The sequence below is a fragment of the Panthera pardus genome, unplaced genomic scaffold (assembly GCF_024362965.1).
Source record: "Panthera pardus isolate Hobbes unplaced genomic scaffold, ASM2436296v1 HiC_scaffold_8, whole genome shotgun sequence".
In the NCBI taxonomy this organism is placed as follows: domain Eukaryota; kingdom Metazoa; phylum Chordata; class Mammalia; order Carnivora; family Felidae; genus Panthera; species Panthera pardus.
In genome coordinates, this window is record NW_026527013.1 from 34,481,456 (window position 1) to 35,016,617 (window position 535,162).

Below are 535,162 nucleotides of genomic sequence, written 5' to 3' on the forward strand. Positions count from 1 at the left end.
CCATGTTCAAAGACAAACTGCATCCCGGAACACAGCAGTCATTGCAACCTAAAGCTTATCATGGTACAATGTTCTTTGGCCTCAGTACATCTATCGGAGATGTTGCATTTTTCTTGTGGTCACCTCCAAGCCTTGTCTTTTTACAGTAAAACTATTTATTGCCCTCATCAGGTAAATGGGTCCTGGCATGCAGTGGGGAGCAAACAGACGAGGTCCCTGCCTTCCTGTAGTTCATGTCCTAGGGATGGAGACAGGTGTTAGGCAGATAATTATGCAAACTAGTTAGCCTTATCCTGATTAGTTTAGCAGGGAGAGAGAGACAAAACAAGTGACAAACAAATTTAAATACTATTACAGATAAACGTTTTCTCTCCTCTCCTCCTTTTTCTCCTTTAAAGAGCTTAGGGGAAAGTGATCAGTATATTCTGTTCACATTACCAATCAGCAACTGTTAAATACCCTGACAACACCAGATGTCGACTCCAAAATGAAAGGCATCTGGTCTAGTGCAAGAGAAACAGCATGCCCAAGCACAGACCTGGGCTCTGAAACGTGCTCTCACACACCTTGGAGGATCCCGGGGAATTTTAGGACAAAACTAGCAACTGGTGCCCCATCAGCCTGTGCCCTCTGGGGATTTCCTGTGGCTTCAAAGTGCTCCCAGAGACAGTGCTTTCTCTTGTAGCTTTTATCAACACAGGATATTCACCAAAGCCAGCACTGTGCCCTTGTGACCACAGCATGGCTGCTGATTTTCTTGGTAAGGGAAAGAGCAGAAATGATATTCGAAGCCCCGGCCAACCGTAAAAGGATTTGTGAACTTGGGAGAGAAAAATAAGCAACGTTGAAGGGCCAGGGGAAGAAAGCTCTGGATGGAGAATCAGGAGACCCAAGTTTTCGCGCTGGCTCCATTACTAAAAATTTGCTCGGAAATGCTGGGCAGGCCATTTCACCTCCCTGGGGGTCCCCTGTTAGTGAATGAGCTGGTGAGATCATCTCTAGGAAAGACAGGATAGAGAAGTGACTAACAAGGGGACTGCAAGGAAAGGGCAGATGTGGATTTGCACCGCTTCTTTCCCATTTTAGTGGATGAGTAACTCAGGAAGTTACTGCTCTAAACCTCAGTTGTCTCTTCTGAAAAATGGACATGATTATAGTGCCTACTTCATAGGGTCGTTTCCAGGATAAAATTAAGTAAAGTGCCTAGCTAAGTGCTGCATGTTACCTGTTGTTTTTAAGTTTTTAAGAAAATTTATAATTGCCTTGAAATTAAGAAATTTACATAACATTTCATGAAAGGGTAGCCATAATAATACCAAAAATTCTACTTACCATTTCTTTTTATGTTTGTCTCGTAAAGTGTGTGTGTATGTGTGTGTGTGCGTGTGTGTGTGTGTAAATGTATGTGTGGGTATATAAGAACACTTGTTTATTCAATAAATATTTAGAGAGTACTTAATATGAAAATAATACTCTGCTAGTGCTATTACTGTGGAGATACAAGCACCATAGAATGTTCACTGCTTAAAGTGTAATTGGAGGTAGGAGTTACACCCACAAAATAACTACACATCTGAAGATACAACATCAAATGTGAACTTAGAGAAAAATGGCAAGTACGATGGGATATATGCAAAACAATCCATAGATCACTATTACTTTCCTGGCTTCAGAAGAGTAGAGATTATGCTAAATTTGGGCTTTGTCTAAATAGAATTAATCACAGAAGTAGTGGAGGGCCTCTATTAGACAGCCTGGCTTCTAAAATGGTGTTCCTATCTACAATTAAAAGAATTCTCCTGAATGTGTGTAGAAGTCTAAGCCTTTCTTCAAAAAGTATGTTGCATGAGGATGAAAAATAAAACATTAAAACTTGTTTTAAATCACATTATGTGTTATCATTTATGAAATCTATAGTTTGGGGGCTTTTGTCAAGTAAGACTGCTCTCTTTGTGGTATAATCAGCTGATTAATAAAAACAAGCGTTCCGGAGATGTGTGCTGGTCTCCATATGCAGCAGACATGTTTGTCATTGTTTGAAAATATTAAGATGGTATTATGTCCTCAACCACTGGCCTTGGTTATGAAATTTGATTGATTCGTGGCCTTTTCTATCCATTTTATAACTTTAATGATAAAAAGTCAGCATCTGTATTTGATTTCATGATAAATCGCATCGCAGCTTTGTTTATACATACCTTACTCACATATGGTGAGTGATTCCATTCTCCTCCCGCATGTATCCCAGTGACGAACATAGCTTGGGGTTGTCAATCAATCAAGCCAGTGGATATTGAAAAGGCTGGTGTCTCCTGTACATGTCTTCATTCTCCTCACCTAATGGGCATCCCAATCCTGAGACACAATTCCACAAGGTGCCAGTGGGCAACCCCCTGGACCACTTTAGTGAACCTTCATCCCTGGTAAGCCTGCTTCAAGAAGCATGGTGGTCATTTTGCTTCACGTGCCATCTTATCACAAGATTTCATATGCCATCCTTTGGAGACATAACTACATCACTGATAACTTCTATCTACCCCCAACTCCTGCCTTCAAAAAACCAAAAAACCAACCAACAAACAAAAACTCAACAAAACTCCAGAAATAGTTTTATTTAAAACATCTCAATTACTTGATAATTGCTCAGAAGAGATCCTCCCTTTTCCTTTAGGCTTGCCCAAGAAAACCACCTAGCTGATACCCTGAGCTCCAATGCATAATCAATTGTCGGCTGTCCACTAATTACTATTACTGTTTGTGGATATTTAGTATGTTCCAGGCACTGGTAACTGTGCTCATTACATGGATTATTTTATTTAATCTCCACAGTGACCCATGAGGTGGGCACTGTTAATTGTGCTGGGGAATGAGGTTCAGAGAGGTTAAGAGACTTGTCCATGTAAACTGGGCTAAGAAACTGAAGGAAGGGGGATAGAACCCAGGAAGTTGTGCCACTGAGGTCCATGCTATTAGTCACTCTGCACACCTTGTAACACATAGATATATGAGCTGCCAATCACTGGGTGATCATACTGCATTGAAAGAATTTTCCTAACTATTGCATAGCTAATGGAGTAGTGCAACAGCGATTAACAGAACAGACTCTTGAGTCAGAGTGCCAAGTGTTTGTTTCTTACTCTATGACTTCTTATCTGTATGGCTTTGGGTAAGTTACTTAACTTCTCTGACCTCAGTTTTGTCCTGTTCCAAAATGGAAAAATAATAGAATCTTCTTCCAAGGATGCGTATGAAGACTGAACACGATAAAACAGAGTACAGTGCCACGGGCCAGATGCTCAAGGAACAGTACTAATTATCAACTATTATTATTCAATAAAATAAAGCTTGAATATTTGATTGTCTAAGGAGACATCAGGATATCTTTGTTGGGTGCAGGCTGTGGAGAGGAAACCAGAATAGAAGGCAGTTGCTTGCAAGGAAGAAAAAGGCAAAGTTCTTGGAAACAGGTGCTCAAGGCAGCAGCTTCAGCTGAACCCATCACACAGCCTACAGCCCATTGGAATTATTATGTTTTTCCTTTCCTATTAAAGATTCACATCTGGATATAAAGTTCAAACACAGACTTTGTCAGAACAAGGGTGCACAGGAGCTGCTTCCGCAGATAACTTGGCTGCTGTTCACGGTGCCTGGGTTTTATGTCTCTTGTTTTCCTCTGAATTATTTATCCTGAGCATCTGTGTTACATTATCTTTACGTAATGTCACAACAGAAATGGGAGAATGGATGCTCCCTTCTCATTCACCCACTGAGAGCAAGTGCGCCCTGCAGCTTCCAGGTGTCTTTCCTGTCTTTCGCTCACTTATCCAGCCATCTCCCTGTCAATAATGGCTCATTCCTTCTCTTTGGAAGCTGAGGGAAGCCAGCCTCCAGTCAGCTCAGAGATGACAGACCGTCCCAGCTCTACTTAGAGATAAGCCCAATCGATCTTTTCCAAGAGCTCCATGGTGAATCTGATTGCCTAACCAACTTGTACTGCAGACTGAATTTTTTTTTCAGCCACCAAAATACAAATTTCTTCCACATGCTTGTTGGAATCCCATGACCCAGACTGAACAGCACATTTCTCTGAGACCATGATTATTTGACAAGCAATTTCAAAGTGTCGCATCTGGAGGTTTCTACAATAAAGCCAAACATGCTAATAACAATTCAACAACTACTATTTATTAGGCACTAAATATATGCTAGGAACTAAGTCATACACTTAGTGTAATTAACTCATTTAAATTATACTACAATCCCGTGGGACAGGTATCTTATCTTCACTTTAAACAAATGGAAGAAATGCTGCTCAAAGGAGTGACTTGACTAAGTTCACCACTGAATAGGTAGCAGAGCTAAGATTCAAACCCAAATCTCAGCTCATGATCTTTCTTACTACTTTTTTTTAAAGTTTATTTATTTTGAGACAGGGAGAGGGAGAGAGAGAAGGGCCCAAGTAGGCCCAGCACTGTCAGCACAGAGCCCAATGTGGGGCTTGAACTCATGAATCATGAAACCATGACCTAAGCCGAAATCAAGAGTTGGACACTTAAAAGACTGCGTCACCCAGGAGCCCCATCTTACTACTTTTTTATTAATATTTGCACAGTATGCCCTTTGCCATCCTTTTAACTGGTGTGTGCCTTTATATTGAAAATAATTTTCTTCTAAGCAGTATGTAGTTGAGCTCTTATTTAATCCAATTTAAAAATCTCTGATTTTTAATTAGAGTGTTTAGACCACTTACATTTAATATGATTATCAACATGTTAAATCTATCATTTATTTTATATTTGTCTGGTGGGCTCTGTTCATTTTTTTTTTTTTTTTTACTATTTCTTAGCCTTTGAATTGACTGTTGTTTATTTCATTTTGTCTTACTGTTGACTTATTGGCTCTTACTCTTTTTAGTGGTTTCTCCAGAATTCACAATACAACTTATTAGAGTCTACCTTCAAAAAAATTATATTGCTTCATATATTTCAGCAGAATATATCCACTTTTCCTCCTGTCTTTTGTATTGTTAGTATATATTTTACTTCTATATAATCTATAAACTGCATAACATGTTATAATTTTTGCTTTATGTATTCAAATAACCCTTAAAGACTTTAAAAAATAAGAAAAAATCTTTTATGTTTACCCACATATATACCATTTTTGTGTTCTTCCTTTCTTTCTTCAGTTCCACATTTCTATCTGGTATTATTTTCCTTCTGCCTGAAAGAATGACTTAAAGTTGTAGTAAAAGACATGGGGCTCCATGGTCTGTTTATGGCTATTCCTATTAATTAATTGAGTCCCAATGTCACCATCAGGGGTTACTGTGTGGCAGATGAGGTAAAACCATGTGAAGCAGGCAGCTTAGCCACAGAAGCATGTAATGCCTGTACACTCATAAACTGGAAACCCTGGCCAAAGTCTGAGATGGATCCTGGAAAAAAAGTCTCCATCAGAAAGCCCAGTTTGGCACCTTTTGAGTTTCGTTGTCTGTGAACAGTCCTTGAATGAGACTGAGCTCAGATTACCACTTTTTAGGAATCTCTTTCTACCCTAACCTATATCTTCATGCCTTTCTGGGACAGATGATTGAAAAGTGTAAGACGCTCTCGGCCAGCTGAGTCTTTACATTCGACAGGGACCCCAGGAATGGGGATGTGTCTTCTACAGAGAAGCTACCTGTTAGTCCTCCAAGGACACGTAACCAGTTCAGCCCTGGGAAAGCCGTTCAGTGGTGATCATACTGGATGGAAAACTGGGTCTAGTTCCAGGCATTTCCATGGCCTAGCTTCAAAAGTTAGAGATAATTATGATGGGTAATAATGATAAATAATACTAGTTGGGGATTTAGTAAGGTCAGTCACTGGTCTAAGAGCTTTACAGGCAGGTTCAGTTAATTCTGATAATAACCCTACTGAGCACCTCTTACTATTTGTGATTATTCCCACATTCTTGTAGAGAGAATTTAAATACCTCGTTCAAGACCATATAGCTATTATGTGTTAGAAGTGGGATTTAACCATTGAAGTTTGGCCTTAGGGTCCACACGTGTTAACATTACCCTAGAAAACTACTAAGCAAGATGTAGCTTCCCACTTTGTCCAAAGCTGCCTTGTTTTCTTCTCCAAACACTCCAGCATCTTGGATCTCTCTCTACTGACTTCCAAGAAGTAGAGGTTCACTTGGTTCCACCTTGTGAGAAAAGATCTCATCCGTTTAGAAGAAGGGGAAGCCCACAAAGGCTCAATGCTTCAAGGTCTCACTTTTGGGTTCTCAACGTTGGCCAAGAATTTTTGAGATGTTTCTTTTCCTGGGCTTGTGTAGGAAGGACATAGGGGGTGCATGTTTCTTTTGTTTTGTTTGTGCAGGCTGTGGAAACATCTGGCCCAACTAAGCCATCGGTGCTCCAGCAGGTAAGCCTTTTATAGAACTTAGCCCCTAAAATGAATGCTACTTGTACAGTAGGACTTATCCTGAGGCACAACTTGTAGAAAGTGAATTTCTTTAGAAAGTAGACATCATAAAAAGACATAGCCCTTATAGATGTGGAAACTAAATCAAACAGACCATAATATTCATTGGCATAACACTCTTAGAGCAGAAGCCTGAGATATTATCCTTTAAAAGGAAGTATTTCCCTCACAGTAACTTAGTGGTCCTGGAGGCTCTTCGAATCATTACATGTAGAAATGGAAGCTGAAGTGTTGAGATACTGAGTGCCTTTAGGCAAATAGGGCAGAGATCTCAGTCATTGGAGCTATAAAACTTATAGCTGTAACTCATCGGGAAATGGCCTTGGGGAAATCTTGGGGTTTGAATCATGGAGAGGAGGGCCAAGACTTGCTTCCTGACAGGGCAGGAAATGTCCTACATGAAAATGAAAAAGGAATGCTGGGATCCCATTTTACTTTGGTTGTTGAACGTCTTCTCTCTCCAGAGAAGTTGAGTTGACTGCAACTCAACCCAGTGATATCCCATTTCAAATCTCACCAGCCACAACACTCTGCCTGTAATAATAGATGACAGGGGGATCTTTGAGGTGGCTGAGTTGGCATAGTGGGTTCATGAGGAAGAAGAAAACATGTGCCATCTGGCAAGCCATTCATATGGGCAATTTTGCTGCTTCACAGCCAGTATCTTTATTCCAAAACCTCTGTCCTAGGCATCATACACTGAAATAGGATTTTATCAAATTTCCCAGCAGAGAGGAAATAACATCTACAAATAACCAGCTATCTGACCTTGGGCATGAAGGTTAGCACTTGTCATTAACCACCCACCTTACTGTGATTCATACACCTTTCTGAGACAGTGGGCAAGGAAAAGGGGGAACATAAGTGATCATGTTTATTCTTCCATTCTTGGCCTCACAAGACTATCGGCAACTCCATTTTTCTATTGGGTTTCTGTTACCCTGATGTCATCTCACCTCTTGTAACAGTGAGTTTCTTTTTCAATGGATGATACATTATGCAGGATTTGAGTAATCATTATTGGTGACCAAGATCAATAACAAAAATCATTAGAGCCCTGGACTTAGACAAGAAGGGCCCTAGCCCTGTGACCCTCACTTAAGAGACCATGCATACCAGAATACTAAAAAAATTAAAAATTTTAAAGAACACATGGGCCCTCTGCCACTCAAGATCCAGCTCTGTGCACCAAGGCATCATAATCTGTAACTTTAATCCTGTACCCCTGTGGCTGACCCTGTTGGGTTTGGGAAAGGCTTCTTCACACTGCCTGTGTACTCAGTACAAAAATGACTGCTTCCAAATATTGTCAAGATGTGTGGGTAGTTGCTATGGAATGCAGAGAGGTTTTGAGAGACAGAATTTAGGTAAAAGATAAAACAAGTTACTTCATACAAGTCCCCTCAGATTTTGAAAATGAATGGATGCTTGCAAAAAGAAGTGTCATTTAAAAAAAAAAAAGAAGTGTCATTTTCCATTAGGGTTGAATGTCCATTTTTCTAGATATTCTTCGTGTTTCCAACCTATGATTCTGGAGATGTAGACAAATTAGCATGGTATTCATAACAAGTGCATGCACAGGTGAAGAATATTGTACAATATTAAATTATTCATATTATTCACACATGTATGTATGTTGGTCTACTCCAGATACATCATGCATGAACTGTGTCACTGATGCTTTACGTTGCCAAGTAGGTGGATATTGAAGCCTAGCAGTGCCAAGAGTATTATTTTTATAAGTGGAGACAAGATAATTTGATTGAAATAAAACATTGTAAGACTTTGGACTTTAAAAATAATCGAGTTGTAATTTACAATTTCAATCAATGTTTTCCTCCTAAGTTTAACAATTGCTTCTGGATAATTAAGAAAAATAACATTGTGAGTACATTAGAAAATCAGTTTAATCTCAATTTTTTACATTTAATTTGCATTTCTGATTGAATGGCATTTCATCTTTGATCCTTTAGATTACTGTCAATAGAATATAAAATAAGTGAAAATTATGATTATAACAATTAGTAATTTTGCTTAAATGGAGGCCAGTAAAATAACCTTGGCAATAAATATGTAATCATTTAAGAAATGTCCTTATTTTATTGCTCCTATAAACAACACTATCTTTTTAAAAAATTTTTTTTAATGTTTTACTTATTTTTAAGACAGAGACAGAGCATGAGCAGGGGAGAGGCAGAGAGAGAGAATCCGAAGCAGGCTCCAGGCTCTGAGCTGTCAGCACAGAGCCCGACGCGGGGCTCGAACTCACCAACTGTGAGATCATGACCTGAGCCGGAGTTGGACGCTCAACCGACTGAGCCACCCAGGCGCCCCAACGCTATCTTAATAACAGACCACCCAGAACAGCATTCATAGTAATGAAATTTAGTTGCCTTTGATATTTGGCAAACTGTCAGTCTTATAAAATAGATATACATATTTTGAATTTGCATAACGAAGACTTATTTGCCAAGGTAGGAGAACAGATTATGCTTTATTTAGTACTTTGTTAGACTGATTTATAACTTTTAAACACTTAGAAGTTTTGTATGTAGACTTCCATTTATTCTCTTGCCCCAGACCCTACAAATATTAGGGTCACAAATGAGGGGAACATGAGTTCTTTCCAGAGTCACAATTTGTGATACCTATCTCTTGAGAAGTGATCATGATCACCCTCTGAAAGGACTATTTTACAGTGTTGTCCTCTTGACTCATCCTCAGCTGAAAACTTACAACTTAATATGAATAGTGCCATTTTTATAGCTAAAAAGTTGTAGACACGGATTTACTTTTCTATTAACCTTGACAAACTTAAAGGACGTTAGGGTTTAAAAATCTTGGAATTTGTTTCTGCAGCCACCACTAGTGAATTCAGTTCACACATCTCGCTAAGTTTCAGGGACCTATTCTTCTCCTACCTTCCCCAGACCAAACAGTGTCTCTATCCCTTTTCCGAGTCCACTCTGAACCTTTAATTTTCCACTCTGGACCTTTGTCTACCTTGGCTTCCTTAATTTTCCACTCTGGACCTTTGTCTACCTTGGCTTCCTCTCAATATCAACATTCTCCTGCTCTGCCTTTCCTCCTGGGTTTGCTCTTAACCTGGCATGAAAGCTTCCCTATGTCTTGAGTGATCTTATTTAGTCTCTTGCCATGGAAAGGGGCAAGGATAAGCTCCCCTCTTGGAGCAGAAAGGCGCTAGTAACCTCAGACTCAAGGAAGTATGTGCCCCAAGGCACAAGAAGAACTGTATAGGTATTAGCTTCTTCTGCTGCAAGATGCAGGTTGAGGACAGAGGTGTGAAGGATCCCATCTATGTGTGCTTCCTTAGGATAAGTTACTGGGGTCACAATAATATATCAGTTTGAAATTACATAAATAGCAGGATAATTTATATATTAACTTGGGTTTGTTTTTGCTGTAGTTTTTCCTTCACCCATTTCAGGCAAAGAGGTTTTATGCTTTTGTTTTTTTCTTGTGCTGACAAATTTTGCAGGGCCAAATAAGAAATGGCAGAAGGGAATCACTCCTTCCTTTCTCTTCTGAAAGTTTGAGCTCATGGAAAATAAGGTGTTAGGTATTTCTAGAGAGGGAGAGGGGGAAATAGCACACTTTGAGGACAGCAAGAAAAGGAGGAATTTTTTTTTTTTTAAACCTCTAGACTGGGATGGAAGTCAGAAGATCCCATGAGCAGAGGGGACCTATGCCTTACCACATGACAGTTTCTTATCATAGATCCAAAGCCTTAGAGGCATGATGTTCAGTTCACACATCTTCAGGTATGCTTAACAAAACCGAACCTTAGCTCTGGGATTCCCATTCTTGCCTCTGTGCCCCAAATATGACAACACAATTGTTGGTTTTAAGCGACTTTGTAGGGATAGACAAATGCCTTGAGGGTCCAGGGAGTTCTAAGGACTGGGACTAAAATTCCAGCCAGTCCAGTAAAATGAGGGTTTATAATGTAAGGTTTTTAATTTTTTTTTTTAATTTGGAGGTATCTTTGGATTTACAGAAAAATTGCAAAGATAACATAAAGAGTTGCCACATGTACCTCACCCAATTTCCCTTTTGCTACCATCTTACATTACCATGGAACATTTGTCAAAACTAAGAAATGGACATTGGTACACAAGTATTTTTTTAAATTTATTTTTGAGACAGAGAGAGACACACAGCACAAATGGGGAAGGGACACAGAGAGAGTGAGACACAGAATCTGAAGCAGGCTTCAGGCTCTGAGCAGTTAGCACAGAGCACAATGCGGGGCTCAAACTCATAGACCACAAGATCGTCACCTGAGCCGAAGTCTGATGCTCAACCGACTGATTCATCCAGGTGCCCTAGTACACAACTATTTAATAAATTCCAAACTTTATTTAGATTTCATCAGTTTTCCCACTGATATCCTCTTTCTAGTCCAGGATCCAATCCAAGGTACCACATTGCATTTGTTTTCATGTCTTCCCTATCTCCTCAGATCCATGACGGTTTCTCAGTCTCTCCTTGTTTTCATGACCTTGAAAGTCTTGAGGACTAGTGGTCAGGTACTTTGTAGGAAGTCCTCGAGTGGGGCTTTTCTCATGTTCTTCTTATGATTAGATTTGGATCATGGGTTTTTGGAACAAATAACAGAAGGCAAGTACCCTTCTCATCACAGCATGTCAGGGGTATAAAGATCTTTTTTTAAATAAAGAAAATTGACAATATTTACACATCAGAATTTTTAGATGAAGAATCATTGCTATTTATATATTCATATATAAAAGGAGTTTAGACCACCACCTAAGAAAATCATTACTATAATTATTACAATTGAAGAAAAATTTAACAGCTCCTGAAGTTCATCTAGGTTGGTAAACATTTCATCAAAGCTCCTAACAGACCTTTTTATGAGTTCCACTGCAATTCTGAGACTATTTAGAAAGGATTTCTTAAGTATTGAAGAAGTCTGTTGAAATCTCATCAAAAATAACTTTCTTACTTTCCATACTATTAATGGCTCTTAGGGCCAAAGAAAATCACTTTTGTCTGAGTCTTCAGGAAAAAGAAAAAAAGTATATAAACTACAAACACACTATGTGTTAGGGGCTCACATCAGCATTCTCTATTTGTAGTTTCTAGGATACAGGAATTTGTTCATAATAACTTGAGTTTTAACAATGTAGAAAAAACAGGATTCATTATAAAAACCATGAGAAGGACATTAACCAAGGTTATTAAAAAACAATTATTCCTTACCTCTTTTTCACCACAACTTTCAGCCCTTGGCATCATCCAGGTCACCATGTAGGCATTAATCAAAATGTTTCCTCTAATGTTGCTAGAAATTCTGACTCATGGAAAATGACTGATGGTTCCTTCCCAGAGATCAGATGGCTGTGTCTTAGAGAAGCTGAATATGTGACTAGGGCAGGGAGCATCCACAAGGCTGAACAACTGCTCAGCAACAGGTGTATATCTCTTCTGATCATGATGACACCCCACCTTTCTTCGTCACACTTCCTTACTCTTATAAAAGGGTTTCGGGATATTGACATATGTCTCTTTCACTGTATGTATAGAAATCTAGAGGCTTTATAGAACAGGTGTTGCTTAATTGTTATTTTAAATAGTAATGATCTAATCACAAGGAACGCTAAAACTGATAGTCTTTAAGTAGGCAAGTTTTAGTGTGTAATGATGGAGTCATCAGAGTAAGAGAGAAGGTTCAGGCTGTCCCACAGAGCAATGAATCAGTATACACTTGGTCTGGCCACAAGGGCACATTTTCCTCTGACCAATGAGCACTTACATACCACCCTGCTCTCTCCCCTACTGAGGGCAGGGAGATCATTGTTTATTGTATGGAGGAGTCTCTGCCATCAATATCTTTCCCACTGGTTATCTTTTTACTCACAAGAAACAGTTTGATAATATTTTAAAAGAGAAAAAAAAAATAAGGGATGTGTACAATGGTTAAAACACCCAGTGAAATGTCAAAATGCAAGACACATCGCAGTGTCAGGTCAACGTGTGGAAGAGTCTGGGCAGAGCTACGTAGACAGCAAATCTTAAGGACAGGGAGGAGAAATTCTACAAGATATATGCATTGTATGTTTACTGCAGCATTATTTACAATAGCCAAGAAAAGGAAGCAACCCAAGTATTCACTGAGATGAATGGATACACAATGGACTATCATTCAGCCATAACAAACAGTGAAATCTTGTCATTTGTGGCGACAGGGATGGACATAGAGGGCATTATGCTAAGTGGCATTTTATCTAAAAAGAAAGGTCAGAAAGAAAGAAACAAAATTAGGGCAGAGGAAAAGAAGAGAAAGATAAAAGAAAAACTCAAGTGTGTTCCTAATTTTATCATAACTGTCTTGGCTAATTCAGTCAGTTTTGCATCTTTAATGGATTGTTTGAAAAAAATGATGTTTGTACCAACTAAAAGTTAAGTAGTTAGGAGACTCTGGAGATAATACCTATCTATGTGTCTTCATAAAAAGGGTGAGAATAGAGGTATTTCCGAATTGAATATTTTAAGTATATCTGGGAGAACATTATCTAAAATCTCCATTACAAGTATGATTTGAATCTGCTCCCATAGTTCTGAAGTCATATAAGTAAGCCTTAGGGAAAGAAATGGATTTTAGCATGCCCCTGATGTTTTATCCATAGCCCACACAATAGAAATATAGCATAATGCCCAAACATATGCCTGTGTTCTGATCTATGAATTCTACTTACAGGTCTTCATTCTATAGAAATTTGCTTAGGTAGGTAAAGGTAAAGCGAACCAAGTTCCGTTAAGCATTGTTTGCAACAGTAAAAAGCAGGAAACAACTTTAATGTCTATCAATAGAGAACTAGCTAAATGTATTCTGGTACATCCACATAATGGAATTCTGTCGAACAGTTAAGATTAGGTATGTGTGTGTGTGTGTGTGTGTGTGTGTGTGTGTGTGTATGTATATATATATATATATATATATATATATATATATATATATGTGTGTGTGTGTGTGTGTGTTTTCATTTCTTTTTTTAAATGTTTATTTCTGAGAGGGAGAGAGAGACAGAGGGCAAGTGGGGGAGGGGCAGAGAGAAGAGGGAGACTCAGAATCTGAAGCAGGCTCAGGCTCCAAGTTCTCAGCACAGAGCCCAATGTGGGACTCAAACCCATGAACCGTGAGATCATGACCTGAGCCAATGTTGGTTGCTTAACCGACTGAGCCAGGTAGACCTACATTTTCTAACATGAAGCAATTTTTGTGATTACGTGAAAGAAATGGACGTCAAAATTTTGTATACATGCATATCTCTCTGTGTGTATACTTGTGCATACAATTATTTACATATAAACCCATAATAAAAGGTTTGAAAAGACATTCTTTGAATGTTAATAAATTGCTGAATGTGTACATTATAGGTATTTAAATTTCTTAATTTTTCCGTAATTTTTAGATAGTTTAATATAATAAGCACATATCACTTTTTGGAATAACACAATGAAGATTAAAGCAAGCACAAAGTCCACAGCAAAGAATTGTAGAGTATTGTCGCTGATGGGAATGGAGAGTTGTTTAAACGTTACAAAGTTCATGGAACTCTTCCATTGTACAGAAGAGAAAACTAAGACCCAGAAGGGAATATCTAGCAGTCAGATTTAGGACTCCTTCCCATCATCCTCCTGCCTGTAACACCCGGCAGGTGCTCAGTGATTGATGTAACTGGTTGATCTTGATGCGGAGGAGCCCGGGTGAGATCTCATTCCACTGTTGAGCTGTGGCAAAAAATCTCACAGTGGGCACAGAGATGGTTCAATTTTTCCTTCTGTGCTCATTATTCAAGCCTCAGATTTATGCTGATTGAGACATCTTTTTCAAGAGCAAAGGAATTGATAGAAATCTTAGGTAATGTAAGATTTCTTCTGACTGGGAGTATATTTCATTACCCCTACACTCAGGGGCTATTTTATGAGTGTTCACTGAGAGAAATATTTACCCTAATTTTATTTATACCCTATCTTATATAAAATTTATCTTGATAGAGGCACCAGAGCTGGAGTTGTTAATAAGAATGTTCTAGATACAATTATTATTTTTCCCTTTAAGTTTGGACTGTAAAATAATGTATTGTTGAGAAACAAAGTATGATGAAAATGAGGAATTTGAAAAATTGTTTTCTATAAGCAGGCAAAATGCTCACAGCAGAAGTTTAGATTCCAGTTGTATGTTCAACAGTGGGCTTCTGAAGCTAAGTTTTGTGGTCTCTTGATGATGTAGTAGCCAAAAAAGGTGATGGGGTGGGGGAGGCTGCCTGTTGGAGCTCCATGACTGTCAAGAGACCGTTAAATTTTTCAGTCTGAAATGGAGCAGAACTCTTGCATTTTGCCCAATTTCCCAGTTCAGTGGTTTACTAAGAAATGACCAGGAGTTATGGTAACCAATGGCAGAATCTTCTGTTATCTTGCCTTGGCCAGGAACTGGAAGTCACAAAACCCAGGGCATCTTTATCAAAGAATTAGCAGAGCCACACACACAAAAACCTTATTTTCTGCCTCAACTTCAATGGCGCTGACATCAATGTAGTTGTTAGCACAAAATGGGGGGGGGGGGAATCATGATCATGGGGGAGAAATAACTCTCTACAATCATCTTTCTTGCCGACAGCTTACAGCCTGAAAAACTATTATTCAGAGAGAGAAAGTTTTATATTTATTAGATAAATCAGAGCCAACCCAGGAGGTGTTTGACAGGAGACATTTAATTTCCTCCTCAGTAGGATATCTTACTCAATAGACGGTGGTTCAGCTGATCCTTTATCCACTGTGTGGAAAAGTGGTGGGAACTGTAAATTGATTGCATTAAGTAACCAGAGCACTGAACTTTCTTGCCCTAGGTTTGTTTTTTCCTCTAGTTTTTTTTTTTTTTTCCTTTAACCTTCTACAGAACGAGTTATCTCCACAGCGGTGTGACTCACATGTCCCTTTACCTTTTGGGACATTATTTACTTTGCACAAAATATTCCAGCGTAAAAACTGTTAAACTAAAACCAGGATTCAAATGTTATTGCTCTGTGAGGATTTAAAATTTTTCAGTACGTCTAATTCTCCTGAAAATATGTGACCCTGAAATATAGAAGTACATGGACACACAGGACTGAAAAAGTTGAATGAGAGCTACAGTCTTCTCTCTATACTTTATTTTGTGCCAATGTTGTGTTTTACATCAATATAATTATGCATCATGGTATAAAGAGCCCTGGATTGGAAGACAAAAGACCTGGGTTCTAGTTTCAGCTCTGACTCTAAATAGATGTGTGATTTTGAACAAGTAACTCCATTAATTTTCCATGGCTGCTGTAACAAATTACCACAGATTTAGCTGTTTACAATAACCCAAATTTATTATCTCACCATTCTGTAGATCATAAATCCAGTAAACAGGACTGGTTTTTCTGCTCTGAGTTCCCTAAGGCTCAAATCAAGGTGTTGGCCACTGAGGAAAATTATCTGGCATGTGTGGGGAAATATCTACTTCCCACCTCATTCATTCTTTGCAGGTAATTTGGGGAATTGGGTCCATACAGTTGTGGAACTACCGTTTCCCTGCTCGCTGTCAGCCAGGGGTTATTCTCCGCTTCTAGGTGTCCCCTACCTTCTCTATTGGTTCCTTTTATTTTTCAAACTCAACAGTGAGTTGAGTCCCTCCCAGATATCATATCTTTCCTGCCTCTTTTGCTGCTGGATCTTTCTGACTCCAGCCAGAGAAAATTTCTGCTTTCAAGGGCTCAAGTGACTAGAATGGGCCACCCAGATGATTCAGAGTAAATCCCACCATTTCAAGGTCCAACCTCAATTCCAAATACAGAGTTCCTTTTACTGTGCAAGGGGATGCATTCACAGGTTCTGGAAATTAAAGTGTGGACATCTTTGGGGGGACTACTGTTCTGCCTATCCTATCCCCCTTCTCTGGGCTGCCTCAGCTTCTTCACCTCTAAAAGAAGGGGGTTGAATGAAATTAGTGTTTCTCAAAATGTGTGGGAGACTTCCTCTGGAAGACTACACCAGAAGTAGTGGGACCTGGATGTGAATGTGACATTCAGTCCCATGGATTTACACACTGAAACTGTTATTCCTATGTCATTCTTTTTGAAGTGTTCCTATAAAGACAAGGATAAATCTGGATGGTACTAAGATTGCTTCTACAGTCATCTGATACTTGCTTATGTCTTTTCTCATTGGAGGGGGTGTAGGGAGGAGAGAGAATGGGACTCAGGCCCCAAGTTGAGGTGGAAGCAATCTACCTAGTTAAATTCGACTATGTGATTTTTCTTTATTGTATTCATTCAACTGCTATCTTCCACTTATGGCAAATTGATATTGGTTGTCTATTTACAACACTTACAACATTTTAATTTTAAAACCACTCTTTGTAAAAAATAAAATGACTCAATTTTGAGAAAAACATCAAGTAAATGATAGCATATATAATAAGACCTGTACTGTAAAGGGGACACAAGAATGACAGAGAAAAAGTCAATTTAACCACTAGAAAAATGAGCCAAAATTTGAAATAAGCACTTCAGAAAAGAGGTCATCCACATGGCCAGTGAGCATATGAAAAGGTCTTTAGCTTTATTAATAATGAGGAAAATGTGAACTAGAACCATAACGACCACCATTACATACCCATCAAACTGACGAAAATGAAAAGGTCTGATGCTACTCAGTGTGGCAAGAATGGAGAGCAATGGGAACTCACAGGTACTGCCCAGGAAGCGTAAACTGGTACTACAGAACAAATTATAAAAGACTTTGGTAAAGACCAAAAAGATTACTAGCTGTCCTGTGCAGTACAACCTTCCAGGTTACTGCTATCTTTCATTCTCTTTCGGCCATTTTGCAGCTCCACAAATTATAGAAAACTGATAGCAGTACAAGTAATTCTTGTCCACAGAAATGTAAATTGTGTCCAGGTGAATGGCACTGATTATTACCCAATGTATCCTGACCAGTTTTGCATCTATTTGTGCATTCTATTTAAGTTTTTATTTTAATTCCAGTATAGTTAACACACAATGTTGTATTAGTTTCAGGTGTGCAATATAGCGATTCACCATTTCCATACATCATTCAGCGTTCATCCCAACAAATGGCCTCCTTAATCCCCATAACCTATTTAACCCATATCTCCCCTCTGGTAACTATCAGTTTGTTCTCTATAATTCAGTCTGTTTCTCGATTTCTGTTTTTCCCCTTTGCTTGTTTGTTTTCTTAAATTCCACGTATGTGTGAAATCATATGGTACTTGTCTTTCTCTCACTTATTTCACTTAGCATTATATCCTTTAGCTTGATTCATGTTGTTGCAAACGGCAAGATTTCCCTCTTTATTTTTCAAATGTGTATATATATTCACCCACTTTCTCTTTATCCATTCATCAGTTGATGGACACTTGGGCTGCTTCCATATCTTGGCTACTGTAAATAATGCTGCTAAAGACACTGGGGCACATGTAACCCTTTGAATTAGTGTTTTTGTATTCTTTGGGAAAATACCCAGTAGTGTGATTGCTGGATCATAAGGTAGTTCTATTTTTAAATTTTTAAGGAACCTCCATATTTTTTTCCACCGTGGGTTGATATTACATATTTGTCTGTTTTTTGGCTGTCACACTTACAGGTTCCCTCAGTGATTAATGAATTAAAGAAAATCTTTGACACATACTGATTTTGTATTTGTATGAGAGTCATGATTTTATATTTTTAAAAATATCCTTTCACAGTACAAACTAGGAAATAGTTGAATATGCATAGCTCAGAAACTCCACTCCTTTGTATATATCCTAGAGTAACCCTTTCACACACACAACAGAAGACCGAAGAGTATTCAAAGAAATAATATTTGTAAAAAATATTTGTAAAAAACCCTGGAAGAACTCAAATGTTTCTTGACAGTAGAGTGTATTAATCCATTATGGTATATTCACATGATAGAATGCCGTACAATGAAAATGAGTTAAACACAACTATGCACAACATGGATGAGTAAAGAACATGATAGTAAGAGAATTCAGACGCAAAAGAATATATATCTATAATTCCACTTTATGTAAGCTTCAAAAAAGAGGCAAAGCTAAACTATATTGTTTAGAGATACATGCTGGGCTGTATCAAACTATAAATGAAAGAAAGGTAATAAGTATTACTAAATTTAGGATAGTGGATACTTCCAGGAGGGGGTCATGCAGAAGTGGGATGTGGGCAACGTCCTATTTTGTTAGCCAGGTGGCACATACACAGGTGTGTCCATTATTATTACTCTTTAAAATGTACATATATATTTCATGTATTCCTATATATATGACATGTACTACAAAAAGAAATCTAAGTCAATGAATATGTTATTCTTGATGCTCTGGGTAAGTAAATTGCTAACTGAAATGTGAGAACAAATGACCTCCAGACACCAGCCTTTGAACCCCAGAGCTGGTATTTCATCATTATCCCTTCATGGTGACAATGTACATCATGCAGTGTAAGCCTAAGTTCTGGCCCCAAATGGCCTGCCATGCAGTCAATCTCAGATAAATACTGTCACCCTCTTTCACATTAAATTGTGGGATGAGGGACAGAGTAACAGGAAGACTCAGGGACAAGTAGCAGCTTTGGTCTGTGCCAATTCTGGAGGAGGATGAAAACACCTCTCCCAGGTTCCTGTATCAAAGAAAAAAATGGGGGACGTGGTAAAGGAAAAGTGATGAGAGAACCCCAATTTGATTTGGGGGCCTAGATTTTGAACATAATCTACTGCTTGAGATAATGAACTTCTTCTCAGACAGTAGATGATACACTACATTGTTCCCTTCACCCAACCTCTGTACTTTTCAATTCACATTAGTTTTGGATATTGTTTATTATGATATCAGTAAATTGAGATCTTAGATGTGAATGCATTTTGTAACCTATAAATATAAATGGTACAGCATAGGTACCATGAATACACCTGTTCAAATTTACCAACCCTCTGTTGGGCTGTTTCATGAAGAAAAAAATTGTTTTGCCTAGTGAAATTCAGGAAAACTTAGATTTTAAAAGCCATCATAATTACTGATAAACCCATATATCTATAAATATCATAAATATACACATAAATCAAAGGTAAAGGAGGATCTTTTAACTTTTAACACCTAAAAGCTAATACAAATTGCTCTGGATGTTCATGCAGAGCGGAACTCTGTGTCAGTCCAATACTTGATAGAAACTGCACATCTCCTATAATCTAGAATTTCTATTATTTCTTTAGAGTATAGTAGACAGCTTATTAATTAAACAATCCGTAGGATAAATGAGTGGCTCCATTTGAAAAATCACAAAGTAGAATGTCAATGTAATGAGATTATAGAGAGAAGAAAGAACGATCTCTCTGTAAATAACCATTTATCACATCCACAGAAATAATCTCCTAAAGGAAGGAACCTCAAATTCTAAAACTTCTTTGTTATTCAGGACAATTCCTCAATGAGGGTGCCTAGGAACTTTAAACCACCACAACAACGAGGTCTATTCTGTGTCCGAGAGTCCCTATCATTTGTTCAAAGAGAACTTTCTTCAGCTGTGTCATCTACTACTGTAATTACTACTACTAATCCTCTGACTATGATGGTTGCTGCTACAAAGGGCTAGAATTCTCATTTGTTGACTGCTTACTCTCTTCTGAGCTTTATATGTGCAGGCTTGAACCAAGTAGATGAGCCATTAACTGCAATATCACCTCTTGAGCAGAGTTAGTTGGTGACGGCTGCATGTAATTTAAAAATTGTGCACAGTTAAAATTACTCTTGAAATTTCTTTACATCACCCATTCAATGTAGGCAATATTTTTGTCTGGCAAACCATCTCTTAAGAAGTCAAAAAAGCCAGTTTCCCCAGCAGCATTGGAACTAACCACTCTTTGGTTACATGAGGTAGTAGTGTATATAGTTCAGGGAGCCATGTGTCCAAGTTAAAGGTGAACACGATGTGATTGCCATCACTTTGTAAAACTCCAGTACATACAAAATTTGTTTAATGTTTATTATTATTATTATTTTTAAATTTTTTTGTTAACGTTTATTTATTTTTGAGACAGGGAGAGACAGCATGAATGGGGAAGGGTCAGAGAGAGAGGGAGACACAGAATCTGAAACAGGCTCCAGGCTCTGAGCTGTCAGCACAGAGCCTGATGCGGGGCTCAAACTCACGGACCGCGAGATCATGACCTGAGCCGAAGTCGGACGCTTAACCGACTGAGCCACCCAGGCGCCCCTAATGTTTATTATTTTTGAGAGAGAAAGAGATAGAGCAAGCGAGGGAGGGGCATAGAGAGAGGAGACACAATCTAAAGCAGGCTCCTGGCTCTGAGATGTCAGCACGTAGTCTGAGGCAGGGCTCAAACTCGCGAGCTATGAGATCATGACCTGAGCTGAAGTCGGATGCTCAACCGATTGAGCCACCCAGGCGCCCCCAAATCCAGTACTTTTTAATGAGTAATGATACATCTACTCTTTCTCTCTTTTCAGATTGCATTCTCTCTGTATAATGTAATTCTTCCCTGGAATAAGTTAATTTTCAGGGGTTTGTAACCTTAAATGTATGTGTTTGAAATCAAAGAGCATTCACGTCACTTGAGGACACATGAACTCTATCATGCAACATTTAGAATGGCTGATTTGTTAGCTTATTCCTGACTCCAGTCAAGATCTCGGGCACTAATTTGGATGGCTGGAGACACTGGGATTTAAACCAGTGCTTAATGAGTCTTTAAACAACGGCCTGCATTTAATTATATTATATTATATTATATTATATTATATTATATTATATTATATTATATTATATTATATTGTATTGTATTGTATTGTATTGTATTGTATTGTATTGTATTGTATCGTATCGTATCGTATCGTATCGTATCATATCATTTATAAAAGCACCTCAACCAGACAATAAATCTTGCAGAGAAGACTTTGTAGAGAGAGAAATCACATTCATGGATCATTCAAAATACCGATTACCATTCCCATCTCTAAGTTCTCATCATAATAATTATTTAGTGATGTTTTATTATTTACTTTTAGTTTTTCTTAGGCTTCACACCCAGTGCTGAGCCCAACACAGGGCTTGAACTCATGACCCTGAGATCGAGACCGGATGACAAACACAGTGAACTACCCAGGTGCTTCAGTCATGTTTTAAAAGGTACAAAGATCACATATGCTTTGCAGACCATGACTTTGGATACATTTTAGCCCAAGAAGAATCACTAAGTTCTGTTGTCCTCAAGACTGACAAGGAGAGGAGCTGGAAGTTCTGGAGATGGGATAAATACAAAATCAAATCTGTTCTTTCCAAGTTGTGGATTTGCTTGTGCTTCTTCCTCATGGTCCTTGACCAAGGACTTTCTCCAAACTACCCTAACCTTGAAGCATTCTCCTAATGAGTAACACTCAGAGCAACCGAGATCTGTGGAAGAATTTAACTTTTTTCAGACACTTCTACAGCAGCACCTGCTCACCCTCACAACCGTCAGTTGTGAGTTTCCTTAATTTACCAATGCAAACCACATTTAGAAGGAAATCAAGTGGCATGTTGAAGGTCGCGTATATATTCCGTATCTCACAGGAACCAGGACCAAACGCTAGCTTCTAATTCTGTGCTTCTTTAGCCAAGCCATACCTGGGTACTGACTGGCTGCAAGGTTCATCCCTGAGTTTCTGAAGTTGTCAAGAAGCATCTCAAGAGATATGTCTGGCTAAGTTCCAGGCTCCTATGTTTAACAGCCTACTTTTGGTGGTTACTTTTTTGGTGGTTGTTCTTTATAGCTGAAAGGGAGGAAATTTTTTTCCTGTACCCTCTTACCTTTAGTGGCTGGGAGACTTGTGAATTAAACTGACAACAGATTAATTGAAGAAAAGGCATACACATTCATTAATTTTAATTTCATGCTCATAGGGACATCACAGAAAGAAGTGAATACCCAAAGAAGCAGTGAGGTTTGAGAGCTTATGTACTCTCTTAATAGAGGATGGGGAGCAGAGGGGCACTGGGGGCAGAAAAAATGACTTCTTAGAAGGGAGGGGAGACAGAACCCTTGGAAACAAAAATGCCTTTTTTTGGAAAAATAAATAGGCCCTTGGAGAATAGATGGGAGACGCGATAGTGATAGTTTGTGACAACGTCTGTTTGGGTGTGGTGCGGACTACTCCTCTTCCAGAAGAGAAGATGAGAGTAGGCCCCTGGAGGGGATTTATGACAACAGAGTACTTTGGGGAGGCTCTTCTTTTAGGCAGATAAGGGATATCAGGAACACAAATGCCTTCCATACAAAACAATTCTTAGGCCAAAGTTGCATATTTTCAGCTTCCATACCATGATTCTCTTTCACAGCATTTTACGATAGAGTTATTGAGGCATAACTGAGTCACAGCAAGTACTTAAAGCATGTAAGGTATTGAATTTCAGCCTGAGTATGAGAAATAGTATTTCACATGAGTACGCACATGCCTGAGGATGATGGAACCGACACCACAATTAAGATAACAAATCTGTCCACAATCCCCACAATTCCTTGTGGCCTATTGTAATCCATCCCACAGAACAGAACTTTTTACTTTAAACTCCAAACATGTTTCTACCGTATTATGGCAGATTGCACTGCCATCCACCCTGATGCTAACCTAGTACCTTATTCCTCCCTATGTGTTATTTGTCAGTAAGCTGCAGGTACTCTAAACCCATCCCCTCTAGGGTCAACCTCCCTAGTCCAAGCCATGTGGTCTACACTGTGGCTCCATAACTGGGTTGTCTGCTTCCACTCTTGCTCACCACAATCCACTTTTGATACGGCAGCTAGAGTGATCTGTTAAAAAAAACAATCCAATCAAGTTACGCCCTTGCTTGAACTGCTTCAATGGCTTTCCACCACCTCTGGAATGAAATGCATGCTTCTCATCAGACCTTACAAGATTGGTGGTTAATCAAGTGCTACCAACCTCTCTGATGCCATTCCGTCCCACTCTACTACGTACTCTGCCTCCATTCCCTTCCACGCCCACCCCAAACTCCCTGCCCTCACTCCACTCTATCTCTGGCTTTCTTTCGGTTTCTAGGATAAGGGAAACGTATTCCTGCCCCTCTGTCTTTGCACCTACTCTTGCCCCTGCTTGGAGCATTCATTCTCCAGTTTTGCATAACTGGCTCTTTCTGGTCTTTCACATCTCAGTTCAAAGGTGACCTCTTTGGAAGAGTCCTCTTCTGCCTCAATCTCCCTACTCTTTACCTCCAACCCATTTCCCTCTTCTATTTTTTTCATAGCACTTCCAGTATTTGGAATTACTTATTTATAGTTTTACAAGCTTATTCTTTGTCGTTTCCACAGGAATGCAAGCTAATTGAGAGTTTATTCTTCAGTACTATTCTAGGCTTTTCATACAATATCTCGTTTTATGATTTGATGATAACCCTTCTGAGAGAGAACCATTGTTACCACTGTTTCAAATCAGGAAACTGAAGCTCAGAGAGTTTAAGTAATTTTCTCAAGATCATACAGATAAGAAATAGTAGAACCAAGTGGCCTGGCTCCAGAATCTTCACTTCCGCTTCTCTGCATGCTGCCCCCCCAAAAATGAATGCATTGGTTCACTCTTACTTTAAACAACACTTGTAACATCTAGGTTCAAATCTTAATTGTGTAGTTCTGGATAAGTGATAGACTTAACCTCTCAACTTTGGTTTTACCGCTCTGAACAGTAAGGATAATGTAGAATGTAGCTCAGAGCATATTCTTGAGGTTAAATTACTGTAGGTTTGGGATTCTCAAAGAGTGGTCTCTGGACCAGCATCATTGGCATTACCTGAGAAGTTGTAAAATATGTAATTTTGCTGTCTCATCCCAGACCTACCGAATCAGAAACTCGAGGGTGCTGCCCTAGCAATCTGTGCTGGAATCCATCCTCCAGGTGATTCTAATGTACACCAAAATGGAAGCATCACACAGAGCTAAACCTTTTAGCTAGTGTGTGGCACAAAATAAATGAAAATAACCATGGCTATTATTATTATTTTTAAAAAAATTTTTAACATTTATTTATTTTTGAGACAGAGAGAGCGTGATCAGGGGAGGAGCACAGAAAGGGAGACACAGAATCTGAAGCAGGCTCCAGGCTCTGAGCTCTCAGCACAGAACCCGATGCAGGGCTCGAACCCACGAACCGTGAGATCATGACCTGAGATGAAGTCGGATGCTTACCTGACTGAGCCACCCAGGCACCCCACCATGGCTATTATTAATACAGCCAGGTAAACCATCCCTTGGTGTTCTCACTGGGGACATTGTTGATATGCTAGCAGAACAATTTCTTGTTACATAGGGATGTCTCTCACATTTCAGTATGGTTAGTGTCCTTGGTACCTAGACATTAAATGTCAGTAGCAATGCCTCCAAATTTTATGACAAAGTACACTTCCCCTGCATCCCTAAAAACCACCTGTTGGGGGGTGGAGTGGGAGATTCAGTTGTGTCCCCAGTTCAGAACCACAGTTTACTAAACAGAATGGTTCTCTAATGTGTTTCCTTCTTCAGATTACAAATGCACTTTTAAGGGAGATTTGGATGTGAATTGAGAGTAATTTGAGTTGCAAAAAAACACTGACATTTTGGATTTCCTTTAAGAAGGGTGTTTTTAACCAGATTCTGCAGGGAATGCAAAGTTGAAACAGAAATGGTTTCTTCCCTCAAGGAGTTTCAGTATAATTGGACAAGTTAAAGTAATTGCAAAAATAATTAAATTACACAGAATAGTGGAAGTTGCTAGGAGATGATGCCAGCTGATATTACAGTTCTGAAAGCGTGACCATTAACTCTGTCCAGAACTAGGATGGACTGCTTGATGAAAGCAGTATTTGAGATAGGTAAATGCCTTTGGCCAAAAGAAGTTAGATATCCTAAGATCTAAGTTGAAGTGAACAATGACACTATGTCAATGTTTACGGATGAAGACAGACATATGTATGTGGATAAAAGACAGATACAAAAGACACGAAGCAATTATGAGTAAAAGAAATCCTTGCAGAACTAATGACCCACTGCCACCCAATACAAACAAAGTGACAAAGGTTTTGAAGATGGTAGCACCATGCTAACAATCCTAGCAATTCTGGGCAAATTCTTATCAACAGAGATCTCCACGTGTGCGTATCAACCAGTGAGAAGTTCCAGTAGCCTTTAAACAAATGCTGCCTCCCTCGTTGGGCATGAAAACACGTGTTTCCATAGAATTTTAGAAGTGTGGCCAGACCAGGCTTAATGTTTTCAACTTGCAAAATTCTCATGCTGTCCCTTGTTCTGGGGTCACTACAGAAATCCCAGGAAAGGGGTGGTGGGAGGTAAGGAGTGAATACCACCTTCAATGCTCATTTTGGGATGTTGGCATCTCCTTATGGTTGGAATGGCAAAAATTTTGAGTGCCAACTCTTATGAGTTGTTAATGGCTGTCTGTAAAGGATTGTGAGGCCAGAGTAAGAAAGAATGCTGTAATGAACTAGTAGCATCTACCATGAAAAAGTGTTAACCTGTGATAGGGAACAAAGTTTGTCTCATGTAGTTTCTGTGCAGTGGTAAAAAAGGGTTTTATACTATTCTAAAGGGAATATTACTTGATCAACAGTATAACTGAATCTGTATTATACTGGAGACACTTGATATTGAAATTTTTCTAAAATATGTTATTTCTTAAGTCACACAGAGCAAGATAGATACCATATGTTTTCACTCTTATGTGGATTCTGAGAAACTTAACAGAAGACCATGGGGGAGGGGAAGGAAAAAAAAGTTACAGAGAGGGAGGGAGGCAAACCATAAGAGACTCTTAAAAACTGAGAATAAACTGAGGGTTGATGGGGGGTGGGAGGGAGGGGAAAGTGGGTGATGGGCATTGAGAAGGGCACCTGTTGGGATGAGCCCTGGGTGTTGTATGGAAACCAATTTGACAATAAATTTCATATAAAAAATAAAATAAAATACTTTATTTCTACTTACACACACAGATCTCTGAAACATATTCTTCCATCTTGAAGATGTGTTCTTCTCTCCACTCTGAGAGTAATAATTTGTTAGTTTGCTCTTTCATTCAGTAAGTCTTTCAGTATTGTGGTTATCTAGTAGGGTGTAACATCACTCCAAAACTTGGTGGTTTGAAACAACAAAAATCATTGTATTCTGCCTCCTTATTTCTATGGCTCAGGAATTTTGGAAAGACTCCCCTGGCTGGTTTTGGCTCAGTTTCCCATGTGATTTCAACTCAGATGGTGCCTGGATATGAAAGAGTGTGGGGCTGGAGTAGCCAGGGGATGGATGGGCATCTCTTTCTCTCTCTCTAGGAGTTTCAGGGACTCTCCATGTGGGTTAATTTGGACTCCAAAGGCAGTATGTATCACTCTGTACGACCTAGCCTCTGAGGTTTTACAGTATCACTTCTACCATACCCTATTGGATATCAGCCAATAAAAGCCTGCCTACCCATATTGAATGGGTGTGGAATTAGTCACCATCACTTGATAGAGATGTAGTTAGGTCTTAAAAAAACATGTGGGATGGGAAATATTATTGTTGCCATCTTTAAAAAGAATGATCAGCCACAGTCACAAATATTTATTGGGAACCTATTATGCACCAGCCTACATACACATTGACCAAACAGTGATAAGAACAGAAAAGGCCCCTTCTCCTATACTAATTATGAATGAAGAGATAAACAATAGTAAATAAACAAGAAAGGTAATTTTGGGTAGTGATAAGTACTATGAAGAATATTTAGAAAGGAGAGGAAATGGGTTTCGGGGAGCTTCTTTTGAAAAAGGTGGTCAGGCCAGGGCTCTCTTTATCAGATAACTTAATGAGAAGGTACCAGTCACATGAGATCAGGAAGAACAGAATTCTAGACAGGAGAAAGAGCATATGCGTGGCACATGAAGTGGGAACTATGTTGCATTTTGAGCAAGAGCAAAGGCTTGATGGTGGCAACATGGTGAGCAGGGAGGAAGGTGGCACGAGATGAAGTCTGAGACATCTGAGAGTTTCAAGGCTAAGATAAGAAGGATGGATTTTGTTCCAGTCCTTACGTGCCTTCTTACGAAGCCTTATGTGCTTCTTCTTACACGAGGAGAAGCACTTAGTCTACTTCAGGGTTGGAACTATGAGGCTCAGAGGTCTGCCTAACATATAGCTGGAATTCACATGAGTAGGTTGAATTGAGAGTAAATGAACGAACCCCAAATCTCAAGTCACCACCCGCCCATATCCCAAGGCAAGCTCCTCATGGTGGGACCATCTTCCAAGGTGACAGAGTGGTTGAGATCTCACTTCAAATCTATAGCTTAAGACCGGCTGGGCTACTCAATTGCATCTATTAGCACCTAAATGAAGACACATAATAGAGAGCTGATTATAATGTGTCTTGCCCTGCTCTTGAATAATTAAATGTTTTATTGTGATGTTACAATCTGAATTTATTATCCTTTGCTGGGGAACAAAATTAAACATAATGAAGGCTGTTAGTCTCTTCTCGGTTCGGCCTGTATCCTATACCGTATATCATTTCTACCACGTTGATTAATGGGTTTAATTTACTTTGACTGGAGTATGTAGGAATCAGTAGAGGGAGGAGGTTAGACTGTTAAAATCCTTTTAATTATACTAATAAAGCCAAATCTTCATCTGTTAACAAGGACGCACCATCAATTCACTTTTGTAGGTGGTTTCTGGAAGGTAGCAGAGTAGCTGTGAAGTACCCTTGGTGATACCAGGAGATCGGTTAAGCTGACAAACGGCGCATGACATTATATATTCCCTCATGAAAAAGAGCCTGTAGTATCTCCAGGGGTAGAGAATCGCACATTATAAATGCACATATCCCTACCTTGTTCTGTGGGACATCTTCTATGTATCCCTCCAGGTCTTCCCTTCCCCATCTGTCCTGCCTGGAACATAGACAAAGGGCTTCTAGTACAGGGTTCTGCTTGTTGGTTGGTTTGGCCAATGGAAGCCTCAGCAGGGGATCAGGGTATTTATTCCTTGATTTCTCTAGGGGATTACTAGACGTATCTCTGAAGCTGCGTGTTTCTCTTGACCTAAGATCACTGCTCCTAAAGACAACTTTTCCTACACAACTCTCTCCCCTCCGGGTGCTGCTAACATCTCTCTACTTTTGTCCCCTTTAGGCCAAGGAGAGGTAATAGCTCTCCCTCCATTACTCAGCCCTGATCCTTGTACTACCTCTGTAGCTCCCTGCACCCTACTCCCACCTCTGTAAATAATTCCTTTGAAAATGAACTTTCCTTGACATAGCCTGCTCTGGGTGTGCTGTTTTCTGTTGGGATGTGTCCTCTTGTTAATGCCAATGCTTGATTAGTCTTGTTATATTTTAATTTTGTACAAGTTTCATTAAAATTGACTGCATCATTTAAATAGGTTTCCATTTGCTGCTTTTGAGATGAGATAGGATGATATTTAAAGAGCTATGTACTTTCATACGCAAGCTTTCTCCACAGCTATTATTTGTTTTAATAAGAAATAAAGAGTATTTTTGGCAGATGATGGGTGGGATACTATCTTTAATAGCTGAAGCAAGTGCTTCCAAATACAAACAATTTTTAAAAATCAAGATTTCCCAGAAACATATATATTTTAAATATTTTATTTATTTTTTAGAGAGAGAGAGAGAGAAAGAAAGAAGGATATGGGCAGAGAAAGAGGGGAACAGAGGATCCAAAGCAGACCCTGTGCTCACAGCATAGAGCCCGATGTGGGGCTTGAACTCATGAATCATGACATTATGACCTGAGCAGAAGTTGGACGCTCAATCGACTGAGCCACCCGGGTGCCCCCCCCGCAATGTATTAAATAAATATCATAATTCAATCATTAAAATTTCCCTTGGGTCACTATTTTTAAAGTACCAATCAATTATTATCTATAAGACGAGTACTTGAAAAAGCTTCAGTGTTTATGTGAAGTAGATATTTTAGAAATCTCTATTAATACAAAAATCCACGTACGTTGTCCACATGCACATAAAACGGGCTGTAAGGTTTTAGAAGCTCCAACTATTTGAAGAGAAACATGTACAGAAGCTTCTTTTTTTTTTTATTTTTTTTTTAATGTTTATTTATTTTTGAGACAGAGAGAGACAGAGCATGAACGGGGGAGGGGCAGAGAGAGAGGGTGACACAGAATCGGAAGCAGGCTCCAGGCTCTGAGCCATCAGCCCAGAACCCGACGTGGGGCTCGAACCCACAGACTGCGAGATTATGACCTGAGCTGAAGTCGGCCGCTTAACCGACTGAGCCACCCAGGCACCCCTGTACAGAAGCTTCTTAACAGAACTTCCGGAAATTAGCCACAAGTTTCTTTCTATGTGTGCCAGAGGGAAGCTGACCCATGGTTCTCTCTGGGGAGAGTCCTTAAGCTTTCTGGTTGACAACTTCCAGCTTCCATGCCTACGCATGTCTTTCCATTCCTAAAAGGTTTCAGCATGTTCTGGGTGTCCTAGCTGGGGGGGGGGGGGGGGAGGGGGGGGTTAATGGGACCTGTTAATCCATTCAGTACCCATTTTTTTCAATTAAAATTTTGCTAACAGATTTTATTGGGAAAAGAAACGGTGCTAGCCACATATGAGTTTTGGCCACTGAGATAGAAGCAGAGTTATTGGTAGGGTTTCTAAAAAACATGTTTTTTAAATTATGCCTTTTCTCCCTTTCCTTCTTATTTTGCACCTGGAAACTGGAGGTCCTGGCTGGATCACCAGAGACCATTTTGTAACTATTACCCTGAGAAAGGATGGCACCTCCTAAAATAGAAGGGGAGAAGAAAGGAAAAAAAATGCTAGGACACTGATGATACCTTAGACCTCCTGCAACAGCCCCAGACAACTCACCACCATCTCTGTTAACATCGCTCTTGTTTAACCCACGGCCATTCGTAATTTAGCAAAATTGCTAAATAATACTCAGAGGAAACTACCCTGGGTACCATCTGTGCCACTTGAGAGAAGAGATTATTTCGTGAAATGAGGAGAGTATATAGACACAACTTTACTTTACTGCCTGAACTTTTGTCCTAACAAGACTAGAAAATCCATCAATTCTTGGAATCTCCCTGCAAGTTCCTGTGCCTAGATCTTTCTCCAGACTCTTGAGAAGCTTCTTCACCCTAATGCGCCTTCTGTACAATTTGTAATATTTTTCAACAGTCTCATTAAATATGACATAGTATGTTGAATTTTTTTATCGATTGGTGTGAGTACCAATGTTGAAATTCACCATCTTCCCTGCTAGACTGGGCGTCCATGAGGGGAGGAGCTATGTATATTCTGTTTCCCATGGATCTGATACAATGGCCTCAACAAACATAGGCTGAGATGAGGGATAAAAGAAGAGATCAATTAATAAATAAAAGAAAATAAGTTAGAACATAAATACTGTTTAAACCCTGAAGCAATGAGGGGAACTATACAATAGAATTTAACTTTGACTAATGGCAACGGTGATGAAGAGGCTACTAACTGAATCCTGTGTGTATATGATGTGGAGGAAACAGGAGTTTGGGAGACCAGAAGACAATGTCTGTGAGCTCCAGTCTGTCTTGTTCCAGAAGCCAAACTGTGACAAAGACCCCAGGTCAGGAGGAGTGTCCTCAATAACCCCAAAATGATCCCTAAATTCTGGTCAACAGCATTTATGTCCATCATGACAGGAACAACAACAAAAAACTGTTTTGGTCACTATTCAATCAACAAATAACTTCAATCAGTATGTACTAACGGTGGGGAAACCCAGTAACCATAACCCATTTCACATCTGTGTCTGCTACCTTGGACCCTCCTGGCCTGTCTGCTGGGACGCACAAATTCTCTTCAGAAAGAAGCTCCCAAGACCAAGACACATCTGGAGATTGTCTCCTGGGTTTGCCACCTTCACCTTTAAGCATTCTTGCCCTTCTGGTTTCTCATTCTGCTGGCTCACTTATGAGAAGCATTATGCAATCATTTGACCCTGAGCCAAGGACACAAGCCCACAGAGGCCCCAGCTAATGTGAAAATAAAGCTCTCTGCTTTGCGGGGGCTGAGTCTGCTGGGCTAAGCAGCTTCCTAGGACCATCAGAAGGTTGGTGTTACTCATTGTGCAGTTGTTCTATCATATTCTTTTCCTAAGATATGGACGAGCCTTTGCAGACGAACCGTTATTTGCACTTCCCTACTGCCACATGGGTTTGTTTATAACATATCACCAAAATATGTTTCACATAGAATCCAGAGCTTTAAGAGGCTCCATATGGTGATGTGTGCTTTCTTCTTATCTGGAGATCTGAGCCACTGTGTGATTTATGTGAATCCACTTAGCTTTCAGGTAATAAAATCAAACCTACAAGTGGTCAGATTCTCTTTTCTTGCACAAACAACTTTGCTTATATCCGTCCTTTCAGACGGTGCCAGGCAGTGAGCAGGCTGGCAACAGGGGGAAATAACACCAATGTCACCGTGTAAAGGACACTGAATTCAGAACAGGATGACTGTGTACTGGCAGTTTATACTCGTGAATCACAAATTTACTCAAGAACAAGTATGTATTATTCTTTTAAAGCTTGATCATTTAGATTCATTAAGTACTCTACGTAAAAGGAATAAGATTGGTAACTGTATTTTAATAAAATATTTAAATACTTAAACATGTTACTATTTTATTAATAAACAGAGTATATTTGACTCTAGGAGCAGGCTATTATGGCTATTGTTGTTTTTAAATAGACTAGGACTTCGGGAGAAAACCTCGAAGGACTTTAAGTCCTGTTTTTCAACCTGTTTTACAAAGAAAAATACATTTCCTTCACACGCTCAACTACTCATATTTAACTATACATATCTACACTATCAAGAACATATTTGCCTTGACCTAGAGAAAACAGAATCCCAGCCCAGTTCATACTAAATGCCTGCATCGTAGAATACGGCAGAGAGATAGACATATGCGTTGGAATTATTTATGTTGCTTGTGTACTTTGGGGAATGAACATCTTGAAGACAAACTCAGAATTTCAGTAAATCAAATCTGGAGGGTTTTGTTTTTTCTTTTTTTCTTTTTGCAATAACTGAAAGCAGAGGGGCAAATAATCCAGAAAAGCAGATAATCTAAAAGCAACTTAAGTTTAACTGTGGAATATGGTAGGCATCCAACTCCCCCTGGATGCATCTAGTTATGTTTTATGTACATTCCTATTTAAATTGACCTGAGTACTTATTAGTGAAGAACAAGCTAAGGTACTGGTTAAATAGGAGTATGAAACAAGTTATAGAGGCAAAGTGGATTCAAAACCCAGATATAATTCCATTTTCTATTGCTTTTTAACTTCTAGGCAAGCTTACTAAAGAACCACTTTTCATACTGCTTTCATAGAATATGTCTTTTTTTTTCATACGTAAGCAACTCAAATGTTAAATGATCATAAAATACAGCCAAATATCAGCTTTTATTTCATCAGTCATAGCCACATGAGCCCAACCATTCATTTTCTATTTCAAACAAACTAACAATTTGGACTTGCCCCAAATGAATTACAGTTTCCCAAATTTGTGTGGCACTACTTTCTTTGCCAGGCACACTTTCTCTGCCCTTGCCCATGAATCAGCTCAGGAGTAGGGTGGCAATGACTTCTGAGGTTTGGAGCCTGATACAGAGGACTCCAAAAAATAGCAGCAATAATTGCAAGTAAGAATGGAGCCCTTCCTCTATTTGTGCCATGTGCTTGATGTGCACCATCTTGTAACATGTTGGATTGTGTTAGGGTCAGAAATATTTAAGGCCCTGCAGAGCAAAGACAAACTGAGCTTGTGTCTCAACCACTAAAAAGTACACTTGTCTTACATCATGGGAAACTCAAACACTCAAAGCAGGTCAGAGAGATGGGGAAATAATGCCGTTAAGAAAAAAAAACTAGACGGATCATTTACCTTAAATAAACAAGGTGTAATTTATGAGCTATCCCTATCTTCCACATTTGCCTTGTTTTGTGACTTCACGCAAGTTGAAAAGCATGTTTCACAAACCTTAGAGCCAGCACAAGACTTAGGATCCTAAGACTTCAGATGACTGAACCCAGCTTGTGCTACAATTGACGATAAAGTCTTGTATCTTGGCACTAGACATTGCAAAAACGCAATAGATAGGATCTGTAACTCACAAAGAAAGATAGGACAAAGCCACTGAATTTTATGAGAACATTGCATCCTGTTCTACTTTTGGACTGTCACAGTGCTTTGCTTATTCTTATATCATGTATTTCTCCCTGTGTTCTAGGTTATACTTTGCAGGTTTGTCTTAATCTCTCTACTAAACTCTACAAAATTTGATATAAGAGATGGATTTTATTTCCTCCTGAGGAAAAAAGAATGAATGACATGGCATTTAGCCCAGTGTCCCACACACCAGTGAATCTCAACAACCATCACTTGAATTGAGATAATAAAAGTTTGCGTGAGTCCAGAAGGATGTTGTTTGCAAGTGATCGCAAACTTATGAATCTTCTACCTTCTTGCCCACGCAATAAAATATAGGGACCCACTAGGGAAACATCGTCTCCTACTCTCATGTCAAGAGAGGATCCCTGCCCATCCCCCATTGCAAAATACTCATAACAAATCAAACAGACAGAACTTTTGGAAAAGTAGAGTATGTTTTGCCTTTCAAAATGACTGAGTTTTTACTGGGGTTCACTTCTGGTTTCACTTTAATTTGGGATACAAGACCCAGGAATGTTTTGTGGTTGGCATCTGGTCAAGGATAGCAAACAAACCCAGTGGATAATCCTATCTCATTGGATAGCAGAAAATCATGACAGTTTATTAAGGTGTCAATTTGGCTAACTAGCAGTCTATAGATTACAATTTTCCTTTCTAGTGCTGTGTAGGGATAAGATGCTAAATTTACCTGGAAAAGCTCAGGAATAGCAGGTGTTCCACAAACAGATTAACATTAACTTTGTTCATCTGATCTCCTTCCCTCTCTCTCTCTTCTCTCTGCCCATCCCCTCTCTTACTATATCCCTTAATGCCTGTGGGGAGATTATGTGTTGCAGGATCAATGGGGTGGCCAAAGGGACCCAACTCCTTGAATACAGGTCTCATTTAGCTTAAGTACTTCACTTATCATGAAAATTTCTTAGTGAAGCCTTTAACGTATTGTTCAATCTAGATCAAGCAGATCAAAAAGTAAGGACATGGAAGAACTGAGAAATAAGAGGTAATTTTGGTTTTATAGCTATGCATTAAAATGTATTCCCTAGAGAGACTATACATGTTTACAAGATTAGAGGAACATCTCAACAAAGCCCTCCAATTGGAAATTGCACAAACTTGTCAGATTAGCAGAGAGGAAAGTGGTTAACAGTGTACAGGCTGAGTAAATTTCGACAGGCCCACCCATGTAAGACTGGAAGAAAGTCCCTTAAAACCAGGGCCAGGGAGTGAGAGTGAGTGTGGGGTGGAGCATGGTAAGTTTTCTGGAGAATGATACCCACAAAATGGCATCATCTTTAGACGACCTTCCCTGTGCGTCCTGTGGACAAAGGCTAATGTTTCAATTGCACAGTTCCTGTTGTCTTCTCTAACAGATTATCACCTTCCTCTTAAAAACAGTGCGTCAATATAATACTTTACAAATTGTTAAAATGTGACAGTTTGGGTAAATATGCTTCAGGAAAGCTCTTGGGTCATCACTCCTTCCACTCCCAGCCATGCACCTGGGTCACGTCTAAGGGCTCTGTCAAGAGAGGAGGAGAGTGGGACGTATCTAAGAACTGGGCTGGAAGGCCAATGGAAATCAAATTTTGCTTAGCAAAGCGATTTGGTTGTTACAGGCTATTCAAATACTGACTCTAACTACCAGAAACACAATGATGATTTAAATCAGGTTTTGCCCTCAGTGTGCAAGGGAAAAAAGAGCGAGAAAAACAAAAACAAAGTCCAACTCACAAATGGTAATGGAAATGTTACAGGACCAGGAAAGACAGGTGGGGGTTAGTGGAAAGTGGGAGATGGGGAGAGGAGTTAGGGAGCAGTACAACGAAGAGGCAACTTTTTAGTTGGTCCACGGTAAACAAGGGTTAGCAAAAGACTATCAAACTTAGGGAACAGCATGAGCTAAGTCTTGCAAAGAAGAAATAACACAGTCCATGGATAGTTTGGGAAGCCCTAAGAACCTTCAAAGTAAGTAATCCAAGGATTAGTAAAAGTATGTGTTTTTTATTTTAGTGCTTCCTTGACACTCTGAAGGAAACAATCATCATGTTTTCTCCTAATACATCCCAGTTACAGTGATGTACTTCTAAGATTTTTTCCAAACCCAAAGGTGCCAAAACCACAGAGTTAACAAAAACTCTTGGAGTTTACTTAGGAGAGGAACATTTGTTTTTCTCTTTTGATTACCCACAATGTTTCTAGTTGTGTCCTTTTGATCTCACAAAAAGAAACATCTTCTAATTAGTTGTACAATACATACATACATACTGGGAAAATATAGATAAGCATAAAGACAACAAGAGTAGGCTATAATGCCATCACCCAAATATATTCTCTGTTAATATACTTATATTGATCTTGCAATGCTTTATTCATGAATAAATACATATACATATATGTTAATATATGTATATGAATATATGTGTGTATATATATGAATAAAACATACATATGACACACCCATATATAGGTATATTATGTGTATGTGTATTTTATTTTTTTATTAAAAAAAAAAATTTTTTTAATGTTTATTTCTGAGACAGAGAGAGCCAGAGCATGAGGTGGGGAGGGGCAGAGAGAGAGGGAGACAGAATCCGAAGCAGGCTCCAGGCTCTGAGCTGTCAGCACAGAGCCCGACGCGGGGCTCGAACTCACGGACTGTGAGATCGTGACCTGAGCCGAAGTCGGACGCTCAACCGACTGAGCCACCCAGGCTCCCCTGTGTATGTGTATTTTAAACAAAATTTAAATAATAAAATTAAATATGTACATTTAGGAATCTGCCATGTCCCCTTGCTATGGCATTTTCCTCTGTAGTATCATTTATTTTGCAAAATATTCCAGAGTATGGATATTCTAATTTTAACTTGCTATCGACCATCACAGAATGGCCTAATTTTCACTACCTTTGACCATTTTTTGACCAATTAGAACTTGTCTGGCCTTCCTCTTCTCATGGATAAATTCCCTCAGGGTCTATCTATGTAGTGATGGCTGGGCCCCTCTTTTGGAGTCCTAATAAATTAGTCCATCTAACTGAACTTGATAAAAGACAATCTGGAGCTGGGCAGCTTTCACGCCTAGTAAGCAATGCCTGTGAGAAAAGAAGATCTAAGCCATATTAGTCACTAGATCCTACAATGCCCTACAGATCCCCTGCCTATTCCAATGCTCTCCCTTCTCTCTGCATGCAGGGAAGGACAGGGTCTCTGACTGGGCTTCGTGCTCCTTTTATCTGGTTTCTATTACATGACAGTTGCTGGCTTTTCTAAACTGTAAATGGCTATGACTTTCCGCCCAGCAGTCAAATAACCATGGTCTTTTGGGAAAATGTAAGGGAAGAAATTCAGGTTATGAGAGGAACAACATGAGGCAATACTTTGCTATAATAATCCTTTTACTAGCTGAGGTCCAAAATGCTAGATTGAGTTAAATAACAAGATTAGAATGAAATAAATAATGGCAGCTAAGCGAGAAATAGGTTACAGAGATGTTATTTCAGCCTCCTCAGAAAAGAGATGTCCTTCACAGAAAAAAGGCCCTTATGTTGAGTGTTCAGATAGAAGAAGGAAAAAAAGAAACAGAAGTCCAAAGAGTATGTTAGAAAAAGGGGTATATAATTTCCAACAACATGGCTTGGGATTGCAATGGGGTTTGATGACTGGGAGAGGAGTAGTGGTGGGGGCAGTTCCGGGCTTCATGGTCGAGACCAGTGGTCTGCAAACTCTTTCTCTTTAAGGGTTAGACAGTAACTATTTTAGGATCAGCAGGTCAGACAGTCTCTCCCACCATACCACTCATCTTTGTCGTTTTAATTAGATAGCAGCCACAGACAACACCTACACAAATGGGTATGTGTATGCGCTAACAAAAATTTATTCGTAAAATCTGGTGGCAACCTGGATATGACCCACAGGGCACAGTTTTCTGTGATTTAAATGATCAAAATGATTGTGGTTGTCAACCTTCAATTCCTTTCTCCATAAAATGGAAGTCATACTATCCCAGCTCTGAGTGTTAATGAAGATTAAATAATCGTGAAAGATCCCAACATACTACCTGGCCCTAAATCCACACCAAATGTTAACCTACCCACCACCCTCAAGTCAGTGATCATTAGCCACAAGGAGCTTTGCCCCAGTTAATTATGCATGCAAATTAAAAACAGCAAAGCAGGTGGGGAAGGACATGATAAATGGAAGGCAGATATTGATCTGGGTGGTGCTTTTTCTACACACACAACTCAGGACAAATTATTAAAAAGCAACGTCTTACAAATTGAACAAACGGAACAAAGTGCAACTGCAGAAACAAATGGACTGGGGTTGATCAAAAGTAATTTCCATGACAGTAACCTCCTCATTTTCCTCCACTTTAACTGAGCTTTCCAAACTTTAATACATATCCTTACTTTTAAGAAATGAAATTAAATAAAAGAGCGGAAGCAAAAACTGATTTGTATAGATGAACGGTACTTTATTGAAAGTGTAAAATAGTTCATTTAAGATGATTAATTTCAGTCAATATGGCACCTTAATTTTGACTAGGAGTGGAGTCACTATGATTTTACTTGAGAAAGTTCCTAACTACCTCTCTGCAGAGCCCCACTACAGATTCTTTGAAGCATTTCTAAATGAGGTAATTTTATTTTACACTGGGTTTCTTGTAAAAATTATTGTCTTTCTGTACATCTAATTAAAATAAAGATGTAATAAAGAATTTACTGTTTTAATTAGGGCATAGATCTTAAAGCAATTAAGGCACCATTAATAATTCTTTAACAGACTCTTGCACAAGATGAATAAAAAGATTTTTACACCATGAAAAATCAATACGCATTACTCATTTGCATTAACAAAGCTACACGAAGCAATCTGAGACTTCATTAAATTATTTCTCCTGTAAACCAGAGGAGTTTGGAGAGCCATTAGCTATTTATAACCTAGTGGAACTTCACTTAAAAGGGAGAAATCTTACCCAGAACTAGGTACTTATAGTGGTGGTATTTAAATGCACAACTACATGATACCAAAATATTAGTGAGTAGAAATGGATTGATAAATTCCATTAGAGGAACTTAATGATCAAAGACAACCCCTGTCATGGTGTTATAAATGGTTTTCAACTCTACTTGAAAAGCAAGTCTTAAATTTTTGTCATGAAGTTGTGATTAAGGTTCTCCCATCACTTTTCCATATCCTGCCTCCCCCATTTCTTTTCTTCCTCCACATTTGGGCTATCTTTCCAACAACATCTAGGAGACATGAAGACCAGTAACCTTAAATGCAATCATGAGGGCATCTCAAGTAGGATTATCAGAGTTTGGTATTTTCTATAATTTCACCTAGTATCATTGTCATATAGGAGAATCTAGGAGGGACAAAACACAAAACCAAAAATACTTGAGATAAATTTTTTCCTCTGTTGGTAAAAAAAAAAAAGGAAAGATGGGGCACCTGGGTGGTTCAGTTGGTTAAATGGCTGACTCTTGATCTCTGCTCAGGTCATGATCTCAGGGTTCATGGGATTGAGCACCGCATCTGGCTCTGTGCTGACAGTGTGGAGCCAGCTTGGGATTCTCTCTCTCCCACTCTCTCTGCCCTTTTGTAATGCCTGAAGTTCCAAAACCTCCCACAAAAGACCACCAGAGTCGTAAGTCAAAGCCAAGCGGCAAGGGTCGTTTATTGCAGGTTCGAACCTGGTCCTCTGCGCACTCGTCACCGGTGACACAAGAGGCCACGAATAGGGTTGGTATAGCGTTTTTATAGACAGAGACAAATAGCACAGGGGAGGTTTTTTTTTACTTGTGGCGGGAGGAAGAAAGGGGGAAGGGGGTAGGTGAGGAATGTGCTAAGCAAGCAGGTTTACAGAAGCGAGAAATGCCGGTTAGTTTGTATACAATCACTCATTCCATTACATATCAGACTACATTTAGGAAGTTTTACAGCCCATTCTACAGCAGGTTACAATCAGGAAAGGTCTCACAATGCTCATAGCAAACAGCAAGCAAAACAGACTTCTCAGCAATTGTATTTCTTATCAAAGATCCATAATAAGCAGAAAAGAGAACCTAGCTTTAAACTAAGGCGGGGCTGTCATTTGGATTCAAAGCTGTTCCTTTCATTCCCCCCTTTTCCTTGTGCCTAAAGAGCCAATCTTGGATCTTCAGTTTTTTATTTGTAATGTCTCGAGCGGTTGGTACTGAGTTCGTAAGACCATTAATTGTACAGCATTGAACCTGTCTTGGATAAAATTAATTTTGTTTATGATGCAGAGGCCTAACGTGAGAGCGAGAAGTAGAATGGCCAGAGGCCCGAGTAAAGCGGAGAGCAGGATAGTATTATAGACTTTCTGGGTTTTTAAATTAGAAACCTCCCAAGTTAAAGTATAGGGTATGTGGGGGTTGCCTGCAATACTTATGAGTCCGTAGGAGGTGAACAGGAGCACGCTAATGAGTGTTCCTCCGATTATTGTGGGTCCAGAGCTGCTGCAACAGTCTTGGTATGGGACACCCAGGCCTTTGGTCTCAGCTGGTTTTCGGGGTCAGGTTTTCGACGCAGAGTCAATTTTAAAGGATGGGTCTTACTCTGGTCAACCGTCCAGGCGGTGTTGGCTTCTGGCACGAAGTCTTCTCAAACCGCAAAGGGATCAGCTGGTCGGGCGTGGGTGTAATGGATCCAGGTAGCAATCCTATCGACTTTGAGAGCAGTGGGTGTGGTTAGGATCACAATATAGGGTCCCTTCCACCGTGGTTGGAGGGTCTCTTGCTTGTGTTCCCTGCACGTATACCCAATCTCCGGGTCGGTAGTGATGCGGCTCAGGAGGGGGCCCGTTTTCATAAATGGCTCTCAATCTGGGCCAAACTTCCTGGTAGGTGTGCTGGAGTTCCCTCAGGGAAATAAGAAGTTTATGATCATCAAATTCAGTTAACACATTAGACTGTAGGTTGGGAATTATAGGGGGGGCGGGGCACTCCATACATGATTTTAAAGGGAGTTAATCCCAGTTTGTAAGGGGAGTTCCGCACCCTGAACAGAGCGTAGGGGAGTAAGACTACCCAATTAGCGCCAGTCTCTATGGTCAATTTAGTTAAGGTCTCTTTTAGAGTTTTATTCATTTTTTTTACCTGTCCTGAGCTTTGGGGTTTATATGCACAATGTAGTTTCCAATCAGCCCCAATAAACTGCGCTATCCCTTGTATTACCTTTGAAATGAATGCTGGTCCGTTGTCTGATCCTATTAGGGTAGGGAATCCGTACCTGGGTATGATGTCTTCTAACATTTTCTTTGCTACTATCTGCGCAGTCTCATGCTTGGTGGGGAAGGCCTCTGTCCATCCTGAAAAGGTATCTATAAACACTAACAAATATTTATATCCATATTTTTTAGGCTTTACCTCGGTGAAGTCTACTTCCCAATAGGCTCCCGGCCTGGTTCCGCGGGTTCTGGAGCCAGGGTTTTTCCCGTGGTTGGTGGCGTTAGTTAATTGACAAGCTTTACAGCTAGTAACTATCTGCTCAATTTTTGTCCTGGAGTCTTTAATGGTGATCCTAGCATGTCTTATTAAGTCTTGCATTTTTCTTGTGCCCATATGAGTGGCTCGGTGCATCTTGGATAAGACTTTATTTCCCATTTCTTCTGGGAGGATTATGCTACAGTCTGCTGCTCTCCACCATCCGTTAAGGCACTGAGTTAAAGGTAATTTTTGGATCCAGTTTAGGTCTTCTTTAGTGTAGGCGGGATTTTCTGGTAAACTAGCTGAACCGGGGTCTGGTAGGGTGGTCATTAAAGCACAGTCCACCTGTAAGGCTGACTCTCGGGCTACCTGGTCAGCCAAATTATTTCCTCTGGCCACCGGTGTGACCAGTTTTTGGTGGCCTGGGCAATGTATGATGGCTAGTCGTTTAGGCAGCCAGAGTGCCTTTAAAAGAGCCAATATTTCTTCTTTGTTTTTGATAGTTTTCCCCTCTACAGTTAACAGTCCCCTCTCTCTGTATATAGCTCCATGTGTGTGGGCCATAGCAAAAGCATATCTGCTATCGGTATACACGTTTAGTTTCTTGTCTTTTCCCAAAGTCATTGCCTTGGTTAAGGCCACAAGTTCAGCTCGTTGGGCAGAGGTGCCAGCTGGCAAAGGCTCTGCCCAAACAGTCTCAGTTTCAGTTGTGACTGCTGCCCCCACGTACCTTTGACCTTGATGTACAAAGCTGCTGCCGTCAGTGAACCAGGTAACCTCGGCGTCTGGCAGCGGGTGATCCTGTAAATCTTCCCGAACTCCATGAACCTGTGCCAATATCTCAGCGCAGTCATGGAGGGGGGTATCCAAGTCCGGGTCTGCCTTCGCGTTGTGGGTCGGGGGATGCGGAGGACGGTTTCCTTCCGTGCATCAGTGAGCCATCGTTGGCCTTCTCTTAACAGATACCCCAAGTAGGTTACCTCGGATCTGCAAATTTGGGCTTTCTTTTGCTGAAGCCCGGTACCCCAGGGCACCAAGTGTCCGGAGGAGATTTTTGGTGCCTTGCAAGCAAGCTTCAGCAGTCTCAGCGGCAATTAAAAGATCGTCAACGTACTGCAAGAGAGTCACTTTGGGGTTTTGATTCCGGTACTCACCCAGATCCTCGTGAAGTGCCTCATCGAACAAGGTGGGTGAGTTTTTAAATCCTTGGGGGAGCCGGGTCCAGGTGAGTTGCCCATTTATGCCTCTCTCAGGATTGGACCACTCGAAGGCGAAGAGCTCTTGACTTTTGGGGGCCAGAGGCAGGCTGAAAAAAGCATCTTTTAAATCAAGGACAGTATACCATTGTCTTTCTGGGCTGAGGGCACTTAGGAGGGTATAGGGGTTGGGTACTGTTGGGTGTATGTCCATGACTCGGCGGTTAACTTCTCTCAGATCTTGTACCAGACGATAGTCCGCACTGTTAGGTTTTCGTACAGGCAGCAGGGGGGTGTTCCAGGCTGAATGGCAGGGACGCAAGATGCCTAAGTCTAGGGGGCAACGGATATGTGGCGTGATGCCATTTCTGGCCTCCATTGACATTGGGTATTGTCGGACCCGAACTGGATCTGCCCCCGGTTTCAGTTCTATGAATAGAGCTGGGCGATGTTTAGCCAACCCCCGGTTTTCATCCATGCTTTTCTTTCTAGGGCATTCTCGGGCCCAATGGCCTTTTTCTTTGCAATAGGCACATTGGTCTTTATCTAGGGGCTTTTGTTTATCCAGGGGCTTTTGGACAACAGCGGCCAGGACTTTGGTCATTTTCTCGGTGGCTTTAAGTTGCCTGTCCTCTGGAGTCTCTCTATTATTAAGGACGCGCTGGGCAATGCAGAGTAAGTCCTGAATCTGTTTTCCCTCCAGGTCCTCTAGTTTCTGGAGTTTCTTTTTAATATCAGTGGCTGCCTGATTTACAAAGGCCATTACAACAGCAGCTTGATTTTCGGGGGCCTCGGGGTTCATGGGGGTATACTGTCTGAAGGTTTCCATTAATCTTTCTAAATAAGCGGGAGGGCTCTCTGTCTTACCTTGTATCACTGAATACACTTTTGCCAAATTAGTGGGCTTGCGTGCAGCAGCCCGGAGACCCGCCACTAGAGTCTGGCGATAAATGCGTAGCCGTCCCCTACCTTCTGCCGTGTTGTAGTCCCAGCCATCCTGTGGGGGTCGGGTCAAGGGAAAAGCTGCATTAATGAGATCAAGGTTAGCAGTGGGTTGGCCGTCATCTCCAGGAACCAGCTTTCTTGCTTCCAATTGAATTCTTTCTCGCTCCTCAGTGGTGAACAGGATTCGGAGGAGCTGCTGACAATCATCCCAGGTGGGTTGGTGGGTAAACATAACGCTGTCTAAGAGACTTATTAAATCTTTAGGTTGTCAGAAAATCGGGCATTCTGGGTTTTCCAGTTATATAGGTCACTGGTAGAGAAGGGCCAGTATTGAAGTCGGGGGTTCCCCGTCTCATCGGGAGGCCCTTTTTCCCGTAAGGGTAAAGCTATGGTGGAGTCAGGAAGGCGGAGTCCTGGCTCATGTGGGGCCCGCCTACGGGTATGTCCGGCAGCCCTTGGACTTTGCCCCCACTAGGCTTGGGCGCGGGTTGAGCCTCCCTATTCTCTAGTTCTCCTATGGGCTGGGCTACGGGAGGCTCTGCCGGCGCAGCAGGGATAGGGGCAGCTTTCGGAATAAGAGGAGGAATCTGGTAAGGGGGAGGGTCAAGGGAAAGTAAATCTTGGTTGTCGGGGAGAACAGGGGGTGCAGTTGGAGTTGGCGGCTTGGGAGGGTTGATAGGTTTAGCCGCTAGGATTTGGCATGACTCTGCTATTAAGGAAGAGGCCATCCAAGGAGGTGGGTTTTCTACTAAATCTTGCCACACCAGAATATAGGGAATCTGATCCGAGTGACCTTCTTTCCCTGGTAGGAAAATTTTTTATTTTACTTTAAGGACCACAGGGAGGCAGAAGGTTCCCTCTGTAGGCCAATTGACCCCAAAGGTGGGCCATGCAGAGCGGCAATAGGTGATCAACTTCCTTTTGCGAATGTCTAGGCTTAAGTTGTGTCCTCTAGCTTTTACGTCCCTGAAGTTGGCGAGAAGGAGGGAGAGAGGGGTGCTCTGCGTTTGGCCCATGTTATGATTCTGAGGAAGAGGAGAAGAGAAGGGGGCGGCACGGAGGGGGCCCTGAAGCGGCTGAAATCAGCGATGGAGTTCACACAGGCGACCTCCGAGGGTGAGACCCCTGGCGGCCTGGCTGGGCCCCGGGGGGAGGGGCGGGAGGGAAAGCCGCAGGCAGCTGAGGAAGGAGGAAAGAGGAACAAAGGATGGAATAATTAATTCTGATCAGCCGAAAAAACACTTAATTCCAATAAAACATCCGACGCACGAAAGAAAAACAAGAGCCAACAAGAATCTCTGACAGTGGTTTCAACTTTCTGGGGCCGTCTCGGCCAGCCCAACAGAAAGGGTTATGGCTAGGACGGCGGTTATTACAAGGGCCCAGGGGTGACAATACATTTAGACTGACATAGAAGCATTCGCGTACTCGCCCGTCCGCGTCCCTCGCGGGAACTTAGGTGCCTCTTAGCATGGGCGGGCAGGTATAAACCCCCTGCTTGGATCAAAATAAATTTTGACCGCCTTAAGCCGTATGAGGATCACCGCGGAAATCGGGTTAGAGCCCACTCGAATCCCGTAGCTTATGCCGTGGGACTACACATAGGGTAAGTCAGGCGCATGCCCCTGACTCCCAACAATCATTCCAGTCGATTTAACAGACAGACACACAGACACACATCACATCAAAATACGGGTAACAATTGGCATGCCTAGATGGTTTTTTTGTTTTTTTTTTTCTTTTAGACGCCTAGAGATATTTCTTAGCACTCTGGAAGTTCATAGAGAAAATGAAAGTATTTAGTTCGCAGGCGCGTTGGGCATAAGCAGCCCACAGAAAAGAATCCTGATGGGCCAAAAAGGCCCCCCAATGGACCAGGAAGGTCCCCTGATGGACCAAGAAGGTCCCCAGATGGGCCAAGAAGGCCCCCAGATGGGCCAAGAAGGCCCCCAGATGGACCAAGAAGGTCCCCAGATGGACCAAGAAGGCCCCCAGATGGGCCAAGAAGGTCCCCAGATGGGCCAAGAAGGCCCCCAGATGGGCCAAGAAGGCCCCCAGATGTCAGTGGACGTCTCCAACTGACCCCGGCGGGGTGCCCTATAGCGCGTCCGCCAGGGTCACACCAGCTTCCAGACAGAACCGGTTCTCCAGAGAAGAAACACAGATCAGAGAGAAAAGGAAGAACGTTAGAGCCGGCTTACTTACCGATCGGAATCAAATACGACCCGTTGACCAGAAGTCTGGTGGGCTCGGGGGAGATCTCGGTGGGACCTCCAAATGTAATGCCTGAAGTTCCAAAACCTCCCACAAAAGACCACCAGAGTCGTAAGTCAAAGCCAAGCGGCAAGGGTCGTTTATTGCAGGTTCGAACCTGGTCCTCTGCGCACTCGTCACCGGTGACACAAGAGGCCACGAATAGGGTTGGTATAGCGTTTTTATAGACAGAGACAAATAGCACAGGGGAGGTTTTTTTTTACTTGTGGCGGGAGGAAGAAAGGGGGAAGGGGGTAGGTGAGGAATGTGCTAAGCAAGCAGGTTTACAGAAGCGAGAAATGCCGGTTAGTTTGTATACAATCACTCATTCCATTACATATCAGACTACATTTAGGAAGTTTTACAGCCCATTCTACAGCAGGTTACAATCAGGAAAGGTCTCACAATGCTCATAGCAAACAGCAAGCAAAACAGACTTCTCAGCAATTGTATTTCTTATCAAAGATCCATAATAAGCAGAAAAGAGAACCTAGCTTTAAACTAAGGCGGGGCTGTCATTTGGATTCAAAGCTGTTCCTTTCACTTTCCCCCTCAAAATAAATAAACTTAAAAAAAGAAAAAGAAAGGCCATGATGTTATTAAAAAATACTGAGAGGAAGGGGCGCCTGGATGGCTCAATCGGTTAAGTGTCCAACTGCGGCTCAGGTCATGATCTCACAGTTCATGGGTTCGAGCCCCATGTCGGGCTCTGTGCTGACAGCTCAGAGTCTGCAACCTGCTTCAAAATAAATAAACTTAAAAAAAGAAAAAGAAAGGCCATGATGTTATTAAAAAATACTGAGAGGAAGGGGCGCCTGGATGGCTCAATCGGTTAAGTGTCCAACTGCGGCTCAGGTCATGATCTCACAGTTCATGGGTTCGAGCCCCATGTCGGGCTCTGTGCTGACAGCTCAGAGTCTGGAACCTGCTTCAGATTCTGTGTCTCCCTCTTTCTCTGCCTCTCCTCTACTCATGCTGTCTCTCTCTCTCTCTCTCAAAAATAAATAAACATTAAAAAAAAACATGGAGAGGGAGAAGAAAGGTTTGGCAACTTTAACTGAAGCCATTTGTCCCTAATTGATTAAGTGGAGGCTGCCTGGGGAGCCCTACACATGGAAGCTGAAAGGAACAGCTTTGAATCCAAATGACAGCCCCACCTTAGTTTAAAGCTAGGTTCTCTTTTCTGCTTATTATGGATCTTTGATAAGAAATACAATTGCTGAGAAGTTTGTTTTGCTTGCTGTTTGCTACGAGCATTGTGAGACCTTTCCTGATTGTAACCCACTGTAGAATGGGCTGTAAAACTTCCTAAATGTAGTCTGATATGTAATGGAATGAGTGATTGTATACAAACTAACCGGCATTTCTCGCTTCTGTAAACCTGCCTGCTTAGCACATTCCTCACCTACCCCCTTCCCCCTTTCTTCCTCCCGCCACAAGTAAAAAACCTCCCCTGTGCTATTTGTCTCTGTCTATAAAAACGCTATACCAACCCTATTCGTGGCCTCTTGTGTCACCGGCGACGAGTGCGCAGAGGACCAGGTTCGAACCTGCAATAAACGACCCTTGCCGCTTGGCTTTGACTTACGACTCTGGTGGTCTTTTGTGGGAGGTTTTGGAACTTCAGGCATTACAAAGCAAAGGCCTCAGGCCAGGAAATGTCCAATTCCCCAAGGGAAAAATGGCCTACGGGATTGAATGACCAAATGCATAACTCCAACAGTGACTCTGGGTTCTTGTTAGTGGCTGTGTTGTATCCTAAGGTGACAAATGATGGCAGGACAGGTAAACAAAAATTCTTACTGGGTTATTTGGTAAAGCTCTCAGCATGGCCAGTTTTGATGACGTGGGTGGCCAGTAATGTGGATGAAATGAAATCATCAGGTAAGTCAACAAATAACCAAACCAGTCTGGGCAAGAGCTGTTTCTGGGGCTTTGGGGAAAGTTGCTCTAGGAGCCTTCCAAGAATTTCGAGAGGATTTGTAAAATGTTCACAAACTTTTCCAACAAATCATTTGAAATTTGTAGGAGATTTTTAGTTCCTTATGTGAAGTCTCACAATGTGGCCAGAGAAAACCCTCTCGGGGTGCAGGCGAGTAGAGGGTTCTGCTGCAGGGGTGCCCGGAAGGCTCTGCATGTTTGCAGAATGTGCTGCAACACTGTGTCATGCTGTAATGAACCGAATTTTCACTCAGAGCACCCCATGTTTCAGTTATCTTCTATTAACCTTAAAATATTAGATTAAATCATATTATTGTCCATAATTCAGCTTACTGTAGATAGAATTAGCTTTAATATTAATATATTTTGAAGTTCATGAACTACCTCAGTCCTGCCTACCAGGAAATATAAATGCACTGACACTAATAAAAATATTGATTACATCCAGGGAGATAGCTGGTTATCCTCCCCATATCTATTCTCCCATTCTTTCCAAGTGAGAGGACCCACAAATTCTAAGTGAGCTCAGCACTGAGTGTGGTTTGTAATTTCTATCCAGTAACATGCATGGGGAAATTTCATGGGGCATCTTCCTTAAAAACAACCAGATCATACCCTTTATCCTCTTCTTATTCGTCCCCCCATCCTCCTTGCTTCTGGAACACAGATGAGATGGCTGTGGCTGAAGCAGCCATCTTGGACCGTGCAATGACTTTGGAAATGGAAGCCATATACCTGGAGCATCAAGACTGAAGAAGCTGGCCTATGAGGACTTCAGGGAGCAGGAACAAAGGTTCCAGAGAGGCCTTGCAGCTGACTGTACTCTAGCTGCGAAGTGAGCAAGTTCATGGTCTGTTGTGGCAAGAGAGGGTTTGCATTTGGATTCTGCAAAAGTCATAAGGATAACCCTGCTCTGCACGATCAGGGATGTATTTTCACTTGGGATGCAATTTTGAATCTGTAGCCAAATTTACTCACTTTTTTCTTTAAAGTGTCTGAGTTTTGATTGCTAAGGTCTTCTTTTCAAAATCCACTAAAAATTTTTTTCTGTAATTTCCTTCAGAACAGTTGGGTTTTCTTTTTTGGTATTCAAATTCTGTACCAATCTTAAATAAATGGTACTGGAATTGTTTATATAGTAGAGTATGTGTATAATTCATACTTAAGTCCATTTCAATGATCCATAAGCAAGCATTTTCTCCGCCCCCCCCCACCCCCGCCCCCCGACTACAGTGAAATTTTTGTTCTCAGAAAGACAGGAATCTATATTTGATAGAAGAAACACATACAATGAAACCTATGGAAATGTTTACTAACAACACTAATAAAAATGTTTTGAGTATTAAATTACTCAAAATTGGAAAAAAGCAAAAAAAAAAAAAAGCATTGCTGACTTGGGTATGTTAATACAGGTACTCTCATATCCTGGTGGTGGGAGTGTGAATTTCTTTTTAGAAAGCAATTTGGCAATTTGTTACAGAAAGCTTATTAAAATTCTTACTCTCTGATCTGGTAATTTCACTTTAGGAAATCTACCCTAGAGAATAAGTTCAATATTTTGACAAAGAAGTTCAAGGACACTTATCTCAGAATTATTCCTAGCAGTGAAGTCTTTTTTCAAAATGTCTGTCTCTCAAACTTGATTAACTTATGGCACATTTATCACGAGGATATTACACAGATGATAAAATGGTTTTTTTGAAGAGTTTGTAATGAAACAGGGCAGTGGTTATAATGACGAATAAGAAATACCATGTATGACTTTAAACTTAAGTAGGTAAATGACTTAAGTAGGTAAATGACAAATGACTTGAAGGAAATGCACTGTATGAATTACCCGAGATTATAGTTTTTATTTCCTGCCTTTATTATTTTTTTGTATTTTTAAGTTTTCCATAATGATAGTAGATTTTTATTATAATTATAAAGAATGATTAAAAATCTAAGTATGATTCTGGGTCCCGGTTTGAACAACATAAGGAGTAGCACTGCTTACGAAAAACTGACTCAACCCGAAGTTTTCCTCTCTGGGTCTGGGTCTGCTGCTACATGTAATACCATTACTCTTTTGCCACCAAATCCAGAATTCGCTCTCTCATTAATAACTTGATGAATGTGAAATGAGTTATAAGCCAATTATAAAAAACTCATTACTGCCTAATAGACATAAAATAACATTAACGCAGAAATGCATCTCTTCGTGCACTGATAGTCTTGCTGCTCAAACTGCCTGGAAAATGAAACCCCCATCATTTAAATGTACCAAATCAGGAAATCTGACCAGAAACTCAGTTACTTCGTCATCTGGCAATGGGGTCTCTTCGTTGGTTAAGTATTAAATGATCATCCAAGTATACTGAACAAAGACTAGTTTTACCTGAAGGAGTCTGAAAGTTCAGAAACTCAAGAACACAGAAATACTGACATTCTGGTAGTCTAGAACTGGATTGATAGCCTCAATAAAGAGTGACATTACATTAGACAGAATAACATTCTACTGATACGGCTGAATATAGAATAAAATACTTTATTCTGATTAATACCAAGTTTCAATTAGCTACGAAATCCTAGCCAATTTTTTTAAAATGACCCTAAAGCATGCCCAAAGAGCTATGCACCAAAGTATTGCTGATAGCAATATTTGTATTAATGAAAATAGAAGAAAATTTAATGTCTAACAATTGAGCTTTTTAAAAATACAAATTACGTTTCCATAAAAATCCTATGTCATCGTTTAAAAAATGTTGTCAAAGAATATGGAGTGAAATGGGAAAATGTAGACAACATGTATTAAAGAAAATTGTGGTTATCAGACTGGAATCCTTACACATATATAGTATACATATGTGTATGTAGAATTTTTCCATTCCTATAAATATAAATTCATATACATGCAATTATATGTATAAAAACAAATATTGCCCCAAAACATCATCTGTAGTTGACAGTATTATAGTTAATTTTTATCTTTCTCCTTTTTGTTTTCTTTTTTTTAAATGTTTATTTATTTTTGAAAGAGAGAAAGAAAGCAAGCATGAGTGGGGGAGGGGCAGAGAGCGAGCGAGAATGGGGGTTGGGGGGAGAGTACCCAGCAGGCTCTGTACCACCAGCACAGAGCCCCATAATGACCTGAGCTGAAACCTAGAGTCAGAAGCCTAATCAACTGAGCCACCCAGGTGCCCCGCCTTTTTGTTTTCTTTAGTTTTCTTACAACAAAAAAAGATGACCTTAAAGTCTTCATAATCTTCTCATCAATGAAGCCATTAAACAAGCCACATTAATAATAAAGACATCAATATGTGCTCAAGTACAGTAACAGAGACTAAATCTCAGTAGTTGTGAAATATTTATTTACAAAGCGGGGACAAAAAGCTATTTTAACACTACCAGCAGGTTTTCTATTAGTGGTCATATATAGCTCTTCTATAAGAGTGGAGGAGAAAAATTGGCCCTTCAGTGAAACGTTGGATTATGCGAAGGCAAAACCTTCCTGGAGTGGCCGGGTGTTAATCTGAGATCAAGAGAATTTAATTGCTCTGTGTAACACTGCAAAAGACTATCTTCATTCTGTGTTGAGTTTTCCCTGTAAGGTTTTTTTGAATTGAGAAGTGAGCACAGAATATGGAGGAGGGGACGGAGAGGGAGCAAAGTTGGTTTCTCTTTCCTATGGGGCTGGACCAGGGGTGGTAGGGTAGTTGTCTCAGAGGCTGGGGGACACCTAGATGCTAAGTTTGCAGAACCCAAACAAAAGCAGGATCAGTCGGCAAGATGACCAGAAACTTTCTTGTAAAGCCTTGACTTTCCCCCTTCCAGAGCTTCCGAATCATTCTGAAAAGTAAGCAACATAATAACCACAAACAAGGATGCGCTCCTTGTCAGGGAATATTAATGAGCTAAGGTTGATGATACAGAAATACTTGGAGGATTAATATTCACTTGGAGTTAGAGGGCAGGACAGGAAATGTTTCTGTCTCTTTCATCGTCTGACATTATGTCCTCTATCAGGAAGGCAGTTGGCTCCAAGTAATAAATAGAAAATCCAACTAAGTGTGACTTAGCCAGTACAGACATGTATTATTCCATGGAATGACAGGGAAGTTGCTGTCACTGGTTTAGCGATTCAGTGAGGTCACCAGAGACTCAGTCTCTCCTTTCTTCCCTTTCTGTCATTCACGGCACACTGGGTTTTGTCCTTGCGTTTGCTGTCTCATGATTAGAAGGTGGCTGCCAGATCATGACATTATCTTTGCATTCCAAGACAGAAGAAATGGAAAAGAGACAAGCGCACCTGTTTCTTGTGCTAAAATAGTGAAAAATGTCCCCAGAACTTCCATCCTCACCACCAGCAACTTTCTATTGTATTTGTCACCTGGATACTTCTGGCTGAAAGAATGGCTGAGAAAGTGACTATTTCATTTCTTCCCAGCCCTTGAGGGAGGTGGCTCAGGGACAGTGGGCACAGATGTGACTCTCCAGGCAGACAAGGTCTCTCTCCCACTCCACCTTGTGGTTCTCACATTTACAGGACAGTTTTTCTATCATTTCTTGTTGCTCCTTTGGCTGCTCCCCCACAATTGTGGCAGAACGTCTCTATTTTTCCATTTTGTTTGATGTGTCCATAAAGACAAACAAATAACAACAAAATTTTGTGAACGTGGAATCTTAAACACAATGAGAAATTTACTGATGGTTTTGTACTGTACACACGGGCAGCAAAAGCTCTCAAAAATCAGTTCCTTCTGCCATGATGAAGGGAAGATGGTCAGTTAGACCCTGCCCGATTCCAAGAGAGTGGCCAACATTACGTCTTCTCCGCTTCTCGTCTTATGTACCTCAGGACACCAAGAGGGCACAGCTGCCAGGGAGATGAATCTGGCTACCGCACACCTTGAATACTCAAAGAGTAGTCTCTATCAGTGTTTCCCAACTTTTTTTGCATTGTTGTTCCTCTCAGAGCCTTTTTAGGCATGTGTTTCCTAATTGCCTCCCTCATAAAATCTTGGTGGACAGATACACTAAATACCTGTTCATGTATCATGTGCCTAACTGTATTTTATATATACAAAGAGTAAGATTTGGGGGGCACCTGGTAACTCCGTTGGCTTAGCGTCTGGCTCTTTTTTTTTTTTAATGTTTTATTTATTTTTGAGACAGAGAGAGACAGAGCATGAACGGGGGAGGGGCAGAGAGAGAGGGAGACACAGAATCGGAAGCAGGCTCCAGGCTCTGAGCCATCAGCCCAGAGCCTGACGCGGGGCTTGAACTCATGGACCGCGAGATCGTGACCTGAGCTGAAGTTGGATGCCCAACCGACTGAGCCACCCAGGCGCCCCAGCGTCTGGCTCTTGATTTCAGCTCAGATCATGATGTCATGGTTTGTGAGATCAATCCCTGTGTTGGGCTCTGTGCTGACCATGCAGAGCCTGCTTGGGATTCTTTCTCCCTCTCTCTCTGCCCCTCCCTACTCTCTCTCTCTCTCTCTCTCTCTCTCTCTCAAAATAAATAAACTTTAAAAAAAAGACTAAGATTTTTATACTTCCCTCCAACCACAAACCAAGTTTTGCTACCTTGGGATAATATTGCTCCTACTGAGAATGCATGTCTGTATCATCAACTCTTCTACTTAGGGAGGGGTGAATGGCGGTGGGGGGATTAAGGAAAGTATCTTAATGGACTCCTGGAGGACAGGACCAACCTTACGTGCAGAGACAGAAGGAAAAGCATTGGATGTTGTGGGAATGCAGGAATAAAGCTGAAGAGGTAGGGGACTGTTAGGCATGTAGGGGGCATGAAGAATGTGCAACTCAGCTGGTGTCACAGGTATAGATGGGCAATAAAGAGAGATAATCCTCAAAGATATATTAACTTTCAGATGCTACAGCCAAGGGTCTCCATGCTGATACAGAGTATCACCTGTAACAAATGGGGGAACTCACTGAAGGGAAGTGAATTCATCAGCCATGGTGGTTTGGATGATGATTTCCAATTTGACTAGTCTCCACACCTTTATTTTTTAACTTTTCAAAGCAACTGCTTCAAAGTTATTATAAGAATGAGTCTACCTTAATAATCTTTACTAGTGCCGATAAGAACTCCTCAAGTTCCCACTGGACAAGAACAACTCTTTGTTCGGATAAACTATAATGGATACCTACCAAAGCAGCATTTGAGAATATAAGAGAGTAGTAAAAAATGACTTAGGAAGAAATTGCACGAATTCTCAAATGATAAGCTCTCCCTTGAGCTTCTTACTGCAAAGAAAACACCTAGAAGCTTCAGCATGAATAAAAGTTGCTTTGTGTTCTACTTTTCTGCCAAAATGGTCATAATTAATTTTGTTGACACAAATACACAAGAGTTTAAAGAGAGAGGCCCATTGTTGATGAGACCAACCCATTCTCGTCCTAATACACTGGAGAAATACGCCTGACCATTCACCCATGTGAAAGCAATCTTTCTAACGTCTCCAAGGTCAGTGAGACCTCTGTTAAAAACAAACCAAAAAGCTGTTGCTTGAATGCAAATGCACCGGGATCATAGCATGCATTTAATTTAATCAGCATTTCAATGAAATTATGTAATAAAAGTAATTGTGAAACTTACAAAGACTTCTTTTGTGTGCTCTCTCTAGTATTATTTTATCCCCCTTAGAATAACTCTCACTTTGAGACACATACACACACACACACACACACACACACACACACACACAGAATGGGATAATTTCAAGAGGTATGCATTAAAACTAAAAGAGAGGGGCGCCTGGGTGGCTCAGTCGGTTAAGCGGCCCACTTCGGCTCAGGTCATGATCTCGCAGTCCGTGAGTTCGAGCCCCGCGTCGGGCTCTGTGCTGACAGCTCAGAGCCTGGAGCCTGTTTCAGATTCTGTGTCTCCCTCTCTCTCTGACCCTCCCCTGTTCATGCTCTGTCTCTCCCTGTCTCAAAAATAAATAAACGTTAAAAAAAAAAAAAAACTAAAAGAGAAATCTGTCTTGTGAGGGGTCAGTTAGATTAACACATTACAACTGGTAAATTCTTCATCTTTGAGATACTAGGTCAACAAATAAAAAAAAAAAAAAGGAAATGCAGGCAGATTTTTCTCATTGAATTTATAACTCTTTTGCTCTCTTCAAGAAATTTAGAAGTTATCCTATAGGGATTGATTGTTCCTTTTTTTCAGTCTGGGAAACAAATCTGTGTAAGGACCATGCCATTCAAAGCTGAGAGGCCTTCTTTCCAAACTGGTCAAAGAAACCAGTAATTAGATGCACTATCTTTTTACCCAATGGTCAGAATGCAATACGTAAATAGTGACAGAAGTTAAAATTTCTAAAGTTTAAAGGCATTTCCTAAATAAAATTTGGTATCCTGAAAAGGATCCACGATAAAGAATGTTAGTGGAAAAACTGGTAAAATCCAAATCAAGTCTGTAGTTTAGTTAGTAATAATGTATCAGTATTAATGTCTTAGTTTTAATAAATATACTTCCGTTAGGTAAAACGTTACTATTTTAGGGAAAGCTGGAGGAAAGGTATGTGGGAATGCTTGCACTATCCTTACGATTTTTTTCTATAAATCTAAAATTATTCCCCAAAAAAGTTTATTTAAAATTTTTTTTCTCTCCAGTTTACCAGTCCTAGAGAATATCCTTAGCATTTCTTGGGAAGAACCATGTTTTCTGGTCACTCTAACACACCAAGAATTATTTTGCTCTTTTTGTAGATAGAATCAGTTAATAACGGTTTCCTGCATTAAATTCTATGAACAGTATAGCAAAACTGTTAGCTCTGGGGACTAAAGCTAACTTTGCTGGTAGCTTCCCCAAATGCTGGGGATCTTGCGTTTGGATACATAGCAAGTGGTGAGATCCGTCCCTGTGGACAGCTCAATCTCTCCATTTACACCCCATCAGGACAGGACCCAATTACACTCATCTCTTCAGCTTGAGTAACAATTCTGCAAGAATTTCGATCAGCAGGAGGTTTCACAGTAAAACCAGTTTAAACCTCCAGTTCCCCCGCTAACAGGCATGTCACTTTGGGCAAAATCTTTAGCCACTTCTGCGTCCCCTTTCCTCATCTATAAAATGTACTGCTAAGAAGATTCAGTGAGGTGACACGTGTAGAGCACCCAACAGTATGTGGAACACTGTGGAAGGTTAGCACACCTCCTCCATAGGACAGCACCATTCACACGGGATGCTATTTATTTTTAATTTTGAAACACTCTCCCAGTACTTATTATGTGTGAGACTCCACTCCAAATGTTTTTCACATAGTAACATTTTATTGTCCACCTTATGAGGTAGGCATTATTATTACTCTCCTATTTTACAGATGAGGAAAATGGAGGCTCATAAGGTATCATAGAACATATTCTACTAAAGACACACTTGGGATCAGATATTTTGCTTGCCTTCTTCTCAGCAGTACTCCTCATGGTGCCCAGTACTCAGTAGGTACTCAAACACGTGCATGACCACATGCACTCCTATCCGTCACCCAGCATCCCCAGCATTGTAGAAAGGGACTAACGTTTGCCAAGGGCCTCCAACAATCTAGTCTACCAAGTTTCAAATGTTCGACTCTCATTCAAGTCTCAACACCGCCTTATAAAGGTGCGCTGGAATATTTCCATTTCCACCTGGGGAAGTCAGAATACACAGACAGGTACTTAATTTCCACACGTCCTACAATTATTAGAAGCACAGCCAAGATCATAATCTCAGGATTCCTTTCAAAGATCAGGCTCTTTCCAATGTACTCGGTAGCCTCCCAAATGAGATCATTACTGGGGATATATTTTGCCATAAAGATGGCTCTTGATCCAGGTCCCTGCTCAGCCACCATGTCAAAGAGACTTTCCCTTACCACCCCCATGTAAACTGTACACATTTCCCTTGCTATCCTTTTATTGTGCTTCTTTCCTCAATATATTCATCATTATTTGACAGCATCTGGCTTTTGTTTACCTTCTGCCCCCGAGCTCATGGGTACATTCCAGGACAGGCATGGAATTGTCTGCCTTGGTTAGATTGTATCCCAAGACCCGAAACAATACCTGATACAGAGTAGGTATTCAACCAAATATTATGGGTGGGAATAAATGAACAGACATGTAGGAGATTCTAGCAACCGGTTGTTCTTGACCTTATTAATGTTACTCATGCCTTTTATCAGTTAGGTAAGTCATTTGGGACAAAGCTTTATTTACTAAGATAATACTGATAAGAAAACCGAATAAAGAATGTTGGTTTCAACTAGATCAAAGCACAAAGACCAAGCAACACCGCCACCAACCAGGAGACCCCACAGGTGCGGTGAGGACCGCCTCCCAGCAGGCTGCACAGCTGACACCACTCTTACCAAACAAAGCCCCACTTTTCCTGCCTGCTAAATCCTTGGGAGCTCAAAAATATCCCTCCACCCGCTGGTCATAAATTGTCTTAATTCACCTCGCATTTTCCCATCAGGAAAAAATTGGCCTTGGTTTATTTTTTATCACTTTATTTACATGTCTCCTGCAAGACTGAAGCATCGATTTCCCCCAAGATAATGTTAATAGGATCGATTAACCACAATGAGCACGCATGAAAGTGCTGTTGTTTCGCTCCTAACCCCGGGGAAAGAAAGAGGCTGCAAGCAGCCAGCCTCTGCTGAAATCCGCCCAGCTCCAGTGATTTTGAAGGTGGCAGGAAGGCACCTTTGCTGATAAATTACAAGTGAGCTCAAGCACTTGGATGACCCAGATAACACACCAAATACAGCACAACTGAGAACCCCGTGGGGAGTCCGGAAGCCTGAAGTCATATTTGAAAGCTATCTTTCAATACAGTCTATATGAGGGACAGAAGATGTGGAAGAGGTAGCTAGGGGCAAGGGTCACGCAAAGGATTAGCTCTTCTTCTGAATCCTAGTTGGAGCGCCGGCGGGGGGTGGTAAACTTGAACAAGGTGGTCTTACCTTTCATGGGCTTTCAGAAGTTTCTAGTTCCAGCGTGTCCAATGCAGACCAAGAAAGGGAGCTGGAGGCTTCCTGCTTAGTGGCAGCGCTGACTGGGCCTTGCAGGCGGGTTTATGTGAAGACACAAATGCAGCCTCAATCCCGCCTGTGTCTAGATTCCGCTCCCACCCAGGCAAGCAGGCTTGCAGTCCTGAAAACACACAGGCCAGAGTAGAGCCTCCCACTTCAAACACCAAGTGGTGTCGCCGCGGGACAGCAGAAAGCACTGAGTCTTCAGCTCTCTGGCAGAATCAAGCAGGGACTCTCCCAAAAGCATGCACCTTGGAGCAAGAGAGACCCCTCCCCCACCACCACTAAGCCGATGATTACTCCACTCACCTGTGGTTCCAGAGTTTCCGTGGTCTCAGCTGGACAGCTTCTGGACCTGGTAGATTCTCCCTTCCCACTTCAGACCCACCGGTGAAAAGGCTGGGGACGGGAAGGGTGTTCATTAGGGAATGAGAATCCATATTTTAATCTTTGTGTATTTATTTTTTAAGTTTATTTTGAGACAGAGACAGAGAGAACACGAGCAGAGCGAGAGGGAGCAGGGGAGGGGCAGAGAGAGAGGGAGAATGCCAAGCAGGCTCTGGCTGTCAATGCAGAGACTGACACAGGGCTCGAACTCATGAACTGTGAGGTCATGATTTGAGCTGAAATCCAGAGTCAGACACTTAATCGACTGAGTCACCCAGGCGCTCCAAGAATCCATGTTTTTTAAATACTCTCAAGGGATTTTATAGGACCCTTCAACGAATGTATCTCTGAGAACCAATTCTCCAAAATTTCAAAGGTTCTCAATCATGGTTGCAGATTATGTGAGTTACTGAAGAAGCTTTTAAATAATACTGATGCCTGTGTCTCATTCTAAACCAGGGTTTCTGTGTTGGGGCTGGGGGAGTCCCTGGTCCCTACCCAAAGAGATGGCCTAGCACCTTTCCCTCCCAAACAAAAATGTCTGCAGGCATTCCCTGAAAGGGCGGGCCTATGCCGGCAGACTCCATCTTGTTCTGTGTCCTTCACCTTGACCACGGCTCCTCCCCTTGAGTAACGCCAGGCGACCTGCGTGCCTAACAGGACTGTGACCCTTCCCCAGCCAATCGGCTGAGGCCACAGCCATTACCTCACCAACTGCCCCTAGACCCCAATAAAACTTTTGTGCTTTTGAAACTTGCTCTCTCTCCCCAGTATCTCACCGCTGCATCCGCGCAGGTAGGGGATTGAGCTCGAGCTAGCTCGAATAAAGGCTCTTTTGCTTTTGCATCGGACTCGGCTCCCTGGTGGTCTTTGGGGATCACGAATTCTGGGCATAACACCCAAAGGCATCTTGGGAGACAAAATCCTCTGCCCTTCCTCCCCCTGGTGGTAGTGATTAGTCATCTCATGTTTTCAAGCTCATTTGGATGTGCAACCTTTTCTTTCTTCTTTTCCACTGCATCCATCCGTGGCCTCATAATCCCTGGTCACTTTCAGTAATATGCATATCTTCAATATACACAGGCACATGTGTTTCAGGAAGATAACAAGCCCACATTCTGAGCTACGGTCCAGCTAGCGTGTATATCTGAAGTTACATGTTCATGGCCAGATTTGCATTTGGATTGACTTAAACAGTTCACAAAAGGGACCTGACAACTAACAGTAAATTACTAATGGCGTTAGCAACTTTTTAAAAGGCAAATTAAAAAGGCCAAGAATATTGGTTTTTCCCCCACTGGTTTGGCAAAATGGATTCACACATTAAATGTCTCATGAGTGTCTACAATGTGCCAGCCAGGAAGCACCACACGCGAGGTGGTTGCCATTATGGAGCCTATCCTTTGAATGAGAGAGACCAATAACATGTGAGATTACACACCAAGTAAGGCAATTGTAGAAGTCTTCAGTGTCATAAACGAAGGGAAGGAGAATCTGGGGTGGCACTACTTTAGGGCACCAGAGGAGGACATAGTAGAAATGACATCTGAGCATAAAACTGGTGGTGTGTCACCTGCTGGGGATGACGTGAAAACAGGTGCAGTCTTTTCGGAAGACAATCAGTAAACCACGATGAGCGTGCAATTGTCAATTGTCAATAAACGTCAGGGTGAAAATAATGTGCATCTTACGCAATCATTTAGCAAATATAAGACATCTCTGAAAATATGCCCTGTCAACACCACAACTGAAACAGTATGCCAAGGAAATTTCCAACACACTGCAAAATATCTCAATACTGCAAAAACTTCATAACATTTTGTAAAACTACAAGCTACTGAACTGCCAACAAAAGGAAGTAGTTGGATAAATTGTGATGGATCTACTGAAGTGTGGAGAATGCTTAAGACATAGTGTAAAAATTTATGTGAGATCACAGAACATGTGCATATTGGTCTCTGCTGTGGTTCTTGGCACAGTGCTTCTAAAATCTTCATAATTTCCAAAGTGGTAAGAGCACTAAAGAGCACTAAAAGCTCTTCTAACGTTTGTCTTGCATCCTCAACCTCTTATCAATTCCTGATTACTGCACCAGGAGCATATTTTGTTCCACTGAGGTGACTCTCGGTGGCCTCCTCGGGGCTCTTGGATGGGGACTGGTCACCAGAAAGACCAAGCCATGGTTAGGAGCTTGGAACGTTCAGCCTCTCCCCTCTCTGTCCTCCAGGGAGGGGAGTGGGGCTGAAAATCAACTTAGTTATCCATCATGCCTATGTGAGGAAGCCTCCATAGAATTCCAGGAGCTCGCTGAGCTTCCAGGTGGGCAAATATACTCACATGGGGAGGATGATGCATCCCCATTCCACTGGGTCAGAAGCTCCAGTTGGGACTGTCCCAGATCCCACCCTATGTATCTCTTCATCTGGCTGTTCATCTGTATCCTTTACCATATCCCTTAATAAACTAGTAATAATGATTGTAGTTAGGATTACTGTATTATAAACTTAAAATTTGCTAAGAGAATAGATCTTAAACATTCTCTTCACACAAAAAAAGAAAGTAATGATGTGACATGATGTCATTTTGCAACATATGTCTATCAAGTCAACACACTGCCTCGAACTTACACAATTTTTTGATAATTATATTTCACTAATGCTGGGGGAAAAAGAATTTTAAGGGAGCCGAAAAACTATGCGAGAAAAAAGTCTGCTTGGAGGGGAAACTTGAAGGTATGTGACAAGGAAACAAAACAACCACAAATGATCAGTTGGTAGAGATTCTCTACAGTTTATTAGTATAATCAGTAGTTATTTCTACTCCAAAATAAGCACATGCTATATACTTCAAAAATGAGGTCGCTGTGCGGTCCATTAAAAGTTTTGTATCGAGTTTTGGGAGTATCAACTTTTCTTTTCAATGTTCTATATTCACACATAATAGATACACTTTCAAAGGGATAATTTGGCAAATAATCTGCTCTACTTTCCATCCGTAGAAAACTCACTTTGGAATATGTTCTAACTCCTGACATGAAGCTTCATTTACTATGTACACCTTTGTATTTTCCGAGCTCAATCCCAGTAACGGTATCTTTCAGATCAGTATTTTAAAATATTCTAAATCCTTGCATTTCAAAGTTTTGTCCATGAATCAAAAGTTTTGTCATCACTTGGACGTTTGTTAGAAATGCAGAATTTCAGGCCCTACCCTGACCTGCTGAATCATGATTTGCTTTTTAAGGAGATCTCCACGTGACAGCTATGCTCATTATAATCTGAGAAGCCCTATTCTAGAATATGGGCTCTCAAGATTAAATGGCTTGTTCATCCGTTCCATCTTTTCTGTTTATCTGAAGGGATGAAAGTATTAGAATTTTCCATAGTTAGAACCAACGCTATTGTAAACTTGTGGTCTTTGTTTTGTTTTTTAAGCAAATGGAAGGACAACCAGGCACAGTCAATTTGAATGTAGGCAGTACATCTAGTTTAGTTTTTCTGGATTGGACTATAACTTGGAGACAGTGTCCTAGATAAGGGGATGAATGGTGTAAAAAATCCAGTGTTCTTTAAATAAATCACAAAGTCAATGAAGAAATGGATGAAGGTAGAAATAAAAAACTCTTCAGAATCTTCCTGAAATGACTTAAAGCCAACCTAAATATGACAGTCCAATTTTAAAACAATAGAAAAGTCCTGAGTTTCAAGGGTAACAACGAAGGTGATTACCAGAAGTCATTTTTTTTCTTTAACCTGAGATTAGTCAAATGCCCTCAAAAAAGAGTTTGTACTCTATTAATAATTGCAAATAAATATTCAAATATATGGGAACAAACATCTCTATGATACATCAAGACCAAATATTGACTCTTCCTCTTCCCTACCTCCAGGCACTGATTTCACAGAAGAATTCAATTGTATTTATGGCTCACGAACAAACGTGATGGTAGAAATGCTTTGTGGATATAAACACATTTCTTCCCAGGGGCTCAAACTGCATTCTAGACATTATCTCATTAATTGCTCCCTTAAATCTTTCTCATTGATTTTTTTTTTTTTTGAGCCAACAAGTTCACTATTGTTTGCATATGAAGGAAAGAGTTAGCTTCAGTTAGAATTTGAGATCTTAAGCATTTTAAAAACTGTGATATTATATCTCAACTGACAAGGGGTTACTGGAGTGGCTTCAAAAAAAACACAGAGTGGCCTAACAGCATCATTTATTTATTTATGTATGAACTAGCCAAAAGCTTGGAGGATGTCTTGGGAAGATTGTATCAGGAATATAAATATTTGACTAATGTACCTTGGCTGTGTCAACCAGAAAAGATATGTCTGAATACGAGAGATGTGTCACGGTCTCATTTTGGAAAGGGAAAAACAAAATGCTAGTATACATTATTCAATAAGCTGTCTGACAGAATGACGTGGTGATCACAGGGACCCGTAGGGATTCGCCAAGAACAAGGTTATTCCAAACCAGCCACATACCTGATTGGGACGGTCACCAGTTTGGTAAAAGGGAATGCATAGATGCTATAAATTTCAACAAATAATGATAACTGTTTTTCACCGAGCGCTTCCCATGTGCTGGAAACTATGGGGAACACTTTATATACAACTTATTTCATTGCTTGGAATGTATGAGAAAGTATTATTACTGACAGTGAGTATATGAAGAAAAGTAACTAGTCCAGGGTGACAAGGCTGTTCCTGAAGATTATATTCCTGTGCAGCGCACGGTACTATTTTCAGGAAACTAAATTTGCTTGTGACAATTATATGGTCAATTGGTCTCCCTCTGACTGATCTAACACTTTGTCCACAATTTCTGTTATAGTATTTCTCTGTGCAAGCAAAGATACTCAAACAAGGTAAGAAAAGATTAAGAAGCAACCACAGCGAGATACCACCTCATACCCATTAGATCAAAAAAGCAGAAATCAACAAGTGTTGACAAGGTTGTGGAGGAAAGGAAACACTTGTGCCCGGTTGGTGAGGATGTAAAATGGTGCAGCCACAATGGAAAACAATGTGATGGTTCCTCAAAAAATTAAAAAGAGAATGACTATATGATCCAAAAATCCTATTTTTGGGTATATATCCAAAAGAATTGAAAGCATGGTCTCAAAGAGAGTGTGCACTTAAAAATGATTAAAATGGTCTTTTACGATGATTCTACGTTAAGTGTGATTTTTTAAAATCACAATGAAAGAAAAGACTAAGGAGCATAAGAATGAAGAATCATGGCTAGAAAATCTGAAAATAGTTCTTGTTGGTCTCTAGCAAGGTGAATGCAATATAAGAGAAGAATAAAGAGATGAAGGGTAATAGGTCTGTCGCTTAGTAGCTATGATTTATATATTATCTTTTGATATTACTGAGGTTCAACTTTCTCATCTTTAAAAGAGGTTAATAATATCTCTCTTTGCTCCCTCGTAGGCTGTCATGAGGGTCCAAGCAGCTAGAAGTGCTTTGTAAACTTTAAAATCCTCTCGGAGCTGCCTTGTCCCCTTCCATTTCTTTTATTACAGTCTGTGTGCACTTCTGTCCCTTTAATTTAGAATTCAGCTCGTGTGCCTCTCACAGATCCATGCATTCAACGGCCTCTATTGGATGTCTCAGGGGTACCTCAAATTTGAAATGTTCCAAACTGGACTCTGTATTCTCCTTTCAACCCCATTGCCCCTCTAAGTATCCTTATTTAATGACTGGCACCAGTTTCTACCAAGCTGGACTTCCTCCTTCCCTCTGAATGATGCTCACATCTAATCAAAGATAAAGTCCTGTCCATTCTCTCACTCTCCTTTGCACTTATTATGTCTTGGGATCTTTTCCTAGCCAACTCCTATTCATCCTGCAGGGCTCAGCTCATAGTCCACTATCTCTAAGAAGCCTTCTTTGATACTCCAAACCTACATCAGGTAGGCCTGCCGTGTGCTCCCATTTCTATCCCTGTATCTCCCTGATCACTGCGCTTATCACAATGTGTGGAAATTACCTGCTTGTCAGAATCCCCCACTGGCCCGAAAGCCCAGAGGGTAGGACATAAACTGTGTCAATTTCACTGCTCTGTCACATAAGCCTTCTGTTGTCCAATAATGGCCAATCATTGAACAGTCATTGGAATCCCTGCCCTCATGGAGCCTGCCGCTTCGATGGGGAGACATATAATAGAAAGTTGAACCAAAAAGAATTTTTTTTAATAGACAAATGCTACAGTGATAATGATCAGGGTCTGGATTAGACTACATTGGAGGAAAGAGACCTAATTTAGCTGGACCACCAGCAAAGGCCTCTCTGTAAAATGTCATGTGGCTAGGACCTAGTAGTTAAGAAGGAACCAACCATGTCTTGGACCAAAAGAAGTGTCCATACAGAAGGAACAGTTCGTGTTTAGATGTAGAGGAAGGAAAGAGCTTGAGGAGTCTGGAGAACTGAAAGAAACCCAATGTGGTTACTGTGCAAAAGAAGGGAGGCTCTGATGAGGCAACACAGATAGGCAATGGGCCACGCGATTCATCTTGAACTTGATCTGCAGAACAATGGAGATCTCTGAAGGGTTTTAAGCAAGGATAGGATAGTCAAGACCCAACTTAACTTTTAAAAAAAGATCAGGCTGACCAACACCTGACTCTGAAAACCACCAATTAATTAAGGGGAAATATTCAAGCATTCATCTTGCTTTTCCTGCACAAACTATATTTTAGGGTAACCAAGTACCCCAAGTTTTTGAGGGAAAAACAGTTTTTCAATTATGAAATGTAGATGAGTGGAGATTTATAAAGAGCACCCTTTTACAACCCCTGCATGAAATAACTCATTCAGGTAACAATCATCAAGGGACAAAACTACTCAATGAAAGGTTGTGTGGGACCTTTACCAATGCAAGGATAATAAAGCAGCTACTTTCTGAACCCACAAATCAACCTTAGCAACAATGATCTGAGATAGTACACTGTAGCATAGTACATTATCTGAGAAGCACAGAGAGACTACAAAAGAAAGCTTTTTGCCAAAAAATTGAATTAGAAATTATTCAAATTTTTAGAGTTAACTTATGCTTGATATAGAAGGCAGAAGCAGAAGTTAAATACCACCATGTGAAAGCAAACAGAAAAATACAGAAAACCATGTTGTTTCTAGGATATTATAGGACAACTGATCCAGCTTCTTCAGTAAGTTCAGTAGTATGGAAAAATAAGTAAAAGGAGAGAGTACTCAACTGTTAGAGACCTAAGAAATACAACACAATGGGGGCGCCTGGGTGGCTCAGTCAGTTGAGCGTCCGACTTCGGCTCAGGTCATGATCTCACGGTCCGTGAGTTCGAGCCCCGCGTCAGGCTCTGGGCTGATAGCTCAGAGCCTGGAGCCTGCTTCCGATTCTGTGTCTCCCTCTCTCTGCCCCTCCCCCGTTCATGCTCTGTCTCTCCCTGTCTCAAAAATAAATAAACGTTAAAAAAAAAAAAAAAAGAAATACAACACAATGTGATTTGCAGAGCCTGTCTATGAATTTGAACAAGTCAACAATAACATTTCCTAAACAAGTGGGAAAATTTGAATATGGATAAGGTATTAGATGTTACCACACAGTGACTGTTAATTATGCAGGAGGCATAATAGCATTATACATATATAAAAAAATAAAAATTAAAAATGCAAAATAAAAAACATACATGTGAAATAATATCTGGGATTTGTATTTAAATACTTCAAAGATTGAGGAGGGAAGTAGGGTAGGCAGATACACGAAGGCTTGATAAGTCCAGAATTTTTAAAAGATCACCTAGCATGTGTGAGGAGAATGTATAGGAAGGTATAATGGTGTACCGTGTCTGCATGGGAAGTGATGGCAGTCTGGACTGAGAGGGGCAGCACATAGTAGGTCCTCAAGGAAGATCTTTTCAAATAAATCCACGTGGTAAGTTTTACACACATGCACACAAACACAATTTTTTTTTTAAATGTAAGAAAGTAGAACATGTTCTTTTTAAAGATCACATTAACTTCACAACAAAATTTATGGTCATTATCTGCTCAGAGAAATCTCCTATCAGCTCGTCATGCCCAGAACTCAAACATTACGCATATTTGGGTTTTTTTGATAAAAATTGTTATGGCTAAGAGTCCTTGGTTTGCAATGACTGCAGTGATTGTTTTCTCAAATTCTTAGGTGGGAGAAAAGTCAGTCATGTACATCACTGACCCTATTCTTACACGCTTTACCCGCCAAGGCATTCTCCTTGGAATACACAAGAGTAGAGCTGGTTCAGTGTATGGAGGTACATATGTTTCTAGGCCTCTTATAGAAAGCTTCAACATTTTCTTAAGACTTTGTTATTTGACTTAAATTAATATTTAATATTGTAGGTTTGTCCTTTGTGCACTTCACTCAGTGGGAATTCAGCTGAGTACTTTCAGCCTAATTTGGCCAAATCCTTGTGTAATGGTAACCACACTGTGAAACAAACCCAAGCACCATGGCCAGACGGAAAGGCACTGCCTCTCTCCTTCCTGAGAGATTTCCACTCATGTCAGACTCATCTCATGAAAGCAAATCTGGCCACTCTCTCAGAGGTCGGGTTTGATATTTTTACTCTATCGAACTGTTGATTCTGGGAAAAGTCTCCCTCCTTGTATAATGCTGTATTTTTAAAAACCAGTTAAAGACCAAGGGGTAGAATCAGAAAAATATCATTTTTCAGTCCCCAAATGAAATAACTGATTCAGGCAACAATCATCCTTAGACATAAAACTACTGAATGAAAGGTACTGGATCAAACTACTAGATGAACAAGGGTCAGGCTGCAGAAACTCTGTGACGAGAAGGTGATGTGAGGACTGAGGAGGCACAGATATATAAGATGGCATAAGGCAACTGCTAATCCCCAGGGAGTGGGGACAGAGTGGTCGTCCGAGTCTTGCAGATTTTGAAGATGAAAGACTAACATTTATGGTTAATCACGGCGACTACGATGCCATCCCTTAGGAATTCATTCTGGCTGAATAAAGGTGGAATAAAGTTGGAGATATTCAATCACAGGGGACTGGCTTCAAAATGACTTTAGATCCATCACATGGATCACATTAAAAAGAAGATACAGAACTATATTTACTGACTTTAAATGATTTCATTATTTAAAAAAAAAAAAAGGCAGGCTAACCAGCAGTATGCATGCTGAAATCCTATTTTTATGTATTTTATATAAAATGCCATATTTTCACATGGAACATTCTGAGAAAATTTATATTAAAAGGCCAGAGGGGTTGCCAAGGGATAGTGTTTTTTGTGTTTCTTGTGTTTTATATATTTCGCTTATTCAATTTTCTACTTGCCCAAATTTTTCCTAAAATTTCTTTCTACTTTAGGAAAAGTGCACACTTGACGATGTGTGGCAAATCTACATATTTACAAAAGCAATAGTGGATTAAAAGGGCAACATAAAAGCCAGCCTTTGGGAAGTAAAGGAAAAAGTGGGTGGTAAAGTCTATTTTTTCTGTGTGTGTGTCTCTCTCTGCTCCTCCCCAGCTCAGACTGTCTCTCTTTTTCTCTCTCTCAACGATAAATAAACATTTAAAAATGTTTAATAAAAAAATAATAAAATAATATAATAATAAATATAAATAATAAATATATAAATATAATATATATATAAAATATATATAAAATATAAAAATATAATTATTTGTATTATTGTATACAATATTACATATTGTATACAATACAATATTGTATATTGTATTATTATTGTATCTGTGATACAGCCCATCACTGTTCTCCAGACACACCATGCTGCCTGATCTCTTTGCCCTTCCTCCTCTCTTTTGTTTATCAAACCCTAAGCGTCCTTCAATCCAACTCAAATTCTCCCCTAAGAAATATTCATGGATCACCCAGTCCAAAGTGATTGTTTCCTTTTATGAATTCCTGAAGCGTGTACTCTTGCCACGGGTCATTTGTCACTTAACAGATACCATCCCTGGGTTGGGTTTCTTTTTTTCATTAAAAAAACATGTTTACATATTACATGTTTAATACATGCAATTGATTCTGGACATACGCCTAGTATTTGGGTCCTACGCAATGAGAGTATCATTGTGGAAACACTATCAGTACCACCAAGGTAACAAACATATTCATCACCTCTAAAGGTTTCCTTGTGCCTTTGTGTGTGGGCGTGCATGTTAAGAACACTTAACGTGTTAACTCTCTTAGCAAAATTTAAAGTGCACAGTACCATGTTGTTGGTTATAGGCACAACGCGGGACAGCAGATCTCCAGGAATTATTCGTGGCACACAACTGAAGGTTATGGCTCACAATTCCCCCTTTCCCCCTCTCCCCCCAGTCCCTGACAACCACCATGCCATTCTCTGCTTTTATGAGTTTGGCTATTTTAGATACCACATATAAATGCAGTCATACAGTATTTGTCTTTCTGAGACTGGCTTTTTTCCCTTTGGCCTAATGTCTTCCAGATCCATCCACGTTGTCACAAACTGTATAGTTTCCTTCTCTTTTAAGGCTAAATAATACCCCACATTTTCCTCATCCACCTATGTGTCCATGAACATTTGAGTTGTTTCTATATTTTGGCTATTGTGAGTAATGCTCCAATGAACATGGGAGTGACCTATGGTTTTTACTGATAATGTCTTATCTTTAAGCTCTTAGAACACAGTGACAATCACTTTTATAATTGCATTCTTAAGATCTAGCGTATTGCCTGTGTCGTATGGCTGTTTCCTCAATAATTATTTTTTGGAAAGACACCTGGGTGGATGAATGGGCCACCCAAACTAATGAGATTGTAAAGGCCATGATTAAAAATATATACAGAGTGATCGGGATGGTTGCATTTACGTGTCAGCTTGAGTGAGCGAAGGGATACACACAGAGCTGGGAAAACATTATTTCTGGGTGTGTCTGTGAGTGCTTCCGGAAGAGATTAGCATTTGAACTCAGTAGACTGAGTAAAGAGATCTGCCCTGTCCACTTTAGGCATGCATCATCTAATCTGATGAGGGCCTGAATGGAACAAAAAGGTGAATAAGTGGCAAATTCCTTCTCTCCTTGATCTTGGAGTCTCTGTCTTCTTCATCTGCTCCTGCCCTCAGACGTTAGAACTCTTGGTTCTTCAGCTTTCAGACTCTGGGATTTACACCACACCACTCCTTGGTTCTCAGGCTGTTAGTCTCATACCGAGAGCTACACCATCAGCTCCCTTGATTCTCAGGCCCAGAGACTCAGACTGAATTATACCATCAGCTTTCCTGGTCCTCCAGTTTACAGGGGACTGATTGTGGGATTTCTTGGTCTCCATAACCACATGAGCCATCTTCTGTAATAAATCTATGTATCTAGAGATCTACCTATCATATTGGTTTGATTCTCTGAAGAACCCTAACTAATAGTGATTTAGTTGAGTTTTGGGCTTCTTAAATGATAGATGTTATGACTTTATATTCTAAAAACAAGTTTAAGACGTACACAAGGAATGTCAATGAAAGGAGTATTCCAAATGAAAATTCCAATATTAGAGGTGGCTGGTTGGGCTGGCTCAGTTGGTGGAGCATGTGACTCTCGATCTTGGGGTTGTAAGTTCAAGCCCCAGACAATTCCAACCTTTAGATAATTCACACTAAAAAAACTAACACTATGGAATAAGAATTTAAACAACTGATATTTATCCTAACACTTTAATTTCATAGAACACTAGAACCCTTCCAGTATAAAATCGTTAAAGATTGTGAAATTACACTACACAAAGTTTTGTGAGGATAATTATTAAAATTGGTTTAAAAATTTCAAATCTATGAATGAAAATCAACTGGAGGAGGTAAGCAGCTGTCCAGGTAACCTAGGTAAGAAAAGTTGCTGTCAAGGAGGAATTATGGGCAGTGAGGGGGAGGATGGCAGGGGTGAGGATAGCGAAGGCTGCTGGGACAAATGGTGCACACCAGACAAGAATCACACTGCTTTCTATTTTATTTTCACCTCGTCAGTATTCCAAAATTGTCACCTGGATGAATTTGGTGGGGGAAAAACTGTACTTAGAAATACAACCTTGTAGCATAGGATTTTCCTTTTCCTAAAGGATGTATTTTTTAACCACAAGAAATTAAATTCAGTTCCTAGCCTTTCATTTAGTTTTACAATTGACCAGAGAGTTTTTCAGCACATTTCCATTTTTGTTCCTTATCAAAATGAATTAGAGACTTGGAGACAAGTTTTATCCTGCACCGAAATAACTTGCCATGCACGGGTTTTGCTTTTTGCTTAAGGCTTTCAAACAACTACACCATCGTGTTATGGTCGAACGTATGCATCAGATGTTTTGTATGACCATAAACCACCACATTTGCTCAACTACTCACTTCAGTAGAGAGTTCTCCTGTGCTGCAAAAATGCACACATAAAAATAAAAGCAGCTAATTACAACATGAATGCAAATGGAAGGTTGGCAATCTTACAGGTAAGACTGTAGAGATCACCTTAAATTGGAGACACGGGTGTTGCTATTCAGAGGCTATATAATAAATAGACAAGACATATGTCCCTGTTTCTGAAAAAAAAAATCAAAATGAGAATCCTCAGAAATCGCACAGACTGAGGTGGAAATACATGCTTGAGTCCACTGCCCTTCTCCATCAGGAGAGAAAGGCAAAAAAAAAAAAAAAAAAAAAAAAAAAAAAAAAAAGAAGGGAGAGAGAGAGAGAGACAAATGGAGTTTTAAACAATTTTCTCCTTCCGAAACGAAAGGAAGTGCAGGATGGGCCAGAAACAACTATATGCTGTTTAATTTGCAAGCAACAGGCGAGCTCTGCCTATCTCTCCATCTTGATGTCCTTTCCCCCAAAGATCCAAAAGAAAGTTAAAACATTGAAAAGGACAATGCAGTTGGAAGCAGGCAGGCTGGCACAGTGATAATTAATAATTGAATAATTTAAGCACGCTTTCCAAAGCTGAGTGCCTGACAGGAGGCCCGCGCTTCATTGGCATGGAGGCAGGTTAGAGCCAAGGAAGACATTCTGAGAAGTTGACAGAGTCCCTCTGGGAAAATTCTGATCAAAGGAATGATTGAGGGGGGTTGCCAAGGGTCAAACCAAAGGCTTTTATTCTTTGTACTTTAAAAAAAATCACCCAATTTGGACATTTTTGTTGGAGTATGTGTTAGCAATTAAATATGTATTTGCCTAGCTGAATAGAGACTATAATTCTCTCTTAACCTTCTAAACTCAGCTTTCTGGAAGGTTTAAATCATAGGATGTCACTAAATATAGGTGTAAGTTCCACAGAAGTGTCATGAATGAGTCTGCCCACATTGTCACATCTTCCCCTAAGAGCTGATACAGGTCTTGGCATAGAATATGTCCTCATGTTGAATAGACACATTCATACATTCAAATACACTCATAAATAAGCTTTTAAAGCTTGAGGCAACATTAGATGAAAATAATTAGGTCTAATTCCCCATAGTTTGCAAAATTGAGAAACCGAAAAGCATACTCATAAAAACTTGCGCAATATCAAACATGGATACGAGGAAAGGGAAAAATCAAAGTCAGGTTTTCTACTGGCAGGATTAGCATTTTTCTACGATTTTATACTTCACAGTGACAAGGATTTGAAAACGTCACTTTCGGTACCAAACGCCTATGTATGAAGCCTTACGAAAAGCCCATATTCTCAAATAGGTGATAACCTTCACAAATAGTCAGTGGGTTCGGGTTTCATGTCACGCCTTACCTCTCCAAAAGCAAGGTCAGATGATGAAGGTCAAAGACTCTCCAGCTTCACACGTGGACTTTTGAGTCTCCAGTCCTGACTCTGCCACTGTTAACGCCTGATCTTGCCCGAATCACTTCATTAGCATATTTGAAGGAATGGAAAAGGATTCTTATCCTTAGTGTCACTATCAGAGTGCCAGGGGTAGTAATTTGTGGTTTTAGATGATGAGTTTTATATTTTATTTATTTATTTATTTATTTAATCTATTCCCCTTCTCTTGTATATCTGGCACTAGATGTAGTAAGAAAGGCAGATACAAAACAAATACATAATAAAAAATTACAATCAAGTGAGAGAAGTCTTTAGAGTCCAGTGAGAATTTCAGGGAGGTGGCATCCCTAAGGGCCAGGACTTTCAGCATGAAGGACTCATGGGAAGGTAACAAGCATACTCCGGCACATGTAGGTTATGGAGTCTAAGAGCTCCCCCAGAAGATGAACATGCCAAGGGAACTGCACCCTGCTCACGCTGGCTAGAAGAGGGATTAGGGCTGGTACAAGGGGCTAGATGGTACAGAATCTCCCATAACACACCAAGAAGTTAGGCTTTTTCCCTTTAACAGTCAACATAAAGCCACTGAATGTGGAAGCAAGGCCCTAGAGAGCTCATTCTGGCAACTGCTTGGAAGTTAAGATGGGACAGGAACAACCAGACAAAAAATTCAGGCCAAAAATGTCACCAAAATATGTTTATCCAACAAGATGGGAAGCACCTTGATGCCAGGGCTAATGTAATAATCAATAAATGTACCAAACATCTGACATATAGTCGGTGGTCTCTAAATATTTTATTAAACGATTGAGCACAGAACTATATTTTGGGTGACTCTAGAAGGAATATATTCCTTAATTAGGTCACACAGGCCGAATATTTTAACACATTCTTTTGAACTATAAATAATTAGACTTTTAATCATTAAAAAGGAAAAAAAAACAAGGGCCAAAATGAAAACACAAAGTGGATTTATTTTTCTAATGAAGCATAGCTGTTAGCAATAGTCCCTTAAATATGGTGCGTGAAATGGGCTGGTGAATTCTTCCAGTAAGGAAAGGGGCAACTAACTGGTTTTAGTTAGACAGGAAGGACAGTCCTACAAAGACTTAAATTACGAAGGTACTTAGACAATGAAGACCGTCGACTGGGTGACTCCAGTACAGGTGAGACTTTGCTCTCATGATGATTACAGCAAACCAGTCATTGCTCCTTGTCACTCTGGCCATCAAGACAGCCCGTGGGGGTCTCTGTCAATTCCCAGGCAGGCTACTCCACGGTCTAGAGATGTAATCAAAGGGGCTGTGACCCATCAGCTGCTCAGAGACAGGTTTGGGAAACTCTAGCTCTTGTTTGTTTGTTTTTTTTTTCAAGTGTTTGTTTATTTTTGAGAGAGTGCAAGCAGGGAGTGGCAGAAAGAGGGGGACAGAGGATCCAAGTGGGCTCTGTGCTGACAGGCTGATGCCCGAGATCAAGATGTGAGCAAGCCCAAGTCAGACGCTCAACCGGCTGAGCCACTCAGGTGCGCCTACCTCTTGGTTTTTTGGTTTTTTTTTACTTTTTTTTTTTTAACGTTTATTTATTTTTGAGACAGAGAGAGACAGAGCATGAACAGGGGAGGGGCAGAGAGAGAGAGGGAGACACAGAATCTGAAACAGGCTCCAGGCTCTGAGCTGTCAGCCCAGAGCCCTACGCGGGGCTCGAACTCACGGACCGTGAGATCACAACCTGAGCCGAAGTCAGACGCTCAACTGACAGAGCCACCCAGGTGCTCCTAGCTCTTTGTTTTTTTAAAACAGAGCCTAGCCACCGCTTGGAGAGAACGAACTCACAGGGTCGGAAAAATAATACTAATAGAAGTTACTCATGCCTGAACGCTGCCCATGTCCAAGGCACTGTGCTTACCACTATACTGGCATTATCTCATTTAAGTCTCAAAAAACCCCTATGAGGTAGGGACCATTATTATCCCCAGTTTACAAATGGGGTAAGTGAGGCCGAGGGAAGCTTAAGAATTTGCCCAAGGTCACATAGCTAGGAAGTGGCAGGACTAACACTTGAATCCGTGCCCAGACATCTGCTCCGGAAGCCTACCCTCGTTAACCATGATTATAGGCTGGATTTAGGAAGCTGCCCTTCCCCCTGACAGCACTTCACTTCTTGCTTTCAGCCACACTCCTTCTTCTGTTGAAACTAGAAGTGCCCTTGTGAGGTGGGTAAGGCATGGATTATGGTCACCCATCGACACATGATGGGACCTGTGCTAGACAATATGGCATACTCTTGAAGAGGGCTAACAAAAGAATTGCCTGGGTCCAAATCACAGTTGTGTTACTTCCTGGCTATCTGACCCTGAAAAAAAAAAATCGCTTAGCCTCTTCTGAGCCTCACTTTCCTTATGTACGAAATGGAAAAACACCGCACTGCCTGTCTCACAGTGGCTAAGGAGATTAAAAGGGACAATGCACACGGAAACCTAAAAACATTTGCTGCATACTGACTATTCAGTTCAACGCCCCCCCCCCCCCATCAAATTTATTTCAGCTACTGATTATTGGGTGTTCAGCAGGTATTCTAGGTCCACGTATATTGATTCCTAGTCTTGTGTGTTACTCATGACACTTGAATTTCTCCATCGCTGAAACCCATGGTCTTGTGCTGAGGTGAGGGGCTCCTGACATGAACGCCTTATGTATCTCTGGAGAGCATGTACTATTCTCCAAATACATGTCTTCCTTCCTGTTGCTTCTCTCTACCACTGTATTCTTCTGAAACAGTATGGAACTTCTCATCCTTTCTCTGTCCTTTTGTCTTTGGAATCTATGTCTTGGGCACCAATGGCACTCAGGAGCCCACGGGGCATTGCCAAGTCCTGCTTGTAGCCCCTAAGTCAAGAAAGTGGTGAACCTAGTAATTTTCATTTCAAGGAAAGCAGTCATTTGAAAGTTCCATGATGAAATAAAGCTGAAATATGGCCATGCGCATATGAATAGGAGTGGATCACAGCCAGCACTCTGCCTGACGTGAGTGATGAAATACAACATTTGGAAACCATCGCAGAGATCCATAACTGGGCTCTCTTGTGGCCTCCTTCTGGATAAAAGGCTTCCACTGGAGTGCTTGGGTTCATGCAAGTTTGTTTAAGATACATAATTCATAAAAAGTACATAGCACCACCCCTGAATAACTGTGTAGTCCCCACTGGTTTAGGATTAGATGGACTGGCTGCCTCTCATGAGAGGCTCACTCTTGAAATCTGGCATGATCATTCTTCATGGCCCGGGATGGGCCACTGGCTACTCATTTCTGTATTCTCCTTACTCCTTTGTTGTCCCCATCAGCATCTATGCTACAGCATAGATTCTTGAGCAGGTAAAGTTCTTACCTCCCTGCATGTAGTTTCAAATAGAATCTAAAACAATGACAAGCATCTCTCAATCAGGCACCTTGTCATCCACCACCATTATACCAGGACACGGGAACTAACTTTCCCTGACTGTTTATTGCATTAAAAAAAAAAAAAAAAAAAAAAAAAGACGAGAGTGATTCAAAAGATGGGCATAAATTCAGCACTGCTCCTAAGTACTTTTGTTTGAGTTGACACGAGCCAGAAAACCATCTCCCTGGAATCCATGAGGTTGCCCAGATTATCTGTCATCCGATGCCCGATGCTGACATAATAGTCAATTTAGAGGTGATTTATGGTGCTCCTGGCAGGACGGATAAGGAGTAGCTGCACAATAAGGGTTATGTGGGGGAGGCATTGCTTGTGCTCTAACCTGCCCCAAATATCCTTTTCTTAGCACACTCTGATGATTTTTTTTTCCCAGTGTGACAATACCAACCCCTTTAACACAATCCATCAAATTAAGCTAGAAGGCAAAGATAACTTTATGCCCTGAAAAACTTTATGTTCTGGCTCAGCCAACAGCCATTACTATTCACGAGGGCCCTGATAGTGGGAGTTTTCCACCTGATCCTTGTATTTCAACCTAGATACGGGCCCTGTCCTTTGTCCATTTGTCCAGGGCCAAATGTGTAAAAAATGGTATCAATGAGAAGGTCGTGTTAGCTATTGTTTACAATCGACGTTCCTTTAAGGAGCTCAACACAGTGCCCATCTATAGAATTCTTCAGAGTAACTGTAAATAGCGGATCTTATTATTATCCCCATTTTACCCATTTCTGCATCTGTAAGAAAATCTAAATTGCACGTCAGCAGTAGCAGAAATAGCAATACCAATTAAAATACTAACAACGGTTGCCTTTTACAAAGTGTTTGCGAAGAGGTAGGCACTGTGAGAAGTCTCCTATTTCTCGTTTTATTACTTCCGACAAGCCTGAGGGAGGGGTCATTATCACGATCTTCATTTTTCTGACAATAAAATTATGAGGGGAAGGTCAAGCGTCATGCCGCAGGGCACACAGCCAGTAAGTTGCAGACAGGACTTGAACACAGGTCTGAGAATTCCTTCCTTGTAAAAACCAGACGCTGGCTTGCCGAGAGGGCTCTAGAGAAAAACTCCCAACCGCAGTGTAGACAGCAGAAACCGCACCGAAGGGGATGCCGCAGCAAATGTGGATTTGGTTACTAAAAAAGACGAAACCTCCTGAATGGTTGTAATTCATTTAATTTATTTCATTACACCCACTAAAATCTCAGGATCCCACCATTAAGGTGAGTGTCCTGGCACTTTTAATACCCTGCTGGTCAGCCCTTGAGTTAATGGCAGTCTGACCTCCATATAACGGTGGGGACTGGCACCAGGGATTGCCCTGCAATCATACAGGGACACATAATGCATGCTGACTTTGCCTCTTTAAAAGAATTCCATCTGCTCAAGTAGAATGAAATAAGCTTTTTCTAAGAGAGACAAGGATATTTTTCTCCGGCTGCTCTGAACTGCTTTCTTTTACGGATAGCTACACATATTGACTCCTTACTAATTGCCAGTCACTGTACTTAGACACACTCTGGATACATTATCTCACTTAATCCTCAAGGGGGCTCTAGGAGACAGAGTCCCCTATTACTCCCATGTTTGCTTGTCTTTCGGGCCCCTCACCTGTTTTTCTAAGATGTTTCAAAGGTTAGAGGAGAAACTTGAAAAATTATATTGCTGTGTGAGCCGAGCACATGGACTCTTTATTGCTCTCAGGCTCCCAGGTACACTGTGGCTCTCGGAAGGGGTTCACTGAGCAGCGGCTGGTGGGGACAATAATTACATAAGAAGCAATGCTTTAAGCCAGACTCCTCTTTCGGCAGGTTCCCAAGTCAACAGTTGTTTTCACTGAATCAGATCACTTAGAAAATTCTTGAAAACTGAACTTAGCCATTCTTCTGGAGGTATGTCCCTAGTCTCCACCCTTCCTGATACAGCTTGCTCAATTTTCAAAGACTGTGGTATCATGAATCCTCACTTAAACCTCACTTCTGTCAATAGAACCTTCTTGACCAATCATCCCCTGATCTCCATTTTCTCATTTGTGAATGGGATGATTCTAGTTATTCAAACAGATGCTTTTTGAGTACCAATTATGATTATGTCCCAGATACTGTCTTTTTTTTTTTTTTTTGAGAGAGAGAGAGAGAGAGAGAGAGAGAGAGAGAGAGTATTAGAGGGACAGAGAGAGAATCTTAAGCAGACTCTATGCCCAGCATGGAGTCCCCATCACAGGGCTTGATCTTAGGACCCTGGGATCATGACCTGAGCTAAAATCAGGAATTGGATGCTTAACCAACTAAGCCACCCAGGCTTAGATACTGAAGATACTGAAGATAACCCTGAAGATACTGTTTTAAGTGCTTCACATTTATTATCTCATTTAAATGTCACAAGAATCTGATGAAAAGGAACTATTATTGTCCCTGTTTTATAAATGAAGGCGCAAAGACATGGTGTTCACACAGTTAATGAATGATAGCATTGGGATTCAAAACCTACTGGACTGACTCTCAAGTTCACCCCATTGTCCATTATCCCTGGGGTTCTTGCACCTGAGTGAGCATCAGAATCACCCAGACGGCAGATGCCCCAGAAACTACACGCTGCCCTGTCCGGGGCTCTGCCCCCAGTGTCAGGATCAGAATCAGAATCATAAAAATAAATGTGAATTCAATTCACAACAGGCAGACAGGCTAGTAATTAAAGTTATGGCTTGCTTAATGCATGAAAATAGACATCTCTGAATGAGTGATTCTCATACCACCTCTGACCAGTAAACCTGGACTGAAATATATATTCATGAATACGTTCACCTGAAATATTTTATACTGAAGTAGCAAATTTGGCCTAGGCCCAGTGGCCTCATATTCAGAGCAGGCTTATTTTTGCCTTGAGGAAGAAATACGATTTGTGACACTAAGCTTCACTACTAACAACTGAAATGTTTATCGAATTCTATTGGGATATCCTTGTGGCTGAGATAGGGCCAGGGTGACATCACATGTGAATCAAAAGCAACTATATGCATTTCTATAAAGATCACCATCTCACCTGCAGCCCAGAGAGCAGATTTCCCACAAGCACGTTGCCCACAACCGTGAGTACTGATCATACTAACATAAACGCTGGCTCTTGTGTGCTGAGTCCTGCTTCCTTTGTGCCAAGCATTGTCCTGACCTCTTCTCATCTAATCCTAACTATAAGAGATAGCGAATGTGATGACTGATTCCCATTCTACAGATCAGAAAATTGAGGCAGAGAGAAGCTGACACACAGCTAATAAATGTCTGAACTAGAATCTGACCCAGTCACTGAAACTCTAGAACTCATGATTTTAACCACTTTACTTACCCCCATCTGGGTTTGCACTGATTGTAGCTAATGAGAAACGGGCCATGGATAGTGAATTAATAACAACAACAACATCGGAAGTTAACATGTGCTGCACCCATATTATAACCCCCTTCCAATGTGCTGGGCCTTTTTCAATTAACGCTTTATCAATTTATATCTATATGTATAACAATTTATATCTATATCTATCTATATCTATATCTAAGGTTTTCAGAGGTTAAATAGCTAGCAAGTAGCAGAGTTGGCATTCAACCCAGGTTGCTTGAAGTAAAAAATAATACATATTATAAATTCAACCCCCAAGGTCATCCAACGTGGGGCAGCATTCCTGCCCTCTGTACACAGGCACTGGGCATTGGAGATGGAATGTTTGCGGGTCCAATGACAGGCAACAGATAAATCCCACATTTTTGCTTTTTTTTTCCAGATAAAAGCCCTTTAGAAAACATGGTATTTTTTTCCAACTCAATGGCTGTAAAAATCATTGGTTAGCTGAGTGAACATTGGCTTGCTATTAATGAGAAGGGGCATTTTGCACACTACATAGTATATACAGAAACTTGCTGTCTTGGAATTAGGTAGCATTTCTGAAATGTCCAATCAGGCCATCCCCAAAGGAAGAGAAACCATTTTTTTTTAATTAAAAAAAGAGAAAACAAAAACATTTCTTACGTTTCTCTGCTTTCAAACTTATGTAATTGCCAACTCTTTGGGGGTATCTCCAGGCATCAGCTCTCTTCTTTGATTTCCCTAGAAGCACGTAGTCCAGCAGGTGGGTGTTAGCAGACCTAGCCTTCGTACAGCTGCTGCTTGGGTCAGAAAAGACATCTGACGCAAGGTGGGCCAATCAGGGCTCTTTCCCTGAAGTTCTGAATTGGGTCTATGGTAGAACAGAAAACTTGAAACTCAAAGGTTATCCTGTGACCATGTTATCCATTCATATGAAGTGGGGGGAAAAGTACTCAATAGAGAAGAAGCAATGTACAAAATGAAGTAAAAAGAAGAGAACTTACGGCCACAGAAGAAAAGGAAGATGGCTGTCCACTTCTTGGTTCCAGTGCCTCTCTTGCCCAAAGTGCATTCCTGGCCTTGAGAGACACTTCAGTGTCCTCATGATAAGGGCCCTCATCCCTCCTTTCAAAAACTTAATCTCGCTTAGGTGGGTTTATATTACTTAAAACTAAAAGGGCCTTGGGGCGCCTGGGTGGCTCAGTCGGTTGGGCGTCCGACTTCGGCTCGGGTCATGATCTCGCGGTCCGTGAGTTCGAGCCCCGCGTCGGGCTCTGTGCTGACAGCTCAGAGCCTGGAGCCTGTTTCAGATTCTGTGTCTCCCTCTCTCTCTGACCCTCCCCCGTTCATGCTCTGTCTCTCTCTGTCTCAAAAATAAATAAACGTTAAAAAAAATTAAAAAAAAAAAAACAAAACTAAAAGGGCCTTGACTTGGTAACAATTTAAACACATTTATGGGCAATTAGCTCCGAATTAAAGCAAGCAGAATTCCCCAACAGTTGCTCAAAGGGAAAACAGTTTCCTTGCTTTCTCTCCTGTTTAAAAGGATCTTCTTGAGGTTGGACCGCCTTTGTTCTTTAGCATAAAAAAGGTGAAGAAAGGTTCCAAGTTTGGGATCCCCAAACTAGACCCTGAGACAAGGCTCTGAGTGAGAACAATGTACTTGGGGAGGTAATTTAGGAAGAGAAGGAGGGAAGGAAGGGAATAAAGTGAGTGTTATTCAAACTGTGACTGCCATGAGGAAGGGAGGCCTAATTCCTCTGGGGGAGCTCTGGAGTTAACTTAGACTGTGTGTCTCAGAGCCATCCCCCGTGGGGACACAGAGCTGGGGTATTCACTTATCACCAACTCCCACCAGAAACTGTGGAGGGTTAGTGGGGGGGACGGTGCATTTCCAGCCTGCTGCTTGGAGGCCACCCTGCTTTGAGGACTAGAGAAATCCCCGGGGTGGGGGTGGGGGGGAGCGGGAGCCATGAGGTACTGGGAGTTGGAAGGCCTGGAGGGATGTGGTGAAGTGTTAAAAGCAAGTGGATATGTGTGGGACCTATAGCTTCTGGTGCTGACGCATAGGAGAATTACACAGATAAGAAAGACTTTAAAGCATACACTTAACGAAAATATTATTCTAGTCTATTTACTAGAAGGGAGTGATTAGGTATGGTTAAAAGGGAGCAGTTTGTTCCTCTCGAATTCTTTGTTCTTAGAGTCCTTTTTCCATTAACAGGTTGGACTGCGTAAGTGATGTGGGCCATGGGTTCTTCTAGGCCAATTAAAGGGGCCCAGATAAAAACAGTTTTGACTCACAGCTAAAACTGGAGGAAATAATTCTTTTTTTTTTTATTTAAAAAAAAATTTTTTTTAACGTTTATTTATTTTTGAGACAGAGAGAGACAGAGCATGAACAGGGGAAGGGCAGAGAGAGAGGGAGACACAGAATCCAAAACAGGCTCCAGGCTCCGCGCTGTCAGCACAGAGCCCGACGCGGGGCTCGAACTCCCAGACCGTGAGATCATGACCTGAGCCGAAGTCAGATGCTTAACCGACCAAGCCACCCAGGTGCCCCTGAAATAATTCTTTTTTTTTTTTTAAATATGTATTTATTTTGAGAGAGACAGAGAGGGAGAGAGAAGGGGAAGGGTAGAAAGAGGAGAGAGAGAATCCCAAGCAGGCTCTGTATGGTCAGCGTGGGAGCCTGACATGGGACACGAACCCATGAACCATGAGATCATGACCTGAGCTGAAACCAAGAGAGGGACACTTAGCTGACTGAGCCACCAGGTGCCCCCTGGAGGAAATAATTCTAAGAACAGGTTTCCCCTGTTGTCCCGAAGTAGAGCGTTCCTATGAAAACTTTCATGAGCAGAAATGGAGTAAAGCAAAGAAGCAATCACCGTTAATTTACATGGAAATTTTTTGAGCACTCCCAGACCCAAACAATAACCTCTCTTAGGATTTTCTGATAGTTTAGCACATATCCCTTAGGACATATCTTGCAAAGGGATGCACAAAATAAATCGAGATAAAGCACAGATGCTCACAGACACTGTTCGAAGCTAGACAGTTTGATGCCAAGGTGCTGAGGGTAGTTCCTGGGGAAGGAGCTCCGCGGGGCCACTCTCCGTGTGCTGGGTGAGTGCTGGCTCCATAAGAGCTCACCACGAAGCAAATGCTGAATGCTATTTTCGCGTTTCACTGTTTTTCGTAAAAGCCCATGCCATCTTTGCATTGTCTTCGGGCAGCCAAAACAACTACTAACCTAGGTCTTTCACAGAGGAAAGTGGTGGAATAGGAACTTTCAAGAAGCGCCTGTAATCCCCTGCATTCACCTCCTCTTGCAGCCTGCAGAGCTGGAAGAGAGGGGACCAGCTGAAGAATCTCCCACTCACAGAGTGGTGACATGTTTATTCAAAAGGGCCACAGAAAGGGCTGCAACCTTGGTAAGGCTTTGTATATATGCGGAGTCACAGAGGGTGGAAGAGGTCTGTGGTAGAAGCCAATGGTTCAAGGCCCAAGGGATGGCAGCTTTTCTTCCGTAATGACCCCCTTAAGGAAATACGGGAAACAATCCCTTACTTGGAAGTCACAGGGGCTAACGAAGCAGGGGAGACATACAGGGTTCTGCTACTATCTTGGAGAACAGAAGTGGAGGCTGACAGGAGTTCTACCAGCTGAGTGGAGCTTGGGTCAGCACTCACAACAGGCACCATCCAGGGGGTGCTGGGCCATCCGGAAGTGCTGATGTGCCCTCTCTGCTAAGCAGCTTCCTCCTTGCTTTTCTCTGCTGCTCCTTATATCCCTACCTCCTTTCAAACTCCTTAAGCCCCATCCATCCAGATCCTCCAGCCTCCCCACCCTGATTTCTGCTCTCTGGTGATTCTTTCCATGTGGGTGCCCACCAACATTGGACCTGAATCTTGTTCTGTTAGTAGGTTTTTTTCTTATGCACATGCCTAGTCCCTCTATTAGTTCACAACTAGTTCGGGGAAGGGATGGAGACAAACAAAGATAAAAGAGAATAACGAACGCCCTATTTTTTATCCATGTTTCTCACTGGCTGTGGTCCGATATTCTAAAATAACAGCATGGTGGCCAAACATGGATCCGAAGCCAGACTGCCTGGATCTGCATCTCTGCTCTGCCTGTAATGCTTATAGCTGTTTCCTACGTAAACTACCTGGGTCCAAGGGACCGGTACAGTTAGCGCTCAACAAATATTTGCCGGATGGATGAAGGAATGAACCATAGAACAAACAAATAAAGGGAATAGAATGTCTCCTACATGTTGAGAGTTCAAGGAGCAGGCCTGCCTGTACCATCTGTGAGACCTGGGACTGGAGAAGAAGGGAAGCCCCCAGCACGGCTCCATCCACAGGGAGGGGATCTTGCATCATCTTGCTGGGTGTGCGGACACCCAGCCTGTATGTCTGAGCTCTGCTCTCCGCTACAGGGAAGTCACCACTAGACCACCAGCAGGGCTTAGGGATTGCGGTCTTGGGAAAGCGACCTGGAGAGGAGCCCCAAGCAGGGCCTGGCAGTAGTCTTGCGGCCATTTGGGCAGAACACTGGGGACTCCAAGTACTCACAAGCGGCCTGAGCACTCAATGTGCCTATCCCTTCATCCTGTAGATTCCCGTCCTGTGCAGAGAATATATCCAGAGGAGGGTCAGGTGCATTCACTTTGTGAACTTCACCAGTCTGTGTACACGTATACTTCATGAATTTTTCTGTGTATGCTATACTTTGATAAAATTTTAATGAAAGGTAAATAGGTGTACAGATAGTAAAGCGGATTCTAAATGTTAACGATCGTTGAATCTAGGTAGCACGAGTGTGTCCGTTGTACCGTTCTCTCAATTTTTCCATGTACTTGATTTTTCAAATAGTAACGAGTTGGAAAAATTACAAGAGTGGCAAATACTCTAAAGGCCAAGTCCACGATGTGATAAGACCTCATCACACGAGAATGAACGTAGCCAGGGAGGTGTGATCGCTGCCAGGCCATCTGGATCCTTGTGAACAAGTAAGAGGTTCCGGCTCCAGTGTCTTAGCTCTGTGGACTCACAGCCTCACAGGGAAACTTGTAAGAAGTAGAAAAAGGCATGCCTTCTGTCAGCCACACCAGTCCACACCAGGGCACCTGGATTGGGAAGCAGCCACTTTAGCATTGTGAACGAATTACATCATCATAAACAGCCTGTTTGGGGAAGAAGTTACTTAGGTAAAGAGGTAGGAAAGAAAATTCCCAGGTAAAGGGATCAGCATGGACCAAGGTCCTGAGGCAGGACTAAGCACGATCAGGTACTGACAGGGGCCTGCTGTAGCGTAGGTGCAGAGAACTTGCAAGAGCTTGATGTGACCTAAGGCTGGAAAGATCCGTGGGGAAGAGAAAATTTGTGACGCGGAAGCATGGCAACTACCCAGTAATAGCAGACATGCTGAAAAAGTGGATTCTGCCATTGGCTAACTATGATGTGGGACTTAACCTGTCTAAACCTCAGCGTCCTCACCTGTAAAATGGGAAGAGTTTTATATTAGAAGATCTAATGAACTCTGGCAAGTAACTCCAGGAAACACAATATTTAATAAATGTTCACAGCATTTCTTCTTCTTACTGCATTCCCTTCTAGCATTTACCCTCCACCGCCAACATCGTGCTGGCATGGCAGCTAAAACTTAAAGCCCATACAATGTGCCAGGTGCTCATCTAAGCCCTTTATATGTATTAACTCATTCAATCTTCACAATAAACTTTTATGATATGGGTACTACTTTGTCCCCATTTTAAAGACGAGGAAACTGAGGCATGTTCACTGATTTGGCAAAGATCACACAGAAAGTGGCTGAGCCAGCATTTAGCTAAGGAGCCAGGCTCTAGAGACTGTGTGTTTAACCACTGTGGACTATTGCTTCTTTCACAAATAGGCAAGAAGGAGGGATCTACAGATTTAAAAGGCAGCATACCTGCAAACTGTCCCTTCTGCATCACACCAGGTCCACGGAACAACAGCTCGGGGGCGAGCAGCGCCACCACACCACTAACTTTGTTAGGAGCGCTTTTCTGTGTCCAAGTCCCAGGGGCTAAGACGCTGCTCTGGATCCCCTCCTATCCATCTCAACAAATGCCTCAACCTTGAAGCAAACCTGAGCTGGGAGAAAAATGAAATCAGCTCTTTGGAATGGCAGCATCAGTTTTTATCCACTACTGTCACTGAGTGTCAGTGGTGCAAAGCCTGGGGAAATGTTGACTCGTCGTGGGCTCCTTGTACAACGTGGGGCTGTGAGATTATTCCGGGGCTTCAGGAAGTGAGCCAATCTTTCCACCCCCCGCCCCTTTTCTTTCTGTTTTGAAGGAGCCATCCAATATATCTCTCTGCTTGGGCGGACTGAACTGAACAAATGGGACTGAACTGTTTTCATAACTCTGGGCTAGCTCAAGCAGGGACCAGTGGGAAGATAGAAACATCACTGGCTAATTGAACAGAGAAATTTTAACATAAATAACCGTGAACTAGAAGAAGGTGGCTGATCCCAAGTGAAATCCCAAGTGAAAGAACAACTCCTCCCTCTAGGCTGAAGACGGGGCATGAGGCACAAAGGACCCAAGTCTCCTCCTGTGAGGCAGGGTTCAGATCTCTGAAGAGGGTGCGGCTACTACAGAGCCCGGAGAAACTTGCCAGAGGGCACACTGCTAGATGTCTCTAGAAGTGGCCTGCCATGGTCATGTTTGGGCCAGGAGTGGTGAGATCAGGGCCTGAGGGCACCAGTGGAGCTGGCCCCTTCCAGAGGACTCAGCTTTCGCATTGAATAACAAATAGAATACCGAACCCTGAAGGGAAGCATCCTCCTGCCTCTAGAGCCTTGCAGGATCATTTCAGTGTCCTCTTTTGACAAAAACCGGCATTCTGTCAGCCAGCAAAGGGTCCAGTACTGGTTGAGTCAAAGCAGTGCAAAGAAAGTGAGGATTAGAAGCTGAGAGAGAATAAATTGATAACTAGGATTCAGATGCATATGAAGCAGTCAGAAAATGGGATGTTGGAACTAGCATGCCATTATACTTAATCCTTTTGAGAGCACCTATATCTAGTTCAGTCTCTTAAAGGTAGTAAAGGAACCCAACAGTTATATAGAGAGCGTGTGCAAATGTCTTCCTCTGGCAACAATGCGTTTAAATCTTACAGCTCTGTGTGTGTGTGTGTGTGTGTGTGTGTGTGTGTAACTGATGCTCTAGGGAGGTGCTCTATCAAATCCATGAAGCAAAGACTGTGTTCATCATTATATCATCATCATTATATCATCAATTCATCATTATATCCCTAAGGCTTAGTATACTACTCTGCATATAGAAAACACTCCACAAATATTTATTAAATGAATAAATGAGGGGTGCCTGGGTGGCTCAGTCAGGTGAGCATCTGACTCTTGGTTTTGGCTCAGGTCATGATTTCATGGTTTGTGAGTTTGTGCCCCTTGCTGGGCTCTACGCTACCAGTGCAGAGTCTGCTTGGGATTCTCTCTGTCTCCCTCTCTCTCTGTCCCTCCTCAGCACGTACTCTCTCTCTCTCTCTCTCTCTCTCTCTCTCAAAATAAATAAACTTTAAAAAAATGAATGAATGAGTGAATGAATGCTTGGCTTATCCTGTGGTATAGCCTGTGCTATACCCTTGAGTAACTAAAGGAGCTTACACCTACTCTGATGTGAAAATCAATGGGGGAATGAAGTGTTGGCTGATTGCAGAGGGTGGTACTTAAGGCTCCAAGGGCCGGGACCTCCTACATTAGAATGGCCGCCCAACTTCCCTTAGCCAGACTGCAAACATACCCAGCCTGGCCTGGCAAAGTGCCTCCTGGATAACAGCTCATGTGTACTCTTTCCCCAACTCTTCTCATAACTGATTTTTCCTCATCTTTTGAATAAAAGGCCTTCCACTGACCACCTTATCAAAAGTGGCCTCCTCACTCCATCCCTCCAATTATTCCTTATCATAATGATACCCAAACTTTGCTGCCCATTAGAGTCACCTGGGGACCTTTTAGAAACCCAAATTACAATAAAATCCCAAGGCAGTGTGGCTCTGGGTGGGTAGATAGATAGATAGATAGATACAAAGAACAGAATTGAGAGTCTAGAAGTAAACTGTTACATGTATGCTCAACTGACTTTAGACAAAGGTAGAGAGATAAACCAATGGGAAAAGAATATTTTTTTCAACAAATCTTGCTGGGATAATTGGATATCCACATGCAAAAGGATGAATTTTGATGCCTACCTCACACCATACACAAAAGTTTACTCAAATGGATCACAAACTTAAATGCAAGAGGACTACAGAACTTTTAGAAGAAAATTTCTGTGATCTTGGGTTAGTCAAAGAGTTTTTAGAAATGACACCCAAAGCATAACTTATTTTTAAAAAACCTGACAAAACAGACTTCATTAAAATGAAAAACTTTTGTGCTGCAAAAGATATTGTTAAGAAAAATGAAAAGACAAACCACAGACTGGGAGGAGGTATTTCCAGAACTATATGTCTGATACAGGAGTGTCTAGAATATATAAGGAATTCTTACAACTCAGTGAGAAGAAGACAAACAGCCAAGTTAAAAATGGGCAAAAGATGGGAATAGGTATTTCACCAAATAAGGTGCATAAATGGCTGATAAACCGTTGAAAAGATGCTCAACATCATTAGGCCTCGGGAAAATGCAAATGAAAACCACAATGTGATACCACTTCACACCCACAATAATGGCTATAATCACAGAGACAATAACTAATGTTGGTGGGAATGTGGAGACGCCAGAATTGCAGAGAGCGCTAGTGGGAATGTAGAAGAGTACAGCCACTTTGGAAAACAGTTTTGAAGGGGTTTAGAAGGAGCTTCCTTAAAATGTGGCACTTTGGCATGTGGATTATTTTGAACTGAAATCGACCAAGGCCCAAAAGACTCAGAGCATTTTACCTCCTCCTTCACTGCCTAAAAGAAATTTCGATAGAGGGTCTGGTCCAGGAAAATAGCTATCACCAGGCATAACTGCAAAGAGTATGCGCCAGATGTGGTAAACTGGGGAAGTCTGGCAGGGCTTTCAGATAAAATTCCTCTCTGTGTCCCCCTGTCTCTGCATGGCATGACAACCATTTGTTTATCAAACATCTGCTCTTCCCATCTTCCTGTAAATGGTCTTCCTCCCCTTTGAAATACCAGACCCCTGCTTCCTTTTCCATAGCTCAGGATGCATATAAGCCCCAACTGCCTGACTGTGTGTCTTATACTCTAATAGGGCTCCCATATGCCTCTAATTAAATTTGTTTTCTTCCTGTTAATCTGTCTTTAATTTAATTAATAGACCAGCCAGAAGAACCTAGAAGGGTAAAGAAAAAAATCTTCCTCCCCTGAAATTTGATAGTTCCTTAAAAAGCTAAACATAGAGTTACTGTACGATCTAGCAAATACACTTCTAGATGTCCCAAAGGAAATGAAAATATATGTCCGTGTAAAGACCTGTAGGTGAACATTTAAAAAAAAAATTATTTACCAAAAACTGGAGACAATTCTAATGCCAGTCAACCGGTAAAATATACAGTATATCCATACAACGGAACCAATTAAGCAATACAAAAGAATAAAGTCCTGATGCATGTACAACATCGATGAGCCTCAAAAACATTAGGCTAACTGAAAAAGACCAGGCACCAAAGACTATATATTGAATGATTTCACTTCTATGAAATAGCCAGACAAAAGAAATGTATAGAGAAAAAAAAGTAGAACAACGGTTGCCTAGGGGCAGAGGGCGAGAACAAGGATTGACTGCAAAAGTATACAATGGATGTTCTGGGAGATGGAAAGTGTTATAAAACTGGATGGCGGTGATGGTGGCGAAACTGTAGACATACTAACAATCGTTTAATTGTACTCAAAATGTAGAATAAAATGGATGAATTTTATGGTATATAAATTACTCCTCAACAAAGCTGTTTTTAAAAAATTCCCAATATCCGGGCTCCTGTCATTAAAATTCAATGAAAATTGCTGGAGTGAGTTTAGGCCTTTTTAAACCTCCTCAAGGAGCTCTATTGGGCAGACAGGGATGAGAACCAGTGGGCTGTGGGCTATCACCATGCTGCTCAGTGTATGTAGCCTGAGGACCAGCAGCATCAGTATCATCTGGAAGCTGGTTAGAGATGTTGAATCTCAAGCTTGACTCCAGACCTGATTCAGTATCCGCATTTAACTAAGATCCCCACATGATGTAGATGCATATCGAAGTCTGAGAGTCACTGCCCTGTGACCACGCTTTAATGATTTGTTTCAGATATTTCCTTATTTCTTTGCTGTCTACCTCCAGGACAGTTAGTACAACTCCACGTTGAATGCAGTGTGGATAGAGCTTCAACCAAACTTTTGAGAAGGCAGGATCCCTGTCTGCCTTGCTCACTGCTACTTCTCCATACCAAGCAGAATCCCTGCCACATAGCTGATACTAAAGTACACACTTCTGGAATGCATAAGTAATTATCAGCCTTGACCTCACTCCTCTTTTCTAACTATTGGAATCCTACTAATATTCAAGACCTAGATGAAAGACTAGCTCTCCAGAAAAAGTCAGTTTCCCTCCTCTGTGACCCCACTGGTCCTGTATTCGCCTATCAGGAAGCGGTGGGAGCACCCCGCCCCATAGAAAGGGCATCAACCAATGGAGCTACACCATCGAAACGGTTGGAGCTTCTCTGCACAAATTAACCAGTTAATAACATAGAAAGCATTCTACTATTATGAGAGTTCTACTTAATGTTATTATGTGTCTACCTTATGGGCACCCACTGGTGAACAAGAACAATTATGGCCCCTTGTCTTCTTTGGAAGTTACACTTCACTGTGAGAAATACAGGCATAAAGATGCTGGCCATCTTTAAATGTTAACAAATACTAACCTCCTTTCCTATGTTCACCTTCCTTGCTGCATGGAAGCTAACTCTCCTAGCTTGCATTCTCCTAATCAGAGAATGAGAGCAGAGTCTGAGTGGAGGATTCTGGTGTAAATAATGTCTTTGGGAGGTATGGAAACATCAAGGGGGGAATAAGTGAGATAGGAAAGGAAAGAAGCACATAAAACAATGTGTTATCATGTCAGATACCACTGTGGGCAAGTGGGACTAAATCTTAGTGGGGAAATATGGGAGGACTAATGAACTGTCCCAGCTGAGGGGCAAAGAAGCTGGAGTATTTTCTGTTGGCTTCCTATCTGTTACTGGTTGAAGGCTGCTCCTGGAACCACTAAGTCTCCATACCTTCAGATTTGCCAGGGATGCTCCATTAGCCAGAGGGGAGAAAAATAGAGATGTGCAGGTATTTAAAACAGGTAGAGTAAAAAAAAAAAAAAAAAAAAAGGTAGACTATATGCCAAGGAAATAGTCATGAAAAGCTCAGAAAATAATGTTGAGGTGGGGGGAGGGGGGAAACAGATACTTTGCCCTGGGAACTAGAATATGAATGGACGAGAGACAGTCCAATTTTCAGTTTAGTGGCTCAATGAGGCTAACCTGGAAGGACAGAAGTCTTCTGGTTCAGAGAGGTTCTGGTGAATCACAGAAAACAACAACAACAACAACAACAACAACCTTGTCTTAGAGGCCAAGTCAGTAGCTGGCAGCATGGAGAAAAAGCAGACTGAGTTAAATAGAAATGACATTTCATTTACCTTGCCATCCACTCTGATGGCCACCTACAGGCCCTCTGATGAAATACCCAGTGACCATTGGCTCTGACCTCTGTTCTTGGGCCAATGTTACAACTTTGTAGGTGCAGCCCCCAGCGTTCTCTGGGGTGAGTGCTTGTGGATGTGTAGTGTTTGGGGAGGGAGACGTAAAACAGGCACTCTGGGGCTGTACTGGGAGTCCCGGACCCAGCCCACAGATAGGCAGTTACTAAGTAGAGCTGAAAGATCCCAGCCAGCCAAGCCGTCTCCTCATTTCAACGTGGCACTCTTCCCAGCCGGGGTCTTTGGTGGCAATTCAAATATTCTATCACATTATTTTCCAATTTCAGGCATTTCCCTAGCTGGACTCTCAAGGGGTCTATTTTCCAAGAGTTCAGAAACATTGTCCTGCTCGCCATCTGCCTTGATGGCCTGACATATTGGACACTGACTCTGGGACCAAAACATGTGTGGCCCAAGGACACCATCCTGCCCTCAGCCTGTGGCACCTGGGAGATGGCACAAACACAAACCTCTGAACCCAGCTGAACCAAACACCAGGCCTCCAGGCAAATGGCCTCTCCAGCCTTGCTGGCATTTATTCAGCCCTTGCTAGGTGAATGCAGATTACATTCACCCCCAAGCCTTCACAATGTCCCATTTGCCAATGAATAATGTGACAATTTGGTTTTTTCCAATATGGTCATGCAGCATCTGTAAGATACCGAAGGCACTTAAATACGGCGTTTTAGTACCAATTCGACCTTATTAGGTATCAACAACTGGACCTTGGCCCCTAGGCGGGTGGTTAGTTTTTTGACTTTTGCTGCCTCTCCAGCTCTCCTGTGAATCACCCTCTACATTTCAGGGGACTGCATCTAAGAATAATTCATGTTCTTTGAAGGGAGCGGAGAGGCAGGGGCACAGCTGGAGCCGGAACTCTGCAGCTCTCGCAGGAGCCAGCCTGGAATAGCTGCAAAGGACTTGAGCCAAAAATTGCACACCCATTAGTCAGTGTGATGAAAAGTGATTAGCATTTAGCACAACCATGGCAACCTTCGAATTCAGACAAGCCCTTGCCCCCAGCTCACTGCTCGATTCTGGCTCTCGGTGATACCGATGTCACTAATTGGTGACACAACTCATTTTCTTGAGTTCCCCCGCCCCCACTCCCTACAAATCTGTTGTTTGACCCTGGAGGGGTGTGTGTGTGTGGGGGGGGGGGGGTTGGAGGGGTGTGGGGGGGTGGAGGGGTGTGTGTGGGGGGGGGGTGGCTGGGCGGGTGGCTGAGGGCGCGCACGCACATGCACACACGCAGCTAGGCAGGACCCAATGTAAGCGAGAAAGGGGAGGGACAAAAGTGGAATGAAGACGTAGGTTAGCTAATCACCTTGGCCCGTGTGAGATGGAATCCCCAGGATGCCTCTGTACCACACAGGCCCGGGAATTCTGTGGCTGAGACAGTGCTCCTTCTGACGGACTGGTTGGGTTCAAAGAAATTGCTCATGGGTTGGCTGAAACCAAACAAGTGCTGTTTTCACTCTGATGAACGAGGTATGGTTGCTCATCACTGCACCAAGGCCTCTCTCAAGAGTTGCAGTCTGGCCTATTCTCCTCAATAGAGGAACCCCCTCTACCATACCCATTATAGGTGGTTAGCTCCCGCCTCTGCTTAAGCCAGGGGCAGCACGCTCAGCTACCTTCAGGTAGCTGCTTCAGCGCTGAGCCTAAAACAACAGGAGAACCAGAAACACATGCCTCAGTGAACGGGAGCAGCAGCTTCCGATCTCGGTTTGACTGTTAAATGCAGGATGGAGAGTGGTGTGTGTGTGTGTGTGTGTGTGTGTGTGTGTGTAGGAGAGAAAGGGAGAGGGCAAGAGCAAGAACACATCATCATTTCAATTATTATTCTTTTTAAACATCAAACTTAAAGAAAACACTGAGTGGGCAAACAGTATCCATCCACAAGTAAGTGATGCTTCACCGGCCACCAGTTTACAGCCGTGGCTTAAGCAGATAACAGGGAGCACAGCTCATAAAGCAACCCATTGCACATAAAAGCTTCTGTAATGTACTCATCGCTTTACTAAGATCTTGTTGCACGGGTCCCATTCATTTTTTTTTTTTAACTCATTCAAAAAAATTTTAGTAAGTATTTATCTATTATGCTCTAGGTCTTCTTAACTGAGGAATCCATCCAGAAAACCCAGGGAAAAGACGGGGCTTTCTCCTGGAGAGTTCACCCTACCTACCGGAGGATAATTACCACCCCCCCCCTCCCCCCGCATCCTTATCATCCCGGTCTTACCATCTTCTGTTTCTAGACCAAACAGCCCAACCCTTCCTAAAATTTCAGGGTTTCTCCTTTTGTTTTTTAGTTTGTTAATATCCTTCCTAAAATGTGGCACTAGGGTAAAGTACTAGTTACGGAGCCCCATTCTGAATGCGTTATGATTCAGAAATTTTCTCAAATACTTTGCGGCACGCATGTTAATGCACTGCTGTTCAATATACCTACCACCCTTTTATGGGGTATCTGGGTTTCGGTGAGGGCACATATCTTCATTTCTAAGAATCCCGACACATAAACTGCTCCACAGACATCTCTGCACGCAGCAAGTACAATCTGTTTTCATATCCTTCGTCACTTAATGGAACACGGTACACACACAGCCAAGCTTGTTTGCTTTCTTGTGCCTCTATTTCCAAAAGGTCACAGATTTCATGAAGTGCCACGTGACATAAGCGTTTCCGGGAGCACTTGAGGAAAATAACATTAATTGCCTGCGACTCCAATTGGCTTTATGACAGTAGCCAGGCCGGTGGCTGGGAAAAGACACCCCAGAACAGCTGTCAAATACAAAACACGGCAGAAAGGCATCAAATGCCAACAGCCCTTCCTGCATAGAACTGGCCCACACAGACCTAGCAATCAGAAACATCTCCCTCCACGTGAAGATTTTCAAATCTGCTTAATTTAAAATGGTTTCTGTGGAGCGTGCGGAACATGCCACATTTCAGCTCTGGCTGGCAGTCAGCTACACTTGGAAGAACAAAACCCCAAACCCACTCATCATTAGCAGAATGTTTAGGAATGTACACAATGATTAGGCCACAATTACATTATTTATCCAGCCTTTGCTAGGCGTGTATTTTTGTAATTAGAGATGATCTGGGGAGGACCACATGGAAATGAACAACCTCGATCTGCCAAGAATAACGTGCTTGAGCAATCATTCAAGTATCCTCAAATGATCATCCTGTTTCTCTCCTCTCTAAACATTCATCAGAAATTGGGCATGAGCTCTGGGTAAGTGTTTTTTGTTTTTGTTTTTGTTTTTGTTTTTGTTTTACCTCTTGATGACATACGAGATGTAAAAACTGAGGCCTGTGATGAGCTGGGAATGTTGGACTCGGTTGTCCCCCTCAGGGTTTGTGTTGCTATAGGAAAACCGGCTTGAGAATTGGAGATCAGGGTCTGATCCTGAATCCTACTGCTTAATACCGACCAGGTAATTGAACCGTCAAAATGATTTTCGAGGAGATCCCAATGCATCTATAGACCCGAGCTGAAAAATATGAAGCACTATGCGGACGTATTGAGCTACTATCATTATTGCTGTTCTATTTCCCCGAGACACCTATGCTGAAATCTTAACAAGTAGTTACAACTACTTGTCATGGTTTGCTTGTTTGTTTTAGCCAGAACTGCAGGATCAGTTACCCAAAGCCACTGCTACTCCTGTGTCTCCCACAGGCTGCGGACTACAGACCCCTGGCTAGATGGAGCCCACAGAGACATTTTATTGGACTTGCCATGTTTTGTTTATTTGTTGTTTTTTTTTTAATTGACTTGCTTGCCAACATTTTACATATGTGATTTTTCAGACTGATATTTTCGTTTGGCGTTTTCACAGGCAGGGTTCGGATTTCCTACATCTATTGAAAGAAGATTTGGCAACGTGGGCTTGGATTCCCTACAGCTGCAATTGCAGGAGCTGAGTAGCGGCTGCCCCGAGGGCATGTAACCCCCACTGACTGTGGTCCCCACCTGGCCTCCCTCACTTGTGTCTTCTGTCAAAACCCCATCAGCATCTGGATGTCAACTCCTGCTCTTCCCTTTTTTTTTTTTTGTTGCAGAGACAAATAGCTCTCTAAAATATCAAAAAGGATAGGATCAAGAATAATAAAGAGAAGCAACGAGGCTGAATAACCAGCTTATTGGACATTAATAAAGAAGAACAGAGATGCCAAACATTATTCGTGAGAAGCAGTAGGGTAATGTGGTTAAAAATATGAACAAAATACTAAAGCAGTGTCAAGTCACGGCTTCAGTCCTGAATCGTGTAGGAAACTTAACTAAAGCTCTGGGGGCCTCGGTTTCCTGGTCTGCCATATGAGAATAATAATAGGTTTTTTAGAATTCATTTCAATAACAAGGATTTACTAAGCACCCACTGAATACCTGAGACTCTTCCGAAGCACTGGTAATGCAACTACAATTCAAAGCAAGTCTGGACTCATGTGGTTTGTATTAAACAAATGAGTTCACGTTAGATACCTAGGACAATCTCTGGCACATAATAAATACTCATTTATTTTAATTTTATTCAAAATATGCTGTCTACTCAAAAGTAGTTACTTAAATCAGAAATGGTTAATCTAGGGGGCACCTGGGCAGCTCAAGTCATGAAGCCTCTGACTCTTGATCTCTGCTCAGGTCATGATCTCAGGGTTCGTGGGTTTGTGCCCCTCGTCAGGCTCTGTGCTGACAGTGTGGAACCTGCTTGGGATTCTCTCTCTCCTCTCTGCCCCTCCCCCACCCACGGGCACTCTCTCTCCCTCTCTCTCCAATAAATAAACTTAAAAAAACCCAGAAATGGTAAATCTGTTTAAGCTTATATTTTGTTTCCTGAGAGTAGCCACCAGAAATACGGTGTTAAGAATGAGGCCGAGGCCTCATCCAGGCTCAGCAGGAAGAAACGCAGTGATTGATTATTGATGCCAACACAGGCTTGAGTTACGTGTGCAGAAATTTATTTTGATGGGTTTTGTATCCAGGTTTAAAGAATCCCTAAGTTCCGTAAATTACATTTCTGCAAATGTAAATGTCTGCCTCGCTTGTCAGTGCCAACAGTCTCTCTGAGACTCCTTGTTCGGGGAGAGACAAAAATCATCATCTTTGAGTTTGGTCTTTTTAGCAGACAGCTCAGAAGAACAAGGCCATGCTCTGGCGCTGCAGATGTGCTGAGAACACGCAAAGCTCGAAGGGCTACAGTCTGTGATGAGGAAGGGTTTGAAGACGTCTATTCCAATAAGTGGCTCTAACGACGACCCTCTCAGCGCTACAAACCCAACTCAAGGGAACGGAAATGCCTGCTCAGTAAGGATAAATTTCTCTTCAATAAAATATTGAGAAAGAAAGAAAGAAAAGAACATTCTAACAAACCATACCACAAAGCCCCAGAGTTAGCCCCTGGCAGGTCTAGAGGCTACAATGCTCCGTGGGGGTGCCTGTGCCCTCACTGATGTCTCAGGCTTGATTCCCCCTTAAGTCTGTTCTGCAATTCCGGACGAGGCAAAGGTGGAAAGTCATCGCGAGTTTCCTCCCTCACAGACAAATCCAAATGTTCACTCTTTGCAAACTCCTCCGGGGCAAAAATGAAATAAAACCTTTCCCTACAATATTAAATGTAAACCTACCGTGCTCCCTGGAAGCTTGCACCTGCTGCCCCAGCCCAGGGCTTCTTGCCGTCTTCCGTCAGAATCACACATGGCAGCCACGTTCATAGGGATAAAGAATTCAGAGCCACAGGCTGCTGATGGGAGAGGTCACTGGATAATGAAATAGAGGAAGCATGTCTGGGCCTCCAGGTTAAAGGTGAACAGTCCAGGTGACATCCCGTTATTAAGCAGACACGAGCAATAACGGTGGGGTGGGGGAGACTCTGCACAATGGCTCAAATGTGCTCTTCCTGCTTAGCTCTTCTTGCCCCTTGGATGCTGGATGTTTGCAAATGGTCCTCTCCAGGCTGCTCACCCATACATTCTGTTACAGTTCCAGAGGATCCATATTGTGCCTATCCAGGAGAGACCAAACCTGTGTTATGCCCAAGTAGGGGGACTTTCTGACGAATGTGATGGCACAAGCGGATGGCCTCCTGTTCCCTACATGGCACTCAGGTCTAAGCACCTTTCACGTATATCATTTATTATTTATTTGTACAGCTACTTGTTATGGTCAGTCTCCCCTACCAGTTTGTAGGCATTTTACCGACACAGACCGGGTCAGGTTTTTTGTTTGTTTGTTTGTTTGTTTGTTTACCATGCTGTTCCTATACTCTAGCACAAGGGCCAGAAACTTTTTCTGTATAGTATAGTATAAAAGTATATACTATAGTATATACTATATATATATAGTGTGTATATATATATATATATATACTATATATATATATATATAGTATATAGTATATAGTATATAGTATATAGTATATAGTATATACTATAAAAGTATAGTAAATACTTTTGGCTTTGGGGACTATAAGGCCTCTTTTGGGGTTATTCAACTCTACTGCTATTGCTTGAAAGCGGCCAAAGATAATATGTAAACAAATGGGCATGGCTGTGTTCCACTACAAATTTATTTACAAAAATAGATGGTGGGCTGTATTTGGTCTATGGGCCATTTGCTGCCACCTGACCCAGTGCAAGAAATCATTAATAAATCTACATTAAATAAAAAATAAGAATTTTCATCTCCTTGTTGAGTCCCATCGAGGACTAAAGACGAGAGTACCATATGATGGTTTGAAAGCAGGGTCGTAGGGACAGAGGACTAGGTACCAGGGGGATGGCCAGGGCCCTTAGGATGGGGAATGTCCTGTTTCCTGGTCTGGGTACTGGTTATACAGTGAATTACTTTGTGAAAATCTTCAGGCCATGCGCTTAAATTTGAGTACTTTTCTGCAAGCACGTTATACTCTGAAAAAAGTCTACAAGCTAAGAAATAAATATGTAAATAAAACAAGGTAAGGGCTAAAGAGAGACAGCACAGCATCACTGCTTGCTCAGTTTGAGCTTCCCTAATGACGGCTGATGAAAGGAAGTGTCTCTCAGCAAATAGAGTGTAGGCCTAGAAGATCAGCCATATCGCCTCTTTGCAAACACAGGTGAAAATACTGCTGTCAGTTCCACAGGTAAAGTTGGCGTCCTGATTATCAAATGACCTTGGAAATAAAGAGGGAGCGTGGAAACTCTCTGAGCCTCTAATTTTTCACCTCTAAAATAATCGCGTCTAACCCACAGCTCTGTCGTGAGGATTCAACCGGATGATGTATATAAAACTCCTAGAACAGTTCTGGTATCGGTGAATGTCTATGATCAGTACCCAGGGAATGTCAGGTAAGAAGAAAAAAGAGCCTAATGGAAAGAAGGTGTGCTGGGCATCTTCCATTTGCTCCCTCATGCATTATCCAATCTCCTCTGCTCCCTGCCCTGAGATTAGCCAGCATGGGCCCCATCAGACGGCTTCCCTGCCTTTCCTGGTTCCCGGTGTGAACAATGAAGCACGAGAAAGAGCCGGGTCACGGCACTGATTTCCCCCGGCTCCTCCCTGCGGCATTCATCAATGAAATGGAGGTGAACATCCCTTTCCACCTAGCTGCTTTGTCTTCATGTCCCCATAAATGATCCTCCCCATGCTAACTCAGGACACTGGGTGGGACCTGTTCCCTGCTAACAGGAACTATGGGGTATGGGAGTATTCCTGTGGTTTCCCCTGTGCACATCTTTGTCCTGGGTTTCCAGGACTCTGATGAATGCGTCAACAACACATTAGGAAGGTGAACTCAAATGTGAGCGAGGCAGGAAAATTTCTGAAAATAATGTCTTGTTGTCTCTTTTGCCTCGATTATGGGATGTGGAAAAACAAGGGTTATTTTTCTCTAGGCCTGGCACAAAAAGGTTATAAGGCTTTGTCAAATCTGGGCTTTCTTGCTTCAGGAGCTAAGCCTAAGTCGGTTTTTCAGAGGTGAAGACAGCAGTTAAAGGCCAACCTAAATGCATGGGCTTTATTTGAGCATGGATGCTCAGGGAGACAAGGTGATGGGGGTTTCAAGAGGGATCGTGGGGGGCACACCTTCACTCCTAAGAACAAGCCTTCGGGTGGAGCCGCTGTGCATTTTTAGAACTGCAGCAAAGAGCTCTCACCCGAGCCTTTCACAAAAGTATCTGCCCTCTTGGAAGGCACACATGGGCCGGGCCAGCGAGTCCTACAGCAGTGACCATGATGTGCTGGCAGTTAGAGGCCTTTCTAGTTAATTGTTGGGACCATGCAAAGCCCTCAGGATTTCTCCATAATCTCAAGGGACAACCTTGCTAAACCAGAGCTGGAGACACTCAGGTTCTATCACAATGATTCTGATTTTGTGTGACATGAGTTGGGCCTCTAAACTGCATCTTTAGGAGGTACCCCACGGACACCACTGTGAGTCGTCCATAGGGTGCAGGGAGGTACTATAATTATCTCCATTTCCCAAAGGAGAAGAGTAGAGCCTCTGAGTGCTTAACTCTCTTCGGCTCAAGGTGCTTGGGGTCTAGGCTAATATGGGTTGAACAAGAAAAACTAAACAAATTGCACTTTCTTGTGCATGTAGCACATTTATACCCCTTTGAGAAGCACAATTCTTATTTTATTCTGGGGAATCCTGCCCAAATCCAGATGTTTGCAAAATTCCAAGAGCTAAGCAGTGTTTTACTTCTTCCTTCCCAATCAAGGAAGCTGGAATGCTGTCGCTAGCAAAAACTCTCCCCCAACGCTTATTCGGTAAGACTGGTCTGGGACACTTAGTCTATGAAGGTGCAGGGCAAAACCAAGAAATGTCTGCCATCTTGCTATTAGGCGCCGAGCTTAGAAAATCAAGTAAAACAACCAACTTGGCTGCTCACAAAGTCAGCAAAAAATGTTTACGTAATTAATCTTCATCATGGTAGTTCACTCACAACATTAGTGTCAAATATACCCCGTGAATAAATGTAAATTGTAGGTACAAATCAATTTACTTTCTGCATTCAGCAGCAATTCCATTTGCCTCCACATGCCCACTTAATAGCTGTTTGAGGCTTATAAATAAACAGTCACTGGTCTTCAGAAAGATGCAAGTCTGCAAACTGAGATCCCATATAAAACAACAACAAAACCGTAGGACCACAGGACCACAGGCATTAGGAGATGCCCGAAGAAGTACCAGGAGCAATTGTGTTAGCCCTTCCCGGGGAGCCGGAAAAGGGCCACTCAGTTATTCATTTTCTCTTTTTCACCTTTTTCTGTTGCTAACAGTCTCCTTGCCATCAAACCTCAGCGTTGTTGGAAGGGATGGTTACGGAGGTTCCCAGATAAAGAATGAGGCCAGTCTTGCTTCCATTCCGAATTGCAGTGGAAATGGAATCTCTCTCTCCTGTGAAATGTGACATGTCCTAGGAATTTCCTTTCTGATACCCTGGAGAAAAGAGAAACGTTTTTAAAGGACCAGGAAGTGCAAAGATCTTATGGTCAGGTAAAAGGTCTCAAAAAGCTTGAACTAGGAATGGAGACTTGCGTGAAACTTTGCAATGGAGGTACCTTTCCCCCAAATTCAACTTTCAGTTTTCTTTGTCTCTTTGGCTGCTCTCGGATGGGTGGAGGTAATAGACTTTCTCTACTTTGCAAAATGTTTATCTTAATATTAACAGCCATCTCCTCTGAACCTTTCATAAATCATAGGTATTGATTGGGTTTTGTCTTTCTACCTTCTCTTTTCCGCCTGAACATAGTTTCCCGTTTTCTCCCAAAGGTTATCTTTAAGTATAATTATTATACTAACAGTATTATGAAATAAAATGTCTGGATTAGGGGAACTCTGGTTAATTGAGTGCTAATGAATAAAGATTAAAAACAAAAATTATGTTTAGGGGTGCCCGGGTGGTGCAGTCAATTAAGCGCCGACTTGGGCTCAGGTCATGAACTCACGGTTTGTGAGTTCGAGCCCCATGCCGGGCTCTGTGCTGATGGCTCAGAGCCTGGACACTGCTACGGATTCTGTGTCTCCCTCTCTCTTTCTCTCTGCTCCTCACCCACTCGTTTGCGATCTCTCTCTCTCTCTCTCTCTCTCTCAAAAATACAATAAACATTAAAAAAAAACTTTAAAAAATTTATGTTTATTTCTTTTTGAGAGAGAGAGAGAGAGAGTGAGTGGGAGGAGCAGAGAGAGAGGGAGAGAGAATCCCAAACAGGCTCTGCACTGTCAGAGCAGGGCCCAACATGGGGCTTGAACTCACTTACCATGAGATCATGACCCGAGCTGAAATCAAGAGTTGGATGTTCAACCAACTGAGCCACCCAGGTGCCCCTAATGAAGAAAGACTTCTTAATTTTCCAGTGCTCATTGTTGAAAACTTCTCTTAAATGCTTTCCTTCATTTCATCCTAATTTCTAAGAGACATGCAAAAAAGGACGTAAAGTATCAGCACAGGAATACCCAAATTTATATAGAGAGAAATTAATACCAGCAATCATGGCTACAAAGGAGGTGAGACTCATCAAATTTCAAATACATGAAATCATGACTATGATTCAGCACTAAGTTTAGCCCTAAGCTCCCCGGCAGGCAAAGCAAAATGAGAAATAGATCCCATTTTCGAATTAAAAGCAGCAAAGTAGTTCATATGGCAAGATAAACTTTTGGGGGAAATATGGGGTACTAAAATCAAGTGATAGTGACCTAATGGAAAGGATTATGTGGCTTTTCATTTATCAAGTTGGATTAGCCTGGGCACATTACTGGACTGCTGTGATTTGGGCAGAATGAAATGTTTTCCCTTCTTCTTACACACTCCTCCACACAAGTGTTTTACTTAGTTTTCTTAACTCTTTTGACCAGAAGTTGAACTTATGATGAGATTGTCTTCGTTTGACCAATTGCAAATCAGTGAGATTATGATCCTACCCCCAACCTCTGTTATTTCCACTTAAAAAAAAGAAATAAAACATTTTGATAAGTTTGTCATAGAGCCTTGACACCATCCCCTAAAATATTCTTTAAAGATCACCCAATTATTTCAGTGTTAGTCAGAGACCCAAAGATGACTCAAGAATGATAGCATCATGAGGGCCCACGGACCAACTGGGCTAATACACCAACTGCATTTTTAGGAAACATTAAACACCAAAGCAGGATTTTTCTGAACTTCAGATTATGGATGGCTGAAGGAGATCATACATTGGGCTAAAATAAGGACCAATAATTTCTCTTTAACTCAAATCCAGATCTCAATAATGAGTTTGATTTTCCCTATAACTATCAAACTCTGGTAGAAATTCAGTATTTCAACATCTAGAATTTCCTCTTGCATGTGACAAAAATATAAAGATCTTGTTCAGATTACATGTACTGATTTCTAGTTTATAACCTAGCAAATGTATTTATATCCCATGTGTGTTCATTCGTCTACAATACTAGTCCAGGGACTTTATTACTTAAAAGGCTCTGAGTTACTTGCTTTGCTTAAATTTCATCCACTGTAATGTCTTTAATTTCTAACTTCTATTTTTAATCTTGGGTTTAAGTTATATGCCCTTTGAAAGGCAAACCTTTTCAGCTACTAGAAGTAGACAGGTTTCATATTTTAATTTGGAACCACAGAAAAACCAAATATATTAGGAAGAAAAAGCACAAGATCTGATGTCAAAAGACATATATTTGATTCTGGTTCTCCCCTTTACTGTCCATTCATGAAGTATATTCAGATTTCTTGGCCTCTCTTTCCTAATCAGTAAAATGGGTATAACAATAATGCCTATTTATTAAGATTGATTTGAAGATTAGGTAGGCTTATAAGGGAAAGTCTGTCAACCATAAGATTATACACTTCATATTTATTGTTATTATTAAACCAAAGTTATTTTCAGAGATGCAGAGAGAAAAGTCAACAGTGATAACAGGAAACATTATGAAATTCTTGCCATATGTCAGGGATTCTACTAAGCACTTTAAATATATGAACTTATTTGAACCTCACAGCAAACAAATGCAGTATTATCGCTATTCCCATTTTTCAGATGAGGAATCTGAGGAACAAAGAGGATAATAACCTTGCCCAAGGTCACACAGTCAATGGATGTCACTGCTGGGATTCAAACCCAAACATGAAATATGTAGGCTCTTAATCATTTGACCGTATGTCCCCAGCACATGGCTATGGGGATGTTAACAAATGTCACACACCTACAGAAAGGATTCCATCATTAAAAGTGTTTAGGAAATAGTTTAAACAAAAAGTTGAACAGGTATCTTGACTGTAGGACCTCTCATATTCCTTAACATGCACTGTGAATCTCTGAGATTGAGGTATGGCGGGTGGCATTGCTCAAGACCAAATGGAACCAAATCTGTTTCTTCATGAGCCTTTCAAAGGACCAGTGTTCCATGGAACACATGTTGACAAATGCTGATGGATGAGGTATGATAAATAAGTAGCAATGACATACCACTTGAGGGCTTGTCAAACAATCCTTTGAGGTAGGGGAGACAAGTATACATCAACTCCATCTATACATGATCTCCATCTTACACACTATGTAACACATTAAGTGTGTTGCCCAAAATAAATTAAAAAAACATAAGCACTGCAATTCTCCTTTAAAAATGCATGGGTAAAAAAAATGCTTTTGTTGTAAAGGAGCTACAGGAGATAATTTTTTTTCTTCTCCAGGATAATTCTCTGAGGTTGACATTTGGAGAAGAAAGATGCCCAAGAAGGACCTGAGCTTTCACACACCTTGTTGCCTGGAGATACTGTAGATCACGTCAGGGCAGGACCGAGGGAAATCTAGGAACCAGTGTGCAAGTGATTAATGTCAGCAACATGACCCATTCACCCCTCCCAGACACTTCTCTACCTGGGCATCTGGAATTACCTTTAGAACATATGGAGAGCGAAGGGAATGACGCTGCTTTTCAACCACTTAAAGTGTATGATCACCTTCATAGAGACCTTCCCACTCCCCCGAGGTAAGTGAAGTTTTGCCTGTGAAATTTTTCCCTTTACATGACAGATACCAACTTACCATCCCTGCTCCCCACCCCCACCTCCTGCCCATGTGGAAGCTGTCACTAGCTTACACAGAAACTAAAATAAAAGAACTTAAAGATGTGTGGTTCTGGTCAATCTCCCTGAGTTGTGAAGCAAAGGAAATGGTTGTAATAATACATTATAATATTTACATAAATATTTGACCCACTTTTTAGAACCCCATGAGGCCTTATAAACCACATTGGATGTGGTCCACCTGGCCATAGGCACTAACTCTATACCATCACTGAACCCCATCCCATTGCATATGCCTACCCTGTACACTCATGGTAAATCCACAGTTGTGTTAGGACACTACCACTGGGGTGAGTCTAGAATTTCAAAGTCTGGAAATTCATGAGAAACAGACGGTGAGAACATCCTCATCTTCACTTTGACCACATGATGCCACTCCTCTGGATGGTTCAAGTAATTAAAGAACAGAGTTTACTGTTATCTGCTTTTCTCCCTCCCGTCTTCTTAGCAATGGAAGTATCTCTTGCCTGGAATTCACTTCACTTTCCTCTTTGACCCCCTTCCTGCCCAAACATAGCTTACTAAACTCCCTCTCGTATTCTAATCATTTTTTTTTAAAGAACAGTAAAGGTATAGATGAAGACCAAACTCTTGAAACAAACACTTCGCAGTTAGAATTGAAATTGTCTAAAAAACTGCATCTCCCTGCATGGTCTCTCCTCACACAGATGCAGATTGGCATCCATGGATGGAATCAATGCATCTGTTCCTTGCAGTACCTTGTAGGAGATCAATGGCATCTGTAACGTAACATTTGTACCTCAATGTTATTGAATTTGCTCTGGCAAAATACTTTAAGGCTGAGCAAGAGTTAGAAGAGTACTATGAACTAATGGTTTCCTGAACATATTGATGAATCTGTTGCACACGTTACTGCACTGGTTGAAATAAAAACTGATTCCAACATTGAAATAAAATCTTTAATCTTTCTAGGAGGATTATAAAGGCAGCATGGAGAGAAAATAAAAGAACTGCATTGGAATGAACATTTTTGGTTAACTCTGATGCCAGTTGGATCCTCTGGGAAGTTGATGCTAAGAATGAGTTAGGAGTGCATCAAGTTTATTGGAAAGTAACATTTGTAAAAAGAAAGGGGAAGAAGTTGAATTGGGCAGGGAGCCTGACAGGACTCTGCGGGGCACAGCCTACCCTTTGGAGGAGTCTTCCACTGGGTAGAAAGGGCTCAGCCCTTGTACCACTGTATTGCTCAGTCATTAGTTGGGTCTTCCCAGGGAAGACTGTGACCCTGGCTCAAAAGCTAGGGTCCACTGAAGGAGGAACAGCCAGAGGCTTTCAGCTAACCATACATCTTACAGTTGAGCAAGGACTTCTTTCTTAAAGGGGGATCTGAATTACATACGTCTGCTATGACTCCCAACATGCATTTCATCCCTTCCTCATTGTGGAGCAGATATATGATTTAAGTTAATACAGAAGAACCTCTAATTATGCATTCTCAACATTGGGGCTCTCATTGATGCAAGCTGCTATAAATATGAGGAAAGAAACACACTACATCAAAAAGCCCATTAAATACCACCACAAAAGGCATTAGTGGTCTCTTTGACTTACAAGTAGAATCTTTCAGAACTAAAGCAAATAGAGAGGCTTTCTAGATATGGTCTATGGATTCAAACAACATATTAATTTACTATGAATCAATAATGATTTAGAGTAAATTAACTGAAAGAAAACTGTCACCTTGGACAACCAAGATCAGGAAATGGGATCCATGACGGATAAGTTATACTGATGAAGAAAAAAGATTCCAAGCCGAAACTGACAACACAGTCATGATGAGAAATTTTATCACATCTCTTTTAGTCACTAGTGAATCAAACATAAAACATGATTGAAGATATATAAAATATTTAAGCATTAAAAGTTAATGGTCATTAATTAAAAGTTTAATCTATGTTGATGTCCCTTATTAGGATTAGCCTTAGAGAAACAGCTTCAAAAGCAAAGACCAAGAGAAAAAAAAAACTGTAGAAATCTTTGAATTGCTCATCTTTCTGCTTTATCTTTTGTTTCCGTTAACACGTCTCTCTTATCCTCACAGGCTTCAGGCAGCCATAGCACATATCTGCCTTGTGGTCCACACACCAGATACTGTCTTCATTTTTATGTCCCATACATATGCATTCCACGTGCATTCACACCAGGGCTCTCTGTCCTTGGGCACCTCAGATCATGCCTGCATCACAGCTGTTGGGTGCCTTGGCCAGTGACACAGGTGACTGAATTTGCAGAACACAGTTCACTCAGCATTCATGGATTCGGCACTTGCCGAGCCTCCACTAGTCCCCTGGTCTTTTTTCTACATTATAAGCTTGTAATCTCTCTTTCTTGAGGGATGTTTCTTGAGGGGGTTGACTTACAATTTTCAGTCATATGTTATTATAATTTATGGGAGAAAATTCATGTTTGAAGTTCTGTCTTATGACTTCTGGTGAGTCTGTTTTTTTGAAAGTGTGGTATAAAGAATCTATACATAACCTTGTCTTCCACATAAAGAATATGACTTTTTAAACATTCATGGACCATTCAGAAAAACGGACCACATTCTATCTCACAAGTCACTAAAACAAAATAAAGAAAACCATAAAGAATTAAAATTTGTACTCCATGGACCACACGCTCTTAACAATAAAAACAGATCTCAATTACAAATATTTAATGAACCCCCTGCCCCCAACATTAGTAAGAGTATCAGTCATCATTCCAACAGGGAACACTTCATTCAAATTAGGAAAATCCAAGGAGGGCTTGGTGAAGGTGATATTTAAAAGATGTGGACAGATGTAGGAAATTACAATGAATAGTTGAGTACCCCAGGGTTAATAAGAGTGGAATGATTACTTACCCTAGGTCTGAAGAGGCAAGGTTCAGGAAAGATAATCAGAGCTTAGAAGAAAAAAAGTCGTATGAGAGGGCAACTTTGAGAAGAGAAGTAACCTGAGGTTGAGGGTATAGCCAGTCTGAGGCCCCAAAGAGACGGCAATACTAACTCTATTCCTAGTATATTTGCAGCCACTTCAACTGAGCCTCAATACACATAAACAATGCCAACCTTTCGGTACGCTGGAAGGCAGTATGTCTCTTTATTGTTTTCTCCAGAGGCCCAAGTAGATAACGTAGAGAGGACCTTATGTATTTCATCTCTTTCTTCTCAGCAGAAAGAAAGGCCCCTTCAATGCCAGACATCTGGTGAGGTAGATAAGGACAGTCCAAAAGAACAGTGTCTATATCAAGATGGCCACCGTGTCTGTTAGCCTGCTGCCTTTGGGGCAGGCAGTCGGCCTCAAGTTTTAGGAAAAATGCTTGGCTTTGGATTATTTTCCACTGAGATTGGACAGTCCAAACTGAAATCTGAAAACTTTCCATTTTTACCCTAGAAAAATCTCTTCCAGCACTTTCCTATGGTATCACTAAATTCAAGCTATACCATCAAACTATCACCTCCATTTTCAAACTTTTAGATTCATCCAGGTTTGACTGAACATTGACATTGAGGGCAGTAGTTCTTCATATAGGCCACCCAGATGTCTCTATTCCCCTTCTCCAGGAACACAGAACTTACTTTAAAGTTACAAGAAACTTTTGTAACAAGTCACCTCCAAACATTCTTACAATGTTTGCACTCTTGCACTCTTGCAGTCATCAGTTACACCTGGCAACTACAGAGGTGGCCCCCTATAATTCCTGGAGTATGGCAGCTTGGAAATTTTCAGTACTAATTCATTTTGCATTAGTGCTTAGCAGCAAAAAAAATCTTGACTCCTGGCCCTGAGAAGTAAATGATTCTTGGAGTACTATTCTTAGATGCTTTGAGTTTAATTACCTTGTAATTTCCAGGTCATGTTATTACCATGAAGTTACATGATTTTGCAAATTTATTTACAGCCTATAAAAATAAAATGACTTCAGAAATGAATGTTGCTAAATTGGTCCCTTGTAAATAGCTCTTCCCTTGCTGTTTAAAAAAAGAAACAAAAAGCTTTCCTACAGGAAAGTGTGGCCTGCTCAAATGCCTAATCTTTTAAAAATCAAGAATCAGAATCTTGAATTAAAGATGTGAAGTCACTCAAACAGGAGTTAGGGATCTCTGAAAGGTCAGGCAGGCAGGTAGCATTCAGAAAGAAGACCAGGGGTCAGATAGAAAAACAATGGTCATTATCAGGGTCAGGAATTTGGTCAAAGTCTGAAATATTGGTACTATTTAGGATCCAAGGGCCAGAGGTTTATAAAAAATTGACAAGTTTTGTTCAATGGAAATTCACAAAGGTAGGGGTTGACTTCAATATTACCCTTGGTAGACACTATTTTATTCTACCCACAGTGTATTTATGTAACCAAGAAAGTGAGGCACGATTGGTCTCTAGGGGGAGTCAAGACTGTTTCCTTCCTTTCTCAACCCTGCCTGACCTGATTTCTACCTTTCTAAGATCAGTAGCAAGAAATCTGGCCTCCCAAGAAGGGAAGAGTTGCTAAAATTTACAGATGTTGATGGGCCTACTTTCAGAGGAGATAAAGGTTATGTCATACTTGGGCCTGGCCTGTTTTCTCCTTCTTCCTTGATCCACCAGAGAGATAGTAAGAGCCTAGAGCTGTTCCTGCAGGGCCTGGCATTTCTCAGTCCCTCCTGAGATGCCCTCTTTCCTTCCTGTTTGGTAGCTTTGGAAGGGAACCTTGGCCAGCTTGATCCAGCAAGATTGCCCATGGTTGGTAGTCATCGGACATCATTAACCTCATGGTGACTGAACCAGAGTCTGAGCATCTGGGGACATGATGGATAGAGTCAGAGCTATCTTTCCTACCTGCTTTATCTGAGGCTGATGGGGCCTAACTGGCTTTGGAGAAAAGAGACTTCCATTTGGTCAAGCTATGTTATTAAAACTCTGCCTTGTTATTAAAATTCTCCCTGTGTTATTAATAAAACTGTTACAGCTAGGTTACAACTAATACAACCCTGCATTTAGGTTCAGATATAATAATATTTAGTTAGCCTGTCACTGGTAACTGTCTATAGGCATGTATCTCTCAGGAGGACCTCATGGAGAAAATGGGTGGCTGGCCCAAGGCAGAATTTGTAGTTTCTTGGGCCATGGGAGTGACATGTAGAACATCAGACACATCCCAAAGTCCAACAGGGTCAGTATGTGGGTGGATGGTCAATTTCTATGAAAATATGGCTTATTTTTCTCAATCTGTATTCTCTCTCTAGGGACCTTTTCCCCTTTCCTGTGCCTTTCCCTTCTCTCTACTTAGTCCCTCAACAACTTGTGTACTATGTTTTCCCCAAATACCTACTGGCTACTCCACATTACTTCCTCTTTATCACTTCTTGACTTCTAGCCCGTATACCATTGCTAACTGTCCCCCAAGTTTCTTTCCTCCAAAGCAATATCAGGGAACACTCAAACCGAACATTTCACTAGAGAGCAAAGAAAAAGATTGTGCTAATCCAGGAGTAAAATGAGTAAAATCATCAACCAACAATTGATTATTCTCTAACTGATATATCATGACCATTTTGACTGAAATGCCTAAAAGGGGTCCCTAGTTCATAAACTTTAGCATTTTCAAATTTTCAGTGGCCGTATAAGAGGGCAAATCTTACTTTTAAATGGCATTGCATGTTTTTTAAAAACTTCCTAAATGTTTCAAAGCTGACATCATGGGATCCATATGTTGCCAAATAATAATTTGAAATAAATATTTTATACACATTGTTCCATCTACTTTTGGCCTGTATTCCAGAAATAGTAAGCACTCAATATACATATTAACTGCTGGAACCAAAAAGGCATGACATATTCAGCAGCTTGATGTTTTATTAAAGTTAAGCCAGCTGGTGGCAGTTTGATAACTGAAGTTATATCTCAACTCCCTAAAAAAGGCTGTTACATTGCACCGCACTGGAGGCAAAACAAACAAACAAACAAACAAACAACCCCAACCCAACCATCACGTGGGTTTTGGCTACAAACAGCACTTACCTAATTCTTAACTTTCAGGCTAGAATTGTATTTTGGGGCTAGGTTTTACACACCACTACCTATAGATTTTGCAATTACTGCACTTCTGAGAACTAATTTTTTTCAATGTTTTACTTTTGAGAGAGTGCAAGCAGGGATGGGACAGAGAAAGGAGGAGACAGAGGATCCGAAGTGGGCTCTGCACTGACAGCCATAAGCCCGACATGGGGCTTGAACTCATGAATCAGGAGATGATGACCTGAGCCAAAGTGGGACGCTCAACCGACTGAGCCATGCCGGCGCCCCTGAGAACTAATTTTTAATAAACATAAGATTGTGTTCTGCTAAAGAAAAGTGAAAACTCATTGGCTCTCTATTTTTTGGTAATTCTTGTTACTAAGAACCTCTGATATGATTGCAAAGACAATCTAAATATTTAATGATAGAAATTATGAGTGGACAGTGTCCCTCAAGGACTTGAGGGGGTAGCAGTTCCTTGGCAAAAAAAAGCTGTCATGGTAGTGAATAAACTAGGCTCTCTTCCATTAGATTGAGGCCCTTTTAATTTAATGAATACACGCAATCATTACATTATCTTGATTTGGTATGTTCATATAAGTACTACAGGATTACAGAGGAGAAGCAATTAACTCTGCCTAGTGGGTTGAAGGGCAGACCTGAGATGATGTTAATGGTTAATGAAAGACCTCACAGAGGAGGTGATACGTAGGCTGAGTCTTGAGAAATGGTTGAAGATTGCCAGGTGAAGAGCAGGGAAAAGAAACATGTACCACTTAGACGAAACAAGGGGATGGGAAAGGGTCTGTACAAATGTTAGTACTCTACTAGAAAACTCTATAAACATCCCCTGTTCATGGTCTCTTCTAGAGAGCCTGTCCCCACCTCAGATCCTGATGGTTCTATATGCCTACAAAGATGGATACCTTACCCAATACATGGTTGTTAAGTCAGATGGTCTTTAGAGAATCTGAAGTAACAGGCCAGAGATACTTAGGCTGAAAAGTTGAGACAAGGGTAGTCACATTCAGCTATCTGTGGTGAATATATCAGGCCATGTGCAGGCCAAGAAAGGAGAGGAAGCTGGTCCAGAGTAAGCAAGAACTGAACAGACTCATGGAAAAAGGCAACGATGAAAGAACTGCATAGATTTTGTTTCTGGTCTTTGTATTAGTCAAAACACACCAGGTTACCTTACAGCAGGGGATGGTAAACCACAGCCCTTGGGACAACCTAGCTTAGGGTCTCTTTTTAGATAGCCTAAACTAAGAATTGTTTTTACGGTTTTAAGAATCATAAAGAAGGAGGAAGAGGAGCGTCAACTACCTATGTGGCTTGCAAAGCTTTTATAGAAAAGGTCTGCCAACCCTGCACTATAGTAATAACTATCTCCAAAACTTAGAAGTTTATAACAAGAGGGACGCCTGAGGGGGGTGGGGGGAGGCTCGGTTGGTTAAGCTCCAACTCCTGATTTCAGCTCGGGTCATGATCTCACGGATGGTGTTTGAGCCCCACATTGGGCTCTGTGCTGACAGTGCAGAGCCTGCTTGGGATTCTCTGTCTCCCTCTGTCTCTGCCTCTCTCTCTCTCTCTCTCTCAAAATAAATAAATAAACTTAAAAACCAAACAAAAAGAAGCTTATAACAAGAAAGGTTTATTTCTCACTTATGTTGCCCATCACTTGGGAGCTTTGCTCCCAGTCTCCTTCCTCCAGGAAGGGAGCTGCCAGAGCAGCCACCATGCTGAACACTGTCAAACCCCGTGGCAGAAGGGAAGAGCTCCAGGAAGTCTCTCACCAATGATTAAATGTTCCATTCTGGAAGTGAGCCACATCACAACCAGGCAAAATACATTGGCCAGCACTAGTCACACATACCCGTTCAAACCCAAGGGGAGGTACAATGCCACGATGTGCCACGAAGGTAGAGGACTGGAGATGTTTGACAAACAGCACTGAAGATTAAAACAGATATTGAAAATTGCAACCACACCCAAACTATTTTCAGTAAAGTTCTGTTCCTTCAAATGAATATAGAGAAATTGCAGGAGAGGATCTATAAAGTCAGGTGGGAGTCAGAGAGGAAGGAATCAGATTAGGAAGATTAACTATTATCAAGAGTTAATAGTTGTTTTTTTTTTTTCCTGTGTTCAATGTTAAGTCTTAATGGGCTTCTGTTAATAGGACTATTGGTTTTTACCAAGGAGTTACCTACTTAGACGAGCCTTTTAGAAATATCATTCTAGCTACCACATAGAAATAAAAATTGAAAAATTTATTAAATAAATTCATGAGTCAACATGGGGGCCCAGTTGGAAGCTACTGCAGTGAGCAAGGCGTCAGTAGATGTGGATCTGAAATAAAGTCGCATCCAGGAGAATGGGCAAGACACCTACACCGAAACAATGGCATAAGACGGGTTCACGAGATTTGTTGCCAAGAAAAGTGGCAAACAATAGGCAGTGGGCAAGCCTGAAGTTTGACTTTGGACAAATAAATGGGTGTCAAGACTAATAATTTAGATAAGAAGGTGGAAAACAAAATAGTTCACCGGCCCTGTCTGTCATGCATGGTCTCTGAAGATTCTGAGGTTAACTTCTGACCTAATAATCTGACTATATTCTGCTCTCCTTGAACTTTTATTTCTGGATCCATAATAAACTTCAAATCCTTTCTTCTTACAAATTGTGACCCGCTGGTGGTGCTTCTCCTGTTTCTTGATTTCTTACGCACTGGTAGGTAGCATTTCTAGACTTCTACACTGCAATCCACCATCTTGAAGGGAATCATGGCACACAGCCACATATTTGTTGATTTACTTCTTTAGTGCATCCTGACCACTAGGGCGTCAGTTGCTTGTTAGGAAATTGGGAATGTGAGAATGGAAAAAGTTTACTATGTGGCAGCTTAGCTCATATTTCTCTCTGGAATAAACTGGAGAAGAAGTTTGATGTTTAGCGGTGGCTAATTAAACACGTTAATGTATAGGAGGCAGATGGAAACGTAGATGATTAAAAACAAAACAAAACAAAAAAACCCCAGATTGAACACAGTTCTTCTGGGATATGCTAAAGATGCAGGCTTATGCATTGGCAATCAGAGACACAATTCGTGGGAATCAACTGATCTCAGATGCCTGTACAGGAGTTGATGGAAATGCACTGATGCACCGTTCATGGCCATTTCCACAGTTCTGTGAACTATGTACTACTAATGAGGGTCGAAACATTCAGCATGTTATTTAATGTCACTGAACATATGTATCATAATGTAACATCAATAAGTCACATATTGCATATATTCTTTCCTATTTCCAAACTTTGTGGCCCCATTTGTCAGCTGTATTGGTGATGTCACTCAGATGTCATTTCCCTTTGGCGCCTGTGCTGATCATGTGCCCGGTTGCTCTCAGATTCATTCCTATACTTTCTCTGCTCTGCTTTGTACCAAAGGAAGTGGGTGGCTGAAAACTATAATTCTCAGGGTCCTGTGCCGACGGGTTTCTGGCTAGGTTCTTCCAGTGGGAGGCCATGTAGACAGATTGGAGGGCAGGTAGAAACGAGCAGCCAGGGTAGTTCTCCCCCTTTCTTTCTGCTTCAGGCAGCATCTTCTCAGCGGCTGTGAGTTCCTGCTAGACACATAGTCCCTCTGTTTTCCTTACTTGTTCTGGAATAACCCTGTGTGAGCTCCAGCTCACGAGTAGTCCCTTCTCCAGACTCCACCTTTCACCTGACAGTCCCAGCCACATAGTCCCATAGGACAGCTCTTCCTCCAGCTTCTAGCTCCACCCAGGCACCCCTGACTCCAGAATTCTAACACCATCCCTTCTCTTGCTCTAGCCATAGCCACCCCTTCCTGCAATTGTTAAATTCTGGGCTGGCCCCTCTCCTCCTGTCCACTCTCCGTTCCTTCAACACCGCCACAACTAGGTCCCAACATGTTCTCTCCAGCTACTTTGAGGTATAATTGACAAATGAAACTGTCATATATTCAAATTATAATATATGCAAATGAAATTGACATCTACTTAAAGTGTGCACGGTGATGATGTGGAAGGATTCCCAAAATAGAGTCCACTGACACTACACCCGTATATTGAACTCCCTCTGTTGAGTAGCTGGCAAGGGTTCTCTCTATGGTCCATGAAGATGGACCTCAGCAAGCACAGCAGCTTCCAGGGGACATCTGGAGTTACAGGACTAAGTCACTGACATAGGCATAAAAGGACAGGATTCTGAGTCAAGCTGTGCTGGGAAGGAAAGACTGAATTCCCAAGGATCTCGTGCTGAATGGACACTTCAGAAGAAAGAAGAGCAAAGGCCCTGGAGGGGCTCTTTTTCCTCTTCCTGCCCCAGCACCTCCGCCAGCTTTTGATATTCTCAGGGTGCAAAATCTCAAGCAATAGTGGAAAACCTATTAACAACCCTATACCCCACATCCTCACACTAAAACACACCCTAGGAGAAAACTTGACTGCTTCCTCTGAAAATAAAATTGAAAAAAAGGGGGGGGATATTCATAGATTAATAAATTATTGAGAACTAAATCAGTGTGTAAGAAGCATCCTTTAAAAGCAATCTTATGGTGACTTTTGTAGGACTGGAAAATGAGCTTATCTAACCTCGGTTAGGTTGCGTGACTCTGGGTAGGTTTGAGATTTTTTTCCCTCCTCCAGACGGGACAGAGCAATGTGTTTTGCTATAATCAAAGGGCTTATAATATCTAGGCAACATGAAAGCAGAAAATGTACAGAGAAGCAGTCGAGCCTAAAAGTTAAACATAGAGGCTCGTGAGTTTGGATGATCCTGGGTTTGGACCCTAGCTCTTCTGCTTATAATAGTATGACTTTGGGCAAGTTACTTACATGTCTGGGACTCAGTTTTCTTAAATGTGAAATGGAGGAAGTTTGTTAAAAATGTAGAAGGTTGGGCCCTGGCCCCAGAAATTCTGATTCAAAAGGTCTGAGGGTGAATCCTAAAAACGTCGACTTTTTTAGATTCATACCCAGGAAATTTGAATGCCTCTGGGCCAAAGATCTCACTATGAGAAATACTCTCCTTTTTACTTCTTTCTCTGCCTATTTGTAACATTTACTTTGACTCTACTCTTTCCTTTACATGGGTGATTTATCTGAATCCTAAAGTTGTTTTCTTAACACATCATGTTAGTCAGGAGAACAGAAAGGAGATCAGAGAGCCTGGACATTAAAAACGGGTAAGTTACTTAGTGACCATGTAGATTTGATGAAGTCACTTCATCACTTGAAACCTTAGTTTCCTCATCCAAGAAATAGGAAATAATACTTGTCCTATTTATCTCTCAGGGCTGTAAAAAGGAGCCACGGAGAAAAAGGATAATAAAAGCATTTTTTAAACTAGCAGGCACTACACCAACATGAGTTATTATATGGAGCCAGTTTGATTACAGCCTCAATTTTCTGAGTTACAAACATGAAAGAGTTTCATTTTTTAAAATTTGCTACCGAGCTTTGTCAAAACTCACCTTTCTCACTATAGAGAAGCTCTTTTGATACTCTTACTTCAATTCCGTAGCTTTTCAGTCATTTTTAATTCTGCAACCGGTCTCACGAAAGTTGAGATTCAATCTTTCCTATCTTCAATCTAATATTCCATTCAGCTCAAAGGGTTTTCCAATCCCCCAGCACAGGTGTAGACTTTGGGACCAGGAATTTGGAGTGGAGTGGGTATGTGCTCCCACACCTTGCTTCCCATTCCAAACCCTGTCCTTGCTCATCTGGTCTGGGGCAGGATAGGAGATAAACTAATGTTCGCTTGTGTCCTTCTATCACAGCACCATGATTAAGTGCTGTTCTCTTTGTAGGTAGTAATGGCCGCTTCTGAACGTGAGTGTCCCTATGCCATGTTGACCAGATTACTCTTGCCTTTCTCTGTCTCATGACAGCTAATAGTTCAAGGTCTGAAGAGTCAATGTATTGCTGCGCAGGCTCCAAAAGGCCAGACAGGTGAGACACTAAATCCCAGTACCTGCTTCCCTGCTAGGGATTATTTCCCACAGGATTTGCCCATGTTTTGTTGCTGTTACCATCAAGATACATACCTTTGACACAACCTGTTTGCCCTACACATAGGTGGTTTCCAATAAATATGAGGACCCCATTCTCATCACCTCAGTTCTGGTGGCCTGTTGGCACAGATTAGCTCCATCTTAGGGACAGACTACCTCCAGTAATTATCCAAGTTTATTCTCTAGTAATGCCCTTGCACCCACATTGAGAGCACAAGCATAAGCAGTGAGTCTGACTGCTTGGGATATAGTCAAGGGGTAAATAGGACGTTTCTCTTCCTTCTTACAAAACTTAGAAACTAGTCTGAAAATGCTATAACTATTTGATTCCAATTATATGACATTTTGAAAAAGGCAAAACTACAGAGACAATGAAAATATCAGAGGTTGCCAGGGGCTCTGGCATTGAGGGACAGGAATAAATAAATGGGGTAGGAGATATTTAGGTCAGTGAAACTATTCTATATGATACTGTAATGGAGGGTATATGACATAATGCATCAGTCAAAATGTATGGAACTGTACAACACAGAACTCTAAAGTAAACTACAGTTTCTAATTAATGTGTCAATATTGGTTCATCAATTTTAACAAAGGTAGCACACTGATGCAAGATGTTAATAATATAGAAACTGGGCAGGAAAGGTATATGAGAATTCTCTGTACATTCTGGTCAATTTTCTGTAAACTTAAAACTTCCCTAGAGAATAAAGTCTCTCTTTTTTTTTTTTAAACAATAAGCCCATTATTATCAACTAGGCTTATTTTATAGAAGATTTATTTTATTTTTAGAGAGAGAGCATGCAACAAGGGAAGAGAGGTAGAGGGAGATAGAGCAAGGGAATCTCAAGCAGGCTCCATGCTTAGCATGGAGTCCAACGCAAGGCTGCATCCCATGACCCTGGGATCGTGACCTGATCAGAAATCAAGAGTTGGATGCCCAACTGACTGAGCCACCCAGGTGCCCTAACTCGTCATTATTTTATATAGCAGTTCTGTAAAAGTCTTACTTGGTGTGTTTTGGGAGGAAAAAAGTCAACAGTGCTAGTGGTTGATTTGAAAAATAAATGAAGTATTTGGCATGTTATGAGAAATACTTTGGCATCAGGAAATCCTAGCTCTGCCATCTTGCAGGCTGTGAGACCTTGGATAGTTTAATTAATCATGCTGGGTTTATATTTACTACCTCTAGATTGGGGATAATAATAGGAGACTCAAAGAGTTGCCATGAAAATTAGTTGAGAGAATACATGAAAAGTTTTAAGCACTGTGACTGGCTTAAAAAGTGGCAAAGATGATGGTCCTGAAGATGAAGCCTAGAGAAAGGATAGGAAGAATAGAAGGAAAATATAACTGATCTGAGGGTAAATGAGCGCTTCAGAATATTGCAGGTTTTTCATATTCAATTCTGATCATTACTACCGTCAGCAACCTGAAACTCTCAATTCGAGCTTAACCCGATAGGTTAGGAAAATGACAGGAAAAATGTGGAGTCTTTCAAAGTAATTTCAAATTGTGCATGAGTCATATGGAAATTCCACCCCCGTATAGCAGAGAGGAGGGAAATCCACACAACTAAGCCTTAAGTAAAAAATAAAAATAAATCTCTGGGTATTTTTCCAAATAAAATAGTAAGTTTGGGGGGAGAGTTGATATTTTGCCTCAGTTTCCACCTTTACATTCACCTTAAGTATCCTTGAAGAAGAGTTAAAATCTAATGAGGACATCATAGTTTATTATTTTTTTTAAAGAATTCTACTTGATTCTTCTACAACTTATTTTCCTCCCTGATCCAACTGATATGCCAAACAGGAGCACAGGAGCCAGGTGTAATGCCCCAGTTTCCACAGCAAGGGCTGAAAGCTTTAATTGTCTTAAATGAAGAGTCCTGTGCCCTGGATTTGCTGGAGAACCTCTATTTTAAGCGACTCCTCTTATTATTCTGTTTCAGGGACTCTATTTTTCAAAGCCCTGATTTTGCCTGGATGCCAAACTGTAGGAAGTCATATGATTTGGGGCTGCATCAGGTCTAGTATTTAAAATGCCAGAGAAGACTTAGCATTTTAATAGAGAAGGCTTGGAAACGCATTACCTCATTTGACTGGAGATAAAACTGAAGCCCAAAGTTGGTGGATAGCTCACCCCAAGTCTCACAGTTCGTACTTGACAAGCCAAAACTTATACCCAGGTCTGTGTGACTTCAGAGATCATGCCTTTAATGACACACTGAATTTCTGGGTTCTTAAACCCCAACACGCAGTGGTTCAGTTTTGGGGACGAATCCTATTCCAAAAGCACAAGTCAGTGGGAAAAATTAATTTAAAGAGAATCCCATTCCTTGCTTAAATCTATCAAGAACACTAAAGCATAGTAAATGCACAGTCCAAACACAGTCCCAAATCCTGTTTCCTCTCCTACCCTCACAGCTAACAACTGTCATGTTAGTTAACTGTGAAACTAACAGTCCCAACTCCTCCTTCATCCCAGGCCAAAGTGCTTCCTTTTCTTCTCCTCACTCACTTTGGTTAAATAGATCAGCTCACCCATGCAAACCGAAATCTTTTATCTTTTCCTTCCTCCCATTTCCCTCTCCACTCCAACCCACCTGCATAGCCCTATTCTCCCAACTCTACATCCTTGAAGCTCAAGGAGACGGTCTGCAAACTCAGAGCTTCCCTAAGCAAATATCATCTCAGAACCCCTTAATTTAAGCAAATGTGGGGAGGAGAAAAGAGTGGAACACTCTCAAACTGCAAGTGCTAATAGTTTGCCTTCTTCACCTCCCAAGTCAGGTCCTAAATCCCACTCATTTTTGAATTTTTCATGCAGTTTTGGTTGCTGTCCTAGATTACCATGCAAGGGACAACCCTACTTCTAACATTATGTATCCAGGCTTTTGTGGGAACGCTTTGTACTGCAGAAGTTTAGGAAACTCTTGTTTCCAACAATTACAACTCTGGGACATCCATTAAATGTTTAATCAGCCGTGACGGCAGATTATATTTTCTAAAACTGGCTGCAGTAGCTTATATCCCATCCCACATGCCCTTTTTACAATGTGACTTTGACACGCTTCCATCAGGAGATAGGAGTGATGTTCTCTCCTCTAGAACCTGGGCAGAATTTTTAAAGTGCCTCAATCAACAGAATATGGGAAAAGTGGCAGTGATGTCCAAGACTAGAACAAAAAAGGAAATGCAACTTCGACCTTTCTTTCGATTATTTACCCTGGGAAAGCTAGCTGCCATGCATTGAGAATATTTAAGCAGCCCCGCTCAGAGAGAAATTGGAGCCCCTAGCCAAGAGCCAGCACAAATTGCTGTGAATGTGAATGCAGCAACTTGGAAGTGAGTCCTTCAGCCCCAGTCAAACCTTCAGATGACTGCATCCTGACCAATATAAGACTGCAACTACCTGAGAGACTCAACTGAGAACAATACATCAGATCCCTTTCCAAATATCTGAAGAACCAGAAACTGGGGGAGGTCTACTTCAATATTGCTGATTAAGTCACTAGATTTTGGGTTGATTTTTATGCATCAATCCATAAATAAACAACCATTAATGCCTAATCTTAAATTTGTCCCAGTTTTAAGTCAATCCAGGATAATTTTAGTGTAGCTTTCAGGAAAGGAAGAATTTCCTAAAAATTAAGGCCAGAATTGGGGAGGAGGATTCTCTTATTACTCCAAGGATCAGAGAAAAGTGCTCTAAGAAGATGAGTGCATTCAGAAAATATACTATTTCTCTGCCTTGTCTAAGAGGCTGCCTGGATTGAAATACTTGCTGCAGGCAAATCCTAATTCTCTGGAAGAAGAAGAGCATTTTATTATGGGGGTAAGAACTGAAATCTTTCTCATTAGAGCCTTCAATGAATCCTGTCTCATCCAGAGATCATTATATACACTGTCTGTGACTTCCTTCCTGGGTTGAAAGAAAAATTCAACCACCAGGTATGGGCAAAAAGGGGCTTCTGAAAGCCTACTGATAAAGAATTCTGGGAGCCTTGCAATAATCTGATGGTGACTTTAAGGTCAGGGAGGCACTGATGTTTCTCTGGAGGAACACAGGCTGGTCTGACAACCATCGAAGGATGTATCAATGAAGTAGGGATATAATATCCTGTACAGAAGGTTCAGACAAGTTATGGGAAAATTCATGATTTTCCAAATAAGCCATTTATTTCCCTCCTTTGATCCGAAACAGCGAACAGCTGCTTGGGGAAGATTCATTTGGAAATATGTTTTTGAGTCAGCTTGGCCCTTTTTATATGCAAGGAATAAAGAGTTACTCAGACTTCCTTAAGACATGGGAGTTATTATAAGAATAAATGTGGGGATAAGCAAGACAGCTTAATACAGAAGACTTTGCTTCTTGACACGGAGATACATGAAACATCACATTCCTCAATTTTCCTAAAAATCAAAACAAATCTAGTACCACCTTCCCCCATGTCCCACGAACACACGGGTGGAAAATCTTAGTCCTTTTGGAGAGATGGATGAATATGACCTCTGGAATCTATAGAAGCCCAGTAAGCCTGGGAAAGAGCCTCTAATATTCATAGTCCATTATGGGAAGCAGCTAGGATTTTCATTGACTAAGTTCCTATATTTCACTCAGTGCTGCTCAGGCATCCACTTCCTTTAATATTTTAGGTCCCAGGTTCATAGCATATAGTGCCCACTCTCCAGGCATGCAAATGCCATCACTATAGCAGGTCTGTTTCTCCTAGGGGCTACATGGGAGGGGCTGCTCCCTTCCCTTTCATCCCAAGGAGGAGGAGTGTAGCTCTTGTTCAATGACGTCTGCCCTCAACCTCTGGAAGCATGTCCCTTTTTTTTTAAATGTTTATTTTTGAGAGAGAGAGAGAGAGAGAGAGAGAGCAAGTGGAGGAGGGGTAGAGAGAGAGGGAGACACAGAATCCAAAGCAGGCTCCGGGCTCTCAGTTGTCCGCACAGAGCCCATCACGGGGCTTGAACCCATAAGTGGTGAGATCATGACCTGAGCCAAAGTGGGACGCTTAACCGACTGAGCCACCCAGGTGCCCCTGGAAGCCTGTCCTTTTGACAGTGGCATACCAAGGGTAGCTGGTGAATATACTCAGTTCCAAGACAGGTAATAAGATGCCTTGTCTATAAAAAATGTGAAAAAAAGAATAAAACCCACAAATTTGCTTTTTTATTGTCTCCCAGAAGGCAATTTAAAACATTCATTCATCTCTGCCAGGAGGCAGACCATCCCCACTTCTCATCCTTGGAATCCCACTGTGTTTTGAACAGCCAAGTGCTATGTCCCTGTGAGCCTAGGTTTGGAAAACAAGCCCTCTGAATTGTCTCCTACCACAACAGACATTTCAACATTTTGAACATGAAAAGCCTTATAACCTGGTATTTGGGAAGAACAAGAACTATAATACACCCGGGCTCATGGGAATGAGAGTCTGTGTAATCCAGTTAATCCTCATTATTCTTGTTGCGTGGAACTTTCCCACTAGGTTGCCTTTGAGTCAGGTGCCCACTTCTGGTCCAATCATTGGCGGGGTAGGGCTATAAAATGCCCCAAAGTTGATTTATGTGGAAGGAACTCCAATTCAATTGTGATGTAGGCATGGTAAGTATTAGGAGATTTAGCCTATACGAACAAAAACAAAAACAAAACAAAACAACTCAGTTTGTTCTTGGAAAAGTGATGGGGGCATGTTAGAATGATATACTACATGAGATCTCTGAATTGCCTTCACGTGTGGTCCACACAGTTGAAGAAGATCATGTGAGGTCAGAATATCATGGGAGGGCTAAATACTTGCCTTAAGAGGAAATCTTTTCCTGCCCCTTAATTTCCCTACCTGGAAAGGAACATTAACACCACCAAGATAAGTCCCCAGAGGATGTCTGAATCGATAATAAAAAGGATTAAGTGACTTCAGGGTTAGAGGATACTTACCTATTTCATATTTTAAGGGGCATAGCCTATTTCATAGCTGTTACTAGCTTAAGTACCACTGAGTAAGAAGGAAAGTATGAATTTAAAGCAGTGTTGCTCAAAGTGTGGGCCATGAACCAGCATCATCGGCATCAACTGGGAACTTGTTAGAAACAATCTTTGTTGTTGTAACTAAAAGAGAATTTGGAGCTGTTCATTACTGAAGCATATGTAGGCTATCCTGACTGATACAACTATAAATCAAGAATTGTGGCATGGATCAAAACTAGTATTTAAAGAAAATGTGCAGCTCTGGATCATTATATAAGAAAAGAAGACAGGCTGAAAATTGACAGGCTAAGCAATATGTTACAGTAATTAGAAAAAGAATAATCACACAGACTCAATGGAAGTGTAAGAAAAATAATTCTTTAAGTGAAATAAAAACACAACGCTCAATTAGAGATAATCCATTAAGCCGAAGTCATTTATTTGAAAACACTAGTCAAGTCAACAAAGCTCTCCTAAGGCTGATCAAGAGAAAGAGACGGCACAAATCTGAAAAAAGGCATTTGGAATGGAAAGGGGCTAAATTAACCAGAAAAGTTACAACCAGCCACTTTAAAGAAACAACTCCAATCTCAGTGACCTAAAAAAATTCTAGTCACTGCCCAGTGAGGGTCAATTGGCTCCCTTTGGTGGCTCTTCTCCAAATGGTGACAAAAATTACATAACTGTCCCCACTGATATTCAGTAGGAGCAGGCGAATGCTCCCAGGAGCAGTCAGGACCAGGATGGGTGTGAACAGTGCATCTGGACTTTGAGATTTCTAGCCCACTAGCTTTTCAGGCTTCAATTTCAGGTTTAAATTTCATTAATCTAAAAGCAATGTGATCCCATATTTCATGTGCTTGAATTTTCTGGACTGCATGTATTGGTTATGATGGGGTTGTACTGTATTAGTGGAAAAAAGTAAGCCACAAAACTACTTGCGGTACATTACCATTTTATAGGGCTTAAAAATAACCACAATGAGGGGTGCCTGGGTGGCTCAGTCGGATAAGCGTCCGACTTCGGCTCAGGTCATGATCTCATGGTTCGTGGGTTCGAGCCCCGCGTCGGGCTCTGTGCTGACAGCTCAGAGCCTGGAGCCTGTTTCAGATTCTGTGTCTCACTCCCTCTCTGACCCGCCCCTGTTCATGCTCTGTCACTCTCTGTCTCAAAAATAAAAAATAAATGTTAAAAAAAAATAACCCTAATGAAATAGTAAATTGTTGAGAAATGGAGGAAAATGTAATAATATCATTTTGTAAAAAGTAGAGGAATAAGAAACAAACAATTTAGGATAATAGCTCTGGGGCTATCTATGTATGGATTTAATGGAATTAGTACTATTCTGGTTCTTGAGTTGGATAGATTATTCTCCATATCATTTCGTGATTGTATTTTATGTCTCATTGTATTATATATATATTATTTTGTATGTATTAAAGACCCCCTCTAATTACCTGTGGTTTCCATTTGAATATTTTAGATCTTAGTATCTCATTCATCAGCTTTCTTATTTATGAAATGAGAAGTAGAACACTAGCTTCCACTTGCTTCACTGGAGAGTATAAGAGTAAATGAATATTTTGAGAACATAGGGCAAAAGTGTCTCTCTATTCCAACTTCCTTGTCTTCTCCCATAAAAATCAGGCTTAGGACAGCTGAAAAACGTAAAAAAAAAAAAAAAATCCCAAGAGATGGTGTGCTCTTGTCTTAATGTGGTTGCATGCTTACTGATCTTATGATCCTCACTCAGAACAGGCTTTTCATCCTCCAGTTCCATTTTGTGAAGACGGGCCGACCCTGGGTTTAGTCACATGTGAAGATGCATTAAGTAAGCTTCTAGTATTCACCTGAGAAGGGACTTGGGGGGCAAGAGAAAAAGGAGAGAAATAGGGAGAAATTGTGGGGCTGTCCAGGACCAGGAAGAGAAGACAGCTTTAATGACTCATTTTCCTCCTATGAAGTCCAGGAAGCCTATGAGAAACTGAAACACATGGTTCACCTTCTCCTTCCCCTTGTCCAGCCAACAACAGGTGATTCCTTAAAAACAAACAAACAAACAGCAAAAAAAAAACAAAACCCCATATCCCCTGGACCAATGACCTGGAGTCACTAACTTGTGTCCAAAGATCTGTCTCTCCACTGGCAAGAATAAACTTCGAGGTCCCAGAGAATGAAATGATTTTTTTTAAAAATATTAATACACAAAAGCAGGAAACAACCCCAGTGCATATTTTCCAGCTAATTCTAGCACAGAGAGTTAATAAGCAATAATAGTTTTATTAAGCTAGAGCAGTTGGGGCAATATTTATTCATCTCAAACAGCCCAAGAAATGTAAATGATGAAACAAAAGACATTGCAGACTGGGGACAATAAACAAGCCACCAGTGAGGCTGAGTGGAGCTTTTCAAAGAAACCATAAAATGTGCCCAAACGCAGAGGAGGGAAATTAAAGATCAAAAGGAAATTATCATATTCAAGCAGTTCTGCCGTACTGAGTCGACTCTCCTGGAGTTTGAGAGGAAAGCAGTCAGTGGTAATAATTAAGAAAGCCTGCACTTGTTTTTTTAATAAATATTTCATGATATGTCATCTGCTTCCAAGAGGAGCCATAACACGCCACAGCCACTGCATACTTAGCAGTTGTGGAATGACAAAAACTGGGCTAATTATGCTAAGATCATACAAATTTAGAACAGAAGGCAGTGGAAGCTGACAGGCCATGTCAAGGGCTATGAATTTGGGTTATACACAGAACCCCAGGAGTTAGCAGTGTCAGCTTATTATGTGCCAGGCACCCCGGCAGGTCTTACTCACTGGGGCACCCCAGCAGAGAGTTCTAAACACACTTTTTGGCAAGAACAGCACTTCAGCGGCTATCAGAAATCCATGGACCAAAGCCAGAAGGGCCTGAATCCCAAGTGTCCTCATCTCAGAGAGACCTTACGTTTCAGACGGCAATTACTATTGCCTGTTTCAACCTTCGGGAGCATGGGCAACTTCTTAATCTCTCTGAGGTTTGGTTTCTTTATTCATTGATTCCAGAAATATGTATTGAGCACCTACTACGTGTCAGGGCCTGCTCTGGACACTGGGGACACAGCCATGAACCAAGAGGACATGTTTTCCCTTGCTGCATTCTCATTCTGGAGGGAAAGACAGACTATAGACAAAAGAAATATGTAATGTTTTAGTCAATTCTGTGTGCTAAGGAGAAGGATAAACCAGGGAAGGTGTTTGGAAGTGATACAATAGAGTGTTTTGTGGTTGGTTTCCTAGCAAGTGGGAGCAGGAGAGGCCTCATTGAGAACGTTTGAGACAAGCCTGAAGGAAGCGAGGGAAGAAGCCATGTGGATACGTGAGAGCAGAAAATTCTAGCCAGAGGGGGCAGTAAGCACAGGGATTCTGAGAAGAAAATGTGCTGGTGTGTTGGACAATCAGCCAGGCTGTGAGGGGGCTAGAGAAGCATCAAGGAGGGTAAGTTGGTAGGAGATGAGGTCAGAGGGGCCACCATGAGGAGGCAGAAGATCATGTCACTCCTTACAGGCCACGTGAGGACTTGGATTTCCCTCTGAAAAGATGCACAGCCATCAAGGAGCGTAGAACAGAGGGGACAATCATCTACCCTAACCATCCAATGGCATTTCCCTGGTTCCTGTGTTGAGTAAAGACTATCCTGGGGGCAAGGTCATAGGTGGGGAGAATGGTCAGGAGGCTCTTGCAATAATCGAGGTGGGACATGATGCCTTGGACTAGTGGGTAGCAATAGAGGCCCAAAAGAGAGGGTCCATAGGTAGAGCTGAAATTACTGTTTTGTGGATTGAATGTGGGAGCTCAGACTAAGAGGTCATCCAAGGATGACTCCAAGGTTTTTTGCCCTTAGCTATTGAAAGAATAGAGTTAATAATTACCAAGGAGTAACTAGAAAAGGAGCACATTTAGGAGGAATATCAAGAACTTGGCTTAGGTCATGTGTAGATGCCTATTAGATACCGAGTGGATGGTTGGGTATACAGGTCTGAAGTTCAGGGGAGTATCCTTGGCCCAATCTATTAAGTTAGAAGTCCTTGGGATCTAGATGGTATATGAAGTCATGAGGACAGATGACATCCTCCGCAAATAAGTCAAAATAGAAAAGATTGGAGAACAACCAACAACTGAGTCTCAGGGTATTTTAATGTTTCTGTAAGATGGCAAACGATTGTCTCTGCAAAATGGATATAATAATATTACGTCTCATTGAGTTGTGAGGCTTCAGGAATAAATACAAAGCAGCAAACGTATACATCCTAGCACACAGCATCAATACTAAGTAGATTTAAACAAAACCATTTTGTTGGAGACTATAACTCCCATTATACAAAAGTGAGGAATAAGGCTCAAAGAGGGTTTGCAAGCTTCCTGCCTTATCACATACAACTAACGAATTCTGGAGATGACATTTGAACTTGGTTTTTCTAGCTCCAAATCAAGTATTTTATCCTCATTTGCCACATGCTTTCTTGCTAATGAACAAGCCACAAGCTTGTCCTCAAGGAGCTTGCACATTAGCAGAGGAAGATATAAGGCAAGAGTGTATAAATTAAAAAGATTTAAGTGACAATTGAACACAAGGGACTTCCTAGAACCAGTGTCCTGGGATCCCTGGTTATGAGAATTCTTCATGTCAAGGCAATGGGGTCTGGCCCAGTCGGTGCTGCCTTCACGGTAAGGACCTCACAGTTATCCATAGAGAGAATTATGAGGAAGATTCCCTTCCCTAGCCCTTAGGCCAACTGGAAAACTGGCCATGGCATCATTCACTGTACCACTCTGGAATTCAAGAGCTGGTTGATGTGACCACATCAGCTTAAACACAGTTCCTGGATCAGCCAAGTCTCCTTCGCTGGAAACCCTTTCCCTTTTTGAACAATTTCCTGGTACTCTGGTGGGGAGTTGGTTCATAAACTGGCCCCATTACATGGAGGGTCAGAAGAGACTACAGACAGAAGACAGGGGCGCCTGGGTGGCTCAGTCGGTTGAGCGTCCGACTTCAGCTCAGGTCACGATCTTGCGGTCCGTGAGTTCGAGCCCCGCGTCAGGCTCTGGGCTGATGGCCCAGAGCCTGGAGCCTGCTTCCGATTCTGTGTCTCCCTCTCTCTCTGCCCCTCCCCCGTTCATGCTCTGTCTCTCTCTGTCTCAAAAATAAATAAATGTTAAAAAATTAAAAAAAAAAAAAGACAGAAGATAACTCCAGATTGGTGGGTGGCAGTTTTAATAAGCAAGGAAACTTACAAGACTTGTCTTGGGTGGCTGCAAGACAAGTTGATCTCCACACCCACCGGTCAAATCTTAGAAGTTTACAAAGAGGCCTTAACTGGGTTTGGTCCAGATGGTTTCAACACCTTACTCTCTCAAGGCTATGTCCTTGGAACAGTTTTCACTGTGGGCACATTGGCAGAACGTACATTCCAATGACAGGCGAGGGGTTGAGGAGACTTTGCACAGATTCAGCTCACAGGTCAACATGTCCTCTGGATGACCACCTCCATCATGAGCAAATGCTGACAGACAAAGCTCTTCCTTTTGCTCTAAAGACAGAGTTGGTGTAGGGTTGTGTGAGCAACAATAACAAAAGCAACTCGTTATTACAACTCGTTATACATTTCAAGGTCTTAAAACGTCCTCATTCAGAACTAGAACCACATGGCAAGACCATTTTGGGCCTTGTGCCAGCATTTCATACTGTTATTAATAGTATCTAGGCTTTTACATTTTCATTTCATTCTGATGACAATAAGGCTGGTATTTGCTATCAGTATTCTCATTTTATAGAACAGGAAACTGAAGTTCAGAAAGGTTCTCTGACTTGCTTGTGGTTACATAGCTACGAAGTGACGAGCAAGCATCTGGACCCCAACTTTCTGATCCCATATCAGCAGCACTTAGCAATAGGGACATACAATTGCCTAGGAGTCTGTATTTTGCTGTCACTGCATAGCAAGGTAGTGACAAAGCAGGTATTTGAATACAAACCTCTCATTCCTCTTTCCCAGTGCATGTCCCAGGGACATCCACTCTCTCATAGTTAAGACAAGTTTTAAGAAGGGCCTTAAATTATTTCTCTCACTAACTTTCCTGGGATGGAATTTAAAAGGACTCATATGATTTGAAATTTCCCCTAAAGCCAAATGCCAAACCTAACCAAATCAAAACACCCCACCAAAAATAAAAACCAAAACCCAAGCCAAAGTCTTCATAATTTTGAAGACCTAGTATTTCAGAAAAGTTGATTTTTAGTGGCCATGTACATTCCCTAATACCCAGAGATACTTATCAATGTGACCCTACAGGATCTTTCTTAAAAAGATTAATCAACGCATGGACCTTTTTCCTCACCAAGCTGAATCCGATGTTGACTTAGTATTACTAAATGGGCAATTAAATGCCTACACATTTAATTCCTACATCTGTAATCCACCCAAATAAAAGTTCTCAAATGTCAGGAGTCACCCACATGCTATTCAAAACCCCAAATCCACACTGGTCCCACACTTTCGTGACTGCCTCCGTCACTCCTCATGTAAACACTCATTGTTTTCTAAATGTCTTCATTATGCAGCCAAAAATAAGTCTCCACTCACAGCAACCCACTCAGATAAAGTTTCCCTTCAACTTTGCATCCAAGTGTCCAAAAGAGAAATGGATATCACAGAATTTGGTTCTTTTTCTGCTTCCAGATAATTGGGTAAGGAAGAGATATAAGCATTGTCCTAACTAAAAATGTAGGCAACATGACTCAGTATATCTCAAGTACAGCTTGCTCTATAAGAAGGAATCCTCTTGGGCACTGTGGAACGAGATCTCAGGGGCAGTAGGAAATTGATGGAGGACGGAAACATGGGATCAATTCCCAGATCTTTCTGGGTACTCTGTGTTTTTATATACATTGAGGACAAGAGGGGAAACCAGGGTCCTCTCAATCGGTTCTTTCCTGGAAACATTCTATGTTGTACAAATGGTGCAGAAAGCGGCTTTGCGCTGAAAAAGCTGAAGCTCTACAAAGACACAACAGAGTGGTTCGATGTCTCCTAACTTTTAAGCTTTGGAATATGCATCTAATGAGATGAAGAAATGATATGGCATTAAAGATGCTACTCAACTTGCTGGTGAATGTCTTTCTTCCTCCTTTGCAGTAGAAAAGGAGAAACACTGAAATTACCTCTCTAGGCCCTCTGTCTACAGAAAAGGAGACTTAGAGGAGCAAGGAGGACTAGTTTTCCCTCCGCCTGCCGAACTCTCACCACACCAGCATGTCAAGCACTCCTGACACCCATTGCCAAGCCACTGTCATCACCCACAACTGCTCTTTTTCTTCCCTATCCTTTATCCACCTCTTTCCTTCCTTCCCTGTGCTCTTTGAGCAAACTTCCCAATTCATCATTATCCAGCCATTAAAAATGCTCATTTTATGCTTTAAGAAGGTTATTTATGGGATGGAAAAAAGTTCATAAGAGACCAGAAGTGAAAATCATTTTCAAAATAGTAGGTAGTGCATAATCCCAATTTTAGAGTGGAGAATAAAAAAAATATCTAGAAGAATACCAAAACATTAACAGTGATCTTTTTCGATGTCATGTAACCATATCTAAATACCCTTCTTTTTTGCCTTAACTAAATCCTTCTCAGTTTTACAAAAGAAATGTGTGTTACTTAAAAACTACAGAGTATCGGGTCATTGCAATAAATTTAACAAACATAGTTGCCTACCTATTGTGTGTGGGATCTTCTAGTACATAATAAAACACTATAAAAGGAAAGAAGTTTCCTCATCAGCAAAGAACTTATAGTCTAGTTAGTTGGCTTGAAGACAACAATATGGAAGTGACCAAAATATCATGAAAATGACTTTTGTTTTTTAAATAAACTTTTTATCTTAGAAGACTTTCAATTTTCAGAAAAATTGAGCAAAGTACAGAGATTTCCCATATATTTCACACCCAGTTTCTCCAATAACATCATGTTATTTTATTTATGTATTTATTTGAGGGGGGGGAGCAGAGGAAGAGAGAGAGAGAATCTTAAACTCGATGTGGGGCTGGATTCCATGATTCTGGGACCATGACCTGAGGTGAAATCAAGAGTCAGATGCTCAACTAAGCCACCCAGGTGCCCCAACATCTTGTTATTATGGTATACTTGTCACATCAGATGAGCTGATCCCAATACATTAGTATTAACTAAACCTCATGCTTTATTCAGATTCCTTTATTTTAAAACTATTGTCATTTTTCCGTTCCAGGATCCCACCCAGGAGACTATATGACATTTATTTTTCATGGCTCCTTAGGCTTCTTCGGACTGTGAAAGTTGCTCAGACTTCCCTTGTTTTTGATGGATGGCCTTGGCAGTGTAAAGGAGTACTGGTGAGGTATTTTCTATGATGATCCTCAACTGGGATTTGTCTAACGTTTTTCTCATGATGAGTCTAGAGTTGCAGTTATTTTGAAAAGAAAGATCACAGAGGTAAAGTGCTATTTGCATCGTGTCATGTCAAGCGCACATACCATCAATGAGTCTTACTGTCGATGTTAACTTTGATTACCTGGCCAGCTGAGGTACTGAGGTTTCTTTATAGTAAAGTTACTTCACTCCCCCATCCATGCTGTAAACACTCTTTGGAAAGAAATCACCATGCACAGCATGCATTTAAGGAGTGTGGAGTTACGCTTCACCTCCTTGACAGCAAAGTACATAACACGAATTATTTGGAATCCCTCTGCATGGGAGAGCTCTCTCATTTCTCTCTTTGCCCCATTTATTTGTTTATCCAATCATTTCTGTGTGCCAATATGGACTCATGGATATTTATTTTATATTTGGGGTTATCATACAACTTCTTGATTTTTCTTTTCTTTGAATTTTTCTAAATTTACATCCAAATCAGTTAGCATATAGTGCAACAATGATTTCAGGAGTAGATTCCTTAATACCCCTTACCCATTTAGCCCATGTCCCCTCCCACAACCCCTCCAGTAACCCTCAGTTTGTTCTCCATATTTATGACTCTCTTCTGTTTTGTCCCCCTCCCTGTTTTTATATTATTTTTGTTTCCCTTCCTTTATGTTCATCTGTTTTGTCTCTTAAAGTCCTCAGATGAGTGAAGTCATATGATATTTGTCTTTCTCTGACTGACTAATTTCGCTTAGCATAATACCCTATAGTTCCATCCACGTAGTTGCAAATGGCAAGATTTCATTCCTTTTGATTCCCGAGTAATAATCTATTGTATATATCTACCACATCTTCTTTATCCATTCATCCATCGATGGACATTTGGGCTCTTTCCATATTTTGGCTATTGTTGATAGTGCTGCTATTAACATGGGGGTGCATGTGTCCCTTCGAAACAGCACACCTGTATCCCGTGGATAAATGCCTAGTGCAATTGCTCAGTCGTAGGGTAGTTCTATTTTTAGTTTTCTGAGGAACCTTCATACTGTTTTCCAGAGAGGCCGCACCAGTTGGCATTTCCATTTATTTTTCTTCTTGCTTACATTTTTGTAGCTTTGGCCCCGGGAAGCTCTATCAACGCCAGTTTGACATATCATCATTATTGTGGGCACTACTGTGTGTTTCATTTTTGTGTACTTCCTTACTTTCTCACACTACAAGATGCTCCAGGATCATCTTGTATATATTTCCTGCCTCAGTCCTAAAGTCGGCCATTTCTATAAGAATTTCTGTTTTCTTTGATTGGAGAATGGTATTAGAAACCAAGATCTGGGCTCTGTTGTACTCCATGCTACTGCAGGATCATTGCTTATAGGTCCTTTCAGCTCACTCAGCAAGAAGATATATGTGAATATACTAATCCATATAGAACCATATATATATGTATAAAATATATATAAAATATATATGCATATATATATATATATATATATATATTTCTCTAAATATTTCTACATGTAACCATCTGTATCTATACTAACTCTAACATGAGTTCATACTGATGTTTTTGAGTTTGATCATTGACCACATGGATCATCCTAGTTTACTCCTCTGGCTTATTTGTAACATCTCACTCCAACAGTCAAAAAGCAAAAAATCAGAAACTCTGGGAAGGGATCCAAGGCACTATCATATCGTAAAGCTTCCATTGCTACATCCTCCACTCCTCTAGTGATTCTAACATGCTGCTATGGTTGAGAACCACTGTTCTGGTCAGATTACGGTCAACGTCATTCCAAAATCCCCAGTGCCTAGTACCTAATACATGATATGTAATCCAAAAAATAAATAAATAAGTAAATAAAATAAGGGCTGACATGAAGGGCTGAAAATAAGGGCTGACATGGTTGCTGACATGAAGCCAAGACTGAGGTTGGAAGTGACATGGACATGAGGAGGTGTGGCAAGAAGGAAGGAGTGAATCCAAGGATTTAGGGCAGAAGAGGTTGCCTGAAAATAAGGAACAACTTGAAAAAGTTGGGAGTCTGGAAGAGGATGGGAGCAGCTACCCTCATACACGTGAACGAAACGCACACAACAGCTTCTGCTCTACGTTTCCCCATCTACACAGAGACCAGAAGACAGAAAGCAGGCCAAAATCCCAGCAAGCATGCTTCGCTATAGGGAATAGCGTCTTCGCTGTAAAGATGTAAAAATAGACAGCAGTCTGTGTAGCCCCTGTGAATCTATTAAAAACTCCTGGAGACATTGCTACTGAATTGGGTCAGCTGAGAAATGCAGTTTGGAAAAGGAGTTAAAATTCTTAAGAAAAAGTCTCTCAAACTTTCTTCTGCCAGGAAGCAATTAATTCCCTAGGGATCTAAACCCCCACTCTGTGCCAGCAGCTCAGTGCCTCACCATAGGCTGCATTTGCTGGTAAGATGGGCGGGTCACACCAAATCCTCCCTAAAGCTTTAATCCTTTCACTCCCACTCATTGACCACATGTGTGTGCGCCCCCCAATCTCTTGTGATTCTCCGAGGAGGGCTCAGGATGGTGTCCTGCATGGACACGGGCACACTCTGAAGCTGAATGCTGCCCACCTGCGTACTCCTCCTATCACTCCAACTGTCTCCCACTTATGCGTCTTCAAAGGCCTCCTGTTCTTGCACACCAGCAGCCTCTGCACGGCTGTGTCTTGCTCCTCCTTTACCAAGTCAACTTCTTTTGGTCTCAGCTCAAGCCTTTCTTCTTCAGGGAAGCCCCTGCTGGCTGCATAACCTAAGTCGGAGTCTCCTTGTTCAGTGGCCTCATACAACCATGTTCTTCCTTATTCTGCAGAGCAGTGGACATAGCTCGCAGATATATAATTGCCAGTGTGAGTCTTTGATTAGCGTCTATCTCCTCTCCAAGACTGTTCTTCCTGAATAACAAACCACCCCAAAATGTGGTAGCTTAAAACAAAACTGTTTTGTGCATGAATCTGCATATTGGATGGGAGTTGACAAGGGCAGTTCATCTCTGCTCCACATGGTGACAGCTCTACTGGCATGGGAGGATACACTTCTGAGATGGGTCACTCACATAGCTGGCAGGTGACGCTGGCTGCCATCCCATCTGCGCGGGGCCTCTCGATGGCGGCATGGTGACTGGGTTTTGAGAGTTAACCTCCCCAGAGACACGGAGTAGATGTTGCGAATTTCTTAAGGTTTGAGACTAGAAGCTGGAGCAGCATCATTTCTGCTATATTCTATTGCTGAATAGTCGCAGAGCTCAGATTCAAGGACAGGAGACATAAATTCCCCCTCCCCCTTAACGGGAAGAACGAAGCCATTGGGGGCCAGACGTTAAAAATTCCACAAGCATGATTTTTGTCTAAGTTTCTTTTCCTTTGTCCCCTGAACGTCGGGTACAAATCCTGGCACAGAACAGGCACGGGTTGAGTAAGGGAATTGCATTTTTTGCATCCTCTGTTTTCCAGGGAGCCTGTGCCTGGCCACAGTATTTCCGAGCTGACTCCTAGCTCTATGACTGTCTGAACTTTGCCTACAAGCCAACCTGTTGTGCCGAACACCTAGAAGCCATTTCATTCAAGCCCGCTACTTGATTCCTAACTCACATTTCTTTTAGTTGTAAGGGAAGATGGCAAACAAGTAGTTCTCACCATTCGCAAAAATGGCAATTATAGACACTTGCCTGAATACATGGTGTACTCTAAATTAGTTACACATGACTAAGGCAAGTCACACCCACCTACAGTTGACATTCAATACCACCCACAGCAGAGTTCACAGCCACTAATCTAAAACCGCTGGGGAAATCAGCCCTGCAGAAAGCCTGACTGGGAGAATCTACCCAGTTATGAATCCTGAATGTAGCCTCATTCATTTATATGGTTGGGGGACTGGCTCATGTCCTCCACTCACAGGCCCAGTTATAAACAGAGTGCCCTTACTGAGCACTGACTACGTGTCAGGCACTATTCCCGAAGCTTTATATATGTTAATTTGTTTAATCCTGTCAACAACCAATGAGATCATTACTATTAGTATCATCACCCTCATGGAGGACAGGCACTAAGATGGCCCCCGCATTCATGCCTTCGTGTGATCCCTTCCCCTCGAGTGTGGGTGGGACCGTTGACTTGTTTCTGACCAATGTTATATGGCAATGGGATGGGATGTGCTGATCACACCATACTGCCGTCTTGATGGAGTCTCTCTACTGTTGGCTGTGAAGAAGTGAGCTGCCCCAAGTCCCACAACCACAGGAAACAAACTCTGCCAACAACCTGAGGGAGCTTGGGGAGGGTACTCTCCCCGGTCGAGCTGCCAGATGAGCCCCCAGCAAGGCTGACTTCTTGACTGCAGCCTTGCAGGGGACCCAGCTAAGCTGTGGCCAGCCTCCGGACCCCTGGAAACTGTGAGATCATAAATGTGTGTTGCCTGAAGTGGCTAAGTTTGTGATACTCTTTTAGGCAACAATAGATGATGAACACATCCGTCTGACAGGCGAGGACAGTGGGGATGCTAAACACGCCACACAGGAGCTCCCTGGGCTTTAAACTGGCCCTTCCTTTCTATTCTAAAACAAAAGCATTTTTGAGTACTTACAACATGCCAGGCATTGTGCCAGGTATTTCATGTGCATCATTCCCTTTGATTCTAAACAAACAAACACGCTCCGAAAACCCATGTGCAATAGGCGTTACATCACTTTACAGCTAAGGGAACTGAGGCCACAAAGGTTAATCTGCCCAAACTTACACTTACTTAGTGTTGGGACCTTAGTGTTGGGAACTCAGACAGCTTGACTCCAGAGCTCATATTTACTCCTAAAGGTGTATGATAGTGCTTTCTGGAATGATGCAAAGTAACTGCAGGTGTGTTCTGATAAAAGGGAAAGGCTCAGGCCTCTGGCCATTTCAAAACCACTGAGGAACGCTCAAGGGAGAGAGTCAAGTAGAAATGGGGCCCAGGGACCATCTATCTCAATTTACCCTGACCTAGATTCTATTTTTCTGATAATCTAACAGGCTATGTACTGAAAGATGATCAAGACGCAGTGCTTGCTTTAAAGGAACTCATATTTAAGAAGAACTCACAGACATCAGCAAACAACTAGAACACGGGAGGGTTGATGTAAGCTTGAACAGAGGTCCACATTGAATGCAACAGAAACACTAACGCAGGAAAAATGATCCAGAAAAACGGTTAAGTTCCAAATGAGTAGAAGTAGGGAGAAAGGTTGCTTCAGAAAGAGGAAGCATTATGTTCAAGGATATAGAGATGAGAGATACAAAGAGTATACACAGAGCAGCAAGAAATAAACTAGACCTAGCGTAAGGGGGAAGGCAGGTTAAGTAACAAGTCATAATGGGAGAAGATAAGCTGGGGCCACACCAACTAGGAATATGAACGCCAAAAAGAAAAGAAAAAAAGACATTTGATCACTATTCAATAGAATGGGGAGTCCTAAAAACTTTTTGAAAAACCAAGTACAGTAAAACCTTGGATTGCAAGTAACTTGTTCTGTGACTTTCTGTAAGATGAGCAAACATTTTAATACATTTTAACTTGATAAATGAGCGGTGTCTTGCAATACGAGTAGTCCGTGATGCTGAATGTCACATGATCACAACTGAATCAATGGTTCTTCTCTCTCTCTCTCCTCTCTCCTCTCTCTCTCTCTCTCTGTCACTGAGAGATTGTGGGTGATTGTGTCCCATGCTCAGATGCTCAGTCTTTAGCCATGGTGTTTGGCAGAAATCAGTGATTTTTCAGAACGTTGGAAGGTGCCCACAACTAGCATTAGTGTATTTTTTTGTCACTTAAAACACCTGTTGACAGTCCTTTGCTTTTCCATGTAAGAGTAAGCATAGGAATGCTTTGCTTCATTCTAGGTCATTGGATAGGTTCCTTGTTAAAGTTGCATGGAAAGACAAAGATTCCACTGAGCCAAAATTCTGTTAGTGATTGTGTAAGTCGTCCTACACAATAACCCTCCTCTCTTTTGTCTCCTTCACACCAGCCACAAAGATTTTCAAAGGTAAGTGTAGGTTAATTTATTTTTCTTTATATTTTGTATTTTCTTTGTTATTTTGTATTATATTACAGTATTGTAATCATTTTTATATGAATATTTTGGGGTTGTGGAATGAATCATCTGAGTTTCCATTATTTCTTATGGAGAAATTCGCATTGATATACAAGTGCTTTGGATTACAAGCATGTTTCTGGAATGAATTATGCTCACAAACCAAGGTTTTAACATATTTAAATTTGCCACTTAAAAGAGACATCATTTCTCCTTATATAACGGGTTCTAGAGAAAGAAGGGCATTGGTTACCTTAGAGTACTCTAAGGAATACTGACCACATGAAAGTTTCATAAAGTACAGAGTCCCATGGTGAACCACATATCAGAAATGCAAATATTCCTCTTGTGGACATCTGAAATGTCTGTTAGGATGTGAGAGGCACTGGGATGTCCCACAGTAGGAAAAACTATTTAACTGCTTCACCCAGTGTTTTCCCCAGTATTACTACTGATTTTTGTCTTTGAATGAATATATATTAATATTTTTTACAACTAGAGGATGCATCATTGCAAGGGATTGGTGGTCTGCGTCCTTCAATTTTTATGCTAAAGAAGAACTTTCTTAATGGACTGACCACGCCCTTATAACCCCTTATGGAAGATTGAGGCCGCCATTTCTCTCCTACAATCAAAGAGCCAGTTTGGTGACTCTAGTGTGTGTGTTGTCATCTAAGAAAATATTTCGTTGGTCACTTCCCTGTTTCAAGGAACGGAAAAATGGCAGCATTCACTGCTGTCTTTGCAGTTTGAGGGCCCCGAATGGGCTTGTCTCGATACATGTATCCGAGCATTCCACACTAATTACACGGGTCCATTAGCAGGCACAGGAGTGATTGTGCCTGTAAGTAAATGGGGCCAGAACATATCTGTGAAAGCACAGGGCCTAATATAAATCAGACCCAAACTGCCACGGGGTCTTCATTGGGATCGGGAGCATGATGCAGCCATAAAGTGATTCATGGCTGCTGCTTCTCCCTCCTTCCATATAAACACTCTGGGCCTCGTGGATGGATTCTTTACCGCCTATTCTGGGCAGCAGACCCAAAGATACTGCACAGAAAGGGAGCATAATTTGGCTATAAAAATGTTGTAATAAGTGATTTTATATAACTGAAATGCCAGTTCCTTTACTACATCCTCCCACTCATTTTACAACCAGTTAATATTTTTCTGAACTTTTGTGTTATATTCTACTCAGCCGCCTCTGCAATCTTTTTTGCCTATTTTTCTGCCAGAGCCACAAGAATAAAGCTGTCAGATGGCCCGCGAAGCCATTTTTCTTGTCTGGCAAATTGTCTAGAGGCAACCATAACCTCCTACCTGCTCCACGATATAACAGAAGTAGCCTGTCTTAGCAAAACAGAATTTAAATATTCTTTCGATCTGTGTTATCTACAGGCACCTAGGATAAAATTGGTGAAAATATAATCCCCAACATTTTTTGACCTTGTTCTAATGGGAACGGAGTAGCTATTCCTATTAAGTACACACTCGCACTGACATGCTTGGAGAGTGTTATACAGCTCTCCGACAGGATATCTCAAGGTATTTGAACTGTAATAACAAATGTGGCTCCTCCGAGGGGAAGAAGGATACAGCAGGAAAAGTACCCAGAAGATGATTAAGAACTGAACTGAGCTAATGGTATACAGTGGTTAGGCTTTGAATGTGATGAGGATTTATGGTTTCAATTAGTGCTGGAGAGCAGTTTTAGAAAGTTATTAGCAGGCGACTGGCATTCTCAAAGATGGCTCATCTGTGTATTGCTCGAGATTAGCTGGGGCTTTTAGTTGTTTACAAACACACATGGTGGCTTGCATTGTAGGTATAGAAGTGACTGTAATATTCCATATTCAGAGCTCTTTAGCAGAGATGAAGCCTGGTGCTTTGGTTTCTTAGTACTCCTGTGTGGGCAAGGCAAAACTCGATTTTGCAACATTTTCTCCCATTAAAAAAAGTTGAGTGTCCCCACCTGTTCTAAACTCTGACACACTATTTCAAATGAATAGCTTCCTTATTCTGCACACTCCCTCATATTTAAAATTCTTAAATGCCTCAAATACTCCATGTTGTGCTGCCTTGAATACAAATTAATTTTTAAATCTCCCCACTGAAATGTTTTGCACTGAAACCCATAAATCTTTACGTCAGAGTGTGCATATTTTTCCCTTTTAAAGCCTTTGGGGCGTTATTCATATGGTGCAAACATTCTCAAATAGATTAGAAACCTTGCTGAGGCATTTGCAAACACAACAAAAAGTGCTCAATCCCAGGGCACAAAAAACTGTGCCTGGTTCCCCTCACAGGGAACACTTAGGAAAAACACTGCATCATCTTGAGCCAGCAGACCTTGACCTGAGCATTCCAGAGAGACCGGAACAGTTTCCCTACACTGTTCATACAGGAAATACAAAGTAATGCTTCCCACATAAGGTTGCAATAGGATTCCTCATAAGATGACAAGCCCTTGGTCCAGGGACCATGTTTTCACTACAGGAGAACAGCATCTGTGTCTTGTAAGCCTGATCTATATGGCTATTAAGGGTATAGTTCTTCAATCACAATTCAAGCGGGTAAAAAATGTCCATTTCCTACTTTTCCCTATTTATTTATGTCCTAACTAAGGATGTCTCCTTATTTGAAAAACGTACATTTTTATTTTTATTATTTTTAATATGAAATTTATTGTCAAATTGGCTTCCATACAACAGCCAGTGCTCCTCCCAACAGGTGCCCTCCTCAATGGCGAAAAGCATAACTTTTAAATGAAAATACACATTTCCCTAAATCAAATTAATGTACCCAAACATTATTCCTCCAGCTGAAAGAAACTAGAGTGTAATGGAGAGATGCTGGGAGATTTATCTGATGGAAAACAGGGCCAGGGTGTGCTGACATCAACTGTCCTATTCCACTATAGCCATGTGAAGTTGAGGATCCTTCTACTTCTCTGCCAACAGACACACTGCCATGGCACCCATTCCCTCCTGGGATCTATTTCCTTTTCCCCTGACCCTTCTGAGCAGAAATAGGTTCAGTAAATTCAGGAATTTATCCAAGGTAATAGGAGCAGGGATCCCAAGAAGATTTAGTTTTGAGTCCTGCAAAAATCCAAGGACAAAGATAGACCAAGAGAAGGTCTGGCTCTCTGGAATGGAGCAAAAGATAAGAGAACCCAAACATGCAAATATCTCTAAAAAACTTATCCTGCCTTCAGTCTGTTATAGATGGGAGGAGGTGAGAAACCCTTTCTTCACCTTTCCTTTCCTGGGTGTCTTCCTCCCAATTTTGACTATCGTGGGTGTTGGCTTGCAGATTCAGGAATGTTCTATGAGCATGTACATCTAAATTCTGAGTGATGGGGAGATGAGGGCATGGTTTTGACGGTGGGTGTGAAGAGACAGACATGATATTGATTCCAGCTTTGACAGATTATGGCATGTACATTGACCAATCAGATTGAACACCCATAAAATAAGGACAAGCTAGAGAAATGATATGGCTGTACTGGTAAATATGGCTGAATATTAGCTCCGGAACTGAATAAATACTGAGTGATTTTTACTGAAATAATTAGAACAGTGTACTATGATTGAGTCCAGAAAGGTATGAAAAAAATCACTCCTCCTACCTAAGTCAGAGATATATAACAATATAAAACAATATAAAAATATTATGAATATAGAAGTAATATGAATTGTGCATGTGTATGAATATTTATGTATGTGTTCACACACACATACACATATATTCATAAAAACACATATAAATATATGTATTCATATGTGCATACACACACATATATCCATCCAAAAGTAAATTAAAAAGAATAGCTTGACATTGAAAATTCAAGCCCACACTTCAGAGATTTGTCAACTAAGGGGAGAGGGGACTGGAGTTTTGATGCACCAACTCCTGCCAGTCACTGGTGGAAAGCTGCTCTGGGAACTTGAATTCTCTGGCACTTACAGCCTGTCCCATAACATGCCAGCTGAATAGGCTGGCTGCTATGGCCAGAGAAAGCTCTCAGACAAACAGACATAGTTGCTTGCAGTCGGGAGCTGTTGGGTCTGCTAGCATGGAAACAATGAGAGCTTAGGGGCTATGGGAAGACCAATACTGTTTGCTTCAAAAGGCAGCTGCTCCAGGCTGATATCTGCCAAGCTTCATGTCTAATGGGTGAAAGAAGACCCTCCCTTTTTAATAAATTTAATTGTTCCAGCATAAGTTCTGAAACTGTAGCCTCTGGTAGGTTCAAGTGCAATGCTGTAGCTGGTCAAGCCCGGGCTATGTGACACCAGTCTGACAAAATGAAGAAATAAGAAAAGTAGGGAAGAATGATTGCTCTAAGAAACTCAGGTAATAGTACATCACAGGTAGGGTGAATGGATACAAGGCAGAAAAAAAGGTATCCACTAAAAGGTGATGCAGTGATGTTATAAATACTGAAATACAAATACGATCCTTTCATTGCTACCCAGCCTGGTAAGTAAACTCATTTGGAATGCATGGTTAGCTGAATCTCTACAATGCCAATGGTGGGTGTCATTGTTTTATCTAACCCTTCACTCGACACAATTTCCTTTTGCCCTAGGGTGTGACTGTATAGATTGAGAGACCCTGGAAAAACAAAATTCAGGTACAAGAAATCAGGAAATAAAGCACAGAGGCAAACATCAGCTTAGTTGTTCTTTCATACCAAAGAAGATCAGAGGAGTTTTAGGAAATAATCAGTTGATGGGAGTCTTAGGATGGTCCATATTTAAGCCTCTCTACTCTACGGTTTGCAATACAAGAGCCAAAGCAATTGCAGACTTGATTTCTCTACGGACATAAAAATAAGGAGAGAGACCCAGAACTTATGACTGTTAGCACTGAAACAACTTAACCGACATGATATTTTACCAGTTCCATGTCTGATCAATCAAAGAATGGGATATTTCATTCAAAGTTCTTTGGAAAAATGGTATAATAATAAATTAAGAAAAATATCAACAATAGCCAAATTATGGAAAAAGCCCAAATATCCATCAACAGATGAATGGATAAAGAAGATGTGGTATATATGTGTATACATACATACATATGAAATCTTGCCATTTGCAAAAATATGGATGGAACTAAAGTGTATTACGCTAAGCGAAAGAAACCATTCAGAGAAAGAGAAATATCCTATGATTTAACTCATATGTGGAATTTAAGAAACACAACAGATGAACATAGGAGAAGGGAAGGAAAAATAAGATAAAAACAGAGAGGGAGGCAAACCATAAGAGACTCTTAAATAAAGAGAAGAAACTGGGGGTTGCTGCAGGGGAGGTGGGTAGGGGGATGGGCTAAATGGGGGATGGGCTAAATGAGCGATGGGCATTAAGGAGGGCACTTGTTGGGATGAGCGCTGGGTGTTCTATGAAAGTGATGAATCACTGGGTTCCATTCCTAAAACCAATACTATACTGGATGTTAACTAACTTGAATTTAAAAATATATATTTTATATATATATAGTATAACATATAATATATATGTATTATATATATAATATATATAACATAGTATATATATATAGTATAACATATATAATATATATGTAATATGTATATAACAAAAAAGAAAAATGTAAATTGTATGCTTGCATACTAAGAAAAATTGTATTCTTATCATACCAAGAAAGCACCTCCCTTCCCAACACTACTGACAATAGGACTGATCCTCAGAGGCTCTGATTGGGACAAATGTCTACTTCTGAACCAACCCCAGTGGAAAGGGGCTAACTGCCCCTTTTGCAAGTGAGACCTTTAAGTTATGGGCCACTTAGAGTAACTCCAGTCAAGCGAGAAACATCAGCATGAACTTGTACTGATATTCCCAAGCTTGCTCTGAGATATGCCTGCCTACTTGCCTATTTCTTTTCCCAATTTTTCTATAATGCTTGTATCTGGGGGGGAGGGGGTGAGGAGGTAAAAATGCTGCTTAACCTTGAAAAAAATGTGCATTTGTCCTTATTATATGTATCACTTTGATCAAAGAGATTTCCTGATGGAGAGAGCATCTCTAATTTGTGAGATCTTGTTTTGCTCACTTGTTTTGATACAAGTAGAGAAATACACCTCACAAGTGAATACTAAGGGTTTTTCATAGAAGTACACTGCATTCAAGGGTAGTGTAATATCACGCGGGATCTGCAAAGAAGCTGAACAAAGCTGAAATCTACTTTGTATATTCTGAATTTTAATATGCCGGGAACAGCAGGCTGTCTACCGATACAAATTGGCTTTAAAAACCAAGCAGTTAATCTCAAGGCAAATAATCTGTTATTTTAATAATTAATTCAGCTCCTTAAAAACGATGGGTAAGAAGCCAGTTACCAAGAGGCTTAAAAACATAGTTATTTTATTGGATTCAACTTTAAATGAAAGTTTAATGTTTAGATGTAGACAAGTGAGGATATAAATGTTTTAATAATAGGTTTAGATTATTTTGGTAATGAATTCAAAAGATCGTTAATAATAAATTTGCAGCAACTGGTAAAAGAGTCAAGGTCAAGGAAAGATTCAGAATGGTTGATACAGAGAGCACTGAGGGAAAATGGGGAGAGATAACATGGGAAGGAAACAGTCAAGATACAACATTTATTTCCCTTGGTTTTTGGTCAAAGTTTTACTTTATCTTTATTATGATTACAGTGTCATCAAGCATGTAAAAATAATTTAACAAAACAAATTTCTTACTGAGTTTTGGTGAGAGAACTTTTTGTTAAAACAAAAATGTTTAAAATAGAATAGGGACAGGATGTCAGTACCAGAGGAAAGAAACTACATAGAGACTCACGAAATCCAGGTTCCAGACTCAGTGCTAACACTATCCACATAGCTCTGGACAAGTCCTAATCTTGCTCTATCCCAGTTTCCTCTGCAAATAAAGGTGATGGACTAGATAATTCCAAATATCCCTTTGAGCCTGCAATTGTGTGATTCTGTACATCGCTTAAAAAAAAGTTGATGCATTACAATTCCAACAGAACTTCTAAAACAGACATCACCAGCAGTTGTGAATATTGAAATATATTCACATGAGAACAAAATCAAGTTGTCAATCATACCGAATATTCTCCCAAGCTAGTTTCCAATTCTCCCACAGGCTACATAGTATTTTTTGAGTGATGCTATTGAAGAGAAATTAAAAGGCAGTAACAGACATTTTTACAAGTCATATTATTTACTTTGATAAATGTAATGTGTGTTGGGAGGCAAGAAGTGGCATTTCAGTTGCTTTTATTTCTTCTTTTTTTCTTCTTCTAAAGCCTCTTGAGTTTCCTTTGCCTTTTTGAAGAAGCTAACATGAACAAAATCAGGTCCAATTTGCACACCGCATCTCCTTCTCCCAGGACCCTTTGTCTGTGTGCTGTATCCATCTTGGCAGTTAGCAGTCCAGGGAAGGGTCCTAATTTGTTGACTCCATGTGCTTCAGAGGTTCAGATACAAAGTACTTTATTAAAGAATCTGTATTCCAGAAAAATAATCTCTGTTTTTCTTCTCTATGCCTGTTTTCCTAGACGTAAGGAACTGGGACTACATTCAGAATGCTTTAAGTCTATACTAAGAATAATGAAGTCACTGGAGATTGCAAAATTTCCATTTAGGTTCGTGTGTGTGTGTGTGTGTGTGTGTGTGTGTGTGAGATTAATGGTGATGCCATTCATGAGCTGGAGAATATGAGGAAAGGACAAAATTTCGGGGGAAAGATGGTGAGTTCAGCAGGTTTGTGTGCGTTTAAGATGCCCTGGAGAAGGCCAAATGGAGATATTCTAGGAATATAGAATATATGAGTGGAAAGCTTAGTAAAAAGTCTGTAACCAAACACCAAGGTGGAAAACATTAGCATGTCCTTCTGGTTAATTAGAACAATGCATCCATGGAAAAGAGTCTCTGGAGAGGAAGTACCATGATACAGATAGATCTCTTGCCATGTCTCATGCCATTTATACCCTGCAAAAACCTCATGTGTGAATATTATTAACCTGATTTACAGATAAGGGAACTGAGGCTCAAAGATAAGCAGACAAGAGCTTCTCTCATGATGAAATGTTCCTGTCTTCCTTTATCCTCTACTTTTTCTCAGGTCAAAATGATTAAATGTGCCTGTTCCCTCCCCAGTCTCCGTTCTAATTAGAAAAAAATCATGGACAAAATAGCAGTCACTTCTAAAAATCAAGGAGGAGGTTTTGCCTGTGATTTCTCAATGAAGACCTATGCGACTTCTATTTTGGATGATGGATGCTATCAGATAATGACAAGAGATCAAAATTAAGGCAAGAAAAGCTGTAAGTCATTCTCCTTGAACAATCAGCTGTAGAGCTACATAGGGGAAGAGTTTGATATTTGTAGTATCATTTCTCATTTTTATTTGGGTCTTGTTAGCCCAAGAGTTTAATTTTCTTGCATTACTTTTTCTATTATTGTCTTTCCATTTTTATTAGGTGTCTGCCACTGGACTTCTCTATGGTGGGAATTTCAATGTCTCATATAGTTTTCAATACCAGCTTGGACTTTGGAATTACTCCACTGCCATGTTTTTGTTTTTGTTTTTGTTTTTGTTTTTGTTTTCTTATTGACCTGTCCACCTCTTTTTGTCATGTCACCCTTAACAGTGAAAGGCTGGAAGCCAGTCAGACACACACACACACAAGTATTTACTACAGGAAACATAGGGAGGGATGTTGGAGTCAGCTGAGGTTGAGGAAGGAGGAGCTAGGCAAGTCAGATAGCTCCATAGCACGTACCATAATAACTTGCAATTTGTACTAACAAACATTTCTGAGACCCAGACAGTCCCCATGGAAACAAGGCTTTGCTGTTGAAGTTATATCAAAATTCTCTTCAGTAAATAATCAGGGACAGCGTGTATTTACTTTCCTTCATTGTCCTCGTAAGAATGCTGAATCATCAAATGGAAAGAGAGAACAAAAGGAAAAGGATGCTATTGATTCCTGAATGATAGGTGAAATGCCTCCTAGAGGACTCCACCAATAAGGAAGAGATGAGACAATGGGAGTTTCAGGCTGAAGGGTTTTCAAAAACCCAGACAACAATGGAAAAGTACATTTGTCTTCAGGCTGGCTCATGACTTGCTAAAGAGGTTATGGTTCTGGGTAACTTATTGCCACTGGTGAATAATTACTGTGTTCCAAATAGCAAGACTTTATACTAGATCCTGACCAGGAGTGGGTCTAATTCTGTAGCGTCTGGAGCTTATATGATGAGAACAGGAAGCAGAGCCGAGGTAGTTTTTAAGAATGATAATGTAGGGGTACCTGGGTGGCTCAGTCACTTAAGCTCAGTCACTTTGGCTCAGGTCATGATCTCACGGTTTGTGGGTTTGAGCCTTACAGCCTTACAGGCTGACAGCTCAGAGCCTGGAACCTGCTTCTGATTCTGTGTCTCCCTCTCTCTCTCTCTGTCCCTCCCCCACTAGCACTCTGTCTCTCTCTCAAAAAGAAATAAACATTAAAAAATTTACAAAGAATGATAACGTAAAATCTTTAATATACAATAAAGTGCAGTGCATTGGAAGAACCCTCAAGCAAAAATAGGAGCCCTGAAGCTTAAGCTTCACTGATTTCTTGGTAAATCTGCCTGTGACCCTAAAAGTAGAGTAATAAATAATAACAAGGACACTAACAACAATAACAACAACAGGAACAACTATTATATGCTGAGTACCGAGATTTGCGCTAAGCACTTTACATTCATTGTCTCATTTAAAACTCACCATAATCCCATGAATTAGATATTGATTTTTGCAGATGAGGGAACTGAGACTTCGTAATTTACTGAAGGACAGACGGTAGTAGAACTCAATTTGAAATCAGAAATTCTGACTCAACACTCCAAGCTCTTCGCCACCAAAATAGGAGATTCTTAAGAAGTCTCAATAGTATTAAAGCATCATTAAGTGAGATAGCTGAGACAGACTTGGAAAGTTCACAAAAGGTTTTTTTTTTTTTTTCTAAAGGAGACACTATCTAAAGCAGTAGGTCTCAAACTTGGCACTACTTACATTTGGGGCTGGATAATTCTTTGTTGCGGGGGCTGTTCTGTGAGTTACAAGATGTTTAAAAACATCCATCACACTCTTCTCAGTTGGGATAATCATAAATGTCTCCAGACATTCCCTAATGTCCCCTGGCTGGGGATGACAAGGATAACCTCAGTTGAGAACCAATGACTTAAAGAATAAGAGGTAGCTAGGTAAAAAAGTGGCGGAGGAACACTCCAGAAAGAGCTCACAGCAAGAACAAGGGCAGAGTAGGGAGAAACAGCATGATAGGTACAGGGAAGGGAAAGCAATTTTATGCTACTTGAGGCTGAAAGTCAACACTTAGGATTACTTGGTGATGAAGTAGGAAGGGGTCAAATTTCAAAGGCCACTAAAAGTCATGCTAAGGGGTTAGAGTTTTATTCTATCAGAGGGGAGGGGATACATTTCTGTCTCTGGAAGACAGAAATGTCAATACAACTCTACCAGGAGGTAGACTGGCAATGCTATCTTCCAGTAAGATGTGCTGGGAAAGTCTTTCGTGCTAAACAATTGCATCAGTTTCATGAGGGAAATAGGGTAGAGAACAGATGAAGGCAGCCATGGAAACCTGTATGAAAAATCCATTCTCTTTTTGGCTTTTCTTAAAATAGAGAAGGAAAAATAAAGAACCACAAAGATGTGTCCATGAGCATCAACCTCGTTTACTTCCAAGCTGAGCCATTTAAGTAGTAAGAATTGAATTTTTATAGTATGGCAGACATCGTTCACTGCTTTATCTAATATCCACTCTCCAGTTAGTAGTAGTTAGTTGTCCTTACTAACAATATCCTGATTTTGTGGGGGCAACAATGTTATGCTCTAAGCTAAAATTACTTAGGAATTTTATGATTCCTATGCAACCAGAGGTAGCCAAGTGACCCAGACAAATAAGATATATGCAGGTGCTGTTGGGTGGGCTCCCCCTCCAAACTCACTAGTAAAAGTAAATACACAGTTAAATTCAGAATACTCTAATATTGTAAAGTGGGTGGTAAATCACTTATAACTCAAGTATAAATATTAAAAGGAAGAAACATTTAAAAACTATAACTACAATGATTTGTTAATAAGTAGACCAAGTAAAAAGATGTGAATTATAACACCAACAACATAAACTGTGTGTGTGTGTGTGGGGGGGTTATAAAATATAGAACTTTGTATGCATCTGAAGTTAAGTTGTTATTAGTTGAAAACAGACTGTTATAACATGGTTTATGTAAGCTTCATGGTAATCACAAAGCCAAAGTCTATAGTAGATAATAAAAGAGAAAGAGAAAGAGAAAGGAATCTAAGCATACCACTACAGAAAATCATCAAATTACAAAAGAAGAGAGCAAGAGAGGACAAAAGGAACAAAGAAACTACAAAACAGAAAACAATTAGCAAAATGGCAATAATGAGTCCATACTTATCAATAATTGCTTTAAGTGTAAATGGATTCAGATCTGCAATCAAAATACACAGAGTGGACAAAAGGTTTAAGAAAAAAACAAGAACCAACTATATGCTGACTACAAGAAACTCATTTCAGATTAAAAAAATTTTTTTAACATTTATTTTTGAAGGCGAGAGAGAACGTGAGTGAGGGAGGGGCAGAGAGAGACAGAGGGAGACACAGAATCCGGAGTAGGCTGCAGGCTCTGAGCCATCAGCACAGAGCCCAATGTGGGGCTTGAACCCATGAACTGTGAGATCATGACCTGGGCCAAAGTCGGACACTAAACCGACTGAGCCATCCAGGAGCCCCCACATTTCAGCTTAAAGATACACATAGGCTTGGGGTACCCGGGTGGCTCAGTTGGTTAAGCACCTAACTTCAGCTCGGGTCACCATCTCACGGTCCGTGAGTTCGAGCCCCGCGTGGGGCTCTGGGCTAATGGCTCAGAGCCTGGAGCCTGCTTCAGATTCTGTGTCTCCCCTCTCTCTGCTCCTCTTTCACTTGCATTCTGTCTCTCTCTCTCTCTCTCTCTCTCTCTCTCTCTCTCAAAAATAAGTAAACATTAAAAAAATACACATAGGCTTAAAGGGAAGAATGGAAATAGATATTCCATTCAAATGGAAACCAAAAGAGTACCTATACTTGTATCAGACAAAATAGATTTTAAGATAGAAACAATAACAAGACACAAAGGTCCTTATGTTATATAAAAGGGGAAATTCACCAAGAGGATATAGCAGCTATAAATATTTATGCGCCAATACTGGAGCATCTAAATAAATAAAGCAAATATGAAAAGATCTAAAGGGAGAAACAGACAGCAATATGATAATAGGAGACTTCAATACCCCACTTTCAACAATGGATAGATCATCCAGACAGAAAATCAATAAGGAAACAATGGACTTAAACTACACGTTAGACCACATGGGCCTAAAAGACAGAAAGAACATTACACTCAACAGCAGCAGAATACACACTCTCTAGGACAGATCATATGTTAGACCACAACACAAGTCTTAATAAATTTAAGAGTAATGATATCATATCAAGCATCTTTTCTAACCACAACAGTATGAAACTAGAAATCAACTATAAGAAGAAAACTGGAAAACTCAAATTTTGTGGAGATTAAATAACGTATTCCTGAGCAGCTAAAAGGTCAATCAAACAAAAAAATCAAATGGGAAATCCAAAAATATGTTGAGACAAATAACAATGGAAACACAATACAGCAAACTATGGGATGTAGCAAAAGCATTTCTAAGAGAACATTTATAGTGATAATTGCCTACATCAAGAAAAAAGAAAGATTTCAAATAAACAGCCTGACTTCATGCTTCAACAAACTAGAAATAAGGAAAAACTGAGCCCAAAGTCATTAGAAAGAAGGAAATAAGGATCAGAGCAGAAATTAATTATACAAAGTCAGAAAACACAATAAAAAAGTATCAGTGAAACTAATATAAACAAAATATAAACAAAATTGACAAACTTTTAGCTAGACTAAGAAGAAAAATGGGAAGACTCAAATAAAGTCAGAAATGAAAGAGACTTTATAACGAATGATACAGAAATATATGAATTGTAAGAAACTACAATACACAATTATATGCCAACAAATTAGATAACCTAGAAGAAATGGATAAATTCCTAGAAATTCAACCAACCAAGTTGAATCATGAAGAAACAGAAAATCCAAACAGACCAATTACAACTAAGGAGACTGACTCAGCAATCGAAAATCTTCCAACAAAGAAAATGCCAGGACCAGATGGCCTTACTGGTGAATTCTACCAAACATTCAAAGAATTAATACTTACCCTTCACAAACTCTGCTAAAAGACAAAAGAGGAGGGAACACTTCTAAATTAATTTTACAAGACTAGCATTATCCTCATATCAAAACCAGACAAGGACACTACAAGAAAAGAATATTGTAGTCCAACATCCCTGATGAAAAAATATATGAGAGTCCTGAACAGGATATTAACAAACAGAGTTCAACAATTCATCAAGAAGATCATACACCACGATCAAGTGGGATTTATTCCAAGGATGTAAGGATGGTTCAGCACCCATGAATCACTCAATATGTTACACCACGATAACAAAACGAAGGATAAAAAATCATACAATCATCTCAACAGATACAGAAGACGCATCTGACAAAATTCAACATTCACTTATGATAAAAACTCTCAATGAAGTGGGTGTAGAGGTACCTGAACATAATAAAGGTCATATATGAAAAGTCCACAGCTAACATCATACTCAAAGGAGAAAAGCTAAAAGCTTTTCCTGTAAAGTCAGGAATAAGTCAAAGATGCCTGTACTCACCACTTTTATTTAACACAAAAATTGAGAGTCTTTGCCAGAGTAATAGGCAAGAAAAATAAATAAAATGCATTCAGATTAGAAAGGAAAAAGTAAAACATGACATGGCAGTTTATATATAGAAAATCCTAAAGACTCCACCAAAAAAACTGACAGAACTAAAAAAAATTCACTAAAGCTGCAGGATAAAAACTCAATATGTAATAACCAGTTGCATTTTTATACACTAATAATAAACCATCAGAAAGCAAAATTAAGAAAACAATCCCATTTACAACTGCATCAAAAAGAACAAGATACCTAGCAATAAATTTAACCAAGGAGGGGAAAGACCTGTACCTGAAAAACTACAAGACATTGATGAAAAAACCTGAAGATAAACAGGAAGATATTCCATGCTCATGGATTGGCAGAGTTAATGTTGTTAAAATAACCATACCACCCAAAGCAATCTACAGGTGTAATCCCCATGAAAATTCCAACTGCATTTTTCACAGATATAAAAAACCATCCTAGTATTTGTATCGGAAACAGAGATGACCTCAAATAGCCAAAGAAATGTTGAGGAAGAAGAACAAAGCTGGAGGCATCACACTTTCTGATTCAAACCACATTACAAAGCTATAGTAATCAAAACAGTACAGGATTGGCACAAGAACAGATACATAGATGGAGCATAATAAATAGCTCAGAAATAAACCCATGCACACATGCACAATTAATATATGGAACGCAAGCCAAGAATCTGTAGCGGGGAAAGGGCAGTGTGTTCACTAAATGCTATTGAGAAAACTGGACAGCCGCAGGCAAAAGGAGGAAACTGGATCACTATCTACAAACACACACAGAAATCAACTCCAAATGGGTTAAAGACTTGAACAAGACTATTTTATTACTCCTAAAAGGAAACACAGGTGGTAGGATCCTAGACATTGGTCTTGGCCTCGATTTTTTTAAATTTATTTAACATCAGAAGCAAAGTCAATAAAAACAAAACTAAACACATAGGACTAGATCAAACCAAAAGACTTATGCACTGCATGGGAAGCAGTCAATAAAATGAATAGGCAGCTTAGGTTACAAAATGGAAGAAAGTATTCATACATAATATATCTGATGAGGGGTAATATGCAAAATACATAAAAAATTCATACAACTCAAAAAAAAATAACTAATAGACTAAAAAAAAAAATTCATACAACTCAAGAGCAAAAGAACCAAAGAGTCCAATCAAAAAATAAGAAGATCTGAATAGACATATTTCCAAAGAAGACATAAAGATGGCCAAAAGGTACTTGAAAAAGTGCTCAATATCACTAATCATCAGGGAAACTCAAGTCAAAACCACCAAAAGATATCACCCCACAAGTGTTAGATTGGGTATTATCAAAAAGGCAAGAAATAACAAGAGTTGGTGAGAACGTGGAGAACAGGGAACAATGGCTCATTGTTGGAGGGAATGTAAAGTCGTGCAGCCACGATGGAGAACAATATGAAGGTTCATCAAAAAATCAAAAATAGAATTACCATATGATCCAGCCATTCCACTTCTAGATATTTATCACAAGGAAACAAAACCACTAACGTGAAAAGATATCTGCACCTTCATATTTATTGCGGCATTATTTACACTAGCCAACACATACAAGCAATCTAAGTATCCATTACCAGATAAATGGATAAAGAAAATGTAGTGTACTGTATGCAACTATTATTCAGGCATACAAAGAATGAATTCTTGCCGATTGTGACAGCATGGATGAATCTTGAGGGCACTATGCTAAGTGAAATAAGGCAGAGGAAGACAAATATCATATAATCTGACTTTTATGTGGAATTAAAAAAAAAAAAAAGAACTTCTAGATACAGACAACAGATTGGTGATTGCCAGAGGAGGGGGTGGGAGGAAAGGGGTGAGCGGGGGCGGTCAAAAAGCACAAACTTCAAGTTCCAAAATAAGTAAGTCCTGGGGATGTAGTATACAGTATGGTGACTATAGTTAATAATACCGTATTATAACTTGAAAGTTGATAAGTGTGGATCTTAAAAGTTCTCGTGATAAGAAAAAAATATTGTAACTATGTGTAATGATGGATGTTAAACGGAGTCATTGTGGAGATCATTTTGCAATATGTACATATATATCCATTGAATCACTATGTTATACACCTGACACTAATATAATACTATGTATCAATTATATTTCAATTTTTAAAATGTCATGGTAACATACACTCTCTCCAAAAGTATTTGAAGGCACATACTCTTCACATTTTTACCAGCGTTGGGTAATAACAAATCTTAAATTCTTACTAACCTGATAGGTAAAAGGAAAAAATAAAGTAGCATTTTAAGTTAGATTTTAATTATGAGCAAGGTCGAATATCTTTTTATATTGTTTATTAATTCCTTCAATGTGTCTTTCTTTCATTCTTGTTAGGTGGGTGATTTATCATAGGCTTACTGGCCATTTGCATGGGGATTAGCTGTTTTATAATTTCCTTGTAAGAGACCAGGAATTAATACTAAACACATCTCAGTAAAGGATTATTTTCACGGTGCCAAATAGTTGTGAACCAGTTTGTAATTTATCAGTTTTATCTGATCCAAGATTGCTGAGGATGCCAGCATGTGTCTGAGATTATTTGCCCTTTAGATAAGACATTGCTACCAGCCTTTCTATAAGCACAGTGTTTAGACAATTCACAATTTTTTTATCTATGATAAGACATTTATGCTCTGATGGAGTCTATGTCCATGGTAGTGGGACGATTCATATATTGTCAATGGTCTTTGAGTATGAAACATAAATGATAAACTTCCTTTTACTTTTTTATACTTGAAAAAAAAAGTTGGAGGCAACAGGAATAAAGTGCTGGGTTAGAGAGCAATGAGATTCACAGCTAACGAAGGGGACCCCTCTCTTTCCATTTCTTTTTCCCCTCTCTTTCTGCTCTACCCCAAATCCAAAGGTCTGTCCCTCCTGCTCTCGTCACTCACTAAGCTGCAAGCTCACAAGCCTTCCAAGAATACCTCTAACAGTCACACTCTCTCCTGCCTCAGGAACACTGCATTTGCTGTTCCTTGTTCTGGGCCTCTCAGCGAGGCTGGCTTATCTTCCTTCAGGTTTCTGTTGGGAGGTCAGTTCCTCTGAGAAGACATACCTGATGCCCACCATAGGTGGCCACAGTTATTATATTTTATCACGAGACTCTGTTGGATTCCTTCCTGGTACGTACCACAACTATTTAATTGTGTGATTTAAAAAAAATGTAAATTGTAAAAAATGAATCATTTTGTGTATTTTTTTTTTATTTTCTATTTTCTCCCACATGAAAATAAGCTCCATGAGAAGCAGTTGGTTATCTGGTGTGCACTGAGTTGGCAAAATATCTCCTTGTCTTGTGCTTGGGCTATGGAAATACTCCCAGACAATGAGGGGAATCGAGCGGTGGGAATATGCTTTCCTGGGCTTGAGTGGGATAGATTACAAAGCCAAGGCTTCTCTTTAGGATGATATTGAGGAGAATAACATTTGCAATAATTCACATACCCCTCTCCAGACCCCTCCCCCCTCTAAAACAACCCCTGCAATTATAAGTGTCCTGGAGACTAGGTTTCAGGTTAGAGGTATGCTTGCTATCAATTTAGCTTGTGTTTAAGCAGAGCTATAATTAGGCTCATGGTATGAAAAGTTACATCAGTTTACACAGACACTTGATTGCTCAGCTCATCATTACCAAATGTCTATAAAAATGAACTAGAAGCTGGAACTTATCTTTGACTCATTCTCCTGCCTAATTACATTTAGGGAAAGAGGCAGTTGGCCATATATATTATTCACGGTCTACAAACTGCCATTTAACAATATTTGCCAAAAGAATAGCACCCACAAAAGGCAAGAAAAGCCAACAATATGTTTTCATTAAGTACGTGTATGTATAAATATGTGTCTATTTATATATAAAAGATATAAAATTATTTATTTATATTACATATACGTGTATATACATTTATCCAAAACTAATAGGATATATTTGTATTATTTATATTTATGTAAAACATATATAAATACCAAAAATAATTTGCCTAATTAATTAAGCGCAAAAAAGCCCAAAGTAGCAACTGCTCATGTATAACTACACATCAATTTTCATAAATTATATAGTCACTACATTACACATACTCCTCTTTGTTATCTTGAAGGTAGTTGCCAAGTTTAAACTGAATGGGTTTTTTATAACTCATAAGGAAAGAAAGTCTCCATCCTTTAAGGGACAATCCAAATGGGCATCTTAATCTATTCTCATATTTCTCCACTGTGTGTTTGAGTTCTTCCTAATGTCCTCAGATACTTTCACACTTTATAAAACAAACCATCCTCTCCTCTAAGGTTGAACAGGAGCTTACTCTTTAGAAAAGGTCAAGAAATATTCTTTCCTGAAAAGTAGTCTTACTGTCTGATAATGATTCCATCGCAACTCATTTGCTTTATGCCTTAAATCCGATGGCTACATATGACAGTATTTCAGTGCTCATCATTGCCCCAGTGCACTTGCTGCCTGATAACACAATAGGAGAGAAGAGACAAAAGTGGCCAGTGATTAACTAACACATTTCTCCCCAGAGCAAGTCTTTGGAATTCAAACAAAGGCTTCCAACACGTTGGGCTTTGTGATTACTACATTGGGCAACAATAGCCCAACGCAAACTAAGGATGCTTTCCCAAAGAGTCTCTATTAGAATGGACTGGTCTTACCCCTGAGTAAAGAAAAGCTGCTAAGACGGAATCCTTAGGGACCTCTTAGACTTCTTAGAAAACCTCTGGGTTTCATTGCTTGGCCATATGCCCTAGAATTGTGTGCGGGTTTAGGGTAACAAAACAGGAGACAAAAAAGGACCCTAAAAAAAATCACTCCTAAGACATGCAGTGACACTCAGCAGCTCAGTTAGATCACTTCCACAGAGAAGGGCGAGTGGGATTGTCTACTACCATCCATTCTTCAGGGTCACCTGGGCAAGGAGAACAGGAGGACCAATCTTTCCATAGCCTGATCCTAAAATCCCACAATCTGCATCTAAGCCTTTTGGGCAAAAAGGTCTGGGATGCCAGGGAAAGCTCCCCAGCACCTCATGCTTTCCAAAGTGACCTTGATAAAAACAGGGAAGCGACAATGTCGATGCTCATCTCAGGGGAGGCAAGGGAGAGGGAGGCCCCGATCAGGCGATAGAGAAGCTGTCTGCCGCTCCTTTCAAAGTACAAAAGATACTTTGCCAAATATTCAGAAGCACTCTTTGGAACTCTCATTTCTACTCACGTCTACTCATTTTTATTGAGATACAAAGCTTGTCCTCATTTGTGCAATAATAGGCGCTTGTTGCAAAATCATTTCAGTCATGAAATAACACCCACGACACGGTTCAGAAATTAAACTTGCAATTTAGCAGGACTACAAAGAACTGAAAAGAGCTTCCTCTTTCCAAAGCCAGCTATCCTAAGGTGTAATGTTTCAGTGCATTCTAACCGGATATGCTGAAGCTCATTCATAGAGCTTTGGCCCTTGATACGAATATAAATATGGGTGAAATATGTAAGCATACTGAATGAGAGGGGAAAGCCACAACAGTTCCCCAACATTCTTTCCAATTCTCATGGATCTTTTTCCACACCTGGCACTGTAGTCAAGAAAGTCCTTTTGTTTGTTTACTGAAACATAAATCTGCCAGGAAAGCCTAACTCTAAATTACTGTTGCATTTCTGATGGAAAGCTGCCACATAATTTAAATTTCAACAGCTCCACGGGTTCCCATATTTCTTATTTGTGATTTGCCACCTCACAGGCGAAGTGCACTGTACTATCATTTTAATAAATAGTCTCAGAATGAAGGTCGTTTTTCTTTGTGTTCAAACTCCATCTGCTTATTTATTTATTTTCTTTCTTTTTACTGACACATCCCGAGATCCAATAAAGGGCTTTGAAAAGTCATTTCATTTCAGAGGTAGCCATCACGTTTCAACAGCCAATAAAACAAATGACCAAATAGAATGATGTCTTCAAACTGCCAAAGAGGCGGTGAGTGAGCGACAACTCTGGTTGTGTCGCTTCGTCTAAAGGGAAAGGACTGTGGTGATTCGTCTTGTTTAGCCACGTAGCTGTGAGTCCACATTATTTTTTAGAAAATCAGCTTGGGTGGGTTTTCTCATCAACGAAGTGTTTCCCCCGTAAAGGCAGATAATTACCTAGCGTATGTGGGAAAATGGAGTCCACTTCATGAAAGAGACGGTACTTAGATACGGATTGAGTCCAACTGGATTCACGGTCCAAGCTGTGAAGAGATGGGTATCAAGCAGCTTTTAATCTCGTATGAAACAAAAGATTAAACTGTCAGTATTACGATGAACCACCGTGACGAGCCCTATGATGGAAACCACACTCTTAGAGCTGCTTCTGACGATATGTATGCAAGGAATAGATTTTTCCTGATAACGCATGTAATTAGAGTACAGAACAAAATGTTCTGTTCAAATTCTTGACATGCCCAACTAATAAAGGAAGAGAGGATAAGGCCCTTGCTATTTATTTGCATGAAAAAGCTTCAATATAGGATATACTTTAGAGAAATTAGTTTTTAATCTAGGTGACCAGATGAGATTTTTGACCCTGAACTGTTTTTTGAGTTGACCTGTGAGAATTTATGCAGAGATAAGGTTGCAGTGCTTACAAGCCAGACAGGCATTGCTTTTTTTTTTTTTTTTTTTTCATTAATTCCTGAATGTCTCATATAGTCAAGAGAAGCAGAAAATTGGTCCTTTTAAGAGCCCACTGTACGAGAATTTGCTTTTATGAAACATAATCAGCAAGGGTTGGTAGGAATCTTAGCAGGAATGTATTCTTTTTAAATTTAGACATTCAAGAAGTTAGACACATTGATTCAGCAGTGATGGTTCTCCACTGACCTGTATAAAACAGAAATCTGCAGTTGTATATTGTTATGAATATATTTGAGAGGGCCCCTGCTATCATACTATCAGCTTTTCAGGGTGAATTATGGACCACACAACGGGTACTTGAAAGAAAGCTTTACATCAACTCTTGTGCTTGTTTTTCCATGATAAGGGTTACTGTCACCTCAATGGTTATACACAAGAAACTGCTTTTAAGAGAAGTATTTTCCTTGTTTTTAAAAATAACCGGTATCAACATTATCCATACAATACATTACGTAACTGCAGACATCTACACTTAGGATGCAATAAAAAATAGGTAACGCATAAGATAAAAGGCAAATGTATCAAAGCTGTGTTGCTAACATCACTTGAAACACTAACAAGTAAGAATAACATGCAGATATGAACCATGAAAGTAGTCTGGCTTCTGTTAGTAAGAGACACCAAGTTCCACTCAAATGCTCAAGCCAGATCCAGAGGGCTCCTCTTTGCTTCCTCCTTTTACCTTTCCTTCCACTTCCGAGCCATCAACAAGTTCTGTCAATTCTCCCTTCTAACATGTGCCATGAAGTGGTCAATCCTTTCTAGCTCCATCCTGGACCAGACCACCACCCCTGGTTGCCCGGTCTCCTAAAAAAGTCTTTGTTGTGTTTTGAAGTTCTCTATCTCTGATACCCTTTATTCCATCTTCCATAAAGTAGAGGGAAGAATCGGAGTAAGTTGATCTAGCTTAAAATCTTCAATGTCTTCCCACTGCATTTAGAAAAAATCCAAGCGTATTAAATTCAGAGCCTCTAAAGGTTAGCCTCTGCTTCTCTATCTAACCTTGTTTCCCATGGAAGCAACAACAGTGTACCCATACCTCTTGGCCACCCTAAATTCTTTCTTATTTCAAGGAATGCTCTTCTTTATGTTTGGACTATGTTTCATCCTTCTCTTTTCCTCCTATCTCAGCTAAAATAGCTTCTCCTTGGAGAGCTCTTTCTTCATTGGTATATCTAGAGTAGATCTTGTCCCATTCGGCAATTTCTTTTGTTGTACTTTTCAAAATTTGCAATGATTTTGTTGACTTTTTCTTTGTCCATCTCCCCCCCGCCCCCACCCCCCCCCCCCCAAATATCAGTGTTGTGAAGGCAGGGATAATGTTACTGTTGTGTTTACATGGTGAGCCCTCCCTCAGCATTTGTTGAATGAATATATATTAACTTATTGCCACTGTGCTATTGAACTCTGCTTTCATAGACAGAGGCTGCAAAAACACAGAAATGCAGATAAATTCCAGGGGGAAAAAACAGTCCTTGATTTGGTTCATGTTCAGGAAGCACAGGTTTTCGTTTTTTCCCTACTGTAACATAAATGTTCAATTCTACCTAATTTTCACAAGGGGAAAGTAAAAGGAATAGATATTCCCACACATCACAATCATAAAGCTTACTCAAAGTGTCTATATATTTTTTATTTGTGAGTGGGTGAGCCAGAATTTCCTCTGGATGTGAGCTAAACCCTTTTGGAAGTTTTCTATCTCTTTGGGGCCACTTAAGTAACAGGAAGATACTAGAGTTGTTAACGGTCCCAGAGTGCCACATTTATTGCCAAAGAATATGTAAGCTGACTGTACTCATCTTCTGTATTCACTGTACAAAACAACCATAACAGGCTTGTAAAGAAGTGAAAAAATTCTTGGTTGACATTATTGAAAGCTCTTACATATCAAGCTACAATAAGAGAGCTGAAGAAACCATTTTCTTCTTAAAATTTTTTTTAAATATTTATTTATTTGAGAGACAGAGAGAGAATGAGAATGAGTGGGGGAGGGGCAGAGAGAGAGAGAGAGACACAGAATCCGAAGCAGGCTCCAGGCTCTGAGCTGTCAGCACAGAACCCGACACGGGCCTCGAACCCACGAACCGTGAGATCATGACCTGAGCTGAAGTCAGACACTTAACCAACTGAGCCACCCAGGTGCCCCTGAAGAAACCATTTTCTAACAACAAATAAGGAAAAAGGATTTTATGGACAAATGTGCTTTAAATGGACAAAATATTTTTACATCGTCCTTCTATTTTAACTTGAGCACTATTTTCTTACTATTATCCATTGCTCACAGGAAAATTGGAAAGCAAGAGAAAAAGAATTAATGAACAAACTACCCCTATACTTATTAACCTAGCAGAATTGCCAAAGGTATGAATTTTATTCCATGTAATTCAAAACTTAGCAAACATGGACATAGTAAGGGACATAATGGAAACTTCATGGAAACTTTAAAAACAAAATGGATGATTTTGAGGGAATATGTCCAACACCAATTGTTAAAAGCACATTCTTTTCTGCAATTAGGGATAATGTAATAGCAATTTTTGTAAGCATGGCTCAAATATGATTGAGTGAAATGTTCTTTCATGTAAACCAGGAACAGATACTGTCAAATAGAACTAATCCAGTTATATATAACAGTCTATCCGTCAAGATTAAGGCAGTAGGGGGATTCTGACCTCATTAGGTAGACAGGATCATGTGTCCCCAAAATGCTGCCTACCCCATATGAAGGGATTCCAACCAAACAGATGCAGGGTGGACACAGAGGCATTGATAGGGCCTCTGTGGTTCATGGCACTGGTACTTCCCCGGCTTTGACATGCTTACTTAGGCACACACATGAACCTGTGAATTTGTGGGTCCACATATGCCTGTGGGCACATTTGGATACAACCCATGTGTCAGAGGGAGTAGTAGAGTAATACTGCAAAATTCTGGGCATTAGTAGCAAACAGGAGTAGAGTATCGCCAAGTCTCTTTCTAGGATCAAAAAGATCCTTACTGGTTGGACTCAACCAGCTTGTTCGCCACCAAGAAAAGGGGTTTGAAAGTCATCCTGTGTCTGCAGGTCAGGCAGAACAGACATCTCTAGGAGAGAGACGGAAAGCTACCGGACTGTGTAGTCAGAAAGAGAAGTCCTTCTACAGAATCACAAAGGCACCTTCCCTCAAATGATGGGGCGGGGGGGGGGGGGGGGGATGTGCCCACTTAACAGCTAATCTGAATCTGAAGCTAGAGTTCTTCTGGTGGAGTAACAAGATTACCACGATGATAAGTTGGCTGCTCTCGCACATCCCAGGGTGAGACGAGAATGACAGATACTTACAGGAGATCGGACCTATTAACCAAACTCTTCAGCAGCTGCTAAAAAAAGAGAGGAAAAATGAAAAACTAGAGCCTCGCTGTGACCACATACGCACACCCACATGCACGAAACACATGTGCACACACACATGCACAAATACATGTCCACACCCCTGCACACACTCACAAATACACACACATACACTAGTTGGGATATACTTATACCAAAAACAATTGTTTCTCTGAAATTTAAATTTAACTGGGCACCTTGTATTTTCTCTGGCATTTCTACCTCCGTATCTATTCAGCTTTTAAATTCCAGTCTGCTTTGCTGGCCACTGTAGGAATTTAAATTCAACAGATCCTGAGATTGGGCTTCAGAAGCACATGATTGATTGAGAAGGCTCACAGAGAAAGGGAGCCAGGGAGAGGGGCAGGAGACCAGGGGAGAGAGCTATGCAAGGCCGTGTATTCAGCTGGACCTTAGCTTTAGCCTAATCCCAAGAAAAGCTCTGAATTACAGACTGGACCCCATAGTTGGTCCCACTTTGGAGCAAGGAGGGGTGGCCTTTTGTGACCTGTGTTAGGCATTTACGGTAGGCAGCTCCCAGAACTGGGAATAACTTCCCAAGTGAGACTAACCTACTTTGCTGAGAATTCTCTGGGGAAGAAGGTAAATGTCAGCCCTCAGCAATGAGCAATAACATTCATAGCAGGTGGGAGACACGGGAACCTTCCGGGTAAAGAGGATCTTGGCATCAACGTCAACTATAGATATCCTAGTTGTAGGTAGCCAGTTGGACTACATGGACCATCTTTTCACGTTCAAAATCTACTCACGATTTTGATGTTTCAAAAAGGCAGCATTATTTACTGAACCTGCCTTGGCAAGACTTAATTCTGTCTGGACATACTACACAACACAAACACAGCACTAGTAATAGATATTTCTTTATAATATCTATATGACCTTTATCTGTGATCCAATCTAATTTAATCCAGTAAGCAGTTACTGAGCACTTACTATGTGCAAATCATGACTATGTATCCCTTGGTGTTCTTCTCAAGCACTCTGTGACATAAGCAGGCTAGATCTCCTTAGCTTCATGTCTAGCAAATTAGAGAACACAAAATCTACCAAATATTCCAGTAAATACCATTGAGGGCCTTCATAGAGGTTAATTTACTTTCCCACAGCCACAAAGCTGAAATGTGGAAAAGTCAGAACTTAAAACCAAGTTTTCTGAGACTCCCTTCGTTTTTGAATAAGTATTCAGACCAAAGTATTCCTAAGTGGGCATTTATAAATAATAAACATGCATGGTCCTAGAAAGTTAAATAGAAATTCATCTGGTAAATTTTCTTTAAAGCTATTAATTTTGCAGGAACATTGGATTCACAGGAAGTTCTAAAGATAGTACAGAGATGTCCCTATATCTTGCTTCCTCAATAGTTATATCGTACCTAATTATAGTATCAAAACAAGGAAAATGGGAAAATGTGTATGTTACAGTTCTATCTCATCCTCTCACATGTGTAGATTGATGTAACCACTTTCATAATCCAGAAACAGAACCATTCTGCCACCATAAAATATTCCCATATGCTACTCTTTTAACATCACACTTGGCCACACTTTTCCACCATCCTGAACACCTGGCAAATACTAATATTTTTTCTCCATCTCCATATTTTTGTTATTTTGATAATCTTACCTTAACGGAAGCATACAATGTGTGACCTATTGGGATGGGCTTTGATCACTTGGCATCCCGTCCTTGAGTTCTATCCAAGGTTAAGACGTTTATCACTCGCTTACTCCTGTTTTATTCCTGAGTGGCATTCCATGACCTGAATCTACAACATTTTGTTTAACCATTCACCTACTGAAGGATATCGCAGTTGTTTCATTAATTTTATGTATTGTTTTGTATTCAATGTTATTGATTTCTGTGCTTATACTTGTTATTTCTTTCCTTGTGCTCCCTTTGGGTTTAATTTGCTCTGATTTCTCTCATTTCCTAAATTGTTAAGATTTGATTATTGATTTGAGGCTTTTCACCATCTCTAATTCCATGGGTGATTTAGAAGTAGGTTGTTTAGTTTCCAAGGGTTTGGAGATTTCCCTGTTACCTGTTTTTCATTTCTAGCATGAAGAACACACTCTGAATGGTTTTAATTCTTTTAAATTTGTTGGGGAATGTTTCATGGCCCAGATTATGGTCTATGTCAGTGCCATCCCATGAATGCTTGAACAAAGTGTGTATTCTGCTCCAGCTGGGAGGGGGGTTTTATGTGTATTGATTAGATCCTGTTGGTTGATGGTGTTGATGATATATCTTTGCTGACATTCCGTGCTGGTGTTTTGTCCATTGTTGAGACACGGCTGTTGACGTCTCTGGCTGTAATTGTGATTTGGCCCATTTCTCCTTTCGGTTCATTCAGTTTTTCCTTCACATATTTTACGACTGTAGTGTTAGGTGCATATCCATTTAGGGTTAAGTATGTATTTTTGGTGGGTTGACTTTTATCCTACGTACTGTCCCTCTCTGTCCCAGGTAATTTTATTTGATCCAAACTCTACTTTGCCTATTATTAATATAACCACTCTTGCTTTATTTTTCTTTTCCTTTTCCCCCCTTTTTTTCACTTTATAAATTAACAGCTTTGTTGGTATATAATTCAGATATCATAAAATTCACTCTTGTAAAGTATACACTTCAGTGGTCTTTAGTACACTCACAGGGCTGTACTACCCTCATGACTACCTAATTTCAGTACATTTTTACCACCAGAAAGGAGCCCTACAACCATTCCTCCCTCCATCCAGATCCCAGAAACACTAACTTAACTTCCCGTCCCTATGGATTTGCCTATTCTGGACATTTCCGATAAATGGAATCCTATCACATATAGCCTTTTGCAACTGACTTTTTCCACTTAGCATAATGTGTTCGAAGTTCCTCCACGCGGTAGCACGCATCGGCACTTCATTTCTTTTCATGGCTGAATAATACTCTGTCCTATGGATATACCACATTTTCAAATCCACACTGTCCGGATTTCAGTGGGACTTAGGATTCTTCTAGGATCTCGTTAGAGAGCCCGCTTCCCTGGCTCTAAAATCCTCTTCTGCCCCGGCCACAGCCATTTCACTATGATGTCGCATAGGAAGAAATGTTCATCTCTTTGCTAGATCTCCAAAGCCCGCCTTTGCCTAGTGATTTTTGCCCAAGCTAGGAGCTAATCGCAAATTTTTGCAAGTTTCATTGTTTTGTTCTCAAATTCCTTCAAGCCTTTGCTCATCTCTCGGGTTTAGTGTCCAAAACTTGATAGTTGGTCTGTTATTTAATGATTCTCGGTGTAGCCAGACCATGTTAATCTTTTATAACATCTACATTGCTAAGATAACCTTATTTAAAACTATTAAATATGAGCCATATACAATACCTGCAACATAAGTGTCAGTCTGTGATTGGTGAGTTGGGTGTATCCGTAGGTTACCACAGGAAAGAAAAAGCATACTCAAGATAGGAGCATAATTACAGAAACTGTTCACACAAAAGAGGTATTTGCAGAGAACTGTTTACAAAAATGATATTGAAGAATAAAGTGTGAACAGCAGCCCATCTGTCACCAGACCCAGGCCTGCAAGGACAGAGGAGCAGCTACCGCCACCTGGGAGGGGACAGCCATGGAGAGAAGTCCATTTTGAGAACAGTTTAGAGAGCATGCAGGCCAAGGCAACCTCCGAGCGGGGAGAGAGAATTATCCAGATCTCTCTTCTCTCCTCCAAGCTCTTCTTAGGGCTCCTAATGGTTGAACTTAAAAGGAAGTCAGGGGACAAGGGAGCTGACATCAGCCTCTAAGGACAGGATGCCAGGTAAAAAAAAAAAAGGTACACAAGGGATCTGGAGGGGTGAAAGACGGTATTCAGCCTAGGTGGTTTGTTTATTAGTATCCAGGCAGACATAAATAGCAGATTGGTTAGACAGGATGCTGGGAGAATATCTGAGAATCAATTCTTGAATCCTATCAATTACTCAGACTGATATTACCAATTTAAATGATTAGAAAGTCATCAGTTTTGTAAAAACTCATGCTTATGAAATACTGATGATAGCTTTTATCTAGTGTCCCTATAACCAAAATATATGAGGTAACCCGGGCTCAGGGTTTCAGGTTACTCTATGATAAATTTGCCTGAGAAGGCAATCATGATATTCAGACAGAAACTATTGAATAATTTTTACAATCTTCCAATTTCTCATCCTCAGCTTCTGCCATGCTTTCTGGTGCCTCACACCTGTCTCTTATTCACCTTATAAAATACAGGAGCCTAGAAAAAGAAGGGGAACAAGGGAGCATAGGACTGCTTCCCACTGATTTCATCTGACTCACTGAGTATATATGCATTCCCCAGCTTGAACTCTATAATATTTTTCATTCCCTAACATAGTGCACAATTGGGAAACCCATTTTATTTTTAGCTTCCCTGAGCTCACAGAACTACAGGATCACCTTTAAAGGCAGCCTGACTTTATCTTGGCTATTCAGTATGATTTTTGGATACAACACAATTACCACAAGCTTTGAGATACAGGAAGTATCTCAAACCCCATGACCCATGACTGATATTAATGCCAATATCTTCCCATGGAACAGAAGGACACTGAGAAAACAGGAAATGGGGGAAAAAAGATGGATTGGTGATTACAAAGAAAGGCAAGAGACTATAGAACCTCTATGTTCTCAGAGGATGCACCAAAGTCAACATACTTCATGAGCTAATGTGCTCCAGAGGGAAGAGGAGGGAGGGCAATGTGGAGAAACAAGAGCCTGGGGCACTGATGTTAGAGGAAATGGAACTTCCAGAGAATAGAGTGGCAGGAGAATGCCATTCACCACCAGCTGTCAGCATGGGACGATGGAGTGGGAGCAGAGAAAAGGAGCTGTCTTTCGGAAAAGTATTAAGCAACTATTGAAAAGAATGTATTAGCTACCAAAAACTACTGATTTTGAGACAATTTTGTACTTTCCCGAGGAGGATATAGATACTATTAACATTTTTAGTAGATATGAGACCAGACTCTACCGTAGCAAATCAACGTTGTAATGAACTCTGGTGAAATTATTTCATTTCTAATGTTAGATTCTTCTCATTAGAATAATTGTCTAAGTAAGAAAGGATAGATGGTAACTTTCTCTTATGTTCACTTGTTCTAATTGCCAGTATTGCCTAATTTGTCTCTTTATTAGTAAAGTACACTATCCTGTGTTTTCATATTGAAAAACACATATTTTTAATGAAACATGGCAGTGGAAATTCTTAAAGGTTTTATGGTTTCCATGAGTTTGTGTTTCCTCTGACAACTGGTTGTAGAAGATTCAGGTAAAGTATCAAATAAGCCAATTAGGTGCTTTCCTTAATACTGAGACATGAATAACAGTCAGTAAGAGAGCTTTATGCAGGATATTCTTTTTCTTTCTTTTTTTAAAGAGAGAAAGAGAAAGAGAGAGAAGGGGAGGGGCAGAGGGAGAGAGAGAGAGAGAGAGAGAGAGAGAGAGTGAGAATGTCAGCCAGGCTCCATGCTTAGCATGGAGCCCAACTCGGGGCTTGATCCCATGACCCTGGGATCATGACCCCAGCTGAAATCGAGAGTCGGATGCTCAACCACTGGGCCACCCAGGCAGCCCAGGGTATTCTTTTTCTTTTCACTGCCCTCACCCATCATCAATGAATATTCTATTGATTATTAAAATAAAATTTAATCCCCAGCACCTGTTATTTACTTTACCCCAAATGTTACAGACCTACTTATCTAAAAAAAGAAAGCCTCATCCACTTATTAAATGGGAATCTACGTGAAGTGACAAACACCAAGTGGTTTGAGATTGCATTCTGCATCTGGAAGGGATCCCTAAGACTGCTACACTCAACATGAAAAATAAATATTTACTTAAATTTCTACCCACATAGTAAATATCAGTGTCAGGAATGATAATGAGAATAATATTTTAATATAGCAGGTTTTGTTTGGCGAGTTAATAGAGAAGATGCTTATTGGAAATAATTTTAAAAATATTAAAGTTTTCATCACTGCTCTTTGGTATGTGAAATTGATGTATAAATAAAATGTTAATAGAGGCTGGTGGTTCTACTCAGAATTCCCAATCGGTGTGCTCAGGGTACGTGAAAAGTATGCAAGGATATTAATACCTACAAACGTCAGGGGTATGGGTTGGGAGGCCCCAGACCATAACCAGCCTCTAGTATCTTGTACATATACGCTATGTATGTCTTGACATGAAAATACTTAGAAAGTGCTGGTCTCTGTTCCAGACTGTTACATTAAAAAAGATGCATGAACTGTTATGTACATGAAGCTTGGACAGGATACTATGAAATCATTTTGTTTATAAAAGTCTTCTTCAGGGGCATCTGGGTAGCCCAGTCAGTTAAGCGTCTGACTCTTGACTTCCGCTCAGGTCACCATCTCACAGTTCGTAAGTTTGAGCCCTGAGTCGTGCTCTGTGCTGACAGTACAGAACCTGCTTGAGATTCTCTTTCTGCCCCTCCCCCGCTTGTGCTCATGCTCGCTCTCTCTCTTTCGAAATAAACAAACTTAAAAAAAAGTCTTCCTTGCAATCACGTATTTAATTTGAAGGGAAAAATGCATTTTCTCCTCAAAATTTGCTTCCAGGTTTAAAAACAAGAGTCCACCTTCAGCTTCAGGGTGAAACTTCCCATTTGGGAGAGGGCAGTGAGGGGTTTGTAAATTCCTTAATGTGATCGGCATGGTTGGCCTGTTTTTCATTCAGGGATGACCTAATTTCTGTACAGCTGCATGTCCGGAGCCTGGCAAAGGTGTTTAGATACTTGACCGAAATGCCATGTGATATATGATCTTGATATGCTGCATGCCTCTTCATTTGGAAAATATCACCTGTGACAAGGTGCATGAGCTTTCCAAGGGAAGGAGCTTGAAAGTCACTAGGAAACCTAACCCTGGGTGAAAGACATCTGATGTTACTGGTATCTGACATCAGTAGTTTAGATATATATTTTTTTCATTCTAAGCAATAGCAGAAGAGGGGGGAAAGAATATATAGCTTTTGAAAGTATAAAAGAGGCCAAATATCTACACCTCTCCTCAGAAAATTGTGGTTTGGAATGGTAAGGATACTCTCGTTCCCAAGAAAACACTCATTGGATCAAGCAAAGAGGTCAAATCTACCCCTTTTCATGAGGGTATTCAAAAACCTATGCAACGTGTCTGAAAGTATGCTACCCACTGTTCAGACAGCTTCAATGATACCCCATTTGTTCCACGACATAATCACTCCCCATTTCCCTACCACTCATGGTCTTCAGCACTCGTACTACCTGGCTCTTAAGTGACTGAGCACTGAGCCCTCATAACAGAAGAGACGAAACGCTTGATGAATTCCACAGAAACAGAAACACATTTCCTCCCAGGGCAACTCGTCTTCAAGCAAAGTTTTAAGTCCATGAAAAAAACAAATTACCATTAAGAAAACAACACTACTCATGTTAATTGACTCATTCTCTGTCAGTAATCATTAAAAAGGCCAGATGAGCCAGTGTTTATAAATTCGTATTTTTAGTGGGGGTGTTTGACTACTCCATAGATCTTGCCCTCTGCCTGACTGTTCCTTTAAAATATTTGATTTATGGTGGTTAAGTGGAAGCTAGGGTCGACCATTAATTGACTACAAACACATCTGGGTAAACCCAGATATTCGTAACACGATTATAAAAAAAATGTCTTGCATCTCCATGCTAAACAGAGAACCTCCAACATGAAGTTTTACCTTCTTTGAAGCCAAATGCACCAGTAATTAAAAGACATAACCCCTGGGTTGAATTCAGCTTATATAGTGTTTCTTTATATTGTATAGTATTTTTAAACAAATTGGAATTAGTAACATCTGAAAGTCAAGATATTTTACATTAGATCAAGTTCATCACTGATATCTAGTAAAACACGGAAAGTTCCCTCAACCTGAGTCCCATGTCACCCCTTGGCAACACTGAGCCTGTGGTCCGCAGGGACTCGTCACAGCTGACCCTTTAAGCAGGGGTGAGCTATCCGGTTTGTACAGTTTCTTATCCAGCTCAGTCATTCAGATATTCATTTATACATACATTCAATAAATATCTCTTAAGTATCTACTATGTGCCACAAGACATTTTGCTAGATTCCGTGTTCCTAGAATGTACAATCTAAGGGGCAATGGAGAGTAAACAGCTCTATAAAATTACGAATTTAAAAGAATGCAATGAGGAAAAATGTGAGGGTGCTACGACCATCTGCTAGAGGGTCCTGAAGGGTCATGGGGGTGGAGCAAAAAGCATCAGAGGTTTCCTGAAGGAGCAAATCTCCAAGCTGAAATGTGAAAAACCAGGAGGGGTGAACCAGGACCAGTGCGTTGCAGGGAGAAAGAACAGTAGGAGGGAAGGCAAAAGCAGGGTGGATTGTTCAAAGACCTAAGAAGAAATGGCTGGCACAGAATGAGGCTGAAGCAGATGTACACAGGGTGAGACCAGGAATCTTGTGGGTCATGTTAAAATCATTGGCCTTTGTCTTTAAGAGAAGCGAGTGGATGCTTAAGGACTTTTTCAGCAAGTAGGTAGCAAGAGAACCGTGTTTTACAATGATCGTTCTGACTACTGGGTGGAAAAGGGTTTTTGTGGGGGGCAAGCATGGAAGCAATTTCGGATGATATGCACTACAGTTGACCTCATGGAAAGGGCTTCAAAAACTGACGTGCAGGGGCGCCTGGACGGCTCAGTCAGTTAGCGTCTGACTCTTGATTTCTTGATCTCACAGTTGTGAGCTCAAGTCCTGCATCAGGCTCCACGCTGAGCATGGGGCCTGCTTAAGATTCTCTCCCTCTCTCTCTCCCTCTGCCCCTCTCCCTCACTTGCACTCTTTCTCTCTAAAATTAAAAAAAAAAAAAACAAAACTGACATGAATGTTAAAAACCTGAATGATACGAGAAATGGCACAAGACCGTAACGAGAGACCTTTGGTTTGCTGCTCCAGATCTACTTTACCCTGCTGCGTACCCAGGAGGCTGAGCCACATGGACTCCATCCGCAGGCTCCCTCACCTGCTACGTTCTGGTAACATTCATTTGATGGGTGTGCCACCAACGGGAGATCAGGGGATAGGATCAGAAGAGCGACATCAGGGCATTTATTTACCCAGCTCCCTCCCGGCTGGACTGTAGTGGTTACATTCTTCCAAAGGGCGTGGCTCTTGTCAGAATGTACTCTTTCCACTTTCCTTCATCTTTCCCTGTCTTTGAGCTTCAAGGTTAGGGGCAGTGATGGCATTCCACTGTTGCCCAAGCAAGGATTTCATCACTCATTGTTAGTTTCTCCTAACTTCTGCCCACACATTCCTAAACAGTCCTTTCATTTAAACTCTCTTTGGTTGGGGCGCCTGGGTGGCTCAGTCGGTTAAGCGGCCGACTTCGGCCTAGGTCATGATCTCGCGGTCCGTGAGTTCGAGCCCCGCGTCCGGCTCTGTGCTGACAGCTCAGAGCCTGGAGCCTGTTTCAGATTCTGTGTCTCCCTCTCTCTGACCCTCCCCCGTTCATGCTCTGTCTCTCTCTGTCTCAAAAATAAATAAACGTTCAAAAAAATTAAAAAATAAATAAATAAACTCTCTTTGGTTACCCCCATTTGAATATGCCATTTGTTTCCTGCCAGGATCCTTGGACTTAACCTAAATCATTAGCATTAGTTGGAAACAAGTCCAGTGAGGAGCTTTTTAAAACTCCTAATCCTCCTACCTTTAAAGGTGAAGAGACAAAAGAAATGATAATTAAACCACAATGACAAAGCCAAAAGAAAAGCATTTAAGATGCATCATTCTGCCAGTTCTCTTTCCTATAATGAGGTCAAGAAGGCATCAAGAACACTTAAACACACAAGAGAGGAACGGAAAGGGAATTGTAGCAGATGCTGTTTTGTAGCAAACACTGTTTTGTAGCGGATGCTGTGATGTGTTGCATAGATACCCTCTTCGTGCCTGCACCTCCCTCCTCCTTCTCAGTTGCTGCCAGTGTTGAGTGTTGGTGGCTGACGGGTCTCAGCTGAGTTGCACTCCAGGCCATGCCTTTCTTCAAAGCAAGCCTGCACACAAAGACTGACTGATGGCATAGAAAGGCCCAAGTAGGTCAACTCTGACCTGAAGCTACCTAGCTTCATTCAGGCTAATGTTCTAGTGCAGCCAAAATACCTCCTCTCTGCCCAGTCCTTCTTTCCACACCCCTCACAGATGTTGATCCCAGGGGCACGCCCCAGTAAATTTCCTACCTGCTAAATTCTACTTCATAGTCTGCTTTCTGAACTACCTGACTTAAGACAGGTATAATGAGCCATTTTCTTATACAGATGTAAAAACATCAAATGTCAGAATTTTAAGTTCAGGTATGATAATCAAAAAATATAGTGAGGGGGCGGCCGGGTGGCTCAGTCAGTTAAGCATCCAACTTTGGCTCAGGTCATCTCACAGTTCATGAGTTCGAGCCCTGCAACAGGCTCTGTGCTGACAGCTCAGAGACTGGAGCCTCCTTCGGATTCTGTGTCTCCCTCTCTGCCTCTCCCCCACTCATGCTCTGTCTCTGTCTCAAAAATAAATAAACACTGGAAAAAATAAAAAAAAATATAGTGAGCTTAATAAACATCCACACAAGGTAGATACTCAAAAAAAAGTTTATTTATTTTAAGAGAGAGAGAGCAGGGGCGGGGGGAGGGACAGAAACAGAAGAGAGAGAATCCCTATGAGGGGCTCAACCCAATGAACTATGAGATCACAACCTGAGCTGAAACCAAGAGTCAGACGCTTAACTGACTGTGCCACCTGGGTACCAATGTGATACTTTTTTTTTTTTTAAACATTTATTTATTTTTGAGACAGAGAGAGACAGAGCATGAATGGGGGAGGGGCAAAGAGAGAGGGAGACACAGAATCGGAAGCAGGCTCCAGGCTCTGAGCCATCAGCCCAGAGCCTGACGCGGGGCTCGAACTCACAGACCTCGAGATCGTGACCTGAGCTGAAGTCGGATGCTCAACCGACTGAGCCACCCAGGCGCCCCACCAATGTGATACTTTTAATATGGATTTCTACAGTAGGAACTAGAGGTAGCCAAATTGTCTTTTTATGGAGGTTACTGACACACAAATCCTGTGTTTGAAGAACAACATACATATGGTTTGGGAAAGTAGTATTATTTTAAGGCTCATTAAGATAAGTGACTTTTTGAGAAATATGCTCCATGCAGTAGGCTGTGGAAAGGGCCAAAGATACCTGGCATGAACTTCCCCAGGATATTTGTAAGTTTAGTCACTGTTTTACTAGTTCCTATTCCATACCAGGTCTTGTGCTAAATGACCCATGTGCATTGTCATATGTAATCTCTAAATAACCATTTGAGGTAGATGATTTTATTATCCATAAGTGTGGTAGAGGAGAACCAAGCCAATATGTCCTTGTGGGTTCAAGTCACTGAACCACCCTGGGCATCAGATTCCACAGCGGAAAATGGGCAGGACAACTGCCTACAGGTGGGGGTGGTGGGGACTGAATGAGATACAACAGGCTTAGAGATGCTTTCCAAGGTAAGTTGCCAGGCAAACATTACAAATGATAATCACCGTAGTTTATGCGGGTGCGAATGAGTGAGGGAGTGTGTATATGTTGGAGAAAGGGAGAAAGAAAAAATTAGTATTCAATAGATGAGCAGATGAGTACCTTCATTTTTTTAATATTTTTTATTTATTTATTTTGAGAAAGGGGCAGAGAGAGAGAGAGAGGGAGAGAGAGAGAATTCCAAGCAGGCTCTGTGTGGTCAGTGCAGAGCCCGAGGACAGGGCTCAATCCCATGAACTGTGACCTGAGCCGAAATCAGGAGTCAGACACCCAACCAAATGAGCCACACAGGCGCCCGTGGCACCTTCATTTTATCTATGAGCAACAGTGGCACGAGAATTAAATATACATTTCAAATAATTCATTTGACAGGAACAAGATGATCGTATGCCATTAGGAAGAAAAAAGTGGGGCATCAGAAAGAAGACAGAGTTGAGACACGCTTTCGAGAGCATTATGCTAAGCGAAATAAAGACAAATACCATATGATTTCACTCATATGTGGAATTTAAGAAACAAAACAAATGATCATTGGGAAAAAAGGGAGAGAGAAAGCAAACCAAGAAACAGACTCGTAACTACAGAGAACAAACTGATGGTTACCAGAGGGAAGGTGGGTGGGGGATGGGTGAAATAGGTCATTGGGATTAAGGAGGGCACTTGCGATGAGCACTGGGTGATGTACGGAAGTGATGAATCACTAAAATGTACACCTGCAGCTAAGGTTGCTCTTTATGTCAACTAACTGGGATTTAAATAAAAACAAAGTAACAAAATACCGAACATGATTCCTGCTGCCCCATTTTCCTTTCTAACAACCGTATTGGTATTATTCAAGGTAGAAGGTAATCATGTCTACATTCTATTGACCAAACTGGTCCCCACGTTCCCTGCCAGTCAAGAATATGTTCACTGGACAATATTCCGCCCACTCTCTTAAGAAAATTTACCTGATCAGAGGACTTTCAAGCCCTGCCAGTTCACTGTGGAGTGATAAAACACTGGCCACAAAGCCAAATATATTTCTCAGCCATGTGCCACGGTGATTGGTGGGATTCATGTCAGAGTTTTGGAAGAAATACAATACGTTTCATTTCTGTCGTCTGGAGTGTTGGTTCCCTGGGAAACATTTATAACTAAGGCTGGTGTTCATATGCAGGCTATGGAAGAAGAAGGCAGTTCCAAAGGGGAAATATGCTGAAAACCCACCCGCATAAATTTGAGCTAATATTACTAACTTGGGGGGATAGATCATTGTTCACAGGCTTGGGTGAGAAAAACCAGTGTCTTAGGGCCTGAATTATAGGGATAGGAACATTGATTTCTAAGCAGACTTCACATGCAAATGCAACACAGAAATTTCCATAGATTCTTTTCTGATATAAAAAGAGAGTTTTTTTTGAGAGCCTTAGAGAAGGCAGTGCATGAAGTTGTAAAGTCTGCACTTTATATGATACCAAGAATGAGAAAATCTCAAGGATGATTTTTCAGTTACCCTGGGGAGTGTTTAAGATTGTTAAGCATATGCTAGCTCCATAGTTTTGTCTATATCTAGACCCAAAAAACCAAAAATCTAAAAAAGAGAAGAACTTTCTAATCTGGGAATGGCTTCAATTGTCAATCATTCATTAATACATTAAAAATACAATCCTGCTAGCATGTACTATATTCTGGGTTCTGTGCATAGGTTGAATGCTAAAAAAAAAAAAGAGTAAGACATAATTTTTATCTTCAAAAGACACAGACTTGAGAGTCACGATCTTAAGAGAAGTGGGTGCTCTATGTCTTTTCTGGACAATAGATATTTCTTGACTCATGATTGTGCATTTCTCATGACAGTTACTGTGGGAGAATGGAAAGGAATTTAGGAAGGATGGGAGGAGGGGGGAAGAAGAGAAAGAATTAAAAAAATAAAACAAGACAAGCAAATCAACGTCATCATGACTGCTTGAGTGAGGCCAAACCTTGATCCAGAATCGAGTGAGTTACTCCAGAAGTAATGAGCTCAGTAACAACACTGGATTGTTGTTTTAACTTCCACCACCTATAATTCTCTCTTGAGATAATTTCCAAAAACAAATGGCTATATGCAAGCCCTTCTCAAACACTGGGTTTTTGGCGGGGAGGAATCTAACTTAAGACAAGTATCATTTAGACAAATTTTAGCTGAGACTGGGTCCACATCCACCGATTCCTGGTTAAAATTAAACATATAAATATGTAACAGGTACTGTGGCCCAAAAACCTGTATCTATGCATCCTGCTCCAGCCTCCTCAGAAAGTAGTTCTAATTTTGTTTTTATTTATTATTCAGCATGGTCCTGTGCACCAAGTCCTGAGGTGGCAAATAAGCAAATAACAGCGTCATAAGTCATTAGGGAAACTCAAATCTATTGAACTTCACCAAACATCTATTAGAATGGTTAAAATAACTATTTAAAAAATTCTGACGGTACCACATGCTAATGAGGATGCACAATAATTGCAATTCTCAGACCTTACTGGAGGGAATGCAAAATGGTACAGCTGCTTTGGAAAGCAGCCTGGCAGTTTCTTACCAAGTTCAACATACATTTACCATATAATCCAACAATCCATTCGGCCCATGTATCTTTCAGTTGATGAATGAATGAAAAAACCGTGGCACATCTCTGCTATTCAATATCAGTCAGCAATAAAAAAGGAGTGAATTGTTGTTACACACAACACGCATGACTATCAGATGAATTACGCCAAGTTAAATAAGGCAGGCTCAAAAAGCTGTGTACTATCCGATTCCATTTATGTGACATTAGTCCAAAGGCAAACAATAGAGAAGACAGATCAGTGATTTTCGGTGGGTGGGGGTGGGGGAAACCACTGATGACCAAGGGGAATGGGGGACTTGGGAATGCTATAACTGTTCTATGTCGTGATTACGGTGGGGCAACAGAACTGTTTTTGTCAAAACCCATTGAAATCTACAATGAAAATGATTCCATTTCATTCTATATAAATTACACTTCAGTAAACCAGACTTAAAGAGGTTAGGTAGCAAGCACCAAAAACATTCTTGAGGGTTTATAGATTTTCAATTTTATCTGAGCTTCAAAGATATAGTTGGTTCTTTTCAGGCAAATATAGTTTAGAAGCTTACTTTCTATATTAAAAATACAATTATTAACACAGAGTTCAAAGCTACACCAATAAGTGCACCCACTGGAGAGCAATAAATATCATTCTCATTGAACTGGGAGAAAAAAAAAAGAAGTGACTATGAAGTAGGAAGGCACCCAGTTGAGAAAGTTAATAGGAAATTGCCTTACTTATCTTTTTTCTTTATTTAAAAAAAATTTTTTTAACATTTATTTATTTTTGAGAGAGACAGACAGAGACAGACAGACAGAATGTGAGCGGGGGAGGGGCACAGAGAGAGGGAAACACAGAATCCGAAGCAGGTTCCAGGCTCTGAGCTGTCAGCACGGAGCTGGAAGCTGGGGGTGGGGGTGGGGGCTCGAACTCAGGAACCACGGGATCGTGACCTGAGCCTAAGTTGGTTGCTCCACTGAATGAGCCACCCAGGCGCCCTGCCTTGCTTTTCTTACTGACGGGGTATTGTTAGGAGAAGAGGTGAATTAAAAAGTGGGAAAAATATGTAGAAACCATGAAGAGAGGGAGAAATGGCATTAATTAGAATGAATAAAGGTCTGAAAGAAGGTCTAGCATTAAGAATCTAGAAATACAGGGGCGCCTGGGTGGCTCAGTTGGTTAAGCGGCCACTTTGGCTCAGGTCATGATCTAGCAGTTCGTGGGTTTGTCAGGCTCTGTGCTGACAGCTCGGAGCTTGGAGCCTGGAGCTTGGAGCTGTTTCGGATTCTGTGCCTCCTTCTCTCTCTGCCCCTCCCCTGCTCACACTCTCTCTCTATCAAAAAAAAAAAAAAAAAAAAAAAAGAATAAACAAAAGAATTTTAAAAAAGAATCTAGAAATACTAGCGGTACTTATAAGCAGAAGCAAATACATACAAGCTGGAAATATTTTTTCTAATTCCAGGTCTTCTGATGGTCTGATTAGACAGAACTATTGTATGCCATGTATCGCCCTCCTTTCTAGCTGTAGCTTCTAAAGCCTAAGAACAACCTCCCTATGGTTTTCCCCAATAGTTGTACCAGTTTACATTCTTACCAGCAGTGCACAAAGGTTTGCTTTTCTCCACAACCTTACCAACACGTATCTCTTGTCTTTTTGATGACAGTCATTCTTACAGGTGTGAGGTGACATATTATAATATATGTGTCAACACATTGCACAGCTTAAACATACACAATTGTGCCAATTATATCTGAGTAAAGCTAGGGGGGGAAAACCTAAGAAAAATCCAGACTAGTCTTAATACCAATGGGCTTAAGAGTAAGCATCCTATGATTACACCTGCAATGACTTCATCTTATGGACGCACCTGGAACAGCTTCAGCTTTGTTGGCAAAGGCAGCCAAGTTCTCTGAGCCATAATGGCTAGGGTGCTCGTTTCCAGGAAACAAGTATTTGCTTGAGATACATACATAGAAATATTAACATTAATGTATGTGTGTGTTAGCTATACTAAAGACACCACTCTGTTATCAGCTTATTCTTTACAAACAGCAGTACTAAAAGACGCTTTATAGAGTACAAAAGGTATGATGATAGGCTCAGAATTTATTTCAGAGATAAAAAAAATAAATGTGATTGATGTAACAATCCTCAAGATAATGCACAAAAGTATTCAGCGGGACTCAATATACAAATTGAAACAGGCCTTCAACCATACAGCCATAGTCTGTTCCAATTAAACTGAACACATTTCCTAAATTAGCTGAATAGAAAATTAAACTATATTACAAGTAAATGGAAACAAGAACTCACATTTCAGTAATAGGTAATCCACACAGTTATAGGAATAATTACTCATACACAAAGAGTGATTTAAAATAGCAATCTTAGAAGAAAATGTGAATCTTTACACTTGCACAGAATGAGAGGGATAGAGAAAAAAGTAATGTCCTGTAACCTACTAATATTCAAATGCAGGTTTTAAACCTCAATTCAGAAACAAAGCAAGTGTTTCTTTAAGAAAAATATCTACCTTTAATCTTCTGTATTATAAAACCAGTAAGTTTATTTTCAATTTCAAAACAAAAAAAATGATTATTTCAATTTGTAGTTAAAAACCTTTCCACAAAGAAAAATAGTCTTTTTCTTTGTTGTAGTGAGTTCTACAACACATTTAAAGAAAATAATAATACTAACCCAGATAAGCTCAGGCAGGAAATAGAAAAGAAGGAAATTCATTTCATAAGACCATCATATCCCTGATTTTAAGTCAAAGACATGACAAGAAAAGATAAATCCAGATGACCATCCTTTAGGAGCACAGGTACAAACATCCTTAACAAAACCTTGTGAACTGAATATAGTTATTTATAAAAAGAGTAATACATTGTGGCCTAGTGAAATTCATCTTAGGTAGATAAGGATGGTTTAACATTAAAAAATCATTGTGATTTATCATATTAGTAGACCAAAAAAAGTCATATGTTCATCTTGATAGATGCAGAGAAAGCATCAGACAAAATTCAACATCTAATGAGTATAAAAACATTCAGGACCAATAAAGAAGGATCTTCTTCAATTGATGAAGGGCATCTACAAAATGGACTTTAGCTAATATTCACACATATTTTGTTTCCCCTAAACCCAAGAACAATTCAGGGATGCCCCCTGAGCATTTCTGTCTAATATTATATCATATTTCATTGTAGCTAACATGCTAAAGATAAAAAAGATAATAAAAGCATACAGATTGGAAAAGAAAAAGTAAACTCTCTTTATTTGCAGATGACATGACTGTCTTCATAGAAAATCCTAAGGGATCTACCTAAAATGCTACAAGAATAAATAAGTGAGAAACTTCTAGAAAAAAATACAAGATTTCCTAGGACACAAAAAGCATAAACTGTAAAAGAGAATGTTGATAAACTGGATAGCATCAAAATTAAAACATTAATGGACAGTTTATGAAGCTGAAAATCAGACCAAAAAAAATACTTTCAAGAAGTGTATCTGGGGCGCCTGGGTGGCTCAGTTGGTTGAGCGTCCAACTTCGGCTCAGGTCATGATCTCAGAGTCTGTGGGTTCGAGTCCCGCATCGGGCTCTGTGCTGACAGCTCGGAGCTTGGAGCCTGCTTCCGATTCTGTGTCTCCCTCTCTCTCTGCCCCTCCCCTGTTCATGCTCTGACTCTCTCTGTCGCAAAAATAAATAAAAACATTAAAAAAAAAGAAGTGTATCTGATAAAAAACAATTTTATCTAGCATACGTAAAAAAAATTAATAACATGACAAATACAATTAAAAATGGGAAAATATTTAAATACGTAACCAAAGAAGACACACTAAGGCAAATAAATACATGAGACAACAATCAACATCCTCATTCATTCAAGAAAAGCAAATTAAAAACACAGTTACACACCATTACATCCAATAGAAAGTTACAATAAAAGGATTAACAACACCAAGTGTTGGCAAGGATGTTGTGCAGATAAAATCCCACTGATTTGCTAGTGGAAACTCAAATGATACAGACACTTCGGAAAAATTCTGACAGTATCTCATAAAGGTATATGTACACTTACCCTATCACCTAGGAGTCTCTCTTTTGGGTATTTTCCCGAGAGAAATAAAAATCTATTTCCACCTAGGGGCACCTGGGTGGCTTGGTCAGTTGGGCACCTGACTCTTGATTTTGGCCTAGGTCATGATCCCAGGGTTGTGGGATCGGGCCCCATGGTTGGCTTCATGCTAAGTGTGGAGCCTGCTTAAGATTCTCTCTCTCTCCCCACTGCTCCTCTACCCCTGCTTGCACTCGTTTTCTCTCTCTCTCAAATAAAAAAAAAAAAAAATATTAAAAAATATATATATATTTCCACACACAGTCTTGTATGCAAATGCCCATGACACAATTATTCGTAATATTTAATAACAAGATAGAAACCAAATCTCCACCAACTAGATAACAGGTAAGCAAATTGTGGCATACCTATACAATGCGATATTATTTAGTATTAAAATTATCTACTGATAAATGAACACCATGAATGAATCCCAAAGCATTATGCTAAAAAAGCCAGAAACAGCAAATACTTACTTCCAGTAGAGACAATATGCTAGGTCCTAGAACAAACTTCAACAAATTTGAAAGGATAGAAATAACATACAGTATGTTCTCTGACCCTAATGAAATGGGATTAGGAAGCAATAGCAGGAAAATTTTCTAAATATGTGGAAATTTAAACAACACACTCCAAAATAACCAGAGGATCAAAGAGGAAATCAAAAGAGAAACAAGGAATGCTTTGAAATGAATGAAAAGAAGGGCACGACTTACCAAAACTCATGCGACGCTGCTAAAGCAGTGCTTAGAGAAAAAATTATAGCTGCAAATTCCTATTATTAAGAAAGAAGAAAAATCTCAGGTCAATAACCCAGGCTGCTGCACCCTGAAATGGAAAAGAAGAGTAAACTGAATCTAAAGCAAGCAGAAGGAAAGAAACAATAAATAGGAGAGCAGAAATTGATAAAATAGAGAACAGAAAAATAATAGAGAAAACCAATACAACTGAAACCCGGTTCTTTGAAAAGATGAACAAAATTTACAAACCTTTAGTTAGATTAGCTAAGAGAAAAAAGCAAAGGGAAGATACAGAAAATAAGGGAATATTACCAGTGACTTTACAGAAATAAAAATGACCATAAATGAATGCTATGAATAATTACATGTCAACAAATTAAATACTTTAAGTGAGGTGGATACATTCCTAGAAAGATACAAACTACTGAAACTGTCTCAAGGTGAAATAACCATTTTAATGAACCCATAACAAGTCAGAAGACTGAATTAGTAACCAAACACTACTAGTAGGCCTGGATGATTTCACTGGTGAATTCTACCACATATTTAATGAAGGGCAATTCGTCACACACTCTTCTGAGAAACTGAACAGGAGGGAATCTCAACTCAATTTGTGAGGCCACTATTATTTTAATACCAAACCCAGATAAAGACGTCACAAGAAAACTGCAGTCCAATATCTTTTGTGTATATGAATGCCAAAGTCTTTAATGAAATACTGGCAAACTGAATCCAGCAACATATAAAAAGAATGTACCACAACGAAATCAAGTATACATAAAGAACTCTTACTGCTCAATAAAAAGACAACCCAATTTAAACACGGGCAAAGGATCTAAATACACATTTCTCCAAGGAAACATACAAATAACCCATGAGCACACGAACAGTTGTTTAACATCATTAGTTATCAGAGAAACGCAAATCAAAACTACAGTGAGTTACCACTTCACATCCACTCAAACACCTAAAATAAAAAAGTCAGATAGTAACAAGAGTTGGAAAGAATGTGGAGAAATTAGAATTCTCATATACTGCAGGCTAGAATGTAAAATGGTACAGAAGGAATGGAAACCAGGAGTTTTGTTTTTTTTTTTTTCTCAAATGGTTGAACATAGTTACCATGCAATCCAGGAATTCCACTCTACCAAGAAGAAAAAAAACACGTGTTCACAAAAACCCTGTAAATGAATGTTCATAGGAGTATACTCATAACAGTCAAAACGAGGAAGGATACTGCATAACCCAAATTTCCATAAACTAACTGGTGAATGGATAAATAAAATGAGATGTATCTATACGATGGAACATTATTCAGCCATAGAATGCTATGGAATGGAGTACTGATACATGCTACAACATGTGTGTGATCCTTGAAAACATTATGCCGAGTGAAAGAAGGCCGTCACACGCCAGAGGATTCTGGAAGACTACATGCCAGAGGATTCCATTCCCATGACATGTTCAGAACAGGGAAAGGCACGTAGGCAGGAAGCAGATTCACAGTTGTTTAGCACTCAGGAATCAGAGAAGTAGAAGAGTGATATCTAAAGGCTTTCTTTCTGAGGTGATGAAAAGTTTCTAAAATTGGCTGTGGTGATTGTTGCATGTACTGAACATACTGAAAAGTAAAACACACACATAACATTGTGTACTTCATATGAATGGATTCTTCGATGAAACTGGGACAATCTTTTAAAATGTATATTTCCATTTATATGAAATTCTGGAAAAGGCAAAATTGTAGTGACAATAAGTTCAGTTATCATCAGGGAGCAGGAGTGGGAACAGAGTTTGCTAAAGGGCCCAAGGGGAATGTCTAAGGTGACAGAAATGTTCGATATCATGGTTGTGTAGAGGGTACATTTGTCAAAATCATCGTTTGTACTTTTGAAGTTGAAGATTTTTAATGCATGTAAATCATACTGCAAAGCTGACTTTCAAAAGGTGTGTGAAAAAAAGCAACACCAAGCAATTTAAGATTTTTCTAGGCCCTAATTCTTCTAGATACAATATCAATGCCAACTGATGAACATTTTGATAGCCGGGGTAAACACTAAAAACTTTGCTTATTTTTGTTTGTTTTTTATAAAACAGATTTTATGAATGAATGCAATCTTGCCATTGGCAACAACATGGATTAGTCTAGAGGGTATAATGCCAAGTGAAATAAGTCAGAGAAAAAGACAAATGCCATGTGATTTCACTCCTAGGTGGGGTTTAACAAACAAAATAAGTAAAGAAAAAAGACACAAGCCAAAAAATAGACTCTTACCTATGAAGACAAACAGATGGTTACCAGAGGGGAGGTGGGTAGGGGATGGGGATATAGGTAAAGGGTATTAACAATGCACTTATCCTTTTGAGCACTGAGTAACAGATAGAATCATTGAATCACTATATTTGTACACCTGAAGTTAACAAAACATTGTATATTAACTATGCTGGAATTAAAATAAAATTTTAAAAAGCAGATTTACGTTTCATTGCAAAGGATTTCTCCATCAGGCAGGCACATGGATATTGACATATTTAGTCATAAATAGACTCTAAAACATAGTCATTTTTTGGATAAAGATCCTTAGTTTTCTGATGGAATCTATACAGTAGAAATTATATCTGGATACAAAGAATTTTATTCTCTAGAATAGTTCCTCAGAAACAGGGAGTTTATTATACATTCACTCATTATAGGGTGCTTTTTCAAAGGCTTTGACTTGAACCTGCTGAAATTGGTTCTTTAAAAAAAGAAGAAAAAGAAATTTAAACACAGGTTTAATGTTTTTTTTTTTTTTCATTTTTCCTGGAGAAATGACCTCACTGTAGCAAGAGTGGATCTCACTGTAAACAAGCCTTTTAAAAAACAATCCAGAAAGTGATTCCGCTGCAGAGATGGGGAATACAAGCCCACGAGACAAATGATGACCCTCATTTACTTGTATGCTCTAGCAACATTAATAAACCAAAGCTGAACGGGGTGGAATTGTAATAAGCTAACCTTTGGGGTCTACGTGCAGTGATTGTAGTTATCGTTACCGGGCAAATGTACAGTCATGCTCTCTGAGCCTGACTTACTGATTCTTGCTCTGCCTCCGGAGAGACACAACAGACCCATGGATATGCCATAACTAAATAGGAAGCTGAATATCTGGCTTTGCATCTCTGACTTGGGACCAAGACATCTGCTCATCAGAACTGTTGCCAATCTCACTGTTAGCGGATGTGCAAATTTTGCCACGGACGCTTTGAAAAGTCAAAACCAGACCATTATTTTCCCGGAGAATGAACAACAAGATTAATACAGCACAATTTTAAAGGTGGTAGTTTCACACCTTGGAAATGTTATTTTCCATGAGAGAGGCCAACTAGCATAGTGGCTGTGAAGCCAGACCATATGGGTTTGCATTCTGTATCTACTACTGATAAATCAGTGACGTCTCCACGCCTCAGTTTCTTCTGTAAAGTGAGAATATTAGTAGTACTTAACTCGAGGGTTATTGTGTGGGTTAAGTGAGCTAGTAAAGTGTTTAGAACTATGCCAGGAACTACATATGTCATTTATTTGACATAGATGAGGCAGGTGTCATTATCCCTATTGTGCAGGTGGGGAAGATGGGGCTTAGAAAGAGTGAATGGGTCACACAGCCCATCAGTGGCTGAGCTAGAACTAAACTCTCCAACTCCCAACTCTAATGTTCCACTTTCTATAATACATCCTTAAATTCAGAATCAAGAAAGATGGGCTTGACTCATTTAAATCTGAGGAAAGCAATTACCAAAGACCTGTTCACTTTCTGATTATGACATTCCACAAGCTGCAAGAAATTGTTTGAGCTATTAGAACAGTGCTTTTCTTTCTTTTTTTTTTTTTTTTCCAGAGAGAGAGAGAGCGAGCGAGCGAGCGAGGGCTACCAGGGGATGGGAGAGGGAGGGAGAATCTTGAGCAGGCTACAAAGTCCAGACGTGGGGCTCAATCATGAAGTCATGACCTGAGCCAAAATCAAGAGTCGGACACTTCACCGACTGAGCCACCCAGGTGCCCCTAAGAATAGTGCTTTTCAAAAGGCTAGTAGTAACCCATTAATGGGTCAAAATTTAATTTAGTGACTTTCAAACAAAATTTTAAAAACCACAATGGCATAGAGAATATTAGAAAATACCAGGGGCGCCTGGGTGGCTCAGTCGGTTGAGCGTCCGACTTCGGCTCAGGTCACGATCTCGCAGTCCATGAGTTCGAGCCCCGCGTCAGGCTCTGGGCTGATGGCTCAGAGCCTGGAGCCTGCTTCCGATTCTGTGTCTCCCTCTCTCTCTGCCCCTCCCCCCTTCATGCTCTGTCTCTCTCTGTCTCAAAAATAAATAAATGTTAAAAAAAAAAATTAAAAAAAAAAAACCAAAGTAAGGGTAATCATTAATCTGTGAAATTTTAGTTCACTCACATATGTACTCATATACGTGCACACATGTAGTGGACTGTATTATTTTCCACAACTATTTCCCTCTCCCACCTCCCTTTCCTTATTGAAGGACTATTCATCCTTGGCCCTTACCGGTTGACAGGCAGGGCTCCTAGGAGAGGGGAATGCTTCCACACTGCACTGATGCACGGAGTGGTTACGGGACCTTCTAGTCAATGGAAGGAAAGCATGTGATGTATGCCAACCTGAGCTATCACTTTCACAGCAATTACGTAATTTGGCTCAGGGTTTTACCTTTCCCTCTGCCGTGAGCACATATCACGATGAGGCTGTTCCTTTAGCCTGAACCCTGGAATTACAAGCTACCTAGAGAAGAGTCACAGGCTCCCGATAGCCTGAAGGAGACAGCCACAGCCTGGAGCAGCGCCACTGAGAATGCACAGCCTTCGTGGAATATCGTGAAGGAGAAAAAAGCCATTGTTATGAAGCCAGAGAGATGATGAGTTGTTTCTTAAACAGCATAACTTGACCAATGATGACTAATAAAGATGCAGATGTGTATTGGACTGATGAAATAAAATGCATCTCCAATGAGGTTGATGGCCAAAAAATTTAAAAACCACTTCATGGAATGACCATTTGGGAATTTGAGTCTTTAAAATATTAGTTTAGCTCACTTGATATATTAGGTGTTTCCCTGGATTTCCCATGGATTTATGCTTCACTTTTATTTTTGTCTGCTTTTCGCTGAGCAGATGTGGACTCAGTCTATCCCTTAAGACTTAGAACAGTATTCCTTAAATTATGGCATTCACGGATGAATGACAAGCACATCACCACATTTAGCAAATTAAAATATGTAATAATGCAACAGTATTTACTACTTAATGGTAACCAAAGGTTTATCAACAAGAGAGATGGTTTTGTAATAATAATAATCTAAACTAGTATCATAGGCTAATGAGGTATATATACCCACTTCTGTAGTAAGGAACATTACCTGTAGGTGAGGTGCCTCACCCATTCTACCTTTAAATCTTTTATTTCTAGGAAATGATATGCGATCATTTATTTCTAGAAATGGTATGTGAGCCAACTATAGACCCATTACAGGGAAATTTCTCACTGGAGACCGTGACAGTTCAGTCTGATCCTGGAGACAATAACCATACCACATAACCCCCTCAAATACTCAATGTTTAATTTGAAGGATGACAGAGAATGGAATCCTAATATACTCCAGAAAGTATTTGTCCTTTCTTGTCATTTTTGGAGGGGTTCTTAAGCATGTCCAACAATATGTCATTAATTTCCTTCATTGATAAGAAGGGAACTCACCAAGCATTTGAAAGTAATTAAATTTGCAAAGAATGAGATGTTTGCTCCACAGTTTGTTGTCCTTAAGAAATTCTGATGTTGTATCTTCAACAATAAAAAAATAATGATAATGTTTCCTTAAAGTGATGGGGACTTCGATTCAAGATCCTGAATAAATCATAAAATCTGTCACTTGAGCAACCATCTGAAATCATAGAAACAGTTTTGACTGGCACCATGAGTGTAATAAAAAATGCATTTCAAAAATCTCACCTCTCATTTTAAAGTTCACGTAAGCATCTTACTCCCTGACAGCAAAATAGAAAAGTAACATCTGGGGGGCGCCTGGGTGGCTCAGTCGGTTAAGCGTCCGACTTCGGCTCAGGTCACGATCTCACTGTCCGTGAGTTAGAGCCCCGCGTCGGGCTCTGTGCTGACTGCTCAGAACCTGGAGCCTGTTTCAGATTCTGTGTCTCCCTCTCTCTCTGACCCTCCCCCGTTCATGCTCTATCTCTCCCTGTCTCAAAAATAAATAAAACATTAAAAAAAAAAAAAAAGTAACATCTGAAATTGTCACATAACAGCACAGTATTCTGTAAAGAATTAAAATCAATTGCCATGATTTAATAGTATTTTTTTTTTACTATTTCTTCAATTCTAAATCCAGATGCAGAGACATATTATTGACTACCAGCTATTTTCTGTAAATAAGATGGTGCTGGATCACACATAACCCTTTTAATTCAAAGACCTTCATTGCGGCCTATGTAGTTGGCACTCTTATGGGACTAATTAGGACATACATTTTCTATTCCACCTCATGGCTTTTGAATGACCATCAACCAAAGAAAATATCTCTTCTCTAGAATGAATGCTCACTGGTAAACAGAACAAAATCATTGAGCACTTCTCTCTCTTAGATATACTACACATATACTGTTACTCAGCTGTGATCAAAGCACCTGTCAACTCACATTGAGAGTGCTTATATTCCCCAGTGAATGCCACTTGCATTAGATGATGGCCATCAGTGTCACCTGATGAAGGAACTCTGCTCTCCAAGTATGTATGTCACTAGCTCAACATTTTGCTCTGACGTTGCAAGTCTGCATGACGCCTCTGTAGTTCTGTTCCCTGCCCTTATCTACACAATTGATTACTTTTTGTAACAGCAAACTTACTGTGCATTTCTTTTTCTGATAAAATATTATTACTTTACCAGCATAATATTTGAAAAGATAAAAAAAAAAACATAAAATACATTGTGGCATCGTGATAAAAAACTGACAGTGGGGTGAACATTGGGCTCCCTATGGCTCCAATAAAGCGCAACTTTCAGATGTTCGTTGTATTTCTTAGACATTTTATGCTGTTTTGGCTGTCTGAGTAATCTCACACCTGTAAGCTTCCTTGTGCCAGCAGATAGATTCCGATTCTGTATTCAGTCCTTAAGCTTACAACTTCATCTTAAGCTGCAGTAAATAACAAAAAGTAAACAATTCTACTTTCCCTTTCACTATTTTAAAGCTTGAACTATTTCTAGTCATTTACTCATTGTAGTCAATTGGCAGAATAATGTAGCAAAATAACAGGAAAAGTGCACACTTCATAATCATAAATAATAGCACCCAAGTCATAAAATTACTTTAGCTGAAATGAAATGAACCCTGTTAACCACTTGGAAAAGCATTTAAAAAAAAATGCTTTCATGAGGGCATTAAATGAAAAATTACCACTGATTGATCCCTGAATAGTGGGGGTTGTTGACAAGTATTCTCGCCTCCTTTCCCATTTTCCTATTTCAGACCTTTCCCTTAGAAAGTCACACAAGGCACTTTCACACAGCTGGACACTAACATTAACACTTTCATGTTCTCTTCTTACCTTAAAAACTGGCAAATACAAAAAGATCAATTTTTCCCTATCAAAAGGGCCAGCTTGTGCTTATGGTCTATCTGTCCAATGTCTTACAATCAGTATTTTTAAAAGTTACTGGTGGATATTCTGAGTGCTATAATTTTCCTCATCGATAAGAGGAAATTTTGTAAAATGAAAGAATCATAAAGGGTTACCTTTGCATATTCTATGCTATAGAAACCCACATCTACCTGTTTTTAGAGGGAAAAAGAAACAAAACAAAACGATGTTGACAAAATCCCCAAGATCTCCAACCTGTTGCATTCTTTCGAAGGGAGACCACTGTGGGTTAATGCTTCTCAGTGTTTAACAGAACGATGATGAGGCCAAGCGGCAATGTGCACTAACATAAAAATTTGCCATCAGATATTTGCACCCTTAAATACTGTTGTGTGAGATATTTTCATCTACGACTGAAATCTGACACATGTTGACAAGTTTAGTTTTTATATAGCTACCTGGCTCATTCAATAAGGTGTCATTTAAAGTACTTATTGTTCCAGGGTGCCTGGGTGGCTCAGTCGGTTAAGCAACTGACTTTGGCTCAGGTCGTGATCTCATAGTTCGTGGGCTCGAGCCCCATGTTGGGCTCTGTGCTGACAGCTCAGAGCCTGGAGCCTGCTTCAGATTCTGTGTCTCCCTTTCTCTCTGCACCTCCCCTGCTCATGCTCTGTCTCTCAAAACATAAATAAATGTTAAAAAAAATTTTCAAATACTTGTTGTTCCTAAAAATACAATAGTCAGTGGTAAAACTTAGGCTTTGATGTGAAACTGAACTATAAGATTAAAATGCTGGGATTTTACAAACAGTATAATCTGGATCAAGTAACTCAACTTTTCTAAATCTCAAATCAGGCTGCATAAAGGTGAGGAGGACTTCATCTACTGACCTCATAATTTTACCTCCATAATTTAACACATTACTTGGGACACAGTAGGCACTTAACAAATATTCAATGACTGAAATAATCAATTTTGGGAATAGTCATGGGAATAGTCATGTACCTTATCTCATGGGGTAGATGTGAGAAAGACACAGGATAAAGTATGTAAATGTTGAGCACAGATTTAGAATATAAACATTAGCAATAAGTTATTATTAGGGTAAACATATAATTCATCTACATATCTGGCTGCTTTTGCGAGTGATAGAGGGTGCTGTTAATAATTACATAGAGACAAAAGGTATAAACTAAAACTTTGCAAGTCAAACTAAGGTATGTACCTCTTACCTTACCTCTTACCTCTTGCTGTTATTAGAAAGTACAGGAGATCAAGAGAGGGGAGAATATGTAATTATAGGTCTCCTTTGAAAATACTTGCAATGGATACAAATAGGGACATAAAAGTGTCTAATTTGGCAAAAGGTGTCCCCATCCACTTGCCTGAGGCCTTAGGAAGAAGAAAGAGTTGAAAAAGAACTTCCTGGATCGAAATATTCATACCTGTTGTCTTGTGTTCCTTTGTTCAGATTAAAAATTCTCTTTATCAAATTTATTCTTTATCAAATCTCTCACAATGATTGTTATACACCTTTGCCCTTCTTACACCCATTCCTGGCCCTGGCATCTCTAAGCAGATTTAATAACCACTTACATTATCAACCTAGGCTTCTCAGCCGAACCTTTTCCTCTTCAGGATCTCTCCAGAAGATCACCTTCCCTTTTTTCCCTACATCTTCTGTCTCCAAGGAAAACACATCCTACCTTGAGGCCATGATCAAACCCCCCACTGGGTGACTCACCTCATGGGCTCTACGCTATTCATCAATTATTCATTTCCATCTTATTTACACTTTCAGTGCCTCCATCTTGTCAAGATTCAGAAGTTCAGTGGGGCGCCTGGGTGGCTCAGTCAGTTAAGCGTCCAACTTCAGCTCAGGTCATGATCTCACAGTCTGTGAGTTCGAGCCCCGCATCGGGCTCTGTGCTGACAGCTCAGAGCCTGGAGCCTGCCTCAGATGCTGTGTCTCCCTCTCTCTCTGCCCCTCCCCTGTTCATGCTCTGTCTCTGTATCAAAAATAAATAAAAACATTTAAAAAATTAAAAAAAAAAGATTCAGAAGTTCAGGTCTCAGGCCCTGGAATCAAAAATTCAGGTTCAAATTTTGGCTCTCCAGTTTATGTGATCTTAAATAAACTGCTGACCATTGCCTCAGTTCATTCATAGGTAAAATGGTCATACTTCCCTCAAAGCATAGCAGTGATGATTAAATGAGATAATGCATAGAAAATGTTTAAAGGACCTCCTGGCAAGATGGTGCCTTAGATTTAAGCCCTGATACACTCTCCCTGCTCTAAGCAAATAACAACACAGGAAGAATACAAAAAGAGAAAAGCAATAAAATACACCCTGGCTTGGAAACAAGAAAAGTGTGTTTTGAACCAGAAATAGAACAAAAATACTAAGTAACAAATGAAGCTGAAACTGCAGGAATGCTCTACTCTGTGTCTGAAGGCAGCAGTGACAGCTGAGATCTGGGCTCCTATGTTTTATTTTATATTATTTTTAAGTTTATTTATTTATTTTGAGAGAGAGAGAGTCCCCACGTGAGCAGGGGAGGGGCAGAGAGAGAGAGTAAGAGAGAGAATCACAAGCAGGCTCTGCACTGTCAGCACAGAGCCCAACATGGGGCTTGAACTCATGAACCTTGAGATCATAACCTAAGCTGAATGCTTAACTGGCTGAGCCACCCAGGCACCCCTAGGCACCTAGGTTTTAACAGGGACCAAAATATATGTACAAAAGAGAGGCAGAGTCAGATTCACTGCTATGAGCTAGGGATAGGACAGCGGACTGGGGTGGGGGGTGTGGAAATTGCACACCACTGTGTGGGATTAAAGCTTTTAGCAAGCTGTAAACTTCAGGGGACAAGAGGCCAAAGACAGGGCTGTGTGAATGGAGACTGAACCATGGAGAAGCAGGAGCCTCAAAGTGATACCATAGAGACTCTAGGTACAATTGTCTAATGTCAGCAACAGAGAGAGGAAGGGGGGGGGGTAACAGAGGAAGAAACAAGAAAACAAACATTAAAATACAGACTTTTTTGTTGGCAAAATTTGCTCTCTAAAAAGTTTATTTTATACAAGAGTCTGACAATGACTTTAAAATAAATGGAATATTTAAAGATAAAAATAAAAGGAACAAAAGTCATTAAAAGAACAGACTGTGACACATAAACTTAGACAAGAAACAATGATGGCTAACTAAAGAAACTGATGAGATCTCCCAGTACATTTGAGAACTGACTACTTTGGGTGTGTTTTAAATATTGTATTTCGATGAAAACAACAAAATGGGGAAGAGAGCAATTTGGTTGAATTGTGATAAGAAGGAAGATTAATAAAAAACTTCAGATTTGTTTAAAATATTTATATCGAAATAGATATGTGGGGGCAAAAATTAAGGGTTGTTACTAAAACTAAAGACTACCAACGTATGCCTTCTCTGTTTTCTACTGCCATGTAACAAATTATCACAAACCGATCTGCTTAAAACAAACGCATTCAATATCTCAAGTGTTTGTGGGTCAGGAGTCTGACAGGTTAGCTGGGTCCTTCCTGCTCAGACTCTCACAAGTCTGCAATCAAAGTTGGCTGAGCTGGATCCTTATATGGAGCTCTAGAGGGAAAGAGCCACTTCCCATTTCCCTCAGCATTCATGTCGCTGCAGCTGTATGACTGAAATTTTGGCATTCTAATGCTAACTATTGGCTCAGGCCCTTGCCACATGGTCTCCTCCAGAGTTAGTTCACATCATGGCCATTTGTTTCCTCAAGGCCAATAGGAGAATCTCTCTTATTTTCAACCTCTAGACTTTCATTTGAAGGGTGCACCTGATTAGGTAAGGCCCAATCAGAATAACCTCCCTCTTGATTAGCTTAAAGTCAGTTGATTAGAAACCTTAACTGAATCTGCAAAATCCCTTCACCTTTGCCATATAATGTAATTTAATCACCAGAATTTGTCCCATCAGACTCACCAGTCATGCCCATACTCAAAGGGAGAAGATTATACAGGGTAGGTACACTGGAAGGTGGAAATCTTAGGGGCCATCTTAGAATTCTGCCTGTCATATTTTGCTCTCTGATTCATAACAATTTACAACCTTCCCAAATGCAACATTCATTCACCCTTCCAACGTTCCCACAAGTCTCATCCTATTACAGCGTCAGCCCTCAGTAAAGCAAAAGGGAGAAAAATAAATAAATACGTAACAAACTTTATCAGCTGAAAAGGAGAAACAAAAAAAAGAAATTTTAAACATGGTAAACAGAAGATATAAAATAATATTGTAGAAAGAAATACAAATAAACCAATTACCATAATAAATATAAAGAAATTAAATTTTCAAAATGAGAAAAAAAAACCCAAATAATCCAGCTGTATGTTTTTATGTAATGGCCAAACTAAAATAAAACATGGAAAATTGAAAAGTAAGGAAATGAAAAACATATGTCAGTAAAATGTAATCCCCCCAAAGCTGGGGCTATAATTTAACATCAGGCAAAACAGAACCTAAGTCCAAAAACAAAGCATTACTGGAAATAAAGAAGAGTAATATCAATGATTATACAAAGAGTAACTCCCCCAAAGATATAATAATCATGAATTTACACATATCTAACAACACTACCCCCAAAATAAAGACAAATTTAAACTGAAAAGTTTTAACATAGCTTTGTTAAAAATGGGTAGATCAAGCTAAAAGAAATTAAGGATAGAGAAGATCTGAAAACAAAATTATTATTTAATAGCAATATATTGAATCCTCTACCACTATATTCTTTTCAAATACAAATGTGCCATTTATAATAATTGACTATGTCATAAAAATATCAACAGAATTCAAGGCTTCACTAGCACACAGACTATGTTCTCTGATAGTAATTAAACCAGAAATCAAGAATCGAAAGATAGCTAAAAGACCACATATTTAGAACATTAAAAAAAATTCACTCTTATGTAACTCGTGAGCCAAAAGGAAAACCACAGTGAGGGAATTATCAAATATTTGGAACAGAAAACCAGTGAAAAGGCAACATAAACTAATGGAAAATAGATTTTAAAAATACTTAACTACAGAGAACAAACTGATAGTTACCAGAGGGGAGGTGAGGGGAGGGACACATGAAATAGGTGATGAGGGCACTTGGGATGGGCACTGGGTATTGTATGCGAGTGTGGAATCATTGAATTGTACACTTGAAACTAATATTACACTGTATGTTGACTAACTGGAATTTAAATAAAAACTTAAAAATACTTAGAGATAAGTTTAAATCCATATACTCATATCAAAAACGCTAAATATAAATGAATTAAGTATTTACACTGAAGATCTACAAAAATATTTTAGAAAACCCCTAAATTTCAGAAGAAAAAGCATAATAAATGTTATCAAGAAATGAACAAAATAGAAAACAAAAATACAGTAGGAAGGATTAAAAAACCAAATACTGATTCTTGGAAAAACTAAAAATCTCTAGAAAGGCTAATAAAAAAAACAAAACAAAACAAGAGAATGCATAAATAAAGACTAAGAATACCAAAAAGGAGACATATTACAGATATTAAAATTTTGTTAATCTGGGAGTAATATAATTCTATTCCCTTTGCTAGTGATTTAGGTAGGCATAGACCTAAGATAATTCCTTGTGAAAAGGATGAGAAAAGGGGTAATTGTGCTATAATACTTCCCGGAAAGTTCCCCCACCGCCACCCCCAACCCAGGACTTATCACAAAACAAGAAACTTCCCTTTTCTGTCTTTGGGTGCTATACTCTGAAGAAGTGATGCTCGGTGCTGTGGCAGCTATATTGGAACACGAGGACAAAACCAAGGGAATCAGAGGAGGTCACAAGAAAATTGCTGAGCCCCCAAAGAAACCAACCCCAGAATTAACTTCAGATTCTAGTTATGTGAAATAAGTACATTACTTATTGTTTAATCAGCTTATAACAGTATTTTATGAGTTGGAGCCAAAAAAAAAAAAAATTGTGATGGACATAGCATTCTGAAAGCAGTTTCTTTTTTATTTTCACAATGGGAATTTAATGCAAAAACCACAACTTTGCTTCCCAAACAGAATGGAATAACCTGAAGAACCTTCTTTCTTCAATAGGAATTGCACTCTTGGAGTCAGGCATGGAGAGAAGCCACCACAGGATGACGGCTCTAGAACCTTAACTCTCTGCCTCCTTCTCATCAAAGTCCAAACAATAAGCAGGGTTTACGAGGGATGTCACATAAGATGTCTAAAGAGAAAGGCCCAATGGCCCATTCTCCATCTTATTAGGAAGCCAACGCTCTTGGAAAATCTGATCATAGTCCTTGACTACACTTTCTCTTCTTTCCCATGGTTCTTCAAATGCCTCAACCAAAGAAGTACATGTGTTCCACAATGTTCCTACCTAAACACAATCCTAAAATATTCTTGGGAGATTGGAAAGGTATAATCCATGCTCTTCAATTTTTCAGTTACTTTAGCAGGAGGCTGAACTTCAGTGTCAAAAAAATTTTTGACAACAGTCATTAATTTATGAAAGCAATTTTAGCAAAGGTTTCCTAGAAAAATTAACCTTTAACATAAAAAGATGTCCAATAGCACACTTACTCAGATTTCGGTCAGTGACATGCTCTTGGAAAGCAATTACAGTCTCATGTGAGTTTTCCGTTTCTTGCTCTAAGTACATACAACTTCCTTGTTTTTCATAACAGTACTTGAAATTAGAGTCATAGACTCATGACTTTTTTCTTGCAATATATTTAGACATGCAAGATTATGGGATTTACTCCCACTCATTGATGGAATATAATGTATTGCTGGTTCTTCTCTTGCCGATGGAGTATGCTAAGAAGAACATACTTTTTTTATTCCTGCCTCTCCCTTATTTGCTAGGAAAATAACTCCATGGTCCCCCTCAGATTGCGGACATTTAGATAAGGCAGCATGAAACAGATGAACTTTCTTATCTCCAGACAGAAATAGAAACTACATACAAGATTTTCTTTAAAAAATAGAATAGAGTGACTATAATATAGCCTAGACTGGAAGACAGGGCTCTCGAGTCCAATTGTTCAGTCATACACTTATGAGATACTGGGGGGAAAATATCACTCAAGAACCTCTTGGTACCTCTCTGGGCTGCATCTATAAATGGTAATTATGCTTTTCTATTATAGAGCTCTCTAACATCTATTGTGATACACAACTATCTCAAAGGAGTGGTTGACAACTTAGTTAATGCACGGAGTATAAATCACTTTGAGCTTCCGACAGGAATGCAAAATGTACATTAAATTCCAAATCAAGAGGTACAGGAAAGGAAAAAGAAACCATGAATCATGAACAAGGCACAGACAGATGTCTTAGGATAGGGGTTATGTGGAGTAAATACAATTGCAGCTTATAGGTGAAAAAGGAAAATGATGCAATTGATGACACGGGTTAATTCCTAAGGCAGAACTGAGGAGATAAAGAGGTCAGATTTCTGCCACAGATTTGCAAATGGGCCATCGTGTGGGCTACAGCAACTCTGATACAGATTGTAAGGTCCAACACGGTCTGGCCACTGCCTGCTTCTCTATTACTGGTTTGATTACATTAATGACCCAATTCTTTGTGCTTTCCTGGATCTATGCCTTTTGTTCACGGGGTTTGAAGCAACTCCCATCAAAACTGGAGTGTATTTACTGTATCGATAGAGTTTGACTTGGGTCATGTGACTTGCTTTGGCAAATGGGGTGTTAGCAGTTGTGATGCAAACAGATACCTAATAAGGGCTTGCATATTTTTGGTTTTGCTCTTGCTTTTCTGTGACTGTGAGGAGGACACGTCCCAGCAAGGGCACTGAAGGATGAGACATATGGAACAGAGTCAAACTGCCCAGGTGTCCCAGCCAAAGTCAACCTAGATCACCCATCAGCCAGCTTGCTCCCAGACACGCGAATGAGCCACACCAGCAAGAGTATAATCTAAATCACTGACTCGACTCAGGAGAAAAATATAGGCCTATTATTAAGCCACGGAGTTTTGAGACGATTTGTTATACAGAATTCTTGTGGCAACTGACTGGGTATAGTCAGCAATGCTTCTTCCTTCTCTCTGAACTTCAGCAACATTAGACATATCTATTAAAGAGAATGTGCACGCATATAGGGTCCTTGCAAACACTGTTCCCTCTCTACCCGGAATTATCTCCTGTGTTTCTCTCCCTAGTCCTTTACCTTGGTCAGTTTCTTAGTTGAGTATATTTATTCATCAGTTCTTGGCTCAAAAGCTTTTCCTTGCACCGCAGGGTAAGTGAAGTTTCTTTATAATATATTCATGTTACTTTATTATGGAGCACTTTTTACTGATAGGTCTTCTGCTTATCATTACACACGACTTTTTGTGATATTGTGAAGTCTGTCATCTACACTAGACTGCAGAGTCCAGGAGGTTAGAGGACACAACTCTTGGTGCTCCAGTGTGCCCTAATGCAGTGGACAATGTCAAATACTGTGACTTGCACTAGTTTTTATGGAATAAAGAAAGGAGTTGTAGAAGATGCACCTATCCTCACCTTCTGTGGGTGGTGACAGTTAACAACTAACGTCTGTATCCTTCTCCAGAGGAATGGCCTTGAGTGACAGGAGTCGTTTCATTCAGAGATACCTTAGAGATTACCCAAACCAGCCCCAGGGGAAACCAATAACCAGTGACTGACCAACACAGGTACTGAATAGTCTGGCCTGCTCCCTTCTGGGTGAGACAACCTCTGTGGTGCAGCTCCTATGAGACCATGCTAAGCTAGGCTTCCCTTGACATCACATCTTTGTCTAGTCCCTTCCTTTACACTATGCCATTCCTCTCAGTGCCCTTATCCTTCTCTGGAGAGCCTGACCTCAATAAATCACTTGCAAAAGAATCTTTGTGTCAGGTTCTGTTTCCAATCAAACCCAACCAAAGACAGGAGTTCAAACTGAACATTTCTTGCCCATCCAAGAAGGAAAGCAAAGTTAGAACCCTGAAATATTATCCACTGGGAGAAATCTTTGTATAGAGGCAAGTTAAGAGCTCACTTTTCTCAAAGGGTCCAGAAATTCACAGATGTCTAATTAATGTCAGGGTTCATTAGAGCCTCCATGGTCATTAACACTAACTCCTTCAAACATAAGATTTTCTGGGGCGCCTGGGGGGCTCAGTTGGTTAAGCATCCGACTTCAGCTCACATCATGATCTCACACTTTGTGGCTTCGAGTCCCACATCGGGCTCTGTGCTGACAGGTCACAGCCTGGAGCCTGCTTCGTATTCTGTGTCTCCTCTCTCTGCCTCTTCCCTGCTCATACTCTGTCTCTCTCTCTCTCAAAAATGAATAAACATTAAAAAAATTCAAATATAAGATTTTATTGAGTAAATAAATGTATTAGCATATATAATGCTTTATTCCTTCCTGGAAATGTATATTCCCTTTACTGTATCACTATATAATAACACATTTCTCAACAGAACTATCCAGGTAGAGAGCATGCTCTATATTTAACAAACAGGAGTTTTGTCTCACTTCTATAGGTGGTTTGCTACTTTCAGAAGATAATTAAAGAGGTGATGGTGGCTACAGAAATGCTCATAATATAATGTTAAAAGAAAAATGACACAAAGCTACACATGGTAAAATCCTAAACAGTAAAACAAATCTGTCTATCTCCCTAGGCATTGAAAAATTAATGAAAGGAAGCATACCAAGGTGTAAAACATTAGCAGGAGAGTTACGAAAGATTTTAATTTTTTTACACTTTTTTTTTTAATCTCAAATAATTTTTAACACAAAACATGACTGAAATTTATTTTAATGGTTTAAAAAAACCCAAATGGGGCGCCTGGGTGGCTCAGTCAGTTGAGCGTCCGACTTCGGCTAAGGTCATGATCTCACAGCTCGTGAGTTCGAGCCCCCATCAGGCTCTGCGCTGACAGCTGGGAGCCTGGAGTCTGCTTCGGATTCTGTGTTTCCCTCTCTCTCTGCCCCTAACCCACTCGCATTCGGCCTCTGTCTCTCTCAAAAATAAACATTAAAAAAAAAATTTAGTAAAAAAACCCAAATGATAACTCAGCAAAAAATCATAGAGAACAATGACACTTTTTCTTCCCCTAAATGAACTCAGTTCAAATGTCTAAGAAGGGGGTCTTCTACTTGTGAAGAAAATGGAGATGTGCCTTCCTCTTTTTCTCCCAATAAGAAATATAAATCTTGCACATTATGTATTAGACAAACATAAGATGAGCCTTACAGGTGACGAAAAGGAGATCACTTAGAGATCTCAGGAAACAAAGAACAAAAAGGTTCTCAGGAAGCAAAGAACATAAAGGTGACTTTCCTGGAGGTTTTTTGCCCCCCATATTCTAAACTTGGAGCTGGCGAAGTTGGTAACCTGGAAATGCCAATGGGTACAGGCGAGGAAAAGTCCCACCAGAAGCAGTTCTCCCTAGACAAAGGACAAGAAAAAGAGCAGCCTACCAAGACAGAAAACAGTCAAGAATGCCACTTCCTGACTTCAGCCAAACACCACACAAATAACCTGTAACCCACTCCTAGTCAAGGTAGCAAAGGCTGAGCACGGAGCCTACAATGAACTCCCCCTTCACCAGGCTGTAAGGAAGTGTCTCACCCTCCTGTGTCCAGGCCCCAGTGACGTGCTATTTTAACTGCAGCTAACACACAAAGGCTCAGAGGTAAGCAGAGAAATGTTTAAGACATTCAAGTGTTCAATACATTTGTATATATAGAATGTGGTGTTTTGTGTACTCATCAGGTGTAAGAGATGTTTAGATTAACAGGTCAGCATCACGTTTCCAATCTAAGATGTGTGAGTGAACACTTGAAAAACACACAAGATTTTACACTGAAATCTTACTAAGTATACAAACAATATGAGCACATTTAAGATAATTTAAGAATGACTATTTTTAACTTTATTAGATTAAGGGAATTGCTTTAAGTAGTTCGGATGGCCTGTTGTAAAATTGGGAACACTCAAAAATGAAATAGAATATATTAAATTTGCACAGTTTGCATGTTTAAAAGAATCTAAGTTTAGAAACAGACTGAAGCACGAACCAAGGGCCCATTAAAAGGGGACTGGATAGATTAAATTGGATAGATTTAGAAATAGAACAAGAAGATCGATAACTTTAGTTAGTAGGCTTTAAAATTTATAACTCAGTTATTAACTTTCATACCAATTTAAATCTTTAAAAAATCTTTTCAGTACATAAAATCTGCCCCTAAGATGTAAAAACCCCTCACACCGACATAAACATTACAAGAACACATGGTATGATTATCATCTCTGGGAAATTCTTGTCAGGTTTCTCTAGGGTTTCATTTTCCATCATGGCTAAAAATCCTGTCAAGTTCCAGTGAGTGGTTCTAAGGACATCTGGATTATCCACTCCTTCAGTAGAGGGTCCGTCCTTATCTAATCTGTTTTCTCCCAGCAGCTGCCATCTTGCCAGTGAGGAACAGATGTTAGACAAACATTTGTTTGAATTAAACTTAATTAGCTACATTTTTCAAGCTCTACTTTAAAATGGCGTCTGCTGGGAGAGTGATCCTGAAGAGGTCTGGTGTTCATGGCACACTTTCAAGTACTAGGATTTTAGATACAGGATTAGCATACTCAGAAGAACCTGAAACCCACCAGCCATATTTACGACATGAGCACCAGTGGTGATGACGTTGAGTAGTACTGGGTCCTGTCCAGGACTCTGTGGCAGTTTGGCAAGAAGGGCTGACAACCTAGAACGTGCTTTTTTTGTATACGGAGGAGGCAAAGCTACGCCATGTTCCCTTTATCCAGTTATGTTTCTGAGGTTCTGGCTGGTCCCTATACTACACTTCTTCATAAACAGCAAGTTTTACCCCCAACTAAATGCCTCAACATAGATCCATATACTGTTTTGACACTCATCACTGGGACACTCTGTGGCACAATTTCAAATATTAGAATTTTAGATACCACACTTCAAAGATGCAAGGGACTTCAAATAACATGAAACCATTAATACATCACAACTCATATTATAGCAAAAAATAATTTAAAATATTGCAAAAGTGGGGGGCATATCCATGAAATCTGGGCTTGTTGAGAATCAGTAATTATTCCAATCCCAGGCCGAAGACTAAAATTAGCATTTATTCTGAGAACTACAATGAAAAGTGACTGAAGAGATTTTTAAATGTTATTTAAATAGGCCATTTTAGAAACCAACACTTACTCAAGGTCTGTACTGACCATATTTTCCTTTCTTTCAAAATTTAATATATATTCTCCCCGATGAGAATGTTATTTAAAAGAACAGTATAACTTACACAAGTTTGCACTCTTACAGATGATTTGCACTGCAAATTAATCCAAGATCCCTAACAAGAGACTGAAAAAATTAATTTATATCCTTCTGAGTTGAATACATTCATCTACTAAGCAAACTCTTCTCCAGTTCCACATTATATAGTACTTTTCTATGGTAACTTCATGTTTATTATACCAGTAACCCACACTTACGATAGTAAATTCATAAATACAATGAAACCGGCATTTCTCAATCTCAGCATTACTGATTTCGGGCTGAATACTCTTTTTGTTGTGGAGGGCTGTATGTATGTGAGGAGGCTTTGCAGCATCCTCAGTGTTATTAGAAGTGACTGGCATTCTTCTAGTGGCAACAGACAAAAATGTCTTCAGATATTGCCAGATGTTCCGGGGAGATCAAAACTGCCCCCGGCTGAGAACCATTAAATTAAATGAAAAGAAAACAAGGCACCTATTTTTCTAGCAAACTTAGTTTATACCTTTACGATCAATTTTCTATTTCTACATATACAAACACAAGGATAATGGACAAATTTTTAAAAATGATCATATATATTGTTTTGTTACTGCCCCTCTGCAGCATATAATATGTATGCTGTTTCACAAATAAGGCTTCTTCATCATTCTGAATGGCTACATAGCATTCCATTGCTTAGATAGAATACAGTTTATTTGTTCAATTCACTACTTTCCGATACTGAAGTTATTCCCAGTCTTTCTCTCTCACAGACAATAATATGATAAAAGTGCTCATTTTGTTGGTTAAGATATTCTTGGGTAACACTTTCTTTTCCTAAGAATTTTAAAGAATTTTGCGTTTCATTGTCTACTGATATTAAAAGAGGCTGGAGAGAAACAGAAGTCCAGAATGCTTTCTTTTTTGCTTTCTTGGTTGCATGTGCTCTCAGGAAACCTGAAGGATTCTCGTTTTTATCCTGAAGTTGAGAATTTTCTTTTTTTAAAATTATTTCTATTTTTAAATTTACATCCAAGTTAGTTAGCATATAGTGCAATAATGACTTCAGGAGTAGAATGCAGTGACTCATCCCCTACATATAACACCCAGTGCTCATCCCAACAAGTGTCTTCCTCAATGCCCCCGGCCCATTTAGTCTATTCCCCCCACCACCGACAACCCCTTCAGCGACTCTGTTTGTTTTCTATATTTAAGAGTCTCTTATGTTTCCCCCCTCCCTGTTTTTATATTATTTTTGCTTCTCTTCCCTTATGTTCATCTGTTTTGTATCTTAAAATTACACATGAGTGAAGTCATAGGATATTTGTCTTTCTCTGACTAATTTTGCTTAGCATAATACCCTCTAGTTCCACCCACATAGTTGCAAATAGCAAAACTTCATTCTTTTTGACTGCCCAGTAATACTCCATTGTGTGTATGTATGTGTATGTGTGTGTGTGTATATATATATATATATATATCTCACATCTTTATCCATTCATCTGTTGATGGACACTTGGGCTTTTTCCATACTTTGGCTGTTGATAGTGTGGCTATAAACATTGGGGTGCATGGGCCTCTTTGAAACAGCACACCTGTATTCTTTGGATAGATACCTAGTAGTGCAATTGCTGGTTCATAGGGTAGTTCTATTTTTAATTTTTTGAGGAATCTCCATACTGTTTTCCAGAGTGGCTGCACCAGTTTGCATTCCCACCATTAGTACAAAAGGGTTCCTGTTTCTCTGCATCCTCACCAACATATGCTGTTGCCTGAGGTGTTAATCATTCCAACCGGTGTGAGGTGGTATTTCATTGTGGTTTGTACTTCCCTGATGATGAGTGACGTTGAGCATTTTTTCATGTATCTATTAGCCATCTGTCTTTTGAAAAGTGTCTCTTCATATCTTTTGCCCATTTCTTCACTGGCTTATTTGTTTTTTAGGTGTTGAGTTTGATAAGTTCTTACAGATTTTGAATACTAACCCTTTCTGTGATATGTCATTTGCAAATATCTTCTCCCATTCTGCTGATTGCCTTTTAGTTTTGCTGATTGTTTCCTTTGCTGTGCAGAAGTTTTTATCCTGATGAGGTCCCAACAGTTCATTTTTGCTTTTGTTTCCCTTGCCTCTGGAGACGTGTTGAGTAAGAAGTTGCTGCGGCCAAGGTCACAGAGGTTTTTGCCTGCTTTCTCCTCTAGGATTTTGATGGCTTCCTGTCTTACATTTAGGTCTTTTATCCATTTTGAGTCTATTTTTGTGTATGGTGTAAGAAAGTGGTCCAGGTTCATTCTTCTGCATGTTGCTGTCCAGTTTTCCCAGCACCACTTGCTGAAGACACTGTCTTTATTCCATTGGATGTTCTTTCCTGCTTTGTCAGAGATTAGTTGGCCATACGTTTGTGGGGTCCATTTCTACATTCTCTATTCTGTTCCATTGATCTAAGTGTCTGTTTTTGTGCCAGTACCATACTGTCTTGATGATTACAGCTTTGTAATATAACTTGAAGTCCAGGATTGTGATGTCTCCAGCTTTGGTTTTCTTCTTCAGGATTGCTTTGGCTATTCGGGGTCTCTTCTGGTTCCACACAAATTTTAGGATTGTTTGTTCTAGCTCTGTGAACAATGTTGGTGTTATTTTGATAGGGATTGTATTAAATATGTAGATTGCTTTGGGTAGTATCAACATTTTAACAATATTTGTTCTTCCAATCCATGAGTATGGAATATTTTTTCATTTTTTTGTGCCTTCTTCAATCTCTTTCATAAGCTTTCTATGGTTTTCAGTGTATAGATTTTTCACCTCTTTGGCTAGGTTTATTCCTAGGTATTTTATGGGTTTTGGTGCAATTGTAAATGGGATAGATTCCTTGATCTCTCTTTCTGTTGCTTCATTATTGGTGTATAAAAATGCAACTGATTTCTGTGCATTGATTTTTATATCCTAAGACTTTGCTGAATTCCTGGATCAGTTCTAGAAGTTTTTTGGTGGAAATCTTTTGGGTTTTCTACAAAGAGTATCATGTTGTCTGAGAAGAATGAAAGTTTGACTACCCCCTTGCCAATCTGGATGCCTTTTATTCCTTTGTGTTGCCTGATTTCTGAGACTAGGACTTCCAACACTATGTTGAAAACCAGCAGCGAGAGTGGACATCCCTGTTGTGTTCCTGACCTTAGGGGGAAAGCTCTCAGTTTTTCCCCATTGAGGGTGATATTAGCGGTGGGTCTCTTGTATATGGTTTTTATGATCGTGAGGTATGATCCTTCTATCCCTACCTTATTGAGGGTTTTTAATCAAGAAAGTGTGCTGTATTTTGTCGAATGCTTTCTCTGCATCTATTGGGAGGATCATGTGGTTTTTGTCCTTTCTTTTATTAAAATGATGTATCACATTGATTGATTCGCAGATATTGAACCAGCTGTGCATCCGAGGTATAAATCCCACTTGATCATGGTGAATAATTCTTTTCATGTGTTGTTGAATCTGGTTGGCTTGTTATCTTGTTAATAATTTTTGCATCCATGTTCATAAGGGAATTTGGTCTGTAGTTCGTCTTTTTAGTGGGGTCTTTGGTTTTGGAATCAAGGTAATGCTGGCTTCATAGAACGAATTTGGAACTTTTCCTTCCATTTCTCTTTTTTGGAAAAGCTTCAAAAGAATAGGCAGGCGTTAACTCCTCTTAAAGATGTGGTAAAATTCCCCTGGAAAACCATGGTTTTGGGGAGGTTTTTATTTCCTAATTCAATTCCTTTACTGGTTATGGTCTGTTCAAATTATCTATCTTCCTGTTTCAGTTTTGGTAGTTTTTATGTTTCTAGGAATCTGTCCATTTCTTCCAGATTTCCCAATTCATTGGCATATAATTGCTTATAATATTCTTTTATTATTGTTCGTATTGTTGTTTGTGTTTCTGCAGGGTTGGTTGTGATCTCTCCTCTTTCATTCTTGATTTTATTTACTTGAGTCCTTTGTGTCCCACTTCTACACTGTCTACCACCAAGCCATCAGCCTGCCAACCGGCACCTCCCTCCCAAATTTTATCTCAGATGGGGTTGTGTTGCCAATCCCCTCACTTGAGGGCTCTGCAGCTTGAACTCACTCCGACCCTCTGGGGGAAGGTCTCGCCAAGCAATGACCAGGTGCCAGCCTGCCCCTGATAATGTTACACGACCAGGTCTCTGGAGAGGCCCAGAGACTGCAGTCAGGTGCCAGCCCACCCCAGAAAAATTTCGTGCTATCGTGTAGCAGCAGTGGTTCAGGGATTATATTAAATCACAACACCCATCTGGCAGCAGGCTTTTCCATAAACCTACCTTCTTTGTTCTAACACCAGCAAACGTGGCTGTAATCTGGGGTCCAATGAGACCTTTGCCTTTGGGGAGGCTGCATGGCCTCTACCAAATGTCCTCCCAGCAGGGGAAACTCCTCTCCCCATGTGGCCCAAGGACCCCTTGGACCTCTCTGTCTGCTCCTAGGGATTCGTTCTTTCCACCACAGCACTGCCAGCTATCGAACTGTGGAGTTTCTTACTCTGTGCCCCTGCTTATAGAGTCCTAATGGCAACAAAACCTTCTCCTTTCTCCCCTTCTAGTTCAGTTTCTGCGGGTGTTTCCACTTTCTCTCCAGATGCTTTTGGTGGGAAGTGCTTTTCTCGTACTCTCCTCCATCTCCATCCTCTCTCTCCGCAAACAAAAAGCTCCCCACTCTCCACAGCTTCTCTCTCCCCCAGTTCACATCTCCAAGCCTTGTACCTGCTGAGTTCTGTGGGTGAAGTTACGCAGATTGTTGTTAGTCCTCAGATCAAATTTTCTAGGTGTGCAGAATGGTTTGGTGCTGATCTAGCTGCATTTCAGGAACGAAAGAAGCAGAGAATTTCTAGGCTGTGCCACCATATGAAGGTCTTCCAGGGAATTTTTTTTCCTACTTTTTGAATAGTTGCTTTTCCAAAAAAGATCATTTGTATGCTATGTGTGGTGCTCCTCTCTCTCTCCTTTACTACATGGTAAAGACACCATGCTCTTCCATTTTTTCTTGTTCATGATTGACACCAATCGTTCCATGTTTCTATGCTTTGTTCTGAAGTTGTACGTGCAAATTCTCTTTGGTTCTTTGCCCACCTAATCAGAGAGCAGTTTTCCACCACTCTGAGGGCTGGGAAGTGACATTCCAACTCGTTTGCTGAGTCTGTGTGCCAGCAGTGGGAATGCTGGTGGGGAGGTGCACAGAAACTCAATCTATCTGCCGTCTCAGAAGAACTAAACCACGCTCTCTCCTCTGTGGCTGTGTTACACATCCCAGAACAGGGCTACCTGGAGCTAATTGGGACTGTATGCTGTCCCCATTCACAATGGTGGTGAGGAGAGAAACCCTCTGGCCTGAGATCATTTCTGCTTTTGGAATGGAGCTTCCCACTTCTGCTTCAGACAGCTCAGCCCAGGTGTTGTCTCTGTGTCACTGGGAGCCATTCAGCAGCCATTTCCAAATCCTGAAGACATGCAACTATGAACTTTTTCAGTCTGTTAATCTGCACCAAAAAACTGCCCTCTAGCTAGTTTTTCCTGATTACACAGCAGTTGCCAAACTAAAGAGAAATATCCATTTCATTATATTTTTGCCAATCTTGCTTACTAAAATGCTTATTGTTAACACAATTGGGTTTTTGTAAAAATTAAAAATAAAACTATGGAAAAATACAGTTTAATGCATTTCAATGCATTCAAACATTTAAAAAATATTTTTAAAACCCACATGCAATATTCTGAGAGCTTACAAATATCAATGTGTTTACACAAAGCATGTAACATTCTAATCATATATACACACACACACACACACACACACACACACACACACACACACATATAACTTGAGAGAGAGAGAACAGGGGAGAGGGGCAGAAGGATAAAGAGAGAGAGGATCATAAACAGGCTCCATGATCAGCACAGAGCTCAATGCAGGGCTTGATCCCATGACCCTCGGATCATGACCTGAGCCAAAATCAAGAGTTGGACGCATAGTCATCTGAGCTACCCAGATGCCCGTAAACTGTGTAATATTCTAAACAACAGAAAGTTAAAAGAGTTCTTATTTAATACATGTGTAAAAAGTCCCACAAAGGGCATCTTTGAAAGGCAAACTTTAAAACCAAATATGTAAAACTAGGGGTCATTTAAAAAAGAAAAATAAACCTCAGCATTCCATGACATAGTGTTTAAGGTGGGTAACAATGACTTTATTGTTTATACACAGAGGTTCAGATATTTTTCAAAAAGTAATCTATTTCTCATTGAAATCTAGAAAGCAAGGTGACTACTGTTCTTTCCATGAACACATACAAAAATGAGCACCAACTGGTAGGGTCACCTGACTATATTCATGAGATAATATAAACCAAGAGCTGGAAATAAAACCCAACCAATAATTTTATAACACGTGAAATTCTAATTCAAGGTCTTCCACCTATCCATTTATCTAAAATGTTTTGAGACAGGTCATATGCTATAAAACTCACCCTTTAAAAGTATACAGTTCGGTGGGTTTTAGTATATTCAAAGAGGTTTGCACTATCTCCACCATCTAAATTCACCCTAAAAGCGAACCTGGTACCACTTACCAGGCACTCCTCATTCTCCTCTCCCCTCCAGTACTGGAAACTACCAATCTACATGCTGTGTCTATAGATTTATCTATTCCAGAGATTTCCTATAAATAAAATCATACAATATGTGGCCTTTGTGACAGGATTCTTTCATTTAGTAATGTTTTCAGGTTCATCCATACCATACCATTTCTGTGCTTCATCCCTTTTAATAGATGAATAATATTCCCTCACATAAATACACCCCATTTTATTTATCCGTTCATCAGTTGGTAGATATCTGGATTGCTTCTACTCTCTGAAAAAGTTTTCTGCAAATTTTTAAAAACTTTAATGAAGTGCAGTTTAGTCTTTGTTTGTAGTGTATGCTTTTAAAAATACAAGGTCTTTTAAAAATGGGCAAATAATTATAAGGATTTAGAGCACACAAATATTCAATATTAAAGGAGAATTCGAAACAAACTCCAAATAAAAATCTCCAAATCAGTGTGTCTGGGTGGCTCAGTTGGTTGAGGATCTGACTCTTGACTTTGGCTCAGGTCATGATCTCATGGTCAGGAGTTCAAGCCCCGAGTCAGGCTTTGTGCTGACAGCACAAGTCTGCCTGGGATTCTCTCTCTCTCTCTCTCTCTCTCTCTCTCTCTCTCTGCCCCTCTCCGAGCATGAGCATGGCGTGCTCTCTCTCAAAATAAATAAATAAACTTAAAAAAAAATCTTCAAATCTTCCAGTTTGTCTCACCAGGCTTTGTCTGACCTCAGAGCAGATATCTCTGTGACTGCTACATTAATGACTTTCATTTCTTTCTCTGCTAGCTAGAAAATAAAGTTAGATAAACAAGCTCCCAGTTAAAAATCATGTCTCTATATACTGCCTCTTTACACACAAAGGAAGAACAAGGGGAAAAAAAGCATATTTTCCCATAGTTGGCATATGAAATCTAATCAACTTTGGATTTGTTAAGTTCGGCATAAGGTGCCTAAGAATCTCAACTGGCCTCTTTCAAATGTCAAAATCTGAGACAACATTTTTGGACCGAACATACTCCAGAAGAAAGGTGATGTTGCTAGCTACACTTTCTCCTACTGCTGTGATAATGCTGTCTCCAGCCTTCACCTCCCCGCCTTTTGTCTTATAGGGTGATCATGGTTTTGTATATTGGGAAAGGCAATGGATTTATGAGAAGGCACTTGGAATTAGGACTCTGGAAAAGGGCCCTTGCCTTATGCACTGTGCAAATCCAGGAAGGTGCCATTCCCATTGTAGTCCATGCTATTTGTCCAATCGCATAAGATTATCTTTGGGCTTTTAACTTGTGTTTCCCAAGGTATGGGGTACACTTAAAAGGAAACAGATTCAAGAACCCAGGTTCCTAAATGTCTTAGCCTCAAACATTCTTTCAAATTTTCTATGACTACAAGCAGCACAACTATACGGAGTTGGGGTTTAAAATCAAGAGCAGTGGCTTTGGATGCAAAAGATCAGAATTTCAATCCTGACCAGCCAAATGCCAGTTGTGTGTTCTTGGTCATGTTCTTACCTTCCCTGAGATACAAGGTTCTCATCCATAAAATAAGAATGAAAGACTCACAGAATTGCTAAGGGGATTAATGAAGGCAACACAGGTAAAGTTCCTAGCAGACAGTAAGCAGTAAATCAATGTGAAGTCTTCTGACGTCAAAGTGATGCATCCCAAAACCCATCAGATTTAGACTACAGACCTATGCTGTTCAATATGGTAGCCACCAGCAACAAGTGGCCATGAATTAATTGAAATTAAGCAGACTTTAAAATTCAGTTCACAGTGGTCAAAAGTCACCTGTGGCTAGCAGCTACATATCGGATAGAGTCAATACTTATCACTGCCCTCAGTGAAGAAAGTTCTTTTGGGCAGGGATGCCACAGAAGTGATAGGATTATCAGAAGTCCAGAAGTCTAAATTTTTGCCACTAACTATGTAACATGACCAGAACAACTTTTATCTCATTATGTTACTAACTCCTCAATGGTAAAAAGGAATAATGCCTCTGCAGCAACGTTGTGGGCGGCAGGTGCACTGAAATGACTTTTTTCTTACTTTCTTATCATCTTTCCAGGACCCCAAGATTAAATTATGTGCAACAATGTCTAACAAGGACCACTTTGAAGATGACTCAATAGCTACAGCTCTTTGTGAGCTCAATATTGATAGCCATGATTTGATATTCCAACACACCCCTATGTAGTCAAGAACAGCATATGTTCAATAGCACACCAAGCTACCTGCAGGCAATTTTTGTGGCGATGAAAAGACACAAATTAGCATAACTGAGTAAGTTTTCAATGGCAAACGGCCTTTCGTAAACTACTAACTTCTCCCCAGATTTAAAATGGAAAGATCAGAGATCCTATTTCCTACTTACTCATTGGTTTCACTTTAATGTCTAAGTCTGCCTTTCCCCAGTTTGGAAACCATAATCTGTTGCTGTCAGTTTTGGAGAAATATTATATTTTTTAATTTATCTAGCTAAATAGACTTTATCTGTTTATTTTTTCCATAAAAGAGCAAATAATAAATATTTTATGGTCGTAAAATCTCTGTCACAACTAGCTAACCTCTGTTGCTGCAGCATGACATGAACCACTGACGACAGAAGCATAAAAAGGCAGAGCTGTGTGCCAATAAAACTCTAGTCACTCAAATAGCTGCTTAGATCTTAATTTGCCAACTCCAGATCTAGAAGGATATTTAAGAACATCTACTTGAAGAACATATCCATAGAAGACTATCTTCTCACATACCCTTCCTTGTTCTTCCCAACGTTTTTTTTTTTAACCACTATTATCTGTTTTCCATTTATTTTAATTTTTTGAACATAGGTTGCATCCTGCAAATGATCACGGGCTTTTCTTTTTTTTTTTTTTTAATTTTTTTTTAACGTTTATTTATTTTTGAGACAGAGAGAGACAGAGCATGAACGGGGGAGGGGCAGAGAGAGAGGGAGGCACAGAATCAGAAGCAGGCTTCCAGGCTCTGAGCCATCAGCCCAGAGCCCGACGCGGGGCTCGAACTCGCGGACCGTGAAATCGTGACCTGAGCTGAAGTCGGATGCTTAACCGACTGAGCCACCCAGGCACCCCTGATCACGGGCTTTTAAATGTTTAATTTAGAAATGTCAAAACATAAATTTTTCTTCCCACTTTTATTAAGATCTTGAATAAAAAAATATATAATTCTTTAGGATGACTTCTTTCCCTTTCAGACCACAAACTGAGGGGGATTAGTTCATAAAAGAACTAATTAAAAATGACTCACAGATCCAACCAGGCCATTTAAAGTTTCCTGGCAATGTTACTAATTTACAAATTGAATTACAACTTAAATACAAAAGCAAAATTGAGCTAATTGCCACAACGTCATTATTTCTTAGACAGACATTACTGTTCAAGACAAATCAATTAAGGTCAAATATTTAGATGACTCAAGTAACATCTATAAACAAAAACTTAGTAACTTGTATGCACAGGTGAAAATGTCATTCAAAGAAATGGTAAGAAATTACTAGAACAGAAGCATGAAATTCTAGAGTTGGAAGCATCCTTATGGAATAATTCGTTCAGCCTCATTGCTTTATGGTTGATGAGCATGGTTGTCTTCTTTTATTTTTCCTTCCCTGAATACACTCTTCTTATTGGAGCTCTAGTTTTCCTTATGGAGCTACTCCTCCCTCCCAGCTCTGGCAGTTTGGGTCAGGCTGGCATCATCCTTAGGCCAACAAGGTAGGTATTTAATCCAGATTCGTCAGAGGATTCATCATACAGGATTCATCAGAGTCCTGTAAACTCCTGGCCAGAAGACTGGCCCACGGATTGTTTCGTGGCCAAAACAGTTGGTCATCTCAATTCTGGAATGTCTCTTACAATTACCAAGAGAGAGTAGCTCCCCTCCTTCCTTCCTCTTCCCTCCCTCAAGCTTTCTCTCTCTGTCTCCTCTCTCTCTCTGTCTCCCCCTACTTCCTTTCATTCTCTCTTTCTCATCTCCTCTTTCTCTCTTTCTCTTTCAGGGATGCTAAACCTGAGAACATGTTCTAGGCATGAACAGCAGCCATTCTGCCAGTTTGTGGAAATGGCCTGCCTGGAACGAAAGCAACATGGACACAAGCTGGTCTGAGATGCAGAGTCCAAGTTCTGAGGGTTTGAATCTCTGGATCCAGGCTTAAGTGAAACTGGAACCCCTGTCTTTTATAATCAAAAGAACAAAACAGTTCTCCCCCGTTTTTCTTAAGTCTGAGTTGGGTTTTTGTCATTACAAGAGACTGGACAAATATCACTGGTTAATCAACTCAAAGAAAGTGAATGTTGCTAAGTGGGAGGGGTCAGGACTTTAATCACCTCTAAATCTGATGTTTGTTCCAGGAGAAGGATGAATAGAGTAACAAAATCTTTAAAATCTCATGTGCAAAGCATTTCAGGTAAAAAGTGTATACTACTCTGTAAACTTCTTGCGTAGTGAGTACTATGATTGGACTGTCACCTCCTTTAATGGATATTCTTGCTTAGAATAGCTTAAAACATACTGCTCTGGGAGGGGGGGGGTGTGTGTGGGTGGCTCAATCAGTTGAGCATCTGACTCTTGATTGCAGCTCAGGTCATGATCTCAGGGTCGTGAGATAGAGCCCTGCATTGGGCTTCGTGCTGACTGTGGAGCCTGATTAAGATTCTCTTTTCCTCTACCCCTCTCCCCTGCTCACACACACTCTCTCTCTCCCTAAAAAAAAAAATTACTGATCTGATTTAAAGGAAATTACTGTTCATACTTATATATAGATCTGGAAACAGACTTCAAAGGGATGCTGGAAGGTCAGAAATATAGGGAATGCTGGTGTAGATAACATATGGAAGATTTTAGATGCACTACCAACACCAACTGTCCCTAATTCTACCCTGTGTCATCAGTCACAATAGCTGGGTCACCACACACATACCAGTGATTCATTCCAGAAATATTTATGGAAACTATGCTGAGGTCTGCCCCAAGATATTATGTGAATGACATAAACTCAAACTTCGAACTTCCAAGAGGGAAAAAAGAACTTAATTCTGACAAAAAAAAAAAAAAAAAGGAAAAAAACACTTATTTGAAAATAAAGGACTATTTGCTTACTATTAACCCTGTTAGAAACTGACCACATGAATGACTTCATTCCTTTATCTCCTCCTCCAAATTGGCTTCATATGAAACAACAGTAAATATAGCTATGTGAACATAAGCTTTTACAAAGGGCAAAAAATTTAAATATGCTGATTTTTGTCTAGTTGACAATGTATATGTTATTTCTTTTACCTGCTAACTAGTTATTAAGCGATCAAAAGCCAAACCACATTTAAAAAGACATTGGTAATATTTTTCATTCATTGCATAACAATTTAAAAAGACTGTAAGACTGATCCATTCAATGTTTTTTTTTCTCCGTGGCAAATATGGAGCTATAAAAAAAATGACATTTTAACTGCTGTCCATATGTGAGATTTATGAGAACAATGTAAACTGACCAAACAAACAAAAGTCTGGTCTGCTAAACATTCATACATGAAGAGAAAGACCTTCAATTCTGGCAACTGAACCTCATTAAATAGGATGAGTTTACACCTATATTTCCTTCAGTGCTATGCAGACTGAAGTCACATTTTAACCTGTTAGACACTGTAACACTTACCTGGGCTTATAATTTTTATTCTTTCATTGCACATTCTGCTAACAGAAATGGTTGTTGATAAAGGTGAGTGAAACTGAAATAATCCTGGAACACTCCAAATTTTCTAATTTTGGATTCTTATCTAAGACATAAAATTGAGGGATGAAATTGACTAACACAAGAAATACACAGCTCTTACAGCTTACAAAACATAGGATTTTATTTAAATTTGTGTACAGATAAGAATTTACTAAAATTTCAACAAAGACCTAATTCAAATCCTTTCCCACCACAAAAACAGGCATTATGAAAAAAAAAGCCAGATTCTCTCAATTACATTTTCCCAGCTGGTAGATTCTGGAGGGAAAAAGGAGGGGAGGAAAGATACCAACACAACATAATTTGATCTTGAGTGCTGTCTCTTCCTGAAATGACTTAATTATGGAGATTTCCATAAGAATCAGCATTCTTCGGTATTGACGTTGAAATAGAAGCTTCTATTCCAAAATCACAAATAAGGCTTCTGGCGTTATTTTTAGTGTGAGGTACACAGTATATTCACTATTAAGGCAAATGGTAGAATACATGTGTGGGATATTAATGTCGATCTTCCACTGTAAAACAACGTGTTTTGGAACATTCATGGACTTTCTAAGTGCGTTGGAATTAGAAACTTGTAAAAGCTGTTGCAGTGTATAACAGTTTTGAATGTCTTCGCTGTGCCTTTTTGAAAGTTAAGCTGTTAAATGTAATCTTGTTTGACTTTTTAGAGCATGTGAATTTTTTATTATTAAAAATCGTAGAATTGGTCTGATCTCAAATTCTGTATATACACACACTGCTTGGCCAAACAGACTGCTCCCCTAAAGTCGGCAACAAGCAATGCTTACTGAGCAGGTTCACAGTGACCGAAAAGTATGAGAACAGAACATGGAAGACTGTAAGCGACATCAGATTATTGAGGTGGGCTAGCGATCTTATTCAAGAAAATGCAGATTTAAGATTTTTCACAGAGTGATTATGGCTCATCCCCTCACCCATTTCCCCCCCAATTGGATGACCGTTTCCTTCATAGTGATGAATCATTCCTTTTTATGAGACAATGGCCTTCTTCCTCCAAGGGTCAGGACGAAGCTGTCACTTCTTAGCCACGCTGGCCACAGACTTCTTGGCGGCATCCTCCAGGTCCACAGCTGAAGTAATGGGGAGTCCACTGTTACTGAGGATGTTTTGGGCCTCGTGGACATTGGTTCCTAGAAGGTGGGCAGGGGGGTATGGACAGTCACTGAAATGAAACTGGAGGTGGGGCCCTGGAAAGTTTCGTACAACCTGAAATTGTGCGAGACCCAGGTCTCACCAATTACAGCTCAGGTTCAGCTTTTTTATGATTCAGATTTGGCTATTTAGATGTATCCACCAGAAAAATTTACTTTTTTCCTTTTTTTCACCTCAAATGTCTGGCATTATAAGATATATATATATACACACACACACACACACACACACACACACACACACACACACACGTATATATACACATACATATATACGTGTATATATACACATATATGTGTATATATACACATATATGTGTATATATATAAGATATAAATAAAAATACATATAAATATATGTACACTTATACACACACTTATACAATATAAATTATATAAACTTACTTAAATACAAATAAAATATATAAATATAAATAAATAACATACATAAAATATTACATAAAAATATACTACCTATTTTTTTTCTGGCATTTAAAAAATGCAGATAATGACATTCTTATAAGACTGTGAACGAAGAGAGATTAACAACTACTTAGTCCACTGATTCGAAAAAAGAAAATCTTATGAAACCGATGTGCCCCTTGCTTGAACAACCTGAATATGGAATCTAAAGAAAAAGCTATGTGTCAAGTATGAGTGAGAGAACGGCGAATCGATGGGTTGGTAGCCACAGAATACTGAAAGCAACAAGTGAAGATGCACAGGACTGATGTGAGCTAGCTTTTCACAGGAAATGAAGTAAATATATGTTCTAATCGACATCACTCACAGGGAAGATGACGTGGCAAGATCTCTAACAAGTGGTGGTCTGGCTAATAAGCAAGATGAAAGACTGGAATTGCCTGAGACTAATGGACATTTTTTTTTTTTTACTGATAAAAGCAGACATTTCAGCTGATAATCCACAGTTGAGCGGATTTAACATGGTTTTGGCCCATACTAGAAGGCAACTGTCTTAAAGATCTCATGAAACTAAAGTTCTGAGGGTCTGCCCACCTATGGCCATGAATCCACCGCTTTGGAAACAATGATAGTTATTCAACACACGTGTTCTCGCTTCCTCCCTGCTCCGTATGACAAAAAGGGCAGAGGGCCCCAAAAAGAGTACTGCAGCCTGTGATGGTGTATCTTTGTCTCCCATTCCCGGTGGATCTGTAGCACTTGTGGGCCAAGCTACCCCACCCAGAAGTGTGCTTCTTCGACTTGACTATTTAGCAAGCAAACTGCTCTTCTGTTCTTGCAGAGTGAACAAGCCCCTAGGAGAAATGTGGTAACATTTAAGAGTCTAATGAAATACCTCATCTTACATCATTTCCTGTGCTTTTATCTAGTTAGCAAGGCAGAGCCTATTTATATACAAAGACCTTGAAATATAGGCCTTGGAGGACCTAAGAGTACAAATAAAAAGGAAGCACTTGGTCAGCATGTTTCATACAAACAGGCAAATGCCGAGTTCAAGAGGAACATTTGCACTAACAAGGTGATGTAGTGTGGATTCCCTGGGAGCCGGGGGCCACCACACCTGTGGTGAAATGAACACTTGGCATTGCATCTTTAGTTCAAGGCTAACTCACTGCTCTTTTCCACAGGAAATCTGTTAAATATCCTCTTTGGGAAACAAAATTCAAAAGGTAAGGAAGCTGTTTCCTGGGTGGCTCAGTTGGTTAAGCCTTGGTCCAGCTCTTCACTTTGGTTTAAGTCATGATCTCACAGTTTGTGAGATTGAGCCCAGAGAAGGGCTCCTTGCTGACGGTGAGGAGAGATTCTCTCTCTCTCTCTCTCTCTCTGCCCCTTCTTGGGCTCTCTCTCTCAAAATAAACAAACAAACAAACAAACAAACATCCTTAGCTTCTCACCCTGGCTCTGTTGTAGATTAGTTGCACAGTTTTAGGTAAATTATGTAACACCTTTGAGCCTCAACTTCTTAATCCCCAGACATAACATTATGATCGTCTTCCTCATAACTAATACACACGCCAGACATAATGCTAAGTGACTTCCACGCAGTATATGAAATCTTTATGACGACGATGCCTAGATCTTATTGTCCCTATTTCACAGATGAGGCAAAAGAGGCACAGAGAGGTTAAAGAAGTTTTCTACAGTCACAGACTGTATGTGGCAGTGATGGGAACCTGAACTCTGTTCTAATAATACAACCTGAATGTTCTAACCAGAATTCCGCTGGTTGGTTTCCTTGTTTATAAAATGAGGATAATAATGCTGACAGCATGGGTTGTGAGGAGGAGCAAATGAAATAACACATGTGAAAGGATTCTGTAAATGTCTAGGAATCTGTGGCCGACTTAAGCTCACCATCAACCAGTCACGCTCCTCTTCTGCCCAACCAGGAACTACATTTCCCAGGTCTCCCTTGCATGTATGTGGGGTCATGTGACTGAGTTCTGGCCAAGAGTGTGTGAGCGCCATGAAATACGTGCCCATAAAAATTGCCCTTGTGAGCTCTTGCACTCGGTTTTTTCCCTGTGTACCTTCTGGAATGTCACCAGCCAAGACAACTCTGAAAATCCCCTATTCTGGACATGGCAATGCCTCCTTCAGCATGGATACCAGAATAATTCTGTAGAGCAGAGCACCCTACTCATGCACCCTTTCAGACTTCATATTAATGAGAAAGAACTTTCTATTACATTAAGAATCACATTTCAACATTTACCTGTTATAGGAGCCGGCGTTACTTTGACTGACACATTACTTTGTAAGGGTGGTAGGCAGCTTCCAAAATGGCTCTCTGTGGCCAGTTCCTACTTCCTGGTGTCCACGCCCCTGTGTAACCCCTTTGGCTATTGGTAGAACCAGCAACTTGCTTCTAATGACTAAGAAGAGCAAGAGTGACAGAATGTCATCTCTGAGACTAAGTTCCAAAATCCCAGGACTTCTTCCTTGTTCCTTCTGACTCTGTTCACTCTGATGCAGCACATTGCCATACTGTGGACTGCCCTATGGAGAAGTCCACGAGGCAAGGAATTCAGGGCTGCCTCCAGCCAAAAGCCGAGGAGCAACTGAAGCCTTCAGCCTGACAGCTCATGGGGAACTATATCCTGCCAACAATGATGTATTTGGAAGCGATCCTTTCCCAGTCGAGCCTTGATATGGCCCTATCCCTGGCTGACACTTTGACTGCAGCTTTGAGACCTTAAACCAAAGGACCCAACTAAGCCACACTCATATTCCCTACCACAGAACACGGAGATCAACAATGTTCCCTGTGTTAAAGGCAATTTGTTACACACTAGTTACCTAATGCAGATGTAAAGATTTATTATTTCATTAATCCAACCTCAGTGTTCATTTTGATACATATGGTAGAAGTTTCCGACAAGGTCCCAGAGGTTGAAAAGTAGAACAGAGGATCAGACGATGGCAGGTGTTGAATATTAGGCTAAGGAATTCTGACATTAATCCGTAAGTAGGGCTTTCATGGAATAATGACACAGTGTGCAGCAAAGTCCTGACTGACACAGAATGGAACTGGTCTTTGGACCAGAAGGTCAATGAAAGTTAAATATGTAAACCTCTATCTCCTTCAACAGAGACACAGAGTTCTCTGCCTACCTGTCCTCTAATCTACCAGGGAAGAAATCTAAATTTGGGTCAGAAAGGCTCTTCTCCTTCTTTCCTTTCTCTTTAGAACAGCCTCCACACAGACAGCTTCCAAGAACCCCACGCATCAAGAGGCAGATTCATCTCCCTGAACATTCCACATCTCTGACTACCTTCCTTTGGTGACAGAGTCCTCCTGTGAACACAGATCTTAGCCAAGCCTGTCAAGTTCTCTCTGAGGAACTGAACCTGTACGAGAATTAGCAGCATCAACAGGAGTGGTAACAGTAACAAAAGCATTAATAGCAACTTAGCAGGTGTCCTGCAATGTTCAGTTCTATTAGTTCATTTGCTACTCAATAGCATCCCTGAGAGAGCTACCATTATTATCTCCTTTTACAGAAGGGAGGACTGAGGCACAGGTAAGTTAAAGGCTAAAGTCTAGCTAGCATGGCTAGGAATAGTTAGGAAGTAGTTGAATGAAAACTGAACTTGATCTCTCACTGGTCTGAATGATTCCTGGAACTAATGCTTGAAACATCCATGCTGAACCATGAATGACAACCTTTATAAATAGAGGATATCGTCATAATCACATTGACAATAATAAAAAAAAATAATCTGTTTTCCAGTCTTCCCACATTACTTTGAGCCTTTGAACTTGTGAATTTGGTGGTTCTAAAAGACCTGGTGAGTCAGGCCTTTATAAATGAGTGCTTTTTATTCATTTATTTATTTCTTGGTCAAGGGCACTGAGGCCTGGTGATTGGCAGGATGAGGTCTCAAAATCCTTTGGTCTTCCCACTCTACTTTGATTTCCTGGTGACTCCTATTTGAGGAGTCAAATTTACAATTTAAAATTTGTGGCACTTTTGCACACATGAGATCGTCTAAACTTCATGATACTATAAATTATTTGAGAGCAAGGATCAGGTACAAGTAGGGTGTCTGCTTTCTCCAGCCTCCCTGCCTGACTACACCGACCCTACCAACTGTCCCCTTCTTGAGGAGGGACCACATGGTGATCTTCGTCCCAAGGCAGACATGGACTGTTCCCAAGATGACTGCACCTGACCCAAGGGTGGTGCAAATACAGATGATGGCCATTAGCTTGTGCAGTCAGGTTTGCTCTGCTGAGAATCTGAATGGGTAGCACACACGAAATGGGAAACAGTAGCATGAAAAGGACTTAATCAGCCGTTAGTAAGCAGGTGAGACAGAGGCAGCGCAAACATGCAGAGAGGGGTGGAGTCAAGTGCACAGGCTGCTGGAGTGCTGCTCCTGAGGTTGGCCTCCACGCCACATCCTCCTCCTCCTGGGGGCCAGCTTCATTATGGCTGCTGTCCATTCTGAGAACTGTTTATTCATTTTTACCTGAGTTCTTTTCCATAGCTACAGACTGGCTGTGGACCGTTTTAGGGTTCTGAGACTACTGGAACAAGTCACTCTTCCTTGCAACCAAGAAACCTAACTAAACCAGTTCCTGAATTAACATCTTCTTCAGGACTTAACTGAGCATCAGGTATTCCCAAAGGTGGAAAACGACTGATTTAGAAATCCGTGAACCCGCAGACATGCTGGACCTTTGGCCTCGAGTCCTCCAACCAGAACTCTTGTCTTCTGCTTGGCCAACACCCAAACGTTCATGAGATATTGTTTAAATGGCATTTCCTGGGCGCCTGGGTGGCTCAGTCAGTTGAGCATCTGACTTTTGGTTGTGGCTCGGGTCATTATCTCATGGTTTCGTGAGTTCGAGCTTCACACTGGGCTCTGTGCTGACATCGCAGAGCCTGCTTGGGATTTTCTCCCCCTCTCCCTGCCCCTTCGCGTCTTGTGCTGTCTCTCTCTCTCTCTCAAAATAATAAATTAATTGAAATAAAAATAAATGGCATGTCTTTGGGGATGCCTCCCTTGTCACTACTCCCCCAGCCCCTAAACTAGAGCAGGATTTGTAAATGAGCTTCCATCCCACCTTGTACTTCCGGAATCACAGCACTATTGGGACTGCTCACTGACGCTTCTCTCGCCCCCACCAAACACAAGCTTCATCTAGGCTGACATTCTGTCAGGCCGGCCCACCAGGATCTCTGCGCTCAGTGCAGTTTCCATGACACAACCTGGGCTTGCTGATGGGCTGAATGGCGGTGGATGGACTCACACATACCAAGTGTGCTTGAGTTGGTGAGGTGTGGGAGATTTTCTGATCACCTTGCTGGCCCGACACCCCCAAATAACCCATTTTTTTAATAGCACTGAAACAGAAGCCCCAAACGACCTGAGGGAAATTAGGAGTGACTGTTCCTGAGTTTTCTCGGGTTCTCCAGGGGCTTTTGTGGTGGCCACTTTCTCTAAGAAGGGCTGAACAGCAGCTGGCTCTATGTGGTGCCCTAGAAGACTCCAAGCTGCCACCACTCCTCTGTCCCTCCTGGCCAGGAAGGCCTTCCTCAAGGTTAACAACCAGGGGGTGGGGCCGGAAGAGACTGGGTAGAGCAGAGCCTAGGAAAATGGGCCCTTCTCTCCTTCCAGCTGCTCTTGCAGGGCCATAGCAAAATGCCTAATTGCTTCACAATTCCAGGATCCATTAAAGTGAATTTTAATTATGCTTCCAGTTACACTTTAATTACAGCCTTAATTATTAAGCACAGGCTAGGCATACTCAGAACCCCAGCATGAAACAGGGAGAGGGAGAGGAAGAAGAGAAGAGAAAAAGGAGAGAGGAGAGGGGCGGGGAGGAGGGGGGAAGGAAAAGGGCTTGGTTCTGGGGGGCAGGGGGAGGAAGGAAGGGAGGGAGAGGGAAGGAAGGGGGGGGGGAGAGAGAGAGAGAGAGAGAACGAACACATAGTAAGGAATATCCCAGAGGGGGAAGACACACGAAAGAGGCATAGAGAACAAGGGAAACAAGTGAGCCCGCCAAGTCCCATGGCACCAGCCCCTGCCCTGATTTTGCCAGCACCCTGTCCTGGCTTCCAAGCTGGTTTCTCCCTGGTTGGTTCTCCTGCCCACAGGCCAGGGAGAAAGAAGCAAAGCTAGGGCAGGCCTTGCTGCCCACAGACCCTGCTGCCTGGTTCCTATGGAGAGAGCAGCTAGAAGGGAAAGGGGGAATGCACAGAGAAGAGGGTCAGAAAGAAAACCAGCAGCCTGGAAATGAGGTCACTGGAAAAGAAAAGAGAATCAGGGGAAGCCTTGGGCAAACGCTTGTTGTTGTGTGGATTTCTTTCATTAATGCTGTTCTTTGAATATTCAAGGTTGGTTTCTTCTGGATTCACCAAGTGGCTGACACCTGCTACCCACCCCCTTGCTTGCCTTTATTTCCAAATAGTGAACCATCATAGCCACTTTAAACCCTGACTCGGAACTGAGAGTTCCAAAGACCGTGTTTATGCCTGTGTACCCAATTACAAAGGAAATTGATCTCTTCCCCACATTTAGTGCCGCTGACATGTTCTAAAAATTATTAAATGCTGCATTGCTTTTTAATGAGGCTGCAGGACTACAGTTTTAATAACCACCTGTACAGATAACTGATTGACTCACGTTGGTTCAACTTCAAGTACTTCTTAACATCTGCTTGCTGAAAGCTGCTAAGCTAAGTGGTTATCTCCCCGACGCGTGCCTTAAAAATGGCAATACACAGACAATCAAAGGGGAATGATTCTAAAATGAAGTCTTGCTCTGCCAATAGAGGATATTATGAAAAGAATAATTATGAAATTTTTAAAATTCTCCACTTGTGCATGTTTTACCACTGACTTCCTGCCACCAGGTGGAGTGAGAGAGCTGTAAAGAGAGATGAAGGTTAATTTATCAAAATTTGTTCTTTGCTTTCATGACCTGGGAGAGAAGATCATGGTAGTGGATAGAAATCACAGGGTTTTGTTCAAAAGGTGGGCCCCTTGCCCCCAACTCAGGCCAGTCTTTTATCACAGGGCTGTGAAGAAAATTACTCTCTAGTCAAAAGTATGGAGAAATTAGGCTTTTTGAAAAAGTATTATTTGCGGGGGCACGTGGGTGACTCGGTTAAGCATCCACGTCTTCATTTCAGCTCAGGTCATGATCTCACAGTTCATGAGATCGAGCTCTGTATTGATCTCTGTGCTGAACCAGATTCTGCTTATGACTGTCTCTCACCCTCTCTCTGCCCCCTCCCCTGCTCATGTGTGTGCTCTCTCTCCTCTCTCTCCCTCTCTCATAAATAAATAAATAAAGAGTAATATTATAATAGGAATTGAGCTTTTTAAGAACGCAACAGTTAGCACCTATCGTATATATACTAGGTACAATAAATATTTGTTGGATACAGGAGTTAAGGGGTTCACAACTATCGTATCACTTCAATCTTCATAGCAACCCTAAAAAAGACATCATCTTCATCCCCATTTTACAGATGAGACGACTGAGGCACTGGGAGGCTGAGGAACTTGCCCAACATCTCCGAGCAAGTCAAAGGCTAAGCCAACGCTAGAACACAGATTTGTATGACTGCGAAGCTGCATGACAACCGTGTAACTTGGCGTCCAAGCGCTGGGAGGAATCCTAAGCGTCCTTTAGGATCAAAGTCTCTTGTTTTCACTAGAGGAAACTGAGGCCCGGAAATGCTAGGTGATTTGCCCCGGTGAAATAATCAGCGAGCCATGTACAGGACTGACTCTCGGTCTGGTGTTCTAAATCAGGGCTATTCTAAGTCAGCTAAGAATAGTTGTTACATTTTTAAATAGTTGGAAAAAAATCAGAAGAATAATATTTTGTGATACATGAAAGTCACATGAAATTCAAATTTCCGTGCCCATAAATAAAGTTTTACTGGAATGCAGCCAAAGTGATTCATTTGCAGATTGTCCATGGCTGCTTCTGTGCCACCAAAGGCAGAGCTGAGCGGTTGTGACAGAGTCAGCATGGCTCATCAATCCTAAAATACGTCGACTCCTGCTCTAAGTAATCAAATCTTTCCCCGCCTCCACCCCAGGGAGAAAGGAGGTCAGTGGAAACAAACCAAGTTCCACAGAGCAGCAGATTCCTCCTAAAATGGTCACTGTCCTTTTGCCCTTGCTCCTCTTCCATTATTCTCCTTTCAAGTGACAACCAGATAGAAGGGGCCCATTTTCTTGGTGACATGTAAATGTAGATAACTTATCACATGTCTTTTGTTATTGTACTGCTAAAAATGGAATAATTCATTGAGAATCAGAGGTAAAACTCCTGCTGCATCAGCAGGCTTCACTTGCCACAGATGATGTGCAGCCAGTATCTAACACCTTGCTTGGCACTTTGCTGCCAGCCCACAGAGTGCCCCTGCTTGGCACACAGAGTGCCCCCTGGTGGAGTTACAAACAAGAGCTCGAGTAATAATGGCAGCCAACGTTTACAGAGCCAGGGACTGTCTGGGTTAATGTAAAACTCATCTTTTCCTTGCAACAACCCCATGAGACCGCCATATTTCTATTCCTGCTTCACAGGTGAGGAAATGGAGATTTTAAACCTGGTTGTCACCGAGAAGCTGAGCGACCTTGGGAAGTTACTGTAGTTGGAAGAGTATCTTACAGAAATGCCCTGGATTCCTCACATTTTAGAAAAATTAAAAATGACAAAAGACATCCTGTGCACACCTATTCTCCTTGATGACTTCTCCTCCCAGGGTAAGAAGAAACCACCGCCGAGGGTGTGAGTGTTATTCTCATGATGCCCGTAGGAACCACCGACGCAAGTGGCAGGAAGCCGATGGCTAGGGTCTTCTCCACAGTGCTTCCAAGAAGGGTGTGCAAGCCAGATTTAGAACCAAGTCTAACATATATTCACTGAGGGCGTATGCTAGGTGCTCACACTTTCGCTTTCAACCACATAAACCCTCAAAAAAGCAACATATATGTTAACCTAAGACAAATGTATAGAATGGAATGTATCCTCTGGCAAGCCAGAATGCCCTACAATTCTGTACCTGCTCGGAATAGGGCCGTTCTCATAAAGAACAGAATAGAGCCTTTCTCATAAAAAACATCGACACAGACTTAGAAAGATTTGCCTTCCTGGGGTCTACCGCATGGCTTTCAATTCATGTATATTCTAACTTAGGCATGATTTCAGGAATTTTCAAAGGTAATTTTGGCAGTGTGGGACTTTTGTCTGTGATCCTGACCCTGGAGCTCCCATGCTGCCTGAGAAGTGACATCATGGCATCACTGTCTGTGATTCTGTACTTATGTGGGGGGAATGGCCAAATGGATCTCACTGCTGATCTGTTCCTTGAGCTGTTAGGTTCTCAGAGCTTAGTATCACCACATTTTTCTTGACTTTTAAAAACCCTTTCAGAGCTGAGGACGGAGGAGGCTTTAGACTCAGGTACCGTGGGGAGTTTCCAGAATTCCAGGCCTTGCCACTGGTCTCTTCTCTACAACAGGCTGCAAATTATGTCCCACTGTCTTTGGAACAAAGATTTACCGTGGCACAGTCATCCCCATTGCTATACTGTCTACGCTGTTTCTGTGCTACAACGGGAGAGGTGAGTTACTGCAATAGGGAATACACGGCCCACAAAGCCTCAAGTCTGGCCACTGACACTAAACGTCTGCAGACCTTTGCTCCATACAATCCAAATTTCTGGGGCTGTGGCTGTGGAGGACAAGAACCCGGCCTCATCTTGTACTTCTCCAGCTTGCGGTTCTTGCTTCCCACTTCTGATGCAGCAAGCCGCTGTATTTCCAGGACAGAAAATTCTACCTACTCTTGCTCTCTTTGAATCAACAGTGGCTGATAGTTGGCTCGAGTGCCCCTACTCTCCTTTCCCACAAACTGCAGAAGACGATGACCACAGGGCTCTTTTCCGCTGACCTGGGATACAGTCTCAGCATCTTTCTCGGCCCAGCACTGTGGGCAGCCACTGCCAATAAATAGAAGGTGGCATGAGATGAAAGCTATTTATTTGTCCTGCCTGTTCCAACCCATTCTTGGGCAGTCCTTCCTCCTAGATGGCTCTGCCTCAGGACAGCCTCAAGGTGGCACCCTCTGGGAGAGTCTCAGTCACAGGACACATCTGTTGCCTTTAAGTAGGACAGACAGAATCTACCAGTGTGTCCCCTTCCTGAGCAATGTGTTTTCTCCCTCTTCGGTGGCTGAACAAATGTGACTTTCAAGTGTTATATAAAGAAACTGAGGCACGGAGATACGAACTGACTGATCACTCAGAAGACACCCACAAAGCAGAAGGTGGTGTCGTGATGTGCAGAACTTAGGATGTGTCAGTCCCCAGACCTGTCATGCTCTAAAATCCCTCCTGATTACAAGTGTCCCATGGGAACAACGTGAGGCCCCTGCTTATGAAGCAAGGACCACTGCCTAGACTGAGGTGGGCACCTGACCAAAAGGCATCGGCAGCCCGTGTCCAGGGCAGACTAATCACCTGGATGTGCGTTAGGGGGTGTTTCCTTCCACACACAGCATGATGCTCCTGGGCTCATCTTTGACCACCAATGACACTGCACTGGCAGTGGAGAAACCTCTCTGCCTGGGATTTTTATTTTTTTAAAAAAATTTTTTTTTAACGTTTATTCATTTTTGAGACAAAGAGAGACAGAGCATGAATGGGGGATGGTCAGAGAGAGAGGGAGACACAGAATCTGAAACAGGCTCCAGGCTCTGAGCTGTCAGCACAGAGCCCGACGCGGGGCTCGAACTCATGGACCGCAAGATCATGACCTGAGCCGAAGTTGGACGCCCAACCGACTGAGCCACCCAGGCACCCCAACCCGGGATTTTTGAAAGAAGAAAGTTGGTATGTGTAGCCCAGCCCCTTCCTTTGCCTGTCCTTTGGACTGTGCTCTCTCAGGGAGCCCACACTGCCCCTCAGGGTGTGTGGTGCTTGTAACTAGGCGCGTCTGTGACTCAGAGTAAGAACGCTCACTGTCGGCACACGATACGGTTCATCCTTCACCTTCTTCACCAGTCTCTTACTGCGTCACTGTATTTCTCACCAGGGTCCCCAGAGAAGGAAGGATCACCTCAAAGACCCAGCAACATGGACGGGTTGGATGCCTACTTTCCTCAGGGTCAATGAGTGGCTTTCTCTTGTGCAGATGTCCAACATGGTAAAAATTTCAGTAACTCACATGAACCATCTAGGGGTAAGATGAAAATTCAAAAGACCAAGTATGGTTGATTAATGTATGTCTGGAAACTTAAAATATTTGCTCTAAAAAGGCTTTAGCTACCCTAATACTTTAGCTTATATCCTGTGAGACTTGGTGTAATGTTCAAGTGTGGCAAGGTTGAAGCATTCAGAAATGTTTATCGATTTAGACAATGAGAGGATTTAAGCCTTGATGACAGAGCAGGATGGTCTCCACCATGTCCTCTGGTTTAACCTGGTGATGATGAATCAATACTAGGGAGGATACTCAGGAAGATGGTGCTGGTGACCGAAGCGGGGAGAGGTGACAGACACTGACAGCAAGTGAACTCAGTCCCAGGAAGGGTACATCCACGGACAGTGAAGGAAGGGAGGGGACGAGGAGGGGTGAATGGGCACTAGTGAGGCAGAAAGCAAGGTGAGGAGAAAGGTGTGCAGAAAACACGGACCAGGAGAATGGGGACAGGAAGAACAAGGAGAACGGAACCCAGAAAGGAAACGAGATGAGCACTCACAGAGAACATCTGACCCCTCCTCCTGGAGCCACATCTCCAAAGACCACAGAACAAACTGAGAAGTGGAGGGAAGGTGTGCTTGGAGAGGCTGGGGGTGGAGATGGGGAACAGGTCCACCTGGCCTTGCAAGGGAACAGAGAGTGAGAACAGGAGAGAAGATGAAAACTCGGTAGAGAGCACATGCTGGGAAATGTGCTAAGAGGTCGTGGGATGTTAACTGGCACAGCATCAGCCCCTTGGCCCTGCTGGGCATCCACGTTCCCTCCGCCCAGGATCATGCCGTCCCTCGACCAGGGTTCCCTTATTCTCTGATGACTCTGGGGGTCAGCAGCAAACCTAGGGCTCAAATAGCCTGAATGAAAAGTCTTCCCAGCTAGTCGGCCACAGTCAGTCTGCCAACGCTGCCTTTTATGATGGGAGTCAAAGGAATAATTACTGGCCTCCTCTCTTGGTCTCACATCTTAGCATAATGGAAGACTGGCAGAATGGATGGCTGCCAAGTGTGTGGATGCAGCTGAAAGCTGTATGGCTGCCCCTGAACGCTTTCATACTCGAGGCTTCTTTGCCCCTTGAGCAGACTATAGCATCACATGGCAATTTTACGGTGTCTGTGCTAAGAAGGATACTACAGGTGCACTGCCCTGGCTGTGGCTCCAATGTGTCAGTATTTCAGAGAGCAAGAATAAGGCAGTGTCCACAGAGAAGAGCTGCCGGAGCCTTGGTCAAGAAAGTAAAAGAAAACGGGATACGAAGTTGTGGACTTGGAGACATTTATGTTCTCAACAGCTATAAAAGGACTCTAGGGAATATTAGAGAGATTGATAAGAACAAGCAAGGGAACCACAAGGGACTGTTGTTTTGAAAGATATTTGTCAAAAGAGAAGCAGAATGTTTATGTTGCCGAAACAAACCTTTCTGTATTATACGGAAAAATCAAACTGAACGATTTGACTAAGAAACAGGATCCAATCTATCAATTATCTAGGCTCATTATTATTTATAGCCTAACGTGTAATCACAATGAGCACCTGAGAGAAAAGCATATTCCTCTTCAGCTTATCTGAGGTATAGAAGTTTGCTGCAGATTTAAATGGGACAATAACAAAAAAATGAAATTAAAAAAAAATTCTCTATAAAGATACTGGAAAGCCCTGATCTAGAATAGTAAAACTACCTGTACAAAACCCAAAGCTTAGGCTAAAACACCTTTGCACACTGGACATACAAAGCTGTTAATAAATGTCTGTACATTTTTCTCAATAGTATCATGGTTTGGGCTAAATTAACCATCTAGTTAACTTTTGTGCCAAGTATATATATTTTTCAGAGACAAAAAAAAAAAATAAACACGTCAGGTTATTTGTCCTTTATTTATGCCAGAAACAACTGTGTAAAAAAACTAAATTCCCCCATCAAAATGTGATTGTCTGATTTACCAGGGAGTCTTTTAAATAAAAATAATCCTGTGTCTCAGCTGGTGAGTTCTGTTGCAATAAGGCAAGTAAATATATGTAATTATGAAGTTACCATTTTCAAAGAGGTGAGTAATCTTTTCCTTATCCACTGGTAAAACAACTTGTACTTATTACACAGCTGAGAACAAAGATTTGTCCACAAAATCCCACTAAATCAAGCCTGATTTGATTAAAACTTTCCTCATCAAGACATTTCTATTACATTGTATGTGGCAATAGAGTCTTGAAAACGTGGGTCATAAATCAGTGAGAATTATGGCAAGGATCTTGGATCTTCCAAATGGCCACATAACAACTAAGACAGACTACCTTCTTTATTTACAAGAAGTAGACACTTATAATAAAATCTGCCATCGGCTTTTGAAATGCCTGTTTTCTTGGTCATTAAAAATCTGACATTTATTTAGACTATATAGCTATATGTCAGAGTATCTGAAACTTAGCAAGTTAACAAATGTTAGCAATAATAATTATTTATTATTGCAATTCAGACTCCAGTAAAATTTTTCTACCACACTTAGTTTTTTATGGGTTGCTAAGTTTTATCACAGATGCTGGGATGACGGACATCTTTTCCCATCTCCCTTTGACTAGCTACATGATGGTGTGCATTCGGGGAATGTGAACCAATCGGAGTATTAACACGAATAAATACAATTAAAATATTCATCAGTTAAAATAAAAGTATAGTGTGATATCAAGTTAAATAGCAACTACACTAAAATTCTCCACAATGTTCCTGCCTCTTCGTACCACTTTATCTTGCTTGCTGTGACAGGACAGATGAAGAGCTGCTTAATTAAGAAAAAAAGAAGGATCCGTATCATAGTCTAAGGTTGGGTAAAATATAACCGAACGCAGAGATTTGTGGGAGGAACAGATTTTGGGTTCCAACCTAGAGAAAGCTAATGGAAAATTTATATTAAGTATAAGAGAAATTCCTCAAAAGGTCCCAGAGTTAGCCACTGTTTCCTCTTGGAAGCAAGTTTTCTGTAAGCAAGACTTTCTGTAATAGGAGAGTTTTGTTTGGGTTGGTTTTTCCTTTTAACTTGGCTGTACTGTAGGAGAACAATTTCTTTCTTTCTTTCTTTCTTTCTTTCTTTCTTTCTTTCTTTCTTTCTTTCTTTTCTTTCTTTCTTTCTTTCTTTCTTTCTTTCTTTCTTTCTCTCTCTCTCTCTCTCTCTCTCTCTTTCTTTCATGTTTATTTATTTATTTATTTTTCAATATATGAAGTTTATTCTCAAATTGGTTTCCATACAACACCCAGTGCTCATCCCAAAAGGTGCCCTCCTCAATACCCATCACCCACCCTCCCCTCCCTCCCACCCCCCATCAACCCTCAGTTTGTTCTGTTGTTAAGAGTCTCTTATGCTTTGGCTCTCTTCCACTATAACCTTTTTTTTTTTTTCCTTCCCCTCCCCCATGGGTTTCTGTTAAGTTTCTCAGGATCCACATAAGAGTGAAACCATATGGTATCTGCCTTTCTCTGTATGGCTTATTTCACTTAGCATAACACTCTCCAGTTCCATCCACGTTGCTACAAAGGGCCATACTTCCTTCTTTCTCATTGCCACGTAGTACTCCATTGTGTATATAAACCACATTTTTTTTATCCATTCATCAGTTGATGGACATTTAGGCTCTTTCCATAATTTGGCTATTGTTGAGAGTGCTGCTATAAACATTGGGGTACAAGTGCCCCTATGCATCAGTACTCCTGTATCCCTTGGGCAAATTCCTAGCAGTGCTATTGCTGTGTCATAGGGTAGGTCTATTTTTAATTTTCTGAGGAACCTCCACACTGCTTTCCAGAGCGGCTGCACCAATTTGCATTCCCACCAACAGTGCAAGAGGGTTCCCGTTTCTCCACATCCTCTCCAGCATCTATCGTCTCCTGATTTGTTCATTTTGGCCACTCTGACTGGCGTGAGGTGATATCTGAGTGTGGTTTTGATTTGTATTTCACTGATGAGGAGCGACGTTGAGCATCTTTTCATGTGCCTGTTGGCCATCCGGATGTCTTCTTTAGAGAAGTGTCTATTCATGTTTTCTGCCCATTTCTTTACTGGGTAATTTGTTTTTCGGGTGTGGAGTTTGGTGAGCTCTTTATAGATTTTGGATACTAGCCCTTTGTCTGATATGTCATTTGCAAATATCTTTTCCCATCCTGTCCGTTGCCTTTTAGTTTTGTTGGTTGTTTCCTTTGCTGTGCAGAAGCTTTTTATCTTCATAAGGTCCCAGTAGTTCATTTTTGCTTTTAATTCCCTTGCCTTTGGGGATGTGTCAAGTAAGAGATTGCTACAGCTGAGGTCAGAGAGGTCTTTTCCTGCTTTCTCCTCTAGGGTTTTGATGGTTTCCTGTCTCACATTCAGGTCCTTTATCCATTTTGAGTTTATTTTTGTGAATGCTGTGAGAAAGTGGTCTAGTTTCAATCTTCTGCATGTTCCTGTCCAGTTCTCCCAGCACCATTTGTTAAAGAGACTGTCTCTTTTCCATTGGATATTCTTTCCTGCTTTGTCAAAGATTAGTTGGCCATACGTTTGTGGGTCTAGTTATGGGGTTTCTATTCTATTCCATTGGTCTATGTGTCTGTTTTTGTGCCAATACCATGCTGTCTTGATGATAACAGCTTTGTAGTAGAGGCTAAAGGCTGGGATTGTGATGCCTCCTGCTTTGGTCTTCTTCTTCAAAATTACTTTGGCTATTCGGGGCCTTTTGTGGATCCATATGAATTTTAGGATTGCTTGTTCTAGTTTCGAGAAGAATGCTGGTGCAATTTTGATTGGGATTACACTGAATGTATAGATAGCTTTGGGTAGTATTGACATTTTGACAGTATTTATTCTTCCAATCCATGAGCACAGAATGTTTTTCCATTTCTTTTTATCTTCTTCAATTTCCTTCATAAGCTTTCTATAGTTTTCAGCATACAGATCTTTTACATCTTTGGTTAGGTTTATTCCTAGGTATTTTATGCTTCTTGGTGCAATTGTGAATGGGATCAGTTTCTTTATTTGTCTTTCTGTTGCTTCATTATTAGTGTATAAGAATGCAACTGATTTCTGTACATTGATTTTGTATCCTGCAACTTAGCTAAATTCATGTATCAGTTCTAGCAGACTTCTGGTGGAGTCTATCGGATTTTCCGTGTATAATATCATGTCATCTGCAAAAAGTGAAACATTAACTTCATCTTTGCCAATTTTGATGCCTTTGATTTCCTTTTGTTGTCTGATTGCTGATGCTAGAACTTCCAACACTATGTTAAAACAACAGCGGTGAGAGTGGACATCCCTGTCGTATTCCTGATCTCAGGGAAAAAGCTCTCAGTTTTTCCCGATTGAGGATGATGTTAGCTGTGGGCTTTTCATAAATGGCTTTTATGATGTTGAAGTATGTTCCTTCTATTCCGACTTTTTCGGGAGTTTTTATTAAGAAAGGTTGCTGAATTTTGTCAAAGGCCTTTTCTGCATCGATTGACAGGATCATATGGTTCTTATCTTTTCTTTTATTAATGTGATGTTTCACATTGATTGATTTGTGAATGTTGAACCAGCCCTGCATCCCAGGAATGAATCCCACTTGATCATGGTGAATAATTCTTTTTATATGCTGTTGAATTCGATTTGCTAGTATCTTATTGAGGATTTTTGCATCCATATTCATCAGGGATATTGGCCTGTAGTTCTCTTTTTTTACTGGGTCTCTCTCTGGTTTAGGAATCAAAGTAATATTGGCTTCACAGAATGAGTCTGGAAGTTTTCCTTCCCTTTCTATTTCTTGGAATAGCTTGAGAAGGATAGGTATTATCTCTGCTTTAAACGTCTGGTAGAACTCCCCTGGGAAGCCATCTGGTCCTGGACTCTAATTTGTTGGGAGATTTTTGATGACTGATTCAATTTCTTTGCTGGTTATGGGTCTGTTCAAGCTTTCTATTTCCTCCTGATTGAGTTTTGGAAGTGTGTGGGTGTTTAGGAATTTGTCCATTTCTTCCAGGTTGTCCAGTTTGTTGGCATATAATTTTTCATAGTATTCCCTGATAATTGCTTGTATCTCTGAGGGATTGGTTGTAATAATTCCATTTTCATTCATGATTTTACCTATTTGGGTCATCTCCCTTTTCTTTTTGAGAAGCCTGGCTAGAGGTTTATCAATTTTGTTTATTTTTTCAAAAAAAGAACTCTTGGTTTCATTGATCTGCTCTACAGTTTTTTTAGATTCTATATTGTTTATTTCTGCTCTGATCTTTATTATTTCTCTTCTTCTGCTGTATTTAGGTTGTCTTTGCTGTTCTGCTTCTATTTCCTTTAGGTGTGCTGTTAGATTTTGTATTTGGGATTTTTCTTGTTCCTTGAGATAGGCCTGGATTGCAATGTATTTTCCTCTCAGGACTGCCTTTGCTGCGTCCCAAAGCATTTGGATTGTTGTATTTTTATTTTCATTTGTTTCCATATATTTTTTAATTTCTTCTCTAATTGCCTGGTTGACCCATTCACTCTTTAGTAGGGTGTTCTTTAACCTCAATGCTTTTGGAGGTTTTCCAGACTTTTTCCTGTGGTTGATTTCAAGCTTCATAGCATTGTGGTCTGAAAGTATGCATGGTATGATTTCAATTCTTGTATATTTATGAAGGGCTGTTTTGTGACCCAGTATGTGATCTATCTTGGAGAATGTACCATGTGCACTCGAGAAGAAAGTATATTCTGTTGCTTTGGGATGCAGAGTTCTAAATATATCTGTCAAGTCCATCTGATCCAATGTATCATTCAGGGCCCTTGTTTCTTTATTGACCGTATGTCTAGATGATCTATCCATTTCTGTAAGTGGAGTGTTAAAGTCCCCTGCAATTGCAATTACCACATTCTTATCAATAAGGTTGCTTATGTTGTGAGTAATTGTTTTATATATTTGGGGGCTCCTGTATTCGGCGCATAGACATTTATAATTGTTAGCTATTCCTGATGGATAGACCCTGTGATTGTTATATAATGCCCTTCTTCATCTCTTGTTACAGCCTTTAATTTAAAGTCTAGTTTGTCTGATATAAGTATGGCTACTCCAGCTTTCTTTTGACTTCCAGTGGCATGATAAATAGTTCTCCATCCCCTCACTCTCAATCTGAAGGTGCCCTCAGGTCTAAAATGAGTCTCTTGTAGACAGCAAATAGATGGGTCTTGTTTTTTTATCCATTCTGATACCCTATGTCTTTTGGTTGGCACATTTAGTCCATTTACATTCAGTGTTATAGAAAGATATGGGTTTAGAGTCATTGTGATGTCCGTAGGTTTCATGCTTATAGCGATGTCTCTGGTACTTTGTCTCACAGGATCCCCCTTAGGATCTCTTGCAGGGCTGGTTTAGTGGTGACGAATTCCTTCAGTTTTTGTTTGTTTGGGAAGACCTTTATCTCTCCTTCTATTCTAAATGACAGACTTGCTGGATAAAGGATTCTTGGCTGCATATTTTTTCTGTTCATCACATTGAAGATCTCCTGCCATTCCTTTCTGGCCTGCCAAGTTTCAGTAGAGAGATCAGTCACGAGTCTTATAGGTCTCCCTTTATATGTTAGAGCACGTTTATCTCTAGCTGCTTTCAGAATTTTCTCTTTATCCTTGTATTTTGCCAGTTTCACTGATATGTCGTGCAGAAGATCGATTCAAGTTACGTCTGAAGGGAGTTCTCTGTGCCTCTTGGATTTCAATGCCTTTTTCCTTCCCCAGATCCGGGAAGTTCTCAGCTATTATTTCTTCAAGTACACCTTCAGCACCTTTCCCTCTCTCTTCCTCCTCTGGAATACCAATTATGCGTATATTATTTCTCTTTAGTGTATCACTTAGTTCTCTAATTTTCCCCTCATACTCCTGGATTTTTTTATCTCTCTTTTTCTCAGCTTCTTCTTTTTCCATAATTTTATCTTCTAGTTCACCTATTCTCTCCTCTGCCTCTTCAATCCGAGCCATAGTTGTGTCCATTTTATTTTGCAGCTCATTGATAGCATTTTTTAGCTCCTCCTGGCTGTTCCTTAGTCCCTTGATCTCTGTAGCAAGACATTCTCTGCTGTCCTTTATACTGTTTTCAAGCCCAGCGATTAATTTTATGACTATTATTCTAAATTCACTTTCTGGTATATTGTTTAAGTCATTTTTGATCAGTTCGTTAGCTGTTGTTATTTCCTGGATGTTTTTCTGAGGGGAATTCTTCCGTTTCGTCATTTTGGATAGTCCCTGGAGTGGTGCGGGACTGCGGGGCACTTCCCCTGTGCTGTCTTGAATAACTTGCGTTGGTGGGCGGGGCCACAGTCATACCTGATGTCTGCCTCCAGCCCACCACTGAGGCCACAGTCAGACTGGTGTGTGCCTTCTCTTCCCCTCTCCTAGGGGCGGGATTCACTGTGGGGTGGCGTGGCCCGTCTGGGCTACCAGGCTTGTGGTGCTGGGAATCTGGCGTATTAGCTGGGGTGGATCAGCAAAGTGCACAGGGGCGGGAGGGGCAGGCTCAGCTCACTTTTCCTTCGGACATCCGCTTCGGGAGGGGCCCTGGCACCAGGAGGGAGTCAGACCCACTGGGGGGATGGATCCGCAGAGGCACAGCGTTGGGTGTTTGCTTGGAGCGAGCAAGTTCCCTGGCAGGAACTGGTTCCCTTTGGGATTTTGGCTGGGGGTTGGGCGAGGGAGATGGCACTGGCGAGCGCCTTTGTTCCCCGCCAAGCTGAGCTCTGTCGTCCGGCGCTCAACAACTCTCCCTCCCGTTGTCTTCCAGCCCTCCCGTTCTCTGAGTAGAGCTGTTAGCTTATAACCTTCCAGATGTCAAGTCCCTCTTGCTGTCGGAACACACTCCGTCCGGCCCCTCCGCTTTTGCAAGGCAGACTCGGGGGCTCTGCTTGGCCGGCGGGCCGCCCCTCTGCCCTGGCTCCCTCCCGCCAGTCCGTGGAGCGCGCACCGCCTCGCCGCCCTTCCTACCCTCTTCCGTGGGCTTCTCGTCTACGCTTGGCTCCGGAGACTCCGTTCTGCTAGTCTTCTGGCGGTTTTCTGGGTTATTTAGGCAGATGTAGGTGGAATCTAAGTGATCAGCAGGACGCGCAGTGAGCCCAGCATCCTCCTATGCTGCCATCTTCCCAGGATCCTCCAATGTTTATTTATTTTTGAGAGAGAGCAAGAGAGAGAGCACAAGCAGGGAAGGGGCAGAGAGAAATGGAGACACAGAATCCAAAGCAGGCTCCAGGCTCTGAGCTGTCAGGAGAGACTGACGCGGGGCTCAAACTCACGAAGTGTGAGATCATGACCTGAGCTGAAGTCAGACACTTAACTGAGTCACCCAGGTGCCCCTGCAGGAGACCAATTTCTCATGCAGCCAGATCTGAGCGTGGTTTACTGGAGGACTTCAACATGGGTTGACTTGCCCATTTTTCTATGACATTTCTCCTTGGGTCATTCCCCGTATTCCTCCATGTCTACCTCGAAACGTGCTCCATCTGACACTGTACAGGGTCATCTCAACCAAGGATGACAATACCCCTGTGCCACATCTGCCTCTGTTCTCACTGGTTTCCACTTCGGACTTTCCCAGGTCGGTCAACCATGCCTCCATGGTTGCCACCATTCTCAGTCACTATTTAAAACCCAAGTTTCCTTTTTATCCCCTCTCATTTCACTTTTCCTTCCTTCCTTCCTTCCTTCCTTCCTTCCTTCCTTCCTTCCTCCCTCCCTCCCTCCCTCCCTCTCTCCCTCCCTTCTTTCCTTCCTTCCTTCCTCTCTCTCTCTCTTTCTCTCTTTTCCTTCCTTCCTTCCTTCCTTTCAAGTAGGCTCCTTGCCCAGCATAGAACCCAGAGTGGGTCTTGAATTTATGCCCCTGAGATCAAGACCCAAGCTGAGATCAAGAGTCAGACACCTAACCAACTAAGTCACCCAGGCACCCCCTCAGTTCCACTTCTATCTCTGCCATTGTCTACTCTACTTTTACCTCTATGTGACAATCCTGCTTGGGTTTTAGATACTACCTAATGTTGTAGACTCTAGCTATTGACATGATTTTTCCACTTTTTTTTTTAATGTTTATTTATTTTTAAGAGAGAGAGAGAAAGAGAGAGAGAGAGAGAGAGAGCATGAGCGGGGAAGGGGCAGAGAGAGAGGGATACACAGAATCTGAAGGAGGCTCCAGGCTCTGAGTTGTCAGCACAGAGCCTGACGTGGGGCTCAAACTCATGAACTGTGAGATCATGACATGAGCGGAAGTTGGACACTTGATCAACGGAGCCACCCTGGCGCCCCACCCCACTTGGTTTTTTTAGCCATGACATATTGCTGCAAAGCCATTCCTCTCTCCAGGACAGCCTCCTGATCTATCCAGGTCCTAGGCTGCAGGTTTTACCACTATTATGGTCCCAGTAGCAGCTGCCAAGTATGGAACAGATCTGATGAGTTGCTCCTGATCCTTTACCAAATTCCCTCCCCCTTCCTTTCCAGGGATTCAAATCTTATTTCAACTTATGCTCAACTTGGAAAGTCTGCTTTTATGATATTTCTCTGCTGACTCACATCTCTAAATGTGCTATAATTATAGTAGTCAATGTTGAGTAAGCTTAAAGAAAGGAGTATGCCAAAGAAAGTGGGCTGAGATACACAGGCACTCAGCTTAACGGACACATATTTTACAGAAGTCTACATTCCTTTCACATAAAGAGAACTGGCTTGGTTTTTATTTATAGTTCTTTTTTATGGGGACTTTATGGGTAAAACCATCACCAATATTCTGCATTTTGTTATCTATGAATAGTGAGGAGAGCTCGGTTAAAGTAGAATTCTTCATCTTTCTCTTATTTATTATGTAGGACGAACACAATTTGGGGACAGGTTTGCTCTTGGTGTGGGGCTGCTGGTTTTCAAGAAATCACATATGGTAAAATATCGCTGTCCTTGGTACAAACCATGTTGAGCGTGAGAGGCATTTTTCACACGAGAGACTAATTCCTACAAGAGGAAGAAAAGAACACCAGCTAGGACTCCAGAAATGTCAAAATCTTGCCTGCTTTTCTCTCTTGATAAAAGGCCCTCGATGCTTATTATGGGATAGGGGGCATCACAGTGAAGAAGAGTAGTCACAAAGAAGGTCACCATGGATATTTTTAGCCTATGTAAATTTGGGGGACAGTATGCTTTTTGAGTTCACCTTGAATCATCACATACGATTCTCCATGATACAGTGGGTGTTGCAAGGTATCAGTATTTGCAAAGATTCCACTGGCCAAGCTGATGGCTCTCTGGGATGCCCCAATAGCTACTGCTACTAAGATAGAAGCAGAATCTATTGGGGCAAACACCTGTTAACATTTTGTATATATTATCTGTACTGTTAATTTTTTCTTTTTTCTCTTTGTTGTATTTTTGCTTATCTAGTAACTGATAGAGTTTTTTTACACTTCTATACATCCTAATGTCTAAAGCGCAATGACCTGCACATAGTATTTATTAATTAATCAATTAAAAAAACACGAGCATATATTTTGGAAGCACCATAACTTAAAAGATGCACATCTGATTGTCTAACAAACAGAAACTTCCAGCTTCTTCCTAGGAGCTCAGATAGACGTCTGATAACAGCCAACAAAGACTATTGGGGAGAAAATGCTGGAAGTGGTACTTTTCATATTTTAGCATGTGTATTAATCAGATACACACAATAAGGATATGTTAAAGGATGGGGATCATTTAATACTTCTGGAACAATAGTGCAGGGTGAAAATAAAAGAAGGGCTCCTTCAGAAAAAAAGTAAACAGTAAAGTGGAGTAAACTTCATTTCTATGAATGTACTCGTGACTAATAATTAGGGGCCTCTGCTGACCACACAGGCATGGTGAGCATCACTAGAAAGAATGAGCCCGCCCTAGTATACACTCATTTCTAGTCATTTCCAAGGAACAGACATGAGTCTAATCTGCTTGTAGAGACTTGCTCCCCTTTAAAAACACAAGGAGAGCTAACTTTTAGAAGCTGAGGGTCAGTGGTCACTCGAACCCTGAAAACAGTGTGACATCAACATTTTAACCAGAATTATACCGACACTGACGCACCCACTAACTTCTTGGTCAATTTTCTTTTCACTGCAGCCTTGCCACTAATTTTCCTTTTATTGAAATTACTTTTATAGGGGTCAATTATGTCACATTTACATTTTTAAGAAGATGTAATTCACTCGTATGTTTTAATGTCCATATTAAACTCTGCCAACTGGCACTCCAGCTATTTCCATTTTTTTTTGGGGGGGGGGGGGGGAATCATACTTCTTTCAAGTCCATATGGTACAGATCTACACTTGTGCGGCAGAGAGGCTCAGGGTGAAAGGAGAGTGGCAGAGAGCGAGAGAAAAAAGAAACAGAAAGAAGTAAACAGAAAAAACAAACAAACAAACAAACAAAACCCAAGCTGCAGCTCTTCTGGAATCTTGACCTCAAAGGACAGGGATACAGAACAGGGTCAAAAACTCCCAGGACTTTATCTTGAAGGGAAGGACCTGAGGTCTCTAGGGAATTACGGCACCAGCTCCGAAGTTGAGGAAAAGGAGCTGTCTCAAGAATAGTATCGCAGAAATTTACCCAGAAGGCAGCTGGATCACTGTAATCTGAATATGCTGATCAGCTGGTTGGACCTTCTGCGTAGTTCTCACATTAAAGTCCTTCTTTTGCTTCTCTCCTACAGCAGTTTTCAAAGTGTGGTCCACAGAACCTTGGGGAAGTTCCTGATGTAAAACTATTCCACAACAACAACAACAACAACAACAACAACAACAATGATACTCTGTTGGGATTTGCACTGATGAAGCAAAACAAGGGAGGGTGAAACTAGCAGCACATTACTGTGGAATCAGAGTCCTGGAACCAAGCTGTACTGACAGTCACTGTTTTCACCACCACATACTTGTAGTAAAAAGTTGCCACTTTCAGGTAAGAGTGTCCTTGGTGAACAGTAAAAGAATATTAACTTATGTTTTTTTAGAGAGAGAGAGAGAGAGAGGGAAAGGGAGAGGAAGAGCACCAGCAGGGTAGAGGGGCAGAGGGTGGGAGAGAGGGAATCTTAGCCTGGAGCCTGATACGGGGCTTGATCCCACGACATGGGGATCATGACCTGAGCTGAAATCAAGAGTTGCATGCTCAACCAACTGAGCCACCCAGGTGCCCTTTTCAAGAATATTAATTTTATTAAATATCAAGTCTTGAGCACAGGTCTCTTGAATACTCTGTGACCAAACGGCAAACGCACAGAGAGCAAGTCTGGGGCATCCTGAACTCTGGTGGCTCTTCTGAAACAATGCATTTGTGCAGCTGTCTGAGTAGCAAGCGAAACCACCTGATTTTCCATGGAATATTCTATTTTCTTGGAAGAATGACGGACACACTATGGTCATCCTGACTTCATGATGTGGTGGAAATTTTCTCAACTATGAGTGAAGTGAGGCTATCACTTTGAGGAAAGCAACTGACCGTTGTGTGGCTGATGATAAAATTTATGCTTTAAAGTGAAAATTAGATTTCTGGAAAAGTTGCATCTACCACTCTTGACAACATGCCAATATTTAGACGTCTTTCCAATGAGGATGCTGTGATATGAACAAATGTGAACTTTTTGATAGTGTATGTTGAAATGTGCCAAACTTTGGAAGATCTACATAATCTAATATTTTGCATACCGAACAGTGCAGGATATACATGTATAAAATGCATCTAATGTGCAAGACAGATCAATGGATTTTAATATAAGAGTATCAAAAGCCCACTGAAATAGTGTCAAGTTTCGCCTAAAACTAATCTTTAAAAAGAAACTACTACCTATTAACTTTAGTGTCATACCAATGAAGAAAATTCACAATTATATGAAATGGTTATTAGGAAACCCCCCCATTTTCCAAATAAACATCTCTAAGAAGTCACATTTTTTCAGGCACTTCAACCAAAACAACATATTGCAACAGCTACTATGCAGGAGCCAACAGTAAGCCAGATGCTAAAGGGATTTGTAAAAAGTAAAACAGTCCTGCCATTCTCACTAAAAATTTTAAAAGATATTTTTTATAAAATATATAGCATCTATATTTATACACAAAATAATAGAACACAAAAAAATGTTTAAAAAGAAGTGTTTAAAAAGTTCCAATTAGTTTTACCTCTTACCAAATTAAGTTGTTAATTCAATAATTTAATTAGTTAATTAGTTAATACCAACAGTTATAACCCAGAATAAACCTTGTGCTCTTTAGGGTCCTCGATTTTAACAAGTAAAGGAGTCCTGAGACCAAAAGGCTCAACAAGCAGTGCTCCCCCAGGATGAATGATTCTGGGAGCAGCCTTTCTCAGTGTGTTTTTTCCCAAAGCACTCCTCTCATGAAAGGATTCAAAATAAAACGGCTCCCCACTGGAATGAGTATGGAAAATCTGGAGAATCATAACGTATGCCATTCTTGGAGACTTGCAGTCCTTGCTACCCTGATAGAGACTCGGAGAAGCACTGCTGTACAGCATCTGTTTCACCTTATTTAATCCAGGGTTTCTTCACATTGTCCTAGGAAGATTGTGAGTGCAAAACACGCTGGTCACCCAGTCTTGGAGAAGGGGTATGGGCGCTGTGGAAATCGACTGTAACTCACCTTCCAGCCGGACCACCAAGGGCACCTTGAGTTCCAGCTCCCGACAGGCTTTGGTGATGCCGTTGGCAATAATGGCACAGTTGACGATCCCACCAAAAATATTGACAAGGATGGCTTCCACCTGAAATCAAAAACAGGAAGGTGCCCGTCAAAACAGTGCTAGCTGACATTAGCATTAAGACTCCTTGCTGTTGTTGTTTTAACACAGATTATAAACTATAAGACAGAAGGCCCACAAGATGTTAAGAAAGTCAAAATTTAGTACTGAATTAGTAAAGGTCAAGACACACCATTACCATATGAACCCCTATTCTTCTATCACTCACTTCTCTGAACTCAAAATGAAATCAATCCCCACACATTTATTATATACTCTCTTCTGGTTTTCTTGTGTTGTTGTCTAGAACTGTTTCCGGATGAGTAGGGTCATTTAAAATCTCATGCACTTATTTCTTTTCCCTCCATGATTTATACTCAAATTTTTATCTGTCATGGTACCTTATGGGATATTTCAAAACTAAGAGCCAATTATTTGTTGTTTTGTACTAGCAGGTAAGATTCAAGCTTTTCCATGCTTCCTTAATACCTCTTTGATATGCTAAAGGTACAGTCTCAAAAACCAGAGATAGTTTAATTATCTCAGATAACAACCTTTTTCATTTAAAAAAAAAAAAAAAAGAGCCCCAGAAGAATGAGATACAAGCTCATACCACAAGTAAGAATCGGAGGAAAGTCAAACCAGTAACTGGAATTTTTCAGAAATGTAAATTTAAACTGATTATGTTAACCTGTTTGTACACATTCCATATTCAAAGGCATGCGGGCAAAAAAAAAAAAAAAAAAATAGACTTATCCTGACTTGATAAATAGGTTTAAGAAAATCCTGTATAATTAACATGAAGAACAAGATAATGAAGAGAATTCATTACCTAGACTAATTGATAACACCCAGAGAAAAATGCTATTCATCACACTGGAGGCATCAAAATTCCAACGTCATCACAATTAAATTAGGGTACACTAAAGCATATATATGTGTGATGCATGCCATTTTCAAATCCTGTCATCTAAATATGCTAAATTTACTACACAAAACATATCGGGAAAGACTGCCTGGTATTTGTTCAGCACTTCACTGTTTTAGAAAGTGCCCGTTACATGAACCCTCATTTAAAATTTTTATTCTTGCCCAAACCCTATTCGGTAAGTAAAGTGAGGGTGAGCCCTCTGTAGCTGATAAAGCTCCACAGAGAATTCATGAGGTTACACAGCTCACATGTAGCAGTGGTGAGGCTCGAAGTCAGCTCTCTAGCTTGCCTGCTGATTCTTCATGCGTGTCAAATCTCTGAACTTGAATCTTGCAAGCGGTATATACCTGTCCCGAACACAGTTTCCTGCTCTAAAAAATGGGACTAACAGTACCTTGTCTGTAAGGTTGTTGGAAGGCCTAAATGAGGTAATACACGTAAACCACTTAGTACATGCCTGCAAAGTACTCAAAGGATACTTATATATGCATTTATTTGCAACAAGCCATGATGAAAATGGACAGGTTACCTAGATAGCATGTAAGAAATAAGAAAGCCTCGTTCAGTACACTACAGCTATGCTGAATTAGAATATAATGGAAACGCAAACTTACGGAAGTCCAATCAAAAGGTAACGTCTTATGAATAAAATAAATGACCAATATTTTTTCAAACCAGTTAGAGGTTGGGGCCACTCCCCAAACAGAAATCTCCCATTAACATTCACAGCAGGCTGACTGGTAAGCAGAAGCCTGCTTTCTAATGACAGCTATTAAATGCTGTTAGCACTGAGGCTTCGTACAGAAGTAGTTTCCAAATAGCTGTGGGATGGAGAGGAACTTGCCAAAACAATGAAATAAAAAACACTCAAGAGCAATAATGACTCCACGGGGTCCAAGAGAGAAACTTAGTAACTGCTGAGGCTCACTCAGGTTTGTGTAAGGAAAACTAGGCTTTTCTGGTAAAGCACACGTTGGCACCTGTAGACCTCTGCCACGTTTCAACCTATACGTTCTTTAAGGATGAATTCAGAGGTCAAAAAGTTCTAGGTGAACTTCTCCTGCCTCATTAGGTTAGGGTGAATTGATCAGTTTCACTCATCTTTACAGAGTAGTTATATCGCACACAACAAACTTATGTGAATTCACCTAAATAGGTAGGAGGTGGGGAGCAAGAAAAGATACCCATGACCTCCTGTCTCAGTGCTATTGAGGAGGTGCATGCCCTGCAGGGAGTGTCCATGTGAGCTCTGGATTGGCGTGTCAATATCTCACAGTGTTTAGTGAGCATCTGGTATTACAAATAGATACACTTTAAAAATACATACTCTTCATTTAACAACTTGTAGCTAAAAGTAAGCCAACCATGTGGACCGGTACAGACCCCAGGAAAATGCCCTCTTTTCCAACAGTGGAGGAATGATTAATCACCCTTGTTCCACTCACTGAGAAATGGACTATTGTTCTCTACTGTAGTTTATTCACCTCTCATCCTGCAACTGCACTCCTAGCAAAGAAGGGTCACCTTTGTGCTCCTCTACAACCGGGGCCATGGGTTTTTTCCATCAGCAGCTAGCACAATCCATGTCGTAGCATAATCATCAAATAAATGGTGGTTTCAAGAGTGAATGAATTAACTTCAATAGATGCTTCATGACCATCATCCTTATACTGGGTACAGAGTTAAGTGCTTAGGATGTGGACATGAATAAGGTTATGTTCCCTGTCCTCAAGGAATTCAGAGACTAGTTTGAGAGCCAGACCAGTAAGTAACCTGGTGATTACAATCCACAGTTAATAGACCCCTTGCAGAGCTAAGGTGAGGGGAAGGCAAAGCCAGTGATGCAGACTGCTGCTTCTCAAGAGGCTTTCTGAGAAACCTCTTTTTTGTTACAGTCAGCAAAGAAAAGGAAAGAGTAGGAACTCAGGTGAAAGGGAGCAGCCATGACGAAGGCAGAGCAAACACCCCACTTAGTTCGTTCGGGACCTACAGATTAAATGGGGATGGAGTTGCAGGTGCCAAAGGTCCAGGGTGAGTACTTGGTTCTTTTTGCTTATTCCTTCTCTTTCCAGAGCTCGGTGAAGGCAAGGTGTCTGAAAGCAGCCTTTCATGAAAGTAGTGAATGTTGAGATGGGAAGTATAGCCCACGTGAGAGGGGTGGAGGAGAGAGAGAGAAAGATCAGGAATGTAAAAAAGGAGGGGCGCCCGGGTGGCTCAGTCAGTTGGGCGTCCGACTTCGGCTCAGGTCATGATCTCATGGTTTATGAGTTCAAGCCCTGCATCAGGCTCTGTGCTGACAGCTCAGAGCCTGGATTCCGCTTCAGATTCTGCGTCTCCCCTTCTCTGTGCCCCTCCCCTGATCACATTATCTCTCTCTGTCTCTCAAAATGAATAAATGTTAAAAAAAAATGTAAAAATGAGAGAAAGGGAAAGAAAGCAATGAGAAACAAAGAAAGACAAAGAGTTTGACCTATACTAACAAGTCAGGACTTTTAAAAGAACGACAAGACACAGAAGTACACAGACTGCTTAGCTCAGGGAAAGGTGACTGCTTAGAAGACGTGCCTTGCCATACAGCACAGCGAGCAAGATCACCCGCAGGGGTGGTGGAAGACCCCAGTCCACGAGAGATGATGCCATTCTCTTCCACTATATAGCAATTTGCTGCAGTCATGCACTTTAATGGAAATCTCATTTAAAGTTTCACTCTGGACCGATTTCTATAATTAACTACTGCAATCCGCAATCTCAAACTGAGAATGAAATTAAGACACTCTGCAAAGGAAAGCCTTGTGACATCACTGTTATTATTTAACATGTATAAAGCATGTCCCATTTTCCACGTGTCCGTCACGTGTCCATTCGTTATGACAACCACTAATTGTTCCATGACAATAGCAATAGCAACTTTAAGTAGTCTTTTGTTTTGTTTTCCTGGCAAAGAGAAAGCTAAAAAAAAAAAAAAAAAAAAAAAAGGCAGCGGTTAGTTCTATTTAAGTATCAAGAGATTTTCCCGGAAGATTCCTAAGTGCTTTCACCAACAGGCTTCTCTGAATTCTCAGGTGAGAATTACAAGGGTTGCTATTTACTGTTTCACAAAAGTAAAGATCATCTAGTGAGGCAGTTACGGTGCCAGATGCACGGCGCAGGTCCCCGGCCCCCAGACAGCTACTCCCACGGCGAGGTCTGCGGCGGCTGCTGGCAGCTGTGCAGGTGGTCAGGGGGTCCAAATGCAGGGCTTTCAAATGTCTCTGTGTGTCTGGCTTTGCAAGATACCCTCTGCCTGCATATTTGAGTCCACAATTAAAAGTAAAGAATGAACTTCAAAAGAAGAAAAGCGATATAGCCGTTGGTATTTATCAAGCTTCTTTCAACCCCATATAAACAAAGAAACCAACAGAATCACAGACTAAAACCCTTTTTTGGCAACATAATCTCTTTGAGGATCTGATGAAATGAGGGAACTTCAAGCTCCTCAACTCACACACACGCTACAGTTTTTGGGGGTAATTTTAGATAAGTCCTGTGACCAGACTCTCCTTTAGGATTTGGTCTCAAAGGCAGATAATGACAAAGGATAACATGTAGTCTGTGTGTGTAGGATAGGGGTACAAGTTTCGGCGGAATTGTGAGTTCTTTGCAACTATTATAAAATGCTATGTGAATGTATACTTTTCTGGAAGAAGTGTCCATAAGAATTAAAACTAATAATAATTACAAAGAACAAGAGCTAATGTTTACCAGGCATTTAGCAGATGGTAGACAGGATTCTAATTATTTTACATGTATTAACATGTTTAACAAATGAGTAGTATATGAGGTGGGGATAACCATTTTCCCCACCTGAGGCTCATGTACCCGGAGCCTGAGAAGTTGAGTGGTGGGAAATGAGATGGACCACCCCCGGTTGGGATCAAATCATGCAGAGTCTTAACAGAGTAAACATCATGAATAGGAGTCTGAGAAGCCTTTGGTTTCAAGGCACCTGCACAGAATTCAGGGACAGTGGAAAGGGAATTAGCATTGATTCAGCAACCATATTAAGTTATGTGATAGGTTTAATGACCTCCATTTTATGAGCTGACTGAGGCTCAGAGAGTTTAGGGTCTCCTAGCTGTTAAGAGGTCCCAAGTTCAAACCACGGTCTGTTTCACCACACTACACGCAGGGTTGTCTGGAACAGGTAACACTGACACATACCATACACGTTGGGGCTGGCAAACTTATTCCCTTAAGGGACAGTAAGTATTTTAGGCTTTGTAGATCAGTCTGTGTCCCAACTACTCAACTCTGCCACTGTAGCATGCAAGCTGTCCCAGACAATATATAAATGAATAAGTGTGGCTGTGTTCCAATAAAACTTTATTTACAAAAACAAGTGGGTCGGATTTGCCCTGTAGGCCAAAGTTTGTCACCTTCTGACACAGACATGATTTGATTCGTGGTTAGCCTCAAGTCCACTGCAACCACCACCTCTCCTTTGCGTCGTTTGAAATCTCTTTGATAGAACTTTTCACAATGTAAGTCCTCTTCCTTTGGCTCACCATTTTCTTGCCATCACTGTAGCAGTAGCTGATTAAATAAATGTGCCCATGCCAATGTTAATATCATTTCCCTGAAACAAAGTCTGTACCTTTCACAAGTCCATAAAATGTCTTGAATGCCTTTTCTTTATTCTCTTGTTAACATTCTCTTGCTAACTCTCTTTCTAACATTGGCTGGAAGCGAACAAATCGCCTTCACCAATAAGCAAGCCATTTTGTAACGGTGATTGCAAATGCTGAAGTACTGGCTGCATTTAAAACACATGGTAATATCTACAATAAGCACAGTCGGTGCGACCAGTGGGTTTTGCCTCTGCTTATTCTAATTCAGCATGCTAATGTGGTCTCGTTACAGTAGGCAAGACTGATAAAAATCAAGCAAGCATGTTTATATTAGGCAAGATAAGGGCATTTTTTAAATCACAAGTTACTTTAATTCCAAATGTTGTTGCTCTTGTTTAAGCATCTGTTTCTGTTAAACTGCTTTTCTCTTTTTTGTTGTTGTTTTTATTTTCCTGCTGAATTCTAATCATGCCTTCTAATCCATTGGCAGCCAACGAAGGAAAATAAACGGTGAAGGAAATTAGATGCAGCTTGGATAATTGATGTTTGTATGCCTGCCTTTAATAAAAATACTCCGCTAAATTAGAGGGGAGTCTAAATGGATTCAGTCAATAAGGAAGTGATTCAGGTGAGGAATTCAATCTTGGGTTTTGTTGTAAACTTATAAATAAGGCGACTGCTCAGTTCAACTGGGATGAGCTGCTCTGGCTTGCTTTTCTACTTTTGGTTTATTCTTGGAATTTCAAATTATGTTCTTTTGTGAAAATTTGTGCACTAGGATTGCTGGGTTAAAGCAAATGATACACCCTCCAAATCCCAATGAATGTCATGAGAACAAGAGTATCTCTTGAAAAACTCACCCTCTCACTCTGCCCTTTTAATTTCTTCCATTTCTTAGTAAGTTTACACAACACAGCCTGAATAATCTCAGAGTCAAAAGAAATATCTTTATATACCACCCTTAATATCAAACATTTGGCATTTTTAATTACTCATTCAAGATAAACCCAACCATTTTATTCCAACCCTGGAATCAGTTATTCCAAAACTGATAGCATAGAAATAGCATCTGTAGATAAACAGTATCTGGATGGAGAGCCAAGTTTCCATTGAGCGTGACCTCTGAGAACAGCCAGAATAAACGGAGGGAAATGTCTGATTTGTCCTTGATTTATTCTTCTCTTCCTTAATTCCTTCCTAGTTATATCCTGCAATCTTCTCCTCACTAAAATAAGTAAAATGGTATGGAGGATGAATATGTATTGCATGTTGATTTTCCTAGGTGCTAGTAATCACATACTACCACTGCCCCAGTAAGTAAGCTGAGGCTCAAAGAGCTTAAAATCACTTGTTCAAGGGCACAGAGCTAGGAAACAATGGAGGCATGATTTGGACCAAGTCAGTCTTACTTCAAAGTTCATGGCCTTTCTATTCCTCCCAGCTGTCTCTCTATAGCCAGTGACTTCCACGATTAGTCCAAAGCCCCAACACTACTTTGGCTCTATTCTAAACTTCAAGGGCACATTTCTGAGTCCTATATTCTGGTACCCATGTATTTCTTGCTTCCAAATCCCAAAGCCTTATTAAAATGGATCAGAGGGAAGAGATCTTTACAGTTTTCTGGAGCAACGGGTTTCAGTTCTTTACTATCCAATGTTTCCTGTTCACAGTTAAAGAGCTGTCCAGAGCTTGCTGTCTGCAATCCTTAGATGGGATCGCAGAGTGATGATGATGGTGTAAGAGTGGATCCTGGCCCTCAAAATTTAGAGTCTCTCCTGAAACAAACAGATGTCCCTATAAGACCTCTCTCTGTAGACTGATAAATCTTCTTGTCATTTCTGTCATGGTGAAAATTATCCCTTTGCCATTATTATTATTATTACTAGAATATGGAAATATTAATTATTTCTAATTATGATCCATAAAATTCTAATGGAGAATATGCCATTTGAGACATACTGTTGATGTAGATTTTAAGTATTAGGTGATGGAATGGTCACTGCAAGGTGCAGTAACTCTGCAGGGCTATTTGGAGTACTGTGTTGAGAACGAGGTTAGGGTCATGACCTGGTTTAGGGGGATCTGTGACCTATAAGCAATGTCTGCCACACAGTGGAGGAAAGAGTCAAATCAAGTGTATTATAGGTTTGCCTCCCTAACTTTGGAGTCACATAACACAAACTTTGATAATTAGAACTGAAAGATTTAGTCTGTCAACACTGCCTTTTCTGTACAAAAAAAAAAAAAAAAATTAGTAAGGAAACCTAATTCACATCCAGCATAATGACTACAATCTCATTAATCATGTATGTTTAAGTACATGAAAACCAAAAACAAACAAACAAATGAATATCGACTTCCAGCACTAGGCAGGACAAAGGCACCTTCCGTTATGAATACTGGTTATTTTAATAGGTTAAAAAATACTATGAATAGTGCACCATAGACATTATTATGCCACACTTCCTCTCCAGATGAGCGCCTATTAGAAAGTGAAAGCTTTCTAACATGTGTCCTAAGAAACTCTAGGCCTGTGTAATCCTGTATGAAAAAAGTCATCTGGTCAAATAGTATGGATTCTAGCTTAGGACAACTTTAGTGGACGATCTGTGTTCTAACTTCTACATCCTATTTTACTCATTTTCTACAAGAGTCAAAGGGTTGGAAATTTGATCGCCAATGAATTCAGGAGCTAGTGTACTGAGTGTTTGGATGCCCCAGGGATCTAGGGTCTTTCTCCCCAAGGATACTAATCATGTCACTATTTACATCACATTTATAAGTGGTAAGTAAGTGTCTGCAAAACTGGAAGGCTTTTGTAATCAAGAACACCAACCATGAATGCCAAGGCCACTCCAAGAATGGGATACAAATGTTTCCTCACTTGCCAGCAAACACTGTAGCTGGGGTTAAGTCAGCTATTAACAGGAAAAAGAAAAAAATATCTAAAGATGGAAATATTGGTTGGCATTATAAGCAGGCACAGGAGACAAGAAGTTAAAATGACTGAAGAATACAGATATTTGAGGGAACAGCACAGACATTTTTTTTTTTTTTTTATCCTCTGCAGAGACATTTCCCATATCCTTTTGAACTGAGAATCAGAACCATTGTCAGGATTACAAAAACTACTTGGACATCCAGAATGGCAAAAGCAAGGTTCTTTTTTTGAGTGTCATGTGTTTAAAACAGCTCTTGCAAAAACTTCTATGATGTATAATTTGGCCACAGAGCCATTTCAAACTAAAAGAAAAGAATAAAAACGAACCCGGAGGTTTTGGTCTTACCCATTCACCAGGAAACATTAAAGGCTTTAAAAAAAAAAAAAAAAGAGGCATACAATTCTCACTTAAGAGCTCAACTATCAGAATTGACTGTTAAAAAATATTTTAGTTACAAAACTGCTTTCCCAGGTTAACAGATAATTGCTTTCAAAGCAGGATACTCACTGCTCATAAGGCAATATCTGTATCTTATTTGTAATGGGAATCACATTGGTGCAGACTAAGAATATTTACTGGCACATTCTTTCTGAGTAGTATTTTGTCCAGTCCTCTCAGATTTATGTCATCTTGATGAATGTGAATATGTATGCTCCATCATCATTCATGAGAGAGTTAAAATAGAAAATACCCATAAAATTGGCAACCTGGTGAAAGACCCATTTATTAATCTATAAGCTGGATGTCTACTATCTATTGCTGCAACATAACGGTCTCCACAGGGTAACCGTTCCTACAGGAAAGGTGGAAAAATGCTTCTATGGGTGATTTTGTTGCCTGTATTCACGACTGACATCGATTAAAAAAAATTAGCTAAGCAGACAGAGCCAAAACTTGGGACCACACAGATTCACACTTCACACCATAGAGAAATGAAGATAAATTTAGTTAATAGCAAAACCCACTGTTTCCGTAAATAACAAGTCTAGTGTAAGATGAAGGTGGCAATATAATGATTCTGTGATGCTTCATACATCTGTTCAGATAAATAGATTAGATTATTTAGTTTTCTGGAGAAACAAAGGATTGACAAAAATTCGTATCAAAACCCCAATGGATAAATATATAACTCAGAAAGTCAAAATGTAAGCTTCAACCAAGATCTTAATAAGTTACAAGCTATTCATTATGCACTAAAATTTACATTAAAATTTTTAAGTAAAATAATTTTAAAAATACATACATATGTTTCTTCTCATAACAGATCTTTCCCATATATTTGTGAAAATCAGTATACTGCCCCAAATCTTTGTCATACATACTACAAAGTATGTATGACAACATACTTCTGGTTTATTTCCTAAAATCCCACCCTCTGTCCATCTTAGTAAAGTGACCCCACCCTCAAACTTCACACCCCTAATGATGGACACCAAAATACTCATTGAAGATACTATGTATGCCTTAGCATCAAAAGTTTAAATTCATGTACATTAAGCAAAACAAAATGAAACAAAAAACCTCCAAGAAAGTTACCCATTAAAACATTTGTAATTATAAAAATCAACATCCCACCAGATGTAGGGCTTCTCTAAATTGCCTGGGCAGAACTGGGCAGCCCTGTAAGATTTAATATCCGGAAGGGAGGAATCTACAGAATTCATTTTTCACCTACTAACAGCATCCAATGTCACCGTCATCAAAAAACACCCTGAGCTATAGACAATATTCTAAAATTACTGATATCACTGTCTGACCTTATTGTAATCTATTGTGTAGAAGTCTGATCTATTTATTTAGCAGTTCAGGAAATGTCAGAATAACATGTCTGGAGCAGATTACTTCCCACAGCCTGCTCAGGATGAAATTTAACAAAACTTTTCACCTCAAAGTGATCTAAATCATTGGTTGGTCACACCTTCTCTCACCCGTAGTTTAACCTTTTATGGACTTCAGTGGAGTTTTCAAGTTGTTAGACTTTCTCTACAAAAGAATTCCCAAATATTCTATCCCTTGAGGCACAGGCTCAACCAACTATCAAAAAAATGTAATTTAGGGTCACCTGGTTGGCTCAGTAGGTTGAGCATCTGACTCTCCATTTTGGATTAGGTCAGGATCCCAGGGTTATGGGATCAAGCCCCACAATGGGCCCCATGCTGGGTGTGGAGACTGCATAAGAGTCTGTCTCTCTCTAGCGCACACACGCGCATGCACGCTCTCTCTCTCTCTCCCTCTCTCTCTTTGCCCCCCCACCCCCGCTTGTGCTCTCTCCCTCTTGCTCCCTTAAAAAAAAAAAAAGATGTCATTTGGGACCTATGTTCTAGATCCCTGTTCCCCTCCTGACCCATCCCACCTTTTCCCACCTTGTTCCTCTCGGTCCTGGAAGGCTGACTGTAGAGACAAATGAATGGGCTCCTTTCTCACTCTGGCATTTGGGAAGCCTTTGATGGAGGAGGGGAGAGTCAGGATGTTTACATTCCTCCAGGTCCTTCCCAGTGAGGTTGTCTTGAGTGGGTGCATCCTTCCACAAAAGATCCCTGATCTCAAGAAAGCCTTCATTATGGACTCTTTAGTTAAGTAACTAGCCCCTTCTCTCTTCCTTTTGGTTTAGAGATATAAGAGGTTCCAGGCCACTAGTTCTCAGTCCCCAGGCTTTCTCTTTTGGTTCTTGTACTCCTTACCCCCACCTTCACTATCCACCTCTCTGTAAGTCAATTCTTCTCCATATACCATGAGTTGAATCAGTAATCGTTTCCTAGTGAGACTGGTAACAACACCCTATTTTGACCAACCCAGCTTGAATTTGAGAAAGTCCATTCATCTGAACCTTGTAGAACTAGAAGGTTAATTGTTTAGTTTTCCCTTCTCCACAACGTATCTGTGGTTAAACAATGAAATAAAAGTTAAAAAATATTGTTAATACTCACAGCTCAAGCCATCTTAATGAGTATTATCAAATACTTCCTTCTCTGGTCCTTTTTGGGAGATGCCTAACACCTAAGAATCTGAAATTATTGCTCATTAACTGTCTGGATCTACACCCAAGGTAAAGCTGTGAAAGGAAAACAAGCCAAATGCTTTATTATCTTGGGTCCTGTCCATTATAAATGACAAATGATAGCTTGTTAGGTGAAAACGAGCATCTCAGCACTAAAATGGCTTTATTTGGTTTATTAGCTGCAAACGAAAACTAAGGAAGGCCCATCTAGAAGGAGACTTGCAAACCTTATTTTCAGCATAATGAAAGATAGGCTCAATAAGTCCCAATCCCCATGTGGCCTCCCAGCCTGTCTAAAGGAGGAATACAGGTAACATGAAAACAAACCTGAAAAGATGGTTAATAAGTAAAAATGTAGGTCTGCAGCCTTGGAAAAAGATGATGTTTAACTTCCATGAAAGTACAATGACCCAGTTGTAAGCAGTGGTCTCACATTTATCTCAAAAGTCACATTATTCTGCTTTATCAAGTAAATAAACGGTATCATTGAGCTGTTAATAGTCAACAACAAAAAGTACCCCAAGGGAATACATACAGGATGGCTTAACAACCAGGAAAAAATATAAGAAAAGAAACAGAAGCACTCAAACTATGTAAAGATCTATATAGCTTTTCTAAGAAGTCAGCATCCCCTGGTAGGTCAGACATGCACGTATACTACTGGAATCCATAAGATTCAGACACATATTTGTTTTTTCTGATATGTCAGAGATTCTTCTTCTCTTCCCTATAACTATAACTGACCTTTATACTCTGAAACACCTGGAGAAAAATAAAAATCCCTTTGTTTGCAGAAACCCATTTCCCCAGCTCCATATCCCACGGCGTGGATTTATTTAATGAGTGTGTATTTTCCTACGTGCTAAGTCTAAAAGGTAATCTTGAATTATTTAAAGTCTGTTTATGTCCTACCAAAGTAGAAGCTCCCTTGGATTCAAAGATGTATTTTTGTAAATGCTTTGAAATGACTCCTTTTTGTTTCTTGTTAAGACATCCTGAATACCATGTCCAAGTTTTCACTCTAGAAACTTTGGGATAGTTTTCTGACTTGCTCAAGACTGAATTGCTCAAGACTGAGTTGCTCAAGTTGCTCAAGTTGACTAAAGTCAATTCCAGTTTCCTGTTTGCCCTGACTGGGTGACAACTCCCACAATGCCCATTCTTGCCACACATGTGGCCTAAAAAGTTTCCTTCCACACGATGCCATCTAGCTACCCTCCAAAGTTCTCATCAGCTAGGTGGGAGGACTATAAGCTCTACCCAGTCAGGTCTGTGAACAGGAATTCCTGCTCAGTTTCATGCTGTAGTTCTCTCCATGGAGAGATGCATGGGGGATCTTGAAGGTGGAGGCCCTTCCTATGGCAGATTACACCATGTGACTAAACTGCAGAGTGCCAGCCTTTTAACTGGAGAGAGGGGTTGCACACTCAAGGCCTTCAAGGGCCACGGAGGTCAATAAATGAGTCAGGAGGCCCTGGATTAAAACAACAGATTCTGACACACTGAAGAAGACCTGCCTTTTCTAAAGGGACCATCGCTACATACTCCATCCAATTGTTGCCATGGGAATGTGAGCTAAGATCTTTGCATTTTCAAAAGCCAGAAGTATGGATTTTCGAAAACATTGAGCTTACTAGACAAAACGTATTTGAGAGCTGCATCCGTCCTCAGTGCTTCATGACTGAAACTGCCTCAGGGGCCAGGCATGTCAGCATCCTGGAAGGTTCTCTCCAAACCTTCCTGCTGCTATGCCCACCCTCTCTGCAGCTTTCTGACTTTTCCTCTCTCCCAAGTGATTGTAGAATCTCTGCATGGTAAGAAATATTCAGGCGGACAACTGTTGCATGGGTAAATGGAGGGATGCAGAATAAAGCTGTAAAAGCAGAGAAAAATTTAGCAAGTTTGAAGACGAGATCCCAGCAGGATTTCTTAGGCTAAGGAAGAGTGGAATGAAGAGTTAGAGTGTGAATCCACATATGGTAACAATACTGCTATGCCAGAAGCAGTTTGGCCAATGCTTGCTGATCACTTTTTAAGATGCCAAGCGGTTTTCTAAGTATTTTAGATGGGCTCACTCACTTCTATCTCACTATGATCCTATGAGGAAAGTGATGTTTTCCCCTCTTTTATAGACAGCAGTCCAACACAGAGATGTTAGGAGGCATCCCCAAGGTCATACATCTGGAGAGTGGCAGACCCCTAGCATGGCTCCAAAGCTACCATGCCATACTCCCTGCCCTGCACGCTGTCCCCAATACACCTGTCACCCCAGTGCAACGTCCTAGCTCAAGTCCTTGTGTGTAGCCTGAAACACCTTTGCTTTTCTTTTTTTTAAATATGAAATTTATTGTCAAATTGGTTTCCATACAACACCCAGTGCTCATCCCAACAGGTGCCCTTCTCAATACCCATCACCCCCCCGCTCCCTCCCACCCCCCATCAACCCTCAGTTTGTTCTCAGTTTTTAAGAGTCTCTTATGTTTTGGCTCCCTCCTTCTCTAACCTTTTTTTCCTTCCCCTCCCCCATGGTCTTCTGTTAAGTTTCTCAGGATCCACATAAGAGTGAAAACATATGGTATCTGTCTGTCTCTGTATGACTTATTTCACTTAGCATCACACTCTCCAGTTCCATCCACATTGCTACAAAGGGCCATATTTCATTCTTTCACATTGCCACGTAGTATTCCATTGTGTATATAAACCACAATTTCTTTATCCATTCATCAGTTGATGGACTTTTAGGCTCTTCCCATAATTTGGCTATTGTTGAGAGTGCTGCTATAAACATTGGGGTACAAGTGCCCCTATGCATCAGCACTCCTGTATCCTTTGGGTAAATTCCTAGCAGTGCTATTGCTGGGTCATAGGGTAGGTCTATTTTTAATTTTTTGAGGAACCTCCACACTGTTTTCCAGAGTGGCTGCACCAGTTTGCATTCCCACCAACAGTGCAAGAGGGTTCCCGTTTCTCCACATCCTCGCCAGCATCTACAGTCTCCTGATTTGTTCATTTTAGCCACTCTGACTGGCGTGAGGTGATATCTGAGTGTGGTTTTGATTTGTATTTCCCTGATAAGGAGTGACGTTGAGCATCTTTTCATGTGTCTGTTGGCCATCTGGATGTCTTCTTCAGAGAAGTGTTTATTCATGTCTTCTGCCCATTTCTTCACTGGATTATTTGTTTTTCGGGTGTGGAGTTTGGTGAGTTCTTTATAGATTTTGGATACTAGCCCTTTGTCTGATATATTATTTGCAAATATCTTTTCCCATTCTGTCCGTTGCCTTTTAGTTTTGTTGATTGTTTCCTTTGCAGTGCAGAAGCTTTTTATCTTCATGAGGTCCCAATAGTTCATTTTTGCTTTTAATTCCCTTGCCTCTGAAACACCATTCCTATGCATACCAATCCAACCTGAAGGGCCAAATCCTCCCATGATGATTATCTTTTCTGGTGGCTTTAAAAATCTGTCCACAAATTCTTCAATATCTTCCCTTCAATGTGTAGAGCTTTATTCCTCTTGAGTGTGGGTTAGACTGAGTGACTCACTTCAAATAAGAGAATATGGTAGCAGGAAGCAACTTCCAAGATGAGGTTATAAAAAGCGCTGGAGCTTCTTCCTCTTTGCTTCTCTCTCTCTCTCTCTCTCTCTCTCTCTCTCTCTCTCTCTGTCTTTCTTGCTCTCCCACTTTCTTTCTCTCTCCTCTCTATCCTTGATCACTCACTGGGGGGAAATCCAACAGTCATGTCATAAGGACACTCAAGGAGCCTAAATGAGGCTCCTATATAGCAAGGAACTCAGGACTCCTGCCAACAGCCTGTGAGTGAGCCATGCTGGAAAGGGATCCCCAGTCTAAACCAATCAAGTTCGCCATCATAGTTCAGATGACAGTAAACTTGGTTTACTGTTTTATTACAACCTTATGAGAGACCCTGAGGCAAAACCACCATATAAATAAAATCCAGTGCCATTTATCAAATAATTAGAGGTTTGATTGTTGGCTCATTGGTAATCGAGAGCAGATTTCAGTAATGGTTTAAGCAGCTTTATTAAAAATAGGATGAAATTGAGTTGTTTCAATAGAAAATACTTAACACTTGAATTTATAGCAGATCACCAAGTAAATATGGATGTAGTTTTACCATTTATTGACTGTGTATTAGAATGAAGACTGTCATCCTCTGTCATAGTGAGATATGCTTATTAAACTGCCAAGTCCAAGGAAGTGACATGGATTTACACTTAGTAAGAAGATGTTTTTCTTAAATTTTATATGAGTGAAAACTCCACTGTGATGATGTTCCTTTGGAACATGTCAGCTATGCTTTGTTTTTATGGATATAAGATAATTTGATATGTCATTAATATCTTGTTTAGCTGAAGAGAGTATTTGGGTTGTTTTCTAAAAAAGATGTTACAAATGTCTTAGGTACAATGTGTATTAAATGAGAAATACCATGGCATTAACATCACAATTCCATCTTACAAAACTCCAGCAAATAATCTAAATTTGTTAAGAACATTGACAAGTATGGGACTATCCCCATAAAGTTTAATCAACTGCATGCTTAAATCTCCTTCGAACTTCTGATAATTCTGACTGTGGTGCTTAATATAGATTCTTGAAAATTATTAAAATATGTGGTATAGTGTTACAGTAAGTGAGTTAAGGAAAGATCGATATGAAACATAATTGTGACAGGTATCCACTAGAGGCCAGTGCAATTCAGCACAGAGAAGGAATTTATAATCAATCCCTGTGGAAAAACTAACATTATTTCTTCCACTTAAAAGTGGAGCTCTTGTGAATTGGAGAAAAAAAATGATGAAGAAAGCTTTTTTGATTCTCTGAAGAGGAAATTTCAAAGGATAAGAAAGATGAGTTGAGAAAGGATGAGTCATGAAAAATTGGGGAAAAGAGAATTCTTGTCTTCAGAAAAAAACAGCACTACCATAAAATTTTGATGTTTCACCAATGTAAGCATAAATTTTCAACATACCTAGTTTAATTGTACGCTTTTCCATAAATGTTTCATATGCCAAAGATTTTAGAAATTAAAGATATGGAATACCTAGGAAGTACCACAGTAATCTTATTTTCAGGGCAATCACCATTACTAGCTGCCTAGACAATGAGAAGACTTTTGAAGAGGGGTGGGAAAAACTGTACATTTGCAATTTCCTTCCCGTGAACAACTTTACTCAGAACAGCTACCAAGTGGTTCCTTCTCAAATATGGAATAATTCACATAAATTCATCCAACACTACATTCATACTGTATAATACATTTCTTAATAATGGCGCTACATCATGGTCATAATACTTTTTAACAAGGGACTAAACCAGCTTCTTAAAACTAAACATGAAAGTAGAAATGAGAATTTGCTTCTTTAGTAAAGCTAGACAATAACATTTGGCAGGATCCTGTGTAAGAGACTTAACTTTCTAAGAGTGAAGGCTGAACCATTTAACACATAACCCCCAGACGAGTTCTCTTTCCCCTCTCCTCCAGCAGAGGAAGGCGCCTTATGTAACATGGACTTGCCAAGGATATTAATTAACCATAAATGAACCATTAGAGTCGGACAGGACCTGAGAAGTCAGCCAGCCACAGCTTGAACCTTTTCAAAGACAAAGAGTTTCCTCCTTTGCATGGTAGCCCATTACATTGTCAAGGCTATAATTGTTTCTAAATTATTCTTTAATCCTTATATTAAGGAATCTCATACAACATACAACAAAATGCTGTTTTGGTTCCAGAGGTCAAAAAGAGGAGGCAAGATACAAAGATACATAACATATAATCCGGACTTTGAGGAGATATATAATTCTACCTATGAGACTCCGATTTAGACCTCTGACCCACAAGTACTGGTTCTATCAGCTACTAGCTATGTGAATTACTTAACTTCTGTAGGCCTCAGTTTCTTCATCTATAAAATGGGGATAATAATAGTACCTACCTCACAGAGTTGGTACCAGGATTACATGTGATAATTCAAGTAAAAACACTAAGCCTAGCACGGGGTAAGGTAAGTATTCAGTAATTGTTAGCTATTATTGCTAGACACTGTTCAGTTAACAAATAAATCTTTACCAAATGCCTAGGGGGTATGATTTATCTATTATTAATTACACTAGTTTTAGAGACAGGAGAACTGATTCATGAAGCAGCTTATAAGCACCAGCAGCTAGTCAATGGCCACACCAGGATTTCAACATAGCTTTGTCCCACTACAAAAGCTTTATTCTGCTACAAAAGCTTTTAATTGAGTTGCTTTGATAAAAAGTGAGGTGAATCCCTATTCCATGTGATAGTGAACTTTACCCTTCTCTGACCTACAAGTGACCAGTACCAAAGTCTAACCACAAGACCCCTCCATTCTGATCCACAGTACATCAAGGGATCCTGGAGGTGGACATGGTGGCAGACTTTGAAATGTGAAGCCCCAAGCCCTGCTTCCAGGGGCGATCTCTCTTGCTGCTCAGTGTTCTCCTCCTGGAGTCCCGTTCCTCGTTTATTGCCACCTCTGTAGGGGCAGGATGTCCCTGTACCTGCCACTGTTCAACAGGGGAAGCCCCAAAAGTTTCCATGCTACAACATGACCTAGATATATGCTAAAGAATTATTTTTCTATTTCCAAAGCCAACCTTCCTTTACGTAAGAGGATATAGTAAAAACTAAACAACCATAGAAATAGCTACACACACACACACATGCTTAGTGTATGTTCCAACTAGAGAATAATAAGAAAGAAGGCTATTTAATGCTTCCTGTTCTACTGCCATGAGTCTGATTTTATCTTCAGACACCTATGGGTTTGTCAGTAATCCATTAACTGAGATAAACATGTAAATTAACTTTTTGTTAAAGACATGGCACTGTGTCAGCTATAACACTAGGCGCATCATAGGTATTTGGTCCTGTCATCCTCACCAAAGTTCAGGTGTTGACATTGGAGGGCTTGGAGGTCAGTACCTTGCCCTAGGACCAATGGCTGCTTGAGTCTCAGCTAGAGTTTAAATCCAGTTCTCCTTGACCATAAAGTCCCAACTCTTACCCAACATGGTACATGGCCATGTACCCCATGTCCTGCCACCTTGAGGGTACCTCAGATTTCACTACTATAGTACACCAGGACCCCAACCCCAGGCTAAAAGGAGGCCTTTTTATATTTCCCCAAACAATCCTCCTTCACTTAAAAAACAACACGAAACAGGGCACCTGGGTAGCTCAGTCAGTTAAGCATCCGACTTCGGCTCAGGTCATGATCTCGAGGTTTGTGAGTTTGAGCCCCGCGTCGGGCTCTGTGCTGACAGCTCAGAGCCTGGAGCCTGTTTCAGATTGTGTGGGTCCGTCTCTCTCTAACCCCCCCCCCAAACTTGTGCTCTGTCTCTCAAAAATAAATAAATATAAAAAATTTTTAAAAAAAGAAACAAAACAAAACAAACAAAAAAAGCACGAAGAAGCAAGCATATAAAACATTTCACCAGTAGTCAAGTGGCAGACTTGGGTCTTTGCTCCAAATTAGGTACGGAAACTTGGAAACACCTCTTCATTGGTCATAGCCCCAACTGCATCATCTGTTTCGGAAACCCCAGGGAAACATTCTTGCACCAATGCACTAAATGCATACGCAAGTAATACATGCCGGTCACGGGGGACACCGCCAGCACCGGGCTCTTGTTGCACTGTGTCGTGTTTCTGTAAACTTTTTAGTACTACAACAAGGAGAGAGAATTAAGCAACACGGAAAAGAATGGGGATCAGAAAGTCAATGTTTGGTCATCCACCACTACATATCTAGGTCAAATTTGGCTCTCATGGATAAATGAAGATTGAGAAGAAGAGCTGCAAACTCAAAGAATTTAATTAGGGGATAGTGACACTGTCAGAACTGAATTGCATCTTTTGGCATAAAGGGGACTGAAAAATAATTAAAATGGGCTTTTAAAAAGCCTATTGTAGGTTATGTTTAGGAGCTGAACATTTCAATGAGAAGCGTTTCCAATTCTTAGAATTAAATCAGTGAAGATTTACACATTAATGAGCTTAAATATATGTACATTTCTCCAAGGTAGGGAGAAGTTTACTCAAAAGAGGAAGGTAAATGCAAAACAGGAGTGTCTCTTAGCTCTACTGGACTCTCACAGACTAAGCTTCAAAACTTATTTTTTTCTATTTTACATAGCCTTGGGAACAATACAGTATGACAAGGATATTAGAGGAAAGAACATTCAAAAGAAATTGACAAAGCTCCTACAATGTCTCTAGCATTGGGTTGAGATGTGGGGAGAGAGTAAGTTGATGGCCAGAAAGTCAGGTTGCCTTTACTGATTTTGTAATCCAGTGGTGAACATGATCTAGAGAGTGAGAAAAAGATTTCAAAGAATAGGTCAACTAAGAATATCTCCTTATAAATGCCAAAACCCCCATTTAATAGCTACTTCACCACCTACTTAGAATGATACCTACAGAACGACCATATTTATTGTCTGCATATCTTATTAAAGGGGATGACAGCTGACACATAAATCATGTATAGTGTTCACATTGCCTCATCTATACCACGAGGTATAGTCAAAAGTCAAAAGTTCACCAGGACACTCATCACACCAGGCTGAAGCCTCTAGAACTGAGAACAGGAGATAGGGTGATGTGGCCATTGCCTTTGGAGACAGACTGATTAGGCTGCAGAAGGCAGGTTTCCTTGAATTGGGCTGCCACAGCTGATTGCGTCTTATCTGAGGATGGTTAATGGGTGTACCCTGAGAAAGAATTTCATGCAGTCTCCTTTAAAAATTTTTTTAAGTTTATTTATTTATTTTGAGGGAGACAGAGACAGCGTGAATTGGGGAGGGGCAGAGAGAGACAGAGAGAGAGAAGCCCAAGCAGGCTCTGCCCTGTCAGCACAGAGCCCAGCAAGGGCTCGAACTCACGAAATCATGAGATCATGACCTGAGCCCAAACCACGGGTGGGATGCTTAACCAACTGAGCCACCTAGGTGCTCCCCATGCAGTCTCCTTTAGAGTTTAGGATGAACTGATAAGAACACTCAAGTCCACACATTAGAATTCCCTTTTCCTTACATCCACTAACTTCATCTTTGTCCTTTCTATGCCTCGCTTTTGATTATCTTCCACATCTCTCCTTCAACTCTCAAAGCCCAAATGCCCACAAAATAATACTGCCTTTGCCAAAATGTGCCTGGGTTTCTCTCCTTCACCCGCCACAAGATTTTGTAAAGACTGGGGTGGAACTTCCTTCTTATCTCCTCTCTTCGAAGACAGAATCCTTTAAATACTTGACTATTTCTGACATCGGAATCCATCTGGGAACAGACGCCCTCTCATACTGAAGGCTGTTTTGCCCCTGAAACACTACTATTAAACAAGTGCTATATTTTAGAATGGTTCAGAGTCTAGAACAGGAGACATGCTGAATTTCTATTGTTTAGTTCCTCACCAATAGCAGCACTGATACTAACAACACACCAGTACCTCCCTCCTCTTCTCCCACTTCCTGAAAGCTCTCAAGGATCTCCTGTGTTTGGCTCACAATCAAGTATAGACACTGGGGTGCCATGATTTTCTTTCCTCTGTACTCAATCTTCAAGAAGTGCTTGAGTGGAATATAAAAGCCAATGTTACCTCATTCAAAAATGACCACTGAAGGACACCTCTTAGGAACTCTTTTGTCACTGGTAAACGTAGTCTCACCCATCACGGATAATCGTGTGATCTGCCAAACATTTCTACCTAATTCCCCCAAATCTCTATAATATGTACCGGTGAGGCAATTCAATCCACTGTGACTAATGAAGAAGAGAACAAAGGGTGTGTACAGAAGGCCAAAAATTATCACCGTTTCTCACAAACCTGATTATCATCTTGATGTCTCTATCGTATTCCCAAGGATTCCAGGATTCTTTATTATCCCAGTTATCCTACTTTGGATGGACTCCAGATAGCAATGTCCTTATTAGAAGTGTAGGATGGTACCTCGGAACTGCCACTTTCTGCAGATATTTATTGGCCAGATGGATACAGGAAGTATTTAAGAATGTGAACTACGGTGTAAAATTGCCTGGGCTCAAATTCTGACTTTGTAACATACTAGCTCTGTGTTCTTGGGTAAATTATGAGCCTCTTCTAAGCCTCCTTTCCTTAGCTATGAAACAGATTATAGTAACAATGCGTGCAGGTAAAAAAAAAACACAAAAAATGCAAGAAGCTGGCATATACTAAACACTCAGTAACTGTTGGGCATTACTAATACGACCACTATCACCTCAGCTCTATCAGTGCTCTCGTTTGATGGAAAACTCCAAATGAACATCACTTCGGTGCAACAGCAGATAGGAAGGTGACACAAGTTTTCCTTGGACTCTGCGATTTGACCCCTTCTTACTAGATGATCTTACTTATCACTCTCCTTTTTTACAACCTGAACAATCTTTTTACCATCCTCTCCTGCTTGATCATTCAGTCTAAAAGACCTTATTCTTTCTTTTCCACCCTTCCAACACTTATCCCTGCCTCCAAGAATATGCTCCCTGTACCCACGCGTAATCACCGCTCTTTCTTCCTCACCTTGCATCAGATAATCATTTCACATCTGATTAAGTGCTCTTTAGTTTTAAATTCAATGCCATATAAGATTACTATGATCTATGGCTTCCTAATTGACTCATAAATTTAACTTGTCTTTCTAATTACCGGGTGAAGTGTTTCCTATTCTTATTTGGTATTGCCTTCTTGCAGTTGGCAACATTCTGGGAACACAGAATAAGACACAGTGACTGTCACTGAACTAATTCACACTTATTTTTCAAGTGTATTAATTATCCCTAGAATTAATATCAGGAATCTTGAAAATGAAGTAAATCTTCACTGGACAGCAGAGTAGCACTTAACATCAGGGCTAGTAGGGTTTCATACAGTAGAAAACACAAGACATTTAGCCTCAAGTTGAAACCTGTAAAATGTTACTGTAAGCTCAGAATTTGATGTACAGAGAGGAATTCTAGTTCCAGAAGATCCTGCCTTCCTGTAATCTAGAACACAACCCATTTATTAACTGACTCACTTAAAATAACCAACACACAGCTGCTAAATGAAAGATTCCATACTAGAGGGTAACAGAATATGTTAAGGGGGGGTCCACTTGAAGGGTGATGGACATGAATAGAGGATTGCCAAATTAGTATTTTAGAGTACATTTTCCTGAGCTAAACAACGAATAAACAAAACAAGCACGGGAACAAACAACAAAATTCCATCATCACGGTTATTTCACTACTTATAAAACCCAGAATCATGTTAGCACCTATGATCATTAAGTTTGGTTTATACAATTAAAAACAAAATAAGCAAACAGACATACAAGAAAGGACTTGTTGGCTGGAAGACTCCTCTGATTACTACTCAAAATGCTAATAAAGTCTCTGTGCACAAATAGCTAAAAGTCATTTCAAACTCCATTTGTTCAGAATGTAGATGTGGACTTATCTGAAATTTACTTTTGCATTATCTAAGAGCAAGAATTTGTTGAGTAAAAAAATATTGAAATAAGACTGTGAAAAACACACTTATCATACTTAAGGAAACAAACTTTTCTCTAGAATCAAAACATCTCACTTATAAATATTTGACTCGTTAATAACAAGACATTCCTTACTATTAATTTGATTGATTGACTGGTTGATTGACTGCTGTTTGGGATGCTTTATTTCACTGCAATAGATAAACAAAATAGGCTATTAAAGGGAGCATGAGAGATTATTTGTAATAAAAAGGTTATTAAATCTGACATTATTGAGAAACACTGTCATAGGCAGTAAATGCTTTATAATTAGAACTTATTTTATTGAAGTATAATTGACATAAAACATATTAGTTTCAAGTGCACACATAATGATCCAGTATTTATATATATTGGAAAATAATCACCAAAAGAAGTCTAGTTAACATGGTCAACATACATGGTTATACCTTTTTTTCTTGTGATGAGAACTTTTAACATATACTGTCTTAGCAAATTTCAAATATGCACTGGAGTATTATTAACTAGTCACCACGATGTAGATTATATCCTCATGACTTATTTATAACTGGAAATTTGTATCCTGTGACCATCTTCACCCAATTTACCACCCCCACCTGCAGTCCCAACCTTGGGCAACCAAAAGTCTATTCTCTGTATCTACAAGCCTGGGATTTTAGGGTTTTTTTTATTTATTTGTTTTTGTTTTTAGATTCTACATACAAACAAGGTCATATGGTATTTGTCTTTCTTTGCCTGACTTATTGCACTTACCATAATGCTCTCAAGGTCCATCCATGTTGTTACAAATGGCAAGATTTCATTTTTTATTGCTGAGTAATAACCCACTGTACACACACACACACACACACACACACACACACACACACACCAGTTTCCTTACCCATTCATCCACCGATGGGATACTTACTTTTTTTTTATATTTTGGCTATTGTAAAAATGCTAGAAGGAATACAGTGGTGCATGTACTTTTTTGAGTTGGTGTTTTATTTTCTTTGGATAAATATCCAGAAGTGGAATTACAGTAAGTGAATATATATGAAACGTCTGGTGCTGGTATATACACCATAATCCTTGTCTTCTTAGAGCTTATACTCCAGCAGTAGGGGTCAGACATTGAAACAATAAATACGTAAATACAAGTATTGTGACTAAATTTCACTAAAAAAGAAGGCAGGGCCCTAAAAGTGTTCATGGGAGTGGAAATTTAATCATTTAGCCTGGGCAAAGAAGGTAATATTTCAGCTGGGTAACAAGTAAGGGAAAATTAAAATTATATAAAAATTCATAAATAAATGAAAATAAAATGAAATCAGTAGCAAAAGATATCTACTCGACCAAGGATCACTTGCCCACTTCAAATACATTAGAGGGGCACCTGGGTGCCTCAGTCGGTTGAGCGTCCAGCTTCAGCACAGGCCATGATCTCACAGTTTGTGGGTTCGAGCCCGGCATTGGGCTCTGGGCTGACAGCTTAGAGCCTGAAACCTGCTTCTGATTCTGTGTCTCCCTCTCTTTCTGCTCCTCCCCCCGCTCCTGCTCTGTCTCTCTCTCTCCTTCAAAAATAAATAAAAACATTAAAAAAAATTTTCAAAGACATTAGAAATAATAGAATAACAATTAGGGATGTAATTCACAATAGGATCTCTTCCTGCTTATTGGCCTTATCATAGTAAGGTTGAACAAAAAGGTTTTGTCTTTTATCAGAGAAGACAGGATTATTTTTCTCTAAATAATACTTTAATGACTAGTAATGGGCTCAGTCACCTAAATCGTGCTTTATGTTTTTCGTGCTCTTCTCCTTTTAGTGAAAATAATTTTCCCTTAGAAGTAGCCCACCAAATTCACATGTGAAACTGAGTCTGTTGCTGTGAGATCAGATTTTAAAATAACTTCAAGGAGGAGAAGGCCCTTGACAGGGGAGTTAACAATAGAAACGAGGTCACCAACTCAAGACCTAGACTTTCTTTATTGTTCATGGACACAAATGCTTGGTTTCAGAAGTGTATTGTTATCAAGGAAGCAATAGGACAGAACTATTTCTTTGGGAAAATTATATCTCTGACACTAATGCAGTCAGTTCCACCTTCAAAGTGAAATTAAACATAAACAAGGAATAATCACTTAGAGGTTCAGCAACTGGTTCAGCTTGGTTGGGCAATGGAGACCAAGTTTGCTCTCCCTGGGTGGTATACACTGAGGGCAAGTGACCTTAAGAATAGGAGGAAGGGATGATGGATGGTCTGCTCAGATTCCCTTTGTCCCCAGTAGCATTTTTCAGCTGTCGAAAGGTGCTCTAGCAGGGACCAGATTTAACAATGGGAGATCACCTGAGGGGCTAACGACCTGTTCAACTATATCCTTGGCAGATGACAGCAGCACCTTCACTTTTACAGCTGGCAATACTGGGTTGCTAGTCATCGTTTTGTTGATTAATTAAACCGGTTTTAATAAACAAGCAGCAAGTAACTGGCTACATGGTACAGTAGGCTGAGAATTCCTAATGGACAACAAATGATCTTAGTAAATGCCAAGTCCCAGGTGCTGAGGTCAGCGCTGTAGGTGATGATGCTAATTTTATGATCACCAAAGTCTATCTTTAGAGACAAACTTCTACACAGTGGTAAAACTATGGGCAAACAGCTGTGAAGGAAACTTTCTGTGGTCGTCTGTGAATGCTCAGCTACACTAGTGATTTATCTATTTCAAATCTGTCTGAGGGCAGAAATGGAACCTTGGTTATTTTTGTTACCCTTCCACCTGGAAACCCCTTCTCACAACAGCAAAGGCACAGAATAAAAAGGAACAGTAGCTTGGTACAGATTTATTGAGTTGGATTAAATTACAAGGAGTGTCTAATTTCTCCTGAGTTTGCTTCTTAAACCTTCAAGTGGGTAAGAAATAAAATCATGGTGGTACCTTATCATGTTGGGCAGTTCTACTCGGAGGGAGACGGCGGTCTGTGTATGCCAGTCCATTTCACGGTACCTCTGGGGGGAAACTGTTGATAGCCATTCCCTCGAGTAAAAGTTCAAGACACAGTTTCTATAAAAGCCAATTGCTTTATAAAACATCACTTTATAACCATATTAAAAATCTGAAAGTTGACCTCTAAGGAAAACCACTTCATATGGCTTCTTCCCCAAACCCTTGCTCAAACGAGTATAAAAACACTTAGCTGAGATATTACTTGAAGTTTATTTTCTCATTCCACTGACCAGCTGTGACCTAATCTGTGGCTGATATCGGGTGAAAATGATCAATTTTATTCAGTTAAAAGAGATTTCGGATGGGAGGTGTGATGACCTTTCAACAACGAAAGGTTGGGGAGGTAGAAGATAAGGGTGACAGTATTTTCTAGGTGTGGAAGGGAGGAGAGAAGGACCTGGGATAAAGTTATCAAGTGACCTTTCTGTGTTTAGCCACCATGTTGGGAAGAAGGGCTATTCCTTCCTGAAGAACTGAGAAGTGAGGTAGAAAGTGAGTAGTGATATGAAGTAAACTTAACATACAAGCTGACTTAAGCAAACTGCTCAAACGTCCAGAGGGACAGACTGTTCTTCAGGGAATTAATAATAAATGCAGAGAGTGGATAAATTAAATTTAAGGTCTATGGACTAAATTGGGGCCATATTAGCCAGGGATTGTAAGGTGCAGGATTTAGCAAAAAGGGAACTAATTTGAGGTTCCTGGGTGTTTTAGTTGGTTAAGCGTCTCACTCTTAATTTCGGTTCAGGTCATGATCTCACAGTTCATGGGTTCAGACCCTGCAGAGGGTTCTGTGCTGACAGTGTGGAGCCTGTTTAGGATTCACTCTCTGTCCCTCCTTTGTGTGTGTGCTCTCTCTCTCTCTCTCTCTCTCTGTCTCAAAATAAATAAATAAACTTTTAAAAAGGGAACTAATTTGCAGTGAGAGGCTCAGTGAAGTCTAGCTCTATAAAACCATCTATAACCTACACATTTTTAACTGTCTATTTGCTGGTTTCATAATTAGTGTGACTTCTGCTCATAAAAACAACTGCCAAGAAGAAAGCTTTCTACATCTATGGGAAGTCTATCTAATTGAGCAATAAGGTCAAATCCACAAATGCCACTACAGATCCAGAGGCTGACAAAGTACTTGGGAAAACAGGTCTCAGGAGTGCTGATCTCACATCCCTAAATCACTGAAGTGAGAATAACTGCTACATATGCAGATTGATCCCATGAAATAATCAGTTAAAAATCTCTGTGAAAGGCAACAAAGTACACACACATGCACACACGTGCGTGCACACGTACACACACACACACACACACACACACGTTTGGGATGACAATCATTACTGCTGAATTACAGAGTCATGAAACTAAAATAAGTTCAAAATTGCATACAGGGTACCAAACAAAGAAATATCTAAATTATTTTTGAATACTTGAGAAGGGAGGAGAAAGCCAGCAGTGAGATGTCATACTGGCTGGGGAGACGGGAGACGGTGAAATGTGAATACAAAGCAAACACTTCATTTTAAAAATGTATTTCCTTCTTTACTTATTAATTTTTGCATATACGTCCACGTACAGGCCACGTGTCAGGATGAGGTGCGGAGGTTTCCTTTCTTTCCTCTTTCCATTCCAAATAAATAGGCAAGAGTACTATACACAGGAAGAGCTGAGTCAAGTCGAAGGTCATATGTTACACTGTTCTCAAATGTGCATTCTTCAGGTGTCCTATCCATTGTGGTCCATCATAAGGAACTGATAATAGTTAAATATATAAACCTATGAATGATTCACTTGTGCTTCCAAATGAAGTACAAAAGACTCAAGGTCAACCCTATAATGGTTTTTCTGTCACTTGCGTTCTGTATAAATTTGCTGGAGTGGGGAGCTACAGTAACCTCTCTCCTCCACTGGGTGGTGTAGCTATAGTTGATGAAGGTTGAGGACCAGCTGCTCTGTAATTCTCAGCAAATCACAAGTGTACTTAAATGGGCCCAGTCCACTACCTTGCAATACTGACTTCGACCCAAACAATGTGCTTGCAGGATCTTTTAACAATTATTTTCCTTTTGAACAACACATCGAGAGAATAAGCTTAAAAGACTGTATACTTCAATCTTTTCCTTCAAATGTAGGTTGCACTGGGATAAAGCAGAAAATATGTATTATTAACACCAGCAGTTGTTAATGGTTGTAATGATAATATGTTATCTCCACCACACGGTGATAATGGGTTTATTATTATTAAAGTAAGCTTCGGCCTTTATTTATAGACATCGGTTAAATCAGAGAAAATGAAAATGCAAAATTACTACACTGTTCAAACTGAAGCAGCTTTAAGACTCAGTGGGGAAAATGTATATGCATCATTGTATAGATTAAAAAGAATACAAGTATTTTAGCCCATTATAATGTCCACACATAGGGGCTCTAAGGCTGTAGGAAGAGAAAAGCTTGTCAAAATAAAGGAAATATTCTTTTTATGATGTGATTTTTTTTACAAGAAAATGGATTCTAAAAGCAATCAGTTTTTCTTAAAACTAAGTAAGTACAGACAAGAGAACATTATATGCTCTTTTCAGTTATGACTCTTCCCCCTTAAATAATCTCTTAGAAACAAATATGCACACAGCCAAATGGAATTTACACTGAGCATTTAGTAGAGTTTAATGTTCTCTTCCTCTTGAATTTTAGAAGCAAAGCTCTACTAATATCGTCTGAAACATGAGTGTATGAAAAATGGTACCCCCCAAAAGTGGCCTCTGAAATTGCATTTGCTGTCAGAAAGATGCATATGTTTTAGTATGGACAGATTTGTGAAAACTTGGAATTCTAGTAAATTTGGGACTCTGGAGACTATTCCATTTGGTTTGATCAATTCAGAAAATAAAATAAAATACAAAGAATGAAAGTTGTGAGCATCACAGAAATGCATGTAATGAACTCATATCTTAGCAAAGTGCTTTAGGTAAGAACAAAAGAACAAAAAAGGCTTAAAAGTTGGAAAAGAAAAATAAACCTGTTTTTCCAAAAACAATGTCAGCTAATAACTGCTAATATCAAAAGAACAAGGAAAAAATAAACCAATCCAAAACCCTGCTTTGTTTTAGTTCTGGCAGGAGAAAAGGTATCTGATCCCAACCAACTTGAAGCAATTTAATGTCTCTGCTCACCAGCCCTTGTCTAGACACTCATACTGCGGTGACCTGAAGCAGACTCCAAAGGAGAGCCCCATAGGAGATTATCAACCATCGTGGATGGCATCAACATGTTACAGAAATGACTGGAATAGAGAAGGTAAACCCACAGTACGAAGGCAAGACAGCTAAGTATCACTGACTACAATTTACAAAAATCCTATCACCAAATAAGACCAACAACTCAAAAGTCTTCACTTGTTAAAGTTCAGATCTGGTGGAAACAAACTAGAACAGATGTGCTAGTAGTTTGTTGCCTAAATTATTACAGGACTCAGACTAAACCATTACTAAATTGTCATCAATAACATTACTATGGATTTACACGGTGCATTGCCCCTGCAAGTACCAGGTAAAAACTCACCAGTACTTTTCTACAGACATCTCATCCAGTTTTTGTTTTCTTATACTGACATATGATCACAATAAAATTCTAAATATTACATAATCTTAAATCAAATTATATATTTTCCTTGGAAGCATTTAACGAGACATACACAAATTCACAAGTTTTTCCTCCTAAGTAATCAAATACTTCTCAAATGCTACCCATGTTTAAACACCTACATGTACCTTATCCTTTTCTTTTTTGTTCTTTTATTTCTCTTGCTCTTTCTACATGTTTCTCCATTGTAAAAAATATATATATAATGATCTCAACAGGAAATAGAAAAATACAAAAAGCAGACCAAATCACACATATACACCTAATACTCAAAGACAAAGTGTGTCATTACTTTGAATATTTCCTCCCAATATATTTCTGAGGTGAGAAGAAGACTGATGTCAGATGTAGTTAAAATCTAATTTACTGTGTGTTAAAAAATAAAGAGAATGGCAGCTACCCCGACAGAAGCCACAGTCTTTTCATAACTTAATCTTTTACTTCTCTTCAGCAGAAGTGAATCACCAGGTTCAGCCCCCATACAATGAGAGGGAATTACCCAAGAACATGAACATCAGAAGGATGAGATCAATCATGGCAGGCCATCTTGCAAGCCGTCAAATGCAACATTGTCCTGTGCTAAACATCTTTCTGCATCAAAAATTTTGACATTATTTTGTTAAGACAAAATTGCAGAGATGGATTATGGGCCCAATGGTATGATAATTTTTATCGTATGTTGAATCCTATTCAATAATAAATTATTATAGATATTCTTATCCACGATCATACTGATATTGAGAAGAAAAGCTGATAAAAGCAAGATAAAAGAGGCCAGCCAGATGTCCGAGGTCCGATACTCCCCTTGCAAGCTTTTGGCTTCTGTAATCTTGCTTGCCTCCTGCATCCACCAACTGCCTGCGTAGTGCCACTGATAAGTGCTCCCTCCCATTTGTCTTTTTTTCTCTCAACCCCCTACCATCAGCTATAAAACAAGGGTGATACCAAGGTTTGGGGCTCAGCCTTTGGAGGTGACTCTGCTGGGCCAGCACCGGTGTGCGAATCAGTCTTTCCTGATTCCCCAAGGGTGTGTGGCTTGTCTCTTCCTGGGCACCGAGCATTTGCTGTAAGGTGCACTGTCCGGGAATCCGGCAGCCCCGCTGGCCCCTTGAGCCACCGTTGTCAGAGGCCATTCTTCGTGGGCCCTGTGACGGAAAGGAAGGTGTTCTGCTGGTGATTTCACTGGACCCCAATGCTCACCGGGCCCAATAGCTGGTCACCACTGCACTCAAACAGATTCCAGGGGGAATCAGAAAATGCTGCCAGGACAGGACATTGGATTGGGTTAAGTGTCCGTGGAGACCCAGGACCACGTTCAGGCCCACCCTAGAGGTGAAGGGAAGCTTGATCACGTCCTGAGTGACACAGTCACCACGCAGGACAGGGAAGTCCTAGGTGGAAGTCTGCAATCTGTCTGAACTTGTGTCTATGCTGCACGGTTTTGGCTACACAGCCTGAGTGGGTCTTACCCTAGATTCTGTGATGACCTCATATGGCTCAAGGCAGAATCAGGTCCACAGACGCCTGATCCGAGTCAGGGGTTTATACTGGCCTGCCAATGCTAAGAAGTGTCGAAGTCCCTGAGAGGGAGTGGCCAGGCAGACAAAGCGACCTCTTCCCTTGTGTTGGTCCTGCAACACTACACATTAGGAGGGATCCATCTGGAATCCCAGGATGGGGGGAAATTCCTCAAAACCAACTGTTTTGGAATATATGATTAAGAATTTTAAAAAGGGATTTTCAAGTGACCATGGTATCAAATTGACCCCCAGGAAGTTACATACCCTCTGTGAATTAGAATGGCCTGCATTTGGTGTAGGCTTACCCCTCAGGGCACCCTAGATATCCCCACAGGTCTGAGCTGTTTATAAAGTAGTTAGTGGAAACCCTGGCCACCCAGATCAATTCCCATATATTGATCAGTGGCTGGAGATAGCCCAGGTCGAGCCTCCTTGGGTCCGGTTCTGTGTTAATAGTAAGGGACAACATGGGGTCTTAGTGGCACAGGCCGAGAAGACCTCGCAGCAGAAAAAAACCGCCCCCCACCCTCCAAGAAAATTCAGAAGAAGTCCCTCCATTTCCACCACCATATGCCCCCAGCGCCCTATCAACTGAGCGAGGGGAATCCCTCCTGCCTGACAGTCCACCCTCGTCAGTCTTACCTCAGCCAGCAGCCAGCCTGCCCCAACCAGGGACACCTGAGCCAGTAGGAAGATGCCTTAGGTCTGTGGTTCAAGGTCCAAGGCCCCATTGGCAATGCAGATTCCACTGCAGGAAACCAGGGGTCCCCAGAGAATAGGCCTCCAGGAGACCCTACAAGAGGTGGGGGGATCGGTTTTCTACTACCAACCGTTCTCCACTACTGACCCCCTCAACCGGAAACACCACACACCATCCCAGACGATGACGGATCTCCTGGAATCCATAATCCAAACTCACTTCCAAACTTCGGCAGAAGAGCGCTGACAAATTGTCACCGAAGCCAGAAAACGGCTGCAGACTCAGGCAGCAGATGGGCATCTAGACGTTGAGGCTTGGGTACAGGAGACTATGCCTGAAGAGAAGCCCTGCTGGGACCCCAGCACAGAGGCAGGAAGGGCCTGACTGGAAAGAGACGGACTCGCCTTCCTCCAGGGAGTAAAAGCAGGGGCCAAAAATCCCACAACATGGCAAAGGTATCTGAAGTCCTACAAAAGCCAGAAGAGAGTCTGGCTGATTTCCATGAAAGATTATGTGAAGCCTTCAGAGTTTGCTCTCCTTTTGACCCAGAAGCCCCCGAAAATCAGCGCATGGTCGATGCTGCCTTCGTGGGACTGGCCCAAAGTGACATTAGACAGAAGCTCCAAAAATTGGAAGGATTTGCTGGAAAAAAACACCACCGAATTATTGGAAATCACCGACAAGGTTTTTGTAAATCGGGATCAAGCTGCCAGATAGGAGGCACACTGCAGAATGAAACAAAAGGCAGCTCTCCTGGCCATGGCCTTGGGGCAACCACCCCCTCTAGAAGGGCCCCCATGGAAACCACAAGGGATGCAAGAACCAAAAGAAGGGTGCCACTGCGACGGGATCAATGTGCCTATTTCAAAGAATTTGGACACTGGGAAAATGAATGCCCCAACTGTCAAAAGGGAAAACCAAAAACCTCTGCTCCACCCAGCTGCTACCAACTAAACCACCTGAGGCTGACCCGGACTGGCAGGAGTGTGAACTCTGATTATAAAACACCAGGCTCTATGCAACTAGGCCTCCATGACCCCATGGTCAAAATGAAGGTAGGGGCCAAACAAGAGACTTCACGGTAGACACTGGGGCTGAACACTCAGTGGATGATACACAAGGTACCACCTCTGTCGGGTCAAGAAGTCACCATTGTAGGAGCCACAGGGGTGCAAACCTGAGGCCATTTTGTGCTCCCCAACAATGCCAGGGGGGGGGGGTGGTTACCAAATAGTTCATGAATTCCTGTAACTACCCAATTGCCCTGTCTCATTGTTAGATAGGGACCTCATAGCCAAGCTGGGTGCAGAAACAGCCTTCACCTCAGATGGACAGATGCAACTGCACCCTAAACGAAAAGGCCCAACCCATGATTTTGTCCCTCACAATTCCAAGGGAAAAGGAATGGCAATTATATACTTCCCCTCCTGGTGAGACAAGTGTGGCCCCGGAGCTAGAAGCTGAATTCCCTTCAGTTTGGGCAGAAGGAAACCCCCGCCCTGGTCTGGCAAAAAACCACCCCCCAGTATTAACTGACCTAAAGCCTAGAGCCCAATCTGTCAAAATACGCCAATACATGGTCCCACAGCAGGCGCACCTGGGGATCCAGACACACTTGTACAGGCCACTCAGATGGGGACTTCTAAAACGATGCCAGTCCCCATGGAATACTCCGCTGCTGCCCACGAAAAAGCCTGGGACAAACGATTACCGTCTTGTGCAAGACCTAAGAGCCATTAATGAAGCAGTTATGCTGCATTTAGTGTTACCTAACACATCCACTCTACTTAGGACTCATACCTTCTGAAGCAGGATGGTTCACACACTTAGATTTAAAGGACTCCTTCTGTCTCCAGCTAGTTCTTCTAATATCCAACCCTTAATTGCTTTTGAATGGGAAAACCCTACCACAGGGGCAAAGGAACAATTCACTTGGACTAGACTGCTGCAGGATTCAAAAATTCACCAAACTTATTCAGGGGGCGCTGGCATCTGACTTAGCCAGGTTTCTGGGATGGGACCTAGGATGTATCCTCCTCCAGTATGTGGAGTATCTCCTGCTAACCAGTGCCACATGGACCCAGTGCTGGGAGGGAACCAGGGCCCTACTCAGGCTACTAGCAAGGCGGGATACAGGTGTCAAGGAAAAAGACACAGATTTGCCAACAGAAAGTTAAATATTTGGGATTCAAAATTACCCAAGACAAACGGATGCTGGAAGCTGAAAGGTAACAGGCAGTCTGTGCCATTCCGGTTCCCACTACCCATCAGCCAGTCCGAGAGTTCCTGGGAGCAGCAGGATTCTGTCAGGTACGGATCCCAGGGTTCTCGGAGTTGGCCAGACCTCTATACGAGGCACTAAAGGGAGAAGAGATAGCACCCCTTTTCTGGGGCCCCAATCATGAAAAGGTGTTTGAAACTATAAAAACAAACTCACAGAGGCACCAGCCTTGGGACTGCTAGAATCATGAGATTTCAACCTGTTGGTAGATGAGAAGAATACGGTGACCCTGGGGGTTCTCACCCAGGCATTTGGACCTTGGCAAAGACCAGTGGCATACCTTTCAAAGCAGATTGACTCAGTTGAGGCAGGATGGCCACCCTGTCTGAAGACACTAGCAGCCACCACACTGTTAATCAAGGAAGCAGACAGACTCGTGTTGGGGCAAAACCTAAACATTAAGGGTCCCCATTCTGTTATTACCTCGATGGATGCCAGAGGGCAACACTGGCTAACACATGGTCAGATGATACAATATCAGGGTCTGCTATGTGAGCACCCATGAATAAGACTGGAAGCTGTAAAAATTCTAAATCCTGCCACTTTCTTGCCTGCAGTGGCGGGGGCCCCAGAGCATGCTTGTCTAGATATACTTGATGAAGTCTATTCTAGCCAACCCAACCTATCACACAGGCCCTTATAAAATCCTGACCTCATCCTATATACCCATGGCCAGAGCTTCATGAATGAAGGCAAAAGATATGCTGGTTATGCAGTAGTCTCTGATTTTGAGGTCATAGAAGCCAAGGCCCTTCCACAAGAGCAGAACTGTGGGCCCTAACAAGAACACTAGAACTCAGTAAAGACAAATGGGCCAACATATACTCTGACTCATGCTATGCTTTTGCCACTCTACATGTACATGGGGCTCCATACAAGGAGAGAGGACTTTTGACCACAGGAGGAAAAGAAATAAAAAATCGGGAGAAATCCTTAAACTATTAAGGGCAGTCTGGGAACTGAGGAAGGCAGCAGTCATCCACTGTAAGGGACACCAAAAAGGAAAGGAGTCAGTGTCAGAAGGTAACCAATGGGCTGAGGCCACAGCTAAACAAACAACAGGAAAACAAACAACACCCTCAAAAACCATGCTGGCCCCGGAACTGCCAACTTCACCAAAGTACACAATCCAAGAAACAAAATGGGCACAACAGGAAACAGGAGGCCAGACAAAAGAAGGATGGTGGGTACTTCCAGACCAAAGAGTCTACATACTGGAGCAGCTAGCCCACCAGGTGATTCTCCAACAGCTATGAAAAACCACCCCTGAACCCTTATTGAGCCATCACTATGCAACAGCTCGACTCCCGTCCCTCTGCGCCTTGGTCTCTCAACACCGCCTCCTATGTGCTCAAAATAACACCAAACAAGGCCCCACTGGGCCCATGGGAGTCCAACGATGTGGTCAGGCACCCTTCGAAAATTTTGAGGTAGACTTTACCAAAATAAGGCCCAGTAGAGGATACAAATATCTTTTGGTATTCATCTAGACGTTTTCGGGCTGGGTCGATGCCTATTCCACACGCACCAAAAAGTCAAGAGAAATTACCAAGGCCCTGCTAAAGGATATCATTCCCAGACATGGAATACCATTAACCATAGGCTCAGACAACAGCTCGGCTTTTGTGGCCAAGGTGATGCAACAAGTAGCCAAAACCCTACATGTCCAATGGAACTTACATGCAGCTTACTGGCCCTAGAGTTCAGGGAAAGTGGAACATACGAATAGGACCCTTAAATCAGCCATGGCAAAACTATGTCAGGAAACTAACTTGCCAGGCCAGGTATACTACCCCTACCTCTTCTCCGAATATGCTGTTCACCCCGGGCAAAAACAGGATTCTCCCCCATTTGAGATCCTATATGGAAGACTCCCCCCACTAGTCAAATTCAAGGGGGACCTGATAGAGCTAGGTTTAGAAACACAAAAACAACTACAAGGACTATGGAATACTGTATTTGAGATACATAGGTGGGTGACAGACAGGATACCTATTTCCCTAGGAATAACTGTACACCCTCACAAATCTGGGCATCAGGTTCGGATAAAAGACTGGAAAAATGAACCGCTGAAAACTACCTGGAAGGGACCTTATTTAGTTGTGCTAACCACGCCCACAGCTCTCAAGGTTGCAGGACTAACCACTTGGACCCACCATTCCTGAGTAAAGAATGTCACCTGTCACCTGACAACTAAATGGAAAGGACTGCTAAACAAAATAATCCTCTACAGATCACCCTTAAGAAGACAGCAGATGATAAGTGGCCTGCAGCCAAGACCTGAGATCTCTCTGTAACCAGAAGCTTGAGGAAAACACCAAGCAACTTAAATGAACTATAACAAATTGTTCTCTCTCAGATTTCATTGTCATCCCCTACCTATTTCTCTTTCCACACTTGTTGCTATACTCTTTGCTGCAGGGCTGACCCAAGCTACTCTCACAGACTGGCACCTCAGTTACAAACTCTTGTTAGGCTTCCTCTACCTACTAGTGTCAGGATGCCTTATTCTCCCTAGATGTATATGATCTGAGTTATGATTGATGTCTTCCTCTGGATGTTGTTCTCTGCCTTTATAACCATCTCCTACCCCAGGAAGGGACTGGCCTATCGCCTGTCCCTGCTACACATATTTCTGTTCCCAACCTGTTTAAGAGGAGTCTTCTCACTCCTACCATGCAAATGCATGACTTATCACTCGCCTTATCCCCCAAGGCACAAAGAGTCACTCTATGCCCCCAACGATTGAACCCCATCTACTGTCTCCATGAGGGACAAACTTATGTTACAGGTGCACAGGGTTGCACCGCCTGCTACCCCACTCGGCCTCCCCACTGTGCCCTTCCTGCTCCAATCACTCCCCCTGTGCCAATTCCTGCTCCTCTGGTTCACAGAGGTAAAACGACACTACCACCATGTCCCTGTGCCACCGTGTACCCCCACGTGCTGAATAGATGTTATGACACCAGGAGGGTCACTCCCTGTACCAGAAATGGGAAAACCTACTGGAGGGGAAAAATAAAACTAAAACACTACCTGATCCACCCTGCCCCAATGTTCCCCATGCCTGCTCAGTCACTTCTGACCTAACCCTTCAAAACCTCTGTCTGAACATAAATCAGAGAGACCACTTGTCTTAGATCCCCATCTAGACCAAATGTCAAACTCAACACATCGCCTCCTCAATGATACCAATCCCAGCCTGGCCAGAGCCTGCTGGCTCTGCTTGTCCACAGGACCCCCTCCATTACACAGCTACTTTGATAACACAGGCAACTGTAAATGTTACCCTGTTAACTAAAGACCCACGCCCTCACATGGTAAGACCTGTACTAACTTGAGTCGAACTGTCCCAAACAGCTCCCAGGTGCCTGACAAACAAAATGGGAATGGAGCCAGTCGGCAACGTGACCACTGGCAAATACAAACAGACTCTTGACAGTCAGAAATTCAGTCATCATCCTATAACCCAACTCCGGGGTCGACCCCTTCTAGGGCTTCTCTTTGTATGTGGGTTGGATGCCTACCTGTGTCTACCAGCCAATTTGATGGGCATCTGCACCTTGGCCTTCCTCACTCTTCAGATGAACGTTGTACCCAACAATCAGTCTCTCATAGTACCCTTGGCAGCATAAACTCGATCATAAAGAGCCATTCAAGTCCTAGCCCTGACGACTGCCTTAGGGATAAAGGAAGAAGTGGGCACTGGAGGAGGAGGAATAGTCTCCCCGACCACTTATTATCATGAATCATCCAAGGACCTAAGAGATGACATAGAACAGATTACCAAATCTCTGATGTTTTTAACGTTTATTTATTTTTGAGACAGAGAGAGACAGAGCATGAACGGGGGGGGGGGGGGTCAGAGAGAGGGAGACACAGAATCTGAAACAGGCTCCAGGCTCTGAGCTATCAGCACAGAGCCCGATGAGGGGCTCTAACTGATGGACCGTGAAATCATGACCTGAGCCAAAGTCGGCCGCTTAACCGACTGAGCCACCCAGGCGCCCCAGTCTCTGATGTTTTTATAAGACCAAGTAGACTCCCTAGCAGGCGGAGTCTTACAAAACAGAAGAGGGCTGGACCCGCTAAGTGCCAAAAGGGGAGGACTAGGTCTCTTCCGAAATGAAGAATGTGGCTTCTCTGTCAACCAATCAGGGATAGTCTGAGATATGGTCCATCAGTTAAGGGAGCAAATCAACAAACGAAGACAGGAACTAGCAGATTCATGGAACTCTTCGAGCAACATATGGAATTGGGCATCCTGGCTCCTCCCTTCAGCTGGTCCTCTCCTAATGCTTTTCATTGCCCTCCTGCTTGGTCCTTATGTTCTTAATATGCTAACCAGGTTTGCTTTCTCTCATCTAGAAGCTGTAAGACTCCACATGAGGTTCCAGCTGGACCATTCTAGCTGTCCCTACTCTCCTTTGAATGGTGAAGAACCCTAGCTGCCCCACCCCTCCCTCTGACGCTGCTGTCCAGAAGGAAGGGGTCAGAACGGTCTTTGCCCCTCCTCCTATGGCAGCAAAGGGTTCCCTGGCCCCCACAAACTGATTTTCTCTAAGTAAGCTACAGCAGCCTCAGAATCAAGAGAGGGGAATGAGAAGAAAAGCTGGTAAAAGCCAAGATAAATGGGGCCAGCCCTATGTCCGAGGCTGGATACTCCCCTTGCATGCTTTTGGCTTCTGTAATCTTGCTTGCCTCCTGCATCCACCAAGTGCCCTCGTAGCACCACTGGTAAGTGCCGCCTCCCATTTTTCTTTTTCTCTCTCGACCCCTACCATCCCAGGCATAAAAGGAGGCTGGTGCCAAGGTTCAGGGCTCAGCCTTTGGAGGTGACTCCGTTGGGCCGGCACCAGTGTACAATAAACAGTCTTTCCTGATTCCCCAAATGCATGTGGCTTATCTTTTCCTGGGTGCTGAGTATTTGCTGTAACAATATCAGTCTAATAACTCCTTTGTATAAATTCTGGTTTTACATCAAGGTACAATTCCTTCATTCAAAAAAGGAGGGGGCTTTTACAAAATGTGACAGTTTATAGAATATAGACTTGGGTCAGGAGAATTTCTGAATCAGCCACTTGGTTTGGGTACAAACTTCTTAAGGAAGGATGATAATAAAATTCCATTATGATTATCATCATAACTTAATCGGTACCGGTACTGAGCTCCCATCAAATCTCACTTTCCCATTTTAGGGATGAGGAAATAATGCTAATATAGTATGATAGTTTTAAGGACATGTCTAAAACTTCGATATTCCCTTGAGAAGATGAAACTTAAGCATGGTCTGGACTTCCTGACTCACTTCTAGTGAATGAACATAAACGTCCCTTCTGAGATTAGGTTATAGAAAGACTGTGGTCTCAGCCCTGTGTGTGCTCTCTTGCCATGTCACAAGCAATCCTATGAAGAGGCCCACGTGCCAAGGAACAGAAGCCCCTACAAATTTCCACCTGAGTGAGCTTGAATGCGTACGTTCCTACAAGCTCACGAGACACCTGGAGCCAGAACCTTCCAGCCAATTTGCTCCCATTTTCCAGTCCATGGAAAATGTAAGTCATGATAAATGCTATTTTAAGCCGCCGAATTTGTGTTTGGTTACAAAGCAGTATTAGATAACAACACAAAAAATGATTTGCCCAAGGTGACAAGGCTAGAAGTGGGAGAGTTCAAGCTCTTAACCAATTTGATAAGCTTGCTGTTTGGGAAACTGGACAGGGTGGGAAAAGAACTAAGAATAATCTGGAAGGTCTCCCCTGAGGCTGAATAAAAACAAGAGAAACAGAGGGGCAGCCATTCTGGTTTACTTCTGTTCCTGCTCCCCAAGTTTATACAAAAATACCTTTGTCATTTGATTACCTAATTGTTATCTTGTTCTGAAATATCTGAAATAAAATATCTGAAATACTTGTCAAACGGAAGTGTCTTTTTAAAGATTTGGTTAAAAAAAACCCTTAGAGAAGATCAATCAGGTTGTCTTCTTTCAAATCACAACAGGATTTCCTGGTCCAGTGGTTCCCAAAGCATGGTCCCTGGCATGGTCCCTGCACCAGCAGCCCAGGCTGGTGGAGTAGAGAGGCGGAGGCCCAGGCCCAGGAGCTCATTCAAAAGGCCCCAGGGCAGGCTACTGAGTTGGAGTCTCTGAAGGTGAGCTCAAGAGTTCTAACAGGCTCTCCAGGTGATTTTTATGCACGCAGGAGTTTGAGAAGCACTGCTCTAGATTTAAGACTTGTGAAAATGACAATGGCTGCCCTACAGCTTTAGGCCTATTAGAGCTCAAAGTGTTTTCAAGATGAGAGCAAAGGTTTTGGGTGGCCTTCAGCCTAATTAAAATGTTTAAAGAGAATTTAATTACTAAATGCCAACCCATACAAATGTAAAGATCTTTCCTAGGGAGACTGTGTGATGAATTGAATACATTTTTTAATCAAGTGCTTGGCAAGCAGTATGGCTTTTCTTGTTTGTAAACAGCTATACGAATGCTGAACATATTTATTCACAAGTTGACAAGAAATACAGCCTTATAATTAATCATTTCCCAGTCCTAATTCAGAGAAGATACAAATACAAATACAAAATGTGTATCCTCTTCTTAATATACGAGTCACATACATAAATAATAATTAGGTCTATCTGGTATGTACATATGTGCAGGTCTTTTTAGGGAAAACAATGTCAGATACTAAAAGCATGCTGGTCATGAGAAGGACATTTCATTTTTTTTAAGTAATATATGTAGCTAAGAAAATCAGTGTTCATTTTACTGTGTTCAATTGTAAGTTTTAAAACCCAGACTATCTATTAATTTGACTTCCATTAGTGTGGTTTTTTTTAATAAAATGCAAACTTTTAAAGAATCACCTATGTTTGAGGAAGAAAATGATTAAAAGCTAAAATTAACGGGGCGCCTGGGTGGCGCAGTCGGTTAAGCGTCCGACTTCAGCCAGGTCGCGATCTCGCGGTCCGTGAGTTCGAGCCCCGCGTCGGGCTCTGGGCTGATGGCTCGGAGCCTGTTTCCGATTCTGTGTCTCCCTCTCTCTCTGACCCTCCCCCGTTCATGCTCTGTCTCTCTCTGTCCCAAAAATAAATAAAAAAAAAAAAAAAAAAAAAAAGCTAAAATTAACACCAGTTCCTCAAACAAGTTTTAAAAATCATCACTGGCAACTAGCTACTGAAAATACATTGTACTTTGGTTCACTTGTTTTATTTAATGTGTATTCTCAAGATGCATATGTTAATAGGAATCACTCTCAACTGGATAGCCTGCTAAAATTCAAGGTCTATACACCTGGGTTAGTTTTTAAAAAATTGTCTTACACCTTTCGAAGGATTTCTACCTCATTTCCCAAGAACACTAATACTAGAAGTACCATAAGACACTTCAGTTAAATACAAAATTCGCGAGAAAGACCAACACCAGAAATGAGGAAAAATGTTACCAAGGCATTATAGGAAAAACAACTGTTTGAATATAAAAAGAGGTATGATTTTATAAGTGTGTGTGACTGGGGTTTTCCCATCATCTTTTCAAAATTCAATGAGCAATTATTACATGAGGCAGACAGCTACAGAAATCAATAAACCTCTGGTCTGAATGCTGGGGTGGAGAGGGCAGTGAGAAGGAATGTTTGTGGTCAGGGTAGGAACACAGACAACAACACAAGGTGCAGACAAAGCCAATGTAAGCAAGACTGTTGAAGAGGAAACCTGAACTCCCACCACTGGAATACTAGGTCACTAATAAACTATATTATAAGCCAACATATCTGCCAATACAGAATAAGGGTTCATAAAAACCCGAGCCAGTCTGGGGTGCCTGGGTGACTCAGTTGGTTAAGTGCGGACTTCGGCTCAGGTCATGATCTCAGAGTTCGTGAGTTTGAGCCCCACGCTGGGCTCTGTGCTGACAGCTCAGAGCCTGGAGCCTGCTTTGGATTCTGTGTCTCCATCTCCCTCTGCCCCTCCCCGCTGCTTGCATTCTGTGTCTGTGTCCCCAAAATAAATAAATGTTAAAAAAAAACTTAAGTAAATCTGTTTTAAGAAGTAGCTAAAGTTAAACTATTCATACATTCTTTTAGCAATTTTACTTCTAACAATTTATCAGAAATACACACACAAGTTCATAAAGACACATAAAGTTAATGATCACTGGAAAAAGAAACTGAAAAACTTTACAGCCATCAAGATAGGGCTTTATAATAAATTATCAGACATTCATCTCATGGAATGAAAAAGAATGAAGTAGTTCAGGTATATTAACATAAAACTCTCTCTAAGATCTACTATTAGGTGAAAATGTAAGTCACAGAAGAACACATACAGGATGGGCCATTTATTTAAACAACAATGAAGATGCACATATGTGGGTATACGTGCACGTATGCAAACACATTCAGTGAGTGGATTGGTAAGGGGTACACCTAAATTCCGCCTATGATTGGTTCTGGGAAGCAATATACTTTTAAATCGTTTAAATGGTACATGAGAATACCACATTCCTTCATATGTGTAAAAAAAGTTGTCTTTCGGTGGGTAAGCTCCAGTACTACTGACTGCTTATCTCTGTTTCTGTTGATTCTCAAAGTGGAAAAAAACCCTCAAATTCTATTGAGATAGTAATGAACATAAAAATCCTCCAATGGGCAGATGGAAGTAATATAAAAAACACTAACTAACTTGTTGAATATTTCTTGCTTTTTGTTTTTACAGAGACACATTAGTGTATATTTACTTTGTAGAAGAGATGTACTTTAAAATATTTTCCATATTCTATTAAGAAAAGAAAATTATATGAAGAAGTGACTGTGACATACAATTAAAATCTAACCCTCAGCCAGACCTGGCTTGGTGAGTTACTCTACTGCGTGGCTTCTTCTTAATTCAGGAAAATATATACATAAATTAACATGAACATACACATACACATATATATTTATACACTTTTCTCCCCCCAAAAATATGTCAATGATTTTCAAAAGCAAATAAAGAGTGCCAGATCTTAAGCACTAGACAATCAGCAATCTCTATCTTGGAACTCAGCTTTCATAGGCTTTTAAGGAAAATGTGAATACGAACAAATGCAGTCATCACTCCGCATAGATGTTTAACAGTGGCCATAGGAAGTCACAAATCATGTTCATTCTGTAGTCATACAAAGGGCAGAAGATGAATAATATAACTTCTGGAAAGTGAGGACTCTTAAAATTCTTCATAACCAACATTTTCCTACAGCAGTTTCATGTACACCAGCCCTACAAAATTGTGTTTTTCCCAATACCAGTGCACCATCTATCTGTCTACTATTTACAGGATATTTTAAAACTTAACTACATTATTTGAAGAGGGAATGATATCACTATCAACAAGAAAAAAGTGCTATGAATTACCATGAATTAAAATAATAAAAGAAATGGAAAAAGTAAAGTATTCTTATTAAATTCCAGCTAGATACAACCTGTCACTGGCTCCGAGCCAAAGTGAAGTGTTAAAGCCACAACAGCACCAGAGACTTTCTTGAAATTTTTAAGAACTGAAAGGGAAATAAAGAGTGAACAAACCTTCTCATTTGTTCCAATACTCTACTGTGAAAATTTTCAAGTATTCAGAGAAGTTGAAAAAGTTGAACAGAGAACACACATGTCCCCATCACGTAGAGACCACCAGTTGGCATGTGCTCCATTTTCTTTCCTGTCTTTTACCCATCTCTTCATCCAGGAGCTGTGGTTATTTAACACTGTTATTTAACCACCTGGAGAGAGTTCTCTCAAGAATCACTCAAGGTCCCCACCCACAATTCTGGAAATACTGTTCTGAAAGGTAACATGATCACTCCCTAACTCCTTTGCCTACCCAGGAAGGCTTATTACGGTATCTAGCCCCTTCTTCAGTTTCTTCCAAATCTCTAACTAGTCCCAACACACAAGTGCACAACTGAACTGAACCAACTGTTTGCAGTCACCATCACTTAGAGGATTTTGTCTGATGACCTGCACAATTAAAAGGTCGAGGGCAGCCTGGCCCTAATTCACCCATTTCGCCTCATGGTAATTCCAGGAGCTGGTTTTTATTGAGTGCTAACTGTACGGTAGGTGCCGTTCCAAGGAATTTTCCTGGCTTATCTCTTCTTCCCCCACAACAGCTCTATGAGGAAGAACTTCATATGACTCTCGGGTTTATGGGTAAGCAAACGGTAGCAGAGGAAAAGTTTCTAACCCTGCCCATGCCTGTGTTACTCTCGATTCTATCACGGAACCATTTTATGCACTGTCTCAGCGTTCCAAACATACGTAGCACACGTATGTTTCTCCCAACACCCTGCGTGATTGCATGCTCTGCACTCTGTGGCTTCTACTGCTTTACTGCATTCCCTATACGTCCTTTACCTAAGCCTTACTCATTCCTTGAAACACAACTTTAATGTCACCTTCTCAGTGATAAGTGCTCAAATGAGCCAATACTTACATACAAGGCCAAAATTTCTGTTTGATAAACTAAATGAAATGTTAAGTCTTTTGGTAAGCAAGTCTTTAAACAGCCAGGATGAAAATATTTCTAACATCTGGTTTGAGAAAGAAATTATAAGACAAAAACCCAGCAGATTCTAAATAATCTATAAGGGAGTGACTTCAAAACTGTTAAACTAGGTATTAGCACCTTCGTATGATGTTTCCCTAGAGGGCATCCCCTTTCTAGTATCCTTGAATTCTTCAGGTCCTCGACACAATCAATACAAAGATACTCTATTAAAATGACTACTCAGATATCGATTTTCATTCTTTTCCTTATGCTTTTATTTCTGGTGACAATTATATCACTAATTAATTTAAAATGATGGCTACATCTCTCAGAATGTCTGTAAGATTACTTTTTAAGTAATGGGTCATAGATTCATAGAGCCTTAAAGTTTGAAAAGATTTTCCAGATAGTGTAGTCTCTGGCATGCTAGTAAACTGGATCTCTAGAGGGGAGGCGGGGGGATGGTGGCAGTTGTAAGCCCTGATTTGTAGTGTTTACCAATTTCCATGGCATAAAGAAGTACACCATGGCCAATCTCAGGTTACCAAAAGTTTAACAATCTGTTCACATAACTCCTAAATACTTACCATTACTGTTAGACTCCAGATCTGTTACTGAAAGGCTGAGGAAACTGAGGGATGAAGAGGTTCAAGAGTTGGTCAAGGTCACAAGAAAAAAAAAAACACGTGTCTGGTGTAGAAGCCAGATTAACTGACTCTTGGTCTAGCCTAGTTATTCCCCACTCATTAGAATTATCTTGGAACTTTGGAAACATACTTGCTCAGTCTTATGCCCAAAGAATAAAAAAAGAATCTCTACAGATCTGCCTCTTCCCTAAAAAAACAAAAAATCCTCAGGTGCTTCTGATACAACCAAGTTCAAGAACCCCTAAAATTCATTCCCCTACTTTACTTTGCCTAGTTAGGAGATCCCCATTTCTTCCTGTGAACTTGGGCAGGGAACAAAGTGTACATTAATAAATATCAAATTATATTTTTATTTTTTATCATAATATTTTTAAATGCTGTGAGTTTCAAACACGCTCCATGTATGGCCATGAATTATACCTGTGTGAGTATTTTCTCAACTTTTGGGCCTACTTTCACAAAGAGACTGATCTGTAATTAGTGCGTTGGTTTTATGTAAATAAGTGCTTCCTTGTTGATTAACAGGCTGGCAAGAGTTAGTCCTCTTGACAGATAAAAAATACTTTTTCTTCTATTAGTTCATGAAACCCTCTCTTACATGTAGTAAAGAGGTAACGTTCAATTAGTCATCTAAATTAATTATCACAAGTTCCTTATCAAGTTTACTAAATAATTCCACATCCAGTTTAGCTCCCCCTCCCTCTCTCCTCTTTTCATCCCTTCCTGCCCTGAGTTCACATACTCATTGAGTGTGTGTGGAGTAGAGGCTACTACAGCCAACCTAAGACACTTTCCTGGGTATAAGAGATAACATCCAATCAATTCATCTAATTGTCACTCAGCAGTTGAAATTCTATTCCAGTCTGCATTTGTAAATTACACTTCAATTAGCAGCTTTATTTACAATTCATGAACACCATTTTAATTTTGTAGATTTCGTGGGTATGTTTCAAGAGTCTTCTAGCCAAATCAGGGGCTGTTTACAACTGAGTGATCTAATGTGTTTTAAACGAAGCATCCGATATTATTTCCTTTTCAAATAGAAACACAGATCAAGGTCTGCCGTAGACCTTCCTATTACCTTTCCTTTAAGTTCCTTAAACTTAGGACAACCTACAAATCTGTCATGTATTTCTGCTGCACTGCCCTTCATCCTTACCATGTTTTTCTCTTTACCTCTCAGCTTATCAGCAAGGACGGCAACAGTGTTCTTTAAACGTTACAAAGCCTGAATTACGTGAGCATTTTCTCCTTCTAAGGAATGATGGGAAGGAAATGTTGAGTGTGACAACGCCCCCCTCCCCCCCCCCCCCCCCCCCCCCCCCCCGCCTTCTCCCCCCTTCCCCCACCCCCGCCCCGCCCTGCACTGTTTCTGGTTATCTGGCTAGAAATTAGAAAGCAGGGGGTAAAAAAAGAAAAAAAAAAAAACTTTTCAATGTAGTTACCCTCAGGTAGCGGGGCACTCCAGACATTCTCTGGTAGAGGATCCATATCAACCACTTGCCTCCTTAAAGGCCCTGCCTCTGGAAAATTGGCGTGTTCACAGATCACATGCACATTGGTTACAAATGGCACTATCCAGTTCAAACACAATTCTAGGTGCAAACGTTAAGAAATACATCTAGATACACCCACAATGCTACGATGTACTTGGGCAAGCTCCCAAGGTTGTCATGGTTACGCTTTCATGTTTAAACATGGTAAGCATGTCCATTATGGCCTACTGTTCTTGCACAAAACTTACTAAAAAATATTAGATGTTACAGGCTGAGTGATTAGAATCAATATACGCTGCTTAAACAAAAACCTTGGGCTTAAACAGAATCAAATTTCTATTTTCACTTGGAAGATTTTATAAGAATTTCGCTTAGAACTAAATAAAAATAGCAAAAGAAATATACTAAATTATGAGCTCGTGAAGTAAAGAGATAATATCTTACTCACTGATGTATCTTTAGCACTTGGAATAGTACCTGGCACATACAGTAAATAGCTTGAAACTGAGTTTTGTGGATTAAGAGAAAAAGGACACTGTAGAAATCTCTGGCTCATCCTTCTCATCCTTTGAGTATCCAGAGGTCATTTGGTCCATTCTCCTGCAGGTCAGGCACTATTTTGCTCTTGATATACACATGGGATTCGGGGCATTAAATCATTATAGGCATCTTGCATGTTTGCCTCATCAACTTAGTTCAAATCCACTGACTAAAAAGGGAGCCTACTTTCCAGAAACAGATTGGAGGAAAAGAGATTTTTCATTTATTCCTGCTCCTAAAAATGGAATGCTCTAAGGTGATGTATATTAAAAATGTAAAATACTTGGGTGGGGAAAGGAGGAAGAAATCAACTTTCCAACTTGAACAATTTCAATTTTATAATTCTCGATGTTAGGATAAGCGCTGTAATCAAAATAAACTATGTGTTCCAGGTAGAGGGTGGAGGAAAACACAGAAGGGATAGAGATCTTGTTAAGGAATGTGGCAGAAAAAGTGATGACAATGAGGACCAAAGATTTCAAATATGGGAACCTGAAAGGGTGGATCTTTCCATTTTTCTTCCACTACCTTGCACTCCAATCCCACTGCAACATCCATCACAACATTCTAGGACATCACCACACATCTCTCAATCTACCTTGGGCATATCTGAGGTACGTAGCAGTGTTTTGTCCAGTGCTCTTCCAACTTCAAGGACTGTCACAGTTTTAGCTATACTTCTAACACTGAAAGTAGTAAGACCTCAATCAGGGATGATTCACTGCCAAGACATCCACTGGTATATGGCAGAGCTACTGAAAAGCCAAGTATTAATTTCTCATGTCTTCCTTAGTAGCAAAATCTCAATAGAAAGTCAATTCTACATGTTTTTCAGCTTCCCTTTCAACACGTGTTCATGTGACTGCTTTCTCACCAGTGACAGGTAAACAAAAGTATGGTGTGGCACTTCTGGTATCTACCGGGCCACAATGTCATTCCTCCCCAGTCTCTATGCACACTCATGCCCTGTTACCAATCAGTCAACAATTCGTTGGACCAAAAATGTATAGCCCATTATATACAAGGGTCATAATACAGGCAAATCTTAGAGATGGAATAACAGAGAAACGACAGGAAAATAGGTTTCTCTCCAGAGGAAAGCAATGCTCCTCACATGTTACTGAACAAGGTGTTTGCTCAGTCCCAGCATAAACCCTCATTCAAAGGTTTTTTGGGGAACGCTGGATGGCACATGGATAGTAGGGGTAGATCGTAGGTAACAGGGACAGAGCTGCTGTGCTGTCCATGGTACATGAGGGCACAGGGAAATACACACTCCCCTCAGACAAGAGCATGGTAATTTCAGGCTTCATTAGAAACACAGGGAGGTGAAATCAATGTAAGCCAGACGGGAAAGAATCAAAATCAGTAAGGAAAGAAAATTTAATTTCAAGCTTCTAGGGAGAGACTATAAATAATGCAAAGTTTAAAACATATTAGCAAAAATAGATCACGGTATCTTTCTCTCTCAAGCAAAACAGCTGAACTTAAAAGTTGCTTGAAGACTTTCAGCCGTGACTATTTAAAAGCACATGCACCTATCTGCCAGAAAGGAAAACGTGTTTGGGATAAAATATTAAAATGATAGGTCTGGGATGAAACACACCAAGATATTAATGCTGACATGAATGGCTACAGGTGATTTTTGCTTACTGCTTTATACCTTTATGGTATTCTCTGAAAATTTAAAATTGTGAATATCTAACTTTCAGAAGTAGAAGGACAAAGAGCCTTTGCAAAAAGAAAAAATGTTCAAGTAGTCATATAATAACACTGTATGAACACTGGACACAGAAAGCTCATCAAATCCAAACATTTCCCAAATATCTTCCACAGAACAATCCAATATCGTTATTGGTATCACCTAATGATATCTATTTGGGGATGCTGCTTCTGGTTGAGACCTCTGAGTTGTAGACTATAGCCTTACTTCTCAAAGTGTAGCTCTCAGGACCAGCAGCATGAAAATCACCTCAACACAGGTGAGAACTCATGCCAGAAGAAAAGAGATTTTTAACTTCTTGCTGCTTATAAAAATGTAATGTTCTAAAGTGATATATATGGAAACTATAACGTACTGTTAGTGGGGAGAAAATGCAGAAACGACCTAACATGAACAATTTCAATTTTACAATTCTCAATGTCACAGTGATGTGAAATGCACAGCTTTGGCCCCAACCAGGCCTGCCTGAATTACAGGACTGGGGAATTTCCTGGACAATTGCTGAATTAGGGAATTTTCCTCTGTGCCCTACTGAAAAAAAGTATATTTCCATCTGTGGTTTTACAGCAGAGATCCCAGAAGTACTGTGGATGGTGATGTCTTAGATTTAAACTAAGATCTCTAGAAATACAATTATTTACTCTTTCACAACTTCTATATGAAATATTGTCCACAGACACCTACATATAAGAACAACAAAACAATAAAAGCAATTCTTACGACTACTAATACAACAAAAGAGAGCAGCTAACATTCATTGGGCCTTTACGATGCACTAGGCACAATGGAGGAAGTGTGTGTTAGTCCGCTGTACTGATGTCCCTTAATGCCCGACTGTAGCCCCTCTTGGATTCTTGTGGAGCCTGTGACCTGCTTTCGGCACGAGAATGTGTAGAAGAGATGCTGCATAAAAGTCCTGGCAGTCTCTCACCTTCCTGGAAGCCGTGAGGGGCCTGCCATGTAATAAGTCAGGGTTGCTCTGTCGGGAAGCAGCCTTGGGGTCCTGTAAGAAGGGACCACATGGAGAGGCCACGTGAAGAGGGAGAGGCCCTCAAACAACACGGGGTGTGCAAGAGTCCAGTGGCCCCAACAATCACAACTGAGCCGAGCCACCAGCCAGCTGAATGCAGTCCAAGACCAAGAACAGTAGAAGAAATGTTCACTTGACCCCAGCTCAAACTGCTGAACTATGAGAAAAGAAAAATGACTATTGTTCTTAGCCTCTGAGAGTTGGGGTGAGTCACACAGCAGTAGTAACTCAAACGGTGGTTTACAGATACTTGTTTCATTTCAATTGCAAAACAACCCTACAAATTAGGTTTTACCAATATCCTCCTGTTTATCCTCTAAGCAGATGGGTTTATCTAATGTGAATAAAGCATCACATCAGTAAGCACAGAGACAGGGCTAGGGCTTCTGTGTATGAGAACAATTCTATCTGTTATGTTATACCCAGCAGTACATTTTCTGATGTGAGGACAGACTATGATCACACTGTGCCAGGCAGTGTGGCTCCTCACCTGTAAAGTGAGCAAACTCACTGGGTGTCTGAGGTCCTGTCAGATCTGAAATTTCATGGCTCCGTTTACAGTAGTAGTTCTGTAACTAGTGCTTATCTAGTGTGTTCTTCATCACAGCGTATCTCACGCAAGTGCATGTGTCCTTAGTTGAACAAAGGTCAGAAGTGCAAAAAATATCCTGGGAATGTCACATACCAACTGCCCAGGCAATCAGAAATACAGAAACCAGCCAGAAGGCTGGAAGGGAAGGGTTAATGCATATTAAAACAATCGAAGCACACTACCTTTCTAGAATGTCTTTCAACCACTCTGTCATACAGCCCTTTGAGGCCCTGAATCTAAAAGGAAATTGCACATGTAAATATTACCTTCTCCTTACTCAGTCTACTAATTTGTGTTCAGAAAAGGCTTCCAATATGAAAAACACATGGTTAATCACCTTTGAGACCCAACATAACAAAATAGCCTAGAAAGAGAAAAGAGGCTTTTTTTATGATTTAAACTGCTATGTGGTCAATCAAATCTAATCTATTCTAATTTATTCATACAGAAGGTCAATTATCCCAAAACTCTTAATACAGCCTGTACCTGATCTTGGTGGCCAGTGAACCATTTAAAAAGCAGCTGTTTTGTGTGTGTGTAGAGGAGTGTTAATATGAATTAGTTACCACATTTTTACCTTTTTCTCTTTTTTCTACTATTTAAGTTAATATGGTCTGCTTGACAAAGCACTTTAAGTGGGGGGGGGGACATTAAACATTTTTTGAAAACATATTCACTATGGCCTCTCTCTAGTCAATATATAGGAAAAACATCAGATTCACTGTACAGCCAACCTGTTTGAAAGAAAACCTCACCACTGCTTTAAGGTAATATTGGTACCACCTTTAGAAAAACCCCATATTGAACAGCCGATCATTCCTTTCTTTAAAACAATTTCATCTTCAAAATAAGCCTAAAATGCATGTTGAAGAATAACATACATTTGTCTTTGCACTTAATACGAAGGCTTTTGTTTGGTGATTTGCTCAAGGATCTAGCTCAAGAGTCAACTTATCTGTTACACTAGAAGAGAAATTCACCAGAAAAGAACAAAAATGTTGAAGTATTCCATGGTAAATGTGAAGAAGTATGCCAAAGCCCTCAGGGGTAAGACTGGATCGGTCAAGAACAAAGAAACAGAGGGATACAAACATAAAAGTATTTATTCTCTCATATAAAAAAAGACAGGTAAGTACATGGGTCAGGAATGTATATCACTATCAAGCAGGGCCTCAGACCCTTTGACCTTCTCCACCATCATACAAGGCTACCAACTGAGGTTAACTCTAAGTCTGAGAGTGCTGGTGGAGTGCCTGCCCTTACAAAGGTAATCCAAGGAGCAGGAAAGGACAATAAAAGGGAAAAGGGCTCCCTTCTCAGCTGCTTCAAGTTTTTAAAAACAACCCTGCCAGAGGTCCCCGCCTTACTTTGGTTTACACCTCATTGGCCAGAAGGCAGTCACATGACTCCAACCTAACTGAAAGAGAGGCTGAAAAATATCAGGGAATTGACATTCTGTTGCAATTCTGTTACTAAAAAAGAAATACAGATTTTATACTGGATATCCCAATAGTATGCCTTGTGTCAATTAATGTCTTGTGAGTGAGTAAATCATCCCCGACCGAGGTCTTATAACTTCCAATTAGAAGTACAGCTAAAGGGGCGCCTGGGTGGCGCAGTCGGTTAAGCGTCCGACTTCAGCCAGGTCACGATCTCGCGGTCCGTGAGTTCGAGCCCCGCGTCGGGCTCTGGGCTGACGGCTCGGAGCCTGGAGCCTGTTTCCGATTCTGTGTCTCCCTCTCTCTCTGCACCTCCCCCGTTCACGCTCTGTCTCTCTCTGTCCCAAAAATAAATAAAAAACGTTGAAAAAAAAAAAAAAAAAAAAAAAAAGAAGTACAGCTAAAAACAATGACAGGGGTAATAATATCTTAAATCTAAAAAACTTGCATGTAAAAGCTATATCTGGCTTACACAATAATAGCACGATAGTAACAATAAGAGGAACAATAATAATTAATATTGATATCAGAAATGAGTAGCAGCACCTATCATGCATTGAACACCAGGTTCTTTATGATGTGGTCTAACAGCTTATTTTAACCAATCTTTATACGTCAACTTTGCGAGAGTTTAATGAACTCCATTTCTCAGAGAAGCCATTAACTTCAGAGATAGGAAGTGACTTTTCTAAGGTTCTACTTCACCAGAAAGAGACCGAATTGCAATACCACCAAAGCCCTCTTGATCACATTGGTTGTAATCATCACCATGATGGGAGTCATTAATATTCCCATTTTACAGCTGAGGAAACTAAGGTTCAAATAATGGAGTGCTTTAGTTTACTATAATTACAATGTACTATAATTTTTTAAAAAACGTTTTTAATGTTTATTCTTGAGAGAGAGAGAGACAGAGTTTGACCGGGAGGGGGGCAGAGAAAGAGGAAGACACAGAATTCAAAGCAGGATCCAGGGTCTGAACTGTCAGCACAGAGCCTGACGTGGGGCTCAACTCCACGAAAAGTGAGATTGTGACCTAAGCCAAAGTCAGACTCTTAACTGAATGAGCCACCCAGGCACCCCGATGTACTATAATTTTGAACCAATGGTAGGATCTTGTTTGTAAAGTGATTTTTTTTACCCACTGGCTCTTATGAGGCCCAGAGAAGGAGCTAGAGAATCTAGCTTCTCATCCTGGCTCTATAGGTTAGCATTGACTCTGGTTTGACTGAAAAGGAAAAATTCAAACAATACAGAAAAGAAGAAAAGTAAAAATCACTCCCCAAATACACCAATCTGAGAAAATGTAACCAATATTAACATTTCAGTGCGCATTCTCTGGGGGTTTTCCTCACTCAGATTCATGGATGGGTGGAGGAGGGAAGGGCTGAGTAATTTGCCTAAAGTCTCTGATCTAGGAACCAGGGCTCAGATTCATTCTACCCAAGTCCATCTCATCTTTCCTGCTGAAAGACATTCCTTACACACATGTGCCTGAAAATTCTATGACAGGGACTGCCCTTTTTCAATGGGTTTTTAAGAAAATTCCTCTTTATGTTTCTCTTCCAAGGACCAAGATGCAGAAAACTAAAATGGCAACCATTAACAAATAAACCGTGCCGTATAGGAGTTTGACACAAGACAAGACTCAGGGGTTTTGAACATTAACAATGCATTGAAGCTACCTCATTTCTCATTTTCTTTTGCCAACTCCATAAATCTGTTTGAAATCTTAAGTGGAGATTATATATTTAAGCAACTCCGGTATTCTGGCAAGTAAAAACATAAAATGTAATTAGGTTTCCACATAACTCTAACAGAAGAAGCACAAAGAAAGACAGCATTCTGAGGAGGAAGGGGTTTGTGTGTTCATTTCAATATGTTTTTAATCATATACTGTGTATCAGGCACTGAGAACTCAGAGATTAAAAAAAAAAAAAAAAAAGGCCTTCCAGTGAAACATTTTTCAGTCTTGGCACTATTATCATTTGGGAATGGATAACCCCTTGGTAGGGGGGGCTGTCCTGTTTATCGAGGGATGTTCAGCAGCATCCCTGGCCTCTACCCACTAGATGCCAGCTGCAGAGCCAACTGATAACCAACAATGTCTCCAGATGTTGCCAAACTTCCACTGGGGGCCAACGTGATCTGCACTTGAAAACTGCTGATTTGGTAAACACCCTCCAGTTCATACTATCTGGGGAGATTTCCAAGGAGGTCAGCAAAGTTGGGGAGGAAGGACGCACCTTCTGGGGCAAGGGTACTTGGTACATATGGTAACATCGATGTCAGCAGCAGAAGGCAAGGTTTTCTGGGGCCGGATGACATGTGCTTTTGGATCTCTGCCTCAGGAGTTTAGAGTGTAGTCTGCAGAAAATGGGGATCAGCTTAAGTGTGTGAGCAAGAACTGAGGCAAATGCACAAAAGCCAAGTCCTCAGAGGTGAGCTTGAATGTGAGCTGCTGTGGCTTCTGCCCTTTTACTGCTTTAATTAAACACCAGCAGGGGGATGATGTAATTATAATCCTTCTCTACAACTGCCTATTTAACAAAGTGGCTGAACAACACTGAAAATTTTCCGCTTTTTAAAACAAAATATTTTAACTCCTAGAAAGTACTTTGCACATTGCCTCACACACAGTGGGCTCCGTCGATGTTAACTCCTCATTGCTATCGCTGTTGCTGCTATGCTCATTGAAAGACAGGGTAATGACGGCCAGTGTCAGCATTTCTCAGGTATGTCCCGAAAAATTCTGGTATCTGGAGGTATTAAAAATACCTGTATATGCACAAAGATGTACACATGGAGAGAATTCTTTAATTTCCAAAATTTTTTAAAGGAAGTCATTTATGACAAAGGATGTAAAATAGGAGGAATTCTTATCTCCATATATTTTCTTATAAAGGCTTAATTTCCCTAACTCATATTTTCCTATAAAATAAAAAGAACACATAAATGATTTTTTTACATCTTTTCTTGAAGCAATTCATTTGTCTATGAGGCCACTCTTTTCCTGTCCTCTCTCACGCTTTCCTGTTGGTGTCCCACTCTACTTGAGATATTGCAAGTCTGGAAAATACTGATGTGATCAAGCTGACGGGGACTGTCGGGGAAAGACTCTGGCTGTGGGTCCCTGAGGTTATGGAAGGGCCAGGGGCCATCTTGAAATGAGGAAGAAAGTGTCATCCCTGTGAAAAGGTCAAGGAGAGAGCTGCCTTGCCAGCTGTCTGCACACATCAGTCTAAGGCAAACAACCAACAGAGAGTGAAATAATCTCAAATAGGTATGAAAATGGCCATCAGTGTTGGCAGAAGGCCAGAAAAACACATGTGCAAATGCCCAAACAACTGGGTGTCGATAGTTTGGGAGTTGGAGGGCCATCCCTTTCTGTGCATCTGAGGCAATTTTCTCCCATGACATACTATGTTTTGTCTTCCTGAACATTTAACCTCTGATTTGGACAGCAGAGACCTGGCCTAGGTCCATTCCTTTAGAGTGTGCTCAAATGGTTACCGAAAGTGACACTTTTCTAATTATTCTGTCAAGCATCAATCTCAGAAGTTCCCAGTTGCTCAGCGCTCTGACTGACAGGGCAATCAGCGCTTTACTTAAAGCATAAGCACGGACTTCTCCTGGCCTGCAAGAGCTCCCTACCTGCTGACAGAACAGAGCGATCCACAACTTGAAGAAGAGGAGAAGTTGTCACAGGAGTGAAATTTTACAAGTGTGGGAATTGAGCTTTTCTAAGCTGGCATTTCTTTGAAATGGGGACACTTCCAATTCCCAGGGGCATATTTCCAAATCTCACACATCATGGCTAGGATTTACTCTGCTTTCACTGTGTCTTCTGCAAATGCAATCAAAAGGTACAGCAAAACAAACAAACCAAACCCCCAAAACAATGTGTCAAAGACATCTGCAGCTCCAGACAGACCAGAATGCTCAGTGGTGGAACAGGAATCTAGACCATCCAACGTTCCAACCTTCTTTCTTACACACTGGGCTTCTGGGGTGGGGGCTGTGCAAGAATTGTCATTACAGGAGAAATTATTCTTAACTAAGTTTAGCTAAATTCCATTCATTTGTTTTCCTTTAGAAGTTGTCTCCATATATTAACCAGTGTTATGCTTCAGTTTTGCCCTTGGGAATTTCTGGGACAATATGTAGAATGAGAAATGAGATTGGTGGGTCAGTACATTTTGGCTGGTCTGAATGTGATGGTCAAGGTCTTTGAAAGTTGCCTTAAAACATGAGGCTGCATGCACAGCATGGAGTTCAAAACCAAACGGGACATAGAGGAGGACAACAGGTTATATGAGGAGTGAGAGCCACCAGAATAAATCAGAAGATGGGCTTTGCAAAATGACTGCCTGAAATATATTTTGGGGGAGAAGAAAGCAGGGCATCTCTAGCAAATTCCCTAAATACAAGCATACTACCCACCATATTTTCAGGACCCCAAAGGCTTGGATAAGAAGAAAGTAATTCAAAGCAGACAGTTTTTTCTTTATTTGAGAGAGAGAGAGAGAGAGAGAGAGAGAGAGAGAGAGAGAGAGAATATCTTAAGCAGTTTCCACGTTCATAATGGTACCGGATGTGGGGCTAGACCCCACCATGCTGGGATCATGACCTGAGCTGAATTCAAGAGTTGGATGCTCAACCAACTAAACCACCCAGGTGCCCCCAAAACAGATGGTTTTGTGTTGCCTAGATTAATACTAGCTAGACTTCTAACTGGCCTGTTTTCTTTCTTCCCTTTTCCACAACGTATACTCCCAGCTTTGTCTCTAATTTCATCATCCCGGTGCTTAGAGCCATTAAGAGGCTTACCATTTTATCAGAATACAATTCAAACTTCCTAATTTGGCCTACAAATTATTCCCTAGCCAGCCACAGCCTACCTTTTACCTCCCACTCAGTTCTCCTCACTGCTCTGCCCCTGAAACGTTCAGTTGCTTCCTGCCTTTGAACTTTTGCCCTTGCTTTCCCTGCTCTTTCCACTTAGCCTCAGATCACCACAGGTTAACTCCTTTAAATCATTCAGGCTGCAGCTTAAATGTCACGTCCTCCAAGAGGCCCTCCATGGACTTGCTCATATGACTTGCAAATACAGGGAGCCTGACTGGCTGTACTGGTGTCAAGGTCACACTGCTCCTGGTCTGTTCCCAGCCAGTGACTCGGTGTAGAGGGGCATTAAGGCAAGCCCATTCCCAGGAGACCTGAGACTTCTCTATCAGTGACTGCAGTTCCAGGTCTATCTGACAGCCTGGCCAAACCTTTCTTACTCTGCACATCAGTACAGGATGTGTCTGCACCCAACCTTCCTTCCCTCTTTCCCTCATGCAGGGTCAGACCTGCATCACAGTCTGATGGCTCCCCAGTCTCTTTTGGTTCTTTGCCATTCCCTCTCAAAGGTACTGCCTCTAAGAGAAACCCTGCACATTAATCCTGCCTTGGTGGTATCTAAGACCCTGACCAACATATTATCACCTCATCACCCAGTTTTATTCATCTTCTTAGCACTGAGCACTAAAGAAAATGACCTAGAACACCACCCAGCAATCAGCATTTACCAAGCCCCTTCAGGTAGTTCTGGGACAAGCTCAAGTTTGAGAAACAATGACCTAATATTATACAGCTAATGACAACCAGAGTAAGAATCAGGACTCAGCCTTGTGAATTACCAGTTTATTTCTCAGCAACTGGTAGTCTTAATAACACAATCCTTAGATGGTATCTTTGCAGAAGTACTTTACTTTAACAAATGAATTCAAACCCTTGTCGGTTTCTTAACTTTCTTTTTCTTTTAACAAATGGACATTAACTTACTAGGTAAGCTGAAGGAATTTCCAAAACACTGATCTGATCGTGGCTGAATGCCTCCATGTATCTAACCGGCTTTGTAGCTTTTAGGCAGTAAAAATAAACTTCTCAATTTATACCACTCTCCTCTGAGGAAACCTTAATCTGATGTTCTGCCATTACGAACGTGGGAGAGCTGGAGCACTATCAAGATGGCGTCTGGCAAGATGAAATGGTACTGAAGTTTGTCACTATCGATTTCTGTGTGGTAAAACCTGTGTCTTGTTCACTTTCTCCGTTTAGATCAAATGCTATGATCTCCAGAAAGAAACTGCTGAGGTTCTGGCGCACAGTGATGGCAAGAACTCAGGCACCGTGCAGGCAAGTATGATAACGAGACAATGGATTGATTACAGTCGGGAAACGTATGGGCGGTAAGGTATGAAATACTATCTGGCTGAACACCCAAGATAAAAGGATATAACATGCTTTACTGCTTATGAGGAGGAGGCGGCAGAAAGTTTCCTTTCCAACATAAATCCGTAAGTATCTTTTCCCCAGGGGCAAGGTATATTAAATCAGGTCCATTATAACTTTAGATACAAGTCAGAAATCTGAAAAGTACGAATACTTAATGCGTTCTTAAGAACTGAGAAAGGGAACTTCCACAATGAAATGAATTCAGAGACAAAGACCTTCCTTCCTAATTAATGACCTCTGGCCTTCAAGGCCATCTGCAGAATTTCAGAATGTTGTCCACAACTTTGTTTTTCTCTTACTTCCTCAGGTAGACGGTGTAAATACACTTAACTAGATCATTACTCTGTGGAATCTAAGGTTTACTATACTAGCCACAATCTCTTAAACGTTGCCAGTCAAAATAACAGCTCTGATGTATTTTTATAATCTGAAAAACTGAGAAATATGAAATTTTTCAGTTTCTCACACTTTTCTTACCAAGTGCAAAGGTTAGGTCAAAGCATGTATCATACCTGGTTAAGCTCCAGGGAGAACAACTTTGACAGGTGAAGTGAAGAAAAACCAGCTCCACTGCCTTCCTATAAACATGGAAAAAAGCTGAATTGGGAAAGCCCAGGATGACAGCTTTTTCAAATAGAGTTTTAGTAAAAGGATAATGTCTTTGGGAACTTATACTGTAATTTTACCTTGTACAAGTATAGGGTAGGATGTCGGTGAAAGGGAGTATTTGAAAATTGTAAAATGTTTATTCACTCAGCAACTATGTATTGAGTGACGGCTTTATCAGCACAACAGGAAATCCAAGAGTTACTGGAAGTGAATAATAACAAACAGCATGTGCTACAAGCCTGATGTCTGATCAGCTTATGTAATATTCCTAACGACCACTGTTTCTATTAATATGCCCATTTTACTGGCAGGAAAAAAATAAATGAGTCTTCCAGGAGTTAAGTCACTTGCCAAGGTCACATAGCTAAGGGTGGGTAGAGAGCTGGCATTCCATTCAAGGTTAATTAGTAAGTGGCCCGGCTTAACTACCACACGCTCTTGTCTGATACTGAGCTCAGTCTCCTGAAAAATATAATGCATGCTCTCAAGAAACTTGACTGGGGAAAACAGATGAGAGAGGAACAGTTGCTCAGCTGAGTGCTACATGAGGGGCAAATGTGTGAAATAAAAGCATGCTGGATGGTAACAAATTCTAGAAGATATTGGGGGGCACAGGTAGGAAAGGGAATTTAACCTAAGAAAAAGCAACAGACCGAGTTCACTTATATTTGTTTCCTAGCCTGATCTTATATTTGTTCAAGACTTTTCCCTGGAGCTATTCATTTATTTGCTCAAAAATATTTTTTCAGCACCTACTATGTGCTGATACAGTGTAAAACATGGACCCTGACGCCATGAAGGTCAGAGTCTGGCTGGGGAGCTTAGGCAGTTTTCAAAGATGGTCACCCAGTATCTTCTCCCACCACACGTGCTCTTCCGCACTGTGATTCTGCCACTCCGACATTAAGAGAGAGGGTCTGATTCTCTACCATGCCCTCGCCTCTGAATCTGGGCAGGGCCTGTGACAGCTCTAACAGAATATGGCACAATGACACAGTACTGGTCCTGAGGCAGCAGCTTCCATTCCCAGACTCCTGGAAGCCACTCACCATACAGGATCTTTCTGACACCACCAAGGTGTGGGAAGGCCACACCACGTGGAGGGATGAGAAGAGATATGAAGAGAAAGAAAAAGAGAGAGGCCCAGGAAGCATAAGGCACCACGCATGTAAGGAGGCTACCTTGGAGATCCAGCGACCAATGGCTGCAGCTTCACGGCAGACTTTGCATAAGAACCACACAGCAGAATCCAGGGAGCCCACAGAACCATGAGAGACAGGATTCCTTCTATCCAAACCCACTACGTAGGCCTGAGGGTGGGTTGTTGGGAAGCAATGGATAATAGGAACAGAACTGAATACAAAGTTACCTAAATGACTACATAATTAAACTAGAAGGAGAGTATAATTTGAGAAGTCCTAATGGGAAACAACCCTCACCTTCAGAAACCGGGTCTGTGGGGGTTTGCAGAAAGCTCGCTGCATAGCTGCAGTCAGGCTGAGTCCTGAAGAATGAGGACAAGAAAGAAAAACATGAGAGGAGAGAACATGGGGTGGAAAGAAGAGGATGGGGATGTGCTCATACATTCCAGGAAGGGAGAGAAGATCAGTGACCAACTGAACCAAACTGGAAAACAAGAACAAGAACAAAAACAAAAACAAAAGGCACAACGCGGTCTGGAGAGTTGGCAGGTAGTGGCTCACAAGGAGCCTCGTAAGCCATGGTGGCTGGTGGGCACTGTGTCTTAAGCATAATGGGAGCCCAATAAGAGGAATGACCAAGACTTGTGGTCACTGTAGGTGTCACTGCAGGTCTCAGGGGAAGTCAACAGGGAAAATGACTGGACATGAGGACTTTAAGATTCAAGAGCAGAATGCCCTGAAGTGAAACTCAGCCTTTATCTTAAGTGCCATGTTGCTGTAAGGTTCTTAGCTAAATAAAATAAAATACTAAATTTTAAAAAAAGGAGTACAGTGTCCAGGAAATTTAGGGAATTTACTTTCTCAATTCGAACTTTACAATTCACAAAATGAGCTTAAGAGTATAGTCCGCACATAAATCTGACCTAATCCAGGGAGCAAAATGTGGCTAAATTTAATAAACTAAAAAAAATAAAAGAAAAGGAATGGCGTGGTGTAACCAGCTTAAATGAATTTTTCACATTTCATGTGGTTTCCTCAGGCCCAAGTTAGCTAAAAATGAGCACATAATGAGCTTCTTCTACTTCAGCTTCTGCTCCAGCTGTCTGCTCCTGCCCAGTATGTAAATCCAATTTCTCATCGCATTTACGTGCTTTTCTCGAAAATGCCCATGTTTTCAAAGACTGCCACTTAGACAGACAGATAAGCTCTGCCATCACTGCCCTACACACCGTCCTCACCTTGCCCACCAAACACGTAACACAGGAGAGCTCTTTCCAAGCACAGCTTCCGCACATCTGAAAGACTCCATCCCTCTGCCACGAGAGGGCCTGCTAATGGGTGACAGGTTGTGCAGAAAGGGAGACCAGCACTTTACTGCCTAAGGCCAGAAACCACAGGAACTTAACATACCGTGATGAGAAAAACTCGGAGACCATATATGTTGCTAATGGTGATGGGATCTGAGTGGTATCCATCTGTTTTGTTCGCTTGCTTTCGTGTATTTGCGAAGATGAAGAAATGTTCAAGAAATAATTACTAAAAATCATAGTATCAGGGTGCTCTTACGATGATATTAAAATGACACTTGGCCACAGCACCCGGGGAGTCTAGAGTGTCTCAGCGTGAACGCTGAAGTGGTCACACAGGGTCAGCGGGGGAAACTATGGGCCATCGAAGTAAGGCAAGTGAAGGTGACTTCTGTAATTAGCTGAGGTGACTGCACTCAGATCTTATTCAGGTTGAATGACAGAGCTGAGGACTTCTTTAGCCAAGTTAAGTTCAAGATATTGAAACATCATAATTGCTCCCCCATCCCCCAGGCTCCAACTCCAACCCTCTCAATCCAAGTTTCTTAATGTACGACTCCACTGAAACCAGAAAAACTCACTCTTCTAGAGTTACAGGAAGAGTAGCCAGACAGAAAGAGAACATTTAGTATTTACTCCATAAATGGCTCTGACTGGTCTCGTATTTACTGGTCCTGCCTTCTGTGGAGTAGGATACAAAAGAAGGAGGGCAAGAGAAATGAGGAGGAGGAGGAGAGGAGAAGAAGGAAACTGATGTGGCCAGCTTTAGGGGAGAACCTTGGTCTGTGTTACATGCAAGGAGGACCTCGGAAAGGGACCATAACATGTATGAGCTCCAGACCTTTTAAATGGACACTTTGACTCCACCCACCAGGTCACTGGCCAAACAAACGTGCTTTAATGACACAAATCGGATCCATGGATTTCTTCCTCACAGCAATTGTGAGGAAAAAAGTAGATGCACGAAACTAGTTCCCCCAGAGGCCACAATGTGATTAAGAAAACGTATTATACACACACGCACACACACACAAACACACAATCATCCTAACTGCTGGGGTACCGGGGTGGCTCAGTCGGTTGGGCGTTGGGCTCTTGATTTTGGCTCAGGTAGTGATCTCACAGTCTTGAGATTGAGCCCCATGTGGGGCTCTGTGCTGAGGGCAGAGCCTGCTTAAGATTCTCCCTGTCCCTTGCTCTCTGTTCCTCCCTCCTCTCTCTAAAATAAGAAAAAAAATTAAAAATTTAAAAAAACCATCCTAATTACTACCAAAAAAATGTTTTAAAAATCTTCCATGTGTATAGAATGCCTGATGGTCTTGATTTAAGACATATAAAATGAGTGAAAAGAATTTAATGTCACATTAGACACTGATACTATCAGTGAAAAAAATCAAGTCTAGTTTCAAACTCAGAGAACATACATGTTGCTAACGGTGTTGGCAATCACTAGTTTGTCCACGAAAATCCATAACGTGACTCCAACAAGAACAAAGGAAATAAGTTCTTTCTTCACCTCTAATTTGAGGCAATTTTAACATAGTAATATTTATCTCTTCAATACATGGAAAAGGTAAAGTCTAGAAAGTTAACATATTCTTTGTTTACTACTGGCATATATTAAAAAAAGGAAATTTTTTTTAAAAAAGATCATATTTCCTTAATTGCTGCATGCAAAGTTTATAGCAACCACAAAGTGTCATGTATTTTGTACCAGATCCAAAATCTGATAAGCACACATTTACTACAAAATATACTAGATTGTTATGTGATTTTTTATACTCTACCATGGACTCTGTTTAGTGGGTTGTCTTATAATGAAACACCCTTGATGATAATAATTTGTTGTTATCTAACTGTCATTATTACAGTAAGATTTATTTAGTTTAATTATATACATACTCTCAGAAGACATCTGTTAATGTCTAAGCATCTATTTGTTAATTGGTTTTATTTAACATTTGGGATCATTTAGCAAAATGCTTTGTTCAGGGAATGATGGAAGCCAACCAAGCTCAATTAATTAAATGGTCACCAGATACCATTTTAGGGTAGGACAGCAAAAAAGAATATGCTTTTATGTATAGGTATAGGGTTAAAAAATTAGAGTCCCACATCTCAAAGGGGGGAAAACGCCACCAAAGCTCCAATTCCACTTATAAATTTATACCACAAAAATATTTTTTAAATGACCACATTATGATAAGAACAAAAATAGGAAGCCAGCTTAATGTCTTAACCGTAAGAAAATAACTACGAACACAAGGGTGTATTCACGTAATGGAACACGACATGGCCACTAAAAATCTTGTGGCACAAAAATATTTAATGATGTGGTAAAATGATTTCAGTACATTGCTAAGTGGAAAAAAAAAACAAAACAGTACAATCCCCATTTAGTGTAGAGTCAGTGTACTTACACAGAAAGAAAGAAAACACTGGAAACACACCAGATCCTAATGAGAGTTATCTCTGAGCTAAAAAATTAGGGGTGACTTTATTTTATTGTGAGCTTTTCTATATGCCAAATCCTCCCTAATGACCATGTATTAAATTATGGAACTCAATTATTTAGGAAATGAAATAAATCTCATAGACACTTAACTCTAAAACTAAAAAAAATATCAGTAGTTTAGAAATTAATTTATAATTCCAAAAAGAATGAGCATTGAGGGATACGTTTTAGACAGGTAATCATTAGGACTCTTGACCACACAGTTCAAAGCATGTAAGAGGAGGCACTGCGACTTTATTTTGGGGAGAGTTTTGTTTTGACCCACCTTCATGATAAAAGGCATTGTGGTTGGGAAGGACATAAGGCTGTTTTCTTGAGATAATTCTGAGTATCGGCACTACCAGCCCTGAACTCCTCAAGGCTTGCCAAGCACAGCAATAAAGCCATGAGTGTTGTTTAATTAAAACCATTTCCTTAAAGTAAATGGAACACGAGTTCATACTGCCAGTCCCCTCCCAATTTGCAAAGCCTGCTCGGCTCTTCTCTAAGGGGGCTACTGCTTCTGTCCCTAGTGATGGCAAATGGTAGAAAGTTGGGGTCATCTTCCTGGGTCCATTAGGTTTTAAGAATACACTGCCCAGCAGAAATTATGATAGACTTGGACAAAGTACGAATATACTAAAATTTTTCGGGAATTTATACATTGTGAACGTTGAAGAAAGGAATACTGCTGTGTTCAAATGCCTCAAAATAACCCCTGTGAAGGAAGCTCATTTGCTCTGTTCTCGTTGGTCTCACTCTATGGATTCCCACGGATATATCAAAGAGCTGACAGAGAGGAGACAAGACTTGATTTACTTGGTGACTATAAAGGGTTTGGCCCCCTTTCAGAAGAACATGCCAAATCCTGCTACATTTGCTGAGACTTAACTCGTCTGATGAGATTGCTTTCTTTCCTATTTAGACGGTCTCACCCAATTTTCAGATACTGCTTCATGTGAAGTTTTAAAACTGTTTTTTTAAAGAAGCTTCACTTAAAATCAGATTTAGACACATACTTTACTGGCTTAATGGAACCTTCCTTTAATTTGTTTTTACTTTTGTTTTGTTTTGTTTTCAATGCCCCATACAAGCATCCAGGTCACTCATGATTCTCATACTTATATTGGATCCTTTTCCACCAAAGGCATTTCTCCCTCAGAAAAGCCCCACTCCTGACCTAGGAAGGGGAAGAGACACAGGGGTGCAGGCTAGGATTCCATCTCTTTCCAGCTACTGACAGAGTGGACCCCACAACCCACACATAGCCAGACTCCATGTTCCCCAACCTCAGGACTGCTCACTCAGGACAACACCTAGCTCCAAAGGCCCTTTCTTTCCCCCGGTCTGAAAAGATGAGAGAAGGAAAGGGAGAAAGGGTGCTACCGAGGAATGAATTTAAAACACAAACCCAAATACTGAAGACTTACTAGTCATGTTTCTTGCATTAGTGCTAAATAAGTAAGTGTAATTAACAAAATGCCACCGAGCACATGACTCAGAGCAACCGACTCACGGCTGGTGACCCCTGAGAAAGCATGCGCTTTAGTTAAGACTACTTCCTATTAGCAAACTAGAAAGAAACAGGATATAAACCCTAGCTACCTTAATCAAGACATGAATACCTCAAGGGTGAAAATGTTTCTCCATTTGTAAAAAAACAACAAACTGACTTCTTTCTCATCACGGTAACAACGGTGAGAGAAACTTCGAGTTTCCCTTCCATGTAACAAAAGACGTGTGGTTCAGGAACTCTGATTAAAGGCAGATACACAGTTGAGAATATACAGCCCCAAAGAAGAGTCCAAGAGCAAAGCCTCCAGGGAGCAGTAGGAACTAAACAATTAGGAGGATGTCCTGGAACTTGTCAGCTCCCTGTAACCTGTCCTATGATGTGTCTTCAATGAAAAGACAGGCCTTGTCGTCCTTTACATTAAGTGACTTGCTGAGCACGAAGCTTTCAAGTTCTCCCACCACCCAGGATGTACTTTGCACATGCATTTCCTCCAGGTGTTCCCTGATAACTGTTTTTTTTTTTTAATTTTAGAGAGAAAGGGTGTGTGTGTGTGTGTGTGTGTGTGTGTGTGAGAGAGAGAGAGAGAGAGAGAGAGAGAGAGAGAGAGAGTGTGTGTGTGAGAGAGAGAGAGAGAGAGAGAGAGAGAGAGATCTGGGGAGGAGCAAAGGGAGAGAGAGAGAGAATCTCAAGCAGGCTCAGCCACACTTAGTGAGGAGCCCGATCTGAGGCTCAATCCCACAACTTTGGGATCATGGCGTGAATTGAAATCAAGAGTTGGGACGCTCAACTGAGTCACCCAGGCACCTCTGTTTTTTTGTTTGTTTGTGTTTTTCTTTTGAAGGTCCATGCAATTATAAACCTAAAATACTGCCTGGAAGGATATCTTCATTGGAATAAGATATAGAAAAATCTCTTAGAACCTCAGAATTTGAACAGGCATTCTTTATGTCTCTCTTTCAACCACTGTATAATGACCCTTTCGGTTGGAAAGCTGCATGTTTAAAAAAAAGATCTAATATGCATGACAAAAATACTCTGCAACAATTTCTAAGCCCCTGGTTTTTACTGCTGTCTTTATACCTGCACTGGAGTGTTATTTAGCCTCATCCCATACATCAAAGTCACATCAGACACACATTTAATTTATATAAATCCAACTATGCAGGCACAGGGACGGAACAAGCAAGTGAGCAAGAAAGAGCCAAATCTAGTGGGAGCCCCCAACACCGGTCCATTCAAAAAACACAAGTTGCTGAGGGAGGTGAGAGGGAATGAGCTCCTTTGCTCACAGGGCACTGTATAATCCAGTTGGTATGAAGAAGGACTAGAGGCAGGCTGCTTGGGTTTGAATCCTTGCTCTACCACTCACGTGTGTGATATGGCAACTTTCCTTTGGCAAGTGAGGAAAGTGCCTCACTTTCTTCATCTGTAAAATGGCCATGATTTATTACCTATCTTAGGTTTGCGGTGAGGAATAAATGAGTTCATATTTGTAAAGCCCATAAACCAGTTCCTGGCACATACTTAATGCCTATGTCAGTGTTAGCTGCCATTATTATTATTATTTATTTTATCCATTAACTTTGATAGTTAATTTTTTTATAATTGAAGAAAAATAATTACTCATTGTGCACCATATTTCTGCCACTTTGCGAGGAGTCGGGAGGGAGTGAACAAAACAGAGACCATCCTCCTTGTAGGAGTTTATAGTGTCAGGGGCCAGACAGACTTTAATAAAACATTCCACCGGTTTTTTAATTATAGACCACAGTGGTGAGGAATGTCATGGAGAAGGATCAGCGTCTCCTCACCCATACTAAAATTTATGAGTGGACTTAAAAGGATTTCCAAAGTTAAGTTTGATTATAAATTATTTTTGCCTTCTGAAAGGTCTTTTTAGAGCCTCACCTACATGTGAGATGTGATTACAAGGTGTAGTAGCTGCAGTAAGTTAGAGACGTGCAGACCTACAAGTAGGGATGAAAGTGAGCTTGTATCCTATGTCTTGTCTGGTCCACACCCTGCCCCCCAAGGAAGACGTGAACACTCAAGAACATGATACAACCCCAAAACTGGAAGAGACAGCAATAAGGTCTCAGCCTGATACTGAAAATATGAAAGGAAACCATGCAAATCTCAATTTTCCAATGGTAGTTGATATATCAAGATGACCTAATAGTTGGAGAAAGATATATGCTGATTTGTCGGCACACAGAGTAATCTGTAAAGGGAGCTTGTACAAAGAGCCATCAAGATAAAGAAACATTAAATTTTGTTTTTTACAAGAAGTGTTTTTTTTTTTCATTCCTCATGTATACCGGAGAAAAATTCAGTGAAGACTTTATGTCACATATCATTATGAATCAATTTTCTTGACCAAACATAAAAGCTGATTCAACATCTCCACCTTGAAACACTCTATTATCATGACATTTGTCAAATACTGAAAGATCTGACCACTTCCCTCTTCCCCAAATAGCAAAAGGAACTCAGATAACAAATGAAGGTTGTACTTTGTAACAAGAATAGACAGGAGATTGAATCGCACCAAAACACTTACAAATCAAGAGAGGGGAAGAAAAGTACCCAGAGAGATTAAATGCACAGAGAACAATAATAGGAAGGAAATCTCTTGTGAAAAGAAGCAGCTGATGGTAACTTAATCGGGACAGAAATGAATTAGATCTACTTCAGTGACTGAACTCAAGATGAAGTAATTTCATAAAGTTTATAGAAAGTCACTTGAAAATTATACAACTTGTTTTTGTTCTCTACTTTTAGAGGGAAGGGAAATAAAAGTTCTCCATGAGGGAACTGATCTTCAGAAAAATGCATTTACAAACCCAGCTGAGGAATGTTACCTATTAACTAGAAGATTATCCTTAATTCTCATTTGGATAGAAAAGTCACTTTAGAACTGATAGAGTCCCTCTGAGTTTTAGGGAGAGATTCTGACACAGAAATAAGGGAATAAAAATCTTAAAACACACGGGGATGTCAAGTGTATGGAGAAAGAAATTCAAATCAGTGTTAACCGAGTGGAGTCCCGGGCTACTATTTGGCACAACAAGGGTGAGCTGGGGCCAACTGTCAGTTTTGTACAAGTAACACATACAGCACACAGCACAGGAGTCATTCTAACCTCAAAGGTAAACAGAGAACGAAAGGGCTCCTGGCTGAGATGGGAGCTGAAGCAGCTCTCATAAGCCAGAGGACGCTAACAGAGCTCCAGCAGACATCCTCAAACATGACAATCACCTAAGGGGCTGGCTAAGGTAGAGACTGCTGGGCCCCACCCCAGACTTTCTGATTCAGCAGGTTTAAGTGGATGAAGAATTTGCATTCCTAAAGAGGTTCCAGGTGACGCCACTCCTGCTGGTCCACCCACTGGAGAAGCCAGGCCCTAGGAATGAAGCCCTATGACTAGGGGAGCCTGTATGGCACAGCTTTGCTCCTGGATCTTACTCATGCTGTCACCAAGTGGAAAGGGATACTTAGAGCCTCCTGGGCCACCTTGTTTTAGTTTGTGATTCCACAGGCAGACGGGCTTTTGCATGAGTGTCATGAGAACAGCAGCAGGGAAGCCTCTGGCTGGACTGAGGGGCTTCTGCCAGGCGCCCACCCTTGAAAGCAACCCTCTGCCAGGGATGCAGCAGAGCAACGGGCCCGGGCCAGGCATAAGGATTCTCTGTGGGCAGGAGCGGGGAAGAGAGCATCCAAGTGGGGATGCAGACGGTGAACGAAGGCATCACCAGGACCATAAGGAGAAGTATCACCAACGAAAGCAAGACAAAGCTTGATGAGCAAAGAACAACAGGACAATGTGAATACTGCAGCCCGTAATAAAGCTCACTTTAGCATCAAGATGTACCCTGTACAATCACCTTCACTTACAGTACTGGTTTTTACACACGTACCCATTGAAACTCACAGAGCAGTGCTTCTCACATTATCTGTGGTGAAGGACAATTTTTTCTTAAATGCCCTGACAGTCACTGATGTTTTTGTAAAACACAATCATATGAAATGCTAGAAAATTGATCTTCTACTTGTATGTCACAGAAATTTGGAATACAAGTTTCTAGATGCTGATTCTGTCTTTGTATTTATTATAGACCTAAAACAGCCCATAGGCTGGTGCTTCTATACAAATTGACACTAGTCCAATACCACACTCCAAGCATGCCGACCCTAGACCACTGGGGACCAGGTCTCTGTCACAACTACTCAACTGCTTAAGGAAATGAATGAGCAAAGCTGTGTTCCTATAAAACTTTACTTATACAAATACCCATGAGGCAGAGTTTGGCTGTGAACTGCAGTATGCCTCCCCCTGCTATGGACCAGTGCCCCCTCAAACTCTAATGTGCAGAGAATCCTCTGGGCATCCTGTGAAAACACGAATCCGGACCCCACTGATCTGAGGTAGAGCTACGTTCCTGCATTTCTAACGGCCTTCAAGTTGATGTCAACACTGAAAGTGCATGGCCCACATTCTGAGTGGTAAGGCTGCACAGTCTCTTCTCTGTGAACCCAGAGAAGAGGGTGTGATGTCAGTATGAATAGATGCTTTACACTGGTCTTCTTTGAGCTTAGCAAGGACTGTATCTGTCAATCAGGATCAAGTCTTCCTCTGCTTTAAAGGGGTAATTACAACCGGAATACCTGACAAGGACAGCGTAATGGAACCAATGACATTAAATGCTGGATGGTTTCCCATTCTGTTGACTGGCTCGGGACCTGACACACAGTAGGTGATCAAGGAACAGGCAATGACTGCCCGCTGAAGGCCGGAATCACAAGCTGTGTTCATTAGGGGGAGGAAGCTAGGATGATGGTGAGGCTCGAATTTGTCCTGTTGTCTTACCTAAGATGTTTTGCATTGTTTAATAAATTGGTGCAACTTACAACAGGGAGAGCTTTTAAAGATATATTGGTAGAGAAAAAGAGAATCACAGAATTTATGCTTTCAGTAAAGGTTCTCGTTTTTTTTTGGGGGGGGGTATTTTTTACTTTTCCCTTGTTTACTCTTCTCATTTGATTACCAAACACCTCTCTTTCAGAATCTGGTCAGCAGAGTCTGCATCTGGATTAATCATTTGGCTTTGTAGTTCAGTTTAACAGACAAGAAGATCCACTCACAGTCACAGGTTGTAAAACAGAAAAATATCAGAAATATCTAAATTTGGGCATTTCTTCCTCATATCTGCTACCAAATGTCCACATTCTTGGATAACAATGACACACTGAAGATTCTAGGTCACTCATACCTCTCAGAGGAATGTGCTATTTGGGATTAACGAGCACGTGAAATCTAGGTCAATGGTTAAAGGTCAAAATGGATTTCTGTTCACTACTTATGATCCTAAGGCTTCTGAGTATTAAAGCAGACACCTAAATGTTTGTTCAGAAATACTCCAGTGGAGTTCTAATTGAGAAAAAGGGATGTGTCCAGAATGCTTACAGATAACGATTAATGAAAGAACTCACAGATAAGCTGGAAGAAAAATAATTAACTTGGATTTGTGCCAGCTGCCCCTTGGGAATGCTAACTAATATGTGTGTTCAAAGTGCTCCGTTTTGTAAGTCCTCAAAGTTGGAAGCAGAGCATCCCGAGGAGAGGGTCCTGGGGATGGAGATAAAATATCCATCGATATGCACAAAGGACCTCTAAGTGGAAGACAGTTGCCACCCGAATTACAGCAAAGTTCAAGTGGACCAAACCTCTTTTTTTTTTTTTTTTTAAGTTGATAATAAACCAAGCGAGGTGGCTTAGGACACTGAGGTAAAGAAGTAGTGAGGGACACCTGGGTGGCCCATTCGGTTAAGTGTCCAACTTTGGCTCAGGTCACGATCTCCTGGTTTGTGAGTTCGAGCCCCATATGGGGACTCTGTGCTGACAGCTCAGAGCCTGGAGCCTGCTTCGGATTCTGTGTCTCCTTCTCTCTCTGCCCCTCCCCCACTCATGCTCTGTCTCTCTCCCAAAAACAAATAAACATTAAAAAACATATATTAAAAAAAAAAAGAAGTAGTGAGTAAACATGAAGGAACATAGGGCACCTCCAACGGGTGCAGATATTGATCAGATTCCCCTCACTGGGAGCATTCATGTCATTGCCTACAAACCCAAACTCCACATCTAACAGTCAGGACACGTCTTTCTCAAAGGTAAACTCATCAGAGGGCTTCTTGGACAAACTTATCAAAAATAACAAATTTCTGGCATCCTCAATTTTATTTTTAACCTTGTACCACCACCCAGTATATTACTTATCTGTTTTGTATAATGTATCTATTTACTCTCTGATTTAACTATCTTTCCCACTCTGAAATGGTAGCTCCAAGAGAACAGGACTCTATTTCACTCACTGCTCTACAATTCTGGGTCTAGAGGAATGCCTGGCATATATAACACCATGCATTATCATTTGACTGATATCACTGAATGGGTTTCTGTCCAGCTTAGTCATTCTCTGGTCTGGAGAACTAGTCCTGACCTCATAAAGTGGTCTGAGGAGCTGCCCCAACAAGCTGGGGGAGAACCCCCCTCCTTCCATAAAGTTGTTCTTGCTATGGGACGAGCCTAGTGAACCTCATGGTTGACACAGTGACTTGTACTATGGATGAATTCTTGCCTTACTTGCCTGCCCGGCCCTCCAGTCTCCTTAGAACCAAGCTTCTGCATATGGGATGCTTTGCTTTGTATGAAGGCAGCTTGGCCCTGCACTACAGCCTGGGGACTGTGGCACTGGCTACTGGTTAACAGAATTCCCTAAATACTCCTTAAAATTGCCTCCCTTTGTTGGCACACTTGCTGTCTTCTACTAACACCCTGCTTTCAGGTAAGGGCCCCTGCCACTTGCAGTTCTTCCTGTATTGTTATTACCGACTGCCGCTGAGTCTGGCTGCTGTACAGGACTTCACCCAACCCTCTGCAAAGAGGACCTTCCCTCCACTGCTTCCCGGACCCTGGGGAGGCAAGTCTTGCTCTAGACAATGGTCCCTACCAGGCTGCCCCGTCCCATGAGAGTCTTGCCAGACACAGAGCACTGGCACCTACCTTGGGAAATGGTTTCACAAGGACAGCTCATTAACTTATTATGCTTCTCTTGCTGACTGAGACCACTGAGCCATAGGATTTCCATGGAAAGAAAGAGACACGCTGTCAATATGAATTTGCTCTGAAAAGACATTTTTGGAGGACCTACTATGTTCCCTGAACTATTAGAGTGGCTAGAAATAATGAAGTGTATTAGTAATAGTGGAACAGGACAAAACCAGGCACTGGGGGAAAAAAAACTCTAGGCAAAACTATACTTGGAGCTATTTTCAAAGAATATGGAACAAATGAAAAGTTTAATGAAACAGCAGCAAGAAGTGGGGGGGGGGTGGGGAAGGGAGAATATTTCTAGGCGATTTTATAAGATTTAAAAAGAGAAATGTATGAATAAAGGAGATGATTAAGTGGTAAAGACTGTAACTTGTAAATACCCCAAAGAAAAGAAAAGGGAGACCGGGACATATTATCACATATTATCATTGAGGTGGCATCTGATGAGGGCTAGAGATTAAAAAGGCACCTAATTAACAAGTTTGCCTAAAGTGTCTTGCTCTTTACAAAGACAAAAGATGCACAGAGAAACCAATGAATTCTTAGGAAGAATGCTGGCAAGAAAGAGCAAGGAAAAATAAAGGTGAGTCTATTCTAACTTTTGCAAGTCTTGTTTTGGACTCAGTCTCACCTCACTGAACCAGATATATCAGGAGGATACAGGGAAGATCTTCAACTCAGCCATCAGGAAGGTACATTAGGCCACACTTGGAATTCTTAGGTATTTCAGAATTTAGGCAATTCTAAATGACTTTATCAAATATTAAAGAATGATTCATTAACCCTGCGATAATTAAAACAAAGGCAGATCAGTAGTCCACTGATGTAGTAAATGCATAAGACGCTAAAGGGGTATCTAGCTGAGCCTTAGAGAATGCTGATTTTCTTTTTTTTTTTTATTGTTCTATAAGTCTGCTTTGTACCAAAATGTTTTTCACACTTGTTACTACTGCATTTGTTAACTATATTGTACTCTACTTTAGCAAACCAGATTTACAAAGTTCACACATTTTCTGAAAATGACTTTAAATGCTGAGCTTTAAATAACCTTCTAAATAACAAGAGGCCTTTAACACACTGCCCACTATTAATATGCTAGTAAAACTAACAGTAAGAGAGAGACCAGCTAACAACACTGGAGGATGTACATCATGTAATACTGGATATATTTTTTAAAGGCCATCAATAGGAAGGGTATTCTAATTATAATCTTATAAAGAAGATATGTGTAGATAATGCTGGAAGGAAATTTAACAAAATTGTAATAGTGGTCATGTTGTAATAAAGTTAGAGACAATTTTTTTTAAATCTCTGACTTTTAGTAGGAAATGCAAATTTCTAAAAGTGGAAAAAATAATCAATTTTTAAATGTAAAGAAACCTTTCAAAAAGCATAAAGTGAGGGACTTACATGTGTAAGGAAATCATTCTTACCTGGATAGTGGAAAAATTAAGTTAAAATTTTCTCAAGGTTTATTCATTTAATCCTTAAACATAAAGGTAATATGTCTAAAATATCATTACTGACATATTTTGAAGGTTTTCATATTCATAGTCAAATTCCTTCCCTTTAGGAAGCATATAAAAGCAATTGAGGAAAAGAAAAGAGTTTTTGACTTTACATTCATGCTAGGGGTTCCGGACTGTCCTTTCTTAGATAAAATGGAGCAGCTCTTTCACATAATCTCTGAAGAGCCATCCATAATTATCCAAAACATTATTCAGGCAATTCTCGTTATCCATAGTAGTCACGGTCTATCAACTTTCAGCGAACAATGAGTTAGCAAATATGGAACCACTGCTCCTGAGGAAACCAAGGGCTAGTTTCCCATAAGCCTCACACCGTTTTCATCAAAACATCAATGCATAACCTGTTTTCTGTGTTTCTGTTTGAGGATACCTTCCTTCATATATACTGTTAATTCATTCGTATTGAATATTTACTCACCCTTGAACAAAGATTATCTAACATATATTTTCTCCGTAAGATCCATCATAGTAGACATGACTTAGGAAAACCACGCAGCACTGTGGCACTACACACGGGGCCACTTTAAACAGCCAAGTGCATACTCCTCTCATTGACAACAGCCTTCTACATCCTTCTACCTACTGTGGTGACAAATAGGCAGTCAGTATGAAAACCTTAAAATCTTCATACATAGTTAGCCTCATACTTCTAAGAATTCATCTTATTTTATTTAGTTTGAGAGAGATTGAGACAGAGAGACAGAGAGAGAGGGAGAAAGAGAATGCACATGTGAGCAGGGGAGAGGGGCAGAGGGAAAGGAGAAAGAATCTTAAGCAGACTCCACACCCGGTGTGGAGCCTGACATGGGGCCCAATCTCATGATCATGGGATCATAACCTGAGCTGAAATCAAGAGTCAGACGCTCAACCAACCGAACCACCTAGGCGCCCCTAGGAATTCATCTTATATGAGTAATCTGAAGTGTACGTAAAGTTAAGAGTACAAGGAGGTTACGGCAGCATTATTTTAAGTGAGAAACATCCTGAATACCAAATAACAGAGGACTGGTTAAGTAAATTTATATGTTCATACAAGTGAATACTATTCAGCTCCCGAAGATGCTGCAGAGGACTGTACAATGACAGGGGAAAAGGTACGTAAAAAGTGGAAAAAAGCAGACTACAGAAGAGTGTCAATCATACTGATACCAGTTTTGTCAGAAATAATACTACTCTGTGTATTCATTTTAAGTATATGTAAAAGTGCATATAAATGTAATTTGATCTATTTTTGTACTTTTCTATACTTTACGTTTCTCTAATTTAATAATTAGGAAAACGGGGATGCTGTTTAATAAAACAACCTTAAAAAAAAGACAAAACACTTTTTATCTTGCAAGCCACTCTGAGTCAAGCCAATTTCTTCGGCAAAGCCCACATGGACGTGTTGTTCATTTAGGACCAAGACAATCATTCCTAACTCCTAGTTCTCTGGCAGTGGGTGGAAGGGTGGTATAGAGGAAATTCACAGTGTCTTCAACCTTCTGAAGGCAGTTGGGCTCATCCCACCAGACTACAGCTGACCCCTATAAAGGAGAGGACCCAGAACCCTTCCCAGTTCAAAGGGTCTTCACCTTGTTCCCCTGAATTATTTTCCCAAGTTACTCCCTACATCTAGTGATTCTCCCACAAGGCATTATTTGGATTCTAAAACAATACCTCAAAAATAATAATAGTGAAACTTTCAGATGCTTGATCAGTCTCGCATTATAGGAAAATTCTTAAGACTCAGAGATACCTGACATTAATCCTGGCATTGTTAGAAAATGCACTATTTTCTTAACTGTTGAACTGAACCATGTCTTTTCACAGTGCAGTAACATTAAGAGAAAAAATATCCCCAACTCTTCTAATAATTATATATTATTTCCAATCTAGGTGACATTATACCTTTATTAGTGGTTCATTTCTGTTTAACATCTACAAAGGCTTCTCCATACAGGATTCATAATCAATTATGAGCATGTTGGGACCAATGATAAAATTTACTAAAATATCCCCAAGTCTTAAAATTCTTCAAATTACTTACCATGAAACAAAACAAAGCACATCCAAATTTGAATTTTGAGAAGCAGAGCAAAGAGTAAAAAACGTTATTTTTGATTTATTTCTGACAGTATGTCAGCAAGCAGCATGAAAACAGATTTAGAGAGTTCCATTAGGGATGCGTGGAAAAGGGGTAGCTATCAGAAACACTGGTCTTGGGTAAGATACAGAACCGACAGCCTTCCCAGGACCCAGCTCTTACTGCGTAGTACTGGCCGATAAAATGGAACGAGTGCATGTTGGACAAGGACAGCAAGACATTTTTGGAAATGTGGATCAACTGGACATCAGAGAAAGAAATGCAACACAATAGGAAAAGCACTTGGAGAAAACAAAGAGAAATGAGAACAAGGCAGCGAGCTTTCCATTCTCCAGCTTATACACGGTGTTCCCCTGCACAGGGCTGAAACCAGGTGACAGGTTACAAATTCATAAGCACAGAATCATTTTTATCCTTCTCAGACTAGACTACCAGGCAGCCTATCACCATAAAGAATGGCTGCCTGGACTTACTCTTTCCAACTTTTAGATTTGTTTTCAAAGAGGCCTGTAAGAACAGGGATGGGGGAGTTATTTCAAAAATAATGCTCGTGTTGTGTCAAGTATTGGGTATTACATTTGAAAATCAATCTCTACAAGAGTTCTTTTACCCACCGAAAATAAATATTCCCCTGCAGATAAGGTATTTCAGCAAATACAAGTGGTCTGTAATAAAATGAGTTTTGCTTCATGCCTCTGATATAAACATGTGAATAAGTGAAGAAGAGGATATTGTGGTTTGTTTTTAAATATATTCTAAATGTATGATGATCAACAATATGTACGTGAGGCATTTAGCACATATTAATATCAGCACATTACAAGTGAAGGCATTTGCATGCTAAAAGGCATTTGATACTGAAAATATGGCATGCATTTTTACTTCTCTAGCCTCAAATTCTAAAGAATTTTGAATCACATACCACAGAGCTAAAATAGCTGGGCTCTTTTCAAATTTATACCAAATGATATTCTGTGGTTCTTGCAGATATGAATTTAATCCTCCCTCGATTAAGTTGTGTTTTCTTGGTTGTCTGAACAGAGAATCACTGCAAACTACTGAATTGTTTACCCATTTCATCAACTTCAAAACAACCCATACAGTAACACTGGTGTTAATGGATCTGTTTCAGATACCTCCTATCCCAAAGATGAGCATTTACTTCCTCTTGTTTCAATAATTATAAATCTAAGCCTCAGAAATGATAATGGAATTGAACGTTAAAAAAAAAAAAGTCAACACATGGGCTCTGTGCTGACAGCTCAGAGCCTGGAGCCTGCTTCAGATTCTGTGTCTCCTGCTCTCTCTGCCCCTTGCCCGCTTGTGCTGTATCTCAGTCTCTCTCTCTCTCAAAAATAAGTAAATAAACATTAAAAAAAATTTTTTTTAAAGTCCACACAAACGAAAGTTTTCCTTGTGCTTTAGAAATATTTGCCAAGTACTCACACATATATTATCTCCGCTGATACTGAAAGCCAATGCTTTGGGGTATTATTTTCATGTCTACTTTACAGACAAGGTTAACAGAAGTTTAAAGAGGATTATCCTAATAGTAATAATTATATGAAAAGGTGTTCAACCTCATTAGCCATGAGAGAAAGGCATTAGACCACAGTGAAAACTACCATACATCTATTGGAACGACTAAAGTCGCAAAGGCTTGACTGCACCAAGGGTGGGGAAGGGTGTGCAGACACACTGGAACTGCCATAAACGGCTCCCAGAGTGTAAAGCTGGCACATCTGGAGAGCTGCTTGGCAGTATCCGTTCAAGCTGAAGACACGCATATGTTATAACCCAGAAATCCTAGTTCCAAAAATATATCCCACAGAAATGTGCTCCAGAGGACATGTATGAGAATGTTCACAGCAACGTAGCAGTCAAAACTGTGAATAACATAAATGCCTATCAACAGAAAAGGATGAAAACTTCTGGCAGAGTCACACAGTAGGACAGCATACGGCAGGAAGAATGAGTGAACCACTGCTACATAAAATGTAGATGAATCTTACAAATAAAAGTTAAGCGAAAGATGGCAAACACAAAAGAATGTACACCGCATGACCCTATTTATGTTAAGGCAAAACAAAATCTACGACATTAGAAGTTGGGATAGCTGTGTTACCTTCAGGGGAAAGCAGGGTAGAAGTATGGCGAGGGGGTACTTCACTGGCTTCTGAGATGGGGTACCCATTCTGAGATGGCATACTGGTCTGTTCAGGCTGTCTAACAGATTACCATAGACTGACTGATGCGACAACAAACATTTCTTTTCACAATTCTAGAGGCCAAAGTCCAAGGTGAAGGCGCCGGCAGCTTCAGGGTCTCATGAGAGCCCACTTCCTGGTACAGAAATGGCCATCATTTAGATCTGTCCTCCTATGGAGGAAGGAGCGAGCGACCTCTCCGGGGTCTCCTTTATCAGGGTACTAAGCCCATTCATGAGGCTCCACCCTCATGACCTAATTACCTCCCAAAGGCCCCACCCCCTAATATCACCAGATTGGGGGTTAGGATTTCAACATATGAATTTGGGGGGACATGAAACATTCAGTCCCTAACACTGGTCATGTTCTATTTTATGATCTGGCTGCCAGTATGTTCACCTCATGGTAACTCATCAAGCTATATACTTACGATTTACATACTGTTCTATATGAAGCTTATACTTCAATGAAAATTTATTAAAAATTTTAAATGACACTATCATATGAAATTATTCCTCCTTTAAATGGGAAATGTGTATGTATAATCTCAGTTAATGTAATAAGCGATTCTCTGATTATATGTCCTTACCACAAAAAATAAATTACAGTTATAAAACATGATAGAGGTGTTACCTAATGCTACAGTGGTAATCATACTGTGGCATATAGATATATCAAATAAACACATTATATATCTTAAACTTATATGTTACATGTCAGTTATATCTGAATTTAAAAAACTTCAAGAAATTTAAGCTCTAAATACTTGAATAAATAAATAAAGCAAGCAAGCAACCCGCAGAGGTAATAAGTACTGTTATAATTTCACTTTATAAAAGAGCAAACTGAGATATATACAAGTTAAATAATGTGCTCAAGCTCCCACAACCAATAAGCAGTAAAGATGGGACGTGGGACAGGAACCTGGGCAGTCTGGTACAAGAATCCCACTAAGAATCCTTCCATTCCTTTTTGAACTGGTACTTGGTGCTTATGTAGCACAATTCTTCCTGGATTTTTTTTTTTTTTTTTTTAGTGTTTGTTTATTTATTTTGAGAGACAGAGAAAGAGAGAGAGAAAGCGTGCACATGTGCACACATGAGCAGGGGGAGGGGCAGTGAAAGAGGGAGAGAGAGAACCCCAAGTAGGTTCCACACAGATGTGAGATCATGACCTGAGCAGAAATCAAGAGTCGGACACTTAACCAACCAAGCCACCCAGGCTCCCCCTTCCTGGATTTTTAAAGAACTTTGAAAAACACTATGTTAATTATACTTGGAATCAAAAAAATAATATTAAGAGAAATAAAAATTAAAAAACAAAGAGCTTTGAAAACACGACTCTAAGTTGGATCTAACCCAGGAAGCACAGGGACATATCAGGTGAGGAGTCTTCAGGAATGTCAATCCCACACTACTGCTTTTCAAAGTCAGTCCTCCAGAGGGCAACAGATTTGCTTAACTTTGGCCAAGAGTTGGGGTGAGTGCTGAGATTCCGGTCAACTGTCTTTTCCTATTATTCATTGATGCAAGATGTTTTACATACTCCAGATGTCATTTGTACTCATTTTCTACACCTTTGGGATTCTAAGTTTAGAATTAGAAGTAAAAGCCAAAGTATGACTCAGGAAAACAAAAGTTTAAGGATAACACAATCCTTGGAGGATTTTTCCCTCAAGTTTATTCAAATTCTTTATAACTTACCACAAACCCCTACTTCTACTTCCTATTTAATGTGATCTTTACTACTTAGGATTAAGAATCCTAGGGCTTACAATACCGGATGTTAAAAATGATGATCAGGTTATACCACCAACAGAACAAACTACATTGTTCTTCAACTCTCATCTCAAGCTCAACTAGAAAACTAGGGAATTATAAAATATTTAATGTGAATTCAGTTTTTTAAGCTATCTTGAAAAGACTCTTGTCTTAGTTTGGCAGACGAGCTCTGTTTCATATATATTAATTACAAACAAATAAAGAACACATTAGTTATAAAGGCATTTGTGTTGGGTTCTGATGAATGTAAGCATTAGGGCTAATAGTCAGGCAAAATAAATTTAAGTTTCAGCTCTATGGCTGACATTATGTGTAGAAATATATGTCAACCCACAATATTGTTCTCGAATGATGACATTTATTACTTGATCAAAAGAATTAGCTTATACAGATGACAAACAACTAGTTGTTACTATCAGTTGATTCAAGTTTAGCAACAAAAGGCCTTTTTCAATTTTGAATTTCAGTGTCTTCAACTGACTAATCCTTACATCTAACGAGAAAATCAATACCTTTGTAATAATCAGCTTTGGGTTTTTGGGATTCTTTTCTTCTGGGCAGCTGAATGGGGTTCTACTTGAAATAATTACAGCCAGAACTGTAACCAGTTTCCTTGCAAAATCAAATCAATTCATCTATACTATTTTTTAGCCTCTGTTCTCTAAAATCTGTGAAACAATGCCAGGATTGAAAATACCCATTACATTTCTATGCTTTTTAACTGTCTTTGAAATTTCAAGATTTGGAAAATTTACAGTGAGATGGGCTGTGCATTCATTTTCCTGATATAGCATGAGAAAAATAAAATAACTCCCACATATCTTTCTCTACCCAAGATGACAGGCAATCTCAAAAAAGTTTAAATACTCCAAGCATTTGAAAATATTCCATTGGGCAAAGTCAAAAAATTTTTAAGAGACTGTTTTAAAAAAATGGCTCTGCAAGTGATTTTTCCTTCTCCTCCTGCATTGTTACAAAATTAAAATTCCAGATCAGCTACTAAGAAAAGATATTCCAAAGAAAATGCAATGATTGTCCTGGTAGATTTACTCCCTCGATAGCACTCTATTATTCTTAGCACCGAATTTCAGTAGACACTAAAAGTTCTATTTTATTACAATTGCCCTGTTCTCTAAGTACACTGTGGTTCAAGCAGTTTAAAAAGCTGTGTGTGAGCTATGTTCACGGTATTTACAAATTTCAATTGATAAGAAAATCTCTGGAAGGAAAATGATGCTTCCCTTAGAAAATAAGAATAAGAAGGGATAAATAAATTAATAACTAGGAAGCCACCGACAATATTCCTACCTAACCAACGGAAACAAGGTACTTATAGAAACAGAAAAACCAACCGCACACACATTCTTCATGGCTGGGCGACTTTGGATTTTGATGACTTTGTTATTCCTGGATAGCACTGGAAAACTGAAAATAAGTAGCTGATAATACCTTACCATTTATTTCATGAATCAGAAGGGAAAGACTTAGCAAAAACATAAGGTTAGCAACTATCTGAGTCATAATGAAAATAGAAGACAAAGTTTTATAGTTGTGAACCAAAAGACTATTATTGGTACACTTATTTATGAAAAGTTTCCATATTAAGTTCAGACCACATTTCTTAAAAAACAATATGGGGGTGCCTGGGTGGTTCAGTTGCTTGAGCATCTGTCTCTTGATTTCGCCTCTGGTCACAATCTCAGGGTTCATGGGTTTGAGCCCCACACTGGGTTATATGCACTGACTGGGAAGAGTCTGCTTGGGATTCTCCCTCTCTCTCCCTCTCCCTCTGCTCCCCGCCCCCATGCTGTCTCTCTCAATATAAATAAACTTTAAAAATTAAAAAAAAATTAAAGCTGGTATCATTTTCATTTGTTGTTCTTAGCGATGGTTCAGACTTCCCATGTGTTCAGATACATTAAGAACCAACAGAGGGGTGCCTGAGTGCATCAGGCGGTTAAGCATCCCACTCTCGGTTTTGGTCCAGAACATGATGTCACAGTTCATGGGTTTAACCCCATGTGAGGTTCTGCGCTGACGGTGCAAAGCCTGTTTGGGGTTTTCTCTGCTTTCCCTCTCTCTCTGCTTCTCCCCTGCTCACTCACTCACTCTCTCTCTCAAAATTAAATAATAAATGAACACTAAAAAAAAAAAAACAAAACAAAAACGAAAAATAACCAACAGAATGTATCAGATACTCTAACAGTATAAACATAATGATTCTGAAAGCTTAAACTCAGAATTGTTAAGAGAATTAAATGGTATATATCAGATGTTCAAAACATGTTAGTTTTTTCCACGTAACAAACATCCACCTAAACCTTGTTGTCATAAACTACTCAGTACCTACAGTTCCAACAAAGCATAGTGGTATTTAACTCAAAAAATGTTCACGGAATACCTACTATACACTAGCATGGGTGTGATAGCTATACTCTAGTTAAGGAAAGAGGGTCATAAAGCAACATTATATGCTACCTAGTACCTATGCTGTAAACTATACAACTATCAGCGATGAAAATTAAAAGCATACAGAAGAATGTGGGGTTATTATTTTCTAGTGATATACACTTCTATAATCCTATAATTTTCTTCTGTCTCCAATCGTGTGATGATACTTGCGGTATCTTTATGGAAGGAATCTGAGAATGAGTCCTGTAAGTCATGTGAAGAATGGGACTAATCGCTTCAGTATAAATTACTCAAATAATGTTTCACACCAACCGGTATTTCCCTGTCTGGAGCACTACCCCCTTTTTTACTTCCTCCTATCTCCCAGGACTTTGGAAACACAGAAGCTGAAACTGGATCCTAGGAGTATTTATTAGCCTTTCACCTGAAACGAGTCGAATCATTGTGTACTACAATCAGATCTAAGGCAGGATTTGCATCTGGGGCTACAAAATAAATGTTTGGCTTATTATCCTTTAGCAGTAGGAAAGAGGTGGCTCTTGATGGTGAAAAATCAGAACATGACGCGATCTGCCTACAACGACAGGTTACCTTAGGGTCGGCTGTGAGCAGTTTGAAGGCTTGATACACTTGAGCTTCCTTTACTCCACCACCAAGATCCAAAAAGTTGGCTGGCTTCCCACCATTCAAGAAGATGATGTCACAAGTAGCCATGGCAAGGCCAGCACCATTCACTGTGGAATGCAAATGGCACACACAACAAGATCAATTTGGCAACAGGAAAGGGTGCATGAACGGTTTCCCTCGCCCATACTGCCAGAGACAGACCCCTGTCACTACCAGGCCAATCTGTCCTGCCTAGAATCCTGTTCAATCAGATAAATTCATAGACTTTTAGGATAAAGAGTCAGGAAATGTACAAACAAAAAAATAAACAAAAAAAGACCTGGGGATACAAAGACAGGTTTATTAACAAGTTAAATCAATCTGGCAAACAGATAAAAGGGAAGAGTTTGCATAATTGATTAATTTGAGCTAGTAGTAGAAGAAGGAGTTTTGGGTTCTGGAAAAATACAGAACTCAAACGAAGCTGGAAAGAGAGAAGAAAGGCTACAAGAAGTTGCTTGGGTCTATGAATTGCATTGTCTTTAATATCCTTTAAGAGACCTGAGTAAAAAAAAATGGAATTCATTTAATTTTTTGCTTGCTGAGAATATGCTTTGAATATGGCATCCCTCTGGGGTTGAACCACAGGGGTCCCAACTTCAATAGGACTCCATGCTTTTTTACACTCAGCTCAACCACACATATTTATAGGTTATGTGGATAAACTCACAAAACAAATGAACAAATGACAGCATCAAAATAATACTCCTATCCCTCTGTTCCTTCTTCAAATTAATATGAGAAATGTTCACTAGCAACCTGATCATTAAAACTAGAACCAAAATGTGTTAACATCTTAGGAGGGTTTTTTTTTTTTTTTAAGAAAACAAGTAAAAAGTTGTAACACTGCAATTCTTATTTTCCAGAGCTGAGTTTTATTAACCAATTGTACTTCTTTCACTTCTTATGCTTAATTATATGAGATTACTTTCCTCAGATTAGAAAGGTGGGGGGGGGGGAAGAAGAAGAAAAGCAAACCTTCAGAACACAGCAGAAACTCACATGGTAAAATTATACTTCACTTTTTCTGACCCTTGAATTCCCCAGACATGCCTGTGAACTGTGACTAATTTAATTAAGTCTGGGGAAACTACAATAAAAATGGTTTATATAAGATCTTAAAACAATTTGAAATGTGTTAATCGTAGCTTTTGAGGCTGCTAACTTGGTCAGATCATGCATACTCCCACAGAGGCTACAAAGAATCTGTATTTAATTTGTTCTCAACACACCATTATATCATTCTCCTTTCTAAATGCCTACAAATATTGAGAGCGCATTAGCTTATCAAGATCAGAACAATGCGCGTGATCTGGTACATTACAGTTATTACTCCAATACAAAGCAAGTGCTTTTGGTATCACTTGTAATTAGATGTCATTTTCTATTGTATTGCACAGCAGACTACTGGATGAGGTCTGTTCAGATCTGAATATAATAATACTGTTGGCTTAATGAGCTACAAATCTTTTTTATTTTAATTCCATTAAGATTAAGACCTCAGTTTCCAGGGCAATGAATTGGTTCTACCAGAAACACAGACGCGTTATAAATCTCAGTTCTATAAGCTGTGGACAATAACAGAAATTGTATTGCCTCTATAGATCCATTCTTATCTCAGCTGAATAAGCCATTTTCACAAATTTAGATGAGTATGATAGAATCAATTGTTTTATTAATAAACTGGATAATGGATTAAACATTTTATCATTTGGTGATCATAAAAGCCGAAACTGGAGCATAATGATTCAAGTGTATGTTCTCTTCCACTTCCTCGGAGAAACTGTATCTTAAACACAAATTTCCAGAATGGTTCCTAGCATATTAACACTGACTGGGGTAGTAAATATTTCCATTTTTATGACACAAAGTTTAACTGAGATGCTTTAACATAGTATTTCTCAACTGGAGTGATTTTGTTGACAAGAAGATATATGGCAGTGTTGGAAGACATTTTTGGCTATCACAATGTTTTTGGTTGTCAATGGCACCTAAAGGCCAGGGGGCACTGCTAAATACCTGACAATGTACAGGACCCCCACCCCAACCCCCAGAAAAGAATTATCTGACCCAAAATGTCAAAAGTGCCAGACTTGAGAAACCGCGCTTTAAACCAGTGACCACTGAGCAAAATGTATTGGGAAGAAACTCCAAATTGTTTCCTAAGACTTTGGGGCTACAAAAACAAACAAACAAACAAACAAACTCCTATTTTTACTGGCTTTTAGGAAATAACAGTTCAGAAAGGTTCAGAAATCAGGAGTTCCTAAATTCCCCCCAAATCCACAAATCATTCTTTTGATAGAACTACTTTCTTACCAAAGCAGGCAATGTTCCCATCCAATCCTATATATTTTAGATCATATTTGGCAGCTTCATTTTCAATGGGCTCATTCTCTGATTTGTCATCCATAGCAAATATGTCCTTTTGTCGAAATTCTGCATTGTCATCAAAGTTTATCTTTGCATCAAAGCAGACAACTAAAGGGAACAAGGCACATACGTGAATATCCCTTAAGAATCTACAAATTAGTTAGTTCCCCAGGCTAACACAGGAGAAAGAAAAATAAAATACTGTCATTTTTTCTCATGATACAGGCAGAAGTGGTTATGGCTTTCTTGATCTTACACTTTAGGGCTACAAAGACGATTATGACAAAGACCCTGTTCTCAAGGGACTTACATTCTAATAACGAACATAGTAATTTATACCTGTCGGTCTCTGTTTAATAAATTAGTAATATAAACTGTGGTCACCCATTACAAGGTACAGACTGCCACAGTTAACACAGATTTGATAGGCCATTTTCATTACATTCATTTTTAGTATTTAACCACTAATCATCACCTTTACTTTCTATGCAAAGAGAACCTAGATTATAATGCTTAATCCCACTGTCCTTTGTCCTGATGCTGTAAAGTGAAATCTTTATTTAATCAGTATCCTCACTAATATTTCTGAAAGATTTCTTGGAAAGAACACTTGGCGAAAATCCATATATTTTTTTTAAGTTTATTTACTTATTTTGAGAGAGAAATAGCACATGCGCACACATGAACAGGGAAGGGGCAGAGAAAGGAGGAGACAGAATCCCAAGCAGGTTCCTTGCTGTCAGTGTGGAGCCTGATGCCTGCCTGCTCAATCTCACACATGGGGAGATTATGACTTGAGCCAAAATCGAAAGTTAGATGCCGGGGTGCCTGGATGGCTCAGCTAGTTAAGCGGCTGACTTCTGCTCAGGTCATGATCTTATGGTTCGTGAGAAAAGCCTCGTGTTGGGCTCTGTACTGACAGCTTAGAGCCTGGAGCCTGCTTCAGATTCTGTGCGTGTGTGTCTTTCTCTCTGCCCCTCCCCTGCTTACTGTCTCTCAAAAAAAAATGAATAAACGTTAAAAAAAAAAAAACTTAAGAAAAAAAAAGTCGAAATCTTCACCGATTGTGCCACCGATTGGTGTCCTAGAACCAATAGTTTTTATTTGACCCTTAACTAACTCTATGACTTGATTAAAAAATAATCATAATAACCTACTTCCTCTCTGGGCCTCAGCTTTTTTATTCAGAAAAGGGAAATAACAGTCCCTAAACTGCTGATATACCTCCTCCAGGGTCTGCTCAAACCAGGACCATCATCTTGATACGTGCAGGATATGATTCTTTTGATTCAAGTTATAAAACACTAAGACTGATCAGATATAACGGAAGGTAGCTAGGCATTATCAGCTCTGTTTCTACTCTGGTGCAGGTAGAAATCTCCAATTCTCTCAAGGCCAAGAGACTTGGACACAGTTGAAACTCACTGGATGATATGGATGGACCAAGAAAACAGCACTTTCATTGACTTACAGGATATCTCTATACGAACACTCAGGGAGAAGCGGTAGTGGGGAGGGATGGCATGCAGGTTTCCTGGGATCTGACCCCTTTTATTATATTTCTTAGGGCAGAAATTAGTTGTCTATGATGACATTCCATTGTAACCTTCTTTTACTTTACTTGAGATATTGGTAGGCGGGGAGTTTTGACTCACCCTTTAGAGAAATTACCCATTCTCCCCCAGCATAGCTGAAAGGCACCTACCTCTTCAGAGGGTAACAACCACCCTGCAATAATTCACTCCAAAGCAATGACCATAGACTGTTATTCCCAGCTGCTTACAAGAAAATGTTGCTACATTACAACATCCTAGAGTTACAGATCCTACATAGAGGTTTTTTACAAGGGTCTCTCTACCACAAAAATCAAGTACTTTGATACAAGTCTATGCAGAACTGGCATATTAACATCTAAGAATACTTGGCATAAATAAAAGCTCAAACTACAAATTATTTATTTATTTATTTACTTTAAATTTTTTTAACGTTTATTTTATTTATTTTTGAGACAGAGAGAGACAGAGCATGAACGGGGGAGGATCAGAGAGAGAGGGAGACACAGAATCTGAAACAGGCTCCAGGCTCTGAGCTGTTGGCACAGAGCCCAACGCGGGGCTCGAACTCACGGACCGCGAGATCATGACCTGAGCAGAAGTCGGACGCTTAACCGACTGAGCCACCCAGGCGCCCCAAACCACAAATTATTTAAAGTAGCACTGACTGTCAAGAAAGAATCTTATGTAGAAGTTAATGTCTGCCAGAATCCTTAGTCTTGCCACAAAATGTCCAACCACTTTACCCACACACTGTGAATACACAGAGCAAATGAGTAATTACTCTCCAGAATACTGCAATCTTGATGATGGAATCCTACAATTACCAAAGGAATTGGCCAACGTTCTCTGCCTGCTGCAATGGCATTTTGTCAGCAGTTAATGACTGGTATAATAATCAATAGGAAAGCAACTTCATTCTTGGCTTTCCACTAGGTTATAAATACATTTTAATTAATGTATTAGTAATTTTAGCTCCTCAATTACTCATTGGCACGACTATTTGTAACTGACACCTTCAAAATGAATGGACAAAGGCTATCAAATTGACTTCCTAACTGAAGAGTTTCAAATAAAAGACTTCTCGGTCAAAATCAATAAACTAGTAAATCAACATAGGTCCAGGCTGATCTTTGCCCCTTACAAAGGCTACAATTCCAAGCTACTTCATGGAACATAATTAATGGATACGTATGCAAAGTTCAGAAGGCAGTCCCACCTAAACTCTGCAAAACCAGATTTTCAAAAAATGCTCCTTCCCAGGGGTATGTTGGATATACCAAGTCCAGAAATGAGTTCATTATTTGGAGACCACCCCACAAAAACTTTAAACTAGAGCTTGAAAATGGTGATTGTGGGATAAAAGGGGTACCTACATGAAGAAATAAAGGTGCACATACAGGTATCATACTTGTGGGATAAATGGCCTATCTATAGTGGCCATTTGTTCCCTCTCTGTAGAGAAAACCAAGGACACACCTAGGTCAATGTATGTTACATTCAAGTGCTTTAGCAAGTCATAAATACCACATAAATAGGAAGGAAGGAAGGTGACTCGGGAGTTAAAAAGGGTGATCCAAAACTAAATTGTCACCCTAAAAGCCTTAATCTTTTTCTGTAGGTGGAGGGCAGGGAGAAAAAAAATCACTTTAAGGAGCTAGACTCTTTGAGACACATAGTTGTTATATCTGCTTAATATTTTAAAAGTGGTCCCAAACATACAAAGGGCTTTCCTGCCTCACTATCCCAGTTCATAATGCCGTATCGCCTGGACACTTTCCCGTGAACTTCACCACTTAGTGAACTCTGGCATCACACACACCGGACACTTCCTAGTCAGACACTTCCAACATCACCCACTCTTAAGCCCAGTGGCCTTTTCTGTAAAATGGGGACCAGAGTATTTTCGACTGCATGGTGTTGGTGCAAGCAAAGACTCTGTGCAAAGCACTTAGCACAGACAGCTGGCACTCACTCATTATTATTATTATCACTACAGACATACTCCACCCGCAAAGTTTTTTATTTTTTTAATATGAAATTTATTGTCAAATTGGTTTCCATACAACATCCAGTGCTCATCCCAACAGGCGCCCTCCTCAATACCCATCACCCACTTTCCTCTCCCTCCATGCCCCACCAACCCTCAGTTTATTCTCAGTTTTTAAGAGTTTTTATTCTCTCTTATGGTTTGCCTCCCTCCCTAACTTTTTTTCCTTCCCCTCCCCCATGGTCTGTTAAGTTTTTCAGGATCCACATAAGAGTGAAAACATATGGTATCTGTCCTTCTCTGTATGACTTATTTCACTTAGCATTAACACTCTCCAGTTCCATCCACGTTGCTACAAAGGGCCATATTTCATTCTTTTTCATTGCCACGTAGTACTCCATTGTGTATATAAACCACATCTTCTTTATCCATTCATCAGTTGATGGACATTTAGGCTCTTTCCATAATCTGGCTATTGTTAAAAGTGCTGCTATGAACATTGGGGTACATGTGCCCTATGCATTAGCACTCCTGTATCTCTTGAATAAATTCGTAGTAGTGCTATTGCTGGGTCATAGGGTAGTTCTATTTTTAATTTTTTGAGGAACCTCCACACTGTTTTCCAGACTGGCTACGCCAGTTTGCATTCCTACCAATAGTGCAAGAGGGTTCCCATTTCTCCACATCCTCGCCAGCATCTGTTGTTTCCTGAGTTGTTCATTTTAGCCACTCTGGTGTCAGGTGCTATCTCATTGTGGTTTTGATTTGTATTTCCCTGATGAGAAGCGACGTTGAGCATCTTTTCATGTGTCTGTTGGCCATCTGGATGTCTTCTTTAGAGAAGTGTCTATTCATGTCTTCTGCCCATTTCTTCACTGGATTGTTTTTTGAGTGTGGAGTTTGGCAAGTTCTTTATAGATTTTGGATACTAGCCCTTTGTCTGATATGTCATTTGCAAATATCTTTTCCCATTCTGTCAGTTGCCTTTTAGTTTTGTTGATTGTTTCCTTTGCAGTGCAGAAGCTTTTTATCTTCATGAGGTCCCAACAGTTCATTTTTGCTTTTAATTCCCTTGCCTTTGGACGCACAGTTTTCTTACACTCAGCCTCACAATGCTGCAGCCCAGGCTAGATTCTCCCCTCTTCCTGTCCCTAGAAATGACTTGTAACTTGGTCCCCTTTCCCTTATAACCCTAGACTTCTATTTACAATGAACTGAAACTAAAGCCTACTGGAGTTTACAGATGTACAAGTTACCTATGATTTTCAGTGAAATGCCATATTCAGAAAACATAAGTATGTCCCACAGGAAAGATTTTAATGGTTGGCCTTTCCGGCTTTGTAACTGATGGGAGAAGGAGATTATTGTCTAAAGGCAGAGATGACTTTGGTGACCCTCAAATCACACACCGCACCTTTGCATAAGGCCAGTGTGGCCAAAGATTGGTATAAAATAGCCCCAAATGAGAATCTAAGTCAGAGGATGGCAAAGTATAGCTGTTGGGACTGGAATGCAGCCACACCCATTCGTTTACATAGTTCAGTAGCTGCTGTCCCCAGACAATAGCAGAGCAGACTCCATACAACAGAGGCTCTCAGGCTCTTTACAGAAAAAGGCTGCCAATCACCAAGCACCTCATCACACTTCTCCTGCTGCTATAGCCTCAGGTACCAAACTTATTACAGTGAAAGAGAAACTCAGAAAAGTGCATCTGGCATGAAAACAAAAAAGCATAATGGGAAAAATAAACAAAAACTTGCAGCTTGCACAAAAGGTGTGGATTAATCCCTGAATATTGATGGACTCTGACATGCTTGTTTCCCTCTGTAAGACTGTCCAAGTACAGTTTTAGAATGAGCATGTTAAAAATGGATTGATGTCTATGTGAACGGCAGGGCAATAAAATAAACCTGCTTACTCAAACCTTAGCTTTTTCATTTACTATAACAACAAACTATGGTAAAATGTATGTTTGGAGGTACTGATCTTGGTTCGACATAAGATTTTGAGTGTCACATTAATGAAACCTCAATTCCATAGAAAATTCATCCTGAACAAAGGCCATTCTGTTTACAAAGTGGGTGAAAAAACATACCTATTAATATTTATAAAACAATTTTCACCATCAAAAGCACATTGTTACATGCTTGATAGATTATACAAATGAATTTTCCTTCTGAACAAATATCAAAGAAAGCTGCGGTACTTAGATTCATAGGGCGTTGTGGTTTTTTTGTTTAGCGGTGTGAGATTCTATGAGTTGCCAATTCACCAACCTAGATGAAGAATCTGACTGGCGGTTAGCAGCCTCTGACCCTAGAGTTTCAACAGAAGAATGTGCTACAGAATTAAACAAAAGAAAACTACATTTCAGAGGGGAATTCGCATATAAAAGAAACATAAAAACAGCAGGAAATGAGACTGTCATAATTAGTTTGAAAAATAATCTGTCTGCAAGCACTGCACTGTATTTGATTTGTGTTAAGTAACCATAATGGGCTACTGAAATGCACCTTGCCAAGATGGCCTTAAAATGCTGATACTTTAAAATTGGTCCCACTTTCCATTAAATAGCGATGTTCCAAGAGTTGTACACTTTTTAGAACTTTTCTGGAGTTGCTGTGAAAGAGAAAATAGATATGAGGCAGGAGGGGGATTTGGGTGAAGGTAGAGAACTGAAAATGTTCTTGAAAATAGAGTCTTATGTATAAAGAGAAAAACAGAGACAAACACCCACCAACAACATGGGCACTTGCTAACATGAAGCAACAGGGTAGCTATTTAGGGAAATTCATTTGAAGCAAGAAAGGGATTTGATGTGCAAATTAACTTTGGATCACTCACCCCTAGCTCTCATGGAGTCTTGGCCAGGTAGTCAGGGTTTCAAACTGGGTTTCATCCCTTTAGCGTGGTGAATGGATTTGGGCTCCAAATGATGAAAATGCCTTGGAGCAGGAATTCTCAGGACTCCCTGGTAGGTGAGGTGAGATCATTTTCTGTGCTGTGTATAGCACAATGTCTCTGGCCTCCACACACAAGAGGCATGTAGCATCCTACACTCGCAGTTGTAATAAACAAAAACGGTGTTAACTAGATTCACGGTGGTGATCACATGGAATCATTGTGTTGTACACCTGAAACTAATACAATGTCATATGTCGGTTATATCTCAATTAAAAAGTCTCTAGGTATTGGCAAACATCTCCTGAGGGGACAATATGCTCATTCTCCTCACTGAAAAACATGAAAGACACCAAACAAAGAAGTCTGTGTACAGCCAGATCTGCCTGAAAGTGGGAAGAAATGAAATAGAACATAAAATCCCACAGGAGCTTGCAAAATAGATGAATGAATGCATGGACAGGTAGATAAATAACAATAAAGAAAACCCTGCTTCTAACTTGGCCACATATTTAATGGATTAATTCTGGCAATTCAACTGGACAAGCAAGGAAAATAGTTAATTTCTCTTCGAATATTTAATTAACAGTTTACTTTCATGTCAATAAAAGTTAGGCGAATTTGGTAGACATGTTGTGACTCAATGTCCCTTTCTGCATTGAGAAAATGCCTTTCTCCTATACATGTGCTTCCAGCTCAGTGATTAGTCTACATACGGATATGTGACCCATGCGGGGCCAATTGGAATCATTGGAAAAGATTGCTATGGTTCCTGGGGGAGAATGATGGAAACTGGGAGCTATCTCAGCTGTTACTTCAGAAAGCCCGGCTGACAAGCCAATTCTGAGACAAGATGGGCTGGAAGATCAGAGAATCCCTACTTCCCTTCATGCCCTAAACCAGTCCACTCTGTAGACTTCCCTGTTATATGAGGAAAACAGGTATCCTTCCCTGACCTGGAAGCTTTTTAACAAAAACTAGATTGATACAGGTTTCTGTCACTAACAACCATTATAATCCAAGCTAACAGTCACTAAATGACATTACAGTCAATGATGCCAAATTATATTCTTTGACTCAAATTTTTAATCACGTTGGAAAAAACAATTCTTGGACTACAGTTTTTCCCCCACATTAAACATTTCCCATAGATGACCTAGCAGCATAGATGTTATCAAGATCGCCGTTCTTCATCCAACCGGGTATCCTCTGCTGTGCAAATATATGACCAATCATCTGGACGTTTAAAAAATGGTCCTCATTAACCAATGGAAGATGGAAGAAATTCTCTTACAAAGAAGCTCTGCAATGAATAAGCTTAAAGTAAAAATGTCTGGTGTGATGCCAAGCTCCTTAAACTTCTAAATTAAGAGTCATTATTAAATCACAATTTTAATGTGAAATGTTATAGGCTCTGCTATTACTGATCTAAATGGAAAAAATTAAATATTCACATTATAAATATTAAGATTATTAATACTTCTAGGATATAAATGATTTTTTTTACAGCTCCTAAATAAAGGATTGCTTTAGGGGATTGTGACAATGATGAAGATCAATTTGTACATTTGGTCATTAATCACCGTTTCCTAATTGGGTTTAATTTGACTACTGCTCATTAGAGTTATAAACCAACATACTCATTTAATTGTGATTATAATTCAATAGCTGAACTTTTATGGTACAATGAACAAATTAATAGCTAAAGATAATTCTGCTCTTAAAAATATCACATAAGACTTATGCTTTAATGAGCTGTATACACGGAATATATTTTATGATGATTCCTTTAAAAAAGTTCAAGAAATTTCCTTTCTCTTGATAGGTAAAAAATAAAAACTTCCAATTTCCTGAGGTTTTACAAATACACGAGAGGGAAAATTTCTTGTATCCTTATAACCTGTGACTGACAACTTACCAAAGAGTTGAATGAAAGTAGTTGAATGAATGATTTTTATCCAACTCCTTGGCTGAATTTCCATTTTTTTAAAAATATGAAATAACCAGGTTGCTTACGCATACTAGTTTGAAAAGCAAGCCATGACCTTTAAGAACTTGTATTGAACTTCCTTCTCTTTTGTTTCTGGGATGTAATTAATAGCCACTCAAGGCAGCATGAATTTTGACTAACATTCCCAAACTGGAGACTACATCCAGATCACTCTGATAAAAGTAAATTAACAGTTTAAAGAGAAAGAAGGTAGAAAAGAAGGCAGTCTGGTATGTAGAAACCAACATGTACACTGTCCTGAGAGAGACATGGGTTCAAATCCCAGCTTCAGTAACTGGATGTCTATGGTGGAGTCACACTAATTTTCAATCCTCTGTAAAATGGGGATAATAACTCCTCTTATTTTTCCGGGTTGCTGTAAGTAATAAAAAAGAATGTACATAAAAGTCTATCACAGTACACTATGTCATGTGAGTTCAGAAAAGAATCTTCTTCCATTCACTTCCTCTCTATATGAAATACTGATGATTTTATAGTCAGACAGAATTTTTAAAATATTTACAAATAAAGGTAGTTTGCTTACAAATGACCCATCAAATAAAAATCTGGTGGGTCACATGTGTAAAACATGGAATATGTTATTTTCAATGGCTTCCTAAACATTAGCTATTTGTCTATCCTAACTTGAAATCCTTACAACAAGAAAAAAAAAAAAAAAAAGAAAAAAATAGGTAAAAAGATGAAATCCATACCTTTTCTGATTATTTTTTTATAGCTATCATTTAATTTAACTATTTGTCAATGAAAATGGAGAATTTATTACAAGAATACAGAAGCCTCCACCAGAAACACCAAAAGACTCATGGAGGGAATTGAGGGCTATTTTGTATTAGTTCAAGTGCAGTTGGTGACAATTAAATTTTTAAACAAATCCTAATCTTTGTATGATGTTTTACCTTCAATGTCTATTATTTGTTTGACTTTCAAAAGGATAAGAACTAATAAAATCATAATAGCGAATGCTTTTGTACCTCTTACCATATGCTATGCTTTGTTCTGAGAACATTACCATCATAATAACCTTCTAAGGTAGGTATTAATATTATTGTCCCCATTTTGTGTTTTTTAAAACATTCTGGCATAATTAACATACCGTGTTATATTCGTTTCAGGTGTATGATACAGTGACTCAACAATTCTACACATTACTCAGTGCTCATCACAATGAGTATCTTAATCTCCTTCACCTATTACACCTATATCCCACACCTACCTCCCTTCTGGCAACCACCAGTTTCTTCCCTGCATTTAAGAGTGTGTTTTTTTGTTTGTCCCTTTTTTGTTGTTCATTTGTTTTCTTTCTTAAATTCCACATGTGAATGAAATCTTAAGGTTTGTCTTTCTCTGACTTAATTCAACTTAGCATTATATCTTCTAGATCCATCCATGTTGCAAATGGCAAGATTCCATTCATTTTTATGGCTCAGTAATATTCCACTGTATGTATATACATACATAGGTATATATAAGTGTATATATATTTATATGTATGTGTGTATATATACATAGGTGTGTATATATATATATATATATATATATATATATATATATATATAGGTGTATATATACACACATACATACAGACACCACATATACATACACACACCACTTCTTTATCCACTTATCTATAGATGGACATTGGAGTTGTTTCCATATCTTGACTATTGTAAATAATGCTACAATAAACACAGGGGTGCATATATACTGAATTTGTGTTTTCGTTTTTCCCCCACATTAAACATTTCCCATAGGTGACCTAGTAATATCCAGTAGTAATTCTATTTTTAAATTTTTGAAGAATATCCACATTGTTTTCCATGGTGGGTACACCACTTTGCATTCCCACCAACAGTGCACAAGGGTTCCTTTTTCCCCCTATCCTCACATACACTTGTTTCTTATGTTTTCTATTTTAGCCATTCTGAAAGGTGTGAAGTGATCTCATTGTGGTTCTGATTTTTTTCTCTGATGATGAGCGGTGTTAAGCGTCTTTTCATGTGTCTATTGGTCATCTGTATGCCTTCTTTGGAGAAATGTCTGTTCATGTCTTCTGCCATTTTTAATTGGCTTAGGTTTTTTGGTGTTGAATTGTGTAAGTGCTTTATATAGTTTGGATATTAACCTCTCATCAGATATATCATTTGCAAATATCTATTCCCATTCAATAGGTTGTCTTTTTGTTTTGTTGATGGTTTCCTTTACTGTGTAAAAGCTTTTTATTTTGATGTAACCCCAGTAGTTTATTTTTCCTTTTGTTTCTCTTGCCTCAGGAGACATATCTAGTAAAATATTGTTACAGCCAATGTCAGAAAAATTACTGCCTGTACTTTCTTCTAGGATTTTTTTTATGATTTCAGGTCTTAACATTTAGATTTTTAATCCACTTCAAGCTTGTTTTTGTGTATGGTGTAAGAAAGTTGGTCCAGTTTCATTCTTTTGCATGTAGTTGTCTGGTTTCCCCAACACCATTTTTTAAGAAACTTTTTCCCATTTCATATTGTCTCCTTTGTCGTAATGTCTCTATTTTTGTACCAGTACCATACTTTTTTGATTAATATAGCTTTGTAGTATATCTTGAAAACCGGGAATGTGGGGCGCCTGGGTGGCTCAGTCGGTTGGGAGTCCGACTTCGGCTCAGGTCACCAAGCCCCGCGTCGGGCTCTAGGCTGACGGCTCGGAGCCTGGAGCCTGCTTCCGATTCTGTGTCTCCCTCAATCTCTGCCCCTCCCCCACTCATGCTCTGTCTCTCTCTGTCTCAAAAATAAATAAAACGTTAAAAACAATTTTTTTTTTTTTAAAAGAAAACCGGGATCGTGATACCTCCAGTTTGGTTCTTTTTCAAGACTGCTTTGGCTATTCAAGCTCTTTTGTGACTCCATACAAATGTTAGGATTAACTGATCTAATTCTGTGAAAAGTGCTGTTGGTATTTTGATAGGGATTGCATTAAATCTGTACATTACTTTGTTTAGTATGGACATTTTAACAATATTTGTTGTCCTGATCATGAGCATGGAATATCTTTCATTTGTGTCATCTTCAATTTCTTTCACCAATGTTTTATAATTTTTGGAATACAGGACTTTCACAATGTTGGTTAAATTTATTCCTGGGTATTTTATTATTTTGGGTGCAACTGCAAATGGGATTGTTTTCTTAACTTCTCTGTCACTTCATTATTAGTGTATAGAAATGCAATAAATTTCTATATACTGATTTTGTATACTGTGGCTTTACTGAATTCATTTATCAGTTCTAGCAGCTTTTTAGTGGAGTCTTTCAGGTTTTCTATATATATAGTATCACGCTATATGCATACAGTGAAAGTTTTATTTTTTTCCTTTCCACTTTGGATTCCATTTATTTATTTATTGTTCATTCATTCATTCATTCATGTCTGATTGTTGTGGCTAGGACTTCCAGTACTATATTGAATAAAACTAGTGAGACTGGACATTCTTGTCTCTTTCCTGATCTTAGAGGGAAACCTCTTAATCTTTCACCATTAAGTATGCTGTTACCTGTGGGTTTTCATAGATGACCTTTATTAAGTTGAGATATGTTCCCTCTAAACCTACTTTGTTGAGAGTTTTGATCACAAATGGATATTGTACTTTATCATATGTTTTTCCTGCATCTATTGCAATGATCATCATAAGGTTTTTATCTTTTCTCTTGTTGATGTGATGTATCATTCCGATTAATTTGCAAATATTGAACCACCTGGCATCCCAGGAATAAATCCCACTTGATCATAGTGAATGATCTTTTCAAAGTTTTGTTGAATTTGGTTTGCTAATATTTTGTTAAGGATTTCTGTATTTATGTTAATCAGAAATACTGGCCTATAGTTTTCTTTTTTTGTAGTATCTTTTTCTGGTTTTTGTATCAAGGTAATGCTGGCCTCACAGAATGGATTTCAAAGCTTTCCTTCCTCTTCTGTCTTTTGAAATATTTTGAGAAAAGTAAGTATTAACTCTTATTTAAATATTTAGTATAATTCACCTGTGAAGCCACCTGGTCCTGGAGTTTTGCTTGTTGGCAGTTTTTCCTGGCCTATCTGAGAAGAGGAGCATCTGTGAATGTGTGATGCTCATCCATTTTGTGTGCGACAGTGGATGCTTACACAAACACCAGTCACCTCATTTGACAACCACCCGATACGACAGTTACCATTTTTACCACTCTTTCGGAGTAAGAAACAAAACAACAAACAAACTCCAAGGCTTAGCCCAGGTCTGTGGCCAGAACACGGCAGACCCAGAATTTGAACCCAGGCCCCTTTGTAAAACAGTGTACTGTCCACCTTGGCTTACTAGCTGGTTGTATTTGCAAATAACAGATCACCTAATGTACCAACTCAGTGGCAAATCCCTCTTTACGAACTGCCCACAAAATGCTAGATACCATACAAGACATTGGGAGTGAAATGTGCTAAAAAAAAAAAAAAAAAAAGAAAAAAAAAAAAGACAAGGTTCATGGAACTTACATATTGGTATCCATATCCTATCCACCTGATATCCCAGCCTCTACCTTTAAACACACACACATTCACAAGCTTTTGTTATCGAATTAAAAAGAATTTACTGAACACTAGCTGTATATAAGGCACAGGGAAATGGTGATGGGTGCTGACATAGAAAACAGTTCTTTATACTTTTTAATTACCTGATGGGTAGGAAAAAACCTTCCCTGCAAGGGAAGTTGGGGAAACCTTTTCCCACCTGAATCAGAAGCTAAGTAACTAAGTAAGTTGGTAAGTAAGTAAGTAAGTTGGATCGTGGGCACTAGGGTCTCACTATGATGATGTAAATCCAGCAGGGGAGGACAAAGTGATTTTGTACAGATTTAGGCAAACTAAAAATCTTCAAGCATTTCTAGCTCCATAAAAAGCAGGTGCATTCATTACACCCCAATGGAGAGGATCCCATTTCTACCCAAATTTCTACCACACTATAAGCAAGAATGGCTCCGAAGAAACAAGGCGGTGCTGGTGGATGGATGTTTCTAAATAAAACAAGAAGGAGCTTCCCCTGAGGCCTGGCATCTGACTGCAAACAAAATCAAGTCCTGAAATGTTCAACCGTATCACGGGAGCATTCGAAACCATGGCAGAAATTAAATTACTGAACAAAATGAACGCAAAGCTACTGCTACAGTCTTTTGTACAATTTAATTCATAGCTTGCATAAACGATTATATTCATTTGTTTCTTTGTTGTTGTTGTTGTTGTTGTTGTTCTGGTTACCTTGTCCTCCTGGGGTTTCACCAAAGGGATTCACTTCCACCTGAGTGGCATCAATTTTCAGGAAGAGATTATACAGCTTCTTAATTTGGTCTGCAGCCTAAACAGGATCAAGTACAATGAAATTACACCAAAGCAGTAAAAGAACATTTATTTTGCTTTATTAATGTAACCTTAAAAATATTAAGTTATGTCTTTATGTTCAGTTCGGTTTTCTGAAGGGAAAAAGAGAAAAGCATAAGTATTTTAATTTCCACTTCTATTCATTAGAAGGAATTGCTCAACTTTCCTCCAGACACCAAGAAAGACCGTTATCAGGAAAACAAGATATTTTCAGTACAGCCTAAAAAACGTTAATCTTTTTGTAAATTTTCATGTTCCTATTAGCCAAGCTATGATGCAGTATGAGCCACAATCATTAATATAAACAATCTCCATTTAAGTAAAATGTAAACATGATTTTGAGAGTTTATAATGACCAGGTTTTCCTTATTATGCTAAAATAAAAGTTATTAACATTCATCAGCCCAAACCTATAACCTGTGAAACAACAATTACTGAGTGTCTTATGGAAACTGTTGCAAGATAGGAAGATGAAAGTCCTACACAGTACAGTTACTGAACAGCCCAGCCCGTTCACACTGAACAGTCTGTCACAAAGGCATAAGCCACAAAGAGCAACAGTATCCCAAGTTTCCCTGATGGTATGCCCTGACTTCCATTTTTCTCAAGGCTGCTGGAAATTCACTCACCCAATCATTGTTTTCAACCAACTTTTATTCATGGCCTATGTCACAGCATGCTGGCATTGTGTGAACAGGGGTGAGGGGAAGACATCACAAAGGAGGCCTGACACCACCCTGGAAAGCTCACACCTGTAGTGAACACCTGTGATGCAACACAGCAAGACTTGTGTACAATTATGGCTGAATGCTGGGATCAGTCTCACGCTTGGGGCCATCTTTTTATTATTAAAATTTTTATTATTTTTATTACTGCCGAGCCGTAATTTTCCCTTGGCAACATTTTTGCTCATCGTTCCAGCCCTGCATTTTTGTCCTCACACCCGGTTCTGGCTTTTCTCCACCCTTATTATGTTTATCAGGGGAGCTGACACTTGGAGGCTGAGTTTCCAAGCCTCCTGGGCTAGATGGTTTCCAGCGCAGTTCAGCCAATGGGAGGCAGTGGAAGGAGACGAGAGGTAGGAGAAATGGAAAAGCTGGGGTACTTGGACACCTCTCCTGCTTTGCAAACGCAGCTCCTCCAGGGGCGCCTGGGTGGCTCAGGCCATTAAGCGTCCGACTTCGGCTCAGGTCATGATTGCATGGTGCATGAGTTCGAGCCCCATGTCAGGCCCTGAGAGCCTGGACCCTGCGTCAGATTCTGTGTCTCCCCCTCTCTCTGCCCCTTCCATGCTTGGGCTGTCTCTCAATCTCTCTCAAAAATAAACTTTAAAAAAAAAAAAAAAAAAAGCATCTCTTTCACTGGCTTTAGCAACCACCAGAAGCCCAGCAGGGTTCTACCTTCTGTATCCCAAGATACAGAAATACCACGTCCTCACGTGGTCCCTCCAGCATGCAGGGAGCAACAATTTCCTGCTATGGCTTAGCTCTACCTTGCCTCTGCCCATCCTGGAATTTCTCAACTCTTGAATCACCGTGTAACCAAGTCCCTAGAATAAAGTCCCACTGTGGTTAAACACTGAGAGTACTTTCTCTGTTCCAGTACTGACTGAAAAACTCCTGGAAATGAAATTCACATGGTCTTTATCATACACACACACACACACACACACACACACACACACACATATCTTTCTTTTCTCATATATGTATATAGTTATATAAACTTTCTTAAATCCTAATTTGAAACCCAGTAGCTATAAGTAAACACGCATAATGAGTAAGACTGAATATTTTTTAATATTGATTTTTTTTTCTGGCTACACAAGGGTCATCCTATGAACCTTCACCAGACTCCCCAGCCACACGGCTCCCGTCTCATCCAGCAGCAGCCCCCTTCCCGGCTGGTGTTTCACTGAGGGACAGTCTGTGTATGTGCAAGTACACATATTCTGAGCTCACCTTTCTAGCAAAAACCACCTTGGTTCTATACTTTGTTTCTTCACCTAACAGATTTTAGAAAGCCTTCACCAGCCACACAAATACAATGATCTTATTCTTGTAAGTGGCTACATAATATCTTTTTTTTTTTAGTTTTGTTTTTTGTTTTTTTTTAATTTATCTTGAGAGCGAGAGTACACAAGCGGGAAGGTTGCAGACAGAGAAAATTCCAAACAGGCTCCCCACAGTCAGTATGGAGCCTGATGCAGGGCTCAAATCCACAAACCATGAGACCGTGACCCTGAGGTGAAACCAAGGGTCAGACGCTTAACCGAATGACCCACCCACGCGCCCCTACAGAATAGCTTATTGAATGGATTTACCATAATTCAGTTTACCTGTCTCTTAAACAATAGCCTTTAGGTTTCCAATAGCTTGACATCACTTAAAATGTTGCCTTATCCATTTCTGTATGTATATCTAAAGAATAAATTCCCCAGAGTAGAGCAAAGAAAGAGATGTGGGGATTTTAAATAATAAAAGGTGATCTTAAATAATTCTTGGTAGAAGCTCTCACTAATTTCCCACTACACAAACAAGGATCATAGAAACTGTTTTTCTATTCACAACCACAGGCTATCAATCTTTGCCAGTATGCCGGGTAAAAATGGGTCTCTCATATAGACTACTCCTACTATTAGTTAATTTAAGCATTATTCTCTGAGCTTAAGAGACCTCTGTATTTCCTTTTCTGTGAATTTTGCCTATTCTTCTGTTGAGATTTTAGTCTTTTTCTCACTGAGTTATAAGAAGGGTTTTTACATGAAGGAAATTAGCTCATCATCCCATATAAATTGCAAATATTCTTCTCCTTTAACATTTACCTTTCACCCATGGGTCTGTTATTTCTGCCACATAAAATAGTAATAATGGAACTCTTCATTGAGCGCTTCTAGCTTTGGGTCAGACTTTAAGAAGGATGGTCTCACTCTGAGGTTCCCCAATTAGTTTTTTCAAATACTGTAAGATTTCTTTTACTTGATGTTTACTTTTTTTTTTTTTTTTTTTATCCAAATGGATTTTGAGTTACAATGCTAAGCTGATATGTAACTCACTGCCAAACAGACTTGATTTCGGGGGGTTTTCTAGGCCATTGATCTGAGCCTGCAGTGTTGTGCATGAGAGAGGCATGCCAGCTATCCGGTACCCACACAGCCTCTGTGCAGAGTCAACACGCAATAAAATACTGGCTCAATTAATGGCTGATTGGATAATGAGGAGAAACTACATAACAGAAAAAATCTTCTGGATGCCTACATATATAAGATCTTACCCCAGGTCCTTTAAAACTTTCTTCTTTTTAGAAATACACTTACTATAAAATTCACGATCCCAATCATTTCTACGTGTACATTCCTGTGGTGTTAAGTATACTGACCGTGTCATGCAACCACGCTCCAAAACTTTCTCATCCTGCAAAACTGCAACCCTATACCCATTAAATAACAACTCCCCATTCTCCCCTCCCCTAGTCTGACAACGACCATTCTACCTTCCATCACTATGAATCTGATGACTCTAGGCTCCTCATATAAATGGAATCGCATGTATCTTTTTGCGATGGGCTAATTTTACTTAGCACAATGTCTCACGGTTCGTCCATGCCTCATCAGAATCTTCCTCTTTCTCAAAGCTAAACAACCTTCTGTTGCAGATCCACTTATTTGTCAGTGGATAGCTGGGTCACTTCAAAACTTCTTAAGCCTCAGGGCACCTGGGGGGCTCAGTCAGTTAAGCATCTGGCTTCAGCTCAGGTCATGATCTTGTGGTTCATAGGTTTGAGCCCCGCATCAGCTCTGTGCTGATGGCTCAGAACCCGGGGCCTGCTTCAGATTCTGTGACTCCCTCTCTCTCTGCCCCTCCCCCATTCACTCTTGGTCTCTCTCAAAAATAAACATGAAAAAAATTTTAAAAAGAAACAATGTTTCTTAAGCTTCTATCAACGTAACTTACCATGAAGCCCAAATTTTCTAAACATTAGTGCCACTACAATCACATACTAACACACCAGTTGGGGGTATTCACTGTTAGAACTGTTCATTTCTGTACAAAGACAGACCATAAGCATTTTTTTGAGCAGGAATGAAGCATGATTAGATTTGCGTTGTGAGATCTCTAAGGTATACGTGTTACAAAATCTGCGATGTAAGATCTAAAAAAGGGAGAACCAGCCTGGCTTGGAGACTGAACGTGCCCTGTTCCAGAGGCCATCCAAGTAAATGACTGTGAAGGCTAGGCAGGCAAATGTGTCAGTCTGAGCAGGTACAACAACAGAAATGGCAGGGCCTGGGAAAAGTGGGGGTTAGCTCCCCAGTTTTCCAAACATGTTCAGATTTAAAGAATAAACTAAACACAAGTCAAAGGAAACATTCTGCTGTTTACCTTACAGGCAGCCAGCTTCCTACTGCCACCTACTTCCTCAGTTCATAACCACACTCTACAGACTATTTGTTTTCTCTTCTTTTGCCACCAATTAATGTTATTTTAAGGTTGTTTGCTAAGCAATTTAAAAAATTACGATGCCTAAAATCAAATATCCTTTGGGCCGTATGTACGAAACCCTGACAAATTTACAGGTACCTTCAAAAGTGTTTGAATAGCTTAAAAATTTTAGCAATATTTTGGTTTGATTCCAGGAACCAATGTCATCAACATTCACACACAGTTCTTAAAGCTAGCCAGAGGGACAAACCATTCCCAGAGGTATTGGTGATCTTTTTTAACTGGGCCCATCAAATCTTTTCATTAGCTTAAATACTGAAATTGCATATTGACAATACAGGGTGCTTATGTTTCAGAAATTAATAGTATTAGGGCGCCTGGGTGGCTCAGTCGGTTAAGCGTCCAACTTCGGCTCCAGTCATGATCTCACAGTTCGTGAGTTCGAGCCCCGCATCGGGCTCTGTGCTGACAGCTCAGAGACTGGAGCCTGCTTCACATTCTGTGTCTCCCTCTCTCTCTGCCCCTTCCCTGCTCATGCTCTGTCTCTCTCTGTCTCAAAAATAAATAAACATTAAAAAAAAAGAAAAAAAAAGAAGTTAATAGTATAGAGGATAACTAACACAATTGACAGATCTATGAATTTTTAGTCCTTTTCTGCTTTCCTGTGGCTTTAGTCTTTTCAACCAATTCTTGCTGAAATGAATTCTGTCAGGAACACATACTTGGTAATTTCTGTACCAGGTGATATTTCTTTAAGTCTAATGTGAATACCTCACTGAGTTCAGACACAACAGGCATGGGTTGGAAAGATATTAGTAACTTTACAAGATAATCATTTTATAAGTTGTTCATCCAAGAGAGCACAGCCTCCACATGCCTAAACCATATCCTAGATGAAAATTAAGTAATGTTCAAGGTCACACTGAATCTAAGGTACCTTGAAGGTACCATTTCTTGACCAAAGGATCACTGATCAATGGTCATTTAAATAATCTTCTTGGAGCTCTCGGTGGCTCAGTGAGTTAAGCATCTGACTTCAGCTCAGGTCATGATCTCACGGTTCATGGGTTCAAGCCCTGCACTGGGCTCTGTACTGACAGCTCAGAGCCTGGAGCCTGCTTTGGATTCTGTGTTTCCCTCTCTATCTGCCCCCTCCTCCACTCGTACTCTGTCTCTCTCTCAAAAATAAATAAAAACATAAAAACAATTTTCATGTTTTCTCTTCTTGGGAGCCTCCTCCCAAGTCTCCTTTTCTTGCGAGTAAGCCTCTGCTTACTAGACACTGACTTTCTGGAACATTTCACTGATCCCTGTGGCTTAAGGAAGCATCCTAATGCATGCCCAAATCTACTACTCCAGCACACATACAGTCTCCTTCCTAGTGTACAAATAACATCAGTTGTCCCTAGATGAACAAATTCCCACACACCTACAACTAGGATTACCCTCGCGCTCCTTCCTACTCCCTGTCCCTATAATCGCTACCAGCACCTGATCACTGTTCTGGGAGCCCCTGGAGAACAGTGGCTATTTCTCATCATGTTTTCCAGGGTCCAGCAGAGTGAGCAGCACCCAGGGAGAGCTCACTCCAACTTTGCTGAGCAAACGGAGATTTAAAGGCTTTCATTTGGTTGGCAATGAAAAGAAAAAACAAACAGGAAAAAAAATGAATTCAAAACTTCTTTCCTTTCCTTAGCACATTTAAGTCAAAAATACAATGACATTATAGCGCTTCATGACCCCTGAGAACTTGCATGCTCATCTTCCTTCCACAGGTCATTCGTTTAAACCTAAGAGTGTCTGGAGTGCTGGAAAAAACGTGATTCAACCATTTAAAGAGCTATGACTCTTAAATTTCTCTTCTAAATGAAGAGTGGTGGAAACTATCTACTGGGGTCCCTAGAACTATTACTGCCTTCTCTAAAACTCTCTGTCACATTCACCTCCTGAGCTGTCAAGCCAAGGGGTTAGCAGATTTGCCCGCTCCAGATTTATTCTCCTGCCTATCACCGACTCCCCAGGAAGCTCTTCGAAGTGGACATCCTGGACGTGTTGTAGCACCTATTCACGCATAGGACGAATGTTTGCAGGGCATCTGATATACCTGCCAAGAACTTCGCTTCCAACAGAGCAGTGAGCAAAGCTGACAATGTCCCTTCCATGGTGCACACCAGGATCTACAAAGGTGACTGCAAATAAGTAAGACAGACAGCAATGTGCAGAGGCATACAGAGAATGTGAATAGGGTTATGGAGCACATTCTGGAGCTGACTGTAGGGCGGCGTCGCTAGAACACGGGGACCCTATGGAAGAATGGTCTCAGTGACCACACCCCTACACAAGAAGTCCCACAATAAGTGTCAAGTGGACGGCTAAGCTAATTAGTGACCTCATTCTCAGGAGGGGACTCCAACCACGGCAGCCCTTACTCAGGAATCCACGATAACTTCCTTTCAGCACATCACTAACTTGACATCTCTTTGACAGTCTCAGAAGTGACAATTAGTTCTTGTAACTGTCCACTGAGTCCTGGCTCTTTCTCCTGCTAAGGTTTAGTCCCACATGTTCCTGCCCCTTCTTCCATCTTGAACCTTCCACCTTCCAAGGGAGCCTTTCCTCCCAAGTTCAAGTTAAGTGCTGTCCTCTCTTAATTCAAGCGTAGATATTTTTAAAGTCTTACTCTGCTTTACCCTTCTATGACTTGCCTATTTCCAGCCTTCAATTTCTAGAGATAGAGTCAATCAAAAGAAAAAGAAAAGAGTGTGAAATCTGTTTTATTAGAGGAACGTTGCCCAACTAAATTGCAGGAAATACTCTGGAACCATTGGGGGCTCCAGGAAACACACACATACTCACGTACACACTCACATATACATACACACAGGACTTTGGGTTATTAAGGTGGCTTCTCTTGGTAGTGGAGAAGGAAGAAAACAGCCAGTAAATCCTTCTCATTTAACTGTGAGACAAAGAAGCTTGCTCATGTAAACACCCAATGCGGCTCGGTGGGCTGGACCAAGGACAACGCAGAACTGTGAAGCTCAAGACAGAGTCTCTCCCCCAACAGCTCAGAGGACAGTTTTTCTGTCTTTGAAGCCATGAGATATGATTACTAAATTGGCATAATTTAAGCTGTTTTCTGTGAAGTATCACTTTCAGGCCATTAATATTCATCTCAAATCCCATAAGCTATGAAAGAATAGCAATTAGTTAAGTAATGTGTATTATTAATAACAATAACAGCTGACCTTTCTGGAGTACTGACTAAGCACCTGTGTACTGGGCTTACTCTGTCCTAACAAGAGGCCTCTCATTTGGGGTCTCATTATCCCCATTTCACAGACGATGACAGACATTCAGATGGGTGGAATCAGGCATGCTGGATGGCAGTACAGGATTCAAACTCAGGTCTGCCTGACTCTACAGCCTGTCCCTCTCACCACTATGCTGCCTCATCTAATTCATGGGCTGGCACTGTAGTGCTGCAGAAAAAAACAGAGAGACTAACATACACAGCAAAACGCATGTATCCGCGCACAACGCTCACACGTATATTTGAACACATCTCATAAACATCCTTTTCTAGAACACAAGGGAAATATTTTTCTTCATCACAAACGACTGGGGAAAAATGGTTGGACAAGTAAATAATCCTGGGTCCTGGAGAAGCACAAACATCAGAGGCAAGTAAGGAAGGTAGCACACATTTTCTGAAACAAGTCATATGCACAGTGGCCTCCAAATGCTCAGGTACCTGGTTTTTCAAAGGCCCAAGGAAGCCTAGGTTTTCTGCCATCCTCTGAGCTTGGCTGTCCTTTATCCCTTCAATAATGTCGATTTCTTCCTGGGAAAAAATGAATAAAATAAGGAAAACTCAAGACAGGCAAATGAAAAGATTCACAACCTGGAAAGAAAAGGCTCAGTATTTATTTGCAAATGAGTAATTCAAGGGTGGCACCTTTCCAAAGATCTCCGAGCAGGGCTACTGCAGCTGCCTATAGGGTATGTTTTAATTAGCAGACCATCTAAAACACAGCCTTTCCAAAAACTATGTAATTCTTCAGGGTGGCATGCTGACAAGACAATCGGATGCCAGTTTTCACTTTTAATTACTATACAGATGGCACCGACGAATATTTAGTCAGTTAATTTTTATGACATCTTTTGGAAGGCTTCCAGAGTAAGGTTTTCCTGCCTAATATTGCTGTTAAGTTTAGAGCTTGTCATATGTAGGTTAAATATTACCATATGATTTAAATACCCTATTGATGATGATAATTATTAATAATACCTGAGCTCTACAAAGTGCCATTCTCTCCAAGATACTAAGTGCTGTTCATATACATTATTTCAGGTGTTCTCTTCACAAATGGAATGGCTTGTTTAAATCACAGTAATTTTGAAAATGAGTAGGTATTATTGGTAAGCTAGCATGTAAAGTCTCAACTTAACTTCCAAGGCAGCTAACCTAAAAGATGTAATGTTGGTGAAAATATTCCAAAACCAATCACCCAAAGTATCAGTACCTGATCTAAACAAAGAGGTTCAGGAAAAAAAAATTCCTGCTTTTTGAAGGGAAACAAAATCACGTTCTAAAAGAAATAATAAATCTTTCTGCTAAAAATTTCTAATGCGATTTTTTGACACCAAGAACCCCAAATTAAAAACCAGAATTACAGTTCTAAAGACCGTAGATTTTTCTTCTCACAGCTGAGGTAGGTTGAGAAGTACTTTGTACACATCACCTCATTATTTCTCACAATTCTGTGGGGTGGAAATCACTGAAGTGATTCAAAAACAATGAGGCTTGGAAACACTGAGATGCTTGCTGGTGAGTGAGGATTTGACCTCAGCCAGATCTGTGACCAGATACTAAGGGCAAGCTTTAAAGGATTGAAGTACACTGATAGAATCTGGGCCTCTGAAGGATTCCGGTTTACATAAGCTGTACTGAAAGACATCATGGCAGTCTCCAGCTCACATCTGGTGTCCTAGGAGCGGATTTCTGGATCATATACACTGTGCGGTGGGGTGGAGTCAACTGAGGGGAAATGGAAACACCACAGTCCTCTCCCATTGGTTAATTCTTGGGGCAGGGTATGGAAGAAATGAGGAAGGAAGAAAAGGCAGGAAGGAGGAATAAAGGGAGGGAGGGGGAAAGCAAAGAAAAAGACCCTGGATAGGGAATACCTTGGTTCTGCCCAACCTTAGCATAGTGCTCAGTAAGAAAAAGGACTCAAGGTCTTTCATGCCGTAAATCCCAGGAACGAACGTGCTGCTACCAGCCTCAGACTGCACATTAAATCTTTAACAGCTCGTGCAACAACAGTCAATGAACACAGCATAGTCAGGAATACAAACGTACCTTAAAAATAAGCTCTGGATTCGAAGCGGCCACCTCTTCGATGTCAATGCCCCCCTGAGGGCTGCCCACCAGCACGGGGCCATTGCAGGACCGGTCCATCAGAATGGCCAAGTAGGTTTCTCTGGAAATGTCCAAGGCTTCAGCAACCATCACCTACCACATTAGTGGGAAAGTCAAATTAATTCAGCATCAAGCTCATTCCCACTTGGAAATCTATATAAACTTGCTACACAAATCAAACAGCTTCATTTTAGGCTCTTCAAACCCACTGAGTTACCTCCCAGAGATTTGAGAGTTCTGCTTTCATGGTACAGAATGCCCATTTTCACCTCCTTAATTGATCCTGCTAACTTGCTAAAGTGACAGGTATTTGGTTTGCCTCAAGGAACTTTCCCACTTTAATCTTTTTTTTTTTTTTCTTCTTCTTCCTTGAGAAACCCTGACACTTAAGAAAAACTCCAGGGAAGCAGTTGTTATTTTAATTTGAGACATTAACAGTACATACATATTACCACATTGATTTTTCTCAGATTACACTAGTGGAAAACCAAGTTTGCTGCCCAAGAAAGGATTCTTTTACAGTACATCTGATGCTTTATATGTATATATGCCTCTATCTCATTGATCAAGTGTATTGCTAATTCAATTTATGCTTCCTTTTAAATTACAAATATACTATTTGCGTGTTCAAAAATAACGCAAAAGGTACTAGACATATATAAATGACACAGTGAAAGCAGCCCCCAGCTGCACATATACAGCACTCGGGCCTCAGCAGTTAGGGTGATCAGGAGCCCATATGAAACGTTTGTGATCATCAGATAAAGTAGCACCTTTGGGAGGATATGGTCCAGTGTATGCAAGGACTGTGCTTGGGCAAGAGACAAGTGGGATGGAAGGGTTTCATTCTGTTCTCACTGTTTCGGCTGGCTGTCTTGCTCAGTACACAACCACAACAGCTGTGTGCAGCAGGCCTACCAGGAAAAATCACTGCTGACTTCTCTCTTTCCTATACATCTACAAGCATTACCGTAGTGCGCATGGAAGCATATTATACGTGCTTGAATGCTTTTCTTTCTTCTTGTTTTTAATATTAATATTACAGCTTGGAAATCTTTCCAACATTCTCTCTCTTCATTGTGACTAGATGGTACTTATACGTCAGTATTTATTTGACCATATCCCTACTGACAGACATTTACGTGGACTTCAATTTTTCTCAAATGCCACTTGAGTGCTTATTTTTGTGTGTATATCTTCACTCATTTGTTTTCATATCCCTATAATAAGGTACCTAGAAAAAAGATGGCTAGGTTTTAGACTCTTCATATTTAAGATGTTAAGTACTATCAAATTGCCTTAGAGAGAGAAACTGTACCAAATGACACTCCAAATAAAAATGGTAAAAGATGCCTTGGATGGTTAAAAAAGAAAGAAAGAAAGAAAGAAAGAACAAAAGAAGGAAAGAAAAGAATATTCATCATTAGTACTAGAAGTGAAAATAATGAAAGCATTTACATTGCTTTTCCTAAAAGTAGTCCACTAATAGGTTTCACAAAAGAAAGTCACAGATAAAACAGCATTTCTTGCTAATTACCCAGATGTCATAAAACCACAAATTTTTAAGTCACATGAAATGGGATAAACATGACGACCTAAAATGCTATAAAGAAATGAACTCAAAATTTCTTCTTTTCAAACACTTGTGGAATTTATCACTGGTTAAAAATAAAATGCCTGATAAGAGGCATCATACTGACTCTTTTATCATAAATGGTAACTCATGACTATGTAGGAAATACTTCTTGGCACGTGGTGTTAAGATTTTCATAGAAGCATTCTGTTTTCAAGTTCACTTTCTATCTAATAAGAGCTAGTCTAGAGAACAAGATTTAATGATTTTCAGTAGTTATTCTGAGAAGCAACACAATATTCTAACTTTTTAGGAGACGTGTCATTCAAGAGTCCTATTCTTAATCTTCTAAAATGTTGACAGATGTTCTGTACGTTCCATCAAATTTCTATTTGTGAGAGACCAGCTGCTGTCTGAACTGGCTCCTGCTTGGTGTAAATAAAGTATCACTCTTTAAGAAAACATTCCCAGTGAATTCCACAAACACTCTCATCCCACCAGGAACTCAGTTAGACACGTCTCAATAATGTGACTTCATCTGTGACTGACAAAAACAGTATCATCAGCACAGCCTTTTCGTGGAGTCCCCCAGGAAAGAAAGCTTTTTCACTTACTTTACCCTACTGGACCACTGAACCTGGCTGGTTGGTTTGTTTTTGTTTTTGTTTTTAATATGGTGCTGTTGAAACTGTGGATGAGTACCAGTGCACAAACTATTCGCAACAGGACCATGATTAGATAACATTAAAAATATATTCGGTTTCTGAACTTTGCTTGCTACACAGCAGTAAGCTTTGCTGGTACTGAATCGTGAAGAACATAATGAGGAGTGCAGTCTCACCTCCCCTATTATTATTCTAGGGAACACACCTAAAATGCATTGGCACAGACTTAGAAAAAAATATCCAATGTGTATAAATGTACGTATGTGTGTTTAAACAGCTTCTCAATTAAACTTAGAAATAAAAGTTTCTGGGGGACTTCTACTGATGTCCAAGATATTCATATGTAAAAAAAAATGCATGTTCCTTAAAACCACATATAATATTATTATAGAAATGGGGTAACATACATTTTATACAGAAAAAGGACAGAAATGATATTTCACTGTGGTGAGAATCCAAGAAACTTTTATTTTCTAATTTCTATATTTCTGTACTACTGGAAGTTTTTATGTGTGTGAATCACTTTTACAATCAGGGAAAAAAAAAACACTACTTAAAAGTAAATCATTCTAGATGTTTCCTAGCAATGACTCAATGTACAGGAATGCACTTATCTTCAGTCTTTCAAAACCTATCTACAAACTAATTTTATGCATTACCACACAGTGCAAATCTGCTTTAGGTATTTTTTACATGCTTTTAAAAAGTATCACAAACTATAATCTAAAAAGAAATATATTCATATAAAACAACGAATTCCTACAAACAAAAAAATACTTATCATGTCCTCTATGGACAAATTTTGAAGAAGTTAACAAAGGCACAGGCTCATAATCAGATTTAAAAGGCAAATACAAGTACTGTGTTGGGCCAAACAAAAATCAAAACAAAACACTTTTGAGTTTTAAATAGTTCTTAACTGTGAGAAGTGGGGGTAAAGGGAAAACAGCATAACCAGTTTCGTCAATATGCTTTCCTAACATTTATAAAAGCTTTATGTTCTCAGAGTGAAAGAGCTAAGGACCACCAGGATTTCCATCTCCCTCTTTGGGACCAAGATAGACCCTGTCATGGTACGCTAAGTAAACCACCCAGCGATTTTTTTTTTTTTTTTTGGTCATGTTAACAACTTTCCACACAACTCACCCTGAAAATTAAAAACAGAATGTACTACCTCAGGTTCTCTAGGCATAACACACTGGCAGAACCTGGATATATTTTTAACCTTATCTAATCTGCTCCCCAAAATGCTGGGCCCCCTTGCACCATTATGACAGGGCCTTTTAACGATCTATGCCTGCCAGGGCTGGGGTTTGTCCTTATAGTCAAACTTATAGGGGCCGAAACTCAGAAGGGTCCTCCTCTTGGTCTCTTGGTGTATTATTTGTTGTAAGTGACTTGAAATTTGAACGAGGGTCCCCGCATTTGTTTTGGCACTGGGTCCTGCAAATCAGGTAGCAAGTTCTGGTGCTTCCATTGATGAGGAGCGTACAGCAAACAAAATGACAGGAGGAGACTTAGGTTCTGGCCTCGACTGCGCCACCCCAATTTTATGCCTGAGGCAGGCCACTTCACACAGGGCTCTAAGTTCTGCAGGTGTGTATGATGTGCAGCCTATATACACTTCAGAACCCCAAAGGACCACTAATACTCCATAATTCCAGGGATAACATGGCTTTAAACGCTACTAAACTCAAAGTAAGGTATAGCGACACTTAGAAAAACAACATTACAGGTAACTCTGATACATAATGAAATGGGGTTGTGGAGGAACAGAGAATGTCCTGCACTGAGCAGGAAGAGCTATCAGCAGGAAGAGCTATCAGCAGGAAGAGCTGAGTACGAAGCCCTTTCCAGCTTTAAACAGAATGTTCTGAAAGGCAAAGCAGTTGTTTTGATCACTCACCCACACCTACATTTACTAAATGCTGATGATGATAAACACTCACACTATCACAGAACCCTTTTTATTTCTCCTCAAAGTCATACCACAACCTAAAGAGATTATAAGAAGTTTAAAAAACAAAATGGCACATGGCCAAAGTGCACTGCTTCATCAGACTGTCAAAAATGAGATGTGATTTTCTTTTCTTGTAACACATACACAGAAAATGACCAAAAGCATTCATATTACCTTGTTAACTTTCACACCTTCTTTTGGAGTTTGTTTTGTTGCTAGATTATACCCAATCATCTGTTTAGCCAGCTGGCCTACAACTTGAGGGCTAGGAGTGAAGGAAAAGGGAAAGAGAAAAAACAAAAACATTGTCTACGGTGAAAATTATTTTAAAGCAGAGTGCATGTTATGTCCTCATATCCACACTGCACAGGGTCCAGCTCCACCCTCACAGAGTCCACAAGGCTTTCTGCTATGTACTAGGTACCTAGCAAGGTACCAGAGGCTCACTGAGAGCAATATATATGAGGGAGGGAGGGAGGGAAGGAAGGAAGGAAGGAAGGAAGATTGAAAAAAGGGAAGGAAGAAGGAAGGAAAGAAAGGGAATGAGGAAGGGAAGGGAAGGGAAGGGAAGGGAAGGGAAGGGAAGGGAAGGGAAGGGAAGGGAAGGGAAGGGAAGGGAAAGGGGAGATTCTTGCTTCCCTCTGCTATCCTCTCTCCCCAAAATAAGTTACAGTCACAGTAGAAAGACAATACTGAAATGCACAACAGATTTAGATAAGAGCTGAATAACAAAAACTTGACTTGGGTAATGTGAGAAGTATTGGCCAATGAGGGCATAAGGGAGAGGGTATGATTCAAAGTAAATAATGAAAAGGTATGTGACGGAAGAGAGGCACAGGAGCAGTGCTGGCAGACACAAGAGACAGGCCATGATAAGGGAAGGTTCAGACTGTCAGACAGGAGGGACAAGTGAAGCCACTGGTAATGGGGAGCCACTTGCAGGCTCCAGAATAGGCAAGTGACAATATGGCGGCAGCATTTATTTTGTGTTATCATTTTCAACATTTATGATGGATCACTGACTGTCTAGGGCAGACGGAGTGTCAGGTTTTTTACCAATTAGTGAGGAAAAAATCCTTTTATGGGAGAAAGAACACTGGAGCATTGCCAGAGCCCTCCTCTACCTATAATTCATTTCCTCTACTTGCTACCTTCTGCTCCCACCCCATTCCAACCATTTTTCTCAATGCTCCCTTCAATCATGAGTAAGATCTTCCATTAATACTTAGCCAAAAGACAGAGAAGTAACACCTCCAGACTTACTCTTTTGTTAAATGAACGCCTCCTTTCAAACCGCTACTGAAGACACCTTTTCCTCTTCCTCCAGCTAAGATCTGGGCTTTCAAAACAATTTCTTTTGCATCTGAAAAAGAAAACCCAGAGTCAGTAGTGGGTTTTTCTGTTGTTGTTGTTTTGTTTTTGAGCAACAAGGAACGTGGAAATGCACCTAATTTCCAAAAGTGTTTGTAAAAGCTCTATTAAACCAACTTTGAAAATAAAGGCATAAAAAACGTCCAGAAAAAAAACATCAATGCACCTAAATACAAAGTCTTTATCGAGGGCATTAAAATATTTCCTACCAGTTTAATCTAATACTCAACCATCCCAAGAGAAAGCAAGGCATGTGTTCCCCTGCTCTTTTGAGTGTCAGAAGATGCTAAATAAATCCAGGCTGGAGGTATTAATTTTACTGTGTAATGACACTCCCATGTGGCTGAGGCACCAATCTGCCAGTCAGAAGAACTAACTACCTGTCAGCCGGCTGAGATGTCGAAGGGAAGACTGGATTACATAGGGGAGACGTTTAAGACAAGATGCAAAGAGAGCAGTTAATAACTGTATTCTTGGAAACCACCAGATTTCTGAGCAGTTGTTCTATATATTGATGGGACTGGATAAGGGAGGAGGAAATGGATTGAACCTGAAAGCAAGCAATATTTCTGAAATGGTGGCAGGGTAACAAAACATCCTGGAGGAAGGTGGCTGTGGAATTTTTGTTTCTCGACATACTCAAGGAACAGGGGCGGGGGGGGGGGGGAGCAGGTACTGCCTGTTGTTGACCTTTGAGACCTGAGTCATAAACTTCAAACATCTTCATGCGCCTGGCTTGAAAGCTGAATGCATGAAGCAGCCCAGTGACAGAAATAAGGTCTTGAGCAAAGAGGGACACTGCCCTCCCCAACCACAAAAGGAAAAAACAAACAGCCCTCAAATCAAACATGTTTCACAAACCAAATAGTACACATCTTCAGCCACAGCTGGCACCCTCTGTTTGTCGTTCCTCTTTGTCTAACATCAGAAAACTAAGTCAATCTTCTATAAGGCTCTAATAGCCTTCTGGTTTAACACACCAGGTTTAGAATCTGCAGACTGGGTTTCCATCAGGACTCTGTCCCCCATCCAGGTGACGACACCTGGCAAGTTACTAAATGTCTCTGAGACTCCGTTTACCCAACTGTAAAAAATGATGAGGATTGGTTTAAGAATTAGACAATACATGTAAATACTTTATCCCAAGAGCCTGAAACTCATATGATTAATGAAAGGCTACTGCCATGACCATTTAGTTCATTTTAATACCTTTCTATCTTCTAAAGAATCAAAAGGATTATTTCCACGCAGGCAGATGTGGGCGAATAATAATAATAATAAGTTTGCTGGTGGCAGCCACCATTCATGGAAGGTGGAGGGCTCTGTAAGCGTTGGCTGTTTCAGTGATTTCTATTATTGTTCTTCTTACTCAAGACAAGCAGGCAAAGGTTCAAAGAGAAGGAGCCACAGAGGGTTTTGTCATGAACGCAACAAGGAGCTACAAGATTTGACATTATGACAGCACTGGGTAAGACAGCTACTCCAGCTGAGGTAGTCAGATTATGAAAGTTCTTGGTCTTTATTCGTTGGTCTTCCCTTCCCCTAAATTTTCTTAACACTCAGAAAACCAGGCTTCACCTTCTCCCAGAAGCAAGCATGGCTCCTTCTCTGCTGCCCTCGATGTCCTCCTACACCTGTTGCTGCCCTAGATATGAACCATCACAACATCAGTCAAACCCATGTCTTAGGATAAACTGGCTCACATCAACCTGAGTAAAGCGCAAGTTGGGATGACAACTCATTACCAGAAACTCACCAGGAAAGAAACCAAGTAAAACGAATGTATTTCGTATCTTGGCTATTGAGCCTAAGAACAGCAGTAAGAGCACAGACTGTGGAGTTAAACAGACCTAAAATCTCTCACTCTGCCTATCACTTTCTTTGTAGACCGGAGGAGACTGAGGCTCAGAAAGGGAAAAGTGACATGCCTGTCAGTAAAATGGCTATAATAATCTATAGTGTTAGGATGATGTGAAGAGTAAGTGAAATATAGTAGGTAAAGTGCTTATCTCAATGCCTGGCACATTAAAAAGAAGTCAAAACATGGTAACTATCATCGCTAATTATTTTTAGCAATTAACCAAAAAAATAAAGGTATATAGGAAGACATTTCTTATTTCTCTTTTGGAGCCATCAAATAGAAAAAATACGGTCTACTCAAATTTTTAATTGTGATCCCTTCAAATTATTTAAAAAGGATAACCAGCATTCCATTGCCATTATCAATTTTCACATGCTTGTCATCCAGAAGAAAGAGATGCTTTTCTCTAGATCTCCAGCAGCAACACTTGAAAGCCAGACAGAATACCTAATTGGGCATCATTAATTGGCACTAGATATGCTTAATTAAATCAGCCTTAGGCATGAACCATCAAGACAAAGAAACAGTTGTAGCCTCAATGAAGTGGTTGTCAATTACATGTGTCACCATTTGACCACGTGTCAAAGGATTCCATGCCACCAAGCTGGTAGACCAAACAACCATTTTGGGCGCTGTGAAGCCATACTGGGACAAATGGCAAAAGACAAAGGAAAAAACTGTATCCCATCTAGGTATGTCTCCTGCAACTTACACCCCAGGCCGAAAATAAGCTCACTAAAATCATCTCTTCTTATTAGATCTCAGATGTTAAATAAGTATAGGGCATCAATAGCCTAAAAGAAAGCAAGTTTGTCTCATCTTGACTGCAACTCACGTGAAGTAATTTAATTTAGTTATTTATTCGGAGGGGAGAAAATTAAGCAGCCAAATCCTACTGAACAGTAGCTATTCTTCTCATCCAGTATTAACCAAGCTGATTCACACAGTCACTGTTTCCATTCTATTTAAAATAAATCTGATTTCGCCAAATATACACATTTTTGGATTGCTTTTGGGTTTTCACGTTACTCTCCTAATCCCAAGCAAAATTACAGAAGAATATCTCAGACATGAAATCCAATGTTTGTCTGCCATAAGATGATTTAACCATACTTTAGGGGTAACAAGCTAAAAAAAGAGATGGAGGGAGAAATAACATCTACTCTAATAGCTTTTGTATGGAAACAGATTACACTTCTGTACTGATAACCATAGTACTGGACTCCGAGGTGGAAAATTCCAGGTATGTATAACTCCAAACTCCTTGTCCTTAACTACTACTCTTATATGCAGCAGCGTAAATGTGCAATGCATTCACTTTATTTTGTTCCCTTTCTGGTTAGTTTCTGATAATGAACAGTGCTCATGACTAGGATTCCTCTTGGTTAGATGGAAACCAGTTTACTATGATTTATATATATTTTAGGAGAAAAAGCACTGTGACATATTTGACAAGCTTATAAATATGTAAGATTCTCAACTACCAAATCTCTTATGAGAACAATATTTATAGCCATTTAGAAAGCACCCCCCCTCAAAAAAACCCCACACCATGGTCTTGTTTGACTCTATTAGCCACATTAAAATAATACTTTTTCAAATATTTTCCTTTCATTTCTTACGACAAGTTTCATTCTAATTACAATAACAAAGTTTTATGCCAATTTTTATGGTCCTATGCTGGAAAACAAACATTCTTAGAAGCATTATTAAATATACAAAGAAAAAAATTAAATTCATTAAGAAAAGCATAACCTAAAGAGAATAAATAAGAAATGTTTTCAATTAGACAAGCTTTGTAAAACTGGTTCACTGTGCTTTTTAGAGGCAGCATTCTGAAAATACATTTATGCAAAAGAGTGCTTATAAGAAACAGTTCAGAACCATAATGCAAAAGGACCTAGTATATGTGTGAAAATGTTTATCAGGAATATCAGTAAGAATGTTATTTTCAGCTATCTATTTAAAATAGTTTAGTGAATTCAACCTTGCTCTCTTCAAAAATATAACAGCTTCCGGGGCATGTGGGTGGCTCAGTCAGTTGAGCGTCCACTCTTGATTTCGGCTCAGGTCATGATTTCATGGGGTTTGTCAGTGGCAGCTCGGAGCTCAGGCACGGGGCTCTGCCCTGACAGGGTGGAGTCTGCTTGGGATTCTCTGTCTCCTTCTCTGTGCCCTTCTTTCCCAAAAATACATAAACATTAACAAAATATATAATAGCTTCCTAAATGCAAATGCAGCAGTATATACCTGGAAACTACTAAGGTAACCATCTATTTCAAGTCAATAACATTGGCTTTCTTGGGGGAACTGTGATTTCCATGGTTCACTGACTGGAGCAAAATTGGAATATCCAGTTTTCAGCACAATTGCATGGCATAATTTCCAGCACGGTGATCACCTTTCATGAGGTTTGATAGGATTCTTAATTGAGAAAGTTACAATGTATTTCAAATTGACCTATTACTGGAAGGCAAGAAGAAGGAGGAAGGTGATGCATGAAAAGAGCTGAAAGATATTACAGAAAGAGGAACCTTTATAAAGGACATACAATTATAGGGTGATAAGTGCCTAAGTGCCAATTTCCCAAAGAAAATGAGTTAACTTCTGTGACTTCATTATGACCCCAGAACCCAAACCTAAAATTGGAGAATTACCTATCTTCGATTATTATAATAGCTGTTGTAGATGGAGTCCTATTTCCTCAAGTTGTAATTAGGTCACTGGGAATGAGACAATATTGCAATGACTCTTTCCATATGCCCAATGTCATCTCTGAAACTAAAACAATTATTTCACCTTTCAACATGTCTGATGTGGGCTTGCCCAGTACTGGAACAGAAAATTTCAAACATGAAAGACGTCAGAATAAACTATTTCATCACTGGTCACATCCATTGATTGAATTAGGATTACAGATACTTGGCTCCCCACCAGACTGCTACCCAAGAAGATTCAAATTACACACACCTGAAATAGTCACTTTTAAAGTAAAAGATGGAACTAGAGCCATCTCTAGGACAAGGGTTTTGTGATACAAATTAGGAAGCTGTTTAGGGAGACATTATTTTACATTAAGAAATCCTTTACTGATAAAGCTTTTATGTAAGTTTTAAATCCTTAAGTTCCTATCAAACACAGTAGTCAATTAATTCCACTTTATCTAAAGTACTTCCTTCATCTGGATAGTGTAGGGGCATGATACTGCCATTTGGAACAGATTGTTGATTATAAAGGAGATAATTATATCATAACACACTTTTGCTTTCAAGTGAATAATTTTAATTTTAGTTCCTATACAAATTCTTAAAGTTTGACATTGTATTTTCAGATTGCCAAACTTAAAAAATATTGTATATTTATTACATTATAGTTTTCATTAAAATCTCTAATGATAAACTAGTCTACTCTTCTGATCTTGTCACTGATATTATTAATTATTTTCATAATGATTGACACAGACTTTGTTGGTGATAAAATTTTTAAAGCTAGATAAAAATTACTTCAGAAAGGCTCAATTCAGTTGTGATATCTTACTATTTCTATAGCTTAAGACTACTAAAACAATCTTACATTTTGCCTATCAAATTAAAAGATATATATTTCTGTAAGAAACCTTTAGGGCAGAACCTCCTAACATTGATGACAAAAAGACCACATTTATTTAGACACCTGTGTTATCAAAGAATCTCTAACATTATAAGATTGCAACCAGAGGACATGAAACAGATCTCCTGCAAATGAAGCTACCTGGAAAAAAAATGACAACTTTTTAGGAAAAAAACAGTTTCTTCAGAAGAAGAAATTTCCAGATGAAATCTATACTGTGTTTTGTACAGATTACAGGACAAATTTATAATATACATTGATAATAAAGATTTGTGTATAACATCTGCAACTTCAACAGATCTTGAAAACAGCCACAGAAGATTAAAAGCATTTATGAACCCCAATGGCATTTCTACAGTATTGTGTGATGGACTTGAAGTGAAAGAAGGATAAAGGAAAACTAGGTATCAGAAACCATTTTTGGGGCAGCTGGCTGGCTCAGTCTGTGGAGCACATGACTCATGGAGTCATGAGTCTGAGCCCCAAGTTTGATGTAGAGATTACTTAAAATAAAATAAAATAAAATAAAATAAAATAAAATAAAATAAAATAAAATAAAATAAAATAAAATAAAGAAATCATCTTCTTTCTGATTTTCAAAGCAAAGATGTGTTCAGTCAGGGTTCAATTAGGGAAGCAGAACCACTATGAGTTATGAATAAGGGATTTATCACAGGAACAAAAAGCTGACAAAATTGGGGGAGATGCTGAGAAAGAAAAGGTCTGAAAGTGAGGGCTAGAGATCACAGGGGTCACCAGTGAAAGAAAGCACACCCAGGAGCTGTAGGGTGGATACAGGCCTCATGACAGGTCTGGATCAATGTTCATCAGCAGGGTCAGAGGATGGGTATGAACAGATAAGAGCAAGGATGAGCGGGACCACCTTGCCAGCATTTCTACAGCTGTCCATCTGTCCATCACAGCGTAATGGCTGCATTCCAAATTCTGTGCAAACTTCTCATTTAGCCCACTCTAACCAGGAATTATACAGAAGGGGATTCTGGGAAATGTAGTTCTAGCTTAATCAGGCTTACACAGTAATAATTACCACAGATGGTAGTAACAAGAGGAAGAGACCCCAAGTGTTGCAAATACAGAATTAACACCTCTAAACTTCTTGGGGTGGCTTGAGAACCCCAGGGTTAGAGACCCCCTCTTGCAGCAGCAGACACCTGGAAGCTACCTTTGAATACAGACAAAAAACAAACCTCTTGTGGATCTTTAACCAGCGATGAACAAGAGGAGGGGGAAAGATGGTAATACTGAGAAATGATATAAATATAAACTGATATAATAAAATGAAGGTTTTACTTTCAGAAGCAACAGGAAGGACTATGGAATTTAAAATGTACCATACACATTGCCCACCTACACCTGTATTTACAGAAATATTTCACAGAAATATAACTAGCATTCTGAGATCTCCAACTTTCTTGATTAGAAAGGCTGTCTTCTATTTTGTCTGGGTACATAGATTTCTCCGGGGAGCCTTCCATTTGGTGAGAGGTGCCATGTGCTGCTGTCTGGATTCTGCTCTGCTGTCTGCTGTCATTCTACACCCCGTGGTCACACCACAGCCAGTTCCTCTAGGCTTCTCCCCGGCTACCATCAAGGAGGATCTTTCACCTTCCCGTGAACGCTCAAGGAGAGCAGCTGAGCCCCTAGTGACCCAGCTTTTCCCTTGGCAGGGCAGTCTCTATTCCTGACGCACACTCTCTCTGGGGGAGAATGGTGCAGTCACGCACCGCCACACCCTAAACCTGTGATGTCTGGGCCTTCTACACTGCCCGGTCACCTCCTTTCCTCACAAAGATCATCTCATAGAAGTGGAGCCCCTCCACTCTCTAACAAGCTCTGCTCCCAAGGGACCCTTTCTCTAGGCAGGCCTAATGTATCTGATTTCCTAATCGGGGAGTGCACTCAAAATCCTTCTCAGACCTCTGAGCCCAATGCAGATCACTGGGTACCTGGTTCCATGCTCTGGAAAAAGTCACGGAAAAAGTCATGGTTAAAAAGCATCTGCAACGTTCTCAATTAGGAGGTCCACCTACCCAGGGCTCACAGAAAATTTGTGGGTAGAGCAATCCCACTTCTGTGAAAATCCACTACAGAAAGAAGGATTTTTCACTGCAGTGTAATTAGAATATTGAAACACTTGACGACAACCAAACTATCACCATGTGGACATTTGGGATTAGAAAAATAAATTTTATATAGTCACATAATGAAACAATACTATACTATAGGTCCATTGACAATGACTAAATATATCTTTATGTGTGAACTTGGGAATAAGCCCACATACACTATACACTCTAAACAGACCTTAATGATTAATATTTTAAAAAAATGAATACTCACATTTGTGACTAGTTATATACTCATAATGAAGTCTAAGTGAACATAATAACTGAACTGTTAACTGAGGTTATCTGAAGGGGCAAGCAGTGGCATCATGGGGGGAGCATTACATCTTTTCAGTAGTGATTTACATTTTTTTCCCCAATTATCACATGTTGTACTAAAAATAAATAAAAAGAGTTTAAAATGTGAGATAAACACAGGAAGTTGTCCACAGTAGCTTGTCTTGAATATTTCAATGTTCCTTTCTGTATCAGCCTTTATAACTTTATCATATGGGGCAGGGATGTCATATTTGCAGAGGCCTCCAGAAGACATCTTCAGAAAACACGGCTCAACATCTAACAACATGACCCCCTAAAGTGTCATGCAAGAAAAATGACAGTGGCAGGAAAATGTCCTGCCCGTTTTAAACAGCTACTGAGCACCTACTCTGTGGGAATTCAAAGATTTAAAAAAAAAAGTCAGAGTCCACGCCTTCAGCAACTTAAAACTTCCTGGACAGAAGAGATACAAACAAACAATTAATGAAAAATATTAACACTGTAATAAATGTTAAGAACGCAGCGTAGTGAGCAGGGGAAATGGTGCCACACTGAGCGAGGCAGGAGAGAACAGAAGAGCCATAAAGGAGGGCTGATCGATGTCACAAGGAAGAGACTTGTTTTCCAGACAGACAAGGCTGGGAAGAGAAGACCTAAAGGCATCCACAACGGACAAAGGCTACTTTGCTTTTCTGTCTGTATTTGTTTGGCTTCTTGGTTATCTATTTAAATTAGAAATCATTATAGCACCGCTTCAAACAAACCAGTAAAGCATGCCAACATTCAGCACTGTAGGTCACTCACATTTGTTATTTCGGATCTTCAGAAAAATCTGTCCATATTAAAGTTTATTTCCCTATATTCAAGAACAGAAAATAAGCAGAAAAACACATTTATGGCCTTTGTTAAATTTATTTTGCCCTAACTGCTTTTAAGATCTCCCATAATTTTATCACAGAGGTCTTAAAAAAAAACAAAAAAACAAAACCTGAAGCAGGTAAGCTAACTCTCAAACAGGGATCCTATGAAAGCTCCCAAGGGGTCAGTGAGATTCAAACTGAGCCGTTAACAGCAGCAATAATAAAGGATATGTCCACCCCTTCCCACCTGCAAATAAACACATATTCCAGACTTACAATCCAAGTACTGTAGTCACAGAATTCTGAACAACGGCTCAGTGGTGCTGCCATAAGAAGGAACCCAGAAGGTTTTTCCTTCCCACGGTGGAGTGGTAAAGTGGTTTATGACACACTGGAGTTGAACAGAAGCCAGGAATGACACACGTCAAGAGAGATGGAGGGCCTCAGAACCCCTTGCCCACGACACACACGTCTACTGAGGTCCAGAATAGTTTGTTATGTCGCTTTCAAACTGCATTGAGTTTTAAATTGCAGCGTCTTGCTCTTTTATTGCCTGTCTGGATCCATTCATTGTGCCTGAAATCTCAGTCTATTGCTTGAATGTTAAACACAAAGAAGAGTTTAGGTTGCATCCTGGAGGGTGAAAGCACGCAGTTTCCAGGAACTGGGAAGGGTTCATATCGGGCTGACTTGCAAGGATTGTGAAGGCCTGAGAAATACTGTTTCCTTTTATGAGAGCTTTCTTTGGTTTCCTTCCTTTATTCCTCCATCCTTTTCTCTTCCTCCTTTTGTCCCCCTATTCCTTGTGAATATGTCCAAGTTCCTCAAGCGCATGCTCAACTGTATCTGAGGTAACTGACTTCGTCCTGAACAGGTCCATCCGTTCAGTCAGAGAGATCAGCAATGACTTCAAATTCCACCTCCTATCACCTCCTCCTCAGAACCAGTCCCCAATAAGGACTTATAACCTTAAATCCCTGTGAATTGGAGTGCTTGATATATTAACCTGTCCTATGCCAGACCTCATAAATCACAAAACCTAGATCTATGTTCTTGGACTGTCTTCTTTTCTGATTATTTCTGAAACATTCAAGCTAAAACAGTCTCTTTGGATAGGACTTTCTCCATCTTTATAAACAAATGCCTGGTTTCACCAAGAATTCATAGCAGAGGGAGCCAGGCCAAGTGTCACAAATAGGAAATTAACAAATTAATAAGCTGCTATTCATTTTACTCCTGGGGAAAAATAATAAGACGTTTGGAGTTGACTTTGGAATTGTAACACCCACAACAACACAGAAAAATACCCAAGAGCTAGCATCCATATCTGGTAAAACTCAAAGAAAATTCTGGCATGTTCTAAGTAGTTTTCCAATGGTATCAATGAAGCAGAGAAATTGAGTCCTGCTTCATACTTGACGAATCAAGCAGTCCAGTATGAAGATACCCTTGGAAATCCCAGTCATTCCAAGACATCTACTCGGAAGATTGACATTTCATCACTGCAGCTGGAAAGCTAGCATCCAAGTCTACTCCTCCTACCCACTAACAGCTCATTCTCCTCTCAGAATGTGGCCAATATTTGTTCTATATCCCACACTTAACCTCAACACCATAGTTTTTTTTACTGTTTTCCACCCGACTTCAGAGCAGCACAATATCAGACATCCAGCAGTAAACAGCACATCCACAGAACTATCCGAAATTTTCTCCTCCCATCCCCCTACTGCTGTGTATTTAGACCCAGCTGCAGCCTCTTCCAGGTTCCTGACCCTTTCTCGGGGCCTCCCAGCACCAGGTTGGAACAGGCTGTCATAATGCATAAATATGATTCAACTCTGGGAAGGGAGGGAGATCCTGACACCTTAGAAGAATTTCCCAGGACACAGGTCCTTAGAGCAAAAACAGGCTAAGCCCCCAAGTAGTAGATGGCCTAGCCTCACACAAAGGGAGTAATTTTTACGATGAACTAAATTAATATCGACTCAGAAATGCCACAGTGTCTAACAGAGCAGATGCCACTTCTCTGAAACGCCTTCTAGTTTAAAGGAGATGCCAGGCCAAGGAGGAGCAACAGAGCCAGGGAAGCGTTCTGTCAAACCGAATGAAGCCACTCTCAGTTTTGCTAATCACATTCCTCACACCTCCACTTGTGTGGAAGTTTCCACTGAAGAACACACACAGCACGATGCAGAATGCGACTGCCTCGTTCTCCTGAAAATGGCCAAATGAGAGTGGCACATAGTGGGCCCTCAGCATATGGTGGCACACAGTGCGACCTCAGCCTATGGTCATTCATTTATAATCATCACTTCCTTTAATCTGTGAAATCATAACCATAGTAGTTGTTAGGAGCTAACCATGGAATGAGATTTGTGCTAAGTGTACTCATTATCCCTATTCAACACATAATCCAACTGAGGTTTTGTTAGATGGGAGTCACGCAGGTAGCAAGAAGCAGTCAGAATTTTAAGCCAGAAAGATAATTCTAGAGACTGTGCTTTAACCCCTTCAGATACAGCCTCGTTACTGGGTTTGCCCCCCAAACATTTTATTATGACAATCTCCTATCACATAAAATATTTTAACACCAAGAAGTAAACATCCACATACTGACCACTTGGATTCCTTAACTGCTCACATCTCACTACATTTGCTTTATCACACATCTCTCCATCATCAGAGCCACCTTATCTTTTACCTGCACTTGAAAGTTGCAGACTTTAGTACAGTTACCCTTAAACTCTTCAGCACGCGTGTCAATAGCTAAAGTTTGATATTTGTTTATGGTTCTTTTTGCAGAGACAGAAAATATACATGAAGTGAAATGTCCAAATCTGAAGTGCACCATTCAGTAAATTTTGACAAATGCATATATCTATATGATTCAAATTCCAATCAAGAAATACATTACTACTGCTGAAAACATATTACAAGAGTGTCTTTAGGACAAAATATCTAAATAGAAGCACACTGACAATGGAGATCTTAAGTCTCTTAAGACTTTGCTAACTAATCACAGTAAAATACTGAATTCATACACCTCAGCACAAAGGTCAATGCCTGGCCTATCGTAGACACCCAACAGATCTGCGACTAGTCACGGCTGTGTAAAAAAGGAATCACCTCCTCCTACTACCATCTCCAAATCAGAACCTCGTTTGAAATGTTCCTAATTGAGTGATATGCAAAGTGCTGGTTTCAAAGGGGATTTCTTTTTAACCATGAACATATATAGCTTTTTGAAAACAACTATATTATTACATGAATTTTTACAACAGTGATGTTTTATAAGCTCAGAGAAAACTACCCATAATAGCTGCACCAAAGGTGTTTCCTTGCCCCACACCGGTGCTGGTATCTTGGTGTGGCTATTCCATTTTGAAAGGAGGGAATTCTCCAGGGATACCTACACCTGAAAAGCCAGGATGATGCTTGGAGCCTTGGTCTGGTGCTTAAGTGATGGAGTGATGAAAATGACAATCTCTAAGCCAAAGTTTTTCTGTACTGCCAATATCAACGTCACTTGCCTAAAGCTTAACATCATGGGACTCCAGACTTTTGATAAGCCTGCAATGTATTTGAAGGAAAACTACCGGAAAGTATTGAGAAGATTAAAAGACAAAACATACCTGTGTCACAAACTAGAGTACATTACCCTTTTGGAAACTTTAGAAAATACAGATATAAATGCCTAAAAATCTGAAATGATAAAAACCCCACATCATCAAAAGGTTATCTATATGGGTTAAAGTTCAAATGATTTTTACATCTTTCTTTATTTTTTTAAGGTTATTTATTTATTTTGAGAGAGAGAGAGAAAGTGTGGAGCCCATCTTGGGGCCCAAACCCACAAACCGTGAGATCATGACCTGAGCCGAAACCAAGAGGCAGATGCTCAACCCACTGAGCCACCCAGGTGCCCCATCTTACAACGAGTTCTTATGTCATTTATAATCAGAGAAAAAACTATTTTCAGATAAAAAAAAAATGTTTGTTTGACCTGGTAAGCACAGTAAGGGTATTACTGTCAGATGAGGCCAGGGTAGGGGAAGAAGCGTGCTCTAACCCAAAATTTATAACATTAAATACAACATATATACTGAGGAGAGATTGGGAATAAAATATACCAAGGTATTAACTCTGACTAGAGGGGAGGATTATGGTTAACTTTTTCTTCTTTTTGACTACAAATCTGCTACAGGGAACATGTAGGATTTCTATAAATAGGAGAAAATAAAAGCTATTTTTTAAGTTTTAATTTAAATTCAAGTTAGTTAACATATAATGTAGTATTGGTTTCAGGAGAAGAACCCAGTGATTCATCACTTACATATAATACTCAGTACTCATCCCAACAAGTGCCCTCCTCAATGCCCATCATCCATTTAGCCCATCCCCCGACCCAACACCCCTCCTGCAACTGTTTGTTCTCTATGGTTGAGAGTCTCTTAGGGTTTGCCTCTCTGTTTCATCTTTATTTTTCCTTCCCTTCCTCTATGTTCATCTGTTTTGTTTCTTAAGTCCCACATATAATAACAGCTATTTCTGAAATGAGCTTACTATGCATTAGATTTTCTCAGTGCCTAAGATGTACACAGAACACTGCCATTCAGCTATACTGGCCTTACCACACCACTTCACTCCATGGGAGGATTGACTCACGGTGGAGGCTGGGGTAAACACTGCCACTTCTCAACGCTGCAGCTGACGCTCTGGCACAAAGACAGTCACAGCATTGCGGGCCTGGGGGCCACATGTATCTCTGCTTGCCAGAATTAGCTGCATCTGGTCCAGGCAAGTAACGTAAGATTCATCCCGCTGAGACTCAGGACGAGTCACTGTGCCTCAAGTGCCAGGATCCTGAAGGGTGACTAAAGAGGGTGCGGCGCCCTCTGGAGATGCCCTCCAGCACCAACATTCTAAGAGGTACAGGCAGAATCCTTAAATCCTCTAGCGTCTATGTACATAAATGTACCATCCCTCTCAAGCCCCTCCTAATGAAGACAACACACTGGAGGTGATTAGAGTACAGTGGATAAGTTCATGGGTCAGAAGTTTTGGATCAGAACTCAGGCTTTGCCCCTTACTAGCCAGCTGAGTGACCTTGACTATAGAACAGAGCCTCAATTTTCTCATCTGTGAGATAACGCTGATAAAATTAGCACTTACCTCACAGAGTTGCTATATGAAGGATAAATTAAGAAAAAGCTGCATGTAAATTATGTAAAATATTTAACACAATACAATGCCTGGCTTAAACTTACTCGTAGCATCCTTACTTGTATTGGCTTTTAATTACACTTACCTCTTATAAATACCAAGTTCATGGCATGTGATATCATAATGATAAATATGCTGTCCACTGGGCAAAACAATTTTCATAATAAACAATAAATCTACTGCTACTGACTTTTGTAAGTATTAAGAACACATTCCGATACCTAGGTCTTGTATTGTTTCCAATCATTCAGACAAGATAAATAAAATGTGCTCATGGTTAATGAGAGCATACAAGATCATATTAATTCAAAAAGGTCAGATGAGGGCACCTGAGTGGCTTAGACAGTTGAGTGTCCACCTCTTGATTTTGGCTTAGGTCATGATTCTAGGGTGGAGGGATAGAGCCCCAAGTGGGGATCTGCACTGAGAGTGGAGCCTGCTTAGGATTTTCTCTCTCTACCCCCAGCTCGCTCGCTCTCTCTCTCTCTCTCTCTCCAATAAAATTTTAAAAAGAGGCACGTGGGTGGCTCAGTCAGTTGAGTGTCCGTCTGATTTCAGCTCGTGTCATGATCTCACAGTTCATGGGTTCGAGCCCCATATTGGGCTCGCTGCTATCAGCACAAAGCTCAATTCAGATCCTCTGCTCCCATTCTCTCTTCAAAAACAAAATAAAACAAAACAAAAGCGAAAACAAAAGGTCAGATGCCTTCAAGAGCAGCCCAAACTCAATAGACATTTGGCACTGCCCTGCCACCACCGAGAGGCACCACCATTTTGTACGTAAAATAACTATCCCTGGATCCTAGATAGCATTCGCCTGCCACAGACATACACCATGTTTTTGTTTATGTTTGTAACATTTGTTTAGTCCCAAGGTCTTCATGTTCCCTTACTTTTCGCCTGTCTCCCTTTTGATGGATCTACGGCTGTTGCCTGGCACGAATGGCCCTGGCTGTCCACCACGTTTCCTGGCAGAGAAGGTGTCACTCGACTCCATCTGGAGCTGCTCAACTTCAGGCCTCATTGGCAGGCTGAGGCTTGTACCAGCACAGGCCTCCCTCCCCCAACACCGAGGCTGGGACCACTCCAGTCCTGCGGCAGCCTGCAGACGAGGGTAAGTGAGCTGGGAAGAAAGCTAGATGCTGGGTTGTCTGGTGTTTTGTACAGTGGCACTGGGATACAGGGCTATGCGTCCTCCAGTGTCCTCACGATTCTTAATACTGTTACTATGGCAGTTGGGGTTGTTGTTATGTGTTTTAAAGATACTTCATATTCAGCAATGACTTTGTCCCAAGAACTGTTCAAAGGACTTAATACAGCACATCTCATTTAATCTTCACATAAGCCCCCTGCTCTGCAGATGATACTATTCCTAGAGATCAGGACACTGAAACTCAAAGTCAGTCCCTTGTCTAAGATGACAGAGTGTAAATTTGAGCACAGGATGCAGCCAGGGCTGTAGCTCTACCCACACCACCTGAGGATGACTGTCCATTATCCTCAGCCATTCAACACTGTGGGAGTGAAAGAGGTTGGGAAAAGAGGGAGGTGACAGTGGTCAAAGAGAAGGCAAACTATCCACTTTCAAACTGGACCAGAATTCCTGATGATGACTTCCAGGGTAACTGGCTGCCAATTAAAATGGAAAAAAGATAATGGCCCAATAAAAGCATTAATAGCAAAAACCTCCCATTTTGAGCTAGGACAGGCTACACCCACCTGGTAGTTCACAAGGATTAACAGCTTCAAGGACAATTCCTTTTACTACCTACACAATCAAATGTTTTTGTGACTTAACACACCTGATTATCTTGTAATAAAACAAAGCCCCCTCCATTGGTGTATTCTCTCAATACTTTTATTATGCCTGTTAAAAAAGAAAGCAATCCAAACTGATGGGGTACAAAAGTCACAGAGAAATTCTGTGAAGTCAAAGGCAATACCGGCCCCTACCTTCTCGGTGTTACTGTTACTAAAGACAGGAGTGTCTCCAACAGAGGGTGCAAGAGTGTCTGGGGTCTACTGTATAGCATTAGGGTTCCTGGATCTAAATTCAGTTTCAACAATTCTACTTAGCTGTGTAAAAATTTAAAAGTCAACCTCTCTAAACCTCCATTTTTTTCCACCTGTAAAATGAAGACGACAATAGTAAATACTCACAAGTTATTGGGAGAATCCAAGGATGTGATCTACATATAGACTTTACACGATGCCTGGCAACGTAGCAGATAACCAAAGAATGTGAACTACTGTAGGCTTTATGTCTTAAATCCTCTCTTTTCTTCCCAAACAATCCCTAAACAATCCATCAGCCTTCATATCTTCCTCTAACAAATGCCACTATTGTTTGAGCCCCTACTAAGGGACAGGCAAGGTACTGGGTAGTTTATGTCTGTTATGTCTAATCCTCTCAACAATCCCATAATTTAGAAATTATTGTCATCAGGGGCGCCTGAGTGGCTCAGTTGGTTGAGCTGTGACTTCGGCTCATGTCATGATCTCGCAGTTCTTGAGTTCGAGCCCCATATCAGACTCGCTGCTGTCAGCGCAGAGCCTGCTTCAGATCCTCTGTCCCCCTCTCTCTCTGCCCTTCTCCTGCTCATTCTCTCTCTCTCTCTCTCTCAAAAATAAGTAAACATTAAATAAAGAAATTATTGCCCCCAGCATATAGTTAAAACACGAGAGTTCAAAAGGCAACAAGTGACTTGAGATGTGTGACATCCGGCCAATGCTTTTTCTATTACACCTTCCAAGCCAACCAGGAGGGGTATGTGAATGTTATCTTGCCACCCAGGGCTTGATGAGGGCTGACAGTTCCCTCAACCTCACAGCCCAGGTAGTCTCACCAGCAATCTGCTTTGGTGACCAGCCTGGCATTAGGGTCGACCAGCACTGCTTGTCCACTGCAGATTTGTGATTACAGACAACACAGCAGAGGAGTGTTCACTGAATCGCTGTGTTTGGGAGAGGTAGGGGTGCTTTGCTGCAAGGAAGAGCTCACATACTGTTTTAAATAAAATATTTAGTTTAGTAAAGTGACAAATATTTAAAAATACATTTTTCCCATAAGCCTTTGAGTTCAACTTGAAATTCGTATCATTCTACTTGTCAGTTTAAAATTTTAACATTCATTTAAAAACTCAAGTTGGACACACTAAAATCCTCCTCGGCAATCAGCATCATTTGCAAATTTAATTTTTCTTAAACATTTTAAACTGAATTTCCAAACTAAATATATCCATTTTCTTTTCTTAAGCACATCCATGGTCTGACCTCTCAAGAAAAACCTTCCCTAATAATAAATTGGACTAGTAGTTCCCAAGTTAAAATAAAAGAGTGAACTTTGAAAGCATTACATCCCTGTTTATAATCTTTGTCAAAAACCTTATCTTTCCATATAAAATTTACAACAGAAATGTCAATCACACAATTAAATATATAAAGTAGAATCAATCTGTACCCTGTTACTGTAACATGTCAACTTCTCTTAAACATTACAAACACATCAACTAAAAAATATATGCACGTAATTAATAATTCATTAGGATTCATCATATGGGTTTTGGAAACTTCATCCTATATTTACTAATCCCAGAATCATCACAGTCCCTCAATACATCACTTCCACTTCAAGGTCAAACTGGCTACTACCGGCCATAACCAAATCACAAGTCTGTAACTAGCTGTAGGAAGACCGGGAAATGCACTCTTTCCTTTATGCAGCCATATACACTTAGTGAAAAAGTGAGGAGGCCCTAGAACCTGAGAACAAGGGGTGCTCAGGAGACAAAGGGGAAGGCTCAGGAAGGTACTTGCAGCGTGCCTGCTGGAGCCCAATACATAGTTATTGAGGGAAGGAGGGAGGAGCCTCACGTATGCACATCAATATCATCTCTGACAGCACCCCAAAACTGAAGAGGTTGGGGTGTGTGTGGTGCGCAGACAGCACAATTGGGAAATCGGTCACATTGATAGGTTATAGTAAACTGATTCAGGCAATAGCTATATAATAAAATATAAGTGTGCATATATAAGAGGATAAAGAGAGCCAGGTTTCTGAATGGGGGAAAAAGTATTTCCCAACATGGAAAGGTGGGAGGCTAAAAAGAACTCTGAGATTTAGGACTGAAATCACAAGTACTGATATAAATATACGTTTTTTGTAACATATGCAAAGAAATGGTTTTTGATATATTTATGTATAAGTAAATGTGTACACGTAGAGTAGAATGCGTGCAGTTATTTTATATATTTATATGTACACCTGTGTGTATATGTATACACATGTGTGTGTGTATACACATCCAACTATCTCCTGAGATGGCCTAAAAATAATAACACCTCAACAATAATGAGCACAACCACATGCCCAGATCCTGGTTTATAAACACCATCTCTAGTAGAAGGAACCATGGATTCTTAGAGACATGGCTGGTATGAGGGCTGGAACCAGGGAAGTACAAGTTGAAACAAGGACATTCTGGGAAAGAAAGTAAGAAAATGCTCAGAGAAATGATGAAGCATGTCAAAAAGATTTAGGAATGGATGACAATGCACTAAATAAAACAGGAATTCATAGGTCTTTGATGACATACACACACACATACACATACACAGAGAAGGAAAAGCTCTTCCTTCAGTACACCGCCAACTTATAAATGCAGAACAAATGACAGAAATGAGACTTACCAATTGGCAAACCATCAGAGAGGTAACTGATCGAGGCAACATCCATGAAGGTCAAGGTTAACAGAGTAGAGGTCAGATGAAGAACATGATATTGGTGTCATCTCAGAACACCTCCCCACACAATTCTAATCAATTACTAGGATAAAATGTCAAATTTAAGGTGGAGACATGGCAAACACAAACCTGACCACTGGTGGGACACATCATGCACTAAAGTGCCTAAGGTCATGCCTAAAGTGACCAAATGTGAACAGCTGACCATCACTGTTACAGCATTTTTACCAAGAATGCAGGACCTGAATCTGGCCATGAGGAGTCGCAGGACAGACCCAGTCTCAGAGACAATCTACAGAAGGAAAGCCCCAGATGCTTTCAAGAAAGGACTTCAAACACAGGGAAAGATGAAGGAAATATTCTGGAACAGAGGAAACTGGAGTCTACTCATGACAACTACATGCAACGTGTGTCCCTGACTTGGATACTGGTTCAGGACAGAAAAACAGACACTTGTAAGGACAGCTGATGAAATCCAAATGGGTTTTGCAGGCTCAATGATGAAGAGTACATCAACATTGTTTCCTGACTTGGAGGGTTGAATCATGACGATGCGAGAGTTTTCTTGTTTCCTGGGAAATACACACCACAATGTTTAGGGGATGAGGCATCACCAGGTCTGTAGACTTGCTCTCAAATGTGAACAGTTGGGGAATCTAGGTAAATGTGATCTGGCAGCTGTTTGCATGGTCGTTGAAATTCTTCATAATTTGAAATTATTTCAAAATAAAGTATTAAATAAAGAAACTCAGGGTTCCATTGTTCAGGAAGAAGGGGAGCCCTGATAAATGAGACACAGCTCTTGGTCTCTGCGGGTCAGGCCACAAATCATACTACTGTATGTGCATGTCTTCCCTGGCTTTGTTCAATGCTACAGTAATAACCCTTTCTCTCACTGTCTCTGCCCCAGTTATTCACCTTAACAATATCATTTCCTTTCCTCTGGTCCATCAAGGAGATTGCCAACCTGCCTTGTGTCCAAGCCAGTCAGAGTAACCATAGGCAACACATTCTGGGATAGATAACAGAGTATTTTCAACATCACAGTACCTGCACAGCATTTAAGAGTCTCTCCACATAAGCCTACCCTGAGGCAGAAATTGAGTAGGAATAGAAGAATGGAGGTAACACACCCAAGAAAAGTAGAGAACAAACGTAATATCCAGGCACCGTGGGGAGTATGAGACATCACAAACTGTAGATAAAAGAGAAAATGGGAGCAGGTTTCTGAAATACAGCCTTAGAGCACCTTTATACCATGCACAAAGACCATCCACCATTACCTCAAAGACCACAACTATAATTCTAGACATTGCCCTTACAAGTATCAGTTAGGTGTGCAGACCTATCACTTATGGGAAAAAGAATAAAGACTAGGAAAAATCTCCTTCCTAGTTTCAAATCCATGGATTTGGTCCTGAATGACCTAACAGAAGGTTGGACACTTTAAGAAATACTACCATCACAAATTCAGGAGCCATTATAACCCTGTCATTAATATCAACTCATGATGAACAGAGACAGTACCCAATGCCTATAATGGAGAAAACATAGTTATTAATTTTAAACATGAACTTCTCTTTTCACATCAAACTTGTATGTTTAAATGCCCATGAACATCTATTGAACTCCTACCCTCTGTGCTTTGAACACCAACGTGAGGGGCGCCTGGGTGGCTCAGTCGGTTAAACGGCCGACTTCAGCTCAGGTCATGACCTCTCAGTCTGTGAGTTCGAGCCCCGTGTCGGGCTCTGTGCTGACAGCTCAGAGCCTGGAGCCTGTTCCAGATTCTGTGTCTCCCTCTCTCTGACCCTCCCCTGTTCATGCTCTGTCTCTCCCTGTCTCGAAAATAAATAAAACGCTAAAAAAAAAAAAAAAAAAAGAACACCAACATGAATAAAATGGCCAACTCCCTCACTGAGGAAGGAGACAGACAGGTAAACTAACAAATTACATTCATGAAAAGCACATGACATCAAATTGTTCACTATTTCTATGTTTACCAAATGAAGTATCAGACCCTAGGCTAGATTTTTACTTTTACTTATTTCATTCTATTTTAAAATTGGGAACCAAGTTGGGGAAACTGCACACAAACTAGCTATGGACTGCATCGTTTAACTATAAACCACTTAAATCAGTGGTTTCCATGGCTGAAACATCTCTAGGGTTTCTTCATAATTCAGAAATCCACAACTAATGAATCAAAATCCCAGGAATGAGAATGTGTTTTTAAGAGTTCCTCAGTGAATCTGGATGCATAGCCAAGGTTGAGAACTTCCGATTTAAATTAACTGTCACTAATTCTACTATGAGTGACCTTTAGCATACTATGACACTAGTTGGCAAAATAAAAATCAGTCTCTTGGCTGTGAAATTCATAAGACTTCTGATTAATTCATTCGAATATGATTAAACTGCTTCCCTCTACCCTGGGTTTGTGGACGGGGAGGAACTGAAATGTTTGCTGCAGCATTCATTATTAATGTTCTTCCTTTCCCAAGCCTGTCCCTTTGACCTCTCTTTATCCCTCCTGGTCTCCTATATGAGTTTATAGTTACTTGTTATATGCAATTACATCATGCTGAGGATGAGGACACCCCACAAGCTGTTAGCTATATTAACTTAATAATAGATTTCAGGGTGTGATTTCCAATTAATTTCATTTTCCATATGCACATACAGCTCCATGGGAAGCCAGAATTATAGAGTAGCCATATGGTGCCTCGTAAGTAACAATTAAAACTAATTTTCTATTCTTTGACACTAAAAAAAATAATAATAAAAAATAAAAAAAATCACACAGTTTAAATGCCACAAAGAAAATTGAAACTTCAACAGCAACCGATGTTCTCTAGAAAGAAGATGCCCCACTTTTCACATTTTGGCCCCAATACTCCTGCTTCTAGCTCGGCAGTGGCTGGGGGAGTACGGAGATTGCAGCTGGCTTTTAGCATGCTTATTTCCTCACGTCTGTTAAACTGGCGAAATGTCTTCTAGTGGCTATGAGAAAGTGCTGGGCTTCTCCCTCACAGCAGTGAGCTGGGTTGAAAGAACAGCCTCCTTTCATAACAGATGATTTCTCGTAACAGAACTTTTCTACTGACCCGTTTCCAAAAGGCAGTTTTGGAAACAATGCTGCAACGTACCCAGGCAAAGGGGGACAACAAGCAGTCCCACTGAAAGCCAGTCATGTTTTCTAAGGAGTGAACACAATTATTCGAGGCTGGGGGAAAAACCACTCCCTCTGGACGGTCTGACCAGCATGCTAATTCGATGGACAGTCCTTTTATATTCATCATAGGGTATGAGTTTTTCAATTTCCGAGGATCCAAGTTTGGCAGATTCATCGCTTGAAGGGTTAAAAAATAAAGCAAAACTTTGATATCGAGACTCAATTCAAGGTAAACAGTGTGACAGAAAATAAAAATGCTCGACTTTATTAAACTTTCACAAGTTTTCATCTCTCGACTTGTCCAGTTTTTATGTGAGAATAAATAATATCACAGCGTAGATTTACTCTAAAGAATACCTTGGGGCATGCGGATGGCTCAGCTGGTTGAGCGTCTGACTTTGGTACAGGTCATGATCTCAACAGTTCGTGAGTTCGAGCCCCACATCGGGCTCTGTGCTGACAGCATGGAGCCTGAAGCCTGCTTCGGATTCTGTATCTCCCGCTCTCTCACTGCCCCCATGCCCCGGTTGTGCGCTCTCTCTCGCTCTCTCTCTCTCTCTCTCTCAAAAATAAATAAGTAAACATTATAAAAATAATATTACCATGTTTTGCTGAAAACCTGATGAAATCGCATGTTGTCATATTTTATAACAAATCCCCTCCATGGCTAATATATATGAGCAGGAATCTATTATTCCTGAGGAACCATGAGCGAGGGGAGCAGGAGATCTGAAGGCTCTTCAGATTCTCACATGAACAAGTGGGGAAAAAATCACCTATGTGGTTTTTTGTTAGCAAAAAAAAAGTATCAGAGGTAAAACTTGATGAAATCAGTATTAAAAATTTCATCAATAAACACTGTACTGGCTACAAAAAAAAAAGAAAAACCCTGAGTCTGTGTTATAGGTTCAATCATATCCCTGCCCCAAACTCATATATTGAGGTTCCTATCCCCAGGAACTCAGAAAGTGATCACTGCAGATGTAATTCATTAGGATGAGTTCATTAGGGTGAGCCCTGATCCAATGTGACTGGCGTCCTTGTAAAAGGGAATGTTTAGAGACAGACACATGTGTAGAGGAATGCCATGTTAAGAGGAAGGCAGAGATTGGGGTGGCCAGCAGACCACCAGAAGCCAGGAGAGAGGCAGGGCACAGTCTTCCACACAGCCTCAGCGGGAACTAATCCTGCCCACACCTCCAGCCTCCAGGACTGAGACACAATAAATTTCTGTTTTTAAGCCACCCAGTCTGTATCACTTTGTGACAGCAGCCGGAGGAAACTTACACACTCAGCATCAGGAAGGTTAAGGCAAAAAAAAAACAAAAACAAAAAAAACCCCAAAAAACAAAAAAACAAAAAACCCAAGATGGGGGCGCCTGGGTGGCTCAGTCAGTTAAGCATCTGATTTGGGCTCAGGTCATGATCTCACAGTTTGTGGGTTTGAGCCCCGCGTCGGGCTCTGTGCTGACAGCTCAGAGCCTGGAGCTTTGGATTCTGTGTCTCCCTCTCTCTCTGCTCATCCCCGACTCATGCTCTTTCTTGCTCTCAAAAATAAATAAACATTAATAAAAAAAATGGGGAGGGGGGACAGCTGGGTTCAGGCCCTGCTTCTACCACCTCTTAGCTCTGTGACCAAGGGCAAGAGATTTCTCTAAGTTGGATCTCCTCTCCCAGATAAGCGCATGATAACAATACCATCCTCACAGCGTTCAGCATGCAGGTTAAGTGCCCCCTACCCACACACCACCAGCCCCTGCCCCGAGACGAAGCTCGGCCTCTGCGAGCAAAGGGAAACCTCGGGTCATTTTTTCTAGCACATCCTCCCAGTAACTCCAATCATCACACAGGGTCTTCATTTTCACACCCCTAGAATGACAAACTGCTCTGTTCTTTCAGGTTATTAGACAGCAAAACCTCTATTCCTTTCTGCCCAGCCTTGAGATGTCAAAGTTGGCAGTGGTCTCTATTAATAATATTGAGCAGACAAGTTCCCCTGACCCCCAACCTGCCCCCATTTATTTCCTTTCTTCATCAGCCCCACTTACAATGTGAATTAAAAAAAAAAAAAGGCACAACAAACATAAAATCAGCAACTTAATATTAACACAGCTGTATATATTCTGCTCATTTAGAATGTTAGGCTTCTAACCCTGCCAGATGCTTGGAAAACATTAAGAAAAAAATCCTCTTTGATAGCTAACTTCCTTTTCTATAGGGAACAACACAACCCTGCCAGACACTTAGCATTATATTCACTCGGTCTTATTCCCAAAGGCTACTTGCGTCTTGTTTTAATGCCTCCCACAAACCTGATGAGCAAAAGTAAGGTGATAAGCATTTTGTCTGTTATCTTTCTGTAGTGGAGTTAATGACCATTGAATGTAGCAGTTACTTACACCAATGTTTGTGGACACTGATGAACACCAAGAAAATGAAGTGGGTTCTTTGATATCTTTTATTCTCTGCGTTATTTTCGATTAAACATTCCCAACACTGAGACAATATTACATGCGGTATTTGACGCGAAGCAAATATTAATGCTCTCAACAATTCCCCCCCTCCTCAAGTCCCCTGAGAGAAGAAGAGCACAAACTTAGCAGCTGCAACATCTTTTTTTTTTTTTTTTTTGCCAACTAACTATATAAACAAAAATGAGCTGGAAGATTTTATGCGTCTTCAAGATTCCAGTGAAAATAAATATTTGGAAAAACAAATGTTTGATCACATATTTCTCCCCTCAACATTCAATCGAAGTTCAATCATCCCCTCATGGTTTCTTTTTTTCCCCACTCTATTCCCATGCCCTCTGTGAAAATGACTAAAACAAATTCTTAGAGGTTCAGTTTTCAGTGGTGCATACCCAAAAATGAGATGAAATGAAACAGCTGTGAGTATCACGTGCATCCTAGATTTCTGTGCTCCTTTCATTACCAGAGTAAAATACAGAGACACATATGACACGCACTGTGTAAATAAATCTAAGGGTAGTCTGCTACCATATTACATTAGGGGTTTCCAAAACCCATCCTATCACGTTTGAAGTTATGGTTCATCCTATAGTTATCAGCCATCCACGAGGCTTTCAGATCAGAGTTAGATCCGAAGACTGGGTCAGACCAACGTTTGGTTTCCATCAACCTTCTGTCCCTCTAACATTCCTTTTTTAATTTTTTTTTTTTAATGGGCGAAAGAGGAACAGGTCAGTGAGAGGTTGAAGAGACCCTGGTCATTTAAAGCCACCAGTTGCCCCTGCAAAATCCCTCGCTAGGAGCAGATAAGTGGGGCACGTTTTCACTGTGAACTCCTTCTTGTGTAATCTGCAGGCAGTCAGGGTGGTTTCCTGGTATGCCTACCCTTGAAAATGCAATCTGAGAGCCCAAGTTCCCCAATTTACATCCTCCTCAGCAAAACAGTGCCCCAATTTTATTGGCACAGAGTAAAGTAGTAGCATGATGTTGGTGGTCAAGAGCATGGCAAAGTATATAAATTTCTCGAGATGAATTTCCTTGTCTGTAAGATAGAGAAAACATCTTTCACCTCATAAGGTTGCTGAAGAATTAAAACGAGCTGATTTTTATAAAATGCCCTAATTTAACACCTGGCACAAAGTAAGTGCTCAGTAGGTAGTGGCTCCTATTACTCCTATCGATATTATTCTCATTAACGCTGAAAGTTTGATTCATGCAAACATTAGTGGGCTGTGTATGTATATACACACATGAAAAACATATTTACATATTTTAATACTATAATTTCTAAAATATATAGCTCTATAATTTATACTTGATTAATTATTAATTAAATTCAAACGACTCCACACTGCAATTTATAACTTATAATGCACATAATTTATACTCCATTATTTTTAATTTTTATTAGTTTATTATTTATAATCATAACTGTACTTCCATAATATATAAAATAAATTTCATCACATGTGTTCTCTGAAAATCACTCAATACCACAAAAACAGACTAGAAATGCATTGGGTACCCCCCCAAAGCCTGGGTCTGAAATCACTGTCTCAGGGTAGAGTCTTTGGAATTCTGCTGTGAACAGCGAAGAACAATGTTGTGTCGCAGGGAGAACTAAGCCTCCTCTTCTACTTTGAGCAAGTTGGGTCATCTGGAAAACACTCTGTTGTTCCTGTTTCCCCGATTTTCAAGTCTTGAGACACCTCAGAAGGGTATTTTTGGACCTCTAACAAGAACACTGGGGGAGACGGGGCTGACAGAGATGGTTAAGTAAACAGGGTGTATTCACAAACTGGGATAAATGAAGAAAGTTCCCTATACAACGACCTGTAAGACACTCCTCAGTAAAGAATAGCAAGGTATGGAACAGAACATGTGTTACCTGTTAAGCTGATCAAGCCTCACTGAAGTTCTTAAGGGGCCTGCATTTGCTCTATTATTAGCAGATGCTAACTAGAAGAGAAGAGAAGTAGTAGTTGTCCTTGATGCCCTCTTCTGCCAATTAATTAATACATGTGTGAAGGAATAAAGGGGGAGGAATTTAAAAAAAAACACAACTTCCAAGATTGTTGTAGAGAAGTTAAGCATATCCGCAGTATCAACATAACTTGAATAACCTAACAGGCGCTTTCTTTTTGTAATCAGAGCAGGCTGTACACACGGAAAGTAAGCATTCTCCATTTTGTTGGACAGCTTTCTTCCCTTTGGATTACTGTATCTTAAGGGTTAGATCCTCGCATATATTCTAGCATATTAGAATCCAGATCCTAGCGTATACCTGCTAGTATTCACTCCAATCTTTATTTCATATTTGAATTTGATTTAGATTTTCAGCAACCTACAAAGGAGTCTACTGAAATAAGGAAGGAAATAAGCCAGAATGGCATGCTACAATGGTGAAACTGGATGGAAACCAAATGCCACAATTATAATCTCTACATTCGGCATAATGGGCAAGAAGTCCTAAAGGAAATACTCTTTTGTGTGTACTTTGCAGGCCTAATTATGTTCTACAATCTACACAATAGATTTAGAGCCTGAAATCCTAGTACTCTAGCAGAAAAGAATCAGAATTTGTTTCAAAAGTCAAGGACATAAACATATTCTTCTATTTAGAGCAGCACTTCTCCTGTACCTTGTATTGGAGCAGCACTTCTATTCTTCCTGCTGGATTTTTTAAACAATGAAACATATATTAGATTTTCAGTCTGTGGCATTTGAAAAACAAAGTAATGGGCTACTCTGTTACCTAACAACATCAATCAAACCTTATCTTAAAAGGAATTTTGACATGAATGCATTATTGAATATATGCTCTATACCAGGCACTGTACTAGGTGCTGGAGATATGGAAGTAAATAAACAGGGTCCTGGCTTTCACTGGGCTTATGTCTAGGAAGGGAAAAAGTCATTCCACAAATAAGTTCATAAATCATTTGATGCAGTCATATATACTTTAAAAAAATCTTTCTATGAAGAATATCAATAAAAACTCTACCGAATATGGTGTAGTCTTCTTTTTAATACACGTACAACAGCATTACAGGATGGCCTGGAGGTTTCTGTGTCAAAACCAGCCACTTTATGATTTCAGTCTAACTCTATAATCCAGTATTAGCTACTAGAATACAAATGTGCCATGTGTTTAAAAACATAATACCTTTCACTGGTCACTGGTTTGAATCCAAACCACTTAACACTGGCTACAATTACAAACTGCCTCCACGATCCAATAGTGTGAGAAACGCCACTGTCCCTGAGAAGCCTTCCCAACTCCCCAGGTAAGGTTTGCAACCTCTCTGTCCCCGTGATAACATACCTGTATGTCTACTACTGTGTTTATCACGTGGTACTAGAGTCACTGGTCACCTTCAGTAACCCGTGAGCTCCTTGTGCGCACACAGCGTATCTCCCTGATGACGTATCATGAGCGCCCTCCCCGGTACCCGGCACACTGCAGCTGCTCCATAGAGCTGAATGCCTCCGGGACACAGGGTGAACTCGACCCTCCAAGACAGCTGTCCCTCAAAGTCACAAGGCATACTCACTGCTTAAACTGGAAAGGCCCGAAAACGCTTGTCCATCTCAGCAGTCTGCCATATCTGAAAATCATTCCTTCCTCTTATCTTTGATTTACTGTGGCACACTCCATCCCAATCACCGTGGTGGCGACGCAGGCTCAATCAGAGAGAGAGCGTGCAGGGCAGTGGAAGGAATTGCACACCACCCACTTAAGACAAGATTTTACATTCAAAGTCAAGACCGTGCAGGAGGGTGCTGAAGTATCAGGCAGCTGATGGGCCTTTTCCGCGAACCCTTGGTTCTCTGAAGATGGTGAAAATTCCCTTATAAAGTTATGTCTTTAACCTCAGGTTGTAAATTTACACCCAATTTAGAGAAAGCAACCTGAAAATCCTACAAGAGAAAAGCTGTTAAAAAAAAATTCCCATTCATCAAATGATGGGTTTTAATACAATCATCACAAGTATATTTGCAGGGAATATTTAACTACATGAAAAAATTTTCATCTACCATGTTAATGTAAAACAGCAGACTACAAAATCATAAAGCATGATCTCAATTTTATGAAATAAAGCTATATGAAATGCTTAATATATAGACTGGCACATAGAAAAATAAAGGCAATGAGTAAATTGTAATCTCTCTGGGAACAAATCATATAGATGAGTTTTACTTTCTTCTTTATAATTCCCTCTCAGTTCAACACTTTCTACTATGACCATGCAATACGTACAGAAATTCTGAAAATAATGTGTTTTTTTTTCTAAAAATAAAAAGCATACTTTCTTCAGAGATTTTATAGACTTTGAAAAGCAACAATTCCTCCACTATCTCCCACTAATAACACAGTATCTGTTTTTTAATTGAATTGTATTCATTCAAAACATATATACCAGAAGTAAAGAAAAACCATTATGTTCTTCTCCATAGTGAATAAATTAACTTTTAAGAAATTTAAAAGATCTAATCATTTAGGATTTTAAAGATTAATGGTTATTTATAATTATGGATTTCTTCCATTCTCCATTTTTTATAATTTGGATATCTTCCATTCTCCATTTTTAAAAAAAAGTTTTTAATGTTTATTTTTGAGAGAGGGAGACAGAGGGCAAGCAGGGATGGGCATAGAGACAGGAAGACAAAGAATCTGAGGCAGGTTCCAGGATCCGAGCTGTCAACACAGAGCCCAACACAGGGCTTGAACCCATGAACCATGAGATCGTGGTCTGAGCTGAAGTTGGATGCTTAACTGACTGAGCCACCCAGGCGCCCCTCCATTCTCCATTTTTAATGCTTTATAATTATAATTATAAGGTTTAGCCTCCTTTGGAAGGGTGGGAAAAAATCACTGGAAATTAACAAAACGCGTTTTTTTAAGGTTATTTATTTATTTTGAGAGACAGAGAGAGAGACTGAAAGAGGCCGAGAAATAATCCAAGTAGGCTCCAAGCTGTCAGTGCAGAACCCGACACAGGGCTCGAACTCACAAACCGTGAGATTAAGACCTTAGCTGAAATCAAGATTTGGACACTTAACCAACTGAGCCACCCAGGCACCCCAATTAACAAAATACTTTTAATTTTTTTTTTTTTTCAACGTTTTTAATTTATTTTTGGGACAGAGAGAGACAGAGCATGAATGGGGGAGGGGCAGAGAGAGAGGGAGACACAGAATCGGAAACAGGCTCCAGGCTCCGAGCCATCAGCCCAGAGCCTGACGCGGGGCTCGAACTCACGGACCGCGAGATCGTGACCTGGCTGAAGTCGGACGCTTAACCGACTGCGCCACCCAGGCGCCCCAACAAAATACTTTTAAAGATAAGGTACACTGCATTTTAATATGGTACACCTATACTTCTTTGGAAATCTTTTGATTCTGTTCACTATTCATTCCTACTGCCACAGAAGAAAACTTGAGTCTCTCTCTAATTTATTCCATGTGAAAAGAGGCTGCTTAAAGTCCACCAGAGAAACAGAGACCAAGCCAGGCGTCCCACCTTGCCCTCTGTTGAGACTGTCAGCTTTTCCTTTTGATCTTTCTTTGTACCTGCAGAACATAAAATTGATTCTTTCCCCAGCTGAACCAAAGTAGAGGAGGGGCAATGTTTTATTAAAAGATTCTTCACTCATTCAGCATAAAATGTTGTCTTTATTTATACACAAAGAAAATCTGTCTTTTTTGTTCTTCAGAAAATGTTTCCAGAAACTGTTGCTCTGTAAAGTCAATTCAATTGTATGTAACCCCAAAAAGAGATGGGGAGAAAAGACGGCGATGACAACCCTGTTAGCTGCCTCAGCAAAGAATAAAGATGGGAGTTGATTAACTCTCTCAAGAAGACTTGGCAGAAATAAAATTCCACCAAAATGTAAAACACAGGCACTACAGAGACCAGTTTTGCATGACTTTTGTTGCTCCTGAGGGAGAGGCCACGACAGCAAAAGGACTATAGTATTAAGGTCACTGAACATTTTTCAATTTAAGCAAAATTCGGTGTTGGGCCTAAATGTGCAAAAGAAAAGGGGATTTGTGTTATACAAAAGGCAACAGAAAAAGGAGAATCTGAGATGATCCTGCAAATGAGGAAAGAGTAAGGGGTGTGGTGTGGTTTTCAACCAAATGGTGAGAGCCAGCTAGCTACAACTCTGAGGGGAAAGCATCAAATAAATTTTAGAGCAGAAAAGTAAGGAAATGATGAAAAATAAACAAAAGACTGAAAAGCAATGATTCTTTGATCCCATGTTAGCCTGAGATTCCATAGCAACACAGAAAGAGACAAATGCAAGAGAAAATGTGAGAAAACTAAGGCTTTCCATCCTAGTCTTAAAACTTAAGAGACTTCTTTTTTCCTTTTCTCAATAAGTTTTATTTTTAGACCAGTTTTAGGTGTACAACAAAACTGAGAAGATAAAGAAATTTCCCACATCATCAGCTCCCCCCCACCTACAATGAGACATCACAATTACCCAACGTCCAGAGTTTACATTACGATTCATTCTTGGTGTGGTACAATCTATGGGTCTGGACAAATGTAAAACAATATTTGTATAATGACCATCATTAAAGTACCACAGAATAGTTTCACTGCCCTAAAAATCCTCTATGCTTCACCTACTCATCCCTCCCCCTCCCCTCTAACCACCAGGAACCAATGATCTGCTCCACAATTTTGCCTTTTCCATAACATCAAATAGTTGGAATCATAGAGTATGTAACCTTTCCAGACTGGCATCTTTCACTTACTAATAGGGATTTAAGTTTCTTTCATGTTTTTTCATGGCTTGATAGTTGCTTTTTCTTTTCTTTTTTTTTTTTTTTTTTTTTTAGTGCTTTTTAAAAAATATTACACTGTTCAAATTTCTTTACTGGTTACTGTCTGGATGTTCCATAGTTTATTTATCCATTCACCTACTGAAGGATGTCTTGCTTGGTTGCTTCCAAGCTTTGGCAATTGTGAGGAAAGCTGCTATAAACATCTGTGTGCAAGTTTGCGTGTGGACAAGTGACTTATTTTTTAAAGAAAAGTCACAAATACTTTATGAACACGAATTATGAATCCTTCAAATTATCTAGTCTCATTTTTCCAAAAGCAGAAAGCTTTTAAAAATTAGGAGCGCCAGGGTGGCTCAGTCCGTTGGGCGTCTGACTTCAGCTCAGGTCATGATCTCGCATTCAGTGAGTTCAAGCCCCACATCGGGCTCTGTGCTATCAGCTCAGAGCTTGGAACCTGCTTCGGAATCTGTGTCTCCCTCTCTCTCCATTCCTCCCCTGCTCGCGCTCTGTCTCTGTCTCTCAAAAATGAACAAATGTTAAAAAACTTTTTTTTAATTAAATAGATAAATAAATTAATAAATAAATATTAAAAGCTCTCAGAACAATTTTAGAGCTATTTGGGGAAATCATTCCTAAAGCTGAGCTAAGATAATTGGTGGAAGTTAAAACTACATTAGAAACACATTTTGGGATGATGACTGGACTGATGAGCTTTTCAATTATCATGCCCAATCCCATCTGGAAACCTGAAATTCTCAATCTTACCAAAGCAAATGCATGAATTCTCTTTTATGATTCACTAATTCAATAACTTCTTATAAGATATGAGGCCAAAAAAATTACCAAAAAAAAAACCCCTCAGGATATTCCAGATAAATATTTCTAAAGTCTTAGGACATAACATCTTCAACCATAGAATTTATGGCTTATTACAAGTATTTATTACACTAGTTTGTTACAATTATTTATACAGATAGATCTCTGTTTCCCCAGCTTGACTGTAACCTGTAAGAATATGAGGATCAAGTAAGACTTAGTATTTCTCGAATTGGATAGACATATCTAATCATTTTAACTTTGTTCAGGAGTTGTAGAGGTGAGACTGGTGCCCTCAGGGGCTGAGGCAGCAACCCTGCTACCCTAATGGGCCTAGAAGGAAGAGCTAACACTCCAGTGGTCTCAGAGGATACAGCATCACCAAAACAAACAAGGGCACCTGGGGGGTTCAGTCGATTGAACATCTGACTCTTGATTTCAGCTCAAGTCACGATCTCAGGGTTGTGGGATCAAGCCCTGCATTGGGCTCCACACTGAGCATGAAGGCTGCTTGGGATATTCTCTCTCTCTCTCTCTCTGCTCCTCCCCTGTTTATGCACACATGCTCTCACTCTAAAAAAATAATAAAATAAAATAAAATAAAATAAAATAAAATAAAATAAAATAAAACAAAACAAAACAAAACAAAACATCTTTCAGCCTTAAAATCTAAAAGAATTTGCTTTACACTTGCTTGGAACATGTGATATCTTTCCTCATTCTGATTTCCCCCTTTTGAAATGGGAATTTCTATGCTATGTCTGGCCCCACATTGCACTGTGAAAACAGATCATTTGTTTTCACAGGTTCACAGGTGGAGAGGAACTTTGCTTCAAGATGAATCATACCTAGAGCCTCATCAGTGGCTGATTTAGATATTTAGATGAAATTTTAGAATTGATGCAGGACTGGTTTAATACATTTGGGGCTATGGGATGGGGGAGTATAGCTTGCATGCAGGAAGGACATGAATTGGGGTGAGAGAGACTGGAGAACAGAATGTCATTAGCTGAATTGTGCTCCCCACCCACCCACCCACCCAATGCATATGTTTAAGTCCCAATCCCCAGGACCACAGAATGTAACCATATTTAGAGACAAGGTCTTCAAAGAAATGATTACGTTAAATGAGGTAATTAGGATGGAGTCCTATCCATTATAATTGTGTCCTGATAAGAAGAGGGTGACACCAGGGATGGGTGGGCATAGAGAAAAGACCATGTGAGGACATGGCGAGAAGACCCCTATCTGCAAGCCAAGGAGAGAGGCCTCAGATTAGCATCAACCTGCTGCCACCATGATCTTGGAATCATAGCCTCCAGAACTGTGAGAAATATACTTCTTTCGTTTAAGCCACTACATCTGTGGTATTTCATGAGAACAGCCCTAGCAAACTGCTGCGTCTGCCCTTTACACTATCTCTGAATTGCTACTGAGGATATGTGCCATGCTCCTTCAAACCACAAGTGAACATCTGTTCCTTTTCTCAGGGTTCGTGTAATAAAGAATGTGACCATGACCAAAGAGTGGTCTGGCCTTTGCCCTCAACTTCTAAGAAGTAATCTGTGTCATTCCTGTTAGAGAATAGTCTTAGGGTATGGGCTGGCCGTATCAGAAAGATCAAACGTGAATTTTAGGGTGGAGAGTTTGGGTCGCACAGGTGCTGAATCAAAACACGGACAATCAGGGCGCCTGGGTGGCTCAGTCGGTTGGGCGTCCGACTTCGGCTCAGGTCACGATCTCGCGGTCAGTGAATTCGAGCCCCGCGTCGGGCTCTGGGCTGATGGCTCGGAGCCAGGGGCCTGCTTCCGGTTCTGTGTCTCCCTCTCTCTCTGCCCCTCCCCCGTTCATGCTGTGTCTCTCTGTCTCAAAAATAAATAAACGTTAAAAAAAATTAAAAAAAAAAAAAAAACACGGGAAATCAATCAACCAACCATGCCTACATAATGGAGCCCCAATAATAACTCTGAACACTGAGGCTCAGGTGAGCTTCTCTGGCTGGCAATACTGTATGTAATGTCACACACACTTCAATGTCACACAGGAAAGGGACAAAGGAACTGCAAGTATGGAGTGCTGTCACACCCTGCCTTATCCAACTGTTCCTTTGGCTGCTTTTAATTCGTATCCTTTCCTGGTGATAAACTGTAACCATGAGTATAATAGCTTTCGGTGAGCTCTGGGAGTCCTTTTAGCAAACCACGAAACTGAGAATGGTTCTGGGGAACTCCCAAACTTGAACTGATGTCAGAAGTGAAGGTGGTTTTGGAGACTGTGCCCTCAAACTTTACAGTCTGGCTTATTCCAGCAGGGATAAAATCTCAGATATTACCATCACCAATGGTAATTTCTTCTACCTACCTGAAACATTGAACCATGATTTTCTTCTCAAGGGACCAGAGCACATAATCCTAATCTGCGTGGTAACCGCAGTGGTTCTGAAGTAAGGGCAATATTGTCCCTCATGGGATGTATGTCAATATCTGGACACTTCTGGTGATGTCAACTCAGGGCTGCTCCCGACATCTAGCAAGTAGAGGCCAAGGATGCCGCTCAACATCGTGTGATGCACGGGACAGCCCCACAACGAAGAATTCTCTTGCCCAAAGTATAAACAGTGTGGAGTTTAAGACACTCTGCATCATATACTTGACTGTCCCTGGGTGAACACCCAGATCTGAGATCACATCTCTAGAGATAATGAGGAGATAGCACCCTGACTTCCAAGGGGCCAATGTTCAAATGCCACCTCCATAAAAAGCCCATTTGTTGACACTGGCCAAACAAACCCTCAAAGCCTTTGGCCCTCAATTTTCTCATCTGTAAAATAAAACCAATAATAGGATTTATCCCTTATGGAAAAAAATCAGCAAAGAATTTGAACCAAAGTAACCACCAGCTGAATATTCACCCTATGCCACTTCATTTTCCTTGCACAACGAAAACCATTTTTTAAAATAATTTTTGCACTGATTGAGACACTGGTAAAAACAGGTTCACAAATGAGGTTTTCTTGATTTGTTGCAGAACAGATAGATGACTCCGCGATGTCATAAATCCAAGCTGCCAAAGAAGTATTTCTTTCTATGCATAATTTGTCTTTGGTACCCATGAGCATTTTTTCTCTGTCTTTATCATCACCACACATGGTAACTTTTGTGTGTGTTCACTTTCTACAAAGAAACAAAGTTTATATGACACATGACAGTGACGACAGAGGCAACGACCAAGGACAATAAACCAAGCAATCCAGAGCTGGCACTACTGGACAGTCCGTGGAACAAAGAATTCGTCCCGTGTGACCCATTTCCCAGAAGACTACAAATCTCCCGCATTTGTAATCATTCAGGTCACAGACCTGTGCACGTTGTATCTTTTGCTCCTTCTACATCCAACACCTTCCATCCATTTGAATTCCTCCTGCAAAGGGCATAACTTTTCCTTCCCAGGCCCCAAAACCTATCATATGGCATGCTGTATGTGTTAATTCATATCTCTTGGATGGATGGGAGAACAGATGGACAGATGGCCAAATGGATGAAAAAGTGTAACAGCAAATGGAGGAAGGAATAAAAGAACGTACAAATGAATAATTAAAACGGTTCTTTCTTTAGCTTATGAACAGCAGTACTACCAATTTTTGCTTGAACTTGCACAAAATTAAAATACGAGTGTTCTTATAATATTTACACAGGGCATAACTGTTCGACAACAGAGCTTGGTTTAGAGCCATACTCTGAACAAGGAATAAATGTACTTTCCCACTTTCAGTGAATGATAAAACCCAGAGCAGTAAAACAGGCTTGATTCTTGCTAGAAGTAAGCTGCTTTCCATTTCGCAGCACCACAGTACAAGCTCTAGGTTAAAACATCCAGAAATATAGCAATTATCATATTTAATGGAAATATCCTACTTAATCAGTCTCACGGGGCTAAAATCAAGGTGTTGGCAGGGTTATGTAACCTTTGTGGAGGCTAAAGGGGAGAATCTGTGTCCTTTTTCATTTAGGTTATTAACAGAATTCAGTTCCTGGGGTTGTAGTGCTCAGATCCTTGTTTTCTTGCTGTCACCTGAAAGCTGCTTCCAGGTTCTAGAGACCAGATACATTCCTTCGCTGGTGACTGCCTTCCTCCATCTTCAAAGCTAGTAAACAGTGGGTTCAGTCCCTATCATATTCCAATATATACTACCTCCTTTTTCCATCTTGTATCTCTGACCTAGCATGGAAAAGTTCTCTACTTTCAAGAACTTGTATGATTAGAGGGACCCCACTCAGGGGCCCAGGATACTCGCCTTCTCCACATTCATATGTAATTGTATCTGCAAAGTTCCCTCTGTCATATAAAGCAACCTAAGTCACAGGTTCTGGGGTTTAGAGCATGTACATCTTTTGGGGGTTGTTTTACTGCCTACCACATGATATAAAGACAGATATACTGATGAATGGAACAGAATCGAGAGCCCGGAAATAAACCCTTAAACTGATTATCAATTGACTTCTGAATAAAGTGTCAAGGCAATTCTCTGGGGGAAGCACAGTTTGCTTAAAAAAATGACTCTGGAACAATTGCAAAAAGATGAACTTAGACCCTCAACTTACATCATATATTAAAAGACTCAAAGGGGATCACAGACAAATGTAAAAACTAAAAATAATAAAGCCTTTAGAAGAAAATACAGGAGAAAATCTTTGAGACTTGAGCATGGTAAAAATCTCTTAGATATGACATCCAAAACACAGTTCAAAGACGAAAAAGTTGTTAGGTTGAACCTCATTAAAATTCTAAACCTCTGCACTTCAAACAGCAACACTGGAAAAATGAAATGACCAGAAATAGTCTGGGAGGAAAAAAAGTTGCAAAACACATATCCAACAAAGGACTTGGCTCCCTAATTTGTAAATAACATTCACAACACAAGAATAAAAAGACAAAATTCAATCAAAAAACGGGCCAAAGATATGACCAATTTGCCAAAGAGTTTAGACGAAGGGCTAAGTACATAAAAAGATACACAACATCATGTCAATAGTCAAATGTAAATTAAAACCACAATGAAATGCCATTCCATGCTTTCTAGAATAGCTCTACCATAAGAGACAGAAAATAACAAATACTGGTGTGGGTAAAAGGAAATAGGAAACTTCCTGCATTGCTGACAGAAATGTAAAATAGTACACTACTTTGGGAAACTGGTAGTTTCTCAAAAAGTTAAACACAGTGTTACCTATGAGTCAACAATTCTAATACTAGCCATCTACCCAAAAGAAATGAAAACATATGTCTACACAGAGACCTGAACGTGAATATTCATGTAGCAGCATTATGAACAATAATGGACCCATAATTGAAACAATCTCTATGTTCATCACCAGGTGAATGGATAGACAAAACGCAGTATCATCCATTCAATGGAACACTATTCAGTGATTCAGAGGAAACAACTACTGATACATGCCATCAGGGATGAACATCAAAAACATGCTAAGCAAAAGAAGCCAGACGCAAAAGGCCACATATCCTGATTCCAGTATACCAAATACCCAGAAGAGGCAAACTGAGAGGCAAAAAGTAGATTAGGGGTTGTCTGCGGCTGGGAGCAGGGGAAAGGATTAACTATAAATGACATCAAGGGTCTTACTACGGGTGGGGGATCAAAATGTTCTACAACCTATGACGATGGGTGCACAAGTCAACCAAGTTACCGAAAGTCATCGAATGGCACATGTGCAATGAGTAAATTATGCTTTGTAATTTCTCCAAATTTTTGGTGTTTCTCCAAAAAGTTGCTTAAGAAACAAATTTATAAAAAAGAAAACAGCCATGAAATCCATGAGAAACACCCCAATATGAAGATCTGATCTCAGAAAACTATCAAAATTATGCCACTAACAATGAATTTAAGGATAAAAAACAAAATTTCATCCAGACAGATGTGAAGAAAATGAATGACATGAAGTCAGCTATCTAGTGGATTCTGGGCAGCTGTTCTCTGGTCTACAATGAAGTGAACTAGAAAAATGGGGCACTTCCCACGTGGCCACTCTCTACACATAAAATACAGGAACATCCATAAAGAGGGCTTAATTGGGTCTCCACTTCTGCGGACCTCTGACCCCTTTTTACCCTGGCTTTCTAGATAACTACAGCTTACTGGATATGTTGGAAAAGACATGTTTCCTTGCTATTTTGACACCAATTTGTGTGGATGTGATTATAAGTATGTAAACTTAATTACTCGTCAATCATGATGACTAGAAGAAAGAACTCCTCAACATAGGTCTCTCCAAGAAATCAAAGATCAAATCTTACCTGTGTGACAATTTCATTGAGAACGCAGAGAAGTTGTTCGTTCAGAACCCAGAGACCCTCTCTGAAGGGAAGGACAAATCATGGTATGATAGGATTTGCTTAAAGCAGAAGACAATAACATTTCACATGGGCCAGTAAATAATCTGTACAACTTATATAGAAAAAAGGGAGCCTTAGGAAAGTTTCCTGATTCAGAACCGAACAGTTTTAAGAAGTATTTCCCATTCACAAATGTGTTGAAACATTCTCTTTAAATAGCAAATAGATAGATGAATTTAGATAAACATATTTAAATTCCCAGAGCAATCTTGAGGAGCTGCAACCGTCTGGGAAAATGTCAAGAACACCCTCTGCTTGAGAAAACTGCTCTGCTATGTGAGATGGAGATTCTATCAAGGAAAATAAAACCTTCTCAAAGAACCTTACTGAGAATCAGATTTTTCCCAACTGTTGATTTTAGAGAATTTCACTTGAGAGTTACCTGCACTCTGCCAACGAAATATAAATATCTCAGGCCAAGTGGATTGGGGGGGAAAGCAAGTCGAGAAGACAGAAAATACTACAGGTTCACTTGATTCATAGCTTGAATACTTCAGTTCTCACTGAGTATAAATAAATAATAAAATAATAAATAAATAACAAAACTGTTATAACAAAAAATTGATAGCAAAATTGTTCAAATGAACTTTTACTATCAATACCAAAACAGTGATTTAAAAAAAAAAAACTCAAATTGCATCAACCACCTGAGTGTAAACTATTCTACAGGTTGACCCGACCCAGCTGGATAGCATAGTAAATAAAGAATTAAGTTCAACTACAGCAGTTAAGAGTACAGTTCACTCTGTGATAAAAATAAGCAACTGAGAAGAGAATTACAAATTCTATGAGAAAAATTAAGGAAGAGTCATAAAAGACCCCATGCTGAGCATAAAATAAACAAGTAGTACTTCTCCGAAGTATCTGAAGTCATGCTGAAGCCATAAATAAAAGAACTTTTAAGAATACAAGGTATGGACTGCCCTCCAAATCCCACCGCACACACTGCCGCAACTGTGATGCCAGAACAAAAGAAGGCAGAACGATTCAGCAGCAGCAGCAGCTGCCACCGGAGCAGTTGCCACTGCCAGAGGGGGAAGACACAGGAGACGAGGAGGATGGGAGCCCCGTGGGATCACCCAGGCTTCTGGGCCCTCCCCCATGGCCAATGGAAAGCCTGGTGACTGCAAGTTGGCTCTAGACTGGAATCCACCCACATGTCCCCCACCAGTAGGACGGATGAATAAGATGTTGAGTGTGCATGCAATGAGATACCACACTGCAATGAAAATGAAGGACTCCCGTTACAGGCGACCTGGATAAATCTCACAAACATGATGTTGAGCGAAAGGTAACCGGGCAGAAAAGAATATAGATTCTCTTTGCACAGGTCCTCCAGGATCAAGGGGACCAATGATTCCACCGCCACTGAGTCTCCCAGCTCCTCCCCAGGGCAGAGGCCTAATTCAGGGAGACCTAGGCCCCAGGTGTGGCCCATATGGTCATGGTTGGTTGGGGGCCAATACTGAACCTCCTTTTCCTGGACCAGACCATGGGGGTCCTTCCAGGGGAGCCTTTCACAAAGAGCAGAGAAATCCTCAAAGCTCAAAAGTTGGTCTCTTATCAAAAATGCCTATCTCTCCAAGGATGGCCCCCAAGTTATGGAAGACAAATCCAACTACCTTGTCTGCCGACACTTTGCCAAAAAGGGCCACTGTTGATATGAGGGCCTGTGTACGTTCTACCACTCTGATGTCAACAGAGCTTGTCTGTGAGACTGTGCCTTCCCACCAGGCTGGAAGAAGCCCTCTGGGATTGGCCACATATTTCCATGTGGCCCTGTAACTGCCACTGTGAGGCTATTCCACCCACCACCCTCAGTCAGTAACACCCACTCCCATCTGCCACCTCCTCCATTTGGGGTACAGAGCTGTGTTTCAACACTGGTGCCCAGTGTGTGCTCTTTCTTCTGCTCCAGCCTCTAGAGACTGCCTTCAGAGCCTCATCACCCCATCTTTGCCCCCTTCAACTGTTTCCTGGATCCTCTTCCCCCTCACCAACTACTGAACAGGAACCTCTTTGCTGCTGTTTCTTGTGTATCTGTCCACCCAGTCGCTGGTACTGCCCTCGGTTCCTGGGAGCCCCTGGAGCAGTTTCTTAGCATTCCCTTCTTCTAGCTGCTTGGCTTAAGTCCCTTTCATGTGACAATCCCTATCCCCAAAGTTGCCAGTTGCTCTGTGGAACTCACCAGGTTGACCTGGTGTCAAGTATGGATGACTGGTGCAGCGTCGCCCCCCTGAAAGGCAACTCAACCTGCTTTTCGATTTTGTAGTTTCTGCATCAGTAGCACGATCCCCACGGCTCTGGTCTGTGACTGCTGTGCTTTGTGAAACTGTGCATCCTCTCGTATGTAGCCTCTCTCTCAGTGTCTGTGGCATCTCTGTGACTTACCTACACTTAAGTTTTTCTGCCAAAATGAGTGAGGCTCTTGGTGCCCTTTGGACGTCCCGCACCTCCTAATGTGGGAGGCTTGTGAAACTTTCCGCAAGACTGTCTCCCTGGTCTCCCCAACCTGGTGTTGGTTTTTCTAGTTTTGACAGAAGCCCGTGAGATGTCCTCTAAATCCTCTCATGGGCTACCCTATCTCCTCTTAGTTAAACCGCATCACTGTGAGGCCACCAGCCCTTTCATCTGAAATCTGTGACTTTCCAGCCAACTTACCTGTGCATGGAACCTGGACAGTACTGTCGCCCCTCTCTACCCTTCTTCCTTACATCCCTGGCACTGGTTGTTTTCTGTGAAAACGGCAGTAAACAGGCTCAGTTTTGGACTGGTCCTGAGGAAATATGTCAGGAGTGGAGAGGGCAAGGATGCGAGGGAAGGATGAGAGAGCCGCTGGAGAACTGAGAATGATTTTTTTTTCTTTTTAACATTTTTGATACTAGTAATAAATGCAGTGAAAACAAACAAAACAAGAATACAAAGTGTGTTCTTCATTACAAAAAAAAAAAAAAAATTAGGACTCCGAAAGCACAGTCTGGTTAATAGATCTTAAGTAGAATCATGAAACTGGGAAAAAAAAAAGAATTAGACCAAGTAAAAGACGACACTTAAGAAGAAACTTTGCTTTAAATACTAATTTTTCACAGCTAAATGTTAAATGAAAGACGTCTTGTTACTATAACACAGAGACTTAAACCATGATGGCATTTTAAGCAGTGGAGACCTTACAGAATATATTTGTTTTTAATGTTCAGGGAAAAAATCTGCCAGCCACGGAGCCTGTAACTGAGCCTCTATCCCAACTGGATGTTTGTCTTCCAGTAATGGCAGGACTGGGGAGAGAGAGGACAGAAGCTCTTCAAAGTCTCATTATACAACTCGGGCAGCCAGGTGCAGCTCTGTTCCGGAGGGACAGCCACATTATGCTCTAGTCAGCCATTATATTACATATTTTACATGCAGTTACTCTTTCGACTTTATCTTACTGGGTAAGAGAATCAAGTCTCCATTTGCCCAAAGAACTAATAAAGGCCAAGAAGAGTGAAGGGGACTCACTTTATTTCTTAATCTTCAGAACATTAGGAGGAAAGGGAAGGAGTTTCATACATTTTCAACCAATTGAAGGGCACTTGGTGAGAGTAGATGGGGTGAGGAAATGCTAGGGGGTTATTTCCTATCTTTCTTTCTCTGTGTGATTTTTTTTTTCTCTGATCTGGTCATAAAATAACATCCTAAAATCCTACCGCTTACAAAAAAAAATAACATGCCTACTTTTCATTAAGATGATTCATTACACACTGCATATTAAATAGAATAAATTCAGTAATATAATCAACACACAGTAATACAGATTGCATATATTTCATATGTATATAAATAATTTATGGACCACATGTGTGACTCAGTCAGTTAAGCATCTGACTCTTGATTTCAGCTCAGGTCATAATCTCATGGGTCATGAGATCAAGCCCCACACTGGGATTCTCTCTCTCTTCTCTCTCTGCCCCTCGCCTCATTTGCACCCTCTTTCTCTCTCAAAATACATAAACATTTTTAAAAAATAATTTACACTGAACTTAAATACTATGTGTGTGTATATATATTTACACACACACACACACACACACACACACACACACACACACACACACACATATAATTTAAAAGGCTATTTTTATATCCAAGAGGTAAAGAAATTGTGGCACCTCAACAAGAATAAAGGCATATGTCTGCTGAATTTGTCTTGTTACCTAATAAATATTTACACAAAATAATGAAAAAAATGTATGTTTTCAAAATGCCTCAGACTGGCTTATCCAAAAAGTAAGAGCATACTTTTTAAAAAGTATATGCCAAGTAGATTATGTATTTTAGGGTGGAATCTCAGGTAAGCCAAAAGGAGAGGAACGGGGTAGAGAGGAAGGAAGGAAGGAAGGAGGGAGGGAGGGAGGGAGGGAGGGAGGGAAGGAAGGAAGGAAGGAAGGAAGGAAGGAAGGAAGGAAAGGAGGGAGGAAAGGAGGGAGGAAAGAAATACAAAGTAGTATGTCATTGCCAAGGTGGCCTGGGCTTCAGCAGAGAGTGCAGCTGGTGTGTTGGTCATGGAAGATGGGATGTCCCCAGAGAGGCCGCAGGAACCTCTAGGTGTCTAGGAATAATCCATGAGGCAGGAGACAAGGAGAAGATGGGAAGAAGGGCAGAAAATGAATTTACCTGCAGGCTTTTCGGGTCTTCTGTCTCCCTTTTTTCACAGGTCAAAATTTGACAAAAACTGACGAGAGGAGCCTGACCCTCGGGTCTGGCATGGTTGAGCTTAGGCCTCAGAAGGGACAAAGGGTGCCTACCACCCATGCCCACAATGTGGGGGAGCCACAGGGAAGGATACAGCCTACAAGAGGGCCCGAGAGCCCCTGGCTACCCTGCAGTTCATCCCAAAAGCTAAAATTTATATCATGAAATCTCAAAATTTTTCTCAAAAAAAAGAGTAATTATTAATTTTAGTATGTTATATCTAATACCAGGATTTATATTAAAATAAAGCTGAAAATAAAAGTTTTACTTCCTCATGAATGAACTTTTTTACAGCTGAGTTTTCAGCAGGATAAAGGGTCCAAGTTCACACTTTATAAATCATGGCAAAATGAAGCAATTACGAGATTAAGAGTAGAAGAATTTAGAATGTCAAGTGGCATTAATTTAAGTGGGAATAAGTTCTCTACACCTAATTTAATTAATGCAAAGTGCTCAAAGAACTTTGTTTTTCTGCAATGAAACTTGAAAGTGGATGAGACTAATATAGTAATCATAGTCTAATATGCTGCCCTTCAGAACTACAGGTTTTATTCCTTACCATTAAAAAAAAAAAAAAAAAAAAAAAAAAGAAACCTTATCGTTTACAATGCATGTAATACAAAATCAAGGGGGGAAATCCAAACAGCTTTTAAAAAAGCTTACTGCAGCTAAACCACAAATCAAGAAACCTCCAACAGGGGTTCTCTGGCCTGGCTTCACTCCCACCTGATAGGAAAGACTGTTCTGGGAGCACAGTGCTATTCCACTGATACAGCACTTGAGGCTTTCAAACAAATCAGGATGTTGTTAGAAAAATAAAATTTGTACATGGCATGGGAAATGGAGTCCATGCCCATTGTCCAGCAGATTTCAATGCCATACTCTAAAAATCATGTTAGTACTTAAAAAATAATTTTGTAGAACACAAGACACTGAGTAGCAAGTAAAACTGTGCATATTATTCTAAGGAAAGTAGATATACTACAAATATTTAAGTCACAGGTGTCAGCCAAGACAAGACTTTAAAAGTCAAGACAACACAAGACTTTAAAAAACCAGGCAGTAAAAGAGAAAGCATAATGGTGAAAGAAAGAAAGAGAGAGATGAAGGAAGGAAGGAAGGAAAGAAGGAAGGAAGGAAAGAAGGAAGGAAGGAAAGAAGGAAAGAAGGAAAGAAGGAGAGAAGGGAAGGAGGGAGGCAGGAAGGAAGGAAGGAGGAAAGGGAGGGAGGGAAAACCATCAAACTAGAATATGCTCTGGCAAATCTCAATATACTAGAGGTTTTATAATTTTGTCCAACCTTACTCTATTTAATCCTTATTTAATTCCACTAATGCTTTATGACTATACAATTGACCTTTGAACAACATTGGGATTAGAGTTGCCAAACCTCTACGCAGCCAAAAATCCACATAGAACTTTGACTCCCCCTGAAACGTAATTACTAAAAGCCTACCATTGACTGGAAGCCTTCTGGATAACACACACATATTTTGTATGTTATATATATTAGATACTATATTCTTACAATAAAGGAAGCTAGAGAAAGAAAATATTCTTGAGAAAATTGTAAAAGAGAGAAAATACATTTACAGGACTGTACCATATTTATAAAAAAAATTTAAAAAAAACAAAACCCATGCATAAGGTTGACCTGCTCAGTTCAAACGCATGTCGTTCAGGGGTCAAGTGTATTCCAAGAGTTTAAAAAAAAAAAATCAAACTTCATAGAATAAGGCATACAAAGTAACAATTCCTCACTACCTTTGTGGGTGCGCTTGTTTCAGCTTACTGAGACAGAATGGCAGCCCAGAGAGAACAACTCCCCCGCCCCCACTACCTCTAAAGAACCCCCCCTCCGCCCGGTCCATGATAATTCAGTCATATCACAGGCAAATACCTTAAAGCTAAACCTCAACTACATGCCAGGCTTTTCCAGCAGGATCACTGTGTTCCTGTTCTGTAGCATGCACTGGGTTAAGACTGCAGGCTCTGTAGTCAAACATAACTTTTGTCTTTTCTTTTTTAATTTATTTATTTGCATATAATTGACACATAACTATTACATTAGTTTCAGATGTACAGGTTTTGTTTTGTTTTCAATTACTTGGTGTTTGGTGTAGGGCCAAGCTCTCTATTTCCTCATCTGTAAAGTGGGTGCTGTAGAAATCTGTAGAAAACCCTACCTCACAGGGCTTTGTTAAGGGCTAAATGAAGGAAGGCATGCAAAAACATGCAGTATCTGGTAAGTGGGAAGTATTGTGGCTACTTTCACTAGGATGTGGCAGAAGGCCTCCCCCCAGGGTACAAGAGAAGAGCACTATTTTTATAATCCAAAGGGCAAGACTTACACGTCAAATCTGTCCATGAACAGGCAATAATTTACTTTTATTTGCAGTCACTGTCTATAGTGGGTTGAATGGTGACTCCCCAAAAGATACAACACCCCAGAAGTAGTGAACGTCGGGTTATTTGGAAAAGGAGTCTTTGCGCAAAATAGAGGATTCTCCAAATGAGACTGTCCTGGGTTATGCAAGTGAGCCCTAATCCAATGACACGTGTCCTTATAAGAGAAAGGCAGAGAGAGATCTGAGGCACAGAGAAACTCAGGTGACAGTGATATGAAGAGACAGACTGGAGTGATGTATCTAAGGAAAACTGTGGCTTCCTAGCAGCCACCGCGCGCCAGGAGAAAACCAGGGAAAGAAGAGCATTTCTCTCAGAGCCTCCAGAAGGAACCAACCCAGTCAACATCCTGACTTCAGACTTCTGGCTTCCAGAATTATGAGAGAATCAATTTGTTTTAAGCCACCCATTTTGTGAAAATGTGTTACCACAGCCCTAGGAAACCAATAAAGTGCCCCAGTAGGCTTAAGTCCAAAATGTGTTCTCATCAGACTCCATGAACTCAAAGGAAGCGATGTTCGAGAAGGTGTCTAATATGACGTCTGACATGGGAAAGACCCTCAATATGTGAGCTTTCCTTCTACTGCCGCCTGCTCTCAGCCCAGCCATGTACTTCACCTTCAAATTAGGGCTCCCAAACCATCCACCACAGAGAAAAACCAACCATTTCCCAAGAGGGAGATAACATAAAACATCCCTGCACAGGGTGATACGAATCCAGCCCTTTCCCTAACCACAAGGCCATGTTTTTCCCACTCACTTTTAGCCCCTTACTGCCTGCAAAGCTTCTTCATTAACTGCTGCCTGAAACACAGCCCCCCACCCTCTGTTTTTTTTTTTGTTTTGTTTTGTTTTTTACCCACCCTCTGTATTTTCAGCCTCCTGGTTGTCTGCTCTCCTGGGTTTGGCCCCTCTAGAAGGCAACAGAGACTTTAACTTTTCCATTACGTTATAGCCCTTTTCAGAGTTCTTATATTCATGAAATTTCACTCGGTCTTCACCACACCATGTGAAGTAGACATATTATTTTACTAATCTTACATATGAGTAAAGAGCTTCGAGCAGTAATGTGACTTTCCCAAGTCACAAAGGCACCAGAATTAGAAGGAATGGAACAAAAAATTGTGATTACCACTCCTAAATCCATGTCTTATTTTGTTTTCAACAACGTTATACAGATACACTATTTGCTCAAATAAGATTCAATAAATGACCAGTGCAGATAAATTACATATGGACCCTACAGATGAAAAAAAAATGAGGAAGAAAGTCCTCTAGAACAGCATAAACTATACAGGATAAAGACAAGAGATGACAAGGAGACAGAGTGGACGCCACTATATAAAAAGAATGTGGGTAAAAAGTCTAGCAGAATAGCATGAGGAAGCAGGCAGAATCACGCAGAGGAGTGACAGCTCCTGATTTCTGAAAACGAGACTTGGAAAACTGCCCATAGATGAGGGTTGAGGGCATTCTCATGGAGACCAAGTTGTGAAATTCCTCTCACTAAAGGAGAGCGACTGGAGATCTGTGTACACCTTTCACACATTATTTTGTGTGCAGGCTACAATACCAAGCAGGCTATCCATAGCTTCAAGGAGTCTATAATCTACACTCATACGTACAAAGAGCTACAACATGCAGCAGCCAGCTAGGTCTCAAATAATACGATATAAAGCCCACAACATACTGCCTGCTATATTCTCCATGAGAATTAGTGCTAGTGTCCAAAAGACGACAGACAAGCTAGCAAAAACTCAACAAGAATGACAATACGCATCTTCAGAGAAGATGTGGCTGAACAGGTACACCACACGTTCACTCACTTTGACTAAGAGTGATTCAATCATCACTTTAAGAGTGTAGAGTGATCCAATCTCGCACAGGCAGTAAGTCTCAAAAGACTATCAAAAGTGAAATACTCAGCAACCAGCAATTCCACTCCTAAAGGACTAATCACCTCAGTGAAGAGGAGAGAGACATGGACTAAGGATGTTCATGGCAGCGTGGTTTATAATGGAAGGGAAAAGGCAATCATCTTTAATGTTTAAGAAAACGGGACTGCTTAAATAAGACAAATTGTAGCTAATCGTGATTTTGTACATACTTACAGTATAGAGCTCTCTAATCCCTGATTAGGAAAGATCATGATACCTTAAGTAAAATGGGTAAGCCCAGCACAAACCACATTTTGTGGCTGTGTGTGTATATATACACACCTGCAAGACCATCAATCAGACAGACAAGAGTGGAAATCTCTGGGTGGGATAATTCTAACTGATCTTTTGTTGTTGCTGTGGAGGAACTAATTGAATGAATGAATGAATGAATTAAAACATAATGAGAGATACACTCTCAAAGTGGCTTTATTTATTCTTTGACCCAGTATTTGCTGAGGGCCTACTCAGAGCACTCTAAGAGACATACATACATAGGGTGGCCAAAGCTCTGAGTCTGAAATGAATCCTGAGACCACCAGTGGACACATTTCCTTGATTAACTACTGATATTATCACGACTTCCACGGGGGAGAATGTTATCCATGGGTCACAAAATTTGGAACTGGTTCATCTTCTAAAACCTACCATTGGTCAGTTTTGAACACAATCCAGTTGAACATTATAGAGTGTCAATCATAATTTCACAACTGAGTTGCCAGAAAGAAAAAAAATATATCTACTGCACTTGGAAATGTCAAGTGTAACCCAATAAATGTCAAATAAAATTGAATTGTTTGCAGGAACCTGTGAGTGTCCGAACGGGGAGCCTGGGCAAGACCCTCTGAAAATGAGAACCCATGCATTTGGTTGAGTGTATGTTCCTGAAATCAAGGGTTTTTTTTCTGTCTCCATGATACCCTGTACAGTAAACCGTGCTAACTTCCTCTGAAGAGAACTTTATCCTTTAAATACTTGGCTGTCCAGTCACTGTCCTGATAAACACATTTCTCACACACATATCTCTGTGCAGTGATCCGGGGAAGTTACTAAGGCATGCAACCAATGCTGGTTCTTAAGACTTCTCATGGCAGTCTTTTCTCAAAAGCAGACTCCAAAGATGGAGCCAACTTAATAAGGCACGAGACCAAAAGTGTTTACTACATGGCTGTTTCCTTTAGGCTGAAAAGGATCTCAACAACCAGATACAGCACACACATGTCTGTAGTCAACACAATGTACTCTCTTCTGCCACATCTGTTTGTCAGAAGGATTGCAAAGTCTGTCAATCACAAACTTACTTTACCAGGACATTTCTTTTTTCCCTGAGATTAAATGTTCAATATTTTCTTAAAAGAGACAGGCACGCAATAAAGTGATTCTTTGCTTTAATGCAACCAATATTTACCAAGGACTTCCTGTGTCAGGTTCTTTGCACCAGGGATGCAATGGTGAATACTGAGCCCTGAACTTTTGGAACTCAAAAATCAATTTAGAGAGATGGATGAGAAGCAGACAAAGACAAAACAGTATAAAATGTGCAAAGTGCCAGGAGTGGCAGCATCTCAAAGGGACACCTAATTTGAAGGTCAGAAAAGTTTCTTGTAGTATAGCCTAAGAAGTGACTTGAGCACTAAGTACCAAAGGAAAAGAAGAATGATGTGTATGCAAAGACCCAAAGGTGTTTAAGATATGGGTTCAGTCAGGTAAAGATCACTCGTACCAGTATGGTTGTCTGTCACACATGCATTTACATCGTCCAAACAGTGAATGAGCAAGTCATGAATTCGCCACAAAATACTTGGAGAATTAAACACTAAGTGTTTAATTAGGAAACCAACTTAGCAAGTCTGCTTATCTCTCAGGTCAATCAAGCTAAGTATGTGCTTTGAAATTTTTGCACCTAACACTTGATAGTAAGTACTAGAGGCATTTTGCAATGTGCATGACATATCGAGACAGCACACGTACATTTTGTGGAATGGCATTCCACACCCTCAAAACCACCTTTTAGTACATGATACTTATTCTTCTCCTATGAGACAGTTCTTCATATCCAATGATTTTGATGTTCATTTTCCTCTGTCAAACTTCCATCACCTTCACCAGTAACTCGATGGTCTCAGGGTAGTGAATGGGGGTGTTTATTTATAAGCAATGATGAAAGGGAAAATATCTTACAGCGCCCTTCTTTTACCTCTGAGTCCATTGCACGCCTCCCTCTTCCTCTGAGAATTCAGACTCCGTCTGAGACTGACCAGTGGTCCCGGGATGTTCAATCAACAAGTGTTCATGGGTGCTACCATTATCCCTCTCCATGGCACCTTCCACCATGCCACCACCCCCAGAAGGCCTAATCGACTCCAAATGCCTCTGTCACCCATATCTCTGTCCCAATTCCAACTTGGGCACAGCGACTTTGGTCAAAGCTGCCATCATTGCTTGTCTTGCCTCCTGACTATTCTCCCTACTTCTGCCCTTGGCTCCTCAACAGGCTTGTTCCAGCACAGGTAAGGGATCCTTTCAAAATATCATGTCACTCCTCTGCTCAAAACAACTGCAAAGTTTCTTCAAGCAGAAACTTATCATATTACCCAGTAACTCTACCCTAGGGATCTACTGGATCAGTTTTCATTTGCTGTTGTAACAGATTATGGCAAACTCAGTGTAGGGCTGAGGTCTGGCACCATTTGACTGGACTCTCTGCTCAGGAGCTCCCTGGGCTAAAATCAATGAATTAGTCAATTCTGTAATACATATTTGGGGCTCAGGAGGGTCATCTTCCAAGCTCACTGGTTACTGGCAGAATTCAGTTCCTTACACCTGATGGACTGAGGTTTCCATTTCCTTAACAAACGGTTCTTTATCTTCAAGTCAAAACAGTATATCAAGTCCTTCTCATGCTTCAAATCTCTCTGACTTCTGCTATGTCTCTCTGAACTCCTCTTCTGTCCTCCACTTCTGCTTATAAGGGACCATGTGATCACACGGGGTCTATCAAGTTAATCCAGAATACTCCCCTAATCTTAGGGTCAATTGATTAGTAACCTTAATTATACCTGCAAAGTCCCTTTTGCCACGTAATGTCACAAAATCCCAGTGCGCTACTAGAAGGGAAGGTCATGGGGCCAAAATTCTGCCTACCATACTACCCAAGAGAATTAAAGATATATTCCACACAAAGATTTGCACATACACGTTCCTAGCAGCATTAATCACAACAAGTAAAAATTCCAAACGACCTATATTGCCCACTAGCTGGTAAGTGGATAGACAAAATGTGATATATATCTATATGATGGAACACTATTCATTAACACAAAGAACAAACCACTAATATATTCAACAACATGAATGAACCTTGAAAACATTATACTATGTGAAAGAAGAAATGAGACTACATATGTTGAATGACTCAATTTACATAAAAAGCAAATCTATACGGACAAAAGGAAATTAATGGGTGTCTATGGCCAGGAATAGGAACAGGGTTAACAGTAATTAGACGAAAGGATTTTTTTTTTTAATGTTCATTTATTTTGAGACAGAGAGAGGGCAAGCAGGGTAGGGGCAGAGAGAGGGGAAGAGGGAGAATCCATACTGACCTGAGCCGATAACAAGAGTTGAACTCTTAAGTGATTGGACCATCCAGGTGCCCTAACAGGGATTTTATTGGAGGATGAAAACATTCCAAAATCAGCCTGCGGTGAAGGTTGCATAACTGGATAAATTTTATTACTAAAAGACACTGAACTATACACTTGAAATGGGTGAATTTTATATGACTCAATAAACTTGTTAGAAAATTTCAGAATAAATAAAACCATTGCAAAGTGGTTCCTCTTTCATGCAAATTGAAAGTCAGCATCCCTCCAACTGTTTACAAGGTCCTATATGACTTGCATTCCCAGCACCTCAAAGTGACCTCATTTCCTACTGGGCTTTCTTTCCTTTAGCCCATTCCTCCCATACTGACTTCCTTACCTCCGTACTGATTACTCTACACACATTCCTGCCTCAGGGCCTTTCAATGTATCCTATCAACTCAATCCTCTAAATTAACCTGTCAAGGCGGCTTTAGATCCAGCTCTCTCTTGAATCCGTTCTCAATTAACATGGTCTTGACCATGGAAGGAACAGGAGGACACTCACTGCTTCCCTCTGCTTCTCTTTGCTCTCCTACAGGGCAAAGGAATGTATAATGAAAAATGATCACACTGTGAAAATCAGTGCAAGTTGAGCACTGTGATACTTAGAGAGCAGGCAAAGGACATTCTTCAGAACAGGGCTACTCCATCATCTGTCTCCAGCTGCCACTGGATGCCAATAAGCTGCTAGAATATAATAGCTGACTACATCAGGAATGCACAAATCACTGCCACGCTGAAATGCTTTCTCCCTGCTGCCACTCTTGCTCCCCTGTCCAATATGAGTACTGGTTTATTTCAATTATTTCCAAGATAGATTATCCTCAACATTTGCAAAATAATGCCAACATCAACCAACCTATATCCTAAATGAACAAAAGGTCACCACCTCCACTTTATCAGAACCACTCATGCAGTGAAATAAATTGCAATTTAATTCCAAAAGAAACCATTATTTCCACTTTTTAAAAAACCAGGCTTTCTTTTCCCTTCCTCCCTCCCTCTCTCTCTCTCTCTCTCTCGCTCACACACACACACACACACACACACACACACACACACACAAGGATAGACAGTACAACTTGTAATGCTCAAGGCTTCCTTACAGGCTGGGGCTACTGACCATCAGGAGAGGCTCTTTCCTTCTTACTATGGCCAAAGCTCTCATCACCCAATTCACAGTACAGAAACTTCAGAGTTCAGAGAATAGTGCTAGTGAAACTCTGAAAGCCTAAGTGCATGGGACCAAATTCTTTTTGCAAATGAATTCCCTTATTTAAAAAAAGGGAGCTTTTAATAATAATGAAATCTATTGATTTTGAGACATCAGAAACAAGCAAGCTTTGTATCAGATTCCAATATGCCAATCTCAGTCCCCAGGCAGTCAGTTAATCTACCTTCCCCAATCGGTCTGACCTCTAGGACCCCAGTGGAGTATTTTTCAAAATACTTTTAAGCTTTTTGTGTTTAAGTTATGATGGCAACACAGTATGATGATTAGAAACACAGGTGAGGACAGGCACAGGTTCAGATCCCAAATCTGACATTACAACACTCAGGTTTAAGTAACTTGCTCAAGGCCACGCACAACTAGTAAATGACAGGAGAGGGGTCTGAAGCAACACAGTCTGGGTACAAAGTCTACTGGCTTAATCACTACTCTAAGCTGCCTCCCATTTACTACCATTATTACTGCTCATTCACCAACACCACCATCATCATCCTCATCATCACTATCAGAGAGCCACATTATACACAGTAATTAATACCATTTTTAAATTAATCAAGTCAAACTCTGAAAAGCCACACTCAGCAAATGCCATCCAATAAAGAGTCACCACATGCATTCATTTTTCTAGTGCCATTCCAGTGAAGTAGTGAAGAAAATGTCATAAACCTCATTTTGCCGACTGGGGAACTGAGCTAAAAATGATTAAGTCTTCTAGCATCAGCTGATGACTGAGAGGCAGAGGGAGACTAATGAAGCTCGACTCTATTCACCTAGTATTATCACTCATCTTAAAAATATTTAAGCTTCCCAAATGAAAATAGGGAGGACTGTTTCCAGCCATCCGATCTACCTGGAGAAAAACAAGGCCAGGCTGGCTTGCTAAGCACATTGGAATAAATAAAATATTAAGACATGAGTAAGGGCCTATCATAAAGAATTCCCACACTGTCTGCAGTCAGCATAATAACTGTGGCGTTTCTTATCGTTTTGCATTCAGCCTGGGTAATTCGGTGACACCTTAAAAGTGACAGATGAACATGAAAAAAAGCTGACATCTCTTGCAAGATGCGAGGAGATGCCAGGAGGACCCTAGCAAAGTACAATGACAGCTGCAATGGAGGATGACAGAGCTTGAAAAGCAACTAACCACTTATTTTTTTAGGTTTAATTTTTGTACGAGAAAGACAAAAGAAACAACATGAGATGGCAATGAAAGAAACATATCAATAAACCCTTTCTTAACTGAACAGTTAATATTTCTAAATCTGGCCATAACCAAAATGAATGACAGTCAAACATACCACTGATGCCAGGAGTCCCTGTTCTATAGTTCTTTGGCAAATATCTTTAGCGAACTACTCAAAACATGTAAGAAAAAAGGATTCTTACAGATTCCACCAGACTTTTATTTAGGAAGGCCCTAAAAAGTTCTAGAGCTTTATAGTATTTACCGAAAAGTCTGCTACAAGCATATTTGCCAACATTTCACTAAAACAAACCTCTTAAAATTAATAAATTACCTGTCAAATCCCATAAAAACAGATGGTCACTTGGAGACAGGAGAAGATGTTATTCTGTTTTACACAGCTGCTCAGACTAGGAAAAGATCATTTCATTTTCTAGAACACAGAAGAAAGCTTGTCTGAGATTTCCAATATTATACATAAAAATGAAAATTTCATGCAGCTGCGTCTATGTTACACATCTGGTTATGGCTGAGGAAACAACTTCAAGAGTAAAATAACACCATTATGATAAATAAAAACTAAAATTGGTCTGTTTGTTTTCTCTTAACAAACATCAAGCTATTTCTCAATGCTTTGCTATCAAAAGACTTTAAATTGCTGGGTATGCCTAAACCGGGGCACTGTGACATGCTATACCTCCCAATTAAGAACCTATTAGTCATCTCTTATCAATGACAAAGTACACACAGATGAGTATCTGATCATCACAATGGTTTCTACCTGTTACTCCTTTCAAGAAGGTGTTTTAGAAATTTTATCAGAAATCTAACACATGAAACAATAAGTCAACACAACACTAATGTCACACATCTGAAATGAGATTTTGATTTGTTAGTCCCCAACACATTACTTACATTACTATAAATCGCATGAAGATGAAGACATTTGGCACCTAAGAACAGTTATGAAATAACCAACACCACGAGCATGCCTGTATTTATGCTCAGAGCTCTCCTGGTTCTATATTTTTAGCAAAGGACATGAAATTTGATAGCTAAATGTATGGCCACTTTTTTCACAATACTTGTAGGAGCACCAATGCTTAAGTCTTCGAAATGTCCACAAAATATATCTGTGACATTCAACTATTGTTAGAGGAGGAGGATTTGTACGGCAGGGGGATCCATTTAAGATTGGCAAAATAATTAAAATGTTGACAGGCCACTTCGAGTTAACTGTGAGGTAGTGAACTGCATCAGGAATTTTTACTATCACTCCCCTGCTTCTAAAGGATCCTATGGGAACAAATTCAAACCCCTTACAGGGCCAACAACGTCCCACTGGCCTCCTAGATGCTTCTTTTTCTCCAACCTCATCTCCTTCCACTCCCAACCAGCTTTACTCAAGCCTCCATGGTCATCTCTCTGTCCTTCGAAAAAGCCACCAAGCTCATGGCCATCACCTATGTTACCCAGCTGCTTGTGGCACCCCTCCCTAAGGTCTTTTTGTAGCCGTTCAGCACTCATATCACAAGCATCACTTCCACAGAAAAGCCTTCCTTGACCATCAACCTTGCTCCTACCCTTCAATCTCTAGCCTGCTACCCTCTTTTATTTTCTTCACAGCACTGATACCCTCGGGACATATTTTCTAATTATTTACACACTTATTTTCTATCTCCTCCCACCAGAATTTAAAGGTCTTCCAGAGAGATGTCTTATTCATAGCTATCTCTGCAGCACCAAGTAGCTGCACCTAACAAATACATCAGGAAGAAACTTTGTTTTTCACCACACTGACTCGAAATGGCCAAACAATCCATTTGAATTCAACCTGTTTCTTGGATACCCCTCTACTGGCCTCAGAATCAGACTTAAGAAGGGGTGAGGAGTCATGAAGCCAACAGAACATACCCAGAGCCTATTCTGTTGAAGTTTCTGCCCAAATGGTCTCCCAAGGTGGGCCTCATCTCAGGATCTGGTCTTCCAGGGGAAGAACATGGCACCCCCTATGGATACTCCCAGGCTGAAGGTCTGGCCAAGGGGTGGCTATCTACAGGAGATGTGGATGGATCTACACATGAATGTACATGAGGCATCTCACAATACTGGATGGTCCTGGGGTGACAGGAAGAAGCACAGGCCAGGCAGGTAATCCATATGCTGCACATTCTCACAGGGAACTCCATGAAGTCCAGTAATGGGAATTTTAGATCAGGCCTTCCAAGTCATTAGGAAGGTGTGTTTGCCAAAGTAAGATATTTTATTCTATTGTGGACATATTTTAGTCCATTTGATCGAATGTTAGCTTGGTTTATAACACTGTATTTGGAACAAATGGGAGACAAGCCTCTATTTGTACTCTTGCCTGAGTCCTACAAATGTTGGGGGTGGGCTTGTTGGTCCTTGATCCTGTCCCTTGAGTTCTCTGAGCCTGTTTCCTCACTAGAGAAAGAGAAGTAATTCCTATTCTGCCAACACCTCATATTATGTAAAGAACAAATGAGATCATACATAAAAGTCTATAGAAAGCATAATTTAAAAATATTTGTATTGTGTTCTTTCCCACATGCCTCCCTATATATTCTGGCAAGTGAGGACAATGACAATTTCCACTGCTGATCTCAGAGCCACCTTGGCTTTTGAGAAACTTCCAAAGTAGATGGAATTTTGCTTTTGATTTCATTTTTTTGTTCAGAGTATTAGATACTCATAAAATTATGTCTCTAAACTGCAAAGTTTCACATCCTTCCAGAAGGAAAAAGATATCAAATTGCCTAAGAGTTTAGACATCAAACGAGAGAGAGAACTGTCTTAAAAAAAGAAAAAGAAAGAAAAAAAAAAAACGTCTTGGGGCGGCTGGGGTGGCTCAGTTGGTTAGGCGTCCAACTTCCGCTCAGGTCATGATCTTTCAGTTTGTGGTTCGAGCCCAGCATCGGGCTCTGTGCTGACAGCTCAGAGCCTGGGGCCTGCTTCAGATTCCGTGTCTCCCTCTCTCTCTGCCCGTTCCCCACTCGTGCTCTGTCTCCTCTCAAAAATAAAAGTAAACATTAAAAAAAATTTTTAATGTCTAGAGTCATTTATATTTATTTATAGGTATAATACAGGCATGCCAACTGAAAAATGCCTCTCCTACTATTTATCCACTGAACACAGACCTGTTTTCCAGGAAAAGCACATAATATACACAAGTGCTGTGCATTTATTGATCTCTAATCAGTTGTTAGAATGAACTGAAAGTGAAATACACCCTTTGGAATGTTTTAGATCTACCAGGCTATCTGTCCAGAAGCCTCTCCTCCCACCCCAGAGAAAGGATGATCTCAGAGATTTAGTAAGTCAAGAGCACAAACAGAACATATAAAGAAGCTAGGATAAATAAAGATTAACTCAAAAACTTAAAAGAAAGCACAAAAGTAAGCTGGCCAGAATGCAGTAAAAGTTAAAACAAACTCTGGCAAATACAGGACAAGGAAAAATGGAAAAAGATGTCAGTGGACTGAGGTTCAAAAGGGCTGCATTTTAGATGATCAAAACCATTTTATAAAAGGCATTAAACTCATCAAATGGAGTACACTAACTGCTATTAGAAAAATCACAAACTGCCAAAAAATAAATAATGAAAATCTACATCAAAGTACCCGTTAGAAGATTATCACGACATAAGCATTTCAATTTTCTAAATAACTAGGTATTTTTAGCTCACTGTTCAAGACTAAAAATCAGGTAAATTTAGCAGAAAACCTACTATAAATAATAACAGCAATAATAATTAAGAAGGCTTAAATTCATTGAGTGGTTTTAATTTTCATGCACTGATTCGGCTGTGTTAAGACAACAAGTTATTACAATTAACATAATAAAGAGACGCACAGCAAATCTCTAATGCTCGAAATAGTATTAGTGCCTTTTTAGATGGGGAGACTAAGTCAGGAGGGGTTAAGTAACCTGCCCTCGATCTCATGCCAACAAATTAGAAGAAAAACCCAGGAGGTATGGCTTCACAAGAAAGCCAACAGTCTACAGAGTTAAGTGACAGAATCAAGAATAATTATTAGAAAATGGACACTTTATCTGCCATGCCTTCCACACACATGTGTTTATCACTACCACATACAAGAGTGCAAGGCATGGTGGATGACCTGAGTCCACATCTGGAAACTCACTGTCCCAGGGGAGGAGGAAAAGGACCTTACTGACAGGACCTCACAGAGTACCATCATATACGTTCTCTCATATTATCCTCACAACTTCCCAGTTATTCTCTGTCCACAGAGGAAGAAACTGAACCCGAATATGCCAAACAAGTTATTCAGAGTCACAAAAGTATTGTGGCATTGTCCACATGTAAACTAGAGTTAATTCAATGTTAATTTCACCCAGTATTCCCCAAATGGTCCGGGGGAACAGGTCCTCCTTGTCATTCAAGATATTAAACTAAACAGGTGAGGAAAAGGAGTCGGCAATATACAATCACAAGCATACATATTGCTCTCCCCCTTAAAAAGGAGGGGAGGGGATGACTGAATACGAAAGCCACTACTCGAATTCAGACTTTCTGAATCTTATTCAAATATTCTTCCCATGTACAGTCACCCAAGATACCATTTAGGAAACATGATATAAATGTAAGTGTAAATCATGATGGGTACAGCCCTCGGCAAATCAAAACAAAAACAAGAGGAGCCATTTTCCAATATCAACTGTTTTTTGTTTTTATTTTCTTTTTTTAATAATATTTTTATTTATTTTTGAGACAGAGAGAGACAGAGCATGAGCAAGGGAGGAGGAGAGAGAGAGGGAGACACAGAATCTGAAGCAGGCAGGCTCCAGGCTCTGAGCTGTCAGCACAGAGCCCAACACGGAGCTCGAGCTCACAAACTGCAAGATCATGACCTGAGCCAAAGTCGGATGCTTAACCGACTGAGCCACGCAGGCGCCCCGAGTTTTATTTTCAAAGAGCAAGAGAAAGAACGAGTGGGGGAGAGGCAGAAGAGAGGTGAGAACGCACAGAGCCTGATATAAGGCTCAAACACATGAACTGTGAGATCATGACCTGAGCCAAAATCAGGATGCTTAACTGAATGAGCCACCCAGGTGCCCCTCAACGGTTTTCACTGTATAAACAAAGTGCTATGGTGAGCTGAGGTGGCTGATGCTGGCTATTAGGAAGATTTGCTTTTTTTGTTTGTTGGTTGGTTGGTTTTGGGGTTTTTTTATAATTTCTCTGATACAACCTGTTGACATTATTATAGGATTGGGTCACTGCACAGCAAACTCCACATTTATTCCACTGATTTCTTTGGCGTGGTTTGAAAGAGAAATAACATCTTGTGTGATGACAATACAGAATATATTTGCAAGTACCGGTTTATTGTAATATTCTTGCAATGACTATTAAGATTTGTTATTCTCCTCTATGGGATATTCAGATCATCATGCTCCAGCCAACAGCATATTCAGCTGGTCTCACACATCCTCAACTCCTTTGTCTACCACATCCCATACAACAAGTCCCATGAGCTCTACCTCCAAAATATATCTCAAAGACATCCTCTTCTCTCTACCTCCTCTGTCACCCTCATCCTCCAAACTGCCATCTTCTCTCACCTGAATGACCAGCAGAACAGTCTACTTCTTCCTACAGCCCTGTTAATCCATTCCTCACAGGACAATCCAGAATAGGAAACAGCTCAGGACAGTCTGCCTCAGATTTTCTCCGTTTTATCAATGGAAGTCCCCTATCACAGGAACCCTCTCATTACCAGGCAATCCAGGACAGTTGGTCACTCCAGTCTATGGTGAACATTTTATACAATAGGTAACATCAAGTCATTGTTGTGCATGAATGAATCATGACCCCCACTCTTTCCCCTTCCCTGGATCCACACTCATTACCGTGGGCCCTTTAGAGCTCCTTCTACTACAGGCCCTGGTCCTTTGACTTTGGGCTCAACTAATGGGATGTTAGCAGATGTGATGCAAACAGAGGCTTGAAACATGTGTGTGGACAGGCTTGCTCTCGTGACATTGGCCACTGCCCTGTGGAGATCTGTCTGTTAGCCTGCTGTTCCAAGGGAGCTGAGAAACACCTGGAGTGGGAATCACTGATAAACCAATATGAAGACCTGTGAGCAGAACAAATGGCTCGGTGAGTCTTGTGGTGTCTTGGTATCTAGCATTGTTGAGATGCCCAACTGATAAGGATTCTATAAAATTCTCTCCACAGCTCCCCATTTCACTTAGAATAAAATCCAAACTACTTACCGACACTTAACAAAAACCTACCTCTCAGATCTTACCCACTGCCCTTCTCTAAACATCAATCTCACAGGTCTGTGTTCAAACTAACAAAGCTGTTCGACTCAGGATCTCGGCCTTATCCGTCACTTCTGCATGGAACACCTTACTCCCCATTCTTCTCACGACTGGTTGCTTCCATCCTTACTTACGGACTTAAAATCATCTCCTCAAAGACTTCCCTGACCATCCTCAGTCCTTCATGACTTGACCACTTGTTTGTTTCTGTCACAGAACTCCTCACAATCTGTAAATTGTTTGCTAATTTGTTTGTTTATTCTCTGTATCCCCACTAACTTCACTTATACAAACTATTTTCTCAGTAAGTTACTGAATATCAATTGAATGTTGCCCAATGGTCCAGGAAGTCTGTTGATCTGATATCCTCCTGGTCTTAAGCGTAAAAGATTTTTATTATTGAAAACAGAAAGTGAAAATCAATAAGATAGTAGAACTACAGATGATGTTTATCAATCACTGATACAGTTTTAAATTAAAAGTTCATAAGGGATTTAAGAGGGAAAAAAAAGTTAGCTGACAGAGAGAATCACACAAGACTTTTTTAATTGTATCACTCTTTCCAAATGAACAGTACTCAATATCAAAGTTCTATAACAGTACCCTACACACACACACACACACACACACACACACACACCTGGGCCACAACCATCACCAAAACTACTCTGGTTAAATCAAAGGAAGCTGAACAAATAAAAAGTTGCTTGGCCTGTTATGGACGCACAAGCCTTTCAGCCACAGACGTTAAAAATGAAACAATGAAAGTATCATTCTCTATCATTAGTTGGAGTTCCATACTATTGGCCAAGTGGAAAATCTTAGCAATCCACCTTCTTCAGGGACTTCAACGTTCACCAAAGACCCCTTTAAACTCTAACCCGCTGTGAAGTTCAAAGGCAATGAATCATGACAGCGGATGTTTCTATATTGAGAATATCTTTGTGATGTGAAACACAACAGGCTGAAATCCTTGTTCAGCTAATGGGTGCTGCTTGCAGTATTCACTGCAGGGGAAGGGGAGACACCAGGACTCTTGAGAGTTTCGATTAACAACATCAAGTGATCCAAGAGACAGGATGTCAGACAGGCCTCAAGCAGGAAGGGAGGGCTTTGGTGGGTGCCTGTCCAGTTGAGAGTGTTTTGGACTAAACTGTGGGAAGCAAGAGGGTGTGCAGACGTGCATCAGAGTCCCAGGCAAGCAGCTTCCTCGGCAGGGCTATGGACACTAGAGGCCTTGGTCCCTTGGCTTTGGATGCCGAAGTAAAAGCCTTTGTCTTTGCTTTTCTGTCACTCAGAAGAGCTCAATTTTTTTCTGGAATTTGTACAGCATATTATTATACCTATTAAAAGAGCAGCCTCAGAGTCCAGCCTGCCTGGACCTCTTAGGATTCTTCTACAAACGAGATGATGGCTTACCTCCGTAAAATCTTATGAGGATTTTGAGACAAAACAAGCAAAGCACTTAACCGCATTTATTAAACATACATCAAGTTCTCAAGACAATGTTAGCCACTATATGTCCAACCACTTAACACATGCGTCCAATAAATATTTGCTGAGTGCGTGAGTATTCTGAAAGACTCAGCTTCTGCTGAAGTGTGCTCTTCTGCTTGGGAAGGGGAAAAAAAATCCCAGGTACAGGTAAAACAACATAAATCTGCCTTCTAAGACATCAATTAGGGTGGTAGCTATGAATATCCCAGTCAGAAGGAAAACACTGCATTTTGTAAAAGGGCCCAATGGCATTCTGGCTTACACATCACTCTCAAGAGTTTGGCTGGTGAGTATCTAAACTCCGTAGTCTGTTGAATTCTGACTGGGTACCCAAAAGTTTACCAAGTTACAAAGGAAAAAAAACAATCTGGGGTATACTCAAAGTAGTATCTCTTTGAGGGGTTGTCCACAGAATCCTATCACGGAAGGTGGCCACGTACACTTCTTTCGGGCAGCATGCTTCTCTTTCCCGTCAGTAATTACCTAGCTGATGTCTCTGTTGATGGCTTCCACCTTCCTGCCACAGCCCATGGGGCTGCTAGTCCCTAAGTTTTGCCTTCTTCCTACCGAGCTTAAGGACATGGCCCAATGGCAGTAAAGAAAACCTGCTGGGTGTGTGCATCAGAAAAGTCCCTCTTGGCAAGCGTTAACCTAGATGGAAGGTTCTTTAGGCTATCTATTCTCATTGATTTTTCCAATCCATAACCATTTATGGAATGCATACTACATTTCAGGTACCAGGCATGCAAAAATGAATGGGAAACAGCCTTAGCCCTGGAACAGAGGCACAAGCTTTGTCCGACCCAAGTGTTTTATACCTCTGCCCCTGCATTCATCCCTAATAGTGTCAGGAAGGCCTATTCATTGCCTGTTTGTCTTTCACTTAAAAGCTGAGTGAACTAATGGGGTAATACTCAAAGCTGTCATATTCTGTCCTACTGAACAGGCTTCATATTGAAGACAGTTGTAATCAAAAAGTCATCCTTAAAGTTACTCTTCGAGTAAGGTGAGCACATACTTCATTGTTTAAATGGGAGACAGTTTTGAGAGTGAATGGAATTGCTATTAATAACAGTTCTGGAATAACAGATGTATCCACGTCGGTCCCAGGCAAAGTTAATAGAGATAGTCATCTATGCTTAGAGACATGTATGAAAATTTTAGGAAGATAATTCTTGAAACCTCCTGTCTTGGTTTATGGGAACACATATAATCTATTTCTCACATACAAAGCATTGTGTGGGAGGTCAGATCACAACTATCTCATGAAGAGTGTGCTTCTTCTGGGATATAGACCCCTCGGGTTAAATTGCAGCTGCTGCCCCCACCGTGTGCACACACGTGGAGCACAACACTTACTGTAACAGCAAAAACCACGGCAATATGCCAACAACTGCCCTGTTGGTGAGAACATAAATTGGTGTAGCCACGATGGAAAACAGTATAGAGGCTCCTCAAAGAATTAAAAATAGAACTATCCTAGGATCCAGGAATCCCACTTGTGTATAATTGTACGAAGGAAACGAAAACACTAACTTGAAAAGGTATCTGCACCCTGACATTTATTGCAGCATTATTTACAATAGCCAAGACATGAAAACAACCTGAGTGTCTGTCAATGGATGAATAAAGATGTATAACCATACACATTCTCTCTCTCTCTCTCTCTCTCTCTCTCTCTCTCTCTCTCTCTCTCTGGAATACTATTTAGCCATAAAGCGGAAGGAAGTCCTGCCATTTGCAACAAAATGGATGGGCTTTGAAGGGATTAGGCTACATGAAATAAGTCAAAACAGAGAAAGACAAATTCCGTATGATCTCACTTATGTGTGGGATCTAAAAAAACAACAAACTTACAGAAAAAAAAAAAACTTACAGAAACAGAGAACAGATTGGTGGTTTCCAGAGGCAAGGGGTGCAGGGTGGGTGAAATAGGTAAAGGGGGTCAAAGGGTACAAACTGCCAGTTATAAAATAAATAAGGGGCACCTGGGTGACTCAGTCAGTTAAGCATCTGACTCCTAATTCCAGCTCAGGTCATGATCTCACAGTCGTGAGACAGAGCCCCGTGACAGGCTCGGTGTTGAGTATGAAGCCTGCTTAACATTCTTTCTCTCCTCCCTCTGCCCCTCTCCCCTGCATGCACTCTCGCTCTCTCTCTAAAATAAAATATAAATACATAAATAATAACTAAATAAGCCACGTGAACATAATGCACAGCACAGTGACTATAGTCAAAAATACTGTACTGTATATTTGGAAGTTGGTAAGAAAGGAGATCTTCAAAGTTCTCTTCACAAGAAAACAAAAAAAGCTTCTAATTATATGTGGTGATAGATGGTAACTAGAGTGGTGATAGATGCTAACTAGATTGAATGTAGTGATCATTCCCAATATATACACATATTGAATCATTACGTGAAACTAGTATGTCATGTCAATTATATCTCAATTCAAATATATAAATATATATTATGACAACATCTACCCATGTTTCTTCTGAGCCAGACACTGTAATAAGACCTAGGACATTTCCCCAACCAATCCCATAGTACTGATGCCCCATATTTTACAGATGAGGAAGTGGCATTTAACTCCTACAGGAGTTAAAATGCAGCTAGTAAGGGGGTACAGCAAGGCCTGAAACCAAGGCTGTGGACTCCAGAGTCCACCAACTTAAACACCACCACACACCTCCCAGAAGGTATCCATGAGAGGTGACAGTTAAGCTGGACCAAGATGAATGGGAGATAATAACAATGACAATGATCCCAGCTACCCGCTACTGAGACTCTGCTATACCTTATACACACGTCTTCATTTCACTTTCATAGCTATCCTAGGAAGCAAGTATTATTGCTAAACCCAGGAAGCAAGTATTATTACTAAACCCATTTTACAGATGGGGAAACTGAGAATTCTACAAGTTAGGTCACTCACCTAGGGTCACACAGCTAGCATGGGGCAGGCTCAGGATATGAATTTAAGACCAACTCCACAGTGATCTCCACTGGGTTAGAAGGTACTCTGGGGAGGAAGGAACATGAACAAAGGCAAGAAAGAAAGCGATGTGACCACACAACAGAAAATAAGCACACAGAGGGAGACAGTGGGGGAAAGACAGATCATGAGTACGTCATGCACAAGCGGCCATGTGAGCTTAACCTGAATCCACTGAGGACGTTAGAGCAGTAAGGAATTCCAAGCAAGAGGAAAGTCATGAAGGGATCTAGATGTTCTCATGTTTACGATGCTCACGTGTAGTTTATTTATAAAGAAAATATACATTTATGTGAAGCTGTTCTTCAGTGCTACATCTAGCACCTGAAGACTGGGAACAGTTGGAGTTTTGCATATCAAATACTTCCAGCACTGTGATTTCTCCCCTGTTATCCACACCCCATCTGCTTCTTTCTCCCCATACTGAAGTGACTAGTATCTTTGCTCAAATAAAAGCCTTGAAGACAAAAAATATTCTAATACTTGGCCCACATTTAATTTGAGAGAACAATAGACTCACACATCCCTTAGCGTGTTCCAGGTTGAATGAAAGTAAAAACAAAAAAAAAATACATAATTGAGGTAGCTTGTTTACTCATCTGGTTTTCCTCCTAAGGTAAATCAAGCAATGTTTTTTTTTTAACTTTCTCAATTCATTTCCTGACGTTTTTGTAAGTAACCTAGAAAACTCAAGTGGAGCCTTAGTACGACTTGTGAACATCTGTTAAACACTGCCAACTCCTGTAACAACCACCTTGGGGAATAGCGTAGCATCTTAAAAGCATAATTCCTTAGGTAATATTTATTCTGTTACAGTGTAAAAAAGAACGGTTTTCATTTTCTTTCAAAATTATTCAACTTTTGATTTCATATACCACCATCTCCCTAGAAAATATCAACCAACAGTATATGAGTAATATACTCATTATCAAATCATCTGACGAGCTGCACACTAAATATAGTTTAACATTCGGGTGTTATTTCAAAAGCACTGAGCCTTTTTTTCATCTGCTGTTGATGTTTTTAATAACTATTATTATATTCCTTTTATTACACTTCAGAACACGCACTCAGATTGGGTCAAAAAAGAAGGAAAAGAAGAAGGAAGGGAATTGGGTGAGTGCCTCACTTGTAGAAGGCATTTGCGTGTTTTTATCAGAATCGTTCCATGAAGTACGCATTATCATCCTCAATGTTCTAGTCAAGTCAGTTGTGGCTGAAGTAATCAAAACACAGCCGGAGGGAGAGGTCTGTTCTCACTGTACAGTCCACGTTCAGCCTAAGCCAGGACGCAGAGAGACCCATTTCCTCCAAATTCTAAATGCTACAGAGAATACTACATTATCACCACACCCACTTGCTCCTCTTCCTGAGTGTGCCTTGAGACAACCTCCCAGTCTCTCTTGTTCACTGTGATCAGCTGAGGAGCTTCAGCCATGAGAGTGTGAGCTGAAGCGATGTGGCCCCATGCAAAATGTCCACAGGTAATCCTCCGTGCTCTCTTCACCTGTTAAGTGGTTGGGATGAACACAACTGCCAGGTCACGTTTGGGAGCCATGTGTTGAAGGGGGCAGAGTGGAACGACAGGAAGCTCGATCTGTGAGTCGGCACTTGGAGGCAGACTAAGAACACCACACCGGGCTTCTAAGTGACTAAGAAATACCTCTTTAGGAGCTCCTGGTGGCTCAGGCGGCTAAGCGTCCAACTCCTGATTTCAGCTCAGGTCATGATCTCGCAGTGCGGTTCATGAGATCGACCCCCACGTCGGGCTCCACACTGATGGTGCAGAGGCCGTCTGGGATTCCCTCTCTGCCCCTCCCCACTCGTTCTCTCTCTCTCTCTCTCAAAACTAAATAAATAAACTTAAAACAACTGAAATACTTCTTTATTATATTAAGCTACTGGGAATTTGGTAGTTTATGTATTGTAAGACTAGCATTACCTAATATGCCAAAACAAGAAAAAAAATCTAAATGAGTCATGATAAGAAATAACATAGCTAAGGGGTGCCTGGGTGGCTCAGTCAGTTGGGCGTCTGACTTCAGCTCAGGTCATGATCTCACAGTTTGTGGGTTCAAGCCCCGCATCAGGCTCTGTGCTGACAGCTGGGAGCCTGGAGCCTGCTTCAGATTCTATGTCTCCCTCTCTCTCTTCCTGCCCCTCCCCCACTCACACTCTGTCTCTGTCTCTCTCAAAAAATAAACAAACATTAAAAACGTTTAAAAAAAGAAATAACATAGTCAAACTGGAATTACCATACAACCATTAAAACAGTGTTTTTGAAAAAAAATTAATATTTGGGTAATGCTTAATTTATGATGCAAAATTTGTAAAGCAGAATTACAAGCCTATATGCATTATATTTTCCCCAAATTTACAAACAAAGATTGCCTCTCAATTATGTTTATGTACATATGTGCACAGGAATTAATGTTGCTGACTGACTGGATGAATGAATGCATAAGAAAAATGGAGGGAAATATGTTCATGTTAAGGAAGGGAATTCCCTCTGGATAATGAGATTTGAGGAGGTTTCCACTTCGTTGTACTTTTCTGTGTTTTTTTAAATCGAAATAATAAAGCATGTTACTTTCATAATCAGAAGAGACCTGTCTGTTTACATTTAAGAGTTCATTAAAAAGGCCACTCTATCTGGACAGTTAATACAGAGCTACTCCCTATGCCCACCTAGCCCAGGCAAAGTTGTTCTACATTTACAACCCCATAAGCTACCCTCTGGTGACTTAAAAGACCCCAGGGAGCAACAGTTCACAGGAAAGTCCTGGAAAATTAGACCATGTGGCAACATAACTTCTTTGTTTACTCACAATGAGGTAGCTCTAAAACACAAGTTGATAAATAAACTGCATTAATGACACACTGAGAAAACAGAAAGTAAAATTATGTCAGTTACCGTGGATACACAATCACGGGCATGTGGAGATCTGGTGATATTCAGAACCAGTCCCTAAAGGAAAACGTCTCCCTCTGGTTTAAATGAAGATTACATGAATGCTTACTGAATGCTCAGCATGATGCCAGGCACATAGCAAGAGGCCAAAGGTTAATGTCACCACTACAATTTTTATTGGTTAAAATGTGAGAAGAATAATTAATCCTTGCTTTAGTATACCACTGAAATTCAAGTTAAGACATTTACTTTCAAAGTGCTGTTCTCATTAGTTTCTAAGGAAACTGAGAGGAAGTTACATGTGCACTTCCCTAAAGCCTTCCTGCCTACAACCTGCCTTGATCTTGTCCTGACTCTATAGGTCCCCTGCCATTTCTATCAGTGAACACCAGAGGACAATTAGGAAAAAGAAGCGAAAATTCTAGAGAGAATTCTAAGGAGAGAGAGAAATTCTAAGGAGATGACCAGAGAAGCCCATGCATATCTGCAGATTCAGGAAGAATAGAAAGGAACATTTTATAAAATGGGGGATCTCTTTGGAAAATATGTACCATATAAAATATTAAAAGACACAACTTGTTGAAGGGGATCCACTCATAAAGACAGTTAAGGAAAGCCTTTAAAGTCAATCAAGGTGTTTCTTTAAGGATCATTTGGAAGTAAACATGAGCAAGTGAAAATTTTCTAAGTAAAAATATTTATTGAGCATTTACTATGTCTCAGGACCTATGCTAAGCACTTTTTGTTGTCTGGATGAGTCAGAGTTCTCAGCGGAAAGCAATGAAAATTAACTCTAGTTGAAATAAGCATAAAGTAAATTACAGGAGATATTAGGAAGGTGCACAAAGGAGGTGAGAAAATCAGGCTCAAAAAATAGAAAGGCATCAAAAGACATCAAAACAGCCAGGAACACATCTCATCACAGAAACCATCTATCTCGTGAAGGCACCACCATTACTCCTAGAAAGCAAACACTGCTCCAACTCTGATGGGCCACACTTGCCAGGACTCTTCCTTCTTTGCCCTGATTCCAGATTCAAAATAATGAAAGGCTGATACAAAAGTAAAATTAAGATTTAATACACAGAAATCAAGGCTATCCTCAACTGTCTTTATAAGACAATCATGACCATCATTTCAACACACAGGATGTAAAATCTTTTGCAAGATCCTAACCACATAAGGTGATAGGACAAAGCCACAAAATCGAGGAGGTCTGCCATGAATTTAACTGCCTACAGTGTTAATAGTATACGTCAATCAGTAGTCAATGGGCAGCAGTTTCCTTTTTACATAAAATACAATTCCTTAATACTGTAATTCACCAAGCTTTATAGGATGTGATTATATAAAACTCAGAGAATAAGTTATCATATTGACAAATGGAAACATGTTGTAGCTGAAAGCAATCCAAAGCTATTCAAGTTCAATAAAAGCTCCTTATCTCCATTTTAGGATGCATGTCATTAGCTCAGAGAAGATTAATTTTTCCATTCATATTTCAATTTCTTTCCTGGCAAAAAATAAAACTGTGAGTTTCTGAATTATACTCTTCTTGCTTAATCAAATGTTGAGAGTCTCACATCAACATGACTGGAAAAATTAATAAATTATGGAGATTCCTAAAACTAAAAGGTAGTTTCACCTATAGTTATATGCAAATACTCCTTTAAGACAGGGTTTTGATTTACATGAGAGACATATTCTTTCATTCACCTTTAAAGAGAACTGAAAGGCAACATAAAGATTAGCTATGCATACAGTAGGTATTCTGTAATTAACTATTGATTGTATACATTAAATTTAACAACAGAGGAAAGCATAACTACTAAACCTTCTGAGAAAATTGTATGCAAGAGACACAATGCCCTCCTTAAAGTATGATTACAAAAGGTGGTTCATACATACTGCTTCAGAAATGAATATTATCCACATATTAAAAACTTAATTCACCAAACCAAATTTACTCTCTCAATCAGACATAAGTCTACTTTCTACACAAGAAAATGAGGCTTTCACTCAATATGTTATCATTATGAATTGTGTTTCACAAAAAAAAAGGTTTGCATTACCCATTTCAAACAAATGTTCAAATGAACAAGCTTTCCATAACTATATGGCAAATGTTCTTTTGCCCAAAGAGATACAACAAAATGAATCATTAAGAAAATGTCTGCAGATTACAGTTTCTATAAATTGTGCCTTAGAACCTGCCACATCGTTTTAATTCAATCTTCTAATTTTATTAATATGCATTTTCCATCTTAAACATGCTGACTCACACACAAAAATCTCCCAAGAATATCATCATTAGGTTAGCAAAGAGGAAAAACGTTTGGGGAGGAGATTAAATCTAATCTGGCTGGTAGAAATCCTATCTTTGTCATTTATTAGCTATACAACTTTGGCAAGTTTTTAACCTTACTCTACCTGTTTCTTTGCTTAACAAAGTAACAACACAGCACTAAAAACGGCAACATTTGGGGAAGGAAGGGAAGATGGTGGTGGAGTAGGAAGTTTCCAGGTTCACCTCCTCCTATGATTACAACTAGATAACTATCATATCATCCTAAATACTCCCCAACTCTAAGGAATAGCAAAACGAACTCCACAACTGAGGGTACAGGGGAGACTACATCAAGGAGGATGGGAAGAGTGGAGACAGCTTGGGAGAGAAACCGATTGTGGCCATTATTCCAGTGGAGGGAAAGCCACAGTAACAGAAAGGGCCAAGAGACAGACTAGCACATTGGAGAATCCACAGGGAGGGTGAATGCCGGCAGCAATTGGCTTAGAGGGCCATGGGTTCTTGCAGCCAGCGGTGCTTGAAGTCTGGAATTTTGAAGGTCAGTATGCTCGGTTCTGGGGGAGCTCAGAGGACATTGGAGTTGCTCATGGAGAAAAGGCAGCGCAAATACCCCATAGACATACAGCATGGAAACAGCCATCTGAAGAGCACCTGGGGCTTCCACATCTTGGGAGTATGTCCCAGAGGGGTAGAACCTGTGAAGAAACCCCTCCAGGAACAGAGGAACTGGGGGAAACCATCTCCCTCCACCATCCCTCAGTATAAGCACAGGGCCACCTGTGGGAACCAGCACAGCTCAGACACTTACTACCTAGCTTGCTTACACCAAGCCCCGCCCCACCACATCCTGGTGGAACCGCCCTTCCCAGTCCTCCTTCCTGATAAGAGTAGTCCAAACTCCTGTCCACAACACATCTCCCAACCAAAGAGGTTTGTGGAGCCTTGGTTCCAGTGGCAGCAGCAAGAGGTCTCATTTCACAAGCAGATCAGAGCACGTCTAGTTAAAACAAGCCACATTTAAGCCAAGGATCCAACACTGTCCACATCAGGCAAACAGGCCCTTTGTAAACAACTGGACTAGAGGATAAAGTGGCTGGAACAAAATAGCACAGCATGCACAGCACACACTGGAGACACTCCCAGAAGCATCAACCTTTGGGAACAAGAGACGTGACATGGCAGGGCGCTACAGGTTCTCGTCTTCATAAGGCCATTACCCTCAAGAACAGGAGATGTAGCTGACTTTCCTAACACACACAGAAAGAGGCATACAAACTTAGAGGAAATAAGAAGACAGAGAAATTTATCCCAAAAGAAAGACTGGGACAAGGCCATGGGCGGAGATTTAAGCAAAACATATAGAAATAAGAGTGATCATATGTACACTCATTAGACTTGAGAAAATTGTAGAAGACATAAATGAGGGCCTTAACACATAGAGAAGGAAAAACAACAGAGATAAAGGGTGAAAAGCAAATGCAGTGAGAAACACACCTGAAGGAATGAACAGTAGGATAGAAGAATCAGAGGAATGAATTAGTGACCTAGGAGACAGACTTATGGAATGTAACCGAGCTGAATAAAAGAGAGAAAAAAGAATTATGCAAAACAAGAATAGACTTAGGGAACCCAGGGACACCATTAAACATAGTAATATTCATATTACAGGAGTCCCAAAAGAAGAAAGAGAAAAGGGGGCAGAAAATTTATATGAAGAAATAATAGCTGAAAACTTCCCTAATCTGGGGGAGGAAACAGATATCCAGATCCAGGAGGCACAAAGAACTTCCATCAAAATCAACAAAAGCAGATCCACACCAGGACACATAATAACTGAAAAACATATGATGAAAAAGAAAAGATTTTAAAAGCAACAAGACCAAAGAAGGCATTAACTTTCAAGGGAAAACCCATAAGGATAGTAGGAGATTTTTCAAGCAAAAACTTTCTAAGCTAGAAGGCAGTGGCATGGTACATTCAAAGTGCTGAAAGGCAAAAATGTGCAGCCAAGAATATTCTATCCAGCAAGGCTATCATTCAGAACAGGAAGAGAGGTAAAGAATTTCTCAGATAAAACTTAAAGGAGTTCATAACCACTAAACCATCCCTACAAGAAATATTAAAGGGGACTGAGTGGAAAGGAGAGACAGAAGTGATAGTATAAAGGTAGGAAACACAAAAGGAGTAAAAATGAGTATTTCTGTAAAAACATCAGTCAAAAATTTAACAAAATAAAGGGATATAAAATATGACACCATATACTTAAAATGTAGAGAGGAGAGGAGTAAAGAATGGGTTCAAACTTAAAGGACCATCAACTTAATCGAGAATGCTATATGCAGAAGAGGTTATATAAAAACCTAATGGCAACCATATATCAAAAACCACTAATAAATATGCAAAGAATAAAGACAAAAAATCAAAATATATCACTAAAGAAAATCAGTAAAACATGAAAGAGAGAAAAACAAGAAAAGATCAGAGAAAATCTTCAGAAACAGACATCAAAACAAATAATAAAATGACAATAAAAACATACCTACCAGTAATTACTTTGAGTGTAAATGGACTAAACATGTCAATCAAAAGACACAGGGTGACAGAATAGATAAAAAAATAATAATAATAAGACCTGTGGATCTGCTGCCCACGAGACTCATTTTAGACCTAAAGACAAGTGCAGATTCAAGGTGAGGAGACAGAGAAACATCTATCATGCAAATGGAAGTCAAAAGAAAGTCAGAATAGCGATACCTATATCAGACAAAATAGACTTTAAAACAAAGGCTGTAACAAAAGACAAAGAAGGACACTATATAATAATAAAGGAGACAATCCAACAAGAAAATATAACAATTATAAATTTTTATGCACCCAACAGAGTAGCACCCAAAGACATAAGACAGTTAATAACTAATTCATAATAATACAATAATAGTAGGGGACTTTAACGCCCCACTTACATCAATGGACAGATCATCAAGACAGAAATCCTATCAACAAGGAAACAATGGTTTTGAATGACACCCTGGAACAGATGGATTTAATAGATATATTCAGAACATTCCATTCTAAAACAGCATAATGCACATTCTTTTCAAGTGCATATGTAACATTCTCTAGAACAGATCTCATGTTAGCCCAGAAAACAAGCCTCAACAAATTCAAGATCAAAGTCATAGTATGCATCTTTTCTGACTACAACGTTATAACATTAGAAGTAAATCACAAGAAAAAATCTAGAAAGACCACAAATACATGGAGGTTAAATAACACACTACTAAACAATGAATGGGTCAAAAGGAAATCAAAGTTCATAAAAAAGTACAAGGGAACAAATGAAAATGAAAATGTTAACAATCCAAAACCTTTGGGATACAGCAAAAGTGGTTCTAAAAAAGAAGTTTATACCAATCCAGGCCTACTCAAAAGCAAGAAAAACATTAAATAAGCAAACTAACCTTACACCTTAAAGGAGCCAATAAAAGAACAACAAACAAAACCCAAAACCACAAGGAAGGAAATAATAATGATTAGAGCAGAAATAAATGATATAGAAACTAAGAAAAAAAAACAATAGAACAGATCAATGAAACCAGGAACTACTTCTTTGAAAAGATCAAAAAAATTGATAAACCACTAGCCAAATTTATCAAAAACAAAAAAAGAGAAAGAACTCAAAGTCACAAATGAAAGAGGAGAAATAACAACCAACACAAAAGAAACACAAAGTATTGTAAGGGAATATTATGAAAAATTGCAGGCCAACATTGGACAACCTAGAAGAGAAGGATAAATTTCGAGTAACATATAACCTACCAAAATTGAAACAGGAAGAAATAGAGAATTTGAACAGACCAATAACCAGCATAGAAATAGAATCAGAAATCAAAATAAAAACGCAACAAGCGAAAGTCCAGGACTAGATGGCTTCACAGACAAATTCTATCTAAGAGTTAAAGAAGAGTTAATACCTATTCTTCTCAAACTTTTCTTAAAAACAGAACACTTCCAAATTAATTGTAATAGGCCAGCACTGTCCTGACACCAAACCAGATAAAGTCACCACCACAAAAGAGAACTACAGGCCGAAAGCCCTGATCAACATAGATGCAAAAATCCTCAATAGAATACTAACTGAATTCAACAATACACTAACAAAATCACAACAATCAAGTGGTATTTATTCCTAGGTTGCAAGGGGGTTTCAACATTTGCAAATCAATCAATGCGATATACCCTATCAACAAGAGAAAGGAGACAAACCGTATGATCATTTCAACAGATGCAAAAAAGCATTTGACAAAGTACAACATTCATTCATGATATAAACCCTCAACAAAGAAGGTTTAGAGGGAACATAATAAAAGCCGTATGTGAAAAACCCACAGCTATCATCATCAATGGAAGAAAACTGAGAACTTTTCCCCTAAGGTCAGGAACAAGACAAGGACATCCACTGTCACCACTTTTATTGAACACAGTACTAGAAGTCCTAGCCACAGCAATCAGACAACAAAAAGAAATCAAAGGCATCCATATCAGTAAGGAAGAAGTAAAAACTTTCACGATTTACAGATGACATGATACTATATATAGAAAGAAAATCTAAACAACTCCACCAAAAAAACTGCCAGAACTGATCCATGAATTCAATAAATTTGCAGGACACAAAATCAATGTAAATAAATCTGTTGCATTTTGGGGCACCTAGGTGGCTCAGTCGGTTGAGCATCTGACTCTTGGCTCAGGTCATGATCTAATGGTTTGTGAGATCCATGCAGAAGGAGAAATTAAGAAAACAATACCATTTATAACTGCACCAAAAATAATGAGATACCTAGGAATAAAACTAACCAAAAAGGTGAAAGACCTGTACTTTGAAAACACTGATGAAAGTAACTGAAGAGGACACAAAGAAACAGAAAGACATTTCATGCTCATGGATTAGAAAAACAAATATCGTTAAAATATCTATACTACCCAAAGCAATTGACAGAGTCAATGCAATCCCTATCAAAATACCATCAGCATTTTTCACAGAACCAGAACAAACAGTCCTAAAATTTGTATGGCACCACAAAAGTGGTGCCAAAAGCAATCCAAATAGCCAAAGCAATCTTAAAAAAGCAAAGCCAAGCTGGAGGCATCACAATTCCAGACTTCAAGTTATATTATACAGCTACAGTAATCCAAACAGTATGGTACTGGCACAAAAACAGATACATAGAGCAATAAAACAGAATAGAAAACCCAGAAATAAACTCACAACCACATGGTCAATTAATCTTTGACAAAGCAGGAAAGAATATTCAATGGGAAAAGAGCAGTCTCTTTAACAAATGGTGTTGCGAAAACTGGAGAGTAACATGCAAAAGAATGAAACTGGATGACTTTCTTACATCACACACAAAAATAGATTCAAAATGGATTAAAAACCTAAATTTGAGACAAGAATCCAAGACGAGAACACGGGCAGGAACTTCGTGACATCAGCTGTAGCAACTTCTTTCTATATATGTCTTCTGAGGCAAGGGAAACAAAAGCAAAAATGAACTATTGGGACCTCATCAAAATAAAAAAAACTTCTGCAAAGTGAAGGAAACAATCAACAACACTAAAAGGCAACCAATGAAATGGGAGAAGATATCTGCAAATGACATATCTGATAAAGGGTTAGTAGCCAAAATATACAAAGAACTTATTCAACACTAAAAAAACTGCACAAAAAATCCAATTAAAAAATGGGCAAAAGACATGAGTAGACATTCTTCCAAAGACATACAGACAGCCAAAAGACACATAAAAAGATGTTCATCATCATTTAGTATTAAGGAAATATAAATCAAAACTCTAATGAGATATCACCTCACAACTGTCAGAATGGCTAAACTCAACACACAAGAAACAAAAGGTGTTGGCAAGGATGTGGAGAAAAAAGAACACTCATGCACCGTTGGTGGGAATACAAACTAGTGAGGCTACTGTGGAAAATGGTGTGGAGGTTCCTCGAAATGTTAGATTCAATTGAAATAGAAACTTAAAGAGAAAAAAAAAAAAAAGATGATCTGGAGGAATCTCAGATGGGTAAGTAGGAGGAGGTAAGAAAAAGAGAAGGTTTGGAGCAACCTCCAGAGGTGACAAATTCCATTTGGGCCAAGAAAGATGGAGGCACCCACAACGAGATGGCCAACAGGAGCCAGGAATGTGGGTTCAGACACAAAGAAAGAGCTTTACAATCCATATGGAGATTCCTGGAAATCAAAGGCATGACTAACACCAACACTTATTTGCAAAGTATTTTATATGTGTCATTGTATTTCAAATACAGCCAAATATGAATAAAATAGAAAGGTAATAAGCAAATGCATTTCAGTCATTTACAAATTTTTCAAATTAAAATATGAAGTCTTGACACAGGATCAAGAAACTACTGATCACACGTCTCTTATCTGTCTATGAATGTGAATCACGACAGCGGTGAATTCCTTGGAATCATATGCTGCTGCTGCTGCTGATGATAGTGACAAACTCTTATATAGCACTTACTATGTTAAGCATTATTACCCTTTTCTGTAATTTTTCTCCATTAAAATATCCTAATTGTCGGGGCAGGCAGAAAAATGCATGTGTAGTCCAGCTTTAACCTTAACCTCAAATCTACTTAGTAAAACTTGTGCCATTGATTCTTGTCTACCTTGTAGCAACAATCAGGTAAACGCGGTGAAGTTTTGCCAGATTCTTCTTGTTTTGCTCTCTCTAGCCAACCTCAGTGACTTTTATATTTACAATCAATTTGTTACACTTTTAACTAACTAGAGTTGGTACCATCTCTTCTTCCAATACTATAAATATTCCCTCTGATCAAAACTGTCTATTATACAACAAAAGCCAGAGGAGACCCTCCTTCCTCCAAAACTCCTCCCTGAGTAAGAGAAGGATTATTCATTCATTCAGCAAATGAGAGGCTTGGACTTGTTCTCTAAATTCCCTTTTAGCTCTAAATAGGATCAGAGAAGCACTCCCATGGCCACATCACTTAAATGAATTATCACAGGTTTGCACAGGCCCAGGTACAGACACAGCTGGGTCATTCTCAATCCTTTAATCCAGTATGATTTTCCTAAAACCACTCCTCAAGAAACAAAATGGCTTTTTGAAAAGTTTATTTTAATTTTCTTAATTTTACTTTTATTTAAACTTGCTTTATTGTCTCTTTCCCTGCTTTCACCCTGGGCCCAGCATATGAAGGGCACCTCGTTAATTCCTGAAGAGCAAAAACTCTGTCTTACAAACACAGTAGAGAATGCCCAACCATAAAGTGGCAGCTATATAAATGTTTATAAAACTAATCTGTGACTAAGAAGCCGCTTAGCTCAGTAAGCCAAAATCTCCACTGAAAATCTAAAAGGTAAGCCCTCCCTGCTATGCTATACCTAAGTGGGGAGGGAGTAGTAATCAGCTGGCTTCCAGAATTCCCTTAAGAAGAATCCTTGGACCTGGAATACTAGTATGTCAGCACATTTGCAGAAATAATGGGGAAAATGAAGACCAAAGACCGACTTGAACTTTACATTTCTTTGTTCTCATTATCCATTCCCCAAACCACAGGAGTATAAAACAAAAATGATCCTTTCATGTAAAAAGGCTGGAATACTAACCTTTACTGAGTCTATTCCCACACTGCACAGTGGAGCTCTCATCCTCGTGTAGGCCGAATTTTACCTTTTTTTTCACCATGAAAACCAATTTTGATAGTTTTTGAAAATGAAACCAATTTCCATTTCTTAAACTATAAGTCACTCTCAATTTCTACATTTAGCATCTGAAAATTACAAATTAATTTCCTTCTAGAATGTAAGTTTTAAAAAGAAAGAGGGCTTGCTTATCTTCCACAGCTGTATCCACGGTGCCTAATACATGTGGCTGACAATCAATAAATACTTGTTGAAGGAAAGAATAAACATACATTTCAACTGACATAACATAGAAAGCATCTGGCAAATAAGCATCTGGGGGAACTCTGTAAGGGAGATAAAAGAACAATTACTACCTGAAGTACCTCGCCACTTACTCTTAAAAGAGCATAGAAAATTGGGAAATTGAAATGTGGAGCCTGCTTCTATCTTGCACTCTCAAACTTGTTTGCTACGGCTGCCTGGCAAGGACAGTTAGCAGATGCTCTATTCTTTCTGGTGGGAAACAATTGCTCTCCAAGCCTGAAGACAAAGAATACACATGTACATCCTTCTAGTGTCCAGATCTAGGCTGACTGACACCACAGCCACCAGCCCCACATGTTTATCAAGTATCTGAAATGTGGCTTGTGTGAAACGAAATGGGCTGGAATGTCAGATACAAACCAGATTTCTAAAGATGAGGACAAAAACTGGACGTACACTGTCCCATTGATAATTGTTTTACGTTAATTACATGTTGAAATGATAGCAGTTTGGACATATTGGGGTAAACAAAATATATTAGTAAAACTAATTTCACCGATTTCTTGTTACTTTTCTTAATACAGAAAATTTTGAAATATTTAAGTGGCTCACATTATATTTCTATTGGACAGTGCTAATCCAGACTGACAGTAAGAGAGTCTGTATGCTACCAGAAGGAATATGCATGGAAAAACAGCAGGATCTGGTTCCTAATTTCACAATCTATAATTACGGAGATTAGATTTTCTACCACAAACCAATGTATAGTCTCCCTTGAAGGCGCACACCAGCATTAGGAGATAACACATTAGCCTTAATAGATAATGAGGAAACTGAGCCACAAAAAGAAGAAGGCACTTATACAGAGTTACAGAGCTGATAAATGGGAGGGCAAAACCCTGACCCAAACTCAGCATGTCCAAATGCATGTCCTTCCCCTTCCTCTCCTCCACTCAGAGAACTTTCCCTACTAGAGGCTTAAAAAGGATGCCAACCATCTTTCCTGCCTTACCCTGCTGTGGGTTTCTCTTTGATACTCTACACCCTTATTTCTCCCAGCCACTAACCCAAAGAAAAGAGAACTATGTGACAATATGGCTGAATATTTTGGAAAAATTACCAGAGTGACATCCCATATGCTGCTATCTCGTGAAGAAAAGAATCAAGGTCTCCTAATTGGGCTCTTTTGCCTTTGCGATTCAAAAGCTTTCCACTGTATCAGCACCGTTCGTATAACACGCTACATAGAAATTTACCTACTGGGACACCGCTACCTGTGAGGTCACTAATTTGGGCAAGTGCATTTCACCTGTTGTGAATTAGCTTACTTAGTCTCTTAGCAGCCTCCAGAGCTTCGTTGGCACTGTCTGCTACAAAGAATCTTTGAACTTTCACTCCATTGTCAGACATCAGTTTCTTGCTCTGGTATTCCTGCAGGTTCAGCCATCTTCGGGGGGTTAACTGCACTGCCTAGAGAGATTGAGAGAGACAGAGGTAAGAACGCTTACAAATAAGAAAAGGAACAGTCAATGTATGTAGCCAGTCTTATAGGTACCCACAAACAATCAGCAACACCTTTTTTTAAAAGGAAAAAAAAACTCCTATATAAATTCTTCATGCTTGTTTTTCTAATCAAAAATGTTTAAGACAACCACACACACAAATGAATGCAGGTTTAAAGAAATGGTGAGAAGTGAATAGGGTCTATCATCTAGTTAACAAGAATGTACCGATATCAATTTCCTAATTTTGATATTGAACTAAAAAGACCTAAGATATCAACGTGAGGAGAAGAGGGGGAAGGGTATGTGGGACTGCTGCACTTTTTTTGCAGCTCCCTGAGTCTGTAAATATTTAAGAATAAATGAGACCATTTAAAAAAAAAAGAATAAAAATTATTTTCTTAAGTTTATTTATTTGAGAGAGGAAGAGAGAGCATGCAAGAAGAAGCTGGAAGGGGCAGAGAGGGGGCGGGAGGAGAAAATCCAAATTAGGCACTGCATTGTCAGTGAAGAGCCCGACTCGGGGCTGGAACCCAGGAACCATGAGATCATGACATGAGCCAAAACCAGGAATTGGAGACTTAACCGCCTAAGCCACCCAGGTGGGCACCCCTTAAGAGTTACTTTTTAAAATGTTAAGAAATGCATTATAAAGGATATACCTCCCCCACATTCCCACCCCAAATAAAGTTCATAGCATTATTTTAATAACTGTATGCACATTGTTAATCACTAAGGTATCTCAGAAAATTTTCTTAACACTTTGAGGCTCAATGGACCACAGACTAATCCACTTCTTTGCCATAGTTTTTAATGGACTCTAGGTATGTGATCATTATGTGATGAAGATTACCTCCTTCACAAACCACATTTGAAGACGGTAACCTGAAACAATTATCATAAATAAACTACTTCCTAAAAACTGCAACTCGTGTATTAAAGTAACTTTGCCTATGTATCATGCAGAAGTTTTTTCCAATGTGCCCTATCAATTACTTTTTAATCTGTGCTGAAAAAAAGTAATTAAGGAGCAGAATAACATGAACAAATAAATTCTCATTTTTTTCAGTAAGATCAACATCATTCTCTATTTTTAAAAGAAAAAAAAATGAATATACCTAGTTTAAGCTCATTTCCATCCATGAGTCCTGATGCAAAAAAACAAAACAAACAAACAAAAAAACAAAAAACCACTGCCCCAGAGTAGGTAAGACAATGATACCATTAATGCACAAACCGAAAAAGTCAATCATACAACAGGATCACAAGAGTGAAGGAAAATCACCTGTCATACTGCCTAGCGTCTTTTGTCAATGGCCTTGGTGGGTGGCCAAAGCAGCATTACAAAGACCATAAACTAAGGTCTACAGGGCTTTACAACATGGAACCATTAGCTTTCAGGACCTCAAATGTGTCCTTAAAATGGCATTTTCTTCTGGAATTTCCAAGCTACAATGCACTCATGGAGCTCTTCTGGATAAGGGACATTCCAAAAGGCTCTAGAACCTTTCAACTAAGCTGAGTTTTACCCAAGGGCAGAGTATATCTTTAAATTGTTTGTATCTTTAAGAAGAATATGATGGTGCCTGGCATATGGAAGATAGTCAAGAATATCAGTACAATGGCCAAATGAATAAGTCCTGCCTTTTGTTCATTTGTTCCCAGCTACAGGTAATTTTTCATTTCCACAAAGTGACTTTCTCTAAAAATAGAAAAGCAGAAGTCCTTCAGACCTGAAACAACCTAATTTGTACACACTCATAAAAAATTCAAATTTTGACATGATCTAGTTTAAAGATATCTTTCTGTTCCACTCCTCTGAATATTGGTAATGATGTTTTCAATGGTAAAGTTGTCTGCACTTCTTTAGAAATAAATAATACCAGAGTTTTAAAATAAATTGCCAGAGAAGTTATGGTCACTGTTACTGTATGATTTATTAGCTGTATATGATTTGTTAACCTTACTTCTGAATTTTAAGTCTTGATGAAACATTAGTAATTTGAAAAACACAAAATTTCACACGTGAACATACACATTGACCTAACAGTCTTATTAACACATCACATAATGTACCAAAAAAATTCAAGTTTAAGACATTTAGTGAAAGTCCCCTAATGAAAGAAAAGATTAAACATTAGATGTATACTATATTCTGGGACCACTTTTAAAAGGCAGATGGGGAAGGATCAATAGATTAAGTATATGTTGACATACCAACTTAAAGCCATTAACAGAAAAAGAAAAAAAGAAATACAATTTGTGAAGAACATTTGAGAGAGACTAAAACTGCCACAAGTATGGTGTGGTCAATTCCTTTTCATTAGAACACTCACGGTATTAATTTTAGATATGTTAATGCAATCTGCTGCAAACTAATTGCAATTGATCGAGAGACCAGCTTCATAGACATATAATACATATTGACCGTTTCTACATTGACTCAGATGAAAAAGCCTGCTTGAAGTCTGTTGCTCTTAAATTGAAAACCAACACAGTGAACACAGTTCTGAGCCACTGCAGATACCCAAGCTATCACTCCACAAAGCAATCATCTTATAGAATAATCGGCTACCTTTGTCAAACCTAACATCAGAAGAGCAGGGTCCCTGACTGGGTCTAAAACTGCATGAACTCAGCTGCACTGACTAAGAATTTGTGGTACGTCTAGAGAGGAAAAGGTAAAATCCACCTCTGCATTTTCAGGAGGAAGAAAAAAGGAGAAGAGAAATTTACTAAGTAAGTGGATGGTGTAAAGTATGCTAGAAATATAATCAACTGCTGAATCATAAAAACAATAATAAGAATAGTTTCATCTTCTATTACGGAGCATTGGCCATGTGTAGGCAGTATACTAAGCACGCGTGTTATCTTATAGTCAAGGCAATCGTGAAAAATGAAGTAGTATTATTTCTCTCTGCAGCTGTCACTGATGCAACCTTCCTTCTTCCAATACTTCCTTGCCTCAGATGAAGTTAGGTACAGCCGTGTAAGATCGTTCATAAATACGTATGGTGTGTAACTCACCTGGACCAACATCTGATTGCCAACCCTTCTTCCCCTAAGTTCTCTCTGTCTCGACATGGGGAATGGGAATATTCATGCGGCAGCTAATCTATCAGCCAGGGGCCTCAAGGAAAACAGACACATTCCCAGGTCACTCACATAGAATGTGTCATGAAAAATAAACCTTTGTGGATTTTTACTCACTGAGATTCCGGAGATTACTTGTTACTGTTATGGAACCTAGCTTATCTCTACCATCCTGACTAAAAACCATCTTGAGGCACCTGGGTGGCTCAGTCAATTGAGTGGCCAACTTCAGCTCAGGTCATGATTTCACGATTCGTGAGCTCAAGCCCCCTATTGGGCTCACTGCTATCAACGTGGATCCTGCTTCTGATCATCTGTATGCCTTCCCCCAGTCCTCCCCTGCTCACACACACACACACTCTCTCGCTCTCTCTCTCTCTCTCTCAAGTTAACAAACAAAACCAACCAAACAAACAAACAAAAAACATCTTACAAAATCAGGAAACCCAGGCTGAGGGTTAAGTCACTGGCCGAAGATGACAGGCAGCTGTGAAGCAACAAAACTTCTCTGATCAACAGCATCAATCTGCTGTGTAACACTGTTGGTCTCCCGTGTTTATATTCTGGTCTCGCATTCCCAGAGGCCCCCTGATGATAAAGACTGATACCAGGATCAGTGACATTGTGTCCTTGTCTTCAGAAGGCCAGAGGTCTATTAGGAACGGACACACGCATGATGCGTGTGAGGACAAATGTGTCAGGCTTTGGGAGGGAAGGAGGTGGAGATGAGAGCAGAGGCTCACCTAAGACACTGGCAGAAGCAGTTTATTTTAGCTCATAGGAAGACTACCTGTTAAAACCTTAGACTAATCTCTTCTCGGGGAAGCCTTGAACTCCAGAACGTGAACGGTGGAGAGCAGTCTGAAGATCATGTGGCCCAGTAGGTTTCAACTGTTTCTGCCAGTTATTTGCCTGTTTGCCATCAGGTCAGTCCCTAGGCTCTTTGCCAACTGGCTTCTGCCTAAATCTGAGACTGTGCTCAGAGACTGAAAAGTGAGAAGAAGACTTCAGGCTTTGTCTTCCTCTGAGTCAGGTGGCGACTCCAGCAGTGACTGCCGCTCTTCTGACGTTTCAGCCCCCGATCCCATCCCAGAAAGCCCTTCCTTCATAATTCCAGCTCACACTGTCCGCCCCACCAGGACTCCAGCACTGAAGGGCTGGCCCTGGACTCTGCTAACACCACCTCCTTCTACCCCTCAAGCTCCTACAAGATTCCTGCTGTTGCCAATCCCCGGGTGGCCTTCCCAGCCCTGCTTTGCCTTCCAAAAGTCCTAACGCCTTTGTCAGTACTTGGGTGGCCCCATTAAACCTATGAAACAACGTGGCCCTCCACAGAGCCTGAAGGTGCCACTTCAAGGCACAGGAGTAGAAGGACAATGGCAGGGGCCCTCTTAGGAAGGGGACTTTGGGGCCCTCCTCTGCAGCGGCTCTTCAGGAAATCATGTTTCACAGACTGGGCTTCCAAAGGATGGAAGGACTAGTGGGGTCCAACCTCCTCATTTTACAATCAGGGACCTTGAGGCCTCTACAGGGGAGGTAACATGCCTAGGGATCCTCTAGGGGGACAGAAGCAGGTGGACAACTAGACTAATTCCAATGTTGTGTCCTTCTTTCATTCAGATTTTGGCAAACTGACCATATGAGGAACAGCACCACGTTCTCAAAACAGCTAGGGTGGGTGGGCACCCGGGGTTAGTTCTGTCTGGGCCTGCATGCTGACCTTTCCATGGCTACCTTCCCTACCGTGTTTCTTGGCCAGAGCAAGCATTTCCAAGCTTAGGGAAAGTAGGAAATACAACTTAAAAGAAAAGCACGGCATAAAGATTTAAGGGCCTGTGGGAACAAGGGAGCAGAGGTAGACGAAAAAGAATGAAAAATGAGGGGAAAAGACAGAGAGAACCAAGAGATAAAAAGACAATGACTAAGCAGGCAAAAATTCACAAGAAAACTCAAAGCACAAAATTAGACAGCTACATAGAAAAAAATGACACGACCAAGAAATCATCCTTCGCCCCACGGTTTTAAAATTAGAGGTGCCAAGACTACTGAAATAGCAGCACAGGAGGAGAAAAATCAATAAAGGGAGTAAAGAAAATGTCATTGAGTGGGGCGCCCCCCAAAGGGAGGCTTGGTGAGCCACACCTGCCCACTGGCTCTCTGCACTCCCTCGGTCTTTCTGCAGCCTGACAATCCACAGCACTGCCTCACTCAGGAAGGCAGAGGAGCAGAGTCTGGAGAGGAGCTGAAAATGCACTAGCAACCAAGGAAGTAGAAATTACAACAAAAACGAAGGTTTGGTGATGACACTGGTGAAGGTAGGCTAAAACACGCCTCCCAGTACACGACACACCCACACAAAGAGAACACCAGTGCAAGCACCTTCAAGACCAGTGTGAAGGCATTTATGAAAACTAGAACAACTACACCCTCTAAACTGGAAAGTCTCCTCCTTGGGTGCTTAATTCAGTGAAACATGAACTGGGGACATACAGTGGAATCTTCTGCGTACTGCTGTGCACAGTAAAGGGTAAAGTTGGAAGGTATCTAATGCACACCAAACAGGAAATGGGCTGAATAAACCGCAATATATGAGCCATTCAAAATATCGGTGGCAACACAATTAGCACCCAGTATCCACGTGGTCCCCTACTTCTCAGTTCTTTTGCAGCTAGGGTGCCACAACTTTTAAGCAACCAGGCACAATCCTCCAGGACCCTTTTCCTTGGCTGCAAGGTCCTGGAGGCCCCAGGTGGAGAGGGCAGGGTCACAGGGTTGAAGCAGCCTGGATTACTGACTTACTGTACAGACCACTGCCTTGGCCTTGCAGTCACCTGACCCACAGATGCATGAATGAGAAATAAACCTTTGATGTGTTTACCACTGAGATCTTGGGAATAACTTGTAATTGCCTCATCGAACTAGTCTAGACTGATAAGTATGAACGTCTTAACATTGATTGTTCTCCAAGGCACATTACTGAAAGAAAATAGCCAGTTTCTTTCAATATTTAAAGTAGAATAACATTTATATTTCCGACACGTGTGTCCACACACAACGCCACATTCTCTATCTTTTAAGAATGGATGTAGCTATGGGGCGCCTGGGTGGCTCAGTCGGTTAAGCGTCCAACTTCGGCTCAGGTCATGATCTCACAGTCTGTGAGCTCAAGCCCCATGTCCAGCTCTGTGCTGACAGCTCAGAGCCTGGAGCCTGCTTCAGATTCTGTGTCTCTCTCCCTCTCTCTGTCCCTCCCCCACTCACACGCCGTCTCTCTCTCTCTCACACAAATAAATAAGTTAAGAATGGATAAAGCTACACATACATACATGCATACGGAAAGCTCCAGATTAAGTTCACTAACTCAATGCCAGTAAACTTGGGAGGGCAGATCAGAAAGATGGTAATCAAAGGAAGATCTACCCTAGTCTATAATTTTTAAAACATTTTTATAGAAAAACATTCATTTATTATTCGTGCAATGAAAATCAATCTCCTTAGAGACAACACTGAGGAGAAGTAATCAAACCCAGGCTTTAACCCAAAGGCATAGCCTTAAGTATCTATTAACTCATTTGGGAAATGAGGGCTTGCACCCTTACTTTCGCTACCCAGAGTTCTCCAAATGCGGTGTGAAATCAAGGAGAGGGGGCCAAAGGCTTGCATCCTCTGTTACGCAGAACTACCAACCCTAATATAAACTCCCACTGTGAGACAGGAAGAGGCTCTTAAACCTCATTTCAAGCTTTCAACAGCAATGACGACGGCAGAATACAAACAAGGAATTAGCTGTACACTCGAAGGAAAATACATTCCCCTCTCACTACACGCACGGCAAGGCAGGCAGATGCTCAGTGGGCTGTGGCAGGCCAAGAGTCGGAGTGTGCTGGTTATATTTTAGTTTCTGTCAGTGTTATTCTGTATGCAAATCAGGACCCATAAATCCACCTTAGTCACGTTACCTAGGAAATACGAGGCTTCAAATAAACGTGTTGATGCACACGAAAAGACAGATATAACTCAGTGTGTCTCAATATGGGTATCACAAAATAAAAGACCCGCTTGCTTAAAACAGGCTCTGATGAAGAAGTCACTTCACTATCACCCTGTATAAGGGACTGAGTGGAATCCTGTTTCTAAGAGGAAAATTGTAACAGCAGCAATGATAACAATAAAAATAGAAGTACTCTTCCGTTTAACCCCTAATGTGATGATGTCAACTCCTCCTCCATAAAGACAACATGCTAAAAAAACAAACAAACAAAAAAAAAAAACCAGAGCCTATAGAAAAGAAAAACCAATGTCAGACGAGGAAGAAAGCGTAAGAATATGCATACCAACACTCTGCTACATTTCATTATATGTTCAGGCTAAAGTGTGGGGCATTCATTTGGAGTCACCTTTGGAAATACACCATCCCTTTTATCTAGAACTGGCATGTTCCTGACCCTTCTCCTCTTTGCACAAAGAAATGAATTAACCAATTAATTAGTACTCTGCGGCTGAGCTCTTTGCTCTAGTAGGGGTACAGGGAGACCATGATCACTTACAAAATGGAGGAAACCAATCCATCCTTACAGGTCGCTTTGAGGATTACATGGGTTAAAATGTGCAAATCAACTGGGATAGTGTGCAGCATATCATAAGTACTCAAAAGAATGTTCTGCTCTTATTACGAACGCAGAACTACAAAGGGGGAAAGAAAGTATAACAAGGAAATACTGAACAATCCCCAAACTAAAAACAGTAGGTGATCCCGTCAGTGATAAAGAGGTGCCCACCATGTCCTGCTCTTCGTTTTAAATGCATATGGGGAAGTATTTTTAAATTGTGATAGTGGAAGGGCACCTGGGTGGCTCAGTTGGTTAAGCACCGGACTTCTGCTCACATCATGATCTCACAGTGTGGGGGCTTGAGCCCCCGCGTCGGACTCTGAGCTAGCAGCTCAGAGCCTAGAACCTGCTTCAGATTCTGTGTCTCCCTCTCTCTCTGCCCCTCCCCTGGTTGCTCTCTCTCTCTCAAAAACAAATAAACATTAAAAAAAAATAAAAAAACAAAAAAATAAATTGTGATAGTGGAATCTCTACACTTAAATTACTCAACAGTCACAGAAAGAGAAAGGACAGTAATTTACAGTAAGAAGGACCAATTTCACATTCAGTGAGCAAATTAAAATGTGCCATGCTAAGTACATTGACTTTCTACCTCATTTGAGCCAGGGTACCCCCACCTCGCAGAGGAGCAAATGTGATGGTCAGAGAGATTAAGTAACTTATCTAAGGCTACTCAGCTGGGTGAATGAGTCGAGATTTGAATCCAAGTCTAAAAACCCCAAGAGCTTTCTATTATTCCAACGTGTTTTCTGTTTTTTTGTTTGTTTTGGTCAGTTTCTGAATCCTATGTCAATAAAAAGGTCTTGGAAAGACCACAGACAAAAACCATACTGCCATTTGTGACTTAAATACACAGTTTCCCATTTAAAAGGAGGGCAGCTAAAGCAGCTGACAAACTGAGAACACTAACGAAGGTTATGCGGTACCTGAAAGAATGTGCTCACGGGATGTGCAGCTTCACTAGAGCAAAGGGCTAGAGAAGGAAAGTAAAGTTTACTGATGAAAAGGAAAAACAGCTGGGCCCTTCTTTACAAGAGATCAGACTAGGGTCAGAGGAGGAGCCCCAGGCCAATTGCGTTCCTCTGGCACTGTGTCTCTGACAATACCACACCACTCCGTCTAAGGATCCCACAGAAGGGGTGGGGGGTGGGGGTCAGCATCTGTTAAAAAAAATTAAAGAATCTGTCCTACCAGAAAAGAAATTAAAGTTCACCTTTCAGACTATCCAGAAGTTGGATCACAGCAGGTTTCTATTTTAGAATTAATTCTTCCCGGGGTACCCCAACAAAATCTCGTATTTTTAACCAAACCAAATACTAGCTAACACGGAACAGTGCCATGAAGTTATAGAAGTTATACTATACACTTGGAGAGCATTACCTCATGTAAAACTCGCAACAACCCTACAAGGAAGAAACTGACAGAAGACCATTTTACAGATGAGCAAATGAAGGCTGAGAGAAGCTAAGTGTTGCTAAGACTAACAGCAATGGTGAGGGGCTGGGCCATACTTCAAATGCAGGTGTGCCTGACTCCACATCCACTCTTCAGTGAAACAGTAACAGGGAATTCCGCCCCTCCCCTCAAGTCCACAAAAGTGGGTCCTGAGCAGTGACTGGGGCAGGAGGAGAAACAGGAGGCCCTGTATAGATTTCACCGCAGGAAGGTACAAAGCTGTCCTGAAAATGAGGTTGGAAAGAAGAATGGGAAGCTCTGAATGAGAGAAAGATTTGTGGATGAGATGAGTTGCACTAAGTCAAAAGAATTAAGATTCTCAAAGATACTGCCTCCTTTTTATCCTAGGTTCAGCGGAAAAGCAGCATTTTTTTTTTTCAAGGAGCAAAGAAATGTAAAACTCTTTGTAGTCAGGACAAATGCCCAAAGGAAGTTTCGTTCCCTAACTCCACTGCTCTGCCAGCAGCAAAAAAGAAGGAGAGGGGGGAAAATACAACACTGATAAACATTAGCGTTATTAACACAACAGCAGAAACAAACGTATAAAAGGCACTGAAAAGACTGAAGTGCATCATTTCAAAATGCCTGCCCATCCCCTAGAGGACAGAGTGCCAGCTTGATTGTGTTGCACAGGAATATCACCTTAATTTTATACTGTGAACAGAAGTGGGCAAGGTTTATTTACATGAAGAAAGAAAACAAATTAAGGAAAGGTAAATACAGACTCGCATTTAACTCTACTAAGGAAACTGCAGAATCTGTACTTTGTTCATTCAACAGTCTTCCACTGGGCATTTATAACGTGGCGGCCACTGTGGCTGGCATCTGAGATCCGCTGGTCCACAGCACACACAAGTTCTCTGTTGCCACAGAGCTCGTGTCCTAGGAAGGGATGCAGGGAAGAAGGACACGAACACATAAATGGAGAATGTAACTACAGAATGGGACGTGCTAACACATACATGATGAATTATGGATACAAAGAGCACACTGTGCGGTAACCTCTGAAGAAATGACATTTGTGCAAAGACCAGAAGACAGAAAGGAAACAGGCATGTAAAGAAGCTGAGGACAAACCTAGCAGGCATGGTCCAAGGCCCTGAGGCAGGATACGGTTAGTTAGTGACAGAAGCTAGGGGGAATAAGTCAGAGATGAGAGTGGAAAGGGGAGCAGGGACCAGACCACGCAGGTGCTTGGAGGCTGCGGTCCAGAGTTTAGTTAGATTTTATTTACTTAGTGTTTTAAGCGGGGAAGTGAGATCAAGTTCACATTTTGGAAAAGTCATTGTTTTCTGTTTAGGGAAGGAAACCACTTATGAAAACTGCATTAAACCAGACCAGACTCAGCAACATTTTCTATAAACATCCAAATAGTAAATAGTAAATAGCCAAATAGTAAATCTGGCTCTGAGGCCAGATACTCTCTGCGGCAACTCCACTTTTGTCAAAGCAGGCACAGATAATATTTATAAAAGAATGGGCATGGCTATGTTCCAGCAAAGCTTTATTTGCAAGAACGGTTTTAGCAGAGAGGCCACAGTTTGCAGACCCTCAACTAAATAACAGAGAAGAGCAGTGGAGGTAGAAACAGAGAGGAATGAAGGGATTCCAGATAAGTCTGGTGATGAAGTAAAGCTTACTATGAATTAGATGTGGGCTTTAAGGTGAAAGGGAATCTAGTATTAGACACACACACACACACACACACGACATATTTAGTTCATGTGAATCTAGTGAATTTTATGTACCTGCTATCTATAAAAGAAGCATTTCTTTAGAAGCATTTCTATAAAAGAATCTTAACTTTGGATTTTTTGCCCAAACTGGTCTTCGTGTCACACTTAATTATTGAGAGTCCCATCCACCATTCCAACACATCAGAGCTTCTGGTTCTTTGATCGTATGACCATCTTCCATTATTTAATATGAATCCCAGTGTGTGACACGCAAACCGCCCTGCTACAGCCCCATTCTGCTATGCTGGCCACCTGCAACTTCTTCCCAAGGAGAAAACAAGGCCTCCCTTGATTAAAGAGACACCACGTAGGAATAACAAAAAAAAGAAAAAAGAAAAAAAACCAACAAAGAAAAACCTAAGAATGAGGAAGCTGTGATCTATTCGATGAACACTATAAAACAATTCAAATAAATAAGGCAGTTCTTGAAATGTATCAGCACAGATGTACTTCCAAAGTAAAACACAGAAAAAAACAAGTGACAGATAAGAGGGACACATAAGAGTATGCATATTTAAAACAGGAAAAAAATTAAGCCATCTTACAGAGACAAATGAAGGGGTTCAGAGTATGACACCCTAAAATATGCCATAAGCATTATTTTGAACTGAAGATAACAAGAAAAAGTCTGTTCCCCTTCTCCCTCCATCAAAGAGGGCAGGATGAATCTCAATCATGGGACATAAACCTACACCCTTAGTCCAGAGACAGCAGCATGAGGGTCACCATAACAAACGTCAGTAATCCTTATCTTCTACTGGTGTCCCCAGAGACTTTCCTCCCCATAGTTTGCTGCCCCTAGAAGCTCCAAGTCCTTTTCCTTTGTCTTGGTACTTCTCTGCAAATTTACTCTTCTTTTGTTAAGATGCAACATAAGCCCAAGTTCTGAACACCACTTTGAGTCACATATGAGTATTCTCAGGGCTGTGTGCACCTGTTGATAAACTTATTTTTCTCTAGTGAATCTGTCCTGTGGCAGACTAACTTGCAGGACCTCACCCAAGGAACTTAACAAGGGTAAAGGAAAAAAGTGTTCTCCTCACCTCCAAACATAAATTGCCATACCAAAAGTCTAGAAGGTGTCTGGGGCACCTGGGCAGCTCAGTCGGTTAAGCATCCGACTTCGGCTCAGGTCATGATCTCATGGTTCATGAGTTCAAGCCCCGCATCGGGCTCTGTGCTGACAGCTCAGGGCCTGGAGCCTCCTTCAGATTCTGTGTCTCCCTCTCTCTCTGCCCCTGCCCTGCTCACATTCTCTGTCTCTCACGAAGTGAAAAAACATTAAAAAATTTATATTTTTAAACATTTTTAAAAATAAAAAATAAATTAAAAAAAAGTCTGGAAGGAGTCATGTCAGGTTTAGGACAGTGACTCTGTTAGAGAGAAGGAGAGAATGCCACAGGTTTGGGGAAGGGGCACCAAGAGACTTCAAGTTTATCAGTTATGCTTTATGTCTTTTATTTAAAAATGATCTGAGAAAATGTAAGAAAATAGCAATATTTAAAATTGTTCATACTGGACACACAGATGACTGTGACATAAATCTCAATATCCTGCATTTTTTTTCTAAATAAAAAATGATTACATACTTAGTGTAATAAAGTTAATAACCACACAATTCCATGACAATGAAGTTATTAATAAAATGAAAGAAAGTAGGCTATAAAACGTAATTGTAATCAGAAAAAAAAATTAAAAAAAAGTTCTGGAAGAAACCTGAGATCATGCTGAGCCAATGGCCCATGCTATACAGGAGGGGCTGAGGCCCGGAGGCATTACTATGCCTGCCCCCCAAGCAGGCATGGCCTCAACAAGCCAGTGCAAAGCATCCAGCCACGTGCCCTGGCACTGCCGTCACAGCACACCAACACTACACCTCTGAGGAACAGGCAAGCTCAGGGAAGGAGGGCAAGACACCGGTTTTCATCTCTGGACTCTTGAAGGTTTATGCCCAGTGCCTTGGTCTCATGTCAGCTTTATGTTCATAAAAATCAGGATTTTGCTCACTTATGACTTAAGTGAATAACTCGGAAGTTCTTTATCGAAAATTAGGTCACCGCTTCATCTCATAAAAATGGGTGTGTATGTGTGTGTGATTTCTTTAACTCACTCAAGTGAGTCTTGCTACCTCTGGCAGCAAAAAGGGGTTTTAAAGATTCTAAGAATAGTCTCAAGTAAAGTGCTAACTTCAAATCAAATTCAAAAGAGTACAATAATGGTATAGCCATGAGCTCAACCTTGATCAATCTGAGGCCATTAATTGCTCAGCTAACCCCAGCCAACCTTTTTACACATTTACACATGCCATCAGAGCAAACTATTACTCTCACGAGTTAAGAGTCAGAAGGGAATAACACTACATATTTTTTTCAACCACATTAAACAAAAAGATCATCAGGACGAAAAGACCCTACGGGGTGTTTTTCAAGTTCTCCACCCAGAATGAGCTTGTGATATGGAGCAAGTAAAGAGATATTATTAAGACACAACACCCCACCCTCCAGGGGTGCTGGGAGGAAACATACACGCAAGGTTTGTGAAGGGGCTTTGTCATATGTGCGTTCAACAGAGCCATAACAATGGGTCAAATGTGGTCAAAGTCAGTGCATCTGATACAGCTCCGTCATAAACCCCTGTCCCCTTCCTTCCTCCACCCTCTTCTGTTCCCAATTTTAGCCCTTCTTAAACTAGTCCCAAAAGTCCTATCCAATAAATTCAGGGAAAGCATGCAAGGGGCAGACTTCATTTTAATCAACCCACTCATGTTCTTTCTAACAATCTAACAGTGTTTAATCGTTCAGGATACATTGAGTTTGATGGGATTTACCTGATAGAAAGAGACTTCTCATCACTTCTTTATAGCGCCAGTTTTGAGCGACCAAGCTAATTCACTCTCCCAGGTTTGCCTGTCACCCTGGCATGCTGAAGAAATGACCAAGAGTAGTAAATGAGCGACCTTTGCTGGAGAAATTCCTGAGACTCTTTGACATTTTGAAGGTTTGTTGTACAGAATGATAATTGGTGTCTGCAAGGTTCTAAGTCCACTGTTTGTGTTTAGAAACTGATTTCATTCTTGGAGCACCTGGGTGGCTCAGTCGGTCGAGCATCCGACTTCAGCTCAGGTCATGATCTCACGGTCCATGAGTTCGAGTCCTGCGTCGGGCTCTGTGCTAACAGCTCGAAGCCTGGAGCCTGCTCCAGATTCTGTGTCTCCCTCTCTCTCTGCCCCTCCCCCATTCATGCTCTGTGTCTGTCTCAAAAATAAATAAACATTAAAAAAAATTTTTTTTTAACTGATTTCATTCTTGTTGATGAGTAAAATACTGCTACTATGGAAAACTAGACCTTAGAATTTTCTATTAAGAGAGGTGACAACAAGATAGGGATTATCCCTTTTTTCACATTTGCATTGTTAGAATCCTCATTTACAGAAGAAATTAAATCCACTGCCCTTCCCAATACTCTACATGTCATGTCCTAGTTATGAACAAAAAGTGCATGCCAAATCTTTCAGTTCACATTAGTTATCTTTTCTATGGCAATAATTTGAGTTTCTTTACCCAGAGTTTGGGGGGAGGGGGAGAATCACAAAACCTTACCTATACCTGTGCAAATAAACCACGGAAGTTAAATTCAAGGCAAGCTTTGAGAAAACTTGATAACATAAAAATGAAACTTCAAAATAATCCCCGAAAAGAGAATTTATACAGTAGTGTAGCATACATGACATTCATTTTACTTCAGAAAACTTTTGAAAGAATACTGTCATTCATTTGAAAAGTCTACTATAATGATGGGAAAATCCAAAAAGCCCACACAGAAAAGAGGACCCCTGCAAAACATTTAATCTGACACTTAATACCCAAGCAGCAAAGAAAATAATATTCTAACCATAGCATACCTTCTTAAAATTGGGAGATTCAATAAAATCAAAGAAATCTCAAGTATGTTTAATCCCCATGATTTTTCTTTTAAATTCTTATACACTGAAATGCTGTACGATATTACCACAATTTAACAAACGGTCCAAACTGGAAGTTAACAGAGAAAATGAGACATAAAAGAGCAAAATATGACATTTGCTCAGCAATGTCCTGATGACGGGTTCAGGAGCTGATGGTGAAAAACAGGCCTAACAGGGTGAGACGGAGACTCGTAAGCCATCTTTCCCTGGGCACTTAGGGCAGGTAACTTTAACCTGTTTACTTAGGCTAAGTAAGAATATCAACCACAACAACCTTAAAAGGTTGTTGGAAAGTAAACTAAAAGATTTTTGTGAAATCCTTTTTCAATGGGGTCTGGGATCCAGAAGCAACTTCAGAGCCAAGAAATTCCACCACAATGGAAACACAGTGTTCCATTACTTTCCCTCTGGCCAGATCCAGCCAGCATCCAAACGGCAACTTAAGGATAAGTAGCCTAAATATCTCTTCTCTTGAGGACTTCCTTGTTTGTATGAGAGGGCACGGTCATCTAAAAATTGCTCTCTCAAGATCCTGCTATCTTTGAGGCACCAGACCTTCCCAAGATAAAGGAAACATGCCAAGGAAGTGCTGCCACACTGATGGCTAGAAAAGTAACCTAAGACCTTGTGACCAAACCCCAAAAGCAATCCACTGGAGAGAAAGAATCCCCTACTCTACAGGGCCAGATGTTGCGCTAAGCAAAGGCAGGAACAGATACAGAAAGGAAGAATACGAGATTGGAACAATATGCCTAAACAAAATATTCATAGCAGCACTGGGGAAAATAATAAAGAAGGCAGTGGGCGCCTGGCAAACAAGAAATTGAGAGGAATCCCTGAAGAATGGCAGGTCAATAAGAAATAGATTGAAGTAAAATCCCACAGCTAACAGAGTGCAGGACGAGACTGTACCAAAAGTGGGAATAGCTCTGGTTATATTTTAAAGTCGAAAGCTCTAAGGGACACAGGGAACAGAGGAAGTGCCAAGGCAACCATTTGGAAGACACTGTGCTAGGATATGCTCCCAGACAAAATCAGTAATGGTGGGGCATCTCCGACACATGAAGAAAAGCCCAGTTCCTGGCACCTATGGCGTGGCCACACCCTCTGTACCTCCCCCCCCCCCCCATTACTGATGTCAGGATACTGTAAGCACATTATCAAGAATAATTAAACAATGGAGGCCCACTAGCATCAGCAAAGAAAAACAAACAGAAGAACAAACAGCTGAGGAAAAAAGATCATGGAGCATACAGCACAAAACCCCTTGAAGACGTACCAGAAATCAGAGAGATGGGAGAGGACATTATACCCACCAAAACATTAACTAGAAATCTTGAAAATTTAAAACTGATCCCTCAAAGAAAGTGGGGGAGGGGGGGAGGGCAAGGTTGAAAGTAGAGGGGATAAAATCAGAAAACAAGGTAGTGAGCTAGAAATTGAAGAAGGAAGGCTCATGGTCAAATATTTGGGAAATATGTCATTTTGCTTTCCTTACTTAGAAATTCTCAATACACATCTTATTAAAGGTTCTGAGAAGTCCAACCATTAAAAAAAATCAATAACTATATTATATATGGTCTTCCCACACTTGGGCCATATTAGTGATGTGCCAGTTATTGAGCTATTTTTTTATCAGCTCCAAAACCTCCCTTCTAGGCGGCTCACCACTCGGCGGGCTGAAACTCTCCAAATGACCTTCTCCTTTGCCAGCTGGCTTCCCACTACGTCCCGCCAAAATGTGGCACCGCTGGGAGACTAACAGGCTGAAGGACAGAGAAAGTATGTATCTGCTCCTCTCGCGTGCCTGATGTTCTACCATCAGAGCCCCAGCCCCAGCTCTTCACCCTAGCTGTAGCAACTGCCTCCAAGAGCAGTTAGGTGCAGCTTATGGGTTCCGCCAGCAACCCCACACCAGCCTCAGAGCCGGGGGAACCAGCCAGGCAGTGCCTCTTCCTTAATGCTCTGGGTCCCTGCTCTGCAGGAGGGCTCCCTCCATGTCTCCAAGCTCTTCCAGAGCCCAGGTCGCTTCTTTTTATTCCAGGCATGGTAGCTGCTTCCTGCAGTTACAATCTCTGCTGGAGTCCGAGTTCTTTTTGCCCTTCCAATACTTCCTTAATCAGTTCTTGAGGTTAAATGATCCCTGTTAAAATAACTAGGGTCATTTCTGACTGGACCCCAAATTATAAAAGTGGGAGTCGAAAGGAAAGTCTGAATACAGAGCAATGTAGTCAGTGCTTCTCCCTGTTTCACTTTCTTACCTGTAACTAATATTCTATACTTGCACAGCTAAGACACCACCTCCACTAAGCAAACTCTTGTCTTGTTCAGGATGAACGCCCAGCACCTACAGCACTGGAAGACATACAGTTGGTACTCAATTCAGTTTTCTATTGCATGGATGTATGTATGAACGTACAAGATGGATGAAGGTGGACCTGCGCTCAAATCCTCTCAGCGTGTCTATGGCTGTCAAGCCAAATCCAGCTTTGGAAGGAATATTTTGGTAAGCTGCTTGGGGTGAGTGGATGAGACACCCAGAAAGGCATATTTAAGTAGTTAGAGAGGGTCACTAAATTCCTATCTAAGAGAAGGGGTATAGCTGACTACAGGGCTTTTTGATGTGTGGAAATGCAAGTCTGGGGACACAGTTAACTGACGCAGGGGAAGCTTCTCAGTGTGAGGGGAGAAGGCTGAGAGAAAAAGAGAAAAGAAGGGACAAGCGACACACCTGACAAAAAAGTCTCAGGTAGGCTGTCATTTGCCAAGGTTTGCCAAGCCTTAACATTTCCCCTCAGCAAAATCTGGCTCACTGATGCTTTGGTGTAAGAACGTTCTTTGTGCCAAATATAAAGAGATACTGAGCCCTACAGTGAATGAAGAGTTGGCAAGAAAGGACATTATCGCGGCGTTCCCTAGCACCAAAATGCATGCGGTTCTCCCATACCAGTTCTCCAATTCTCGTAACACCAACTACATGTCCAACAATTCAACTCTGTCACTAACTCCCAGAGTTAGCACAGACCCCACAGGCTATAGCCCCACAAGATGACTCCCAATTCAGACACCAGCTGCAAATGGGGTTCCCAGGGACCCACAGTTCTGCCCAACCAGCTACAAATGCAAGGGTGTGGCACAGAGCTCCTCTGCCTTCTCGGGATATACCACCCTCCCAGGCAGCAGTTAGATTTGTGGAACAATCTGGAAGCTCCCCAAAGCTATTGTTTCAGAGTTTACCTCAAGGTTTCATTACACAGGAATGGCTGACTAAATGACTGTCCACTGTGGACTGAACTCTACCATCTCCAAGCCCCCTCCCCTACTCATAGGTAGGATGAGGGAGGGGACTGAAAGTTCCAACAGAGGAAGATCCCCCAGCCAATCCCCAGAAGCTAAGGGCCACCAGGAGTCACCTCATTAGCATAAACTCAGGTTTGCCTGAAGGGGCTGGTTACTGATAACAAAAGACACTCCTACCACTCAGAAAATTCCAAAGGCTTTAGGAGTTTGGTGCCAAAGACAAAAAATGCATTTTTTTCTATTATGCCATGCATCACATGACAGAAAAGCCCACTTGATGGGGATTACTGCAGTCTCTTATCCTGCTCTCAGCAACCTTCTCATCCTACAACTCTAAAGACACAAAAGAAAAGTGTGATACAGCCATGAAATGTGTATTATGCTTGTTAAAAAAGCATTCAGAGTATTGTACGTGTATAAGGCACCCAGCTCTACTTACTATAAAGAAGTGAAACCAATTTTATGAAGCACACATGAAAAATCACTAATTACCCATTCTATATATTTGAAAAGAAATATTCATACAAATTCTAATTGCACTGTATTGTTTGTATTATTTGTAAGAAACATGAAAGCCTTAGTTACAAATGCAATAAAAACAGAACTAGAGAAAAGCATGTTGTCAAAAACAAAACCACGGGTCCCAAATGGCATTACTTGGGCTAGGCCAAGTCCTGAAACCAGGGCTTAATACCTAATCTAATTACAGTTTCAACCCACCCCAGAATAAGTCTTAATCTGTCAATGAGGCATTTTCTGAGAAGCATCAATTACCAGTTATGTAATCTACCACAAGGATCCTGTCCATCCTCCAAAGAGGAGGTATTTTGCATAAAAAGAACTCCTATCTTTCCCCACTAAGGGAAGTCCTGATCTTGCCTGAAACAAGATTTTTTTCTTTTGCTTATATCTTTCTTGCCCCACCCTCCCACAGAAACCTTGCACTTTGGAGGTCTCTTCAGATCACCCCTCTATTTGCTAGATGAGATGCTGTCCAATTCATGAATCCTTTACTGAAGCCAATTAGATCTGCAAATGTACCTGGCCACCTTTAACGTCCCCAAAGAATGACCTTGGCCTCAAAATCCTCATCACACAGCGCTCCACTGGATACCATCAATAAGAACTGAGATACCAGGTAAAACCTACTTGCCTGGTGTCTCTATCAACTCCTGAGGTTTTAACAAACCACCACATATTGGACAGCTTAGACAAGAAACATTTATTTCTTACAGTTCTGGAGGCTGGGAAGTCTGAGATCAGGCTGCCAGCATGGCCGGTTTCTGGCAAGAACTCTCTTCCCAGCTTGTAGATAAGAGCCATCCTGCTGAGAAAGGAATCATCTCCCTTCTTATAAGGGCACTAATCCCATTCATGAGGGCTTTAGCCTCATGACTTACTTTCCTCCCAAAGGCCCCACCTCCAAATACCACCACATTGCAGATGAGGCTTCAGTGTAAGAATCTGGGGGGAGCATAAACACTCAGTCCACAGCACCTAGAACACTAAGTCTTAATCAACCGTTCTGAAAATACAATACAAAGGCTTTAGTATTCCGTCTCCCCATTTGTGCATTGTCTGTAGCTGCTTTGGCACTACAACTACAGCGGAGTCACAACAGAGACCATATGGCTGCAAAACCTAAAATATACACTATCTGGTCTCTTAAGAAAAAGCTTGCTGACCCCTGTCCTATATTTGAGAGATGGGGGAAAAACTCCTTGGAGTTCAGAGGAGGAACCTGCATCCTTCTGCCTTCCTACATCAGCACCAAGAGTCCCACAGGAGAGATATCTACCACAGTAGCTAAGTGAACGCATCCAAGTGGCTTCCCAGCGTAGATATATTAAGACATTGCTTTAAGTAAAAACCACCTATGGATTTTGATGAGCTTCTCTGACTGTCATCAGAAACAGCCTGCCAGCCCGAGTGCCCTTTCTCATCAATCCAGATCATGGGAGAAGACGATGATAGCCTTGGTCTACCTCAAGAGGCACAGGGCAAAGGGAAGGGAGGGGGAGATTCTGCTTATGCTACTTTATTTCCCAAATGAGAGTATGCAAAACAGCCAGAGGATTACATCACAATGTGATTCCACGACACGAAATAAAGATGGGAAATTCCATCCAGGGACTATCAAATCCAAGCCTTCAGCACGTGCTGGGCAGATTGCCACACACACTTGGCTCACTTGAGAAGAGTTCCCTAAGTTACAAGGGAAAGCAGCATACGAAGCTCCAGACTGTTACTTTCATTTTTCTTGCCATTCCGTGGCAATTCCAGAAGTGCTCCTTCTCCTCACAGTAATATCATTTTCATTATCAGAATGTCTCAGGAGTAGACACTAGTTTTCACAAATCCTCATCTATTTCAAGGACTGAAAGGCTGTGTCCCATTTACTGATGGAGAAAAAAGACTACATACGAGTGGACTTCCCTAACCCCATCCCATCACGGAACAGCAACAGGTCCAGGAGCAGCAGCACCAGTCTGTATGGGAATATAAAACTTGCCTAACTCAGCTTCCCACATTAAGGACTTTAAAAAGTCTAGTAACAGTCATAGGTGTGACTTATAAAATACACTATATACACACAACACTCCACCCAAAACTGGCAAGAGTGTTTTCTTGTGAGGAAGGGCATGAGGGTGGGAGAGATTTCATTTTTATTATAATACCCTACGTACCTTTTAGAATTCTGTACCGAGGGCATAAATTACCTTTTCAAATAAACAGTTTTCTCTGAAAAATCTTTCCTGATTCCCTAAATCAGGAGTCAGCAAATTAATCAATGGGACTTATCTGCACACCTGCCTGTTTCTGTAAGGAAAGTTTTACTGAAACACAGGCACATCTATTCATTTACGTATTGTCCGGGGCTGCTTTCACAACGCAGGGACGGAGTGGTTATAACAAAGAATGTAAGGCCTGGAAATCTAAAATATTTACTATATGGCACTTAACAGAAAGTTTGCCGACTCCCACAAAACCCATATTAGCACTCCCCTCCCAAGCTAAGCTTTCTCACTCTAGTCCATCATATCCCCTCATAGCATCTCTCAAAGTGCAATTATGTAATCTGTCAATGTCTAGCACATCCCATGAGACTATGCATTCACAAATGCATCCCCTTGCCCATACAATCCCAGCATGTAAGACGTGCTTCCTAAGTATTTGCTAAATGTTAATTAATTAGATACAAGAACCACTGATAAAATGACCCTCAATCTAAAACTGAGGCCCTTGACTTGCCTTCATGGCAGACAAATAACAGTGGTCCTCATGATAGTAAAATACATTAGACAAGGCCAGGCACTTCGCCAGGCTAACAGTCCAGTAGGTATGTTTCTAGAATTATACAGCTATCAGCCCATCTGCCCATCATTTATTTCTAAGACTCCAAAGCCGAAAAGCTTCTCTCTGCATTCTGCCACATATTATCTACAAAAGGCCAAACAAGTTTAAAAACAAGCTCTTCGGAGACGTACCTCAGAGTATATATACTAAGCACTTACTATATGCCAGGCAGCATACTGTAAGGTGGTTACACTCAGGGACTATGGAGACAGAGACCTGCTTCTGAGCCCTGGCCCCACTATGATAATGACCTTGATCATTAATAAGAGGTGACCAGGGAAGGCAGCTCCATCCCAGTGCGTTCACTTGGAAACAGCAAGGTAGGAAAAGGATTATCCCTGATTATAGACAGCAACCTTGAGACTGAGACATTCTTCCGAGATCTCAAGGATTCACACCAGACGTGTGGACCTTGTGGCCTTAATCACTATAAGATCACGTTACCATATGTCATCAGTGAGATGCACCCTCTGAAACATGTATCACAGGAACTAACACAAAACACATATTCACTAAATGCTTTCATGATAATAACTATCACATCACCATAATCATCTAGACGGTCAAGGAAAGAACCCAATTGGTTTTTCTCAGATTTAACAAATGTGTACAAAAATGTTTCAGAGTCCTTCATATTGAAATACAAATCTGTGCTTTATGATTTTTGTCTTTCTACTGCCCTCCTCACTAGAACCACAAGTGTAGAAGGATGGATGTACAGGGACTGCCTTTTTTAATTAATGTTGCTTAAGCCAGAAACCAAAAGCAAGAACAAACTAATAATGAAGAGTAAGATGTTTTTAAGGTTATTCAAAAGAACATGATGATGTTTTCTGGCTATTTCACAGGTAATGTTGTTAGCTGATTCAAGTAAAACTTCTCTAATTCTATCCCAGATGAAGTACTTACTAGCAAAATGTATCTATAAAATATTTATTATATCAATATTCAAAAACATTATAATACAATGCAATCAGTTTCAGTAGTAAAGTAATTTACACAGAGGTCAAACCTTTAAAACACAGAAAAAGCAAATGAGTTTTGCACCTTTTCAAAAAAAAAAAAAGGTTCTAAGTCAAAACCCTAATGGTTAACACACCCTGATTCCTTCATTCTGTTACTTTTCTCATGTCCTGTATCCTATAAAATAACATTAAGTCCCCAAGACTTTGTGAAATTAAACAAATATCCCATAATAAAACGCCAAGAAAAAGCCACTTTTGGTAAATAACAATGAAAGCACAGCACCTCCTATCAGTGTCAATAAGTGTTCTGAGCAAAGTACAGCTTAAACTTCATTAGGCAAATAAGGAAAAATAATATTTCAATGGAGAGTTATTCAACGCACTGCGTGGGCAGACCAGGAAGGGCTCACAGAAGAAATGCTGCAGCAACGTGGGCCTCATTCACTGCAGTTCCCTTCCTTCAAGGACAGACTCCTCTCCAGTTTTTACCTCCAGTTTTTACCTCCAGTTTTTAGTTCTGGTTACTCTCCAACACTTTCAAATATTTTTGAAATGTTGTCATATTTTGCGCATTTTGTCCAGAGGTTATCATTGTGCTCTGTGTTATCTATTAATACAATTTAAGTTACTCCACTGATAGGATAAAGTGTCCATTCTATAACACGGTGTTCAGGAGAGGACAAATACCCACAGGCGGTCTGAAGAAAAGGGAACAGAGCAGAAAGATCGCATTGCCCTCCTGGACAGCCTCAATATATGTTACCTAAGCCTAATACTGTAACAGCTTCCTTTTGTACCCACAGAGATCCTATGTCATCTAACCAGTACACTGCGGTGCTCAGCATATCATTAAAAGTTCTTCAGTGCAACAATAGGAAGTGATTTTTCTTTCCTCTGCCCATTCTTTTTTTTAAATTTTTTTTTTAATGTTTATTTATTTTTGAGACAGAGAGAGACAGAGCATGAATGGGGGAGGGGCAGAGAGAGAGGGAGACACAGAATCGGAAGCAGGCTCCAGGTTCTGGGCCATCAGCCCAGAGCCTGACGCGGGGCTCGAACTCACGGACCGTGAGATCATGACCTGAGCTGAAGTCAGACGCTCAACTGACTGAGCCACCTAGGCGCCCCACTCTGCCCATTCTTGACAAGGACAGGACCACCACCATCATCAAGGTTCTGGTCAAGAGCCTGTAGGCCTCTGAGCAGATGTAAGAATTCCAGTCTGAACAAAGTAAACTATTAGTTATCAGCGAAGTTTATTTTTGCCTTTCATTCTAATTGACTAAACTCAGTAACTTGCTCCTCAACATGAGTAAAAATTTCAGTGGCATTTTAGCCACAAGAGTCAATAAACAACTGCCTAGGCAGAATCTTCTTCATCTGAGATAAATTAACTGCTCACTCATATTTTACCCCTTTAACTAAATTAGGATTCAATCTTTCAGCCTACACTAGTATTTCTTAACCTTTTCCCTACCAGGCTCATGCCAGTAAACTTGATAGGACACAGCAGCGAGAAAATGATATTTTTCACATTTATCGTGCTCAGGAATCTACTCGAACTCAGTACAGACAACAGCTATTGAGAACGTGCACATGAGTATATACCATACTAACCTATCTTCCTCTTCCTCTTGGCTCCTGGCTTTACCACTTTACAGGTGTGCATTCAACCTCTTTGAGCCTTTATTTCCTCAACCATAAACCAGGAATAATCAAAGAGGTACCATGAGAAGAAAGTGAGTTACTGCATGTAAAATGCTTAGAACGGTGCCTGTCGTGTAATGAAGGCTCAGAAAATATTAGCTATCGTCATTTATGAGAACTGTGATTATTACAACATTCAACTCTGCTTCCAACGCCATTCTGAAAAGTAAACAAAGCACATGAGGTAAGCATGACATCAGAATGCATAAGGGCAATCTTCACAGCACGCCAGTGACTGCTCAGAACAAGTGGGACCTGTGGCAGAACCAGCATCCTTAAAATCTCGTGTCAAACTCTTGCCTTGGAAGAGGCTTTGTGTTAGTTCTAAATATTTTAGACCTCTTGCCTGCCTTCTAAACGCAACAACTGTGAACAAAGCATATGAAATCCAGACAGGCAACTGAACACTGGGGAAGTGTGTATTTACATTGCATGTATCAGACATAAGTGAAAATAGCTGAGCTCTCAGTCAAGCGTGATTCATGGGTGACACATATTCAGACTCAAACTGCGAACTCTGTCTCATGGGCAGCACCTCCAATCTTAGTTCCAATCTTTTTTACTTTGGCTGGGCCGTCTGCAGTCAGCCTCTTACACATCCCCTTCCAAGGATATCTCCTGATTTGGGTAGACTTTACACACCGAATCCAGGACTCACTCCTCTCTGTCTCTCCTTTCCAGAGTACCCCCCGCCCCACCTCATATTCCAGCTACCACGCTTACCCAGAACTCTGTCCTCTGGTTCTTCAGAGCAGACAGACTAAGTTTTCTGTTGGAGTTCTACACACCATCATGGCCTGCTCTCAAACAAAAACAAAAACAAAACAAACAAAAAACAAAACAAAACACAAAAAACAAAGAACACAAACAAAACAAGAAAAACAGAAACCGGAAACTCAGTATGTGTGAGTATGTCCCTTCCAATTCTGACTTTATTCCAAGATCTCCCTGCTTTTCTTCACTCTCCAAAGTCTTCCAGTAGTTGGGTTTTGTATTTTTGTCCCTAGTATATGATCACTAACTATGGAAGGTTAAATCTGTTAAGAGCTTACATGGTCATACCGAAAATGCAGCCTGATACAAATTCAGGAGGGATTCAAGCAGACATGTCTTTTCTATTCCAAATAGCCAGGAAATACTCATTAGCAGACACAATACTGGGAGCATTCATATCGTTAAATGAGAGGAAGAGTTCTCACCTTAAGACACAAGTCACTTCCAAGAACAAATTCCAGAGGAATAAACGAAGACCGGTCAAGGATTAAGTCTTGTAGCTTGTTGTGAGATACACACACTTCGTAGGCAGCTTGAGAAATTTGAGATCCCTTGGGAAGTGAGGTGCTATAGAGAGGCCCCATAAAGAGAAAGACTGTCATCCAAATCGGTAGGAAAACGGGAGTCTATGGCAGAGATTTACAAGAAAATCGATCAGCTGATATTGTAACTTACTCGAGAGATCAAAAGGAAAAAACATGCAAGTCTAGACCTAGGACAGCCAACATCAGGATGACGGGTGGCAGAGAGCCTGCTAACTCTGACCAACTGGGAAAGGTGCCTTGGTGGCTACATGAATAAAGTCCCAGAGGCCTTGTCTGGGCTCACCAAAATGGTGTCATGATTGATTACTGATGTCTGCCACAAGAAGAGAGAGGGGAGGGGCTGCACGGTCCCACACACTCACAAGCCAGAACCTAGCCAGAACCAGAATAAGGTTATGGAATTTGAGAAGAATAAGACAGGACGGATTCGTCAACATCATCATTATTAATAACACTGAGTATCTTCAGTATGCCCAGATGATGTTTAGAGTAATTTAAATTTAAGTGAAATTAAAAAGGGATATCAGACAGACTAAAATAAAAAAGTGCCTTGAATCTTAATAAGCCCACAGTACATAAACTGCCTCTAATTAGATTCAGGAATATGACTCCTTTTGAAACCAACCAAGAGAAAACACTTATTCAGAAGATTTCAATGAAAAATTAATAACCACTTGGTTCCACTTTATCATGCACAGACCTCAACAGTGGATTTTAAAAAACGAAAGCACAGTCTGTCTCAGAGAAATTATACTTGTGAGTCCTTCAAGAGCTAGGACATTTTAATCAATAAGGTGTAAGGGCAATTTACTGACTTACATAAATGAACAAAATACTTGCTGTTAAAAAAGAGTGAAGTCTGTCACTGGGTTGTTAAAAGTATCCACACTACCAAATTAACAACAACAACAAAAAAAGCAAGCCAAACCTGGCCTCCAACCTGATTTTCACATTCCAGTTAGCAAATTCCTTATCTGGATAATGCAATTGAGGTTTTTATAAGTTATTTGGCCTTATGCCAGTCTTTTTCAAAGAAATGGGACTTGCCTAAGGTAAATACAATTACAGATGGGGAGCATCTATGCCTCCGATTTCTGGTTCATACAGCTTTCCCCTACACCATATTGTGATTTGCTAAGGAAGACAATCAATCAAGCAGGGTAATTAAGAGTATAAGTTTTATGGCTCAATAAGTACCACAAACATTAACCGATCGGTAGAGCAAGTGAGGATGGGATTTTCTTTGGGGTCCTGGCAACTTTCCATCTGGGTTCTGGGGAATAATGTTCACTTTATGATTACATATGAAACTACACATAGGTGGTAGGGATTTTATTCAGTACTTTATGCTATTTCACAATTTTAAGAAGTTTGAAATGAAAATGCTTGCTTAGAAGTCTCATGGTCCTAAATTCAAATCTAGACTCTCACTTACAAATGGGGTGAATTTAGGCAAACAACTTAACCTCTCTAAGCTTCAGTTTCTTCTTTTGTAAACTGAGGATGATGGCAGATGATGATAATTTGGTACAGGCCTCAGAGTACTGTTGTAGGTATCAAGGAGAAAACATGTACTTAGTGGGCCTCCTTTGGGCTGTGCTGTCCCTGCAAAGGCTCAGAAACTGGCTCCTGCATCATTTACAAGCTGACGCTCATCAACACATTTCCAGGTTGTAGTTAACACTTGACGTTGCACCTCCTAACTGACCCAGTATGCCACTGGGGCAGGAAACGCTGAATGCAAATGTAGTCCTTTAACCGTGCTAGGAGCTCAGGCTTGGTCTGTAAAGAAAGCCAGCAAGGAGACACATAAACATAATCTGGGATTATTGACCATCAAGAAACCAATAAGAAAAGGTGCAAGTGGAAGCCTTTATAGCAAGCAGAAAGATATTTAGGGACGCGTACGGCATGGGAGAAATCATGAAGACTTTGGGGTCTGACAAGAGAGAGAGTTCAAATCTTAGGTCTGCCACTCACCAGCAACGTGGCTGGAGTGGACACTAAGTGATTCCGCGTTTTCTAAACCATTCAGCAGCAGTCTCAGCCAAAGACGAGAATCCCACCCTTTGACAAGGGCTGTTACAGCAGCAAGCAAAAGACCTAATCTTCCCCCGGCACCAAATGACAGGAAGCCTGATAGGAGGGTTATGGGAAGAACTTCTTCTCCCTAGGAGAATAACAAAAAGATCATCTCTGTTCTTCCTCTGAAAGTTCTCTCTCTCCCAGAAATGCAAGGCATCTTGCTTCCAGAGTGAGGTCAAGATCAATACCAAACACTTTATGGCAGAGAGAAGCAAAAATCCTGGAATCTCAATCATATATGTGAGCCACTGAATCACCCAACCTGGGTCACACCATACTGCTGGAGTCCCTGACATATGCTATGATAAAGACTTCATTACTTAGGCCAGTTTTAGACAGAGTTTTTACTAATAGCCAAACACATCCTAACTGAAAATAATTTAAGATTCTAAGGATTTCTGTTGCCTCATCTAGAAATTAGGTTATTAATGCTGAGCTTACTCAGTTGTGGAAGGTTTAAGAAAAAAAATTATTAAAAGCTATTAGTACAATGCGTGGTACCTATTAAGTACCCAATAAATGTTCCCTATTTTTCTAAAACACACTCTCAAATGAATTCTCGTAAGAAGGCACTAAAATATTTCTTTTCCTTTCTTCAAAAATCATAAACGGACCCAACTGTGCCTTTCCCCTATGCTAGAGCTAAAATGGATCCTAAAGATCACTAGACCCATGCATGATGCTCAAACATTAATGTGGGAAATTTTGTTAAAATGCAGATTCCTGGGTTTTAGACACAAGTTATATCCAAGGGGACCCATGAATCTGCATTTAACAAATATCCCAGGTGATCCTGATGGAGGTAGCCTAAGAATCATCTTGGATCGTTCCATTTGACCCTCCAAACAGCTTCCTAACTCCGGCCTCCCTGCCTCACTTTTGTGCCTATGGTCTACTTTGTCCAATAACCAAAGTGGTCTTTTGAAAACTAAAAGTTAATCACATAGCCTCCTTGCTCCAAACCCTCCACTGGTGAACAGTTAAAAGGCTTAAGTGAGTAGGGGCACCTGGGTGGCTCAGTTGCTTAAGGGTCCAACTTTGGCTCAGGTCATGATCTCACGGCTCATGGGTTCAAGCCCCAAGACGGGCTCTGTGCCGACAGCTCAGAGCCTGGAGCCTGCTTCGGATTCTGTGTCTCCCTCTCTCTCTGCCCCTCCCCCTGCTCTCGCTCTCTCTCAAAAATAAATTTTAAAAAAGTTAAAAAAAATTTTTAACAAGGCTTAACTGAGCGACACAGCATGAAATAAGCTTCAGTCAACCTCCCCTAACCCAATTATTTATAATACACTAAGACCCTGAGATACATCCACCAGGTTACAAGAATTCAACTTAATGAGGAGTTTCATTTAATAAACCTACTTTGACATACATTTGCATTTGTATACGCAAGGCTCATTTGGGCTACCTCACGACTTCGGCGCAGCTGAAAACTGAGAAACAAGAGTGAGCGTGAAAGCAGCCTTCTATGTGGACATTTGCTATTAGGTGTGCTCATGAGCTACCAGTTCCTAATAGTGATTGTCTCCTATACTGTTTGCATTGATTTTTTTTTTTTTCTGTATACTTTATGGGTTTTCTTAAGCAGGGCTCAGGGCTTGCATTAAAGTTCCCATTACATAAACAGTGAATATCAATGAATGCCTGGGAAGTCCAATATTAAGTGTGCTATATGTAAAGCTAAAACAAAGCTAAAGGAACATGAGTGACAAACACGTCACAGAGTAAATAATGAAACGATACTGTCTTGTTACATATCTCACATACTGACTGCTGATTTTAACTCTTGAAGAAACTGTGTCCACTTTAACAGGAGTCAACAGTGTTAACATAAACTGGTGTTAATTTTGGAGTTCAGCTGTGCACTAACAGTAACTGTATTTTTTCATCTTTCTCCAAATTTTTATTTAACATACCGTGTAATATGTTTAGTTAACATACAGTGTAATATTACTTTTAGATGAAGAATTTAGTGATTCATCGCTTACAAACAACACTCAGGGCTCATCACAACAAGTGCCCTCCTTAATATCCATCACTTATTTAAAAACCCATCCCCTTGCCCACCTCCCCCATCAGTACCTATATATTTGGCTAATAAGAATTAGAATTTGTCGGGGCGCCTGGGTGGCGCAGTCGGTTAAGCGTCCGACTTCAGCCAGGTCACGATCTCGCGGTCTGTGAGTTCGAGCCCCGCGTCGGGCTCTGGGCTGATGGCTCGGAGCCTGGAGCCTGTTTCCGATTCTGTGTCTCCCTCTCTCTCTGCCCCTCCCCCGTTCATGCTCTGTCTCTCTCTGTCCCAAAAATAAAAAAAAAATTAAAAAAAAAAAAAAAAACGTTGAAAAAAAAAGAATTAGAATTTGTCTTAGGAGATTTTCAGGAACAAATTTCTTCCTAAGAGAGAAATAATTTTTTATTTATGACAGATGAAAAAAATGTACAATCTTTGCAGCATCACAGCAATGTAATCTGAAATCAATGAGAAGTTATGTCCCGTCTAATAAGCAGGAAAACTTTTTTAAAACATATTTGATGAAAGTGAGGATACTACACAACATACATTGTCATATACTACATCCTGACTTCCTTTATCTCTGAAAGGAGGCTAGGTTTTTTGAGGAATAAAACATTTAATCCACACAAAGTGCTTAGAATAGCATGTGGCATATAATTTGTAATAAATTTTAATAAGTAGGAGCCACTATTATTATTGCTATTATTAATCACCACAGGGAGTATAAATCTGTACAGCCTTTCTGGAGGGCAATCTGAAAAAACACCTCAAAATTTATTTGATTAGTAAACAAAAACTTACGTTCAAGAATATCCACCACAACATTAAAACAGTGGAACATCAGAAATAACACAAATGCCCGCTAATAAACAAATGACAAGATAAATTAGGACATCTACATGAGGGCAGCCTCCTTTCCTCCAAATTTTTGGTATAAGAAATACTATGTGCAAAAAATGTTAATGCACAGGTTAGTACTCTCGATTTGACGTCAGGTGGGAGGGAAATAACAAAATTATCTAATGAGTGTGATCCTAATTTTAAGAGAAAACGCATACATGTATCTAATGCACATGTGTGCAAAATAATGAAAACGTCCACACTGTTCTTGACAGTGTGTTATCTAGGGAACAGGTGACTGCAGGAGATCTTTATGGCCTTTTAATACATTCTGAAGCTTCTAAGTTTTTTATGGTAAGTGCAAGATAAATTTTCTTATTCATATATAAAACTAGAAATGACATAATATTACCTGTTTAGACAAGACATCTAAAATATTTAACATGCGTAGGTTTTAATCCAAGACTTTGCTTTTTATATCGGTCACTGTACATCAGCAACTTCATACCTTGAAAATATTACTCTGATCGTCAAAAAAGTGTTTCAAACATCTTATTAAACTCCTATCAGAACTAAAGTTTCAGTATACAGTCAAAGGCTACCTGTGAAGCTAGAAGACATCCTATTTTGAGATGGCTAATAACACTTAGATTAGTAACAGAAAAAGCCAGAGTTGGTGGGAAAGAGGCATAAAATATCCAGATAATGACAAAACAGAACCTTTTTTTTTTTAATCAAAAGGGTTTCTTCCTGAAATAGTTTTCACACCCAAACAAATGAAATATTTTTAAAAAGACTAGATTTTGGCTCTGACACCCCCTCAAATAGTTTATCTCACTGAGTCATTCGTTCTTGCATTTCATACCATGAAATAAATGGAAACATCAGGAGCCACCAAGTAAACTCTGAAAACTAAATATAAGTTAGGATTAGGATAACAACATTAACCAATGAAGGACTCAAATACTCTGTTCTTTATGAAGCAGATTTCACATTAGAACCAAAAAGCTTTTCCAACTTACTCCCGTGTTTATCTGTCAGGTTGCCGTGCAGTATACTAAATTCTTACTGAAAAGCAGGCTAACGGCTATAAATAATATAGAAAATAAGAGCCAACTAGAGGTATAGCACCAAGTTCCCCAGCCTGTTCTGAAAGCTAAGAACAGATATTAAACCATCAACACTTAACTTTTCCCTTACAATCTATTCCCAATCACACTCATTAATGGGCTCCTCGGGTAAAAGGATGAAGTAATTGGTTTTTCACATGGGGGGTGGTGATGAAAATGCCTGGAAGCAGTATCTGATTTTTTGTCCTCAATTAAATTTTGATCAGTTATTCATGGGCCTTTTTTTTTTATTATTAAATGAGAAAGAGAACTGTTGTCTCAACTTTTCAAGTTCTAATGACGCCATCCAGATACTTCCTCCTGGATAATTTAAAGTTACTAATCATCCATCAAAAGCAGCTAACTCCTTGCCTTCGATTAACTGCCAACCTCTGTGAGCCAGCAACTGGACATACTCATTCTTTTCGCTGACTTATTTATTTTTGAGAGAGAACGTGCAAGTGGAGGAGGGGCGGGGGGACGCGGTGGGGAGGCAGAGGATCTGAAGCAGGCTCTGTGCTGCTGACAACAGTGAGCCTGATGTGGGGCTCCGACTCACAAACAAGAGGGAGTAGGGGAGGGATGCCAGCAGAAAACACAGAAGGCATTGTAAGAAGTACCATTTGGGCTAAATCTTGAAGACAACAAAGAGACATGTCAAGAAAACACATTTCCAGCAGAGGAAATGATGTACAGAAGCGCATGGATAGCCAAGTCCAGTGTTTGAGGGGACCTCACAGTTCAGGGCAGTACAAACATCAGCATGTGTTTTCATGCTGAGTCTACGTGCAGGAGGAGAAAAGAGAATGAGGCCCAGAGTGGGTTGAAGAGCAAACAGGAAGCGTGTCCATAGACAACATGGTACCAAGTTTACTATCTAAGACACGCTTCTGATGGTCCAGAGAGAATACCATCAGAATGATTCTTCCTTTCCAAACTTGTAGGTTGTGTGTTTATCTTAAATTATTTAGCTCGCTATTTGAAAAAGCATACCACACAATCCAACTTCACGGCATACCCATATGTAAAATGATCTATTAAGAAAATGTTTGGGGCACCTGGGTGGCTCAGTTGGTTAAGCGGCCGACTTCGGCTCAGGTCATGATCTCGCGGTCCCCGTGAGTTCGAGCCCCGTGTCGGGCTCTGTGCTGACAGCTCAGAGCCCGGAGCCTGTTTCAGATTCTGTGTCTCCCTCTCTCTCTGTCCCTCCCCTGCTCATGCTCTGTCTCTCTCTGTCTCAAAAATAAATAAACGTTAAAAAAAAAAATTTTTAAAAAAGAAAATGTTCAATGTATTAAACAACCAGACAAAATTATTATCCTTCCTAACAACTAGTACTCCTAATAACATCACCATCACCACCATTTATTGAGCACTTACTACACGCCCGGCAGTCTTTACCTCTGCAAGTCCTCACCCCCTTTGTTGTAGTTCCTCAACTGACACAGGTGGAAAAGTTTTGACAGTTTAAGTTCCCCACCAGAGAACACGCAGTTACTAAGGTCAGGGTCAGGATTAGAACCCAGCCACCTGAGCCTGTATTTTTAATTTTGTCTTAGTTTGTTTGCCTTCATATTGCTTAATTTTTATTTTTTCCCTAGCTTTATTGAGATATAACTGACAAAACTGTAAGGTATTTAGAGTACACAAAGTAATGATTTGATGGATCTATATACACTGTGGAAGGATTCACCCCAACAAGTGAATTACCACATCCACCCCTATCTCCTCTCATACGTACCTTTTTTTTTTTTTTTTGGTGATAATATTTAAATTCTACGCTCTTAGCAAATTTTGATTATGCAATATATCGTCACCAACGGTCACCATGTTATAATTAGACCCTTAGACATTACTCATGTTTAAAACTTAAAGTATAAACTTTAATCAACCCCTTGATAACTTTTATCAACCCCTATTTCCCCATCCCATAATCCCTCACCTATGTTTTTAACCCACTAAACTATACATCCTGCTTCACAGCCTTAGTCAAACGGTATTTGCTACTAAAGGTGAATGCAAACAAAGTCTTTAAAGCACCAATCTGAGTTCACGTAACAGCCAAAATCTGGGGTAGATTTCTGTCTCAGGGACCATAAACAAGTCTTCACTGCCCATATAAAATGGCCCTGCGGTTTGCATTAGGACTGAATCCTTTTCAAAGTTCCTTATTGTCTTCAAATTCTATTAACCATTGTTAATGTAGAAGTACAATCCATATGTGGGATTCTTTAAAATCTCCAAGAAAACTTGAGCATCTATTTTCTCCCTCAGAGAACCACAGAAAGGAGACCAACACAAATTGGTACACTCTCCAGGTTCCTGTGGTCCATTACACTTCAAACGTGTAAGAAGAAAGCCTCAAAACAAAAAAAAATACAGAAACTCATTTCACCAAAATGTCAAGTTTTGAGAGAAATATCTTTTTAATGCAGATTAAAAAGCTAGGATTTATTAGGGCAAAGGTTCATGGGAATATTAACCCAAATGTCCAATAACACTTCGCAGAAACTCAAATGGTTCTTAATTCGGAAAAGCTTAAAAACCAAGCAATGCCATGCAGAGACATAAACCACAGAATTTACATCAAAAACAAAATATATCCCAAGGCCCAAATACATTTTCCTCACCTGATTCAGAAGTTGTAAATCAGTAAAAAAGTGTAAACACCCTGGAACAGGAATCAAAAGACAAGGGTTCAAAGTTCCTGCTATGACCAAGGCAGTACAAATGGTCTCCCACATCTAACTTCTCTGCAATTCAGTTGCTTTATCGTGTAAGAGAAAATGTCAAAGATGTCTAACCATTCTAACATTCCAGAATTTCATCAGAAGAATTAAAAGTTTTCCTACTGTTGTTATTCTAACCTAGATGAGGAAACCAAGACACGAAGGACTAAACTAAATGTCCAATGCACAAAGCTGAGTGGCTTACATGTCACTTAAGTATGGAACAGACTTGCAGCAGTTGCTATCAGGGCTCCACCCACATGGCCTCGGATCCCTCTACACAGCCCCTGTGTGCTCCCACTCCCAGCAGCCAGCCCCTGTTGGCCCTTTGTCATGGGGTGCTGATGCTCACTTGCCCTCGAGCATGAACAACCGGAAGTGCGCGGGAATTCATATCCTCACGGGAGGGATGAGGATGTGTAAGTAACCCAACTCCCACTGCCCCTAATGGGGACAACTGCAGTGTGTAATGCACATACACCGTCTCCCAAGCTGCCCTGTGGAATTAAAGCAAAGGTACCCTCCCTGAGTCTCAGCTGAATAACACACCCTCCTTATCCTCCTTTTCCTACTGGTTCAACTTCCCTCATACCATTCCAAATTTTCCTGGAAATACCTCCCCCACAAAATTACTTCTGTGTGAATACTTTTCTCACTATCTGCTACCAGGGAATGCAAACTGAGAGCAATTCCAAGGTTACTCTGGTTCAAAGTTTTCCAAATGACAACTGCTCACACACAATGCTTGCTATATCCACAGAACACTAATACTGTTACCAATTTCTTTACATGACTGGTTTTAACTTATAAGATGACTTTATTTTCAACAACGACCCATCTGTTTGCCTAAGGAGAAGATAATTATCAACACAATCTAAAAACAAAAGGGATTGATCTGGCTACTTCAGATAAAAAGTCCTGAGCTGAAGATCTTAAAAAGCACACTGGCACAAAACCTAAAATTCTCCTGGACAAAATCTTAAGGTGTCAAAGATATTTAAGAGAGCAACTTCCTCACTGTGTGACTCACTGGTATCTGATACCACCCACTTCTGTGTAGTGTCAATGATATGCGCCCTGCACTCTGGGACGTGTTACTTTCGCAGCCATCCTGCCAAGCTGTGCCTGTCCCTTGCACGTGGCACAATTCCTGGTGTATAACCAATGTACAATAAGCATTAAACCATTTAACAAGGAAACTGAGGCTCAGAGAAGCTGAATGTCTTACATTGTCAGATACAACTGAACCGTTTCTCTCCATGCCACCTGCCAGCATCCAGAACCAGATGTGATTCGTTCCTAAAACTCTAAGACTTTTCCTAGATGACTGCATCTATGGCAGTAAATCCATACAACTATACACATTTTGGCTCTTATGATCACTCTTACGATCTTTGTTTCTCCCATTCTCCCCCAAACTCTTTGAGAATTCCATAGAACATCACTGCTGATTTTCATCCACTATTTGCCTATTGGCATAACCTCTTTTTATTACTCTCCTTTTTCAACTACTGCTATTACTCCTTTTTTCTTTCATTATAACCCTCAGAATTGATTTCACTTTTATGTTCATTATTGTTCATTTATAATCAGCTTTTGATTGCATGCTGATTATTCTTAAATTTCAACTTTATACTACTGAAGAAAAACACTGCTTAGTGTTAAGCTTCTGATTACAAAATCAGCTGGAATAAGTTATGTAACTGTTTTTTTAAAAGGCCTGTACATAAGTTTTAAAACGTAGTTCTCTGTTTAACTTTGGATGAGCTGTCTGAATACAGAGAATGGTTAAGAACTGGGTGAGATCAAAAAATTATGAACTTTGTTTTTTATGTAAGCCAAATGGACAATACCAGAAATGACACATCTGAATAAGTAAGGTTCTGTATTTATTTCAATTTCTTGCTGCAGTCAACACATTTCCCAATTCCTATTTAGGAAGTGATATCAAACCTCACACCCTATTTCTTTACAATATTCTTCTTAATTGCAATTCTTCCTGCTTTAAAGTGATCTCACTTTTGGGGAGCCTGGTGGCTCAGTCAGTTGAGTGTCTGACTTTGGCTCAGGACACAATCTCACGGTTCATGAGTTCAAACCCTGCATTGGGCTCTCTGCTGTCAGCGCAGAGCCTGCTTGGGATCCTCTGCCCCTCTCTCTCTGCCCCTCCCCGACTCACACTCCCTGTCTCAAAAGTAAAAATATGTAATAAAATAAAATGACCTCACTTTCAGAAATGGTCAGAGCTTCCCAAACCCACACTGGTGAATAATATAGTGGGGAAACAATGTTTGGTTCAAAAACAAATATATAAAGCATAAACCAAGACAACTTGTATTCATGGTCCATAAGCTGGCTTTCCAAGCAGCTATGGAAGATACACATCTCTAGGATAAACTCAGAGAGGCCAAAAGGGCCAGGATGGAAAAGCTCACAACCACAAAAGGCACCATGTTCGTTTCCTATGGCTGCCAGAACAAAGTAACACAGACCCGGGGGCTTAGGGGTAACGTACTGGGTCACAGGTCTGCAAACAAGATGTCCTCAGGGCTGGTTCCTCTGAGGCGGTGCCTCTCCCGTCACTTCTGCTGGCTTGCCGGCCTTTTTTGTTGTCCCACGGCTGAGAGAAGCATCACTCATGTTCAGATGGGTGTTCTCCCTACTAACATTTCTGAGTCTAAATTTGCCCTTTTTTATAAGGACACCAGTCTTACTGGATTAGGCCCCACCTTAGTAATCTCCTTTAACTTGATAATCTCTGTATGATGCTATCTCAACATGAGATCACATTCTGAGGTACTAGTGGTTAGCCTTGAAGTATAAATTTGTTTTGGGAGGAGACACCACTCAACTCACGACAGGCACAACCGAACAGACAGATGTGAGTGGCAATGCAAGGAGCCGTGTGGGACAACAGCTGTGACAGCAGCTCTGTGCAGTCTCTGAACCACAGTCTGCCCCTTTTAAAACTGGGCCTGGTGGGGGCGCCTGGGTGGCTCAGTCGGTTGAGCATCTGACTTCGGTCAGGTCACGATCGCACAGTTCCTGAGTTCCAGCCCTGCATGGGCAGAGCCTGCTTTGGATCCTCGGTCCCCTTCTCTCTCTGCCCCTCCCCGGCTCACTCTCCCAATTTCTGTCTAAAAAGTAAATAAATATTTTAAAAAATGGGCTTGGTGATGGCAATAAGAATGCCTGCCTCCTAGGATCACTGTAAGGATGCCATGAGGCAGTCCTCTTCCAGTGCACAGCACCAGGCTTGGCCCGTGAAATGCGGGCGGGAAGTGTCAGGAGTCTATTCCTGCATGTGCGCAACTTGAGGTTTCTAAACAGACACTATGACCAGCCACTGTGTAGGCGAGCCCTGGAGAAACGGTACTGGTGGTGCTGCATTCCAGAAAGCCCTGGGGAGCCCTCTACAACACCAAACGCCTCTCCCTGTAACTGACCATTTCTCTGTGGTCTCCCCCTGACCGTTCCTTAAAGGCAGCATCTGTCCCATGTGCCCTAGCGTCCTATCGACCTACCATCTTCTGAGCCTGATAAGTGCGTTTAACAAGTGATGCATTAACAAACACTCACTGGAAGAATAAAAGAATATGAATATTTAAGAAAATATTAACAGCAAAGGTGTTTCTTAAACATTCTAACCCGACATGGGAAACGGGAAATATAGTTCAAACTATACATCGGACAACATTTCTACTCAGGACAACGTCAATAGAAAATATATATCCATTGTACGCTCATGCTCACAGAGGCATTATTCACAAGACAGAAGGCGAAAGCAAGCTAAGTGTCCACTGATGAATGAATGGATCAACAAAATGTTACACACACGTATAAACATACAATGTATATACCCACAACTGAATATAATCCAGCCTTAAAAAGGAAGAAGTTCTGGCACTTGTATGGGTGAGGTTTAAGGGCATTATGCTAAATGAAATACAGGACACAAAGGACAAACACTGTATGATTTCTCTTACATGATGTCCCCAGAGTGAAATTCATAGAAAAAGAAAGTAGAATGGCAGCTTGTGGGGCTGGCAGAACGGAAAATGGGGAGCTAGCATGTAATTTGTACAAAGGTCAGTAAGGGAAGATGAAAAAGTTCTGGACGTGGCTGGTGGTGATGGCTGCATAACAGTGTGAATGTACTTACTGCCACAAAAATGTACATGTTAAAATGACAATTTTACGTTACGTATATTTTACAAAAGCAAAATAAAAATTAAAAAGTAAATTAATAAAAAATTTTAAATAAAAAAATACAGGGGTGCCTGGTGGCTCAGTCAGCTAAGCGTCCAAATTCAGCTCAGGTCACGATCTCGTGGTTCATGAGTTCGAGTCCCATGTCGGGCTCTGTGCTGACAGCTCAGAGCCTGGAGCCTGCTTCAGATTCTGTGTCTCCCTCTCTCTCTGCCCTACACCACTCACACTCTGTCTCTCTCTCTCTCTCTCAAATATAAAATAAACATTAAAAAAATTTTTAAATAAAAAATAGATACACATATTTTTAGTACCTTGAGAAACATGAGAAGTGAAAAACAAGGTTTTCAGAGACATAAAAGGCATTTTCAGCTTCAAATTATGAATCAAAAAAGCAATCCCTTTGCTACTTCCCTCAACATCCCAAAATTCAATCACAAAAACACTGCTTTGCATTCATAATTAATTTTACTTAAATTACGACAATATTGTTTATTTGAAACTTCAAAGTTCCAAGAAAAGGATTCTTTTCTGGCCTATTAAAAAAATACTTTGAAGTATATTGGGGCAAAATAGACTCATCCTGTAGCACAGAACAAAATATCTTCAAGAAAGGAATACTGTAACTCATGGATTACTGTAGACATAACATTATTGATATACTGCCAATACTAAGATAAATGAAATGTCATACTCCCTTGCAGCCTTTTAATGGAAATGGAACTTAATAACTTTCTCTAATCTCTACCTGAAGTTTAACTCTGTAAGTTTCCCCATGTTAAATTATATTTTATATAAAATAGTTATAAAATCAATTTTATACCACTCATAAAAGCCTCACCGTAAACCTTTATCAGACAAAAAAGAAAGCATCCATTACGCTCCCAATATGCTCTGCTACGAGTTTTAGATTTGGTACTCCAATCCTAAAAGCACCTGTGATGTTGTGATTTTATTTATTTTTTTTTAATTTTAATGTTTATTTATTTTTGAGGCAGAGAGAGACAGAGCATGAACGGGGGAGGGTCAGAGAGAGAGAGGGAGACACAGAATCGGAAGCAGGCTCCAGGCTCTGAACCATCAGCCCAGAGCCCGACGCGGGACTCGAACTCACGGACCGTGAGATCATGACCTGAGCTGAAGTCGGACACTCAACTGACTGAGCCACCCAGGTGCCCCGATGTTGTGATTTTAATAAGAAATGTGTATTTGGTCTTTATCCATGGTCCTAGTATGGAGTTCCTAAAACCCCTGGAAATTCCTAAGTGATGAGAGTGATACAGGTCTGTTATGTGCACAAGGTGACCTGGACCCCACCTAAGGATGGGGGCTAGTTGCCAGGGGAACCAAGCTAGTAATCAGAGGGTCGGAGTTTTCAGTTGTATCCCTCCTAAAGGATGAGTGAGGGGCTAGAGACTGAGTTCAATCACCGATGACCAAATATTCAATCAGCCATGCCTAGGTGATGAGGCCTCCATAAAAATCCCTGACCTACAGGATTCTGGGAGCTCTGGAGCTGGTGAACCCACCGAGACCCGGGGAGAGTCGTGTGCTCAGAGAGCATGGGAGCTGTACAACTCTAGTAGCACACCTTGCCCTGGGTGTGCTTGACTTACACCCTTTATTGTAAGAAACCAGTAGCAATCTAGTAAGTAAAATGTTTCTCTAAGTTCCAGGAGCTGCTCTAGCAGACTGAATGAACCTGAGGGGGGGGGGGGGGGGGGGGGGGGGGAGGGGGGGAGTGGGGATCACGGAATCAGCAAATCTATGGTCAGTCAGAAGCATGGGTGGCAATGTGGACTTGAGACTGGTGTGAGGGAGGGGGTAGCCAGAAGTTTTAGGATTGAGCCCTTGACCTGTGGGATGTGACATTATCTCCAGCAAGCAGCGTCAGAATGGAGTTGAATTACAGGACATTCAAATGGTGTGTGAGAACCGCCTGGTGGTGTTGGAAAACCCATACATCTGAATCGATGTCGGAACCTACCCCATAGGCTCAGTCTCCCCAAGGACCAATCACAACAGTTCTGCCTCCATTTCAAAGGAGCCTCCTCAACACTTAGTCATTCAACCCTTCTTCATCATTTTAAATTAGTGAGGATAATCGGTTTACAACTCCACTATCTCAAAATGTATCTCGTTTTTCTAACTGGCCAAATAGCACATTTATTTTTTCATGCCAATTATAAAAAAGCTATCAACTGAAAAATTCATTCTTCTTTTCCCTATACTGTTGGTTTTCAAGTTTAATGATATGTCACTTTAAGAAAGAGTTCTGAGTCTTAACAAAGAAACACTCACCATTAATAGTTTATTCCCTTAATCAAAAATAATTAATAACTTTCAGCATTCTTTATATTACTTATTAAAGGCCTATGTAAGCCCTAAGGCTGGAATAAGAGTGCATATTAAATGTGGTTTTCCTCCCCTTCTTTTCAAAGGTAAGTTAACCCAAATAAGTCCTTCAAAGTCCAGGCAACTGTAACCACAGCATCTTGACAGCAACTAGGAGAGCAGGATCAGAAGATGGGGGGACATCAAGCAAACGATACCATAGTTTCCTTATAAAAATGTGAAGACAGGTCCATCGATCGGGGGAAAACTAATATTTTCTGATAAGGCTAAAAATCTGGTCTCCACTCCCAATCAGTGCTGAGGCAAGAAAGTCCTTTTCCCAAGAGATTTTCATTTTCTTCCTCTGCTCCCGAGCACACACAAGGGACCACAAGCAGCCTTGCCCTTGCCCCTCATGTCATTCCATACCTTGACTCTTCTGAGTCTCTATCCTGTGGTTCCATTACCCACCTTTCTTACAAGCCAAGGCACTGAGCAGATTTAGAGGGAAAGTGGGGGAAATATCAAAGGGGGTCTTTTATGAAAATAAAGCCTTTATGATTATAGTTAGTGATAAAAATACCAAAACCAATGACTAATATTTATTAACCATTTAGGGCGCAGTGCTAAGATGGTGTGCATGAGCTCAGTTAATGCTCAGTGCAACTCTGGGGGGTGACTACTCTACCTCTCCCCATTTTGCAGTTGAGAAAGCTCAGGCACGGTGTAATTTCATCAAACCTAACAAACAACAGCGTTTTCGTACCATCTTTATGTAACCATTGGGGAAAAACCCTCCCAATCAATCTATGGCACAAGCGTAAAACACACCTGGAATTCAGAGACATTGAAGTGTGGGGGGAAAGCGTGTGTCTTACAAATAAAATACATAAGTAAGTTTCACAAGACCATGCGTTTGAATGAAATGAACTCTGCCCCCTCAGTCCCAGCAGACTGCACCAGGGACTGGTGTGGGAACCAGCGGCCTCTGCACGTAGCTTGAAGGATGTGCCCAAGAAAGCAGCTCATTACTGAGTGGTGGCAAAAAGACCCAAACAAATCCTCTTTAGGAAGTGTAAATTGGAGGTGAACCACTTCAACCCACAAGAGAAGCTGGGTTACTTCAACGCAGAACACTCTTCCAAGTAAAGCTGAGGAAGTGCCCTGGGCTCATAGAAGCCCACTGTCTACACGTGTCTTTGAAATACTCATTTGGGTATTTGGACAAATGAGCTGACTTCTCATGACAATCCATCTTCCCACTTAATAATTCCTTCCTGAGAAATATTTTTCATTGTAATCATAAGAAAACAGTCTAAAACAAGGCCCACTGCCATTATCTTCAACCCCTGTAAATTAGTCCAACACAGACAAAAAAGGTGAATCGTAAGGAAATCTTCAGAAAGTTGGAAATGTGCAAAAGGAAACAAATCAATCATGAAAATGTGATCTTAGAGACAAGAAGTTCACAAAGGATGGAAAATATAATGATGTTCTTAATGGACCAGGCCACGCCCCCCCCCCCCCCCCCCCAGCACTGCATGCAGAGCTCTGCTACATGGGGATACCATGGTGCTGCTCCTAAGACCCACCCCCCATCTTAGCCATGGGCTGCAGGGTGGGGGTAGATACCTTATGCCAAACAGTCCATCTATCAGCTGGCCAGTGACCCAAACGTGAATACAAAATGGTGAGCTAGACAAACAAGATTTTCTCCTAAAAAGTATACTATTCTGGGAGATGGAAGCTAGATGATGTTTTGGGGATGGGAGGCTAAAGTGGGCATGGGACTGGACAGTCAAAGTCATGTGCAGGCAGAAGTTACAAAGAGATGTAACCATGAGTAAGTGACTGGTTACAGTACAGAAAGGGCACAGAAGAGCCAACACCAAGGAAGATTAGTGTTGAGTTCTAGTACATGTCCCTTTCAATAAACCTTTTATTTTTCTTGCGATAAGTCCAAGCAGGTCTCTTTCAACCAAAGAAGATTTAAGAAGCATCAGCACCACCCACACAAGACTGAGAGCACAGAAGGAAATAACAAAGCCAGAATGCACCATTTCAACAGGGCCCAGGATGTCATTAACCCCAGAAAAGGCTTCAGGCTTGGGAAAGCATGTCACTGTGCTCAGGTTTAGACATCTGTGCTTGGGAAGGCTGGCAGATGTATGGGGCTTTCTATTTCTCTTCCTTTATTTGCATGTTCCTTTTCTGAGGCCCTAACAAAGTGTCCAGAGAACACCCAGCCATAGGGTCAAAGTACTTGGTTCTAGGAATAAAGATAAGCAGGGACATTTTATAACCAGAGTGGCTGCTCCCACCCTCTCGGCTCAGGGATGGTACAGACCCTTTTATCACCTTTTTGCTTTCAGCACAGGATAGGAGGAGGCAGCACCTTGTGGATCAGAAGAAATCATGGCTCCTGACCAGTATATTGCCTTAATAACGCCAATCTTTCTCTCCTACCCCCATTACCAACATTTCATCCATTTCAGTTAGGGTTTTCCAGAAACAGTCTTGGTTTGTTACACCTGCTGCCCTGGTGTGGTAACAATTCACAGTGCTCACGGTCACTTTCATTCAAAGTATCCCAACCTGGCAACAAATTATGCAGCCAACCTAATTTTGGTGCAAGCCCCCATCTTCTCCCATGTTATGTACAACTGGTGGAAGAAGAAAAAAGGAAACCTGTAGATCAATCACAAGTATGCAAACAAGTTTAGTTTTCAGGGGCTCCTGGGTGGCTCAGCCAGTTGAGCATCTGACTCTTGATTTTGGCTCAGGTCATGCTCCCCTCGTCATGAGATGGGGGCCCATCTTGAGGTCCATGCTGAGCGTGGAGCCTGCTTGGGATTCTCTCTCTCTCTCTCTCTCTCTCTCTCTCTCTCTCTCTCCTTCTCAAATAAAAAAAGTTTAGTTTTCAGAGATGCTGAAATGTGAAAAAGTTAGTCTTGTAATAAAATACGTAATTCTTACAGATCAAAAGAATTATCAGTGTTTAAGGCAAGATTTAGACCCAGACAGTCTGACCCCAGTCCTGCCTTATGCACATCCTCCTGATACAATTACTAAGGGCACTGAATCAGTGCACAGTCCCCCAAGGGAGCCCCATGCTTGCAACATTCCCCCACACATCTCCATCCTATATGCAGAAAGGGTCCTCTAAAGCTTCAAACTTCCCCCTTTGCCTCACTATCTAAACTCTTCAATGATTCTCCACTGCCCTCAAGAACAAACCTTAACTCCAATACCAGATGCCAGGATCAGCAGAATGGTGCCCCTGCTTTGGTCTCCGGCCTCATCTCTGACTGCCCTGCCACCCGAAACTCCACAAGGCAGCCCTCCTGAATTCCTCGGTGCCCACAAGTCACAACCTTGGTACCCGGACAGCCCAGAAATGGAAGCGGGCCGGGCACATGGAGAAACAGGAAGTAGTAGGAAAAGAGACACCAGACCCACATGCCACCCCCCCCCCCCACAGGTCCCAAATTTGCACACAACTACCCCTAATGCTTGGCCATGTCTCCAACATCAATTGATACATTATACCAAATCCCTCCAATTTTAAAACAAAAATAAACTTTACAGAGTTAAGCCTAAGAAATCTATGCCTTCGTGACTGGTGCTGAAGTGCTATTCTTTTGGAACCATTTTTGAAAGAGGCAAAAGCTGGCCGTGTCACCTGCACACTGATCCAAGTCTGCAGTCAGAATACCAGGAAGCTCTGTCCTCCAGGAGCACCCCCCCGGAGCCCACCCTGCAAAAGCAATGCAATTTCACAACTTCAGAATACCCGAAACGCTACAGTCAGTGCTCCACACTTGGGCAGACAGCAAAAGGCACCTGGGACTGGCTGTGACTACAGTCTATTCTTTAGGTGTCCCGCCACCTCAGATCTTTGACGCACATGAGGTCCAGAAGCCATCACTACTAAGTAAACACGAAGATGTGCAAACATTTCTGGAATGAGCCACATCCAGGATGGTGCAACAGAGCTCACCATGTGACCTTCCCCACTGCTACCTTGGGCTTCTACAGACCTTCACTTCACGCCCTCTTCTTCACGCCCTCTTCACGCCCTGTAGAATAATGTAGAACTGGGGTACAGGAGGCAGGCTGTGGACTGTCTGAGCCTCAAGTGCTCCAGATGTAAATGGAAAATGATCATCTCGGTCCCACGTGGTTGGTGCAAAGATTCAAGGGAACAAAACATATGGAAAACACCAAGCTAGTGCCTAACCCTGAGATGGCAGCAAACAATACATGTGTATCAGATCTGAGAAGGGAAAATGCTTCTAGCTTAGTAAAGCATAAAAAAATGCAAGTAAAGTTAGCTTCAAATTCGCCGTAAGAAAAATAACCGTTGTGAGCCAACCATATCATTATGTCAAATGTACTCTCTGTAACCACATATGAGATTTATCCCTTTTCAGAGAACAATAAATCAAGGTTCAACCAAGTTCAACAGTTTTGTAAAGCAAGAGCCTGGCAGACCCAGAATTTGAATATTGTTCGATTTGAATGCAGAACTCACACCCTCTTCTCTGTTACCCTGTTTCCCAGAGCCTGAAGCCAGCCAGGGAAGGAGTCAGATAAGAGCCTGGAGAAGACAACCTGGTACACAGATCAGTACACCTGAGTCAGCACAAGCCACTCAGGGCAGAGAGACTGGGAAATGCAAGCAATCAGTGTAACCGGATGTTTCCGCCCAAATAGGATCCTTTAGCAACAGTTTAATGTTTTAACAGCCTAGGTGGCTTGTCAGCATGAGGCAGGTGACTTGCTCGCCTCTAATTGTAATTAAGCAAGTTGCTCTTGACCTCTCCGTGATGTTCCCTTACACGTGTCACGAAGACAATACAACCTCCTTAGCAGTAATGTTGCAAGGGCTAAAGAAATGGTATGCAGAGATCACGGTGCATAGGGTCTCTGCGCACATGCGAAATGAACAGTCTTATTATGAAAGTCCTTTCACAACTAGACTTGTTACAGCCCCTTCCTTCCTCGCTTGCCTCGATTGTCTGCATCGTTGCTCAACTTCTGTTACTTACCTGCCCTTCCCTCTTCTCTATGAACCGCACTCAGTCACTGAGACCACAAAAGCTTACTGAATACCTTGTCAGGCGAGCTGGGGAAACTGGTGATGCATAAGAAAATCTTCGGCCTCAATGAGCTCACAATCTTCTATTTGTGAGAGAGGGAAGAAGACAGACAATAAATAAATATACAAAGAAGAAACACAATAAATCACCAGACTTTAAAACGTTAGCATAATAAAGCAAGTAAGGGGTAGAGAGACATCTCTGGGGAGAGGCAGAATCAGATAAAATATTCAGGGAAAGCCCTGTCTGAAGATTTAACATGGAGTCAGAGAGCTAATGAAGGAAGAGAACAGGCCTGGGAGCAGAGGAAACAATGTTTCAGAAGGAGAGCACAGCAAGCCCCCCAGTGCAGGAACAAGCACAGCCACTGAGAGGACCAAAAACACAGCCCAAATGCAGCATTCACATGCCCTAGTACAATTCTTGGTTTGCACGCCAATTTTGCCACCAAACTCTGAGCCCCCTGAGGGTAGGGGCCATGTATCTCCCATCTGCATTCACTCAGTCATGTAGCAACCTCGACATGCCCAGCATTCTCGTCAACATTGGGTTTACAGGGAAGAACTAAACTGACATAGTTGTCGCCTTCAGGGAGCTTATACCCAATACCACCAGGCACAGACCAAGTGTTCAGAAAACCAACTACACGAACAATACTTGCAGGGCGCCTGGGTGACTCGGTCAGTTAAGTGTCCGACTTCGGCTCAGGTCTCATGGTTCGTGAGTTCATGCCCCGAGTTGGGCTCTGCTCTAACAGTACAGAGCCTGCCTGGGATTCTCTCTCTCTGTTACTCCCCGCAACACCCCCCCCCCCCCAAACCCATGTGCTCGCTCTCTCTCTCAAATAAACTTAAAAAAAAAAAAAAAACCTCACTAAATAAACTTTTTTTTGTTTAATGTTTACTTTTAAGAGAAAGAGAGACAGAGCCCAAGCTGGGGAGGGGCAGAGAGGGAGACACAGAATCTGAAACAGGTTCCAGGTTCTGAGCTGTCAGCCCAGAACCTGACACAGGGCTTGAACCCACGAACTGCAAGATCATGACCTGAGCCTAAGTTGGATGCTTAACTGACTGAGCCACCCAGGTACCGCAATAAATAAACTCTTTTAAAAAATGAACAATATTTGCTTGGTTTTTAGTTAGGATGGAATTCTATGCATGCTGAGTTCTAGGCTTTCTACAGCCCATCCTCCTTCCTCATTTGTCTAGAAGATCACCTTCAGTTACATACCTGCCTCTCCCTTCTCCATACAAAAAGGGGTGGCAAGAACTGACTCCTGCACTTTCCCCCACGTTCTCTCTCCCCTCTGCCTTTTTGCACACTGCCCACCCCACCTGCAGTGCCCTCCCCACTTCCTCTTCACCAGACTAACTCGAGTATTATCTCCCAAAGTTTCATTAGGATATTGATTTTACAATTTGCTCAAACGTGGGCAAATCTCTCAAGTTCTTGAGGCAAAACATTTCCATCGAGTAACAGAAAGTGATAAATCAAGTGACAATCCCACACTGAGTAGTAAAGAGAACTGAAGGACAAATGATCTGAGGTTAGGTAGATAATTTCTCTTCCTTCCCAAAATATGAGGTATTATTTCAGTGACTTTCTGGGCATTGTGCCTGCGGAACAGGGCTACGATACACAGGCAGCAACGTTCTCACTACCGGGGGTCTGCGCACTCCATCCCTGGCCCATAAAAGATCAGTTTCATTTACAGTAAACAAAACCAATTTGGGACACTTAAAGGTCTTCCCCACACAGAAGGTCAACAGTTTAGCTTCTAAATTATCTGAGATAGATTTCTTCCTCTAACAGAAGAAATTGCAGCTGTAAAAAAAAAAAAAAAAAAAAAAAAAAAGTCAGATATTTATTCTTTTAGGCAAAAGGCACAAATATGTGAGTCACAACTTCCGGCCCAACCTCCACAGGCTCATTTAGCTGATAAGGACTTACACAGGACCTTTAGTCCTTCACTTCTAAAAGCCATGCATCCCTCTTTCTCCTCCTACATCCTGAAGGAGCAGAAAATTAAGCTGGAGCCACCCACTTAGAAGAATACAACAGCAGGGGCATGGGTTTAAACAGTTTCCTTCAAAACCATGTGTTCCTCTAGGAGTTCCTGGACAGAAGCTCTGGGCTTTGCAGAGAACCACACAACAACTCCACAGCTGGGGACCTGACAGGCAGTGTTTCCCACAAGGTCTACCCTTCACCACACAGCAGCTCCGCAAACCCCACCCTGCCATTATGAGAGGGAACGTGTGCAGAAGGGCAACAATACCACCTTTGGGATTATCATTAACCATTGAAACTCTGTGCCCTCAACCGAAATTCCCATGTGACATGACCTACAGAGTGGGCTCATCTCTGTGCCCACCGCAGCCATGTCATGCTGTATGACATTGCCATGTAGTACAGCATCCTGTTCTACTGGAGGACTATCTGGACCCAGCAACATAGCCTTTACATGTGAAAAATCCCCTAACAATGATGAGATCTTTACTAGAGTACTGAGTTCACAGAACATTCCCCCTAAAAGTTTCAAAGCCAGCCTACGTCTGCAGTAGGAATTATACAGTACAGTAATTACATGCCTAATCTTTAGCAGCCAGGACTGGGTTTCAGACCCAGCTATTTTTTTACTAGCTAAATAACTTTGAGCAAGTCACTTATCCACTCTAGACTCTTAAAAGCTCCTTATCAGATGCTGCAAATCCCCACATTATCTGGCCCCTGCCTACCTCAAGCTACTACTGGTACTACTACTTTCCCCTCTTTAACTATTTGGACATGTTGAGCTCACTCCCGCCTCAGGGCCTTTGCACTTGCTGTCTTCTATGCCTAATACCCTCTTCCCCAAAGTTTCACCTGGCTGGCTACTTTTGGTTACTCAGGTCTCAGCTCAAATGTCAAAAAGTCACCTCCAAGATCTCATAAACCTAATATTGAACGTGTGACTACATATTGTACAATTCCATTTACATAAGTACAGAAAGGAACGAGACCATGGTATGGTGGTGTAAGTGTAGGGACTTGGTGACCCTTTCCAGGGTGGAGGCAGCAACAGGTAGAAACACCAGGGGACCCTCGGGGTTGCCACTAAATGATTAGTTTTTTTATCTGAATCTGGTGACCTGGGCATATTCCGTTTGTGAGAACCCTTCAAGTTGGTCATTTATAATATGTACATTTTCAGTACATGTGTTACATTGCAACAAAAAAATCAAGCCAAAACAAAACAAAACAAAAACCCCACCTTATCAAGTTGGTTTACCTTGACCACCTAATCTACGTACACCTTCTTGGCTAAGCTATTCATTCTGCATCCCAGGATTCTATTTTACCTTTGTGTAGCATTTGTCCCTGGCTGAAATCATCATCATTATTTATGTATGTATGTACAGTCTAGCCCTTCCCCACCCCCATTAAAATCAAGTATGATGTGGCCATGTGCTCTGCCGGCTTTGTTCTCTATCCCCAAATATCAGCACCTAGAACAGTCCTGTCCTAGGTATAGACTGAATAAAAAATGTATGTAAAATAAGAAATGGCTAAAGCAGGCTTTCTAAGACTATAACATCAATCATAAGTCAAATAGCTGAAGCCAAGAGCAGAGGAAATAAGAAATTTCAATGACATTAAACCTCGGGAATATGTGTCAAATGTTAAATTTAACTACAGGGTGGGTGAGGGGAGGGAGCTAAAGTGTCATTCTAGGGACATCTTTTTGAGTGGTTACAGTTATTTCTCAAAGCAGAAACTGGGCCTTTTATCTCTGCATACCCAACAGCTCTGCACGAGGCCCTAGTAAAAACTAGGTGTGAGGCAAGAGTGGCAACAAATTTCTCAAAATACTTAGGATTTTTAAGGTTCGTGGGAAAAGGGGGTCATGTTCAACTGTAATGTTTGCCGTGGCCAAGGGAGTAGGTACGCACAACACCAAAGGAGACTCTGTTGGAAGAGATACTAAGAAGTACCCAAGAATTTAAAAAGTATCTTAAAAGTCATGAGCAATACTCTCCTAATACTGTCAATTCTAAGAGATTTATAAAAAAAAAAAAATTTAGGGGCGCCTGGGTGAATCAGTCGCTTGAGCATCCGGCTTTGGCTCAGGTCATGAGCTCGCAGTTCGTGAGTTCGAGCCCCACATCAGGCTCTGTGCAGACAGCTCAGAGCCTGGAGCCTGCCTCAGATTCTGTGTCTCCCTCTCTCTCTGCCCCTTCCCCGCTCACGCTCTGCCTCTGTCTCTCAAAAATGAATGAAGTTAAAAAAAAAAAATTGTTTTTTAATTTAAATGTCAGTAGTTCTAGGACTTGGATGTTATATAGTTGCTACTTGATAAGCAGACTAACCTCAATGCTAACATGACGCATTTTAATGAAGTCTACACTCACCAAGCAACAGCCCGGTGTAACAGAAACTTAAAAGTAAACTATTCTGGAATGGGGCTCTGCCACAAACTCTCTTTATAACTTTGAACAAGTCATTGAATTTCTTTAGGCCTCAATTTTCCACCTGTGAAATAAGCTGGTTGCACTAGATACTGGCTAATGTCCATTTCTGGTTCTTGGGCACTAAGTACTAACCTGAACTTCTAAAAAATTCTCATCTTTGAAACCTTGTGCTTACAGGGTAACACATCATCCAAGAGTGATGTAAATCAAAGCTGCTGGATGGAGCGAGGTAACAGAACCTTTTGCCCAGTCCTGCCAAACCAAGGCTATCTGTCCCCAGACAGACTCCCTGGAGTGTTGCGTTCAGATCTCACTTCTTGGTTAGGCAGGAAGCCCTGCCACACTTCGGCTAAACACTTGGGTTCCTTGTACAATTAAAGCTTTGAGTTTTCACTGCCCAGGGCCCCATGTGTCTCATCAATTCAAGCCTGCACTCATAGTTAGCACTACAGTTGTTTTTTGTAACACTTAAATAATGAATAGGACTTGATCACCTGGAGGTATTCTCCTCACTGCATTACAATAGTTATTAGTGATTTTAATTAGACAAAACTGCCATTCCTTTCCACTATCCCACCATACTGTCAAGTGCCTATTAAGGCTATTACAGTAATAAGTATTAGCACCTTTTAAATTTACGTTAACAAAAACAGAGAAATGAGAAGTCAGGAAATGAGAGAGGAAAAAAGAAAAAAAAAACAAAACCTTGCATATAATTAGCCAACGCTTAGAGTAACCCAAAGAATCATTGGTAGCTATCTTATAAATGTCCTAAAAACTATGCTATGCATATCCTGGTTAAAATTGCATGTGATAATTTGACTCTCATAAATTAAAAACGGGGAAAATGAACAAGGACGTTGCTCAGCTGTGGCTGAGCCCCACGCTGCCCTTTCTTTAAAGGGGGCAAGAACTTATCTGTCGACAATCAGAAGTTGAGCAGTTGAGTGATTTCTCCAAGAACCATCACCAACTTTTAACCCCCCAAAAGGCTTCTGAATACTTCGACTCGTGCCATTCTGCAGAAACTACAATCTACAGGAGGCCAAGTTTGAACAGCTACTCGGCATCCACCCGCGGCCCCTTAGCTTTCTATTCTCTATAAACGAGGAGAAAGTGGACAGGGGGAATGCTCTGACGTGTGTTTGTGACGAGGCTGATTCCTCGTTGTAGGGAAAGGAGAGCGTTTCCCACTTTCCTCCTCGACCCCCGCATTTTGCCAACTCAGGCGCCCCTGAAATCTGCAAAAACAGTCCCCCCGGAGAAAGTTCCTCAGGGAGGTGAATCATTAATACCAGCCAGGCTGGGATGGGTTTCTGGGCATGTTCTTCACGTGGCCTAACACACGCGCTCAGAGGTCGAGACGTTTCTAAAGGAGAGCTGGCAACGTGGATGGTAAAACCTCAGGTCTCCTAAACCCGGCCCGAGAACTTCTCGACTTGCCAGGCGGAGCCAGGTGCGGTGCCGGCGCCCTCCGCGTGGGCCCAGGGAACCGACGCCAGCGACTGCTGAGTGCTGGGTGGCGCCCTCCTCGGCCCCGGGGCCACACCCGAGCGGGGGCTGGGGAGGGGGGGGGGGTCTCCCACGCGCCCGGGAGCAGCTCCGCGCGTCGCCTCCGGGGGTGCAGCGCCCGCGCCGCCGGGCACCCGCTGCCGGGAGGAAACAGGCGGCGGCGAGGACGACGAGGGCCGGGAGGACCCGGGCAGGCGGCCGCCCCGCCAGCGCCCTCCGCGCGGCTCCAGCCACCGGGAGCGCTCACCTGGGACCTGGCCGCCAGCAGCGGGGGCCGGAGCGCCAGGTCTCGCAGAAGTTTCCGGGCCTGCGCTGCCACGGGGGACGCCATCTTAAACAGGAAACTCGGCGCGGGGGAGCCGACTGCGCGCGGGCGGCCGAGGTCGGAGGAGGAGGAGGGAGGAGGAGGAGAGGGGCGGGCCCGGCCGGCCCCCGGCCGCCCCCGCGCCCCGGCGCGCGGCCCCTCTGCGCGCGGCCCCGCCCCGGCGCCCCACGCCCGGCGGGGCCAGCACCGCCCCCGGTCCCCGACCCCGCCCCGTCTTCGCCTTTAGCCTGCGGGGGTCTTTTGGCCTTGTCACCGCGCCACCCACTGTGGGCATCAGCAGATCCCCAGCCCTGCGGTCGTGGGGTTTAAACTCTACCGAGGACCAAAGGGCAAGCGAACAGTAGTCACTGCCGCGAGCGGTGGAACTGTAACCGGGGGCCTTCGGAGCTCAGATCTCGTCTTGGGGTCTCAGAGGAGCCTGTGCACGCTGTGTCCGAGCTGGCACTTGAAGGAATAAAGGGGAGGCGAGGGTTCTGGCGAAGGCGGTGGAAGCCTTCTAGAACTCAGTTAAGACGTTTTTATCCTTAACGGAAGATCAGTGCAAAACCATTGAAGGGTTTTGAGCCCGGTAATCAGCATAATAAGAGCAGACATTTATTTGGAGTCTCCTGACACTAAGCACTGTGCAGGTAATAAAAATGCTGTAGCAAATATGCTTGATGTGTGACAAGCACTTTACAAATAGGAACTCTTAGTCACCATAGCAACCTTTCCAGTAGGTACCAGACTAAAATCCCCATTTTGCAGAAGAGGAAAATGAGGCACAGAGAGGTTGAGTAACTTGCTGGAGGTCACCGCTCTGATAGGAATGGAAATGATGTTCAAACCCATGCTTTCTCTCCGTGCCCCATTAAGAGCTGTTATAGATACTTTTTTAACCTTACTTACTCTTGAGCCTATGATCATGAGAAAACTTGCAGTGTAACAGAACTAGGCAACTATTGCTGCTAGTTTCCTTCCTTCCCTCCCTCCGTTTATTTTTTCTTAATATATATTTTGGCAAATCAAATATACAGACAAGTTACAAGAATATTACCCCCAAATGCCCAGGTATCCTTAACCTGGATTCCCCACCTATATTTTGCCCTATTTCACATTCTTGATAGGTTGTATATATAAATGGATTTGTAGACCATTTCTTGTCACAAGTTTACCTGCTAGATTTAGCATCTATTGATGATTATTGCTTGTATCAGTTATGACTACGATGATTGCAAAATAGTGATTATGTAATTCCATTCTTTTCTACATTTTTTGTTTACATTCTACTCTGAAGTGAGCTTTACTTTTGCCCACACTTCTTTATTAACTCTTGTATTTACTTGTATCAGTATGGACTTGTGGATTCCTTTTTTGGTGCCAAATCTATGCTCTTTCCTATTACACTCACTCTGCTGCCTCTGGATATGGGTCATTTAATCTTCACATGAACCTTCCGAGGAGGTTCTGCTGTTACTCCCATTTGCCAAAAAGAGAACAGGTCCCCAGAAACACTATGTAACTTGCCCAGGGTGACACAGCTTGGGATCAGACCCTAAAGCTGGAATCTAACCATTCTACTCCACACCCTCCCCTTGAGTGAGTGGATCTGATTTCCCATCTCATCCATCATTACTCCTACTGGGTCTGCCATTTAGCCAGCCAGGTTGGAGTACAAACACTACAAACAGTCAACAGTGTTTAAACTTGGTCATACCTTTAAACTTGGTTGTCAGAAGGAAACAGACTACCTGTAGAATTAATCAAAGGCTTTTTATTCACACATTACTATGGTAAAGGCGTCTGCTACCATCACTTTCCTTCCAGCAGAGGCTAGAAGGTGTTTGAAAGGAGAGTGCATTTTATAAAGAGAAAGGAGAAACTCTTAAGACGCTCTTTGATTGATGAGTGTTCTGTCAGGATGAGGTTTTTCTATTAGGGCAGCATTTGGGGAAGTGGAGTGGGAGGGGCTTTCTGATGGCCGTTCAAGTACATTTGGCCGTCTTTGGTTCACCATCACTAGTATATAACTGGGGACTTTCCAGTTCATCCAGTGTCATCTAAGTTTTTCCTGTCTCATTTGGAAAACTGCCAGGTTCTCAAGGGGGGCCCAAGTCTTGTGTCAGCAATTTCTCAATGTCTTTACCTGCTTTCTGTCATTCTACCTTCTCTGTGGCCAAGGGATTGGGAAGATGCAACAGAACTATGGGCATCCATATGGTTATCTCCCGTGCTTAGCACTGGACCAGGACTAGAAGAAGGGCACAATAAACAAACACATCATGAATCAAACTTACTGAGTTCCTCCTAAGACTCCTCCTTATTTTCTACTCTTATATCCCAAATAGAAAGCTCTTTGAGGTCAGGGATTCCACCACAGGGTTCTGTACTGTGCTTCACGGGGACGAGCACTGATATTTTAGCCAAACTGGATTCAAAAGCCCCCTCTACCCCTTGCAAACCTGTGACCTGAAGTATGTACCTACTTCCTAGAGTTGTAGTAGGTATTCAACAAGATGTTGTGTATAAAGACCTTTTATATGGTAGGGGCTTAATAAGTGTTATTTTTCTTCCTCTAGAATGTTATTAATAAATGTTTGTTTGATAGCTAATGTGAAACACTGAAGCCAATCTGACACATGGATTAGAAGGCCCAGATGCTTTGGAACTTAACTTGATAGCACTGGAGAACTATGGAGATGCATAAATGCCAGTCAAAAGTGTTAAAATGTCCTAAAGTGGTTGCTTCCAGGAAGAGGGTTGTGGGTAGTGGTCAGGGAACCATTACATTTTTAGAGCTTCCAAAATACCAATGCTTAGACACCACTTTAGATCTAGTGAATCAGAATCACTTAGGATGAGTCTGGGATCTGCATTTTAAATAATCTTCTCCAGGGGTTCTTTACTCTGAAAAGGAGGAAAGCAAACAAACCAAACCGTATGCCAAACTCTCTTGAAATTTTCTGGTGAATCAATAAGTTATTCTGCTTCCCTCCATGGGGTTCCTAAATGTAGAGTGATAAATCGTAAATGTGCATATTGATTAAATGCTGCGTCCACAGACCTTCGCCTGACACATGCACACAAAATCTGCCTTCTCCCAGGGATCTAGGTCAGCTTCAACAGATGGAAGCATTGGTTAAGGAAGAATGAATAGCTATTCTATGCTTTTTCTTTATCAAAATTGCCCATGTGGACTTCTTGAATATCCTATATGGCCACAGGCAATAGCATGATTGAAAGCTTTCTGTGCTGTCTGGTATCAGATTGAAGCACAGAGGCAGACAGGAGACGAACCGAGTTCAAGTACTAACTCTGTGGTTTAAAACTCCATGATCTTGAGCAAGTTACATCACAGCCTCAGTTATTTGATCTGTGTAAAGGGGATTATAATAATAGCGCCTATTTTGCCAGAGATGTGTTGACAAGTGCTTGAGATCCAGGGGCTGTTACTCACCTTGCCTTCTTTACTTGACTCAGAAATCCTTTTTCATGTTTGCTTTTTTACTCTTCATGTCTGTGAGCCTGTTTGCCTATTAGTAAAATGAAGGCCAGGTGTGACAGCGTCTTATTTGAACTGAGAGTTCACAACGTGTTACTTCTCATAAACTTTGCATACGTTGGAAGCATTAAGTTCTAAAACTCCATGATCAAACTTTGAATTTAGAATACCCTGCCTACACTGCTTCTTACTCAGTGAATCCATCCAGGAAGGAAAATAAAAACATCAATAAGCCCACACACCTTCTCTTTCTTCCTAGCAGTGCATGTTAACAGTGAAATAATATGCTCATTTTCATAGCCACGGGGATTACTCAAGGGATGCTGATTTGCCAAGGAGGGATGTCATGAAACTTAGCACAGGGGTAGTACATCTAGCAGTTCCATTGGTAGTTTACCACTACCTTTTCATTTAAACATAAAAACCATTTGACAAAGACAAACTCATTATAACCAGCAGAACTGAATAGAATTTTTAAAGAAACAACCCTAATTTTCACGAATAACATATTTGACTTCATGCTGCTGCATGCCAGAAATGAAAATCACTATTATGATGATGAGATAAAGGGTATTTGTGGATTGTGTTTGGTTATTATTTTTTTGATGGATAGCAGATTTCTTGAATTTACAGGCAAAGAAACTTTGGCCTTTCATTATGTACATAGGTAATATCTCTCTTGCTGTTTGTGACAGCCATTTGAACCAATGGTTCAATTGTGTTATTTGCCAATGACACAGAGAGAACTTCCATTGTGCTAAAGTTATTTTCCTCTCTTCAATAATACATTAAAATGATTAATTCTGATGGCATTTCTCAGAAGCTTATTTAAATTACAAGGTGCCCAGGAGAAAAGGGATCTAAAACTAAAAGTGTCTAACAGAACTGCAGTGAACTCTAGAGGAATTCTTACCATAACCTCAGGAGAATGAAGGGGGGGACCAGCTTAGAGTGGTGGCACCAGGTCAATGTCAAGATGAAAAAGAAGGAAGAGTAAGGGACATCATAAACCCAGAGAAGGAGCAGGTAGAGAAAAAGTGAGCTAAACAAAAACTACAAATGGAGAACAGGATGTAATGGCGGGAACAGGGGTGATGACGTTGTATTGGCAGGGAGTCTGGCGATGAATGGAGGATGATAGAAACTGGAGTAGAGTACATTGACGGAAGAGACCATGGAAGGGCATGGACTGAAAAAGAAAAGTGGCACCAGCTTATGGAAAAGAATTCCCATCACAATGGGAAGCCATGGAATTTAGCCCTTCCAATATGATTAAGATATCCTTCTTTTAAATACTAAAATAAAAATTAAAGGAACATCTAGTTCAAATGTCCTGCTTTATTAGGAAGTAAGGAATCACAGCAGTGATTCTTAACAGAAGGCTTTGAAGAGCCCTTTCTTTTTAATGTCTTTGGGGCCATATTCTCCACAGTTTCTAATGTAGTAGGGGTGTCTTAGAGCCCAGGGATCTGCATTTTTGTAAGTAATTCTCCCACCCCACTGTCTTTTTTTTTTGTTTGTTTGTTTCTTTAGTGTTTATTTATTTAGAGAGAGAGAGCACAAGCGAGGGATGCAGGCAGAGGGAGAGAGTGAGATTCCCAGCAAGGTTCCACACTGTCAGCGCAGAGCCCCCAGCGTGGAGCTCAAGCCCACAAACCATGAGGTCCTGACCTGAGCTGAAGTCAGATGCTCAACTCAATGAGCCACCCAGACACCCCTCCCCACCTCCTTTATTGTAGGTGGTCCCTGGTCCCTGGTTGAAGAAGCACTGACCCAGAAGGTGGATTTTGAGAAGCCTAAAGGGGAAGGACAACAATCGTTCAATTCCCGCCCCCCCTCCTTTCTTTCTGTTTCTTACTCCACTTCCACTATCCTCCTTAATCCTTCCTTCTGAAATCTGGTTTGCTACATGAGAGAAGGGGTATGGAATGAGCCTCCAAAAGACTACACACTGTTCCCTCTGCCTGAAACACCCTTCCTCGTTGCTCACCTGGCTCAGGTCCTCTCATCCCTTGAGTTTCTGTCACTCCTTCAGGAAGCCTCCCTGAAGGCATGGCTGGGGGTCACCTCAGTGGTTCCCAAAGGGCGATCACTGCACTGGCTCCTTATCGGCTTCTTCCTTCAAGATTCTAAAATCTGCATGACAGGTACCGTTTTCTTCAAAGGTCTTATCCTGATCACAGCACGGTGCCTGGAGCTGAATGGGTATATAAGAGAAGCCAGGGCAAAAATCACCCTAAGAAAAATCAAAGATGTAGTGGTGTCTACAGATATGTCAGTACCCCTCAACAGGAAAGGAAGTTGAGGCCCATGATGAGAAATAACCTGTCCGTCATCACACATTACACTAGTGGTTTCTACACACTGTTCCTCAGGGTTCTCAGATGCCTTCGGGCTCCACCTCTCCTTTCTTTCTCTCCCCCCTCCCTCACCATCCCTCCCTCTTTACCGCTATCACTCTTGTTCTTATTATTGCTCTTTCTCTCTCCCCTACATTTACTGAACACTTATTATGTGCTTTCTCAAAGCCTTACAGAAATCCTCTTACTTGATTTTCAGCACAGCCGTCTTTCACAGATGTACAGGCGGGCACTTATAGCAGAGAGTAAGTTGCCTGAGGTAATAAGCAAGAGGAGCCCAATCTTAATCAATCTAGGATTGATTCTAGGCCGCGTTACCTCACAGAACTTCTTGCAGTGGTGGAAAGTTTCTGTACGTATGCTGTTAAGCACCATAATCATTAGCCATATGGCTGTTGAGCACTGGAAGCGTGGCTTAGTGGAACTGAGAAAATAATTTTTAAATTGTATTTAATATTAATCTATATTTAATTTTGAATAACCCCACATAGCTAGTGGCTACCATATCTTCCAGCACGCATCTAACTGATGTACAAACTTTGCACCATTACACTATTTTTTTCTTTTTCTTTTCTTTCTTTCTTTCTTTCTTTCTTTCTTTCTTTCTTTCTTTCTTTCTTTCTTTCTTTCTTTTGAGAGAGAGAGCAAGGGAGGAATGAGAAGAAGAGAGATGCAGAGCCCTATGCGGGGTTCAATCTCGCGACCATTGAGATCATGACCTGAGCTGAAATCAAGAGTTAGGTGCTTAACCAACGGAGCCACCCAGGAGCTCCTACACTATTTCCTTAACTGGGTTTCCTCCGATGGTAGTTCCTAAGACAAGGATTTGGGTACAAATAGCTTATTTAAGGGACAATCCTAGGTAGCAGGTGAGGGAATGGAGAAGTGAGACCAGACAGGTGGGAAACTAATAAAGGCTGTGTTAATTGGCTGTGGACCTTCGGGGTAATGTTTTCAGGGAACACTGATAGACTGTTACAGAACACATCCCATAATTGTCCCGGCAACGGGGCAAGGAAATGGTTATGTTTGTCCACCAATTCCCGTGCCTCATTATTGAGGGCTGCTTCTGGGGGCACCCACCTGCCACCCTGCACTCCCATACTTCCAGCCTGCCTCACCCATGGGATGGTCATGTCCCTGTGGCTGGCTAGATAAATCCTTAGGGCAGAGGGACCCAGGTGTCTGCAGCAGGGGCTGTCCTGCAAAGCTGCAGGCAAGTTCCAGGGAGATCAAGGGGATGTGGGGTCAGGTAAGACTACATTACCTCTCCCTTGAAAATGATGAGATTAGCTCATATTACTATTTTATCTGAGGTAGGAGGAAGGGCACTTGAGACTGTGTTCATAAGAAACACAATTCTTTTTCCAACAAGAATGAAAAAAGTTTTCCAACGACAGTTCTAAGCTGTGCTCTTGCCCAGCTTCCTGACCACCTCAATTACTGAATTTGATCCTATTCTGTATCATTTCTAGCTCAGCGTGGATGCTCTAAACACCCCCGCAGTCTGGGCCATCACAATGTAGCTGTAAAGCAACTGACCCTGGACTTTCTCAGTGCAGACGTGAAGAGACTCAAGCATTCCAGAAAGTGTTTGTTTGCTTTTTATTTGATAATATATAAAAAGATTAGAGGCAGCAAGAGAAGAGAATGAGGGAGAACATACACATGGTTTTAAAAATAATAATAAAAAATAGAGTTTACGGCAGAAGTAGATAGAAGTGGTGTAAATAATGGTTTCTCCTCTTCTGATATCAAGCTTTGTTTAGCTCCCAGAAGAGCCAACATGTAGTTATGATTGATGTAAATTGAATAAAAGCCAAGTCAAAAAGGCAGATCAGCCTCTAAAGGAGGTGTGCTCGCTTCTGCACAGAAAGCAGGGTAAGAGTCCTAGCCTCCAGAGCTGAGGGGCTGCTGGTCCCCACCACCCTGGGCGGAGAGAATGTTGAGAACTCGATATTGTGGGCAAAAACAATGTGATCAAACTTCTTTCAGAGTCAGTGACCTGTCATGGAAGCTGAGGAGGGCTTAGCTACCTCAAAGAAGAACCTGCCTGGAGAGATTTCTTCACATAACGAATCTCTGTAAATTTCCTTTTAAAAATTGTACAAGCATACCTCATTTTATTGCACTTGGCTTTATTGCATTCCACTTTATTGCACTTCCCAGATATTGTGTGTTTTGGGTTTTTAAAAAATTTTTGTGTGTTTTATTTTTGTTTTTTACGCATTGAACTTTTGTGGCCACCCTGTTTCAAGCCACAAATTGGCGCTACTTTTTTCCAAGAACATTCCCTCAGTTTGTGTGTCTGTGTTATATTTTGGTAATTCCTGCAAGATTTCAAACTTTTTCATGATTATTATGTTGTTATGGTGATCTCGATCAGTGAGCTTGGATGTTATGTAATTGCTTTGGGGTGCCACACACCACGCCCACGTAAGATTGCAGACTTAATGTTTCGTGTTCTCTGACTGGTCCCACCAGTAGGCCAATCCCATCTCTCTGCCTTGCCTGGGACCTCACAAGAGAACTAGAATTAGAAGTGGAGCCTGAAGATGGGGCCGAATTGCTGGAATCTCATGATAAACTTGAATGGATGAGAAGTTGCTTCTTATGGATGAGCAAAGTGGTTTCTTGAGATGCAATCTACTCTTGGTGAAATGCTATGAAGACTGTTGACATCACACAAATGATTTAGAATATTACACCAACTTAGGTGATAAAAAAGTGGTGGAATTCACTCCAATTCTGAAGGAAGTTCTACATTGGGAAAAATGCTATCAAACAGCATCTTATGCTACCAAGAAATCATTTGTGAAAGGAAGTCAATCAAGGTGGGAGACTTCATCGTAGTGTTATTTTAAGTAATTGTCATAGCCACCCCAACATTCAGCAAACACCATCTTGATCAGTCAGCAGGCATCAGCACTGAACACTGAGACAAGACCCTCCAGCAGCAAAATGATTCTGACTCGCTGAAAGATCAGAAGGTGGTTAGCATTTTTTTTAGCAATCATGTATTTTTAAATGAAGGGGTGTGTGCTGTTTTTTTGATAGAATGCCACTGTGCATTTAATAGACTTCAGTATAGTACACTTGATCTTAGCCAAAAGGTTGAGAAGCAATAGACTACAGTATAGTATAAACATAACTTTTATGTGCACTGGAACAAAAAATTTCATTAGATTCATATTGCGATATTCCCTTCATTGCAGTGGTTTGGAACTGGAACTGAATCTTTGATATTTCCAAGTTATGTCAGTTTAGAAAGAAGGAAAGAAAGAAAGAAAGAAAGAAAGAAAGAAAGAAAGAAAGAAAGAAAGAAAGTCTTAGATCAAAGTTAGGGCAAGAGCTCCTACAAGAGTGAAACCCATAATGCCACAGGGAAACAATAGAGGGAGATTAGATTAAAAATTTTTACATGGAAATATTTCAAGTAACTGGAAGCTCCTATGAAAATAAAAAGCACCATGATGAACAAATGACATGAATATAAACTTCAGAAAAAAAGAGGTAGATAGGAGCAATAAATAAGAAAAAGAAAGGGTTGGCTTCATTGATTGTATTAAAGAACTGCAAAATAAAACAAAGATAATATTACCTATTAAATTTGTACATGTTTAAAATAAATACAAATGCCCAATGTGGCTACAACTGTGTGGGGAAAATGAGTACTCTTCTAACCTCTTGGTGGAAGTGTAAATTGTTATATTCTTCTAAGGGACAGGTTAGCAAATATATACAGAGCCTAAACAAGTTTAAATCCTCTAGTCTAAATTTTATTTCTAGGGATTATCTTAAACAAATACTTACATTTGCAATCAAAGATTTCTGTTCAAATTTGTTAACTGCGCCAATATATTTAATGATGAAAATTTGGAAACCACGTAAGTGGCAAATAGTTGATAAAAAGTCTACTACAATACTGAGCAACCCCAACAAATTTTATAAAATTTAAATTTACTTAAAGAAGCCATGTACGCACACTGTAAGATTTTTAAACTCTCTGAAGGTAATAGCCACTTAATACTTTCTTTTATTTCTTCAAGAAATGTTCTATCTATGCATTTTCTATTTATATGTATTTGTGTCTATTTCTGTATCTATCTACATCAATGTCTATGTATCTATATCTATGTATCTATTTATCTGGCCCACAGCTTGTCTTTGTAAACAGTTTTGTTGGAAATCACTCACACCCATATGTGTGTGTATTGTCTACTGCTGCTTTCCAGTTACAATGGCAGAGTTGAATAGTTGTGACAAAGACCATACCAGTAAAAATGTATAATATCTGGCCCTTTGCATAAAAGTTCATTGACCTCTCCACCAGAATACAAACTCATTAGAACATAAGCTAAGTGAGTGCAAATATTTTTCTCTGGTTTGTTTGCTATTGCCTTCCCAATGCCTACAACAGTGCCTGGAACATGGTAGGTGCTCAGTCAATATTTGTGGGGTGAATGAGTGGGATTAGTTGCTTCTGTTAATGTACACTAATGTGATTTCCACATTTGGTGAGATTTTTAGTATTACAAATAATGCTGCAAAGAGCATAGATCTTGGCTCACTTCTGCAAATGTATCAGAAATAACATTTTGAGAAGTATTTAATGACAAACTATTGATATATAAACATTTTTAAAAATAGGTTAACATTTTGTTACTCTACATTTTGGGGTGGGTTTTTTCATGTTTTAAGGTTTATTCATTTTTCAGAGGCAGAGAGAGACAGGGCATGAGTGGGGGAGGGGTAGAGAGAGAGGGAGACACAGAATCCAAAGCAGGCTCCAGGCTCCCAGCTGTCAGCACAGAGCCTGACTCAGGGCTCAAACTCACAGACTGCGAGATCATGACCTGAGCTGAAGTCAGATGCCCAGCTAACTGAGCCACCCAGGTGCCCCTACATTTTGCATTTTGTTTTTAAAAGTGTGCGTGTGTGTGTGTGACTATAAATAATTTGAAGGCTCAGAGTGGAATTGGGGTAAATTTTAATTTTCTTTATTGTTTCTAAAGTTTTTAAAATTAACACACATTGACAGTAAGCTAAACATAAAATTTATTTTTGAAATAAACCATAAGATCCTTTTCATCTTGTCACTTATGTCTAATTTAAAAACATTTAATGCTTTACATCACTATATGCCAAATCAAAATTCTTTCACCTGGCACTTAAGGCTATTGAGCCACTGGTTTAAATACATGTTTCTAACTGTCTCCTCAATGGCTGTCCTGGGTGGAAGGTTTGCTCAGCTAGTCTGGGATATTACTCTTTGTCCTAAAAAAAGTCCTTAGAAATTCCACCTTGGCACACTCAGTCATAACATCTGTCCTGTCAGGAATGCTGTCGTTTTCACCCCCTTCCTGAGCCCACCACTGAGGTTCTTCCCAGTAGCCTTCCAAAATCTCTTCCACAGCCACACCCTCCTGCAGCTGACCCAGTTACCTTTAGAAGACAAAGCAAGAAAGCCTGCATGAAGTAAGCTGCTATACAAGAGAATGAGGAGTCATGGGGACCATGGCAACAAGTACATGTTGCATCTAAAGGCAGTCAAATGAAAAAAAAAAAAACATAATAAATTCGTATTTAAAGGCAAAGCAAACAAAGGCAAGACGGCTGACAAAATTTGTCCTACAGTTTATACTGTCTGGTCATATAAATTGCTTGGAACTTTTCCTTAAAGCCTTTGGGTTCATGGACACAGAAAGCTGGGAGAAAGGTGACAGTTAACTGAGGTTCAAGAATAGTATAGGGGTAGGCTGGAATGAGAAATGGACAGGAGATTTTGGGGTTAAAGAAAAGAAAGAAGGTAGGATTTAAGAACGGAATGAGAACGTGGGGGCACCTGGGTGGCTCTGTGGGTTGAGCCTCTGACTTCAGGTCATGATCTCATGGTTCCTGAATTCAAGCCCCTCATCTGGCTTGCTGCTGTCAGTGCAGAGCCTGGGATCCTATCTCCCTCTCTCTCTGCCCCTTCCCCGCTTGCTTGTGTGAGCACTCTCTCTCTCTCAAAAATAAAAATAAAAAGCATTAAACAAAAGGCACCTGGGTGGCTCAGTTGGTTAATTGTCCAACTCGTGGTTTCCACTCAGGTCATGATCTCACAGTTCGTGAGTTCGAGTCCCACGTTGGGCTCTGTGCTGACAGCTCAGAGCCTTCTTGGGATTCTCCTTCTCCTTCTCTCTCTGCCCCTCCCTTCCCTTGCTCAAAATAAATAAATAATCTTTAAAAAAAAAAGAATGTTTGCAGTAGAAGTTACACAGTAATTTTTAAAATAAAATTCTAACGTTTTGGTTTTCTTAGACTGCATCAAAATATTCCTAGTGTGTGTATTTCATCAAAACAGACCAAATAAACGACCTTCCACGCACCTGCACCAAAGTTCTCATGGTAAAAACAGGAACAGCTAAGTTGATCTGGGTCTATACTACGTGCAGGCACTGTGTTAAACACAATTTCTAAGAGTGTCCATCTGAATCAATTGTCAAAATAGCCCTAGGTGGCAAGTGTGATTGTTGTATTGTAGATCAAAAGAAAGAGGCTAGGAAGCTTGGTCACATGGCAGAACTGGTTTCTGAATCTGGAGTCCAATCCAGAGGTTATACAAGGAGCACAGGTCTTCTGCAAACGTTAACTGCTTGACCGCAGCAATGTATAAGTCAGAAGGGGTGGGGAGTACTTGGTAAAAAAGTTTTAAACTAGGGCTTCTCAGCCTCCATACTACTGACACTTTGGGCTGGATAATTCTTTGTTGTAGGGACTGTCCTGTGCATTGTAGGATGTTTATCAGCAGGCCTGGCCTCTTCTCACTAGGTGCCAGGAGCAAACGTTCCCTTCCACTCCGTTGTGCCAATCAAAATGTTTGCATATGTTACCAAATGTCCCTGAGACTGGAGGGCAGGGGGAAGGAGCAAAATCCTCTGTCATAAATATTTACACACACCGGTGGTGTAAATATTTATCCTTAGAGCAGAATTCTTACACTTAATATTGTCATTTCCCTGTTTGTAGACCTTCAAAATTGCAGCTATGTCCCCTCCCTTGCCCAAATTCTAACTGATTACAACAGGGGTTATTGCATAAAATGTACATTTTATATATCTCACCCTTTAGTAGGTTAAACTCTTAAAAAACTGTGACAAGAAGGAAGTAAAAAGTTGTAAGTCATCATGGAATCATTAAAGGAATTAAAATAGTAATTCTCATGTCATTAGTCTGATTTTAGCCAAGCTGAGGAAGTGCTGTTCTAATAGTCTCTGCAAAATAGGAAATTTCAATTTGAAAATTCTCCATCCAGTTAATGGTCCTGCTATCCATCTGATTTAGTAAGGGTTCAGAACATTTGTGAGCTAAAGTTTCTCAGGGAATCATCTTTACACTATTAGCATTAGTCTGTGCCATTAAGATCATTTTTTCTTGATAAAATGATGCTCTATGTTATTGTTCTGTGTCTTAGGGAAAAGTGTAATTTTTAATGGAAGGAACTTAAGATTAACCTCCAAATTCTTCCTGTGTCCCTGTTCATATCATCAGTTTGTGCAAAGGGAGAGTTTGGTCTTCTAAAGAAAATCAGTTCAAATGATTAAAAACAACTGACACGGAAATATGGAAAATACTATTCAAGAATTTGATTATAACTCAAAATACAAGTTATATTTCTTTTCTTTTATTATACACAGAGAGAGCCAAGTGCACATACATGGGTGAGCAGGGAAGGGGCAGAGGGAGAGGGAGAATCTGAAGCAGGCTTCATGCTCAGCGTGAAGTCCTATGCAGGGCTCAATCCCACGGCCCTGGGATCATGACCTAAGCTGAAATCAAAAGTCTCACACTCAACCAACTGAGCCACCCGGGTGCCCCACAGTTGTAATTCTAAGCTAGGAAAGAAAAAGTGAAATCTCTTTGAGCTCCAATTCTGAAAGGTAAAACTTTGAAAGTTCAACATGGGGTATTTCTGTGGCCTAATTGGATGAAAGTAATTCACTTGTGTGATCCAATTTGTTCTAACTTGTCCATCTGGCCAATTTCACATGGCAAGGGCAGAGAGGCCTAATTCGGCTATTTACGGGGGTTTCCATCAGGACTCCTTTTGTTGTAAGAGACAGAAACTGAAGCCAAACCCAGGTTTTTCACTGGCTGACATAAAACACCCCAGAAAAAAAGAATGCCCATTCTTTTTTTTCTTAAAGTTTATTTATTTTTGAGACAGCAAACTGGGGGAGGGGCAGAGAGAAAGGGGGAGAGAGAGAATCCCAAGCAGGCTCCGTGCTGTCAGTGCAGAGACTGACTTGGGGCTTGAACTCAAGAATCATGAGGTCATGCATGACCTGAGCCAAAATCAAGTTGTCAGATGCTTAACCAGCTGAGCCACCCAGGTACCCTGAAAGAGGGGCCATTCTTAAAGGTAACTGGCATCATGGTTCCAAACCTCTAGAGGAGTCTGACTTTGTCTCAGCTTGGCTTCTTTCAAAATACTTTTTCTTTTACAAGATGAGGAACTTGGGGACTCAGAGCTCTACTGTCACACCCTTAACTTGATTAGATAAATGAGAGCCCTGATCTCTAGCTCAGGTTCTAAAAATATCTAAGGTTCTGATGAGCCAGGCCATTGGAGTCCCAGTTCCATTTCTGGACGGATCTCTGGGGCCAAAGAGATTTGCCATGCTGTTTTAGGTTGTGTTCAAGTATAAATGGTTTTATTAAGGAAGTTCTCTCAGTGGGAGATGTTAAGGGAATGGGGGAAAGAAGAAGAGGAAAACAGCCAATGAAGACTGTCATTCCAGATAAAGTGTTGGCCTCTGCCTGATCCCATGGGGAGCTCTGGAGAACATTTGCGTATCAGACTTTGTTCCCATCTCAGAGGAAGGGAGCTGGATTTTTGCAAGGGTGCACTGAGCACAGGTAGCCCTGAGGGAATACAACCTCCTGGCTATTTTTAGCTCTGGCTCTCTAAAGGTGAAGTAGCTCTCTTGGCCAAGGGTAAACCTCTGAAGAAGGTTACAAGGACCAGCTATTCGCATCATAACCCAGGGAAGTTGGGGACTGGGCACGTAGCACTTGGTATCTGCTGTATATGCCCATCCCTGAGTGGCCAAAGTGTTGGTTCTTTGTGATCGGCAACCCCAACGAGAACCATGTTTTTGAGCCATGGGAAAAACAGCTTACTGAAAGAGGGAAGATCCTGTGACACGAGGAAGTGATAGACAGACAGAGTAATGAATGTCAATTCTGTATAGCCTCATCAGATTTGGGCTCACCAAATTTAACCCCAAGCAAGTTGAGGCAAGGTCATATAAACACACATTTGGAGAAGGAATTATTACATTTACTGAGAATCTACTTCATCACCAACACTATTTTTGTCAACAGCTTTATTGAGGTGTAATTAGGATACAGTAAACGGCACATATTTCAAGTGTAAATTTGATAAAATTTGACTTGTGCATACACCCATGAAACCATCACAGCCAACAAATAATGAGTGTCTCCATCCCCCCAGAAGTTTCCCTTTCTTGTCCATCAATGCCACCCTCCCGACTCCTCCATCCGTAGCCAATCACACATGTGCCTCGTGTCACTACAGATTATTTTGAATTTCCTAGAATTTTACATAAATGGAACCCTACAGTATTTACTCTTTGTTCTTGGTCCAGCATAATTATTATCAGATCAGTCATGTTGTTTTGTGCATGAGTAGTTCATTCTTTCTATTGCCAACTGCCATTCCATTGTAAAGATACAATTTGTTAATCTGCTCACCTATTGATAAAATCTAGTATGTTACATATATCACATTTGTATGTCATATTCGTTCAACAATGCTGTAAAGTAGGTTTAATGCGCTTTTTTACAAAAGAGGCATCTATGCTCAGAGAGATGAACTAAGTTCCCTGATAACTCAGCTCATAAATAGTGGAGCTTAGAGCTCAGGGTTTTGTTTTCTTTTCACTCAGCAAAGCCTATGTTTTTTTCTACTCTCCCTACCCTTCTAAGAACATAAATAGACCCCGACTGCTTGTTATCCACTTTAATTGGCAAAAATTTATATATTCACACGTTTTCCAATTTTATACTCTTACTTAAAAGCCTTACCTTTAGCTTTGATGCTTTCTTTATGCCACAAACGGCATAACTATTTCTTTTCTCTCTTTTCTCTTAAAATTAGTAAAACAAAGTAATTCAGCAGGATGTTTCCTAGCAATTGCCCAATGATTGGTCATTTTGACTCTACTCTAGCAAGTCATTTAGTCATTTCACTATTGAGCTAAATGGCTGATGGTTTGAGAAGTCAGCACTGAGTGTGTGTCCTATGCAGATGCCTTGAGGTTTCAGAGTAAATGGAAATAAAAGCAGTGGGAATTTCAGCAGATTCCTCAATGGCAAAACCTCACATCTCCCTTCTTAGAAAACACCACTGCACCTAAATTGGCACCTTAAATTTATAAATTTAAACTTTGGACTTGTGCATGTCCAGTCTTCCCAATTCAGTTGTAAACTCTTTGCGAGCATCTACCAAACCAGCCCTGTATAAGGTCTGGATGTCCAAGCCCAAAGTTTTAAATTCACTCACCCCAGAAGGTACACACTCTAACTTACGTGACTAAAGTCTTTAGATGAGGAGATACCTAAGAATACAGTTTGAGAGATTTTACCTATGTTATAAGAAGCTCGTAAAGTAGTGGGAGCTGAAGAGCTTGGCAGCCACAGAACCAGAAGGAAGATGAGAAAATTCTGGGTTACAAGGGCTACAGGACTGCTGATGCATAGGGGCACTTGTACCCCAAAGTTTATAGCGGCACTTACAACAATAGCCAAATTAGGGAAAGAGCCTAAATGTCCATCAACTGACAAATGCACAAAGAAGATGTGGTTTATATATACAATGGAATACTACTTGGCAATGAGAAAGAATGAAATATGGCCTTTTGTAGCAACGTGGATGGAACTGTAGAGTGTTATGCTAAGGGAAATAAGTCATACAGAGAAACACAGATACCATATATTTTCACTCATATGTGGATCCTGAGAAACTTAACAGAAGACCATGGGAGAGGGAAAGGGGAAAAAAAAGTTAGAGAGGGAGGGAGGCAAACCATAAGAGAGTCTTAAAAACTGAGAATAAATTGAGGGTTGATGGGGCATGAGAGGGAGGGGAAAGTGGGTGACGGGCATTGAGGAAGACACCTGTTGGGATGAGCCCTGGGTGTTGTATGGAAACCAATTTGACAATAAATGTCATATTAAAACAATTTTTTTTAAATCTTAAAAAAAATTAAAAAAACAAACAAACAAAAAAAGAAAAGTCTGGTTTATTAAGAATGCAGCACATTTTGTTGGAGTTCTGTCCATATCCCCTGTGTCCTCACCTGTATACTCAAAAGGCCACTTACTGAAATCCCTTCAGTTCTCTCTGGCTGAGGTCCTTTGTCTACATTTGGGAACAAGCTTGGCTAGCATGCAGGATAAGCCAAAAGTGCAGAAAGGTTAATTCCCCTGGAAACAATCTTCAACCGATAACAAATTTTGGTGGATAAATACCTCAGCTCCCTCACCTCTTGGGTGGGATAATTCTGAAACTATTCTACTTTGTCTCTTAGAGTTTCTCAGTGGGATTGAGCCAAGTTACCTGCAACAGTCACCTGCTTGAGAAATCACCCATCATTGTCTTCCTTCCCTTCTCTGTCTCACTTCCCAACACCTCTATCTGTGCTTCCTGCAGTCACTTCCCAAATAAACTTCTTGTACCAAAATCCTTGTCTAAGAGGCTGCTATTAAGGAAAGCCAAAGAAAGGCAGACATTGACTAGAGCAATAACAGCAACCACCATAACATGTTAATAGCATATTGGATTCAGTACTTCATATACATTAATCCACTCAGTACCTGTAGAGAACGTATAAGCGTAGGTATTTTTATTCCCATTTGACTAATGAGGAAATCAAGCCTTTGAAAAGTTAAGAAACTCAAGTTCATGCATTAAGTAGCAGAATCAGGTTCCCCCGGGTCTGAGTGACTCCCAGCTCTGTTTTATTTTTTTAAATATAATTTATTGTCAAATTGGTTTCCACACAACACCCAGTGCTCATCACAGCAAGTGTCCTCCTCAATGCCCATCACCCACTTTCCCCTCTCCCCCACCACCCATCAACCCTCAGTTTGTTCTCTGTATTTAAGAGTCTCTTATGGTTTGCCTCCCTCCCTCTCTGTCTGTAACTTTTTTGCCCCTCCTCTTCCCCCATGGTCTTCTGGTAAGTTTCTCAGGATCCACATATGAGTGAAAATATATGGTATCTGTCTTTCTCTGTATGACTTATTTCATTTACCATAATAACCCTCCAGTCCATCCACGTTGCTACAAAAGGCCATATTTCATTCTTTCTCATTGCCAAGTAGTATTCCTTTGTATATATGAACCACATCTTCTTTATCCATTTGTCAGTTGATGGACATTTAGACTCTTTCCATCATTTGGCTCTTGTTGAAAGTGCTGCTATAAACATTGGGGTACAAGAGCCCCTATGCATCAGCACTCCCATATCCCTTGGGATATTGCTGGATCATAGGGTACATCTATTTTTAATTTTTTGAGGAATCTCCACACTGTTTTCAGAGTGGCTGCACCAGTTTGCATTCTCACCAACAGTGCAAGAGGGTTCCCATCTCTGTTCTAAGTACTATCAAAACTCTAAGGCCAGTCTCTTTGGAATCATGGAGTACATAGTGAATACAAGCTTACCTTGTGGCCCTAGGAAATGTTAACATCTTTTCCTTATATGGTTGATCCTCCCCAGGAAAGGACTGGGTATGTTATAGCTCCCAGCAAAAGGTAGTGAAACAGAAAAAGAGTTTTTTCTTTACTGGTTGTGACTCTTTTGAAGCCTTGACATGCAGTTTAAAATGAGCATTAGCTCGCCTAGCTGTGTTTGCAGAAGTAATATCAAAAATGATACCCTTTTCACATTTCTGTCTACCATTCATTCTGGCCTCACTGGTGTGCTGATGAAATTACTGTAAGTGAACATTCTCATTCTGCGCTTCTCATTATTGAGGAAAGAAACTCAAGGAGTTCCCAATATGTTTTATTTTTTTTAATATGATAACACACACACACTATTTTCCTTGTTCTTGAATATATGCAATTTATCTATCAGAGTAGGTTACATTTCTTATTCATTCTTATTCTTATTTCTCATGTATATGCCAGAGAGAAGGAATTTTAATCACTGAAGGAGCATTTGTATAATAAAAGTGATCTCTGCAATTCCTTCAGCAAGAGCAGGAATAAATGATCTATAGATTCTTAATGCATTGCTCCAAATAGGAGTTTCAATTTGCACACAAGTTTCAATAAATTGTTCTGTGTCCCTAAAGACCTACAGATGCCTCATGGGATATATTGCAAAGGATTTCATTTAGGAAGAATTTTATGAGTAATATATTCTCTGCACTTGTCTCGCCTCTGTTAATGGCTAACGACATTGAATACAAGCGCGCTGTTTTTCTTTTCCTTTTAATGAGACGTCCCGCATGAACTTCCCTCTAAAGTTTTTGAATTTTTCAGAATTCAGCACGTATTTTTCATTCAAGAATTTAAAAAGCACAATGCGACAGCAATTGAGATCAAGTGAGAGCTTAAACTTGTACAATAATTAACTTTATATTTAAGTAACACCATCCCATTTAGTGTTTACCTGTTGTACCTTTACTATACGCCTATGGTACAAGTACAATTTTTATACCCATTTCTTAGGGTAGAAGTGAGGTTTAGAAAGGGTAAATACTTTATTGAAGATCACACAATTATCACCATGTTTCAACGTTACCCACAAATTTTGTCATTCTATACCTTTATAATAGACACTGCCCTGCAGGTTAGTCTAAACAAATATTTTGTCTCTAAAACTTGTCCCTTGTTCTTTTTTTTTTTTAATTTTTTTAACGTTTATTTATTTTTGAGACAGAGAGAGACAGAGCATGAATGGGGGAGGGTCAGAGAGGGAGGGAGACACAGAATCCAAAACAGGCTCCAGGCTCTGAGCAGTCAGTACAGAGCCTGACGCGGGGCTTGAACTCACCAACTGCGAGATCATGACCTGAGCCGAAGTCGGACACCCAACTGACTGAGCCACCCAGGCGCCCCATTTGTCCCTTGTTCTAAAGGCATTAAGTAGTTTATTCTTTCCATTATGTGGCTGAAGTCTTATCACATTACTTTGCTGGATAAAGGGAGTGGTAATTAACATTTTTGAGACATCTCAATCAATTTTAACCTATTAAACAAGTGATTACGTCAATTTTTCCATGTTTTTGCTGTTTGGGTGGTTAAGATGAGCACAGAATCTCCTACATATGCTAATGATTCACTTCTGTCTTTACTGTGGTCTGATGGTGTTGATGAAAGCCTGTTTAAAACATAAATTAATTATCGCAGACAGAATAAAGAACTATTTTTCCTCTTAAATTTTAATTTTAGATTTTTTTAGCCTAAGGATGTTATGAAAGAAACTTCATGTCTGATATCCAAAACCTTCATATGACTCTAACATCAATAGCATATTCACCCTTTTTGTAATTATTTCTAAAATTTCGCATGAAAAAGGAGAGGGAGGAAGCCAACATGCTTTATTATCTTGCCGGATCTCTAACCTGTGCCAGCCATTTCCAAGGTATTACTAACTTTCAATGTACTGTTGTAACAGCCATGAGAAACTGTCCTAATATTCCACACCCATTTTACCAAGACTCTGCAAAGTCAGGGAAATAGGCCAAGCTGAAGCCATAGGGAAGAGGCGGGTTAGGTATTGGAATCCTGAATTAACTTCATGGCCCAGGGTTTTTCCATTCCAGTGTATCCCACAACATGGATGGTACAGAATACGAATTTCCAGAATGATGAGAGGTGTTATGTGAAAATAAGGCCAAATTAATTTGGAGAACAATAAGGGCAATAAAGTTAACCTGAGTTCTTAGCTCCAGGATTTTTCAGAGCCTGTAACATGCTAATTCACAAACTCAGATTGTGGCAGGTAAAATTCTAAGACAGCCTCCAAGATTACAACCCCTTAGTCCCACATAATCTCTTCCCCCTAAATGTGGATGGGATTTGTGAAATTGATGGGCCATTACTCCTGTAATTAGGCTATGTTATATGGCAAATATGAAAGGTCCCAAATCAGTTGACTCAGAGTTAATCAAAAGGAGATGTTCCTGGGTGGGCCTGACTTAATCAGGTGAAACCCCTTAAAAGAGAGACAAGGGTCATCCTGCTGACTGAAAAACAAGCAGCCACATGTGATTCCCTATAGAGGGAGCTGTCTCTAGTTGCTGAGGGCCTCAATTCCAAACTCCACAAGGAACTGAATTTTGGCAATTATCACAGGAGCTTGGAAGAGGACCTGAGTTCCAGAAAAGAACACAGCTCAACCAAGGCTGTGATTTAACTCCTGCGAGAATCTGAGCAAAGAGCCCAGCTAAGCCAAGCTTGGATTTCTGATCCACAGAAACTATGGATGTTGTTTTATGCTGCTAAGTTTGTGGTAATGTGTTATGTAGCATAGAAAACTAATGCAGGCATGCAGCACTTAATTGTCAAGATATTTTTTCTTTCTTTTTTTTCCAGTGTATCTCATAAGAATGGCATTTTGTGAAATTAATTTTGTGGAAATGCTGCATTTTTAAATTTTTCTTAATTTTTTAAAAATCTATTTTTGAGAGAGAGAGCATGCACATGCTCAGAGGGAGAGAGAGGTAGATAGAGGATTTGAAGCAGGCCCAGCACTGTCAGCACAGAGCCCAATGTAAGGGCTTGGACCCAAGAATTGCCAGATCACGACTCCAGCAGAAGTCAGACACTTAACTGACCGAGTCACCCAGGTGCCTGGAAATGCTGCATTTTAAATGACATTTGTCTCTCCCTTGGAGAAAGAGTATTGGTCAGAATACAACATTTGCTTCCAGGAACAGGCAGACTTTGTTCCCATTATGAGAAAGCCTGGGTCCGCCTTTAGTGGACCAGACTCTGTGCAAGCTGAGTGTTGAGAGCTAATGAAATAATAAGGCCAAACCAGATACAAAGGCAAATAGCAAAGTTAAACTTCTGTGATGGTTAATTTTATGTGTCAACTTGACTGAGCCCCTGGGATTGGAATTTAGTTAAACATTTCTTAGTGTATCTACAGGGTTCTTTCTCTATGAGATCAACATTTGAATCCATGGACTGAGTAGAGCAGATTGTCCTTCCCAGCATGGGTGGGCCTCCTTCAATCCACTAAAGAGCTGAATAGAACAAAAGGCTGAGTAAGAAAGAATTGTCTGTCTCTGCTCGGCTGTCTTCAAGCTGGGGCATCTGTCTTCTCCTTCCTTTGGACTTGAACTCACACTAGAACTTGTACTATTGGCTTTCCTTGGTCTCAGGTCCTTGGACTTGGACTGGAATTATCCCATCAGTTCTCCTGGGTGTCCAACTGGATGCCGATCTTGGACTTCTCAGCCTCCATAATCATTTAAACCAATTCTTCATAATACACACACACACACACACACACACACATAGTTATAGTTAGTTATAGTTATATAGCTATGTATATAACTGTTTCTCAGGAGAATCTAGACTGATGTGGCTGGGTTCATAGTGACAGAGTGGTGAGGACCTAGAATAATGAGTGAGCTACTCGGACAGTCCTTCATATGGTGACGCTTATCCTGGGAAATCATTTCACTTTGAGACACTCCCCTTCTTAGCCTGACCAATTCTGAAATTAAACCATCAATTCCCCAGAGTTGATGAGGGATACATTGCAAAAACAGTGGAGGAAAATAAAAATGTCAATAACGTGCGACGAGAAGCATCAGAGTCAAACCGTTTTGATCAGGACATCCCCCTCTTGTAAAAAATTACATTTGTGATGGTTTACAGATGAAATGTAATACAGAAGGGCATATCCCAGATGATTCCCAGGTTTCTGATTGCAAACCGGATGGCGAGTTGGTGGCGGGCATCACTGAAAAAGGGACAAAGGTTTAGGAGAGAAAGATCATTGGTTAAGTCATACTGATCTTCAAATGTCTTTGAGATATCCAAAAAGAGGATGTCAAGAAGGCAATTAGATATGTGTTCACTACTGGGCTAGAAATATATATAGGTGGGCCACCTTCCTAAAAGTCATCCCTGGAGCTGTGACCCTGGAGGAGATTGTCCAGGGAGGAGATTAAAAAAGAAGCCCTAAGATTCCTGACAATTCCCATAGCTAATGGGCTGGTGGAAAAGGTGACAAGAACCTTTTGTGAAAGCATAGGACCATCAAGTTCAAGCTCCTACTCGAAGGCTAATTAAGCTTCTGACTTGAAATAGTAGGATGAAGATTTAGGGATGGAGGGGACATAATGAGCTGAATCACTCAGGACAATGTGAGCAGGGCAGATATATGTAAGAGTAAGTTACGCAGTGCGATTGTTGAGCCTGAGAGGGAGATAGGATGACAAAGGAGATGGTTGTCATACGATGAGCAGTCTCAAATGTCACTGTTAAGGTTTGTACTCATTCAGCAGGCGTGTGGTTTTTAAACTTGGAAGGCTGAGTGCCAGGGCTCTGGACATCCTGTCTACACCTCAACTGTAGTGTCTTGGCTTTTTTTTTTTTTTTTTTTAATTCCTCATATGTGGCTAAGACAGTATTTTCAGATATAAACCTGTGCTATTTTCCCTCTCTGTATTTCACTCCATTCAAACAGAGATTTGCTCTGTGCTCATTGTCTGTTTTGTGTTTTCCATTAGTGGGGGCCAGAGGTTGGAAACTTCACTTGCCAAGAAGTATGAGGCAGGTGATGTAAACAGGCGAAGGGGATTTGGTGTGTGTGTGGGGGTGGGGGGGAGGAACGACAAGGTCTGCAGTAAACCAGAGAGCACTTTTCTCCTTTAAGGGATTCAGATTTAAGCTTTAACAAACAAACAAACAAACAAACAAACAGAAATACTGTGCAAGCCACACAAAGCTTATCTGGGGCTGTAGTCAGCCCAAGTACTACCTGCTTATGACCTCTGGACTAAACTTTGGAAGAAATGGGTGAAGAAGGTGGCAACAAATTAAAAGGCACCAAATTTACAGGTAGGAGAAGCAAAGGATGTATTGCTGTTGCCACTTCCCACCCCCTAAGATGGGGGTTCCTCGGTGGAGAGGAATGTTCCTGAATTCCTCCTATTTGGGCTGCTAAGGAGGTTATGAGACCTCATAGCAACGACTATATGTTGGTAGACATGATGTGGATACAGCAGAGTGAGCCTTTGGACTGGAAGAGGCCAGGTGGACAGAGACCGTAGGGTGCTCAGCAGCAACTCCCTGGGACCCACACATGACTACAGACCAGGGAACCCCCTCTATCCTCAACCTGTTGGCTCTGCCTAGGATCCCAGCACTGCAGCTCAACCTTGGAAGTATGAGGGAGGTCACAGTTGAGGCTGAAGTAGATTTTTTTTGCTCCTAGAAAAATGAGGAACAGTCAGAAATGAAGCTAGATTATTTTTTAAATTGTAAGAATAGTGATGACAAATTTCACCCACCTGAGTCAGAGCCCAAGATTCATATCTGCCTGGTGCATCCTGGAGTTTCACAGAAGAATTGCCTAGCAATAAACTGGGCTCATTTCTCCCGCTAACCTAGTCTGCCCAGGGCAGAAGGTTTTCCAGTCTTTCTTCCTTTCTTCCTTTCTTCCTTTCTCCCTTTCTCTCTTTCTTTCTTTCTTTCTTATTTAAGTTTTTAAAAATGTTTATTTATTTTTGAAAGAGAGAGAGAGAGAGAAGACAAGCAGCAGAGGGGCAGAGAGAGAGGGAGACACAGAATCTGAAGCAGGTTCCAGGCTCTGAGCTGTCAGCACAGAGCCCAACGCGGGGCTCGAACTCATAAGAACTGTGAGATCATGACCTGAGCTGAAGTCAGATGCTTAAACGACTGAGCCATCCAGGTGTCCCTCTAGTCTTTCAATGCTAAAATAATAAAACTGGGGAAGTTCTGAGAAAAACAGGATGAAATGACCACTCTAGCACTGCCAATGAAGTAGTTACAAATTACTGCCCAGAACCACCACAGGTTTTTGAAGAGGAGAGTATACAATCAGTGCTGTGTTTTGGGGATATGAGTCTACTGACCGTGTGCAGGTTGGGTGGGAAGAGGAAAGAGGCTCTGAGACCGCTTCAGTGGTTCAGTGGCTCTGATGAGGGCGAGATGCACTGAGCTTGAGTTGGAAAGAAGCCTTTGAAATACAGAGGAGGGGCACGATTTAGATGACACTTTGGCCACACCACCAAACTGGGACATAGATACAGAGTTAGGTTTTGTGGACTAAATGTAATCTTAACCGTGCTGGCTGATTTGGGTGATGGTGCCTTATCAAATAAGAATTTAAAACCTTAACTTAGATGATAAAATAATTTATTGTGAGTACTGTCTCTTTCCACCTACCAATTTAGGAAGACTTGGGAACAGTTGCCCTCAGGCTATGCCAGTGGTTTCAACCAGGGGTTATTTTGTCTCCCAAGGGACGTTTGGCAATGTTTGGCAGTCACAGCTAGGGGATATTAGTGGCATCTTGTGCAAAGAGGCCAAAGATGTGGCTACACATTCTACATGCTCAGATAGCCTTCCACCACAAAAAAAAATTATCCAGCCTGTCTGTGTTAGCTGTGCTGAAGTTGAGAAACTCTGGGCTTTGGGTAACAGTGTGAGAAAACCATTCCCCTTACTGTATAGAACATATAGCCTGAGTCTGTGTAACAATGCCTACTTTTCTACAAAATATTTGTTAGATTCGAAAGTGAACTTTTTCAAGTCAACTGTTTTCTACCTCCGAATTTCTAGAACTCAGCACATCATACATGCTCAACAATTACTCAATGAACAAAAATAAAACTATAGGTAGCATTTACTGAGCTCTTACCATGTATCAGACACTTCTTTAATATTTGACTTCATAACAACCCTCACAGTTAAGTAGTAATTTTCTTATTATATATAGAGAGACAGCATGAACAAGACAGAGGGGCAGAGGGAGACAGGTAATCCCAAGCAGGCTTCCTGCTCAGGGCAGCGCCCAACGTGGAGCTCAATCCCATAACCCTGGGATCATGACCTGAACCAAAATCAAGAGTCAGAAGCTCAACCTATTCAGCCACCCAGGTGCCCCTCAACAGTATTTTTATCACTTCATTTTACAGATGAAAATATGAAGATCAGAGAGGAAAGTCACTTTCTAGCAAGAAAAGGAGCCAGGATTGGTACCCTTGCATATTTGACTCTAATTTTTGTTTTATTAACCATCCACATGGTACCATATCTCTTTCAACATGGGCGCAAATCGTGTAGGCCATCATCAAATTTCCAATTATCCAAATGCTGGAATAAATGCCTTTATAAGCTTCATAAACTACCCTCCCCCACTTTTTTGTTTTGTTTTGTTTATTGCCTGTCTCTAAACTTACTATTGCTGTATGCACATTGAATTTATAAACTACCACATTAGTCAGGAACATTCTATATTTTACAGCACAAACATTTCCAGATGCATTTCTGGGATTTATGCATTAATATCACCAGTTGGATGGTGTGTTTCATATTATTTCACGATATAAGAAATCCTTAAAGGGAGGCTTGATGATAACAGTGAGCAAAGATTGCCACTCCTCTCACCATTAAAAAAAAATCCATTCTATCATTTGGGGGTGAAATGTAAACCAGCACATTTTCATTTCATTCCCTGCTTATATTGTTCTCTTGGTAACTTTTTTTTTCAGGAGGGAAAAAAAGTCAACCAAGATGGGGAAAATTCAATAGCAATGTACAGGAGGCTCTAAAGAATGTATATTGTCGCTTACCACCATTTGGCTGTCTGATGGTTGATTGCTTTCTGAAAGCTCTAAGAACAGGAGATCAATATGCTGCAAAAGTCTGTTTTTGCATTGCAGGAACTTTTATCACCCTCTAGTGCTATCAGCAGGTGGCTAGAATAGACTAATCCTGCAAATAATTCATAAAAACCCTTCCCCATTTTCCACCATCTGGCCCCCATCTATCTTTCCCATCTTATCTTTTGTCCCCACCTACAGGCCTACCTCAAATATCATTGACTGAATGTGCCCTAACTAGTTACCTTGTAGGTAGTTCAGATTTGTTAGTCTTCAGTATCTACTCTCCTAAGGGAAGACCAGTTAGTTCTTCAAAACTGAACTCAGATGTCATGTCACATGTGAGGCTTCTCCTCACCTGATTTTCTCTGACCAGTTGTCATTCATTCATTCGTTCATTCATCCATCCACTCATTCATTCAACAAAGTTCTACTGAGCCCTATGTCAGTACAGTGGAGAAAGTGGCAAATAGCCCAGAGATGGTTCGAGCCCTCATAGAGCTTACCGGTGAATCGAGAAAAAATTAATTACTGCCTTCCTCGGAGTCCCACACTGTTGCTTTTTGTCTCCATGTGTATTCTATTATGTCTTTATTTTTTATTATGGACACGCGCCTGAGCATCATGGACAATTCAACGTCTTATTCCTCCTTTCATTTCCACGGTCACAACCAGTACCTCTCACGCATGAGACACGCAATCATCTTGCATGTGGTGGAGTCAGAGTTTCTACAGGACACCTCAGAAAAACCCAGTGAACAGCTAAAAGAATCCTATGGCTTTAAACAATTTCCTAAAACCAACCTCTCCCTTCTCTCTGATCATTGTTTCAGATTTGTGCTAGAAAAATAAGGAAACAGAATTGTCCCTACAGGATCACTTGGTTTCTTCTGATTTTAACCACCCCAGGATGTAAACTTATTTTATGCTAGATCTGTGCTATCCAATACATATAGCTGTTGAACACCTGAAGAATGCTAGTCTGAGTGGAGATGTGCTGTCAATGAAATCCAGTGTATGTCTGACAAAGACTTTTGTATTTATTACAGACCAAAGTGATAATATTTTAATCGTATTGGATTAAATAAACTGTATGATGAAAACTCATTTTACCTTTTTTTTTTTTACTTCTTAAAATGTGGTTATTAGAAAATCGTCGATTGCAGGTGGGGCTTGCAATATACTTCTACAGCTATATATTTCTACCAGACATAGTGTTCTAGACTCTTGCCCTCCCAGTTTTCTGGCCTTTCTTCCCGGAGAAATTCCTTTTGGGGAGCTCCCATATGATTCTGGTATTTGGGGTGAACGTCTTTAATGCTGGATTTTTTTTTTTTTATTTTTGTTTTGGTATCTAGCTTGTTTTGCTTGGTACCTTGGTGTCCTAAGGTGGTATCTACTAGGCATGTCTGGGAAAACGCAAGGGGCTGGATCCTTGCCTCTGTTTTTCTGTTTTCCCCAAGACACTTCCTGTCAGCTCTGCAAGGGCTTCCCAGTTTTGCTCTTGCAAATATCTGGTCTTACATGGTATCTGTCTCTTGCCCTGGGGTCGTCTGCTTCAGCTTCTATGCCTAACCTTAATGGCAGAAGGCCTGCCACTGGGGGAAACCAGCTTCCTCCCAGGAAGCAAAATACAGTTTGATATTTGAAACAATCATTTCCTGCATATTTAATTGATTAAATGAAACAGTGAGAACACTGAGCCTTGGTAGAGTTCACATAATGGGAAATGAAACTTGACTTTATTCTTCTTCTCATGGGCCAAAAAACATGGAAGGAAACCGTGTTTTGTCACTGTCTCTTTCATTTGCAATGCTGGAGGATTTTTCAGAGATGGAATGTTGCAGTAAACCTCACAAGGACACAGGCTTCCTTGAAAACCACTAAATGGATAAATATTAGTTTTGTGGACAGAGAGTCACTGACCCGGTATGCTCAAGTTCATAATTTCCCCAGGATTTAAAATCTCAAGTCATTAGAATTTTGACTTCTCTCCTATGAGAGGACACAATGAGGGAATTTCCTGTACGATTCCTAGTTGCACATATTTCCTGTCACTCAGGGCTCCAGCTCACATTCTTAATAATTCAATGTGGAGGTTCCAGCTCAAGACAAAGGAAGATCCTGAACTTACCTCTTCCCACAAATACACTGAGTCTACACGTACATATGGAACAATTTACTCTTACAAAAACTGAAACCTGGCTGAGTGATGACTATATATTGGGCCAATGAGAAGAAAAACACATTGAAGTGGGGAGGAGAGACTGGGACACAATTTCACTATTATGAATTTTCTGGGTACAGCAATCCAGTACAAGGAGAAAAGTCAAAACCTGGAGCTCTTCCCCAAAGAGCAAAGGGTATGAACTCCACATGGGGGGAACCTTAGCTTTTAGGACCTGCTTCTGAGAGATGACCCCTAAAACATCTAACTTTTTTTTTTAATGTTTTATTTATTTTTGAGACACAGAGAGACAGAGTGTGAGTGGGGTAGGGGCAGAGAGAGAGGGAGACACTGAATCTGAAGCACGCCCCAGGCTCTGAGCTGTCAGCACAGAACCTAACGTGGGGCTTGAACTCACAAACCATGAGATCATGACCTGAGCCCAACTGACTGAGCCACCCAGGCATCCGTAAAACATCTAACTTTGAAAATGAATGGACTTTGTGTCCCGAGACCTAGAGGACTGTAGTGATCTTGGAGAGAGCTCCCAAGGGGTCTGTGCTCTTGGATTTACCCTCTCAAGGACCCAGCTCAGAGGTAGGAAATTGCACCCAGACTTAAAAGAAGCTCACTTGCTTATATTAAAGTGCCAGCTGGAAGGGCAGGGATCTAATTTAACACGCACATCTAAGAGCCCGATGTGACACTCTCCAGGGAAGGAGACTGGCGTTGGTCATCTTGGCACTCTGTTTCTGCTTTGCTCCAACTCTCTAGTATCTCCCAAAAAGGAAAGTATACACTTGTCTGGAGTCCCAGTTTTTGAACTACTGCCTAAGCGACACTCCCAGATCACCTGGCCAATGGTACTTATGCTTGTGGTCCCACAGGAATGTAAATATTTGTATACTTTTAAAAGTTGCTGAAAAAAAAAAGTTGCTGCTAGAGGGTCTGGCTTCCAAACAGTCTGAATCTAGGGTCTGAGAGCCTTTCCTGAGGGACACTAACAGATCTTGGCATATCCTCAACTATGGGAAGCTATATATTAGGCCACTTAGACAAACACAAAGATTTGAGAGATGACAGCAAATTGGGGCAGGGTTAAGTGACAAGGGTCGCCTCCTATGCGAGGCTACTCCTTCATGACTGGGAGAGATGGTTGTTTCATCAACTGTATAGAGACCAATAGAGAGGCAAGCAAAATGAAGAAATGGAGAATTATGTTCCAAATGAAAGAACAAGACAAAATTCGTGGAAAACCTCAGTGAAATGGAAATAAGTAATTTACTGGATAAAGAGTTCAAAATAATAGCCATAAAGATGCTCTCCCTGAAGTGGGGAGAATAGGTGAACACGGTAAGAACTTCAACAAAGAGATGGAAAATGTAAGAAAGTACCAAGTAGAAGTCACAGAACTAACAAATTCAATGACTCACTTTAAAAATACACTAGAAAGGTTCAACATCAGCAGAAGAAGGAATCTGCTGTCTTGAAGACAAGGGAGTGGGACTCAGAATAGCAAATCAGAGTATCGAAAAGAAAAAATAAATTTGGTCACATTATAGGGATCCCAGAAGGAGAAGGGGAGAGGGGAAGAAATCTTGTTTGAAGAAATAATGGATGAAGACTTCTCTGATCTGGAGAGGGAAACAGACCTCCAGCTCCAGGAATCCCACAGAGTTCCAAATAAGATGAAACTAAAGATATCTGTACCAAGACACAAGGGAGTTTTCTGGAGAAGTTAACTGCCAAATTTTTATTAATGATGACTCTAAATTTTAGAGCATGATAAAGAGTTGGAGATTAAAAAATGAAGATACATATATATACCACATTACATTACAAATTACAACAAAATAAACAAAAAGAATAGACTTCCTGCTTTATTCTAATAGTGAAATGGGTGGTCAAAAGGTGCAAACTTTGGTTTATAAAATAAATAAGTCCTGGGGATGTAATTCAAATCACAGTGTCTATAATTAACAATACTGTATTGTATATTTGAAAATTGCTAAGAGTAGATGTTAAAAATTCTTGTCACAAGAAAAAAGAAAAAACTTGTAACTATGTAACTTGTCATCATTTCACACTCTCTCCTCTCTCTCTATATATATATACATACATACATATATGTGTATATATATACATACATATATATAAAATATATATAAAAATATATATATGTATGTATATACATATATATATTGCAGACTACAAGTCTGGAGTTCTCACTTGTCCAACAAGAGAGCAGACACAGAATTGAATACAAGAGAGTCTAAAGTTCTGGAGGAGACAAGAGCCCTGAACGGGGTTTCCTCTCTGTATTTATTGAGCTCACAAGATATTACCCATGTGGTGAGCGTGAATAAAACAAGATCTTACAGGGGCACCTGGGTGGCTCAGTCGGTTAAGCGGCCGACTTCGGCTCAGGTCATGATCTTGCAGTCCGTGAGTTCGAGCCCCGCGTCGGACTCTGTGCTGCCAGCTCAGAGCCTGGAGCCTGTTTCAGATTCTGTGTCTCCCTCTCTCTGACCCTCCTCCGTTCATGCTCTGTCTCTCTCTGTCTCAAAAATAAATAAATGTTAAAAAAAAAAAACAAAAAAAAACCAAGATCTTACACATGTGAACATGGAGAAAACAATCAGATAGTAATCATTAACTTGTGTGTGTGAGAAGCAACGGGCCGTGGGGGGCAAGTGGAGTTTATGATCAAAGTACGATAGTATATTGGCGTCGGATGGTAATTTTCTGCAGGTGATATAACAAGTTACTCGTGATTCCATTACAGTATCTCACTAACTAACCTTGGGCGCTTTCACCCTGTGGTGGCGGCTTTCCGCTGTAAGCTTTTCCCTAACCCCTTTATGTAAGAAGAACCTATTCTCCCCACCCCACACATATATATGTCACATAATTAAAATGTCAAAAGTTAAAGGCAAGGAGAGAAAACTAAGAGCAACTAGAGAAAACAACTTGCTATGTTCAGGGGAACCCCCAATAGATTATAAGCAGATTTTCCAGCAGAAACTTTACAAGCCAGAAGGCAAAGACATGATATATTCAAAGTGCTTAAAGAAAAACTCCCAGCCAAGAAAACCTAGCAAAGTTATCATTCAGAATTGAAGGAGAGATAAATAGCTTTCCAGACAAGCAGAAAGAAGCTAACAGAGTTCATCACCACTAAATCAGCCTCTAAGTAATGTTAAAGGGATATCCTTAAGCTGAAGAGAAAGAGAACTAATTGGTAACAAGAAAACATATGAAACAACAAATTTTACTGGAAAGGTAAATATATAGTAAAAAGGTAGTGGGTGTTACTTATAAAGCTAGAATGAAGGTTAAAAAAGTAGTAAAAATACTTATGATTACAATAATTAGCTACTGGATCCACAAGTAAAATGTGACATAAAAAATACAAAGCATGGGATGGAGACTAAAAGTGTTGAGCTTTACAGTAGGGTCAAATGTAAATTACCAACTTAAAATAAGCTGTTATAGATATAATTGTTGTAGGTAAGCTTCGTGGTAACCACAAAACAAAAACCTACAGTAAATACAAAAATGGTAAAGAAAAAGGAATATCATTATACTACTAAAGAAAGTCATCAAACCACAAAGTAAGAGATCAAGAGAAGAAAAGAGCTTAGAAGAAGTACAAAAACAGACAGTAAACAATTAAAAAATGGCAATAAGTACATAACTACCAATAATTACATTAAATGTAAATTTTCTAAATTCTCCAATCAAAAGGCGTAGAGTACCTGAATAGGTTTGTTGTTGTTGTTGTTGTTGTTGTTATTTTAAAGACCCATCTATATATTAACCATAAGAGACTCACCTCAGAAGTAAGGATACAGACTGAAAGTGAAGGAAGGGATGGAAAAGGATAGTCTATGCAAATGGAAACCAAAAGAAAGCTGGAGTAGCTATACTTACATCAGACAAAATAAAATTTAAAACAAATACTGTAAAAAGAAAAAAAGATGGGCATTACATAACATTAAAGAGATCAATCCAAGAGGGGTAACATTTGTAAATAATGATGCACCCAAATAGGAGCACCAAAGTGCATAAAGCAAATATTAGCAGACTTAAAGGAGAAAATAGACAGCAATAGAATATTTACAGGATATTTTAATACCCAACTTACATCATTCAGATAGGAAATCAATAAGGAAACATCAACCTTGAACAACACATTTGATCAGAAGGAATTAACAGATGTATACAGAATGTTCTATCTCACAGTAACAGAATATGCATTCTTCTCAAGTGCACATGGAACATTTTTCAGGATAGATCAAATGTTAGGCCACAAAACAAGTCTTAATAAACTTAGGAAGATTTCAGTCACATCAAGCATCTTTTCTGACCACAATGGTATGAAATAGTAAGTCAGTTACAAGAAAAAAAAAACTGAAAAAAATCACAAATCCATGGATATTAAGCAACATACTATTGAATGACCAAAGGGTCAATGAAAAAAATCATAGGAGAAATAAAAGAATACCTCAAGACAAACAAAAATGGAAACACAACTTACTAAAATTTATGGGATACAGCAAAAAGAGTTCTAGGAGGGAAGTTCATAGCAATACAGGCCTACATCAAAAAACCAGAAAATTTTCAAATAAACAATCTAACTCTGTACCTCAGGGAACTAGAAAAAGAGGAACAAAGCCCAAAATTAGTAGAAGGAAAGAAATAATAAAGATTAGGGCACAAACAAATAAAACAGAGACTAAAAAAACAATAGAAGATCAACAAAACTAAAAACTGATTCTTAGAAAAGATGAACAAAATTGAAAAGAAAGAAAGAGGATTCACTAAAGAAATTCAGAAACAGTAGAGGAGATGTTACAATACCAAAGAATACAAAGGATCATAAGAAACTACAATGAACAATTATACACCAACAAATTGGACAACTGAGAAAAAGCAGATAATTTCCTAGAAACATACAATCTACCAAGATTGAATCATTATGAAATAGAAAAGGTTAGTACTAAGGAGACTGAATCAGTATTCAAAAATCTACCAACAAACAAAAGTTCAGGACCAAACAGCTTCACTGGTGAATTATACCAAACATTCAAAGAAGAATTAATACCAGTCTTTCTCAAACTCTTCCAAAAAATGAAAGAGGAGGGAACTCTCTGAAGTTATTTTCTGAGGCCAGCATTACCCTGCTAATAAAATCAGACAAAGATGAAAAAAGAAAAGAAAGTTATAGGCCAATATTTCTGATGAACACAGATGCAAAACTCTCCAATAAAATATTAGTAAACAAAAGTCAACAATACAATAAAAAGATCATACCCTATGATGAAGTGAGCTTTATTCTAGAGATGAAAGTGTGGTTCAACACCTGCAAATCAGTCAATGTGATCCTCCACATTAACAAAATAAAGGATAGGAATAATGATCATCTCAACAGAAGCAGAAAAAACGTTTGACAAAACCTAATATCAATTTATGGTAAACACTTTCAACAAAGTGGGTATAGAGGGAACATATCTCAGAATAATAAAGGCCATGTATAACAAGCTAACGTCATAGTTGATGGTGAAAAACTGAAAGCCTTTTCTCTAAGATCAGGAATAAAACAAGGATGCCCACTCTTGCCGCTTCTATTCAACATAGTATTAGAAGTCCTAGCCAGGACAATTTGGCAAGCAAAAGAAATAAAAGGCTTCTATATTGAAAAGAAGAAGTAAAACTGTACCTATTTGCAGATGACACATTATATGTAGAAAATCCTAAAGACTCCATGAAAAAACTATTAAGAGCAATAAATGAATTCAGCAAATTTTCAGGATACAAAATCAGTACACAAAAATCTGTTGTGTTTTCATGCACTAATAGTGAACTATCAGAAAAAAATATAAAGAAAATCCCACTTACAACTGCATTTGAAAGAGTAAGATACCAAGGAATAAATTTAACCAAGGAAAGAAAAGACCTATATATTGAAAACAACATGACATTAATGAAAGAATTCAAGGCATAAATAAATAGATATTTTATGTTCATGGATTGGAAGAACCAATAATGTTAAAATGTCCATGCTACCCAATACAATCTACAGATTCAGTGAAATCCCTATCAAAATTCCAATGGCATTTTCCAAAGAAATAGAACAAATAATCTTAAAATTTGTGTGGAACTACACACACACACACACACACACACACACACAAACACATCCCAAATAGCCAAAGTAATCTTGAGAAATGAAGACAAAGATGGAGGCATCAGGCTCTCTGACTTCAAATATACAAAACAATATTAACTAAAACATTATTGTTATTGGCATAAAAACAGGTAAATAGACAAGGGGAGCAGAATAAGAGAGCCCCCCAAAACTCATGCATATATTTCAATTAAAAATATACAATGGCAAAAGGACAGTCTGTTCAATGAATGTTGATGGGAAAACTACACAGCCACATGCAAAAGAAAGAACCTAGACAACTACCTCACATTACACACAAATAACAGCAAAATACATTAAGAATTTAAGTGTAAGACCTGAAATTATAAAACTCCCAGAAGAAAACATAGGTGATAATCTCTTTGACTTAGGTCTTGGCAATTTTTTTGAATCTGACACCAAAGAGAAAAGCAACAAAGTAAAAATAAGTTAGACCCCATCATACTAAAAAGCTTCTGCACAGGGAAGGAAACCGTCAACAAAATGAAAAGGCAACCTACTGAATGGAAGATAATATTTGCAAATCATATATACTGTAAGGGACTAATATCCAAAAAGTATAAAGAACTTATACAACACAATAGCAAAAACCAATCTGACTAAAAAATGGACAGAAGATCTGAACAGATATTTGCCCAAAGAAGACGTTCAGATGGCCAACAGCTACACGAAAAGATCTCAACATCATCATTCATCAGAGAAATGCAAATCACAACCATGATGAGAAATCACCTCACACTACTCAGAATGGCTAGTATCAAAAAGATAATAACAAGTGTTGGCAAGGATGTGGAGAAAAGGGAACCCCCGTGCGTTGTTAGTGGGAATGTAAATTGGGGCAGCCACTATGGAAAACAGCATGGAGCTGCCTCAAGAAGTTAAAAATAGAACTACCATGTGATCCAGCTCTTCCAGCTTCTGGGTATTTATCTGAAGAAAATGAAAACATAACTCAAAAAGATCTATGCATCTCTGTGTTTATCGCAGCATTATTTACAATAGCCAAGATATGGAAAAAGCGAAGTATCCCTCAATGGTTGAATGGATAAAGAAAATGTTGTATATATAAACAATGGGATATCGTTCAGCCGTAAAAATGAATGAAATCAGACCATTTGCAACAACATGAATGGAACTTGAAGACATTTTACTGAACAAAATAAGCCAGACAGAAATATATCATCTCTCTTATATGTGGAATCTGAAAACAAACAAAACAAAACAGAAACAGAAACCAAGCTCATAGATAGCTGAGAACAGATTGGTAGTTGCCAGAGGCAGGGTGTGGATAGGGGGAGAAATGCATAAAGAGGGTACAAATATATCTTAAAATGTTTTAAAAAAGAAAAACAAATAAACACGATTCAATATGAAATATTTCCTTCTTTCAATACTCCACTCATCATAAGTTTGTAGCTGCACACAGGCACTCATTATTACAGCTTCTTGAATGAATCCTTTTGAAAAGAAAAGTCTCTATTGTGTTTCATAAAATGTCAAGTGATTGTCCATGGATGCTATTCCTGCCCTTTTAATCCCTAATGCACAGTACTATCAACAAGCTGGGTCCACTCTCCCCCCACACCCCTGCCGCATTGCTGTATATTCCATTTGTCCCCCTGGCAAATGTGACTGCTGTTATTTTCCTCAAATGAGTTTAAATTGTGAATTACATCAGTTCATCACAGCCAAACCTTTTCTTGATTGCAGATCTCAAATGTCCCTCCTCTAAATTAAAATGAAATGCATATAATACTGCCAACTGTTTTTCCAACTCTTCCAAAATGGAGTATGTCCAAAATGCTATGGAGCTTTCTGATAGATTCCACCACATTAAGATACATAAACATGTAACATCACTTACATCTTCTTTGGTACTTGGGGGAAACTTTAACATTGAGTCATGGAGGTTGTGGGTGACAATGGGTGTCTTCATGCTGATTGCTGTTTGTGTTTCTTTATAGGTAAGTATGAGTTTTGCCAATTTTCAATAGTACACCACTGAGAGGCTGCATTGCCTATGAGAGAGGATAGAGGTGTTGTGCATGAACATTTAAAAATATTAACAGTTTATGTGTGTCTGGGTGGCTCAGTTGGTTAAACGGGCCGTCTTGAGCTCAGGTCATGATCTCGCAGTTCGTGAGTTCGAGTCCCATGTCGGGCCCTGTGCTGTCAGCTTGGAGCCTGGAGCCTACTTCAGATTCTGGGTCTCCTCTCTCTCTCTGCCCTTCCCTAGCTCTCACTCTATCTCTGTTTCTCTCAAAAGTAAACAAAGGTTAGAAAAAAAAAGAGTTCTTGTGGATCCACATCCCCCTCAGCATTTGGTGTTTCCAGTGTTCTGGATTTTGGCCATTCTAATAGATGTGTAGTAGTATCTCATTGTCGTTTTAATTTGCATTTCCCTGATCATCTAGGAAGTGAGACAGCCATTTCAACAGTCATTTGACCTTGTGCTTTCATGAACTTCAGCGTCCTTGTTTGTGAATTACAAATGACAATACATGTCTTGACGGATTTGGGGGGCAACCATAAATAACAAATGTAAAGCATTTGAATGAAACAGGCCCTCAACAATGAAGCTATTGTGAACATCAGCAAAATCACAGCATCCAAGTGTCAGACCAGTCAGGTTTTGGTCGTTTGGCTTTCATGAACCAAAAAAATTTCCATTTTTGTTTTGATGGAGCTGATAGAAAGTGCACAAACTTTTGTCTTGTTAAGTAAAGACAATGAGGAAGAACACCAAGCCAACTATCAGTTACTCTCGTCATTTCATTTAGAGTAAATAAGTGTTGCAACAACAATAAAAATGGAAGGATGTAACCTAAGAAACAACACTATCCTTTCAATTGGATGAATTCAGCTTCATGAAAAAGTCCTCATTTTTTTCATCTCACTTTGAAGGGTAAAAAATTCATATGAAGCAGGCACTGAATAAACTGATGAATCTTCAGGAAAGCCTGGACCTCCTTTCTGTGTTGATTGTTGTAAGCCATTTCTCTCCTGTGTCTGGCTCCTATTCTTTTCTGAATGATCAACATGTCAATCTTATTAGGGGAATATAATGACGGTGAGGCTTTTTCTTCCTCTACAGAGGTTGAGTTTAAATTCCCCTCTTTCAAATGCATGCCTGTTAGGCTTTGGTGCTTTCTGATCTATTTTCGTGTGGCTTTGCATCTGACCTGAAAACACGCATATGGTTGCTTGTTCACTGATGTTCCCATCTGTACAGATCTGCTCATATTCTCAGATTTAACACGCTTTATTTTATCAACCTTTATTTTCTCTACCAATTTTCAGAATACTGCATGTGAACTCCCTGAAAGTGTTATCATCTTTGGCTTTGTTTATTATTTCTTTAGAAATGATGGTGGCCACAGGGGTTAATTTCTCCTCCATGCTTTGCAATGATTTTTTCCTTAATTTTTTAGGTTGTAAATGCTACAAAGTTGCACAATTAGTTTAACATATGTATCAACAGAAGAAGTGTGCATTCTGTAACCATGGAAAAACACATGGGTTGTCTCCTTAATAGTGGCATAGTTGGAGGAAGAATGTCACATTGTCATAGAATTAGACTTTTGTACTAAAAGAGATAGACTTCTTGATAATATATAGATGAAGACCCTTTGTATCAGGAAAATTAACATCCAAAGAGGGGAAAGATCTGCAACTGGTCACATAGAGAGTTAGACCTTGGAAAAATGACTCAAAACCATGTTGCAAAAGATTTTATGTTCATGACTGAGCCATTAAAGAATATTATTATTCTAGAATGATCTAAGTAGTATTGCACTTACGGTTTTGGGTTATGGTCCATCTACAATATGAGTCTGATTGTACTGGGACTTAAGGGTATTGAATGACATGAGACTGGGACCACAGTCATAGAACACAGTCAAGAAGAGAAATAGCCCATCAAACATAAATGTTGCATTTGTACCCTGAGTCCAGTTTCTGGTTCAACATTGAACATGTATTGGCTATTCCGTGCATAGTGGAGGATGTATCCGGTAATGGCTAAAGGTCTGAACTTTGGTGCCAGAAAAAACTGGGTCTGAGCCTTGGCTCCAAAACGTGTCATTTGCATGAATTTCAACAATTTGTTTTATGTCTTTAAACCTTAGTTTCTCATCTCTAAAATAATAATATTAACTTCAAGGATTTTTGTCACAACAGTTAATGCTGTCATAATACACAAGTAGAATGTGAACACTCATTGGAATAAGTTGTATCTAGAAGGCTACTGCTGTGACCAATTTTTGCACAAACAAGATACCAACAGAACTTTATACGGTCAAAATTAGGTGATCGGGGAGAATTGTGTAAAAAGTGAGAACAGGATAAAGTATACAGTGAAACCATACAGGATGGATTAAGGCATCGTATGCAATATCTGCTGCCTGTTTTTGTGAATAAAGTTTTATTGGAACACAGCCAAGCCCATTTATGTACATATAATTTATAGTTATGCTGCTTTTATGCTGTAAACACAGAGTTGAATGGTCATGACAGAGACCATTGGCCCACAAAACCTAAAACGGTTACTAATTGGGCATTCACAGAAACTGGTTGCTGGTCCCTGAGTATATAATGCTGCTGCTGCTGCAGGTTCACCTTCTTTTTCACCGGGAAAGAAGCAGGGTGATAAGCAGCTTTTATTTCCTTAGCATTCGCTGAAGCGCCCAGATCAATGTCCTGCGCATATGAAGCAACCTATAGATTCTGTAGTGTGCTTTTACTATCAATTTCTTTTAACTTCAGTAAAAATAAACACAGAGGAAGAGTGAGGTGCCCAAGTACACTTTAACATGGGTTTTGTCAAGAGCTAATTACATTCTTTAAAAAAAAATTTTTTTTAGGGGCGCCTGGGCGGCTCAGTCGGTTGAGCGTCTGGCTTCGGCCCAGGTCATGGTCTCACAGTCTGTGAGTTCGAGCCCCTTGTCGGGCCCTGTGCTGACAGCTCAGCGCCTGGAGCCTCCTTCGGATTCTGTGTCTCCCTCTCTCTCTGCCCCTCCCTTGCTCATGCTCTGTCTCTCTCTGTGTCAAAAATAAATTAAAAAATTTTTAAAAAATTATTTTTATTTATTTTTGAGAAAGAGTGTGGACGGGGGGCGGGGTCGGGGTGGTGAGCAGAGAGAGATGGAGACACAGAGCTCGAAGCAGGCTCCAGGCTCTGAGCTGTCAGCCTAGAGCCCAAAGCGGGGCTCGAACCCACGAGCCGTGAGAGCATGACCCGAGCTGCAGTCGATTGCTCAAGCGACTGAACCACCCGGGAGCCCCAAAACTAATTACATTCTTAAAACCTGATTTGTGAAACTTCTATCCCAGCAAAAACTTTACTGGCATAGCTCAGTAGTTCTCAAACTTGGGAGGGGTGGGCCCCACCAGCCCCAGACTTCTGATTCAGTAGATCTGGTTGAGGGGCCTGAGAATCTGCATTTCCACCAAGCCTCCAGGTGATGCCAATGCTGCTGGTTTGCAAACCACCATCTGAGGACAACATAACATGTGGATTGTGCACAGAGTGTTTGGATTGCAATTTCTGCGAGGCCCTGGATGTACGGATTTTATTCATGGAAATATATCCATCCTCTGTCACAGGGCTGGCCCCTCTTTACTCAGCGCTCATATTTTGCCAAATGGAGGGATAAAAAAGCTACTACCTGCTCTAGAACCTTTAATGACTGACGAATCCTGAGAAAAGACGTCCAGCACGAACCTGCTCAGAGAGAACCTTGTTGAGGCAGCATCACAAGACAAGATTCCACCTGGACGACGTCTGGACACTCACCTGGTGTGTGTCCCCAAGTCCCTGACAGTTATACGACAAAATCTACTGGTCATAAAAAAACGGGCATTGGCTTGTCATTTTCCTCTCCACAAATGCTGCTTTGTGAGCTAGACCAGAGCTCAAGAAACTTTTTCTTGAAGGACCAGATCATAAGTATTTCAGGATTTGCAGGCAAAGAAGCAAAATTGAGACCATTACAAAGATACTTATATAACCATTTCAAGTGCAATCTTTTAAAACTCTCCCTAGTTTGAGGACCATTGACAGATGGGCAGCTAGCTGGATGTGGCCCTGGTGGCTGTACTTTGTCAGCCCCTGAGTTAGATATAGAAAAAAAGATAGAAGGGAGATTGGGGTAGAGAAAAGGTCTGTAGGGTAGGAACAAAAGGTAGGAAGGCAAAACCTAACTGGGAACCCATTTTATTCTCCAGGGGCCTGCTTAAGACACCGGCATCTGGTTTTTTAGTGCTGCGATAAACATCACATTACATAGCCACTTTCGAGTTGAACTCAGATCATTATCTCAGTACTGGTCTAAGTAATCCGATACGGCAAACAGCTTTGCGTCAGAGTGAGTATGAAGAAACTGCACTCTCTACTTCACAATCATAGATCTAGCTGGTCATTTGCATCTGTTTGCAGCCTGCCATTGCTGAGAAAGTTGCCTGGTGCACCCCAGAATCCACCACCCCCTGTGCATCATCCCACCTCGGAGCCTGCCTGTGCCTGGTGTGTGCACTCACTACTGTTCACACAGCTGTCTTAGCCCTTCTACCACTCACGCCCCTTCAGTGTTCTGGAAACACATTGTACAGTCCAGCAAAAACACAGGTGGCTGTCAGTCACTGCCAGTCGTGTCTAATGGGTGAGAAGCTCGGCTCCAAGGCTTGACCTGTGGTTGTGCCAGTTTCTGCAAAGATTATCACAAAACAGAAAATCCTGCTTGGGACCCCTTGTGGCTCTGAAAGACTCTATTACTTCGACTTTGTTGTTATTATTGACATCATTGCTGGTTGGTTTCCTGGGTGAGCAGACTCTGCGACAGAGATCAGTGTGCAGGAAGTTTATTGGGTGCTGCTCTCGGGATCAATACCTGTTGGGTAGTGAAAGAAGTAGGAGTGGTCAGAGAATAATTTCTAGAGGGTCTTGAGGGTTGAGCTATCATCAGTAGCCATTGAACATCCACAATACACCAGGCACAATAATAAGTATGGGGTTACAACAGTGAATAAAACATACTAGCTCCCTGTCCGCAAGGGGCTTATATTCTAGAGAGGAAAGATAGACTATAAATAAGTACATTAGGGGGCGCCTGGGTGGCTCAGTCAGTTGAGCGTCCGACTTTGGCTCAGGTCATGATCTCACAGCTTGTGGGTTTGAGCCCCGCGTCGGGCTCTGTGCTGACTGCTCAGAGCCTGGAGCCTGTTTCGGATTCTGTGTCTCCCTCTCTCTCTGACCCTCCCCCGTTCATGCTCTGTCTCTCTCTGTCTCAAAAATAAATAAACGTAAAAAAAAAAAATAAGTACATTAGGAAAACTTGTAGTATATCAGGTAGTGAAACAGAGAAAATAAAAAACAGGAAGGGAGTGCCAGGGAGGGAGATGAAGCTGGTTTTTGAATAGGTGACATTAAAGGCAACTGCTAAATGAAGGGAGAGGGAGAGCAAAGCATGTGGTTCCCAAGGGAACCCTGCTCCACTCAGGGGATCAGCAGGTACAGAAGAACTTAGGGAAGTGTGTGTTTGGAAAGCTTAAGGAATAACAAGATGCCAGGGTAACCTTGGAGACTGAGCTGCGGGGAAAAGAGCTGATTCTGTTGGGTGAGGTGAGATACCCTGTTTGCGCAATAGGACCATGAGGGAGGCCACAGTCCTTTGGAAAATCTATGAATATGTATACTCCAGGAAGAAAGTCAACTTGGCAAGGTTATGTTCAAGTATGTTGATATGTCTGATGCCGGGAGGGTTCAAATACCTGACCGGGGATTGAACCAAGCCATTGGTTTTTGAACCTGGCTGTTGAACCTTGGGGAAGTAGAAGTGGATATCCATTCCCTGCCTGCATCCTTGCCCTCTTCTCTGCTAATAGTATCTTGGTTTTGTCTTTGATAAATTATCTCTCTACTATTGTGCAGTTTTGATGGTACTGACAATTGAATGGTCTGTCCTTCCAAGAAGTATGAATGTGACTGAGGTTAGGTTAGAAGTACTCTTTCCCACTGGAATTTCATCTAGATTAGAGTGACCTATGCATGGATGACAATAGGGCCCAGTTCTTTCTGACTATAACCTGTGGAGAAATCACACTTGAGTTGTTGCTATCCAGGCCCTTGGAGCTGTCCCAGTCCTTATCAGGGCCTGTATGTTCTGCCTTTCCTTTGATTCAATAAGCCAAAAGCTAGACTTCGTTTTTGTTTCTTGCACCAGAAGAGATTCATTGAAAATATTTATTCCCAGGCTTCACGTTCATCCTGAATGAGAATATGCAGGAAAAAATTCTAGGATTTGGTAATTGAAAAGGCTCTTGAGGTAATAGATTCAGTTTGCAAACAACGGACTAAATTGTGCTCCAGAGAGGTCCTTGCCCCTGAACCTCTGCGCCTTCCAAAGCTTGATCCTGAAGATGTTGATTTAGTTACCTGAGGCATTTATATGATGTATTTAGTTGTATTACCATTATTCTTGTTATTGTTATTATTATAGTGGTGGCTGTTTTGAATTGCATTGTTTATTTTATTTTTTAAATTTTTATTTATTTTGAGAGAGAGATAGGGAGCAAAAGGGTGAGGGGCAGAGAAAGAGGGAGACAGAATCCCAAGCGGGCTTTGTGCTATCAGCATAGAGTCCTACGTGGGGCATGGAATTCATGACCTGAGCTGAAATCAAGAGTCAGCTGCCTAACCCCTTAACCGACTGAGCCACCCAGGTGCCCTTGAATTGCATTGTTTACAAGCACCTGACTAGGTGATTGCTAAAGTACCCTCCCTCCATGCATCCCCCCATCCCTACATCCTAGAAGATGGTTCTAGTGAGAAAAATAATGCCAAGATTCCATCTGAGATCCCTTCCCATCAAAGTCTGTTTCTTTTCCCAAGAAGTTGCTGATACTGTCTGAAGGGATTTTGTTTCATTGCTTTAGAGCTGGGGAAAAAAATTCCTAGGTTATTTTACTGCTTTGTGATCAAAGAGAAAAGCAGGTGGAAGGGGGTGGGGTGGCTCTACATTCCTCTTGGGGCTCTGGGATTTCTTAGGGATAGGAAGAATTTATTAAAACACCTTAGGTGTGTGCCTTCCCTGTGGCAGGCACTACAGATTAGGCAGTGAAGAAGGTTGACAGATTTTCTGCTCTTACAGAGCTTAGAATCTAGTGAGGGAGATAGATATTAAACAATGATGCAAAGAAGGATTTAAATTACTATCATGGGGGCGCCTGGGTTGCTCAGTCAGTTAAACATCCTTGGACTTCGGCTCAGGTCATGATTTCCCTGTTCCTAGTTCGAGCCCCTTATAGGGCTCTCTGCTGTCAGCACAGAGCCTGATTTGGATCCTCTGTCACCCCCTTTCTCTCTGCTGCTCCCCCATGAGCTCTCTTTCTCTCAAAAATAAATAAAAACATTAAACAAAAATAGATTAGTATCATGAATAGGCAGAACACAGAGGACTTTTAGGACAGGTTTTAGAATTTTTATGATACTATAATGGTGAATACATGTTACTATACATTTGCCCAAACCTGTAGAATATATAACACCCAAAATGCACCTTAATATAAACTATGGACTTTCAATGATCATGATGTGTCAACGTACAAATACAATATACAACGTACAAATGTGTTGATTGTAACAAATATACCATTATAATGGAGAAGATTGATAGGTAGGGAGGCTAGGCCTTTGGCGGGGGGTAATAAGGAAAATTTCTGTACTTTCTCAAGTCTGCTGTGAACCTAAATCTGTTCTTTAAAAAATGTCTTAAAAATAAAAAAAAAAATACTATCATGGCCAATTCCTTACTTGGGAGTATAGCAATTAAAAGGGAGGGATGAAATATTTATCCTAGTGTTTCCTGCATGAGCTGCATTTTAGAATAAGCAAAGAGCCCAAGGTGATAATGAAAAGTCCATCTTTATAAGGAACTCTTTTTTTTTTTTTAAGGTTTATTTATTTTTGAGACAGAGAGAGACAGAGCATGAATGGGGGAGGGTCAGAGAGAAGGAGACACAGAATCTGAAACAGGCTCCAGGCTCCGAGCTGTCAACACAGAGCCCGACGCAGGGCTTGAACTCACAAACCGCGAGATCATGACCTGAGCCAAAGTCGGCCGCTCAGCCGACTGAGCCACCCAGGCGCCCCTAAGCAACTCTTAATAATGTGGGAAGGAATGATAGAATCCAGAAGTCATTCTATTACCCTTGAATAATAACAAATGACGGACACATGCATCAGTGAGTAGAACCATTTAAAGGAAAGTTTGTGGGGAACTTGGCAATGAGGTGATCAGGCTTTTATGTCCCTCCACCCCTAAAATGTACTATCCCAGAATTCTGGAGTTCAGAAATCAGACATCCAGCATTGTTGCGCTCCTTCCAGGGACTCTAGGGCAGAATCCATTTCATGCCTCTTCCAGCTTCTGGGTGCTGCCCTGGGGTTCCTGGGCTACGGACCACATCGCTCCAATCTCTGCTCTGTCTTCACTAGATTTTGTGGGGCTGTCCCCAAACTTTCTCTGCCGAAGTATACTTATGCCTGCATTTAGAGTCCACCCAGGTAATGTAGGGTAAGCTCTTCTTCAGACCCTTACATTAATTACATCTTTTGCCATAGAAAGTAATATTCACAGGTTCTGGGATTTGGACGTGGACATAACTTTTGGGGGGCCACTATTCGTTCCATTACATGTGTCCTCAGGTGGGGTGCACTCACAACACTTATGGTGTTTTTTTGCCATAAAAGCTTTTTGAGTTTAATAAAGACAGAAGAGTTTGTGATCACTTGCAGGAAGGCTGGGGATAGAGAAATACGTGAAATGAGTGTCTAATGAGGCCAAATCAAAATGTGGAACAGTCTTAGGACAACAGACAAATTTTGTGTGTGTCTGTAAATCAATGGCATTTGAAAAGGTGAAGGAGGACCGCTGAAGAGTAAAAGAGATTTAAAGGCATAACCTTAACTAATTAAGGACATAATGTGTGATCCTTGCTTGGGTCCTAATTAGACCAAGGCAACTCTAAAAAGCCATCTCCGGGGAATCAGGAATAGCATGGGTTTACTCAGGAATAGCAGAGGGTTGCAATCCAGGACAAGGGAGCTATAGCGAGAGCCGTAAGCCAGTCCACCCCACAAAAGGGAGGCACACTCTTGTATAGAGGAAAAGGGGGCTAGGAGGCCCCTTGTTTATAACAATAAACAAGAAGTCCACAGTACCCAGCTGGGGGTTGGAAGTACAGTGGTTTCTCACTGAGCCTGGGTGGCTCAGTGGGTTAGCCGCCAACTTCGGCTCAGGCATGATCTCACTGTTCGTGAGTTAGAGCCCCACGCCAGACTCTGGGCTGACAGCTCAGAGCCTGGAGCCTGCTTTGAGTTCTGTGTCTCCCTCTCTCTCTGGCCCTCCCCGACTTGCGCTCTGTCCCTCTATCTCTCTCAAAAAGACGAATGAAACATTGAAAAAATTTTTAAAAAGCCATCTTTGGGTCAATCGCGCGCATTTCGTTTTGGGCTGAGTATTAGATGATCTTAAAGCATTAGAATGAATTTGATTAGCGGTGGCAATGGCGTTAGAGTTGTGTCATGTATGTCTTCGGTCCTGGAACTGGCCTCCCCATCTCCGTGTTCACGTTAGCTGTTGTAGGTAGAGCTGTGCAGATGAAATCTGACGGCACCGCCCCTAAACTGCACCACTGATCGCTCGCTTTCTGCTCTGAGCTGTTCTCTTGCCTCCTGTAGGGCGCCTGTGGGAACCTTTCCATCTATTCTGTTTTGTTCTGAAGCATTCCATCGCAAATTTGGGAGTGTTAACACCCACTCCGTGGGGCATCCCTGACTACGGCATGGGAGCCACGGGAGCCAGTGAGTATACACTCCCTGTTTCAGTCACTTAATACACAGCTTGAGTGACATTCTATGGCTCCTCAGAGGCGTCTCAGCAACATCAAACCCAGGTGCCCACAGGTGCATCCTTGGATTGGCTCTCCCTTCTGCCGGTTCCACCCTTTTCAGCTCCACATCCTTCCTTGGGATCACTTCCCCAAATACCAGCTGGCATGCAAGCTCCCGTTTCAGGTCTCCTCTGGGGGAAACCTAGGCCGGGACTGTGGTTGTAACAGAAATTGGTTATTTTAAAAGACATGCATACCGAAGTATTTAGACATGAAATGTCATTACGCCCAGGTTTTATTTCGACAAACCTAAAAGCAGAAAGAGCAGGAAAAGGGATGGATGAAGCAAATGTGCTGCAATTATTAGATTGTTGAAGGTGACCGTCAGGTCTATAGGAGAATATTCTTGTGTATTTTAAAATTTGTTAGAACAAAAAGTTACAAAAGTTAAAATATTGGCCAGGGCCGTGAGGCAGAGGATGGGAGCATTCTGACAGTGTAAGCAGAGAACTTGGCCTAGGCAAAGGATCAAAAAAGACTTTTCTGATGAAGTGGATTTCAGCTGTGGCTTAAAGGACAAAACGGATTTTTCAGACCCTTTCTCTCAAGGCACTTAAGGTACATGGGTGTATCTTCCCACAGGCCCAGGGTCACTTAGGGCATCTTGCTTAGCACATTCGATACAAAGCCTGCCACCCATGTCCTTTTAGGGCTGCCTTCCTGTTTAGCACTTAGTGCTTCCAAATGGCCCATTTCCCCTGTGTTGAATCTCTGCTGTAGGCGGTAAATCATTTTGTGTGAAATATATTCACTCACCTATGGCCCCCTACTGCATCTGTAAGTGACTCTGAGGCACGATTGTGTCTTTTCTTTGTTGTGAATGGTAGAGAGGAAATAGGAGGGCTATTTTAGGGTGGTCCAATGTTGAATGAAGTGCCTGGTAAACTTGGCTGAAAAACTGCCTTCCTTGGCTATTTTTGTCATTGAAATGCTTAGATCTATTTGATGTCCATGCATCAAACCAGGTCCCCTGTGCTGTCATTTTGTGCTGTGAATGAAGGTGTGGGGAGAAACGTTTCCCCCGTTAGAGCCCATCCATCCTCTCTGCTCAACAGACAAAGGACAATTTCAGTGCTGTGTGTTTCACTGAGTTAGGAGACTGCACTTTGCCTATAATTTCAGTAAATAACAGGCCAAATCATACTTTGTAATTTGCTTTGCTCTATTTATGATAGTTTCCTCCATTGATATTGACATTTAATTCCCAAAGAGTGCTGATATGTACCAATACTATGACGTCATAGCACCTTGCACATGAAACTTGCTTTATGTATCTCAATTAGACCTCACCACAACTCTGTGATGTTTCTTTTCCTTTCCCCTTTCATTTTTTTCCCTCTTTCTTCCGTCCCTCCCATCCTTCCTCCTGACTGCCTTTTCTCCCCTCTGCTTTCTTTGCGTTTATCCAGTTAACTTTAAAAATAAAACTGCCAGTTATTTTAGCAGCAAAAATGGGTTTACTCAGGAAGAGCAGAGAGTTGCAATCCAGGACAAGGGAGCTACAGCAAAAACCATAAACAAGTCCACGCCACAAAGGAGAGGAAAACTCTTGTATGGAGGAAAGGCTAGGGTTCTGGGAGGCTGTTATAAACAAAAAGTTCACTGTAGTCAGCTGTAGGTTCGAAGTATAGTGGCTTCTTATTGGCTGAGCTGTGACTGCCTTTCATTGGCTGGGCTGTTGCCAGGGAAGGAGGAAATCCTTTCTTTCTCCTGTTGGGGTAGTTAAGTAGTACCTAAAGTAGTATCCTGAGCAAGGTTCATCTCTTCCTGTTTGATTTGTGATTGACAGGGAGTGGTAGGGCCTGAGGACACCCCCTGCCGGCTTTCCAACTTTATTTCAGTGAGGTTTACATTTATTGATCTTCTTTCCCTCTTCCCTTCACATTTTCCCCCTTTTCCTACCTTTCCTAATTGTAACATTTTTTTTTTGTAGGTTCTTACAAATTTGATGGCTTGAGTCCAAATCCCAGTTCAATCACGTCCTGTGTGACCTCAGGTAAGTTACAGTGCACTTTAGCAATGAGATAAGTCTCTGGCAGATGGAAAGTAGTTGAAACTGTTTTTTTTATTATTGTTATCACGGTTACTTATTACTCTCTTTAAATTCAGCAGTGACTATGACCAATGCGATTGCCACATCCATGGTGTTCATAATGGAGCTATTGAGAAAGCTGAAACATGTAGCTAGTAAATGGCAAAGCCAGGGTTTAAATTTAGACCTCATCATTTTTAAGTGTCATATGACAAAACTAAATTTAGTAATGAGTTTGATGTCCTTTATTCAAGGGGAAACAATCCATGGAGTGGGAGAGCACAGTGCCTCAAAAACAGTGGCATATTTTTCTGGAGGGGTTTAGGACAAAAGTGAGTGTTACAGAGCATTAGCCGAGGCAATGTGGAAATAGGGTATGGTTGGCTCAGAGGTTGGCATCTCCTTATAAGCCTAGTAGGTCCTGTTTTCTTGGGTAAGGTAAGCTAGCTAAAGCTGAGTTGGAGGATTGTGACTGGTTTGTGTTAGGTTTCCCTGACAGGGAAATATTTCTCCGCAAAGCAGGCTGACCTCGGTTTAGATTTGTGATGTGGGCTGGGCCACTGGGGAGGCCTCTATTTTGTAGGTTCCCATATACAAATTAACTTGATCACAAGGTAAGAGCCTTCTTCATTACTTTGTTTAATGTGTTAGAGCCAACTATCAATCAGGATTTCTTTGGAAAATAGTCTCAGAATTCTTGGTAATTGTGTATTGTCATATCTATATGTGTCTAGCTAAAAATAAATTCCCTAATTTACAACATAGGTCATGCTCTTGCCCTTCAGAAGTCTGATTCCTGTCAGTTATGCTTTGATAATTGAATATAATTTAACAGTTCCCTTAGCTCCATGCCCCTTTTTTGGAAAGTCTGACTCAAAATAATATTTCTCCAAGACCTTGATTATTTAATACAAAGATTTGCTGGAAAAAACCCATAACTTCACATGATTTCTACTTGCCTGAGTGGATAGATGAATTCTTCATGCCTTTGA

At 40.6% G+C, this 535,162-nt stretch overlaps 2 protein-coding genes and 1 long non-coding RNA gene across 4 annotated transcripts; all 3 read right to left on the minus strand.

The window, feature by feature from the left end:
• Window positions 1–43,781: 43,781 nt before the first annotated feature.
• LOC128775450 (proline-rich protein 36-like) lies at window positions 43,782–44,795 on the minus strand. Its single transcript, XM_053896702.1, has 2 exons — window positions 44,711–44,795; window positions 43,782–44,197 (listed from the first exon to the last, which is right to left on the minus strand). Exons 1-2 carry the CDS (start codon window positions 44,793–44,795, stop codon window positions 43,782–43,784), a joined length of 501 nt encoding a protein of 166 aa, XP_053752677.1.
• A 12,582-nt stretch (window positions 44,796–57,377) lies between these two features.
• Window positions 57,378–99,788, minus strand: LOC109279043 (uncharacterized). Its single transcript, XR_002085971.2, has 4 exons — window positions 99,615–99,788; window positions 95,997–96,373; window positions 57,929–58,018; window positions 57,378–57,740 (listed from the first exon to the last, which is right to left on the minus strand). It is a non-coding gene; the product is annotated as an uncharacterized LOC109279043 (long non-coding RNA).
• A 55,363-nt stretch (window positions 99,789–155,151) lies between these two features.
• SUCLG2 (succinate-CoA ligase GDP-forming subunit beta) lies at window positions 155,152–485,177 on the minus strand. 2 transcript variants are annotated; one of them, XM_019469764.2, is made up of 11 exons: window positions 485,001–485,177; window positions 432,692–432,833; window positions 353,771–353,870; window positions 352,682–352,772; window positions 348,250–348,402; window positions 346,639–346,728; window positions 338,323–338,419; window positions 324,567–324,728; window positions 322,173–322,315; window positions 238,858–238,978; window positions 155,152–156,171 (listed from the first exon to the last, which is right to left on the minus strand). In XM_019469764.2, the coding sequence occupies exons 1-11, from the start codon at window positions 485,082–485,084 to the stop codon at window positions 156,086–156,088; spliced, it is 1,269 nt and encodes a 422-aa protein (XP_019325309.1). In that variant the 5' UTR covers window positions 485,085–485,177; the 3' UTR covers window positions 155,152–156,085. The 2 variants fall into 2 exon arrangements, with proteins under 2 accessions (XP_019325309.1, XP_019325308.1); XM_019469763.2 differs by lacking the exon at window positions 155,152–156,171 and adding an exon at window positions 211,454–212,511 and having other exon boundaries at window positions 485,001–485,171.
• Between the last annotated feature and the right edge of the window lie 49,985 nt (window positions 485,178–535,162).

Bases quoted from the DNA above. Each gene is read 5' to 3' on its own strand.
- SUCLG2 (XM_019469763.2), bottom strand. From the start codon at position 485,084: ATGGCGTCCCCCGTGGCAGCGCAGGCCCGGAAACTTCTGCGAGACCTG. The intron at 338,420-346,638 runs GTACCTGAGCAT...GATCCTGTTTAG, and splicing joins TTGGGCCTTTGAAAAACCAG to GCTGCAGACCAAATTAAGAA. The intron at 238,979-322,172 runs GTAACCTGTCGT...TTTTGATTTCAG, and splicing joins TGCTCACAGCCGACCCTAAG to GTGGAAGCCATCCTTGTCAA.
- LOC128775450 (XM_053896702.1), bottom strand. From the start codon at position 44,795: ATGTATTGTCACCCCTGGGCCCTTGTAATAACCGCCGTCCTAGCCATA. The intron at 44,198-44,710 runs GTTGAAACCACT...TTTTCCTACCAG, and splicing joins GGCCGAGACGGCCCCAGAAA to GGAAAGAAGGTCACTCGGAT.